This window comes from Drosophila bipectinata, chromosome 2R (assembly GCF_030179905.1).
Source record: "Drosophila bipectinata strain 14024-0381.07 chromosome 2R, DbipHiC1v2, whole genome shotgun sequence".
NCBI classification, from domain to species: Eukaryota; Metazoa; Arthropoda; class Insecta; order Diptera; family Drosophilidae; genus Drosophila; species Drosophila bipectinata.
The window spans coordinates 15,892,250-16,438,403 of NC_091737.1; the positions used below are offsets into that span (position 1 = coordinate 15,892,250).

Sequence of the window (546,154 nt, forward strand, 5' to 3'; positions counted from 1 at the left end):
GGTGGTAATATTTTGGGGCTTCCACTGACCTCTGACAGGCTAATAAACCTGGAATTTTACCATTTTATGAGGAATATTTAAAGGGATACTCGGGCTAGGAAAATTATATACTTTAAGGTCGTATTTGGTTTATAAGATATCTATCAACATAAATCAGATGCTTATGAGAGTTTTTTGATGAATTATTGATGATCGTTTTTTAGTAAAATCTATAAAAAATCTTTAATGCTCTTTATATAAAGATAAACCTTTTTTAAGTCATTAATAAATCTAAGTAGGAATGAATACCTTTTTTCAAGTCAATTAACTAAATTCCAACTAAACAAATACCTGCTTAGAATGCACTTTAATAATATATATTTATGATTATTATTTTTATCCCATTTTGGCATTTAAAATTCAGGACCAGATCTAGAGAAGACTACTCCAGACGATGTCGTCAGCGTCGCCAAGGATAACTCCTGCCTCCTGGCGGCAAAAACGCCCACTCATAAATACACATAACGGTACATATGTAGAAATATGTATGTTGTGGCATGTATTGTGGTACGTGCATTAAGAGACTGAGAAAGTGGAGTAGGGTCTGTGGCCCAAAAGTGCCCTCATGCTTATTGAGTGCCAATTTTTATGCCCCTAATATATAAATGTGTGTGTGCATGTGTAGATTAGTACTATGCCAGGCAATTTACGATTAGCAAGGACTCTTCGTCACGCCGATTTCAGTCAGCGTCCCGTTACCCTGCCAACCCAGAGGCTTTGCCACAAACACTCATACACACACTCACACACCGAGAAGGAATGCCGTTAAGCTGCCGTGCTTTGCACCTTGAGGATTTTGTGTTTACATTTGCGTTTCTAAGCGTCTGAAATCGTTTTATTTATTTACCACGCCAATGTTTCTACATTTTCCACACCTCCACTAGTCCCCCTCTAGTTGCCCCTCTTTTCCTTTCAGATCCTTACACCCCCCTACCACCCATATGTTTTATAAGGCATTGCCATTATTATTGTTATTGTTATTGCCATGTTTGTGTTGTTGTTCTTTTTCTTTGTCTTTGCCATTGTGTTTGTTTTTGTTTGCGTATTACTGTGTTGGTGTACTTCTTCTCATTACGACTTGGCCTTTGTTTTTGTGGCTTTGAAGTGTCAAAACACTTGGCCAGTGCCTTACATAAATTAATATTAATAGCCGTTTAGCAAAGAAATGTTTAATTAAAAGCCTATTTAGGCGGCTATTAATTTGAACAAATAAAGTGGGTGCGGCTACTCGAAGCAATTTATTATACTTCAAGGAAAACAAAAGCTTTAAAAATATTCACCATGAAATCTCCATTTTGACAAATTTAAAGCTTGAATCAGTGATCCTGATAGAAATCTTATGACAAATGTCATTAATCAACTTTTTAAATCCTGACAAATGACCCTAGCAACTATAGTAAAGTAAGTTGTCAATTAATCTTGACACAGACCTCAGCACAGACCAAAGGTCCCTTAAAATTATCCTTTCGAATAATTGAAGCATAAGTTAATTTAGTTCCCAATCTGCTAATTAGACCACAATCTGGATGCTGAAAAATATAAAGAAAATAAACTCAATACCGCATAACTAAAGTAAAATTGTATCTCAACCATTTTAAAAATAAACCACAAATAAGAAAAAAAGAAGGAAATGCGAAACCCCAAGCCAATAAAACCAAGAAAATAATACAAAATAAAATATGAATAAAAAAATGGCCAAGTCAAGATAGCTGGAAAGGAGCGGGAGTAGGACGAGCACAAGGACGAAGGCCAGGACGAAGAGCGACAAACACTTTGGACAGTTAATAAAGCCGGGATAAGCACTCGACTTGGCTTGATGACAACTTGACGTGGTCGCTGAAATGCTGGATGAGATGCTGGAAGAGAGTCTACTACCCAAAGCCGGTTTATTAAAAATGAGCAACCGAAAGATGCGAAAATAAATAGAAAACGTCTGAACAGAGGCCATGTCTGAAGGAAAAAAAAGTGCCGGTTACCAAGCCGCAAGATAGTCGCCTGTCGCCAGGACATGCAAAAAGGAGTCGCAATCGCAAACGCAAGTCCTTGCGGCACGTAACTGACAGATCAACGCACGCCAACGCGTTCAAACATTTCATGAGTTAATTTAATTTCTGTATCTGTCGAATCTTTTGGGAGACCCACGCACAACATCACAAAGCGTAGACTTTCAGTAAATATTCGTCCGATTTAAGCTGATTGAGCTGATGGCACATTTCATTGGCACTCAAGGCCGTAAAATCATCCCGAAAATGTCCGGAAATTGATTCCGGAAACGAGATGAAAGACAAATCGTAGAATAAATGGGGTGAAAAATGTCATTATGAAAGACAAACGTTTATAATGGGAGGGGATTATAATTTATTTTTATACATTGAAAGGAAATCGATGAAATAACTCTTTCCCAAGATATGTTCGTACCTTGACTAAGAGATTTAGGTGAAAACTCCATTCACAAAAACAATTTCGAATCAATCTTACTTCAATTCAAACCGTACTCCATTTTAATACAGCTGTCAAAGAACTCTCCTGTGTCGCAGAAAAGGATCAAAATCGGCGCAGCAATTTGTTTGAACTGAACGAGATTAAACGGTGACTCCAATTTCACCTTTTCTGCCTGTGGCCAAACCAATTAATCTCGGAAAATGTCCCACGCAGAGTCCCGGAACCGCAGGGGAGTTTTAAAATCCGATTTCCCTTTTTTTCAGGTCACGACCGGACGCCGGAAGAAAGTTTTTCTTTGGCATTTCTTCTTAAAGTCGCCCACAAGCTCTGTAATTTAATTCCCCATAAATTTACCATGAGCTGTAGTCACTCTGATTTCAAGTCCTTTGGCTTTTGTGGCTTCGAGGGACTTTTCTAGCTTTTTTTCTGTCGGACACATGGAAACAAAGTTTTTAACGCACAATTTACATTTATTTTCAACTATATTCTGGCACATAAAAATGTATTTACAAAGTTATCGTGATTAGCTATAAAATGGAGTCCATTTCTGTGCACAAAACACAGAGCACGTAAAATTGTTTTATTTTTCGTTTCTTATCCTTTTTAATATTTATACGTAAAATGTATTTAGCTTAAAGCAGTGTCACGGCTGCAATACTTTAGTTTGGAACAGACACAGTTTACATTTATGCTTAACCTTTAGGACATTACTTGACACACACAGAAAACACATCGAAATACATATTTCCTTTTTATGCTTTTTCTTTGGGTATTTACATTCTAGACAAGTTACTTAAACTTTTAGGCAAAGTTTTTTCAAAGGACATATCCTAGCTTCTGTTTGTTGGATGGGCTTTTGTCTGACTTTTAAATGTATGTTTTCAATAAAGGTAGCTGCGAATGAAAGTAGAGTTTTTAAAGAAAGTTTACAAATTAAATTAGGAAAGACGTATTTATACTTTGGCTATTTTGTATATTATCTACTTTCAGCTACCATTTCTAACAAATCAAAGAAACCAGATAACTGTGCTATATATTTTGCGCTGCCTGTATATAGACATCCTGTAAGCTCCGTTTAAAACCTTTTGCTTCTGTGACTTCAATTCAATAGGGATTCCTGGAATTTTGGTGGGTGCGCTCGGGACTGCTGACCAAATTCCTTCAAAGAGGAGAACTCGTAGCTCGGCGGCGCCTCATTGTGACCGGTGGCCTGGACCATGACGGGCAGCGCCAGTTCTGTGGTGGAAATGGGGGCTCCGTTCAGATTGCTGCCATTTGGCAGAGTAGTTATCGTCGTCTCCTGCAGGCGACAGCTGTCCGGGGTGACGGAAAAAAATATGGAATATCGAGAACAATTCGGAAAGAAGAATGCCATCCGGAATGAGACTCACCTGCGGATGGTGCTCTGGTAGCAGGAATGGCGGGACTGGTAGCGCTTGGAAGCGGTGCTGGTCAGCGAGGTGTCCCGGTGCATACAGAAGGTGTCGTGCTGGCTGCGCTTCTTCCGGCGGCCACTGGCTCCGCGGCAAAACAGGTATCTGCCAACAAAAAAAGGAAACAAACAAAAATCGCAATTGTCGGAAAAAGCAAGCACAGAGTTCCATACAAAATATTTCATAAAACTCGCGTGTAGGTGTCGAAAAGTGGGGTGTTTATTGGTATGCACAGAGAAAACTTTATAGTAAAAGGGTTATTTGTTAAATTTAGGTTTAATTATAAATTAGGTAACAAAATATTCTATGACACACACAATACGCATACGACCCGTATTACGTCTTCAAACAAAAACTTTATAAGAATATTATTATTGTCCTTTTTATAACAAAACCCTTTGATTAATATTTTTCTCCTGTGCTTGTGTGTCTGTGTTGCATTTTGTGAGCTCAAGCGAGAGCACCAAACAATTCCAGATTGCAATTCGAGAACAGATATATGTATCCTCATATCATAGAGGAAGTTGTGCAGTTGATTTTTCTGTGAGGTTCAATTGAAGTTGAGTAACGATTGGAAGGAGTCGCACAAACAAGAAGGGAAACAAAAAAAATATATTGTATATGATATGTTTGCTTATGTTCCATAAAAGAAAGTGAGAGGCTTTGTAAACTTTATTATACCCTTGCAGAGGGTATTATAATTTTGTCCAAAAGTGTGCAACGCAGTGAAGGAGACATCTCCGACCCTATAAAGTATATATATTCTTGATCAGGATCACCTCCTGAGTTGATATGAGCATGTCCGTCTGTCCGTCTGTCCGTCTGTCCGTCTGTCTGTCTGTCTGTCCGTTTCTACGCGAACTAGTCTCTCAGTTTTGAAGCTATCGTCTTGAAACTTTGCACACACCCTTCTTTCCTTTGCACGCAGTATATAAGTCGGAACGGCCGGGATCGGCCGACTATATCCTATAGCTGCCATATAACTGATTGATCGGAAATGGTATAACTTTGGTGTTTTTAGAGTTAGAGAGTTCAAATTTGACACGAGAGCTATTTTTGGCAAACAATTACGACATGCCAAATTTCATAAGGATCGGCCGACTATATCTTATAGATGCCATATAACTGAACGATCGGAAATGACCCAACTTTCGTGTTTTTGAAGATAGAAAGCTGAAACTTGGTACAGATTATATTTTTGGCCTGTTGATCCAACTTACCAAATTTCATTAGGATCGGCCGACTATATCCTATAGCTGCCATATAACTGAACTATCGGAAATGGTACTTGGTAGAAATACCAACTTTCGTATTTTTGAAGATAGAAGCTTGGGACTTTTTTTAGATTTTTTATTTTAGTTAATTAGTTTTAATATGATGTAATCATAAGGATCGGCCAACTATATCCGATGTTTGCGATATATATCCGGTTTTAACTGCAAGGGTATATAAACTTCGGCTCCGCCCGAAGTTAGCTTTGCTTTCTTGTATTAAATTTTTGATAGGAAGAAATTGCATCTGAATGTTTGGCTCAATATTTCGTCGTTTTTGTTTAAATTTGTTATAAAATATTATGATTTCTTGTAGTTTTTTTTAAGAGAGAGTTACAAATTGGCAGTTGGCTTACACGGGGGCTACAGATTTTTGTTAGTGACTCTTTAGCGACAGTCGACTGAGTGACGATTACCGAGTATCGTTTAGTCATTCTGTAGCTGTGGAGGTGGATTGATGTGAACGAACAAATACCTATTGAAATGCTTGCGAAAGGCGCCGCTCACAAAGTAGAGGGCAACAGGATTGGCGCAGCTGTTGGCGAAGGACATGCAGTAGGCAACGATGCGCAGCACATGCCAAAAGGCATTGTAATCTTCCTGGGCGGTGGGCCTGCCGGAGAGAGATGGAAAAAAGGTGGACATGAGCAAAATACGTACAAACATCGGGGGAGTCAGAGTAAAGCACCCATAATGGAGATATCAGCAGGGAAATCGATTGTCCTGCATTCTCAGCGAACAAGTGTCGAACAAATGGCAACAACATTACTCATACGCACTGTTTGCCTTTGTGAGCATCCCTTTGGCTGCTGGCAGGTCCCTTTTTATCCGCTTGACAAATTGACTTTCCATTTATTCATTCATGGCTAGCTAGAGGAAATTCATGGGCAAGGACCACGAGTGAGTACTCACCAGAAGTAAAACCATAGGAAAAATACGTGATAGGGTAGAAAGCAAATGCCAAAGATTACAACAAAGGCCAGAACTGTAACGGCCACCTTTCGACGGGCTCGAACCTGAAAAAAACCACATATGTTAAGGATGATAAAGTTGAAGGCCTGAAAATGAAAATATATTATGACAGAGTACTCTACATGTCCTACTTTTTTATGACTTGAAAATTCATTAAATTAAATAAATTATTTGCCCTGAATAGAGTCCATCAGAACTGAACGTTCTACCCGAAAACACATGCTTTGTAAGCCACCAAAAAGTTGCCCAATTTATTCCACCTTTCAACCCATTCAGTTGGAGTTTTAGTGCGTCGGTCAAGTTAATATTGAATATTTTATGCCACCCCATGCGAACTGAATGAGAAAGTTTTTTTCGCACAGCCACGCTGCGAAAATAGTTGTGGAAAAGTTTATAATTCACTTTTATGGGAGGTTTTTTTTTTCCTTTACTTTTCCGGGGGTTGAGAGGTTGAGTCCAATGATTGATATCAATTTGCCGCACTTATGAATTCTTTTGGGGAACTTAAACCGAGTTAGGTTGAGGACTCACCTGGCGTACAGCTCCCTGGATTTCGCCCGGAACACTGGCCGAATACATCAAGTGGAGGGCGATGAGGATGTAGAACACTGCGATAATCACCAGGGGAATGGCATAATAAACCAGGAAGTGGAGAAGTACCATGGTTTTGGCATAGTTTTCACCCCAACCTTCTGGATAAGGATAGCAGTAAATAATAGACTTTTCGTTGATGATAAGTTGCTGTAGGGATAGTTTACAAATTATATATTGTACTAATAATTTCAAATTCAAGTAAACTTACCTTAATGTAACTGCCCAAAAGAGCTGGCATACCGCAGAGTATGGCCAACAACCAAATGGAAACGGCTATGGCCAAAGTCATTCTAGTAGCTCGACGTCCTCCCCCTAAAATTTGTATTTTGTATCACATGTTCAAACTATTTAAAGTTAATATTCTTACCATGTGCATGAAACTTTCTTAGGGGATCCACAATGGCAAAGTATCGATCTCCCGACAGAGCTGTCAGCGTAAACACCGATACACCAATGGATACATCCTTCATAAATTCCGACAAACTGCATAGGAAGCCGCCCCAGGGCCAGGACTCCACCGTGTAGATGGTAGATGCCAGGGGCACTGTGGTTACAATAACCAGAAGATCCGCCAGTGCCAGTGATAAAATATAGCTGAAAGATGCCATTTTTTTATAGGGAATTTAAAGTCACCCTTCTCAAGAAATACATAGATTTATGTCTCATTTTTTAAGATAAGCAGGCTGACTCTCAAAAAGGACCTCTCTAAAGCTCGTCTCTTCGAGCAGCACGTGTCCTGGAAGTGTGATAAAAATGCGCCGCTTGGCTGATTTATGTTTTGGAAAGTTTTTAAGCAAATTTTGCAACAACTGCTGACTTAAGGGCAATACAATGACCATTAAAATTGATTTATCTCCCAAAAGCCTTATTAAGTGGCAAGTATATTGTCTCTAGCCGCAAAAAGACAAAAGCAAGGAGTCTTCCATGTTTTTTTTTTAAAGATTTTTGCATTCTGTGCCGTTGGCAGAAAGTGGGCTAATAAATAGCGCACAGTGGCAATTCGGTCCGTGATCTCATATAGTAATTTCGCCTTTATCCCCACGACCCGCGCTTACCATAAATAAGCTGCATGTGGCACTTTGTTAGCCACGTCCTGGCTGTCGGAAATGCAACACCAAATTACGTTTTTTGTGGCCCCCCGGCAAAGCCGATAAGGGTCTTATGGTCCCGTGGTCTCCGGCTTACTGGTCTAGCACCACTTGGCTTTTAAAACGCCCTGACTCTCTGACTTTCTCCCCATTCGCCAAATGCAATTTCAGCGTAATTTGATCAGTTGACATTCACGTTAGCCTTTTGCTAAAAGCCAACACACGAGCTCAGCTTAATGCAGAATCGCGTTCCTGGAAAATTCATGCTTTACATACTGCATCCTTATGGCTTTGGCATCCGCTAGAAAATTTAAGTGGCTTCATGTTTGTTATCCTAGTGCCGTGACAATTCCTTTTTAAGTGGCAATGGTTCATTCCGGTCCTGCCGACACGGGGCACTGTTTTAATTGACCACAAACCGCCGGGGAGGACAACTGCCATCTGGCCAAGGCCATCGTTTTAATGATAGACCCGTGTCACCAGAATAAACAACTTTATAAAGTCAAGATGTTGCCACTAGAAACCTGACTGTTCAGGGTATTTACTTTAATTGGTTCGGAAAAGTTAAAGACTGAAGATAATTGTTGGGCTTTAATAAAATTAATTCCTTAAAAAAATAAAGTTTTCTATTTCCAATCGGATCTTTATTTCCAACATAATTAAATTGCTTGTCAAGGTTAAAGGTCAACCATAACCAAGTTAATGTGTGTTTTGTTTTATCCTATGAATAATACATTGTATATCCTGTTAAATTACTTCCATTTTTTATATGCCATAGGCTCCAGTCTCTTTATTTCCGGGGAAATCCATCGCCTTTAACGAATTACTTTGGTTTCCCCCCAAAAAGTAGGCAACCTATTGCTTGTGGAAGTCACATAAGGTTACTGTCTGTCGGAAAATTATATTTATCTCGCCTGCAAGCCTGGCACAATAAAGTGATTTATGGCATAATGTACAAAAACACACAATATATGCAGTCTTCCTACAAAAATCTCCCCCAACATGACTAATTAGTTATGCCATTTTCCCGCTCCTCGCCTACAAAACATCAACAGCTGCCAATCGATTTAAGAGTGTGGGTGTGCCTGTGTGTGTTTTTGTCCTTATGCCAGTACAATGTATAAATGGCAGAGTTTTGAGTAAATTTCGAGACGAAGGCGGTAACAGCATTACCATTATCATTGTTGCCTGCCTGACTGCCTCGTTCGGCTCGGCATGCCGCTTAATTAACTGATGGGCTGGAGGGCAATTTGGAGGAGGCTAGAAGGGGCTGGAGGGGCTGTAGGCAAGTAGGACAATTCTCAGGCAACGCTGTTGGCCAACTCGTGACATTTGCCTTTTGCATGCATAATTTGGCGCACACGCTGCCAGAGGCAAGAGGCATATAATTAAATTCAATTTAAGTTTGTCGTAAATCAAAGGCACTTGCTGTGAAGCTAGGAGTTATAGATCTAGGTGATGTCCTGTAAATATTACGGGGGTATTCAGGTATATTTTTAAGATCTTGTTTAAGTTCAATCAGCGACCGTTAAAGCTATTTAGAATAGAATCTTCTTACTAGAATATTTAATGTAATATTCTATAGAATAACATTGTCCTCTAAAAGGAATATACCCTTGTCGTGTTGTTAAAAAGACATAACCCTTCATTTATGTAATGATTCCGTGACTCTAAGTTGTACCCCTTTATTAAACAAAACCCACCATCATGCCTAATTATCCAAGCGGTATGTTAACTTTTCCGGTTAGATGGAACACTCACGTGTTTGGAACATTCCGCATCTGGCGCACACTCAGGAAGACCACAATCAGGGTGCCATTGCCCAGGACACCGACCACGAAGATCAGAGCGAACAGGATGGGAACAATGTAGGTTTCCGGACGGCGACCGTATGGCACGTAGGGTGTCTCTGTCACAGCCAGTTCGCTGGAATTTTCGGCTCCCAAGTCCAGGAGAGGCCACTGGGTGGACGTGGCAGCCAGATCCCAGAGAGCCTGCGTAATGTTGTACGGGTAGGGAAGCTGTGGTGAATCCTCAGAAGTGTCCCGTCCCATGTCGAAGTCGGTTTCCATGCTGACCAACTTGGCTATCATCGAGGGATTCGTGCGGGTTCTGGGAGGGGGTTCTGATGCTTCTGCTGCTGACTTTACTCGATTTGGTCTCCTTTAATGTTATTTCTTGCCCAACTAAATGGAAACTGTTTAAGCCAACATGATTCATTTATTTCCTTCACGGCTCGTTGGCTGCTGCATTTTTGCATTCAATTTTATCTGGCTAGAAAATAAAGAAAAAACAATATACATTGTAATTGGTAAACCTGATTCAATTTGTTTTGGGTTTGGCTTTAATGGTTTTTGGGGGAAATTCAATTTTTATACAGATTTGTACTCTTGCAGAGGGTATTATAACTGTGATCAAAGGGGTTCAGACACTTCCGACACTATAAAATACTTACATATTTAATCAGGATCAACTAAGGATCCGATAAGTCGGAGTCGATATAAGAATGTCCGTCAGTCAGTTTCTATGCAAACTAGTCTTTTAGTATTAAAGCTATCGAGTTCAAACTATGTACACATCCTTCTTTATGCGATATTACACATCCTTTATTCCTTTCTTACGTATCCTTAACTATATATCATATCCTTTGTATATAAATTATAAATCTGAAAATGAAAACACTCTATTTCCATTGCCCACTTCTAAGAGCGCATGGAAGTCAAATGGTAATAAAGAGCCAAGTTTTACCGTTATTTTGCATATGATTACATTTTAAAAAAATCTTTAATTTAGAAACTATTTATAAAATAAAAAAAAAAAAATTAATTAAAAAATATCGCCCTCCTCCTCGATTCTCATAGGTTGCACTTAAGCGGGCCCGAAAAATCAAAAAAAATATTTTTTATTTTTGTTTACTTTTGTTGTTGTTTGAATTTTTTATGTTGTTGTATGTTGTGGTTATTGTAGTTTTTTGTTTTTGGTGTTGTATTTTTGTTGTAATTTTCATTTTTAACATTTTATTGCTTAATTAAATTTTTTTTTTTTATTTATTTATTTTAATTTTTGTTGCATGTTTTCAATTATATTCGACTACATCTTATTGCTGCCATTAATGCCCTATGTAACGGATTAATCATAAATTAATCATTGGTAGTTTTGAAGATGGAAAAGGACTTTTTTCAAAATTTGTACGGCCAACTATATGAGATATTTGGAGTATATATCCCATCCTATATTATCCTACAACATAAACTGTCATTTAACTGCAAGTGTATATCATATTCGGTTTTGTCCGAAGTAAACTTTCCTTTCTTGTTTAGTTTCAAATTCCTACTGTCCAATATCAAAAATATTATGCATATTTTCAAAGCTATTAAATAGCACACCATATGTGTTTACTTTCAAAAGTAAACCGAAATTTTACGCCAAAATTAATTTATTGGACGCAAGGTAACAAAGGTAAAAACCACAGAAATAAAATGCAATATTTTTCATTGTATTTATTGGGAAAATGGCCATATTGTAAATTTTCATTGTAAACTTCAGTATATTCATACTAAATTTATACAAAACCATTGCTTTGTTAAATTCAGTTTCCTTCCGATCCTTCATCCCAATAGCATTGTAAGCATTGTAAGGATTTTTAAAGATGGTGTTTATATAGCTGAACTTATAGATTTTCCAATCCATCCAATCTTAAAGTTGTATATCTTTTAAAAAAAAATTTAGATCTAGATTTTTTAAATTTTTCCATTGTAAAATTCGGACTTTCAAACGAAGTCCATATTTTAGCCAATATCTATCCGATCCTTGAGCGGAATACCTTAACCGATACGATCTGCATTAAAACTTTGATCCTAAATCCTAGATATCCATGTCTGCCCGAATCCAAGCCCATACCTTTTCCGATTTTCATCCGATTCTTGTAATTCATTAGACTATTTACAAGCGACATGAGCGGAAGCATCACAATCAAAAGCTTTGAATAAAATTGTAAATCAATCATTTTCAAATTATTTTTCCGCGGTACGTTCCCGCGGCCACATTGTCCACCCCATGCATTTTCCAAATTTTGAAGGGGACCCCCCAGAAAATTTGACAAAACATCTGAAAAATATTTTGTTGCCAGGTTTTGATGCAGCTCGATAGAGAATCGATATACTTTTCGTTTAAGGTACTCCGCTTAAGAATCTGATGGATATTGGCCAAGATATGGCCATCACAGTGGGCCGTATTGTCCACGGAAAGGGAAAGGTCCACCCAATCGTTTTTGTCAGTTTTTTGGAAATTGAAGCCAAATCCTTTGTGGTTACATTTATGGAAAATCAAACAAATGCTTCCAATTAAATTTTGGAGAGACCTTTGGGGAATTTAAATATCAGTATAAGCTCCTGCCACCCAAAATCAAAAATTTTCTATAGATACAATATGCTAGCAGTTTTGTGCTTATTTTGCATTTGAAAATGAATGCCACTCTAGAATTCATTTGTTTGAACACAGAACGTTTCATAAAGACTTTATTAAAGACTTTAATCAGGAAAAACTAAAGATAATGGTAGAGTGCTTTAATTGTTACAAATTTGGTTAATTGCATTTTAAAAGGAAATCCGATTGTAAGTTGGCTGTGTAATTGCATCAAGAATGCACATTTGATTTCGCTTCTGAAAATAGCCTTGTTCCATTCACTTTGGGATTTGTTTAATTTCGCCCTTTCGTTTGCTAATTTGGAATTCCGTTTCTTCAGATATAACAGGTTCTGACTTTCCATTAAAGTGTTAAGAGAAATCCCCTTAAAAGGAAGGAAAATCAGGAAAGCCCAATGAAGGGCTTTATGTTACAGATTTATGACATTAGCGTGGAATTTCTTATCAACTTGATGATGCCGGCTCGGTCTTCTTGGCAGTCACTTGCTCGTCGACACTCCGAGGAATGCATATCCTGTCATTACATTTCCAGCCATTAACCGCACTCGCACATATAAATATACGTACGGGTGTATACAGTGACTCATAAAACGTAACTGACGCCCGAGAAAACTTCAATGACTCGGTCAGGCGACAAGGAAAAGTCGCCGTAATTGAAAACTGTGTGTTTGGTGCGTCCTTTCGCTTTCGCCACCGCCAACCACCGTCCTTTATGTAATAAAATATGAATGGTCTGTCATCCAGCATCACCTTTCCAGCTCGGTGGAATGTAAACATCCGGCCAAATCATTTCCCATCTACCGACAGCCCACAGCCGGATTTCCAACGCTTTTCCGCTGCTGCATAAAATGCGGATGCCATCGAAAATATTATGAAGGAACTGTAAAAACAGATGCCTTAAAAATCAAATCCGTATGAATGCATAAACACAATTTGCATAAACCAGAGTCAAAAGTGTTATTCAAATGCCGCAAAGTTGCCAGCCTCTCTGGCAAGTGCAAAAATGTTCACTTTTTAAGGAGAAAGTTTCTCCGCTCGGCAAGAGGATTTTATGGAGTTTCTTATTAAATTTAATTTACCACCAACTACCATTTAAGTGATTAAGCTTGATTACGATTTAACAAATTGAAAAAACAAGCTTCAACGAAGATGAGGTTCCTGAAACTTTGTCTTGGCCAACTCAGGTAAGCAAGAAGACCAAGTTTTTTATTCTGCTCGTAAATAGCTATAGTTTAATACGATTTCCCTTATTTTTCTCATTGTTGAGTAAATTGTGGAAGTAATGTCGTTGCCTGTTATGGTTTTCCTTGTTAAAAAAATAATGAAAATTGATTTTTAATTAATTTATGACATTAATTGTCTACCGACTAATTGGAAAGAACATAAAACGACCAAAGGTCGGAAATTATTGTGACAAACAAATATTTAATTGGCATTTAATATGTATTTTAATTTTTTTTGTGTAGAAAATTATTATATTATGAATTTATAACCCTCTTAATTAGATGTGTTTTAATGTTAAAACTCTTTAGTTATTCATGAATCCATATAAATACCTCCCTCAGATTCTTGAGCTATGTAGTTTAATAGAGTTCTTTTTCTTATAAGAACTGGAATGGCTTCCTTTGGAGGATGTTTCAGTTGCTCCTTGCGATTTTTAAGAACGCAATTGGAAATGTAAATTAAGTTCGAGAACAAAGGCCAACTAATTAAGTAACTTCGAGCGAAAGCTGCTAAATTGTTGAAATATTTCCAACGGAAACCGGCCACCCAGCCTTGACGATCCTGTTAAAATGTCAGCAGTGTCCGCATTGTTTGCTCCTCGACATAATTAATTTGTTAACAAAAAGTTAACACAAAAGTGAATGTGAGACGATGGATCTGGGGATGCGGTCAGGTTTATTTGCACAACACTTAGCTAATTGGATTTCGACATTGACTAGGCCAAGTGATAAATTATTCCGTTTAAAGAACATTTTATTCGGGGTAACGCCGTCATAAACATTCATAATTCGAACCAGAATTGATATATTTTGGGCTTACTGACATCAGACCGACAAATAAACCTGTTAGCCTATATCAATAAATGGCTTAAACTGAGTAAAAAAAGGGGGGAAAATGTATCAACTGAAGAGAAAAGTGTTGTGATTTATGACAACGAATGGCCGGCAAAGGTCCTCTTATCTGGTGACCATCTGGATGTCAAATGTTTGAGGGGTTACCAGGGAGTATACTTTTCCTTTTGATACCCTGTAATTGTTACCTATAAAAAATATATGAATTTCTAGACAGTAAATGGAGGAACCTATTAGACATAGTTTATTAAGTATTCTATTTTTTTTTTTCAATAAAAGGTATAACTAATTCTAGGCTACTTTCACAATCGTTAGAATCCCCAATCCAATCTGGAAGTGTTATTTTTATGGAATACATGGCATCCAAGAGTGCTTTTGATAAATCAATGCAATTTATCAGTAGTTCAGCTGTGGACACAACGCCACTTAAAACCCGTCGCACTCCCGTAGAATCGGCGGGGACTATGGGGTTCCCTGGCCAAAAAATTGTTATCGCTTAGCAAACACACACACGTTTTCACGTTTTAGCAGGGGAATGGAATATTATCTTTCAGTCTTTTGGGGCTCAGTGCGTCTCATAATAAATGCAGTTAAGTCGTCGGCAAATGTTCTAGATTGTTTTTTTTTTTTCGTGGAAACGCAAGACGCAGGCACACACGAATATTTTGAATAAATAACACCGGTTTTTGGGAGACAGTGAAAATTTTTATTTTCTTTTTTTTATTTTGGCCATGAATTATGCGTTACACACAAAAACAGAGGAGACAAAATAGGAGATAGGCTTTGCCAGAAGATTTGCGATTGGCCATTTGTTTTGCGGCTTGTAATTGAATAGCATGTTGCCAGCTTTTAGGCGCTTGCTCGTCCTTTTTATATTTTTATGTAAATTTAATGAAAGAAATATATTCTTTTCAATGATTTATTTTAAGAGCAAAAGTCTAAGACGTGTCTATATTTAGATTCTTGTACAACATTTTAAAACGGTTGCCTCTTAAAGCTTAAGCTTCGATATGCCAGACAGGATTATGGCTAAATGTGTGTGTCCTCCGCATGCCACCATGTTCGAACATAAAGCAACCACTAAGGAGTGGTTATAAAAAATCAAATTTAAGCTTCTCATAAGCCATTAAAATACAATGTCATAGTTATATTTAATTTTTTCATTCCGTCCGCCAGTTCACTCCACCGACTCTCATCGTATATATGTATTTTTTTTTGCCATTTTTATGAAAATCCCTCCGACAGTTTGCACTTAATGTTCGGAGTGGGGTAGTAGGTTTAAAATAAAGCCATAAACGATAAGGGGATCAGCTCGAAAGGAAATGGCGGAACAATTTCGATTGTCATTATCTAGATAAATTATTTATGTAATCGCCCTGCACCATTATTTTTATGAAATTCCTTTCGCCTGCGGCTTGCCTTCCAAAAATATGCGAGAAACAATTTTTCCGCCTGCCACGGAAATCGATTGTCAAAAGCAAATTGCTAACGAAAGGACTCGAGAGTGTTAACATTTTTGCTTCAACAGAAAAAATGTAATAACAGGGGCCTCCTCTTGGCTAAAGGGAGTGTTTGAATCAATGCGGCAAAAAAACTTTAAATTACTGTGTACTAAAACCTTTCATATCCTTTAATAAGCAGTTGGAAAACGTACGTTTCCTAAAGGCTCCGCTCACTTGGTTGGTTGGTCGCAATTAGAGTGCATTAGCATGTCTAAATGAAACTTTAGTTGGGAACAAAGCAATTGGCATTGTCTGACAACTTTTTGCCATATGGAGCACTTAGAGAAAAATAGATATGTTCGTTTTTTGAAAAGTTATGTGATTTTTTATAAATATTAGTCCTGCTTTGCTTATCCCTGAAAACCTCTTTTGAAATAAAAGTTTAAGTTATAATTTTCTCTATACGTGTTTAGTTGAAGTGTACTTGTACCCATCTGTGCAATTTTATTTGCATATGTAGATTATGTAGGTCTTGTACCATTCCCCTTCTAATGTCTGTATACCAAATACAAAAGCACGCTACTGCTTCCAGTCACTACTGCTCAGGACTTTAATTTAATTTTTTAATTTGGACAATATTTGTTTTAATATTTTTGATAAATGGGTTTTGTACAGACGCTTTTTATTGCTATTTTCTTTATATTTTGATTGCAGCCAGGCATTTAATAACTTTTCATTTGCTTCTCTTTAAAATGCCCGTTTCAATGACTAATTGGCCGCTAAAAGGCGTCCATTTTCTGTCCCATTTGGCTCTTTCGTTTATTTATTTTATTTTTTTGGGGGCACCGTGGTGCGTGTCTGGTGTGGGAATAAAAAACGTCCCCTCCACGTTAAAATGAAGTGTCCGGCACTTGATTTATATACTTGAGTAATGGTTGTCGCACACATAAAGTCGGCTTGAACAAAAGCTTTTGTTGCTGTGGGTGACAATTTGCAGTACACACCCATTAAACCAAAAGAAATTCTCAGAAAGTGCGGAAAATAATACTCTTTGGCATCTGATAGGGACTCTGTTTATGTTTTTTTCAAACACTCCCCAGTGGCATTGAACAGATAGGGTTTCATAAAGTTTAAAAACCAGCAATTGAACTTTAATGTTATTTAATTTCTGATAACTGATATACCCCAAAAAGGGAGATTATATCCTTGTTAAAAAACTTGGCCTACTTTCGGGCGCCAGCAAATGATTTGCACTCAATTTTTCACACGCTGGCAATTTGGTTTTTTTCTCTGACGCTTCTGCCGGCCATTAATTCAAATTTTATTTTTAGCTGGACTTTTTTTTTATTGCCAGCATGTTTTCTTGGCTAAGACGAACCAGCATTTAAATGCCATCAATTTGCATAATTCAACATTTTTCTCAAAGCTTTTAATTTTCCTTCTTTTTTTTTTTTTTTTTTTGGTTTTCGTAGTTTGTTGACATTTCTTTGATGGGCGTAGAGCAGCTTCATTATTCAGCAACAGCTGGCAGACGCCAGGGGGGAGCTGGGGCAGGATGTGCCAGTGGAGGGGCGCCAAACCTCTCGACATATAAATTTGTTAAACGACTAACTGACTGACTGACTGGATGACTGGCTGACGGACATGCCACACTTATGCCTCAATCCATCCTGCCCCTCCGACATCAGCACATACAGTGGGTCGCAGCTTATTTCAACCAGCACCCTAAAAAAAACTCAAAGCTAAATATCTCGTGAACTAAAAAAGGTATCAAAATAATTCAAATGCAGATTTTTAGTTTTACTTTTCAACAACAAATATATGTTTCTATTTATTTTCTAAGATTTTTTATACATTTAATAATAATATTTAAAGAAAAATACAACTAAAAATAGCGTCGCAGCTTATTTCAACCAGCTAGTCAAAAATGTTTTAAACCTAACTTAAATTAAAAAAATCAACAAAATTAATATTTAGTATGCCCCCCCTTATTATCTATAACCATTTTAAGCCGTTTTGGCATGGAATCTACCAATTTTTTGGTTACATCTGGGGTTATTTTTTCCCACTCCTCCTCCAAAGCGTTCTTCAGATCTTTTTTGTTTTTTATCTGGCGTTTCCTTATATTTTGGTCCAATATTGCCCATAGATTTTCAATCACGTTCATATCCGGTGACTGGGCGGGAGGTTGCATAACGTGGGGGCAATTCCATATTAGCCAAGTCTGCACAATGCCCGACTTATGTTTCGGGTCATTGTCTTGGTAGAACCGGAATTGCTCTTGGATTCCCAGTTTCTCCGCACTTTGGACCAAATTTTTCTTCAAGACGTCGAGGTACTGGGTCTTGTCCATTGTTGACTCTATAAAATGCAGCTTCCCGACTCCCGCTGACGACATACAGGCCCAAACCATGACGCTGCCACCGCCATGTTTAACAGTCGCCTTTAGGTTTTTATTATGGAGCTCTGTGTTTGGCTTACGCCAGACATAAGATGCTCCATCAGAGCCAAAAATATTAAATTTGGACTCATCTGCGAATATTACAGACTGCCAAAAAGTTTCGTCCTTGTTCATATGGTCCATGGCGAATTTTAATCTTGCCTTCTGGTTTTTTGCACTAATGAAAGGCTTCTTTCGTGCAATTCGACCATTAAACCCCTGGCTGTGCAGAACTCGTCGGATGGTGTCTGGGTGGCAAGACTTGCCCAGCTCTGTCTCCACTTGGGCAGCCACTTTTGGAGCCGAAAGTTTAGGGTTTTCCCGGATTTTTCGGACAATATAACGCTCGTCCGTCTCATTAAAAATTTTGTTTGGGGCTTTTCGGCCCTTGTCATGCGTTCTGTTCTCGCGAACAAAACGGTAAATAATACTCTGTACTGTAGAGTCACTAAGAGCAACCATTTCCGCAATTTTCCGGCGAGAAAGTCCGTTTTTGAAGTGACGGAGCACATCTTCTCTCTTCTCTAAAGAGGTTCGGGGTCCCATTTTGATTTAATTGATATATTGCGGAAAAAAAGGCACAAAGTTGATGAAATCCAACACAACTAGTTAGTAAATAACAAATGTAAGCCGATGTAACAAAAAAAAAAAGTTTCTTGGAAAATAACGGATCATGGCAGTGCTGAAAATTGACTGGTTGAAATAAGCTGCGGCGGTATTTTCAGCGGTATTTTTCTTTAAATATTATTAATAAATGTAAAAAAAATCTTAAAAATTAAATAGAAACATATATTTGTTGTTGAAAAGTAAAACTAAAAATCTGCATTTGAATTATTTTAATACCTCATATAGTTTACCAGATATACTGATTCAAATTTTTTTCAAGGGGCTGGTCGAAATAAGCTGCGACCCACTGTATATCATTTTCATTTTGTAATTTGTCTCTCACTCCTCTTGGCTCCCAGTTGCCAGTTTTGGCCTGGCTTTCGGCAGTTTGCCCCGTCACGGGCCATTTTGTGCACAATGGCCCCCAGTTAATTGGTTGGGTGTTGCTGTGGGTGTCCTTGCTACCATCGGATCCCGGCCCGTTATGGTGTTGCCGGTATCGGTGTCGGTGTCAGGAGGAGGCGCCTCATATTAAATTACATGACAGCTTACATGAGGTGCTAACGGTGCACAGGACCTCCAGGTCCTTCTCCTCCTACTTGGGCTCATTAAATGTGTAAAAATAAATGAGGAATGCGGGGCGTTTATTTGTTCATGAAAAATGCTCAGAACTCTGTAATGCTTATGCAATTTTAATAATTTTCCTGCGATTCATTTTCCGTCTGTTGATTTTAATGATAGCCATTCTATGGAGATTTTAACCCCAGATTTAGATACATTAATTTATAAAACAGGTTTAACTTTCTTGAAGAAGATTTCACATTTTAATTTAAAATTTAATCCAATATTTAAGGATGTTCTGGATCTTAAAATACATCCCCAAAATCACTTCCAATTGAATGGTAGATGTTTCAAGGAATTCATAAACGATAAATTAAATCCTAAAAGCTAAGAGCTTAATCCAACTTACGCTTTTCGTATCAAAAACAGAAAAGTCGCTCGGCATTTAATTAATTCGAAGCGCGGATAGTTATCAGAAATTTTCCACCCCAAGAGCTACTTCTAGCTTCCGGCGAAATTATTAAAAATGTCTATTTCACTTTGCGAGCATTTAATTAATGGGATGGTTTCTTTAATGCCATTACTCTTACTCATACTTTGAGATACTATGCTTGGGGAGACAAACCTTAGGGAGAATACAATTCAGAGTCAACCTTTGCGAAGTGCAAGAGTTGCGGTTTCGTGTTTTTGCAAAACCTAATAATGCTAATTGCATATTGGTGGACGCACTTCCAACTCGGCTAAATGGTAGTTTATGTTATGGCCATGGTCGGAAAGCCAATCTACCAAATGCAGAAAAGTGTATAAAGTCGCAGAAATAGGATTTAATCAAGAAATTTCATTCAGAAAAATCAATAGATCATAATCATTCCAAAACTAGTGGACTCTATTCTCTAGTGTCTATCTCTATTCATCGAACTTGGTCGATTAAATCATTTGCCATTTGCAGATACAAGGCATTTTTGCAAATAAGTGATTTGAATCAACAACCAGGCTGCCAATGTCCACAATGTCCTGTCACCAGGACGAACAAAACCTGAAAGAAAGAAAGTAAAGGGAAAGAATGGAAGGCCGGAAGTGAGGGGTAAAGTCACTTGAAAAGTTCCGTATCATTACTCGGGTGTTTTGTGGTGATTGGCTTTGGTATGATCCCTGCCACGCCCCCAGAAAGGGAGGGGTGGCGAGATGACAGTTTTGTTCGAACCACCTCACACCCAAAGTATTCTGGGCACTTGAAGTGTCAGGCAAACAAAATCATTTGACGACGTGTCTTGTTTGGCCAAACGCAACTCTTGCTCGGGCCAACTTTTTCAAGTAAAACAAAGGAACTGGAACGGAACTATCTTACATTTCAATTTAAGTTTCCGTTTTTGTTAAAGTTCGACTTTCAAAGCTGTGCTCCTTCCCTTGATTAACTAAAAACAATTTGGCCCTGTAGTTTGGATCCCATTTCACCTAATTAGGTGCAATTGTTCAGCGCTCCGACTGTGATGCTCCCAAGGATACTGTAGCTTCTATCCTGCACACCCGGCGTATGCGCAATATAAAAATTTATGACTCATAGAAATTAAATGACTGTCATTCGTATGTATTAGCCGCGTCCGGGTGAAATTAGTTCGTCTTAACAGATCCAATGTGGTCGCGGCGGTTGAGGGAAAAAACGGAATAAGAGGGCGCGGTTAAGGACTCCCCCAATATATCTGAATACAAAAGGCGAAAAACGAATGCGGAAGCCAAGATGCATATCAAATCGTTGCTGGGCATAAATCATAGGTAACCCAAATACATAAATATGTTGTAATAAACATGTTTATGGGGAGGAAGTTTTAATGGAATTGAAGACCCTTATCTAAGCGTTAGGCATTGTTCCTTTCCCCTTAAACAAGGACTACATATTTTTTTACGGCTAAGTAATGTAGAAACTTTGCTTTTAATTGAACTTTTTGCCAGATAAGCTGCCAATAAATAGAAAAAGCTAAAATGTATTTACCCACTCGCTGGTTTTCGCTGTTTATTTTCTTACATTTTATTTGTAAATTTTGCCAACGAAATTTTGGCAAGGTGATTTTGTAGACACCTTAAATCCAACAACTGAATAAAATAGCTTTCGTGAAATCGGTACATATGTTTCTATACAATTTTCTTGGCACGTCGGCCTTTTGTTTATATACGCTCGTCGACATAGTTTTTGTTTAATGCTGTCGCTTCGGTTAATTGTAAACAAACTTATTCAATGGACTAGATGGATGGACGGATCGTGTCCAGACGCACGCCCTGCATTTATATTTAGATTGCGAACGGTGCCCCATATATTTTCCATACACATAGCTCTGAGTAACTATTCTAATCTTGCAGCTTTTGTTAATGGCATATTTAAGCCAGGCGAATGGATACTCCTGCTGCCAAAGGCAAATAAATGGCACGCGCAGCCATTGCACTTGCCCTCCAAAACACCCTTTGCCCTTTGCATATTTTTCTTCTGTCCCAGAATTTTTGTGCATTTTAAAGGGCCTTTTCTTGTTCCTGATCTGGGTCTTGTACTTCTGTGTTTTTGTTGGTTTACTTTTTCTGGTTTTTCATTAACTTGGAAGGTTCTGCTTCTGGTGGGATTGTTGGCTTGTGGCTAAGTGTGCAGCATGAAAAAGGTGGTACCCAAAGTCTGGAATAAACCATGAGCTTAAGATTTTGGTGTTGGGGCTCAAACATTTATGGCTGAGTAACAAAAACTGTAACAAATTGAAACAGAGTAAGTGCATCGTTTATGCAGTTTGATAACATCAGATATTGTAGTTACTACTGTTCGGATGATGACATAGTTAACCCGATTTATTCATAGAAATGACGTAGTATAATCCACTTTGGAATTCGATACAATTACAACAGGATATCAATCAACATGCAAAGGCAAAAATTGCATTAAAATGGTAATTTCTATGACCAGTTTTCAGGCGCTGCTTTCGAGAATAGCCAACCCATATTCAGGATTTATGGAGCCAGACCCAGAAGCAACAATAGTCGATATGCAAACGGAAAGCGGAAGCAAAATAAACTGCACAACAGCGAAACGGAAACAGAAACAGAACCCCAGACACGGCCCTGTTTTTTTTCGATTTTGAATTGAAATGAAAGTGCATATAAGTGCTTTTCCCCACGCACGATTTACGAGCCAAAAACTGCAGTTTAGGCCCAGTCAAGGACCGGAAAACAGCATTTTTTATGCGTTTCGCGTTCGACTTCCCCAGGGACTTTTTCCAGATTCAAATTTCGATAGGCGGACACTGAATTATGGAACCGACATCAATTCTCCTGGATAATTTTGTTAGCCAGGATACAATATGCAAACTTTGGAAAGTCGAGCAGGTTTTCACAAAAGATTGGCTGATAAATTTGTAATTTACCATTTCCGACACCGCCGATAAACAAATTTACATCAATCTGCAATTATTATTTATTATGCTTACATTTGCGTTAAAGTGTTTTCCGTGTTTCCGTGTTTTTATGCGATTCCAGGCCCCACACGCGGCCACTTCATTTCGGCCCCCAAATTAATGTTTTGGGATGGGAAGTGATGCCACTTAAACAGGATACACCACCGGTTAACGAGAAGAGCACATGCCACGATACTCACTGCCCCAAAACAAGACAACACAAGACACTTGCTTGGCTAATTTTGTTTATATCGCGGAAAATACACACAGAACACTGGCGGGAAGAACTTGAATGAATTTATTGAATTCTTTTTAGCAAGCGAAAACACTCGAAACGCTATTGCCGGATATTGGCATCAACGCCGGCACATCACAGAGCACATCCAGAAATTCCGTTTTTGAACTTGAACTGTCCGACGGAACGGAGGAGAACGCATGCGACTGGTTTGCGCGCGCGAAAACGTTTGGTTTTGCCTCGTTGGCTGACTGCATGTTGGCCGGGCCAGAAGCACTCACACACATACAATTGATCCGAAGATTGGACGGGGCGCCAAAGTGGGTGGCTAAAATGCCGGTTGTAAGACCAGCAGCACGCATGCTCAGTCAGTACGATTTTAAATATAGCGCTTTTCAAACAAGCTATCGAATAATCGAGTATTGACAATACATATATACAATACATTATTAATTCACTCAAGTCGTCACATATTCTCAAGTATGACTTTAATTTTAAATTATACAATAAATATTTAAACGTCGCGCCCTTTTATGAAACTTATCGAATATTATTGAATTTGTAACCGATACAAAAAAACTGTGTTGGTTAGAGTGTTGGAAATTCTCTAAATAATTGTATAAATCAATCGATACATATATCGATATTCATACCAATGTGGCTCCCATCTCTAAGCCTCTCTTTTTGATTCGACATCGTTAAAAAAAGTAAGTAAAAAAGACAGTTATTGTGAAATATTGTGCCCTGGCAATAGGTAAACAGTTTAAAGTATCCACCCAGGGTATGTTTGACTAAGGTTTGGTTAAAAAATTCAATGACTGAGTGTAAAAAACAATGCAAAAACATTTTGCAAAACGCCATGTTGGCCGCTCAAACATAACCTCAACCGCCGGAGAAATTATGTGGCCTGAAATATTTAATTAGAATTTGTTATTCCAGGTGCAGACAAACAGCCGTGTAGATAGTCCACGAACATGTCGCGTTTCTTTGCCAACGGGTCCGACTCGGAGTCCGAGTCCAGTGAGGAGGAGGTCCAAGCGACCAACTTCAACAAAGCCAGCGCCTTCGTGAGTACCACCGCCCATGTGTGAGGCTCCCTTGAGACATTCGACTTATTATTTGTTTTTATCCACAGCAATTCAGTGACGATGAAGAGGAGGTCAAGCGTGTGGTGCGCTCCACCAAGGAGAAGCGCTACGAGAACCTCACCAACATTATCAAGACCATCCGCAACCACAAGAAGATCAAGGATATCCCCAATACGCTCTCCAGCTTCGAAGATTTAACGAAAGCCTACACAAAGGCTCTTCCTGTAATTTCCAAGGAGGAGAACGGCATCACCCCCCGGTTTTATATCCGGTGCCTTGCCGAGCTGGAGGACTTCATCAATGAAGTGTGGGAGGACCGCGAAGGCAGGAAAAACCTATCGAAGAACAACTCCAAGTCGCTGGGAACACTGCGCCAAAAGGTGCGTAAGTACATCAAGGACTTCGAAGACGACCTTTCTCGCTTCCGCGAGGCACCCGACCAGGAGAGCGAAGCTGAGGATGAGGAGGCGGTCCACGACAGCGACGGCGGTGATGCTGGCGACGATAGCGACGCCCCCGTTAAGCGAGAACCAGCTGAAGCCGCTCCAAAAGTGGCCAAGACTGTCCCTGCCAAGGCTGCACCTGCCGATGACGATGATTCTGATGACTCCATCGACTGGGATTCTGATTCGGAGACTGAAACTGAGTCATCCGACGACGAGAACCAATACCAGAATATGCGTGAACGCTTCTTGAAGCGCACCACTGAGAAGGAGGACAAGGACGATGATAAGCGCAAGGATAAGCGTAAGGAGCAGAAGATCAAGATCCGCAAGCGCCCAGAGGACGATGAAGATGGTGAGTGGGAGACCGTGGTCAAGGGACATGTCGTGGAGAAGCCGAAAATGTTTGAGAAAGACGCCGAAATCGACATTCCCCTTGTGCTTGCCAAGCTGGTGGAGATTATGTCTGCCCGTGGCAAGAAGCGTACCGATCGTCGCCTTCAGATCGATCTGTTGTTTGAGCTGCGCGATATTTCCGATCAGCATAATCTGGGAACCGCCGTCTCCGTGAAGATCCACTTCAACATCATCTCAGCCATTTTCGATTACAACCAGAAAATTTCTGAGCCCATGAAGCTGGAGCACTGGGCCCTGCTTCTGGAAGTAATGCAGAGCATGTTGAAGCTCCTGCTAGATAATCGCGACATCCACCTGAGCGAGAGCGTTGCCGAGGAGCACGAGGAACTGGCCACATCGCCTTTTTACGTACGCGGATGCCCTTTGGCTGCCGTGGAGCGTTTGGATGATGAGTTCACGAAGTTGTTGAAGGAGTGTGACCCACATTCGAATGACTACGTGTCCCGTTTGAAAGACGAAGTAAACGTGGTCAAGACCATTGAGCTGGTTCTGCAGTACTATGAGAACGATGGCAATAACAACGAACGTTGTCGCATCTACCTGCGCAAGATCGAGCATTTGTACTACAAGTTCGATCCGGAGGTCCTTAAGAAGAAGCGCGGAGAGATTCCCCAGAACACTCAAACCTCTGTTGACGTGATGGATCGCTTGTGCAAGTTCATCTACGCCAAGGACGACACTGACCGCATCCGTACGAGAGCCATCCTGGCGCACATCTACCACCACGCCATGCACGACAACTGGTTCCAAGCGCGAGATCTTGTATTAATGTCCCACCTGCAGGACAACATTGATGCCGCAGATCCCGCCACCCGCATTCTGTACAATCGCATGATGGCCAACCTGGGTCTGTGCGCTTTCCGCCAAGAGAACATCAAGGATGCGCATCATTGTCTGGTGGATTTGATGGTTACCGGCAAACCGAAGGAGCTTCTCGCTCAAGGACTGCTGCCGCAGCGCCAGCACGAACGCTCCGCCGAGCAGGAGAAAATCGAAAAGCAGCGCCAGATGCCATTCCACATGCACATCAACCTGGAGTTGCTCGAGTGCGTGTACCTGGTGTCCGCCATGCTTTTGGAGATTCCTTACATCGCTGCCCATGAATTTGACGCTCGCCGCCGTATGATCAGCAAGACCTTCTACCAGCAGCTGCGGTCTTCCGAACGTCAGTCCCTGGTTGGTCCGCCTGAGTCGATGCGCGAGCATGTGGTGGCTGCTGCCAAGGCTATGAGGTGCGGAAACTGGCAGGCCTGCGCCAACTTTATCGTCAACAAGAAGATGAACACCAAGGTGTGGGACCTGTTCTACGAGTCGGACCGTGTGCGTGAAATGCTGACCAAATTCATTAAGGAGGAGTCGCTGCGCACCTATTTGTTCACCTACTCCAACGTCTACACCTCCATTAGCATACCCTCGCTGGCCCAGATGTACGAGCTGCCCGTGCAGAAGGTGCACTCGATCATCAGCAAGATGATCATTAACGAGGAGTTGATGGCCAGCCTGGACGACCCATCCGAGACTGTCGTCATGCACCGCTCGGAGCCCTCGCGCCTACAAGCCTTGGCCATGCAGTTCGTGGACAAGGTCACCAACCTGGTGGATGTCAACGAGAAGGTGTTCGACATGAAGCAGGGCAACTTCTTCCAGCGCGGCAACATGGGCAACCGAGGCGATCGCGGATATAACCGGAACCAGGACGGTAACTGGGGAGGTCAGATCCGTAATATTAAGCGTATCAGTGGCCAGCGCAACCAACGAGGCCGTAAGCATCAACAGCAGCAGCAACAACAAGTGCAGACCATCGACGAGGAGTAGACGCCAGACCATCATCCTGCTGCCGCCCTGATCCTCTCCAGCGAGAGTTAGCTTGAACATCAACAAAACAACAAATAATCAGAACAAACTTGTAGCACTTCGACTATTAAAAATGGGAAGGCCATGGACAACTACTGGGGTTACGTGTAGTCAGACCTCCGATTCGGTTCCTGGCTGGATCGGAGGTCTGGTTCCATCATCCACTTACGTTGCCTGTTTCTTAAGCCAAGTCAAAATTGAATTTGTTTATTCGCTCATTAATTGAAAATATTGAAAACTGCATTTTTGTATCTGTCCTAAAAAATTAAAAAAAAACTTAAAAGAACGGAAATTTTGACTTTTACTTAATCGGTGAAAAGTGTAATTTATTATTTAATAAAATTCGAAGAGATAGAAAATTTTGAACTAAAATTCAGTTATTTTAGTAAGACCTTTTAAGCCAGGGGAAAAAATATATTTTCCCGTATTTCTTCCTCCCATCTCTAGAAAAACCTAGTGTGACCTTACAAATAAAGTTTTTATCAGAACTTGCTCACATTTTTCGGCAGCTTATTATTTAACAAAAATTATAACTCAAAATCTCAGAATGAATAGCATTGGAGAGGACTGCAACGAGCTAAAGAAACAGTACGATGCCTGCTTTAATAGCTGGTTCTCGGAGCGATTCCTCAAGGGTCAGACAGACGACTCGTCGTGTGCGCCTATTTTCCGGGTATATCAGGAGTGCGTGAAGGTAAAAACAGAGTTTCATCATCGTATTTGGGGCCGGAGTAATCAATCCAACCTTTGACCAACAGCGCGCGATGAAGGAACAGAAGATCGAGTTACGGGAAATCGAAACGGAATTCACCACATCTTCGGAGTACGAAAACTCCAGCAGTTCCGGAGGAAAGCAGAGCAAGAGTTGACCAGCAATGACAAATTCCGGCTACGGCTCCAATCCGACAATAGGCCAGAATGCGGAACACCAGACTCTCACCAGTCACCAAAGGCGAGGATCTGGTTAAGAACCGTATAAAGGTCATAAAGTTCAGCAATGCAAGTACCAGAAGCTGCTTTTGCTAAGTTATATGATTCCTATACATAACCAGAAATATACAACTTAAATTATATAGTATATGTTCATCTTAAGTTCAAGTAGAGATTTTAAAAAACTGTTATATTCTTGATTGCAATAAAATGTGTAAATATATATACTAAAAGACTTCTTATCAACCAACCCAAGGTGCTTTTTAAAAAACGAACCGTAAGATCGTATAAAATCTTTGTCTTTTGTTATCTCTTTAAGTGAATCCCTACCTTGAACAAAGATTCCGGACTTCCCAATTGGGGAAAAACTTTTAGTAATCAATACAATGAACCCTCTCCTATAAATTGCATCCCAAGCAGATGCTTCCGCACACTCAAAAGTTAAACCTTCAAGAAGTAAGATGCAGCTTCTCCCTCTGCTTGTGATGCTAGCTTTGGTCATCTGCGCCGCTTGCAAGAACCACGAGGAATGGCCAGGACACCGACCAGGGGACTACGAGCCAAGGCCTTACTCAAGACCATTTTAATCATAAAGGAATCATTCTGAAAACCTGTAAAAAATTAATAAATTGCTGGGTTTTTGTGTAACTGTCTATATTTTTAAAAATCAAACTTGGAGCCAATGCCGAACTGGGTATAAAATTGCCATTTGATGCTCCTCCTATTCCGAAACACGAATAAATGTTTGCTGGCTTAAAAACTAAGATTACGACCACAGAGAAGCCAAAAACACGATTAATCAAAATTGTTTTTAGTGGAGAAGCTGTGGCGTACACAGTAGAAACTTAAAAACCTATTCAACTTTTTGCATTAAGATTAGGTTGGGAGCGATGAACGCTTCCTGATGGGGCGTTTACTTGGCCCCGGTGGTGAACTTTGAGAGCTTTTCCAAAAGAGCAATGTAGGAAGTGTGCTCATGGGCGGTGGCCAAATCTGACAACTTCTCCGCAAAGTCCTGGCTGATGCCCTTCTCCTCCAGTAGATTGATCAGCAAGTCGTACAAGTAACCGTCAAGCACGTCGCCAGCAACAGCATAGACCTTATCATTCCACTCGCCTTCGTAAATAGCCATTTCGTCAATGGAGAACACATCGTCTAGAAAAAATAGGCGAAGTTCAGAATTTGAAGATTAAACATTCGAGTTTTGTACATACTGTATTCTCCCTCCTGTGCTTCTCCTTGGAGGTAGGAGCAGGTGAAGCTAAGTGTGGAGCTACCCTTGATGATGTCCACCTCGAATTGGGGCTTGCTGCGCATCTCGCCCAGGTCTGGTTTGTCGGCGTTCGGATTAATTTCTGGCTCCTCCTCGCTATCCACAGAGTGATTGACATTAAAGCTGATTACCACCTTTTCCTTGTCCGTCTGTTTGCTGAGTTCGACATCGGCTCCGTTCAGCTTGACGCTGAATCCATCAAGGGTGCTGGGCACAGTCTTGCCCTTCTGAACCTTGCGCTCGGCCACGATCTCCTCCGTGAGGAACTCGACTAGCTCTCGCTCACCTGAAAATAAACATAGGATTCGGATTTCAATGTTTTGGATTCAATTTCTATCCCGCTTTTTTGAGGTTATGTAAGATGCGGCATGTTCCGCTGGATAAAACATGAATTTTTTGAGTGAAAAACTCACATTTTGTGTGGATATTGCAGCCACACGTGCAGTTAATGCTGGGCTTGTGCACGTTCAACACGGTTACATGATCATTGCATCCGGCCGCCGGCTTTTTCGTCATGTGCCACAGGCTCCGGGTGAAGTCGCGCTTGCCCAGGGCTCCCGTCGCGGAGCTGGCCAAGTTAGCGAATCGCAAGGTTGCTGTCCTCAGGCTGTTCATGTTGTTATATAATTGTGGTAGTACTTCTTGAGCGTTTAATTAAACGGAAAAAATGTGCAACGCCGAATGTGCGAGACTTTAGGGAAAGTGTGACCTATCTAGTGTATTCAAAATAATACCAAGAGTTGGGTATGTTGCACCTAGGGTTGTCGCCTATTGGGTTGGGTGCCCGCTAAATTTAAAATCTCAAGACTCCAGTTGAATAAATCTATTCAACAAGTTTACTTTACCTATGCTTTTAAATTCTAAATAAAATATACAATAAAATATTTATGAAAAAATGACGACTTTATTAGATTTTTAAATTGCTTATTGGATGTATACAACAATATAGACAGTATCAGACATACATGAGTATAAAAACTATTCTCCATATTGGGGCTTTCTCTATTTTTAATCTTCCAGTCAAAGGAAGACCCTCTCCTACCAAATATTATGCATGCAATAAGACTTTCATGTCACATATATCATTGTTTTTCAACCAAAAGGCCTATCATTTTCTTCATTTTAAAAATTTCAATAAAATCTATCACAATATGAGAATTTTTTTCTTTATATTATTTTTATCTTTTTTTTTTTTTTTGTTTTGTAAATTTTTAAAATATTTTATCTGTAGCTTTTTCAAGCCTTTCGGTTATAAAGACTTAACTCTAAGTTTAGACATTAGTCTTAGACATGCATACAAAAATATATATTAATTACGATGAAAAATGCATTTCTCATGTTTTAAAAATAAAATTGCCATTGTACATTGTATTAAGCAAATTCTTCAGTGGGACGGACAACAGCTTAAGAGTAAACATAAAAATTATAAAATGCTGATTTACTTTCTGTGCCAAGCTCATTATTTTGCATGTCAAGCATATAAGTGTACATTTAAGGCCTAAACTGTTTTATACTATTCATAAGGCTTGCTGTTGTTTATCGTGTTTTATTTTTGTGTTGTTGTGCGTGTTTTTATCAAGACGATGTTGGGGCTGTCGCGTCAGTTCATATAAACAGCCTCATAGAAGTTTTGTTCGCTGCTTAGCCTAATTCGTACTATTAATTACATTACTATATTCAATTCCTTATTGAGCTTATGTTAGATACAATTTTACGCTTTTGTTAGCCACAAGGCATAGAGCTTCCAAGCCTATGTCGTTCGCATTCTGTTAGTTCTCCACAATCAAACTCATATATAGAAAAATTAATTCAGTCTAACAAAATACTTGCAGAATATTCGATTGAATTTCGAGAAATAATTCGAGCTGTGGGTCTGGGATCGTGCGACCAAGCTGTTCGGGTTCGTATCGGTATGTATGATATGCGTGTAAATTTGTACACCTCTAATATTTGCACTTATAGAATATACATTCAGAATACACATACGGGGCGACACATTTCGGCTGCCTAACCATTGGAGCTGCATTCCAGTTTTCGACTCAGTTCTAGGTCGGGATCGGGCTTATATGGAATGCTTCAACTTGCTCCGACTGTGGCAGCCAATGTTTTGTCAGTAAATTTAACTAAATTTTTACCAAAGTAATCTAAACTTATACAAATTATACACCAAATTAAATTGTACGATACATTCTATGATTAAAAAAAAATTACAACTGCGGTGCCATTTCAAGCGCGTTTCAAACGCGTGCACAACTGTTGAATGTTTTCTTCGCGGGATGGGTGGGGGGTTACTACAACTAACAGCAACATAAACAACGAAAATATGTTTTAGATTATAGAAATTCGACTAATTTTGCATTTGGCCGCCATTGCACCAGCACTAGATGTACGTGCGTTTCACTTTCGTCAGCGTTGACGTCTTGCACGGCAGCTCCTTTTCCAAATGTTCCGTTGAGTTCTTGCACTCGTGACTCCGATCCTTTTCAAGATCGAGGTTTGGAGTTTTCTGAGTGGTCGTGTATGGATTGGAACCCATTAACAGGTTTATGTCTTTGCCAGTGTTTTGATGTTTGAATTGTCTGTTAATTAAATTAATTAGATAATGATACAATTGTCTTACAAATCTTGGACTTACATTGGTTTGCCGAAGTGGTTACGATGACTTTCATCCATTTGGGAATCCATCATATGGGACTTTGCCTTGACACATATGACGCCCACAAAGCTGCCCACCAGGAAGGTGGTTAAAATGCCAAATGTGATGAGCAAGTAGCTGTTACCGGAAGCATGTCTGATTTCATCCACGCTAGCTGTTGATTTTTGAGGATCTATTAAAAGAAAAGCAATGATTATAATTGGGAACTTTCCAGTTTAAATAAAGAAAACACAAACCGTTAAGATTGGGCATAATATCATCAGGATCCATAGAGGTGAGAGTTATCTTGTTGAGGCCAAAGTCATCCCCTCCAGATGGCAGCTGCTCCAAGCTCGGCTGATTACCTGCCGCGGCTCCCACATTGGAGTACAAAAGTTTCTGCTCCTCCGTCGGTGGTGGAGCCATTGTCACGAAACTCACTGTCTCTGCACTTGGAATGTGTGGGCACAGAGAAGCCGCCGCTTTCTTGGTGGTGTTTAGGCTCTGCAGGTACGTCTTGGTGCCGAACTTGTGTTGGCTGCTAGCCAGGTTCTTGCATTCGTGGGTCTGCAAATCCCAGGCGCATATGGGATCCTGGAGGCTAAGGCAGCCCAAGCAGTCCACGATGAGGGTGCAGTGGTGCAGAGGGACGCTAACCAAGCTGCCGTCACTGACAACCACCAGAGAGTTCTTCTTGGAGGAGATTACCAGGTCGCGAACAGGAGTGCCCAGAGGAAGGACTTGCATCTCCGATATGACCACAGTTTTTAGACGATCCACGGTCGAGTTCGGGTGGGTGGTCAGCATATTTATGAACTTGGTTACCTTGCCGTCATCGGTGCCGCTGTAGATAACATCGTAGTATGTGCCACTCAGGGATCTGATTTGGGGATCCACTGCTATGGCTGTCAGGCGGTGGTGCAGGTTCACCTTGGTCAGCAGAGGACGGCCGTGCACTGCCGGCACAGCACTCTCCATAAGGGGATGCGTCTTGATGAAGTTCACAGCAATGCTGCTCACCGTTCGCGAGTCCTCCACGCATTGTCCAGGCCTCGGCTTTGGCACTTGCTCTCGCTCCACCGGCAGCCAATGCGATTGCGAATCCTTCTGGGACTTGAAGTCCCCTTCAAAGGCAGCCAGTATATCGTCAACATCGAAGGCACATACTGCCGATCCAGGAATAGCGTTCACAGATGTGGTGAAAACTGCATACACCAGAGACTTGGACCCACTTTCTACAACCGGACTGATGGCCTCTGTAAATTAAGAGAGAAATCAATTAATGTTCGAAGATCTATTTTATTTTAAAAGTTCACTTACGGATTTCATCGAAGTAGAAGGGAAAGTCTCCCGGCACGGAGCAGTTGAGGCGAGCTTTCAGGAAGGTGGTCCAGCTCTTGCCGTGATTGTAGGGACCTCCCTTGTCGTTCTTGCACACTCTGGCCACCCGGGAGTAGACCGCCTTGCCGAAGTTCATAAACTCCATGGAGAGCTCCCTAAAGAAGAATAGAACAAAGCCATTCTTCTCGATAGCCCCCACAAAGTCGGGCTGGTTGAGTTGCTTGAGATCATACTGCTCCGTGCGGAGATTCTCACGATAGATGAGAGGGTCTCCACCGGAAAAGTCCGCCACTGTGGCGCTGTACAACTGGCCGTCGGCAAAGGCGTAGGTGCTGTTGTGGGCGGGGCTGTAGGGGCACAGGCCCTGGGCCTCGACATCCCGGCTCACTTCATAGCGCAAGGCGTGGGCGTGGCCAGCTGGTGCCGCCTCTTCGGACGACATCTCCACCGGCGTGTAATGACGGCATCGCGGCTTGTACGAATTGGTGCCGCAGAGCAGAACCTCGCCATTGGGGCGTCGGGCAAAGACCCGCAGGTAGTTGTGGCAGTCCCGCTCCAGCTTTCCCTTCAGGGCGCACAGCTCCCGGTCGGCATCAGTGCTGTGCCACTCCAGCCGGCCGATCTCCCGCAGACCATGTAGGCTCACATTGTAGATGACGTCCCTGCGAATACGGATAGGAGAGGAGGGGAGTGTGAGAACAATTGAATTAGCAAAGCGGGAATTAATTTGTGGATGGCGTGTGCCTGCCCAGAATGCCGATTGGAAGCCAGCTAAGTGCCAGCCGGTGACCAAAAATAAACCAACGAAAATGGCAGTAAGGCTGGCAGCTTGCATATATAATGCTGGCCAAAACCATAGCACTGACCCGTACGATTAATGCCAAACAGAAGCGTTAATGAAAAACTTTTTTGTTTGTAAACAGGTTGTACACACAATAAACACCAGCTTGCCCATTAGCGCGTTTCAAACATTGGGTTGTATTGTTTCCCCCCAGCACCGAGTGTTTAATATCTTGACCGCAGCTGTTCCCCAGCCCAGCCCCAGCCCCACCGCCAATCGTATTTCAAGGCTGTTTTTGTGCAAATAATTAGAACTTGTATACTGTACGCTCGTACACTCGTCGTACAATTGTATAATTCTGTGTTTTAAGTGGCTAATTATTGTGGCTGCTAATTTGTTGGCATCTATGTATGTACATGGCCCCACCAAGTCTGGTAGCCAAGGAGAATTATGATAGATCGCAAGCTGGTTTCGGCTGATAGCCGAATATTAGCGAAATGGGCGTTTTTACATCAAGCAGGTGATGACTACCATAAAGTTGATGAATTGAATGAATGACTCATTTCCTTGAGGAATTGCTAACAATATATATATTCCTCATTCCATAAAAATCGGTCAGACGCTGGGGCAACGTGATAAAATGCAGCAGCAGGCTATATCAGCCTTATGCACATTATAATTATATGGGCAAAGCTAAACAAGCTTCAGGGCTATATCTCATCGGAAGTCTGACGGTCCAGAACCGATTTGTTGAGTCTCTGGGATTTCTAGGAAACTCTATGAGAAATGCCACATTTGCACTTGCCACTAATGAAATACAAAAATCGAATCAAAATGGCCAGCAAGCCAGTAGCGTAATTCCAATGGCGCGTTAATTATTCCGCGAATCGAACGTCAGGTTATTGTGTTTTTTTTATAAATTTCGAAGCGTGATCGGGCCAAGTTTATTGCGCACACAGGTAGGAGAAGCTAAATCAAAGGTGGGCATCTTATAAGGGTAAATAAAATAAAATCACTCACTTGGCACCAACGAGAACACTTTCATCGTTGTGATCCAAAATCTTAAAATAGTCCGTCGAGTTGCCAATAAAATGGGCCAACACCTTATCTTGTTCTGAAAAGAAAAGAACAATGTTGTTTTTTTTTTGGTTAAATTAGTGGTCTGCGAAGGGAGGAACTCAAGTTGCCAAATTCAACAAAATTTCGAGCAAAGTTTTTCTGTTTTTTTTCAGAGGAAACTGGAAGAGGTTGGTGGTGCTGGCATTGCGAAAATTCAGCACGATAAGCAGCTCTAGCAGCTTGGAAAAACTGAGCTTCCAAAGCCAAGCTGCTTGTCATTGATAAAGCACAAGACAGAAGAAATAGTGACACAAATAAACAAATAGTAGTACGTACTTGTTTGCAAATCGGGTCTCACATCGGGCATCCAAGCAGCCACGATCGTCAAGCCGATGGAGCAGGTGATGATCAGCAGTATGTTGATATACGCCATTGTCGACTCTGAAGGTCTCTAATCAAGCCCAAAACTGAAGCTTAGATGGCTGAACTTAATTTGCTGGAGAAACTATTACTCCTCCTCCTTGCTCTTGGTTCTGATGATTCAGCAGTGGCGCGGATCTTGGAGATCTGGGTGGCGACTGGTGCCAATGGGGCTGGCAAACCAAACTGGCCTGGCCTGGCTAGCCTCTCCGACTGGTTTTAATCACTGACGCCTCGCATTCTGGTGTCTGAAGTCTGCCATTGTCGCCGATAGCTATGCCTGGGCTGATTACTAGTGTTATTGTCGCTGCTGCAGCTTCGACACAATAATTTACACCCAACCAGCGAGCTGTGGCTGTCGGTTTGTTGGTTTTCTTTATTTTTAATGCAATTAGCTGGCGGGCGGCGAAAGGAAAGCTCGATACCTGCAATTGTAAAAGTATGTTGGTTAGATTATTAGACTTCTTGGCCGGCACACGACACTATTATCAGCAGCGGATGAACCGGAACCGATTCAAGATGAATTCTTTGCTGAGCAATCATTCCCAGTTTTGACTAATCGAAACACAAGAGAGCTATGTAAGTTCGAAAAAATATTTAAAAACAAAAAACGTCCACGACACGTAGTGCAGACAGTTATCGGGTATTATTTGAAACGTGTACGAAAAATTTGTTTATGACGGCCATCAGTGTGTTTATCGTCGGATTTCCCCCTTTGTTGGCTGTGTGGGTCTGCATTTATTACCGAATCAGATAATTAATTCCACTTTTATGATATAACAATAACAACTGGATCGTCCGGGGGCTACTTGTTAATTCTGCACACTTTCTTTTCGGCAGTTTCTTTCCGGCTTAGTTGAATGTCGTTTGAATTTGGGCAGCGGACCGCGAACCGAACGTGGGCTAGACTCGACCAGCACTGAACACTCAAATGAGCACGAAAATCCGAATAGCAAACAAAGTGAGCCAAACCGCCCACGCAGCACTGCCTCTCTCGCCCGCTCTCTTCTCCTACCTGCCTGCCTGGCCCGGCTCCCTTACTGGGCTACAGTCCATCCTGGCTGAGCCGGCTAATGATTCTCTCAACTAGGGATTATTACTCATTAGCGATTATTCGAGCTATTATTCACATTATTCTTGAATGTTAGTCATTTTGTGGTAGAATTTTTTTTGATTAAACATATTCTAAAGAAAATATTTTATTTTTGAACTTGGTATGGATAATATAACATAATCCGAGTTATTATTCATGAATATACATAATTAGTTATTATTCATGAATATTTTTATATGCTCTGATTTTTAATCAAAAGTAGGTCTATAACATTTAATTTGGTAAATCTATGAGGTTTTTTATCAATACTACTATAATAATTATTACTCATTAGCGATAGTTCGATTATTCATTAATAATGTTTGCTACCACAATTTTTATACCCTTGCAGAGGGTATTATAATTTTGTCCAAAAGTGTGCAACGCAGTGAAGGAGACATCTCCGACCCTATAAAGTATATATATTCTTGATCAGGATCACCTCCTGAGTTGATATGAGCATGTCCGTCTGTCCGTCTGTCCGTCTGTCTGTCCGTCTGTCTGTTTCTACGCAAACTAGTCTCTCAGTTTTAAAGCTATCGTCTTGAAACTTTGCACACACCCTTCTTTCCTTTGCACGCAGTATATAAGTCGGAACGGCCCGGATCGGCCGACTATATCCTATAGCTGCCATATAACTGATTGATCGGAAATGGTATAACTTTGGTATTTTTAGAGTTAGAGAGTTTAAATTTTAGGTGAGAGCTATTTTTGGCAAAATAATACGACATGCCAAATTTCATAAGGATCGGCCGACTATATCCTATAGCTGTCATATAACTGAACGATCGGAAATGACCCAACTTTCGTGTTTTTGAAGATAGAAAGCTGGAATTTAGTACAGACTCTATTTTTGGTCAGTTGATCCAACCTACCAAATTTCATTAGGATCGGCCGACTATATCCTATAGCTGCCATATAACTGAACGATCGGAAATGGTATTTAATAGAAATATCAACTTTCGTATTTTTGAAGATAGAAGCTTGGGACTTTTTTTAGATTTTGTATTGTAATAAATTGGAGTATATATTCCTATTCCCATAAGGATCGGCCAACTATATCCGATGTTTGCGATATATATCCGGTTTTAACTGCAAGGGTATATAAACTTCGGCTCCGCCCGAAGTTAGCTTTCCTTTCTTGTTTGATTAAACATATTCTAAGTAAAATATTTTATTTTTAAACTTTTTCAAGATAATATAATAAAATCTGAGCTATTATTCATGATAGAGCTATAATTCATATTTAGCAATTATTCGTGAATTTTTTTTAAAAGTTTTGATAGTGCTTTTTTCTCAAATATATGTGCATTTTAAACATCCATAACATTTGTTAAAATATATTTCCCTGCTAATTATCATCAATATTATAAGGATTGCTATGCATTAGCGATAATTTAAACTTTGTCTATTATTCATAAACATTATTGTGGTTCTATTGGCACTTTTTAATAAAAAATAGTAAAATTTTTCGTTTCTAAAAAATATAACATTAAACTATAAGTATTACTACCCGCTAGCTATAATACAAGCTACTAGAATATGATTCATGGTCCATTCACTATTCTTAGGGTTCTAACAAAACTTTTTATTCACAAAAATTTAAGCTTCTAGCATTTTAAGCTTCTATAAAATGTAATACTATTATAGTATTGTAGTATTATAGTAGTACTCTAATAATGGTACTTTCCAAGCTACTGTTCATTAATATTATACGGATTACTACTCACGAGCGATAACACAAGTTTTCTTATATAACTTTCAATGATAAATATTTTAATTTAAGACTTTTATAAAATTTAGTTCTACTGTAGTACTATAGTATTAGGACTTTCCCAACTATTGTTCATCAATACTTTAAAGATTCTTTACCCATTGGCGATCATCGATCATTTATTATTCATTACTATTCTTAGGATCCTGTTTAAAAATTAATTAAAAGAGGTACCATTTTAAACTTTTATAAAATGTATTACAATATTCATTCGCTCTAACATGATTCATCATAGCAGAAACCTCACTGTACATGGTATACCCCATCGAATATCCCTCGTCCTGGCCAACATGACATGTTTTTCGAGCATGACTCATAGCCAACCTGGTTTTCCTGGCTTTGTTGGGAATCACGTGCGGTATTTTCCGCCAATTTCCCTTCTAATCAGCGTACACCACCGTACACCGCTCCAGTGCTCAGTGCTCAGTGTTCAGGACGTGCTGTTGTCGCCTCCCTCCGGCTCTGGGCTCTACCGTTCCCTTCATATTTCCCCGCGGCGAGCACCGGACATACGCGCATAGGTGTGTTTTCCTCATTCACACACAACCAGACCAGACACACACACGTAATTTCCATGCGGGTTTTCAGGTTTTTTTTTTAATTGTATTTTCCTCGAGACGAAGACACGAATGTTATAGTTTCTCACGCACCCAAAAAGTCGGTGGGTTACACATGGACAACTTTTACCTACCAACCGGCGGATGGATCGTATGGGATCTTCGATAAATTACTTTATTGGCCAATTGAAGGTCGCTGTCGGTGTGGCAGTGGCAACTACTTGTTGTTTCGCTCAATGAATTCATCGTCTCCCTAGCAGTGGTGGTGGTGGGTATCGTCTTTCGCTTTTATTTTTATTTTATTTTATTTTTTTTGTGTTTTCCTAAGCGAAGGTTTTTTCACGGCTCAGCCAAGCCGACAAGCCAGCAAGTCACAGGTCAAGTGACCTGTGGCCCATCTCTTGGTCGAGTTAATGCCTTCGAATTATGGGGGTTGGATGGCTAGCCTCAAGAACACCGTATGAGAAATGCCATAAAAGTGCATGATGATAAATATTATAAATTACATTTGAATACCCTCTTGAGGGGCACCATTTATCACTCGGTTTGCGGCTTAGTCTGTGGAGAAATCATGGTACTGACCGCTAAATTGGACTCTAGTTTAGTTGGACTCTAGATAGAGTATTTCAAAAGCATAATCAGTTCTAAAGTAGCCTTGACTCCAAAAGGGTTTTGGAGTAGAATTTCATTAAAAACATTTCCAAACTATTCCCTCCAGAGACTGGTTTCACAAGGGTATTCACATTTCGATAAGCCCCAAATGAAAAGCTTTGTAAGTTTTCGTAAGTTTTCATTTTTTTTTTGTGGCGGTTTCATATTTCACACAAGCCACACTCTGGGGCTCTCGGGTTCAATGCCAGGAAGTCCGTTCCGCTTCTGGCAGCCCATCAAAATACAGATACAATTATGCCAGCCCGCCTGACCGTCTGGCATCGGGCTGATGAGCTCGATTTCTAGATCGAGTTTCAGTTGGCCGCTATTTCGGGTATTGCCACACCACCAGCCAGCCCACCTCGCCGGCTGATAAGCAGAATCAGCTAGAAGAATCTCCAGATAACAGCTTCCATCGCGATAAGGGCGAAAAGTATGTCACGTTTGACACTTGTTGCCTGTCCCTGCCGTCACCTTTCTATCTCTGATTTTTTACGCCCCGGCCTGCCCTGCCCTGCGTGTGGGAAGCACCACGAACGTGTTAAATCCAGATTTGTAGGCTTTTGTTGTTTTTTACCCAGTAGGGGGAGAGAATAAAGACCTAAAACTGGCAGTGTCTCTTACACAGACGTGATCAATATACAAGAAATTGATTTCGGCGTGTAGTTATTAGATAGACACGGCTTACAGTGAACCGCCCACAGCAGAAGCCATGTAGGGTACAGTGGAAGTTGGCTCGAATGCTACTGGTTTTGGTACAAGGGTATTTGAATATGATTTTGAATCAGTTTCAAAGATATACTTAGTGTAGCCCCACTGTATAACCCGTTTGGCTCCGTGGGCGTTTTCATTAAGTCGCCACGAGTGGCAACAGGTGGATTCGAGTGGCGTGGAGTGGCTTGGATGTTGATGTTGCCTTTTGGAGACCGACTGGCTGCTTGGACCCTGGCCCCATGCAATGAAAATGTGCATATTCTTTACAATCAATTCTTTGGCTGGCTTTCGCTTATCGGAGAATTGGGTTCACTGCTCTTTATTTTCTGGAGCCAGAGCTTCGTTTTTCTGAATATTATTTTCTGATTTTCCGCTTATCCGACGACCAGATAGCTGGACTATGTTTTTATAGAGGGCACTATCACCGGACTTCCGATTTTCATTAAAGCGATGCGGAGTGATTCATGTAGAACAAGTTAACATACTGCTTTGGATGATTCAGCTGAATCGTTTGACTCAAATTCGAAGCGTTTAATGAGCGTGGCGAATAAGGCGCGACAAGTTTTTCATTCACAAAAGTAAACATCGCACTACCGATGGACAATGGTCAATAGACCATGGGCGATGGTCGTGGGAGTACCATGGGAGTATACTAGTATCCATATTTGTTGCTTCATTTACTTTTCTGATATTCGGGCGTGTGTGTTAATCAAACAACCAAACAACTTGGACCAGAGCTTGCACTATGGGGTTAAGTGGGACGCGTTCCACTTACACGGCGGCCTGCACTTCCACTTGACTCGAAAAAACGCACTTTAGAAACGCACTTTCAGAATGGAGCAGAGAGGGGGGGAATCAGAATTTAAATGTTGCTTTACCGTTAGTTGGGACCACCTTTTACAGCTAGCCCCGGATCACTGGCAAATTGATTAGGCTGCTAATTTATTGGATTCTTTTTTCATCTTGGTTTTGCTGTTGGTTTTGGTTTTGGACATGAAACCCGTTTTACGGTTCTAGACAAGCCGTATTGGTACGTTGAAAAACAAGTCCGATTCACCTGTAGCTACGCGTCACTTCTAAGCTGGCTAACTCTTTTTCTTCTGCCTCTTTTTTTCTCATTTGATCGACTCGCTTGCTTGGCCACCGAGTTGGCTTTACCACTTGGAGCTGTTGCTGCTGCTGCTGCTGCTGTTTACAGCATGAAGCATACACACACACACACACATACACGACACGACGATTTATTTTCTTGTATTTCTTGTTTCTTATGTTGGCTTGGTTTGTTTATATATGTGTACATACGCTCAAGTATATACACAGGGAGGAAACACACGTCTGTACACAATGAAAACCTGTTTGTTGCTTTTTATGTTGCTCTGCGTCGCGCTGGGTGTGTTGTTGTTGGCCGTAGGCTAACGAGACGCTGTGCGGGGGATGGCTTGTATGGGCCTTGTAGATCAGTGTTTTATGCACAATTCACAGGACCTATTGTTTTACACTTGTTGCTTTCTTAATTAGCAATCTTTTAATTACCTCTTTGACTCACCAAAACTTATTAAAACATTCAAATAAACGATCAAATGAAGCAAAAAACACGGAGCACGAAAAAAATGTATACTTCCATCTATCGCAACGCCATTTTTAAATCTTCGCCTATCGGGACTGCCACTCGTCGATAACAGTTGGCGGTATTTTTTAGCACCATTCGGGTGTGGCAGCACTGTTCGGTGTATCGCCTTCATGGGTGCAAGAAAAACTCAAAATAAAATGTAATATGAATAGAGGAAAACGAAAATAAAGTGCAATAAACCTCTAAAAGGATAACAAACAGTGCAGTTCACCATGGCCACGAAGTAAGTGCAGTTTTTCTAACTAATCAAGAAATCCGGGAATTTTTCGTGGGGGTGTGTGTCTGGGTGGGCGGTATGCTGTGTATGTGAGGGTATTTTTGTGTTTGTTTTGAGCTGCAGCCTCCGCCTCCCAAGCCACCCACCACCGCCGCCCACTCAAGCTCGCATTCACATACACAGGCAGCCCAATAAGCGGATGATATTGATAAAATGTCAAAAGTTCAATAGATGTACTATCCTGGAAGTCGTACCATGACCTTTAAGATTATCGTCCTTATGAATATACAGATTATAAATTCTTAAATTTAAAATTAATAAATATAAAATAATCTTCATCTAAATTTAAGAATATTAATATTTAAGATAAACATAAATACATGAACTGATTATTATTATTATTAAAATAAAACCCCTGTGTACCCCTTATTAAGTTCAAAAGGTCAAAGGCCTTCTCTGAACTGAATGTATATGTATAATGTATAATCAAGCCCTAGCAATGCCGTTATCTCACGTTTCGCATGTTAGTAGGGAACCCCCTTGGAAATTTGTTTCTTCAGGTGTTTCGATTCTATTACTAATACAAAATGACAAGCAGATTTCAATTAATTTAAGCCAAGTTAATTGTCACTTTGAGGGCCATCAACTGGTTTCTGACTGATTTGGCGATTTTATTGTGATTCCTAATAGCATGGGAATTATTTGCAATCATATGGTATGTAAAATAATTGCCGGATTGGTAGGCGGATTGAAGTGTTTCTCGCGAAGTGTTTTTTTTTTTGTCCGATTTTATCGTTTCATGGCAGTTGCCAATATAGAAACTTGTTTTGATCATAATTAAGCCAACCTTCATTTGGGGCTTGAAGATGAGCTAGCTGACGCAGACTTGGATAGTTTCTATTCATCCATCGTCGTGTCACCATGTCTTGGCAGTTCTGCTCGGTGAGTAGTTAATGATTTTGTTACGAGATCCTGTTTAAAATCCAATATAATATATTAGATTATTGCGTTACTTCTCGTTGGGTTCGGGAACTCCGCACCCCAAAATATTGTTCCTCAAATTCGCACAAATGGCTTCCAATTGGAACCTCTCAACAAGGACTATTTCCTCAGGTAGATTACCTTACTTTCGGAGAAATTTCCATTACAATGTCGTATTTTAATAGAATCGAGCAACCGGATGGAACTATCCGGCAGGAGTCTGTCCAGCAAAATGAAGCCGGTAACCTGCACGTTACCGGTGTAATAAATCAACCCTACGAGGACCATGGAGCCCACTTGGTGCTGACCTATGAGGCGGGTCCAAATGGATACGTAGCCAAATACAGCTATGGAAAGGGTCCTCCAACACCACCCCCCAGTCCGCCACTTTTCCTTAGCCCCAACGCCCTGAAAACAGCAACTGGATAAAAGTTGGTCTCTAATATTGTTCAAACTCCTGTGATTCCCATCTTTGATAGCATTTGTATAATTCCTACATGCTGATGTCAATAAAAATTATTTATAAAGGCTTACTTTTAAACCACAAAAGTATGCAATGAATTTTTTACGCTTTGAATTCCTCAGAAAGTAGCTCAGTAGCTTGAATGTGGATTATGAAAGAATCTCTAGTCTTAATTCTGAACCAAAAAATATGTATCCAAGGTTAAGATCGCTCTTAATTCATCTATCTGCTAAAACAAATATGAAACGTGTTTGTCAATATATATGCTAATTTTTAATGTATCAAGTTTTGGCGCATCCATTTATTCGATCGTTTTGTTTGGCTTTAACTTTAGTCGCCAAGTAACCTTTATGTGGTCAGCATCATGTCCGGCACAATAATAAGTACTGTGAGTTCTTGTAGTTCCTTATCCTTAAGGATATATCTAAAACCCTATGTAGTTGCTTTTGATTTTATTCATCAACTGGACCACCTCTGCTCCTGCTGATCCTGGTTATATTCTGGTACCACGGATCGACCACGATGGTTTCCTGCTCGAACCCCAAAATAACCAATACTACTTGAGGTAGAATATCCTTAATCCAGATGCATAGATTTTATTGTACTGATGACTTTATAGAATCGATAATTATGCGGGAGCTGTGCGAGAGGAGACTGTTGAGCAGATATATCCTGGCCTGTTCTTGATTCATGGCAGTACCCAAGAGCAGTTTCCAGGAGGCAAGACCCTTAAGGTGAGCTACGAAGCTGGACCCAATGGCTACCAGGCTAGGTACACCTTTGACGAAATCAAGTCGGTTATCCAACAACTTCCTCCCGCTGTATTAAAAACTGCCGCTGGCTGAAAATAATCAATTGTGAATATAGATTTTAGTTGAGGAATAAAAAATGCCATTAAACAAGACTTTAAAACTGTGTTGGATGAATTGAAAACCTCGTAAACCGGTAATCGATGCCGGGTTTGGCATTGAATCGGTCTTGGATTTCATGAATATATTATAGTGTGTTATTAGTTGAGTACTTGAACACCCGCTCAACCGTGGCGATAGGAGAACCGAGACGCTTTCACCTCACCTCAGCTCACCTGTTGGCCCACCTTTAGCGTGAGCTGAATTCTGATCACGAGAAGTGCCGCCGCTCTCCACTCGCTTGGCGCTCTCGTATCAAAATTATCAGGCAGCTGGGCCACATCAGACAGTTGGCATTGTGCTACGGTATTGGCTTGTTCAGACTTATCAGACTCGGCGGTCGTCTAACGTGATAAGCCCCCCGATGTTGCAGCTCTAAACCAAATCTAGGGACAACAATGTTTCGGGGTTTCCGAAAACGCCACAAGAAGCGATGGCAGCAGCAGCAGAAGGAGATCCCGGAGCTCCTGACCGAAAGGTGACTTTAATGATCCAGATCCGTAATTTATTTGTGGGGCTTCTTCTGGAATATATTTATAGGTTTATGGATTTAATCTTCATAGACATTTTATTAATAAGATAACTTACCTTTTTCTGTTGTTACAGGGAGACTATGATTGTGTTTGTCTACGACACAGAGTGTCTCCAGGACGAGGCTGATGATCCTATAGCCGCAGTCCTCTACTTTCATCCCAGCTGGGTTTCCGACACTCAGAAGGTGGCTCTATGTGGGCAACTGATGGGCACCTCATTCTTCCTCAAGGACTGCTTCTTCAAGCCTCGCATCCTGGCCCTGCAAAATGGCAAGTTTGTGCTCAAGGAGTTTGGACGCTTTATTCTGGTAATGTATTCCCAGGATTTATATTTTCGATCAGCAATTAATACCAATATTTATTTCAGGCCGTGGGAACTGATCGAAATATAGGAGATCAACTACTGGAGCATCGTGCCGACCTATTGAGTTCCCTGCTGAAGTTTTTCCATCGCGACCTGCAGACCCTTTATGACCAGTACGCCCTGCCCCCCACCCTCAACAGTCGGAATCTCAGCGAAAAGTTGTACCACATCTTTGAGACATATCTGCCGATGCTTCACCGCAACGGAAATACATTCCAGAACGTGCCCAGGTTACGCATGCCGAAGGTAAGCATCTCCAATCCTAAGAAAAAACTGAAATAATGTATCCTTTCTGATAGACTGCGAGTCACATTTTCCTGGAGGCTATACAAACGCTGCAGAGCTGCCAGCAGACAAAGGGGATCCTGGGCGGAGCTATTCTTTACCATAACAAGTTAGTAAAGGCCAATAGGCCAAAGTCCAATAGATATTTCCATATAACTCACTCCAATCTTACAGAGTGGTGGCTTCTCAGCTTAGCGATGTGGTAACCAAGCACCTGGTTCTGGCTGATCCACGCCACGTTCGGACCGCAGCCGAACAAGTTGCTAGCCATGATGAGTTCCACATTCCCAATGGTGTGCAAATGCTGTTGGTGTACCTGGAGCAGCAGCAGTACCGCCAATTGGCCAGTGAAGCCCATCGGGCCCAGAACTTGCAGTTGAGCACGGCGCAGCTGTCCCAGAGTGGAATGCCCTTTCAGTATGCCAAGAGGAAGATGAAACGCGACAAATCGCTTATTTTCACCCACATCCCAGAAGAGGAAAACGCTACCGATCCCCAACAGCAGCAGGAGGAAAAGTCGGTGCCCGCGGAGCTGCCCCCAGCCCGGCCTAAGGCTATGCGACCCACGCACTTGCCTCTGCGGCTGAAAAGCATGCAAAGCAAGGATCTCCCAGAATCTGGGATCGCCTCCATAAACTTCGACGAGACCGACTCCTATCCGGAGTTCATTGGACGCACCAGCGTGTGCAACACTCCGATGACCGAAAACAAAGTGCTACCGGTGGCCAATGTCATGTCAATTTGCGCAAATCCCGAGGATGAGGGAAAAGAGGAGGATGTCCATAACTCTAATGGCAAAAGCCAATCGCGCCGCAATTCCCTCAAGATGGACGTGGAGAAATTCTTTCAGAACTTCATTAGCAATCCCAGCAAGCAGATGACACGCCGCAAATCGTCGGCGGACTTACAGGACGCTCTGCGGGCCATCTCCAAGAAACTGAATCACTTCACCCATACCTTTAAACCGGATGTCAACAGCAATGGAAGTGATAATGACGATGCTTCTTCCTGCTCGCCGGATTTCATTGAGAATGACGAGAAGATCCCCTCACGGACTATTAGCGATCCCACCTACCCGGTGTTCAACACCAACGGTCAGCAGATCTCGCGCAACCTCTTCCAGCAGTTCCTCGACCAGTATCGCCGACTGTGGGGTCTGGCCAGCGAGCAATCTCACCAGGACGCCGAGCTAGCTGCTCTGGTGGCCGAGTTCAAGGAGTTCAATGCCGAGATCCAGAAGCTCGACGAGCACATGCGACAGCAGGCGGCTGAGGCAGCATCCGCGGATAAAAACCTCAACATTTCCTCCACCAAAACCCAATTGGACAAGCGCTCCATGACATTGCCCCTGAAATCGGCAGGAGAGTCTTCGTTTGGAGAACGAACCGGACGCAGTGGAGCTGGCGGAGTGCCGCTTACACCTCTGATGGCCAAGCTATCGGTCCTAGCTCTCAGTGAAACAACGCCCATTGAGATACAGACTCCGCTGACGAGTACGAAGGTGTTTCCCCGTCGCAGCTCCCTCAAGTGCGAGGATGCGGTAGATGCCTTGGCAGCCTTGCCCAATGCTCCAGTAAATCCTCCCCCTGGCGTTCAGGCCGATGGACTACATCGTACAGAGCTCTACGTATGTGGGCAGCAGAACATGACCTTGCTGCTGCTCATGGAGGAGGGTACTTGTCAACAGCAACAGGTGGTTCAAAAGATGGTGAGTTTCAGGAAGTCTTCTTTTCTTAATATAGTCCTCTAATCTGTGATCTCTTAAAGTTTGATGTATGCGTTGCCAAGTTCCCTCACATGGAATCTCAGTTAAGTCAGACCCTGAACGTTAATGTGGAGGGTGACAACCGTGATGGCAGCAACTATAGCTTCATGTGTGTGGACTCCAAGTGGGATGTGCTCCAACGGAATGGACACTGGAACCCCCTCGAGCTTAATATCTTGGAGAGCATGCATTCAATACATGCCAGTGGTCACCATCTCACCGATCTTATTCTGCGGTAAGGTCTACTTCATCGGAATCTTAGTCGCAACTTATAAAGATTCATTATTTTAGATCTCACGACTCCGTTTACTATGGTTACAAGTGCGGCCGGACCGAGTTCTTCTACAAGGAGCCCACTCACCAAATCAACGGCATTCCACCACCCTCGGATCCCATCGGGAACATACAAATGCGCGCCAAGGCGCGACTGGAACGTGATCATTCCTACATGCTGTTCTAGGATGTACAGTGGATAGTATATTATATATAGAAACGTATTGAATACTCGCATGCTTAGCCAAAAACAGAAATGTTAACGGGGCCCCGGATAGATAGCCGGGGCTTCCAAAAAATAGCCAACATTATGCCATCCGCTGTTGTTTACTTTGCGAACTCTGCGCTGATCCCTCACCGAGTCCTGAATTGTGGCATGGAAGCGTTTCCATATCATACTGCAACCGAATCAAGGGAACTCAATTTTAAAGATACATTTTATTTTAACTTTTTATACAAGCATTTACAGGGCAAACAATTTTAAACTATTTCCAGCCACAATTCGAGGGGCTCGGTGCTGGGAATATAACGAATTTTCTATATTTTATCTGCAGCCAGAGCATTAGATTAGCCTTGTTTTATCATTCCCTTAATTGATGTAGAGTACAAAAAGTTTTAAGCTTTGTTTACAATGTCCAGCACTGTTGTTTAATTTGTAAGCTTGTCAACTATACAATTATTTAAATTATTTTGCAATTGCTTTTATAGAAGAAGTACCAAAGAAATCGAAGGGTGTTTTTGATTGTAAATATGACAAAAAAAATAACTATCGTAGATTCATTTAGATGACTAATTTAATTACCTTAAACTGCACACGGATTCTGTTCTGTCCAGATGCAAACGTAAACTTATCTTAGCCGTTTCTCATTATGAAATATTAAGCGCTTTGTGCCAATAATTAAATGCAGGTAAAATGCTAAAAACCGTCGAATGGAAAGGAACTTGTAGGGACGCATATAAGCCAGGTTCTTTGCTCACACGTGCAATGCTATAGAAACAACCAACTATTTTGAGAGTTTTGCGTTGACTTAGCTTAAATATACATAAATACCTAAACATAACAATATTTATATATATACATATTCATGTACGACACAAAAGATCGTTATTGACTTGTAGATTTTCGAAAATAAACCGACTAATGTGTGGTCTGTGTTTGAGAAATACTTTCGAGTAAGATCTAAGGCACTAAGGGACTAGGACTAAGGCATCTTCATCACAATCCAAGGAACGCGACCGTAATACTTGTAATGATAGTAGTCGTAGGCTAGCTTGCCGAGGATGAGGAGGATTAGGCTGGCCAGTACTCCGTTCAGCCAGTCGATGGGGTGGATGTGCGATCCATTCTCCATACTGACGCTGCACATCTCCTGCCGGCTGAGGGACAAGACCTTGGCCAGGAGCTGGTCATCGTCCTGCATGTAGGTGCAGGACACATTCCACGCATCCCTCACGATCTCCTTGTACTTGGTCAGCAGCTCACGCAACCGGCTGCCGAACTTGCAGGTGCAGTGCCAAGGATTCCGGCTGAGGAGCAGAAGATTGGCGTTCTGGTTTTCATTGAGGGCGTTGTCCAGGGCATAGACGTGGAGCTTCCTCAAGTTGTTGCCCCTCAGGTTGAGCAGCCGGAAGTTTTGAAGCCAGTCAGTGTCCTCGAGGTTGTCTATGTTGGCCACGCGGTTGTTTTCCAACTGTATGTCCACTACATGGCGATAGTGGGGATTGTCCCGCAAAGGATTAATGTCACTGATCTAAGGAAGGAAAGAGTCTTAAGTGAAAGATCCAGAGTGGCAGGGAGTGTCTTACCAAGTTATCATTTATGGCCAAAGTGGTGGTGTTGTCTGGCAAAAAGGCGGGCAGGTGGTGGAACTCCAAGTGGGAGCAGTTTACTGTGTATAGAGGAACATGGGTCTTTGGCAAGATGTGGTGCATCAGGCAGGTGCAGTTCTTCAGATCCTCGTGCGACTGGCATTGCTTCTTCAGCTCCTAAAAATAGCTCCCTTTAGTGAAATCTTAAAAAGAGTCCTTATTCTACTAACCAGCTTGTAGTGCATGACCAATAGCATCTGGCGCTCCTTGTACTTGCGGTCCATGCATATGAGTTCGTCCCGATCCACCACCAGACGCCCCTTCTCCGGCTGCAGTAACAGCCACTTGAAGTTCCTGGTGCAGTTCCAGGGATTGCCGGCCAAGTAGAGCTGCTCGAAGCTGTGGGGCAAGATCAATGGCCCGTCCAGCTGAATGAGCTGGTTCCATCGCAGATCCAACACTCTAAGAGGATGGACTCTCTTGAAAGTTCGTGACGAGATGTAAGAAAGATTGGTCCACGATATGTTTATGGTCTGGAGGTGAGTCATTTCGGGGAAATCAAACTTGAACTCCGTAAAGCCACTGTACTCGATGGTCAGAGATCGAAGGCGGGGTAGTTTCTGTAGTTCCTTCAAGGGATTGAAGACGTCCTGGGGCCAACCGCAGAGGAGCATTTCCACAGCCTGCTGCTGTCGGTAAAGTTTGGCGGAGTTACTGGAAGAGATAACCATTTTATTTAAGCAGAAAGACCCATAAAATTATTATTATTATACTCACGATAAGGCTGCCAGGTTATTCATCCCGCCGTAGCACTTGAGAAGTCCGTTTGGTGTCACACGGGAGCAGTTGCCACCCGCTGCCTCCGGAGCCGAGGTCCAGTCTTGGCAGCCAGGCGTGAAAACGGGCAACGAAATGATTGTGGTAGTTGTGGCCATTGTGGTGGCACTGGTCTCATAGTCCTCACAGGAGACATGACCCAGACTAAGTAATAAACATTTGGGAAATATATATTATTTTATTACCGGTTGTGTGTTTATTTTTGGCCCAAAGCAACCCTCAAATTAAACGTTAATTTCGACGCAATGCGCCTATCGTTTAGGGCCCGGGTGATAAGCAGACGCCAGGTACGTCTTAATTGCTTGTGGTAATAACAGAGATACGGCTACAGAACCAGAAACAGATACTGACTATTTAATTTTCTCTGTTCTGTTCCCTCTCGGATTCAGGAAATTTGGTTCTCGCAGATTACCTTTTATGGCACTTGATGGACGTAATGTGGTTACCTCGGATCACCTACCCCATATATGTATGATCTATTTTCCCTCTACTTGCATCTAAAAATAAAAAGTGAGTTTCAAGCACCTCAAACTGCTTCTAGCCGACCGGGTTTGTTAAACACATATATTTGTAGACTAATCGGAATGGTAGCTCCACTTTATTTTGTATATCTGCGTAGTACAGGCCATCTTGTTTGCTCTCTACTATCGGGCTGGGAGTCTGCATCACATGATGCCCACTTAGCACATTCGAGGTGCTATATCTCAGGTTGACAATAAGATTTTCGTCTGGGGTCTGGAATATTTAACCAGAACAGCCATTTAGGAAAGGTTTTTGGTTAAAAATTGCAAAACCTCAGAATGGTGGTAGGTCAGTTACGTTTTCGTGGAAATTTTCACCACTTTTATTTGCAAACAGAGACCAAAGGAATAAGTTTAATAGTTTATTTCCGAATAAACAAAACGGCAGTTCCAAAAATATCCACGTACTATCCACGTAAACAGGGGGAAATATATACATCATCTTTTAATATTAACTCGGCGCGTTTTCTAAGGGTACTAAGTGGGTCTAACAGACAATTAACATCTTTGTATAGTATTCGGGTGGGTCCAAGGTGTCGAACACAATCTACAAAGCAAATTAATAACACGAAAAATATTTATTTTAAAATCCCCCAAATAATGGAGTTTGGTAGCAGCTTTGTTTGTTTTGAAGTGGTTAGGTATTGCGAACGCCAAATATTAAAATATGGTTCTTTTAGAGAACCATTTCATCTGCGCAATCGAATAAAACCAAAAAGCGTAGCTGACAAAATCGACACGTTTTTTCAGAGCCGTAATGTCAATTATCATTAATTAACATTTGCAAATTATTTATATAAACGATTTCAGAGGCTCATACCTCTGGATTTCACTGGTTTTTTGTTTTATTTATTCGACATAGATTTACTTCGGGTACACCATGGCGTATACTTAACAGAGTCGTGTGCGATATGAAAAGCACTTCAATTCGATGTACTGTCGAATTTTTATTGAAAAGTTTGTCTGGGGAAATCTATCAATTGACCTTTTGGCCCTCAAAGCAATTGATAAAAGCTATTTTATAAAAACAAACAATTCGTTTGAACAGAAGTCGTAAATGAAATGTTTTGTTCTTGGTTTATTGCTAAAAGAAAAACATTTTAATGGTTTTTCAAATGATCACAATTTAGTGCTTCCCGAAAAGACAGTACTCGAAACAAGTTTATCAATGACTCTATAAAAATAAATCTACTTAGGAATCCGTCACGACAGCGGCTGTCAATTGGTTTTTGATTCCCATTAAGATTGCCGGACAAATGAAGAAAATAAATAAGATCAAAAAAAGATGACAACTGGGAATAATAGCCAGGGAAATAAATTACATTACATAAAACATTTGGGATCTAAGAATGTTTCTCTGCCATATATAATATTGATAACGAGGCCTTTTTATAGCCGTGTGATAAGAATTTTTAAATTAGAAGCCAAATGGCTCATATACGTTGAGTAGCTCCCTGCTTGGGGTGAGTGATAAAGGTGGCATAAGATTTGGTGTTTTTCAGTTAAGGAAGTTGTCACCTTCTTACCATTTTATTGCCCTAATTGGGTGTGTGTTGAATATTAAAATAAACAAAATAATAGTTTGAAGTAAGAACTTAAAGCTAAGCACTCTTGACACTATTTTGGTCTTTTTGTATTAACCATAAAACGCAATCTGTTCGTTGATAACCAATTTTGCATGGGCCTTATAACCATGGACTATAACCCACATATGGCCCGTCGCGGCCTAGAATAGGATTTATTATATTTAATAATAAATCAGCTAGACAAAGTTAAAGCCGACCCACCAGCGTTGTAAACATCTCTGATAAGAGCTCCCCATGACGCGTATTACATTAAATTGCTCATACGCTCCGTTGGATGCATTTAATTCTTGTTACATATTTTTTGTTTCATTACCTTAGTAACAGGCAAAGAACGGAGATATATTTCACTGGCCACTTTTCATAGAATCGGCTTGCCATGTTAAATGGCTTCTAGTTCTTGTATATTTATTTAAAGTCTGTTTATCCAATTTCCGTAGTTCTCAGTCAGAATATTCCATTGTCGCGATCTGGTTGGCAGGTGAGGGAATTCGGATCGAGTTGTTTTGGCCTGGCCATTTGCCTACGCCAAATACATAATCAAAAAATTTTGTTGCTTTTCGCGCGCGTCACGGATCCGCGTATCTCGGCATAGCTCTGTGCTACTTTTCTCGCGTTTGAAGTTCAAATGCGGCGCGAACGCGAATCGCTGGCGATTTTGTCGTTTCTTCTTCTGCCTCTGCTCTGCTGGTATTATTTTTTGACGCCGGAGATCTCCAGCCCCGAATCAGCTGACGGCGAGAGCGATATAGAATTATCTTCCATATATATATTGAGAGAGGACAAGAGTGTTTGGGGGCTCGTTTTCGCGGCACACCAGCTGTTTCGAGCCACATGAGTTAAAGGGTTGTGGGGTGGTGATTTACGATCAGTGTCAGGGTCGATTTGCGCGGCTATTGGCCTCCAAACTTCAAGTTCGCCTAGCGCCATCACTGAATCATCAGAACAGAGAGTACACTACCTGGTTCATTGGCATACAAATTACCTATAATTTTGTCAGCTTAAATGGACTATTTTATGGATTTGTATAATAGAAAACACAATTTCTAGGTACATTTATAATAAAGTTTAATTTTTGTTGTATTTGTACACCAAAATATACGTACCAATTAGTTGAAAACTAAACTAAGGAATATAGGTAACACAAACCGTTCACTAGAGCGTGTGCAGATATACATATACATATATAATTTTTGACTAAAATTTGCGTGGTCTAGTACGTTATTTAACAATTATTTGGTTTCGAGTTTCCAGCTAGGTGCTTGTACATTGTTCTAAACGCTGCAGGCAGTAACTAGAGCTCTGAGCTTCTTTGGACCGGTGAAAATGCATCGACATTGATATACTATATACACATATATGCGTATGTTGATAAGATAATCCCTAAGCAACTTTGTAAGCTTGCCGCGAGGCTTTGAAGGTACAATTTGCCTGCATACTTTCCCTGTTTTGACTATAAAGTGAGCTTAGTCCACATCATCGTCGGCATTGTTTCCACTGACAGCATCGCCAGCTGCCTCATTGGCCCCGCCGCTGGTGTTGTTGATTTTCTCGTTGGTCTCGGCTTGCTTTTGACGCTCGTAGTCGCGCACATCCTCGAGGGTCATGCCATGCCACTCGTCCAGCCAGGCGAAGGCCTGTCGGTGCCCCAGCAGCAGGATCTCCCGAATCCCGCGCTGTATAAAGTCCTCCACCTTGGTCTGCAGACCCCAGACCTCGAAAGTGGCATGGACTACTTTGTAGGAGCACATGATGGGTTTGTCCAGATCACGCCATCCCTCAATCAGAGGTCCTCGATCTGAAAGGGTTATAAGCCTTAAATAGAGACTCTTTTTAAACAAAGTTATTCCTGTTTACTTGTCTTTTGGGATTTGTAAAACTTCGGATCCTCCTCTTTCTTGTAGTGCTTCGGACTCAGGTCATCAAAAGCTATATCCAAGTGATCCACAGTCCGTACTTTCAGCTCCTCCTCGGTGAGATCCAGGCACTAACAATGAGATACATTATTAATCAATAATTTTAGTCCACATGTAAAGCATTGTTTTACATTTTCTGTACTTCCGTTGTTGTCCTCGTATTTCGTTTTGATGAGCACATGGAGCTTAGGTATGAAGGAGCACTGTAAATTGCAGGATAATTGGTTAGCAAAGGACAACGAAAATAGAATCCATACAATTACCGTGTATTCTAGTCAAAGTTCCAGCCAATTACAGTCCCATTATGGCACATGAAATTATGAAGGTCGAAACAAAAATAAATCAATAATATACCACGCACCAAATATAATTCAAGCATATCTAATATGTTATTTTGGACTAAACAGCCCTACACTAACCCTGAAAAAGATGAATAAATCAAAATGCCCATTTCGATCAAGTAAATTATGGCTGTGCATATGCTTCCAAGCAAAATAAACACCAGGTTCAGGGAAATTCTAGTTAGCTAGCTTTGTTTTGATAATAGAACGGTGTTGAAGTGTGTGATTTAAGGCTGATTCCTTCGATTTAGATAGTGGTGTTTGTATAATATCCACAAACACTGGGACTTCTAATGGCTTCTACCCAAAATGTCAACGACCTAAAGCCTAAACAAGTAAACACAAACTCCTATCGAATGCATAGCCCCATATCGAGTGCATTGTGCTCCGTGTAATCTGATTTTATCAGTCGGATGGTGGAAGTGGTTTTGGGAATGTGGACAGTTGTGGCCAAAAATGGCCATACGCTGATTGGAGCATTGCCTGGAGCTTTTGCGATAAAGATGACGTATTGCTTCCCCAACAGGTGATTGTTTAATGGGGCCTTTATCGGCAGACGTACCCCCACCATTAGCCGGCTATGCTGGTGATTCCAAGGAACACGTTGCCATATGGCAACGCGAAGGAAGGTGTGCCTACAAATCGAAATTCCAGAGCCATCAGTCCAGAATAATTAACCAGAGTTTAAAAATAGACACCTCACAGGATGCGCAGGCCCATTATGGGGTTGACAGAGGGAAGATGGATGTGTAAGTGGGTGGTTGGGTGGCTAACTCACCTGTTAGCGTGTAGGGATAGTAGTTCCAGGACTTCTCTATCACGTAGAAGACGCGAGGGCAGATGGCCTGTATCCAGTACGGCAACCGGCTGGCGTAAATCAAAATCTTTAATGAGCTGTGGGAAGAAACTACGCAGCACCTTTGGGATATTCGCACCTGGACAAATGGATGTGTTTCTCTGTGTACTGGCCTTTTCCGTGGACGGGATCCTCGCATGGCTTGTTCTCCACCACCTCGACGCCTTCGCCCTCCTCCGACTGCTCCAGACTGTGGCGCGCTATCATATAAAGCTGTCCGATTTTGTACTGGAAAATGATGAAAGAAAACATACAACAGGGTTTCAGCTGCAAAGGGATATGGATGGGGGCACTCACCTCCTCCACAGTGAGAGGCATGCAAACGCGGTACTCCTTGGTCAGCACCATTTTGTCTGTCGTCCGTGGAAGCGGCTGGCACAGAAAATCAAAATCAAATAAACGACGTTACGCAAAGCTAAACACACGAGACGCAACGAGCAGTGCTGCCAACTTAGCTGATTTCAAGCCATATTTTTCAAATTTCAAAGGTCAATATTGTGGGAGCCCCGCTTTTATACTTGTTTGATGGGTCAGTAAACTATTTTTCAATTGCCGCACAGCCAGGTTATGCTTTGTAGCCGATCTTTGCAATACGAACCGTTTCGTTAGCACACAACCGATTTAGTACAGTGTTGTCCGAAAACTTTACCTCTGTCCCAAAAACGTTATTAGAGATGGCGCACTGCCCGCAAAGCAGTTTTGGTATTTAAGGCTGTATCACACCTATTATTTTAATACTATACCACTATACCAGGGCTGTGGTATTTTTTGTGTGGCATTTTTGCTATTTTCTGCTACGGTCATACATGCACGTGTATTCTTTCACTTCTTTTTTCCATCGATCATGAACAGTCGACTTTGTAAAGTTTCCGGCCAGTATTTATTAAAAAAGGTAAGTTATATATTAAAAAAAACAGTTGGCTTGCTCCTCGTGATGTTTATTTCATACCGCCCCAGTCTGAAGAGACGTGTTGATTGGTTTAAATTCTGATAGCAAACGCCACATGTTTCTGTGCCGCCAAAGAGTTAAAATTCCATTATTTTAAACTATTCCATTACCTTTCAGATAGCTGAGCGGTAGCAGCATTACTATGATATCCAAGGATTGGAAGAAATGAAATTCCTGGGGGCGTGGCAGAACCCAACCGGCATGTTACACGTGTTTAAAGTAAGGTTAGTTTCGACCGCCAAAAATATCTTAATTTAGGTCTCCTATGATGCTCTTATATACCGCCCCAGTCGGAAGAACATTGTCGATTGGTTTTTTATTCTGATTCTCCTTCAAAAAATATATGTTTATAAGAATTCATAATAATAATGGTGCTAATCAGTGATCTTTATGTTTTAGGGCTTCTCGGGACATGTTACAAGTGACTCCCAATTGCTGTTCAAAAATGGTGAGTTTTAGAGTAAAATATTCAAAGACATGTATCTACAATTCTATGATGAACAACCCTTTAAAAACAGTTATCCCTGTCATAAGATAATTGATGATAAAATGAGCTGACATCATGCAATTAAAAAATATGTGTTTCATAATTTTCTAGCCACTAATTTGGAATATCTTATTACAGATATTATTCTCGGTCAGCAAGGAAATAGCGTCACAACCAAGCCACATTGGAAAATGGTGCGTCACAAATATATTATATATTTTAGTCTAATACTTGTCTTAATGATGAACAACCTTTAAAAAACAGTTATCCCTGTCATAAAAGAACAATTGATGATACAATATGCTGACATTTATTACACAATCTGTTTATTTTTAAAGCCTTTTTAGACTAACTAGGTAATGCTTTATATTTGCAGATGTTCCGTGAGGCTTTTGCTCTTGTTTCCATAATGTTCGGTGAACAGAATGCCTAAAATAGGTAGGTCTTCTAAAAATCTATTTCTATAATCTATACATCTTCCATGATGTTTTAACATACCGCCCCAGTCGGAGAAATTATGTCGATTGGTTATAACTTCTGATACACTCACACTATATACTTACTTTCTTAAATTATTGTTATGAATATTAATAGAATCTGTTTAATTTTCAGGTATTAAGGCACCAGTTTCGAAAGATATTAGTCCACCAGTCCTTTTTTAAGGTGTGTATTAAAATATATATAAAATAATGTTGTATAGATTCTGATGAAAGAAAACAGTAGACAAGCATATAACTGAATATATGTGTGTTGATACAATTAAAGTCTGATCTTATACAGATCTATAACTATCTGTAGGGATGTAAACTATATAATTCTAATAAGTACACTCTTTTTATTTTAGACCATATTAAAATGAACTTGATTAGACTGTCTAATGGACTCTTGAAAGGATAAAATTATCAAGGTAACTATCATATCTCAACTTAGCTTTAAAAAATAATGTAAATGATGAACTTTTATAAAACAGTTATCCCTGTCATAAGAAAAATTGATGATTAAGTTTCCTGAAGAAATTATATTAAAAAAAAAAAACAATTATTTTAGAATCATTATTTAACAAACTGTTTCTTCTATTTTTAGAAACGTTTTAAAGAAGCATCCAAAACCTTCCATCAAGAACTGGAAAACGTAAAGGTAGGTTTTCTCAAAAATTTATTCTTAATTTTCAATCATTTACTCAATGATGTTTAAGCATACCGCCCCAGTCGGAGAAATAATGTCGATTGGTTATATTATCTGATAGTCCCCCTAACCCAAACAATTTTTAATCTCTGGGAGTAACTTTTCTAATACTTATATTTTCTATTTTTAGGTTAGAGGGTCAGTCTTTTCGGATAACCAGCCAAAAATAGGTATGCATTTTTAATTAACTTTAATCTTATAATCCAATAAGCATGATGAAGACCCAAGACAAGCATATATCTGTACTCCGTTGAGGATTATTCACACGACTGACCAAACACTATCATTCTTCTTGGCTTGAATCACCTTTCTATATCTCCACTGATACTATTATTATCTTTAATTGCAGACTTTTGAAGAGCCGCAGAGGACCAACCCCACTCATCTTCATCTATTTGTATCAAAGAAACCCAATAAAAAATAATCTTTTTGTAATTAATATAACGTGATATATTTATTTTGCTTTCAATTATGTATAGACATTCATTCGCTTCAGTTTGCTGGAGATACTTGTTATGCTCTGCCTTCCGCATATATAAGAATATTTCAATTTGTAAATGTTGAGTCCTATATATATTCATATACTATGCTTTGAATTTCCGTATATGTAAACATGTAAATATATATGTGTACGTTGTTTAAATACACGTTACATATGTATTCGCTTGGCTTGGGCTTTACTCTCTATATTCTTGTAAATATATAATATATGTGTAGGTGTATGTATATTCAAATATCGTATGCAAGGATTAGGGGCGGGGGGTATATACGTTCAAAAATCCCAATTGCTTGTTGCACAACATAATCGAATCGTTCCTCCAATCCTCGCAGACCAGGACTGGATCAACTCTGTGATAGCCACTGTCAAATGCCATATATAAAAGTTTCATGGAGTAGAGTGTGGGGTGTGCGGCGCTTAACACGCTGAAACATTTGATGGAAAGCACAACTAGAATGGCTCTGGGTAGTATTACTTATAGATCGCTAGTGTCGAGCTTAGATATCGCTATAAAATTTTCATTTTCTACCAGACAACATTTATAAAGAGGTTACTTGTTTAATTATTTGATTCGCCTTTCGGATACTCGTAAACTATAGCTAATCGAGTTAGACGTACTCCCCTGTCTTGGATAGGGACAAATCAGGCCAAACATGGTAATTTTTTAACATCAATGACGATTTACAAATCAAATTAGATTCGAATTAGATTGGATTAGAATAACATATCAATTCCATGCGGGAGTCCGAAAGATTTCAATAAGGATTCTGAACGAAATGTGTGCTCTTTTCAATCACTTGCCATCGCCGCGTATTTTGTTTCTCGCTTTTATTACAATTACTCAATAGATGTTTTCAAAAAACAATAAGGAATCAACAATATTCATAAAATGTATCATTATAGAATATATGGTAAGTATAAATGTAAAAACTACGTATAATCTGTATAAGTCTAGGTCTGTATTTTTCTTTTTGGTTGGGTATGAAATAAATAAGTCTGCTGCTGGTTGGTGAATAAGTGGTAAATGGAAGGAGGAGAGGGGGGGCTAGTGCCCGATGTGCTTCTTGATGAGCGCCTGCAGGAGGCGCACCTTGGCCTTCTTCTCCTTGTACTGGGCATAGGTCTCGGTCTCCAGCGACCGGCGGTCCTGCTTCAGCATCTTGCGCCCGTTCTGCTCCTCGAACATCGACTCGTACTCGCGGATGGTGGCCTTCAGCACCGACTTCTCCTCGCGCACTCGCTCCAGCTGCTCCCACAGCTGGTCCAGACTCAGGGCCGAGATGTTCTCGCTGGCCGCCGCCTCCATGGGCGTGGCCGGCACCGGGCCTGTGAGGGTGGTAGTCGTGGTGGTCGACTCGTCGGAGGAGGCGTTCTGGGTGATCGTGTTCGGCGCCATCGAGTCACTGGGTGAGTTGGTGGTCTCGGTGCTGTTGTTCGATGAATACTGCAGCGGCGTTGAGGTGGCCTCGAACACCATGGCCTCGTGCTCCAGGATCGTGGGCAGCTCTGGCACCCCGGTTCCAGCTCCAAACATGACGGTGCGGGAAACTAGGCGCTTCAGCTGCCGGTAGCGGTCGTAGAGAGGTCGAGCGGCATCGCGTTCCTCCTTGGTGATGGGGTGTCCGTACAGGCTCTCGAAGTAGAGCAGTCCATGCTGCACGGCGCTCTTCTCCTGCACCAGCTGGTCACCGGTTAGCTCCTCCAGCTGCTCGGAGCGATTGCCGTTGACACGTTTCTCGTTCAGATTCTGAAATAGGATAGAAATCGGAGTGAGTAATGGTTTCTTTAAAAAACACCAGCCAGAGCTTCATAGAATTCGATAAAAAAGGCATTCAATGCCACAGAAGCCCACAAAAATTAACTGATAAGACCTCACACATACATTGTGTAAACAAGACAATTAATCAGCGCCACGGCACTAGGCATTATTCGCATTTGATTTGTTTATGGCCAGAAGTCATCGCGACCACGGCGGGCACTCGCAAAAAAGGGTGTCCGCCAGTACAGAAATAGAAATAAATGCGGAATATATACCCGTGTTTTGTAAACAAATAATACCGATGCAGAACTACAGTATAGGAATAATATATGTCTTGGCACTTGGACGGCTGCTCACTTGGGCCATTTCCCCTTTCCATTAGCCACTTCCCGCCATTCATCCTCAAGAGAGAGGAGAAATCATTTCGCGCACACTTTGTTTTCTTGGCAAGAATTCAATTTCGGATTCGGATTTCTTTCGAGCCAAGTGCTTATGACAAATATATCATTAATTTGTCAATACTATATAGAAGGAGGATACATAGAAGGAGGAGGCTTGTCTACAAGCCATAAATATGCATGTTTGGTATATTGTAGATTCTCATTAAATGCGGCGGAAACCTCCTAATTGGGAATGTGGTAATTGAATTGGAGGCAAAGTGTTTACGTAACTGAATCCATAGAAGTGTCTAGAAAAGACCTGCCTATCTGATATTCGATGGGTAATGAAATTGGTTCCTAACCATCAAGAATAATCCATAGAACTGTCTGGGAAATGCTCATCTATCTAAAGAACCCCATTAGAAATAATAATATTTAAAACCTGAGACCAAAGTCTATTTATTTCTTAAAAGGTTCTGAAATCTATATATATAGGCCTATGGACCCCTTATATAAACATCTTTAAGAGCTCTCTGCCAGTCCATAACCACGTCATTTCTCCCCAAAAATTTTTTTCACTTTTCAGCCGCGCACATTCTGTCGAGAAAATAATATTATGTTTGCCGAGCTCCTCTGACAATGGGGCAAGATCAAAGTTATTGCCAAATTGCTAAACATGTCGCTGCTTTCGGCTGTCGAGGCAATCTGCCTGCACATATCTACGTACATATCTGCTATATATATCTACGATCTGGCTCTGACGTCTGCCCCACTTGCTAATTGTCATAAATTGTGTTGTCTGCCCGTCTCGTGATTTCTGCAGACTGATAGGAGGTCTCTATTACCTGTTCGATTTCAGCGAGGGTTGCCTTCATGCGCTCCAGCTTCTTGGCCACCTCCTGGCCGGCGACGCCTCCGCCGCTGCCGCTGCCCAGCTTCAGGCCGAGGGCGGCGATGGGATCAGTCTTGAGCTCGTGCCGCTCCTTGCGCAGCTTGCTCAGCTCGGCCAGGGCGTTCTTCATGTACTTGTCGTTGAGGCGCTCCGCCTGCGAGGGCCGGTAGCCCAGACGCTGCTCCAGCGACTCCTCCAGCTGCACCAGCTTCTTCTTCAGCACGGTCACCCGGCGATTGATGGCCTTGAGGCGCTCGTCGGGCGATTGGAAGGCCACCATGGCGGGCAGCACCTGTTGCATCACGTCACGGGTGCGCATGTTCTCCAGGGAACTGAAGGCCCGCACGGCATCCATCGGCTCCAGACAGCAGTCCATGTCCACGATGTCCGAGTGGAGCTGAACAGTGGGCGCCTGCTTTGGCAGCTGCTGGGGATATGGCATGGCTTTGGCCAGCTTGGCGGCTGCGTCCAGGTTGCCGCCGATATGTGGCCGGGAGTGGGCGTAACGCCGGCTGAGGATGGGGGCTGGCTCGTCGCCACGCTCCCAGGGAAGCGACTCCTGGGCGGAAGTCAGGTCCAGGCTCTGCTGCTGGCGCTGGGGTTTGGCTTTGATGGGCGCTGGGACGTTGGAAGTGGGCGTGCTGTCATCGCTGCCCGCCGAAGAGCTCGTGGTGGGTGTGGGAGAGATGCTGGCACTCCGCTTGGACTGCAGCTCCTTCTGCTGTTGCTGCAGCTGCTGCTGCTGCTGGTGGAAGTCTATCAAGTTGTTGTCGTTGTGATCGGAAGCAGATTGCTGCTGCAGCTGTGGCTGCTGGTTCTGCTGCTTCCGGCTGCTGATGAAACCGCGTCGCTCGTACTTCAAGGCCGACAGATCGTACTTGTAGGCGCTCTGCTCGTCGCGGCGCGAGGGCAAGTACTTGGAGCCACTGGCTCCGCTGCCCTTCTTGGCCACGCCGGACTTGCGGACCGGCGGCTGGCGGGATTTGCAGAACCGCTCGCTGCTGCGGCGCCGTTCGTGCTCGCACTCCGAGTCGTCGCTGGCCTCCTTGGGGGGCTGGCGGGTCGGGCTCGGCTCCAGGCGGGGGCGCTCCTTGGCCGCCTCGCCCGATGACGGCAAGTTGGCCAGGGCGGCATTGTTCTCCCCCAGCTCCGAGGCCTGCTCCTGCTCCCGCTCGAACTCCTGGCGGTAGTTGGCGTAGCTGGCCGTGCGCTTGAAGTCTTCCGAAGACACCCTACGGATGACCTCACACTGGGCCTCCAGCAGACTGGCCGCTGTCTGTGGCGACATGGTCATCAGCCCCACAGCAGCCGGCTCTGTCAGCAGCTCCTCGCTGTTGCTGCGCTGGAGCTTGCGATCCTGGCCGAAGGCCGAGCTGCTGTCCAGACGCTCCTTGCGCTTCCTCGAGGACTTTTGCCATTCCAGGGCCGGGTGTATGATCTCGGGTAGGTAGGTGGATTGGAAGCCGTTGTTCAGGTGGTTCTTGTCCGCTGCCGAGGGCTTCTCCGGGCTGCGGCCGACCTCATTGCGAGGGGCGGGATTCGAGGATGATGAGGATGAGGAGGACGATGAGGAGGCTGCGCTGCCGCACGAGGCCGTTGACGATGATGAACCGGTGAGACGACTCAGGTCGTCTTCGTTCAGCCCAGTTGTGGTATGGCGCATGCCGCACTGCAAGTAGAAAAGGGGGGGTTCATTAATTATAGATTTAAGAATTTTATATCGTGACAAGCTTAAAGTCACACGAGAAATGACATTTCTCTGGCGAGTCGGCCAATTAAGTGGGTTAACGTGTCGTATGAGTAATACCCATTTCTGCCCTGTCATGACCCATCATCAAAGGCTAGTAATCGCATATATTAAAAAAAAATGCTCAGCCGGGCATCTGATAAATAATTTATGGCATTTCAAGTCAGGTTTTTAATCATTTCTTAGTGTTACATAACCCATTAAGAAATTATTAGGATTTAAACTATTGAAAAAATGATTAGGAAATAAGGCTCCCTAATTATAGGTATTATTAAGGATATTTTTGTTATATAAGCTCCCCAAAAAATCCCCTAAGGATCTTAGAAATATTTAAAATATTTACCAGAAAGTATGTAATCAGCCTCGGAGTCATACTGTTTGGCTAATCTCAGTCTAATCAGTCTAACTAGATTTATTATCACAATCAAGTTCAGTTCACTTATCAATCACAAGCAATAGATTTGAATATTACTTTTTTTTTTTAACAGCACGGATGTTATAATAAAAGTGTCTCAAGTGTGTTTTAAATCTTGCTTAATTAATTTCAATAAAAATTAATTGAAATTTTCTTTCACATTCAGAAGCTTTGTCTTTTTTAATTAATTTTATTTTTCTTATTCAACCGTATCTTGGTTTTTCAGTTTATAGATTTCTACATTTTCCGATCTTGTTTCGGTTGTAAAAAGAATTTACGATTTTCCGCTTTTCCAACGGAAACGACTTTCGAGTATATTCTTGGGAGACTTTTGGGTTTTCTCTTGCTTTTGGCCCGGACACAGCCGAGCTAAAATGTTGGTAGAGGAGCGAAGAAACGCGGGCGTTGCTTTCTTTGGGCGCACCGAATCACTATTAAACCCATTCTGCTCCGACCTCGCGAATTATATGCGAAAATCCCGGAGAGAGTGCGAGCGAGAGAGCGCGCCTGCGCACTTATCGCAGTTCCCATCGATCGGTAGCAGGAGGCACGAAGACACGAAGGCGAGAAGGAGAGCAAAGGTGCGAAAGCTTCGGTAAACAACAGTTAAATGCAAACAAAGTTTAGGAGACATTTGTTATGTTCTGGATTTCAGATGCACTGAAAGAAATTAATAGGGCTTAAAGACTTTAAAAATTATACTTTTTAAGTAAATCTTATTTAAGATTTATTTTAAGACTTTTGTAATGGTCTTAATATTTTTTTATTTTAAGTAAGAAATTAAATTTCTCTTTATCGTTATCGGAAGAAAGTACTATATGATCGGTAGCAAATTGGTAGACAAAGTGTGATATTTGCTCAACAAACACAGTCTCAAAGGTGCCAGTGGGTTAAAAATAGCTCTCTGGGCCGCAAATTAGCAGCAGCTCTAGAGTTTATGGCCACAATAATGAGACGAATTAATTTATGCACTTGTTTACACCCCTCCTGCAACACGCGTTCCGCCACTAAATCTCCGCCCGATTGATCTAATTGTAAAATCATTTCGGGCATTCGAGGCCAAAGACAGGAGAAGCTGTACAGGTAATGCCACTTCCCGCTGGCGGAAAAATAAATCCAACAAAAATATGCACAGGCAGAGGCACAAAAATAAGCTGAAAAACAAATTTCAAGTGCAATGTCACGACGTGAGTGTAAAAATAAAAAAATTTACAACAGAAACAACAAGCAGAGTGGGTGGGGTGTAAGAGAGATGCGACTACAGCTGGAATTCTCAGTGCCGCCCCCAGACCCCTGAGTCACTATTCTCTAGGTTAGCCAAATAACGGAGCATCGATCTCAAACGAGACGGACTAATTAAGATCCACGCGCCCTACAGTGACGTCAATGGCGAACGTGATCGAGAACAGCAACAAAATACAAGATGGGGCCGAGAATTAACACGAGGCATGGCCCACAAGGCTGAACAAAATAAAAAACAGGATTCCGAAACAAAACCCACACTGCGTATGATTGATATATTTTGGAGCTGCTTGTCAGGCCACTTGCAAGATTAAATACATTTTAAAAGAAATTAAAACTAATACCAGACACTCTCCAAAGGACTTGGTCGCTCTTTCTCTGAATGGAAAGGCGCGTGCAAAGAATTTTCAATTAGGTCTTAAATTTTATCAAATTAATTAGACTACTTAAGGCCCTCGAAGCAAAGGCCCCCGACTGTTTGCTTTGGACTCTTCTGGGCAGACACATAGCGACAGGTGAAAGCCCCCGCCTGGCAGCCTATAATGGATAATGAATTGGACTTCAATCGGGAGTGGGTGTCGCGGGTTTGTTGATTTAGGGATTGATGAGGCTAGAGCTATACTGAGCTATATATTTACAAGAAATACAAGAAGAAAAGTATGAAAACCGACCAATTTCATCATAAAAATTGAATATTTTGTTTGTGTTTACGGAATAATAGTATACGGTGATTGTTTACAAAGAGGCAGCCGCACAAGTGCATGACTCAGATGGTGCCGACAAAAGGTCGATTGGCATTACCAGCCACGGACTACCCAAACACCTTTTCCAGACACACTCCCCCCATAATCGGACCTCAAATGGTGGCTGACACGAGTCAACTTTTATTCGAATTTCGATTTCAGTTTCAGTTTTTAGATAAAGATTGCTTTTAGAATAAAGAGGTGATGGTACGGCAGTCGCCGAGGAATTCCCGATAAGGATGGGTCGTCATGAACTATTTATATTTATGGACGGCAGCCGATTAAAGGTAAAGTGCTTTCGGAAACAAATAACAGCTGAGAAAGCAGACTGGTGGTCAGGTTCTTCTATGAAGCTTCGACAGGACTACCAAGAAAGTCCCAGTCATGAGCCACGCGCTCGAGGCAAACTGTTGTTTACCCTCAAAATACCACGAAAACAAAGTCGTTGCTTGGGGGATTTATGCAGCTTTGTACAATAAAAAGAATAACAACAATAACAAGTGTAGTAACCTCGGGTGTAGCGTCAGAGACTCCTCGCACCGTGATGCTAAAATTGGACCACGAGGCGTATGCGCGATGCGGGCGTTTTAACAGCCCCGTGTGAATATATATCCAGCCGAACAAATATTGAAAAGGCATTTTCACCGGCTGATAAGGCCCGGAGAGGCGTTGGATTTACCTGGTTACCAGGCCTTATTGCCATCTATGGCACGATTATAAACATAAACAGCCGGAGACCGCCTAGCGCCGGCTGAAACCGGTAAAGATCCGGTGATTGCAGGTCTTCCACAAGATAATGCTCTCCTAGACTTCCCATTGAGAGGTTTTGGCTCTGGGGTCTCGGGTTTTTGGATGAAGTGGGTAAACAATTTTCGCGTAATTGTATCAACAACATGTAGGAGCGTAGAGGAGAGTCTCTCGGGCCCTCACGATAAAGGCCATTAGGGGTATTAGTGTTGACATTTCATCTATTCCGAGAGGCTCGGGAATTTGGCAACCGAATCGTAAACAAGTTGAGGCTCACCGTCTAAGGTGTCGTGAGATTAATGGCATTAAACAAGCCATTTTACAGCTGGTATTAGCTTACCGAATAAACAATATTTTCAAAAGGTGTAGGAGCTCTATAATAATTGTATTTATTTATTTATTAAAAGTCATCTTATGTAGTCCCTTCGTAACTGGCTTTCTGTTAGGGAAGAGCATGAACAGCTGGTAGTTCTTAATTATTCCCAGCTGGTGTTTGCTTAATTTTAATTTTAAAACCACTTTTAATGCAATTATGATGAATCACTGACCGATAAGACGTTTTAATCCTCTAGCCCGGGGAAAAACCCATCAGAAAGAATGGAATTCGAATTCCTGCTATCCATTGCATTCGACGCCGGCACGTACGGGCTTTCAATGGATATGCGAGTTCATAATTGAACGACAATTAATCACACTGATAAGATAACAGAGAGAGAGAGCGATTCACAGAAACTGATAGCGAATTAAATTTATGTACTGTCGCCGGAATTTCAAGTAGCCTTCTCAAGTGGCCAAGTAATATATGATACTCTTCATCTTTACCTCTTGAAAGCTCATTCGTACGCCCTTTCCTATTTTTGGAACTAAATTTTGGAAAAGTTTCCACTGCGAATCGCATCAATCACTGACTACCCCAGCTATCGACTAAACAAGCGACTATCTTGGCTAATGGCTGCGATTTCCCCCCAATCATGATTGAAATCGGTTAATGTCAGTCACGTGCTAGCCGGATACCGTCTACCGGCTGCCGGATTCCTTTGCTGCAATTTCAAAGATTGCGCAACAATGGCAAGAACAATCGGGAGTTCGAGTGGGAGTGATTGGGGGACTGCCTGGGGAGGGGTAACATGATACTCCCCAACGACTAACGAGTTATGGGGAAATGTCAGTGGAATATTACCAGGTCCGAACAAAAAAAACGAAATGCAAATGCGAAGCGGCTCACATTTTAATGAAGCGTCTCTGAAACAACAAACACACAAAATACCCAGGTAGAGGAATGGAGAAGGTAAACAAGAACCAGAGACAGGAGCTCTGAGACCGTGGAGTGTTTGGATAAAGAAATATTAGAGCAAGGTAAACCTAAAAGGTATTCTATGGAAGAATACCTAGAAGGTAACCAAGGTTCTAGAAGGAGAAGGTAAACAAGAACCAGAGCCAGGAGCTCTGAGACCGGAGAGTGCTTGGATAAAGAAATATTAGAGCAAGGTAAACCCAAAAGGTGTTCTATTGAAGCTTAAATGCCAGGAAGTACAATACAAGTCTATAGAAGGTACAAAGTACAGAAATCCTTTATTTCCAAGCTTGTGCCATTTGTGACGTAACTTCTTGATTACTATCACTTGATCAGCTCCTTGTTTTTGTTATTTTTACGATTCTTTTCAATTAATTTACATATTCCATTTTATAGTGCTCTCTTTTTTTTTGTCCAGTTCTGTTGGAATCAATCAATTTCAATTGATTGAGGCATCTCCAGTTCAGTTAAGGGAGAATCAGAAATTTCTTTTTCCAGTTTTGTGAACTTTGCCAACCCGTATATAAATAAAATATTATACTATACGAATTGAAAAGAATGCACAATATTTGATATAATTTACGAGGCATTTTGAGTCCCAACAGGTTTTGTTTTAATTTATTCCGTCTGGTTTCATTTCTTAATTAAATCATTAAATTTTTAAGAAGGTAGTTTTTATCTTGTGTCGCATTACGGAGTGGTGCCAGATACTTTGGTCTCTGCTGGTGGCACATGATCAGGCCACTGTTCTGAGATAGTCACGAGATCCGCAGACCAGGCGGCACACGACCCTGGCAGATGCATCTAATGGATTCGATGACTTATACAACCGCCACACACAGTGACTGTCGTTTTTAAATGAATGATCTCAGAGATCACATGCCACACCAAGCGGCATATAGTCTCTGCTGCTGTCCCAGCGAAAGATCATTTCCGAAACCCCCTCTATTTATACACCCATGATGAGGCTCCCACCATACCGTGTGTTTAGTGGACCAGGCCAAATGCCAAATACAAACCTAAACAATGCCAAAAATAGAAGCCACAATTGATCGCTTACACATTGAACTTTTCGAACGTGATCCATAAATAGACGGAAACCGCGCAGTTTGCCAAAAAAAATGCTAATCAGTTGGGCTGACGCGTTAATTTAATTTAGCCGACTTGTCACAGTGGCGGCAAAAATATTGTCAATATCAGGATCTTAATTAGTTTGCTTTCCATTATAGTCCCAGGTCTGGAGTCTAGACTAGATGTACATACATCCAAAATGTATTTGAATTGTAATTTTTTGGGTCAATATACTCGACCCAACCACCACGTCAACTATCGTGACTTTTCGAATTATATTTCTGATTGGGGGTGGGAGGGAAAGTCGGAAAGGGAAAAGCTTTCCCCGAAAGCAGGCAACAGTTTTGTTGGCCCAACGCTGCCTTGACAAAATGCCACCCATGAGAATAGATTAAACAAATATACGTAAACGCAATATTTCCAAATGGGAAAAGTTTCCGCTGACGTCGAAAATCAATACAAATATTTTAATAAATAAAAACGTCATATTTAGCAAGCTAGCTGCTAATTTTTATTGAAATTTTCCAAGATGTAATATCTGGAATGTGCTTAGCTTAAGATACAAGTCCGTGACTCAGGCTACAAGATAAGGGTACAGATGTAAGACACAATAAACAAAGCTACCATTAGAACCATAATGAATCGACTGAATCAGAATGTAATGGAACGAGATAAGATTGTGTTTGTCATTCTGAAATGAACATATATCGATTTCTATATATATATCTCTGGATATCAATATGTTTATCAGTCATGCAACTGTGCCTGGGTAGTTTTCGTGGAAACTGCCAGACCTCTCCACTTTGGCGGCAGGCGTCTGAAAATATGCAATAGATCCGATTACGTTCAGCGACTTGACTTCATCGCCCTGGCCAAATGTGCTAATTTCTTTATAAGTCACGCCCGTGCCGAATGTAAACATCGGATTATATACCCGGAGCGCAATTAGTTCGGTATCGTTTTATGTAAATATTCGCTTACCAATAAGCGGTAATTGTGTTCGACAGGGCGACAGGTGTGAAAATGAGAAAATGGGCGAAATGAGACGTCTCATCGGCCGAGTACCAGGAGTAGCACTTGATCGGCCTATTATATTGGAAAACAATAGAAACCATCTAGTTTCCGCTTCAAGTTTATTTACAAACAAGCCTGTTCTTTGAATCTGAAGGGTATTTTTAGATAGCCCAAGGTGTTTTCTTATAAGTGGGTATTTTTCCATATAATGAGGGTACACCTTTAGGGCCTATTTACTTATTATATAGGAGGGTAGATCTACTTACAATGCAAGCCTTAACGGACTTCCACAGGTTTCTCCCAAAGTCTTCAATCTTGCTGGTTTTTCCCCGTACGTTCGCCAGTTGCACGACGTTATCCTTTTGCCTCGAGCGGGGATGAAAAGGAGTAGACTTTAAACAAAGGACCAAAGACTCGTACGTTGAAGAGATAACTGATGTTTGGTTGTCGTTGTTGTTGTTGTTGTTGCTCCCGAACCGGTTAAATCGTAATAAACCGTTTCAATAATAACGTACCCGATACGCGTACAACTTTCACATTGCCGATCGAAATGGAAGGATATCCTTAATTAATAATATTTCAACTATTTCCGTTAGCTAATTTTGTTAACTTTGGTATGGTAGCTTGAAGAACTGTTGTTGTTGTTTTTGATGTTGATGTTTCGGTTTCAGTTGTTGTTCTTGTATTTATTGTTGTGGTCCAGAATTACCGCATTAAAACCGGAAATCTCACCCTCTCGCGCTGCCAGGCGCCCTGGAGAGCTGATCCTTGAGCTTATTATTCTTTCTTGATTTTTTTCTTGACCTTGTAACGACGATTGCGCTGATCTACGACGAACTCATATCGCGATCTCTGCACATTTTCGCTATCTAAACTAGAGCAGCTCAGACCCAGTAACAGCACTCCTAACGAATACGTTGTGAATGGATTATAGTGCCGGATCGGATGCGAATTTATCAGCTCCTTCGAGAGCGTTCGCTTGTTTACGTTCACGCCGGAAGCGGGTGGATGGTAAGTGGGTGGCACTATTGCAACGATTGCTGTTGCAAGTGGCAAGCAGGCAACGATATTGCAACGATCGGTTGATATAATGAAATCTCTGCGAGCACCTGTCGCGCTTTTATAGGCTTTTCCGCTCGGGCTGACTACGGCTGCTTGAGGAAATGAGTGGACACGAGACGATACCTGAGCATGTGTCTGGTTCTTGTTCTTCGTTTTCCTCCGTCGACTGTGAGTTTTCCCGACGCCGTTGTTGTTGTTGCCGTTGCCTGTCTCGGCACTGGGGCAATTATGTAAAGCGTGGCTTTCTTCAAAACTCAATAGACAACAACAGCTTTGAATATTATTAAGCACTGCAGCTTTTTGCTCACAAATACACTACTGGTCGCTGTGGTAGTAGTTTTGTGCGAGGTCATCGACGCACTTCCAAGCCGACAAAAAAATCAATATTTTTCACTCGACGCACTACTTTTAGGCAATGTCTTGCATTCGCTTGGAAATGGCCCCAGGCGGATTGCTGATTTTATACGCCAAACAGTGAAAATTCACTTGAGAAAATACAATTATATTTGCAGTTGAAAATTACAACTACAACTGCAGTAGGCCGGGCCGCAAAAATAAAACTTTCCGCTCGTTCGGACGCACGTTGTTTCTCGAGAGACTCAAATTTTTCGAATGTGGGGCCGCAGCTCTGCGATGTCTCTTTTTCGTGTATCCAAATGCTCTTTGGATCTGCGCAGGCTCTTTGTTGATTTTTTTCTTTTGTTGGAGGGGGGAAGGAGGTCAATCGAGTGATATTATCGCGGTTTCCTTTGGTTAATTACCTCGCTGGATGTTCTTTAATTCGAATATATTTGTATATTTTTGAATGTGATGACAGTTTTGGTTACTTTCGGGGTTGTGAAATGGGCGTGTAAATGAGGGCGGAGTGCGCTGGCGCGCTCTCTTTCACTCAAATGTGGGGGCTCTTCAGATGATGACGATGACGTGCTCCAATACTCCACACTCTCTCTTTCTCTCTCTCTCTCTGTCGGCCTCTCTCACTCTCTATCTATGAGTTGGTTGAGTTGGCTGCTCTTTTGATTCATTTTTGTTGGCTCAATTATGACGAATCTCAATGAGTTCACTCAGGGAGATTGCATATATTTTCAAATTATGTTTATCCATAGCTAAAATGATAGATAAAAAAAATATATATATATATTTTTTATATTTGTAAAATTAAGAATTTTTAATAAAGATTTTAGGATGAAAAATATTCAAGCTATAGAGTTATCCTTTTTAGAGACCTCCTTTTGCAAGACGTGATGAAATAGTGGTGGATCTTAGGAAAGAACACCTTTTCCCTCAATTATTTCTCCTTTTTTAAATGCAATTGAAAATATGGAAAAAATCAAACAAGTGCAACCACAGATTGTGCAATTAAGCCCAATTGAATGCAATTTGCATTTTGGGAAAGGAGACTGACCGGAAAGGGGGTACCCCCACTCAATTTACGAGTGTCAAGTTCTTATTCCCCCAATGAACTACTGCGAACTTTCGAGAAATTCCGCAAAACAACAAACATCAGCCTGGCAGCCAGGGGGTGAAATAAAATACACAGTTTGTGCAATTGGCCAGTTTTCAGATTTGCATTTAAATTGATGCGCCTGGCTGGGAAAGTAATAAACAAAATTTGATTATGCAAATGGAAAACAAACAAATGGTAATATAGTCACCCTCCTCAAGAAAATTCAGCCAAAATGAAACCTGACCTTGGCGAAAAACTCATTTAACCCCCACCATAATCCCCCTGATTAATATTTATTAGTCGCATAAAATATATATGATTCTTAATACACCCATTTAATGACTAATTGATTGACAATGTCTGGCACTTCACCCGAGATGTATATTTTGCGTGTCGGCTATCTTAAAATAAAATAAAATAAACATGCGAAATATTCTCCAATTTTGTGTATTTTTATACACATTTGTGGATATATGCTATATGGACACATTAAAGTGTCTTTGACGTCTTAGCGGGAGCAAACAACAACAAAAAGAATAATACTTTTTTTATGTCCTCTGCTTTATGTCGGTAAAAATAAAGAAAATAAATAAAATCCAAACAGGCAGCGAGAAAAATGTAAACAATGAAAAGAAAACATGGGCTGCTTCGTAGACGTAATTGGGAGCAAAACAAGAATTGGCGAAAAATAAAGCCAGACCCTGAGAAAGGATGCCAAAAAGCATCTCATTTTTCTTCTTTTTTTTTTTAAACTTCTACAAAGTCCTTGAAGTAATCGACCCAGGTGGTTGCACAAAAAGGTAAAAAGTTATTCAATTCATGACCCTGAGTAGCTAAGCATATTAGCCATAAAAATTACGTATACGCCGCATTAGCCACAAAAAGCGATTGAACTTTGAAGGTTATTAGTTTAGGCTTTGATATTTATTTAATAATTTTCATACATTTTATTGTTATTTCTCTCTGTGCAGCTTTAAAGTGCTTTACCCCTTTAACTAGTTGCAACACTTGTGCCCGCCATTTACCTAATTTTCGGCTGTTGTTTTAGCTCTCTCCTTGTTGTTGTTGTTGTTTTTGTTGCTGCCTTTTAACCGCACTCATACACTAACACACATACACGTTTGGGAAATCAAATCACGCAACGAGAGCAACTGAAATGCGACGACCACACCGTACGAGGACCCAACATCGAATGAGCGGAATGGAGCAGTGGCGCACGTGCTCCCAGCTACGTATGCCGAAAAGGAAAGATATATGTATGTACATATGTATGTAACTAAAGAGGGAGGGAGAAATGTGGGTGATTTCTACTGAATGAAAGCGAGTGCAGGGCCCGACGGGATTTGAGTGCGTTCGTTTAGATTCGTTCCGCTTCGTTCTGAGCTTCATCTGGTGCTCTGAACTCTCGCAGTGAACTGAAAAGTTGGCAAGGACGTGGCTGCATTGCAAGTCAAACAATGGCATAAACAACGGTCTATATGCCACAAGCCTCATCTACTTTGCCACGCCCCGGTTCGCGGCCACCTACAATAATTACATATCACACATACGCACCGTTAACACCAGCCAGCACCTACTGCCATTTGCGCAGCCACAGCAATGGATGGCATTGTGGCTTTACGTAGCTTTGGTCGCATTTCACGGCTTAATGCCTCCAAACGCAGAGTAATGTATGCATGTCCTTGAAAGCACACTTAGGTCCTCCCTGCTACCCATCAGCCACCCACAACATCTTCTTCCTGTACTGCTCTTTTGTGACGCTGTGCAGAGAGGACGTCGTATTTCAGTGAAATGACCCTCAACTTTGAAATTTAGAGTATAGAGCTTCTTGATGGATGGTTTAAAATTTAAGTTAAGTCTTTAGTTAATTCAACTTTTATTATATAATTTCCTATCTCGTTAGTTTTCTCCCTGTGCAGGTTGTAACCCCAATGGCTTGTAATGAAATCTGCAGTTGATGCTTGGTCACGAACGAAGAAAGGATTTGCGAAAAGTCCTGCTCAGATCTTATTGCTTCTTTTGTCTTCTCCCAGCCAACAAACTTTCACTTATTCATACTTTCAGTAATCTCGAAATAAGATGAACATTCAGTATAATAATTCCTCTTTTCAAATCTCTACACATTTTGGAATTTTGCCAATTGCTGAACATTTTTAGCCAAATCGAAATATATGCACACAGTGCATGAAACATTTTTGTGGCAGCGAGTATTGCCTATTCCTCTATCATCTGCCACGGCTGCATTTTCTGGGCTTCTGCCCATTGTTTTTCCCTCCCTCGTAAAATTTCCATTTTTCATTTTCCATTTGGCAATTGCATTACACAATGTTTGAAATGAAAATGATGTGATGAAATTTCGAATTCCCGGCTCGATTGGAATGCAAATGTAGCCGAAATGGTAAATAATTTGCTAATAATTTAAACAAGGAAGAAAGTATTTTATGGGTTCTTGAGAATCTCAAGGTTAGAGTCAAATTTCACCATTCCCGATGCATAATTCGGGGGTGACATTTGTCAAGGACTATCGTATTTAATTAATGCCAGGCCAATGTTTCCTTGCTATTTATAAGATTAAATGAACATAAATATAATGCGCGTGTCACCCAAAAATATCTGACCCACAAAGCCAGTGTGCTCCCTTTCCGGCTCCCGCCTACCCAGTTCTTTTAATTCGGGAGTCCTGTCTAGTCCCATTTTTTTGTTCGTCCATCAGAGGTCCGAGCAACAATTACCCAGCAGCAGACACAACAGCCACCCGTGATGAGCGGCATCTCATCCATCCACCTCCTGCCCGGCCCTGCCCGGCCCTGCCCGCCCAGCCGCCCCTTTTTTGTGAATGGCATCCGAGGATTGGGGGGAGTGCGCAGAATCCACTCTATCGATTAACTGGGAAAGCAGACAGCTCTCTCCACTAAAACTTGGGATAGGGCATGGGGATGTGTGGCTGTCGATGGTTGGACGGGGGTGGATGTGCATGATGAGGATGAGGATGTGGATGTGGATGAGGATGCGATGCGGATGTGAAATCAACTGCGTAGTAGGCAAAAGTCAAGTTGAAGGGGTGTCTTAGGGGGTGTGGCACCTGCTGCTGTTTTGTTCTACGTTGGATAATTCTGGGGAAACCTAATGCGCAATTTCGTCATGGCGACTTTGGGGGCTTTCGGTGGGGCATGTGCCGAAGTGTAGGTCAGTTTGCACACTTTCGCTGGCTGCCTCTCTTCGTAGTTGGTTCTCTTCGACCCTTATAATCGAAAATTGCATGCAAAAATGTTATCCTTGGCACCAAAATAGTGCAATGCCCCCCACTTTTATGAAAGCTGTCAGGGAATGGGAGTGACGCGAGTAAAGGGAGTACGGATCAAGGACGATGGGGCAGGAAAAATGCGTCAAGTTTAAGCTTCAAATGTCGCTATATATAGTAGACCTTGAAAACTCACTTGTCAAATTTGTTAAACTGAAATACAAGCTCGACACACTTAGTACTTTTATAATATAACGTAATTATTAAACCAAATCAGTCGTATATTTTCCATTTTTGAAATCCTCGTCCAACAACAAGATGATACTTGTGCGTGGCTATTTCGAGATCGCTGAATTGCTGGCCGCCTTCTTTGGCTCTGTGATCTTTTACCTTTCTGGCTTCTACATAGTACCGCTGAAGGACGCCCCTGATCTGTCGACGATTTTGTTCATCCTGTCGGTTGTGCTTCTATTGAACCATGCGAGGGTCAACTTATTTGCGCCTTTAGACGAACTGTGGCGTTTATTTCTGGAATTGGGATGTTTTTATCTGTGCACCCAGTTTATAGTGCTATGCGTGTGGGAGCCATTCCATTTTCTACTGCATGTGCTACGGGATTCCCTAATGAACACTCGACCAGTTTTGAATCTCCTGGTCGATTATCCCAAAGTGTTCGTGTTCCTTCGTCAGGACTGTTGGTACTTTTTGAAGCTGCTTACCGCCATAGCGATCACACTCATGACGGTAAACTTTACTCATGCCTGGGATTATGTGTATGGGCGGCGTCGGTATCAGTACGTGGAACGCGCACTTCGTGATCGAAAATACGTCGATTTTTATAAACGCACTCGTCGGTACATCAATACTAGGATAAAGCCAAGGTGGATACGCGAAGAGCTAAAGAAATCTTTGATAGATTACTAAGAGCTCAAAGTGAATTAATGGTTGGACGAGGTGCAAGGCTATCTTGCACAATGGTCACAGGTGCAGTGCACCCAAATTGAAGGCCCCATTCAAGAACGGCACACGCTTTCTACCGTATTTGCATGCTTGAAAGAACAGAGCTATTTAGACTAAATATCAATAATTATTTAAATTTCGCGCCCTCAACCTTTAACCAATCGATTAAAAAAATCGAAATCACTTGTATCTCATCCCTAGCAAAAGAGAACACCAAACCAAGATCGAGCATAAATAAATAAGTCGAATAAATAGACAAAAAACTTGTGTTTTAAGGTATTTTAGTTAAAAAAGGAACCAAATATGGCTTTCCTTTGCCCTGTGCGTATGCGGCGCGACAAGAAGAAAGGTAAATGAAGATGAAATAATCGGTTCATCAAAATCAAAAGACTTCAATAACAAACTTGTTTCTCGCTGATACACTTATAAAAAACAAGGACTTTTATAAAATAAAAACTAATAATTCTTTTTCTGTAAAATGTAGCCACAAATGCCAGCATAGAACGAGATCTTCCCGCTGTGGGTGGCTTGGGAATGGGACGCATAACTGGCTCATCTAGCATTGAAACCTTAGTAAGAGTAGGAATCGAAAAGGAACACGGTTTAAGGTGCGTATTTCTTTATACTTCAAGAGTTTTATATTTAAATTGTCCTTTTTTCAGTCCCGATTCTAAGATGGTAGTACTGCATGACTTTACACCCTGTGTGGATGATGAACTGGAAGTTAAAAGAGGTCAGCTGGTTAATATTCTGTACAGAGAGAACGACTGGGTCTATGTGATTGGGCAGGACTCTCGCCAGGAAGGTTTCATTCCATTCTCCTATTGTGCTCCATGCAATACTCAGTTGGCGGATCTGGCCGTAAAGAAGAAACTTCCTCGAGATCAATGTCCCGACCAGCCGCAAGATGAAAATCTACCACTCCTGGGCGCAGACAATAAACTGGATGTGCTGTGTGATGAAACCTTGAATGCAGGGTCGGCGAAAAGCATGGAGAATATTCTTCTTGTAGAGCCAGAGTGTACCCCATTCATTAAAGAACCTTCTGGCCGTTGCATTGTTCTATACACCTTCATTGCACGCGACGAGAACGACCTGTCCGTGGAACGTGGCGAATTCGTCACGGTTCTTAATCGCGAGGATCCCGACTGGTTTTGGATAATGCGAAGTGACGGCCAGGAGGGATTTGTCCCGGCCAGCTTCATTTACCCTGCCGACAGTGTGCGTGTCCTGCAGCAACAAAAAGCCACTCTGACAGCTGTCGAGAATATCCTGCAGCAGGGTCAACAAGGTCAGCAGAACCAGCAGCAACAACAGCAACTGGGATTAGGAACAGATGACCTACGCTATCACGGAACGGAGCTTGTGATGCTTTATGATTACAAAGCCCAAGCTCCAGATGATCTGTACCTTTCTGTGCGCCGTGGGGATTGGATATACGCCGATCTCAACAATCAAACCGTAGATGGATGGCTTTGGGCGTATGCTCCCAAGACCAGGAAGTATGGATTTATTCCAAAGGCATATGCTCGACCGCCAGCCATGACAAGCCTTTAAGATGTCAACTTTACTTTAATTTTTTTTAACAAAATCGTATTTGATTTACTTTCATTATCTTAGCATAACGAGGGAGACTGACCAGCCTCTAAGATTGCCTTCCATTGCCTTCAAATTGTTTAGTAAAATAGTGCCACTTTCATTGTGTAATAAATTGTGCCTTAGGTTTATTTTGTATGTGAGCTTGCATAACATATCGTATACACGGGCTAATTTCTGTACTTAATCTAATTAAATATTCCTTAATTATATATTGCCCATAAACGAATATCAAAAATAACTACCATTATACTCCACTTAGTACCAGCATGGGGGCAGCATTTGCTAGCATCTAGGCCTATTTATGAATACTAAAGCACTGAAGGAGCATCAGAGCTTCCCGATATGCACTTGGGTTTGGATTATTGAGTTGGGTTGAGTTGATATGATTGCTTCATATAAGGGGTGCTGGTGCCCAGAGTTATGCTCAGCATAATATTGTGCACTCAGACTCATCCAACTAGACTTGGATCTAGTTTTCTTCTTCGATTATATTAAGGTCTACTTGTCATCCAGACTGCCTTCATTGGCTGAGGAGCAGTGCGAACAGTTAAGGTTTATGTTTCTGAAACAGATTTTTGTTTTAATTAAAGAAAGACCGATTTTCATGCATAAACTTACTTTAAGGTCTCTCTGAGCTGATCTTTTTCGTTAATCTCGTCACGCAATTTCTGCTGCAAACTGAGTATGAGATCGTTTTTATTCTGTATCTGCAGCTTTAAGTGGGTGATAGTTTCCTCCTGGGCCTCAAAAATTGCCTAAAAACATGTGAATTGTAAAATGTGGGTGCAAAAAAGAAGATTTCACCCTACCCGACACTCCTCCATAGACTCTGAGTACGAGGGCGGCTCGTCCAGACAGAAGAACTCCCGCACCAACTTGCATTTTCGCAGCTCCTCCTTGGCCATTACGGAATTTACGAAGATCTGAAGGCCTTGCACGCGATTGTCCAGGAAGACGGCGTTAAAGTTGTCCCCAAACAGTTTCTTCCGCGGTAGAATAAGGTTAACATTTGGAAAAGCCTGCTTGAGTTTTCCATTGAGGCGGACAAAGTCCGTGTACCGGCGCATTACCAGCCAGCAGTCGTTCGTCTCTGGGTTTTCGACGCGCAATTTGTAGACCGTGAACCGTGCTCGTTCTTCCATTACCTCATAGCCGATAATGGGCACCCTGAGCACGGAATTGGGATCAACAGGTGGAGCCGCAGATCCCGAAGATAACGTCATCTGGCTGGCGAACATAGATCGCGAACTTGTCTGGCTGTAGCCAAGACTGCATTCGCTCATTCTGCGGGGTGCTCTACCCTGCACCAGCTCTCCCGATTGGTTTCCATATGAGGATTGTGTCAAGTCCCGATGTGAACGTGCTCCTCCCAGCATTTCTGTTGCAGGAATTCCCGACGGTTCGTAACTGTGTGAGCTAATTCTTTGCAAACACACCTCTGATTTGGCGTTGGCTACGGTTAGAGGGGCTCCCGAGGTAACTACTCCAACATCCCCTTCCGATTTACTGCGCAACAGGCTGCCGTTATTGTTGTTGTTGCTGTACCACCCCAGTTGTCGAAGGTCAGGACACGAGTTGCAGGACCTTCCCAACAACTTTCGCTGTTGGAGCAAGGACTGTTTGCCTAAGCCCCTATTAGAGTTGGCAGTTTTGTTAAGATTTTTTTTCGGTGACGTTGTTGCTTTCTTGAAGAGAGTTGTTGTTGCTGGCGCTGGTGTTCTTAAGTTGTTATTATTGTTAATGTAGCTATTGTTTGTCTCTCTTTTCCGGAGCGCCCGCAGTGACATTGCTTTGTTTGTTTTTATTATTATATTGCATCCAGTCGCTGTAGCTTTGTTTGCTACATGACTTTTTAAATTTATTGCAAAACTTGATCCCTTTTTGTTGTTTTTCTTTCTTTTTCTTTTTTAGCGCGACCGTATTTATGGAGAAGAGAAATTCTGACCTAATTGGATAGTGTTGGTAAGCGGGCAGAGTCTATCGATAACACTTGGCGGAAAACAGCTGTTTGCGATGGCGCATGTGGTAAGATGCATTTTTTTAGTTTAAAATAAACAATAATATTTGTATTATTTTTTCAGCACAGGGAAACCAATGACCTTATAAATAGGCTAGTGTGTTTAAATCCAATTGAAAATGCGGATGAAATCACAGGAATTCTTAAGAGTTTGAGGCTTTTGCTCACCCAAGGCGCAGAAAGCCAAGAAACATTGGCCAGAAATGAAGACTTCGCCAAATTTCTGGATGCTGTGGCTTTCAACCCACAAATGCGCACGGAGCAGCGGATTATTCACAATTTGTCCCTTCAAGTCTTAGCCAACAGTGTAGTTAATAATGAAGTTACCCAAAGTATCACTTGGACACAGCATGGCACAAAAATATCGGAACAAGTTTATGCTCCTCCACTGGGAAGCTCCAATAATGTGCTCCTGATGATCATGTACAATATATACCTTAATGGTAGGGGATTAATAAGCGACCTTGTAGCGCTCCAGACGTGTCTCCGGCTATGGCATGAAATAAACGAGGCACAATGCACATACAATTTTGAGTATCTGCATTTTTTCCTTGAACACTTTATCGTTAAGAATGGCCGTGGTTGCGTGGCATGTTACCAAAAGCTGGAAACAGAAGATCGTGTGTCCTTTTTGGATTATGTAGCTCACTATCTCAGGGAAAACAGTCCAAACGGTGAAGTGACGCTTTTCTTACTGCAGCACTTTGCCAAGGAATTCCGTCTTAAGTCGGATTGTCTCCTGCGGGAGACTCTCAAGCTAAAACATGAGTTGCATCCCCGCGAGGTTCATACTTTGTTGCGAATCATCGCGAGTGCCAGTGGTTCCGAAAAGTATGCCAATGTTTATAGCGCAGATCACTCCCTGTTTATCAACGTGAGTAGTCTGTTGAGATGCGTGGTGGCCGCGGGAAAGGAGCCCGACGGAGGAGGCCTGGACAAACCCATGACCAAGCTAGAGGAAGTAGCCCTTACATCAGGAATCGATGCTGGCTATGAAAAGAAGGTTTCATATGAACTTAAAACTCTACTTGTTCGGTGCACTGCTAACCTGCTTTACGACAACAAGGAAAACAAGGGTTACTGCTTGGATACCCAGCTATTGCCAACCCTTCTGGAATGTACCGTAATGGATGCCCGAAATCCTTGTAAGAACTCTTGAACTTTCTTATATTTTTTCAAAATTAAAATTTTTTTTCTGTAGTAATGCGAGAGTGGAGCATCCTGGCTATACGAAATGCCTGCATCAACTGCCCGGAGGTTCAACAAGTAATTGCTGGACTCACAATGCAGGGTTCAGCTCCTAATGACATCCTCACTGAGCTGAATCTCGATATGGGTGCACTGCGCATTTCGGACAGGCAGCAATAAATTATGTATACACGGATGCAGCTATACAAGGCACGGAACAACCACTGGCTGGCCAACAAGTGGTTAGCTGTCTTTCGCACCACGTCATCCGCTGGCTGCCGCCGTCCATTCGTTGCCCCTTTTTGCGGGCTGAACGATCTGTTAATGGTATGCCAACAGATCCAAAGGCATTCATAAAGGCGTTGTCAACATTTAATGGCATTGCGAGGGAAACGCAAACGGGGGGGGAATTTCGTTCAGCTAGCGTGGCTAGTGAGGATATAAAAATAGCTGCCCATGTACCATGCTCTGTGTATCATTAAAAAAAGAGATGCCTAAATTCATCGAAATTCTAAATTTGTGCACACACTGCCGTAGAGTTGAGTTCATGTTTATGGCGCAATTAAGCAACGATGACGTCTGCCCGCCCGGTTCCTTCGGCAACTTGCTGCAGGTGGCAGCATTGGGCCAGCCCTCTTTTTGGCCCACACCACCACACCACCCTCTCAGATTTGTATAAGTAGAACGATTTTTATGTTTATGCTGGCTAACAATGGACCGTCGTTGCTCACGCAGGCAATCTTTGACTTGGCCCGCTCCCCAGAGCAAGGCAAACCAAAGCAGAGCAGAGGGAAAACAAAGCTGAATGGCATACGAACGACAACCACTAGTGGCCAGTAGCCAGTCAGTCTGTGCTCTGCTTTGGCCAGGAGCAGACGAGCAAGGGAGTCAACGGAACCGTGTACCGTTCGTCGCCTATCCGGACCCAAAATCGCGCTCTTTTATTCCGATTTTTTCGACAGAATTCATTTGGTTCGCGCGCAGTATATTTATTTATTTCGGTTGTTATCGCTGGTCCGTCTCGGTTTTTAGTTGAGAAATTAGCAAAATTTTATTTTAGACCAACCCGCCAGCTCATAAACTCACAAACTAAACAAATTGGTCATAAACAATCAGCTTGGGGCCTGGGATCATTGTTGCAACGCTGCAGATTTAATGGTAAACATTGCATCCGATCTTGGAGCTGAACACACCGCTCTTATATAACCATAAATCAGGATACCTGACAGATGTTAACACTATTTGACATTTTATGGGCCAGTGTGAGATAGTCGGAATCGTCCATAGCTGAGTCCGACGAATTGGCTGGCATTGGCATTATTTATGTGGGGCATTAATTAAATACACATTTCTCAAAATTCGCTTCTTTTTCGCCGGGGTGGAAATTGAATTATACGGCGCATACCAAAAATACAACGGCCAACGGCGGCAAGTAAAACAAAAGCTGAAACACAAAACAAATAAATAAATACGAAGGGAGGCAGGCAGGCAGTCGAGCGGTTATTTGGGTGAGCGTTTTTTTTTCAAAATATAAAATTTCCCCTGTCAAAAGTGTCAATATGCACACCCAAACCTCAACAAGATGTGAATAAATGATGATTCCAACCGATTTGTCAGTCAGAACTCTGACAATGTATCTTTAGTCTCGTCGATGGTCTAAAAATAATGGTCTAACAAAAGAAAATGGTTTCTTGTAATCTCTGTGAAAAAAAACTCTGCAAAAAAAAGTGGCTAAAAAAAAACCAAATAAATAGAAATTCGAAAATCGTGTACGTAGGAAAGTGGCACATCCACTAGAAATTGTTCTTCTCTTGATCGCAATGACGCACTTCATGACGCAACTGTTGCAACTCCCCAACTGCAACTGCAACATCACTTCCAAGAATAGATCGCGGAAGTGGAGAATCTGAAGTGAAGAAGTAAAATCTGGCGCCACATTCATGCAGGAAAATTCTCTTTGGGTTTTCCCCAAAAAAATATTAAAAATGACACTTTTGTTAGCCTAATTATTGTTTTCAAAAGAAAGAAGGAATCACCAAAATAAACGGCATACACATGGCCGACAGTCAGCTCTAACTATATATATTCACAACTATATGGGACTGTTGCACGCATACCCCTTCTATCCCCAACCGGAATCCCTCAATCTTCACCTGCCACTCCACCCAACCATGCGCCCACCCACTCAAATTGGCGCACCTAATTCTCACATATATTCCGCGAAGAGGCAGAACAATTTTAAGAAGGAATTTCGCATTTTGTCATTTATATTTCGCGGGTGTGCTCGCTTTTGAATGTGTCCACTAATTTGCTTAATTTCTGTCAGAAAATCCGTTTTCGAATGGGAATTTCTGGTTGCCTAGACAACATGTAAATAAATATATATAGAGAAAATAAAATAAATTTCTCCAAAGCAGCATAATTGATGGGCACGCTCGTGGGTTGATCCGAATGAACACTTCAAGTTAATGAAATAGTATTCTTTGTCAAGAAAATACATATCTATTTTTTAGTTAAAATTTTAATAAAATATTCAGCTTAAAAACCCAGTTAAAAAATAGCATTTCCATTTCAAGGAATTATAAATTTATCATTGCATATAAATTTTAAACATATATTTCTAGATAATTTTTATTATAAGACTATAAATATTAAGGAATACTTTAAAGTTACACATTTTAGTCCAAAACTGCTGTATAGGTGAAAAAAATTATAGTTAACACATGTTAGAAGTTAAGCATTTCCGTCCAAATGCTTTTATTTTTAAACTATTGTTGTTTTGCCTGCAGCTGTATGTTTTGTATAAAAATAAAATATTGTTTAAATAAGAAAGATCTGGCAGGGGATAGGACAGTCTGCCGGATGGCATGACCATCAATAACGTGTAGGCCCAAAGAAACACCTGACAAACAATTACGAGACCCGTCAATGCCCCACATGTGTGCGATATATCCGCATGACTTCATTTGCCTGGGGAGATATTAAAAGAGTCGGTTAAGTTGCCACAACAAATTACTTCACTAACTCGCACCATTTCCCTCCCATTCCCCAGGAATGCGTGCTGTTCCATGTGTGTGAGGATTGCTCGTTGTCAACGTCCAGAGAGCCATAGAGGGGATTGGAAAGCGGCACAAGAATGAAGCGTGACCTGTCCACATCGACCATCGGCCGCGATGAGGCCAGGCGTCCTCTTATGGAGGCCTACATGTTCCAGCGCCGGGTCCTCCTGGGATGCAGCTTGCTGACGGTGGTATCGCTGCTGATCTGGATAGTGGCGATATCGACCGATCATTGGATAATCATTTCCGGTGGACAAGGTGAGTTGAAACTTTAAAGGATAACCCTTTCCCTTTTTGTATTAAATCATTTATTATCATTTCTCTAAAAGGCATCTTTATTCCGGAGTCAAGAAGATTCTTTATGTCCTCGCACTCGGGATTATGGCGCCACTGCCGGAACACCATTGTTCCCAATGCTCTAAGCAATGCCCAGGTGGTGAGGAACTTCAGTTCCATGTCCTACACGGCGCAGACGAACATCAACGAGGCCAAACGGAATCTCTCGCACATGGACTTCATCAAGGAGTTTGCCAAGGAAAAATTGGACACAGGAGATAATTTCACAGAAGCAGCTAGACGACACATGTTTGCTCATTGGGCACGAGGCGAGGACGAGGACTTCCAGACCCTGCGAAACGCGTTCCGATCCATTGTGATGTCCACCGAAGAGAACCAAAGGCAGATCAATGCCACGGCGAACAAACCTATACCCATTGATCCTTTAGATGTGCAGGGAATTATTAGGAGGAATACATTCGGATCGGCTCTGCAGCGGGTGAAGTACAACAACACCTGGTCCTATTATGTGATACCAGAGGTGGCTCAGTTGGCCATCTTCAGTAACTGGACGAATTATCCTCTGGTGGTGCGGTTGTTGGGTACCTATATCCGGGACATTGGTATTCCCGCTTATGTTCTGAATGACGAGCGGGTGCTTCTAATCTTAGTGCCTCCGCTGCCGCCAAAACGCGGAGGTCAAAGTGCCTATTACAGCTACATCCCGAACCGTAAGATTTAATATAATATAGTCACTAAAAATAAGAATCAAATTTAACCCAATTCTTTCTATAGAACGATGCAAGTATATTGACATGTTCCCCAACTCTAACGCCCTTCGAAATGAGCCTGGATTCGACGACGAGCTATTGGGTAAGTATTCCAAATTGGTACATTTTGGTAACAGCTCCTAATTGGCAGTGGCTTGGTACTTCCTTTCAGACTATATCCGGACGCAGGCGTCCTTTGCCTGCATTACGTTGTTCGTGATGAGCTTGGGGGCAGTGTTCTCCTTCTACACGTTCATGAATCCGCGCTATATGTTCAAGCGACTGGCGGGAGGAATTCACCTGGTTGCAGCATCCACAGCCCTGGTGGTACTCCAGGTACTCTTCTCTTCAATTGACTATACGAAGGATCATCTATTTTACGCGTATCCCGATGGAGCAGAGTTAACGTATGAAACTAATGTGAGATTTATTCTATGATTAATGGGACCTCTTCAATTTCAGCTACGGGTATGGAGTCTTCTTGGCCTGGTTCACTTTTGCGGATAATATTCTATGCGGTGTTATGTTCCTCTGGTACTCGGGCAAGAAAAAAGGCGCCAAGGCGCCCAACGATGAGGTGGCCATGGCGGATGAGCCCACCATCATGGGCAGATAACCTGCCCCAGACCACAATGGGCTTTGATTGACCAAATGCCCATCCAGCGACCAAAGACCAAAGCAATTCTGTTGCTTTTCAGCATACTTTTGTTATTTGTTGTTTTAATAATGGCTGTATTTAAAATGTTCGCTTTATAACTATAAGAATCTCAAGGCAATAAAGCATATATTTTCAGTCAATACTCATCGTCACTAGCTCCATTCAATAATTTTAAGAAATAACCTTCGATCCCAAAGAAAAATGATTCGAAGTATTGTTGATCGATTCTATACCAACTCACAACAAAACTTGGAAGGAATACCTTAAAAGATTTGTAGTTCGATTCTTTATCAATCTAAATCAAAACCTTGAACCAAAAATTTCGACCCAGATTTTTCAAATTTTTCGGATGGAACCCCTGCAAAATCCAGGATTTCCATTTTAGCCCCAAACCAAGTCCATATCTTGGCCAATTTCCATCCGATCCTCGGAAGGAATACCTTAAACGATTTGTAGTTCGATTCTCCTTTAATCTAAATCAAAACCTTGAACCAAAAATTTCGATCCCGATTTTTCAAATTTTTCTGATGGACCCCCTTCAAAAAACCAGGATATCCATTTTAGCCCCAAACGAGGTCCATATCTTGGCCCATTTTCATCCGATCCTTGAGAGGAGTACCTTAAACGATTTCTAGTTGGATTCTGCTTCAATCTGCATCAAAACCTCAAAACGAAAATTTCGATCCCGATTTTTCAAATTTTTCTGATGGACCCCCTTCAAAAAACCAGAATATCCATTTTAGCCCCAAACGAGGTCCATATCTTGGCCAATTTTCATCCGATCCTTGAGAGGAGTACCTTAAACGGTTTGTAGTTGGATTCTGCTTCAATCTGCATCAAAACCTCAAAACGAAATCATATCTCATATCAATCATATCAATCATATCTTGGCCAATTTTCATCCGATCCTTGAGAGGAGTACCTTAAACGATTTGTAGTTGGATTCTGCTTCAATCTGCATCAAAACCTCAAAACGAAAATTTCGATCCCGATTTTTCAAATTTTTCTGATGAAGCCCCTTGGAAAATCCAGGATTTCCATTTTAGCCCCAAACGAGGTCCATATCTTGGCCAATTTTCATCCGATCCTTGAGAGGAGTACCTTAAACGATTTCTAGTTGGATTCTGCTTCAATCTGCATCAAAAACTCAAAACGAAAATTTCGATCCCGATTTTTCAAATTTTTCTGATGGACCCCCTTCAAAAAACCAGAATATCCATTTTAGCCCCAAACGAGGTCCATATCTTGGCCAATTTTCATCCGATCCTTGAGAGGAGTACCTTAAACGATTTCTAGTTGGATTCTGCTTCAATCTGCATCAAAACCTCAAAACGAAAATTTCGATCCCGATTTTTAAAATTTTTCTGATGGACCCCCTTCAAAAAACCAGAATATCCATTTTAGCCCCAAACGAGGTCCATATGGAAAATCCAGGATTTCCATTTTAGCCCCAAACGAGGTCCATATTTTGGCCAATTTTCATCCGATCCTTGAGAGGAGTACCTTTAACTAATTGTAGTTGGATTCTGCTTCAATCTGCATCAAAACCTCAAAACGAAAATTTCGATCCCGATTTTTCAAATTTTTCTGATGAAGCCCCTTGGAAAATCCAGGATTTCCATTTTAGCCCCAAACGAGGTCCATATCTTGGCCAATTTTCATCCGATCCTTGAGAGGAGTACCTTTAACTATTTGTAGTTGGATTCTGCTTCAATCTGCATCAAAACCTCAAAACGAAAATTTCGATCCCGATTTTTCAAATTTTTCTGATGAAGCCCCTTGGAAAATCCAGGATTTCCATTTTAGCCCCAAACGAGGTCCATATCTTGGCCAATTTTCATCCGATCCTTGAGAGGAGTACCTTAAACGATTTCTAGTTGGATTCTGCTTCAATCTGCATCAAAAACTCAAAACGAAAATTTCGATCCCGATTTTTCAAATTTTTCTGATGGACCCCCTTCAAAAAACCAGAATATCCATTTTAGCCCCAAACAAGGTCCATATCTTGGCCAATTTTCATCCGATCCTTGAGAGGAGTACCTTAAACGATTTCTAGTTCGATTCTCCTTCAATCTAAATCAAAACCTTGAACCAAAAATTTCGACCCAGATTTTTCAAATTTTTCTGATGGAACCCCTTGCGAAATCTACGATTTCTATTTTAGCCCCAATCCAGGTCCATATCTTGGCCAATTTCCATCCGATCCTTGGAAGGAATACCTTAAACGATTTGTAGTTGGATTTTTATTTAATCTGCATCAAAACCTCAAAACGAAAATTTCGATCCCGATTTTTCAAATTATTCTGATGAAGCCCCTTGAAAAATCCAGGATTTCCATTTTAGCCCCAAACCAAGTCTATATCTTGGCCAATTTCCATCCGATCCTCGGAAGGAATACCTTAAACGATTTGTAGTTCGATTCTCCTTCAATCTGCATCAAAACCTTACATCAAAAATTTCGATCCAGATTTTTCAAATTTTTCTGATGGAACCCCTTGGAAAATCCAGGATTTCCATTTTAGCCCCAAACCAAGTCCATATCTTGGCCAGTTTTCATCCGATCCTTGGAAGGAATACCTTAAACGATTTGTAGTTCGATTCTTCTTCAATCTAAATCAAAACCTTGAACCAAAAATTTTGACCCAGATTTTTCAAATTTTTCTGATCAAAAAATATTTTCCTTGCAAAATCTAGGATATCCAATTTAGCCCCAAAATCTAAAATCTGAAAGCTAAAATCGTTGTCAATATTATTTCTACATATTGATTTCGTTGAAAACTTATTGTTGTTTTCGCTTTCCTTATTTTTAAACCGTATATCCGTTGAACAATTATCCATCCATTGACCCCCATGAAAAATATTCGGCCGACTACTATGTCATTTAGTGTGACCTTATTCTATACTCATTGTTTACCTGCTGATTTGATATAAAACGTAAAAATAAAGAAAAGTGTTTAATGGTAACATAAACAAAATCATTTTAGTTTCGCAAACATATTGTAAACCCCAAAACTTTTCAAGGATCCCCTCGAACCAGATGTATTCACCACAAAAACTAAGGAACTCACACCGGCGGAGAAGCAGAAGCTGGAGGAACAAGACAAACGTGGTCTCGTCTCCGAGTTCAAAGCCAACAAACTAGAAATTGACGCTCAAAGAAACTGGGATATATTTTACAAACGAAATGAAACCAGGTTTTTTAAGGACCGACACTGGACAACGCGGGAGTTCCAGGAGTTGCTGGACCAACCGGAGACTGAAGGCGGGAAACGAAATCTGTTTGAAGTTGGATGCGGGGTGGGAAACCTCGTGTTCCCCCTTTTGGAGGAGCAAAAGAATTACAAGAATAGTGGCGATAGGTTCTACTTCTATGCCTGTGACTTCTCTCCCAGAGCTGTTGATTTTGTGCGCTCAAATCCGCTTTACGATCCTGAACAGATTACAGCCTTTCAGTGCGACATAACCACACAACAGGTGCATGAGAATATTGCGCCCGGAAGCCTTGATGTGTGCACTTTAATATTTGTGCTGTCGGCCATTCATCCGCATAAGTTCCAGGACGTAGTAGTGAACCTTTGGAAGCTACTCAAGCCGGGAGGCCTGGTGCTTTTTAGAGACTACGGGCTGTACGATATGGCCCAACTACGTTTCAAACCAGGCAACAAGATATCAGATAACCTTTACGTGCGACAGGATGGCACTCGTAGTTACTTCTATTCCGAGCAGGAAGTAGCCCAGCTATTCGTGGAGAACGGCTTTGAGGTAATCACTAATGCCTACGTCCATCGGAGGACCCTCAATCTGAAGGAAGGTATCGATGTGCCTAGAATCTTTCTGCAAGGCAAGTTTCGAAAGAAATCGACGTGACCACCAAGGACAATGACCATCAGTTACGTATTTAGTTGTATTTATTTTAAATCAATAACATGGTTCAAGTCAACGTTCAATAAATATTTGTATGTATATATTAGTTTACACATGTATACATATATGCTAATAAGTGACAGAACTAAATTCCATTTACATTGCCTGGACCCAACTCTGTTTGAATGTACAGTAGATATCGAATGTGTGAGCAATCATGCTGCTTACTTAAAACAAGTGAAATGCATCGCGATTCATGTACGTTCATTATTTTCACCGAAAATGGGACATACAATAGCCCCAATCGAATTATTTGCATGCAAACGATGTCTACCGAGCGGTTCCGAGTGTATACGTATTGTATATATAATTTGTAATTGTTGTGACGTCCTAGCAACACTTAGCCTAACCAACAATTGGGATTGGAATACAATAATACAGGCGAACAACTAAGAGAACCCATCAAGTTTAACAAATTCAAACGATCCTTAATTGCTAAATTCAAATCTTTCTCCTCGCCCCGATTATGTTCGGTTAATACACAGCGGTAGGTGGCGAATATATGTGTATATAGTAGGGTGGGTGAACTTTTGGGTTGATAGGGAATCTTTGCTGATGCAAGTAATCTTTGGTAATCATACTTAGTAATCTTAATCACTAATATCAATGTATAGTTACATAGTTATGTTACGGAAAATATTTGAAAAAGCTCCTGTAGTCTATTTATCCTAAATATTCTTTAAATTCATATCGCAAAATCAATGGAGGTTTTAGGTTTGCTATTGATATGAATAAGTGGAAAAGTTATTTGGCATATATGTATTTAAAAAAATTTTAAATGTGCGAATTAATAGATGATTTTTGAGAAAGATGTCTTGGAAAATACGATAGATTACGTTGCTTGGCATAGATTTTCTTTCTGGAAACCCACCCACCCATCTTGTAATTGTTGTAAACGTATATATACTTGATACTTGGATTTGGCTAATCACCCGACGAACAAGGCGATTGATTGCACTACTCCACCAAACTATGTTCGGCCAGCTTGCCACCGTTGCTGCTGCTGTGACCAAGCGGCGCCAATTCAATGCTAGAGTCAAAGCTCTTGGTGAGCAGATCACTGCTGGTCACAGAGTTGGTGGTGCTGCTCAGCGGAGGCAGGTTACCGGTAGTATTTCCCCCCAGAACACCATCGTTCAGGTCGCTGTCTACGCTAAAGCTATTGCTGTTACTTCCGCCATTCTCGTTAATCAGCGAGAAGGTCTGCATCGGCAAAACATCGCCGGTGGGTGGTTGCTCCTGGATGCTGGAGTTAGCAAGATTTGCGTTGGGCTCTGCCTGGAGCTGGAGCAATGAGTTGCGCTGCGTATGCTTATCGAATTTACGCTGTGGCGGCTTAGGCGGCTCCTTATCCTTTTCCTTCTCTTTTTCCTTGTCCTTGGACTTTTTGAATCCGGCAATTAGCGCCTTGTGCGCTTGTGCCTTAATGCCTTCCATGCTAGGCCGCATAATAGAAGTTCGCGTACCAGAGCTCTCCTTTTCCTTGGTAGATGGTGACTCCTTTGAACCCGGTTCTGCTTCCTCCGATACACTAGCTAACTGTTGTGGCGCCTGCTGCATGGTGAGGTCCTGCACCTGAATGGGAATGTCATCGGGCAGCTTTTTCGTGCGGAAGGAGGCGTTCGTGATCATCGACTTGGAAACTGATGTGGTCACGGTATTAGTGGCTGGAGTCAGAGCCACACTCAATCCCATAGGCCCGTCATTGGGTTGACCGGAAGGATTGGCGTGGAGCGAGTTGCGCACCGCACTGGTTACCAAAATCAATTCGGTGTACATCTCATAGGTAGCGCGGTTGTGTATATCGTCTAGCGTCTGAATGGCTATCGTTCCATAACCATTGAACATTGCAAAGTAGATGGCGTGCACCAGTTCGATTAGAAAAGAGGCAGACAGTGGAATGCGTGGCGAGGAAGGCTTGGGAAAGGGAGCACCTGTGGCTGGATCGGCCCTGCAAGTAAGCGTTACCTCAGTAAACTATAACACAAGGTTTCATAGGGTTTACCATACCCATAACTCATCCTATGGCCATGCCCAGACTTGGTAGTGAATCCCTGGTTCACCAACTGTGATGTTACCCGGCAGAGGTGAAGCAGCGAGGACTTCTGTGTCTGGCTTACTTGCTGGTTGTAACAAAACAACAATGCCGTAAGGATGCGCATTCGATTCTGAGCATGGATCGTCTCGATGCGTTGGTGAGGACCCCACTTGACCTCCCGATTGCAGTTCTCCTCCCAGCGGCGTAAATCAGTCATGGGCAGGTTCTTCAGCTCGTGGTAGACCGACACCTGAGCAAGGATCGGCATGCGGAAAGCCACTATCCGCTGGCCGCCGTCGTCGGTAGACACCTCGCCATTGTAAATGCAGATGAGCAGCGTTTCAACACCGCGGGCGGCTTTCTTGTCACCACCAGCCACTGCGTGGAGGTAAGTGTATACCAGCACTGGGATGAACTGCAGGGGAAATTTGTGTAGCGCCAGCTCTGGAGAACGATAGAAGGCCAGTAACTGCTGGCAAATGTCATGAAGCAGCGCTTCATTACCCCGCTGCCTTTCATTGAAAATGGTAAAGATGGCCTCGGCGATTTCAGGGTCCGTTTCATGCTCCACGGCAAACGCCTCCGCCTCTGCTGGCTGCCCCCTCGTTCGCTGGTAATCCGCCAGCCAATCCCTCACCAGTTCGGCCATCTGAAAAGGTTAACAGTCCGAAAAGCGCTACATGTGAAAACTTCCATCACAGCTTACCTTGACCAGGGTCCAAACTGGGATTCTAGCAGCGCAGGAGGTCCAATCAGTCACCTGGGTTCGGATTTTCCAACGGATTATGTGGTGTCAATGGTTAATTAGTTTATCACCCGTCTGGTGTCCGCTAATGTTCAATGTGCCCAGATGTGTACGGTATTAAGTCACCAAATCTTTGCGGAAGCTGGTCTCCTTAAATTTTATTGTCAGCCTTGCCACCCAATCTTGTTTTCAAAAATTTAACTTTTTTAAAAACAGTGTTAATTTTTAACATAATTCTAATTTAATGCAAAGAAAGGAAAGGAAAAATATATTATATATTATATATTTTTAGAAACTTCTTATGATCATTTCATCATCCGTTTTACAATATCTACTGGAAAGGGAAACACGTAAGACCTGGTATTGTCGTTGCAGATGGTGTTTAGGGTCTGAAGATAGCGAAGTTGCAGGGCAATGGGATTGGTCTCCATTATGTCGGCAGCCTCCTTCAGAGCACGCACTGCATCGCGTTCTCCTTGGGCGGCAGCCACTTTGGCCTTTGCCTCTCGCATAGCTTCCTGTTCGACTGCCAGGGCACGCTTTAACTGATCCGGTATGCCTATCTCCTTACTGATAGAAATACGAGATTTATTTAAGCGATACTGAGATGAGATTACTTACATTTCCACCCTCTCCACACGCACTCCCCACGGCTCGGTGGAGTTGTAAAGAATGGCCTCAATTTGGTAGGAAAGGTACTCTTTGGAAGCAAGAAGATCCATCAGTTTGAGAGTGCCGGCCACGTTCCGGAGCGTGGTCATCGCTAGCTTTTCCGTGGCTTCCGTAGGATCGAAAACCTGAAGCAAAGCGTCAATAGGACTTTTGATACTGTAGTAAACAACTCCATCGATATTGATCGTGACCATGTCTTTGGTAAGAATTTCCTGCGTATCCAGATCAAATGAAGTGGTGCGAAGGTCTACAATTCGCAGGGTATCAATGCAGGGTAGGTAAAAAACAACACCAGGTCCACATGGTGGCTTTGGACGTAGACGACCAAGACGTAGGATCACTCCTCGTTGGAACTCAGACAGGATTCTGAGGCAAACGAAAAGCGAAATCGGAAATGTAACGATTGCCAGAATAAGGGACATAACGTATAGTGTCTTTTCCGCGCGGTTTGGGGGAATATCTTCGCCTAAATAAAAAGTGAAGTAGGCTGTTGAAAAAAAAGAAATAAAAAAAAAGTATCTTAATGTGGACTTACTGGTTTTTACATTTCGTTGTGGCTGCAGAGATTCATCTTGAAAGGCCGCGGTGGAACCCGAACCCTCCACTACCGCTCCAGTTTGGGCTTGCGTGGAAGAAGTGTTCATAACAACGAATTTGGTAGACAGTTCAAGCTAACAGTGTATTCTACTACAATTTAAGGCAGTATACAACCACTAACCATACAGCATATAGACAACCCATTTCATACAACGAAAATGGACGCGAAAATTTCTTGCTACAGGCCCCAGCAGGCCCCAGAGCGGATTTCTTACGCTCTCTTACGCTCATCGTTCGTTCATCTTACGCTCATTCTCGCATTAAATGTTTTCTGTTTCTCAGTCTCTAAACGGAGCGCGATGAAGAAGGTTGGCCTGCGCTTCGGTTGATCTTTGTATGTATGCGTGTCACACATTCACATACATGGGTGTATGTGTGCGTGCGATTTCGTTTCGAAGCCAGCGCACAAAATTTTGATTTTTCTTACTTTTAAGGCTTGCTACCCTAACAAAATTCGGGTATTCGTTATTTGATGAAATGACGAAAGAAATTATATTATTTTGTATATTATATTTTTTTATTATTTCAGCATACATTTTTAATTTATTTAGGAATAAGATTAAGTGTTAGTAGTAAAATGTTTTCTGTATATATATTTTTACGAATCATTAAAAATCAATATACTGAGAAAGTGTCAGAGTATATTTCGGTCGGAGTCACTTAAAGCGCCGATTGCTTTTAAGTTTTTGTTGTTCTGCAAGAGGCTTGTGCATGCCTACTCTAACGATGGAATGATTTTTAGGGGAGGGTGAAGACGGGTGAAGAATTAAATTACTTTTTAAAGTTATTATATATAAGGAAATATATATAAGGAAATTATTAAATTAACGACAATAATTTAATTAAATCTCACAATAACCCAAAATATAATAACAAGTGCCTGAAAAATTGTAAACAAAAAAGGTAAACAAGTCCATCAGCTGTTTTCGTGTCTTCACCCTCCCCTAAAAATCATTCCATCGTTAGAGTAGGCATGCACAAGCCTCTTGCAGAACAACAAAAACTTAAAAGCAATCGGCGCTTTAAGTGACTCCGACCGAAATATACTCTGACACTTTCTCAGTATATTGATTTTTAATGATTCGTAAAAATATATATACAGAAAACATTTTACTACTAACACTTAATCTTATTCCTAAATAAATTAAAAATGTATGCTGAAATAATAAAAAAAAATAAAATAAAAAATAATATAATTTCTTTCGTCATTTCATCAAATAACGAATACCCGAATTTTGTTAGGGTAGCAAGCCTTAAAAGTAAGAAAAATCAAAATTTTGTGCGCTGGCTTCGAAACGAAATCGCACGCACACATACACCCATGTATGTGAATGTGTGACACGCATACATACAAAGATCAACCGAAGCGCAGGCCAACCTTCTTCATCGCGCTCCGTTTAGAGACTGAGAAACAGAAAACATTTATTGCGAGAATGAGCGTAAGATGAACGAACGATGAGCGTAAGAGAGCGTAAGAAATCCGCTCTGGGGCCTGCTGGGGCCTGTCGCAAGAAATTTTCGCGTCCATTTTCGTTGTATGAAATGGGTTGTCTATATGCTGTATGGTTAGTGATACAACTTTTCAACCAGTTTGTGAGGATAAATACTTAAAATTATTTAATAAAAAAGATTTATTTGGCTTTGCTAGCTGGGCAGACGCTGCATATCTTGAGCTGGCTCGACGCGATTTCGCGGACGCCAAAACTCTAGTAGGCGCATAAGGAAGTGGGCGACTACAAAGAAGACAAGGAACCAGGAACCATGCTGCCACACTGCAACAACCAGCTCGCTGGTAGTGAAAGATCGTTCTTGGAGAACCCGATTGTAAACCTTTACCGTACGTAACGCCACATCCTCCCAGTTGTATAGAGTTTCGACCAACTCGTTGCATCGGTAGGGGCATAAAATTGGTTTTAGGTGATTGGTCTGACCTTCCAGTGAATCGTCGATAGATTGGGATACATCTGCTTCTTTTTTTCGTCGATGTCTCCGCTTTCCACGACAGTTGTCTCCTGATTCCAAATGGCCATTGGCTGGGTTAGGGTTAAGCGTCTTAAAGCCATTCTTTCGGTGTCTTTCTATTGCTACTAGTATCCCGCTGTAAATGGCATCAATGTCAGGTTCCGCCAGAAAAATTAAACTTTGAGGCAACACCTCTGGAATGCCGCCGACGCTTGTCGACACGACCTGAAGACCGCAAGAAGCAGCCTCCACAATTGCCATGCAGTAGGCCTCAGTCAACGAAGTATTTACAAATATATGGCCACGAACTAGAATATCGCGAACTTTGGCATGTTCCACGGCACCAACCATCTCTACCCTGTCTTGCATGTTTGTCTTTTCGCGAATCTCCTCCAATAAATCGCGTTTTGGTCCATCGCCGACTATTATAAAATGCACATTGGGAGTGTTTTTGAAGCGGGGAATTACTCCGGCCAGAAGATCAATTCCTTTACGGTATACAAGTCGTGACGCCACAACGATGTTAACTAAAATAATATTTGTTTTAACGTATATTAATTAATAAAATAAAATTCGTACTTCTATCATTGCTTGGGCGCTGACTAGGGTCTGGTGTGAACAGAGCAGTGTCCACCGCATTTGGTATCACTGATACGCGATGTTTAGCCACCTTGGCTCTAAGTACAGTGTTTTCCTTGCCAATATGAGAGACACAAATGGCGTGGTTGACCATGCTTAAATTGACCTCAAGCAGATTGTTTGTCAGGGCCGCCGACAAATCTGCGAAGCCAAATAAACTGTGATCGGTGAAAACAGTCTGCAAAAAATGGGAGTTATTTCATCGATCCATAATGACTATTATTTCCCACCTTAAGACCTAACAATGATCCCACCATCAACGCCTCGTGGGCCAAGGCGCTGAAGGCCGAATGCCCGTGGACCACGTCAACCCGTTCTCGGAGAAGGACCGCTCGTAGAATTGGCACATTGCATACAGCGGTTGGCAGGATACACTGGTTGTAACACACTTTAATGGGAAGATAGTAGACCTTTAAGCCGCCAGTCACGTAACGTATTCCATTGCAGTCTCCATAAGAGTGCGTCAGCACCACAACCTTAAATAATAAGAGAATAATTAGTCGAAGAACAATTTCAACAAAGTTTTATGGAGCACCTTATGGCCCAATCTGAGCAGCATTTGCGAGAGATTGTAAACATGTTCCTCGACGCCTCCGATGCTCGGATAAAAGAAGTCCGACGCCATGCATATGCGCATCTTTCTATGTTCCTTTTATTAATCCTAGGGGACTTTGACATTCCACACAAAAGAGGTAAACATGCAAAAATATAACAATAATAACCGAAATGCAGTACGTCTGGCAGTGTTGTAAATCGTTTCATTAACTTGTACCCAACTTGTATCCACCTTTTTTGGTAAATATTTCCTCTAATGGAAACTTAAGACATAAGTATGTATTTTAAACTAGTTTAGAACCAATTAAAGAATTTATAATTATATTTGTTGAAATGATAAACAAAGATTAACGTCCCCTTCTGAAGGTGCTAAGTGTCTGCATTTTCAGCGGATTGGAGCTTGGTCACATTGGGATTGTTTGGAGTGCGGGAGTGGGGGACAAGTTTTTGTTTTTTGTGCAATTTCTACATGGCTGCAAGATGCAGAACTCCAAGGCCAAAATGGATGAATTCAAGAGCAAATTCATGGATTTGCTGCACAAACAGGTAATATTTCGCCGCATCGTTAGGGAACTTAACGATCTAACCACCAACCTTGTCTCGTTCCTCCCACCAAACAATAACTGGAAACACTCACGCACACACATAGACGAATCGACAAATGAAAATTCCTGCAATGGGCTTTTCGGATTACTTCATCCAGACGGTGACGGCGGATACATCGCCCAGCCAGGAGCCGGATACCACGGATGGGGAAACCGCGGCCGCAGGGGACACACAAAGTAACGCACAAAAATCGGACCAGGAGATCCTGGAGGGTATTGACCAATGCTATTACAGCCCCGACAGCAATCCGCAATTATACGAGCTCAAGGTAAACTTGCTTTACGTCTAGCGACCCGTGACATTAACCGCCTCATTTCATAATGCCCAACAGAAAGTGCTCAACGACGGCATAGACAACGAGCTGATCGAAGTCACCATTGCACAACTGCGCACTCAGCAAAAGGTTTTAACTAAGCAGGTGCTGCAAAACATCCTGGAGCAACGGAATGCGTGCAGCACAGAGTTTGCGTCAATCAATGAAACCCAGAAGAGGCTGGAGGAGTCGCTGTGGACGTGCCAGAAAGCTAGATCCTACTTGAATTTTGCACGAACCAACCTCACTACCACCAGTCTGGAGATCTTGGCCAGCTATCGCAAGCGGGAGGTGCTCAAGGAGGTGTTGGACACTCTGGTGGCTATTAAGACGCTGGTAAATTAATGTTTTTTTTCTTACACATTTATTTTATGTATTATTTTATTTTTAAGCGCACTACCGATGTGGAGGTCCAGAAACTCTTGGCGGATCACAATTATAGCGCAGCTATTGGTCTACTACTGCAGTGTAAAAGCTCCGCTGAGGCTTATATGCAGTTTAACTGTGTACAATCGCTATCGAAAAAACTTCAGGAGACTATGCTGCTGATGGAGTTCCAATTGGATACTGTTCTCAACGAAATGGTCCTGAGTTTCGACGCACGCAAATATGCGAAGCTTCAAGAGGCCTATAAGCTAGCCAACAAATCCCTTATGGCCATGGATCAACTGCACATAAACTATATCTCGGCAATTCACTCTTCGGTGAATTCCGTGCTTCGTGGATACAGTGATCCCTGCCAGGATGATCAGGCGAAGCCGTTGTACGAACAACTATGCGAGCAGCTAGCCGTGGAAAAGCTTTTGCCTTGCCTCATCAGCCTGTGCAAAACTTTTTGGACCATTTTGGCCTCCTATTATCAGGTTGTTATGTGGCACAATAACTATAAGCTTTATGGGCACGATGTAGAGGATTCCCCAGACGTTTATATTCAGCAGAAACTAAAAAAGGGCCAATCGCGTGTTTGGAATGACATTCTGACCAAAGTGTGCCTATTCCTGCAGTCGGCCAAGCTAAAGGCGCTCAAGTACGACCAGTTTATACAGCTGCTGTCCGTGGTGCAGCGACTTAAGAAGGTGGGCCTGGAGTTCTGCGGCGAGCAATCGGATAAACTGATTGAAACGATGCAACATCAAAGCGAGGAGTTTTTCCGGACCTATCACATTTCCTGTGTGGAGGAAATCTGCCTATTCCTAGACAACGAGTCCTGGACGCCAGTCGATTCGTTTTCGCACATCCTTCAACTGCCTGTGTGTATTTTTAATAAGCTGTTAAAGCAGTTTACTTTAATACCTTATTTTTATGGCAGGAATTTCGAACTGTTCGCCACACTCTGAGGCGACACAAATCACCAACAACAGCCTTGCTGCCCTCTTCTAACAACTCTCCCATTAGCAATAACAACTGCGACGAGTTAGTCTCCGTTCATTCCCAGGATGGTGGCAGTTCTATTTACGGTTCCTATGGCTATTTCCTCAGATTCTCCGAGAAGAGTTCGCCCTTTGACGGAGGACTGGATGCTGCAATGTTGGAGGAGGACATCTTATCCGGCATTGTTGACGAGGCTTCTTGCTATTTCAGCGAGGAAAGCGACGACGAGCAGAAAAGTCTGCAGAGCAAAGAATTCGACGATGCCAGCAAGTACGATGATTATTTCTTTTGCCCTAATGATTCTTTAATCAATTTTTATGTATTTTCAGTCAATTGTTGGTAAACAACACAGCCCTGAATGTTCTACGTTGTATCGGTCGCTACCTTCAAATGTGCAAACTGTTGCATTGTATTTCTCCCAAGATTGTGTCCTGCATGCTGGAGCTGATTGACTTCTATGTTTATGCGGTGCATGAGATCTTTGGCAAAGACGCAGTAAGTATCCCCAACTAATTTTGTAATAAAATTACTAAAAATTAACCTTTTGTAGCTAGTGGCGACGGATAATTTGTATACACGAAGTCTGGAAATGCGATTACAAACTGTGGAGACGAACGTCCTGCCCCAAATCAAATTGTGGCCTCTAAACTTTTCATCGCTGGTAAATTATCTTTTTACTAATCTTTTTTAACTATGTTTTTATCCAAAAAATTTTTAATTTAGGCCAACAATGAATTGGTTAATCCAGATACACTCTACGGCCTGTCACAACGAATCGTGGCCGTTGAAGCTGGACGCAGCATGCTGCAGCAGTTCCAAATATTGCAACACTATCTCAACCACCTGTTGCCTGTCTCTGAACGTCCCATACTTTCCAGTTATCTCGAGTACAGTGATTACATGTTGGATCTGGCAAAACCCGTTTACACCTGCGTTACCTCTCGTGTAATCGATTTGTCGGCAATTCTGTCACAAATGGCCAAGGTGAAATGGGATGTGAATCATGTGATACATCAGCACAGCAGCTACAGCGATGTGTTGAATAGGGTAGGTGTATTTTCCTTTCATCCAGTTCAGGGCTAACCAATGTTTAACAATATTTTCAGAACATTCAGAGCTTTGCCATGTGTTTGGAGGAGATCGCGAAAGAGGTACCTGTACCCAGCAAGCATGTGTGGAATTCAATGGCCCATGTTGCCACGCACCTGTTGGTTGAGGGGTAAGTTATCAATTTCTAGATAAAAAAATGTGTTATAGTTTGATTTCCGTAGATTCTCCAACGTGAAGAAATGCTCCGCGGGAGGGCGAGCTCTTATGCAACTGGATTTTGCTAACTTTATGTCTTTCCTGGAACTGATATCAAACCAGAAGTACCCGCAGCATCGGTCTTATGTAGACGTGTTTATTAAAACATACTACTTTGCGCCCGAACAGTTCGAGCAATGGATCGAGCAGCAACGACAAAGCGACGAATATTCCGCAAAGCAGTTGACCAGCCTGATTCAGTGCATTTTTATCAATGATAAACGCACAAGGCACAGGCTGCTCCAACTGCTCGATGGTGGATCGGTCAATGGGCTAATCATGTCCACGACGCCGACATCCACTCCACAGAAAAACAACACTGGACCAGTTTCCAGTTCAAATCTAAGCAGCGTTATCTGAGTACTTTGATTCTATTTATTTTGTTGTTCCTTCCGAATAATCTTGTTAGTAGATGAATCTTGTGACATTCTGTGTATTTAACATTCCGTTTAGTGCAAATTAACAATTGTTTAGGCTAAAACTCTTCCTAAGTTATACAGGCGATCTCCATGATGTACTTCTTTTTGAACCTCAAACTATGAATCTCCCTTCCCCTCTTAAGCGCAATCAGCTCTCTTTTTCGCTCTCTCAGATGTAACGCAATTGGCAACCGTAATAATTGATAATTATAATTGGCAATATGTTCATCATTCACCGTGACTTAAGTACCTAGAGAAAGCAGACATACACATACTATATATACAAACAAAACACATATAATTAAGACACATGAATATCTATTTATTTTATTACCTATTTGTAATATTTATTTGCAGCAGGAAACGGACAAATAATTGTAAAAAAACTGAAATGTAATGGTCGTCGCTTAGATGTGACGAACAAACACACATTAACTATTTAGCAACTTAGCAATTGTAACAAACTAACAAAGATTACATATTTTGAGATATGCATACCACAAAAAGAAACTTCTTTTGGACTTTTGCCATATCATCGGGGGCGTGTAAAACCCACGCATGTTTTTTTATGAATGAGTGACTTGTGGAAATTCGAAATCTATATAAATAAATGGTGGTATCAGTATAGAGTCCTTGAGTTTGAAACAGCATGTGGATTACATTAAATGTACTAATTATTTGGACTCCCTTCGTGCTTGGATGTCCTCTTGCTAATTTCATAGAAAGAGGTGTTATGGAATCTGAAATTTCTGTGTTAATAATCCGTAATACCTATTGTCCGGATAGCCTACTAACCGAAATTTTTAAATCTTTAACAATCCCGGTGATTATCCAAGCGGTTACTGATGATAGCCCTCGGAATACAAACATTTCCCGACCACTTCATCTCCTTTGTTTCCAAGGACATGAAGAGAAAAAAGATTTGGACAATCTTCAAAATCTATTTAAATCTTTAGAGCACTTTTGCGATGATAAAATAATACTTTATAGTGCAAACACCTTCTCAAATCAGAGCAGAATGGAACTCCTACTAAAAAAATGCTACGATTTAAGAATTTTAAAAGTTGTTGGACTCATAGCTGGAGAAGAGACTACGTACTTTTACCAATATCAGCCCTACCCTCGATTTAGAATGGAGCGTATTCTTCTTGGAGCTTCACCAATATTTCCTTCAACTTTTCCAAACATGCAAGGACATCCATTGATTGTGATGCCCGACCAATGGCTCCCTAGGTCTATTCTCTATAAAGATAGACGCAGTGGCAAACAGATACTAGCCGGTTCCGTGGGGCGTTTTATGTACGTATTAGCCTGGAAGCTAAATGCCACTCTGAAGCTAGCTCCTGCAGTTACCCCAGGACGATTTCTGCGTTCAAGTACTCTACGAGAACTAGGCGATAAGTTGGGTATTGACGTTTCAGCCAGCATTTCAATGCAGGAAAATGGAGACCAGCTACACCGCAGTAGTTATCCTCTTGAGATGACTCATATTTGCCTAATGATTCCTATGGCCCAACCGATACCCCTGCGGGACATATACCGGTATATAAACAGCCCTTATAATATTCTCCTGGCTGTGAGTATTGCTTACGCCTACGGATTGGTGTTATGTCTCCTCCAGAGGCTGAACGGCGAAGCCGTCCACTTGGAGGACTTTCTCCTGAATGACAGAGCCCTACTAGGAATTCTGGGTCAATCCTTCAGGTTACCTTGTCCAGCAAGTAATAGGTGGATCTATTTGATGTTGGGCATCGTGGGCTTAAATGTGAGCAGCATTTTCGAGGCGGCTCTGGAAACCATGATGGCTCACCCGCCAAGGCAGTTCCAGGCCCGAAGCTTTGCCGATCTCCAGAGGACCAGACTACCATTGGTTACAACCGAGGAGGATCTTCACACTGTTATCGATATGCATCTTAACCTTCTGGTGCTGAATGTAAGCGAGTACCATGAGGTGAGGAGCAGCGGAAATTCCAGCAGCGCTTACTTTGCCTCGCGTCTTCATTGGACTCTGTTTAGTGAACAGCAAAAGCGCTTCAGCCGGGAGCTGTTTATATACTCAATGGAGGCTTGTATGTGGTCTCTAGCTCTCATGTCTTTCCAGTGGCCAGGTGCTTCCTGGTTTATAGAGCCCGTAAGCAAACTGATTCTAGAGGTGAGGGCGAACGGATTGTACCAGTACTGGGTGGGAATGCACCACTATGACATGACAGAAGCAGGGTTGGCTGGAATAGATGATCCTGTTGCCCAATATACACAACAAAAAGCCATCTTGCGTCTGGACGATCTTCAGTGGGTATGGTTGGCTTATGGAGTACTTGTCACTGCTTCTACTATAATTTTCCTTCTTGAAATCATCTGGAAAGGATTAAAAATTAAATTATCATTTAACTTATAAATGACACGTTTATTAAAAAATTTTGCATTCGGTACAAACAGATAAAATATTTCATAACACTAAAGATAGGCAAAAAACTCCACAAAAACTTAACACTTAATTAAAGAAAGAACTAAGATTTTAAAACTATTAATCATCATCGACTATTTCGATGGGGGATTTCGACTCTTCGGCCTCATCTACACTTTCACAGTCCGATGGAGAAGGATTCTTTAGATCCTCTATCTCATCCTTGAGGTCTTCTATATCTTCTTCGTATCGGCGCTTTTGCGATGCAAGCTACAAACATTTAAAAACAGAAACGGATTAAAAAATTTATCAAAAATATTTTCGAGTTCTAAGAACCTTAAATTCCCATTCCCTGTTTGCAATTAGTAGCTTCTTTTCACATTCCTCTACTAGTTGTTTCTTTGTGTCCTTGATAATCTCCTGGTATGTATCGGTGAGTTCCTTGCGCAGCTTCTCCTCCAGCAATTGCATTTGCAGAACATGATCGAATTTCAGGCGCTCGATCTCCAATGTCAAGCTTTTAAGAAAAAGGGTTTATAAATACAACAAATATTTATGATTTGGACAGAGAATTTCCATACCTGACATTTTCTTCTTCAAGCTGCTTTTTGTATTCATCGCCAGGCTCCATTTTTGAAAACTCCATGAAGCCGCAAAAACTGGTTCTATGCTGTTTAATTACCGGCTCCTTAAATATAATATTCTTAGCAATGGAGGCAAAATTCAAGACGTTCAGGTTTTCCTCGTAATATTTGTCTACCGGAGTGACCGTAACAATCATAGCCAGCTTCTCTTTGCCCAGCAATGCCGCCTGCAGCAGCATGGTGAGCTTGGAATCGCGGTATGGTATAACGTCGTTATTTTTCTTTTTGTGGGACGTACTGGCCGCATCCAGACACCTGCCGAGGACCATTAGTGAAGTGTTTATGTTTTTGGCCTCTTTTAGGCGCAAACCCGTGGTCCCAGTGTTTATTACCCGCTCGGAGCCCGCTAAATCGCAGAATCTGTAGGAGCTTTGGGTGGTCATGCCAGAACGATCGTATTTGAGTATATCAACCGTGAAAACACAGTGCGATCGACTGGAATTTGCGTTTACTGATGTCGAGGCATATGTGGAGCGTTGCTGGCCAAGTCGAAGAAGCTGCAGAGCTTCCTCGCTAGTTTTCACAAACACGCTGGTCAGCCCCTTCACGAATACTAGCCCCTTATTACACACAATCTTCAGGTTTTTACGCGGCACCTCGCCAAGCTTTTCCTGCCGGGGCGGTATGGCCAACAAGTCATGCACCAACTCATTGTAGATCTCTACAAAGGACACCCACACCATCACCGAAGTGTCGGGAGAGGCCTTCACCTCAAAATTATGGTCACCATCGATCACTTGCTTTAGTCGCTTGTGGTGGGCAGTAATGTCGGGGCACAGTTGCAACAGCTTTTTTCGGACCTGTATTTCATTCAAAGTGGCATCATCCTGCAGGAAAGTAATGCAACCATTGACTAGTTTCAGTTTCGGAGCGTGATACAAATTCTCTTTGTAGATTGTGAAAATGTTCTCCAGTGCTCGGGGAATGATTCCAGCACGGACATCGTCGCCTGGGAAAGAGTTAAAATATTATGGATTGATCCGGTAAATAGTGAGAGAGTACCTTACCGAGTAGTGTAAACGTTTTGCCCGATCCTGAAGTGCCGTATGTCATAATAGTGACGCATTCCTCTTCTAAGATTTTGGGACCCACACATATATCATATATATCTCGCTGGCCCACACAGCTGTCGAAGATGGAACTGAAGCTAAAGTGTTTTTCCATTCGGTTAACATTGTTGCTGGTCGAGTCTATTTTGCAACTCGTGATGAGCACACTGCCGTCATCCGAGATTGTGTAGGCTTTGGAGGGATCCGTAACGGGTCGCAGGCGGAGGAATACTTGGGGTCCTGTTTCAGTGCTAGTGCTGTCGCCTGTGCTTGTTGCTGTCGAGGCGGCATTGGGAGTATAGTCGGACTCGGTATCTGAGTACTCCGAGAAGCTGTCATCCTCCGATTCCTGGATGTCATCAAAGAGGCGTAGCTTTTTGTTGGGTCGCGGCCGGAAGCGTCGATCGATTGAAGGGTCGCGGGCCATCAGAAAAGATCGCATTTCCCGCTTGTGTACCTCGACTTTATGTTTACTGTCCATCTTGTTAATATTGAGATTTTTAGTATATATATGTCCTCCTTCGCGCTAATTTTTGGACGCTTCCGAGAGCGCTGCCAACTTTGGAGAAATAATGAATGACAACTGTTGCAGAGCTGCCTTCTAATTTATCGAAGTATCCTTACTTATCGATAAACTTTTAAATTCAAAAAAGAAGGTAACGGAAAAGTGTGTTTTGAAAATTTATCTAAAAGCAAATAAAAAAAAATAGCCACACCATCCATGAGAAAATTAAGCTTGGCCGATAAAATTACCGACTTTGGAGCGATATGCAAATATCCAGTGACAAGAAGTTCACTGACTTTATTATCTTTTTTTCTTATGTTAGTTTTGGGAATGTGAATGAAGATTAGCACCGTCAGCAAATAATTAGGTGACAAATTGCGGCACACCATCGGCCGTTTGTGTAATGTTCTGTTAGCAAGTCTGGGCAACATAGCTCGCAGGCTGTGCAAATAGACCGTTCTGTCGCCAAATATTTACTCAAATTGCAAATTAATTTCTCTTGTGTGCTTTTCATTCTCAGTCTGATTTTTATGCCCCTGTCTGAGCAAACAAACAATTACTTGCTTGTTGAACTACGAAGAAAGAAATATAATTGCCATCTGTAGTATATTTTCTGCAAATATTGTTGTAATAAAAAAGTTTCTAATGAATTGTAAAGCCGGTAATCTCAGCAATTTTGTAGATTTTCTACACATTTTAGCTTTGTACTCATTCATTTTTTTTTTATTTAACTTGGCAAGATAATTTACTCTAAATAAAAATGGCTTCAACAGATGGTTATAATTTTGTGTTCCAATTCGAAGTAGTATTGAAAGACTTTTTCTTTCTTTAGGACTGCACAACACTGGTAGTTGTAGAAGTTGTAGCACAAAAAATTGTAGAATTGTAAAAACAAAAAATAAGAAAATAATAAAGTTTACTGAATTTTTAGCTATTATTAGTTATAGATTAAGGTAAAGGATATGCACAATTAGGCCTTCTTCGAATCTTATGGTTTTTTTACAGGTATTTTTGAAATGTCTTCTAATAGTCCAGATTACTCATTGGAAATAATGAAAGAGCCTCCTGCTGAACTTATTGATCCAGAAAAATCAGAATCGCCATGTTGCCCCGATTCAACCGATGATAATCCCTTCAAAATCCCTACCCCACCATCCATAACCTCACTTCCCTCTAAAACGCAGCCAATGTCCCCGGAATACGCCCTGAAGCACTCTCTACCCGGACACACGGCTGGTGTTACTTCTGTAAAATTTAGTCCGGAAGGCAAGTACGTTGCTAGCGCTTCGGCGGACTGGTCTCTCAAGCAATGGGACCTGGAAACCGCTTCTTTGATCCAATCGATGACTGGGCACGATCATGGAATTAATGATGTGACCTGGGAGCCAGCTGGAGATATGCTGGCCAGCTGCAGCGACGATAAAACTGTTAGGTTGTGGGATGTGCGCAGTGGACGTTGCCAGTCGACTTTGAAGGGACATGATGGATTTACATTTGCGTGTCGCTTCCATCCTCAGGGAAAATTGCTGGCCTCTACTAGTTTTGATGAAACCGTGCGATTGTGGGACATACGCACAGGCAGGACACTGAAGACAGTACAAGCCCACTTGGATCCGATCAGCTCGGTGGACTTTAACCGTGACGGAAGCCTCTTTGTGACCAGTAGCTTCGATGGCCTTGTGCGCATTTGGGATTCTACCACCTGCCAGGTATTGAAGACGCTCATCGACGACGACAACACGCCGGTGGGACATGTGAGATTTGCCCCGAATGGAAAGTACGTTCTGAGTTCCACTATGAACAACACACTGAAGCTGTGGAATTTTCAGAAACCAAAATGCCTCCGTTCTTATCGTGGCCACAAGAACGAGACCTTATGCTTGACTTCCAATTTCTCCGTCACATCAGGCACATGGATAGTCTCGGGAAGCGAAGATATGTCGTTATGTATCTGGAACTTACAAAACAAGGAGCTCGTCCAGAAGGTGGACACCAAGGGTGACAAAGTGCTCTGCACCGATTGTCATCCAACGGCCAATTTAATTGTTAGCGGATCGTTGCAGAATAATCACGAAGTTAAGATCTGGGAAAGCACCGGGCAGTAGCAAAGTTCTATAAATATTGACTGTCTCTATTTATTTAAGTTTTTTTTTTACAAAACCAACTTTTTAATGAGAGGAAAAAGTCTGGTACCGAATGCTCTTACCAATTTTAAAACACATTTATACTTTTTACTATTATACAAGATTTATACGTTTAATACTTCAGTTTATACATTTTATTATTCATTATTATTATTCATATTGTTTTAAAATATAATTTTATTTGAACATTTTGTGATTAACGGATAAAATCAATTATTTTATTTCATTTATAAAATTTGAATAATAAACTTATTTCTATGTAGTCTTATTTCGTTAAAAAATTTCGTCACCTACTACGGCAGCTGCCTTTAGTGCCTTTGTCCTGAAGAAGAAAACGTATGAAATATCTTTGTAATCGTTGATTGACGATGGCTAACATGGCTAACAAGATAAGCCGGTACCTGCTCTTGTAAATCTTATATGGCTATATGGCAAACATGCTTATACATTCGTATATAGCCACTCCAAGCCGAGAGCTGGACGACGCTATCGCAGTTAGTCGGCGGAGACCGGAGCGGCAGTAGCGTCTGGAGCGACACACTGATCGGACGCTTTCATTATAGTCGCTCCCATTATTATACCGCCTATAATTCTCAGGTTCTCAGCATTTTGATTCTGATCAAGCTCGGAACTTGAAAAGCATCCACGATGCGAGCCGACGAGGGTGAGTAACAAAAGATGGGGGTTTTTCCGGCTGTTACCCGTTCAGGGTTACTTGATTGCACATAAATCTTGCCGCTATTGGAAAGAGTGCAATTATCGGATCGAGTGGATGCCCATATAAAATACGTGCCAATTCATAAAAGAGTATCTGATTGGCTCTTATCATTGTGGGGTAGTCCGAGCACTTGTAAACGATAGGCTGACCAGGCCAATGCCAATAAACACGACAGATCGACAGATGTCCCCAAAATGTTGCTGCTGCCAGGGAAGATTAGACCGCACAGGAGGGGTTATCTCAATGGACGAATAAGTTATTTCACAGTTTATGTTTCGAACCTTCAGACAATCTCTACCGGGAGCAGTTGCCGAATTTGGGAACGCTTATCAGGGATGGGGGCCGAAAGCTGTGCCGCCCCGCGACCGTGACCAACAAGTTCCCCATCCTTAAATGGCTACCCCGCTACCGGGTGGAGTACATCATGCAGGACTTCATAGCCGGATTCACCGTTGGACTGACCACCATACCGCAAGCCATAGCCTACGGAATCGTGGCTGGATTGGAGCCACAATATGGGCTCTACTCAGCCTTTATGGGCTGCTTTACCTACATAGTTTTTGGTTCCTGCAAAGATGTCACAATTGGTGAGTACGAAAAGTGGTCTCTTAAGGAGTATGTCTAAAATAATACTTTCTTCCTTAGCCACCACTGCTATCATGGCTCTAATGGTCAACCAGTATGCCACTATTAATCCAGACTATGCGGTTCTCTTGTGCTTCCTGGCTGGTTGCATAGTTTTGGTTTTGGGCCTCCTAAACATGGGAGTACTGGTGCGGTTTATATCTATTCCTGTGATCACCGGGTTCACCATGGCGGCGGCCACCACCATTGGCAGTGCTCAGATTAACAACATTGTGGGTCTTTCCAGTGAGTATGCAGTTTTTGTTCAAATTCTCATTACTCATTCCATATTCTACCTGCTGCCGACAGGTCCTTCAAATGATTTGCTACCCGCTTGGAAGAACTTCTTCACCCACTTGACTTCAATTAGGCTGTGGGATGCCCTGCTGGGTGTGTTCTCCCTTGTGTTTCTGCTGCTGATGACGGTAAGAATTGGCAGAAAATAAAAATTTGACAATTTAATAATATTTCAATTGAAAACAATCAACATTCCATTTCATTAATATGTTGGACTGTTACCTAAACTTGTTGTGAATGAATGATTCTTATCAAGTAGAAATTTCTAGCATTAGGTTGCATGTGAATATTTCAAAATACTTTGTAATCTATATTCATTATCATTTTAATTTAAATAATCATTTAATTACAGCGCGTCAAGGACATCAGGTGGGGAAACCGCATTTTCTGGAAGTACCTGGCCCTTTCCCGTAATGCGCTTGCTGTGATATTCGGCACCTTCCTGGCATACATTCTTAGTCGTGATGGAAATCAGCCTTTTAGGGTAACTGGAAATATTACGGCCGGAGTACCGCCATTCCGTCTGCCCCCCTTTAGCACTACGGTGGACGGCGAGTATGTGTCCTTTGGTGAAATGATCAGCACAGTAGGAGCCTCATTGGGGTCCATTCCCTTGATCTCAATCTTGGAAATCGTTGCAATTTCCAAGGCCTTTTGTAAGTTTACATTTTTAAATTGTTGATTGGCTTACTAATTTATTATTATTTCGTTTTTAGCAAAAGGAAAAATAGTCGATGCCTCGCAGGAGATGGTAGCTCTTGGCATGTGTAATATTATGGGCAGCTTTGTGCTCTCCATGCCGGTAACTGGATCCTTTACCCGTACCGCTGTAAATAATGCCAGTGGTGTTAAGACCCCACTCGGTGGAGCTGTCACTGGAGCTCTGGTTCTCATGGCTCTAGCTTTCCTCACTCAGACCTTCTACTATATACCGAAATGCACGTTGGCTGCCATTATCATAGCTGCCATGATATCCTTGGTGGAACTGCACAAGGTCAGAGATATGTGGAAGTCGAAAAGTAAGTGACGAAGATTTAAAAAATGTTACTCTGGTTTAATGGGTTTATTTGTGTTATTTCAGAGAAGGATCTTCTTCCTTTTACTGTCACTTATTTTACTTGTGTGTTCTGGAGTTTGGAGTACGGAATTCTTTGTGGTATAGCAGCTAATCTGGTTTATATACTCTATAGCAGTGCCCGCCCACATGTGGACATAACACTGGAAAAGGTAAATAAAAAGGGATTACTATTTTTAAAAATCGTAAACTTTACCTTTTTTATGGCTTTAGATAAATGGTCATGAGGTGTGTCTGGTGGATGTAAAACAAAAACTGGACTATGCATCCGCGGAATATCTAAAAGAGAAGGTAGTTCGCTTCCTAAATCATCAAAATGGCGAAACCCAGCTGGTGATCATTAAAGGCGAGGAGATAAACTCCATTGATTACACAGTAGCCATGGTAAGTAACATTTTTGAGCAACACAATGTCCAGATTTTACTAATTACTTCTCCCATAGAACATTGTCTCCATGAAAGGCGATTTGGAGGCTCTTAACTGCGCCATGAGCTGCTGGAACTGGAACATTGGCTCCGCCGGAGTAGTATGCCGATTGAACAACGATCTGCGACCTATCTTCAAGTTCGATGTGACGCTGGAGGAGCTGGTGGCCGCCCACTTCGATAGTCCTTCCAACACTGCCTCCACAGTAACCATTGGAGCTTAGGCCAATTACTTTTTTACTAATATTTAAGCTGAAAGTATTACCTCAAGAACGTATTTGACTAAAGTTGCATCTGCAAAATGAAAAACCACTCCAGAGGCGACTGTTTGTCTGGCCGGGCAGGGCCGAGAGCTCTAGAATTACGTCTGGCCTTCGAGGAATCTCAAGAGGAATTATGTCATAATAGTTGGACACAAAAATTAATTGAGTCGTTAACCGCAACCGCATCGCAGTCTGGCCAGACTGTCTGGCGACCTTTCTCCGAACCTCTGTCAGCGGGGAAAGTAATTTACGATCCTTTATGGCAAGCACTTCACTTCGAAAAGTGGAAAAAAGTACAGCGAAGAAAGGAGATTCCCTTCGGAAAGAAAACGAGTTCTTGGAAGCGAAAGGATCATGTCTTTATTTATTGGGTTTGGACTCCGAAGCATAGTTACCGAGAACCCGTTGGCCCGTCGGATCGAATGGGCTGCGCAAGTGGCAGTCGGCACGGTATCTCCGACCCAATATGTCCACCTCGTATTCCCCGCTCTTAATATAATCAGTATCGATGATCTGCCCATCTGGCCGGGCAATGTAGGCCTGACCGAGGGATTTCCCTAGAGTGTAGGCATACTCAGCTCGTCGCAAGATGCCAACTGGCTGGCCATTGCGATAGACGCCTTCCAGACCCCAAATGGGGACTTGATCCTGGAGTGTTAAGTAGACCAGGCGCTTCTTAACTCCTTCAGCTCTTTGCCTGTCGATGGCTGCCTTTCCGCGATAGTCGCCGTTTTTACGGCACGTGAATCCCAAGCCCGCCTCTAGCGGAGTATCATCAGGTCGAAGATCGAAGCTCCACAGATGATAGCCTTTCTCACTGCTCAGGGAGTACAGCGATCGATAGCCGGCATTGCGCAAGTCCTGACCAGCTCCTGCCTTCATCAAGTTTTGATAGACGGCCGCACAATCCTTCTTGGGCACGTGGAGTTCGTAGCCCAGTTCGCCCACGAAGCTCACCCGCAGCAGGCGGAGGTCCACACCACCAAATTTAGCCAAACATGTACTGTTTGGAGGTAGTTTATCATCGGCGAGACTACAGTCTAGCAGGGGTTCCAATATCTTGCGGCTGTTGGGTCCCTGAATGGAAATAACTCCTAATTGGGCTGTCAGATCCTTAAGTTTGGCATCGAAGCCTTTTCTACGGATCTCAGCTTGCAGGGCACTATATGTATAAAAGGCTGAGGCTCCACCTGCCACAATGTAAAATCCCTGATCCCTGATCTTGGGATCGTGGACTTTGCCGGAGCCAGGCAACAGACGAGAAATGGTCACATCCGCCTCCACACCGCCGGCATCGTTGAGAGCGCAAGTATAAACAGTTCTAGAAGATAATGAAGTAACAGATATTTTGGTTTAATTATAAATTCCTCTAGATTATTAATCGATAGTTCCTAAAATAAAAATTTATAAGCTTTCGGCAGTTAATTTCGGTTTCTTATAGTTATTGTCTGGCACTTGAATCGAACAGGTTGTCAAAAGTTAAAAGCCGATCTTTATCAAAGGTTGTCATATGTCTACCTCTGATAACGTTATCTTGCACTTGAATGACTTTTTTAGTTTATCGCAATAATTGCCGAACACGTATAGTAATAGTTTTTTAAGTAAATCTCTCTTTTCAAATAATAGATAAAGAGATATACCACAATTAGAACTCACTTGCTTGGATCACGATTTGTATTAGCCGAGAAGAGCCAATCCGCTGCCTCCTGAGCTTGGGGACCATCCAGTAGAATCTTTGCGAAATAGCTCATGTTGAAGACCACAGCATTATTACGGCAGGCCAGTGCCTCTGATCCAATCTGTTTTGAATAAATAACAAAATATTGATAACCTTCATTGCAGTGCCGAAAATCCAGACCTTACCAGATCGTGATGCTCCGAAAAACGGCTATAGTGAAGATCTCCTTCCAAAACTTTCTCATACTCGCTATCCTCGTTCCTCTTGTGCCCATAACTGCCATACCAGTCGTAGGGTTGCACCACAGCTTTTGTGGCACCGGAGGGCAGGAAGAAACCAGGGCGCTCCCAACCTTGTTTCTCCTCCATCATAGCTCCAGCCTTGATCATTTCATCGTGCAGCGGATCCTTTTCGAAATCCCGGCCAGCCAGGGGCTGATCGTATTTGAAAACCATGCTGTAGTTTTTCACATAGCTCTCGTGTGACTTCTCCCTGATCCACTGGGTGGCCTTGCCCTGCTCCGGAGTAAATCTTCGAAGGTCGAAGCCGAACATGGGTAGATCTGGCTGCCCTTGTATGACCCAGAGAGCCGTCTGCTCGCCACATCCTCCGCCAAACATCATGCCAGCCGAGTTGAAGCCGCAGTTGTGGTAGAGTCCATCCACGTTGGGATCGGGACCCATCAGAGGCTTGTGATCGGGAGTGAAAGATTCCGGGCCACAGACAGTGCTTTTAACTCCGTATTTGGCATAACTGGGGCAAAGTTTCTGGGCTCCTTCGACATGAGTTTCGAATACAGACCAATCCAGTTCGTAAAGACCGAAATGGAAATCCTTGGGAACCGGCTCCAGTAAAATTGGGTTCGGTTCGTAGCCTCCCATGCAGATGGCATCGCCCTGGATGCGGAAATACGTGGAGTAATCGTGATCTCGGATGTTCGGTAAGCCCCTAACTCCAGGAATCGATTCGGAAACGATATAGGCGTGTTTCATTGGCACCAGGGGAAGGTGAGTGCCGTGCTTGGCCACCAGATCGCGACCCCACACTCCAGTGGCATTGACCACCTTCTCCGTTTTGATATCACCAAAGGATGTGGCCACTCCAGTTACCTTTTTTCCTCTGGCAGTCTGCTCTACTATAAGATCCTCCACTCCACAGTGTTCGATCACTTGGGCGCCCAAATTGGTGGCTGCCTTTTTGAGGGCCGCGCACAACATGGCAGGATCCATGACACCATCACCTGGAGAGTAAAGTGCCCCCACAAAAGCCGAGGGATCCAAGAGAGGGAATAGCTTTTGTGTCTCTTCAGGACTCAACACTTGGTTTTCAATCCCTAGAGCAGAGCCCACTGTGGCCAGTCGACGGTACTCATCCAAACGCGTTTCATTGTGGGCTATAAAGATGCCTCCGTTTTGAATCCAGCCCGGATCTAGGCCAGTTTCCTCCTCCAATTGTTGGAGCATTCGACGGGAGTTCGCCAGCAGCTGGATATCAACGTCATTGGGTCGCAGGCGCCACAGCAAGCCGGCGGTGTGCCAGGTGGTCCCGGCAGTCAGTTGGGCACGTTCCAGGAGCACGGCTTTGACACCGCGGCGCGCCAGGTGATACAGGGTATGGCATCCGGCTGAGCCCCCACCAACAACTACCACATCTGCCGATGCTGGCAGGGCTCCACTCGGCTCCTTTCTAGTTCTCCCGCCTCCAGCTCCTTTGCTTGCTTGTTTGCGGATGCCCCGGCGGGCTGTCTGCTGCAGGATGCAATGGCGCCACATTCTGAGAAGCTGCCGAACGCGATCGATTCAAAAACTGAACTGACTTCTCAGAGGGCTGATTCGTCTTGCTAATCTTCATGGTGGGTTCGAATGATGAACCCAAGGGTCGCCTCCCTGATAAGCCAGGCTTTTGTGACGTCCCGATGCCACTTGTGGCCCTAATCAAGGCAAAGCTACCGAAGCCGAGGCATTTTCGTACAGATTTTTCTTATCGCGGAGGTGTGCCAATTGGTAGAATCAGTTCATAGCCTCAAAGGTCAAAAAACAATTTATTTAGAATGATTTGAACTTTTAGAGAGATTATTCTTAATTTAACTATTGTAAACAATTGAGGGGTTTTTTAAAAGATGTTGCTTTTGACTAACAATATGAACCTTAGAGAGGACCATATTATTGCCAAAAACTAACAGAATTAAAGCGAAATGCATGAAACGATGTAAAGATCTGTTTACTATCAAATTCCTTTAAAATCTAGGAGAAATTTATTTTTTCGATATTTTTATCAAATTTTCTAGGGGTTCATCTTCAAGAATTTGAAAACCCCCCGCAAGACCGCATTTTTGTCTTTTTATGATAATGATTTTACTTTTTATCATTTTTATGATAACATTGCCAATATTGTTTCCGATTCCTAAGCAAATACCTCGAACTCCTTAATTTAAATACAAAAAAAAATCATCACACAGAATATTTAAAAACAAATTGTTTAATTTTCCCTCAAATTGCTCCTCTGTTGCTCCTTCCTTACTCCAATGACTTCCACTCTGACCCTACTGCGACCCCAAAACAGGATATGAAAGTGCACTCCAGGATTATGATCACTTCGTTCCACTATTAAACGATAAACGATGAGCCCTAAATGCACTGTAAGACCAAAACCAGGTGGTGCCATATGGAGCCCCAGAGTTGGCACGCTTAGCACATCCTTAAGATAAGACTCCGGAATAGACAGCGCCGGATAAACAAAGCGATTCATTTTGAATTTTCCGCTGCCACCGAAAAAGAACTGGGCCAATGTGGTGGCGGCCAGGGGCCAAGAGCCCGTGAAAGAGACCGAAGATCGCACCATGTGTCGGCATCCTCCGCCAATTGCGGCTGTTTACGGAGCAGGGAACGCCCACCAGAGGTGCCAGAAATAGCCAGAGGCTGGAGAGCAGAGATCCGAGGAGCAAAATGCTCAAAAGGCGGCCTCTCCGGTGAACCCTTCACAGATGTGCTCTACAAGAGCTACGGATCGGTTGTAATTTCCTTTTAAATCGTTCTCGGTTCAGTACGATTCGTTTTTTGAGTTTTGAAAACGGAGTGTTTTTGAAGTGATTAAAATACAACATTTGCAAATTTTGAAAATCTTACTTGGTGATACAAAGATTGTGTAATAATGCCACGCAGGAAGAGATCGCAAAGCCCATTGGATTTTTATGATGATGAATTGGATGAGGATTCTCAAGGTATGGTGAAAATTATTATATTATATTTATAGTTTAAATATTATAAAGTCTAAAAATAATAGGAAATTTAAATGATTTTTAAAGGGTTTTGTTGAATACTGTTACTTTAAGTTTAATGAATAAAATAAATATATTATAGAGTTCAAACAAATGTGATTTTGAAGAAAACTTAATGTTTCAAATTCAAAAAACCCTAGAGAGCTTTCCTAAAATTTCTGTACAAATTTGTTACAAGTTTTTGGTATCTTGTATTTTAAAATCTATAATTTTTATAACCCTTAGGCTCCCAACCGCCGGTACAGCGAAATGCAGCCAATGCCCGGGAACGAATGCGGATGCGAGTATTATCCAGCGCCTATGGACGCCTAAAAACCAAGTTGCCCAACATTCCGCCGGACACAAAGCTCTCCAAGTTGGATACGTTGCGTTTGGCCACTTTATATATAAAACAGCTAATCACGGCCGTGGAAACTGGCAGCAATGGCAGCCACTCCCACAATCACAGCCAAAACCAAAGTCACAACCACAGTCATTCGAGCACCGCCAGTTCTGAAGGATTGGACACGAGTCACATGGCAGACGCCTCCGGAGGAGCCAATTTCCATTTTCACAACAACGGCCATGGCAGCATGGTAAGTGTCATTACATTTATGATCCCTGTCGCCCTGTGGTAAGTGATGTCAGTGCCACCACTTAAAGCTGCTGCACTGCATCCACGAATTTTGAATAGAATCGCATTAATGAGCCAGGCATTAGTAATATTTACCTGCAGCTGGGCGGCCTCAACAAATGACAGGTGTCATAAGAGATATATTTTGATATGGCTATATGCTTTATTATATTAAGTCCATTTATGGAGATATATCAGATGAACTTAAGTATTAATTGACTTATTTAATAGGCTTTATTGGACTGGTTAAATATGAATGTTGGCTTCACATTAAAGTTAAATGATATGCAATATTTTCAAATATTAAATGACCAAAATTTAAGACTGCATATTGTATATAAAAATGCGCATATTTATGTCGCAACATCTGCTTGGGTGTATACGATGCGGCGTCATGTCTTTCCACCTTCAAAAGATGGAGGTGCAGCCCATCTCCATTCCCATATGCAAAGAAATCGGCCAGCCCAGACACAGCCATTCAGTCGGGCCCCCCACTAGTATATTCCAATCACATTTTGTGATTTCAGACTGCCTCGCTTTCCTGTAATCCGATACTTTTGTGAATTTCAAAAATATTAAATATGAGTGACAGGTCCATGGAGCGGCCACGTAGATCTGACGAGGATCGGGATGTGGGGGCATTAGTTAGTCTTTTGCTAGTTTCTAGTGGTTATTTTTATTTTTAAAGATGCTCGACTTTGATGCGACAAAGTGAATGACATCCAAGGGAAAGTGTCGTTGCGTCGGTAATTTTCCCACTCGGATAATTGTAATTAGAATTTGTCTAACCGTGTTTATTTTGCGCGGAGTTTACACAATCCCATCACTCATGGTACATGGCGCACAACTTATCTAAATAGCAACAATTGTTTATCCGACGAATGCGTGAAATTTTCAGCAAAAAAATGTTCCGTCTTGTAGCCATATGGCGGCATATCGGAGAGTCCCGGGTCCCTATTCTAATTCATTCCAACCGATCTCGCACGCGCCCGAGATGATCCGGTGGGAACAACCCATTTGTGTGATGTTTGTTTGCTATCCCTTACATCCCTATATCGCCTACCGATTCCCTATCTATCCCAGACAAATGAGTGTCTCTTGTCCGCAAGTGTTTGGCTGTTTATGTTTTTATAGATCCGTTAATGAGGCTGTTATTGTAGATCTATGAAAACATCTTCTCCTAAGAAGCGGGGGTACTAAAAACAATCAAAGTTGCGTAAACAAACAAAGGCGCTCTAGCTGGCGGATGGGTTGTCGTCATATTGTTCCATTTATAGCCAATGTGGTTTCTCAGCTTGTATGATTTATGGAAATATCCATTCATCCTTGTTTTTGAATTTTTCTTGCAGAGCTGGCCCTTTGAGTTCCATCAGAGTAATCGCAGCCTGGCATTTCCTCCGTCCGCCACATCCTCTCGCATGGAGTGGCAGACTTTACATGCCCAACCGTATCAAAAATCCACACGAAGTGAATCCCATGTTCCGGCGGATCTCAGTTACCATCAGATGTCGGACTCCTCGCATGGTCACTGGTATGCTGGTATGGAAATGCATCAAATGGATCAGCCTAATAGTTGCTCCTACGATACCACTGTGGGCCAGCATCAGCGTGGCATTGCAATAGCAACTAGCCAGTCGCATGGAATATAGTTCAGCTTTTACCTGAATAACTAAGCCAAAATTCATTTCCCGCCTAATAAGTGTATTAAAACGTGATTTATTCTTACGTGTGTGTGCAAGATTAAACCCATTATTATAAGACCAAAGATTGGTGTTACCTCAAGATCTATTAGCAAATATATGAATGTTTTTAATTAACGGTAACTTTGATTTTTATTTAAATATCCCGCCTCTATCTTGGTGTGCAGCCCTGGACACATACGGCCTTGATAAGTGACAACCCTAGCCATCAGCTGGTTTCGTCCCACACCCAAAATAAACAAAAAATACTAGTCTTGGACTAGATGCCCTTTGTTCACCTTATTTATCATTGAAATTAACGAGTTATGATTCAATATATAAGAAGGTAAATCTACTGAATTCTTTGTAAGTTTCATTATTACTGAAATGTAAAAGAATGGCCAAATTCATTTATTTCTTTCAAGAGTTTTAGCCTTTCTCATTATCTTAAGGAACTCGCAGTGTTAGGGTATTGCTATTGTGATGTAGTAATAAAATATATCCCCCAACAACAATCGCTGAAGAATGATAATTGCGCTGGCGATTATTTCAACACAAAAGCATATTACAAGTGTATACATTCACTGGACGGGAGGTTAAAGTTCGGATTTGAGGACTGGCCACCGTGATTAGATTCCGATTTGGTTCGGATCCGATCAGAGAAGCTAATCTGGATTGCCTTTGGTTCGGGAGCAGAGCAAAACAAGCACCCAATTACCCGATGCCACTGCGAGCACTTTGCTTTCCCTCGTCCAAGCAACCAGTCAGTACGCAATATTCCACCAAGACGGACGCCTAGCTGCGGATCGCCAGAACCAGTTTGACGTGTGTTGATTACCACAGCAGCAGCAAAATGCCAGCCAAGGAAGTGAATCCCGACCTGCTGAAGGAGCGCAATACGGCTACCTTCAATCCCCATGAATTCTCCGTATTCTGGGCCGGTGGCGAGGATAGATACAAGGAGAAGAAGGCCCTAGGTGAGCTTGTGAAGCATATATCTATATGTACTTAGTATCTTCGGATTGCACAGAGTGCCAAGCTCTTTTGTCTGTCTTTCTCCAGAGGCATGACCATTAACCGGTCGGTTGAAAAGTTAAAGCTTCGTATAAGCTTGGCGCAATCGAGTTTCACAATCGTCAGCGCCGGAAAATTGTGCCAAAAGCATGACTTGGCAATTAAAGAAGCCTCGATCAGGTCTTAAACTACAGCTTTAGTTTTTCTAATCAGTGTATACTAGATAAATATGCGTTTAAGTTTAAACACATGTATCAACCCCTTTGTTTTGCTAAGCCTCTTCTTTACCCGATCATTCATTAGTTCGATGCACGGAGTTCATTAATTATGTATGTCTTACCTATCCATAAACAAAGCAAAATTTAATCTTCTCCCGGCCAATTCATTATCAATCTTTGAACTTTGTCGCGAATCTAGATTGATCCAAGGTGGCCTGTACTTTGGATGTTTGGTGCTACTCTATTTTCAAATCCACTTGAAAATGGCTTAGCTGATAGGTTTATCTTATAGATTCGAATGGTCGAACAGGGCATTATAAATGGACACTACCCGGTAACACTCTTGAATTAAAAAAAAAATACTAACTACTCACGATCACGTAGTCAAACAATGTTTATCTTTATGATGTTGGCTAATCAAGTAAATCCTTTTTATGAATTCCCTTCCTCAAAACAGAAAAAATGTTTTTGGAGGACCCGGCTTTGGAGGACGATTTACCCATTTCATATCTATCGCACAAAGAACTCTACGAACATAGTCTCCGAAAGGCCTGCATCATTGGAGAGAAGATTCGCAAGCTGCGTGCTGATGGCGAAGACGGAGTGGATACCTACAAGTATAGTAACCATAAAACATATCCAAATAAGAAATAATAACCAATCCTTTTTTGCAGTGCATTGCTGGGTGGATCTTTGGGAGCTGCTATTCTGAAAGAAGGAAATCCTTTGACCCTGCACTACGTCATGTTCGTGCCCACCATCATGGGCCAGGGCACCATGGAACAGCAAGTGGAGTGGCTGAGCAAGGCCTGGGACTGCGAGATAATTGGCACATATGCCCAAACTGAGTTGGGACATGGAACATTCTTGCGTGGCCTGGAAACCCGGGCCGACTACGATCCTAAGACCCAGGAGTTTGTGATAAACACTCCAACGCTTAGTGCCTACAAGTGGTGGCCTGGAGGATGTGAGTTTCTATTTAACATAGTCATTTGACTTATTTTTAAACCTATCTCTTCTACTATAGTGGGTCACACGGCCAACCATGCTGTGGTTTTTGCTCAGCTCTACACCAAGGGCGAGTTCCGTGGCCTGGCGCCCTTCATTGTCCAGCTTAGGGATTCCGACACTCATAAGCCCATGCCGGGAATCGACATCGGAGATATTGGCACCAAACTGGGTATGAAGGCTGTCAACAATGGCTACCTAGGTCTGAAAAATGTGCGGGTACCCCTTAACAATATGCTGATGAAGAACCAGCAGGTCTTGCCCGATGGAACCTACGTGGCACCCAAAAACAGTGTGCTGACTTATGGAACAATGGTACGACCACCTTTCTTTATTTACTTTCTGAAACTAAAATATTCGTGAACACTTTTCAGATGTTTGTGCGTTGTGCTCTGATCCGAGATACTGCCCAGAGTTTGGCCAAGGCCTCCACCATTGCTACCCGCTACTCTGCAGTGCGCCGTCAGAGCCCCATTGATCCCAATCAGCCTGAACCGCAGATCATGGAGCACACCACTCAACAGCTGAAGCTGTTCCCCCAGATTGCCAAAGCTATTGTGTTTAAAACCACCGGCGATGGCATCTGGAACATGTACAACGTAATCTCCGGTGAGATTGAGCTGGGAAATCTTGACCGCCTGCCAGAGATGCATGCCCTGTCTTGCTGCCTGAAGGCAGTTTGTAGCGCGGACGCGGCTGCTGGTGTTGAAACATGTCGGTTATCTTGCGGAGGACATGGCTACATGGACTGCTCGAATTTCCCTACGATATACGGCATGACCACGGCTGTGTGCACGTACGAGGGCGAAAACACTGTTATGCTGCTTCAGACTGCTCGCTATCTGGTGAAGGTTTATGGCCAAGCCCTCAATGGCGAGAAACTTGTGCCCACCGTGGCTTACATCAACGAAGCACTCAGTCTACAAAAGTTTGTGAACTTTGATGGCTCCTTGGAGTCCATTGTGAAGGCATTCCAATTTGTGGCAGCCAAGTAAGACGAGTTTAAAGTACATTGTTATAGTTGAACTGGCTAATTGCCTTTTTTTTCTCACAGCAAAACCCGAATCGCTTATGAGCAAATTGAACTGCGTCGTAAACAGGGTCACGGAACTGAGGTGGCGGCCAACTTGTGCGGCACATTCTTGACGGCAGCCGCAGATGTATGTCTAGGTCTTGATTTCCTTATTAAAATACAACTAATTTCCATTTGTGTTTAACCTTTAGCTCCACGCTCGTGCCTTCTTGGCTCAATCTGCCTATACGGAGCTTTCATCCGTTTCTCGAGAAGTTTCGCCTGCTCTGGCTGATGTTCTCAAAGTGGTATTGGAGCTATATCTGGTGGATGCCTGTCTTAACCGTATTGGAGACTTCTTGCGCGTAGGTTTTGCTAGTTCTTGTGTCCTACGTCATCAATTAATATTCTTGAAATTATAGTTTATTGATCTCACTGATCAAGATGTCACTAAACTAGAAGTCCGTCTGGAAAGCTGCCTGAAACGTTTGCGTCCAAACGCTGTGGCCTTGGTGGACAGCTTTGATCTGCATGATCGCGTCTTGGACTCCGCCCTGGGTGCCTACGACGGCAATGTTTACGAGCACATCTTCGAGTCAACTAAGAAGAACCCGCTGAACAAGGAGCCGGTTAATGGATCATTCCACAAGTACTTGAAACCATTCATGAAGGCACACCTCTGAACAGCCACTTATTCAACCGGAGATTACCTCCAACATTATTGTTACTATTGTAAATATACCTGTATGTTTGTATTGTTCGCGTATGGAGCAACTATTTGCTTAGCAATGGTCTAAAAGACAATATTGATTTGAAAGTCATGAAGTTATGGCTTGTGCTATTGAAACTAGGCTGTAAAATATACAACAAATAAATAAAAAAAAAACCTTTAGTGTACTTTTGTGTTTTTTGTTTTGACTTAACTAAATCGCTTTATTAAACTTTGCATGCCTGATGAAGTTGCAAGACAGAGAGTAACTCAGTTTTAAATTTTTTGAACGGACTTACGAGGCGCTCGCCTTCGAGTTGCGTTGTGCATAGAGACGCCTCAGCAATCGGTTGCCGGCGAGGAATGTGAATACTGCGATTGGGATCAGCAGGCGCAGCGTCTGGAACATGTTAAGTTGCAGCCAAAAAACAAAGAAGAGCACCAGGATGCCACCAAAGCCTAAGTGGAAACCGATTGTGCTGGGTGCCAGGGTCAGGTTGGACACGTTAATGCCCAGTTTTCCCCAGAAGACGAAGAGTAGCACCAATGGGGTGATGCATAGTCCAGTGAAGATGTCGGACACAATGCGAGGTGGACGCTTGTCGGGAACGCGGAACTGGTGTACAATCTCAGGCAGAGGACCCGATGTAGTCTTTGGCTTGACTTCTGCAATACAGTACGTTAGATAAGCTCATAAAATTTCTTAAAATAAGCATATTACCCTTCTCCTCGTTGAACTTCAGTTGCACTTCTCCAACCAGCCACTCGAAGGAGTTAGACAGGGAAGCATCACCAACGGTTAAGTAAATACTGTAGACACCGCTCTGGTAGTTGAAGTTCTTGCCGTTGTGGCCAACATCCATGTCAAACTTGTAGGCTTTGCTGCTGTCCTGTTCGGCAACATAGATGATCTCCTTGTCGGTTTTCTTGTTGAACAAACGCACGAATGCCTGATGGACGGTCAATGGCTTGCCGTTGGACTCCTCAACCAAAACGGCCTTCAGCAACAGCTTCTGGGTGCTGTCCGCCGAAAGGACTTCAGAGAGCTTTCCGGGATAAGTTACACTCTGTTTGCGGGTGGCGGCACTGGCATCTGATTCGGCAATTCCCACATCCAATGACTGAACCTTTACGCGCCCTAGAACCTTGAATTTCAGGGTCTGGGTGTATCCACCATCGGCGGTTAGCTCAGCCTGGTAGATTCCGCGTGCTGGTTTCAGGCTGGTCAAGTCTGCTACGTAGGTGGTTTTGTCGGAGGATTTTGAAGTCACAGAGACTTTCTCAGTCAGCACCACATTGTCCTTCTTGCGCACAATCTTGGCACTAATGGATTTGGGAGCGGGAGACAATGGTTTTCCAAGAAGATCGACAACAGCTACATTCAGTGTGGGCGACGTGGCCTCCAACTGACCGTTTCCGATAAGTTGCACGCAAATCGGGGAAATCTTTTCATTTCCGCTTAAAGTTTTTAAGGCCTCGATTAACACGTGAGCTCCCTTGGCAGTCTGCACGGAACGGCGGGTTAGGAAATAGTTGGCGAACTTCACCGCCTGCTCGGCGGTCACCGGCGATGGTTTGTTGAAGGTCTTAGCCACTCCAAAGGCTCCATTGATGATCAACGAAGTAATGCTCAATCCACCCTCAAACTGTAAAAGTTTGCCGTCCACTTCGTCCGCTTGTACAATAGCATCCTCAACACGATTGGCAATGAAAGAAGCGCTGCTACCCAACTGAGTGGCAACATTGAAGGCGTAGCCCAGGCCGCTAAGGGTGTCGTCTTTCTTCAGCAGTTCCTGGAGCCGTTTAACGACCTTGGTCTGAGTGGCCTCATTGATTTCAACGCCAAGAACTTTATGGGTGACCACACGGTAGAAGATCTCTTGGCTGCTGCCCAGTTCAGAGTTCAGGGAAGCATACACCTTGGAGAGCAGGGCCTCTTCGAGTTTGGCAGAGCAACCCAAGTTTTTGCTAGCGCCAATGTAATAGTAGTCCTTCTCGAAGCTCTACAAGAAGATGGAAAGATGGATCGTCTAGTTATTGCACAGGTTTTAGAGGGGTGTATTAATTAACTCACGTTCAGCTTGGATTCTGCATGCAGAGTGGCTAACTTCTTGCACAGAGGTTCTTTCTGGGAGGCGTCAGTCAGCTGGATGTTAAGGCTGGAGAAGAAGATGGCCTGCAGGTCGCTGGACCCGTATCCGTCGACGAAGACTTTCTGTAGGCGGGTGAGATCCTTGGGTCCCAAGTGGCTGTCTACTGTGCGTGCACTCCATGTCGCTCCAAAAGCGGCTAGCAAGCAGAGCAACGTCAGACCTAAAAGATTGGAATCAAATGTTAAAAATTTCCAGTCGCCGGCAATCGCTTAACCACGAAAATCAGAAAGAGATGGCGACAGAGGAACCGGCGTTTCTTCTGGCGACGCCCTTAATTGTAAATTTTTGTGTGAATACACAGTTCAAGCAACGCACCAAGCTTTAACATTTTCCTATTATGTGTATGCGCTTTCACACGCTGCTTAAATTCTATAGGAAAATAAATATAAATCGCTCAAAAGCCAGCACCGCCGTTTCAGTTTTCGACACGTCATATATATTGTAATCGATATCCATATATCGAAGTGTTTTAGTGTTGGAAAATGCGTGAAAATGAATAATTATCCGTAGCAATGTTGAAAAGTTCAGTAAATAAAGACCGTTAAAATTCTGGCCACCTAATCCAAATTTGAAAATATATGTATCAACAATTTGCTTTTTTTAATCCTTTTCTTAATAAAAAACAAGAGGTTTTTCGAATGATACGATTTAAAATATTATTTTCAATATAATTTTAAACATTTCCACGATAATGTAATCAGATTTAAAACTCCTCTATGGTGCAAACTTTTCGGAGCACTCATGAATTGGCTTAGTTATAGAATATTTCCTCTTGAATGTCATGGTGGGATCGCCAACGTGATTCCAGACGGTGACAGCTGTCGTGCAGTACAGCGGATACTTGTTTATAAGGACCTCTTCCAATTCCTCATCTTTGGGAGGTATATCCTTGCAGAACTGGTCATAGTACTCTGTAGTTTCATTAGCTCGTTCCGGCTGTGCTGAAGCCTGACGGTTGTATTCGTTGAAAAATTCTTGCCAAAGGAACTGCTCCATACGATTAGCCCGAGTCGCTGGATCGGGAAGAATGTGTTAACTCTACTGTTCGCGGACTTCAACAATAAGGACAAACTTACGGAGTACTTTTTTGATTTTGGGCGGACCAAAGCTTGTCTGAGTTTCTGTCGCCTCTGTACTGCAAGGCCCGACCGGTAGAACCAAATTATTGCCACGATCAACCATTGTTGTATGAGTTTTTTAATTGAAATATTTTTGAGCTAATACTAGGTTAAATAATTTATTCGTTATCCAGCAACTAACTGGCCTACTCCTTCGATCTAACAAAACTAATATACTATCGCTAGGCAACAGATTGTTCATCGGTGTTAGCACCAGGTGTTGCCGGGCCATCATCCTCCACTATGAGAGAGACTTCTTTGGGGCGAAGTATCCAATAGTAGACGATGAGTGTGACAACAAATAGGACACCACTGTATAGGATCCACTCGGCGATGAAACCAAACCACCATGACTCCCACTCTTCGTTTCCATACCATATTGAAGTCATGGTTATGTTCTCCACTAGTGTGAGCACCAGGTAGCCTCCATACCACAGACGAATGCTCTTAAAACACACCCGAAACTCCATCAGAACGAAGATATAAATGTAGGCGAGAAGCAGGAGAAACATGGTCTTGGTCCAGCTTCCTCGGCAACGGGTTTCCAGTGCCAGGCAACTGAGCATCAGGATATAGTGAACTCCCACCAAGATGAAGAATGCCTTTGGATAAAAGACACAGAACGTGGATAAGGCCAGCATCCTCATGGTAATAAAGGCAATCCACCCAAAGAAGGAAACTGTGCGACCCGCGAAATCATCCTGCTGAATTCCATTTACTATTTTTGTGGGCTTCGGGAAATAAAAGTCTACGACGTCCTTGGGGGTCAACGGAGATGTCTTTGGTGTAGATTCCTTTGGAACCAGGGGGCTGTGCTCTTCGGCGTCATCTTCGCTGACCCTGCCCATGAGTAATTTCGGTGGATGTGGAACGTGCTCCTTGATATACAACTGGGCGTTAACAAGTAGCATATCCTTAAAGGTCTCTAGTTGTGACAGTGGTCTCGTAACTCTACGACTCCTTCTGGGATCATTATCGGACATGGTGCGCCGCAAATCGGGAGCTGGAGGATCATCTTCGGATGGCTTCAGCACTGGCAACTGTGGTGGAGCTGTTTTTGGCGGAGGGGGAGGCGCTGGTGTCTCCGGGATAGTGTCTAGTACATCGATAGTATCCAAGTCACCAAGGTCCTCATAGCGTATCTTCAGCTTCGGTCTTGTACCTTTTATTTTTTCCTCATCTGTGGCATTGTCTTTAGGTCCTGAATGGAGTACAGCTCGCGTTTCCACATCCTCCAGGGCATCGTTGTCCACTTCATCTTCACCATGAACATGCAGCTCATGGGTGTTTGGGTCGGAAACCTGAAGCGATCGGCGGGATCGAAAATTTTCCATAATCTTGTCTGATTCCGGAAAACTAGTAATGGTTCGCTCTGATTCACGCTTTTTCCTGGCAACCTCGCAGCACAGCCGCTCATTCTGCTCCAACTGACAGCGATGGGTGTCCACCTCCTGGGACGTGGCCCAGGGATAGTGACGTCCCACCCGACGCTGGCTCTCAATGCGATGGTAGCTGGTCGTTATGGCCGCCAAATCAATGGCGGAGAATACCAGGGACATGGCCTGAACTGCGGCTAAAATGGCGATAGGATTTTAGGGTGCCATTAATACAGATTCTACTTACAGGTTTCATAGTTCCTAAAGAGGTCCTGGATGAGCATATGGTAGAGTTGGAGGATAATCTGTGGTGCTGCCTGGGCATAGGCCTGGATGAGCAGATACAGCTCTATATTTGATGTCTTTGTGGCCTTAGCCAAACACTTCATACGCTCCACGTCGTCGTCGTTGTGGAATAGCCCTTCCACCGACCAAAAGAACCGCCAACAGAACCTTATCGTAAATTATAATTAATCATGGCAGTGACCCACATCTCGAATCGGAAACGGAACTCACCTGTAAACCACAAAAAACGGGAAAAGCAAAAGCCTAAGTAGCCCAAGGCCAAGGGCAGAACATCTATTTCTACCCGTGGTCTCGTTCTGCCGTTGATCCCTGGATGAAACCACCAAGATAAAGGTAAGCAGAGGTGGCAGTAACACCAATACCAATGTTCCAGCTCCGAATCCCGGCTGCTTCTGGCTGAAATGCTGATAGCTCAAGGCCAAGTCCGAGGCCGTTTGGATAATGTAAACTAGCAGGGCCAAGGATGTGGGCACTATGTAGGACACCCAGATGCGGGTGGGACTTCGAATTGTATAGCCCAGGATGTGGGGCGGTGGAGTGGCAGCGTGAACCACCTGCTCCTCCATGATGACAGCACTTCCTGTGGGGCGTCCCCTTTTCGAGCGTGTGGTGTAAACTATTTCATACAACCGTGGTTGACGAAATCCGCAGTAATACTGACCCACTATGAGTAACCGCTCTCTTCCAAATCGCTATCAACGATCGAGATAAGATAAAAAGCCTGCCAAACATTTTTAGTGAGAACTTTGCTATTTGTTTACATTTTCATATCTCAGGAGAGAAAGAAAATGAAACTAAGACATTTCATCTATTAGATACTCTTACCAAGGATTATATTCATTGAATATTAATCGAACAATCAATATCTATTGTTGAATTCTTTTTATTAGTTTGTAAGATTTAAAACAGAAAACTATTTTGCATTGGTTTGGAGGCTTCTTGACCTAGGAGTCGTACCAGGTCTTCTTCATCCAGTTGGAAGGCTTGCACGGCTCGTCGAGAACCACGAAGGAGCCGGGTTGGGTTTGGTTTCCGGCATGTTGTTTGACAGCGCGGCGACATCCTACTGCGTACTTGGGATTTCCCTCTATGATGGAGGAGTTCTCGCGGCAACTGGCTGCATTTTGGAGCACCGATGCTCTCCGGCCGTATCTGGCCGGCTTCTTGGCCGCCAGATTGCCACCCACATCCTCGAAACTTGTGGCGGCCGGCTGTACTGGCTCCTTGATCTGCCTTTGCCGTGAGGTGCGTCGCTTGTGCATTTGCGGCTGTCGGATTTCCAGCGAGGAATCCGAGCTCTTTCGAAGATTACCGGGACCTCCCTCCGAATCCCGAGGACGCTCCCTCAGTTGGTAGTTATACTGAGCCCTGCGATATTCCGGCGTGGCTGTGACCTCTGAGGGGGGAACTGTGGTCACGACGGCGGGACCAAGATCTAAATCCTGATCGTGATCCTGCTGGTGGCTATGATGGACGGTGGTGGCATTGGAGGTGGGCAGCCGGAAGCAGGAGGTCGGCTTCTGGACAACCGGACGAGAGCGTGGAAAGTCCTGGTAGTTGTTGCGGTATTCCGGATTAAATTCGATCTTGCCGCGCAGCCGGAGAAACGGTTCCCGGGGCTTACCGCGCTCCGGCATCTCGGTAATTTGCGGGTCTCGGAAGCTCTCGTGGTACTCGGGAATCTCTTTGGTAAACTCGCCGCGCGGGCGTAGGTGGTCGTCCGTCTTTAGGGACTTCTCTTTGGCCAGATGCTTGGGTGGGTCAACGAATTTGTCACGATACTCCGGCACCTCGGGACTGGGCGCACAGGTTCCCTCGGAGCCGGAGACGCGCAGGTTGTCGTCTTTCTTGATTGGAGCACTCTTCGAATAGTTCGCATACATCCGGAAGCTGTCGCGATATTCCGGCACAGCCACGAACTCCCCCTGGATCTTAATGCTGCTCATCTGGGGAATGGAGTGAGCCTTCTCGGGGAACTGCTGGACAAACTGGCGACGATACTCGGACGGCTCCGGCTGCTGGCTCTGCTGTTCCCCGTCGACGGCTTGGGCTCGCATCTGCAGATGGCATCTCTGCTGCTCCTGGGCGGCCACATCGCGGCGGAACTTGTCCGCTGCCAGCTTATTACTTGGTTGATTTCGTGCCGCCACTTCCGATTCGTCAAGGAATACCTCCCTCGGCAGTATCTTGGCGCTGGGATCCACGAACGGAGCAGTTATAAACGAGGAGTTCTTCATGCCATCGGCGTTTCCCTCTCCGTTGGTATCACGACCGAGTTGCAGGTTCTCAGGATTTCGGACCGGAAAGGTGCGGGAGCTGTAGATTGGAAATCAATTTAGTCGATTGGTTACCAAATAATTGATTGGAATGAAAAGGTAATTGGTTTCTGATGGGTTTCCCGATTGGATTTATTTCCTTCCACTCTGGGATTTTAATAGAATTACGAAATCAATGTACTTAATACTATACAAGTTCTTACAATTGCAGATCCTCGGGGGTGTACCAGTGATACTTGTCCTGGTGCTCCGACAGCAGCTGCATGAATCCCTCCAGTCGTAGCGAGGTGGAGCGCCGGAGCAGAGATCTGCGTCCCGATTGGATGCGGTGGTCACGGAAGTGCTTTCGATACTCTGTCTTCAGGGAGCCGAAACTGGCCACTGGCTCATCGCTGTTGTAAAGGCACACGTTGCTCCGTGTGTGAAGCTGGACGGGCTGGCGGCGACGGAAGTACTTCAGGTCATCGACGGCTATGTACTCGTGCGGATGCTTGATGGTGAATCGGCTGAGTCCTCCCGACTTTTGGTTAGCTGTGAGATCCGGCTCGGAGAAGGAACGATTCCAACCAAAATCGGCATCAAAGCTAAGTTCCAGAAGGGTTTTAAAAAAGACTATTAAAACATCCGATTCGTATTATCTTTGGCTGCCAACTGAGCACTAAAGTAACGACCAGTGCTGGTCGTCGCCACCACAACCAAATAACAGGTAGGCTCCTTCGATAATGGGGGCAAAAATTCCACTCCCCTTTCCACAATTGCATTGTCGATGCCTCGGATCTCTGGCAAGGAGCAAAGGCATTTCCCCACCACCGGCACTGCCACCTCGATTCCCTGCCAATGGCGTGCCATGGCGGCGATGTTGCTAGGCATACATCCAAACATTCGTAAAAAAACTAATGAATACGGAAGGAGGATAAAATTGCTGCAAATTAGAAAATTGTCTATTGGATTCGACGGGAGCAGCCGGTGTTTGAGAACAGGTCCGCAACGAGGGCATACAAAATTTTTAAAACTTTTTAACAGTTTTCTAGAAATGTAAATCTAAATTTAACCATAACTACAAATATCAATCTATATGTATTTTTAAGGATATCCCGAGTAATCCCTTAAACAGCCCTCATCATCTTCCCACACTGGAATCGATTCCAATCAATAGCTAAAAAAAAGCATTCCCCAACTTTTGTTAGTCCTGACAACGCCCTACGTGTGTCTTGGTCCTTGGTAATCCATATACGGAAATGAGTTTTTTGTTGAGGCATTGCCAAGGACTCGCGACCCAGCGGCGAATGCAAGCCATTATAAATGCACAAGGATTGCCCGTCAAAGGTGAACCTGCCCACATGCAAATTGCATTTGTTTCTTGTTTTTTTTGTTTTTGTTTTTGGTTTAGGGCGCTTCTAAATGTGACCACAAACACCTGTTGCCGCCACTCACCTGCTATTTGTTTGTTCGACACACATCGGAATTTAAAGTTTTCGCCAAAGGCAAATGGGCAAAAGTTAGTTACGTGCGAGAAAATATGTGTGCCAGACTAATGGTTATAATTGATGGCTGCCAAAATGTTTTATATTCCGCAATCAACAGAAAACCCAGCTAATGGGGGGAGTGTGCGTGTTTGGCTGACTGAATCCGAAACGGAAACAGACAGGAGCATAGAAGGGTTCGTGGCGGCGAGACGGCTCCAAGTCTGACCTAATTCGGGCCGCCAACTTAAGGAGTCGCCAGCTGGTGGAAGTTGTACAAGTCCAACTAGCTAGCCAGAGCTACTAATCTTGACAATGCCAAATGACCTTTGGTTATTTTTAAAGCGGGTTAGCGTAACGCAGGTCATTTAAATATGCTAATCAGTTGCCGGCTAGAACGATACCTGGACACACATAATTACCCTTGCAGATTTATGACGATTTAATTGCTGTTACACAGCCGAGTCACGCCACGGGGCGTATACGTAATGCAATAAACAAGAATGCACCATTATGTTAACATCAAAAAGGGAATAAAAAACAAGACAAGGTCATCGCTAGCCGGGAATTCGCTTAGCATTTAACAACTTTAAATAGCTTTACTTTTCTACCTCTATAACACTTCCCTTCAACTGAAAAAACTTCAAAAAATGGAATCGGGAATTCAAGACATGGAAAGTATGATAGAGCCACAGTTTCGAACGTAAATTTCTAGCCCTTTAAGCCAAGTAAGTGGGTCAGATTGCTTTACACATTTCCTAGGGAATTTTAAAGGCTCAGAATCAGGTCAGTTCGTAGTAACGTTAGCAGCTATTTCTGGCTAAATGTTGGTCAAGAAAAAGGAAAGTTTCAGCCTTACCCATCGCTACTCTTCCAGTCGTATGCTATCGCCATTGTTGGTTTCCTTTCGGGGGCTGCACTTTAATTAAACATTAAATGAGTCTGCACTTTGAGGGCGAACACTTGGGGCACTCATGGTCTGCCAACACACACACACAAACACATGCCATACACACCCTTGGCCAGGGGCTGGCCACTAACCCAGTCCCTGTTCCGGCGCCATTCAAGCGCAGCTCGCCGCACCACAACTTGACCGCTCAGATCGTAAATCCCAACTGAAAGGCACCAGTGCCGCGACCAAGAAGTTAGCCAGTTTTTCGCACGCCAACTTTCCGACTCCCCGACACTCCGTCCCCAATGGTACAACTCCATGGTTCTTCTGCCTTTCCGACTTTTCCCACGGCGTCTGACTGAAGGTGTCACTGCCGCAGGAAGGGGGACTATAACAAAAGCTACGAAAATGAAAGGATTCCATTTTGGCCTCAGCTTTACGCTAAGTGCTGTTACATGCAATCGCTTATTTTATGACTTATACATCCTATATCCTTTCATATATCCCATATTTTCTTCAAAAGAAAAGAAATCAAAAGTTGGCAGCTGCAGTTGATTTGAATATGAAACGTTGTTTTGATTTTGATTTCGATTTCGGCCACCCGCTGCAGCTGTCAGAGTTGAGTTCTTTAACCCAGTTGGAGTAGTTTTGACGCCTCGCTAATGAAACCATGCTTACGAGGCAGCAACGAGCCCATTTGCCTGATTTACTCGCCTCTTAACGATTTCATTTCGCGCCGCGGTCTCCATCATGATAATAATTTCCTTTGCGCCTGGCACGCAACTCCAGCCGGGGTACATGGCTTTCAATTGTCATGAGCAGCGGTGGCTTCCGGACTGCGAAAGCGAACGTGGATGTGGACGCGGATGCGGATGCGGGTCAAGGGCAAATCAATTCGCTGCCCAAGTCGGAAATGCTGGCTGACAGAGTGTTGGTGGATGGGACTGGTTGGAATTGGATGGAAATTGGATTGAAATTGGCGTCTACTTTATTGCGTCTAAAGTTATTTTGGTAACTAACATATGTGCACGACTTTGTGTTGGGTGGGGACTAGACCTTAGACAGGCCCTCCCACCGATCGGGAACCATCAGGAAGTAGCGATCCATTGCATCTATGAAGCGCTGTTTGTAACGTTCTGGGTTGACCACTGTGGGATCTTTCCCTTTGCCGCCCAAAAATCCAGATTGCTTGACTATGGACTCCATACGCTTATCCAGAGTGAAGGTTCGAATGTAATCTGTAATTGATTGGACTTTTAAGACTATTTTTATTTTGCAAATCTTTTAAATACTCACCAATAATACCCAAAACCAAGAGACTGTTCTTCTTTTCCAACCCCACTAGCAAAGAGTAGTCCATGACGCCATTCCTCTCCAGGAACGAAGAATCACGCTGGATAGCATCTCGCAAGACTGTCTTGCTGTGCGACAAAACATACAAAGGCTTTGACCAAGACACTGCAATGGAAAGGTTTTAAAGGATTGCACTCCATAATGTCATTAAGAAAACCTACTCTGCACTAGATTCTCGTCGAGCAGGACAATCTCTCCTTGCTGGTTGGTGGGATCTACTAAGCGATTTCGCTCGGAACCCTTTAGGTCAAACTTGCTATCGATATCACAGCCGTAGAAAAGATTCTCCATGACCATGACCGACCGCTCCACGAAGGAACTAAACAAGGATTTGGGTTATTGATAATTTATAAAAATATGTATAGAACCTACTCCTTTGTCTTCACAGACACTTTAAAGACTCCAAAGATCTTGGCCAGCAGTGTGGGCAGTTGCTGCTGCTGGCACTTGTCTATGTACTCAAAGTATTTTGAAGCAAACGGCTCAAAGATGGTCATATCCTTGGAGTTCATTTCTTTCAGAACATAGCGATCATCTAATTTAAATAAAATGGTATTAAGTTTTGCTATTTATGAAGGGGATAATAAACTTACCCAGGGTTTTGCTGAACCGGGATCCCGACTTGCCACCCCTCGCCTCCCACTGAATACTGCTGCAAAGGCTTCGCGCCAAGGCAATGCGAGCCTCTTCCTCCAAATCAGTTGGTTCCTCGCCAGGACGAGGCCCAGCCACATCGCTGGGTTTGCGCACTAGCTCCATTTCGGAGCCGGTACGACTTTGAGAGATTCTCAACTCCTCGCGCATCTTGCTCTTCTCCAGGCGACGGTACAGGGACCTGTCCATCTTCGGAGGTGTCAAGCTCTTGGCCCGCAGAGCGTCGAATTCGCGGGCAAAGTATATTTTGCACTGGAACTGGCAGCCGTTGTCGTGGAATGCCAGTGTGATGTACGGACTGGGAGCTTTCTTAGTGCGCTCCTTACCCTTCTCTTCTGACTCGGCTGCGGCGGGAGCCTGAGCTGGCCCCGAGCCTCCAGGAACGGTGCTTGTGTTGCTCGAAGTCCGTGACAAGTTGGGAGTATCCTCTGCATCGCTCTGGTTATCAACCAGTGGAATCTTCCGCTTCAACTGAGGACTGGAGTGTGCGTGGGAGGAGCTGGATGTTGCCCCATTCGAGTTGGACTCGGCCTCGTCTATGGCTTTTTGGTACTCCGCTGAAGTCAAGCTATAGGCTATCACTGAACTGAGATCGTTCTCCCGCACGTGGATGGGAAAGCTGCCCAGTGGAAGCGTCAGATGATCCTGGGCGGAAAAAGGCGACTGCAGCGGATTAACTTGGTTGGTAGAGGGAAGTAGTTGGGTAAGGATCTTCCGAATGGATTTTTTGTCGGAGTACACGTTCACAGTGGAAGCCAGCAGCTGGTCAATGGAGAACTTCTTGTCCACAACCGTTTGGCTGCTGGACACCGATTCCGTATCCTCGCCGGGGCACTCCAGGGGATCATTTTCTCGTTGCGGATTCGAGCTTGAAGTTTTGGAGTTATCCCCGCTAATGGGGGGAGTCTGGTCTGGACGCAGCTCCTCCGTGCAGATGGTGCCAGAGTCAATGTGGTGGGCTTGTTTCGCGGACAGCTTCTCGATCTCCTGCAGCCGGGGACCCCATAATTCGATGCTCTCTGCCAGAGCTCTCCTGGCCATTGCCAGGGAATCTTTAATATCATAAGCGCTGGCCTTCGGATCCGTCAGCACACTGTGCACAATCTCAATCTTCTGCTTGAAGATGAACTGGTCATGAGTGAGTGTCGTTTTCAGGTTCTGGACCAGCGGCGAGTTCTCCTCCTCGGTGGCCAGGTCGGCAATGCGTTCGTGAATCCTGGTATACACCTCATGTCCGCTCACTGAAAAGTTCTTAATTTCCTCCTGGACTTGGTGGCTGGGAAGATGTTTAGGAACATCCAATTGCAAGCTCAGAGAGGGCAGATCTGTTTCCCACACCTCGACTGGTGTGTACTGGAACTTGGCACCCACTCCCCGAAAACTGAAGTGATGCACATAGTCCCGATGCAGCGAATGCTCGCAGGGACTGCCACTCTGTCCAGCTTCGGGCAGCGGTGGCCGTCGTTTGTAAGCGTGGCCATGGAAACGCATCTCCAAGTATTTGGCCAACGAAAGGCATCTTGCGGACTCTGACAGCGGAATAGTTGGGGTCGTGGCATTGCAGATGCTGCACCAGGAGGTGAAGTATATGCGCTGCGGATCAGAACAAGTAGAGTCCTCGGTGAGATAAACATGTACGCAGCCCATTGAATGGACATAGCGACGCACATGCCCCAGCATGGGTAGATTACAAGAGGGGCACATCGAGTTGAAGAGGCAGCAGTAACGCTGCAAAAATTGCTCCAGCATGATGTCGTACTGACCATAGAACTTCATATCCAGCAGCATGGGTAGTTTGCAAAAGGAGGACACACCCTTGGGATTGTAGTGGAAGCTGCAGAAGAGCACCGGAAGCCTTTGATGGTTTTGCGGATCCAATGCATCCTTGTACAGTTGCTCCTCGCTCACTTTCTGGGGTCTTTGAATCACATCTCCATTTTTCTTCTTTGGTCGCAGCACTAAAAGTTAGAGGATTTCAGTAAAATAATATTTTAAAATATAACTTTGGACTTACTGGGAGCCTTGCCTTTGGGAAATCGTCCTCCAAACGATCGGAACTCAGCCAGCTTTGTTTGAATGTCGCGATTGTTCGCTGGAGCTGTTATCTTCATCTTCACAAAGTCGTGGGCTGGCAGAAGCTTCGTCTGGGTCGACTCCTTGTTGGTGGGCTCCGATTTTCCAGCCTCACTCTCGCCCAGGCTTTCTGGACGCTCCAGATTGGACAACCCCGATCGAGACCACTGTTTGGAGAAGTAAAGCTCGGCAGGAAAAAGATTCCTTAGCTTGCACTTGCGCCCTTGCTCCGTTTCCAAGTAAGGAAGAGGAAACGTCAGGAAGGGACTAACCGACAGTATTGTGGAACTAAGTGCCGTACGGAAGCGGTTGTCATATCGAGGCTCCACGGCTAGGGCTTCCACCACTGGTGGTGCACAGGGTGATGTTGCCAACGCCTCTGCCTGAGTTGCCCTTAGAGGATCTGTGAAATCAGCAACATTTTCACTAACAATGGTGGTGATCTTATCCTCCGATTTACGCTCCATTACTGAAGGTCTCTTGGCACGGAGCTCTGCCTCGGTTTCCTCCTTGGGACTCGCCTCTTTAGAGTCGAAAATCGAAGGCTTGGGACTCAACGGCTGAGCAAACTCGTTCAACAGGAAGGACATCTCCAGTCGCCAGTTGTACCGGGCGAAGAGAAGCGCCGAAGCCACACGCTTGACCCGGGTCAGCTCAGCATTGCTACCGCCTCTTAGAAGGCAGGTGTAGCCACGAGGATTCGTGAGCTTTTCAAAGAACATCAAGGTTTTGCCGTTGTAGTTGCGTATGTAGAAATTATTGCATAATCCTAGCTTGGGCATGGTTATATTCGATTCAATGGAGCTGACGATGTCGCACTGCAAGGTGCGCGCCAGTCGCTCCATCACAGACAACTTTACATCCAGGACTAAGGTAACACCATACGATCTAAGCAGGTCCTGTGCTATTCCAGCTACGTTCTTGTGCACCAGCACCACATTGGGATTAAAGCTCATGATGCGGGCGCACACATTTCTTAAGTACTCCTTCTCCTGCAGAAGGACCGTTTCGATGGTCACAAACTTGCCTTCAATGCGCTCGTAAACTATGGGGCACTGCAGCAACAGAATGCGAGGATAAGCCACTCGGGTAGCCATATCCTTATGAGCAACGTTCTTGGAGAAAGCCACTCCGTGGACAATGGTGGAGTCCTTGCGCCTGCCACCAGGAACCTTCTTGAAGTTAACATAGTTCCGAATGTCCATCATATCGTTGGTGCAGTGTTCCGGCTTGAAGTGATTGGCAGCTGTGGAGCACAGCATCTGAAGCACTTTATCCCACTCCTGGTCCAAGTGATGAGCTCGCAAAAGTTGAGCCAGTAGCTGGTCCTCATGCTCGCAATAGGATTCCAAAAGCTTGGAAGTTGCTGTGGTAAAGCACAGGTCGTTCTCCAGATCTTTATCCTGTTCTTCAGCAGACTGATCCATGGATTTGGGCGGCTGTGGTTCCGCATGCAGAGAAGTCTCAAACTGCGGGCTCATGGATTGGGACGTCTCCAAACTGTTCTTGGAGAACTTGTAGTGCAAGGTCGATTCAAAATCCACCTGCTCCGGATCGGGAACAATGGGCTCCAGGAATCCAGCTGCCAGCATGGCACTTAATATAGCCACAGCTTGTATTTCGTTGGCTGATTTGTTATTGCTGATGAGAAATTCGATGAGACTCTGGCCACAATTCTGGGCAGGCAGAACTCGCTGCATCTCCTCGTGGAGCGTAATCAAAGAATTGGACTGCTGCAGGATGTTCTTGCGATCGTCGATGGACAGAGTGGTATAGTTGGGATGTGAACTGAAGCGCTCTTCCTGGTATCCCACCGAGGTTTTCCGCGAAAGTGGTGCCCTCTGTTGCTGCGGATTGTTCGCATGTGGTGTTGCCTTGTCCTGAACCTCTAGTTTGTTGGTCAAGTGCTGCTGCAGCACCTGAAGATCCTGGCCCATTTCCGAACTGGAGGACTTGAGAAAGGTGAGCACTATTTTGGAGCAGTAGTTGCACACCTTCAGGTCGCCATCGCAGCGTATGATCATGCCGGGCACAACCTGGTTGCAGCATTTCGAGCAAAAGATCTGCCCACACAGGCGACAGTGGTGCTTGCGCCGAAATGTGGAAAACTTCTGCGAGCAGTCGTAGCATTCTTTGGCCTTGGAGTCGGGCATCCAGAAGCGCTGCAGCTCAGTGTCCCTGTAATTCCTTAGGTCCTGAAATTAATCATAAGACAGTTTTCAATATCGGTATGATGCTTATGTTTAAACTTTAAAGATCATCTTTACAGTAATGGGAATATTAATAAATATTTTTCATATTATACAGCTATCCTTAATGATGTGTATTTTTTAATTTTTTACAATTATATTTATCAATTGATATATAAAATTTTATACAAAATATATATTTTATAGTGTGCATCGTTTTTTGATGACACATTTTTTCCTAATTCGCAGTTTATACATTTTTTAAGATAATGAAATAATTGCTCACTATTATGTATAATTTCTTTTATTTGTCTGTGATATTACAACAAATGAATATATATTTTAAATTTTTGAGTTTTTATCCGAACAAGCTTATATAATAAGTTTTGCAACACAACTGCAACTTTCACTTACGTTATTGTTTTTTGTGGCTACAATGTTGCTGATATGCTTGAGCACATTGGAAACGGTGCGGCCCTGATTCGCTTCGCTAGCTAGTTGCGGCAGCGTCTCCACCCTCTCACTAGCCTCGGAATCCTCGGCAGCGGTGCTAGATGTACCAGTGGTGCTCCTTGACTCGCTGTTTGCCCGCAGGCTGAGCGTTGTAGGCGGTTGCGGTCGCCCCGAATTAACGCTGGCGGTTTCCTGCTCTGCTATCTCTGCTCCGGACGCTCTCTTTTCGCTAAAAAACTGCGACTTTCCCACCTGAATCGAGGTGGTAGTTCCACTGGATATATCATTGACTGTGTTGTAACTCTGGTTGTAAACATTCTGGATTTTATTAACTACGCGCCCAAAAAGCGATTCTGGCTTATCCTCAAAGTTCCGTGCGAATTCTGTAAGCTTGGTTGGTGAATGCAAATGCTGGTGATTATTGTTTCCGTTGTTGTTATTGTTGCTAGTCATAGTGCCGTGGTGTTGTGAGTAAAACTTGGGGTATTAAAAGGGTTGGCGAGCTAACGGAGCTGGCCGTGGGACTCAGGGTCCTTGGTTAGATAGAGGTAATGTTGAGCTGATCGATAAGGGCCGCATCCGGTGCAAGCGAACCCAGTGCCAAATCAGTCCACTTTTGTTCCTGTATCCAAAACAAATCATAAGTTACCAAAAATTGGCACACAAAACCTCGCATGGCTCACCTGCTCGCTAAGTGTTAAGTGTGAATCACCGCCGTCGGCCTCTGGATCGGGTAGCTTTTCCTGGGGCACTAGAATCTGATCGAAGGGCAGAACTTCCATGCGCCAAGCATTGTCTACAATGTCCAGGAGCAGATCATCGATGGGAGCCTATAAAAATATAAATGCGTGCGCAACCGCAGCCGAATAAGCGAATACTCATACGAAAACGCCCCCGCAAAGCGCAAAATTACGTCACTACACCCGCCGTGCCCAAATACAGGAGACATACTATTGCTCGGGTATTTAGATTTATCACAATGGGCGCTTTGATAACTGCGACTAATTACAGTGAAGCGATAATTTTTCCACGGTTCCTCACTGCTCTGTACTAGCGCCACACGCAAGTAGGTATAACTTGGGAGCTACCAATTCCCCACTTACCTGGCTATCCATCACTTTTGGAGTAGTACAATCTGCGGTTCTCCAGCTCTTAGAGATTGCCCAATTGTTTATTTAGCCTTTTTTAAAGTACTTTTGTCAACAATTGGATGTGAGTTGTTTATTTCGCAAAACAGCTGGGTAGTGATGGAATTTTGGCCATGCCAACTTGCCGATACCATCGGTTCGAAATGATTGAAGCTCACTGCCAATCGATTGGAACTAGTCGATTGGTGTCAGTAGAATATATATTTTAATTCAACAAACAAACAAATAGCTGGAAAGTCAACATAAGATCTAAACAAATCTGTTTTTTTTATGCCCTTTTTGTGTTTATTTTGAATTTAGCTTTGTAGCTGTACCTAAGTTCCCATTGTGCTACTCCGCTACTCCCGTTGAGCTCTTGATATTTCATATGAAAAAGCGCCAAAAATAAACTTTTTTTCGTTTTTAGAAAATTTTATTTATTGCTTTATCCAAGGAAAACCACGTTGGCAAAACTAAAATAAATATAAAAGAATAGAAATGTATAGGGTGTATTCAAATGCTTGCATTAATTTAAATTTTAGTAGTAAATTGGAAATTAAAGAGCTTACTAAACCAATCTTAACTATGAATATTTTGAAATACCTTCGGAGATGGGACTCCGAATTCTACCAAACTTTCTTTTTATATCCGATCTAACTTCTTCTTAAATAGGTGAAATCCTTCAGAACTCGGTTTTTCTGAAAGATTCAAAATAAGAAATTTTATTTAAATAAATGAGAGCTATGCTTTTGGATATTTAATCATCAAAGAAAGTCTTTAAGAGAGTTAGGCAAATTTTTGAATACATTGAGTTCATACTTTATATATTCTTTTTTTATTTAGTTTTAAGCCGTTTCTAGAAGGATAGAGCCTTAAAAAATCTCCAAAATTATATTAAAAACTTTTAGTTTTTGGAGTTAGGGCTTCGATCTTGTTGACTGTTCCATTGAACAACTGACTAGATGCAGCATAGCGCTCTCAAATTCGTTTTCCAACGTCAGCTATGCCGACATCTTGCCAATTTACCAACGGATTCTGTGCTATATGATCGCTCCAAACTGCTTCCGAACCGCGTTCGCACAAAATTCACGGAAATATTCTCACAGGCCAGAAAGCAACCGACTTCTATTGCTCGATTGTCAATGGCTTTTATCAATGAAACGCTTGTTGTTTTGAAAAGCACTTAACAAGTTTTGTGTGCTTTTGTTGTTGGGCTGATGGTTTGCTGGTTGGCTAGCTGGTTAGTTGACTAGATTGCTGGATTGCTGGACGATGGAAAATGTAATCCGTCAGCGGTGGAGACTAATTGGCAACTGATTCCGAAGCCGCGCAACGCGCTCAGCACCACACCTCGGCAATTGAAGAAGTTTCAATTAGTTGGCATTTGACACTCACACATGGCTATGACTGTCTAAAAAACGGGGATTGCGGCCCGTTGCCAACTCACGCACACCACCACAAAGTGGGGGTGCGTGCACTGGTATTTGTACCTGTTCAGGTACACTTGCACCAAAAAAATTCCACTTTACTTTAAAATATTTTAAATACAAGCTATTTTTAAAATAAATTCTTGGGTGTGAAAAAAAGTCTAAAAGTAGGTTAGCATTAAATCAAATGAAACTTGTTTAAAGTCTGAAATCATTCCTTTTTTTATTTAACCAATTGTCTATCCCATTTTGTCGCCGTGTACACATGCGCCGACAGGTAGCCGACGGTAAGACGAGGTGAGACGCATCGCTTTAGCGTTTTTAGCGCAATGGCATCTGCCCAGAATATTAATGAACTCCCTTTTGAGAAAAATATGAAATGAAATAAAATTTTTTTGTTGCCAGCAAAAGCCGTGTCCACGTCCGTGTCGTCTTGGTCGTTTCGGAATTTGTCGGCCCAAAAGCTGAAGGCACCAAAAATGCATTGGCCATGGCTGCCAGCCAGCTCCAAACATGGCTCCGTGCGCATGCGCAGCGATAGCTACTTCCGCTCGAAAGCAACAAGCTCTTCATCCGAAGAATGTTTGAAAGTAAGAAATAGCCACCTGTATAGATCCCTGCGGGAAGATTACCCTGAAGAGACTTTAGAACGATTGTTCGCTCTCGGGAACAATTTTCTGTGAACCATCTATAGGCATTACATTACAGATATTTATGCGCGATTATACAAAACAGTCACGTGCCGGTCTTCTGTATATATGTTTGTGTATTTATAGGTATTCTCACTTGTCTGGACTTACACTCTATATACATATGCCCCTTTTTGTATATAGAAAGGCAGCAAAACTTTACTCACGAGTGATCTGGACTTTTGGCAGAACTGAAACCCAATTCCCTCTTTCCGATCATCGGATCTTCACCAGTCGGCCGCCTTGGAAAGGCATAATTTGAATATTGTTATTATTATTCATATGCACACGACTCACGTTCGTATAGCAATAAAGCATGCACGTATAAAGTAATCCCATTGACGACGATGGGGACAACCAAATCAAATTCCCAATCCCCAGAGACTTGCAGATACATGCAAAAGTAAGTTCCTACTGAAAGCTAAATATAAATTTCAGAGGATACCGCCAAAGACCCCACAGTCATGATCCTCCACACAATTTCTCCCATTTCCTTCTTTGTTTAAAATTAAAATAAAATTGAATATTAGTATGCACACTCGATGCGCTAACGGATGATGACCAATAGTTTCGTAACATCCAAACCTTGGCTATCAGGCCATAATTGTCGCTGCGATTGCGCTTTCTAAAAAAAACTATCCGTAGAACCGAAGAAATTAATTTTAATAAGCCATTTGGTATTTCAGGCACACGCCAGGCACCAACTGGATTTCTACGGGAAATGCTTTGACGATGATCAGATTCGATATCTGTAAGGAAGTTACAGAGTAGAACGGGAAACATAAAACTTAGCTGAGATATTCCAATAACATGAGTTTGAAAATAACCAGAACTGTGAAGATCACAAAACAAGAGTTTAAATACATTTTTTAAGATTTTTGATGAAAAGTTTTTACTTTTTTTTGTATTATTGATTATATTATTGATTAGAAAACTAGGAGGTTTTCAACGAGGTATTCTTAATATCGTATATTATAGCCATTGCAAAGATATACAAAATATATCTTTACATCGAAGCCCTTTAGAATCTAAATTTATTTAAATTTCTGGCAATAGCCGAACAGAAAAGAAAAAAAACGCAACCTTATAAGTGTATTTTTGTTTATTTTTGAAAATTTTTAAATAATTTTAGTTAAATAAAACATTATTTAGAAATAATATTTTCTTTTTAATAATAATTTTTTTAGAATAATATTTTCTTTTTAATATTAATATTTATTATAAAACATCGCAAAATTATAAAGTTGATTTTTATAAAAATCATGATCAAATTAAAGCAGTTTTTTAGAAATATTTATTTAAATGTGGTTTTAAAAATGCAACTGAATGTTAAAGTATTTTACAGTATTTTTGAGTAAGTGTGGCCAGTCAAAACTCAACTAAGAAGCTCTAAAACGATGTACGTCAAATTAGCGTCGCTCAGTTAGCGTCGAAGTGGAACGGTGGAATTGGAACACAGCAACGAATATTTTGTTTTTCAATTATTTCCGTATTTAGCCACTAAATTTAATCAAATAAACACTAGAATTGTTAAGAATTGAATAAACTATTGTTTTTTCTTACTTTGAGCGGGTTCTTCACTCTTTAAGTAGCTTAAAAATGGGGTTGAAAAATTGCCCCTACACTGTATTGAGCATTATCTCAGAAATAAGAGGATGCGCCAATAAGCGCGATATACCAGCTTATAGCCCGTTCTTTTGAGAATATGCCCTGAAAATTTCATTAAAATCGTTCCCTACGTTTTGGAGCAAATCGACTAAAAGTGGACCAACCCGGCTAACAGCCCATACAAAAATGACCCCGAAAAATTGTTTTTAAAATTGTGAAGCTCCAAGAGGATGCGCCAATATGCACGGTAGTGGAGTCGATGTAGGACCTTTTCAAGTATATATGGACCAAAAATCATACAAATCGTTCCCACAGATTTTGAGAAAATCGAATTACAGTTTCCCATATAATTTGAACTAATAAGAGGAGCGCCAACCAGTGAACCGGAACCAGTCCGCAAAAAGTTCATTGAACTAGTTTAAAAATACTATATGGCTCTGTTAGACTTATTAAGTCCTTCACAGAGGATGCGCCATTATGCACGGTATACCGTTGAAAAGCTTATTTTATACAGAACATTATAAGACAACTTTTATTTAAATCGCTCCCACAGATTTAAAGAAATCAAGTCCCGAAAATTTCAGACCCTGATTCACCAACACTGGCCATTAACAGCATCACATATTTCTGCGCTGCCTAACACGGCGCTAGCCGTTATGGAATTTGAATGCCCCCCTACCTTTTTTTAAAGAGGATGCGCCATTATGCACGGTATACCACGAGAAAGCTAATTTTTAGCCCATTCGAATGGTACCAGTGCCATTAAAATCCTTCCCACAGATTTTTAGAAATCAAGTCCCGAAATTTTCGGGACCTGGTTTGCCAATACTGGCCATTATCATTTTTCCGTGTTTGCACGCTGCACAACACGGCAGCCGCCATTATCTATGTTTGCCTTTTTTTAAAGAGGATGCGCCATTATGCACGGTATACCACGAGAAAGCTAATTTTTAGCCCGTTCGAATGGTACCAGTGCCATTAAAATCCTTCCCACAGATTTTTAGAAATCAAGTCCCGAAATTTTCGGGACCTGGTTTGCCAATACTGGCCATTATCATTTTTCCGTGTTTGCACGCTGCACAACACGGCAGCCGCCATTATCTATGTTTGCCTTTTTTTAAAGAGGATGCGCCATTATGCACGGTATACCACGAGAAAGCTAATTTTTAGCCCGTTCGAATGGTACCAGTGCCATTAAAATCCTTCCCACAGATTTTTAGAAATCAAGTCCCGAAATTTTCGGGACCTGGTTTGCCAATACTGGCCATTATCATTTTTCCGTGTTTGCACGCTGCACAACACGGCAGCCGCCATTATCTATGTTTGCCTTTTTTTAAAGAGGATGCGCCATTATGCACGGTATACCACGAGAAAGCTAATTTTTAGCCCGTTCGAATGGTACCAGTGCCATTAAAATCCTTCCCACAGATTTTTAGAAATCAAGTCCCGAAATTTTCGGGACCTGGTTTGCCAATACTGGCCATTATCATTTTTCCGTGTTTGCACGCTGCACAACACGGCAGCCGCCATTATCTATGTTTGCCTTTTTTTAAAGAGGATGCGCCATTATGCACGGTATACCACGAGAAAGCTAATTTTTAGCCCGTTCGAATGGTACCAGTGCCATTAAAATCCTTCCCACAGATTTTTAGAAATCAAGTCCCGAAATTTTCGGGACCTGGTTTGCCAATACTGGCCATTATCATTTTCCCAGGTTTTGACGCTGCCCAACACTTATGGCGCCATTAAAAAAAGAGCTCATGTACGTACATACATAAATACATATATAGAAACTACTATATGTATGTATGCTGCCATGTGTTTTCTATATATGTATGTATGCTGCCATGTGTTTTCTATATATGAATGTATGCTGCCATGTGTTTTCTATATATGTATGTATGTATGTACGTACATGAGCTCTTTTTTTAATGGCGCCATAAGTGTTGGGCAGCGTCAAAACCTGGGAAAATGATAATGGCCAGTATTGGCAAACCAGGTCCCGAAAATTTCGGGACTTGATTTCTAAAAATCTGTGGGAAGGATTTTAATGGCACTGGTACCATTCGAACGGGCTAAAAATTAGCTTTCTCGTGGTATACCGTGCATAATGGCGCATCCTCTTTAAAAAAAGGCAAACATAGATAATGGCGGCTGCCGTGTTGTGCAGCGTGCAAACACGGAAAAATGATAATGGCCAGTATTGGCAAACCAGGTCCCGAAAATTTCGGGACTTGATTTCTAAAAATCTGTGGGAAGGATTTTAATGGCACTGGTACCATTCGAACGGGCTAAAAATTAGCTTTCTCGTGGTATACCGTGCATAATGGCGCATCCTCTTTAAAAAAAGGCAAACATAGATAATGGCGGCTGCCGTGTTGTGCAGCGTGCAAACACGGAAAAATGATAATGGCCAGTATTGGCAAACCAGGTCCCGAAAATTTCGGGACTTGATTTCTAAAAATCTGTGGGAAGGATTTTAATGGCACTGGTACCATTCGAACGGGCTAAAAATTAGCTTTCTCGTGGTATACCGTGCATAATGGCGCATCCTCTTTAAAAAAAGGCAAACATAGATAATGGCGGCTGCCGTGTTGTGCAGCGTGCAAACACGGAAAAATGATAATGGCCAGTATTGGCAAACCAGGTCCCGAAAATTTCGGGACTTGATTTCTAAAAATCTGTGGGAAGGATTTTAATGGCACTGGTACCATTCGAACGGGCTAAAAATTAGCTTTCTCGTGGTATACCGTGCATAATGGCGCATCCTCTTTAAAAAAAGGCAAACATAGATAATGGCGGCTGCCGTGTTGTGCAGCGTGCAAACACGGAAAAATGATAATGGCCAGTATTGGCAAACCAGGTCCCGAAAATTTCGGGACTTGATTTCTAAAAATCTGTGGGAAGGATTTTAATGGCACTGGTACCATTCGAACGGGCTAAAAATTAGCTTTCTCGTGGTATACCGTGCATAATGGCGCATCCTCTTTAAAAAAAGGCAAACATAGATAATGGCGGCTGCCGTGTTGTGCAGCGTGCAAACACGGAAAAATGATAATGGCCAGTATTGGCAAACCAGGTCCCGAAAATTTCGGGACTTGATTTCTAAAAATCTGTGGGAAGGATTTTAATGGCACTGGTACCATTCGAACGGGCTAAAAATTAGCTTTCTCGTGGTATACCGTGCATAATGGCGCATCCTCTTTAAAAAAAGGCAAACATAGATAATGGCGGCTGCCGTGTTGTGCAGCGTGCAAACACGGAAAAATGATAATGGCCAGTATTGGCAAACCAGGTCCCGAAAATTTCGGGACTTGATTTCTAAAAATCTGTGGGAAGGATTTTAATGGCACTGGTACCATTCGAACGGGCTAAAAATTAGCTTTCTCGTGGTATACCGTGCATAATGGCGCATCCTCTTTAAAAAAAGGCAAACATAGATAATGGCGGCTGCCGTGTTGTGCAGCGTGCAAACACGGAAAAATGATAATGGCCAGTATTGGCAAACCAGGTCCCGAAAATTTCGGGACTTGATTTCTAAAAATCTGTGGGAAGGATTTTAATGGCACTGGTACCATTCGAACGGGCTAAAAATTAGCTTTCTCGTGGTATACCGTGCATAATGGCGCATCCTCTTTAAAAAAAGGCAAACATAGATAATGGCGGCTGCCGTGTTGTGCAGCGTGCAAACACGGAAAAATGATAATGGCCAGTATTGGCAAACCAGGTCCCGAAAATTTCGGGACTTGATTTCTAAAAATCTGTGGGAAGGATTTTAATGGCACTGGTACCATTCGAACGGGCTAAAAATTAGCTTTCTCGTGGTATACCGTGCATAATGGCGCATCCTCTTTAAAAAAAGGCAAACATAGATAATGGCGGCTGCCGTGTTGTGCAGCGTGCAAACACGGAAAAATGATAATGGCCAGTATTGGCAAACCAGGTCCCGAAAATTTCGGGACTTGATTTCTAAAAATCTGTGGGAAGGATTTTAATGGCACTGGTACCATTCGAATGGGCTAAAAATTAGCTTTCTCGTGGTATACCGTGCATAATGGCGCATCCTCTTTAAAAAAAGGTAGGGGGGCATTCAAATTCCATAACGGCTAGCGCCGTGTTAGGCAGCGCAGAAATATGTGATGCTGTTAATGGCCAGTGTTGGTGAATCAGGGTCTGAAATTTTCGGGACTTGATTTCTTTAAATCTGTGGGAGCGATTTAAATAAAAGTTGTCTTATAATGTTCTGTATAAAATAAGCTTTTCAACGGTATACCGTGCATAATGGCGCATCCTCTGTGAAGGACTTAATAAGTCTAACAGAGCCATATAGTATTTTTAAACTAGTTCAATGAACTTTTTGCGGACTGGTTCCGGTTCACTGGTTGGCGCTCCTCTTATTAGTTCAAATTATATGGGAAACTGTAATTCGATTTTCTCAAAATCTGTGGGAACGATTTGTATGATTTTTGGTCCATATATACTTGAAAAGGTCCTACATCGACTCCACTACCGTGCATATTGGCGCATCCTCTTGGAGCTTCACAATTTTAAAAACAATTTTTCGGGGTCATTTTTGTATGGGCTGTTAGCCGGGTTGGTCCACTTTTAGTCGATTTGCTCCAAAACGTAGGGAACGATTTTAATGAAATTTTCAGGGCATATTCTCAAAAGAACGGGCTATAAGCTGGTATATCGCGCTTATTGGCGCATCCTCTTATTTCTGAGATAATGCTCAATACAGTGTAGGGGCAATTTTTCAACCCCATTTTTAAGCTACTTAAAGAGTGAAGAACCCGCTCAAAGTAAGAAAAAACAATAGTTTATTCAATTCTTAACAATTCTAGTGTTTATTTGATTAAATTTAGTGGCTAAATACGGAAATAATTGAAAAACAAAATATTCGTTGCTGTGTTCCAATTCCACCGTTCCACTTCGACGCTAACTGAGCGACGCTAATTTGACGTACATTCTAAAACGCTTCAATGCCGGCAGGTTACAAGTCGGAAGCCACACTAGGCATTCATAAATAAATATCCTGTATGAGAATTTACGGTTTTAGGTTTTAAAAATATATTACTGCGATTAAAATGTCGCTCAACGATGGATTTCATCCGGGTAAAGGAAAGCACCGCGCGATGGTAAGCTTTATTTACTTATAAGACGCATTAACTTAACTAACACTGCACTTTCCAGCCGGATTACCAAAAGATCAAGCAATCCGATCTGGAACAGCTCTTCGAAAAAAAGTTTCGCTATCAAAAACCCCGAGGAGAAGACAATTGGACCTTGCCATCATTGGACCAACCACTCTTTTCGGAATTTTACCAGTTCGATGCTCTCCAGGGCCTCGGGACACAGCTTAATGCTGTAAAGAGCCGGCTCAATGATTACAGCACCCAGGAGTGGAGTGCTCATACTAACCGCCGCGATCCCTCTGGAGAGGTATCCTGGCGCCTGAAGAACGAAACGAAGGCGGAGTTCGTTACTGTGGCTTGGTGCAAGTTCTTTGAGTGCCTTCATCGCTATCCGCTAATCAAGAATCCTGTGGTGAACACCCTTCACCTATGCGAGGCTCCTGGAGCATTCATAGCCTCCTTGAACCACTACCTGCACAGTACCTACAAAGAGGATGAGGTTTGCCTTTTATTCTTGTATATCACACCAAACTAACCATTACCTTTTGGCAGATCCGATGGCGCTGGCGCTCTACGACTTTAAATCCCTACTACGAGGGTAATGCTCTTAATGAGATGATAACCGATGATCGGTTTATATTCCATACTCTGGACAATTGGCTCTTCCACAAAGATTTGACAGGCAATTTGCTTAATGTGTCGAATATCGAAAGTATGGCTGCAAGGTGTGCCGAGGATTTCCAAGACAAAGTGGATCTCATCACTGCTGATGGCTCCATAGACTGTGCGGCACAGCCGGACTTACAGGAGGAAATAGTGGTGCGACTCTTCTTTGCTGAGGTTTTCAGTGCCTTGAAGATTCTGTCAGCTGGCGGCAATTTTGTGGTTAAGATGTTCACTCTGTTTGAGGCCTGCAGTGTGTCGCTGTTGTACATGCTGAATTGCATCTTCCACCAGGTCCACATTTTCAAGCCCGCAACATCCAAACGAGGAAACTCTGAGGTTTATGTGATATGTCTGGAATATCAAAAAGACACTCCTGGTTTAGGCCGCATTCTAGAAGCAATTCAAGCCAAATTAGAGCAGCCGAATGATACAATGGTGATGCCATTATTTGCCAGATCTCATATTCCCCAGGACTTCCTCATGCAGCACGAGATTGCTTGCCGGTTGTATGCGAAGATGCAATCGGACGCCATCGAGGGAAGCATCTACGCCTTTGAATCTAATGATCGCCATTATATGCGTCACTTGCACCACCTTCGAAGCCTTGTCTCAGATACATACTATCAGCGCTATAAGGTTCAAGTTTTGGAGGACAGACTTTGCCTTGTGAACAAGGAAGCCACGAACAAAGCTCTTGGCTTCTTCGTGCCAGTATACGGTGGATCTTACACCGAAAGGGAGGACCTGAAACACGGTGATCTTCTCAAGCAGATCTACTGCTTGCGACGGGAGTTCAACCAATTGGAAAAGTGCCTCCATGGCACTAAAACCTCCAATTATGTTAAGGATGGATCAAAGGCTTTGAAGTTCCGGGTAGCTAGAGGAGCTCTGGTGAAAAGCCTGCAGAGCAGCATGTTTGCTTCAGAGCCAATTCTCCTACTGCGTCTCCGCATTCTTGACATATTTGGTATGGATCCAATTTGGCAGACGGCTCCCAAGTGTCATTTAGACAACAAGGTACTCAACTATCTGCCACCCTCCGAAAACGAGACTTTTCACTCGGCTCAGCGCAAATTCTTTATTGATCTCCTGGAGTTTATCGATGAAAACAGACCTCAAAGTGTTGTTTTCCACAAGTTCCTGTTCCTCACTCATTATTCTGCTTCTGTTCTCCTATTTTTAATGGAAATGGTTTACGAGGAATCTAATTTCGAAAGCAAATCGTCACAGACTTTAGCTCTGAGTAAAATAGGAGCCACCGGTAGCGGAGAAATTAGGGCTGTAATTAATATACTAAAGGAGAATCAGGAGTTGGAGATTCACAGTCTCTTCGAAATCAAGGAACTCCAGAAGAACCATTTCAGCAATCTTCTCATCCAGCACAACAATAATGTACTCATGAATTGTTTCCATGGCATGTTGGGCGAGGAAGCCTTCCCCAGACCGGTTGCCATAGCTCCCAACGTAACCAACGCGATCAAGGAACAGCCAGCAGTTTGTTAACATAACGAACATGTATTTCTCACTTGCATAAAATTACAGTGCTACTTTTACAAAACTATGTTCTCTGCCACGGATATCCGTTTACATGTTTTGAGGGTAGTTTATTAAGGGAAAAATGATAATTTAATAACTAAACTGAAAATCACAAGACTAATGGGGATCTAGGATGTATCAGGATGTAGGATGCGGGTCACTCGTCTCAAGCTTGCTAATCCGCCGGGCGTTTTTCGCTGTGCTTCTTGGTGTAGTCCTCAGCATTTTTCACAAACTTCTTGCGATCCTTGAGAAACTCCTCAGCGAGCTCGGCACGAAGCGGGTGCTCTGGCTCCGGGTCATTAATTAGATCTACCAGTGCCTGCACCACCTGATCTGTGCGCGTGGCCGGCTTCCAGTTTTCGGTGCTGATGATCGGCAGGCACACTTGACCCTTTTCATCGATGTTCGGATGATAGATACGTGTCTTGAAGTTAATTTTGGGTGGCTTAAAAGGATACTCCGCCGGAAAGTTAATCTCGATGCGGAAGGCACCCTTGTTGTACGGCGGATTGTCGGGGACAATTAGTCCCGTCCAGCGCAGCAGGTTGTCGTCATCGGCCTTGATGTCCCGGAAGGCCTTCAGTGTGTTCTCCTGCAAGTCACTCAGTTCCTTTCGTAGGCGTCGCGGCGCAGTCATCCTGACCTCTGTACGTGTGTGTGTTGGAAAATGAGTGTTCTGGGAACGATTTATGGATTTGTGTGCGTGCCAACTTTTGTTTGCCCTTGTATGAGTGGCAAATCAATGGTTCGATGGTAAGCGCTTCCGATGATGAGTAATTGGACCTTGCGGAGCAGTCGGTACTGCTTTGCTGGTCTCCCAGTTCTTTGGTTCTCTTCTGTACCGTCGGTGGCTTGTGTGGCCCTCGAAATTAGCAATTTTTAGAACTGCGTTAGAGTTGTGATATTATATCAAAATATTAATATATCGATATATATTGTATAAAAATCACGATATTGATTTTGCCAAAATATCGAAAGAATGGTTCGTGTCTTAGCTTACAGATTTATAAATTTTAGTTTTATGTAAAATACAAGACTTTTCAAGACAAGACTAATTTTTATTAATATTATATATTTATTGACCATTTTTATTGGATATCGTCGCCTTTAGTGCGCAAACTTAATTAAACATGATATACCACAAAACTGTCATTTAAATTACTGTTACCCAGTATTTCCCAACTGTTAAACGTATCGTTATCAAACCATTAGGCGCGCGTTTAAATTAAAAACGATAACGAACATTTTTAAAAGCTTGCGATAAAATCAGGAACCTCATTAAGTCAACATAGATTTATGCAATAGATTTATTTTCTTATAAGTGATATAAATTTAAAACAATTATGCCATTTCCATCCGTTTTACTGATCGATATCCGAGCGCACATGGTAATCGATTTGATGTCATCACTATCCCCTAACTGCAACACGTGCGCCGCGGTAGTTTTGTTTTCCCCCAAAAATGACTAAAAAACTCACACTTAAGCGAAAAGGTAAAGATCCGGAGCCCAAAAATGAAGTAGCCGCCAGTTCCGAGGCCTCCGACAACGAGGAAGAAGAGGTAAGTTTCGCTTTTTGCATTTAAAAGCCCACCTTTGTCACCTGCATATGTTTGTTGTTTGTTAGGACCTGTTACAAGCGGTGAAAGATCCTGGAGAGGATTCTACCGATGACGAGGGCATTGATCAGGAGTACCAGTCTGATAGCAGCGAGGATCTGGAGTTTGAAAGCGATGAGGAGGGCAATTACCTTGGCAGAAAGAAAGGATCAGGCAGTTCAGAAGGGGAAGATGATGAAGGTGATGAAGAAGACGAAGAGGAGGATGAGGAAGATGATGATAGTGAAGATGACGAGTCTGCTGAGGATGGAGACGGAGAGAAACCCACCACTTCCAAACAAAAAAAGTCTGACGATGAGCCAAGCAGCAGCAAAGTTTCAAAGAAACCCCAACCTCCAAAGGAACTGGTCAAGAGGGATCCCTCTCACCCGGAGTACCGCGACTCTGACACCTCCGACGAAGAAGATATACGCAATACTGTTGGAAACATACCCATGCACTGGTATGACGAATACAAACATATTGGCTACGATTGGGATGCCAAGAAGATTGTGAAACCCCCACAGGGCGATCAGATCGATGAGTTCTTGCGCAAGATCGAGGATCCGAACTTCTGGCGTACCGTCAAGGACCCTCAAACCGGACAAGAAGTACTCATCACCGATGAGGACATTGCCTTGATCAAGCGCATTGTTTCCGGACGCATTCCAAACGAGGATCACAATGAGTATGAACCCTGGGTGGAGTGGTTTACTTCGGAGGTGGAGAAGATGCCCATTAAGAACGTGCCGGACCACAAGCGATCCTTCCTGCCGTCTGTTTCCGAGAAGAAGCGAGTTGGTCGCATGGTACATGCTCTCAAAATGGGCTGGATGAAGACCACCGAGGAGGTGGAACGAGAGAAACAGGCTAAGCGCGGTCCCAAGTTCTATATGCTCTGGGAGACGGACACTAGTCGGGAGCATATGCGCCGCATACACGACCCTGTCTCGGCCCCCAAACGTGACTTGCCAGGACACGCAGAATCCTACAACCCGCCACCAGAGTACCTCTTCGACGAAAAAGAAACCAAGGAGTGGCTGAAGCTGAAGGATGAACCGCACAAGCGGAAGTTGCACTTTATGCCCCAGAAGTTTAGCTCCCTACGTGCGGTGCCCGCTTATTCGAGATACCTCCGCGAACGTTTCCTCCGCTGTCTCGATCTTTACCTTTGTCCTCGTGCCAAGCGTGTGAAACTGAATATTGATGCAGAGTACCTCATTCCGAAGCTTCCATCGCCACGTGACCTGCAACCCTTCCCCACAATCGAGAGTCTGGTTTATCGCGGCCACACAGACTTGGTGCGTTCGGTTAGCGTGGAGCCCAAAGGCGAATACATCGTATCTGGCTCAGATGACAAGACTGTCAAGAGTAAGTACCAAAATACATACAACATGATGTTTATCTTATAAAAATTATCCTTCCACAGTTTGGGAAATTGCTACTGGTCGCTGCATCCGCACAATTGAAACCGAAGACGTGGTACGCTGCGTTGCTTGGTGTCCCAATGCCAAACTCTCTATTATTGCCGTGGCTACTGGCAATCGTCTTTTATTGATCAATCCCAAAGTGGGTGACAAGGTGCTGGTGAAGAAAACCGATGACCTACTGGCCGAGGAGCCGAGCTCGGATGTAATTGAGAGCGAGCGCATCAAGGCGGCCGTACAGTGGTCTACTGCAGAGGCCGCCGAGCAGGAGAAGGGCGTCCGAGTTGTGATAAATCACTTTAAACCCATTCGCCAGGTCACCTGGCACGGACGCGGGGACTATCTGGCCACGGTCATGCCAGAGGGTGCCAATCGTTCCGCTCTGATTCACCAGCTGTCCAAGCGCCGTTCACAAATACCATTCTCCAAGAGCAAGGGTCTCATACAGTGCGTGCTGTTCCATCCGGTGAAGCCCTGCTTCTTCGTGGCGGTATGTTTTGCCTCTATATCTGTGTATGACTGTACAAACTAAGCATATCCTATTTTGTATCTTACAGACGCAGCACAACATTCGTATCTATGATTTGGTCAAACAGGAACTGGTCAAGAAACTGCTCACAAACTCCAAGTGGATATCTGGCATGTCCATTCATCCGAAGGGAGACAATCTTCTGGTCTCCACATACGACAAAAAGATGCTTTGGTTTGACTTGGACTTGTCCACCAAACCGTATCAGACCATGCGCCTTCATCGCAATGCTGTGCGAAGTGTGGCCTTCCATCTCCGGTATCCTCTATTTGCTTCTGGCAGCGACGACCAGGCTGTGATTGTTTCACATGGCATGGTATACAAGTAAGTATTAAAAATTAATTTATAAATCTAAAAAATATTATAATTTGTGCTTCGTACTTTAGTGACCTGCTGCAGAACCCCCTTATTGTGCCTCTCAAGAAGCTGCAGACGCATGAGAAACGCGAGGACTTTGGCGTCCTCGACGTCAACTGGCATCCTATCCAGCCTTGGGTCTTCTCCACGGGAGCTGATTGCACCATCCGACTCTACACGTAACTTTGTAGTTTGCTTGATTGACAGTTTTCGAAAGTTAAATGGAGTTTCTATAGTTATTAAATATAATTTTTTAAAGGAATGAGAAGACTTTTTTGGATTTTTTCAAGATTATTTGGGGTAATTGTTTTAAAATAAGAAAAAGAATTTTTTATCTTAAATTTTCATATTTATTTTTCCAAACTAGAATTTTAAATTTTATTGACATCCTGAATTCCCAATTGAATCCTGTTCTAAGTTCAAAGTCAAAATGCAACCCTGTCGAAAGTTCGGAAGCTCCATTCTGAAAGCTTTGGGGCCAATCCAGATGAGCAGTGGAGCCGTGGGGCTTTTTTTCTCTTCCACTCGCGCACATGTCCCGCGGCGGCCATCTCTTTGCTCTCTTTTTGTGTGTACCAGGAATTTCAACTGTATAGCTATGCGGCTGAGCTTTCACTCCGTGTCTTACTCTCCGTGACCGTGTGCCTTGTCCACCTTTGATGCCCCAGCTCGCCCCTCGCCTACGGCTGGCTCCACCATTAAATGGGGTTCTGGGGAGGAGCGCGCGCATTGGAAAATCAAGAGCTGGCAAACGGCACTGCTCGGAAATCAGTCGCCTGCTCCGCCAGTCGCTCCGTGGATTTCGGATTTCGAGGATTTCTTGGGTTTTCTGGCCCAGCGTTCGCAGAGCAGCAGCAAAAATCGCAGAGCGCAGAAAACGATTTGGGGAATAAGTGCTGCATCGAAAATGGCTTGGCAGGAAAAATAAAATCGACAAAATAATTAAATACGGCCCGAAGGCATGATGTGATGTGAAAAGTGTGAAAATGCCAGGCCACGCGAAAAAGTAATCAAGCAATCAAGTGACCAGAAAATTGCAGTTCCGCGCACAATTCGAATACCAAAATCGTATCAAGGTATTGGAAAGTCAAAAAAAAAAAAATTAAATACAAAAAAATAAAATCAAAACGCAAGCAAAACAATTTCGGGTCGAAAAAATATACACAAATATATAAACGAGAGCAGAGCACTCATACACTCCCCAAAAGATTCAGATTCTAGTGGCAGTGGCAGGCAAAAATTCGTATGTACTCGTCGTTGCTCCTAAATACATACATACATATAAGCCTCACTGCCCCCCACCAACCGTCACCACCCCCAAATTGACTCCTCGCCACCACCCCTCCCCTTCGACCACCCTACCCCCCAAAAAAAAAGCAGTGTGTGTTTGTGTGATGGTGTGTTTTTGGTGAAAATATGAACGGAAACGCTGTTGGAAAAATACAATTAGCAGCTAAATAGATTCAATGGCCATCGGAGGGAGCACCAGCAGCTGATTTGTGATAATTCCGTTAAAAGTTCCAAGTGCAATTAGCCACCTACATGTTGCAGCTGTTGCAACCAACAGTCATAGCAGATAGCAACATAACCGAACCAACAACAACATTAGTCCGAAGGAGCAAAATCACGCATACGCCCCATCAGCCCGACCCAACAATGCGCTCCACTTAGTCAAGTGCGTGTCAATGTAGTTGCTAACATACACACACGTACTATACATACAAACAGACGCACAGGCATACCTCTGTAATGACTAGCACAAGAAATAAATAAAATACAGAAAGAACAACAACAACAACAATAATAGCAACAAGAACAACAACAAGTTCAGCGGGGGCAGCTCCAGCTGCTCATAAATTTCGTAACGCTTGGGAAATGTGCCCCTTGGTGCACGGGCACTGGCACTGGCTCTGGCTCTGGGCACTGCCACTGGCACTGAATCGGTCGTGAATTGCTTGTGATTTTCGCCCGTAAATCCAGCGGAATAGGAATATGTAAATGCCGTAGGCGCCACCACCCGCGCACCACCACTCGCAGCACTAGTACTCGCAGCACCACCACCCATTCAACCATCAAGCCCGTCGACCCACGCAACATTCAAGGCAATCGACCCGACCAGGACACCCAACCAGTATCAGGATAAAGGCCACAATCTGAATCACAAGCACTCATTAAGGGAATTTCTTGGATTTTTGGCGGTCCTCTTATTAATTGCTCTAAAAAACGAAAACATGTAAAAATTCCCCAAGGAAAATCTGGAAAAAAGAAAATTAAATAAATAAAAAAAAAAAAACAAACGAAAAACTAAAATCAAGAGCACCACCACAGAGAGGACAAGAGACAGAGAGATCCAAGCCAAGGAGAGAGTTGGAACTTTCGATAAAAAATTATTAGCAAAAACATAAATACGTAACGGCCTCGTTTTCCCCTTCCCCAAAAACAAAAAACAAGAAAAAAGAAGAGAAATAAACTTGAAGAGCATAGAGGGCGAGTGGGAGAGAGAGAAAGCAAGTGGGTGAGTGGGTAGGTCAGTGGCAGTGGGCGGTACGCCAGCTGGGGCAGCACCACCCTCGTCCATCCCTCCAGCCATCCTCACCGCCAGCGTCAACCTCAACTTGCAAAGGGCAGGTAAGGTAAGTGAGTGCACCTGAAAAAAAAACAAGCAACAAAAACAATAAATCAAGAACTGTTTCGGATTTAGTCATGCCACTCGAATTTCCTTCAAGGCTGTATAACTGTATGCCCATTAAATAAAACTTTAGTGATAAAGTGGACTTTATTATCTATTTGATTTATAAATATTCAAATACTGCTTATTGGGGGGCTTTAATCGGAATGCAAGTCATGAAAAATGACGAAAATAAACAAAACTTCAAAAAGTGAAAGAAGATAAAATAAACAAAATGTAATAAAGACTAATATTTATTTTACTTATAAATATTAAAGAGTAGAAGATATTTATTTCTCTGTAAAACTGTGATTATCCTTCCTCAGTCTCTATAACCACTTAACGGTTTTAATACAGTCTCGGTTTATTCTTTTTTTGGCAGCCAGCGGCATGTCCTGCACCGTTTCGGAGCTGCCCAGTGGCTGTCGATTACGCGGCATGACTGCATCCTCCCAACAGAATGCGGCCAACAATAGTGGCAATAATGGCAACGGGAACGGCAACGGTAACGGCAATGGCAATGGCAACGGCAACAGCGGCAGCGGAGTGGGCGGCGGTATAGGAGGTGGCGGCAGCATAAGCGGTGTATCCCCCACGGTCGGTGGTTCCACATCCAATGTGCTCCAGGAGTCCAATGCGGCCACGTTGCAACGGCCGCAGTCGCAGAAGCCGTGCTGCTTCTGCTGGTGTTGCTGCTGTTCCTGCTCCTGGTGAGTATCCTTTGAATGGGGCCTTCATTACTCACATCCTGTATAACGAAATCAATTTCTTTCTCGTTACCGTGTGCTGCCTTGGCTCTACTTGACGACCGCAAAACTACTACCACTACCAATGCAACAAAAAAATATAACAAAAACCGTGAAAACAGGGCCAAATGGTGAGTTTCCAACCAACTACCTATGGTTGTGGTACACTGAGGGAAATAAATGAGCAGATGAGGATTGTATCTAGTAAAAAGGATACAATCATTGCAGATCATATCCTTTTCTCAAAAACTAGTATTTCTCTTTAGAAGTATTTTTATTTAGTATTTTTCCTTAAGAAATATTCCTTTAAGAGACTACCTCTTTTTTCGCTCAGTGCTGTCATGGATGTGGCCACGGCTATGGTTATTGCTCTGCCATTGCTTCACTTTGGTATTGGCTATGGCCACTGACATGGACATGGACATTGAAATTGAAATGGACACGGACACGGACACGGGCACGGACATGGAGGAGGCCTTTAATGACAGCTGGCAATGCTGCTGCTCTCATATGGACCGAAAGAAAAGCTTTCTCTCTGGCCATCCTCCAGCTTCGTCTCTCTTTTGGCCAATAGGGCCTGAAGTATTCCGTTCTCTTTGCATTTTTTTTGTTCGTGTAGGGAGGAACTCTCTGCCCCTCTCGTTCTCTCTCCCACGTTCATTCACAATTCCGGGAGCAACGACGAGTCGGGCAGCGAAAAGCTCTCTGGAGGGCACTTTTCAAATCAAATATAAATAAGTATGTGGCGGCGCTCCGCTGACTCCTCCAAGTGTTGCATGTTTTCGTGAATGAAATCGAAAGTCTTTTTCGGCCCTAGCGCCATATCCACCCTCGGGGCACCTTTTTGGGTGCCTAGGCTGAGGCAACAAAGCCCAAGACCCAACTCCCGAAAACCCCCTACATTCCCTACCACCACCAACCAACCACCCACCTACCATAACCACCAAAAGCCACATATAATTTGATTCATATACTCGCACATATACACATAGATATATCCATGTATTTGGGGTATGTGGGTTTGTGTGACTTTGATTAGGTATTGGGGCAGCAGCGAGTTGCTTTGATAACTGTCAGCCAGATAAGGAAGCTTTGTCAAGTTCGAGTGCTCCGTTCGGCAGCTCTGTCTCTGGGGCTCGAAACCCAAAACCGATATGACATTAGCCTATCTACAGTGGTCACTCGAGCCAATTAAGTATTATACCAGCTATCGCTCAAACTATAAATTGTATGTGTTACGTAATATCGAAAATAGTTATGTTATCCTACCCAGATCCTTTGAAAAATATCTTCCCAAACTAAGTTCAAACTGTTACTTGTATTCTTTATACACGGTGACCACTGTATTTATACTTTTACGATACTTTGCGCCAGTTAAAAATGAGTCAGGATGAGCGGCCATTCAGCAATGAATAAAATCGTAGTCTACTTTAAAGGGTGATTGATGAGATTTAATATGAAAATAATCCAAGAATTTAACACACTTTCTTTCGTTTCTCATTATCTTTACAGCCTGGCCATTAAAAATGCCGATGAAAATGCGCCCACGAAGCGAGATCTCGTTAATTCCGAATTCCTAGATGGCGAACAGTGAGTACTCCATATCCATGCAACGAAAATTCATATATAAACACGATTTTATTATATTTCAGGCCCACACTGGAGGAAATCCGCAGCTGGGGCAAAAGCTTCGACAAGCTGATGAAGAACTCAGGTGAGAATTGAGTGAACTCTTGCCCTTTAATACTCGACTATATGAATGTCAAACATTTTCGACATCCAGCTGGCCGAAAGGTGTTCCAGAACTTCCTGCGCAGCGAGTTCAGCGAGGAGAACATACTCTTCTGGCTGGCCTGCGAGGACCTCAAGAAGGAGGGCAGTGCGGAAGTGGTGGAGGAGAAGGCGCGCCTGATCTACGAGGACTACATCTCGATCCTGTCGCCCAGGGAAGTGTCGCTGGATTCGCGAGTCCGAGAAATCGTGAACCGGAACATGATCGAACCGACGACGCATACCTTTGACGAAGCTCAAATTCAAATCTACACACTGATGCACAGAGACTCATATCCGAGGTAAGGACAATGGATGATCTTTATTAAGTATTAATAACCAAAGGATTATTGTGTTCTTGCCCCCCAGATTCCTAAACTCACAAAAGTTCAGGACACTCGCTCAACTGCAAGACAACTCGAATGCCGGCTCCAAAGCGGATAGTCCCACTTAGAGAGGATTTGGCTTGGATCCCGGATGGATCCCGGATTCAGTTGTGCTGTGTTGATTTCCGTTATTGCTCTCCATTGACATTTATGCTGGATTTCCGGCCCCGCTGCTGTTGCTGCTGCAATCGACTAAGCAATATGTATCCATTAGTAGAATCATTTCACCGTTTTGCCAGCAGACCAGCATCTCCGAGATACTTTTAGTTTTTTTTTTTTTTTAGTTTTTGGAGAAAGGGGAGGAAATTCAGACGAATGGCATTATACGTGAAACGGATTCCTTCTCTGCTTACGTTCTAGTCGTTAACAAAACCAATGAGTTAAGCACTAAACAAATTGTTGAAACTAAGGAGCTGGTTCGACCACAAAAAACATTTTTCATAAAAAGCGGTTCCCCAACAAAACAGTCACCATTTATAAAAAAAAACGAGCGACAAAAAATAGCATCTATTGTAATACTAGTGATCTAAGAGACGTATTAATCAAATTGCAACAAAGATTACGGATCCCGCTAACCGTTAAGTACATTTAACAGCAAACCACAACTTTTTCCAAAAAAAGAAACAAAAACAAAAACCAAAAAATCTTTTTAAACGTATTACATAAATTTATAAAATTATATACACACCAGCATATATATATATATATATATATTATATATACAGATATATAGAGACATTTAACTTGACTAGTTTTGAAAATCGTTTTAGGTCATATGAGTAATGACATCGAAGCATTTTGTAAATACCACAGCCAATGACAACACTTTCTACTTTCTTATAAAGCCCCATTTAAAAATGATGTCCATTCGTAAGGAAGTCAACCAAACAAAGCCCCATCTTGAGCTGTATTTTGATCCAGACAAACCAATATATAGATATATGGTATTATATGTAAATACCCAGTAAAAGTCTAACCGATTCGAAGGGAAACCCAACTCTTACCGATACTAGAACGAACGCATAATTAAACGTATACTATATATTTCGATGTCGAGCTGATTTCCAAGTCGAAAGAAGAACGTTTCGCAATATCACTGCCAACAAAAACAAAAAATCAGAACTCTGCAAGAGATATATAATATATCTTCTTATATTTATGTACATCTTCGAATATATTGCAATTATGTTTCAAGAAATGCGTTTACACACCTACACAGCGGAAGTTCCAAGAGTTTCCCTCACTCAAACATCCCTTACCCTATTTCTGCATTAACAAATCTTTAAATAATATATATTAAAAACAGTATTATAAAAACAAACAAAAAATATGAAAAAAAAAAATGCGAAACACAAAAGTATGGTTAAATTAAAATTTTAGCAAAAAAAAGTTGTCGAATTGAAAACTAAAAACTAAAACCAAAAAAAAAAACATGAAACAAAAAAATGCGTTTATGACAAAAAAAAAAACACATAAAAAATAATGAAATTTTAGCAGGGAACGGAGGATTTCCGGTTCAGTTCCATTTCCGAACCCTGCCAGAGACCTAGGCAAAAAGTTAACATTGTATTTTCGAGTATTAGGTTGGATTTTCGTTTAAGGTTTAGGTTGTCTGTGTTTTGAGGCACAATATTTTAAAGTACAAGAATCATGAGTGTACCTTTGTTGCGGGGAGAAGGGAATGTTTTTCGTAGCTAGTTGGTGTGCCTAGTTTTAATGCATCTATCGACACACAGGACACACAGGATTTCCTCACCAAATCTCACACAATACCAAAAACACAAAACTCTTCTAGCTTTTAAGCATGTTCCAGTTGATCTGAATTTTTAATTTAATTGGTCCAGTACATTTTACATCCTTATATCCGCCTCAAGCTTCCGTTTTTCGTCCTTAAAACTTTTTCGCGTCACTCAGGCTGCTACTTGGAATTGAGAATTCGACAACCGCTTTTGCATTATAGAATGGGGGGGAGCAAAGATCGAGTTTCCCCCCCTTAAAAAAAAGAAAAAACTAATGTCAGTTTCCATGGTTTGTTAAATTAATTTTAGGCAATCAGGTTAAACACAATGTCCAGGCTAAAGGGACGCGCGGAGGGAAGGAATGTTTGTTTGTAAATGTTTCTCTTCGGTTTCTTACTTTGCAGAACGGACAGATATAAGACTTTTTGAACAAAAAAACAGAATTAATAAGTAAATTTAATACAATTGTTGTTTGTTTTAGTTTTATACACCCATACACCCAACAAACACCCCAACACCCACCCACACAAGCACACACAATACCAGCGCACACACCGATACATGCATATATATATACTATATAGAGGTATATGTACAAAATCGTAATCAAGCATTAGTGAAAAGTTTCGACCAGTTAAAAACCATAAATTAAATTTATTACAAAACAAATCAACTAATAAATAAATGAAGAAAAAAAGAAAGAAAAAAAAACACGGCAAAATCAATAAATACAAAATGGATTATACTAAGCCTAAAATTTAGTTTTAAAACATTTAATATATTGCAACAATAAACCAAAAGGAAAATAAAACTCAAATTCAAAATCGAAGTGACTTTTATTAAACATATCGAGAATATTTCATTAGGAATGTAATACATAAAGGATTATCGAACATAAAGAAAACATTTCATTAGGAATTTAATAACATAAAGAACTTCTTCGAAATTATTAGGATCCAGTCCAATACTATTTTACTTAATTATTTATTAGTTTAGCAATATTATCGGAACTTTTTTTTTAAAGATTATAAAAAGATAATAATAACATAAAACATTCATTCGAAAAAAATTAGGATCCAGTCCAATACTATTTTACTTAATCTTACTTAGTTTGGCAATATTATCGGAAATTTTTTTAGTAACTTCCAACAGTTCATAAAGATGATATTAACATAAAGGATTTAATCGAAAGTATTGGGATTCAGTCCACTATTATCTTAGTTTATCTTACTAATAAATTTGGCAATGTTATCGGAAAGTTTTTTAGTAACTTCCAAATGTTCCATATCAATAGCTTCCATCTTTTCGAAATGTTGAGCCTGTTGAGATCTCATACTCTCCAATGTTTTCGTAATCTCTATCATAGGTTCATAATTGCCCGAGATATCGTTTTTATTTGGCCATTCAGCCAAAGGTGTCTTATTATTGTGAGATTTCATAGTAAAATTATTTAAAGACTGTTGCTCGTTCTCGTCATTGTTTTCATCCCGACTTGGTGTCGATGGTTCTACGGATTTTAAAAGTTCTTCCATTATTTTTGGTGATGAGGATACCAAGTTTTTACCATCGTTGCTCTGATGGTCTATCATTCTATTAACTTTGATCGAATTTTTATAGAAGCCGCACATTTTGGCAACAGCATCTTCATATTTGTTCAGATTGCCGGGGTTTTCTTTTTTAAGCTTTTTCTGAATACCCAGTTTCCAGGTACACCAAACCTGAATAATTATATGGATATTATGTAATATAATGACTTTTATTACAAAATTATGATAAGAACTTACTCTCTTCCACTGGTCCATACTTTTTGTTGGAGGTCCCGCCTCGTTTAATAGTGTCAGTAGCTCAGCCCACTTGTAGTTGTTGGATTCTTTGTTACCCTTCTTGTAACCTTTGGCCATAGTGAGGTTCTTTTTCATAAAATCAACGAGTATACTGTCCTGTGTTTTCGTTTTGCACGTCCGGCTAAATAAAACAGGATATTTGACTCAATTATTAAAATAAGGAAACTAAGAAGAAGCCCATAACTTATAATGAAAATCACCCTGGTCTGGAAGTTTTTTTCAAAAAAATTGTTTGATTGAAAAAAATTCAGGAATTCCATTTTCGCCCACAACCAAGTCCATATCTTGTTCAATTTTTATCCGATCCTTGGAAGGAATACCTTGAACGATTTGTAGTTCGATTCTCCTTCAATCTGCATCAAAACCTTACATCAAAAATTTCGATCCAGATTTTTCAAATTTTTCTGATGGAACCCCTTGCAAAATCCAGGATTTCCATTTTAGCCCCAAACCAAGTCCATATCTTGGCCAATTTCTATCCGATCCTTGGAAGGAATACCTTGAACGATTTGTAGTTCGATTCTCCTTCAATCTGCATCAAAATCTTACATCAAAAATTTCGATCCAGATTTTTCAAATTTTTCTGATGGAACCCCTTGCAAAATCCAGGATTTCCATTTTAGCCCCAAACCAAGTCCATATCTTGGCCAATTTCCATCCGATCCTTGGAAGGAATACCTTGAACGATTTGTAGTTCGATTCTCCTTCAATCTGCATCAAAACCTTACATCAAAAATTTCGATCCAGATTTTTCAAATTTTTCTGATGGAACCCCTTGCAAAATCCAGGATTTCCATTTTAGCCCCAAACCAAGTCCATATCTTGGCCAATTTCCATCCGATCCTTGGAAGGAATACCTTGAACGATTTGTAGTTCGATTCTCCTTCAATCTGCATCAAAACCTTACATCAAAAATTTCGATCCAGATTTTTCAAATTTTTCTGATGGAACCCCTTGCAAAATCCAGGATTTCCATTTTAGCCCCAAACCAAGTCCATATTTTGGCCAATTTCCATCCGATCCTTGGAAGGAATACCTTGAACGATTTGTAGTTCGATTCTCCTTCAATCTGCATCAAAACCTTACATCAAAAATTTCGATCCAGATTTTTCAAATTTTTCTGATGGAACCCCTTGCAAAATCCAGGGTTTCCATTTTAGCCCCAAACCAAGTCCATATCTTGGCCAATTTCCATCCGATCCTTGGAAGGAATACCTTGAACGATTTGTAGTTCGATTCTCCTTCAATCTGCATCAAAACCTTACATCAAAAATTTCGATCCAGATTTTTCAAATTTTTCTGATGGAACCCCTTGCAAAATCCAGGGTTTCCATTTTAGCCCCAAACCAAGTCCATATCTTGGCCAATTTCCATCCGATCCTTGGAAGGAATACCTTGAACGATTTGTAGTTCGATTCTCCTTCAATCTGCATCAAAGCCTTACATCAAAAATTTCGATCCAGATTTTTCAAATTTTTCTGATGGAACCCCTTGCAAAATCCAGGGTTTCCATTTTAGCCCCAAACCAAGTCCATATCTTGGCCAATTTCCATCCGATCCTTGGAAGGAATACCTTGAACGATTTGTAGTTTGATTCTCCTTCAATCTGCATCAAAACCTTACATCAAAAATTTCGATCCAGATTTTTCAAATTTTTCTGATGGAACCCCCTGCAAAATCCAGGATTTCCATTTTAGCCCCAAACCAAGTCCATATCTTAACCAATTTCCATCCGATCCTTGGAAGGAATACCTTGAACGATTTGTAGTTCGATTCTCCTTCAATCTGCATCAAAACCTTACATCAAAAATTTCGATCCAGATTTTTCAAATGTTTCTGATGGAACCCCTTGCAAAATCCAGGGTTTCCATTTTAGCCCCAAACCAAGTCCATATCTTGGCCAATTTCCATCCGATCCTTGGAAGGAATACCTTGAACGATTTGTAGTTTGATTCTCCTTCAATCTGCATCAAAACCTTACATCAAAAATTTCGATCCAGATTTTTCAAATTTTTCTGATGGAACCCCCTGCAAAATCCAGGATTTCCATTTTAGCCCCAAACCAAATCCATATTTTGGCCAATTTCCATCCGATCCTTGGAAGGAATACCTTGAACGATTTGTAGTTCGATTCTCCTTCAATCTGCATCAAAACCTTACATCAAAAATTTCGATCCAGATTTTTCAAATTTTTCTGATGGAACCCCTTGCAAAATCCAGGATTTCCATTTTAGCCCCAAACCAAGTCCATATCTTAACCAATTTCCATCCGATCCTTGGAAGGAATACCTTGAACGATTTGTAGTTCGATTCTCCTTCAATCTGCATCAAAACCTTACATCAAAAATTTCGATCCAGATTTTTCAAATGTTTCTGATGGAACCCCTTGCAAAATCCAGGATTTCCATTTTAGCCCCAAACCAAGTCCATATTTTGGCCAATTTCCATCCGATCCTTGGAAGGAATACCTTGAACGATTTGTAGTTCGATTCTCCTTCAATCTGCATTAAAACCTTACATCAAAAATTTCGATCCAGATTTTTCAAATTTTTCTGATGGAACCCCTTGCAAAATCCAGGATTTCCATTTTAGCCCCAAACCAAGTCTATATTTTGGCCAATTTCCATCCGATCCTTGGAAGGAATACCTTGAACGATTTGTAGTTCGATTCTCCTTCAATCTGCATCAAAACCTTACATCAAAAATTTCGATCCAGATTTTTCAAATTTTTCTGATGGAACCCCTTGCAAAATCCAGGGTTTCCATTTTAGCCCCAAACCAAGTCCATATCTTGGCCAATTTCCATCCGATCCTTGGAAGGAATACCTTGAACGATTTGTAGTTCGATTCTCCTTCAATCTGCATCAAAACCTTACATCAAAAATTTCGATCCAGATTTTTCAAATTTTTCTGATGGAACCCCTTGCAAAATCCAGGATTTCCATTTTAGCCCCAAACCAAGTCCATATCTTGGCCAATTTCTATCCGATCCTTGGAAGGAATACCTTGAACGATTTGTAGATCGATTCTCCTTCAATCTGCATCAAAACCTTACATCAAAAATTTCGATCCACATTTTTCAAATTTTTCAAATTTTTCTGATGGAACCCCTTGCAAAATCCAGGATTTCCATTTTAGCCCCAAACCAAGTCCATATCTTGGCCAATTTCCATCCGATCCTTGGAAGGAATACCTTGAACGATTTGTAGTTCGATCCTCCTTCAATCTGCATCAAAACCTTAAATCAAAAATTTCGATCCAGATTTTTCAAATTTTTCTGATGGAACCCCTTTCAAGGATTTCCATTTTAGCCCCAAACCAAGTCCATATCTTGGCCAATTTTCATCCGATCCTTGGAAGGAATACCTTGAACGATTTGTAGTTCGATTCTCCTTCAATCTGCATCAAAACCTTACATCAAAAATTTCGATCCAGATTTTTCAAATTTTTCTGATGGAACCCCTTGCAAAATCCAGGATTTCCATTTTAGCCCCAAACCAAGTCCATATCTTGGCCAATTTCCATCCGATCCTTGGAAGGAATACCTTGAACGATTTGTAGTTCGATTCTCCTTCAATCTGCATCAAAACCTTACATCAAAAATTTCGATCCAGATTTTTCAAATTTTTCTGATGGAACCCCTTGCAAAATCCAGGATTTCCATTTTAGCCCCAAACCAAGTCCATATCTTGGCCAATTTTCATCCGATCCTTGGAAGGAATACCTTAAACGATTTGTAGTTCGATTTTCCTTCAATCTGCATCAAAACCTTACATCAAAAATTTCGATCCAGATTTTTCAAATTTTTCTGATGGAACCCCTTGCAAAATCCAGGATTTCCATTTTAGCCCCGCTCGAAGTCCATATCTTGGCCAATTTCGATATAATCCTCAATCCTCAATACTCCCCATCAATAAGCACTATCTACCAACAAGGTATTTATTTTAATTTGTAAAGGCTCTTCATTGTCTTTGCCAAAATCCAGATTCTTAAGTAGATTGACTTGTGAATTTATTCTCTTCTAAACGACCAATTGTTTGTTACATTCTGTGATACGTAAGTTTTGTTTTGTGGTAATTTTTTTTTTTTTTTTAAGTATACTCACATGTTTACCTGAGAAGTAGTATTATCGCCCATATTTAAAGTCTAAAATTAGATAAAAAAATAATATGTTTAACTTTAATCTTAAAACCATTTTCTAGGTTGATTAAAACACACATTTATTAAAATAAAAACAAATTTAATAAATATTTAGAGTGGTATTGTTGTAAGGAAATAAAAAAATTTACTTGACAGTAAAAAAAAGTAAAATGTACAAAAGCTTTTCTACATGATGTAGGCTAGGTATCGGCGGTGCTCCAATCCACCGTTCTAAACCACAGATCCACGCGTGCGCAGGCGCCGAAAGACAAACAGAGCCGTGGAGAGAGCGTGGGGTAATGGGGGGGCGCGAAAAGGGGGAGCAAGCCACCCTTTGCCGCGACGGAGAGCATACAAACTCAGTCCGTCCGTCGATCCACACGACACATAGCTGATTGCCGTCGCCCGTTGAGGTTGTACTACAGCAGCAGCAGCAGCCGTAGCAGAGGCAGAGGCAGAGCTGAGGTTAACCGAATGCCACGCCAGGTGAGAGGGCGAGATGGGGGGCGAGCAGCAGAATGACGACGGAGTCTGTGTGGCAGCGACACGGCGAATTCAATCGTGGTACATGCACAACTATCTTACGAATGCCACACGGGAAAAAATATTTTATTTTTAAAAGACACAAAATCCAGTGATTTAATATCTAATTTAATATCCTTAAAATTTATATTTTAAATTTTAAAATAATAAATATGGGTCTCAGTAATTTTATTAAGTTTTTATAATTTTTTGCCGTGCAGTTTCTCGGCATGCGGCGTTCTCCATATCTTTACCTTGCTCCCCCATCAGTCTCTCACCTTTTCTCGCTCTCTCCCCTGTTAGCTGTGTGTGTGTGTGTGTGTTTCTCTACCTGATGCCCGATTGCACTACCACTTTCACAAGGCTTACAAGCCAAATGGCAACTACAGCAAAAACAACAACAACAAAAAAGAGCAACAACAAGGCAGAAAAATTTCGCGATTTCGAATTCGCGAAATGGGCAGCGAACTCGAATTTTCGAGAATGAATGCAATGCCACAGAAATGAACATCGTCCGAAACCGAAACCGATCCGAAACGGCGTCAGATACAAAGTAAGATCAGGAGCGGTTTAAATCGAGCGAGGGTAGCGCCATCCCGCTCCATCCCGCCTGCTCGCACATGTGCAAGTGCATGCTGAAAAGAAGGTTCGTTGCCTAAGTCTTTCGTACCTGCCTCTGTTTTTATTTTTTTGTTCACGGGCTCTGCAGGTGCACCAACACACATACACCTATAGAAAAGGGTACGGGGCTCAAGTGGACACTACCTGTTGATACCTGTGTCTGTTTGGGAGTGTGTGTTTGGGAGTGTAGAGACAACATCATCGATTCGAATGAATTTGAGTGCCAGCGTCGCTGCTCCGCTCGCTCAATATCAGTTACGAAAGAGATGAAACCATAAAAAGCAATAATAATCGAGCTAGCGGCCTGCACACACTCACAACGTTTCGGTGCTCTCTCACCTGCGAGCAGCACACGGATAGCACCTTGCCACCAATACAGGTAACCGTCTGGGCATAACGGCGTCGGCGTCAAAGCCAACTGAGACGGTGGCAGCGCAACAGCAACAGCAGCAGCAGCAGCACCAGCCGCAGCAGCAGCACCACATTCAACAGTTGAACAATCTCCAATTGACTCTTTGGGCATTATAGCCGAGAGCCGAGCTCCAGCGACAGCGACGACAAGTTTTCCGCGCACACGGAAAGTCAGAAAGTCAAAATACATATCTTACCTTACCATACCCCCTCCCTAATCTCTGTTTGAAAGTGCATTTGTTTATATCGAATTAATGAATCGGTTAACGGATTTTTAGAAAATCGCGCGTGTCCAATGGCGAAAATAAAAAACAAACATCAGCTAAAAAGTCGCGCTTAAACTTTTTCGAAATTAAATAAAACACACACACACACACTCAGACACAGCACACTCACGAATTTCAGCCACGAAGAGGAAGAGAAGGCTGAAAAAAGCGAAAAACGTGTATCTGTGTGTGCGGGTATCTCAGAGAGCGTGTGTGTCCGTGTTCGTATCGGTGTCAGTGTGTGCGTGCTTGTGATATTGGTGTGTGCGTGTAAGCTGGAATGAGACGCCATCAAAGCTGAGCTAAAGCGAAGGCAACCGCAACAGCGAATAATAAAATTCAAAATAAAAATAGTGATTAATAACAGCAGCCAGAACAAGCAGCAACAACAAAACTAGTGCGGGAAAGCGCGTGAATACAAAAGATACAAAAGTGAGAAATCTAACCAAACCAACACACATATACATACATATATAAAAAAAAAAAAAAAAATACGCAAATGCCATTCGAACCGCCCCCGCACCGCCCCGCCCTGCTTTCGCCCCCCAATTTCGCGCCCATTTGTGAACAACAGCAACAACAAAAGTAATATTTTGTTCAAACAACAGCAACAACAACAATAAACAGCAAAATGTTTTGGACCATACAACGTGATTTTTAAGCCAAAATGCACAAAACGCCAACAACAACAACAACAAAGGCAACACCACTAACAACGAAAACAAAAAATTCAAAATCAAAATCAAAAGCAACAACAGCAAGAGCTCCACATACCACAGCGAGTGGCATATTAGAAGCAGCCGAAAGCAGCCAGCCAAGAGCATTGTGTAAGCCATAGGCACTGAGAGCCAGGCTTAAAGCCCCCAGACGCACACCACCACCACCACCACCAACAACAAGATCACAAAGAGTGGCGAAAGGTGCACCCACCAGCAGCCGCCAAGCCAAGAAACCAACAGTAACTGCAGCCACATTTCAGTGGGTACTCCAAGAGCTCCAAACTCCATACTCCACAACACATCATACTCCATACTCCAGACTCCAGACTACCGTCTACAGACTCCGGACTTCAGTTCCAGTTCGACGTTTCAGTTCGAGTGCCATAGATCCTCACCCAAGTGCCAAAATCCGTATCCTGATCCCGAGCTCAAGGCACCCGTCACATTATGGACAGCGGCCCAAAAGTGAGTACCCGTAACCATATAGCCATATAGCCATATAGCCGTACCGAGAAGTAATTATAAACGCATCAGTTGTAGCCCTGGTTTGGTTCGGTTAGGGATTACACTTGGCGAAAACGTGACCTTTTTTGTTAATTAAGGCGGTTACTTATGGATATGGGCTTAGGCGATGGAAGACCCACAGGTAGAATACTAGAGAGCCAGGGAAAAGCATGACTTTAGAAGTGTTATAGGATTTTGGCTAATACTTGAGGGATTTCAGAATGTTGGGCTTAAAGGGGATAGAAAACAGAATTTTTAAAACCAAACTAATATCAAATATTATGAAATATCGTAAAAGTTATTTTATGAATTTATTATTCATTAATTAACAAAAGTTTCTTACGGCGTAGCTTTAATTTCGTTAATGAACTAATGGCCTAAAAGGTAACAAAATAAATAGATATTTAATGGTTTTATTGCCGTGTATATGAGACACCCTGTATTTATTGTGCAGACGTATGAAGTTTTAGTCGCGGTCGCAGCCTCAGTTTCTTAGTTTCAGACTCTCCAGTCTCAGTCTCAATATCTGTTATTGTTGTTGCTTTTGGCTGTAGATGATGGATATTTTGTTGTTGTTGTTGCTGGTGGTGGTAGTATCTTTCGCGCACACATTCCTCTTTGTTTGGTTTTATTTTCGAAGTCGCCGCTGCGCAGCAGCAGAAGTAGCAGTAGTAGCAGCAGCGGCAGGTAAAACGTAAAGGTATTGGTGTTGCCAACAATGCGCAAGAGACGTTAAGAAGCAGAGAGTCAGAGAGGGTGGACAGGGAGAGCTAGTGCTGCACAGAGTGGGAGCGAAAAGGGATCAAAAGGTGTTTTTTTTGTGCCTCTCAAGACATCAGACGCCTCTGCCGTCTCTGCCGCAGTCACCGCCACAGTCGCTGTCGCAGTCGCTAATGCTGCCGCTGCCGCAGTCGGCGTCGCTGCCTTCTTGTTCGAAAATCGATGATGTTGCCCAGTGTTTCTGATTACGTTTCCCCTGGACTTCAAATATTGTTACCTTTTGGCCGTGGTTCTCGGCTTCTTTTTTTTTTATTATGATTTTTATTTTTATTTTTCTTTTGATTCTTTTTTTTTTTTTGTTATTTTGTTGTTGTTGTATCTCTCCTGCCTCTGAAAATGATGGTGATCAATTGGGGGCTGCGATTATGGTACAGTAAAATGAACATCTACGCAGCGTTCGTATACCGCGTATACCGATACAAAGATACACGGCATGGTATCCGTGAGATACACACAACGACAGGGCCACATGTAACCCACACACTAAAAACAACAAAACCAAAAACAACATGAATAAAAGTAAGCTGAAAAAAGGGGGAACTTCGTGAGAGAGTTATTTTATTTTCGTGTTCGTGTTAACGTTTATTGTTTTTCTTTTCTTTTGCCTTTCTTCGTTTCTTTGGGCCTTCTTGACTCCAGAGTCTTTGGCTCTCAGTTGCAGCAGCAGCACCAGCACCATCAGCAGCAGTACCTCCAGTTCCCTCACCCTCCCACAGCTATCTTGGCCACCTTTATTCGCCTTAACAATTCCATTCCCATTCCCATCTACACGAAAAACAAATAGGGTTTAGGTTTTCTGATTAAAATAATACATAGTATTATTTATTAATAATTATAATTTTCTAAGAACTTTTGAAAGCCATATTATTAGCCATATTAATATTTCATTTAAGAATTCCTTAATTCTTTAGACCTCTTTAATTTTGCTTAGTGTACCATCTACCGATTCCCAGTCTCAGTCTTTGGTTATTGATGCCCAACAACTCTGACCGTTGATGTCTTAGGGTTCATACCGACTCTCTTGTCTTTCCTCCACCATTCTCCCCAGGAAAGGTATAGAGAGACGTAAAAACCAAATTTCAAATTATGTCAAATCTTAATGGGATTTGAAATGGAATTGCTTTTGGTATTCACTCGGTATCTAAGATCGTTTTGGAGGTGGGGGGCGTTGGGCGAGGGGATATAATACCGACACACATCCATAGATCATGTCGTAGGCGTTGTCGGTGTGCAAAGGTTAGATCTGGGGTTTATGTTTACATTCGATACTATCTGAGAGAATAGGTGTAATTGGCTTAGAAAGGGTTACAATATGGCAGTGGTAGTGTGTGTGTTGGGAAAAGACTCGGAAATATAAATTCGAATTATTTTCTTAATAAATTTTTATTTAAATTCTAAACAAAAGCGATTTCTCAAGGAATTCCACTTGAGAAAAAAAGTTATCAAGGTGCTTTATCTCATAAATATGCAAATCGCTTTCACTGCCAAAGATTTCCTCGTTCTGATCTAGACTTTGCTTCAAGCTTTAAATCATTCACTGAACTTGAGTTCCGATTTAGTGTTTAGCCAATCGATAGAGTAATTGCTATCTAATTTCCTACTATATTTCACGCCTTCTATTCAAGACCTGTTTCTAACATTAAATAACTGTAAATCTTATAGAGTTATATTACCTCGATGTGGGGGAGTAATTGGCTTAAATAGTTGAGTGTTTATGTCATAAGTCTACAATAGTTTTTATTGGATTTATTTTTATAGAAGTTTATGCTTTAATATCAATTTATAGATTTCTTTTTAATTATCGTTATTTATTTCTTAAATCAAGATACATAGATAGTTGCAAAAGAAAGCTTCTTGAATTCTTTGAGATTAATTGGGATTATCTTCTCCACATCGCCTGCCTTTTGAGGGCATATCCGCCGATCTTCTGACATCAGACCAAGTTCGTTTCTTTGCCAATCTTTCTTTGGCACCCACCGACATGTATGAGTTATTGGCCTTAGCCAGAATCCATCTATCAGCGACTTGGTTGCCGGCCACCTCCATTCAAGCGGCAAGTTGGAAAGTTGGTGCGGGCTTGCTGAGTGCTGGGTGCTGGGGGTCTGGGGTCTGGCCCCGAGGGTCCATGGATCGTCGTCATATCTGGCCATGGCTGACCCAGTTTAATGCCATTCCGGGGTGTTGATGTTGGTTTAATTGTTTCCTAATTGCCTTTCGACTTTCTACGCAATCCGATCTTGATTGGCTTTTAGAATTCGATTCGAGTGCGTTGTACTGATGCCAAAAAAAAAAAATAAAAATGTAAAAAAAAAAAAAAACTAGTCTAAAAAGCACACACCACCGCATGACACTGACCTCACCTACTAACGGAACCCGCAGACCGGGCACGAGGAGCCGAGAGTCGTGAACTCGCCGGCTTGGGCTGACAAAACGAGTTTATCCACATCCACATCCACATCCCAGTACCAGCAACCAGCAACATCACTAGCAACAGCAGCAACACCAGTGAACTCTGCAGCAAGAGCTGCGATTTTTTGGCTTTATCATCAAACAACAATACCGGGGAGACTGGACCTGTACTGGACCTGAAGCTGAACCTGGATCTGAACCTGAACCTGGGCAAGCTTTGGAGGAACCAGAAAGTCAGCCTTCTGGATTAGGTCAAGGATTGAGCTTGTTGTTGTTGTTGTTGTTTTTGGGCTACCGGTGCGAATACGAGTACCTGTTCTCAACTTGTTGTTGCTGTCGATGCTGATGCTAAAGCTGATGTTGTTTTGTTTGGTTCGGTTCAGTTTCAGTTTCGGTTTCGGTTTCAAAATCCCTCATAAACATGTTTTTGCTGTCGGTGTCGGTGTCGCTGTTGCTGTTGCTGCCACTGGCACTGCCGCAGATAAAACTAAGTCGGAGATTCTGGACTATTAACAGCTGATGGACTGACTGGTTTGTGAGCAGTATGGTAGTACTGTGTGTTTAATTTCACACAAAGCACCGTTGTAAACAAAACACACAGCACACAAATATGGCAGTGCTGTCGGCGTCGACGCTAGCCGTCGACAGCGAAGCCAACAGCGACGCTTCTTCCACCTGTTGTTGCCGCCGCCAATGCCGCCTCTTATTTGTTGTTGTTGTTGCTATAGTTGTTGTTTTGGTGTTTTGTTGATGTGATGAACCGCGTTGAGTTATGCAGTTACACGTTTGACATTTGCGAAGGAGTCAAACTAGTTCGACGGGCACGTGTGCAGGCCAACTCACCTCACCTCAGCACGGTTTATTTTTGTTTTTTTTCTTTTTCTTTTTTATTTTGTTTTGTATTTTTTTTTGTTTGCCCCTTTCCGCCTTTTGTTTGTTTGTTTGTTGGCTGGCTGGCTGCTCTGTTTGTTGGCCTGCCTCTCAGCTTGCAAATCGCTCAGCCACATCGGCTCATCCGCCCGCCGACGTTTGAACCCGTTCCTCAAAGACTACCGTTTAGGTTTTTGGCTTAAAGGGGGGTGGTTGGTTGTCTCCCTCTGAGTGTGTGTGTGTTTGGCGGGGTGGGGGACAGCAGGGCGCCAAGCAGACTGTCGCCAGACATTGCCACTTTTCATTAGTTGCTTCCAAAGCATGGGTATATTGGCCAAAAGGTTGAAGATTTTAAGACGATTTAATTCCTAGAGAAATTCTTTTCACAACTTAGTGACTATTCCGACACCTTTTGTTAGCCAAACTAGGTTAGATCTTGATCTTTTCTTTCCCATGATGAACTAATTATGACCATTGTTTGTATAATTGCAGCTGAGCTGAGAACGAAACGAAGGAAGTTCCTTAGTGCCATAGAATGCAGTAATTGAAACAACGACAACAATAACCACAAAGAACAACCAACCGGAACAGAAACTACAAAAAAACATCATCAGAATCAGAAACAGAAAAGAACAACAAAGTGCCTTCCATCAATCCATCGTTGATAAGTGATATTTATTATGTTTATACTTGCCAGAAAAAGCAATAACAACAGCAACTGCAACAGGAACAACTACCGATCGGGATTCAAATGATCAGTCCACGACCAAGTCCTAGACCCGATCGAAAACCTCCGACAAGTGCAATCCCGAATCCAGTTCAAATTAGTCCAGTACAGTACGTATAATGTCCACATCCGCCGCCACAACGAGCGTCATAACGTCCAACGAGCTCTCGCTGTCCGCCCACGGCCACGCTCACGGTCACGGCCACGCCCACCAGCTGCATCAGCATCCACACAGCCGTCTAGGAGTCGGCGTAGGAGTTGGCATCCTTAGCGACGCCTCACTGTCACCCATCCAGCAGGGAAGCGGAGGAGGCGGAGGCGGTGGGAATAACAACAATACCTCACCACTGGCGCCCAACGGAGTACCACTCCTAACCACGATGCACCGCTCCCCGGACTCACCACAGCCGGAGCTGGCCACCATGACGAATGTGAATGTCCTGGACCTGCACACCGACAACTCTAAGCTCTACGACAAGGAGGCTGTCTTCATCTACGAAACGCCCAAGGTGGTAATGCCATCGGACGGGGGCGGTGGGGCGGGAGGCGGTGGTGCTGGAGGTCCGCCGGACGAAGGCCATGCCATTGATGCCAGGATTGCGGCCCAACTGGGCCAAAACTCTAACCAGCAGCAACACCAAGCTGAGCACCAGCCGCTGGCCAAGATCGAGTTCGACGAGAACCAGATCATCCGGGTGGTGGGGCCCAACGGCGAGCAGCAGCAGATCATCTCGCGGGAGATCATCAACGGCGAGCACCACATCCTGTCCCGCAACGAGGCTGGCGAGCACATCCTGACCCGCATCGTGAGCGATCCCTCCAAGCTGATGCCCAACGACAATGCGGTGGCCACCGCCATGTACAACCAGGCCCAGAAGATGAACAACGATCACGGCCAGTCCGTCTACCAAACGTCCCCCTTGCCCCTGGACGCCTCTGTGCTGCACTACAGCGGTGGCAACGACTCCAATGTGATCAAGACCGAGGCGGACATCTACGAGGATCACAAGAAGGCTGCTGCGGCAGCCGCTGCCGCCGGCGGAGGATCTATCATCTACACCACCACCGATCCGAATGGCGTCAATGTCAATGTCAAGCAGTTGCCCCATCTGGCGGTGCCGCAGAAACTCGACCCCGACCTGTACCAGGCGGACAAGCACATCGACCTGATCTACAACGACGGCAGCAAAACGGTCATATACTCCACCACCGACCAGAAGGGCCTGGAGATCTACTCCGGCGGCGACATTGGCAGCCTCGTCTCCGACGGTCAAGTGGTGGTTCAGGCCGGACTTCCCTATGCCACCGCCACGGGTACCGGAGGACAGCCGGTGTACATTGTCGCCGACGGTGCCCTGCCTGCGGGGGTCGAAGAGCATTTGCAGAGGTGAGTAATCGTTAACAGTAATTGGCCACAAGGGGCGTAGATTATAATGAAGGGTTAGCTGTTCGAAGGGGTTAGCCACTGGGCCAAGTGGCTTGAGCAGAGAGCTGTGCTCCTTAATTAATGGCCTAATTGGGGGTAGGAGGGCTGCCCTAATAGGGTCACTAACAAAACTTTAAAACTATATTAATTGGAATCTAGGGGTTATAGCTTTTATAGTCTTAAGTATTTAATATTCTGAATAAGGGGTTTCAAGGATCTAAGGTCTGAGGTTTAATCTGTTGGCCCCTTTGCTTTAAAACTTGAAACCTCCAAAGATGGCTGACAAAGTAGCCACAACCAACTGAAATCTTGAAAGATACAAATAAGTCACCGCTACTAATGGCTTTAGTTTTGGTTGAAAAAAAAAAAGAAAATCTATTATCTAAAGATGTCGGAAAGTACCGGATAACATCCTTTAGCCCACTCGGCTATTCATTGAGTTCTGTTCTATCGGCAACATAAATCTCGACTAATTGCCTTCGTCATGGCCGCCAGTTGCAGCTCCGGCTGCCGCATCAGAGTTGGTTACCACATCAACATCTTAATTGGGGACACGGGGCTGCAGTTTTAGTTTCAATTCGTTTCCAGGCCCGGCTCCCGGCTCCCGGCCAGTCTTTGGTGTCTTGGGTCCTTTAAAATCAATGTTTGTCATTTGCATTTCTCATGCATTTGAATTAACCGCTCTTGCCGCGCGCATTTTACTGTTAATTATTGCGATAGGCCAACCGGCAAACAGCAGTGGCAGCGGCAGCCGCATGCAGCATGCAGCATACAGCATACAGCAGCAACATGCAGCAGCAACGTGCAACAGCAGCAGCAACGCCAGCGCATTCTGGTATTCCCCATTCCATTACCCAAACATTGAGTTCAGGCCGAAGTCCTCAGCCTCAGCCTCATCCCCAATCCCCAATCCCCATACTCGATTCCCCCCAGTGGAATGACAGCTTCCGTTGTAACTGTTTCTTATATACGTTATTGCTGCCCCTGCAACAGCAACAGCAACTTTGGCATTCTGGCGTGCATCGAATGTGCAAGTAGGCGAGCTAATAACACCCAGATCCAGCACCAGCACCAGCACCAGCACCAACTCCAGTCCCGGCATCGAAACCCATGGCCATACTATACGGATGTCTGTCCCCACACAGCCTCCTCAATTCCTGCCTGCCTGGCAATTCATTTTAGAGCAGTCGCCAGTGGTATGCGATGGTAATAAAAATTTGAATATAAATTAATCTAATAGAGAACCGTTAGCGAGGTGAGATGCAAGCGCAGCCTCCTTGAGCAAGGTGCCGCCTCGGACCGGCAACTAAGTCATCGTCATCTGCATGGAATGGTCGTTGTTGCAACACTACACTGTGGGAAAAAAGAGGTTCAGATGGATGCAGGGATGTGGGAAGATCCCAAAAGAGATGGAAAATACTTCTCCCAGTGTCGATGGCCACTCGGACATCTGCAACGCCATCGCATCTGCATCTGCAGCACCACCAACGGTCGCCTCCCCAGCCTCCTTCTTGGCCATTTCCAACTCCTTCAGTTCTTCTGGCCGGGCCTGCCTCGTTCGTATTCTTATTCTTCTAATGCCAACGTCTCATCCTGTTATAGCGGAGGCAGCCACACAGCCATACAGCCTTTGCAGCCACAGCGTGCTGTTGCTGCAACATCGCTGTGGTACGTTGGGTCCAGCGTGCATGTTGCATGCGCGGCAAGGTCCATAAATAACGACAAAATTGCGTTTCCGCATATGGACCGAGCAAACGTCGTCTTCGATTCGGACTTTGGTTTAGGCCTGGCTTTTGGTTTTGGCTTTGGACTCGGCATTGGCATGCCGTTGTTGTTAAAGATGCTTCTGCTGCTGGACCTTGCGTGATGTCTCTTGGTCTTGGCCTCGCACTCTCGGTCTCTGTCTTGGCCTCGCTTGATGTACAGTTTGTTTCTTTTAACATTTTTTTTTTTATTTGTATTTTTTCTGGGCCCCCTGATAAGCAGGACATGTCCATGTCTACGTCTGCAGCCCAAAAGTGTTCGCCTTGCCACGTTTTCATTAAAGTCAAATTAAAGCGGATCCGGGCCGAGAGATGGAGCTCTGCCATTGGACCCATGGTGTATAAATAAGGCCCGATGACCTTTGTTTCGAGCCATCCTTTCCATTGTGTCTGTCTGTCTGACTGTCACCGCATAACATATCCCTTTACGGCGTCTTAATTTACACTGTCCAGCAGGGTCTGACTTTGCAACATCGAAGCTTAAAAAAGCTTCTCTGCAAAAGCTTCGTTTTATTGTTTAATTTTAAAAACTAAACATTTTATTCACTATGTGTATACATTTAGTGAAAATATAAAACATATATATAGTTACACTTGGCTAAAAATCGGGAGCTTAAAGCTCCACTAAATAAAATGCCAAGGCAAAAGCTCCAACCATCCAGCAATTGCATTTGCAAATTGCAGCCTCGGCCAAAGTGGCTTATAAAGTTTTTACGATCTCCCCCCACCCTCCCCGAAATCAGACAGATTATTCGGCTGGGCTGAGTGCAAAGCAATGTAGGATTTTTATAATTTTACAATTCTTGCCATTTGGTAGTAAAATTGTTTTATTGTTTATGCATTTTTCCGTTATTTAACCACACGATAGTTATGCAACCGCACCCCGAGCATCATCGGGAATAATTTTCCTTAATTGACGATTCAAAATGTTTTATTGTATAACGAATTTCGGAAAAATTAAAAGAAAAGCAATTGTCTGATTTGTCGATGCTATAAAATATGTTAATACGGGGGAATATTTTCATAAACATTTTATTTTAATATTTATGGCCAGTTAAAAGATGTTAAGCTTTAAAACATATTTCATTATTTTAATGATTGTTATTAAAATCAAACCCAGTCGGTGTCCAATTCACAAATGAGACGTCACATGATAGAAAGACCACAGCACAAATTTGCATTTCCTTTCTTATACAAATTACCCTTTGACATTTAATAAAGTTATTAATAGAATCACCTACGTAAATTTAAATACAAATTCGTATTCGTATTCGAGCCAAGCTTCGAGTGCAATAATATTTGATGGCCGTGAAATAAATTAATAATAATTAATGACAATATCTTTTCTTTCAAAATTCAAACTTTGACATTTCGCCTGGCTGGATATCGACTAAAGTTCCCCCAATATGTACATATATCTGATCTGGGATGAGATTTTTGTTGGCTAGTGCAGGGACTGTTTTCCTTATTGCGATGCGGAAACCCCACAAAATGAGTGCGAAATGAATGCATTTTGTGAAATTTCCATACACAAGGATAACCTTCGCCATAGCCTTCTGATCGAAGTGTTCGCGGTTAATGCTCATGTCACACGCACTCACACTCTGTCATTTCTTACACACACACACACCTCCATATAATATACCCACACATCTTATATAGCGGCTCTTACTTTCACTTTACCCGATCATATTAAATTTCTGAGCTGTAAAACATATTTTTGCTCGTTTTTTTCTTTTGGTTTTTTCCCCATTTTGTTTTTTAGTTCGTCGTTACTCCTTTATTTTATTTTAATTTAAGCATTTATTTTAGTGAGAGGTGGGGTGGGTATACAGGGTACAGTGGGGCTCAACGAAATAGCGACACTTTGAGTGTCTCTTATCGGGCTGATAGAAAGAACGCCGCCATAGCTGTCTCTCGGCTCACGAATCTCGGCATCCAAGTCCGAGTCCCCGGACACAGCCCCAATAGCTCCCCTTTTCTGCGTCACTCCATCTTATCCCCTTGATTGACAATATTTCAATATTTTTACTGTTGTCGCCGTTTCACAGCCTCCGGGGCTGTGCAGGGGGCTGGGTGGGACAGATACAAATCCCAAGTCACTGTCACGCATGCGCTTGCAAATGGAGCACTTCAATACTCTAACTTGGGTGTGGGGTATATTAGTTAAATGATGGTTTTTATGAGTTAATATTTTGAAAGTTTAAAATATTAATTCTTAGGTAATATTTTAGGAGTTGATATGGAAGAATTTAAGAACAGGACATTTGTTGATTCTAAAGTCTGCATTTTTCCATTTCTTTCAGAGTTTTTAAGATAATTAGAGTCAGATTTTTGAGTTCTAGCAATGATCCCACTTTGTTTTTAAAATAAATCTAAGTTATTTAATTTTTTTAATGCCTAAAAAATTTGTAAGTGAATTTAAAACCCCAATGCAACCCCCAATAAAAATATCTCTAAAAATAAGAGCATTTCCTAGTCGTCTAGGTAATCAATGCAATTTTCTAGTCGTTGTTATTGCTTTTTGTTTCTTGCTTCTCATTTTATTATTATTAATATTAAAAGGTGCAACAGCGTTTGGACATTTTGATACAAAAACAAACCTGTTCACCTGCGCAGTCTACCTGCAGCGGTAGAGCGGGATGGAGATGTCGTGTGACAAAGACAGAGCCAAGCATCCAAGCATTGGGGTGTGAGTGAGAGGGAGAAGGAGATGGGGACGACGGACGTTGAGGAGACAAGAAAGAAACATGTTAACACAATTCAGAGTCTCATACGCTTTCGACTGTCCCCCCAGTGTTGTTCTTGTTGTTTTAATTTTTTCTTGTTGTTTTTGTTGTTGTTATTATTGTTGTATTTGTTGTTCTTTTTGTTGTTGTTGTTATTTTAGTCTCTCGCTCCACTCAAAAACTCTGAATTGGCGCTACAAGTTTATCGAACGCTCAAAGTGGTTTTCAGTTGATATCGAAAAGCCACAAGGTCGACAACAGCATCAAGTTTATATGTACATATGTATGTCTATACATAAGCATACTTACATATAGCATTATTTGTTTATATGTACAATTTGTTGTTATTGTTTTTGTTTCTTTGGAAATCATTCAAAGAACGGCAAGAACTTTTGACTCGCGATCGCGCGTAATCGGCTTATAGTCCGCCAAGTATCTGCGTATCTTTGTATCTCAAAGTGTGTATAGTGTCGGTGATTTGCATTGAAATGTATGTGAAGTGTTATCAGAAGCTGGGCTGATCGGTCCTGGAATACGCCCGCCCCGCCTTCCCCCTCGCAGAAATCAAAGATGCAGGAGGCGACCAGCACCACCAACTATGCTCTCTCGTACACTGATTGGATGTCCGAGCCACGGTAGAAAAATCAAAAAGAGGAAAAGATACTGATAAAGGACGACATCCATGTCCTGTCATAAGGATGTCGAGTGTGTGTGTGCTTCACCTATGGATTGTGTAACTTTTATAAGCTTGGCGCGAGAGACGAAAGCTTAGGTCTCTCCTTCTCGGCTAATACGCTCGGCTAATATGTATATCTTTCCCTCTCGCTCGGCGGGGGTATCTGTATCTCCCGTTTCCAATATGGCAGGCAGGCAGGCAGCCCCCATGTATCTGTGTATCTTTGCATCTGTGTATGGCCTGGGCTTTCGGTTGTATCTGCTGATAATATTGTAGTAATTAATGCGATACGAATGAGAAATTTATTGCCCACGCCCGGGCCATCGCCAGCACTGCTGGCCATCGTCCATAGCCCTCTCATCCATCCAGCCCCCTCCTCAGTCGCTATCTTCCTCTCTCTCCCTCCCCATTTGCATAAAATATGATCATGTAAATGACACAGACCAAAAAAAACTAAAAAAGAAAGAAATTAAATAAAGGAAAAGAAAAAAAGAAAGAAACCCAACAAAGCGACCAACTAAAATAATGCCTTTGGAGTTGATAATTTTCTCTGCATGGAGCAGAGGTTTACATTTTCCAATCAGAATCTTGAGAGGTTTCTCACACTCGTTTTTAAAACAAAACAAAAAAAAAACATAAAACAGAAAACAAAACTTAAAGACCACGACGATGGCAGATGGAAAAGGATGCGCCGAAGGGACAAATTAATGGCCCTCGGTCTTCGAGTTTCTACATCTGTTATTGTCTCGAGACGGCCAACAAAGGACAATCTCGATCAATCTGCAGCTTCCAACCCATCCGTAAGTCCATAAGTCCGTCCATCCATCAAGGGGTTGAAAACTTTAGGCCCGAATGGGCGAGCTACCTACTGCCCTCCATGTCCTACGTCCTTGTCCGCTTTTATGCAAATTACATCGCAGGACCCTCGGACCCTATAGCGGCTAGATCCCGCTAGAACTTTTCGAAAAAAAGGGGTGGATTTTATGCGCCGGACACGAACACGGACACGGACAGCGGTCTGAATGGGCCGGAGGTGCGATGTCCAACGTTGGGAAACAATGACAAAAAGGCGCACTCACTCGTCCGTGACAAATGCCCAGGAAGATACCGCGGCCTATGTCCGTTCCTGTGAGTCCTGTGTGAATCCCGAACGGATTCGAATCCTTTTTAGCGTCTGTTGGCTGAAAGCATTATGCAAATCAGTTGCTTTGTTCCCCGTAGGGATCGTCCTTTATCTCTTGGACGGTGTCCGAGCAAGCTGTGTTGTGTTTTCTCATATTTAATTTTTTTTTTTCCATTCTGTACTCCTTGTGAGACGTGCATCTTCTTCGGGAACCTCGTCTAATATCAATAATAATTTCGTTAACCGTTACGGCCGCGACTCCTTTTCGGCCGGGGGGATTAGGATGTAAGGCAGCTGCCGCCGCGAATCTTATGCATGAACCGGTTGGTGGCAGGACGGTGGCGCGGACTTCGGAGTCACCTTGCCTTGGGCCAGCACTTCCCAGGCTCTCTAAGGTCTCGGACCTAGATTGCGTTCGAGACCACAGAGGCCCAGCCTACTTTTTCGATTTCATTTTCCTCGAATCCTCGCCTGGAATTCGCAACTCCTGGCAGCCAGTATTCAGGTGGCACAACATGCGCCGCAGGGTTGCCATTTAGGGTTGTGCTCTGTTTGCCTTTGTAGTGTTTTGTTTTTGCACAAACTGCTTGCTGGCTTGCTACTTGTTGCACAATTGGGTTGCACGACGGGAGTCGGAGTGCCCGAGTGCCGGTAGGGAGGTGCCAAGTGGCCGAGGTGTTGGCCTAATCATGGGCTCGCAATCCATGCACTTATCCCAACAAAAAAGATTCAATTTAAAGGCTTAAATGGTAGATATACTTGAGGATAGAAGATACTCTGTAAGGCCAGGGGTTTCAAAAAAAAAATGTTGCCTACTTGTGGGGGCTGCAAATATTTTTCGGCAAACTATGCTTTTAAAATCCATTTTTTTAGGATTTAAAAAATTTATTATTATTGTTAATAGGTATACCTCTTAATTCTACAAGTACCGGGTATTTAAAAAAAAAAAAAAAGCTTCATGGGAAATAAATAATTAGTGAATGACTGCTGCGGACCACTTGCAGAGTTCAGAGGCGGCGGCGGCGGCTGCTGCGTCGGGAGGGGGTTGCGCGGCCAAGGGGCGGGGCAGAGTGTTAACAAAAACTTGACGCTTTTTTTTCGGGGTACACTCTTTGTTGTTTTTGTTTTCATTTGATGGCGCTAATAGCGCTAAACGAATCAATTCCGATGCCGAAAGCAGTAAAAAGTTGCCGCAAAACTTATAAATCCGTAACTGAGACGCACACACACACACATCAGCATTTAACGATAGTATCGGAGGCACCTGGCCCGAAATTGATTATGTAAATAGAAAATAAATAGAAATGAAAATGCTAATGATGCTGGCGGTCTTCGATGGATTGCCAAAAAAAAAAACAAAAAAAAAAAAAACAGAAAATAAATAAATAAATGCACGCACATGGGCGTTGTCAGAGTCCGTCTCTTTTCCTCTCGATTGGCTGAGTGCCACGCCCAGTCTGAATTTTGAAATTGAAAACCCCCTCGTAAAATAGGCGAGGCTTCAGCTTGGACTCACTGCATGCGGGGAGTATCGAAACGGATCCTCATCATCACCATCACCACCACCATCAGCATGAGCAGCAGCAGCCACACCATCTCCTCCAGACCTACTACAACCAGACTGAGCAGGTGAAGGAGCCGGGCTTGGGCTCTCTGGACACCCTAAGCCATCACCAGGAGAATCAGGCTCATCATCTCACTGCTGCTGGCTTGATGCAAGCTGTGGCAGCGGAAATCCAGCTCAGCGAGCAGCAAGAGACACTGCCCCCACCTCCCACCAGTCATTCCGCTCCCTCGGAAAATAGTCCTTATCCCATTTATTCTAGTTTCTATCGGAATGATGCCGAAAAGGAGAATCATGTCTCCGCAGAATCAGAGCTGACATGGAGGTAAGGATCTAGTGCATCCCTGACTTAATCAAAGGACCTATCTAAGTGTAGAACTATGTTTTCTACCGAATTTTGTACAATTTTAGAAAATATTTTTTAACTGCAGCTTTTTTTTTTTTGGCATTTCGTGGAAATCTGCGAAAAACACGGCACGTCGTCGCCTCGGGTTATGAAATTCCCTCGGAGACGGATACGGAGATCGGAGTTCTTTGTTTCGGTTTCGTTTTATAGAGCCGTGATGAAATTTTGTTGGTAGTAACCGTAACCGTAGTTCGGTCGGGGGCCTGGAAAAGGTCGCGCGTCTTGGCACTTGGCTTAGAAACACAATTAAAAACTGACAGAAAGAAAAAAAAAATGTATACACAAGCGAATGGAGATTTTGGGCAGCACTTTGGGGTACGAGTACGAGTATCTAATAAATGTGTGTGTTTTTGTCGCTTATTCTTCGCTTCCCCATATCCGCTACGTGATTTACACGGCCTGACCCTAAAAGCGGAATAAACGGCGGTCACATATCGCATTACGAAAAATGTTATAACGCAGTCACCAGGGGCGGCGAGGGGCAATCCGAGTGTCATTTTTAATAGCGAAAATGTTCTCCAGAACATAAAAAAAAATGTATATTTTCGTATGTGTATTTTTTCTTTTTTTTTTTTTAAGTACAGTACCCATGTCGATGTCCGTTTTTTATACTCTTTTTTTTTTTGTTGTGTGTCCGAGAAGCCAAAGAAGTCAGAAACAACTTCGGGTGAAACCGGGACACCGGGCACGAGGGAGATACTCTGCGCCAAGTGCCACAAAATGGGGCAAGCGATCGCAATCTCCGCGGCTAGCGTTGTCAACTTGAGCAATGCCAAAAAAAAAGGAGGCAAAAAACACAACAAAATGAACCGAAACTGAAGAGATAAAAAAAAGAACCAAATGAAAATAAGTAGACAGCGCTCAAATGGCTTGCAACAGCTGCTAACGGAAGAAATGACAGCGGACACTGCCACACACACACACACACATGCGCACACTATCAGCCATTTTGTATCGGTGTGAAGCCAAGGTGTGGCGCAATTTTTGTAAAGCTTGGAATTTGCATACGTTTGTACATATATGCAATCAATAACCACGAACAAATTAAGACAAATTGTCGAAGTGCTGGCTAAAAAATTGGACATATCTGATGATTAAAAAAATCTTGAATATTTCGAAATATATAGGCTAATAGCCAATCTTAGAAACTAAACAAAAAAGTGGCTCAAAATCAGGAGTCAAGAAAGGCATAATCAAAACAAAGCAAAACAATCAATCAATGGAAAACCAGTCTCAGTCTCAGTCCCAGTCCCAGAACCAGAATCGATATTTGCATAAGAAAGTGGTTGGGGAAATCAGATCAGTTCCCTTTATCAGTTGATAAATTAATTTCAATCATCATATAAATTTTTAAATAAAAAAACAATTAAGGGAAAGAACTTTAAGCTTATATAAAGAATATTATCTTTTATAATAATCTATAAACTAAGGCATAACTAGAAAGTTTCAAGGAATGAAATATCTCTTAAAAGTGTGATACCATATTGTATCTGTTCTTTTGAAATAAGTATCTATAAATTTATGAATATGAACATTTCCTTCCCTTATTTTATTTTATTTATAATTAAACCAAAATGTTGGTTGTCCTTTTTTGCAGCACAAGGGCGGGGTTTCCCTCAATGAGCTTTAATTGTTTGTCTGAAAACTTGGTGGAAATAATTCCACAAATGAATCCGGTTTTCCTGCGAGACCAGCTGCCAGGACTCTGGCATTGATGACCTTGGTGCCTGGACTCTCCCGTCCTTTTCTCAGAGCCCAGCTTTCCGTCTCTTTCTCTTTTCTCGCATTAAATAAATGCCAAAAGTTATCAATTTTCGATTATCACACTTGGGGACAGGCATCATTGTGGCTAATTTATGACTCTTCCTAGAGTTGTCTGCGATAAACCGATAAGAGATCGAAGGGGCAAGTCTGGGGGGATCGTTACTCCGTCCGTCCTGCTTTCCCCGGGACTCGCTGTCTCTGTCTCGGGCTCAGACCCCTTCGGTTTGGTTCGGTGGATTCCATTCAAGGCGGTTTGTTTTTTATTTGTTGCCAACTCGAGCTGGATGCTGGCCAAAAGTGGTCTCTGGTCTGGTTTTTTTTTTTTGTTTGTTTGTTTGTGTTTGTTTTTGTTGCTTTTTGCACTTGCTGCAGGCTGGATTCTGGTTTGTAGTTGCTCCCATTTGAGCGATCCAGCCAGCACAGGTGTCTTTGGTGAATGAAATTAGCCTTGCCTTGGAGTTGCGCGGCTTGATTGCTGATTGCCCAGGTGATTTGATTGATAAGCGATTTGATTTGATTGGGGGGCTGCTAGGCGGGGGTGCTGGGAATTACCTAGTCTAAGCAATTGGCGGGAATTATCGAGCATTAACTAATGCGCTATGCTGCGCTTGTTTCCCCCCTTTCTTTCCCTTCTTTTCCCCTCTCCCCCTGATTTGTTGCAGCAATTCGAACAATAGTGGAAAACTGAATGGCCAGACCACACCTATAGATGTCTCGGGCCTATCGCAAAATGAAATCCAAGGCTTTCTGCTCGGCTCCCACCCCTCGTCGTCGGCGACGGTCACCACCACGGGCGTTGTCTCCACCACGACGATCTCCCATCACCAGCAACAGCAACAGCAGCAGCAGCAGCAACACCAGCAGCAACAGCATCCCGGTGATATTGTCAGCGCCGCAGGCGTGGGGAGTGCAGGCTCAATTGTCTCCAGTGCGGTGCAACAACAGCAGCAACTAATTAGCATCAAACGAGAGCCCGAAGACTTGCGAAAGGATCCGAAAAATGGCAACATTACCGGTGCAACGGCGGCGAACGGAGCGGGTTCGGTCATAACGCAAAAGGTAAGCTTAAAAAAAATATTAAAAAAAAAAAAAAAAAACATCCACAGCAGGAATATATATTTTAACTAAACATGAAAGGAAATTTTACAAAAAGCTGAGTGTGCTCTCAGCTGGAAGCTCTTTTAGGGAAATAATTAATGGACACGCACGCAAATTTCAATTTAGGACCAAAGATATGCACAGGAAGAAATATATAGGTCCTTGAGTTATATAACTTTTTGGTTACATAAAGGTTATAAAAGGTTTTTGGGTTTAATTTTATTTAATTTGGTTATTTTTGAGAGAAAAATAGCTGTGTATTTTATATGGTAGGGATATTTTAACAAAAGTATTTGTTTTTTAATGAAATATATTACCAAATATCGTTTTTCTTAAAATGTTTAGACATTAAATCCTCCTATGCCTAGGTATTCATGTTCAGATATGTGTTAAAAGGATATTTATTTCCCTTACCTCAATTATATAAGAGCCTTAACCCTTAAACCCCTTTATTTTAGTAACATTTATAGGTTTAAAATCCCTTATCCCTTACATTTTTCTCTGTGCACATGCATGCAAAATGCAATATTCATTTGTAGTGGCAGATAAGCCTCGACTAGATCAACATCCCATGGATCTCATTCCCATCCTACTTCAACCCCAACTCCATCCATCCCAGCCTCCATCTCCATCTCCATCTCCAGATCCAACCCATTCACAATTATCAACGACGGAGTGGACAACCCCAATCAGCGGCGCATCCTGTGTGCTACATCAATTAACAATTGCTGTGGTTGCTGCCACTGAGTGGTTGCTATTGCTGTTGTTATGGTCTATGCGTGTGTGTGTTTTTTGTAGAGTAGTTGCTACAGTTGTTGTTGCCGTCTAACAGACCTGCAATTGGTCTGTCAATTGCTTGTGTGAGTGAGCAATGAGTATTAGTGGTTGCAGCCAATACGAATCACGAATCAGCGAATGAGTCGTTGTTGCTGTCGTATCGTCGTCGTCGTCGTTGTTGTTCGGTTCTATTGAAAGCAATGAGACAAAAAAAAAAAAAACAACAAAAACAAAAAGCAACAACAACGGAGACAGCAGTAGCAGCAACAACAATACCAATAAGCACACCTGAGAAATGCCTGCATACTGAAACTGTTATACGCTCACCTGGTCTGTTATACGATCGTATGTGTGCGTACGTGATTTGTATACGGTGCTCTCGCTCGCACGGCCATTGATTGCCGCTAGCTCTGTCTCTGTTGGCCCGGTTCGAGTTGCATGTTGCATGTTCGAAGGCGCTTTATCAGCAGCAGCACTAGCAGCCACAGCATAAAAAAGGAACAACTATAATTAAATGTCTTGCAATTTGCAACAACAAGGGATATACATATGTATGTATGTACAATATGCCGTGTATATGGCCAAACTGTGGGAAATTACAGTAGCAGCCACTCAGGGCGACAATCGGCAGCGATAAGTGCGCACTTCCGGTGGTTCGATAGCTTCCTTTTGCCGTCTTGCCGCGGATTGGGATCGATGAATGGTGCAATGGTGCAATGGTGCAAGCAATGCAAGTGCACCAGCACAGCACTAGCAGATATTTTTTAATTTTAATGCGGCTTTAGTAACTTCCCTTCCAGCCGACTACCCCACCAACCCGCCCCTCTTTTATGTCAGAATATTGCGACAGCTACAGATTCCAACCATTTTGAACTGATATGAGCGCGCTCTCTGTCTCATATTGCTGCGTGTGTCTGTGTGTGAGATTTGAGATCCAACTGGCCGACGCAACTTCCAGGTAGAGTGTGTATGTGTGCCCGACTACCACTGTGTTAGTGTGTGAGCCTGTGATCGTGTGCGTGGCGAGCTGTCATACTCGTACCTGGCCCCTCGGCGCAGCTCAGCGCTCAGCTCAGATCACGGCCTTTAGTCAGTCGTATCACGCTGTCGGAGTAGGATCGTATCGTTTTCGATTCGTCTGATTTCTGAACAGCAGCAATAGTCCCTACTATTGCTTCTCCTTCGCGCAGTCGCAGTAGCAATCGCAATATCGGTACCATAATCACATAATCATAACCGCGAGATCGGTAACCGTATCTGTTTAGTAACTCTGATTGTAATTGAATACCCATCGGGCAGTACGTTCTCAAGCCAGCCAGTGTCAGTGTGAGTTTAAGTGACCGAATTCGATCTGTTCGGCATTTGCATATTGTGATATTTGATATACACATGTATGAGAATATATATGGCATAGTGCCGCTTGATTGGAATGTGGGCAGTGCAATTCTGTTGCAGCCGTATCTCGTATCCCGCCACAGTAATCCACCTGCAATCTCAAAACTAAAACAAAAAAAAATAATAACCAGAGCAAGCCAGCAGTCAGCAGAAAAAAAAAAAATACAAAAATCAAATCAATGAATCAAAAAACAACAAAAGCACAAATTGAGCGAACGCACACGCGCAGAGCAACAATCAAAAGCACAGCAGCAACAGCAACAGTAACTGCAGCAACAACAAGCCAAATAACAGCAACATCGAACCTAAGTGTGTGGGCGCAACGCGTTGCCTTTCAACACCCACGCAACGAACAAGTTCGCTGCCTAAGTCTTTTGTTTGGCGCGCATTTGCTGAGACCAAGAACAGCAGAAAAAGCACCAACAAAAGTCAGCAGTTGTCTACAGATAAAGAAACCATAAAAGCTATTATTTTTAACACAAATTTTAGCAAATTATTATTGAATTTTTTAAGATTTTATTTAAAATTTAAAAAAAATTTACCGACAAAAAAGGTTAGGATAACAATAGGAATTTGTTTATTATTTTAGTTAATATTGAAATATTGTGTGATTACAACTATCAGTTTAGGAACGTTTCTTATTATTTTATTCAGCTATCAGGCAATTAAATACGAAGTTTTAAAAGCCTTTGTTTTAATTTACTGTCTTAATTATCATAGATAGAGGTAGTCTCTTGACAAAAATATTAATATAATATTTGCCTAAGATCCAAAATAACTCTTAAATTTTTCTGCTGTGCAACTGAACTTTTATCGCATTTATTTCGACTACAGTGGGTGTCCCACATGTATGCCTCTGTGTGTGTGGATCAGAAAATTCATTGAGCAGAATCCAGCGCGGCTTAATTGCTGTTTTCAGCCGTCTCTGTTTTTATTGGGCATTAATCTGCTCACAAGCGAAAATAAATATTAAATTGCCGTATTCGCATTCGCATTTGAATTCGCAATCGCGCACAGACAGTGCACAATTTGCATGCACTCTAATTTATTGTAAATTTTTTGCATTGACAGTTAATTATTCTTAATATTTGTCTTATTAATTTACATACTGTGATACACACACACACACTTGATCGCATAGTTTAAAGTCTAAGGTTTCGCCACATTTAATTTATGGCAGAGAATTGGAAAACATATCAATTTTTTACTCTTGGCAATTTATTTATTGCTTAGCGCAATCCATGCACCGGAAAGTGTAATCATTAGACCGCCAAACAGGGACACACCAACACACAAGTACAATCGCATTCGAATTAAGATCTTGGATTAGCCAAACAACTCTCTCTCCGGTGCTCTATATACTTTTTTTAGCCGCCCCGTATCTGTATCTCCCGATCCACTCCAATTTGTTTCATTTGGTTCATCGGTTGCCTTTCTAATTGCTCGCTATCGCTTCGTTTAGCTTATCAGTTGTTTACTGTACAAGCGGATTTCCCATTTTAAATTGATTCGCCAATATATAAATAAAATCTCCCCCCTATATGATTGCTCAACACTTTCGGAGAATTTCCTCTAATTTGTCAAATGAATCAGTAATACAAGCGGCATGAGTCAATGTCTTTAAATATTGATAAAATATTAAGTATAACAGCATCTTCTAATCTTAAGTATCAGAGAACATGATGGTTGTTGTTAAGTGATAGAACCGGAAAGAATTATTCATAATAATTCAATCAATAATGGAAAGCATATATGATATAACAATATAATTGCCCAGTGATCTAACCGGGAGCTCGATTAATTGCAATTTTTACAAAGAAAAACAAAATTAGTTTTCAATTTCATTTAGTATCAGAATTGATTGCTGGGATTATAGTTTCCATTTCAACGGAAGCTTTAAAGATGAACTCAATGTATTGGATCTCAACCTTGAAGGTTTATTGGCCCAAGTGATGTTTTCATTAAAAGATATAAACTAAAGACAGGCATATAGTAAACTTCCAACATAATTCGGTACTTTGGGATGGCTATTAGTCATGGGTTTTCCATACCGAGAACTATATACAATTACAACATCAAGGAACCATTAAAAAATATTTTATGAATGCAAAACAATTTTTTTGTCTCTGGTTCATTCGAAGATGTTTTTTTGTTTTTCTCGGCTTTTCGTTCACTTTATTTCCGAGAATTAACGATATTCATAAAACGCTGACTGAAGAAGAAAAAAAAAAGTTTCACTTTTTATCATTCCAAAAGGCATTAAAATAGTTAATTGGCTTTATTTAAATATTTTGTTATTTTTTTCCTTTGTCCGAACGTTGTTGTTGCTGTTATATGCTTAAGTTATTTTTTTATTTCTTCCTCATACATAAATATGTGCCAGAATCGTTTGTCGCTTGGTCTCTAGAGTCTGGTCACTGTTTAGCATAATTCTAAAAGCCCAAACTCCATTCGGCTCATAACCGATAGCTCAGTTATACCATAATATACCTAAATACAGAGGGGGTCGCAACAACAAAAGATTCCGAATCGATTCAGCCCCAGACACACGCACCACAAAAGCCAAAAGTTAAAAATCCAAAAAACACAAACCGAAAAGCAACGAAAAGATACAAAATATCTTTGTCTCCGTGTCTCTGCTCTGGTAGATCGATCGTCGATCGGATTCGTCAAGGCCTTTTCTGACGTTGCACGTTAAAAGTTTAAAATGCAAATTGATTTTGATGAACAAATTTAATTAGCTCGCAGCTAGAATCTTTTACTGATGCTAAATTATACAAGAGTCTCCAAACCACAAAAAAACCAAAAAACAGAAACCAAAAAAAATCACAGACGCAAACGCCTGTATAATTTGAATCTGAAAGACACACACCGCTAAGAAAATTAAGCAAACTCATGGAAAACGAACCGAAAAAATCAAAGTAAATACCATAAATTATTACAAAGGTTCTTTGGGCCGAGCAAGTGTGTGCGAGTGTGTGTCTGTGAATGTGGCCAAAAAGTGTAACAAAAGTACCCCCAAAATGTTGGCCTAAAGTCAACCGGTTTGATCAAAAGGCCAACGATATAGTGACGTCTTTAGCCGGGCCTTAGTCGATCTTAGAGGTTTCACTTTCTTTAGACCAAAGACAATCAGCAGCTTGCTGCTAATTTTGATCTCAGTCCCTCGAAATCGGTATGGAGATTTATATATAATATATATATATTTAGCATCTGCATATATAGCCGAAGATATGAATTGACCACACTTTGCTCTGTATTACCTCATTTGGCTCCGTGCGTTTGTCTCCAAAAACGTTTGACATTTTCGGGCGGCCAATAAAAAAAAACAATGATAATTAACATATGCATATAGCTAAATATATAAATATATGGGCATATGTATAAGTCTGTATATATGAGCTGTATATAAATGTTGATTTTTTTTCGCGCTTTTTTCGTTGTTGATTTTTTTTTTCCGATTTTTTGTATATTTTTTTAATTGGTTTCTTTCCACTCGACGACAACAACGGAGTCCGAGACGGAGACTGTTTCAGTTTCGGTTCCAACAAAAATTTTTTTATAGCCTTTTATTATAAACTGTACTTGTTGACGTTATTTTCAATAAGCTGCTGGCTGCTGGCTGCTGTCTGTTGGCTACTCTGAGCTGTTATTGTATGAATCACGGCTGAAAGAAAAATCAAGTCGAATCAAATCGACAAAATCATGGCTCACAGAACATACGCACTATTTTTTGTCACCTCGTTCGCTGGTCTGACCTTCTCTGGGCCATAATCAGCCATCAATCATTGGTGGTTTTGTGACCACCATTAGGCAACATGACAGAACGCTTGGGTATCGGTGGTGGATTCCTGATCGATCTGTCGGTGGATTAGCCACCGTCGCCGCCCCATTCCACATCAAGCTTAGGCTTTAGAGTCCGAAAGTAAACAAATGAATACCAAAAACCACAACGCCAACCACAACCTTTCCCTCAGATATTGCACGTGGATGCACCAGCACCACCGCCGTCCGCAAGTGAAGCTGATAGGCCCAGCACACCGCACATCACCAGCAGTAGCAGCAGCACCACCTCCGCCACCAGCACCACACCCACTGAAACGGAACCGGAAGCAGCCACCGCACTAGAGATGTACGCAACCACGGGCGGCACACAAATCTACCTACAGGTGAGACCCATCGACCGCGAGACCGATGTTGTTGAACGCTGTGTGACCCACCAACCCAACCACCTGCAGACCTCACATCCCAGCACGGCGAGCGGAGCAGGCGGCGGTGCCGGGCCGGCAGGCGCAGCCGGGGGCGGCGGCGTCTCCCTTCAGGCGCAGAGCCCCAGCCCCGGACCGTATATCTCCGCCAATGATTACGGAATGTATACGGCCAGTCGCCTGCCACCCGGTCCCCCGCCCACCAGCACCACCACGTTCATAGCGGAGCCCTCGTACTACCGGGAATACTTTGCCTCGGATGGACCCGGAGGCTATGTGCCGGCCAGCACGCGATCCATCTACGGGGACGTGGATGTTTCCGTCTCGCAGCCCGGCGGAGTGGTTACCTACGAGGGCCGCTTCGCCGGCAGCGTTCCCCCGCCCGCCACCACCACTGTGCTGACCAGCAGCAGCAGCCTCTCCAGCATGCACCACCACCAGCAGCAGCAGCAACAGCAACACCACCAGCAGCAACAGCACCACCCGCAGGACGGCAAAGGCGGTGGTGGCGCCACGCCCCTCTACGCCAAAGCGATTACGGCAGCCGGTCTGACAGTGGATCTACCAAGTCCGGACTCGGGCATTGGAACAGATGCCATAACTCCGCGGGACCAGACCAACATCCAACAGGTATAGCCCCTCCTACCAGCCACTCCCACTCCTTCCCCGCCCCCTGTTACCACCAGAAGCCCACAAGAAACCACAAAAGTTGAGAGTAATTGTAGCCAAGTAGTAGTGTTTTTAATTTTTTTTGCGTGTCGTGTCCATTAACTTAACTAGAAACCAAGTAATATAGAGGTAGTTGAGTCAATAATCTGTAATATATTTTAATATTTATTTAAATATTTATTGTTTTTTGTTAATTTTTAATAAACAGTCCTTCGATTATACGGAACTGTGCCAGCCGGGCACGCTGATCGATGCCAATGGCAGCATACCCGTCAGCGTGAACAGCATCCAGCAGAGGACGGTGGTGCACGGGAGCCAGAACAGCCCCACCACCTCCCTGGTGGACACGAGCACGAATGGATCCACACGCTCCCGGCCCTGGCACGACTTTGGCCGCCAGAACGATGCTGACAAAATACAAATACCAAAAATGTAAGTTCTTCAAAAATTATTCAAATTAGTTTAGACAATGTACTTGCTTAAATAGTATAGCGTTTAACCCCTAACTATTTTATACAATTCCATACTATAGTTTCACAAATGTGGGCTTCCGCTATCACCTGGAAAGCCCCATCAGCTCATCGCAGAGGCGCGAGGATGATCGCATCACCTACATCAACAAGGGCCAGTTCTACGGAATAACTCTGGAGTATGTTCACGATGCGGATAAGCCCATCAAGAACACCACCGTCAAGGTAGGACGCCACACAATAAATATGTATTTATAATCATAGGATTGAAGGAGGGGAGCTTTGTCAATCAAGTTCGTGCTCCTTGTTTTCCATTCTTCGGTATGTTTTGTTTATACCATCAACACCACACAGGATCGAAGAAAACACAGAGTCCCAGCCGGTAAAAATCTATTTCTCGAGGCGAGGATGGAGAAAGGGTTGATTTTCTTATTCGGCGATTTGTCAGGGAATCTGTGTCAGCTTTCTTGTCCGGACTTCGGTCCTACCCCGAGGTGCGATCCGCCACCCCTTTGCTCAATTACACACACAGCCCATATCCTGGGCGCAATGATAAATGATACTGAGAATGGAAAACGAGTGTGTGATCCCTTGATGAGAATTTGAATATTTCGTTCAATGCAAATTGCTGGCTGTCTAGGGCCGGGGCCTTTCAACAGCCGTCCGGAATGTTTGTTCAGGACGATGGCAAGAAGTAGTGCTCCTTGTAGGAGCACACCAGGACAATACCCATCAACATCATCAATCAGATAAGCTTAAATGACGTCTGCTCCTCGAGACGGAAGACGAAAGACGGAGCACCGAACTCGGAACTCGGAGATGCAAATGCAAATTGTAAACTGAACCGTTGAGAGATGAAGAATGACATCAAAGTTACAGTTGAAAGTGGTGAATGGGTTGAGGAAATGGCTGGAGGAAACGGGATATCCACATAAAAAAAAAAGGGGAAAGGAAGTAGGGAAGTCCTGGAGACTAAGTAAACAACAATTGAAGTTTTGAAGGAATCCGAATCGGAATCCAAATCCGAGTCCTGCCAATTTGCATACGAACTGTACAACAAAATAGAAGAATACTTGCCACAAAACTTGAAGAAACGAAATCAAATGAATCGTAAAGATCTTCAGATATGCCCACCGAGTATCTCGGTCGAGCTTAACCTTCCCTCCACATCTCAAGTTCGCTGGGTCTCCGGCTCTCAGATTACCATAAAAGTGCCATATTTTGCAAGGCTCGACAAAAAAGTGTCAAAATTAATTTACGAGTTTATTTGTTTAGAGACCCGCGCCCTTTTCCCAAAAAACGGAAAAAAATTATTTAAAGCGAAGACGAAAAAGAAAAACTTCATAGGCATTTGCATTTGCATATCCCAATCATGAGATGTCCATTTTCTAACGGGGGATAGAAAAGAAAAAATTAAGAAAATCGGTAGAAAAAAGTGAGTATAATTTACGAGCTGATTAGCCCATGAATATGTAAAGACTTCCACACAGAGTCCCGAAGAAAACACACAAAAATATTTATGCTGTAATCAGTTAACCCCCGGCGACTTCGCAAAGACACTGCCAACGATGATGATCCTTTGGAAAGGGTTGCTTCGTAACAGTTTCCTTCACTAATTTTTTGGGAACTATCTTCGGGTGTATCTGTGCGCTTCCTTTTTACCTTTCCTATCCCGGCATAATTATTCAAAATGTGGAAAAAATAACACAGAGAGACACATAAATGATTGAGCAAAAATGCAAATGCTGGGAAAACAAAAGGAGCCTCGACGAAGATGATACAAAATGTGTTGGACGTTTTTCTGCTAAATCGAATTCGTCCTTTTGTGCCGGCAGGGCCTAATCCTTTTGACTTTTACGGGCGTAGGGTGCGATCCTGTGAGTTGTGAGTTGAGTGTCACAACGTATATATGTCAGAGCAATGAAACCCGGCGTAGCAAGCCTGCAACTCTACGGGATAGTATAAACGGATTACGGAATGTTTGCCGGAGAATCATGCCATTTCCTTGAAGATAAAGATCAACTTTCTGCTTCAAGGATAATGCATTTACATTTTCTAATTAAAGTCTGTACATTTTCTTTAATTTGGATTAAGTAAACCCCCCAGATAGTGCTCCCTTTTTAAATGGAAGCACATCCGTTGGTTAATTTTTAGTGCTTCCTTTGGATTATTAACATAATTGAGAAAATGTTTATTTTTAGTGGCCTCTTAACTCAGTCTTGCACTTAATTTTATAACCATATTTGTTTTTCTGTTCCTTCTCCCTTCCAACTACCCACAGAGTGTGATCATGCTAATGTTCCGCGAGGAGAAGAGCCCCGAGGACGAGATCAAGGCCTGGCAATTCTGGCACAGTCGTCAGCATTCCGTGAAGCAAAGAATCTTGGATGCAGGTGCGTAAAACCAAAGTTTTTAAGTCCCCACCTCCTGCCCATCTTAGTCCCCCCCTACTTCATATAGTAGAGTGGCCCGCGACGTTCTATGGCGAAGAAGTGTCCAGCAGCGTCGCCTGCCGGACTGTCCATTTGTATTGTCTAGTATTTCTAGCAGTAAATTGTTGCTTTTTATTGAAAGGCCCGCAACGTTCCAGGAGAGTTATGACATTGATAAACGCGCATCGCGCATCGAGCATCGCGCGGCAGCAACTCTGAGCTCTCCAGCTCTGCCGCTCCGTTTGTTTGATTGCAGATAATCTCGGTTGCAAGTTGCAGGTTGCAAGTTGCTAGTTGCTTTCTAGTAACTACTGGCAGATGCTTCTGCTTCTGCTGCTGCTGCTGCAGTGCCTCTGGCCCATCAAACATAACTCATAAGGCACTTGTCACTGGACGGCAACGCAGAAATTTCCTTAATTGTTAATACAAACATATTTTCCAATGTCCAACCATCGAGAATCCCCACCACAATCCCCACCACCTCTTGGCATTTTTTTTTATTTCACTCTTCTGATTATCTGGCTATGGTCTGCTATTGCTCTTCTTCTCCAGATACAAAGAACTCGGTTGGCCTGGTTGGCTGCATCGAGGAAGTGTCGCACAATGCCATCGCCGTCTACTGGAATCCGCTGGAGAGCTCCGCCAAGGTAAGTTCTTCCCATTCTAGATCTAGATTCTAAGGCAATCCAAGTTATGGAATTTTTTAAGTTACCCTGTATTCTGAGGAGGTTCTTTTAGAAAGTTTTTAAAGAAGTTTATTAAATGCTTTTTCAACTAGGTTTTTAAGGAAATTAAGATACATTTCTATCTTAAGATCTATCTAAAAAAAATTATATATTTTTTGCCTGAATAATACGCTTATAAGCTCTTAGGAGCTTAGGAGCTCCTACCCCTTAGGAGCTCTGTAAAAGGCCTTTCTTAAATGACTCTGTCCTAATAAAATACCTATATTTTTAGGTCCTCTATTTTAAGTCTATCTTCTGTTATTACAATACTCTTCTTAAGAGCTTTAAAATAGGTCGTATCTATATCTTAATATAATACGACTTATGGTATTAGCCCTCTAGTATTAGCTCATGTGCTATTAATCTTTCAGAATATATTACCATTCTTTAGGACCTCTATTATAGGTCTATCTTCATTTAATCATTCTCAATATAATACCATATTTGCGACCTCTATGTTAGGTCTATCTTGTCTAAATCTTTTATAATAATGTTACTATTTTTTAGGCTTATTAATCCTCTATAGGGTATATCTATTTCTATACTTCAAGATCCTCTATAGAATACTTTTGTGTGTTTTTCCCTCTCTACCATTTTGTTTACTTCGAGCGCCGCCTCAATTAAAAAAGAAAAAAAAGAAAAAAATAAAAAAAAAGAATTTAGCGCGACACTTTTATGAACCAGAAAGAGATACAAGATATACCCGCAAAGTCCTCTTCTGCTTGCACGTGTGTGTATCAGTGTGTGTGTGTGTGTGAAGAATTAATTTCTGATTTATTTTCAATTGCGAGTAAAACGCAAATTATTCAACAAGCGTCGCCATTGCCTCAGAGTCAGCTATGTCCATCCCTTTTCGTTGCCCAGTTAAGCTTATTCTTCTGTCTCTATTCCACACATTTGTTGTTGTTGTTTTTTTTGCAAAAGAATAATTTATGCATTTATTTATTTATGACACTTAGTTTTAATCACTTACTCGCAAATGCTTGGAACTAAGTCTGTGTCTGAGTTTGAGTCTCAAAGCCCCGGTCTCTGTCTCAGAGTGCGGTGTTGTTGTTGGTTTTTGGTATTACTTTGGCTGTAACCACAGACCGGGCTCCCACCGCGTTTTAATTTAGCAATTATCAAGCATTTTAATCGGTGGAAAATATTTGCAATTCTATTGCAGCAAGCGCCAGTCGTAAGACCAGTAAGCGCTAGGCAGCCCTCGTATTACGTATACGCAGTGTTGGTCAGCTTCATCCTATGCTCCTCCTCTTTGTTTACAAAATACGATCCAGACTCTTAAATATATGTATCAATTAATTATTTATCTTTTATTAATGTTAAGTTTTCTTTTGGTTAAAATGAGAAAAACAAATGCCAAAATAGCGAATTGATTTTCATTCAAGTTCAGTGACTTCTGGTCGGTCTGCCAATTTGGTCAGCAATTATTAACTGGCTGGACGTAAGTGCATGTCGCCTATCCACCCCCCTCCACCCACTCGCATTTGATGGAGCTTTTTATTTACAAATTGTTTACGCGCTGAGATGTTAATCCCAGCGACATCGTCTGCGTCAAGAGAGAGAGTCTGGCCAAGTCGAATCGCCTCGCATAATGTCGATTTCGTTTTATGCCGTTAGCTGCATCTGTATCTCCATCTTTTGCCTCAATCTGTATCTGTATGGTATATATTAGTGTTGGTGTGTGTGTTGGCAATGCCTTTCCCAGAGGCAAAACTTTCGTACGCACCGACACGCAGGTGCTTCGGCTTCCTCCACACGCCTCTCGGCCACCCGACCGCCCGACCGCCCGCCTTCTGCTTATATGGTACGCGCCCGCTAATTATTCACATTAAATACTGCTCGTCCACATCTTGGTCGCTTGCTGGCTTGCTAGCTTGGATGTTGGATGTTGAATGTTGGTTGTTGGTTGTTGCTTACTGGATGTGGCAGACTGCAACTGCGACTGCTGCACTTTTACCATTAAGATTGTTTCCTTTGGTATTTTTGCGTTGATGGATTTTCTTTTTATTTTTTTTCTTATTTTTTTTTTTTTACGCGCTCACATTGTCCGACTGTCTGACTGTCCGTCTGTCTCTCCCTCTGTCTGGCGGACTCAACTTGGACTCTCGGCCTGGCATGCTTAAAATGCCTTAAAACACACACACACACAAAGACAAACAGAGATACAGATACAGATACAGATGCAGATACTTATACAGATGCTGGCCAACACACCTTGCACTGAATCGAAGTCAAACTAAAAATGAATTGGATGCGATACAAAGTCGCGGCTTGAGTTGGCTCGTTACTTGGCTTTGGTTTTTCGTTACGAGCCCCCTCACTCTTGGCATCTGTTGGCTTTCAGGCTCTGGCCATCATTGGCATCACGGTCCTCTGTGTATTGCCTTGTTATTGCGACCGAGCCCCCACCTCCTTACCAACCACCTTTATATCGGCTGGTGCTCCTTATTTTATTTTCTTCTGGTGCGTATAATGCGTGTTGGTATGAGTGTGTGTCTGTCTGGCTGTCTGCCTGTCCGGTGGAATGTTTTAAACTGTCGTGGGCATAAAGAGGACATCGACTTAATAGAGAGAAAACAATTGCCTTCTAATAGCGGCAAGCGGCAGACGCATTTCAGTCTTTTTTTTTGTCATCCGATATAATTTCTTTTTATGTTCATAATTGTTTTACATTTGTATATTTTATGGCATTTTTCACATTTGCTTTTTTTTCTTTGCTCTCTTTTCTTTATTTTATATATATCTTTTACTTTTTTTTTATAAAAAAAAAAACAGATCAACATTGCGGTACAGTGCCTGAGCACGGATTTCAGCAGTCAAAAAGGAGTCAAGGTAAGTTCAGAGATAGCCTTTCAGAGAAATCGGTTAGCCAAGCTCTTTCTACAAATGCAATTCAGTTCAGAGTGCCTCGCCTTTGATGGGCTAAGTAATAACCAATTTAATGCCAACTTGTTAATGGCAAATCAATACGGCCAATGCAACGATCGAATCGATCCCTCTTCCCAAGAGCACTCGTCTTGACAATGTTGGCTGTGGCCGGGCCGGAGCAGGGGATTGGGATTTCGTTCTCCCTCTCCCACAGCACCTGCTCCACTAAGTTGGCCAAAGCGGATTGCACATCCTCCTGGCTGGCTGGACTGGACTGGACTGGCCTGGAGTTGTAATGCGTACATTAAGTCTGATATTTCATTGACAGAAACACAGGCAAGAACTCGATGCTTTTCATTAAAAAAGAAAAAAGAGATCAGGGGAACTCTGCACGGAGAGAAATGTCAATAAAACAGATCAAGCTTTCAAGAATTTATGCATTCAATTGATACAATTATTTTTTAATAACTTCTTCAACTTAATCTCCATTGAATTGCATCAGAGACTTTGAATTTTCAAAACGGAAACGTTCGCAAGGATGATTGTTTGCTTTTTGTCCGTGTGGGGCAGGTAGTGTGGGCAAATAACCAAATCAAATTATGCACTTGCCACGACATGTTGCACTCACACTGCCGCACACACACTGGACATCGGACAACGGATGTTGGCAGTTTAACATCACTCCGGCCACGCCCCAACGGCTCCGGCCACGCCCTCTCGATGCCAAATGACAACGGCTAATTGCAGCTGTTGCAAGTCGGCTGGTTGGTAGCAAGCCCTCCTTTTTGTGCCCCTCGGAGGCACAAGGCTGGCAATTTGAATGATGCGAGTAGGTATTGTGTGATATTAATACGAATTCTGTTTTTATGGTTGCAGGGCCTGCCGTTGCACGTACAAATCGACACATTCGAGGACCCCAGGGATACGGCGGTCTTCCATCGCGGCTACTGTCAGATAAAGGTCTTCTGCGATAAGGTAAGTGATTTTATTTTCTATAGCTCTTCTTCCTTCTCGAGAGCTGCAGGAGTTCGAGAAGCTGGTAGCTCAAAGTTCCCCCTTTTGCTCACATAATTACGCATACAGAAGCACGGCGGTGGCAGCAATCTTTCCCTCTGCCACGTGCAACAGGTTGATGAGCTAACTAAAAGCTGCCTACGTGCCGGTTTTTTTCCATCTTCAAACACCAGTGGTCAAAATAATAGGACAAAGGGGTTTATAAAAAAGGTTAAACAAAAGGTTTATCATATTATTGGGGATTTGTTTCTTGAAAACGTTTTATTTTCTTTTTTTTAAATGTTTATAAGCTTCTCAAACTTATCAATTTTATTGGTGATAGGTTTTTGTCCGCTTTTATATATTGTTTTCTTGTATGGGATTCGCCTGGCACTTGTTGCTGCTGCCGCTGCTGTGGCTGCTTCTCCTTCGGATGTGGCAACTGCAACTTTTATCGAATTGGGGGCACCGGCAATGCCTGTCCGTCAGTCACTGAAGCCTTTAGTGGAAAGCGTAACGCGTACAAAAGTAAATGGCCAACAAGCATACATACATATATACATATATATATACTTGTACAAAGATATATCCTTTCCATGCCCTTGTTTTGTACCTTTACCTTTATGCGAACCCTTCACTTTTTCGCTTGATGGGGTTTATTAATAAATCATTTCGTGGATTTCCAATTTAATTTTCTCATATCATTACACTTCGTCCCTCGGCCTCGACGCTTTGGACATTGGTCAGGGACTCTCTGAACTGCGATTCGGAGTTGGCTTTTATTGTACACAAAGTACAGGGCCCAGATCCGATCCCTTCCATGGCCATATCGCTATCGAGCCCAGGCTTATATTTCACATTTCGGGGCCGGCCCTTTTGCTGGCCAAGTCAGACCGACCCGGCCAGGCCAGCGTGTGTTTATCGGTAAATGTATCAATTAAATTTCGCGTACCACGTTATTTTGGCATCGCCCCAGTCTCCCTTTTATTTTCTCTGCGATTTTGTATGTTTTGGGATTTCAGAAATTTTGATTTCACTGCAATTGCAGTTTCAGTTGCAGTTCCGTCCGTTTGGCACCTCTGGGGCCCTCGCTGGCCAATTATGAATCTTTAAGTTTAAGATTGCCCAAAAAAAGAGATACGAAATGGTTCATGGCATCATGAGAATTTGTCTTTGGGAGTGAACACTGTTATTTGGGGGTTTTCAGTTTGGGGACTTTGGAATTCAATCGAGCTTTCCCTTGAGAAGAGAAAATCTTGATTCTTAAGCTTGATTTCTCGATGGATCTAACTCCACCATCGGGGAAAAATCATTATAGAATTTAACTAACGTTAATGCTAATGGCAATGGTAATGGTAATGTCCCTCCCGCCTCCTCAAAAAGTGGCAGCCCACTTGGATGTGAGACCTCTGTCTTCGTCATACTTTGAAGTCGATTAACAGCAACCAAAAAGCTGGAGGGGAGTGGTGGGGAGTTGCCAGTTTGGGAAGTGGGGGGGCAGAGGCGGAGACTGGACAGAGGCGAGCATTGACCGCATTGGGCGATTCGAGACGCCGTCGCCTTAGCTTGTTTCCACGCTGCACGTCTCGCGTTGCACGTTGCCCGTTTGCCCGTTGCCAGATTGCCAGTTTGCCAGTTTGGCGATATTTTTGCCAAGATAAAATAAAAGTAATAAAATACAGTTATTTACATGCCACACACACACTCACTCGCCGGCGCATAACCGATGTACATCGAATGCATCGCTCTAGGCTAAAATACTCTGTGATAAGCGAAGAAGCCAAGAACTTGGGATTGGAACTTGGACTGGGACTGGGATTGGGAGGGACTGAGTGCTGGCTATCACGCATCCATACTACACATCCTTGCATAATATAAGATGCTGCAAAAAAATTAAAAATAAAATAAAACGTTGCAGGAGCAACATCATACCAAGTAGATTGCTGCAACATATCACTTCCTGTGCAGTGCTGTTGCCGCCACCCTCCTGGCACCCGCTTCTGGCCACTTCAGTCACCTTCAGCAGCTTCCATCGCTCAATTGCTGATTTTTAATTACAAATGCAAAGTGCAACAGCAGCAGCAGCAACAGGCAGCAGGCAACAGACAAGAGGCAAGAGGCAACAGAGATGCATGCTGCATCTGCCTGAGCACGCAAACTAGCAATCACCGGCGGACAAAGTAGCCACCAGACTATATATTATATATGTATCTGTGTGTGGCAAGGTGTCTATGCCAGTGTGAGTGTGTGTGTGTGTGCAATCAGGCAGCAGGCAGGCAGGTGGGCAGTTGGCCCAGACAAAGTCTTCTTGCATGGTTTGGGGCGCCGCCAGATTATTTATTATGTATGCATATTTATGTTGCATCTCTAAGTATTTTATAATAATTTTTTTTTCCTTTTTCTTTTTTTTTTCCAACATTTTTTTGGCTCTGACCCTAACGGTGTAGACCATTTTGCCAAATGCCCGAATGCGGTTTGAGATTTGAAGTCAAGAGTTTCCAACTGAGAGCCTCCACTGCGGTGGCGGCTTTGTCTCTGTGCGACATCGCAGCTCCCCAGGCGAGAAACTTGTTTTTCTCTCTATTTTTGTCTGTCTTTTTTTTTTCATTTTTTGCAACTGCAACTGCAACTGCCTCGGCAACAGCAGCGGGGCAGCTTATGGCACTTGCAGCCATACACGAATTTAATTAATAAGTAAAGAAATATCAAAAAAGGTGGCATCCATGCATTTGATTGATTGCTAATTACACGCTGGCTCCATGCACCTGTGCGGCAGATCGCAGTGGGAATAAGTCAGGGACTGTAACCGAGTCTCTGGGACTTTCGCAACCCACCTGGAAGCATCTTCAAACTACTAAAAACTTTATAAAAATTTTGTTTAAACATTTTTTTAGGGTGCTGAGCGAAAAACACGAGACGAGGAGCGACGGGCTGCCAAGCGAAAGATGACTGCCACTGGGCGTAAGAAACTGGACGAGCTTTATCATCCTGTGACGGATCGGTCCGAGTTCTACGGCATGCAGGACTTCGCCAAGCCGCCGGTGCTGTTCTCGCCAGCCGAGGACATGGAGAAGGTAGGTCTGCCATCCCAAGCGGGGGGCACTGGCATGACATTCAACCCACTGAGCCTGAGCAACGGCAACTCCAACTCCAACTCGCACTCGTCCTTGCAGAGCTTCTACGGGCATGAGACTGACTCGCCGGACCTGAAGGGGGCCTCGCCTTTCCTGCTCCACGGCCAGAAGGTGGCCACGCCGACGCTTAAGTTTCACAATCACTTTCCGCCCGACATGCAGACGTGAGTAAAAATCGTCCATCGATTCAATCAATCCTATAATCCAATTTCATTCCTGAGATTGGGAATATCCTTTTTAAAAACAAAAACTAATTCTATTATTTTATCTCTTTTCTGGTTTTAAAAACGTATCCTCAACAGCGATAAAAAGGATCACATACTGGACCAGAACATGCTATCCAGCACTCCCCTGACCGACTTTGGTCCGCCGATGAAGCGTGGCAGGATGACGCCGCCCACCTCCGAGCGCGTGATGCTGTATGTGCGGCAGGAGAACGAGGAGGTCTACACGCCCCTGCACGTGGTGCCGCCCACCACCATCGGCTTGTTGAATGCGGTAAGCAAGGACCTCCCCCAGAGAAGAAATTATCCTCCCCCCCCCCCCCAAGTCCCAAAATCTAAATCAAATCAAAACTCGTTCTAATGGTTAACCACCTTTTCTGTAATTTTGTTCATTTTGGTCTAATTGGATCTCAACCGAAAAGAAATCAAAGTGAAGCGCCAAAATGTTCAATTAAAAAAAAAAATGTTAATCGACTAAGACTAAAGCATAAATCAACTAAAAATCAGCCACATCTATATAATTCTATAATTATTAAAATCGTTACTCACCCTAAAAACCAACCGAAGCAATTCGATAATTTATAACTTGTAGTTGGAACTAATTACGAACCATTTCATAATTAAAATGGAACATATGTCTCATCTCAAAAGTATATATATTCGTGTATATATATATTTTTTATACGCCTGCTAAAACAAAATCAGACTAAGGATCTGTTTTTCTGTACACATCCCTACCAACCACACTAAAGCACAAATAGCCAATAATTACCAAAGACACTGAAAACTATGAGTTTGAATATTGGCTGACCACAAGAAAATGAACAAAATTACACAAAGAAAAACCACAACGAGTTATAAGAGAAATATTTTAGCAGCGGAAACAGAATCAGAAACAACAAACAGACAAAACATCATATTTCTCTCGTTTCTCAATTGCAGATTGAAAACAAATACAAAATCTCAACAACGAGCATAAATAACATATATCGCACAAACAAGAAGGGGTAAGTAAGCAACTTCTAACAGATCTACACCAGTGCTACACTCACACACACACTCACACACACTGAGGCATTGAGTTACACCCACTCACAGACACCTGAGCACCAGGATGCATCCATTCTATCCCTCACATCATTATTTTGTGTCCTAACAACTCTATTCTTGCATGGGTGTTGTCTCTAATATCTAAAAAATAAAAACTTATTCCTAATCTCTTAAGATTCCAAAGATAAACTAACATATTATTTAAAATTTTGTATTACAGGATTACTGCGAAAATTGATGACGATATGATATCGTTTTACTGCAATGAGGACATCTTCCTGCTGGAGGTGCAACAGATCGAGGACGACCTGTACGATGTAACGCTCACGGAGCTGCCCAACCAGTAGCACTACATTGTGGCAGTAGCTCAAAAAAATACACAAAAAAGGACACAATTTTGCTAAAAGAAGTTGTTTCAAATAAGCCATTTTCAATAGAGCCTAAGTCTAATTTCGTAGTTGTTAACCGACGTGGGAGTTTCTACAGAGATTAAAAAAAAAAAAAAAACAGAACAATATGGAATGGAGATAAAAAGCTAATGAAATATCTATATATATATATTTGTAAAATGATATATGATTTAAAATTCGATTTAGTTATTTAGCAACAATGAGATTACTTAAAATTTTTTGATCAAATTTTACATTCTCGCTATGGTCCACATAAAATTGTAATATTGTCTAAGCCCCTAATCTTAAATGTACTGTGTATTTATGTGGCTCTCTATATATGTTTTGTGTTTAGAGGGCGCAACAGTGTCTGTCCAGTAGGAATTAAGTCAACTTTCTGATCCCCTGCTTATGCTTAGACCTTAGGTCCAGGGCAATTAAGAGTTACGCGCAACACCTTCTATTAGCTGTATCTATCGGAATCATTAGCTCTATACGGTCTAGATATAATGTAATCACTTGTATGTTCGGCTTAAGCGTTTACTTGTTGAATATAAATTGTAAAATTATTTTTGAAAAAAAAAACGACACAAATTGTTTCTGTTTCCAAACTTCGTAACTCGTTACCCCGCTACCCTTTTCCCAGTCCCCACTCTGTTATGTATAATTAGGATCTCTGTACACAAAAATGAAAACTGGTAGAACAAAATTTGATAAATGAGAAAAATTGGTTTGCAAAATGAACTAAACAAAAAAAAACACTCTTGAAATAATTATCCTTAAATCTAGAAGTACATTTAGCGATAAGAACACTGCAATAAAACATGTTGATAAAAATCGTAATTAAGTCCAAGCTAAGGCAAAAAACATAATCGAAACTAAACCACAAAAACAAAAAAAAAATGAAAACCACTTTAAGAACATTTGTGTGCATTTGTTGTAAAACAAACAAAAAATATCTAAAGAACAATAATCAACCAAAAACGTTGATTCAAAACTAAAAACAATTATAATGAGGACTCCAATCGTAGCACCACAAAATATCGCAACATCCATATAAAGATACAGATACACATATATATAGAAGTATAGGGATAACGCAGCATCGTTCGAATGCTTTTACAATCTTTGTTTGCCATAATTAACAGTTTAATTTAATTAACGAAATGTTTTGTGTACAATGTTATTTGAATTCAGGCAGAGACTTCGTCGAGAGATTTGCTTGAAACAACGAATACTCCGCATCAATTGCTACAATCTTGAACAGTACGAGTTCAATGCTCAATATTATTATTAATTGTTTATTAATTGTAAAACCCCCCTTAACTCTGCTGATATTGCTCCATCAATTCTCTTCTTACCCAATTAATAATGCTCTATGTCTATTTTTTTCACTGTTTCGTACCTTTTTTTTATTTTTGACATTTCCGGTGTTGTACATCACAATTTGTTTTTAATTTTAGCCCTTAGATCTAATTGTACTACTCAATATTACACAATATTATGATATGGTATGAGAAGAGAGCACATATCATATGATATCATAAATAAAATGATGATGATGATGAATCGAAAATCTTGCCGGCATGTTATAAAATCTTTATGTTTAGTTATCGTACTTGTAACCTATAAGTTCTATGCTCTTTCTATATATTGTATACAAAAAAACATATACATATATATTTTAAAAGCCAATAATTTATTTTTTGTTACTGTTGGAAACAATTCCGCGAAAAATAGAAAAGGAAAAACAACAAAAAAAAAAAGAACATCGTGAATATCGCTACTGAGAACAAGTTACACTCCAATATGAATTGTGCGAAAAGTGCATGTCCCACTTGAGAAATTAATGAAGAGACAAATAATATAAAACAAATTGTACAATATAATTATAATGAATACACAACATTTAAATAAAGAACAAAAAGTAATCAAGTTGATTTTATTTAGGCTTGAGTTGGCAACAGGGCGTATACTTGATGTAGTATGACAACATTGCGTATACTTGATATGTGAGAAATGAACTGAGTCAATTTTTATGTTTTTATTTACATTTAAGATAAAACGGGAAATCATTGAGATATTTAAATTATTTCCGTTTGTCGGTTAAGGTGTTTTCCATTTTTTAAAACAGGTTTTTCCATGTAGAGTCCATATGACCCCAATAAGTAGGCAACAATAGGATGTATTTTTTGAGAGTAAGATTCCTCCGCCATGTTTCAAGAAACGGATATGGATATTTTGTCATGGATGCTTATGATTTTATATTTATTTTTTCAGGTATTAAAGATTCGTAGTTTTTATTAGATTCTTAGATTAATTCTTAGATACAATTTTGAAAAATAAAATTAATATATAATTTTTTATTAAAATATAATTACTATATAATAATGATGAAACATATTTTAGAGTTTATCTTAAAAATGTTAAACTCCAGAATCAAACACATCAAGTATGCCTATTTTACATGACCAGGTAATAACCATGTAGGCTACGCACACCTGATGTAGATAAGTGTAGAGGTTGTCGAAAAGCTATCGTTTCTACTTGACATGTATGTAGATGAGACCTCCAAGCTGGAGGCCTTTTGAAACCCACGAAATCTAACGGAAAAATAAACGCCATTGCAGTCGCTGCTGGCACAGCAACAAAAACAACACGAAACTAAAAGTGCAACTGTGCTGCTGATGACGACGACGTCGATGGTAGCCGCTGCTGCTGCTGCTGGCGCCTCTGCTGGTGTTGCGCAGCAGCATCGGTATTTATTTATCTTTACGTTGGCGGTGCGATTTTTCATTCATTCACGCCACTCGCAGACAAGCGAACGAACGTGTTTTCGCAGCCGTCGCGTCTTCTCATCTCAGGGGTCTTGGAGTCTTGGATGTTGGATCTACTTTTTGTTGTTGTGTCGCGTTTTGATTGTTTTTTACATACAATTTCTAAGCATCGTAACTGTTTGCCCGTCTGGGTGTCTTGGCACTTCATTTGCACAACAAACTATGTGCAAATATTTGAGGCACAGTTGAATACACTAAAATAATCAGTGAGCCAGTGAGTGAGGCAGATGACTGAACACCCGAAGGCGAGATAACAAAATTAGCCCGTGGATGATCCGGAGATAACAAAGAAAACATGCATAAACAGCTCCCAAAGAGTGACAGACCACCATTCATAGCAATTCAGTTTAAAATTCGACCCGATTCGCGCCGGTTGTGGGTTGCGGCTGTAAATAACCTGTAAGGCCGTTTAGAAAGTACAGTCGAAATTCTATAACCCACTTTATCACATTTGAAACGAGTTTGATTCAAAATTAAACCCAATCGATTCGAAATAAATTCCAAGAAAGTGAAATTATCATTGATCTCAAATAATCTATCAAAGATTTTGGGCAATTTATAAAAAAGAGTCAATATTTGTTTGTAAATAAATGTTCCTGCTATGGAATGTCGACTGTAACCGTGGTGATATAGATGATTGCATAGAAAGTGCATTAGCAGGAAGCCGGAAAAGTCGTTCGCAAAAACACGTGCTCGGAACAAACTAGAACACAGGCCAACAAACAATACAAAAAAAAATTACACCCTACCAGATACCAGGAGAGATATAACTGAAAAATACAGGTGAGCAACTCCACAAATTCTATATGTATGGTATTCCCTTTCCCGTAGCTCCCATTTCCATTATCATTTCGAACTTCCCTTCTCCTGGCCATCATTTGCAATTCCAAGTTGCACTCAAACTACTTGACAATGCTGAAATTTCAATTGCAATTTACACTTTCGCTTGTATACATTATCGAGGAATAACTTTTATTCGTAGCCAATTACTATCAATTGAAAAGGGCGCTCAAGCCATTGCCAGAAATGAACCTACTCGATCGTAGCCCAATCGGGTATCAGGGTCACTACACCAAGAGAAAATACTTCAATCAACAACTATTGCCAATTCTTTCTTTTCAAGAATCATTTTAGAATTATTCTCTGTGCACTATGTCGATTTATAGGGTGACCTGAACCTAGGCACGCAATCATTGTGTCATTGTAATTACTGTTATTTCTATAGGGTTCGGTTACCTTTCGTGTTCCATATCACTTACATAACCCACGAATCTAGTCTTACTGGGAAAAATTAAGCAATTTATTTTACTTAACAATTAAATCGAGTTAATAGACAATCTAGAAATCTGCAACGAATGGCGAAACTTTACCCTTTCCATTATATATGAAATAATTAGTCGCTGTAGAACATGCTAATCGCGAACAAAGGCGGCATTGGTATTTCCCCAACCCCAGCCCATCGAAAATCGTTTCCTAGGTACAATCGAGGTACAAACTTCAAACCGATACCTCCCACTTCTAAATCATATTCGAGCATTTATTAGAATCTCTGTTACTCAATTGATGACTGCTGACACCATCGCTGGCATCACTGGAGATTTAATTGCACAACGTGATTATGGCATGTTGCCCCGCTCACCTCTGATTGAATTTAACAAATTTATACATAGTAGGTTCTACGAAATAGCTTGTTGTAGATTTATCGCTCCTCCAGTTCAGCTCGGTTCAGGTCTGGCCTTGACAGCCCAAGTCAATTTTTTGAAGAATTGTGTAAATTTGCCCTGGGCATACAGAGTGTGCATGTCGAGTGTACTACATCTCAGGCAGCTGATATACTTAGACCTTTGTCTGGCCTGGGAGTAAGAGGGATCTGTTGACAGAACCTTTAGTCTGGGAGGCTTGAGGTGGCTGCCACTGTTACCCAGATCAAATTACCCAGGGCCCAGAGTAAGTCAGTGGCCAGAACGTGTCAAGTATGAGTTACAATAGCCTGACTGAAGTTAGGGGAGCAGGTACACAACAAAAAAAACATTAATTGTTTGCATAGCTAAAAAAAAACATACAAAAATGTGTTAAATAAACAAAAATAGTTTGGGGATTTTTCTATGAATTATTCGGCACTTGCTCAACAATTAGTGGTACTCTTTTTTTGACTTTATAAATCATCGGTCTGTTTAAAAAATGACCTCACTGCGCATTAATTTTAGTTGACATTTCAATAAATAGATTTTTTGTGAATTGGACTTTTATGTCTCAGTGTATGGAAGAAATTCACACCTTAGAGTGAGACATCCGATCGCTTTCAATCGGTTAAAGCTCTCGAAAGGCTCCGGTGTTGACATTCAAAAGCTACTTGGCTGGGAAAGCTTCTCCAGACCCAGTTAACTGGTTTAAACAATTACCCCTGTTTGGATGCATTTCTTCCGCGTGCATCTGCATCCGAGAGTGTGGCATCGTCTTCAATAAACAACCCGAAGATCAAAAGTCTCCACTTGTGTATGGCCGATATGGTCATTATTCCTGTGCGGTAATCAACTGATCCAGTTTTATAATCAGCCCGAAATCTCGACCAGATAAAGAGATGTTTATGGTGGCCAAATTACTTAACGATCGACGGTTTAAGCCGTAAAAAGTATTAAATTAAGCAAATAAGGGCAATGCACAGAGTACAATAAACGATACCAGCTCTCAGTCTCAGAGCCCCAGAACGTGCCAATAATATTAAAGACATCAGTTTGTGTATTTTTATCAAAGATATGAAGGCTTTGAGGGTTTTCCCCCGGCGATCGTGCGGAAAAATAAGGAAAGCATGGAAGGGGGTGGTGCCCAGTGCCTGGGTTAACCACAAGGCACAGTGCTTTTAATCAAAAGTTTTAATAGATTGGCGGTTGTGCTTGAGGAAATTGACTTACTGCCCGCAAAGTAATTCCAGCTCAGGCACTGCTCTCTTCTACACAACAACAAAAATCCGCAAATGGGCTAATATTTCTGGTTGTCTATAAGATTTATTTCCAAATAGTACAAATCATGTTATAAATAATCTTTAAAAAACAACTGACAAGATAATTAAAATTATAATTTAATAGTTTTTTTTTCTCTGTGTACTCTCTATCTCTCTCTGTCACTTTTTCTCCAGCGAAAAAGCTCCAATCGTGCTTGGGCCCCACGTCTTGGGGCGTTTCGTGCGGGGCTTGTGATTTCAGTTTCAGTTTTGAAGATCACTCGTTGCGAAGCGGACGCCACTAAGGCGGAAAGAGAAAGCCGAAAGCCAATAGCCATTAAAATACAAATCTAAACAGCAAGAACTCGAATTCACATTATAATTAAATTGTGTACTTAATTCATAAATAATAATAATTAAGTAAATAGAGCTGACTCAGCCTGAAGCGAGCGTCGAAGGGTGGGAGTGTTTTGGGCGCTAAAATAAAAAAAAAAGTTACATTTTCTGATACAATATCAATGCCAATGTGTCTGAGGCAGTACTCGATCGTTCCAAATCCGGGGTCAGAAACGCTTCCAACTGATTAACACTCCTCCTCCCCATCACCGCTGAGTCGTCGTCGGAGTCGTCGTAGTCGTTGTTGTCGTCTAATGAGAGCCAAGCGAAATAAATAAACAAAAAACAGACAAAAACACACAAATACGGCAAATTAACAAATACGCGCGGAATATAGAAAAACACGTTTCCACAAAAAGCGCTTAGCGGTACAAAAACAACAACAATTTAACCAAATAACACAAATTGTTGTCGCTTTGTTATTGAACACGCGCACACGCATTTAGCGAAAACGAAACGAATAACAGGCCCTGATTCTGGCCATAACCAAATATGTCCAAAAGTGGAGCTTGAGAGGAGAGCTTGAAGCTTGTAACCCGAGTAGCCGTGACCACAAAACAGCCCACAACAACACCAAGAAAAATACTGAATTAAACAAGTTCACACACAAACACACACACCATGGAGCGATCGTATAGTTGCAGCAATTTCGTGGGTAGGACGGGGGGCAAGGTCGATGGCAATAGCCATATTGCCACAGCTGAGCAGCTGGCTGGCAGCAGCGACAACCTACCCACCGCCCATCATCACTTTCCGCCCAACAAGCCGCTGCGCCGGCGCAGGAAACTCCAGCGCCAGCAATCCGCCGTCGATGCCGATGACATGGAATATGCCGCCGATCTGGAAGAGAATGCCGATCCGGACACGGAGCACACAGCCCATGCTACAAGCTTGCCATTAGCCCTGCAACGTCACATATCCTCCAGCACCATTAAGCGTTGCCTGCGCCACGAGGAGTCCTTCGAGTCCTGCAGCACTGCGCCGGAGCTGAGTCCCCAAGCCCAGCGCCAGCAGAGATTCAGCAGCCTACTCCTCAGAGACAGCTCCGTGTCGGTGCAGTCCGACTCCAGTCGGTACTCCAGCGTGGACAGTCTGCTGGAAGCCCGCAAGCCAGACCCGGAAGCCATACTCATAAACCTCGGCTTCGGGCCCGTGGGCTCGGAGGATATGTTGTCCAGGATACCGCGGAGATTTCTGAAGCCCTCGCAGGTGCCCGGAATCGATACCGATGCCTTTGTACAAAGACTGACTCTGGCCCGATCGCTGGCCGATTCGAGCGTTCTGGGCTATCGGGGCCTGACTGGAAATCCCGACATGCCGCCCTCGTCCATTGTGGCCAGCATCATGAAGCGGTTCGAGGTGAACCACCAGCGCAAGAACTCCATGGGCTCCATCAAGCCCACCATCCAATGAGCAGCTCAATCCTCACAGTTAGCTAGCCAAAAAGAAGACATTTTGCTTTGCCAAGTGCACCTATTGCCAAGTGGGGTTTCTCCTTGACCTATGACCCCCAGTGATCGTCTTGTCTTGTCCATTTAGTTTGTTTAAGTGCCACGTACTTAGCTGTGTAAAATGTATTATTGTACCTTTTTTATAAAAAACTATGATATTTTGTGAACTATTTAAGTAAGAATTAAAGATAATGTTTTATGTTGAATTTTTTGACTTTTCATCCAAGCTTTGGTGGCTATTTTAAAACCTTTATTGATAACATTACAGATTACTTGTCTAAAAATATACATTTTCAAGTCGACAAACAACATTTACAAGTCAAAAGATAAAAATGGAACTTTATTTAGAACTTTTTGAGAGGTTCAAGTGTTTGAATAGGCTTCCAAGAAATCTTTGTTTCTTCCAGCTTGAATCCGAAATTAGAAATCTACGTCATTGGCAGTGGGTTGAGGTGATTGTTTATGTACATATGTTGTAGTTGAACAAATTCATTTGCGATATAAGTACACCAACCCACAGACACACATATTCATGGAGTTTTCATTGTTTATTTTTTTTACGTTTCTATAGTTTCTTATCTAAAGTCGATTTTCTGAGCGACGTTTTATTAATAGCCAATGACTTGGCATCTTTGGTTCGGGGTTTGGGGCAACCGACAACCGACCATCCAACCACCAACCACAATAATAAACGTCTCGAATGAAGCTGGAAATCAAAATACCCAGAAGGGATTACAAAGTGTGCGGCACTCGGATCGTTTATTGATTTCAATTGATCGCAATTGTTTACAATCACGACTGCAGCACGGTGGCAGGGCATGAACAAGTACATATGTATATATTTTTTGCGTTTGCCATTACCTAATGCCCCGCACATTGGTTATTGGCCTGACCCGGTCGACCCTACCACTCGGTTGCCAAACAAATATTCAGTAGAGCCCCGCTGATAACCGATAATAGCATTTGCGCACATTTGTAACACCTTGAAGGCCAAGCATGTGGAGGCCATGAGGCCTAGAGGGAAATGCGACAACAGCAGAGGAAAGGGAAGTGACTGTCGGGTTTATTTAAAATATAAAAATACAAAAAATAAAATATACTTTACTTTGATTAATCTTAAAACTAATTAAGATCTTAGCATCTTAGCATTACTTTCCAAAAATCCCCTTTCCTTTTTTTTTATTAACTGTGTAAACTGATGTTTAATTTTGGAACATTACTATTCTGTTGCCAACAACTGTGCATACAGGCGGTATGTAAATACGTAAAGAGCTTTTGCTTGTTCTTTTTGGGTATATCCAATAGATAACGGTTCTAGGCCCCAAGACATTGGCACATGACTCGCTTTATCTATCGATGGGGCGGTGAAATGAATTGCCCAACAGAGCAGCGAAATGAAAGGAAAGAAAGCAGCAGAAGAAAGCAAAAGAAAACACTTGCATATGCAAGTGGGTGATGGATATTAGGGAATCAGGAGGGAAGGGGAATTTGCACCAATTTACAAGTTCAAGGCAGACAAAAAAATAAAATAAAACAAATCAGCAACAGATGCATGATGTACATACATATATACATGACTAATATGTAAACATGTGCTGCAAGTTCAGAATAAAATAATCTGCGCCCACGCCGGAAGAATGTGAAAGAAAATTTGCAAATCGAAACTATCCGAAAAAAAGCATGCGATTAACAAGAAATGACAACTGTGCGGCAAGGAAATTAAAATGTGTGTCAGGGCGGCCAAGAATGCATTTCAATTGTGTTGAAAACAATTTGGTTAATTTATGTTTTCAGCTTTTGTGGGCGTTTGATAAATTGTCGTATTGGGCATTGGACTGCGGCGAGTTCTGGCAGTCGGTTTTTGTTAGTAAATAGCTAGCCACTGACCTGGTAGTCCCCGGGTGAAACATAAACACAAAATCGTCCGAACAAACTTAAAAGTTCCCAAGAGCTTCGCGCCTATTGTAAACATAAACATTCGACAGCTGATTTGGCAGGGTTGTCGCCTTAGCAAGCAATCGATAATTCGATTGGCAGTGGCGTCATATCGAGTACCGCTCGAGTATCGAGTTTGTGCCCAGCTCTAGTAAAGTAAAAAAAAAGAAATTCTGAATTGTTTTTGTTTCGCTTGCAACTGCTCAGATCGTACTTAATTTACACCTCTTTATTTGCCGCGTTGTGCTATACCTCATTCACTAACCTCAATCAAACGACTAATCTGATTATATTTCTGTGATTCTAATTTGCTCCAAAATGGATCTCTCTGGCGAAGCACTACTTAAGACTTCTGGCAAGATCTCTGGCTTGGCACAATGTCTGTGTGGACTACTGCCAACTCTGGTGGCCTAGAGACACCAGGCAAGTCACCCGCTACCTCTGCGATTCCCCTGCGCAGCTCAGTGCCACGAAATCTGGCCGTAGCAACCACGCAGCATCAGTTCCAGCACGTTGTCGCCGCTGCCGTAGCCGCCGCCACCTCCGTGGCCACTGGACAGCAACTCCAGCAGTTCCCCAATTCCCATCCTCTGCTCCAGCAGCACCACCACAACAACAACAGTCCCACTGGCAGCAACAGCAACAGCAGTGGCTTCAAACGCTCCAGCATCAGTAATTCCTTGCTGCAGTTCCCGCCGCCTCCACCGCCGCCATCCTCCAACCAGCCGAAGGTAAGTCCAATAATAAATCAATCTTCGAACAATCTCTTTCTTCCCCAAAATCCCCCCAAATCCCGCTTACTCTTCATCTCATTCTCACGAACGATGCTATGGAAGCCCCTCTCGCAAAAATCAGCTCCTACGCGCGGGCAGTGGGCGCATTCAGCACCTGGAGTGACTAGTCACTAGTGACTTGTAAGCTGTGATTTATAATCGGCAGATCTTTGGGGGAGACCACTTGTAACTACTTGTTATTTTTATAGAATTGTTTTAGAATACTTGAAATTGTTTCCTTTCATCAACAAAAAGTCACAATTAAGTAGGCTGTCGCATATGATTTATATAGTATAGTGTTTATTTAGCTGCATCTATATTTAGATAAATTTAGAAATCACACATGCGGTCCACTTATTTATAATTAAATCTGATTTTTGTTGAAATGTATAATTATTAAAATGCAATGTAAAGAGTATGAATTATACAAATTCAATTAAATTATTTAAATATCTAAGAATATGTAGTGATAATCACTGTATAGTGAGACCTAAAAGCCTGATCACCTGCTGAATGCGCCCCATCGATCGAGACTCGAAATCTTACAGGCAAATAACGAGGCCTCCGCCTCAAGTCGAACGAGATCGAGCTCCACACACTCCCCCAGACGCAGTCACACATCTCGTGAACCTGCTGAATTATTGAACAGTGCTTTTGGCGAAACGACACTGACAATGAAATTTTTAAAATGGAAATAAAAATCGAAAACCGGCACCGCTGTCTAATTGCCTCCAAGAGTTGTGCGATCGCTTATCTTGTGTTTGCTCTATTTGCATTATTTACAAACGATAAAAGCTGTCTTTGAAAAAATAACTGCCACCCACCCACCAGTATAAAATAAAAATGGGCCTGCTCCTTGGGCGGCGGTATCACTGTAATCCAGGTGTGTGTTTGCTCGAGTATTTGGAGCGAAAATTAAACACCTTCCTCCTTTTATATTTATTTTCACTTCTGTTTTATCGGACTGACTTATTTTTGAATACATTTTTTAAGTGGTTTCGAGAGGAAGTTAAGCAGTTGGAATTTCCGAATGAGCTCGTTTCATTTGACAGCTTAAATTATTATTGATGTTATCAAGAAACGAATTCCCTAGAGGTTCTGGAAAGTTTTCGTTCTGGACAGCATAATTCTGCGGAATAATTAATATTGACACCTCCGAAACGTAGTCCCTCTTGCTTTAAATGCCTGAATAAATTGAAAATGTCCCATTTCATTATTTTGGTAGTCGTAATACTTCTTCCAGTCTTAGCTACGGGCAGCAATCAGACCCACCACAATGTCTCCACAAACACTCATGCGAGAAGAGGCTTCTATGCCAAAGGAGCCATGGTGGAGTACTTGGTTTCGATACGAACGCGGCACAAGATCTATGCCTGGGGCGACAACCACTTCTGCTCGGGAGCTCTCTTGACTTCCCGGTGGGTACTGACCGCCGCCGGATGCGTGACCACCAGGTCCGGAACGATACGTCGTCGCACCTCCCGGAAAAATCTTAAGGTGGTCGTCTATACACCGTTTCGGCTAAAAAAGCCATACGAACATAATATAATACCCGTTGAGAAGGTGGTACTGTCCGACGTTCGAAACATCTGCTGCCAGGACCTGGTCCTGATAAAACTAGAATATGCCGCTCGTGGCAATCAAAACCATGTCATGAAGCTGCCCTCTAGGGAGTTGAGCGAGGATTGGTTGTGCTTCTCCTTGGGATGGGGACGGATGTACCACGTGAGACCTGTGATTTCTGTCAGTCATCTGTCAGCCGAATTCCATAGTTTACTTACAGAATGGACCCATTACCAATTTATTGATCCGGCGGGTTCTGAGAAAGGTCGACAGCAGTCAGTGCGCCCGTGCCTGCGGCGGACCGCATCTCTTTTGCATGACCAGCTACTCGGGGCGTAACAACATTGGCCAGACCGACATGGGTACTCCGGTCTTCTGCGGCACCACGGTCTATGGCGTGGCGGGCCAGTATCACAGTACCCGCCAGCGGACAAACTTTGTGTACGCCAGTACCTATGCCCATCGCGATTTTATTCTCAAAGTCTTGGCCACTGGGAGTACTCTGTCCCGATCCCTTCTCTCCATTGTCTTAGCTGGTCTCTTGTGTGTTTTAAATTAAAGTCTTCACGTTTTGTGTCACTACTCCCAAGTTCAGGGTCGTTTTGTTCAGACTGTGGGTGTGTGTGTGTGGATGTGGGTGTGTAATCACTCAATTTGTCTTCCCCATTAATCAGTCGCTGATCACTGATCGAATCGATTGCCAAAAGTAGCAGCAGACGCCTATGAATACCCTGCGCCGCCCAGCCCCACACCCGATACCCCCCGATACCTTTTGTTTTCTTTCCTGTAAACTTTTGATTCTTCACCTGAATGTTAGTTTGTCGCTATTCCCCTTTCTGTTTATCTTCCACTCTCTATTTTCCGCTCTCTCTGAACGCTTTCATTCAAATGGCATGTAGCTACAGTCCAACTTCGATAAGAATGATGGCTTATAATAAAGAAATAGAAATATGGTATAGGGGATAAAATACGAGGAAAATTTAAAAAAATAGGATAAATGAGGAAAAGTTAGGATAGGTAAAAATATGATAATAATTAATCTTTAGAAAACCTTTCTAAACCTCAAATTTTAGATTGTTTTTGTAACAAATCAAGTCATTTTTAATAATATTAAGATATTTTCTCTTTGATATATGGCTTAAAAGAGTCTCAGAAAAATATATTAAATAGGTTTTTCAAAATTATAAATATTTCTTTCTGATAGTCTTCATCTGAGCTTAACTTTCAAGTACTTTTAAAAAGATTTTTTAGTTAAGTTTCCAGTAGGTTTAGTTATGTTTCCTATATAATTATATACATACAGATAATTTTGCAAAAAATAGTATCTATAGAAAACTATAGATAAATATAGTATAGAACCTATAGTATAGACTATATACATATTGCAGATAACTTTTTTTATGAACTTAACTGTCAGAAATATATAATTATTTCAGAGATATGTATATGTATAGGAAAAGGAGAAAATATAAGAAAAAAGCTAAAAAATAGGAAGATATAAAATCGATAGTATAAATTTCATATTACTAAATGAAATAAATTATTAATAACTATGTTCTTTTTAAAACCAGACTTTAAAAAGTCTCCTTAAAAAGGCTCTCCAATAATTAAGCCTTGTAAAAATATATTTCTGATCTTAATCTTAGAACTATTTTTTGTTTAATTTTGTACCTTCTTTCTTTTATCTATTAGTTAGTTTCTTTAGAATTAATTTACTTTCCTCTACTACTTGTATATAGTTTGCTTCTTTTAGTTTGAACTTTAAACTTTCAGTTCAGTAGACCCTCTGATTGGCTGATTGGTTTCCTGCTAGCCAGGTTGGACTGTAGTAGTTCGATTGCCATTATTGTAGTTGTTGTTGTTTTTTGTGTCATCGCAGGCCGCCCCATTCGAATTGATTGTCGAATTTGAATACGTCGTCGTTGCCGCTGCCTCCGCTGCCGTCGCCGTTGCCTCCGCCGCCTCTGCTGCTGGTGCTGCTCCGCTGTCGTCGCCCATCGCCGATCGCCCCACTGCTTCAGCCGCTCACCGCCTCAGCTCTCCACCGCCGTCGTGTTCTGCTGGCAGAGCCGTATCAGCTCAGAGTTAGTTGTTAACTTGCCATCGTCGACGGAACAAGAAGGCGGCACAGAACGCAAGAAACTCGCGAAAAATGAATCAAATGTGCACCTGAATTAAATATTTGGGCTGTGTGTGTGTCGACGAAGGAATTACTTACTTTTCGATTTCTTTGCGTGGCGCGGAAGTGTTTTCTTCCCCCCGTCCGTCATTTCTTGATCGCCACTCGGTGTATGATTTTTGTGTGCCAGCATCCGTGTTTTTTTGGGGATTTTGATTTTTCTGCAGTCGGCATCCACTATTCGATCGCAGAGGTGCCAAGCTGCGTGGTCTTGGCCTTGTCCGTAAACCGAACCGAACCAATAAGCAAATAATCCACAACAGGGTTTTATTGACACATGTATTTTACATGTTATAAAGCCCATAAAATGTTTATAAATAAAAAGTAAATACAAATATTTCGCGTCAAGAAAAAAAAACCGCGAGAGAGAACCCATCCCCGAGAGAAAGGCGAAAAATTTTCCGTGTCTAGATGGGTGCGTGTGCTCGAATTTTCGAATTGTATGGGTAATTGTTGATCAATTGTCATGTGCCGCCTGCAAGAGCACTCACACACCTACAATTGCAAAAAAACCAAAAACAATAACACTCGGCCTCATCAATGGGAAGCATTGCAAAATCAACCAAGTGAAACGGAACCTAATAAAATTCGGAATCAAAATCTGAAAACTACTAGAGATTACAGTGGCCAGAGAGGCAGTCCAAAATTCTTAGCTTGAGATTACAAATAATTCCATACAGAACAAGAAATGAATAGGGAATGAGTCACGAATGAGATTCGAATAATTCAACCGTTAAAGGAGTAATAAAATTAAATTTCAATTGAGACCTATTGGAGACTCTGGCCAGTGGCATAATTGAGAGATCGGGGCGTTGGCGATAACCAAGATGAAAGACCTCTGACCTCTGATGGAATCTTTATTTATTGTCACACATGCCCAGACACATTCGAAATCAGCAGTTCAGTTTGGAGATCCTACTACAGAGAGCTTGACGGAATATTTTCGCATTAAGGCTTCAGAACTGATCATAAAACTATAGCTTTAGAGGGCAAGCAATGAACAATATTAACTGATTTTGTGGAATAGGTATTGAAATAATTTAATCTGTAGACCAACGCCTACTGGATTCATCTAGATTCTGGAAGAGACACAATCTATGTTTGTGCCTTTGACGAGACACGACCAGAAAGAGTGATAGGAAGCGGCCTATGCCACCGTTCGAAGAGGAGCAGGATCCGTCAGAGGAGCACATACCTCTGAAGCCGCCGCGACGCAAGAGAACAATGAAGACTGCCGAGCAGGACACAGCAACACAGCCTCCCTCGGAGGAGACCGAAGAGGAGCAACTGCTGCCCACCAGAGAGCTAGGTGGTGGCAGCCTGCGCTATGCCAGGGCCAACTTGAGCCACAGCAATCTGCTGCTGAGCCACCAGCAGAGCTCCTTCGACACGCCCACCGAACGGACGGCCAGCAGCGAGACCCTGGACATGCCGCCGATATCGAGGCAGCGCTACCAGGTGCATCCCCAGCCGAATCGCATCCAAGGCATCCAAGGTAGGCCGCAACCTTCTGCCCTGGCCAGTGCTCTGCACGCCACCGCCAAATTGGCAGCCAGCGTGGATGCCTACACGGCGGCGGCGACAGCCACAGCGGTCGGCGACTATACCCTCTGCGATTCGTGCCGTCCGCTGCGCTACAATCCGAACTGCAGCCACCACTTCCACCACCAGCCACAGCAGCAGCAACAGCTACAGCACCATCACTTACACAATATGGGAAATCTCAGAGCGAGCAGTTTCATGGGCTCGTCGCGGTACCTCTACCACAGCCAGTTCAATTCGAATTCGCCGCAGTCGAGACGCTTCACCGCGCAGCGAGACATCTCGCCAGCATCGGGCTCGGCATCGGCATCGATATCGGCGGTAGTAGCTCCAACAGCACAACTAGCTTCCATAGCATCGCCTCCATTAGCAGCTCCACCACCACCACAGCCATTTCAGTTGCGCACCTACCAACAAACTCAATCCTCCCGCTTTCAGCCGCGTGGTCATCACCGCACCGCCAGCAGCAGCATGTCGCAGTCTGGGGAGGATCTCCACTCGCCCACCTACCTGTCCTGGCGCAAGTTGCAGCTCAGTAGGGCCAAGCTGAAGGCCTCCAGCAAGACGTCGGCTTTGTTATCAGGATTTGCCATGGTGAGTGATTATATCTGTAACTAAATCTTAGTATTTGTATTAAATCCGACCTTAAATCCTGGCCTTTCAAGGGAACTAATAGGAATCCTTAGCCTGTCTCATAAGCAAGGTCAAGAATTCGTTGAAAAATAAAAGTTCACACAAGAATTTAATGATTAGCATAAACAGGAGACTAAAAGCATTAACAAAGCGAACTCTGAATACACTTCCTGAGAATATTTTGCAACTTTTAGTAGAAATTAGAGAACAGGTTCCTCTCGACATGCACGTGATATGCAATGCAATATGCAATTTGTTCCGGTTGAATGCTCATCTCTGTTTTTTTTATTTTTTATTTCGTAGTGTCGCACTCAAGTAATCTCAATCCGCAGAATGTAAATCATGACAGATGTAGGAATGCATATATCACTAATTAGTTGCCTGTACTTTCATCTAGGCCTGCCCAACATAATTCTATTTGATGCGAACTGTGGCAAATTGAGGGCCAACGAAATTTGTTCAATTTATTAGCTGTTCTTGGCTGTTTGCTAAATAAGTGTGTGTTATTTATTACCCTATAAAATAGGGTATATTAGGCTAATACTAGAGTAGAGACTTTGTGGGAAAGCTATTAGAAAACTGAGTAGAAAGTTAGTCAACTAAAACCTTGGATGATGATGAGATTAATGATGTTTGTATGATTTTCCATTAATTTTTGAGACATTATATCCTCGATTATTAAATAGCAAGTCATCTAAAAGAAAATCAATTTTAAAAAATATATATTTATATTTTGAACTCCTTGAAACATTCTATTCAATTTATTAGGAAATTGCATACCTTTATAATATATTTTTATTAAAGAATATATTGTTATTAAAGAATAGTATATTCATGTTGAGGTTTTCAGGATATTCAGGTTTTCTATCATCTCTACATCTTATCATAAATTCTCTCAAATTCTGATATATTAAGGTATTTTTTCACCATTTCTAATAGTTATAAAACAACTTTATAAAGTGCTAACCACATTAGATGCAGAATCTTTTAGAAACTCTGTCTTCCACGACTATAGTATATCAGATAATCATTAAAATATTAAGCAGAGAGGTATCAATTAGTCCATTTGTTGGATTACAAACTTTTTATACATTCCACATGTACACCTAAAAACGAGATGAAAAAAAAAAGAAACATAAAGAGCGGTAGATCAGGAGATCAGGGGCAGATTGGATGAATTAGCCCGGTCGGTACTCGGCGTGGCTGCCAAAATTTCTCACGAAAATGGCTAATAATAATAATCGGAACAATGTGCCGGGAAATATTGTTTCTAGACTTTGAATTACCAATTACCATTAATGCCGGATATGATATCTTCTTTTAATCGTTGTACAGGTGGCAATGGTGGAGGTGCAACTGGACGGCAACACCAAGGTGCCGCCGGGCATGCTGGTGGCATTCGCTATTTGCACCACAATGCTGGTGGCGGTGCACATGCTGGCACTGATGATCAGCACCTGCATCCTGCCCAACATCGAGACTGTGTGCAATCTCCATAGCATCTCCCTGGTCCACGAGTCGCCGCACGAGCGACTGCACTGGTACATCGAGACGGCCTGGGCCTTCTCGACGCTGCTGGGACTGATACTCTTCCTGCTGGAGATAGCCATCCTGTGCTGGGTGAAGTTCTACGACTTGAGCCCGCCGGCGGCATGGTCCGCCTGTGTGGTTCTCATCCCGGTGATGATTGTTTTCCTGGCATTCGCCATTCACTTCTATCGCTCGCTGGTGACCCACAAGTACGAAGTCACGGTGTCGGGCATTCGCGAACTGGAAATCCTCAAGGAGCAGATGGAGCAGGACGCCCTGGAGCACCAGCACAGCACGCGGAACAACGGGCTGCACTACGGCGCCTCCGGGGACATTGTCTAGCCGGGAGTCCTTGGACGGGACGTCCCACGTTTTGAAAAGACATTGCGGCTCAGGGCAAGCCTCAGACTATTTAAGTTTGAAATAATATACGAGTATAGAAAATTTGTAGTAAATGCAAATTGTGATAAGCATAAGGCAGTAGATTTTAAAAAAAATGTACGCGAACTGTATTCTGTATTCTATAACGACTACGTGTGAATGGAGTAGAGTGGAGTGAAGTCCTGGTTTTTAATTTTTACTGCAATTACTAGGCACTGATACGATAGGAAATAGTGAAAATTAAAGACCCATAACGAAGCAATACGTTGGACCTCATCGCGTCCAATGAATATTCCTCAAAAATTAGCTCATAACTCGTATGTTTTATATATTTTGATTGTACTTTAATTCGTACGCCTTTTGTAATCCTCTCTGGCCGTCTTCCCCGCTATTCTTTAAGTCCTTTTTAGAGAATGTAGGCGCTCGTGATAGCGCTCTAATTTATACATAAATATATAATTAAACGATTTTTTATAAATTATACGAAATTTATATTTTAATGGGACGAGTATTATATTATTCAAGGATATTTTATATAAGAAACATTTTCAACAAAACAAAATCAGCTAATAAATTTAAATACTTTGAAAAAATGTTTAAGAATATTATTTAGTTTTTCGATATAAACGGACTATGGAAATCACTTGAGATGTTATTATAAAATTATTTTCCTCAGAGAAAAAAAATTTTTTGAGACATTTTCGAGGGGTGCCTTTCAAAAATGCATGAAAGGGACAATAGGATACACGGGAAAGCCTATATCTTTGTGGATTCTTATCCGATCGATAAACGTAACACCTTAAACGATTGGTAGGTCGATTCTCCACTAATCTTCATCACCGAAACCCGAAGAGTAAACTATTTTGTAGATTTTTTTTTATCATTTTATGGAGGATCCCCTTCAATAAATGTGGAAAATTAAGGACCAGGCCTCAACGAAGGCCATATCGTTGCCAATAAAAATCAGGTTTTGAGAAGAATGTCTATAACGTTTTTTAGATAGATTCTCCATCAATCTGCATATCCTAAGTCTACCCTAAGTCTATTCGTTTTATCCTGTTTCCATGTAATTTATACACCTGATTAGGCTATTTTTGCCACATATACTTAACCGGAACAACCGATTTCCTATTGAGGCAACGTCTTTGGCCTGCTTTGGCTTGCGTGCCGTGGCTGGCGGAACTCAAATGGTGGCAAGACATGCTGCTTTGGGGTTGATTAGAAAAATGACACCACACGCACACCACCGCCCCATCCCTTAACCAGGCAAGAAGCTACCTTCCGAGCCCGCCAAGACACCACATGGCACCGCCACAGATGACAAACTGACAATGGGCTCAGTCATCGAAGACATGTCGTGCCCGGCAAGCGGATACGCCACCGGAGTTCGTTGCCAGCGGTATCCAGGAGGCAATGGGCGTGGCCGCTACCAGGGCAAATGGCTGGGCGCCCAGCCCCAAGGTTACGGAGTGAGGAGGAGTGGACGCGGCTTGGTCTACGAAGGTCAGTGGCATCTGGGCAAGAGGCATGGCTACGGAACTCTGCGACGAGAGGAGCCATCCGGAGGAGCGCTGCGCATCTATGTTGGCCACTGGCGGGAGGACAAGCGAAGCGGGGAGGGGAAACAGTTCTATCCGGACGGATCCGTGTACTTCGGCCAGTGGCTGGAGGACAAGCGAAGCGGTCACGGCATTCTCTGGCAGGCTGACGGAGGCATCTACATCGGGGAGTGGCAGCTGGATAGGTTTCATGGACGTGGAGTTCTCTTTGCGGGTAAGTGGACTACAAAGATTATGACTTTAAATTTTGAGAGTAATACCCCTTTGATAGCCAACGGCAACCGATATGTGGGTCAGTTCGAGGAGGGTTGCAAGTCCGGAGCCGGGGTCTACTACCATGGCAGAGATGGTCAGAGAGTTCAGCGGGGATTCTGGAGTGGCGACATATGTAGGTCATCGCTAATGCCCCTTCTACCGGGCTGAGACCAAGTCAGTTCAACACATAAATGGATTATATTTGAGTGAGAAATAAACGCATTTAAATAAAAGTTAAAAACCAATTAAAAAATAAACTAAAACTAATCAGTTTCTGTGGCGTCTCCGTGTGCTAACACACTCAGCTTCTACGGGTTGCTCGACCACCTTTCGTCTGGGCCTCCTCGACGAAAGAACCTCTGCCTTTGGTGTTTTCTCCGGTTGCCGAATCCTCGCCCTGGTGCTCCTCACAGCCGTGACCTTTGACTGGGTCTGCCCCTTACCATCGAAGCTGTCATCGAGTTGAATGACTTCGCCGACTTTCGTCTTGGCTTTGGTCTTGGTTTTTTCCCTCACCTTGGCCTGAGATTGCGATGGCTTAAGGGGCCGTGTGGTGGGCGAGTCGTCGTCATCACTTATCTCGATGGCCTGGCAGGCATTCAAGTCTACGTGATCCGAGGGCGGTGTGTTCTCATTGCCGCTGCCAGAGCTACTTGTACTGCCGGCACAGGGAGGTCGCAGCTCCAGCTCTGTAAATATCCTAAACTTTGGCGCCTTCTTGGCGGATGGCTTCACTTTCACAGCTGAATTGGTTGCTCCTCCTGCCAGCACTGGCCGTACTTTCAGTTCGGGTGAAAGATTGAAGACCAAAGCTCTTCGCGACTTTTGACACTGTGGCTTCAAGGGCTTCAGCTCCACTTGCGCCGCTTTCAGCTGGGCCAAGAAGTTGTAGCTGTAGTTGATATCCATCGCGGACTGTCGCACCTCCAGGCCCTTTTGGCAAACAGACAAGGACTCCTGGTGCTTCTTTTTATAGCGCATGTAGTTGACCTTATAGACTTGGTGCACCTGCAACATCGAACCCAGGAAAGTCTTTAGTTCTTTGTTCTTAGCCAAAAAGCTATCGGCCTCGGCATAAAACTCCTCCAACTGATCGTCATTCCTCTGCAAAAAGCAGAGTCGCGCATGGAGGCAGCCCAGAACAAAGTAGAGGCACTGCAGCTGGGAGCTCTGGCGGAGAACCGACGGTGCCTCCTTGAAGTTTAGGTAGCGCTCCAAATTCATGTGAAAACTGGGACTGTTGGGCCGCAGGTTGAGGCCTTTGGGCGAGCTCATGTCCACCTGCTGTTGCTTCCTAATTGGCTCCACCAGCTGCATGAGCATCATGTTGCTTTCAAGTGACACCACCGATGCCTCTACCTTGGCACTTTCCGTCGGTGCTTGCTTCCGAGCCAATGGCTTTATGTTCAAACAGTGCTCGACCAGTCGCAGCTTGGACTCTGCCTTTTCGAGGTACTCCATCTGCAAATTCGTCCACAGCCAAGATATGAATACTTCGATGGAGCGCAGGGCAAAGCCCGACTGGAGGAACATCTGCAGTGCAAAGTTGGAGAAGGCTAGACGCTCGCTGAGCCGGTTGGCTGCACACTCGGTGCTTTCTTTGACAAGCGCGGAGAGTACCAGTTGCAGGGAGCCCGCATCCACACTGGACAACGTGAAAAAGTTCCGAACATTATCAAGGAGAGTGTCCAACTGTCGCAATGGTGTCGGTATCCTTGGGTTCCTGGGCTTCCGCTGATGATAGGAGAGCCTGAAGCGCACCGTCTGTAAGGTGATTAAAACAATGTCGCTTTTTCCAGTCCTTTCCGGGAACTCCTCCCGCAACTGTTCCACTTGAAGCAGGAGCAACTGCGCCGTGCTCTGGCAGTCTTTCCTGTCATAGTAACTAGCCAAATGGCAGAGGCAGAGCATCACTGTGGTGTGCTGGCGCTTGAAAAACCTTCCACTCTGCAGCTGTGGCCACAGATCGTCAAGCATATCCTCCGCACGTGCAACTTCCTCAGCGAGGTCCAGTTTTAGCGTGGGGCTCACTTTATTTTGTGCCAGGAAGTAGGTCAGTGCTCTTAGGTAGGATAACCTATCCTCCAGCAAGGACCCTATCCTCAGAAGGAGAAGCCACGCATCTTCCGCTTGTTGTTGGTAACCCATGCTCGATAGCGCCATGGCTGCCGCTACGGCATCATCCACCAAAGCTTCCCAGTCTATGGATGTGTCCTCTTCGCCCAACGGTTCCTGGTCGGCTCGCGAAAAGAATCCTTCAAACGCTGCAATGGAGTCTGAAGCTAACTTAACTAAGCGCTGCTCCCGCTCGATATTTATGGTCGACAGGTTCTGGCGTAGAAGTACTTCTTCCATCGTGTTCTCTTGTATGTCCTTGGACGAAATCTTGGTCTTTTGAGCCTCCAGTGCTTCTATGAGTAATCCCACATTAGCATGACCCATAGATAGCTGATCCATTCGTGTAAGGGCACTTTTATGCTTCAGTCTGGCAGTCACTTCTTGCAATTCCTTTAGAATGGAGCCATTGTTGCGCATTTGCCTGGCCAGGAGGACCAGTTGGTAATCATTTGTTCTGCAGCGGAGGAGCGATCGCAGGTGAGATGAAGAAGGATTCCTCAAGTTGTGCAGGACAGCAAACAAGTCAGTGTCGTAAAGCTGTCGTTTCTGGGCTGTGGTGAGGGGATTGGGCAGTGGACAACTTTCGTGCCACTCGTAGACGCATTTCTGAATCTCTTTTCCTTCCTTCGCTTGGCTGTGATAATGCAAACTAATTTGCGAACGCAGCCGAACCGGGTTCTTAAGGGAGGCTATATAACAGGCCTGCAAGCGAGACGCCATCTGTGGGTCCTTACAATGGCCACTGGCCTTAAAAAGCCTTCTCAACAAACTACTCAGCTCCTGATCGGCAATTAGGGGACGTAGCTGTTGTAGCGGCTCTAGGAGGGGTAGCAGCAGGGCCATTTGCTCAGCGCAGGACACCTTATCAGCAACGTGAGTCAGCTGGCGAACTAGCTTAATCACTTCCACACTAGTAGGGCCTAGACATTTCAAGCTCTTGGCTACATCCATGGTGTAGGTGATTATGCCCAACAAGGGCTTGTGAGGCGTCTAAAACAAAAACAAATTAGAGAATAAAACTTACAGTATTTTTAGGAAACTCACTCTGTCGGTTTTCTGCTCGGCCGTTGGCTGCCAGTTGATGTAGGCATCCAAGGCGCACATTCCAAAGCTCATGATACAGTGCCTCCTTTGGCTTTTGCAAGCTTCGTTGGAACAATTGCTGCCCAGTGGACTCCTTGTCACATTAACCGAAATAGCCGCACTACTGTGCAGCATCTGAAAGTGGGCTGCATATGCCTCAGTACCGCCTTCAGTCTCCATTTGCTGCCAAAATCGCTGGAAAGGCGACGCCGATTTGCTGACACTCTGATGGATAAGCGTTTGCAAACGCTGTAAGGTAATGACAAAATCTGTCAGCCATTGTTCCTTGGAGCAAGCGGCTCCTTTTTGTTCAAAAAAGGTCTGGAACTTGCGGCAGATATCAACGTAGGTGCGCTTGAAATCCTGAGAAGCTTCACGGGCGTAGATGACCTTCAAAAAGTAATATATTAGCTGAAGAGCATAGGTGGCATTGGCATTCTCTCGAAAGACTTCCTTGCACATGCGAAGCGCTTGCAGGGCCATGTGCATATTGAGCTGAGGATTTAACATATCAATTTGAAAAAGAGCCAATACGAAGCTCAGGTACTCCGCAAACTGACTGTTTAAATCGGTGAAGGAACTGCTGGCCAGAAGTTTTATTAGTGGCTCAAACATCTTGGTTAGACTCTCGCTTGGCAGATAACTTAGGGATTTGAAAAAAGTCCTACTTCTTTTCCCAAACATAGCCTCATTCAGTTGCACCAGAAGCGGACCATTTTTAGTCAAGTTCTTTCGTCGCATGGCGCTGAATAGATCCCCCAGAGCCTCTAGAGCAAAACACAGATGGTGAGTGGCTTCCAGGGGCAGCGTTTGTTTCTGAAGTTGCATGTGTATGACATTAAAGTGGGTCAAGTGTATGTCCAGATATATTTTATAGTCAGAATCATTTTGTAAGCGGCACGATTGCGACCGTATGAGATTATACAGCTTCTGACAAGCGGCTATGGATTTCTAAATGGGAAGAACATTATTAAACTGTCGCCAAGTTGAAGGAATCACTCACCTCTTGGCACAAACCATGATGAATGTACCGCAGGCTCGTCAGATGGCCCTCCCACAATTGGGGCTTCTCTTGAAAAGGCTCCACGTGTGGCAGCATAATAGCCATAATATCACAAAAAATATCTGCATTTTGAAGATTCTTAACAGCGTAGCAAATATGGCGCAGAACACTCAAATCGTATCTCAAGGCATAGGATGCATCTGCATTTCCACGGACTCCGCTGGCGATCTCCTTGAATTTGGCTCCGATCGTTTTACAAGCTGATTCCACGTCGACGCGGCTTCCTTTCAGCTGGACTGCAATATCTCCAGACATTTTTCCGTAATCAGAACTCGCATTTAAATAATTTAACTAAGACGCTTCACTTTGTATGTTGCTTTGCGCCAGATTTTGAGAGTAGGGTTGTCACCATAAATATCAGGGCTGCCTTTGAGCAAAAACTCACCCCTGAAATATATCGATAAATGTCTATCGGCGCGAAATTTAATCTGAAAGATTCGAATTTCACCCCCGTTCATTGTTTATAAATTTTAAAAGGAAAACACGTACTCATTTTTAATAATAATTGGTTGCATAATTGTTTATTAAATGAAAAATCTTGTCTAAAAATGTTGTTTCGCTTTAATCGCCATAAACAATCAAAACATGTTACTACTGCCTTTAAAATGTTGAAACATTGGGGGATCTTGCTTAGAAGTATTTAAAGGAAAACAATTTCGGTTGATTGGTGGTTTTGATGTGTGTAAATATGCAAATAAAGAGAGGCTCAAAGGTTAATAGAGGAGCGGGAAGGTGGGTAACAATGAAGATGTGGTTCCACTTTTATTCACCTTTCGCAGAAAGTGAACTGAAGCTGGAGATTGCTTAACTTATCCGTATTCAAAAAAGGAATGACTTAAGAGTTAGTTAAAAGTTCTTAGTAGTAATTGTGTATAGATCGTTTTAACGCGAAACGTTGACAAAGCCGCAATTGTACAATTGTAAAATGAAACAGGCTGCCCGGAAAGCATTGGTTTTGTTTGATTTTCTCCGTTCGTATGTGTTGTCAGCGAGATATATCAGATGGTTGTACAATTTGTAAAATACATTCTCCAATAACTTTGGGGCTAAGCAATTTTACAATGTTTCCATTTTATTGAAGCGGTTTTGTGACGAAGTGGTTAAAACTGGAACTGGAACTAAGGTTTGGATGAGGCTACAGTTATGCGATGCGGTTTTTTATTGGTTTGTTTATCTCCGATCCTCTTCGTGGTTTTCTTAAACATATCTTTTCCTTTTCTTGGTTTGTTTGATTATTATGTTCATTTTCTCCGTCTATGTATTCTGTCTGTGTTCTGGGGTTTAGGTTTTAAATGTCGATTTTGTTTTGCTTTTTGTTTTCTTTCTTACATTTTAGAGAAACAAATTTTAGGTTTCCTAATGGTTAATCATTTTTTTCTATCAAAATATGATGTGTGTGTGTGGCTGTGTTTTTGTGGGCGTGTGTGGGGTGTATATATTTAAATTTATAACGTACAAGACGATACAGCGACAGTTCAAAAAGCTTAGCCATCATGCTTTCTTTTCTTGCCCCTGGCTTGCGACTCTTCTGCAAGAAAAATAAACAAATTATTAAGCATTAAAGTATATACTTCAAAATATATATTTTCATACCTTCGCCCTTTTCGCCGTCCTTGTCATTGGCATTTACTGAGGCAGTCGATTCATTAGCCTCACCATCGGCCTCATCAATATCTGAATCTTCCTCATCTTCCTCGCCTCCTTCGCCTTCCTCCCAATCGGAGTTGTCTTCTTCCAGATCGTCATTGTAAACCTCGGACAGGGAAACCTCCCCGTTTTCCTCCTCGTCGCTCTCATCGCTGTCGCCATCCTCTTCGTCATCATCCCCGGAAACTGGAAGGTAGGAAATAAGGGAAAATTAGCCAAAGATTGCAATACGAACTTCCCTAAGTCGAAAAATCGGTAAAGGGGGTTTAAGAAGAAAGATACATTTATAGTTTGGAAGTTCTCATCTACAAGGGATAGGTACAGAAGTCTGCTACAATTTTAAAACCAAATCCAATGGGTATTTCAACATAATTTCAAATCTAAACAATTCACCTCCTAAAGCGCTTCGGTTTAGAGAAGTTCGACGTGAAAGCCAATTAAGAACAAATTCTTACAACATGCGGCATTGGCAAGATTTAAAATAGCCAAAAACCAATAGAGAAGTATAGCGAACTTGATGCTTTGGTTTGTTGGAGGCAATTGGGTTGTCTTTATCACAGACTGTTCTTCGCCTGACGGTGCAGGAGCAACAGCTTCGGCTTCCCTCAGCTGCAACTCTTTCAGATACTCGTCTAATTCATCTACTTCATCCTCCTTCGGGGGAGGTGGCTTGTCCTGTCCCCCCTTTTTCGCCTTTACACGCTGCTCCAGAGCCTCTAGCTCGTCTAAATCGATTTCTAAACCATTTAAACAGAAGGCACCGCGCTTATCTGAAAGGCGACAGAAGCTATGGTTGAATGTTGGTTTTTGGTTTGTTTGTGATAACAGAAAACGTGAAACCTCAAATATGTGATAAAGCCTTTAACCAGACGGACATGGAAGTTAATGGTGAAAAACTGAGATTGTATGTAATCCTGTTTAATGCTGTAGTTTAGTTATTTGTTAGCGACTTTGAATACATACCTTCCTCTTCGGAATCGTTGCCATTAACCTCATCATCATCATCGCCATCTGATTGCGCCTCTTCGTCGTTGCAATCAAAACTGTTTTAGAAAATTATTATAAATTTTTGTTTCCAAAAAGAAGGTTTATCAATACTAACCCATCAAGAAAGCTTAACGATGGAAGCATCTTGAAGATCTTCTCTCGGTAGTTCTCCACCTGGGTAGCATCATTATTAAACAGATCCAGCACCGCTAGATTCTTAAACTCTTCGAGAGGCTTCAGGGTTTCCAGATCCTTGATCTTGTTCCCGGACAAGTTGAGATATTGCAGCTTTGGACTGGTCGTCAAATAGTTGAGGCCGCTTGAAATCCGGTTGTCGGATAGCTCCAGCTTCTTCAAGTTGGGCAGCTTGGGGAAACCTTTTAGGGTGGTGAGGCCCACATTAATCAAGCTAAGTGATTCCAAGGCGGTATATTCGTCTGTAAGGCCCACGATGCTTGTACTCCGGCAATTATCCAGATTCAACTCTGTGATCTGTAAGTAAAAGTAAACATTTTTAATTTAAATATTCTATTTTTTTTTTAAATATAACGATAAGTATCGATATCTTTCATTAAAACTAAGAGTGACCATCCCGTTTTGGTATTTTCAGGCAATTGATAGACATTGGTGAAAACGGCCACCTGGCAACACTGTCTGTGTGAACGTGTGAAGAGAAAAAGCAGAAGAAAAAATGGAGAACAATACATACGCAAAAATCGATCAAACGTTGCGAATTTTTTTCTGTTTAGATGCCATCACATGCAAAATAACAAGATTGGCGTATCAACAAACATCTTGGTAATGAATCGCCGCTTCAATTTTGCCAAAATACGCATCAGTAGGAGGCTGCGAAAAGTGGCGACGCGCGTTTATGTAACCTCAGTATGGATTTCTGTGTGCGGCGTGTGCGTGTGTATGTGTATGCCCCACCACAAAGCAGAATGCGCGAATTGGGCAGCGCAGAAGAACAAGACTCGATGTGGGCGAAGTGGGCTGAGGGTGAGAATGGGGGGGGAAGAAATCGAGCAAAGCGAACCGGCAAAGCAGCAGCCATAACACAACACAACACACATTTGACCGTGACGTACTATAGTTGTTGCGCCAGTCTGTGGGGGGTGGGGGCGGTGGGTGTAAGGCCAAGATGCTTGGCTTTCGTCTGATAAGCCTCGACCGAGGACCGAATACGGGTTATACACATACACACACACACATTGCCTTTTTTAAAGGCTGAGCAAGTTCACTTCAGATTGCCCAATTATCAATATGTCACGTTGCTCCAACGAGACAACAGGATGGGGCCTGCCGAGCCATCTGTCTGCCTGTCCCTGTCTGGCGGTGAACAGTTATGCGGCTACAGGGGAACATCTCTATGTTGTAACAAGTTTAATAATATATTTTCTCTCAAATAGATCAAACTATTGGCAGCCTTTTCACCCAAAGTGAAGGTCAAATAGTGTAAAGCTCAACTCTGAATGTGAACCTTGCACCTCGAAAATATTTTCAATTAGCTTTTCACAATAGTTACTGTATCTTGCCAAATGAGAAGGAATGCATACAGCTTTGGCTTTGGCTTAGGCACCTTGTATGTGTGTATGCTTTGCTGTTTTTTTTTTTTCTTTCTGTCCTGCTCACGACGTTATTGTTGTTGCGGGTGCATCGTGGGGTGGGGTTGGGGAGCAGAGTGGGTGGTGCCTGGGTGGCTGCCCCCCAAGTGGCCGCTGATTGAGTAGGCTGGCCAGAGCGCATGTTTATTAATCAGCGGCCTGGCTTTGTCTTTCGCTTGCATTTCTTAGCGCTTGGCGGTGCAGCGCGACAGAGAGGACGGAAGCCAGGGAGCGGGATGGCTAGCGAGATAGCTATTAAGTCGAAGGGGGCAGGCGGTAGGTGGTAAACAATGTGGGATAGGATGGGATGGGTGGTGTAGGAGCATAAAAGTATTATGACTGCGCAGTCAATATACATATGTATGTGTCGATTATTTTGTGCATAAGTTTCTTGGCCCTCGGCGTGCATGTGTGTGTCTTTGGTGCGTGGTCTTTTTGGCTGCAAGAGTGTATGTGTGTGAGTACGTATGTTTGTGCGGATGATGCGCGCGCTATAATGTTGTTATAGATACATTTTGGTATCAAATAACCTGAAATTACAACATGCAGCAGCAAACAACAAACAACCACACGCACACACAAACACATGTTGCCGCCGCGTTTGTCACAATTGAAGGCCGCTGAGAAAAAACAAAAACAAAAAAAAGGTAGAAAAGAATAGGCAAGCAGCATTGCCAGCTGTCGGCAGTGAAAACTTCAGGTGCGAGAGAGATTCTCGCAAAGATCGGCCGCGATTTGCATGCCAGCCACACACAATTGCACTCCATTTACACGCTGTATTTGTTTATCGTTAGGGAAATGGTTGTAATTTTGAGCAAAAGCCACGGCAAGGCGCAAAAATGCGCGCACATGGCAACACTGTCCGCCGCACACGTACTTCGAGCCAAGCGACATACACACACATGTGTGTAGAATTTGCTTATGGCGATCAATTTTTTCGTGTTCTGTTCTTTTCGCTCGCTCGTTTTCGATTTGTTGATGCCGCTGCTGCCGCTTCTCTGCTTCCAGCTTTTTTTCTTTTTATTTATATGGCGACACAAATTGAAACTAGATTTACATGATGGCGACTGTTGTTTGCGATGCACTCACACAATGGGATTTAATGGAAAAAAAAATTTGTACAGAACATTTTCGTAATCCCGCGTTTTTTTTCCCTGTTTTACGTTATCACACTTACCTGATTGGCTTTGCGTGCGCGCCGCTCCAATTCTATTCTCTTCTCCATTGCAGTTGCACTTGTTTGTTTGGGTTGTGTTGTTACGTTTTCTTTTCTTTTCTTCTTTTTTTGTTGGCCAAAGCAGCAGCTTTTTCTCGGTAAAGGATTCGGACTGCAGGCGTCGCTGTTGTTTCTGTTTTTTCGCCTCTTTTTGTGGGCGGGCGGAGGAGCTGGCTCCCTACGAAAAACAGCGCACGCACCAAAGGCAAAAAGACTCGCTCCTCGACGTCGTCGTCAACACACACTCACACGAACACGCGCTCACTCACACAGACGCAGCGCTGCCTTGCAAATTTTTCTTTTTTGTGCTTCTACGGAATTTTCGATGCCGCCACCGCGTTAGACTTTTCGGTTTTTTGTTATTGGTCCTAATGGGGAGGAAGCGAAAAGATAATTAGTGGCCAGTTATTTGGTTTTCAAAAACTACAGCTGCATGTCTTCAGATGCATTGTAACGCACTTCCCTCGACTCCAGAACACGACGCGCCTTTTCAAACGGCGTTTTCACCGGAATACGCTTGTCTATCTGGCTCTAATCACTGTTTTCTGGTCAATGGAGATGCGTTTGTGCCGAAAACCCACTTACCAGACGTTGCTGAATATTTAATTACCCAGGAATCAATTTTTAATTGTATGCTCGACCAATAAAAACAACCATTTGCAAAAAATTCCGGATGAAACGGCGGCACAGGAGCAAGAAGAAAATCAGCGTCAGGTGGGCTGGCGCTATGCGAGTGCGTGTGGTATTTCTCGGCAAACATTTTACGGTTTTCTGGTATTTATCAGTTGATTTTTTAGTATTAATTTTGACAGCTTGGAATTCGCGCTTTACAACACTACTTCTTTTCAGCTCTTATTAATTTAAAAACATTATAACTATTAGTTTCTGATAAAAGAAAAATATTTCAAATTTAAAAAAACGGTCTCACTTCCAATTCCACATAAGTTATTTCAAAAACTTCCACCATAATATTAAATATAAAATCGCGGTTTAACAAAAGTTACAGAGGCGACATCTGGTTTTGGCGTTTAATTTGTAAACCCATTAATATTAAAAAAAATATAAATAAAAAATATGCACTTCTTACATAAAAAACTTAAAAAATGTATAATTTTAATCTCATTTAAATAAAAAAATGCCTTATGTTTCAGTTTATAATTTCGTAAGGTATAAAAATATATCGACATGAAACAGCCCTATTGGGATTTGGCGCCAAAAAGTAAGAATGTTATGAATTTCAAATTTCAATTATTTTAAAATTAAAATTTTCCAGCAATGTCTAAATTTAATTTAAAGGGAAGAGATATAATGAGCAGAATTCTGTTGTCCATACCCCATCCTGATATAATAAAGCGCCCTAATCAGATACGCGTGCTCCTAGCTGGTAACATGAAGCTGTGCAACGAGGTCGCCCAAGTCGACTATGGGATATATAGGATTACCGTTGCGAAGGACAGGGCAGAAAGGCTCTGACTTAATTGGCCATGCAAATGTCCAGGTTGCAGGATCCGGTAAACATTGCACCTCACCGTCGGGTCCATTATTAGACGTCTAGAAGTCAACAAACGCCGCAAAAGGAAGTGGCCTGTTAGCTTTTTCCAGAAAACACTCACACACCCACACACCGACACAGAGTTGAGATTTTCCAGGATAATTTTACCAAGGACGCGAACTTCGGAAAAAGTGCTCGTGAACTTGGCACAGCTTTAAATTAAGTAAACGACTCAATTTGATTTCCGCGCCTCGTTTATCCCTGGCCCGCCCACTGATAATTTTAATGTGGGCTTAATGCATGCTTCTCACCAACACTATGTAAGCATGTCAGGAAGGGAATACAGGTAATTGTTTTTACGGTATCTTTACCGTATCAAAGGACGAAAATTACTTTGGTTGAGCCTACACAGAGAGAAAGTTAAATTAGAGATACATATATTAAAGAAAAATTTAATAAAGATGTAAGGTAGATTATTTAAATAAAAAGGAACTATTAAAACTAACAACTCTTTAATTTTTTATAGTAATATTTATTTATTTTGCAATATTTTCCCCCCTGTGTAATCCCAATCGTATCAATTAGTCAGGTGTTTGTCCTCTAGCCTCTGTAAGTTTTCCAGACAAGTGTCCTTGCTCCATTTGAGGATATGGCAGCCACTGGCCATTGGTAGATCGGGTGCAGAGGTCCTTGAACAGCGCTATCACCATCATCATTGGTTGCACCAATCTATGCCCCTGGCGAGCAGCCTGGCCGGGGGGGTCTAATCTATTAAAAGCGCGTTAATTCTGTGAGTGTGGCAGCTATTTGTGGTAGGGAGCTTTTAGCCATGTCAGTGTGGTCCGTTAACATTGGTAACTGTTGCTTTGGGAAACATTGACTTTAATGGCTTTGTGGCTCAAAAGAAGTTAAATTAAATAAAAAAAAAAAAGAGTTTATTACCTTAATATATTTTATAATTTTATATATAATGTTTGTTTAGAATTTTAATATTGAATGTATAGTTTAAATATTATATAAACTTTTTACTAATAATTAAGTTTAATAAGAATATATTTCTTTAAAATTTTTATATAAAAAATATATATTTAGTTAATAAAGCCTTCAGAATGGGTGTTAATTAACTAACTAACAAAGATGCCATTCGCGAACCACTCTCTTTTGAGTTCTCTTCCTGGCCAATATACTCATACCACCACACAGACATACACACACCTACACACAATCACCAATCAACAGTTTGCCGTGGTGCGAGGAAAAGCTTTCGGAAAAGCTCGGAAAACGGATGCTGCGAGCTGGCAGAGGCAGCAGCCACAAGTTGCCTTTGCCACATTTGCAACAGTTGCTGTTGAGTGACTTCGATAGGCGGACGTGGCAAAAGGTATAGCGGATGGATCCGTAACTAAATCCAATCCTGGGACTGTTATCAGTGGAGACTGCTAGGTGTGTTAGTGTGCGGGAAAATGGGGAGGAAAATTGAAAACGATTGAAACGGGAAACTAGTTCAAGTGCAAGCGCCAAAGTTGCTAGCAACAATGTTGCAACCGTAGAGTGGAAAATTGAAAAAATTTTAAATAAACGAATACGAAAATATGAAGACATAAATTATAAAAATAATAAATATACATACACATAAACAGAAAACCAAATTAATTTTTTTGGCACATGCTTGCTTGATCAAGCTAATGTTAATGATTTCTTATTTTTCGCGACACATGTGCGTTCGTTTTTGAAATAAAAAGGAAAGTGTCTTAAAGCTAGTACCATAAATCCAAACAAAAAAATAATAAAAACTGAAAGGAAAAGTGAAAAATCTCGGCTAATTCAATCGCGTGCGTCTACAGATTGAAAAATACGATTATAATCTGGCCATCTCAGGCCTCAGTCCTGGACCCTCTCTCCTGCATCCCGACAGGCCCCAATTTCGTGTAAATCCCAACGAAATTACCATATGTAACCCAAACACACACCCAAACGCAACAACACCCATCTGTGTATTTGTGAATGTGAACTCGGGGAACATATTCTCGATTCAAGTTCCTTTCGACACGCGTCTGAAGGAAAATTTCGTTACGGTTCTTCATCATCACAGGCACATTTCTCAACGAGAATGGTTTTTGCATTCCCTTGCCCTTGTTTTTCATTGCTTTTCTTTATATTGTTTACACATCTTTTTTTTTTTTTTTTTTGATTTTTACTTTCTTTGGTCTGTCACCGCAAATAAATTTTTTGTCGAATTGATTTGATAACAACAGGCGGCATAGAGCAAGCAGCAACAGGCGACAGGCGTCGGCAAACCGAGAGTTGTACCTCCCAACCAACAACAAAAAAAAATAAATAAAAAAATAAATAAACCCAAAAACAACAACAACAGGCACTCATCCTTCATCGTCGGTTAAAAAAAGGTAAGTACATATGATTTTCGGTTGAATCGTTGTGGGAGAAATTCGCTTGATTTGCATTTCAAAGGTTGCGCTGCGGTGCTCCTGATTATCATGTCTGGCGGCTCGGCACACACTGCGTATGATTGATTGCGTGCCACCCGGAGAGCGTGCGTGTCCTGTAATTATGTTATCGTTTGTGCAGCGCAGATTTTCTAGGAAAAGGGAATCCGGTTCACCGGAAATGTAAAAATTTGATTTCCTTTGCATGCCATCAAGTGTAAATTACTATTCGTCTTAAAACGGATTTAGTACCAAAGTCCTTGTGTTAACTTTCCTGCAGAAACTCACAACTTCCGGCGAGATTGAGGCCAAAGTTTACGTTTTAATCTGAAAAGTTTAATTAGGAGATGTCTGAACTTGTTCATTTCCATCTGCCGACTCCCGTTTCTATCTTTTTTTTTATTTGCCAATTAGACAATTTTCCAATTAAGTTTATGGGAAATATTATTTCTCCTTAAATCGAATTTCGGTTTGCAGGCGACGATGCAATTAAACACGATGGCATGAATTTAATTTGCCAGAAGTTTTGCTTAATTGGTTTTAATAACTTAAGCCACTTAGAGCCAATTATGAAGATGCCACAGAACAGCAGCAACAGCAAAAAAAAAAGGCGGACATTTTCCCATACTTTTTCCTGTATTTTTGCTTTATTTTCATTTAAATTTCCGCGACAACCTCTGTCAGGGTCGTTTGGCATTTAACGGCACTCGGTTGCCTGCGGCAGGTGCCGCAACCAGCTTCAACGCATTTTAGCACCTTCACACCTGTTCCATATTTGCAGCTGCCCCACCTGGCTGATGTGTTTGCATTCCCGCGTTGCATACTTCACAGCGTCCGGCGGGCCAACGGGGCGTATGAGTATTTTTTAATTTATTTACGAAAATAATTAATTAGAAGAGTCTATTTTAATAAAATTAGCGAGAAAGACTGTAATTGTATATCTTTCATTTATTATTTGGTCATTTTATTTTATTTATTATAGGTAGAGATTAATTTCTCTCACATTTTTTATTGAAGAATGCCAGACTTCCTCCCCCAGCATGGTTTTTCGAAAATTAGCATGAAAATTAATAAACTAGAAGAAACTACTTGGAAGCCTCGTAATTCCTCTCAAAATTTGTGCATAAAAGTTTTTACTGTCTAAAGCCCTCGACCGAGTTTTGTTGCTTTTTCGCTTTGATTTTTCTTTTTTTTCTCTAGTGTTTTTTTTTATTTTTTACGCTTTTTGATGTTTTTTTTTGTTGCACTTGGGCTGAAGAGGGGCTCTGGAAGGGAGGTCTGTAAAGGAAGAACCCGCGTAGGTTGAAAATTCTGGAGGGCGGCTGCGGGAGGAAGAATTTTAGTTGCGTTGGCATTGACATTTATGCGCACGGGATGGGAATTGGGTTGCGTATAAAAAAAAGCTAAAGAAGTAAAGGCGGAAATTTTATGGCACATTATTATTTTTACTCTGCAGTTGTTCGCAATGGAATAAATTTTGCGGAAAAGGATGCATGCGAAACAGTTTCCATCCGGCAAAGGTTAATTTTAATAAAGTTTATGCGTCATGAGTGAGGCTTTAAGGATGAAGCGTAAAAATCAAGCAAATGAACTGCTTACGAATGGCCTGACACTCGGAAATCGGTGGTTACACGTTTTACGAATAAAATGAACAGATTTTTATTAGGAAGGACATCCTGGAAAGGATTTCCTCAATATAATATTTATTCAAACAGACTTTTTAAATAGTTCCTACAAGAAAGAAATTATTAGAAGGCTCTACTTAGCTTGTGTTCATCATTTCCCAGGACCTGCCTCACAAATGATGATCACAGCCAGAAATAGAAAGCAATCTTAAGATTTAAGTTTCAACAAATGCGTCTCATGCGCCAGGATATTTTCGCACAGGAGCAGGGTCTGGAAACAACTCGTCAGGACCTCCCGGGTGCAGACCTTCTTCTGACGCTGAGCCTCTGACTGATTCTGGCGGTGATAGTTCAACAGCATCTGGGTATAATGGGTCCTCAATTCCAATTGCTGGCGTTGAGCTATCATCTTCTGCATATAAGGACGCAGTTCCGATGTTTTCTTCTTTAGAATTTGGCAAAGCGAACAAGTGGTCTTCTGAGGAATCTCTACTGGTTCATGTTTCTTTTTCTTTGTTCTCTTCATCTTGAACTTACGAAGTGGTATCTGAGGAGGTGCTTGGGCTACTATGCCCCTCTTAGGCGGTACTACCAAATTCATCCTACTCCGTTCCGTGGTAACAGATGAATAGTCCAGCTCATTTGGCTTGAAAATTTTGTTTATGGATTCATCCAACAAAATGTTCAAGGAATATTTTTTCATAAACTCTTTTGTAACTTCGTCTATATTAATGGGTTTCGAGTAACCTGATCGACGGAAGTTTGCATTTGTAATTGACGAGATGGAGTTTCTTGATTGGGATGGTGATTCGGTGCGAAAGGTAAAATCCATAGAGTAGCTAAACCTCTCAAAATCCACTTCCGACGGATCGAATGACAAGGATTTATTATCGTTTTGGTCTGTTTTCTCAATCACATTTTCAATTTTTTCCCGCGACGGTTCTTTATCGATTGTTGATTGAGGCGTTATTAGTTCTTCGAAGGAAAGACTTGAATCTTTTCGAACATACGGAATAGTGTAGGTAGGATGATCTTCAGGAGATATTGGCCAACCATGCTTGGGTGTGGTCGGAATACTGATTTTCTGAACCGTTTTTTGGTTTTTGTCCTCAACCCACTTGTATACGGTCATGTTGGGAAAGGAGCTGCTGAGGAACGAGTCCGCAATACGCATATAGGACGCATCTTCACTCTGCCGTGGGTTATATTCCATGGATATGGAAGCTTCCTTTGGCCTTACCTCAGGGAGGGACATGTGTCTCCTCCAGGAAATCCAGGATTCCTCTGGTAGCATCCACTGCTCACCTCTTTCGTGCTTCAATTTGTGAATATCCTGCTTCTGTTCTGGCTCTTTCTTTTTATGTTCTTTCCGTTTATGTTTAGATAGTTTACGTTTTTGCAAATTAGACCAACTGGCGGCTTGGCCTGTTTTTAGATTATCCTCGGACCTGGCCCTTCGAAATGGCATTCTCACATCTGAGTAGATGGAAAAACGCCCCCGGGGAGCATGTTCTATAGGCCTATCGGATATCTTTTGCCCAGCCGTTGAAGATGCCCGGCTTTGAAGATCTTTTTCCATTCGCGGCTTCCATAGTTTAGATTCCATTTTTGCCACTTTCGAGGCGGCACTTGATTTGGCGCTTAATTGCTTGGACCTCTTTGGTAAAATATGCACTGGTTCAAAATATGGAAAACGAGAACTATGTGATGTAGGCTTTTTGATGTTGGAAGTGTCCGATACTGATTCGAGCTTGTTCTTCATATTCTTTTTCTTTTTGGCTTTACTTGAAGTATGGTCCTGCTTTGATTCGTCTCTTCGCCTTCGAAATTTGATCCTTTCTGAAGTACCCCCTTTAGAGGGGTCACTATAAAGTGAGGGTTCTTCTGATGTATTCTCGGTAATTTGTGCCAGACTATGATATGATATTATTGCAGAATTTATTTTATTTTTTGCATCCTCTGGTAAAGAATCCTTTTTTTCTTTTAAAGTTTTGTCTTTTAAAGGAACAACATCATCATCTTGCTCCTCGGTTGAATATTCCGACTTGAAGAACTTATCCCTTGCCTTCATTATGTCTGTCAACTCGGTTACCTTGTTGGGATCAGTTTGGTTCAAAGCTTTTGGTTCAAAGTAGCTGGAACTTTTTACTAATTGTTCATTTTTCATTTTTCGGTTGTCTTCTTCTAAGAGTTCCTTCTGCATTTGCAGGACCTCATCACTGAAATTGGGTGATGCCCATTCATCCGGATTAATGGGTTTATCAATACTAAACTCTTTTTGTTTTGGACCTAGATCATTCTTTCCGGAAATAGTGGGGTCCTTGGGCAGTTTTTGAGGATTGGGTGACAGCCTTACCTTTTTTTGCCTCACTTTTTTCTTACTTTTTTTCGCTTTGTTCTCTATGGAATCCCTTTGGATAGGAGGTGCCACCATTATAGGTCGTTGGACCAGTTTATAAAGCTGCGACAACCGTCTTCTGAGTTCCTCCATTTCATAAGGATTTGATGAATCTATAATCTTCTTCTTTAAATCTTGGATCTCCTGATTCCAAGCAAACCACTTCTCCGGAGTAGGCCCAACATTTTTTTTCGTTTTTTGAATTTTAAAAGGTGATTTTTTTGTCAAATCTTTCCAACCGGGTTCTCTAAAGCACGTCATAAGCTCTTGGAAAATGTACTCTTCCATTTGCAAATCAGAAGGCAAATGATACAATGGATCGGAGGACACTTGAAAGCCGTTCCGGTGGCCCTTTGAAGCTAGTAGTCTAGCGTTTTGCTGGACGTTCCTGCGAATGTTCGACAGTCGCTCCCGGCAATCGCCAGCATAGTAGCTCCATGAGGCCCGGAACAGAGAGTCCCTGCTGTAGCCCCATTCCAGCGTCTTGAGGAACGGGGCCAGTTCCTGTATCTTATTCTGCAGACATTTGCGGTTCAGCAACGGCGAGGTTTTATTGAAAAAATTCATCTTTTGGCTATATACATGAAATTTTATAGAGGTATCGAAAATATTTTTAAACAATTAACAAAATAATTTGGAGTACTTAACTGACAAGTCGTTTTGCTTGCTAGGTCCTCCATATTTTTGGTGGGGCTTCTCAAACGGACTTTCGGCTTGGTAATAGGGAAATATACAAGTATTTGTAGAATATTACACTTTATTATATGTACATTTATTTTCTGTGGATTAGCCAACAAATAAAAAACCATAAAGTTAATTATTTTTTATAAAAAGTTTATTTATTAAATGTCTACTCTAATAGTCAAAAATTAAAGCCTACTTGATTGCAGCTACTTGTCTAGTAACCTCTTGTTTAGGATCCTCTACTTTCGGCTCGGAAGTCACTCTCATTTTCTGCTCGGCACCTTCTCAACTGTTCATCGACAATATGGTCACAAAGAGCCAGAACTGCCAGGCACTGATGCAGTTCCAGTTGCATTTTCTGTAAAAGTTTTTTAGAATTTTTTTGTGGCTTCGGAAGGGGCAGTTCGATGTCCTCCGAAGAAGCTTTTAACTCCACACTTTTTACCGAAGGCGACGACTTTTCTGGAGTTGGATTGAAAGATGGTAAAAACTTTGAACGATTCATCCGAAGATAGTACTGCTGAAGCTCATCGCGGGCTTGACGTTTCCTCATTTCGATTAGAAAGGGCTTCTCGGGCTCTTCGTCCTCCCGCAATTGGTGACAGAGCACACAGTTCTTCCAAAGACGTTCTGTTTGACAGGCCACTGCCCTTCTAAATCTCCTGCGTTTTCCTTTGCGGGATTTTCCGAATCTACTTGGCATCTTGCAGACGTAGGTATGATATTTATAAAAAACTTTCGAAGAGATATCCGTTTGGCAAGAAACGGCCTTGCTGAACTTTCTTCTCAGCAGTTTTCTTGCCAACCGGCGATCCCTTGGCTTTGAAACCTTTCTAATCTTCGACCTAGGTTCTACTTTCTTTGGCTCCAATGTGGGCCAACTTTTGGGCCCAGATTCTTCAAAATCTGTGAATTCGGGGGAATAAAAGTGCGTGAATTCCTTTCTGTGATTCTTCACGTCGATGGGATCAAAATTATAGCTATAAATGGAAACAAGGGCTTCCAATTCCGGCTTTGAATTATCGGATACGTTTGAACTAAACTGTGATTTACTCTGTGACTTTGGTAGAGATTTACTCTGAACGATCGGTTGCCAATCGTCCCACTTGTCTTCCCATTGCTGGCTTTCGACTTTCCGCACCCCTTCAGGACTCTCGTTGGGACTAAAATACGGTTCTAAATCAGGGCTTACTGTTATTGGAGATTTCAAAACATTAATATAGGGCGAAGGGGTCTTTGGAATATCAGAAGCCGCTTTACGCATTCCGAGTCCGAAGGCCATCAATCGTTTAGCAAGAAGTTTGAATCTCGGCGGATTGGCAAAATAGAGATCCGATGAGTCCATTGACAAAGTTTCAGGTCCTGGTATTTTCAATTTACTTTTGTTCTTTTTGATTTGTCCACTCTTTGAGTTTCTCAACACGGAACTTTTAGACGCATTTGAAAACATAGAGCTCTTGCGAATGGAATTTTTCGACGCGTTTGAAAACACGGAGCTCTTTTGGTTTGAAGACACGGAGCTCTTGTGAATGGGATTTTTAGACTCGTTTGAAAATACGGAGCTCTTTGAAGATATCATTGTAGTACGTCCACTTTTTTGCCGTGGATTCTCGTGATTTCGATCGAGATCACATTTCCTGAGAAAATTAACTTTAAGGGCCGGTCTGTGATCGGTCTTGCATACCCGGTCGTACAGCTTCGCCAGCTCGGGTTGATCTCTGGTCAAGTTTAGGTAGTTTCTGCATTGCCTCTTGGCACCCGCACTCCCCGCATATTGGGTACTTGGCGGAGTGGGCGGGTAAAAAGGGGCATGGCTACTTATCTGGCTTAAATCATTTATTTTTGGGACAAAACGCGGGAAACGACATGTGGCAGCTGCCGCAAGGCCACGCTTTAAATTCCACATCGAATGACACTCGATACAAACGAAATATACTATCGAAAAACTTTCTTCAATTACTCAAAAATTTTGAATATTGATTTGTATATATGTATGGCATTGATTTCCAGAGCTCCTAAGAAGCTACTTCCACTATCATATCGTGTACTAGACTTTAAACCACATAATAATTATTAAATCACAGGCTTAGACTTTATGAGCTGCGTTTTATCTAGATTAAAATAATTTCCTTTTTTATTTTAATTACGGTAGTATAAGTTTCTAAAGCCGATGCCGTCATTTCTGCCAGCCTCCCATTTTATTTCATTCCATTTCCCAAGAGCACTTCCCAAGAGCGCTTCCCATGTGCACTGCCCACGCTCGCAACGAGAATAAGTATAATTGTTGTCTGTCCCTGCCTCGAATCGCATTTCTATGCACATTGTATCTGCCACAAAAGCATCAGAAACGCCTCAAGGGAAGCCACAATTCTAAACGCAGTTTTCTGGCCATCTGGGGAAAATATCAAGGTGTGGTGACATGAACATTTTTCCAACCACAATTATGGCTTACCAAAAAATGAAGGGTAGAATATTAATTTGTTGAGAGTACATACATATAGATCAAAGAAATGTTCTTAATCCTTACATGTTCTAAGGTTATCGCTCGCTTGAATAAACTCTCAATATCTTGTAATTATCCCATTGTTTAAAGAACAATAGCCATTAATTCATAAAGACCAGCACACGTGTGGCAGTACATTTATTTTATGATTGATGAAAGGAATACCAAAATACCTGGCCAAGTTCAAGTTCCGTTCATTAACTTGGGATGCATCTTTTGGCTTGGTAACAGTACAAGAAACGGGCTAAATTTTAATTACTATATTTTTATGGCCTTTTAAATTTAAGATATTTTTTTAGTACTCCATCTAGTGCTATAGCTCTTGCATCTGGCCATCTGACATCATAGTTAATAGCTTTTAGAGGCACTTTATCGCTTAAGTTGATGTTTGTGTGTAGTTTTTAGCAAAACAAAAGTAGAGGTACATAGAGGCAGACTGATTGTTTATTTACTCACTGTACATGTAGGTATGTACATAAGCCTGTTTGTGCATAAAACATAAATCCCCCCGATTCGCATTGGAAGCTAAAATAACACAGCTGCCAGTAGTTGCTCTTCCCCTGCCACCTGAGAGTGGGCCAGATAATAGTGATTTTTTCGTTCGAGTCAATGGCAGAGCGACGGGGCCATAAACAAAAGCGGCTAAAATTATAAAATTAACACCGTTGCTGCTGCTGATGTTACTCTGGACTGTCGAGTTGGCCGAGTGTAAACATTTGATGACGGTTTATTAGCAATTAATTTAAATATTACCATTGGCAGCCGAAAGGTAAATGTGGGTGTGCTCAGCGCGTGGCAAATAAACATGCTGGCAATAATATCGCAAATAAACAGAACGACCTAACATAATAATTGAAAAGGATATTAATAACAATTACTGCTGGCATTAAACTCAATTTAATTTTCAACATTTTAATGTCAAAAATCGTGTTGCGATGCCACCGTTGAAGTGGCCAAGCAATTAAGTCAAAATGATTTCTATTTTCTGGGGGATTTCAATTATCGATTAATATCCCGCGGTTCTGGTAATTCCCATTGAAAAAGCCAGCGATTATTTCTCTGGGAGTATTTCATCGGCTTAATGCATTCAAGTCCTGCCTTTGCTAGTCTCCTGGCTTCGACTGACTCGCTGCCAATTCCGATTCCATTTCAAAGTGAAGTTGGCTCAAAGCATAATTGCAAACAATTAGCATACTCTGGAACCTGGAACCCTCCTCGGCATCAGCATCGGAATCGATGGCTATATATTGATGATTATGATGTTTGCAGCATTGATAATAGTAGCTAGAAGTACTCACTTGACAGTGAGCTCTGTCATTGGCATTGTGTTTGGTAGTGGGGATGCTATTAAACGCGAAAAGGAACCATATTGCAAAGTCAATATCAGATTACAGATATGTGGGACACGGAATTGACATATGGTATTTAATATACCAACATTCGAGTTGGAAAAATATAATAATTTTGATATAAAGCTAATTTATCTGTTTTTTTGTTGTTTATTTTCTTTTTAAAGCTGATTATTATTGATATAATTGAGAGTTTCATAAGCGTCAATTCCATTTGAAAAATATAGCAAAGAAAAATGTAGACATTTTTAATGAAAAATATGTTGTGTTTCTAATAAAACACAATTTTGTGGCAATACTCTGATAATACAGTCACTGGATCATCTAGTCTTTTGCAGCCAAGCTTCATTATTTCATTTATTATCTACAGTGGCGGATTTAAGGAAAAAGGCCCAGTGGGCAAAATTTTTTCAGGGTACATTGAAGGGTATTTTGAAGGGTACAGCCCAGAAAATTTGACAAAAAATCTTTAAAATATTTTGTTCCCAGATTTTGATGCAGATTCATGGAGAATCGATCCACAAATCGTTTAAGGTATTCCGTTCAAGAATCGGATGAATATTTCCTAAGATATGGCCTTCGCAGTGGGTCATATGGGGCTCCTCATGCATTCTGCACATTTTGAAGGGGACAGCCCAGAAAATTTGACAAAAAATCTTTAAAATATTTGGTTCCCAGATTTTGATGCAGATTCATGGAGAATCGATCCACAAATCGTTTAAGGTATTCCGTTCAAGAATCGGATGAATATTTCCTAAGATATGGCCTTCGCAGTGGGTCATATGAGGCTCCCCATGCATTTTGCACATTTTGAAGGGGACAGCCCAGAAAATTTGACAAAAAATCTTAAAAATATTTTGTTTCCAGATTTTGATGCAGATTTATAAAGAATCGATCCACAAATCGTTTAAGGTATTCCGTTCAAGAATCGGATGAATATTTCCTAAGATATGGCCTTCGCAGTGGGTCATATGGGGCTCCCCATGCATTTTGCACATTTTGAAGGGGACAGCCCAGAAAATTTGACAAAAAATCTTAAAAATATTTTGTTCCCAGATTTTGATGCAGATTTATGGAGAATCGATCCACAAATCGTTTAAGGTATTCCGCTCAAGCATCGGATGAATATTTCCTAAGATATGGCCTTCGCAGTGGGTCATATGGGGCTCCTCATGGATTTTGCACATTTTGAAGGGGACAGCCCAGAAAATTTGACAAAATATCTTAAAAATATTTTGTTCCCAGATTTTGATGCAGATTTATGGAGAATCGATCCACAAATCGTTTAAGGTATTCCGCTCAAGAATCGGATGAATATTTCCTAAGATATGGCCTTCGCAGTTGGTCATATGGGGCTCCCCATGCATTTTGCACATTTTGAAGGGGACAGCCCAGAAAATTTGACAAAATATCTTAAAAATATTTTGTTCCCAGATTTTGATGCAGATTTATAAAGAATCGATCCACAAATCGTTTAAGGTATTCCGTTCAAGAATCGGATGAATATTTCCTAAGATATGGCCTTCGCAGTGGGTCATATGGGGCTCCCCATGCATTTTGCACATTTTGAAGGGGACAGCCCAGAAAATTTGACAAAATATCTTAAAAATATTTAGTTCCCACCTGTTAAATCCGCCACTGATTATCTACCAAGCCAATTATTATTGATGTGGTCGATAGCATTATTGTCATGAAGAGGCTTGGCTTTTAAAGAAAGATCTGTCGAAACCAATTTTGAATTATAATACCGAATAAACTAAGCCATTTTAAAGAAAAAACTTGTTTCATTGCTAAAAAAACTCAATCATTTAATAAAACTCAATCTTTCAATAAAACATTTAATCCAGCACTAAACCATCTAGTCTTTGGCAGCCCAGCTGGATTTTTTCATTTATTTTTATCAGGAAGCATAATTAGACCTATTTCTAGTACCAATGTTTATACATCCAGGCGACAAAAATAGACAAAAGAAATCTGTACACATGTGCTGGAATCAAAAAAGATATTCTATTTATAAAATAAACTAGAATTAATATTTAAAGCAAAGGTATAAGCAACGTAATTAATGATTGATTTGACATAAGCCATGAAACATGGTGTTTATACGAAGACCACCTCCCATTTTCCATTCAATTAACATTAAAGACGTGAGAGAATGCGCCCAGAATGATCTACTTTTAGACACGGCAAATTGGGATTATACTGTGCAGATTTACTTTCGATATAGGCGGAGCATGATGTGTATATAGAAAGTGCATTGGGGCAAGGTCGGTTTACAGAATAGAATCCGCCATGTGCCCGGTATTTAGTCGGCTGCTTTGCATTCACGTCCGATTGACTTTTTAATGGGCATCGAGTCGGGTTGATTGAATGGAAATTTCACAGAAATTAAGCAACCAATTGCGCAGATTGAATGCAGTAAACAATTATTATTGACTTGTGAGATTATGCATTCGCATGTGAATTAAATTCCTTTTGCCTTCCGGTACATTTGCCATCCTAATCACCCCATCCCATCCCAATCCTCATACCATACATACAAACTTTTTCATAACCCATTATTTACGTGTGAACCGGAAGGAGGAGTATGCTAATATGCCAAGTACCCGAACCCGCAATCCTTGGCAAATATTTCCCAAAGCCTCAGACCTAAAACCCTAAAAAACCAGAGGGTTCCACTGCCGAAAGTCAGAAACATTAATGGCAACAATAACAGAAACAGCATATGGGAAAAACGACCCAAAGCTAAAGCCAAAGTTATGCCTAAGTGGCAGCTTTTCTCCCATCTACCATCTCGCACAAAAAACACAAAAAATTGTACAAATTTCATGGCCTGCAGCTAGCAAAATAAATTAAAGTATTCTCCCTTCGCACACGGCGGGAAGGCGGATGGCCAACTTTTTGCCCGGCTTCGTTTTGTGTGTTTTTTGTCTATTTTTTAATTTTCTACAATTTACCCACATAAATAAATTCAAGGGAAGTGAGTGGGAATGTCCTGTGGTCAGGTCTAATGATTGAAAAAAAGAAGGAAGAAGTAATACAACGAAGGAGGCCGTCCAACAGAGAGGCTAACTTGTACTCTTACCTTTTATATTGCTTCGAAGCTTTGGGATATTTGCTTAAATTGTCTCAAAGTAGAAATGGCTTGTCCGACTTGGCCCGGCAGGCAGGGTACCACAAATTGACCGTTCTCCTCTAATTTAATTTGAATTCCAAAAGAAAGTTTACACCCGTTGCAGTATACACAGAAATAAACCCATAAAATATGCAACTTTGAAAAGAAATAAAAAAGCCCAGTTCGGCGGGGCGCAGGCGGGACACAAAAGGAGATTAAATTGCGTAGCCGCCCCGTCAACACTGGCTACAACTTTTGTATGGGCTCATTGAACTTGTTTTAAAGCAGATAATATAAAATGCTGCCTTTTGTATTTATCTTTTCACATTATTAAAGAACATGGACAAAGTTTCAACTTTAAGCCCAAGCATGTTTGCATTTACATATTTTATTTTGTGATAAACGAGCATAAAGTTGATGCTTGTTTTACTTATGTTTTGAAGCTTACTTTTTAATGACTTGCATATGTTCTGGTTTTTTTGCAAATCAATCCAATTAGTGAGAGCTCAGCGACTGAAGTGGGAAACAAAATTTCATCACGTATACGACATGTGGTGCGGAGTGGCAACTATTATCGGAAGCGCTGCCATAAAAATCTATTAAAAATCAATTTGTTTGCCGCAGCTGTTGTCTTAGTGGCCGAAAGTCTGCCAAGAACTTTATCCGCGTCCAGTGGCTGCCTAATTAAAGTGCTCGACCCGGTAAATGTCGAAAATTAATAAGCGCAACACGTGCAGCGGTTTTTCGATTGCGACTCCAACGTCTGTTGCCTGGATATTTTCCCAGATATATATTTTCCAGCCCAGGACGCAAGACACAGGCGGGGAAGTCTTCTGGACATGGGAAATCGGAAAGTTTGTTGGGAAAACCGCTTTGAAGTCTAATAGGATTAGCTCGCCCACTTGTGGGCGTGTCTGTCTATGACAAATAAACGCCAGCCAAGTCGGTATTCTGTATGTCCGTAGGCGGAAATATATATCTGTTAGGCTGCTTGGCTGGCCCTTGCTTTGGCAAAACGAATATTCAATAATGTAAAACAAATATTTAGCCAGAAAATATTCCAAGACGAGGATTTCTTATAACAGTAAATATTTATCATAGCCATGGCTGCATGCCTTTGAGTGAAGAAATCTTAAAGGTTAAAACAAATATTAACCTAGAGACTTTAATCACCATAGTAATACGTGTCTGAATTATAATTTTAGCAGAATATGGTTTATTAATATAAAGCATAAACAAGACCACGATAACACTATATTATGAGATGCACTTAGTTTAGTTGAAAATAATAGAGTTTCATTTTCCAAGAGCTAGTCCTTTTGATCTATCCCAGTCCTTCAATCGTTTTAAGTAATTTGAAAAAATTTCAAATTACTTCACAACTGTTATGTCCGTATACTGAATCTTCACATCGGTCCTGGCCATGTTTCCGAAGGCATCCACCATTTCAGTCAAATACGTATTCGGCAGCCGGCGGTCGAAGGGGAAGCCCATGGCGCGTCTGTCAGGATACAGCTTGTCCTTCAGGCCGCAGAACGAGTACGCCGTGCTGCAGGCATCATTGGGTCTAGCAAAAAATAAATATAAATAGGAAAATCAACCAATCATCCTGTGGGAATCGCTGGAAAGCAACTAACGTGTTGGGCTGCTTCACCGAGTCCTGCGAGTAGTCGGAAATCATGACGAACAAGTCAAAGGCCATGCCCTGGGTAGTGCCCTTGGGAAGCAGGAGATGCTGTGGCCATCCGCAGCCACAGAACCGGAATCGGGCCAGTTCATCGGCTGCCTGGGGTTGGTAATTCGCACCCACTGGCCGGAACGAGCGCTCAAAGGGAATGGCCACCGAGGACTCCGACGACTGGCGGCGTATGGTATTCACACCGGGCACCACTGGGGATTAATTAAAAAGTAATAACCATATATCATAAAAGGAAAGCTGACTAAGTCCATAGAATCTTTTGAATCCAATAAGAAATACGCGGAAAGGATATAAAAGTGTAAAGACTCTTTTCTTTTCCTTTTCTCCATAATCTAGCTATAAACAATATCAGAATTTGCTTTCTATTTTTAAATTTTGATGGAAATTTAAGCAGTATTTTCTGCATAAAAAAATGAGTGAAGTGTTTATGAAATTATGATTTAGAATCTTGGGGGAAAGGTATATCTAAAGAAAGAAAATAGATATATTTTTATACTCACAATCCACCGTGAACTTGTCCATTTCGATGGCCATTTGTCGCTGTTCCTCCAATCTCAGGGGCATGTTCCGCTCATCCACCTTCGGGCAAAGGAAAATGCGGCAAGTTCCAGTTCTCTTAGCGCCATTATTGGTGACATTGAAAGTGTAGGTGAAGGGGGCATTCTGTAGATGATTAAACGAGGCCAAGACATTGGTGGCCGAGCTAAAGTCCAAGCCAGCAGTCAGATCCACAGTGGAGTTCTGCCAATAGGTGGCCAATCGGTTAGGAGATGTGCCTTTCTTGTCGATCTTGGCCTCAATGTAATCAACGGAAATACCCTCAAAGCCCAGCTGATCGGCATTGTAGGGGTTCAGAAGGCTCTTGAACTTGGTGAAAATCGAGTTAATGAATCCGTGCCATCTGTAGAAGATCGGATCCCTCATGGCTGTGGTGACATCGCCCATCACGCCGAACTCCTCCAGATGCCGACCATCGGGGTCATGGGCAAAGGATATGATATTATGTCCCTGGTTGTGCAGATTTCCATACAACTGCATGTTCACGGAGAGAACTGGAGAGGCTTCGATCATGTTGCCCAGAATATCGATGCCCCGGACCTCGTCCAATGGAATCCTCTGGCCAGAGGGCTTTAAAAAAACATATAATTTATGGATTTGTTTGATTCTCCCCAAAGCTCCATACTTACATCCTCGACATAGCCCTGATCGATGACATCCATGATCCTGTTCCGCCAGCGCAGAACTTCATCAATGGTGATCTTGGTATCCTCACGATCCACATCCTTGAGCAGTTGGCCCGAGGCTCGACCAGGATAGGTACGGTTATTTAAGCTGGACAGGATCTTGGGGAAGTAGCCCTCAAACAGCTCGTTATGGAGGTTGGTCAGTGGCTGTATGCGCTTCAGGTTGTTGGAGAAACGTTCCGCGTTATATCGGGCCAGGATCTGCTGGTGCATATAGTAGAAGAGCTCGCCGCGACGATCCTTGTTGACAACTTCATAGGGTCCTGTGGTGGGGTAGACCAAGTGCCAGTGCCAGTGATGGCTGTTCACTCCGATATCCTCCCGGAAGTAAGCCATGCGGTGTTCGTCCTCGACATCCGAGGCCGTGTAGTCACGGGGAATGGGCACGGGAACTCGGTCCCCGCTCTCTCCAAAAACTGTTCCCTCCTGGCGGCCATCCTACAGAGAAAAAAAGTCCTATTATCTAACTGAACTATGCAGATATAAGTATAAACCTGCCTTGAGAGTGGAGGGCTCTACAAAGTTGCTGGGGAAAACCTGGGAAATGTTGGTGATGGGAACTTCGGTGGTGTCCTTGCGATGAGCAATGGCCACGGCGTATGCGTATTGGAATAGCATAGGATTAAGACGGTCCCTTTAGGAAGAGGATGCTCTATATTATTTTTCTTGAAAGTCACAATTTTAAACTCACTTGCAAAAAACGGAGAGGGAGACAAACTGCCTGAGATTCGGGGCGTTCATGAAAAGGGTGATCAGCTCGCTGGCAATATTCCGATGGCGATCGTTGAACAAGGAGAATTGCTTCTTGGGGCCCAGAGGCTTGGCAAAGTCCAGGTTGGGAATCGAAGCCAATTCCTGAACCGGAATCCTTACATCCACATTTTTGGAGAATCGATTGCCCACCTGGTCGGCCTCAGCCTTATAGCGATCCGTGTAGAAGCTTTCCGGGATTTCCAACACAGTTTTTCCATTGTCCCTAGTGGTGAATACCGGCTCCAGGGGACGCTGGAACAATAGCTCCAGGACCTTTAAATCCGTATTGGTCATGGTATCCTTTAGTTTATTTAAAATGAACTTGGGACTTGACAAAACCAAGGCTACTCGAGCACTGTGCTTGATATCATCAAGAGTCGTAATTTTTATACTTTCGGGAACAAATTTAATTAACCGCAAAATGCATTGCATAATTTATTTTTTGATAAAACAAAATAGGAAGTGGTGGTGGTTATCAACGCCTGAGAAATATTTATGGAAGTGCAACAAGAGACTTGCTTAAACCGCGAAACTATAAGTGATAACGATTTTAAAAACATTTAATTTAAGAATTACAAGTATGATTTAATACTTTCATTAAAAGCCCTTCCAATTAATCATTAGTTGCCTTGATGGCTGATCAAATTTAATTTTCGAGTCTGGCCCCGAAATTATCTGGAAAACCTTTTTGCGAAATACAACTGTAAACAGCCCGAAGGCCACAGGAAAAGCTCCTTATGCCCATAGAAATAACACCAAAACTTTAGGTTACTCAACAGGCTGCCATCCGGCCACGCCTCCTTTTATCACCCAACCGCCCTCCATCTGAGAATGTCGGGTCATAAATTGTATTTGGAACAGGCTCCCTCACTACCCCTCTCCCAGTGTCCTTCTCGGGAGGCCATAAATTTGATTTTAGGGGGCTGGAGCGTAACTAAGAACTAACAGCCAAGAGGGCTTTGATGATTAAAATATCTATACTGTAAATCAATTTTTGTCGCTCCGCCGTCTGGTCAGAGAAGGTTTGTTGGCCAACAAAAACCAAACAACCAAAACTTTTGGCCATTGTCAATAATAAATGTTGCTGCCGACGACTTTGGCGTTGAAATGTGTGCGCATTAATCTGTGAAATTGACAGCAAAAACAGCACAAGGTTTGCATAAATGGGGTGTTGCGGAGAGCTGGAGAGTGTGGGGAAATTGAAAAGATGAATTTTCACAATTTCTGCACTTTGGCAGGAAAACAACAACAACAAAAAGACATGAAAATGACTTTTTATACCAAAGTTTGTTTACTCCACCCAGTCATTTATGCTACCAAAGTGCTCCTCTAACACTCCAACAATGAGACGGCACATTTCTCTATTTTCCAAGGTAAGGTAGAGTATCTGGTAGTCGACGTCATCCCCCCATCATCCACTTGACTTTTCTCGCTTGCTCCACGCAAATATTTATCCCAGCAATGTCATTTTTCATTGAATATTCCACTCCAGCCCGGCCAAGGCAAATGTGCTGCAGATTCTTGGCCAAAAGACAAACTTGCTTTAATTAATTATAAAGTGTGTGTGCTTGGTGTTGTGCAGGATGAAATTTGTTCAACTTGGCAGTGTGAATCGAATTAAAGCTCTGAAAGGAAAAAAACATTCCGCTGCCATACATACAAAGTTTTCACTCAGCGCCGAAAAAAAGAGCCGAAAACTTTTCCAAACAAGTCTTAAAAACCACACAACTTTGTAAAAGGCGTAAAGTACTCATCCTGTATGGCATTAAGCATTAGGGCCGAGAACCTGGCCATAAAAAGGATTGCGGAGCTGTGTTAATTACCCGCCGCTGCCTGGGCTTAAATTTTAGATTTCGGCTTAAGTACTCTGCGGCAAGGAAGGCATAAACCCACGCCATCGCCCACGCCGGCCCATCCATTCCCAAACTATTCATTAGTTTGGGGTCCGACCGCAGGAATTTGTGGCGGGGCTTTATCAAAATTTCGAGGTGGCTTCGTTTTCAATTGTTTGCCGACTTGGGCACGAAACTGATTAAAATTTCATGGCTCTAATCTGTTTGCAACTTATCAGCCCGTTAATGTGGGTTCGTTTCTTTTCGAAGGCAGTAAGCGACTTTGGGAGAGTTTCTTTCAACCTTTTATGTGAATTTCAAAACTAGAATGTATTTTTCTTTGATAAGGGGTAGGGGTGTTTAAATTTCTTAAATCAAAGCTTTGTGTAAGACACTCCAAGTTTTTAAATGCTGTGCTTAGTCACACGTGTTACTTGAAGATTTATTTGCTTTTTCTCAACAAGACTTGTTTAATTAATTAAGAGCCATTTACACAATTTTTTTATTCCTTTGTTGCCTTACCATTTTCATTGTTTTCTGGTAGAGTTGTCCTAAATAGAGAGATTTATTTACCTTTTTGTACTGAACTTCAGTAAACCTTGATTGAAAATTGCTCTCAACAAATAGATAGTTTCGGAGTCTGTTATTTGCTTTAGTTTTCATCAAATCATCCGTATTTAAATTGACACTTAATACACCTAATGGACTACCTATGAAGTTTCGTAAATTAACTCTCGGGATTTTGTCCAAGGAGTGATGACAGCAGCAGTCCTGCCAATTAACAGTCGGCCTTAATTGGCTTGGGACCACAAGATGGAAGGGTTCTTTATTGGCAACAGCTTCGCTTTGGCCATCAAATCAAGTGACAGGCGCCTTTGCCAAACTCCATTGTAATGAGTGACACGCCCACACGCATGCAAATCCCCAACATCTAATTAACGTTCTTCCTTGTAGAGGCCCAGTTGGAATAAGGATATTTGGGGAAAGAGTTCCACCAGCTAAGAGGATTTATGTTTTATATAATTTTAACTAAAAAGCTTTTGATAATCCTTTTTGAAAAGTGTATCTAAATTCTCATCCCAACTCATGCTGTGGAAACTGCAACACATGGCCAACAGGAAGTCCTTTCCTTTGCCGGTAGCAGCAACGGTAACAAATCATCAACTGCCGACATTGTCACATTTCTCACTTCATTTTGCTTTTTGTGCCTCAGACCGTATTGTGGGAGGTGGGTTATTAGTTGCTGGCCGCCATCTCTCGTCATCTGTCAAATGCCAAATTGTGGCAGCTGGTTCAGCTTGTGTCTCGCCATGTGCCAGTCATCATACACACAGTCGCAGAGCGAACAGACCCAACCAGTTGTTGCCACAATGTTGCCTTTCCCTCCGACTGTCTGTCGCTGTCTGGGCGCAGGTAATTGAACAACATTTGTGGAATGAAATGGAAAGAATTGCCGTGAATGTACACACAGGTAGCAACATCATCTGGTTCAACTGTCATGGCGAAAAAGGGAAAGCCATCGCGACAAAGAAAGGCTCTTAGACAGAGACAGATAGGGTGGAAGGAAGCGAAAGAGACAGAGTTGAGAACAGGTGGCAGGTGATTTTCTGCAATATTAACTCCACGGCCATATGCTCACCTCGCCTGATTTGTCATACGCACATTAATTTATTGTACCCTTGAATGGGTTTTCCTTTATTTTCTGACAAAAGCTTTGGCAACTTGAAGGTATCAAACATAATTTTTGAAAAACTTGAAAGAAAATGGAATGTTTTTAGAAGTAAAATGTCAATAAACAATATTTAGTAAAGAATTTGCAAGTCTCTTTCCGATATCCTTCGTAGTAACTGTGCAGGACATATCCTTTTTGGTTTATTAAAAAGAAAATTTCCATGGAGACTCGTTTTTCCGCGAATTTCAAGCTCAACCTTTGGACTTTTTTTCCGGAATACGTTGAACACGTGCCCCCATGTACCCAGTTATCCATTTGAGTGCATGCTGTTTGCTCTGATAACTAAACTCGATATTAACTGGCGTTTCCATATCTACGGCTGGTAACAGATTCAAATCCAAGCGAAAGCCTCGTATGTAGTAGGAATAATTCGCCTTGAAGGGACACTGTTTGGGATAGTTGCTGAAACGGTCCATGATGTCCCGGCCGAGTCGCATGAGCGGCACCTGGTTGCGATTGGCCAGCAACTGGCAGCCATCGGTTGTCAGATCGATGAGGACAAAGTCGGTCAGAGGCCTCTGACGTGGCAGAACAATTCTCATTAGAAAATCGTGCTCTTTGACTTGCTGTTTCAGCGCAAACTCCAAGTGCCAGGTGCGGCGTTTAGCATTTTTATTCAAACCGCAGTTGAGTTCCTTGATAATCTTAGAGTGCTTATCCTGGGTGCTGCATGTGAAATTCTCCGTCAGCAGATCATAGTTATTCTAGAATAATTAAATGAGAAGATAGAGTAATCGGATGACTTGTCTGGACATCACTCATACGCACCTTTGCCTCCGTTTGAAAATTCCAATTAGGCAGGATAGACAAAAGGACTAATGTGCACACTCCGTAAGCCTGTGGCTTCATCTCGATCCCCAAAGTCTCTACTAATAATGCAATTAAACTGGTATTAATGAATAAGTGCATTGCTTCTACCAAATATTCAAAATAATTATCTGCCGATGTGTGACTAATGTCGGAATAACAATTATAATTATTATGATAGATGCATTCATTGAGGCGAAAAGGCTCATTTGATTGTTTAATTTTAAACAATGAACCATGCAGCCATGAAGAGCAAATTAATGTGTGGTTTTGTAACTGCCAAGCATATGCTCGCAAAATTTAAATTTTAAATTATAATCAAGATTTCAGTCACCTAAAATATAGCCACATAATCGGATCATTAATGGTGGGCCGCAATCACCCATAATCACTTTCTCAATTAACGCTTAACGTTCACCAAAAAAAAAAACAGAAATGGTAATTATAAATGAGAGTAATCAGTCAAATGGATTACAAAAAGTTTCCATGGAAAATATTAATTTTATTCCGGATTTGTGAGTGGTTGTGGAAACAAAATGGCCCGCAATTTGTGGTTTTTAATTTATTTGACGATTTGTTGTGTTTCTTTGGTGAAAGGAAAGGTAATTTATCAGGAAACAAAAAAATGATATTTTTAAATGAAAATTTCTCTATTTTAGGGTAATTTTGATATGATTTTTACGAATTGTACTTGCTTCAGTGAGGACCCTGAGCAGGTCCTCTCCCATCTGAAATGCGGCTTAAGCAAAAGTGTAAAGCGTCCATCTTTTAACATTGAGTTGCAGTTCAGCCAGCCGGTCGCCAAATTCTTTGTGAATATGAGAATTGTACTGCCTCGACGCTTCGGCGATGACTTCACACTCTTTAATCTTTCCGGAATCGATGGCTGCAGTCTGCTTTCTAACAAAAATCAGATTGCATTCATCCAACTGGGACGCAAGCATATGGATAAGTTTAGTAATGTTCCGAAGCGCTGTCCTTGGCCAAAGGATACTCCCTACTATGTGCGAGGCTTCCGATCCGATATGTCTACAATGCCGGCTTTTAATTTCGAGTCCGACATGAATTTGTGGTTTGATTTTGTGGTAAATCAGCATAAAGTGATTCGAGGCTTTATTCAGAGCCGGGTGCAGCGCAGAAAGAGCCATAAAAACAATGGAGCCGAGGAGTGAAAATCCAATATGTATCTTAAAATAATAGTTTCTTGTTTTGTTTTAAAAGTTCTCTGATTAAATGTATGTTGTTCTGGTTGTAGTTTATGTTTAATCCGGGTATTAACTTGTTTTTCTTTCTGAATGTATTCCTCTCTGCAAATCATGTGTGCAGGTGGCAAATGGTCCGAATAAAATTGAAGCAATTGAGTTTTCCTGCTGCGTTCCAGTGCCCTTCTCTTTTCAATGGTCAGCCAATTCTCCGTGTGCTTGTGTGTGTGTGGGCCAAAAAAAGCATATTTTCGTGCATTCCCCCGCAGTCTCCCCTGGCGGAAGCCTCACTTTTTTATGGAGCACGTGCCACACTCCCGGGCGTCGGCAGCTCCCACTCTTCCGTGGCACCACATGCGGCTCACGGAATTAAAAATTCCAAACTCGTTCCGTCCTCTTACAAGGCGATTTCGCCTTAACGTGGTTATTAGGTACTACCATAGCAGCTTCCCTCGCGTTTCCGAATAAGCCAAATTTGCTTAAATGAACACTGGACCTTGGCGTGTGAGAATTTTCAAAGCTGGGACTGGGGCAGGCCCTCTCAGTTCCCCAGGGGTGGTTGCTGGTTGAATGTATTTATTTTTCACTGCTAATCTTCTTTAAAGATAATTTTCTTCAGGGCAATCGGATTGGGTATTCCAGGAAGTGGCCTTTCTAAAACCTTTATTCGTGGAATGCCCAAGACAAGGCGTTTTTAGTTAGCATTTTATTTAATTTAAAAGGGTCTTAGGGAATACAAATCTGCCATAAATGTATACTAAATAGGAATCCATTCAATAACTTGTTTGAAAATAGTTGTATGATTATTTTCATTTCCGACAGACAGTACTATCTGATATCTGCTTTACATTTTCCTGCAAACTGCTGATAAATATATAACCATTTTCCTGTTTGTGATCTCGCAACATTGTTTACTTATTTTTGTTGGAAATGCATTCAAGGTTGCTTTGCGCTTGTTAGCTGATGGGAAATACTATGCACATTTATGAAATTGCAAATTCGCTTTCAGGTTTCAGCCACCATCCACCAGCACAAGCATTGATTGTTCCAGCCAGGAATATTTATTTTCCTAAAAATTCTTTCCCAATTTCTGTTTTTTTTTTGCCCGCAAGAGGAAAACTCAAAGAAAGTGGATTGGCAAAGGGAAAAAATGAAACGGAGGCCACATAACCAAGTATCATCAGCCTAATCATGTGGAACAAGGCGGAAACGGAAATTGCACACACATACTTTCAAACACACTAACTCACCACACATACACTCTGACAGTTGCAGATGCCTCCGCTCCGCATGTTTGCGTGAGGATGTACATCCATACTTGTACATATGGTTAACCATATTCCAGAAATCAGTTTCATCCTGCAACCTGCCGTCCGTTACCAGGAAATGTCGGAAATGAAAATTTTGTGGTCGAACCGAGATGGAAGTGTGTGTTTATATCAGCGTGAGTCATTGGTTGGACTGACTCCACAGGACCCCACAATCTAATGGCATATTAATCAAAATTGCATGCGATATCGGGTTCAATCCTCTCGCCGGGCTATGTGCTGGAGGCTTCTAATTCTGGTCAACCTTATCGGGGTATAGGACACGTTATCTAATGCACAAAATAAACTAACTAAGCAGGGTGATTCAAGTTGGGTAAAAATTATTTTTTTAAAATATTTAAACTTCAATAAGATGTAGGATATATGATATGTCAGTTAACTGAAATATTATCCGTTCTCCGGAATACCCCTAATATTTTGTATGAGCGATTATTGTCTTTGGCTTAACGGCTCTACCCCCACACAACCAACACTCCTTCGCAATGTCAACAAGCCGCCTCTGACGTCGACGGCTCTTATCAAAAATTCGACTTTTTGCCATTTGCCTCGACTTTGCTCGACGAAAAGCCCCAACAGCTGTCACTGTTGCGGTTGCGGTTATTTGTTGCTGTTTTCTGACCGCTTGTGTTGCTTCTGGAAATTAACGCGACCAGCACCTGCGGGCCACAAAAAACGAGAAAAATTATCAACTGCCAAAAAACAGTTGATTTTGATGTACAAACTTCGGCGCACACTTTTTGTCCGGGAGGCGTGGGCGGAGGCGCGTCTGAGTTAAATGGATCCAAAATGTTTTCTATTTAGCTTCAGGTTTCATTGTTTCAGTAGCTGAATGGAAAAAGTGTTGGTGTACAAATATTTTCATCGAAATGCGGAGCACAGACTGGAAAAATAATAACAATGAGAACCCATCGAAGAACAAACAATCAAATGGGTAAAAATAAATAACAAAAAAATACGAAACCAATTAATAAACAAGAAAATAGTTGGCAAAAAATGTGAAAAACAGGAATGGCAATTGAATATTTTAAAAAATGTTAGACAGAAAACTTGGTGGAATATTACCATAAAAATATTATTCAATAAATGTTTTCGTTTTGTGAAATATTTGAAGCTCAAAAAATAATATAAAGCCGTCTCTCTGGTTTATGGCATTTTTGGGATTGAACTTTTTTGAAATCGACAATAAAAGTAATGTGTTTTTGAACTCTTTTTACTTGCAGCATTGCCACGCCCCAAGCAGCGCTTTTTAAGGCGCACCGGCCCCACCATTCCCATGCCAGCCCGCAAGGGGCTGCTAGCGCCCCAGAACACATTCCTGGACACAATCGCCACCCGCTTCGATGGCACTCGTAAGTGAAATGCTAATGCCCATGCTAATGCTAAGCGATTCCTCGGTTTTTATACGATTTTTTGTAATGTAATATTTATGACACTTTTTATTGAGAGGGGCCTGCATAAGCCAAATGCCGGAATCAAATGCCGGGTAACTCATAAAAAAGTAAGCATAAGAGATTTCCGAAAAGGAGCACTTGAAGAAAATTTAACAAACATGCAGGATAAGGATATCCGGAAGTCTGTGTATTTTTCACTGTGTATCTGTCCAATATTTTGGGTCTCTAGGGATACAGTGGGGACTTTTCGCTGTTAAGTGCTCATGCTTTGGGGAAAAGCTCCAGAACGGTCACGAATCGTTGTCCTTTAAATATGAAATACATGTTTGCGCGTGCATGGGGAGTCCTTCCTTATCCATATTGAAAATCTGCCCATAAAGGCATGCAAAATGCTTTTTTTTATTTCGTGCTGGGAAATTAAAACTATGTGCTTCTGTGCGTACACGCCCCCTTCTTTTTTTACTCATCTTCCGCCCATTCTTTTTTGTTGTACCACCCGGCGATGCGATACACAAAAGAAGACTCGTGGAAACCTTAAAAAAATATATATACATATTGCGTATACTGTATGTATTCCTTTGAGGGAAAAAAATGTTTTACAGTAAATTAAACTGTGCCTTGTTGGGCTTGTGCCGAGAAAGTGTACATACGTTTTCTTTATTTTCAGTACTCAAGCGTAATGATCGGAAAGTGCAGGCATTAAAATTCAGATATTTCCTTTTTCATATCCAGACTGAAGGCTGATTATTTCGAGCTCGATCGATCCAGCTTCAGACTTAATCTGCTGCACTATCGAGAAAGTAAAATCCTGGCAGCCGTTGACAGGACAGGATGGGACGCACGCACACGTGCTGACGTTGCTCAGTTCCTGTCTCGGGACAACATGTCAGTCGGCCATCATATAAATTAATTGTTTTATTTCGCATCCCGCGCACACACACATGTTCCCCGCAGCTCCCCAGCGATAATTGTCTTTACGAGTTGTCACAACCTCCGAACATGAAACGAAATGCTCAGCCGGCATAGGGATTAAAAAGGTTTTACGAGGCATAAATAATAAAATAAGCATATTAAATGAGCCGGAGTCAGTCAGTAAAGTGACTGGATGTGGATGTGTCCCTGTCGCCGGCAGCAGTCAAATAACTCAAACAAAGAGCAGCCTGCAAGTGATTTAGCCTCCGGCCTCCCAATGATTGTTCCGTAAATATGTACAAAGATGTATTTATTACAAATATTCGCACACAAAATGAGGGTCAGTTCTAAGGATGCCTCATGTTATTAAATTTGAAAATAAATTCAATTTAAGGCACATCAGCAAACAGCAAACTATTAAATATTGATACTCGCATTAAAGTTGTTATTCAAAGCAAAAAACTATAAGCTTTCAATGATATTTTTCTGATAATATTATTTTACATGAAGCTGCTTTAACATCAATTAAATTAAATTTTTTCCGCATGTGTATTTAAGGCTTATGGCAAACCATAACACTTTATTGATTGCCGCTTATTAAACAAATTTACTTTTAATATGTCGGACATATTGTGGTGGCATTAAATAAAGTACTTTATTAATTTATAGATTTCTGGGCATGAAATGACAAAAAACCAACAATTGGCTGACAAATTTCAAAAGATTCCTAGAAAACAATGTATCCTTGATTGCTTATAAATGTGATTATTGCGAATTATTTCCCATTTCTACAATACTTGAGTGAGATGTTGATGTGGTTAGGACTATGAAGCTTACATTGTTGTCTGGCATGTGAGTTTTCATTTCAAGCTCCCATTGAACTGGCTGCCTTACAATTCAATTTGTTGCATCCACATCCTTTTTCTTCCATTTGCTTTTATGAAGTAATCTGTCCATTGTGCTGGCAATTACCGTCCTTTGCATTCTATTCACAGCTCGTCTCCAATGCCAGTATACAGGATATGTGAGATAGGGTCTATTTCTGAAACTGCAATGAAAAGGTTTTACGCTTATTGAGTTGTGTTCTTAGAAAATGTTATAAATAAATGGAGGGCTCCATGGGATACCCATGTCCCTTAGGTGGATTTCCGTTTCCGGTGGCGCAGTCACATGCGAGCATGTGAAACTGGCCAACTGGCACCGAAAGAAAGCAAGAATTTCATTTTCTGCAGCGAATAACGCCCAGCTCTTGCCAGAATTTAATTAAATCCCTTGGAAATTTTTTGTTTGCACACAAAATGCAATATTTTTCCAAAGACTAGACTTAGAGTTGAGTGTAAATGAAAAGCTTAAATAAAGAAAAATATTAGTTTAGGGGACTCAATAAGGCAATCTAAAAATTAAAGAGTTATTTGCAAACTTATTTGACATGGATATGGCAATATTGGCAGTTGAACCATTTGGCTGAAAAAATTTAAGAAAATTTGAAGTTGAAATAGGAAAAAGGGGCCAAAGGGAAAAGCCCAGCAGGACTTGTCTTATTACTGCTGTTTTGTTGGGACAATATTTCATTTCAAATGAAAAGCTGGTGAACATCATCCTTCACCCATCCGTATTTCCATTTCCCCGGACAACTACCTTTTCTCCCTCCCCCACTTGGCTGTTGTTCAACTTTCTCCGCTCACTTTCTTTGCCACTTTCTTTCCGCCCTCTCGTTCCAGACTCGAACTTTGTGCTCGGCAATGCGCAGGCAAATGGCAATCCAATTGTTTATTGCTCGGATGGGTTCGTGGATTTGACAGGATATTCACGCGCGCAAATTATGCAAAAGGGTAAGAAGGAAGACGGACAGACTCAACTTATTTAACACTTGAATACTCATTTGAATGTATTGTACAATTTTATTCAATTGTTCTCCGGCAAAACCCAAAACACACAAACAAACACGAACGCAATCGCAATCGCAATGGCAACGGATGGATGGAATTCCGGCCGTACAAAAAACAGGCTGCTCATGTCATTTCCTTTACGGACCGGATACGAAGGAGGAGCACAAACAGCAAATTGAGAAAAGTCTCTCCAATAAGATGGAACTGAAGCTGGAGGTTATTTTCTACAAGAAGGAAGGTAAGCCCACGAAATTACAATGTGCGAGAATGCTGCGAAAATTGTTTGGTTTTTCTTCTGTTTTTTTTTTCTTTTTAATTAAAAATATTTTTAATGAAAATTAAGTGGCAAGTGCGAGCATTTGCACTTTGCCAGAAAGGAAATTATTTTTGGTATTGTGGTTGCCGATGCCGGTCGCACGGCCAAAGTTTAAAAGGTTAAAAAGCTGTTGAATCGTTAAAAGCTGAGATACTATCTTGATAATAAGGGTTGAGGTAGTTTAGAAGGGAAGTAAATTGTTTATTTTATAGTTTCACCTTTTTTAACAACAGTTTATAGCTTCTTGCCAATAGATAGCAACAGAAAAAGTAATCGCCTTGTGCTTATAAAGGATTATTATTGCTTTTCTTTGGCTTTTCATTGGGAAACAATAGCCGTGACACGAGTGAAGACTTGGCAATCAATTGTGGATGGACTCACCTGCAGAGTTACTCGATTGCAGCCACAACCTCGGGAGCATAAACCACCGGCTGGCAGCTCAGCTTGCCACTTCCATTGCCATTGACTTATAATTTAAGGCATCGACCACCACAGCAAAGTCACTTGAACAAAGCTTTGTTTCTGCGGTGTTTGGTTGGGGCCTGGCGGGCGGGCGGTCTTTGGTCTTGATTGAGTTAAGCGCGACAGACTTGAACTAGTTTCCTGCGGCTCACGGGGGTTCATGTTCATGTTCAAGTCTCCCAGGATAGCCCCGCACAATTTTTGTGCGCCAGGCTCGTTGACATGCCGGGCGTACAATAAATTGTGCGCTTAACATTTTCGCACGTCCAGGCCGCGGTATTTTGTACCCCTAATGAGGTCACGATTAATCAAGACAAAGCCCGACCCCAGTCCGGAGATAAGCCCAAGATGGATAGACGGATCCATCAACTTTGAGTGTAAGTTTTCTAATTAGCGAAGCGTTTAAAACTTTTAACCACTGAAGGCAACAGATAATAAACTTGCACTCGGAAAAAAAGTGTCATGTGGAACTATTTGAGTCAAACAGTCAAGGAAACACAATTTTTGCTTTTAAAATATTTATTTACCAGTGTAGATTTCACTCTTTCCCACCCAAGGGCTTTCTTTCCTCGTATATGTGTCCGGGCTGTGTTTTATTAATTATGCATTGGCTGCGGTTGACTTAGGGGGAATTGGATCGGGTTGACCTCGGGCTGCTGTGTATAATTACTGGCTGATAATTAAAATGCAGGGCAGGACAATAATTGCGGTCTAATCGAGTTGCCATGCAATTTATTTATCAATTTTTATGCCACTTTAATTGAGAACTCTTCAAAGTGTTTAACAGCTAATTAAAATGAGGAAAAAATTGGCCTAAATCTCAACTGGGCTGGGAGTAGTAGGTCACCATAGAATCCTTTTTGTATTATCGATTTTCTCTGCCATTGATGAGGTTTCAATTATGCAGCCGCAAATGAAAATCAGCGCCCCGCTGAACACTCAAAGGCCAAATATTGTGTCAAGCGACCGCGGGCCACGTGGCGTATACGCAACGCAACTGAAAATTAGTTTTCCTCAGCTCCCAACCCCAAAACAGCCCACCTCTAACCTCTAACTAACGAGAAATGCCTATTTTAGGTGCTCCGTTCTGGTGCCTCTTCGATATTGTACCCATTAAGAACGAGAAGCGGGATGTGGTGCTCTTTTTGGCCTCCCACAAGGACATCACGCACACCAAGATGCTCGAGATGAATGTGAACGAGGAATGTGATAGCGGTAAGTATAATCCACACCCACTATTCGCCCCCGCCAAAAGTAAGCAACTGGAATAAATAACGCACTTGTTAAAATAACCAACCGCCGAAAACCCAAGCGTCCTCACAAAGCCACAGCTAACCCACTGACACATAAACCACTCGGCCCATTAATAATTTATTAACCAAGCACACTACCACTGACACTGATGCATTCCCTCTGATCGGTTGGTTCTCAGATGAATAAATATTCTAAAGCGCCAGAAGCCTGGTCTCTGTGGGTTTCTAAAATTTTATAAGATAAGTGTGAGCCCAATGTCTGCGGCTTTTTGGTCTATTACCCTTCAACTGAGACTTGAAGGTGTACTCAGTTGGAAGCAGGTCCTCAACTGTACGATACCCGATAATACCACTAAGTATATCAAATATAATAGTCGCTTCTTGTAAAAACCATTAAATATTACCAGGAAATCTTGTGTCCTTGAAACTCCTGTTGTGACACATTTTCTATTTAGTTTTGCGAAACTTTTGCGTCTTTAACGTGGTCGAAAGCAGTGCGAGTTTTTGGTTAGTTTTTCCAACTGGCCGTAAGAACGGTTTTCTGCTCGGTTGATGTGGTCTCTCCTTTGACTCCTTTGCTTTCGGTTGCCGGAATTTTTTCGCCAGCTCGTGTCCCTGACAACTGAATGTATGCTTGCCATATTTCAACCTTAATTTAAACCTCGTCTCTCAAGCGCAGTTTTCCTTCGTTCTGATTTGTGGCTATATTTCGGCAGAGTTCGGCCGGATGCGACGTATATTTTTTTGTTAATGGCCTTAAATGAATTCATAATGGTAATGATGGCAAATGCATCGTATTAAATATTTACAATGCCTTTCAACTCATCAGCTTTCAGTTAAACTTTTAAGAGCTTGTCCACGAGCCAGGAATTAATCTTTTATATTGGACCTGATGGTCCCAGGAGTTCAATCAACGCAGCTACCTTAATTAACCCCGTTTGTCTCGAATTTCTTTGTTTCGGTTTCTTTGTCAGGAGCAGTTCCACTCCTGTTGGTCTAAATAAAATATTCCTTCTTCTTTAGTCAGTGGATTAATCAGGGAATAAAGTTCGACAAGGCGGAGCACACGTGTGCTCCTCCCCAAGGAGGATAAGTCGCCTGAAATATTGATGCACCACTCGAACAATTCTGACAGGATCACAACTTATCCCGACTGGCATCCAAGTTGGTGTGCCCTTTGCGGGCTATTCTGCTAATGCAGAGGTAAAAAACGATTCTCCCGCGAACCCTGACCTTTTCATTTGCAGCTTTATTACCATCGTTATTCATCTGTCATTGCTGCGAACTTGGTTGATTTTGGTTTGCAGATTTACGGCCCATGCAAACGTGCTGAAGCCACTTGAAGTTTGTCCAAAGAACCAGAATCGTAAGAGGATTTGCTGCAGTGTCCTCCCAGGCTGTCTGGTCGATTGCAAAATTTCCTACCGCCTGTCCTGGTACCTGACACCGAAGGACCTACATTATTTAGTGCTGATGGCACGGTTTCAGCTCTGATGGGGCGTAAAATTTGTGAAAGGGAAATAGTTGAAATATTTTGTCTTAGTGGGGAAAGTGTAATGGTTGATTGTTGTTTGGTTGAGCTTCCCGCAAGTTCATCATACCCTTCTCACTAAATAAACTGCAGGTCATCGCAATTCACACGCTGACATATGTTTGCTGCATGTTGCAAACAGCCTTATGTTGCACTTTGAACACATGTCTGTCCTGCCCCACCTGCTGCCCATGGCACGCACATGTCACTATCATCATCATCGTCTAGTAATCGTGTTAGGTGAACACACATTCGCATGTCCGGTCGGCATTCGGTAATGAATTTCATTAAAGTGCCCATTGAGTGGCAGGCAAGTCGAGTCTATATATCAAATTAATCTATACATTTCAAGCAACTGTCAGGGCATGGCCGTGCAGGAAGGGATGCCAAAGCTGCGGCTGAGCTTGATTCAATTTTTCGTTAATTTATGCAAATGAAATTAAGTCCGAGGCAACCAACCTTGCCAAACACAATTTCCAGCTGGCATCAAGCTGCCTGGAAAATTTTGAGTGTCGATCCACATCAATGGGAAATTAATGCCGTGACAAAGGCCTCGAGGAGAGTGCCACAATTAGACGTGGAGATAAGGCGGGGGCTTAGGTTATGAGGAAAGGTAATTAGGCGAGGAATGCCCCGAAATTTGTAATAAAGCGAAGTTTGATGAGACGGATTTGAAATGAAATTATCGTCATCTTTGACAGTTATCGCATTGTGACAGTTATGTGATGATGGCCATCGTTTCACACATCATTAGGCCTGTCAGTGAATTCTTCAGCGATGTCCCCTCCATTTTCCGATGAGCATATTTTGTTAAAGTATTTGGCCCTTTTATCTGCCCATTTCCATTGCCCAGCAGTTTGGTATAAAAAACAGCTAAGAATGTTACTTTTCCCGGGAGTCGATTTTTTAATACTCTTAATTCTATATTTTAAGAATTATATACATATGTTAGCCAATTTGAAAAATATCCTTAAGCTATAATGATTTGTGGATATTTTCCCTATTATTCTGGCAGGTTCTCGAAAGTTTCCCAGATATTTATAACTAAATGGTATCAAGTGATAATTCTAATATAATTATAATAATTAATTCTTGAGCAAAATACCTAAAATCCCTATCATTCTGATCCAAAACCTGTAATTAAAATGTTTTATTATTGTTTCATTATTAATATTTCATATATATTTCTAATAAAACAACCTGGAATATTATACCTTTTGAAAGGGTATAAAAAAAAAGCATATTTGTATGCAACAAGCGTAAACTGAGATATTTTTTTAAATTTTCCCTGACCTTTTTTCATTTGTGCTTTTGTTTGTTGTTGGTTTCCTTGGACACGGCTACGGATCCGTGTGTCTGTGAGGTGGCGGCTGGGGCTTAATTGGCATTTTGATATGACCGTCCAGTCTGAACTTTTTGTGGTTTTTTGGTTCAGGGCTGACAACTATCAATGTTAAAAATGTTTTAGATCCAATTAGAAATGGATACAAGGATAAAACTTTAATTAAAATATTTGAAATAAAAAGTGTATAGATAAAGCCCTAAACAAATGTAAAAAGCTAGTCTGTCAGCCCTGGTTGGGTCTCAAAATTGAAATCATATTTTGATAAAGAAAAAAATTGTCATGCTAAAGAAAATAAAGGAAAATGAAATAAAAACAGGAAGAGAAAAATGATAAGAGTGAGAAAAATGGTCACACGACTCCTTTTGGCTTATTTGCATAATTTTGTGAGCCTGTGAGCCTTTTTCCTTATAATTAGTCTACGCTGCGATGGGAAACGTATCAAGTTCATTATACCCTTGCAGAGGGTATTATAATTTTGGTCAAAAGTGTGCAACGCAGTGAAGGAGACATCTCCGACCCTATAAAGTATATATATTCTTGATCAGGATCACCTCCTGAGTTGATATGAGCATGTCCGTCTGTCCGTCTGTCCGTCTGTCCGTCTGTCCGTCTGTCTGTCCGTCTGTCTGTTTCTACGCGAACTAGTCTCTCAGTTTTAAAGCTATCGTCTTGAAACTTTGCACACACCCTTCTTTCCTTTGCACGCAGTATATAAGTCGGAACGGCCCGGATCGGCCGACTATATCCTATAGCTGCCATATAACTGATTGATCGGAAATGGTATAACTTTGGTGTTTTTAGAGTTAGAGAGTTCAAATTTGACATGTGAGCTATTTTTGGCAAAACATTACGTCATGCCAAATTTCATAAGGATCGGCCGACTATATCCTATAGCTGCCATATAACTGAATGATCGGAAATGACCCAACTTTCGTGTTTTTGAAGATAGAAAGCTGGAACTTAGTACAGATTTAATTCTTGGTCAGTTGATCCAACCTACCAAATTTCATTAGGATCGGCCGACTATATCCCATAGCTGCCATATAACTGAACGATCGGAAATGGTATTTGGTAGAAATATCAACTTTCGTATTTTTGAAGATAGAAGTTTGGGACTTTTTTTAGATTTTGTATTGTAATAAATTGGATTATATATTCCTATTCCCATAAGGATCGGCCAACTATATCCGATGTTTGCGATATATATCCGGTTTTAACTGCAAGGGTATATAAACTTCGGCTCCGCCCGAAGTTAGCTTTCCTTTCTTGTTTTTGGGTTCATTTTTTACAATCTAGCTAATTGTTATTTATAGCACGACGCTCCTTTCGAGGCATCAGCCACAAATAGAATTAAGTTCGGTTTAATGGGCTTTCTGTGGTGGCATTTAAGCGTTTCAGTGTTTACCTGCCCGACATAGTCCATTCTATTGGCCATTCCTTATCGGGCTTTGTTTGCTTATGGCTATGAAATATGATGTTTACTCGGCTGATTTGTATTGGTTGACCCGGGTGGCCAAATATTTGCCGGCCATCGATGTCGGCTGGTGTTATTAATTGTTCTGGCAAGACATCGATAGCACACAGCTCTCAGTGTAGGCCATATCAACAGGCAACAAGTTGGCCCAAAAGTTGAGCCGAAATCTCGCCCTCATCCGACCAAAGTTTGCCAAATAAAAGTCAGCAAAAAAGAACACCTCAAATTTAAAAGCCAACGCCAGTCGTCCTGCTTCCCCAAAAACTAAGCTCTTCAAATAAAACTCAGCAAAAATAATAAAAGCATTTAAGGACGGAAAGCTTTATATCTAACTTTTCAGGATGTTGCCCAGGGCAGAGATTGGGCAGGGGATCAAATCAGAGTGAGTGACACTGACACAGAAACAGAAACACAGAACACTCGACACATGCACGAATACCTGCTACATTGTGACGCTTTAAAATAAATGTTAAACGCAAAAATCTGTGCCCATGTCCCACTTTAAATAAGAAAACTTTTGAAATAAATAAATAAACCTTGAATTTAATCATGAAATTTAATTCACAATGTCTTATGTGTACAATTCTATGTGTTCTTTCTCTTTGTGCTCTTTCTACTCTAACACACCGATCCGGTAAATCATTGTAATTACGAACCCAAAAAAATCCACCCACGAACCACTCGTATCAAAAAAATGTTCCATCCTCCCATATCCTTAATTTCCTGCGTCCTACGAAACGTGCTGATTGCCGTGATTTTGTTTGCGCTTTTTTTTGTTGCGACTCTGTAAGTTTTTGCCCTTACAGCTGCACTGCTGGGCGCGCGGTTCCGGGCCGGCTCGAATGCCGGAATGCTGGGCCTGGGCGGACTGCCCGGATTGGGCGGTCCTGCCGCTACCGACGGCGACGCGGAGGCGGGCGAGGGCAACAATCTGGACGTACCTGCCGGCTGCAACATGGGTCGCCGGCGCAGTCGTGCGGTCCTCTACCAGCTCTCCGGGCACTACAAGCCGGAGAAGGGCGGCGTCAAGACCAAATTGAAGCTGGGAAATGTGAGTATGAGATCCTGGGGAAGTTGGCAGCCACAGTAACCACAACAATTGTGTGTTGCCACGTCAAATTAAATTACAACTTTGTCTTGCTTACTCTTAAAGTGTTTTGAGGTTTTTTTGTAACAAAATTAAAGTGAAACAGCAAGACTTTATTCTTTTTTTAAATAAAGTAAGGTAGGGTTTAAATTTTATCTTTTGCTTAAATATTTTTTTGTGAGTATTTCGGTTCTTCAATTAAAATACTGTTGGTTACTAAACTCTCTAAATGTTCAATTGATTTAATTCACTTTTCATGTTTCTACCGGATTTGATTTAATCTCCATTCTACCCATTTCCGGTGCTCTATTCCGCAGAACTTTATGCATTCGACGGAGGCGCCATTTCCCGAGTACAAAACCCAGTCGATAAAAAAGTCACGCCTGATTCTGCCCCACTACGGCGTGTTCAAGGGCATCTGGGACTGGGTGATTCTGGTGGCCACCTTCTACGTGGCACTGATGGTGCCCTACAATGCAGCCTTTGCGAAGGCCGATCGCCAGACGATGGTCTCCGATGTGATTGTGGAGGCGCTCTTCATAGTGGGTGAGTATTGTATATATGGTGGTAGTGGGTTAGGCCCCCACACCTGTCCCACCAATCGGACAGCAATTGGTGTCCCCTTTTATGGGCCACCTGTTGAGCACAATCATCGTCGGCAAAGGTGGGCGGTAGAGACCGAGGGTGGAATTGAATTTGTCTCGTTGCGGGCATTGTAAACATTGTTTCATCGTTTACCCTTATTGTCATTTTATTGCAGATATTCTGCTGAACTTCCGCACCACTTTTGTGTCCCGCAAGGGCGAGGTTGTCTCCAATTCGAAGCAGATTGCCATCAATTACTTTCGTGGCTGGTTTGCCCTGGACCTGCTGGCCGCCCTGCCATTTGATCACCTGTACGCCTCCGATTTGTACGACGGCGAGGTAAGTAATCGCTATTCCCCCGGTATCCAAATATCTAGCCATCCATTCGATACAATCGACGACGATTGCATAAATTTTCCTCAGCATCCTTTGAATTATTAATGCCAGATTTGCATTCCGTTCTCTGGTTTCCTGCCACATCCCTGCTAGGGAAAGAACTCGGATGAAAGCTAGGATGATGTATTACCTTTACCTTTCCATAGTCTCCATTAATGCCTCACTATTCCAGTTGGACGATGTAAAATTCCCAGCAAATTGTTTCCTAAATTTGTGAAATCCTTTGCGGTTGGCCTACTATTTGGCCCTCAAAGTTATCTGCCTGCCCCGGGGACACTTACATCAATCATTTATGCCCCGAAATTTCAAGTGGTAAATGGCCTTTAAGGATTTGCATAAAACTGTTTCTGGTCGCATGCATAATGCATGTTTAATGTTTACAATTTTGCACTCCGACCGCTTATCCTGATTATAAATAAACAGGAGTGAGTGGGTGGCATTTATACCATTTGGATTTAATCATGCTAGTCCCATGATTTTCCTTTTGCTGTTTAAACTATAAATACAGAGAAAGGTATGTATAATTTACTATTTAACCGGTTGCCGCTGGCAAAAAAAGCCAACTCGGCACTTGACCATTTTAGAGGGCAGTTGACGCTCATTAAGCTGATTACATTGGCCAAGAGCAGCTCTGGCTGAGTGTTCCGGCTGGTCCGCATTTTAATTACAAGCCAAGTAGGCAGGCGCCGGCAAGGCTGTGACCCAAATGTGCACCATAAGCAGCAAAAATAAAATATTTTTAAATCTCAAAAAATAATACAAAAAGTATGTATGTCATCTAGCTGGAAAAAAAACTTGCAGCAGTTTAAGGCTTTGAGTGCAATTATGATGACATTCGCCACTGTCCGTCCGCCTGGGCTGGGCGAAGTTGCCAAACCCTCGAGCGGTTGTCGGAGGACAATGGCGCAGTTCTTGAGTCTGGCTTACGTTATTTTGCTTTCACTTGGCTTGGCTCCTGCCGGATCTCCTTGATTCCTTCCTCCTAAGTTGGCTCAAGACCATCTCCTCCTGTGAAGTGGTCAGTCCTGTGATTGCTCCAAGTGGGGAATGCTGTTGTCGCCTTCAAAAGCAGTCCAAGGATAACCAGCGGGTGGTGGACAGGACACCCCATCAATTGCCATTACAGAGAGACTTTATTAAATTAGAATTTCTTGTTTGAAAATACCGAGTAATTTAGAGGAAGAGTTTCCATTGTGGGAAGTGTAGTTTATTATCTATCGTCTTAAATTATAATTTGTCTTATATATCATTCGAATACTTTATTGATTTTTTTCCTGTCCTGTGATGATTCTGCGGTTTCCTTGCTGGCTGCCTTCGACTTCCGTTGAATACACTGATCAAATAAAAGAAGCTTTCAGCCCTGACCTTCCCCCCGCACTGACTTTACTTACTTTCACTTCCGCTCGAAGAAATGTAGCAACCGGCGAAACAAGGATAAAGTTTTGGGCCAAATCAGAGGCGTGTGCTAAGCTGCTGACACAAAAAGTTTCGATAAAACTTTAATGTTCTCTAATTGTAAAAATTTGTGACACTCCCAGACTCTGCATGGTCCACCATAAAGTTGGCCAAAAGTCATTTATGAATGTATTTTTTGGGGAGCTCTTAACTTTTACATTTTTATATACTTTGGTATTTATTTTGTTCTTTGCTCCGTTTTGCATACAATTTGAGCTAATGCACTTGAAACTTTTGCATATTTAGTTTATTTCAAAGTTTTAATTATCTTTGAGACCCCAAAAAGGCAGTCGTCGCCAGTCACTGGGAAAAAAGGCGAAAGAATCGCCGCATGGATGGATGTGGCATGGGAAGAGCTCCGGCTGCGTGACAGTTGAGTTTTTGCCGAGTCGAGCCGTGCTGATGATGTTGCTCACAAAGTGAAAAGTAAACAAAGGAGGCATGAGGCAGCGCGAAACTTTAGCCAAGAAAGAGCCAGTGCTTAGCGGGGGGCGAGTGCTGTGCGGCAGAAAAACTGCCAGGGTGGCAGACTAAGAAAGAAAGTGAAAGCGCAGCACAAATTGCAACATGAATTACAATCGGCCTTCATGTTGTTCTTTCGCTTGGATTTCCCTCCAAAATCAAGTACAGTGCGTATGAGTAATATTTTTGGTTACGGTGCGTATGAGTAATATTTTAAAGGACCAAACCTTTATATAAGAATCATTGCTTTGTTGTAAAATGGTGGACAGTTTAATTATGATTTACTATGGAAAACGACTTTTCAAGCCCACTGTGTGTGCAAAAGTGCGTGAAAGCTGCAAATGAAAGCCGCAGTAGTTTGCCTTCAATATTCTCCGACTAAATGCCCAAACTAAACTGTTTGTAAGTCGTTCCCACCTCAATTTCCACATCCCTTGTTATCCTTTCACCAAAGTTTCTCCTTCACACTGCTCAGTTTATAGAATTCCCAGAAATCCCAAGGAGAATAGAGAAGCTGCAGAACGCATATAATGGCCACCATTACTTTAAGGCCATTTTAAAGATGGCGCTTCGTCAGCACGGCAATCACGAAAAAGAAATAAAAATTACCATCTTAGGTTAAACGACGGCATTAGCCTTCAATTTACTCAAGTTCTTGGGCCGGGTCAGGCCCTCCGATAAGCTTGTTTATGTTTGCATTAGACTTTTGCCCCCCGCCCCTACTTGAACTCCGCCACTTCATCTTTTATTTTTTGATGACATCCTTTCTTGTGATTTTGTCCCTTTTTTTAGGAGAACCGCCATCCGGGCTTCGGGAAGTTGTCAATTTTGTGATCTTTTTAGTGGACCCTTTCCCAGGTCAAATGCAAATAACGGAAAAAAATGTTGGTTCCCTTAAATGGCAACAAAAAGTAAAAATTTCAATGCCCTGGAAAGTAGGCAACAAAAAAAGTTGAAAGGAAATGGTATGGGGAAATCGGAAACCAAAACAGGACCAAACTATTGGACGGTGTGTAACGCCAAAGGGACAGGGGCAGGACAGTTTTTTGCATTCTGTCATTGTTGGTTTACATTTTAACAACCTTGAAGTGGGCGTCCACCCACGAAACACATTCATCGCTTGGCTTCATTTTTTCGTCACTCTCAGATTTTATGCTGATCCATTTTTTTTGCGAATGTTTTTCCACAGGAGTCACACATCCATCTTGTAAAATTGACGCGTCTGTTGCGGCTCGCTCGACTGTTGCAAAAAATTGATCGATATTCGCAGCACACGGCCATGATACTGACATTGCTGATGTTCTCCTTCACGCTGGCCGCTCATTGGTTGGCCTGCATCTGGTATGTGATAGCGGTCAAGGAGTACGAGTGGTTCCCCGAGAGCAACATTGGTGAGTATGTACTAAAGGTGCTGGGCCTGGGCCAGGCGTATACAGGTGTGGACAAGTTGGTAGTACAAGAATAGGTGCCATAAGATAGATAAGTCACGCAAGTAATTAGTGTTTCAATATATAAGTTCACCTTAATAATCTTCGAGCCTGCATCGCTTAACCTTCCACTAATTTTGGCTAAAATCCTTCAACAAAATTGGAAGACTACTGTTTCACCCACAACTGTTACCGTGTGTGCCTGTAAGCTCCTCGCATATGTGTATGTTTCGGTAATTTGGTTAGTTGGCTAGTCAGCAGTGAAAGAAGGGCAGGAATCTGTTGCCTTCCCCATCGTCGAACGCTAACTAAATTTTCCCATCTCCCTCGGGTCGTACAGGTGCAGGTGTCTACCCGATCCACCAAACCAACAACAACCCATCCCCGCCACAAGCACCACACCATCATGCTCTACCCGTGTGGTTAATGTAGACTGTTAGTCGAGAGTTTAAAGTTTTGGTTACGGATTAGCACACATGGCACATCAAATCGAATTAGATCATCAGTGGCATATATTGTGTGAGCCGAAAGGAAGGAAAAAAGTTTCCATTATGATATTTTCTGGCACTTAATCAGTGGGTGGAATATCCTCTCATGGGACGCCAACGGAAAATTGCCAGTTACCAAGCATGACAGACACGAAAAGTTCCGTTTGACGTTTCCGGCCCGGGCCAGAAACGGTTTCTGCCGGATTTGGCACGAACTTTGAACTGACAGACTGACAAACTGGAGCAACTCAACCGACTGCCTCGGGTCAGAAAGTTAGACACGGCCTGGCCCGGCCCGGCCCGGTCATTGTCAATTTGATAAGCCCAATTTGTTTGGCCCGCAAATTGTAATTAAACGCCGTACTAAACAAGTTTTCTTCTTCGTTTCTCTGTTTTCTTTTCTTGTATTAAATGCCTCAAGTATTCTTCACAGGTTGGCTGCAGCTTCTGGCGGAGAGAAAGAATGCCTCCGTGGCCATTTTGACCACGGCGGAAACGTACTCCACGGCCCTGTACTTCACCTTCACCAGCTTGACTTCGGTGGGATTCGGCAATGTTTCGGCGAATACAACGGCCGAAAAAGTCTTCACCATCATCATGATGCTTATTGGCGGTGGGTACTCCTAAAATATTAATGTAAACTGCTGGCTCCTCAACCACAAGCAACAAATTTCCATTACCGAAATTGTCAAACATTTCGGGGCTCCAGAAAGGTCCAAAGGTTGTCACAAATATTGGGGATAATTTGTGGGTACACTTGGAAACTTTTCATCTTAACATTAATTGTAATTAAAATGAAGTTTAAGTTTGGTAATCAAACTCTCAAGACCGCAATCTAAAAATCCATATCGAAAAAAGGTATTATGGAGAAAAACCATTACGTTTTTGGGGGAATGACTGTTATTAGCCTCTTGGATAGTCATTGCCAGATTTAATGATGTATCCCCTTCTATCCGTTTCATTTCATAGCCCTGATGCATGCCGTGGTCTTCGGTAACGTGACTGCCATCATCCAAAGGATGTACTCCCGACGTTCGCTCTACGAGAGCAAATGGCGCGACCTAAAGGACTTTGTGGCCCTGCACAATGTGAGTACAATGAGTAATGCCACGGCACAGGGGGTATATCCGGATTGGCAGCGACCGCACGAGCTTAGGAAAATAGATGAAGCCCTTGGCAAAAAAAAAGGCACCCCGCAGGAGTGCCACTCGATGGATTTTATTAGAATGCACTGCACATTTTCCATATGCCACGGAACGCTGGGCAGAAAATGGAAATGTAGGAATCCTGTAGGGTGACCCAAGGCCATGAATTGCTGATTCGAGCATATCGGAACTGAAAGCTTGTTTCCAACCTGAAACCTGTTGATGTAGCAATGTGGCAAGTGCAATGTGGGGGCAAACTTGAACGTCGCTCCATTAGGCAGCACACGCGTCGTATACGCAATGCGCTGCACAATTAAGCGCATTTGTGCGGCTCTCAACCGCGAAATGCATGCAAATGAAGTGAAAAGTAGCGCGCATTGCAGCTCATTAAACGTTAAGACGCGAAAGAGGACGCTTTCTCGAAATTGCTAGAAAATGCAATTATAATTTATTATCTCTTCATTACAGATGCCAAAGGAACTGAAGCAGCGCATCGAGGACTACTTCCAGACATCCTGGTCGCTCAGTCACGGCATTGACATATATGAGGTAAGCCTGAAGTATCCTTTTTCCTCAGGACACATCAATGCCATTACGCTTGTGCGAGTGCGTGTCATAAATCATGTAAGACCATCATCACTGGAGAAAAACAAAAGGCATTATTTATTAACAAAACTGATCAAAGTCGAGAGGCGAAACATGTCTTGTGGTTTGGTTTAACTTATATAAAATTCAATTAGGTATCAGAAATCTCTGATATTTATTTCTTACAGTGCATGTTTTTGGCCAAAAGAATATACCAAATATATATATTCCCAAAGTTGCCAATGCAGCAGTCTATCACTGACTTCGACTTGACTGACTTCGCTCAAACTTCTGTTCCAGAACTGCCACCGGCCTGTGCTTTCCGATCAATGTCTGAGCCTTTAATTAAGCAAATGTCCCTGGGGTTAACACAGAGGAGTCGTTATGGACATGTGACTTATTGATTGGCTGCGGGTAAAATGCCAAATGTCTGGCCCTCCTTTGATTGGTCATCCATGCCGTCCAGGTATTTTGGCCTTGTTGCCATTCCAGCCACCAGGATAAAAGTTATAATGAATATATTGAAATTGTATGGCAGAGAGAAGGAAAGGTCTGGCGGGGTTTCCTGTGGCTCTCCATTGTTTTTGTGCTCATGTGTGGCCCTCGGGCAGAATCTACATTTTAATTAAAAATTTTTACAATTACATTAACTCGAGTAGAAAGGAAGAGACAAGCCCTTGGTATTCCTTATCTTCTGGGTAGAAACTGTCACAACCATTATATCCTTATGTTGTTTTACTGTCTTTTTGCAAGTGCTTCCTGCAGATCGTAACTGGAGCTCCTTTTGTTTTGGCTCATGTTGCTTCTGTTTATTTTTAACACCCGACCGCTTTTGAAACTACAGAAAATGCCAGCTTATGGGAAAACTTTATCGTTGTTGGCTGTTGTTGCAGGTTCATGGAAATTGCTGATTTGCTGGTCGAGAGAAATCAATCATCGACCCAGCTTTTGCAGTTTCGAACTCTACCACTTTCGGGGGGAGAAAGTTTGTTTTCTCTCAAACTTTTCCCAGCACAATAAAATGGCCAACTGCATGCTGGGAAAGTGCAGCGCATTCACCAGCTAATTGCTATTAACGGAGAGCAATGTCAAACAACTTTTCCCCTCGCTCTACGGTGTTAATTAAAACCTCTTTAAATAAAACTACTTTTATCTGTGGCATTTGCTTCGGTGCTACCTGGTTTGGCTTTCCCCATGATGATGTGGCTTTTGGCTTTCTGATGCCTTGAACTTAATATTTGAATCCTTAAGATACCAATTTTTACTTCACCCTTTTTTTAGGAATATTTGAACACGTAGGCTAATTAACGAACTCCCTATTCTTCAAATCTTACACACTTGAACTTCCTCATTATCCTTTTGACTTGTAATTAATTCGCGTTTTAGCCATCACCGCCTCCGTCTTTGAAGTCGCTGTCAGTATACAAGACCCACTGTCAGTCTGGAAAATGTGGAATTAAATACCTCGTCTAAGCTGGCATTTAGAATTTAAGCCGCAATTAAAACAAATTTTCGCTTCTCGTTTAAGTAAGCCCATGCTGTAAAAAAAAAACCATGCTAAGGGTTTCCCCATGAAATGATGCGATTTCTAAACTTCTGATTTTAGCCTGATTCTGATAGCCATTCGATGTGACAATTTCTATCGGGTAATAGAGTACCATTTTGTGATGCTTTTTATTAATTTCTTTCCCTTATTTTACCGTCATTCCTTATACAAAACATTGCTTAAATATCGTTTTTAAATTTTTGGAATTTTTTCTAAGGGTTACCCTTGTAAAATATCTCTAAAGTCTCTTGTTTTCACTCTAGTTCAAAGAGGAATAGAGCATCTATACATATATATCAACTAATATTTCTCAAAAATCGTTTTTAAATTTTTAATTGCGGTCCGCACATGAATTTCGACATTGCCCGAGTGGAATTTAATTCAATTGTTGGGGGACATGAAATATAGTCACTTTCCAAAGCGCACACGACCTGTCGATTCCGCACAAATTATGGTGTTCATGAGGGAGGAAGGCAGAGTGTGGTATGGGGCCCAGGCACTAAATTAAATTGTTAATTTATTGCGCATGGAAATTAACTGGCAAAATTTCGGTGCCGAGTAGTCATTCTCCAAACTAAAAGCGAAACGATGTTGGCCCGCCACGCGCAAAATTCAGTTGAACAAGTTGGCCAAAAACCATCCACTTTTTGCGTTGGCTTTTGGCCAGTGTGTGTGCGCAATTAATGTAAAATATTTTACACTTCTTTGCACCCAACAGAAAAAAAAAGTGACAGAAAGTAAAACATAAATAACAATTCTTTGGAAATTGCCCTTTAGGGAGTAAAGGAAAAGCTGACAATAAAACCAACAAAGCCCAAAACAAAATCCTGGCAAAACTTCCAACATATTTTCCATGTTTAGTTCCGCTTGGTTAGCTAAAGTTGCCACACCTCCCTCCAGCACTAAGCCCAAATAAATATTTGTATATATATTTACATATATATACAGTCTCATAGAGTGGTCTAAAATGAAATTGAAAATAGCTGACATCTATGTTGGCCGAAATATTTGCACTTTATGTCGGCATTCGTTGTGAATTTTTAATTAAGGCTTGGCCAGCTTGATTTTGCGAAATTGATTTAGTTGCTTTTGGCCTAAATTAATGTGCAAACTTGAACATGTTTCAACTATTTACACAATTAAGTGGAATTTGATTTATTTCTACTATAATTTAATCGAGCGCGTATAAAGCCATATTCCACATCATTTGTGGCTCTGTTTTTGGCAAACAAATTACGCGGATTTCGTGTCTATGAATAAAATTCCAGAATAATCAGCTTTGGTAACCAGGGAAATACATGTGGGCAAATACAGAGACAAAAGTCAGAAGAACACCCAGGGAAAAGAAAAAAGGTGAACCTGGAAAATTGTAAACAAGTAAAATGCAAATTCCCCTCAATTTTTACGTTAATCCCGGAACACCGACAATTCCCATCCAATACACTTGAAATGAGTCAAAAAAAGGAGTCACCATGTAAGGGAAAAGTACAAATTCCCTTGAAAAAGGTCAGGAAGGCTTAGATAAGGTCTTAATTTTAATAAAAATATATAATCCAGTAGATAAAAATGGAAAAAGATTGAGATTTAGTTTATTTTTGTATACCATTTTTGGTATAAAAACTTGAATGGTATTCAAAACAGGATTTCCCTTATTGTTGTAGAGTATCCCCTTGTTGGTCGTCTATCTTCTGTCTTTCCTGCCATCTTGTATTACATATTGCAGATGAATAACAAGCAACACCAGATAAGCTCAAACATTTCCCTGGTGCCGGAGTAAAATAATGCCGAGTATTTCCCACACAATTTTCATACGATTCAATTTTCACGTGTGTCTGTGAGTGCGTGTGCCTGAGTGCGTGGATGGTGCTTATATTTTTCTCCTCCTCTTTCATCTTTCACTAACCTTCTCCATTGACTTTTCTTCCATTTTCAGACGCTACGCGAATTTCCCGAGGAGCTTCGTGGCGACGTTTCCATGCATCTACATCGTGAAATATTACAGCTGCCGATATTTGAGGCGGCCTCACAGGTGAGTTGGGGAATACACTGAGAGAAAGTAGGTTTAAAATAAGGGATGCATATTTCTGTTAATAAATTCAAGATATAAATTAGTGAGAGATGCTTTTTTAAGCTCTTTTGGGAGGGTCCGGTCCGGAGTAGGGATAAAAAATATGTTTTGTTTTCATACGTATGTATTCATGCCTACCTATTCATTGTAATTTCAGGGTTTTAAAACCTTTTTTTTTAATTTTTGTTAAAATAGTTTTTTTAATTTATAAAATATATACTACTATATTTTCTCTGCTTAACCCCGTGAATGCTCTTTTCTCGGGGTTGAAGTATATGGCCGTTTTGAAAGCGATTCAGCTTCAGACAAATGGAACGAAATGGCTGCGATGGCAAAATAATCAGCAGCCATGGGACAGGGAATTGCCAGGATACGGGGACGGAGGCAACAGGTTATAGGGTGGAGGGGGGAGGGATAAAAGAGGGTAGAAACAGGTGAAACCGGGCTAAGAAGGCCATGCGAGCAGTCAAAAGTTAACTGCGGGCTTAACTGAAACGCTTTTGGGCTTGGTTCGTTCCGTTCTTTGTCACTCCCAGGCACAAAGACACACTCATACAGCCACAAACAAATAGGTACACACATACATGCGCAAATAGAGCATCTTATGGTCAGAGACATGGGTGCAGCATACTTCTTATGGCAAGAGGGTTAAAAAATAAAATACATATTTTATTGAAGTATTCAAATGTTAAAATGTAAGAAAAATAAAATAGAAGAATTTAAATTTTTTGAAATTTAAGAAACCAATCAGGACATACGCCCATGCCAACAGGTAAAGTTTCCAGGCCATCACATAGAGGCTTGTACTTCGGCTTTGCCTTGTGGGCCAAGTTCCTTTCGTTTGACTGAAGCGAAGCATGAAAAAGGTTTTTGGCCAAAAGCATGCTTCTACGCAAAAATCCCCGAGTGCAGCAACAAAGTTGCTGGTTGGGTGTGCGTGTGTGGTCGAGTAGTTTTCGATGCCCAATGTCAATACCCTTGTCAACCGCCAAAAGCTTTAATGGGTGCCCACTGTTTGGTGTGAGTGTCCTTGTTCTGGCCGTTTGAAATCATTTGGGTAAAAGCGGGCTCGGCTTAAGCGCTGAGATTCTGAAGTAATTGATTTCTCATCTACGGATCAACAGCTACCGAGTTCAGAAAAGCAAACGAGTTCTCTGACCCATCGCAGTACTAAACGAAACAGTTGCCCATGAGTTTAGATTGAATTTTATCTGATGGATGGCTTAGATTTGCAAAGAATTTAAAAGGCATTTTTAGAAACCAAATTGATTGAATTGATTGAAAAAATCAAAAGGCTTATTCATGTCTCGAAAACGGAAAGGAGAAAGTATCAAAGATGAAAGCATTTTTGTCTCGATTCTTTAAAAGCGTAAAACAAAAGAATTTCAATAAATTTTCTAGCCTTTTAAAAAACAATAATGCCAATGCGATAGCAGTTAAATTTGCTAAAAGGATTAGGGCCAAGTGAAAAGGTTGGTAAACCCGTGACACGGCCACAAAATGAAATGCAACTCAAGCTAAGTTGGTAAGCAAACAAAACGAAGTTAGAATTGAACGACTGAATGACCGAACAAAATGGCCAGAACAAAAATAAAGGAGAAAAAAAAGAAAAAAACTGATGCCGAATGACAAAGGCGGACTGCAAACATTAATAAAGCTTATTCAGAAAGGCAAAGTAACGCAAACAAAAACCACTCAACAGTTATAAGCGCGCTTTAAGCCACTTTTCGTGGCCGAGTGCGTGGGGGCTCGAATAAAGGAGGCTAGCAGCGAAGGGGGTTGGCAACCGCAGGACACATTCCAGGGCAAGGACACACAGCTGTTGCCCGTTGTGTTTCATTTGGCAAATAATAAAATGCGGCGACCCTAACCGCCCCATTCTAATGCTAAATGCTGTCGACCGACTAGAACAATTCCTGACTAAACCAGAATCGCATTTATTTGAATCCCGAATTGTGTTTATTTTGTTGCAGGGCTGCCTAAAACTTTTGTCGCTGCACATAAAGACGAATTTCTGTGCACCCGGCGAGTATCTGATCCACAAAGGCGATGCTCTCAACTATATCTACTATCTGTGCAATGGTTCCATGGAGGTGATCAAGGACGATATGGTGGTGGCCATTTTGGGTAAGTATTGCTAAAAATATTGAAACAAAATGGAAAGCTTCTGTAGGCTGCCTTTTTCCTCAAGCCTAGATGGCTTTTTAAATTCTTGTTGATTTTCCATTATCGATTGTTTAAATGTCAAAATTTGCACTTTCTGTTTATGTTTTGGCCAAGAACGTTTATTGAACTCTTGTCAGTTCATTCGCTTTTTACAGTTCGCCTGACTGAATTCCATTTACACTTCAGCCATGGCTGACAGTACGGCTGTAATCTGCTTGTTTATTCATTCATGGCAGGCAGCGTCATCATCAACTTAAGCATCGACATCAAGTTTGTCTAGGAGTAGCAGCACAAAGTACTATAGTAGCAGCAGCAGTAGACCCTATTAGTCAGCCCACTTTCACACAGCTCCTCCAGCACTGTCGTCCAGACAAATTCCGAGCTCTATTTTTATGCTCATTGATTCAGCTTAGTTCCCACGCCGCTGACCTTTTCCCCGGTTTCTTCTTTCTTTTTATTGTTTCCCCCTTTTTGTATATCCCACAGGTAAGGGAGACCTCGTGGGCTCCGACATCAATGTGCACCTGGTGGCCACTAGCAACGGCCAAATGACCGCCACCACCAACAGCGCTGGCCAGGATGTTGTCGTTCGCAGCAGCAGCGACATCAAGGTACGTACGCAGGGACACGGCTCCATTCAAAGGTCCTGACTGGGATGGGGGAGGTGGATGATGATGTGCAGTAATTAAATAGAATTTATTTTTATACCAGCCACTGGCTGGGTGCTCAAGGGTGAACGTGAATGGAATGCATTCAGATCATAGTGGTGCGACTCGATTGTGAAATGCGGACTTCCATTGAGATGTATTTAAATATTTGAGAACATGAAAATGTCATTTGCAGCACAAAGGTGACTGACAGGCAGGAAATTTAATTATATTTACGGAAGGTAGAATTTTAGTTCTCCTAGTTAAAGGGAAATATTTTCTTTTATTTATTTTAGTTATTATAGTTATTACTGAATTGTCAGTTACTTGGTAAAGAGTAGTTGCTATTTATAGGTAATAATCCTCTTGGGGATTTGTTTTTGACTTATTTTTCTTCTTTATATTACTTTTAAGCTTTTCTTTGTAAGACATGCGTTAAATCCTTTAGAAAGAAATACAAAATAATCTTTTTGTTTACTAAAGAAACCTTTTAAATACGATTTTACCTGAAATTTAACCAATAGCAGTGCCAGCACTATTTCCTCAGCTCTCCTTGGTTGAAAGCCCCCATTTAAATTGCTCAATTGCCTCTTAATCCAGCAAATGGAGATGAAATGTGAGACCGTGGAAGGTCCTTGTGCTGTTTGTTAGTTCCCTGCACTTTAATTATGTATGTTTTTTTTTTGTTAAAGTCCGAGGCTCTTTTAAGCTTTGGGTAACTGCAATTTCATCCTACGGGTGTCGTTAACTTTTTTGGGTTTTCGAGATGAGTGAACAGCAGTTGAAAACTCGCCTGGAATTCCTTTCTTTTCTTTTTTCTCGGGGAGCACAAAGTCAATGGAGCTTGAATGTCTGAGGGGTTTTGTATCTCCCGTCTACGATTACTCATTTACTCTTACTAATTATGGCAATAATCTCGCGGTGGCTCAGGTTTCGAAAGCTTCACGCCTAATTAATTGCCGTAAACTCCTGGAAAACGGGTGGTAATAATTAAGCTAAGAATTTCAAATTTGATTGTCGCTTAATTAGTTGAGGAATGTGCCTAATTTATGCATAGTTTGCTCCCTTGGCTAAAATAAAGATAGGCAGCACGCAATGCTTGTGTTTGTGATCCGCCATTGTCTTGCTGTTTTGGCCCATGTTTATGTTTGTCTTTACCTTTCTTGCTTTTATCTCGTGTTTATTTGCATGTCTGTCTTGGCGGAATAAAGTGCAGACATTGCGAACAGCTGCCTCCGCGCTACGCCTCCTTGGAGGCGCCACTTTGCGATGGCAACTCGAGGCAAACAACACGGCGAACGGGTCGTATGAGTGATACTTAAGCGTACCTCACACTTCCGCTGAAAGCTGTTGAGTCCATGTGTATGTGTGTGTTGTTTGCAGTGGTGTAGGTGTGGGTGTGAGTGTAAGAGGGAGAGTGTATAAACGCAAAGATGGCGCACTCGAGCCGGCGGCCGGCGTCTTAATGAAAAGATAGTCGACCGAAGGGTGCTCTAAAAAATACATTTAAAATTTAAGAAGGGATTCATGGTACTGGAAATATATAATATAAACATCAACAGCATTCGATTTACTCTTTACCCATTTAGGCAATTGGTTTTAAAACTTTTGTTTCAGTATCAAAAAGGATTTATTTAATTTCCTGCAAAGCTTTCAGGTTTTTTCTGTAGTTTTACACAATTGTTGGAAAATGAAAACATTTTAATGGATAAAGTCTATTAGTGTTTTTTGCTTTTTGCAATGCTCTTAAAGTTTAAAGTTTAAAGGGTTTTTGATTTCATGGACCTGAATATTCTACAAGAACTTCCCTTCTTTTATTTCTGTTCAAATACGAATATTCCTGGAAATACTCATATTTCATCTCAAACCCAATAACTCTAAGCTACCCTCACTGGCTTACACGCTGTTAAAGGCATTTCTATCTTGTTTGTGGAAGTAAACAGAAAATGCCACGCCCCCTCCTCCCCACAACCGGAGTGCATAATCGTTTAAGGCCAAAACGGCTCTTGACGCACCCAACGGGCCATGTTTTTTCTTTTTCATCTCACTTACATACATATATTTTCATAAATTTATTTTTATTTTCCAGGCGCTCACCTACTGCGATCTGAAGTGCATCCACATGGGCGGTCTGGTGGAGGTGCTGCGTCTTTATCCGGAGTACCAGCAACAGTTCGCCAACGACATCCAGCACGATCTGACCTTCAACCTGAGGGAGGGCTATGAGAACCAGGACTCCGACATCGGTCCCTCGTTTCCTTTGCCCAGCATCAGTGAGGATGATGAGAACCGCGAGGATGCAGACGACAATGCCAAAAACGATAAGGATAATGGTGGGGGACCAGCCCCTGGAGCCTCGCCTTTGCACAACTTGAGCAATTCCCCGCTGCATGCCACTCGGTCTCCTCTTCTGGGCATGGGGAGCCCGAGGAATCAGCGGTTGCACCAGAGAGGACGATCCCTAATAACCCTGCGGGAGACGAATAAGCGACACAGGACACCGCTTAATGCAGCCTGCAGCCTGGATCGCGGTTCCTTTGAGGAGCCAGAGCCCCTGGAGGAGGAACCGGGAGGCGGCAAGCGGCCATCCTTGGAGCGGCTGGACTCCCAGGTGTCCACTCTCCATCAGGACGTGGCTCAACTGAGCGCCGAGGTGCGCAACGCTATCAGCGCCCTGCAGGAGATGACCTTCACCTCGAATGCCATGACCTCACACAGTTCTTTGAAGTTTCCGCCAGCCAGGTCTATTCCAAATATCTGTGGTCTGGCACCCACAAGAGCTGGGGACTCCGTGGATCACGGCTTGATGGGCGGACCTTTGGGCGGCATTATTGGTGCCGCTGAAATGGCAGCAATTCAGAGATCATCTTCGCATCCGCCGGAAGTATGGGGCAGGGATGTCCAGCTGCCCCCGACGAATCCAGTCGCCTCCAAGCCTGCTTCTCCGGTGGAACCCAGTAAGACAATGTCCAGTAGAAGCTGCCAAACGGATTTCTATCGAATAGACTTTCCCACATTTGAACGCTTCGTGTTGGCCAATCCTCGCTTGGTCTTGGGCCTCCTCGGCATCGAACCCACGATCAAAAACGAGATGGAGCTGCTGCAGCAAAAGCAGACTTTGCAGATATCGCCTCTGAATACAATAGACGAATGTGCTTCGCCAGCGGATCCCAATTTGGCCAGTTCCAAGGAGAGATTGATTGGATCCGCTCCGACAACGTCACCTGGAAGGATTTATCCACCTCTGGACGACGAGAACTCCAACGACTTCCGCTGGACAATGAAGCATTCCGCCAGTCATCACAGTTGCTGCAAAAGCACTGATGCCCTTCTGAGTCCTGAGGAACCTCAGCCTCCACCGATTACGCAGGAGGGGAAACCTCCAGGAATGGCTGCCACTTCTGGCCAGGAGACACGATCCAAGAGGAGCTGTCGCCGCAGCGCCAGTGGCAGCAACTCCAGCCTGTCCAGCACCAGCTCCAGCTCGAATAGCTGCCTCGTCAGCCAGAGCACTGGCAACCTGACCACCACCAACGCCTCGGTGCACTGCAGTCTCAGCAGTCAGAGCGTGGCCAGTGCGGCCACCACGAGGAGGGCTTCCTGGAAGCTGCAGCACTCGAGAAGCGGCGAGTACCGCCGCCTTTCGGAGGCCACCGCTGAGTACTCCCCCCCTGCCAAGACCCCTGTTCCAGTTTCCGGCTTGAGCTACAGCGGTGCGGACGAGGAGGAGAGCGTGGAGCTGCTGGGCCCGCGACGGAATTCCAGGCCCATCCTTTTGGGAGTGACCCAGAATCAGGGTCAAGGGCAGGCAATGAATTACCGATTTTCGGCGGGGGACGCCGATAAACTGGAAAAGGGTCTGCGGGGCCTTCCATCCACACGCTCACTGCGAGATCCCAGCGGCAAGTAGGATGGGATGCCTGGATGGGGTGCCCTCTACATGCAACCCGCCAACACGCGTGATTTATGTCCTAATTAATACTGAAACACAAAGACGCTTGTATATTTAATATCTCTAAGATACACTCACACACACACGAGTTTGGTTGTTCATTTGCTCCCCCCTGGAATTGTACCTATTAGGCACACATACATATTATGAAGCATATCAGAGAAACAAAAGGAATATCTCTAACAGCCACGAATTATTTATTTTTGTAAACCGCATCGGGAATCGTTAAGCAGTTTGCTCCAAAAAGAATAATGAGGCAGTTAAGGTTGAAGAGGCGGAAGTACAAAGCTGAGAGACCTCCTAAACAATTATATATATTTTTCAACAAAATATAAAAACATATATCAGAAAATAGAGAAAACACAAATGGTGAAATCTTTGAAGTCATTTGGGAAGTTTTTTGGGAATTAGATGTGTGATTCCTTCGAATAAATATTGAAAAGTAAATGTCTTCAAAGTATTAGTATTTTGTTCATCCAAGCCTTAGTTAAACATTTATATTATTCGTATATAGAGTATAAAAATTGGTAGACATCTAAGTTGGAAATCCATTCTAGTCATTGATAATCGACAATCTTGTGCTAACCATATAATCCAACGGGCAGGGAAACACTTCAAAAGTGAACTCTCTGGCTTTTGGTGAAAAAGTGATTTTGTGATTCCAAGCACGGAGAGGCAACTGACAGCTCAAAATTCAGTCGGTGGAGGGCTTTTTCTGGGTTAGTTAGTAGTTGGCTAAAACCAAGAGTAAATACAAATCTAAAAACTATAATCAACTGTAAACGGTGTACATTTCAAACATACCTTAATTATCCAGATTGTATATAGATATCAATCGTATGTGTACATTTGCTCCCAAAAACTATAAAGACTTGAGCTTCATTCTATCTTTGATGTAAGCATTCTATGATAATAAGTGTATAAGTTTTATATGTGTTTAGATGGAAACATATTTTAGCCAAGCCATGGCAGTTGGCCTATTTAATAAGCAGAATTATTCGGTTGAGATCAAGGCAAGGTATTGTAGTAAGAAAAGAGAACCTATTAAACGTTTTTAAATGTTTTAAACCTAATGTTATTGAGACTATATATACTTGTATGTATTATGTATTATATATGTAGTTATACATCTAAAGTATAAAAAGAATATTCGATATTTCAATAAACAATAAACTTGATGTGACAAATTCCAAAAAAAAAAAACTTCCATGAGTCTGATTTTTGTACGGCTTGTCTTTGACTTTTCGGCTTCGTCCCATGACTGGATATTTTTTGTGTATCATCTCTTTGCGGCGTGACTGGCACAGCTTTAATGTGCTTAATTCAATTGGTCGTTTGATATAGCCTCACCACCATAATCCGGTAACCTGATTGCCAAGTTTATTGTGTGTCAAGTTCGCATGTCAATCGGGGTATTAGGTTGCCCCATTTTGGGTCTTTGCTATGCATAACTCCTCCTGTGCTTCTCTGTTGTTTAGATAAGCGCCTTAAATTTGGATCCATATTTAACCTGATGTGGGTTTAATAAGAGCTTAATATTTGGTAAGATGATTTATATTAAATGGGTATATTGTAAAGGAGTAATTTTTCTAAAAAGGAATATTTTTTAAATATTTAATATTTTTTCAGTGTCTGCTTATTTTGTACAGGAGTATATTTTACATGCTTAGGTTCTTCCACAATTTATTAATACAGAAAAAAAATGTAGCCATGTAGACTTAAAGCTAACTAACTGTATATTTTACACAGAATCTTACCTAAAATTTCCTTATCAAATATTAGCCCCAAAAATATCCTTTCAAAAGCTTTTCCTATAACAAAACTTTCTCCATTATTTCTTTAACCAACCGCCAAAAGCTTTTGAAAGTCAAGTGGAACCCATTGGCATAGCTTACTATCCTTGTAAGCTTTTTGGGGTCTATCCCCACTAAAATCCTTGGGAAAAGCTTACAAATAATTACTCTCAACCAAAAATTCAGTTCATTAGATTCGCAATAGAATTATCATATGCCAAAAGTTCACAAAAGAAATTATTTTTAGCATTTTGCCGTGGTGGGGCTCTAATTAGCTCATGCCTCATTAATGCAGGCATTATCACAAAAATAATTTATTTCAAAACTTTGGCCTGCATTTTCGCCGATAACGACGAGGTTTTGCTCGAGAGGGTCTAAAACGCCCCAAAAACCCCCAATAGCAAAAAAAACAAAATGAAAAAAAAAATTAATGTTAATAACTTGAAACTATTATCAAACTCATTGCGGTGTGTTTTTCGCTGGAAGAGGAGAAGCAGCAGTTTCATTTTCAGTTTAGTTTCCCGACAAGAAAAACTACTCGAGCAAAGAAATTAAGCTAACTACTCCTATTTTTTCACTGTTATTGCGGTCGCAATGGCACAAATGCCTCAGTGGGCATCTATAAAGGAGCTGGGGTGGCATAAAAGTAGGAAAAACTTTTTCCGCGAAACTTTACAAGGATAGCAAGGATATCAGGAAGATAGAGCGAGAGGCGGACGGCGGAGAGGTAGATCCGTTCAAGCCAGAATTGTCGCTTAATAAGATGTCCTTAAATAGCCCGATTGGAATCGGAATCTCGGTATCATGACCACACTGGCACTGACCAAAATATCCGTTGCTATTCTGCAGGACGTGGGCACCAAGTGTATATTGTTTTAATTAGAATCGCAGACACCGAGGGCCATTAGCCAAAGGGAAAGGGGGCAGGGGGCGGGAACAGGGGGCATCACTATCCTCTTAATTACGCAAATACAAATTGGTCTATGGCATGCACTCTGATTTCGTATTCGCAATTTCGGGATGGCCCGGACTGGGAGGGAGAAGGCAGCCTGTGGGTGGCTGTGCCCGCCAGATGACATTCATGATGTCAGTTGCCCGAAACATGAGCATAACAATTGCTATTGATTGCACAAACAACAACATCCGCCGCCCTATAAGGTCCAGTCATAAGCGTGCTGTAATTTCTGCTCCAATTCTGCAGCAACATTACGAGCTTGCACTCTTGGTTATTTCTGCTTAATTGTGCTGCAGAAACGAAAACTTTTTCAACTCCAGCTCCGTTGGTTAGATATCTTAAATTCAATGAAACTCTGAAGCTGAAAACTGAATGAGTTTTAATCACTCAATGGGAAACTTTTGAGGAACAACTGGAAAGCAACTAGTTGGATGCCAATACACTTGCATTGATTGCGTTACCAATTATACAGTTTGTTCAAAAATTTATTTTACACAATCCCTTCTAGGTTATAAGCTCCAATTTCGCTAAAATAAAATTAAAGTTTTTATTACTTGACATGCACAAGTCTTTAGTTCATTTAAAATGCAAGTTTCACTTAGCACCCAATCGAATCCCCAGTCTGCTTACGTATTTATGACCGAAACTGGGAAATCAATTGGGGCACAGAATCGGGCGCCCTCTGCCCCGACTTAAGCATCAAAATGCTCCAATAATTTCTAATTTATTTTAAGTAAAAGGGCCAAAGCAAACGAACATAAAGCAAATTACCAAACGTAATCGATGAAGCGGCACAACAAGCCACGGGCCACGGCTAAAAAGTGGGCTGGGTGGAAACTTTTCCACCAAATAAAAGAAAATGAATGCCCCTGAATGGGCATCAGTATGGGTATGGGTATGAGCAGTAGTGTGTGCAAGTGTGTGGCTGGTATGGATGGTGTGTAGGAGGATATTACAAGGCAGCCTGCAGAAGTTTCGCACTGAAATTCAATTGAACTGCAAGCAGGCAGGCCAGCAGTCATCAAGTAACTCCTGGATGGATGCACTGAAAAATTTGTTCAAAGGGCTTATAAACTTTTTAAAAATAAAAGCTTCAGAATTATTTTAAAATAAATATTTACTTCTTTTTGTAAAAGAAGTATTGAAGTATTTTTGTATTTTATTGTGCTTCTGAGTATTTTATTTTAAACTAAAAAACATAGAATGGCACAGAAAAATTATTCTTTTCTTACAAATGTTTTTTTCTGTCCTTTTCAAAATTTCAAGTCAAGATGGCAATCAATGAAACCAAGTAATTATAAATATTTTAGTTCGAAATCAAGTGTCTACTCGAACCTTTTTTTCTTGCAATGTGAAAAAAGAGGTAAGACCGTCGGCCAACTGGGATAAATTTGTGGTGCACTTTAAATGCGTTTAAAGAAAAAGGCAGTAAGTCAGCCAATTGGCGTGCACTGTCGGCTGACGATTGGCCATTGGATATTGGCTATAGCCGAGTGCCCGGAGCCCTAATGTGCGGTTCATTAGACAAAGTTGACCCCACTCCATTGGCAGAGCCGGCTCTCGGCTCTCACAGGCGTAATCGCATTAAAAGGATTCTGGGGAGTAATTAGCAAAGCAGCAAAGCGACACCCGGCTCATTCAGGCGTTCGGGCCACGTTGACAAGCGGACAGTCGTTTGATTTTGATTAGCTAATGCAATTCCGCTCCAGTTGCATCTGAACCACAAACTTGCGGCGTTTGTTTGAAATGCGAAAAAATCTCTCAATCGCCGTACAGGTAACAAAGAAGGTAAGTTCTACTCGCATTTTCCTTTTTTTTGCCAACTTTTTCGCAACTTTGAGTAACTTTTCCACACACACACACACTAAGGGCGAATGAGGTAGTGAGTGAGTGAGTGGCAACAATTTTTATAAAAGCGGCAAAAGTTGCCCTTAAAGCCTCTTTGTCATACGAAATGCCACACCCCCTGTAAGCCTGCCCCGCCGGCGTTATTCGTTTTTGGACTCAAGTTTATGGCATGCACAAAGCATTCAGTTAATACGCACTTAATAGTCAGGTCATAAATTTTAAATACTGCTAAATGGCGGCCCCAAGATATGTATTCAAGAATGCTTATATTAATGCCCAGATATGTAAAGCAAAGCATGCATACAATATCTATAGGCCAACACATACATTTATCATCCGCAGCCTGATCAACGCCTTTTACAACCAAGAAGAAATATTGGTTATGTATTAGAATGAGAAATTTAGACTTTTCCCTATGATGAATACACTAAAAAAGATACTTATGACCTTGTATTCTTCATAGGGAGAGAGTGTCTTTCCGGTTTATTGCTCATACGCACTGTTGCCTTAGTTTTGAATTTTTTGATTAAAACCCGAAACTTGTTTTGGTCTTTGGCTTGAAAATGAAATCCCACTGCATGGTAGTCATGTTTTTAAAGTTCTAGACTTATTTTCCTTGTCTGCCAGCAATAAGTACTCGAAATTACAGTTTTCAATTACCAAACGTTTAGTTCTCACTACTACGAGAGCGACCTTGTATGATAGCACTTAAAGTTCACCATCCTTGGGGGCAAGGATTTTATTGCTTGTCTCAAAGTTTTCGCTCGCCCTGTTTTACGACTTTGTCTAGCAACATTTTTGCACGAGTGTATTTATGGGCCAAGTGTCACCCGCAATGCAGGCCATAGTAACACCATCGCCCACACGCACACCCATGGATTCCTTGGGAGTTCTCCAACTTCGACGAGCGCATAAAAATGATGAGTTATTTGTTTTTTAGTGCATAATTTATGAGTTAAATGAGTTTTTCATATGCGAACGCGCGGCTGACAGTCTTCGTTATGGAACAGGGCGTTGTTCTACAGATTTGTTAGAAACACACACACACACACAATTGAGTTTCCTTCGTCCTAGCACTGCAAACAAATTCTTCTAAAATGAATATATAATTCTAATATATACTAGCTACTATAACAGTCTTGGTTATCATATAGCTTACCTTTTTATATATTTTTTAGAGCTTAGTTTTTTCTTATATTTATTTAATTTTTTTCTCTGCTAACATACGCACATCCGGAGCGAATGTCGTGCATGTTGGCTGTCTTTTTATTTATGACTTTTACGCGTGAAACTTCATTCGAAAGCGTTTAAGTGGAAGCACACACAAAAAAGATTTCCTTACCCAGGACACAGGACTTGGTAAACTTTTGTTGTTGCTCCATATATACAACCAAACACACACTCTCCACTCCACACATATGCGGCACTTAAACATGCTCTTTGTGGCTTGACTTGATGGCACGTTTATCATGCAAATTGCGCCTAATTGTCCGGAATGGGTTCCTTCTTAAACTTCAACATACTTTACCCAACCGATCCTAAGCCTGCCGCCAAAAGGCTTTGGCCAAAAGCAATAAAACCAGCTCCAGGCAAACCAAAGTATTACCAATTTTCTACAAAACAATTTTCAACGCAGCTTAGCAGATATTCTGATTTAATTGTTTTTGTGTTCGCCGCCCAAAAAAAAAACCCCTAAAAAATTACCCCTTTTTTTTGGCGGCCTTCTCCCACATTTTGTTAGATTTTTTTTTATTTTTCCCTTGTCTGCTTTATTTACCGAATTGAGCTTTTGTGCATCCTTTTCCAACTGCCGCCCTCTTGGCGGGCATTAAATTTTAACGGTAAATGCGCGAAAAGCGTCGCAACTTTAAATGAATTGTTTGGGCCCAGGTCCAGGGCCAGGACCCACAGACCCGAGACCCGGATCTGGATTCTGGCCTGGTCCAGGTTTAGATCCCGGTCGCGGTCCTGCTCCGTAGGTCCATGTAAATTAGAAGCGGCTTTTGTGTTCGCTGGGCTTTTTGTTTCTGCTTATTTTTTGTTTGTTTGACTTCATTCCCAGTTTTTTTTTTACACTTTCAAAGAGTATTTATGATTCTTTGTAAAGGATATATGCTTTTTCTTTAAAGGACTTGAATACTATTAAAGTATAGAATATATAATTCCTTTAGGATTTATATTTGTTAAAAATGTATGAAAAATTGTCTAAATTTGTCCTTTAGAAAGGGTATTTAAATTCGGTTTTTATGAATTGATTCTTTTTTTCTGTTTTTTTTTTTTTGCTCTTTACACCACTTTGAGCTCCTGTTGTTTGTTTTGTTGTCGATTGTTTTGGCCCCTGGCATTCATTTGGCAACGCTTGGCTGATGTATCTCCCCGGAATCGCCGCTTGCCCCCAACTCCCGCATCCTTTAGCCCCTGCCCGCCGCGTATCTGTGCTGCTCACTGGGGGAGCGGGTCCTGTCCCGAAATGTTTCCGGCTGGTGTCAGGCCATCAATCTGACCTCCGGCACCGCAATGTCCCGCAATGGAGAAAGATACACAGATACAGATACTCGTACAGATGTACAGATAAAGATACGGGGCAGGAGCTGTAGCACTAGCCGCCGCTGGCCTTTAATTTAAAAACTCTTTTACGCCGTCTCGCCTCAAATACGTTGCCGCCCAATAATGTGAATTTTATGTAATTGAAGTGGCAGCTGTTTGGGGCCAAAGACTGCGAAAAAAAGCAGAGAGCGAGTGGCGTTTGCAAAAAACACGTTGAGAAATGTAATGGCATAACTCTTTGCCAGCTTAGGTTGGCTCTACGATTGCTCTTTGCTCTTTCTATTCGAATACCCCGAGGCATTTTAGCCAAAGTGACAAACTGTGCTGCGGTCCTAAAGGAGGGGGGCTGGGAAAACCAAAGGAAAGTATATCGGAAAAGCGGGAAGAAAACTTTCATGCGGTGGCCACTAAATGCTATTTAATGATGTGGGGGACCTACCAGATCCAGAGGTGGGGCTCCCATTGAATTCATTTTATTTGCAATTATTCTGGTCTGGTTAAGATAATAATTTATTGGCTGATAGGTTTCTGTGCATAATTGGCCATATATTTAAGAATTTTATTTCTTTCACATTTTTATAAAATATTATTTATAGTTTCTGGTGCTTAAAACCTATTTTTATTTTGTCAGAACTCATGGTTTCTTTTTACTACATACTTTTTTAGCTACAGTTTGAGCCCATTTGATCCTATATTTTGACAAGAGTCCCACTATTTAATAATGGATTTCTAACCAATTCATTCAATTCATTCACCAACCCCACTCAAATCACACATTTCATGCTCTTTGACGTGGAAAAGGGTTCGATTGCCCGGCTTTTATTTGATGAACCGCCCAGTGGATTTGTGCGATGATTGCTCTGGCCACGTGTCAATTAAAATAAATTTCAACAGCTTAAATTAATCGATTATCGATGGCTGGGAGAGGGAGTCCTCTAATGTGATTAAATGCCAAGTTTTAAATAAACAAAATTGCCGGCAAGTGCCTACATTGCAATCATAAATTGAATTCATAGCGTATGAGTGGCGGCGGCAATTGCGGCCGAGTGTCCGGAAAATAAACAGTTTTTAAATCGAGTGCGGAATGGCATAAATTATGAAGGCCGGCACTAGGTTGGCTGTCAGATGTGGGAATTAAAAATCGCGGCATAGCAGTTGTCGCATTAGAATTCAAAGTGGAGACCCGCCGCCACATCAAAAAGGTTATGGGGCACAGGGAATTAAAAATCCGGAGGCCCGAAGCAGCATTTACATGTTGTCTGGCAATAAAAAGGCGTTACTAAGTCTGAGGTTAATTTTCGTAATGCGATGTAATTTTTAATGTCCCAACAGCAAAGGGTTTATTTTTTTTTTTTGCGCCAATAAGGAGCAAAGGCACGCCGCGGACGTAAAAATTCATTGCCATGTAAATGTACATTGTGCAAACATTTTAAATCGACCCGAGTCGCGGACTGATCCGGATCAGGCACCCCGTTTCTCCATCGGTCCGTTGCTCCGATTCTCCGGGTTCCTGGGTCCCTGGCTAGCTGGGTCCCTTGGACGATTCATCAGCATGAAATAAAAATGAGTTCGACCTTCGAAATTGAAAGGCAATGCGCCGCGCACTCGCTCGCCACCAATGACCTTTGCCTGCATACAAAATTAAATTTATTTATTTTTCATTTGTTGTTTTTTCGTCTTGCTTTTGGTGGTTGTGCCAGGATTGGCGCAATTATACGCTCGTCCTTCAGCAATTAACGAAATGCCGGCGAAAAGGCAGCACCAGCACCATCAGCGAAGCATCAGCATCAAACAGATACGCCGAAAGGGCCTGGGACAAAAGCCAATATGCAAAACAACTCTCAGTTGCCTGCAGTGGTAGGAACACAAAAAAATAAAATAAAATTAAAATAAAAAGCAGTTGCGCCCACTTTCCACTTATTTATCAAATCGGCCTGGGGTTTCCGGCCCAGTTCCACCCTTTTTCGTTGGCCATTTATCTCAAAGACAAGCGAGTGGCAAAGATAAAACTGGGTCTCTTTCGACCTTAATTAAAGACGCATATTGCCCGTTTCAAATTTATTTTGTATTTTTTTTCCACCACAGAATCCTTGGGTTTTTGTGCAGCAGCAGCAGTTATTTTGAAGTTCGGTTCAACAACAAGGAATAAATATAAATAAATATTTGCCGAAGAGGGTCCTCATTAAAGACGTCTGCCCGGCAAGCTGTCTAATTGCCAACTAATGAATTCTTTCATTTAGCTCTGCTGGGGCTTTGAAGAGCACGGCTAGCGTGGCGTGGCACGGCAAAAATTTTTGCCGACTCCCCGATGGCTGGGAATGGAAAATTATACATATATAAATTTCAATGACTCCTGCAGCGGATCCAGCCTGATGTGCTGCAGACAACATTTTCCTAGAATTAAATTTCATGCTCGAATAAATTGTAACATTGCTATGGGGCTCTAACTTAATTAAATGTACTGTACAACGTCAAGTTGTCAGTGTTTCAATTGTTAGCTCAACAGAGTGCATTGAAATTGTAAAACAAACATAAAGGTGAACGTTTTTTGCAATATTTTAAACAAAACCGAATAAAATCTACAATTTTCATTTGTAAAGTGATCCTTTTACATTTTTTTTTGCACTTTTTTAGTGATTTAAATGTTTTATTATTCTGTTGGTGAAAGGACAACACTTTCACTTTTATGAACTGAACCGAAAACCAAAAGCCGAAAGCGCGACGCCCACAAATTAGAAACACAAACCAAACCGGCATAATAAACAACAAAAATCGGACAATGGGGAGCTGGGGGTCGTCGCAGTGCGTCTGGCAGCTTGGGGTTAAGCAGGCGTGCCCTAGTTGACCCAGGAACTTGAGTCACAAAAACCGAAAGAACTTGGCAAAGACGGGCTGAAACAATTACAAAACTGATTAGAAAATCTGGGGCTACCAAAGGCAAACACACGCGCCATTGTTTTGCCTACGCCCTCATCTGGATTTCCAACTAGCAGTATCTTATAGTAGTATCTCTCCTGGTCTCTGGGTCTGCGGACGGTCTGGAGTGGTCGGTGTTTCGGTGCTGTTGTTGGGAGATGGAATCTCGTATCGTGGCATGACCAACAAAAACAACCGACCGCACAATTTGCAGAAACAACAATGGGACAGACAACCGCACACAAAACCAACAAGAGTCGAAAAAAAAAGAAAGGAAAACGGCAATTGGAGGGAAAACTATACAAAACATGAGACAAAAGAGATGGCTATGTGGGACGAGGGGGCGTGGCATCCGCAACCTTGGTATTGAAAATCGAAACCGAAACAAGCTCCCTAATGCTAAGGGCCGGGCCAGACGAGAAGTCTTTACGGTTGACTCTAATCGAGTTAGTCAGCGACACCTTAAATATTCTACGAGTCCCTGACCGAAAAAAGGTAAAACCCAAATGGCAGGAAACCCGCAAGGAAAAGCTGCGGAGATCTATGCGGTTATAAAAACACTCGGAAAAAGGGTTAATAGAGAAAAGAAATAATTTTAAAGAAAACTTAAGAGTATAGCTAGAGGAAAAGCCAGGTAAGTAGACCACAAATAGCAACCGAAATATTTATATTTTAAATTTAAAACAAATTTTTCAACTGTTTTCGTTCTCGTTTATTTTTGGCATTTTTAGGCCTATGAAGATGTAACATATCCCACTTGGTGTAAGTATCTCCCTCTGCAGTGCCTTGGCCATTTTAAATTGCAGCTTTTGGCCCTCTTTGTGGACAGCTGGCAAATGAGTTTAGGTAGCTGACCAAGCATCGCCTGCTATTTTGGCTTTTCTCTCTTTTCGGAATACTGCACTCGGACTTGGACCCAAAATAAATTTCACCCAATCGTCCTTTCTACCCCCTACCCCTCGTTTGGGTTTCGGTTCCCTCGATTGCCCAGATCCCCCCGCCCTTTTCGCCTTTTTCGGAGCGATGCCAATAACGATAACAATAATTGCCGTCCAGGGACAAATATGTTCACCATTTTCCAATAGCGTCAACCGATGTTTGTTTCTAATAAAAAATGAACGCAGCTTGCGCACAGCTGTAACTGTAAAAGCTTTTCAACTGTCCAGTTCGATGCTGCCAGCCACATATGTCACTGTCCTTGTGTACGCCTGTGTATGTGTATGAGATGTGTGTGCGTGTGTCTATCTGTGTTTGTATGGGTGTAACCAACGCCAATGTTTTGCTTGATTCCACATTTGTTTGTTCATTGGATTTGTGTTTTTATTTTTCACGTTTTTTTTTTTCGATTTCTAGTTTTTGGGACCTTTTCCTCTTTTCATCTCTCAGTTCCTTTCCGACTTTTTTAGATTTTTTTTTTAAAGCTCTCAAATTGATTTGAGTTAAACGTTCTTGAAGCACTAACTTGGTCTCCATTGTTGTTTCTGCTGTTATTTGTTATTGTTTCTGACGTTTGTTTATTTATTTGTTTTGGCATTTGATGGAGCATGGCGCAAAACGTTGGCCCTTTTGGCATGACTGATTTTAATGCTATACACACAAATATATACCATATCTTCAATATCCATATGTGTCACGCCGACTGTGGGCGAGCCCTGTGTCCGAGCCCTGAGTGATTGCTTGGGATTTGTCCGGTCCATGGATATGGAAAGAGCTTACAAATTTGAGTCACTTTTCACCAGGAGGCGGACTATTAAGCTGTCCGGTGTAGTGTGCGGAATGCCAAATTAACAAATGACTTGCCAGAGCAACCAGTATATCCTATTGAATCTGAATATCCCTTTATTGCAAAATCGCACACAGTGGGACTCTAAAAACGTAATGATTGCCATCAAAGCGGGAGCTCGAATGGCAAAAGGAAAAATTCAAAGGACTCCTGGCCACCACAAAGGATCTAATGTAGGCAGTTTCTGGCCCAAGCCGAGAACCAAAAGCATAAATAGCTGTATGCTGCAGTTTCTTGCCAGCCCTTCCTGCAGCCCTACTTTTCAGTTCTGGGCCTTGGCCAACGCACGAGCGGACATAAATTTACAGCCTGGCAGGATCCTTTTTATTCGGCTGTCTGTGTGTGTGTGGGTGCGCCTATCGACTATGGTAAAGTTTTCTAATTAAGTTACTCATACGCACCGGGTGCTCGAGTGCATATGACTGACGTGAAAGTAATTTTCATAAAAGGCAAGTGGGTGGATAGCTGGAGTCGTTTTCCTGCTGGTTGTGAAAATGAAAACCCCTAAAAATTTTAAAGCGCCAAAGCCAAATTGCCAACTCAGCTTAAGGTTGGCCTTTGGGAAAGTACTGGTAAACTATTGTAATGTGAACTCAACTTAGACAATTAAGGACTTGCCCAAAAGTTTGTTAAATTTATAACTAAAATGGAATTTAAATAATAATATTAAATTAACTTAATTCACTTTCAAGATGGTTATGATTTTCCTTGAATTCGTTAAGCAAGTTGTACTGTAGGCGTATTTGCTGAGCTGCGTTCCCAGGACATCAGGCGGTTGCCTATTAAATGGACTACGTTGCTTTGACGTGCCTTGTGGCCTTATGGCCTTATGGCCTCCTGGCAAGGCTCTGAAAATAAGCTGCAACATTGTAAGATTGCAGAAGCGCGCGGCCTGCAACATGCTTAACATAATTATAAAGTTGCTTGCATCTTCTGCCGCTGCTAGCTGTTAGCTGTTCGCTCTGTTCCTTGCTCGCCCCCACGACTTTGTCGTCCTTGTTAATTCAGACACTTTGCACGTAAAATGTATGAAACACTTTTTTTTTACCGCCCACCCGAAGGCAACGTCTTCGCCTCAGCTTTAGCCTTCTTAGCCGCTCGTCCTGCCTGCGCTATGCGGCCTGAGTCCTGCGATTTACAGTTCCCACCGCAGCGGCTGAGGTCGGCGCTGCTTGTTTTACTTTTAATTGGAAATCTCAAAAGATTAGTTACGCTTCGGTGCCAAGAAGCTGCTGCAAGCCAGCCCCTCGTAATTGGTGCATCGCAATTCAAGTGCTCGCCATGCACGAATGCCTGTCTTGAGGCCAAGTATATGTGTGCTGTGTGTGCGGCTTTGAAATTGTATGCAAGCAGGTCAAATAATGGCAACAAACAAGCATTTTTCATACACCAAAACTTTGCCCATGCAAAAGTTACGTATACGCAACGTTGCCTCGACGACTCTTGTGCTTCCGTTTCGGCAGCTGCTCCTGCCGCCTGTGGAAGCCACTGCCACTGTCGCAGACACTGGCGCTGCCGCTGTTGCTACTCCTGCCAATCGAAGAGATTTGCCGTTATCATTAAGTTTGGCAGGGCTTAAGGGAAATTGATGAAGTTGGCAAGTGCAAGTGACAACAACACTTCTTTGTCTGCCCCGCCAGGATTCTTAAAGATGATTTAGATGCGTAGCCTCCTTCAATCTTTACGGATCTGTGTGCCATGCAATCTGTTGTCCAATCTAAGCCAGAGAAAGTGGCGAAATCTCAACTAATTGCTTTTCCAGCCAGCGGCTTTGATAGGGCCAAAAGCTCACTGAAGGGGCCGTCAAGGATCACGCCATAAAAAGAAAAAAACCTGAAGAAAATGGCAGAAAACATGAAAGGACCCGAAAACCACCCAGAGGGAAAAAAATACAATATGAAAATAGTCAAATTGCGGTGGCCTGGGAAAATTGAACGAGGTGAACGAAAGGCCAAACTGCAGTTGGCCAAACTTGTCAACGGCACACAAAACTTTGGCGACAAAGTGCAATCAATGGTGAATTATCACCCATTTCAATGAGCCGCGTTGGTCTGTTCAGATAAAGTCCAAGAAAATATAAAAAAAATCGAATTCCCCAAAGGAGAAAACTTGAAATAGTGCCAAGAAAAAAAACGAAGTTTTCAAAAGGACAAAAAAACCATCGACCGAAATCGGTAAAGAAAAACGAATCTATTTTTAAGACTTCTCAGCCGCCTGTCAATAATACAAAGAATCAACAAAAGAAAATTATTTCATTTTTCATTTCTATATTGCATTCTTGAGCGAATAAGCTGATAATTGACTTGTAAAATGGATAGAAATTGACTTTTTGATTTGACTTTTTACTATAATTCTTGCACTCAGTGTTTTGTGAAAAAATATTTTTAGAAATATAAAGTGAAAGCTTAAGACTTTTTACATTAAAATTTTAAAACAGCTTCGAATAAATTTCCACATTTCTCAGATTTGTCGTTTCTTTTATTTTGAAATTCATCAGCGATGGAATTTATGGAGCAAGTTTACCTATTAAGCAAACAGCCTTTACGGCTACAAAGGGGAATCTTCATATTTGACTTACACGCTCATGACCTCTTACTCGAATAAAGCGTTAAATCTTTTTCTTTCTTCAGACAGGGAATTCCCGATGTGTCTGGGGAAAAAATTCTATGTGGAACTTTTCCCCGCCAATGATTTACGATTTCTGTTTTCGTTTTTTTTGGCACGATTTTTGGGGTCTCTGGCTCTTAAAGCCCGGCTGGTTAAGCCCGGTTATCCTTGTCCTAGGGGATGGGCAAAAATTCTTTGGGCTCTTACTCCCTACGAAATCCTAGCCTTCTGAATTACACTTCTGATTTATAGCGGGCAGACTTCTAAGCCTTTTATATTATTGCAGTTCCTGCGGGCCATCCGGTATCAGGATCTATCCCGTATTAAACCGCTCCACTCCGATGAGCATTTTGTCACCTGCAAAGGCCACCTTCCGAGGGGAAATTCCTGCAATTCTCCCTCACCTGAGGTCAGGTGACAGTTTCACTTTACCTTTTGTGCGAACGGTACTTCAGCACTAATGCGCGACCGCATAACGGTAATTTATGCAGACATATTGTATTTCAAGGACATGCTCATTACACGCCACGCGCCCCATTGTTGTTACTGTATTGGTGGGCGGGCGGCCGGTTGTTTGTTGTTGACCAGGGTAACTGAAGTTGGTTAGTGGAACATTAGCATTTCTAGGAGGGCCAGGTTAAGGTCCAGGTCCTTTGACTTGTTCTTGTTTGAGATTATGATACTCTAAGAAGAGGTATTGGTATATTATTGGTTCATTATACAGTATCGTATTGGTATATTATTAATAGTTATATTAAAAATCCATCGTTTACCTTAAATTAAGAACAACGTCTATTTTTTAATTTTATCCAAAATGTAGTTAGTAAGTGTGCTCCTAGCTTCGTTAACCAAAATCCTGTTTTCTTTAGAACGTTTTTTTAGCTTTTGCTTTATGTCTCACCTTTATGTCCTGTGGTTGCCTCTAAAAGCCCATTGTTCCATTGTTTCAGCTGCCGTAGTTTGCTGTAGTTGTGGCTGCTGTTTGCTTTGTTTAGCGGCGGCCGTTTGGCCGGAGGGTGGTGTTATGGGGGCACAGTATCTCGACCTGGACAAAGTGCTTTTAGTAGTTCGGCCTTGTCCACCGCAAGATCGCCATGAGAAGAGAAGAGCAGGGACAACAGAAGAGAAGAGAACTGGGAGCTTCATTGCGTTGGCTTGTCATGTCTTTGGTTGGGCATTAAGTTAATGCTGCGGCCTGGAATGGGACACAGACATCCTTGACAACCCTGACATTTCCACTCCGGCCGCAAAACCCGACTTGTCTTTACATTTGGACTTGGACTACGGGTCCAGCCTGTGGTATTCTAAGGGTGGATGTGGGTGTGCGACTATGCAGGTGGGTGTGAGCCGTGTCTGACGTTCATTAAGTCATTAGGCATTGTTCCGGTTCTCGAGCTGCGAAAGCCTGCGGTGTCTGTGCCAAACAGGTGAGAAATTGCTTAATTGTGATTTCAACGCATATCAACAAGAGGTCTTGACCTCAGACTGTCGCCCTGGGTTGCCCCTGGGCTATCCAACTACTATGCTACCGGGCTTCCCGGCTACTGGGTTCATGGTCAATTCAATTAACCCCCCCGCCGTCTTTCAAATTGACCGCAGTTGTTGTTTTGGTAATTAGAAAATGTTTTTGTCACTCGAATACCAAGATTAATAAACCCGAAAATCATATGACAATTTAAGAAATCTTTAAGATATAAGTTTCATACCCGAGCTAGCAGCGACCCTTTTTTTCTTACGTTTGAAGGGGACTTCCTTGTCGCATGTAGGCCCCTAATGAGCTAAACATGAAGCCCCCTCTATGGATTGCTTCAGGGGAAAGTTGGGGACTTTCCTCAGACCTGTTTTCTTTTCTTGAGGCTGGGGCATTGCACTTTAATTACGAAATGACAACACGTAACACACCTGTCCAGCTTCATGACTCTCTGCCTCGGGGTTGATGTTCCAACAATTGTTTCGTGTTGTTTTTTCTGTCACTGGCGTTGTTTATTTGACTTATGTTGACACACTTGTGAATTATGTAAGTGTTGCTGTTTGATAAAAAAAATATCAAAATCTGTAGATGCAAAAAAGGTATTTGCCGCATTTATTTATACAATGCTTTATGCCTTGTCAGCGTTGCATTTAACCATTTTATTTATGTTGGCACCCGGTCACCGAACGGATTAAAACTTTTATTTATCTTTGTTGTGTTTTTCAAATGTAAATTGGGTTTCGGGTTGTGCAATCAATGCTATTTAATATGTGTATATACACAGTTCATAGATTTATGTTAGTATATTTAAACATATTTATGAGCCATAAGTCAGGTATGAATGTGCACTTTGATTTGCATAGGTAAGCAAAGTACTTAATGGATGCATTAAGCAAATATTGTTTATCGGCTTTCGGTAATAAAAATTAAAATTTTATGAAACGAAATTGATAAGCCAACTAATCGGATCTTAAATGCAACCACCTGCAAGTCTCAATCGAAGTAAGAGATACATTGGCGTAAGAGGTTTCTCGACCTGGCTGAAAGTCAAGCCAACGTGGTCCAATATCAATTAGTCTTCGATTCTCATTTGCTGCAGACGCGGCCACAAACAAATTTATGGCCAGACAGGCAACGGGATGAAATTTCCCCGTGAGCCGAGATTGTGTTTAGCCAACGATGCGTCACCTAGCCGGCAGACAAACAACATATGGTTGTTATAGTATAGCTTTGGGGCTCCTCTGTCACAGTCTCTGTCAATGCCTCTGTCGCTGTCTCTGCCAACGCTGACTGCGACAACAAAATGGCGCAGTTGTTGGAAAATTACAATTCGGTTTCGGGTTTTGTCTTATGTCACGCAGATACTCACATTCGTACGATTTTATTATCATTTTGTTACGTGTGCTTTTATTGCCTGCTGGCAAACAAACGCAGGAATTCCCCCCCTATTGGTGTGTGTGCGGCTTACAGTGCGTATACGTGATATGTGATTATCTTGGCGTCAAGCGTTTGCCTCATGTTGTTTATTGAGAAGCCCAGAAGAGTGGAATACCTTTCGACAACAACAAACTGTGTTGTTTCGTTAAATTACATCGCCGACTAACACAAATACCAATCACATGGCTTGTGTTGGTTCGGTCGGTGCGGTCGGCAAGCAAATCAAAAGCGATATTGAATTCTTTAGCAGCAGGCAATAGCATCAGGCAGCAAGAGAAGCAGCAGCAGCAGACTTGTTGACCGTCTTGTTGACTTTTAAAGGGCCCTTAAAGCTCTGGTATTCCGCTCTCTGGTCGACCATTTTTCTACCGCTCCACGCGCCATGCCGCTCCGTGCCGCGCCGCCTCGTACGTGGTATCCGTTTGCTGATTATTTAAAAATTTATGAAGCCAACCAAGCGCAGCTGAAAACTTTTGCACAAAACTAAACAAACTGCAGCAACAAAGACGAGCAAGGGGGAGTCGAGTCGAGTAAGTAACAAACACGGCAACATGGACGACGACTATGACGACGACGACGGCGAGGACGACCAGGACGACGACGACAGAAATACCAACAAAAGGCACCAGCGGAGCGACAATGCTGCCGACAGTGGCAACAACCACATCAACAACAGCAACAACTATTTCAACAACACTAACTCCCACAAAAGCAATAATGAAGAAAGGAAGCTGCGACGTGAATGTGAGTGAGCCAGCGGGTAAACAGGAAAAAACCTTGCAATATTTCTTTATTTCATTCTTATATTTGTATAATTTAACCATTATAGGATTTAAATAAAAATGTATATTAATTAAATAATAATATTAGCTTAAACTTCTGCTCAAAGCTTATCCTAATTATCTAACATAGTTAATTGAAAGCCAAAAATCCGCGAAGCTAAAATTGACAAAGTTGTTTATTAAAATATATAAAATTTGACAACTTCTACCGACTATTTTTTTCGCTGGCTAGCCATTGTTTGTTGCGTATTATACTGGCGAGTCCCGCAAAACACCGAACCACCGCAAGCAGCCATGCACGACACCGCGCACCACCCCAACCACCGCGAACCACCCAAAATGGTCGTGGCACGCTGCTGCTGATAATGTGCAGCGTGGAAAACTTTCCAACATAGTTTGCTACTTAACTCGAGCGTAATAATAAAAGTGCTAAATCTTTGCTTATATTCACTTCGAAAAAGAAACGCGGTCTGGCGAAGGCTCAGAGAGGGGGTCATGGGTCAGCGGCAACGGTAACGGCAACGGCTTTTACGCAAATATTAAGAGCCACAAAAGAATACCATTAAACGTGAACTCTACACTCCGGCGAAAGGTGCGAGCCGAAAGCAAAGCGTCAGCAATTATACAAAACGCTACTGGGTGCAAAACAACGGCCAGGACAACAACATCATCGCAACACGGAAGCAACGAAAACAAAAACAGAAAATGTTCAAAAGTTATGTGTGAAAAGTTCTACGTTTTATGGTGTTTAGCACAAAGTTGGGGAAAGCATAGAGCCGAGCAGAGAGTAGAAAAAAGTCCGACTACTAAGCATAAATATTTTTATGATGTGCCCTTTAAATGGGCCAAAAGCTAGAAGGTATTACTTAGCCCTGGGTTAAGTTCAAAAACTAATCTGATGCTGCACGAATGCAGTTTACGAAATCCTGGCTTAGGGCCTTGACTTTTAGTAGGGTTTTAAAACTAAAATGTGCCCCAAAGTGACTCTTCTATAGTCTAGATTAGAAGTATAAACAAAATGTACATATTTAATCGATTTTGAATTTAAATTTAAAGCATCTAATTATCTAGGAGGTTGGAATTTTATAGCCCACAGCTAGATGCAGTTTGTAAAATGCACTTTGGATAATTAAACATGGAAAGCAATCAAATTAATTAACCTGAATCAATACGATTACTGGTCTGTTATTGAAATTTCTAATTCAAATCAAATTCATTAATGTGTTTGGTCTTATCCAAACATCCACCCACCCACATCCAGGCACATCCTCTTGGCAATTGTCACCATTTCCATCAAACTCAAATATCTCCGAAAATTAATGTGCAAACGTGAAATGGATACCGCAATTGAATTGTTCGAAATATTCATACTCTCGTGGCCCAAACTTGGCTAATATTTGTATAGAATATTAGCTGAAAGGTTTGGCTTTGGCAGGCACTCTTCATTTTTCGCCATAAATACACTTTTGTCTGATAGATCTAATGTCCGGCTAGACTTCCCGATATCCCGACCCTGCACTCGCTTTTCCGGTAACTTTTCGGCTGCCACGTATTTCGCTTTTTATGGCTTTCATTTTTCAATAAATTTGATTACGCTGCGCTTTGTGATTATTGGTGCGTGAAAAAATAAATTTAATTTTTTTTCGCCGACCATCGCCTAAGCTGGATGATGGCAAAGGGGCGGGTCGACGACGGGGACTGCGGGGCGGCTGTCATAAAATATATTGGCTGATGCCGTTGGCTCAGTACTGAGCTGTAAGCTCGTAAACTTCGCGCCAAAATAAATAATAAATAATAAACTTGCGCCTCGTCCGGCAACAACAGCAGGATTTGTTACACTTTTTCGGTTTTTTTAGCTTTTGCCCATCAGATTCAGCAACAGACCATAGGACCACCTTTTTGGTCCATATCCGTGTCCAAATGGCCGGTTCTGATAAGCAGGGGGTATCCGGAGAGTGCAAAGGTTTTTTTGTGGATCCCAGGGTATCCCGAAGGGTCTCATATACTTTGTGTAAACAGGGGAGTTAATTAATGCATTTTTCGCTGATATGTATGCTATGAAAACGTTAAAACTAGGTGGGCTTAGAAAGAACCACTTTTTTGGTTTTTAATATAGTTTTTGGTATAAATAAAGAATTGTCATTCTAGTTGTTGAAAAAAGCAACAAGTTCCAGGGTGTTGCTTGTGCTGCAACCCAAACACGAAAATTTGTTGAAAAGATTTTATTTATGATTTTTGTTTCGGCTTTCCTTGCAACTCATCCCTAGCCGGTACACACTTTTTATGACTTTCCCTGATCGCTGATGGTTAAATCCGGGATGGTCTGGCCAGCGAAAATGCAATTTTATGGCGATTAATTTCGAAATCCCAGCACCAGTTCAGGCAAATCGCATTCTTATCGGCCCAGCAGCCATGAATGTCGGCCAGTCCGTGGCTTATTACCAACATTCGATACCAAAATCAAATTAAAAACACTCAGACCCCCCGGACTCTATCCATTTGAAGACGCGACAAGGCGGCCTAGCGGGTGTCAATTAACCGGGTCTCCAGCTGCCAATTTCATTTGGTGGCCGGATTTACTGAACCGAAATAAATGCTTATGCAAGTGGCCGACGCGATCATCAGGAAGCCATGTAAATACATTAATCGAGTTATGATGGAATGAAAATGCCAGAGTCTTAATTAAATTCCGGATTATTTATGCAATATGAAGTACGTATGTATTAATGCTGTAAATATTTAAATGCGTGTAATAATGGCGCATTAGCTATGTAAATTGATGGTGGTTCCATTGTTTTTTTTTGTACTTTGATTTTAATGAAAAAAAATATATGCTTAACAAAGTTAATCAATTAATCGGTAGAGCAAAAAGATTGAAATTAATTTTCCATTAAAAAGAGGACTTTTGAAATTAAATGGGAAACAAAATTGTAAACTTTATTACCTTTTTGTGATGCATTGTTACCTAGAATCTGTGTTAGATTCTTTTTATTTTGGTCGATCGAACCCTGGTCGAAAGTGTAGAAAATAAAGCTTTTGTTCAGTTTATATTGCCCGCAAACCGCTGGCAATCGTGCCACGCCCTTTCGTAGTTGCCGCTGATTGCAGTTCTCACTTTTGCAGCTGCAGTTGCAGTTACAGTGGATGTGGCATTTTTTACGATGCAAATCGAACAATTTGCACTTTTATCTCCCGAACGCGACTTGCACGCTTAAAGCCAGCGAATAGCGTGATTTATGTTCAGACGCTGTGGGTGGTGGTGCTTGGTGCTTTGTGGGCGGTCAGCGGTTCAGTGGTGCAGCCACTCTGGGGTGGACGTGGCGGATGGCGGATGCATTTCCATAAAACAAATGTCAGTTAACACTTCATTTGTCTCTGTCGCGCCCAACAAAATTCAATTTGAATACAGACAAGCAGCATACTGTTTTCTTTTCGTATTCCCTGATGTTTTTCTTCTTGCCTCATAGGTCTCTAAGACTGACTTAAAATGGCATAATTAATGCGGATTCCAGCTGCTTCGCCTCCACTTGGCTCCTCTAACAAACTAAGCACAAGTTTATTGGCAATGTCAATGTGCTGGAAGCAAGTTTGTTCACTTGCAAGTAATTGAAAGTCATTCTTTATGCAATAATAAATGACTTTCTCGCACACTTGGCCAAGAGTAACAGCCATACACGGTGAAAAAATTAGTACTGGGTATATCAATAACTATTCTTATTAAAATCATTGTCATTTTTTATATTTTATTAGATAACATTATGATTTTCATTGCAAACACTGAAATTTTAATAATATTGCTCATACGCAGTGTTGCCTAAAAATTTTCCCACAGTGACGCTTGGCCTGCTTTCGGCCAAGTTATCTCTTCTTGAGCGGGCAACAACTTCAATTTCAGTTTGAGCGTCACTTTGATGCATGCGTCAGCTCCTCGCCGTAGATGCAGCTTCTCCGCCGCTCCCCCCCAAAAGTCCCCAAGAACCCCTCACCCTGCGGTGGCCCAGTGAGATAAACAACTGATTGCTGGTCGTTTGAGGGCCATTAGCCTGCCGGGTCCGGAGTCCGGACTTGAGAGAGTCCGAAGCATACGTATATGGAGTAAGTCCCTGACACATTGCCAGTTCATCACAGGACCCGCTCTGACGGATTCAGTCTCGGTTCTGGCCCGGTTCGAATGCCTGCCTGTGTGTGCGTCCGTGTGTGGGCGGAGGGCTAACAAATGTTGGCAAATCGGTGTGCAAACGGAGCCAATCAAAGATATTTACGTGCGATCTTTCCCAGTCTCCGGCAGCCCCGCTGATAGCCCAGCACTTTCTGGATTCTGGGCAGATGAAAAGTCAGAATATCCAGTCAAGCTGAAATTTTTAATTTCCATTCAATAACACTGTGGCTTGGGGCGAGAGGTGGCCGCTCAGATTTTAATGCGGAATAAATCTAATTAGTGAAATCAAAACCTAATCATGCGTTAACAATTTATGCGCTTCATCCGCGCTGGGTGGCAACAGTTGCTCCGCTCCACACCCCATCGGCTAGAAGGCCCTTCTACAATCCCTACTCTTCCCACTCTGCCATTTTCGCATCACCTCTGTAACATTTTCGCCATTATGAAAAGCGCAACGTTGGCAGAAAGTGTTCTGTGCTTTCAGTATTCCGTATCCTTTTTTTTTTTTTTTTGTTTTTCTGGCATTTTGCAATGTTCTTCACCGCTTTTTCATGTTAAGGGCATTCGCTTTGCATTCAATTTTGGCTCCGCAACATTCACATAAAGTAATTGAGTGCACAACATTGAATGCAACGCAAAGGATGCCAAAAACAAAAGATCCAAAATGAATCAAACAAACGAAAAATACTTACAAAAAAAAAAAGAGAAGAGGGTGCGACGAGGTTGGTATGGGACTATGTGATGCTCTAAAAAGGATTCTGAATAGATCATCTATCTATAGATATCTCATTTATGGCCCTTTGAATGTAAGTTAATTATTAATAAAGCAAAGCAATTGCAAATACTAGTTATGTCTGCATATTTGTGGCTTTAATTAGATCGTTTTCTGACAAGTTAATGCAAGATTCATTTTTTAAAATATTTATTACATTTTTTAATATAAACTTTCTTGTTCAATATGCTTTTCTATGTAAAGGGCATTAATACCCTTATTTCGTGTGCATCCCTTTTGTCAGGTCCATTACGTGGTAGTCCAAATTGGAAAGGCGGGACAACTCCCATTCGACTTTCCCTTTCCCTGGCTCTCTTATATACATCAAATTTTCAATTTTCCATCAACCGTCACCCACACAAACCAGTACAATGAAATGAGGGAAAGCGTTTAAAATTTAAGTGCTGCAATTATACAGCTGAATTTGTAGTGTAGGACATGTATTTATACGTATTTAACTGCTTTATATTCCGTTTGTCGAGCCTCTGCAAACTAAAACTTTTATGGCCCATCCATAAACAGTTCTAGGCCTGGCCTGTTGGCGAGGGACTATTAAAATTTTATGCTTCACTTTTATAATGATTTACACGATGATGTGCAAATGGGGCGCCAGGCGCAAGAAACTGATTTCAATTTGAGATTCTGTCACACTTAATTGGATTTCGGCGGCTTAATTACCTTTTTAGCCGAAATTACAATTTGTGTGCGAACAATTAAAGTCGTAAAAAATTTGTCTATATGCACAAGAACACAAAGTTTTTACTTCTTATAGTGAAAGAAAAAGTTAAATATTAGAAAAAAGGTTATTTCCAAATGATTTTATAAACCGTTTATTTGGATGAAGGATTAGAGTTATCCCTTTAATATTTAAGCTGTTTTTTTCCTGTGCATGTCAAGTTTGAATGCAAAATAAACCCCAGTGCGGCATAATGAAGCACCATTGGTGGGGCAGCAGGGGAATTTCTGTCCTGTTCGGGACTAACAAATATTTACACAAAATTTATAGCACGCGCTTTCCACGGACACGCCAGCCCACTCCGGCCAAAAGCGAACCCGCCTCGGATAAGGGTAAGCCATGGCTGAAAAGTTGACAAACAATGCGTGGCCAGGGCCGGTCGGAAGAAAAAAATCAGTTTAAAATTAAAATTCGCTACCCCAAAACCCCCAAGCCAAACCTTCCGGAAAAACAAAAAAAAATAACCCCGGCCGAAGCCAAAACAAGCCAACTGACGAAACAAAAGCTGACAGAAGCCGGAATGGGAATGAGAACCGAGAATGACGCCGCCCGGCAAAAGTCACGTTTCATAAGCAAAATTATGAAAATGCCAAAAGTGGCGCATAATTTGAACTTTGAACGCCCTGACCCAGGAACCAGATTGAGTCTCTTTGCTTTCGCTTGATTGCTTCGGCAAATGAGGCGTTTTTAATTAATTCATCAGACATTAAGACGGCCGCCCCGCCTGGCCCTCTGCTCCAAGGGCTAGGACTAAATGAGTCGCATATTGTGCTGTGCGGCATTTAAATTAATTGAATTTTGGACACAACAATTAGCACAAGAATCAACATGCAGCCAGAGAGGAGTCTACCAAAAATGTGAGTCCATTAAAGATTTCCATTTTAGATTTATGTGCCTTCGCCGTTCACTCGCTTGACGGCCATGTCTGCGATGTCGGCTGTTGATTTTGGTAATTTGTAAATATCTCGGAGATTTCGCATAATTTTGCGGCCTCCAATTGACGGGGCCTGTCAGGGCTCTCTTGGCTTAATTAGAAACTCGTCTTGTTGCAACAAAGGGATGGATGGATGGATGGATGGATGGGTGGATAGGTGGGGGTATTTTCCACTGTCTTCAGTTGAGGATTTGGCATCCTCGCTCGTCAGCAATCTGTCGCTCTGTCAACGGCTTAAATCATTCGACGAAAACCATCAAACTCCACTCCCATGGACGTGGGACTTATGTTCCTTGCTGGCTCCACACTCATTAAAATTCAACAAAATTTTTGCCAAATTAACTCAAACATAAGCGAGCAATAAAATTTCCATATTTTTGCAGGGACTCCACCCCGAAGGGCTTACTGGCGACAATCTGCGGCCGGGGCTAAAAAAGTGGTAAGCCAACCTTTAAATACAAAATTTGACCAGCCAAAAACTAGCAGAATGAAAACTCAAATATTGGAGCAGAAGCAGCAGTCGAAACTTTGTTCTAAAGTGTTAATTACATGCACAAGCTTAAAGGGAAAACTTTAATGTTGCCCCAAGGGAGTTGCTTTTCACTCATTTTGTGGCCGGAATATATGCATTTTGAAGGGTAACTAAGTAAAAAGTACCTTTCCTAATTACCAAGTGAAAGTACCCAATGTTAAATGTCTAATGGACAACGGCTATTCCTGTTTTATTGGCAACACAATGTTTAAAAACATTTTCCTGTAAACTAATGCCATTATCTTGGGCTTTTCGTTGTATTTCCAATAGACTACTTGAATCAGAGGACGCTGCTTGAATCGAATTAAATTGAAAAATGCGTAATCCCCTGCAGTTTGTCGTCCGTTTCGATTTAATTAAGCGCCTTTTCTTGGCGGGGATTTGCCATCTCCCCCTTACAACGCACACCACCCACTACAGAGAATTGCAATTTATATCTAATTCAGTTCAAAGATTTATTTACAGTATCCTGGACTATGGGTCTTTAATTAGCACTCCACTTGTTGGCAGATGGAATGGTTCGTTGCCAAGGGAATAAAAACGCGCCAAATGACACTGAAAGTGGCCGTGTTGCATTGAAGAGGGTTGGACTTCCACCGAAGGGAACTGGGTAACTGGAGTATCATACTAACTGGACAGGAACTAGAGAATAAGAGAAGTCCCCTCCAGCATGGCTTGTTGTGACTTCTACTCTTCCCTTACTTCCATTTTATTTTTTTTTGGCTGCGAGTTTGAGTTCGTTTCCTGGGCATCCTTGTAGTTAAGCAGAATTTTAATTGATAAATTGCCACTTGGACCATTACTTGTCGCTGTTGTGGCTCGAGGCAATGCCTCGTTGTTGCCACCTCCACCTCCGCCCATCTCATTTTCCTCCCTTTTCACTTTGAATAATTTGCAAAGTTGCGACCCAAGCGGAGGAAACTCCTCTGCTTCAGCTTCTGCTTCTGTGGTTGCCATTTTCCCCACCCACTGCTGGACGTGCTGTTAGTAGCGTTTACATCATCAAATGAAATACAATAAAATACTTGGACTCATTTAAAAAGCAATTAAATATTAAAAACACTTGTACAATTGCCGCGACACTGGCCAAAAGGCTGGGTTGGGAGGAGGGCTGGGATGGTTGGCTGAGAGCTTTGGTGACTTTTGGAATTTTGATTGTTTCTTTGCGTTTCATTTACAAGTTTCCCAACAGGGGCTACGGGTGCGGTTTTATTTGAGTGATTATGCAATTAATTAAAATCTCTCTTTGCTTGCGGTTAAGGCCAAAAGCTGAGCCTAGGGAATTCGCCCTCCCAAGTCTCGCCCAAAAAGGAAAACAAAGTAATTTTTATTGAAATGCTAAAAAGCCGCTAAATCGGAATTCTGAAAGTGCTTGCCTCGGGGACTGGGACGAGCAATTTCAATACCGGAAATAGAGAGTTTATTAGAATTTCGAGGGCTTGCACAAGTTTGGCCAAGGGGCGAAAGGAGTTTGGGAAATATTTTTGGCAGGAAAAAGCACACATAAGCGTTCAGTTTTTCCATTAATTTGATTAGAGTTTCTCAAGGTAAAACGAAAAACGCGAATATTTGGCAAAAGTTAAGAGGCACGAGTCGAATTTCTATACACTTTTATCAGTACTATACACTTTATACACTAAAAACAAAAAAATAAAATAATTATAAATTTACATATTTCACAGTTTTTTCTAAAAAAAATTTTAATAATTTAAGAAATGTGTTTGGATAATTGATAGTCTATTTTATGAAGCCCCGAGAGAGGGTAAAATAACTAACTGACTACACACGCGAAAAATAAAAGTGGAAAAATAAGCAAAGACGAAAACAAGCTCCGCAAAAATCCAAGAAATGGCCAAAACGCGGAAAGAGGAAGAGCGTTGGCCATAACCATCACTATTCGCCAAGCAGATCCACGTCCTCATTCACATCCGCATCCATATCCTTACGCTTAGTCTCATCCTTATCCACGTGGACACACCTCGTGTCGTGCTGTGGTCTTATGAAGTGCCGTTATTAACTATGACTCGGTGCGGGGCAACTTATGCCTCATAAGAATTTAACGCTCAAATGCTCAAATTGTCAATAAGAAACTTGGCACGCCCATTTCGACAGATGGTGGAAAGTGGGTGGTGGCGATGGTGGTGGCTTGGAAAGGTGGAAAGTGGGCGTGGGCTATCTGTCTGGCTAAGAAGGTTTTGGCGGCGTTTTACACACAAACACACACTCACGCACAGGGGCCCACACATTAAACGGCAATGTCCACGCGTTTTCATTAAGCCAACTTTTCGGCCGGGCCAAAACGCAAGAGTAACGGTGGCCAGGAGGCCTGGCAATCATTTTTTATGGAGCAGCGCGGCCAGCGCATCAAAAACCCATTTGGCCGCCATTAACTTGATTGAGTCGAGCTGTGCGAGCGTTGCTTCTTGGCTTTTTTCCTGTTTTGGCACGGTTTAGTCTTTTTTTAGATTTTTTTTTTCGGGTAGAAGAGAAGGAGGCGTTGCAAATGAAAATTGATCATGGCTCAGTGTCCTTTCCATGTTTACAACTAATATTTCTGCGGATTTCTGAGGTGATGCGATCGACGTAGTCCACGGCCATTAGTTGTCATTAGTGGGCATTTTCTTAATTAAACTTTGCGATGAATTCAGCCCAACACCACTCTCACCCATCCCTTCAATCCGTCATTAAAGGGTGTCACCACCCCCAAGGCTTGCCATTTCTTTCGCTATCTCAGCCGTCATTTGTCATCTACCCCACGGCATCTGCAATCCAGAAGTTGTTTACTAATTAAAGTACCAGCCCGACCTCAGAAGTAGCAATGCCAATGCCGTCTTCTACTTATCTTTCTATGGGGTTGACCTAGATAGAAGTGGTTAGGGTTTTATCTTTTTGATTTAATGAGAGTTCAGATAAAATTAAATAAGTAAATGTCTTTAAAAATGATTCAAAGCACACATATTTTAATGATTTAAAAATAGAGCTTAAGATTAACTAATAAATAAATAGAAAGAGGTAATAAACCAAAAGAAAGCGCCAAAAACGAGTGTATTTTTAGCATTTACGATTGCTTTTGCACATTAACCCTTCAGATTACCCCGAAACAGTGCTCGGCTGAATCAAAATGTCACGGCACAGATCCCGACTGGCAGCACATTACAGCTTAGCTGGCTTACACGGGCACATGGCAGATACACAAAATAAATAAATGTGATTTGTCATTTTGCAAAAACATGAAATGGCAGCAGGAACTGGTACTGAAGCTGGAACTGTCGCTGCAGCTGGAACAGTACGAGCAAAACTGTTCGAGGAGAGCATTAAATTGCAGTCAAATGGCACGCTGTGTGCATTCCAAATGCCATGGACCCTGGCTGGGATATGGGATATGGAAGGGGATGTATTAAATTATTCGAGCGTGCAGTAGCCAGACGGAGATACTTTCGTATGCAACACTGGATAGACTAAGTCCAAGTCCAAGTCCCATATACACACACAAAGCCAAACACATAATACATATATTTGACTTTTGCTCAGCTAGCCAAATGAATGCCAGATCAAATAAATGTTGGCCCACACAAGGGTTAGTGATTCTGGAAGGTTAAGCCGTAGAATGCCTCCTCCTCAGTCGCTCATTTGAAGCAAATCAGCGTCAGCATCAGTATCCGTATCAGCATCGGAATCAGAATCTCAGCCCGAGTCTGAGGAAGGCTGGCAAGCGAAGCTCCATGTAAAATTCATTCGACTGAGCAGGACACCAACGAGCTGCAAATGAAATGGCAGAGCGTGGCGTGTTGAAGTCACCTGTCTGCCTGTCTGTCTCAGATGACAATCCCAGAGGGCCAGATTCGGATGCATTGAACATGGTCTTGATGGTAAGAAATTTAAAGAAGTTAGTGTCAAAGAATTAAAGATTGATTTATGAAAATAGAAAATTTCAGGTAGACACAGTCTCTACAAATGAATCCTCATTGGTGGAAGCTTTTCCGAAACATCTTAATTGCGGCTCGATTATAATAAAGCTACACACTAGATCCTCGCTGATGCTCATCACTCCACCGGCGTTATTCATTACCCCGCAGTAGTTGGGGGCGGAAAATAAGGTCACCAGGCGACGGTCGGCGAAGAACTCGTAGCCATCCTCCACAACCTCGTGGGCACGGACCATTACGTCTAGACGATTGGCGTCGAGGAAGTTCTGGACAATCTGCTTGCTGAAAGTAAAGCTCACACCGCGCTCATTGTGACCCCAGCCGTCATCCTTGCGGTTAAGATCCGCCCAAAGCAGATCACAGAGGAGGCCCTGGTTCGGGATATTTGTGGGTCTCCGAATGGCGAGGATCTGATCCAAGCTGCGTAGCCTGGGACTGAGTCCCCCGTGACAGCAAAATATTCGATCGCCCACAACTGCTGCAACAGGCAGACAATCAAAGCAGTCCGTGAAGGTCTGCCACAAGTGGATCGTGTGCTTCCTTTTCACCTCGTCGAAAAATCCATAGATCCGGTTTATACTAGCACACTCGTGATTTCCCCGCAGGAGGAAAAAGTTCTCGGGATATTTTATCTTGTAAGCCAATAACAGGCAGATCGTCTCCAGGGACTGCTTTCCTCGATCCACGTAGTCCCCTAAAAACAGATAGTTTGATTCCGGCGGGAAGCCAGATGCGTTGAAAATTCTCAACAGATCCTTGAATTGGCCATGGATGTCCCCGCATATCTTCAGAGGGGCATTTAGTTCCAGGAGCATCGGCTGGCTCATGATTACCTCGCGAGCTTTGTAGACGAGAGCCGCTATTAGTGACTCTTCGAGGTTACAATCAGATCCGACAAGATTTGTGAGCTCGTGTATAACAGTATCCACGTCATGGCTAGTAAAATCCCTCTTGATTCTCGACATGATATTTCAATAAATACACTGTATAGATTTTTTAATAGCACCTTAAAATTTATATGAAACGTCGACGAATATATAGTGCAAGTTATAAAATAAACTTGAATTTTTCGAGCATAAGAATGTGAAAAATTGTGTATGAAATTTACTTTTCAAATAAACTCAAAGCCTACCTCTTAATTAATATAATAAAAAAAAATAAAATCTTATCGATTTTACCAGGTGCTCGTAAAGGGTAAAAGGGTAACATAGAGGGGGAATAATCTGCGACTCCATAAGGTATACAACTTTTTTATCAGCGCCAACAACCGATTCGATATAGCCATGTGCGTCCATCCGTATGAACGCGTGGATCTCAGGGACTATAAGAGAAAGGTCTATAGGATTTGGTATAGAGACTCCAACAATATCCAAGCAGTTCCACTTTGTGTCAAAATTTTTCCACACCCACTCCCAATTTGTATCCGATCGGATAGGAAAAAGTCCCCACTTTTGATCCTTGCGATGGCCATAGCTCTGCCAAATTTTATCTGATCGGGAAATATCGTACCATTTTGCAATCAACGAACCCAGAAGCAACTTTCCTTATACAAAACATAGCTTTAATATCTTTTTTTAATTTTTTTAATTTTTTCCTAGGGGTACCCCTACGAAAATGTGGGTTTTCCCAAAGTCCCCACTTTTGCTCGTTCTGATGGCCATAGCTCTGCCAAATTGTATCTGATCGGGAAATATTGTTCCATTTTGTAATCAGCGAACCCAGAAGAAACTTTCCTTATACAAAACAAAGCTTTAATATCGTTTTTTAATTTTTCGAATTTTTTTCCTTCCGATGGCCATAGTTCTGCCAATTTAAATCGGTTCAAGAAATAAACGACAGCCATAGGTCTGCCCTAGTTAAGCCTCCTATTTCCCTCAATGCCACACAAGCTCACATCGGTTCCAACTTGAGACTTGACTTGGCTTAAAGCAGAAGCGTTAAAGTGCAAAAGATTTATGGAATTTATTTATGTGCCAGTTAAAATGACTACATTGGGGGGCTGTTGGGGGTGGCGGACCGATGGCTCGAGCCCACAATCGTTATTATCATCGTCATCATCATCGTCATTGTCGTCCGACGGCATCTCCATCAGATGCGCCATCACAATTTTCGTTGCGGCGGTGTGGACGTAAGCGGATTTGCGACAAAACTCATTCGCCATGGACGTGGTGGCAAGGCGGACCATTCGGGCTTGGCTTGCCGTGGTCGACTGGTCAAAACCCCCGACGTCTTCTCCGCTTGTTAGCAGTTGACAGCAGAGAGCGACGGGGCTAAATCCTGTTAAAATTTAGTGCAAAATAAGATAGAATGCCGGGATGCTTAGCCGAGAAAAAGAAACGAAAGTAAATTACTCGTTCTTCGTTCCCATTGAATACGTACTACGTAGATATTCTTTTACTTTTTTTTCAACCACTTTCAATTCTCGCCGCGGAAATTTTTCATTCCAAAAAACAAAACCAAAAAATATGAGAAAAATATAAAAAATAAATAAAATAAAGTTCTGACTGGCCATATACATAAGTTTTGTCTTTTCATACGTACAAACCGACCTTCATAAATATCTTTGTATTCCGCTGGCCCATAAATTGTCGCCGAAAGCTCCGAAAACAATAAAAATAAATGAACTTGAGTGAGTCTTTGCTCTGGAACCGAAAATGAAACCCAAACCGACTGAAACTGAAAATGAAAATGAAAGGGAAACTCAGACCCAGAAAAAAACCCCAAATTGGAACTGAAACTCGAAACGAGGCAATTTGATGTTGATTATTACTCGCCCTTCTAGTGAGAATTACTTTTCCCGGCTATGGTTTATATGTTTCTGGCCATTTTGGCTATTAGTATTTATTGTCCTGGCCTGACCCAGGCCAAATCGCATTCTAAATGATAAAGAATTCGTGGCACATATATCTTCATAAGCTGGAACTCTAGCATAGGCATGCTAAGAAAAATTTAAACATATTTGCCGAAAAATTTAAATTCAATTACCTTTGGCAAATGTTTATTGTCCTGGAAAATGAAATACCTATATCATTTATGAGACCCAATCTCAGAAGATTTCATTTCAAAATTAAAATCTTTGCATAGACAAGCTCTTTTACATGAATTGACTGATGCTTCCTGAAAGTTTCCATTAGATACTTTGTATCTGATTTCTGTGCAGCATACAAAACTGAAAACTGAAATAAAGTTCCTATAAATGCGATTATTTATGCAGGACAGTCGAGGGATGCAGGATCCTGAAGCAAATATGAACCGGACAACAATTGAGGGAGTTTCCATGGCAGCCATGGACACCGGACCGAAGAGTAAAAGGTTTGCTCCTAAGTCTCGACACGTGTTGAAGTTCTTGCTTTTCTTTTCAAGCGAATGCAATGTGCGTGGAGCATATACACATAGAAAAAAATCATTAAGCCCTTTAAATGTTTTAACATGATGCAGTATCCTAGACGCTGAAAAACTTTGAATCTTTCTGTAGTTAAAGCATGAGTAGTAGTACGGCCAATTATTTTGTCAGTGTATGCTACCATGTCTCCGCTTGCCACTCAATTCCCTGGTTTTTTTAGACACTGAACTTTCTTTGGAACACAGACAGCTAAAAAGCAATAACAAATGGCGACAGTTAGTGAGTGGAATGCAGTTGTATTTCATTCACTCCCTCTCCGTTTCTTGACACACTCTCTTTTGGTTTAACATTTCACTTTTCACTGCTGACCTTTACCCTTCCCTCATCCGGTTCATTTTGCACTTTTTATTCAAGGAGTGTGATTCAGATTCCGCACTTAAATAAACGTGTTGGTGACATTTCATAGGACAGGGAATTTATATATATTTTTGCAAATGTTTGCCAACTTAATAGTTTTTTCAACGCTGGCTGAGGAGTTATAGAAACGTCAATTTATTCAATATTTATGAATGCATCAAATTCGAATTTATAGTACTTTTGTTGAATATTTATTCAATTGAATAAACTTTTATGTTATTTAACTTTTAAATGCGACACACACATAGAATTATTAAATGTTTGCTTCCATTTATCACATGTATGCTAATCAATTAGCCATATTAGGCCAATTAAACAGAGCCGAAATGAAAGAAAAATACATTCTCAGGCGAATGCACTTAAAGAGTACTTTAAAATATGAATTAAGTGAGTTATTCGAGTGTCGGGCATCAATGAATGCAATCTTTAAGTAAACTCTGAGAGCTCTGTCAAAATCTCTGGCAGTCCGGGGCTTGACAACTTAATGTTGAGCTAGAAAACAATTTGCATGGCCTGAGAAATGCCAGCTGAGGCCACAAATAAATATTGAAACCGAAAAAGGATTTCGTGGTGTGGTGATGGTGATGGTGAGGGTGCTGGGGCCGGAGCTTAAATGGAAGGACTTAAAATGGTACACTGCTGGTGCCGTACACTTTGAAGTCGGTCTCATAATCTGATGCTAGTTATAAACTCTCGGGCTAGAAGGCCGGACTAAACCAAAGTCATTTATATTTGTGCCCGGAGAGTCTTGGATTTCAGAGCCTAGCCTGGCAAATATAATCATTCATGGTTTTCAGAGCATGAATCACATGCAAATGGGCTGGGCCGGTGGTCCGGTTTGCCTGTGCAAATAGATTCATAAATCAGTATGAAAATATTATTTGATTTCCGTTCTCACAAAAGAAGGCATCCCGCCCTTTTTCCTTTTCCTGGTCCCGGCCCTCTTATCGGTGTCCAAATCCGAAGTCTGAGACGTTGTCGGAAGCTACTAATTGGAGCATAAAGTACCAGCAACAAATGCCGGGGAATTCGTATTCTTTTGTAAGGCAGGAGCTTCCAGGACTGGGGAATACCCTCGCTCGCATAATTTGAATAAAATTAGCATGTCTATAGCCATGATGCCTGAGTGGGTAAGAGTTCTTCCAATAGAAATATTATGCACAAAGAAATAATAACAGGGATTTGTTTCTGAAATATGCTTACTTGCCATGCTTGGAGGCAGAACCTTAAATTTAACACTTTCGTGTTAAAGAGGGTATTCATTTGTCCACCTTGTCTATGAGAGATGTCCTGTTTCTTTTTCTGCTTTCTTGGGCGGAAACAAAATGTTGACATTGCGTCATGTGGCCTTTGAATTATGAGTGGTATCTCTGGCTTAGGCCATTGACAGTACAACAATGAGCACATCCGTTTTTCTATACTTTACTCTTATTTTTCCAGTTAAGACCTCTTCTGCCCTTGGGTTCTCTATTACTTTTGTTGCAATCTCTGGTGCGGCATCTGCCACAGTATACAGCAGCACCAGCATCGACATCGGCGTGTGCATTTGTGCATTTCTTGGGCCAAAGTCGTGACATGCGAAATGAGTTTCTTTCTACTCATTGTGGCAGAGCAGTTGTATGTGGCAAGCAGCATCCCCAACCGCTGCTTAATATTTCCGCTTGCACACTTGCTTATTTATTATGCTTCCGCCATCCTGTGGCGCAAAAGAGCCAAAGGAAGCGCCATTACCTCACACTTGAAAAAATAACTTCACTAGCATCAGAAATGTCTCCTTCAGGCCCCTTGTAACCCGACCTAAGTATTTCTCTCCGTGGCTCAGCTGGGGCTGCCACATGCGGCCATGGCTCCTTGGCTGCCCTAATGCCAACTCACTTGACTTGGCCCGTTTGGGCCAGTGGCTTGCGTCTGGAACAGGCAACCGAGATCTGGGAGTTGTCTGCTCCTTGCCTGCGTCATGTTAAGTGCCTACATAGGATAATCTGCACATCTCGAGTCGACTTTATAGCGTGTATTGTGTGTGCCCGGGCCTCTTCCTGTTACTGTGCCTTTTCCATTTCCCCAACCGCTTTTCCCCGTGCAGTCAAGCTGTGCAGTTGACTTGCAAGTCGAGCCCCCTGCGAGGCTTATTCCTGGACTTTATGAGGGGCTTTCCCGGCTGGCCTCCTCTGACGCCTTAAGTAATTAGCATGTTGAACGGGGGGGTGAGTGCAACTGGAATGGCGGTTACTCCTGACTACAACAGACAACTGAGCCCTTGCCCGGCAGGACATGGCAGGGCCAATCATCCGCGAGAGTTTGCTGCAAAGGACACAGGAGGAAAATCAGCTTTGTGCTAGACTGAAATATCTTAGGATGACTAAAATTCAAATTAAATAGGTATACCAATTTAAACTTAAGATATAAAATATCTCTTTAATTAGAAAAGAATAACTATCGTTTTATCTAATTTTTTCCAGTGGGAATAAAGAGCACATAACGCCTTTGCTTATTAAATTCCAACTCTGTGTGGCATAAAATGAATCCAATCAACAGAGAGACTCATGTTGCAGCGATGATGCAACAGTTGCTTGGCTGCAGCCCGCTGTTGCCACAGTTTGGCCCACGGCTGGGGCACTTGGCTGAGTCTTGGGTAATCGAAATCGCAAACAAAATGTGGGCTGGGGCGGAGTTTTCAATTCGGGCGTCTGGGTGCCACAGGTAGTCTTCACGTTCGGCCACGTGCCACGTGGCTAATTATGTACGTGACTCACATGGCACACGATTCCCCGAACGATGGTAAACACCTTTGTTCCTTTACTCGCCCCCACCTGTCCGTGTTTCGCGGCCCAACATGCCTTTGACATCATTAAGCTCTTTGGCAGATTTGTCTAAATTTCCAATAGATTTCCCCGCTCAGCTTTCAGCTGAAAGTGGGTCCCACGCTCGATGCCATTTCGATTCACGATTGCAGAAGCACATGAAATTTTACATCTTTTTATTTTGCTTGCCCCCGGCCTCCAGCTCGCATCCTGCCACTGCCACCGACTCCTTGCAACCCCTTTCTTCCCGTATCACGTTTGATGTCATTGCTGATTCTGCGGTCGCAGCGAGTTCGCCATGGAAGGTGCTTACCACATCAGCGGCATTGACGTCGCAGGTGTTGGGACGGCGAGTTAACAAGAAAATTGTTGTTTCTGTCGCCATGTCATGTAGTTACAGTGCCAGACAAAATAATATATTAGATTTAGAAAAAATAGTAACACAGACTTTTTTGACTATCAATATAGTATCCTATCTGAAGACTTATACTTCCTGGAATGTATTTTTTATTCCTGTTCCTAGTTAACTGACTTCAGCTGTTAGTTTGTGGGTGTCGTTACAATTTTCCATCAAACCTGGAGGAGAACTTTCATGTTATTGAAAAGAGCACAGAAACGAAGAGAAAACAACCTTAATGCTAAAAAATATCAAATGACTTTGACTCGTCGTCCTGTTTGCAGGATGTGCTTGAATCTTTGTATGTACGTTTGCCTGCCTGTGTGGGTATCGGTTTGCTAAGCATTTTTAAATGGATCCACCTGTGAGTTGGAGACACAGACTCTGGTATGTGAGTGCCACATAAGTTGCCTTTCATTGTTGCCTTTGTTTGTCGTCAAATGCGTTGATTAAATTTTCTCTAAACCTTCACAGGATTCGTGGGAGTGTGTCCCTTAGCCTGCGTGTGTGCCTGTTTGTGTGATATCTTATTACATGACAAGGTATATATTTTGAAAAGATTAAATGCTCGAGTGAGCTGCGCTTTGACAAGGCTATATAGTTTGATTTGGTACAAGACACATTGCGGCAACAATTTCATAGAATTACAGAATTTGTCCAAAGTAGAAGCACCCATTTAGAGGCAGACATTTCAAGCAGTGGCGGATTTAACAGGTGGGCAAAGGCGCACTGGGCCCCCCCGACGAAAGGCTTTCAGGGCCCCTCGTGCTGAAAGTTACACCTTCGATTTCTTTTCCATAAATCTGCATCAAAATATTTTTAAGATTTTTTGTCAAATTTTCTGGGCTGTCCCCTTCAAAATGTGCAGAATGCATGGAGAGCCCCATATGACGCCCTGCGTAGGCCATATCTTAGAAAATATTCATCCGATTCTTGAACGGAATACCTTAAACGATTTATGGATGGATTCTTCATAAATCTGCATCAAAATCTGGGAACAAAATATTTTTAAGATTTTTTGTCAAATTTTCTGGGCTGTCCCCTTCAAAATGTACAAAATGCATGGGGAGCCCCATATGACCCACTGCGAAGGCCATATCTTAGGAAATATTCATCCGATTCTTGAACGGAATACCTTAAACGATTTGTGGATCGATTCTCCATAAATCTGCATCAAAATCTGGGAACAAAATATTTTTAAGATTTTTTGTCAAATTTTCTGGGCTGTCCCCTTCAAAATGTGCAAAATGCATGGGGAGCCCCATATGACCCACTGCGAAGGCCATATCTTAGGAAATATTCATCCGATTCTTGAACGGAATACCTTAAACGATTTGTGGATCGATTCTCCATAAATCTGCATCAAAATCTGGGAACAAAATATTTTTAAGATTTTTTGTCAAATTTTCTGGGCTGTACCCTTCAAAATACCCTTCAATGTACCCTGAAAAAATTTTGCCCACTGGGCCTTTTTGCTTAAATCCGCCACTGATTTTAAGGCTATTCTTGTCTCCATAAATAGCGTGTAAAGGCTGGTGAATTGACAATTTCTTCTAAAAAAAGGATATTCCTAATAATTCAGAAGCATTTAAGCTTTAAATTGTGCCACAGATCGATCCGAGTCTCATCAAGCCCACATGCTGTCAAGGATTTGCATCGAGTTCGTTATTTAAACATTTCTTATTCAAGACTCCTTCAGCTTTAAAAGCAATTTACATTCGATCTGACTTTCATCCTTTGCTCTTGTCGTTTAGGGTCCTTTGGCAACTGCATTACCACTACATTACACTCATATACACCCACAGAGACCCACACACTGACTTCCACTCCCACTCATACATACTCAAGTTCGCGGGGGCGTCGTCTCAATTGCATAGGAAATTTGCATAAGTTGCCAGCTGTCGTCTGGCAGCGCTTCCGCTTTTCAGTTATCCCCGATTTTCCCCTTTTCCGCTTTTCCAAGCGGCCACGCTGCATGCCCTTGCGCTGAAAGGCGTTCTGCGTTCTGCAATTTAATGAGCGATGCGCCAGCAGATGCAAATAAATCTTAAGCGGCAGTTAAACCCATTTTTCTCCCGGTTTCGGCTTTAGCCAAATATTTGTTGCCCCCTTTTCCCCCAGAGCCCCTTAGGGGGCCAGACCCTTAACCTCAAAGGAACCAAATGCAATTGCACCCACAAATGCAAAAAAAAATGTAAGGAAAAATAGAAGATTCGAGCAACAACGAGCCACTAAACAGAATGCAATTTGCTTGTTTGACCCAAATTGTTGTGAGATTTGCCTTTCACCAGGCCACTCCTCTTTTCCGCTTTCTCTTTGGCTTTCACCCAGTCCCCAAGCCCTACTGTTGGCCAAGTTTATCTTTTTGCAATTGTGCAGGCAACGGAGGGGCAGGAGCAGGTCTGCGCCAGGCTCATCCTGTCGGAGGGATAACAATGGAGCGTTACTTTCACTTTTTCCATTGTTTGGCGTTAGTTGCAATGCCTGCACTTACTGCTACACTGAAAGGAAATGGGCTGAAAGGATGGTACAGTAACTCTGAGGGTGTGCCTAAGACTTTGCCTCTAATAATGCTTTTATCTTATAAAATATTTTACAACTCTAAGCTGAATATTCTTGCAGTGCCAACACCTTCTTTGCTTGCTATAGCTCCTTGCGGTGCATCCTGTAAATGACTCAACAGGCGAACTCAGGACGATAAGCACGCAGACACCTGGCACACCTGAAAGAGCTGGAAGAGCGACAGACCTCGACGAAGGCACGTTCTGCATTTCGTTTGCATTTTCGGTTGCGATTATTGGCACTTTAAATGTTAACTCCGCCCGACTGAACCGCCACACCAATTGAAATAAAAGCAAGGCCAAAGCCAACGCGAACGCGCCAGGCAAGCAGAATTTGTTATCCTTATTTTGATTCGAAATTCGAATTGGTATTCCGAGCTCTTATTCCCTTCGAATTGAGGCGGGTGTCTGTGGCCCGTCGTTTTGTTGCAGGTATGGAGTAATTTTTGTAGCTTTTTTCCTTCAAAAGTTTGACACGCGGCCTGGGGCCAACTTCTAAGAAAGTGCTTGGCCAGCTTGTATATAGTATTTATATATGGAACTACATGAAAAAGCAGAGTCTAACCAAAACAAAAAAGTCAAGAGAAGGAGTATACTGCTGCGTTAATTTCCTTTAGGAATTCCAAGGCCAGATGCCTTGTTACAAGTTGTGAATTCCAACGATGCCGGCTGTTGCTTCCCACATGGCTTTCTAATGTCTTAAGAGCGAGTTTTGGCTAATAAGCCCCACTTATGTGATAAATTATTTACCTTTATTGAAAGCGCCCAAGCAGCAGGGCTACTCACCTGTCCCTTCTCCACTTTTCCCTCCAGCCACCTCTGAACTGCTCCTGGTTTTCCCCGCTGCATGTGCTTATAATTTATTTAAATAAGCCCCTATGACGTTTTTAATTCACTGACAATGATGTCAGCCAGCCAAGGAGCCGTGAGGTGGGGACGTGGCCCAAGCCATCGGCAGGGGTAGCTGGGAAGGTAGGGTGTTGGGGCCCGGCTCACAACCTCTGGCCTGGCATAATTTGAATATTTCTGGCATAAAAACAAGCGCGCAAAACAAAATCAACAAACAACTTGAGCAACAACGACGTCGTCGCCAAAAAACAACGAACGATTTCAAGGCCCACCGATGAAATGGCATTGTTGGGTTGGTATACCCTGTAATTTGAAGGGGAATCGGAGAAAATGTAATATTATGTTTATTTTTCGAAAGGAAATTATGTACACAATCTGTTTGATTACAGTTTTTAAATCAGCAGAGTACTTCATAAAGTGAAAATAAGTGTGTGCTTTGAGTAAAGCGAAAAAATACATGAATATTTCAGGATTTCGTTTCGGGTAGGTCTTTGATAAACTTTGTGGACCTCGAAATATCCCTGCAAAAGTTAGGCTACCCATTAGAGATCCTGGCCGTGGGGACAAGGCCAACAAATGAGCGTAAGCAAAAATCTTGTCACAGAACAAAAAAATTGTTCATAATTTTTCTCATGGAATTTGCAGCGTAATTTCTCTCAATTTCAGCATGGCGGTGGGTGGAATTTTTTTCAGCCCCAGACCACTAAGGTGCAACCCCAAGCATCTAGCCCCAAACCCCGACCTCCTCACGCCTCCCGACCGCCTCCTCACTGCTTGGCCCATGCCCCCTTAAAATACCATTTGTTGTAGCCGCTAAATGTCAACGGGAGCAACATGGCAGCTACAACATCATCTCGCATTTAATATGCGTGCGGCTGCCTGTTGTGGCAAATAATACGCCTGATGATGATGGTGATGGCGTTGAAGGAGAACTATAAATGCTGCCAGGTGTGAGGCAAGGGGGAGGCAGCTCCGGTTTCCTGCTGGCATTGCCCGGGAATGTATTCACTGTAAAAATTAGCATATTTAATGTGAGCAGCACGTTAGGTTATTAGAGACACATTCTCACCGTGCTGCAGAGCGTTGCGAAGCACAGAGGGGGTAGGTGGCTGGAGGGGTAGGCACTAGCGACATGGCCATGTTGCAGCATGTAAAACAATCACGCCCACACAAACGTTAAGTAAGCAGCTTCAACAACAACAAAACGGCAGCAGCAACAGCAGCAGGACATTCAGGAGGACAGACGGTGGTCCTGAATTTTGCATAATGTTTTCACGCAGCCAAAATTCCCGTCTTTAAGGATGGGAATGGAAGTACAGTGAGGGAAAATGTAATACTTCTTAACTGCATAGTATTTCTTTTAAATTTGTAGCATAGTTTATAAAGACAATCATTCGGCCTTAAAGTTTGGGAATCTGTTTTAAAAATACTTTTCTATAAGTCATAAATTTTTCTCAGTGCCCTTGTGGTTGGGAGGCTGAGCAATGAGCCCGTAAGCTACTTAGTTTTTATTACACTCAGCCGCATTGTTTTTTATGCTCCAGTGCAGGCGGCAGTCCAAGCTGAAATCCCCAGTGAACTTCAGGCTCATTTCCTTCTACACAAAAGCTACAGAAACGCTCTGTATTTCTGTTCCCCCTTTTCCAACTTTGGGTTTTTCACGCCACTCGAAAGTGCAAATTGCATGAAATGCTTTTTATTTGTTCCTTTGGCTTTGGAGGATGCCAGCCGGCTTGATGCAGCAGCCTCAGCTTCCACTTTGGGTCTCAAGTTGAGCGACATCGGCGGTGATTGCTTTAAGCTGCGGTCGTGGTTGGTTGGCTGCCCGAAATATTAAATATGAATATCTGCCAGCAGCATGCGCGACATGTAATAATAATCGCATTCGGCCCCTGCATGCCACCCACAAAAACAAAAAAAAATTAAAGGTGCCAGAATGCAAAAACCCACAAACACACCCAGCACAATGCACAATGCAGTGGCACCGGGATGCTGATATGACCAGGCAGTTACACGTGTCGGTGTGGGCCAAAATCAGGGTCTGGGTTTTTGGTTTGGACTGGTACCTGACACATGGCAGTGCAATTTTAACTGCTGCGATAACGGCAACGACGGCCAACAAACGGCTGTGGCAGCAACCATCAGCCAACAATTGGTAAGCGACGCAAGCGATGGCGATGGCGATTTTTGCATTTATGCACTCAGAAAAAATGCCCTCCGTCTTAATAAGGCCCTAATCTACGACAAAGCTTCGCTACCAAAACTGTTTGTACATTTTCTTGCAGTGTCCTTCTTTTTCGCTCACACAAGCCCTGTACTGTCCACGTGTTTGCGAGTGTCCTGGAGATGTTATCAATCATGGTTTTTGGTGTGGATAGTTGCGGATAGCGGCGCGGTCAGTTGCCCGGTCACGAATATGGGTCGTTGCCTGGACAGTGTCCTGCCCCTACTCCGGCTTATCCCTAGATCCCCTCATTAACGCTTTAACGCACAATTAAAGAAATTTGCGAATATTTTGTGTGCGTAAAATGTCCAGGGTGAACGAACGTTTGGTAAAGCACGTGTCGGGGCCAGAAATAAAAGTTCTCATTCGAGACAAAAAAAGTTCAAAGAAAGAAAAACTGGAAAGCTTTAGGATGAGAGGTTCAACTTGGATATAACCTGCCAGCGGATATAATCCCGGCGGAGATAAGTTCTTTTGTTGGGTGTAGGTTTTTATTTTTATTCGATTTGGCAAACAAAAATAATAATAACAAATGGTTCACCATGGTTCACAGAACATTATTCATTGTATGTTTATTTCTTATTATTTCTCAACAAAAGTGTGTAATTGATTTTTGGAAAGGTATAAAATGGTAACCAAATTTGGGAGGTAGACGTTCTTAAAGCCCTTGCCGTTAAGAAAGTCTATAGAATACTTTGCTAATAGTATTAGCTGAGTAATACACATTTTCCATTAAATAAGGTTTAAAGTTTTCAAAATTCTTAGCCTTCTGTAGTTTTTTAATGCCATCACTTATAATTTTTCAGTAATTTTATGCCTCTTCGATCTTAGCTCTTTAAGATCCATTAACTAAGAGTCTAGCTTGCATAGAAAAAGATTTAGAGACTTGAAAAGGATTCCCCCTTCTTAAAAATAAAATGTAAAACAAAGGTAAAAATAATTAAAAATGTAGATTGAGCCATTTTTACGAGGTTTTCTTTATAAAACTCAAATTCTCTCTATCAGTAAAAAAAATTCATGGGCCAACACTTACAGTTTATGTTCCCAATTTTTTACGACCACTTTCATCCTAATAACATATTTTTCCGGGCCCAAAAAATACGAGAAAAAGGATTTGGTAGACTAGGCGAAGTTGAGATACACTTTCCTTGGGAATAGGAGCACTGTATAGGACGTGGGTACACAAAGAATTTCGATTTGTTTGTTTTCTGCCAAGTGGAACAACAGAAGCAAAATGTCTTTTTTTAGGGCAGCGAAAACTTTACTTTTTATTGTGCTTTTTTTATGCGTTTCTTTCTATTTGCTGGCAATTTCTCTTGTAACAATATTATGTTTGTCTGGTGCCGCCGCGCTGCAGCTGTTTTCGTTGTTAAGGTGCCAAAAAGCGTTTAGCAGTTTAACCGCTGACACACCCCCAACCCCATTGGGTTGCCCCGGCCGACATCTGTTGTGAGTGTAGCATCTCAATCTTGGCCTGGAAGCGAGTCTCGGTTTATGTTTTGCTTCGCAGGATCAGCAGCGACTTGAGGTCCATATCCCTCATATCCTGTGGGCTACGGCGTGTATGTGTGTGTGCCCGTGTGGGCGGGTGCAGCGTGTCTGGAAATACTTGAGCTGCTATTTGGGGCACACACCCTCCAGCTTCATCCCGGGTTCTTTGTTGTGGCGTCGTTGGAAGCAATTTTACTTTTTGTTTGCTGGCACGCAATGCTTGTTAGTGCGTTCGTAAGTACGCTACAGAAATTGTCAGAATATCTCCCCAGCTTGCTGTTTGTCAACCTTATGGAAGACGGGCAAAAACACCAGAATTTGAGAGAATCCAGACTCAAGGATATTCTATTTAAGTTTCGGTTCGGGGCTGAGCTCGGAATTGTTTTTAATGCTTCCACTCGCTGCAATTGGCAAAGCGCATGGAATAAACTGCAGATAAGTCCTGGATAAAAAGTAAATGGTAGGACGGAAGTTGACCAGGTTCTGCAAATCTCCCAACTGGGACGAAAAGCAGATGCCTCTGCAATCGCTGGCAAAAGCCACAAGCAAATATGTATAAGCATCTTTGAGATTCGATTTGCGCTGCATGTGCATAACGCCAAGTGCAGATTTGATTATTTGCCATGTGGCGTAAACCTAACAACCGATGCCTCACAATCTCGGCTCAGCCCCAAAAGTCAGACCCAGTGTGTTTGCCCATCGGTTGTGGAATTTTGTGTATATGGACGGACCACCATGCATAAACCGAACAAAATCGAGCTCGAATCTTGGGTTCCCGGGCAAATACCACCACAAACAGAAGGCAAACACAGCCAGCTAGTCAACAGCAATCGGGAAATGTCAATATCGGAGATTGTATTATGATTTTCCAAGGCATAGAATTATTATAAAATTGATTTCTTCATCTGCCGTCGCAATGGAGACCTCTCCTCTTCCTCGGCCCTTACATAAGTCATCTCATCAGTCTGGGCGGTCCGATGGCTTTAATAATTTATTTCCCAAATGTCTGGCAACAGTTGCCTAATGAGACTGGACATTCCCCCAACTGTGTGTTGTTTCTGAGTCTGTTTGCGTCCTGCCAAACAAATAAAACACCTTCGAGTTGGCTTATAGCATTAGTGGTGCCAATAACTTCTGGCCGTCCAAAAATAAATGTTTAATGGCTTCAATAGAGGACTGAATAGAGGTAGTATTAGAGACATGTTTGTCCCAAAAGTAGCCACAATGCCAGCACTGGATCGAACCACACGCATAGTGAATATGAATATGCGAGAACATTCATTGCCCGACTGTGGAATGTGATTTGGCTTGTAATGGCAATTTAACTAACACACAAATCATAATGTGCAACGCAGCCAGCAGGCGTGGCAACTGCCTCGCCTCGTATCTGCGTATCTGTGTATCTAGGCACATGGGCATCCCGATGACATGCTGCAAACAACAGCAAAAACAAGGCAGTGCGATAACTGTGGCCCGTGCATGACAAATGACCCAAAATGGAAAATCTGTTGATGTCCGAAAACCGCATCTCACATCACAAACCCCGAGTGCGAGCTGGGAGTTATGCAAAATCGATGCATCCGATGCACCGAGCAGATACTTGGGGATCTTGGCACCAAAGTGTTGGCCAATTAGCAACTGCAACTGCCCGACAGTGGAACACAAGGGTCTGCCGGCAGGGCCAGTGTCATGTCTCTTTCTCTGACTCAATTGCTGTCTCTTACTCTGCATGTTAGATTTAATCCAATTGAGTTGCCAGTGAGCCTTATTCAATTATTTACAAGCCGGCCAAGGAGAGGCCTGGTCCGATCTAGCCAATGGCTTGCTGTTTTTTTATATTTGATGAGCTTTAAATTGAGTCGAGTTAGTGACACTTGCTTGGACTTTGGACTTTTAGTCCCAAGAGCCAAATTAATTTATGCGCATTTTCAAAAAAGTATTTATCTAGAAACTATTTCAGGAGATATTTCACAGTCGACCAAATCACACATATAGCTAACAGCTTGATTGCAATTCAATTATTTAGAGCCCGAATTTGGCCTAAACTTTTTTGATACATTTTGCAAACAATTTGATGCATTCATTTTCCGCACAATTTCCATTCATTTGGGGGAACACGGCGGCTGCTGCCATTGATTGATAGGCAGCTAGTTCAATCTGCATTGTGCACACACTTGATTTCATATTTAATTTAAGCAATTGGCAAACAAAAAACATTCAATTGACCAAATTTAATTAAAATATTGGAGCCTTGCTGACTGGCACTGTAAAAACCCTTTTTTTTTTGGGGGGTGTTCTCTTTGTCTGCTAAATTATGTGGAATTTGTAAATAGTTTCTCGAGTAGCGCTTATGGCCTTTATATGCAAATGTCTTGGACGGACGATGGAGGAGCAAGCGAGAGCAAGCGAGAAATCGGAGTCATAAAAATGTATGTTGTCTTCCTTTTTGGCAGGACAAATATGGCGACAGAAAAGAAGAGCGTGCCAGCGAACGTTGTGGGGAAAATTCAATGGTCCTTGCTGGTTGGAAAACACATTGCGAGGGCCGCATATTTCACGTTACTTATCTTTATCATTGCCAACTAATTTCACAGCCACCGTGGAAGTGGAAGGGGCATCAGGCATGGAGCAAGGGGCAAGGCAATAGACATGTAAACACACAGACCCACAAACAAATTTTGTGAGCCTGAATACGAAATATTTGTTTATTTCTAGTTCATATCTTTCATGTGCGCTACACTTGTTTCCCTTTCATTTCGCTTTCCTCCTGCCACATGCCACATGAGCCGTACTCCCAAGCCTGTTACTGTTCGCTTTTCCTCCCTCCCTTCTTTGCTTTGTGGCATGTTTGCGCCATTTTGCGTTTTTGTTTATGTTTGGCTGGGTCATTGCGGGCATTCCTTATAGCATATGATACATACGTATGTGCCGAGTGTGCGTGTGTGTGAGAGAGCAGGACCCTCGCTTTAAGTGTTTTTATTGTCTTTTGCTTAGGGTTAAGTTTTGTCATTGCCACGCTTTGTTTATGGCCACCTCTTGCCCTTTGTCCCTGCCGGCGCTCGATTCCGGAATCCCTGCTTTTTTTGCGGACATGCCATCGAGCTAATCCTTTTGTTTTATGGCCTTTAATTTATTTTTAAAGCCTTCTGCCGGCACAACTTGTTTATAGGCCGCAAACAAAACGGCCGGGGAACCCAAGTATAAAAATATATTTGTTTGGCATACTTTTCTTGAAAGTACTGAAAGAAAATACTTTTCTTAAGAAGAATACAATTTTTATAATCTTGTATGACTTCTAATAAACGTATTTTCTGGTTATAAATAATCAATATTCTTAAAAAAATTTAATTAAATAAATATATTTTATAAAATATATTTTCTGTGCACTCCTCCCCCATTTGTTTGCTCTGTGAATATTGCAGCGCTTTTCCGGAAAAACATGCAACAGGCCATGTCCTGCCGCTATAATTGGCTCCAGCCCACAAAACAAAAAGAGAGCAGATCCGAAGCGACAGAGTTTGAGACCAGAACATGCTCAAGTAATTGGCTACAAAACTGCAACATAACAATAACAATTCAATATGCCGGCAACAGATGCCAGATGACTCAACCCACCGAATATTAACCGAAAAGCATCCACCACCCCCTAGTGTCAGTCTGCTCTGGCCTGGCCTGCACTTGTAAGCTTGGCCTAATTGGCTCTCATTACATGAAAGAGTTCTGCGTGGGGAATTCTAAGCGCAAATAAGACTCATTTGGGTGTGTGGTAATGAGTTTGAATATGGCCACGCCCCGAACATCTGCTGATGGCCATCGAGGGACTCTAGACATGTCCAGAAATCGCTAGGATCTTATGCAGAGAAAAAAATATCTGTACAATTATTCTGACCTCAGAACAAATGCGAAAGTATACACATTTTTCTCCATTTTTTAAAGGTAAATCCCTCATGTTTTTTTCTCTGTCATTTCTATTTTTACCCGTAGCTGGTTTTATGGTTTCCCAATTGTCTCTCGCTTGTGAGAATTGTATTTGCTTACCTATATTCAATGGAATTCGATTAATCTGATTCAGCTTAGTATTCCGATTGTGATTGTGTGCTAGCTTGTAAGAAGTTTTCCAAATAATTGTTCGCCATTACGCCCACACAAAGGCCAGGTGACCTTGAGCTAATGGCTGGGGATGTTAACTTAAAGTGCTTTTTGGTAATTGGACCTTCAGTAAGCTGCAGCTTTAAGAGGCTTTTCAAATTGGTTGCCAAGTGAAGCTTCAGACAATGTTAATATGCCGTTCCATGGCTCATTTAGGTAAAGTGGAATGTTATGAAATATTAACGAATGCTTTTCAATGCAATGTTTTTCTTTAATCTTGGCGTGCTTGTTATTCTTTGCTTTATCGTTTAATCTCCAGGAATAAAATCTAAATTCTTGCGTCCTAACACAAAGTGATAAGCTCCTAATTGTGGTCTGCTGGATGAAGTTTAATTGAATTGTGCATCAGTTACCATCAGTTAGTAAAAGGCCAAGCCACAGACAGGAGGAGATCAGGAGTCGGGATGATTGGAAGCTCGGAGTTCGAAGTTGAAGAGTGCTCGATGCACTCAAAACTAATGCCCTAATGAATGGTGATGCCCTGAAAGGCACTCTGCCTGCCACTTTCAACTGGCACACACACGCACACAATGGCTATCGATTTCGCTTGGATGGCCAGAAAAGCAGATAATGTTTGTTAGGGTGTGTGTGCGATAATAAAACCATTGGCAGAGCGTTTCAACAGGCCGTTTTCACGATGTACGTGTCTGTCATTTTGAATTACAAGACGCGTCTAAATGTAAAACGGGGCGTATGAGTAACGCCTGGGAAATTGCTGTGCTTTGCATTTGTATGGAACGCCATATACTCCCAAACTGCCAACTTGTAGCATAATTGTGCGTCGTTAAGTTTATTATGAAGTGCCATCACACACACCACCATACAAAGGACACTGACAAGCGCACACCAAGAGACACTCGCTTGAATGCCAGAGCACTTTAAGTCAAGCAATTGGAAACTAAATTGGAATTTTTATGACAGGCATCAGGCGGAGCTGGAGAAAGAGAATGAGCTTGGCCATCGCAGGGCTATGGCGTTCAGTTTTAGCAACAACGCAGACTCTACATGCACAATAGCCTCCGATGGGCCACGGGGCGTATACGTATTGTGTGTGCGCATTTGACCGACAACGGCCCACACAGACACACACCCATACATGGGCAGATCTTGCACATAAATACAGTTATAATGCGTTTTGCATTTGTTAAATTTCCCTCAGGCCCCGTTTTTGGGTATCGGGGGTTGGGGCGGTTATGGCCTTTCGACATATTAAGCGTTGACATGACTGAAATTCACGCCTCACTTGACTTACGGGGCTTCTGGGGTCCTTTCGGCCATTGCTGTTCATTGGTCTGTTGTTGGTCGAGAATGGGTTAATAATAAATGCCAAAATGCATTTTATGTATATTTAATGTGGAGCTGAATAAGTAAGAGAAAAAGACTTGGGTAATTGGATATAATTTTTGAGATTCAATTTAATTTGAATCGATTAAAGCTAAGAAACTAAGTGAATAGCCAACAGGGAGTATGACTTTTAAAGAAATCCTCAAGTCTTAAAGTTAAACTAACTTAAAATCTTTTTTTCATAAATATTTGAAATATTTAACTGTGCTTTAAAATACCATAGTAAACATTTTTCAGCCACAAAATGGCTAAACCTATTAAGGCTTATAAGATTTCTTTGAATAATTCCCGCAATGAATGAATGGTCTTTGAGTGGCTCTCCTATTTTCCTCTACAGCGCAGAACTCCCAGTGGAAAGATTCTTGCTGACTTGACTTTTCTATTGCTGCCGCCTGCAGCAATTGCCACACCACCTTCCCAGTCCCCACTCATATGAGTGCCTTTTGATATAACACATAATAAAAATATATTTGAGGGCGTGTTTATGGGCGTATGCAGAAGCTGTTGCTGTTGCTGTTCTGTTGCGTTTGGTGTTCGCCTCCTGGCCATTGGCAAACACTGTTGGCAAAATCTGCTTTGGGTTTTTAAATGTCTATGTTTGGTCTTCTGTGGGAGTTTGCGTTTGTGGCTCTGGAGTTGGGCTCGTTTGGATGCGGTTGGCCCAGTCATTGCATTGCACACTTCCATTATTTAAGCCAAGTTTCGCAGTAGAAAACTCTATCCATCGGAGTTTTGTTAGTTCATTAAACTTGCTTTCGCAATTCAAGAGAAATGAAATTAGCAACAAATCAAACTTCCATTGAGCAAGTTTCTGCGGTCAAATGATGGCCAATTTAAAACTTAATTACCAAGGCAGCTCGAGTATCCTTCACTCACTCATATCGTACAGTTTGTCGGTGTGCCTGGTGGCTGGTAGTGTTGAGCACTGAATTGCACTGGAGCACTGGAGAAATCCGAACCGAAGGACAGGCATCAAGTGTCGCCTCGAGAAACGCCATCAACATCATCTTTATCCTTCGTCCTCGTGCTCGCTCTTCATTCTCGACACACAATTTGGTTTTATTAACTCAAGAGAGCCAAGCCGAGCCGAGCCAAGTCAAGGAGCAACGAATGAAATGAACCGCGCACTGCTCCAGCTCCAGCTTCAGCTTCAGAACTGACTCCCCAGTTGGCACTCAGAAATTTCAAAAAAATGAAAAGAGAAAAACGTTTCCCAACAACCACTTAAACTTGCCGCATTAAACAAGAGACTCGAAGTGCTTGGTTTTTATATTTTGCATAATTTTATTATGTTTTATTTGTTCTGTTTTCGCTTGATGGTTTTCATTTTAGTAATTTTCGTTACATTTAACTACACAGACTTAAGGGCTAGAAATCATTGCTGCAGCTGCACAATTCGATATTTACACTTAATCATTGAAAGCCGTCCTCAATACCTCCTCAATCGTCACTGTTTAGTTAATCGCCAATGCCGCTAAGACAGTTAAAAGTTATGTCCACTAATTAAAAATTGCTAAATATCTCTTAAGTTAGACAATTAGTTTATTTTGATTACTCTGTTCGGTTCTCGCTTTTCGATTTTTGGTTTTTTTTGCCATCTTTTCTCTTTTGATTAACAACTTTTTGCCAAATTTTTGTTTCTTAGCCATAAGTACTTATCAACTTGTCTCTTCCCTTAACTCTCTGCAATTTTTTTGCACTTCTTGCAAATAACTTTTAGCCACACTTAACGATAATAGTTTATTTATGTAATTTAGTTTAACAAATAATTTATTTACAGCTTAATTCTCAAAGTTTATTCAAAGAGCCTTTTCTCGAGTAAAACGAAATGTCTTCAGCTAAATCCATTTTAATCAGTTAAGTGGTTGTCTGTACAATGCGGCATAAATCAAATCCCGATGATTGAGTGCTTGGGGCTGAAACTATGTTCCTTAATCGTAGAGACTTGTAAAAATATGAATTCTAGATATCGAAATGCACAAACTATATATATATGTATATGTATATAAGTTTTTTTTCGGTCAGTTCTTAAGGTTGAGCTGAGTAACCCCCACTAGTTGTTAAGTGAGTCAGTTTTTCGGAAAACCATCTGCTGGATAAAAGCTCCTGGTGCCTCCTGGTTCTCTAATAGTCTGCAAAGTTTACCTTTATACATTATGTGCGGCATGTGGCATCTAAGCTGCTGCTGCTGCGGCTGTGGCTGCTACTGCTGCTGCATCTTGTGGCTAAGTATGACACTTACACATTAACAAAACACACTCACACAGAGACACATACACATATAAAAGGAGTGTTGTATACACGCACACCTGGCGGCGCCTCACCTGCTGATTGATGGCTCAGCTTGCGGGGCCTGCTCTTAGGTAGCTCTTAGATTTGATTCTTTTCTTTTGATAGTTTTTGGCTTAGGCTTTAGGTATTAGGTTTTTGGTATTTGGTTTTTTTCTCTTTGGATTTTAGGTGTATGGTTTAGTACGTATGTTGGATGCTGGGCCTCGAGAGATGCCATCATAGTATTTTAGAAGTAGAGAAATAACTAATTCAAGATTATGGCTAAGGTTCCGTCTGTTTGGCTTCCCTCTCTTCCATGACATAGTTACAAATGCGTCCTCCAGCCGTCGTCCTTCCTCTTTTCCGTCCGGGCTTACAGCAGCTGACCCATCTACACGATCTTCATATATACACTCGTGTGGAATATCCGATAGCCGCTGGCAATGATTATCATAATCATATGCAGCTGCGACTGCATTGTCTTCGTGGAGCCGCCCACATGTCCGTGATACATGGCTGCCGGATTGTCGCCTGAGTATGGAACAAGAAAGTGCGGAAAAAAGCAAGTATGGGTGAGAATATGAAAATGAAATTTGCACAAAAATTTAATTAAAAAAACACACAGAGCCAACAGCTTAAAAAGGAGACACTCACACACAAACAGAGAATCCTGGCGAAATGTGAGCTTAACCAACAAAATGCTAATGAGCGTCGTCGCTTCATCGCGCCAGAAACTTATAAATTATGACAAGCACTAACTACGTGGGCACTCTTTGTTTGTGTTAGTCTCTCCTGTGTCCTCCCATCTCCCCCTCTCTTTCTTGGCCTTAATTTCTGTCTCTTTCACTCGCTGTGTTTATGAGCTGGCTTTTAATAGCAGTTTGCCTGCCAAATGGCTGGCTGCCGTACGCCGTGCGCGGGCATTTTTAATCCACATGCTTGCGGCCGTGTAATTTTCATAAATTACTTTTATTGTTTTCTCTCTTAGCAAACGCATATAGCATTACACACTCGCACACACAGTGGCTTGCCAGATATATGAACTCGAAAAAAGGCTAACGGATGCCCAGATACAGATACTACAGCTGCAGAGATACAGATGTACAAATATTACGGATACTCAAATGCACAGTCTTTTGTTTATTCAAAGTTTTAATTTCGTTTGGCGGACATAATTGAAATTTCTCTGGCACAGGACTCTGGCAATTAAAATTCGATGGTGCGCTTTACCGCAAGCTCATATTTTAAGTTTAAATTCCATTAACTATTAAAAACTGAACTCTAGCACTTTGCCATGCATTTCCTATAATTTATTAGCTGAATGGCATTGTGTTTATAAATCCTCAATTTATTCTTCGTTCAAACTCACCTTTGAAGATGTGGACTAGGACGCTGGCAGGCTGCGTGTTGCTAGCCACGCATGTGAAGTTACCGGAGTGCTCCCGCCGTGTCCGCTGAATGGTAAGCTCCGATGATTGAAAGTCTGCAGCGAACAGAAAACGTCAAGGGGTTAAGGCGGTTGAAGTGACCGAATTGGGGGGGTAACCAGCACTCACCTGGCTCTGTGGAGACGTTAATGCCCCGATCGATGTCGTAGTTAATCATGCGGTTGTCGTGATACCAGAATATATACTCCGATGCCTCCGTATTCTGCACCACTCGGCATTGCAGGCGAAGCGTGGACCCGGGCGTTAAGTATCGAATTGGGGGTCCCGAGATTTCGGCACGCGCTTCTAACATAGAAAGCATAGAGTTATATTTGTCGAAAAAACTATCTTTGATCCAAACTTAGGATTCCTTTCCAATGTCCCTTGTCAGTTCAAAGGTTTTGAACCCCTGGGGTCAAAAGCCAGTCAAAGTCAAATCCCTTATTATCATCTGACTAAATCGGTTAGCATCTATCCCTGACAGTTATCAATTTCCCTCAGAAGCCCGCCGAAAGTGCCCCACAAATTTATGAAATACATCTGGCAGCCGGCCCAGATCCATTTTGCTGAGAGGAAAATGTGTAGCACAGTTTCTGGCTGGGCTGTCACATCAGTTACCATGTATGTGGGCCAAAGTGAGTGGCTTTGTTTTTGTGGAAGCCGGCAAGACGGCAAGTCGGCGGAAGAAGCAGAAAAGGCCATTAGGCGCAGCACATTCAAAGTAAATTGTTTGTTAAATTCAGAATAATGTGCGTCAGTTAGCCAAGGACAGCGCGATGAGTTGAGTTGAGTTTAGTTCAGTTCAGTTGAGAACTTGCTGAGTCGTTGCCATTTGGCCCGAAAACTGAGTTTGCAAGTTGAGAACCCCTTTCGGTCGTTCAGCCTCTAGATAGTCACCATCAGTCCCATGAACCCCATCAACTACCATGTCCCCCCACACCTGCTTGGCTCCTGGCATATGGACATTTCTAATTTCAGCTTGAGCGCACAGAGAGTACGTAACAAAAATTGTGGAAACAACTAACTGGGTCCGAAAAACTCATTCTGTAGACTTTTCACTGGCATTTGTTTATTCCGTTTTGGGTCTGAGCTTGGGCTCGGGCTCAAGCTTGGGAAATAGAAAACAGAAAAACCCATCTAGGCGTGAAATTATAGAAAATCGCCAATGTCCAGACCGACAGTGCAAAAACAAATTCGAAAATAGACCTAACAACAAATCGAAACCGTAACCTGGGCAATACCTGGTCAACGTTTCCGGCCTCTACTTACCGACGACACTCAGGTGCAGGAAAATCGAGGTGGGCGGATGGGTGGACACCTGGCACTCGTAGACGCCGGCATCACGTAGCTGCACGAATTTGATTTGCAGTGTCCAATCCTGTAGGCGTGAACAAATAGGCCCGGCCAGAAGGAACGAACCAGAAACCAGAAAGAAATGGTTAGTATTAAAGAGCGTTGCCTAGAAGTCAATTTGCTGCGCTGCAGTTGCGAAAATATTTTGCAAATATTCCGCACAGAATTTTTGTCACGTATCGGCCATTTCGAGGCCGACCAGAGGAAAAAGTCTACAATGCAGCAAATATTCACCGGAGGGTGAATAGATGGAGGATAAGACTTGACACTGTGAGAAATATTTTCCAAAACTACATTTTTATGGGCATTTTATTTATCAGTTTGATACAAATTTTTCTTAAAGTGCAAATATCTTGAAATTTGTATGCAAGCCTCTGGTTTCCGATGCAATCAGCTCAACAAATTTCACCGCTCGCCATCAGAAATGCAAATTACTTTTCGCAGGATACGGGACTCACCTCGGAATGTTTCAAGTGCGTCGCACTGAACCGCTCATCGCTGCTGTAGGTTGTTAAGCCGACCGTAAGCAGATGATAATCCTTTTTGCGTATCCACGATACCTAAAAATAGATGAATGGGTGAGAAAAGAGGGTTAGATACTGCGGCGCCATTAGCCAAATACAATAGGGATTCGTTTGCTTCAAGGACTTCAGTTTTTTTCTCCCCAAAACGCCTTTTTTTCTTGTTGTACTAGAATATTTAACATATGCTCAGTCCGAAGAAGATGGGTCCGAAGCCTCTGTCGTTTTCAAATGTTTGCCAATCCATCAAGATGGGACTAGGACGATGACAACGACTTGATGATGATGCAATTTTCCAAAAAGGCACCAAGGATACAAAACGGTCGAGAAAAAAATCAAAAAGCAATTACGTGTAAGAATTACTACAACAGCAACAATAAACATAATAGCAGATTGATTGATCCTAGGTTCAAAGTTCAAATTGGCTACCTAACTGTAAATAGACAAACAAACAAACAAATGGGCGGGGCAGCTGGCACTCCGCCCCCTGAACAAATGGAGGGCGTGTGCGCCCATGGCCCATGCCCCAAGCCCCACGGACACTCCCCTTTTCGATTTTCCTTTCCTTTATATTTGAGAGTGGGCCTGAATGTGACTTTAGCTAATCTTAAATGACCATTAATCATTTCGTCATCTAGTTTTTGCGCACATTTTTTTCGCCGATGATGAAGGCACGCACACCTACACACGGAGAAAAAATAATAAATTACATGTTTGATGAAGAAAGTTAGAGTCCTTTACAGGAAGCTACTCCTTTGGAGCACTCCAGGAAAGTTGGCAACTTTAAGTATATGATGTTTCTCTCTGCACTGGCTAGAAAATACATCTATTAGCTGTCCATATGGGGTTATTGCCTGACGAAGATGATGATGCTGCCGGTGCTGGAAAGGATCAGACTCCGGCCCAAGCACCTAAGCGCGTGTATCAATCAATTTTCAATTGATAAGGATTTTATTTATTGGCCAACAAAAAAAGGAGAAGTAACGAAGTAAAAAGAGCGAGCATTTACTTTCAACTTTCTTGCCAAGCTTTCTTTCTTGCCTTCGTTTCTGGCCAAATATTGACACACGCGCGCTCCTGAAACTCAAACTGAAACTGCCGCAAACACAGATACCCTGGCTAACTCACACACTGGCTCAGACACACCCAAGAGAGCAGGCAAGCAACTTGAAATTAAGTTGAATGGCGGAGAAATTGTTAAATCAGCTGCGTTTGCCAATAAAAACGAATTACATTCTCCGTGCTTAAATGTTTAATGCGGCGTATACGCAATGTGGCGCAGCGGCGGGCGGGTATATGGCGAGGCGAAGTTGCGAGAGCGAGGGTTGAGGGATTTCCCCATGGCCCAAAACATTTCTCCTAAATATCATAATCCGACACAAGTCGCAGTGAACTCACAGTTTAGGTAATACATAATATCCTTGCAGTTTTGCTCGAATGCCCGCACAAAAAACAATATTTCAACGTTTGGGGGAAATTTGCAATTGAATGGCGAGCGAGCAGGAGGCAGTCGTTTATTATCAAGATCCTGCCCGGCATATGCTAGCGAAATCTTTCTTTGCTATATATCTATTCAATACAATCTGTAACAGTAAAATCCAAGTGTGAGGCATAAATTGCGCATAAATTCCCTTTTGGCCCGCAGCTCCTAGACGACGCCAACCGGCTCCGTCGACGCCCAGGACAAATGTGAAACGCTGGCATTTCTATGCCCCTTGAACACACATCTATATATACCCACAAATATATACAGATATGTATACATATATATATTTTTTTAGGATTTTTATGATATTTATGATGGCAAGAGGGACTGCGACTCCGAGTTCTGCGACGTGTCTGCAAATAAACCATGCAGCTAGCTAGCTGGATAGCTCGCTCCTAGCTACCCAGAAGAAAAACACAAGATTCCCATGGAAAGTGTGTAGAGTGGAAAAGGGTGCCAAGTGAAGCCATCAGGGGGAGTAAAATGTGGCGGCAATTAATCAAAAGCCTGCGAATTCCTTTTCCTTTTGGCAGGACTTTTTATGTGACTGCATGCGAGTCCTTTAGTTGGAAACTGTGCGACTGGGCGAGTGTGTGTGTGCGTATCGCATAAATCTCAGCCGCCTGTCGTGCGTAAACGTGGCAGCATATATGCGTGTTTGTGTGCCAGTTGGCATCTCCTGTGAATCCTGCGGCTGCAGCTGCGGGCACGCAGATAATTGTTTACATTTTACCTTCTTTTTTTTTTTGTCAGCCGTATGCAAAATAAAAACTGAGGCTTAATTTATGGCCAAAAGCTACAACGCGCACACACCACAAATCACTTGTTAGCAAATTTATGGCAAATTTATGCTAACTACTTGTCTACCCGGTTGTATCGCTAACAGTTTTCCAAAAGGTATGGCCTATCTATACAGTCAAAGGTAGTTCAATAGGGAAAACATACCTTTTTTAATATTTCTTCTGAGGGACAAGAACTAAATCGTATTAAATTAAAAAAAAGGTACTTTACATTTGAATTCTTAAACAAAAAGCTCCTAATCCGTTGCCCCTGGTTGTATATTTGTTTAGCCTGCCAATGCTCTAAATGTCGACTTATCGCGGGATCTCGATCTCTGACAGTCGGCCCCATATGCAGAATGTCTGGATTGTGGCACAGAATTTGTTGCACAGGCACCGCGATGGGTTGGTACAGGGGGGCAGAGGGTGCGGTTGGTGGGTGATTGGGTAATTGCATGGCTTGGTGGCTAAATCTATGCACAAGCCGATTGTATCGAAGTTTGTATTTAGTTTACTTTTTACCCATCGCTTCGTTGTTGAAAAACTTTTGATTGGCTTTTGTTCTGCTCGATGTTGCATGTTGCTGTTGTATTAGCCATGTTTTTGTTGCCTGCTATTGACGCACATTTTTGTGTGCTTTATGTGCCGCTGTCCGACCAATTTCCGCTCTGCCACAATCCCAACGGGCAACACAAACCGGGCAAACCCGTCAACCGGCAGGGGGAACAGTGAGAAAGTTGCAAAAAAAAAGGCAGTTGCAACTTTTTCAATGTGAAAAAGTTTTTAACAAGCGATTTTAATAAAATTCTATTTAGAAACTGCTGCAGTAGCTGCACCAACATCAGCCATTTTGGTTGCAACTTGTCCTATCCGAACAAATGAATACAAGAGTGTTTGTGTGGGGCTTCCATTTTTGGGGGTTTATTTTCACATGCGGCTACAGTTCGGCACTCAGATCCCAGAGGAGTATTGGGGATTTCAGTTTTTCAACAAATATTTCATCTTTGATAACTAAAAGCCTATCTCTTCGTATTTGTTTTGAGTTATTTAAAAATCTATCTGACAATATTTAGTTTAGAACTAATTCCCTTGGAGTAGAGTGTCTGAATTTCACCAATTCAACATTCAAGCCCTCGAACTCTCGTTTACGCCTTTTACGCCTATTGGGACCACTCTTTAAATTGCAGTTTGGAAAAAAAATAGAGAGAAAAAATACAGTGGAAACTGGAAATTTGCACCATTTAGTATCGCTGGGTTTGCCCGACTGCCACTTTTATAAATTCATGTGCTAGTAAATATTTGAGTTGACAACTTTATTGTTCGCCCTGCAACTAAATTCAGTTTTTCTGTTTCTGTAAAATCGATGTTTCCTCGTGCTCCCATTCAGCGGCAATCATACATATGTAATTGAGGGCAATCGAAACTCGAATAGAGTTCAATTCAGCGGAAATGCATATTAAGTGCAATTATTGCATAATTAACCAGGCACTTTAAAAACACTAATTGCAACTCTCTATGCTGAAATTAGAGAGAACCTAGAATCAATCAGAGTCATCGTGGCAAGGCAAGTGACATTCCCTTTTAATTAATCAAATGTAGTATTCACCGAGGACCGATTAAATGCCCCAACTCTATGAATATTTTCCCACATTAACAAAACCTTGGGCCCACCGACAAAAAATACCAAACAATCAGCTATTATTCCTGATAAGAGCCGCAGGACAAACAATGAAGAAAAAATAAGTGGAAATGAAAATAACCATAGCCTACTTTTCAGCAGCTGTCAACACAGGCCCTGCGTGAAATGCGATTGTTTTTTCTCCAGCCGAGTCGTATTCCCGCATTTCCATTCAAAGTTAATGGCAGGCATTATATTTGTGGGACCCGGCCATTGATGATTGCATTGCAATTAAAATAATTAAGATTTTTTTCCAGGAGTGTGAGTATAAGGTTATGGCTGTGAACTCTGCTTCTCCACACGGTCTTTTGTGAGGCCGGGACTAATTGTTTTAGGTTGGGGTCATTTCTCTCAACCTGCTTTTGCTTTGTGGGGGGAAAAGTTTATAGAAATGATGAAGCCATTCTGCATACTCGCAAGATGCCAACTCAAACAAAAAATCTGGGTCAAATTTAGCCCTTTTGTTTCGGGACATTTGTTTTAATAAACATTGTGACAGGCAACAGCAGTAGGTGTACACAGTGAAAAACAAAATATTCATAAAGTATGAATAGTATTCCTGGGAATGGAATTTATCTTTTAATGAAACTATATTTAGACACAACAAAAGAAAATACCACCTTTTTTTCTATTAAACCTCATTTATTATTAATTATTTTCTATTGTGTATTAACAACAGGATCTTTAGCCGAAAAGGATACTCCAAGAGGTCGGCCTGCCTCATCAAGCTGTCGACTAGAATGTCTTATTAGCTGGCAAACAACTCCGGACCATTGTCCTTCCTGTCCGCCTGTCCATGTCCTTGTCCCCCTTGAGTAAAGTTGAGTTGGTTTAATTACGGTTAAGGCTGCCAGCAACAAAGTGATAATGATTTGTATTCATTCGAAAAGGTTTATGGCAATTTTCGAGGCACATTAACTTCTCGGACCGGCGCCCCCCAAGTGCCTGAATTTCATTTTGCTCTGCTGGTCTTATAATGAGCTTAGTCCTGGACAGACGTCAGACATTCTTATACACACGCATTCCAGCGATATTTCTAATTAAATTGGTTCCTCAAAATAGACATTTTTATGGTATTTATATTGGCCTTTCTTCATTTGAAATGTAAATTGTTGGCAAGGGAAAACAAAGACAAAGTCTGGCCAGGACTTTAAATATTGATTCCCAATTTAATTAAAAAGGACAAACCAAATTTCAATTTTCTCTAAAGAAACGAATATTCTATACAATTTTTATAACATTCTTGAATCTGATAATAAAATTTATATGGAAAAAATAATTAGTAACAAACATTGAAGCAAACATAAGAATTATTGGAAATTTCCATTTTTAGCCTGCGGTCTGGAAGGAACATTTTCTCCATGGGTTCAATGATTCCTGCCTTTCCTTGAACTTTTTTCTAGTCAGTATTAAACAGCTGCGCAAACAAAAAAATGTAGGCGTAAAATAGATAGAAATACATTTTTGAGCAGGAAGGTCATTGCAACAATAACTGAGCTTGGCAGTAAAATATTTTATAATATTTTATGTTTTTTTAAGCGGCTGCCAGCGAGGACTACAAAGAGAAACAATACTGTGTCATTGGTAAGGAGTGTGTGGTTGTGTGTCAGTACACAAGGACCTACGTTTGTTTGAGGTCCTTTCTTTTTGTTTGCCATGTTGTTGTTCTTCCTCTAGTGAGACTTGAGTGCAAGGGCTTTAAGTCCGCAGAGCACAGAGCAGAATGTGAGCAATAAAAAATGAGAAACACACATAGAGTTCACATAAAAACGGAGAACTGGCACAACAATGTGTATTACTTTGTTCGCACAACAATTCCACAAAGGAGCATAACTCATATAAACAGACTCACACACTGTATCCTGTGTGCCAATTTTGAGGATGAAAATTTTCAACCGAAAATTCATGGCAGATGCCGAGGTGAAACTATGCAAAAATTATGATTATGCAGAAATTATGTGTTTGTTTTGATTAAGCTCGGCAGAGCGGTGCCGAGCATATCCTGTATCCAGCATTATCCTTTGCCAACCCTCATCAATGTGCTGGCTAAATTATTTGTTTGTTTTTTGTCGCTCCGCTGGCAAACTAAATGGTTTCTCTGTTCGGCGTCGGCGTCGGCATCGGTTTCTGGTTTGGTTTCGGTTTCAGTTCTCGGACAAGGGCAATTTTCTATTTTATCTGATTTTAAAGTTTGCAAATTATATGAGCATATCCACCTCCTATGGCACTGGGTGTGTGTCTGTGCTTAAAACCGAGCTCAGTCGCTCTGCTTAAACATTTGCGTAACCTTTTTTATCTAAACGACTAATCCGAACCAGAGGGCAAGGGCCCACAGCGTTAATTTTCATAAAATACCAATTTCTGTATTTTTATCTGGCCAAAGTAGTCCGAGAGGAACTTCTCTATCCACGGCTTACCTTAGAATCCAGCTCATCCGGCACTCTCATACAATTATATTTTCTAATCTGCATCGGTGAACATTTTCCAGAAAATTATAAATAAATTACCTTCTATCTTGGTGGGGGTATGTGGGAATGTGGGAGGTGGATGCTCGAGAAATTGAGCGGGACATTTTCAAGTTTTTAGCATTTAAGCTTTTCGCATTTTCCTTTGTCAGAGCCGTCGTGATGCCTGGGCATGCTGTGAGCACATTTAATTACTGCTACTTTTCTCTATGAAAATATCCTAGAGACAGGAGGCGAGACTAGACATTAAAAACGACAATTTATCTAAAAAGTAATTAAGTGCTCAAGTCACACAGACTCGCACTCGCCGGAGCAACAGGACAAACATGGGAATTGGCATTGGCAAAGGAAGCGGAATTATATATATATATATTTTTATATATACATATACAGGGAGAGACTGCAGGTCAAAAGGGGAAGCGGGACAGAAGGGGATTGAGCCGGAAAGAGCCATGGACAGAAGCAAGTGAACTGCATGTCCCGGGGAGAAATTTATTCGAGCTTATGTGGGTTACAGTGATTGCTCCCAAAAGAGGAAAATGTCTCAACAAGAAATTTTATTAAATTAAAACAAACTTAATTTGATTTAATTTAATTAATACCTTTTTTCAGTTAAACAATCTTCCTATTAACGGAAGTAAATTGTGTTTAACCAAGTACCCTACTGTATCATAAATTTTATGCCAGACTGTGGCCCGAGTGTGCTGATTTAGTTCAATTTATATGAGCCGTGCCGGGTGCAACTGGCAAAGCCAAAGGGTTAGGATCCTTTGGGGCGACGTCTGACACAGGACAAGGGACAGAACACGTATTTGCTTAGTTTATTTTAAATGCCATTTAAGCTGATGCTCTCGACTAATACCCTAATGACATATTTTAATGTCTGTCCTGCCACATACGAGTGTCGTAATTCTTAATTCGAAGTGCTCTTTCTCGGCTCCTTGCCTTTTTTGTGTTCATGTGTGTGTGTGGGAGCAAGGACTTCTTGCTGTTGGTGTCATTTGATTTATGGGCTTTAAATTTGCCAGAAAATTTCCATTTCTGGGAGCTGCAGATTTGTCTGCAAATTGAACGAATTGTGCGAGGAAAGTGCTCGTAATTAATAGCATTACTTTAATGGAATGTTGTCAACAGCATTTTACAAAGAAGGTATTAAGTGCGCTTAACTTCAAGGTATTCCAGTGCCATTTATTTGATGTTATCCCCGCCAAACACCCACCACCCCGGGCCTCTGGGCTCATAAAAGGCAACCACTGCAAAATGATGGCGCGACAAAAATGAAAATTGCAGCAAAATGCCGAAACAAAGGCGCGCTCGAGGAAGCAATTCATTTATTTAATGTTTCCTGCATTTTATTGTCGTTCAAAGTAAATTTACGACAGAGTCGTCCTGGAAAAGGGAAGCAGATACAAAAAACAAAGCCCGAATCGGAATCACAATCCGAATTCCGCGGAAATGTTTAGTGTGTATTCTTGAGGGCGGACAAAAAAAGAGGGTTTGGCACTCACCTCACCTTCTAAGTTTTTTTGTGCACAGGCATTAATAGACAAAGGAGAGCACACCTGACAAAAGCATTTCGATTGTGAGTTCTGCCGCAGTGCGCAGTCCCAGGGCGGGCTGAGGTATTTTACTTTACTATATGGAAATCATTTTGCATGTCTGGAGGTATATTTCCTGTCCACTGAACTGGCATTCATATTCACATTTTCATGAAGCCAGCACTCGCAACTCCCAGCACTGAGAGTCTCACACATGGAAAGTTCCATTGCAGTTTGGCATTTAAGGAGCTTTAAGACTCAGTTAACATAGTTGTGCTGATTTTCCTCCGAAATCAGGCATCCAATTCAGTTCTGTCTCATTGGGGATGCAATAAGCCCATATAAGCCCATAAAATTGCACCTAATGAATGCATCTGGTGAGATGGGGAGACTGTGTGCAATTACTGAGCAGCCTCGGGACAAGTGCAGCGATGATAATATTTTGCCAACCCCAAGCAGGCTGTGAGTAACACAATTTCCATAATACAAATTGCCGACTTATTAGACCGAGGCCCAAGCACATTGTATGGCCCATATAAGCCATAGCATACCCACTTGAGCACGCAGCCGAGCAAAGCACCAACTTGGCTAACAGAAACCCTAAACTGAACCGAACTCGAACCCAAGCCCAGGCCACACCCACAGACAGCCTACGAGGTCTTAAGTGCTTATTAACTTCCGCACACTTGAAGGCACAATTATGAAATCGTCAATTTAAACCAGACACGCAGCAAACACGCACATGGGTCATTTCAAGCTGGGGAGCTGGGTAACTGGGGAATCGAGGGGATAACCTAATCGGGGTCCGGCATAAACACCTCCGAGTGGAGTCCTAGCCGGGCTTATACAAATACACGAGACGTGACGCACACCACGGCGTATGAGTAATAACTCTAGACAAGCGGAAAATTAATACCACTTGAGGCCATGACATGTCAATGCTCCACAGACACAGCTTCGGCCACTGCCACAAATATACACAAAGGTGTAATTTGTTCTCAGTGTCCATCTCTGTCTTCCTATCCCTCTCTAATTCCCTCTGCTGTCTCTTTCTTTGAGGGTCGTGTATGAGCGTATGAGTGTTTCTAGCTGCCCAAAGACCCACGCGGCCATGTTGCTGAGCCCAAATGTCCGAAATCTGTGTGTTTACTGCCATATTAGTTTGGCTCGGGGCAGAAACTCACACAAAATGCTCTCGATAAGCGGAGAGACTTAATTAAATTCCGTCGACCAATGAAAGGTGGAAACGGAAATGGGTAACAAGTAAACAGAAGCGGAAATGAAAGTAACAGGGTGATTGTATTATGATTTATAGAAAACATTTAATATGAGAGAACTCTGATGGATTCCGGCTACACTCAATTAATATTCAATACTTTTCCATTTCAATCAGGTAAAAGCCAAGTCGCATAACGTCTCTTTATTTGTAAAAAAAAGAAAGCTGGCCCAAAATTCATCATCGGTGTCGCTGCCAAAGTTAAACAATGCGACGGTGATGGATTCTTTTTTGATAAAATATTAAAACAATGTGCTGGGCTGACTCACCACTCCCTCGCCGATGTGGTGCACGGTGCAGGGCACATGGGCGGTGGCACCAATCTGCGTGGTCACCACCGTTGAGTTCTCGGTGCCAAAGTACATGGGTGTGCCGAACACACTCTCCACGCCCCCGTCCAGCCCGTTTGCGGCCTCCAGATGGTTCTCCACGGGCTCGGGTCGGTGTATCGGTATGGGATACGGCCCGGCTGTGTCTTTGGCCTGGATTCGCGAGTGCGATTGCTGCTGGGGATGCTGGAGGTGAATGGATGTCGAGGAGGTGCTGTCCTGCAGGTGTGGGCCTGTTGGCTGGCGCTTGTCATCGATCAAGTTGTTGGAGTCGAAGCTAGTGATGCTGCTCCCACTGCCAGACGAGGTGGCGGATCCAGATCCTGGACTTTGGGCAAAGGGCAGCGGAACGGGCACTGGCTCCAGATTCGCCTTGAGGCCCTCCTCCTCCTTTGTCTGCGACATAATTAAATTTTGATTTATATGCCTCAGTAATGGCTCACTGGCTGACGTCGCCATTGTGGAGGATTCTGATTTTGCGCCCTCCGTGGCTCCGGCTCCGGCCGCTGCTGTTTGGTCTGCGGAAAATAATAGAGAAATGGGAAATGAGACGGTGGTGGTAGTGACATTTTAAAATGTGTTAATATATGCGATGCTCTCTGGCGCCGCAACAGTTTGTCGGATAAACAATAACAGCATGAAGTCAATTAATTTGAATGAGCAGCAAACGCGTGCGTATACGTAATATTTAACAGCGGATTTTCATTAGCCCGGGCCCTGAGTAACTGACAGAACTAATTAAGTTGCTGACCTTGCTAGGTTTCCATAGGAATTTCGTAAGCTACTTAATGGCAGACAGTAAATAGAGCAATTCTAGGGGGTTGAGTAACATTTAATTATATTATTAAGCTGTTTAACCTGCTTTAAAGTTTGGCGTAAAAGTTTGTTGATTTATTTATTATGGACAAAACAAATTTGGTTGTCTCAAAAGCCAGGCTTTTCCAGCTAAGCACTTCTGTTTATGTCGTGCACCCACGCAAAAACACAAACGAGTCTGAAACACCGTGAAATACACCCACAGAATCCACCAACCACATTACATATTACCCGTTTCGGGGTTTCAGGGTTTCGGGGCTGTTATTTGCTTTGCGTAATTTGTGTAAAATTTGTTCGGCCAACAAAATAATATTTCACAATTAAAGGTAATTGGTTTTGGCAAACATGCTTGGGTTTTGTTCAGCAGTGTCAATTATGCGAATTTGCTCGGCTGCAAATTCAATTATGGGAATGCATTTGGGGCGAGGCTTTTGATTTTGATTTCTTGACCGCAAAATTTGCCGAAAATATTGATGTTTGCGTTTCATTCGGGCTCGTCCATGGAGACATGTTTACCATTGTCCAACTGTTCCCACCATAAATATATGGTAATCATTGAAAATTTATCATGTTTGGCCTGACGATGATTGAATTTACGAGCCGAGCATGGAGAGCGTGTCCTCGTCCGTGCTGAGTGCTTTGAATATTGCAAAATTAATTAGTTATGGAATTCGCCTGGGGCCTATTGGAAGCATTAGTAGTGGAGCTTACGGAACGACACTTAATTAGCACGTTGCAAAGACGTCAGATATGCAATTAGTTTGAATGGTGGCAAGGTGTCCGTTCTATGGAATGCCTCACACTCGTGCTCAAAACTTAAAAGGAATATTCCTTGAACTCGCATGCCGCAGAGAATTGAAAATCAATTTACCCAGGTGGTGACACATGCGAACAATCGAGTCAATCACTGCAGGTTCTTCTGATTGACACCTTAGAAATCGTTCGAATGCCCGACCAATTGACATGTCGAGAGTGTGTTGCCACAGCAATTTGCAACTGCAGCCGCATAGAGCAGCATCAGAAGATGGAGCTGTAACAGAATTTCTAGAGGTCAGCCGGCATTCAACGATGGCTTCTGCCAATGCCTTTCACACTTTGTGGTTTTTGTATTGTGGCGAGTCCTCTAGTCTTATGAATACGAAGAAGCTTGCCACGAGCTAGGCACTTGAAGAACTAACCTTGACTTGTTTGGTTAAGATGCTCCAAAGTACCAATGTACAACTTTATCATAGCTTGCCCCATTTTATGTCCTGCAAGTATTACAAAAACAAACTTATTATGCTTTACCAAGTGTTTATTTTATATTTTCTCAGTGCATAGCCTGTGGCAACATCCTTCGCTCTGCACGCACAAAACAAACAAATAACCAAATCGGGACAATGCGATTCCTGGTACTCCTGGCTGCTGATGTTGCTTCTATTCCTGCTGCTCATTGGCACGCAGAACTTGGCCAAAACTGAATCGTGGCATTTTCGTCACGTTCGCACGTGACTGACTGCCTGCGACATGCAGCTTTTCCGCTTTTCCGCCCTCCGCACTCCGCACTCCACCGATACTGCACATACGTAAACGTAATCGTAATGGTCGCTGGCAGACCGCAAAACAGCTTCTGAACTAGTTGCCAGTTTCTGGGTCCTGGTGTCCCTGGCTTTTGGCTTCCCTCACTCTTACCACTTTATGTTCCAGCGTAAATTTGCATTCTTTCGATGGTTTGGTCGACTTTGTAATTGAATTTTTCACGGCAAGTTGTTGGGCCACGACTCCAACTCCAATGCCACTGCCGCTGCCGATTCCGATTCCTGCCATCTCCTTCTGCTCATGCATCCCAGATCCGGTTTCCTGTTCGTATTTTTCTTGTTTCCGGCGGTTGGGTTTTTGGATTTACAATCGCTCCGCATTGTGCAACCGCTGCTCTCTGCGCATTGTCAACAGCAAAACCCAGCAGCAGCACCACGGCCAGGACCAGGACGATGCCGAGGACCACAAACATGTTGCAGCAGAGCCATAGAGATAGAACAACATTTTTGGTGGGATTTGCCAACTTTTCGTTTCGTTTGGCGAAACATTCGCAATTTGTGTGCGTTGGCCAAAGTTTCATCAGCTTCGCATACCTCCTCACTCGCTCTTTCTCTGTTTGCGACGACATTTTAATCAAAAGTTCGCTGCAAGCTGCGTGATTCCCGCATCCCATACCCCACCAGCCATCTAGCACCCACAGTATCCCCATTATCCTCAATCCACCGCCATCCCACGACTCAACTAATATCAATGATTTCTCATGCGCTTGTGCCGACGCCCCACTGTGGCAGTGCTGGAATATTTATGCTGCTTGCGACGACATCGTGGCTTGACATTAATTAAGTTTGCTTGCACACACACGGCGTATGCGTGATGCCAAATGGTCGAGATTCCAAAAATCTTGTTTTTTTTGTCGCTAGAGAGCACCACAATACGTGGAATTCGGGCAAACAAAATACGGGTTATGCATTAATTTAAGTCATCATCTAATGTGTTGTTATACAAACATTAAATGCTAGAATTTGACACAATGCAATTTAATTGCTTCAATGTCGTTACCAGGCCATCCATTAGATTAAAGGCAGCAGAAAGCAAAAAAAAGAGACATTTGCAAATATCATTATGATAATTGTGCGGGCGAACGACATCCTGTCTGTCGGTCTCATTAATTTCATTTGATTTCATATTTAATGTTAGTAACATTGTATGCATAAATTTCTCTAATTAAAACACAAATAAATTCCGCACACATTTCCTCTCGGCCATCCATCCCTTGGCCCAGTAACCTGGTTTAATTTATTCCATTTGGTTGTAACTAAATTTGCGGTCGCAGTTATTTAAGGCAACTTTTTATGGTCATCGAGTGCACAGGGACAATGGGCCATAAAACATCGACGCTTGCAGCCAGCGAATTGAAAAGTTTTAATTAAATGTATGGCCGAATGCTGAAATTTATCAATTAGAATTAGAGCCATTACTCCCAGTACTCCCAGTTCGCCATCCAGCTTCCACAATTTCAGCAAAAGTGAGCGGGAAAATTTTAAAGTAAACTTTAGCGTGGCGGAGCAAAAGAAGTGGGAGCTGGAAGTTTGGTTCATTACCAAAGTTTTCCGTTTGCGGATGGCTCGGCGCTTTCTGTTTTTATGGCAAATATTGTTTGTTGTTACAGTCAGAATGTTTGCATTTGACACTTGGCGGTAATTTGTGTGTAAATGCGTCAACTGGCCCCTGACCTCAAGCCCGAGGCGGCGAGGCCTTCTTGTTCGCCGGATACGGGAGTGCCAGTAGAAACTTTTGTTACTCCCGCTGCCATTTAATTGAAATTCTACAAAATGGCCCACGCATGCCTGGCCTCATCGGATGTCTGGGCTCTTTGAATATTTTGAATGCCTTCAATGCTTCGGTTTTCTTTGTAACTTTGCAACTTTCCGCAAAGTTGTTCGTTACAGGCAAGCGATTCACTTTGCGACTGTCATAATTTTGATGGCCGGAAGTGTAAAATCAGATAAGTGCGCCACACACTTGCCGCAGACTATTCCCCCATTTATTTTCCAATAAAGCCAAGCAGCAGCAGCAGCCGGGGCGTGGCCATCATTAATGTCGCGGATCCAAGAAAGGCACTAACGCAGAGCGCAATACTCTCATAAAAAGGCATTAAGACCAAAAGTAAAGTGCCTATTTAAGTTGAGTCATAAAATTGGCTTTCTATCTCGCCCCAGCAAAGAAGAGGCAATTCCAAGACGGGCCAACAAGAGAGAACAGGGCAGAATGCGAATGCCTAGACCCGGGCATTCTAATTTTATTTATTTTATTTCAATTCGTGTCTAAGTGCCCAACTTGGAGCTTTCTTTGCTGGGCCACAATATGCTCTCATCCTCCTTATAAATTAGACCAAGTTTTCAGTAGTTGGCAGTGGGAGGAGTGGCTATGGGAAAGCTAACGCCGGGCTAATTGCGGATTCTTGTGAGGGGAAGCTCCCTTTGTCAAGGCCTGATGAGTGCCTTAAATTTTCTATTTTTAGTCGCTATTTAAACCGCAGTTCATGGCCCTATAAATAATGGTCCAAATGGGACGCCATTGTTCCCATACACGCATATTCGGATATATGTATATATCCGGGAGGATTCATAAATAATGGCAGCCGAATAAATAAGGTACAAATCTGCTTCGGCGGGACTTGTCTGCCAAAAACCTTGATCCAAAGCCATGTGAAATCGAATGGAAAGGTGGCAAACAGGAAAGAATTCATATAAATGTCCTGGAAAATGGTTTCTTAGCATAATGAAGATTTATACTTTGAAGAGCCACAGCCCCGTCGATATTAAGGGGATTTGGCAAATTGCAAGCACGTGCGAATTAGAATAGGAATGCGGTTAGATCCGGGGGCCAAAAGCCAGAAATCCAGAAAGCCGAGGGCCATGGCTGGGTGAGCACTTAGAATAGTCGAACCTTTTGGCCCTCTAATAAATGTTTAGTATCTGGCAACGGCGGGAATGTGGCAAGTACATAAAATTAAATTGTCAACTTCCGTAATGTGGAGGCATAAACAGCAAGCACTCGCCCACTTCCCGACTAACTGACCGAAGTGGCATCAAAGTGAAAATATTATTAAACGAAAAATAAAGCAAGCAAGAGAACCCAACACCCCAACACGCAGACAAAACAACCAAAACAGGAATTTTATTTGAGGGTGGGGGACCAAGACTTAGAATGAAGGCAACTTTTTGGCAGTCCACTTATTTCGGGCGACCAGACACACTTGACAGTCTCCACAAAAGCGACCGACGGCGCCTGAAACTCAAAGTCGAAATATAAACTTGCCGCCTGCGCCGGATGTGGCAAATTTGGTGGCACTACAAGGGACTACAGAGAAGCAGAAAGTAACAGGACCGTGTGTAATCAAAATCGGAATAGGATACCCTGTATTTTGTAAGAAATGTATAAGGATATGATAGACATATAATTAAATATGCAAAAGGGTGTTATAAATAAACAATTTAAAATATTTTTATAGTCACCTTAAGCTACCATTACTTTTTATTTATAAATAACATTTATCACTGCCAGTAATATCCTGTAAATCGCTAAGCATCTATACCATCTCTCGTCAAGGACATTGGAGGTAACTTCAGCTTTCGCAGCCTGTTTCTTCCACCTTCGGCACTTAACTTGACAGCGACGTCACATTTAATGCCCTTGACGTCGCCTTTTTAAGTTCAATTTATTTGCGCCCAGGCGGCTAAGCGAATGCCATTGATCGATTCCTTCGAAATGTCCGCTATCCTCTGTCCGTTGTCCGCTGTCCAATGCCAAAGAGTGTAAAGCTGCACAAGCGTATATATCCTGAACGTCCTTTTTACTTTTTGGCCCCGACCAGAAACCATCTACCATCTACGTCAACACCGTCGCCGTTGACTTTGCCGAGATTGGGCAAATCTGGGGCTGCCTTTTATGTTGCTCCTTTACATTTTTTCGCCAGTTCGAATGTTTTTTCTGTGAGCTGTCACATTTGTCCCTTATCCGTTTTATGCCGCTGACATTTCTCACTAAGCCCAAATAGAAAACGGGCTTAGGGACCTGAAAGGTTCGTTGGTTGGCTGCCCGACTGGCGGTCTGCCCACAAAACAGACATAAAAGATACATCGAATTTTAAATATTTCCTTGATTTGCTTGTGGCCATATAGGGCCTTCGGTTGAGTTCTCTGATTTCGGTTTGTGGCAATTAAGCATCGATTCTGCCACAAATTGAATCCTGTGGCTCGATTGCCTTCAAACGAATCAAGTGCACAGTTTCCGGTTAGCACACAGTCAGCCTTCCAGTTATTTTAAAATTTTTTGTACATTTTTATTGAACAATGTTTACTGGGATGCTAATTTCACAACTGCCAAGTGCATTCCCAGCGTGCTTGTTAATTTCATAATACATGCTCCATTAAATCGTTACTACTAATGGAAATCTAATCTGGGGCAGAGAACAAGCAAATCCACAGACATTCTAAATCCACAAATAATTTACTGATACATCTGGTTAGCACTCACATTGCAGCTCTTTCTAACCAAAACTAAACCTGTCCGAATTCATGCATGTACTATGTGTGTTAAACTCAAATATCAGCTGCAGCCTGCAGTGGCTGAAAAGTTTCCCACACTGGCATACGCTGCGTATACGTAATGCAAGTTTACTCAGCATAAGCGAAAAGTTTCGACTTTTGCAACTTATCGTGCATCCATTTATTTGCATTGTACTCGTGTGTATGGATGTTGCCAGGTTTACATGTTTACATATTTTCATGTTTCCATGTGCAGTTGTGTGTATTTTTAACTATTATTTAAACAAATTGACTTTAATTCTGCAGCAGGCGTCTTAGACTTTGCATGATTTCCGACTATTAAGACCTGTCGACTGCCAACTAATGAAACTGTTCCGTAACCGTCTGACAGGTGCCTCTAGGATTGAGAGTTGCAACTGAAATTCTGCCAGTTCGTGCCACACAAACTAATTGCAGTTGAGTGCGGTAGTTTCTGGTGCAATCACTGAAGTTTGAGCTCAAGACGAAACTGTCAAGGGTTCAACGAAAAATTGAGAAATGTTCAAGGAAAAACCACGTCAATAAAGGTTCAAGCCAAAAAAGTGCAGTTTATGAGAGAATTCTTTGAATAAAGTTTATACTTTTTTCAACGTGTAACCCTCTTTATAAATCCAATCTATTGGCAATTGTTCACCATGACACACAATCACATGAGGGCAAAACATTCCATTTAATGTACAAAGAATAAAGTTTGCCCGACCAGTGGCCATTGTTGGTTAGTTTCAACTGCCCCAACTTATTTAATTTGTTTTGCTCAGTTGTGGCATGCCGTCTGCATCTGAGCCCTACCTTTTGTTGGCTCTTCGGAAATTGCATTGACTGGCCATGGGCAGTGGGCACTGGGCCCCTGGTCTTAGTGGCCAAGATGATTAAATGCACTTCGGGGAGCTTAATTAACTAATCAGTGGATTAGGCAAAATTTATAGGAGTTTCTGTTTATCGAATAAATCATAAATCTCGAGACTGCCAAATGACTTATAATTGGAAGTGAATGCACATTTATTATTCCTTAGCCGCGCATTAATAACGTAAGCCTGGCTAATCAATCAATCGATTTGTGGATAATTTCTGAAAGGCCACAGGCCCGAGGCGAATAGGAACGGATTGGAGAGGAAATGGTACTCACTATCTATCTATCTGCGGCAAATGGCCGTCTGTCTGTAGGCCAAGGACAACAGCTGCGAATCGCCAAGGGTCCTAACCCACTTGGGCCAAGAAACTTTTCCACTTTCCTGTTTACGGCCACGCCCCCTAGTGGCTTCTATGCAAATGCCCCGGACCCGGACCCTAAGGAGAGATAGCAACAGAAAAAGCCAGAGAGAGACAGAGTGAGCTGCAGCTTGGAAAATTGAGAAAATTAATTTCATTTCGAGATTTACTTCCTTGAAATTCTATTTGCGTGGCGAACTCCTTCCACGCCTCCATTTCGGTGGCACCACCACCGCTGCTCCCCTCCCCCTCGGCGGCCTCCGGCCATGTACGACAACATTTCAACAAGAGAAAACATTTTTTTTTTGTTGTTGCCACTGCTGCCGGTGCTGTTGGTGCTGCCTTTGCTGTTTTCTTGGCCGCGTGGCATAAATTTATGAACGGCACAATATTTCCACATGCTGCTGCCGTTTGCTCTGGCCCGGCTTTTGGTTTGCTTTGCTCTTGCTTTTGGCATTCTGGCAGCAAATCTGCGGCAGCAGCAGGAAATATTCAATCTATGCGGCATGTAGGACCAGAATCTGACTCCGAGGCTCATTGTTAAAGCAAAGTCAACTGAATAAATGCAAAGCAGGGCAAATGAGCACCGACTCTCCTCGGTGCTTCATGCCCTTTCCCGAAAAGGGTATGACGAATTTCGCCATTACCGCCGCACGATATGTAATGAATTTATATAGCCTCATTATAACTTGAGGCGGGAATTTTCAATAGGAACTGATTTTTCAAGGAATCTTAAAGTTAGATTTGACTTAGGTAGACTCATCCACTCCCTTGCTTTTAAGCTTCCTGGAATATACTTAAAATTGCAGGACAAAGTAAGGGTAAAGCTTACTTCGTTTTGCAGAACTAGCTGCTTATTTTTGGGTGTTTTTTGTATCTTTGTTACTTGGTTACAGTATCTAATGACAGAATTTGTTGTCTCCGTCGCTGGCTTGCTGTCATCATCATACTTGCCCCGGCTTCTTCTGCTTTTCGCACAACAATCTCCCGTCCCGGTCCCGGTCTTTCTTCTCCCCCTGGTAGCAGTATCATTAGGCAGTCGCCGGCGGCTCTGTGTTAAGCGTTATCATTTGTCCTTGAGCTGGTTCAGCGGTGGGTGGTTGTGTGTGCTTTTGTCCTGGCTGTGGCTGTGGCTGAAATCGCGTAAATTGTGCCCCAAAGATTAAAGCCAACAATGGCAACCACATCCTAGTCAATAGCCCTCTCTTTGCTCCCCTGGTCTTGGCAACATTCTGTTGTTTCTTAATTTTTGCTTAGCAAGCAGCTGGCAAAATGTTATCTCTGCAGGACTACATGTTCATAATTCGGCCGATTTGGTTATTGTTGCGTCACTCGACGAGTGAAATTTAAGCAGCCCAGTCATAAATTATACTTGTGGCCCCGGATCCGGCACTTTCGCTTCGACTTTCGCCGGAGCACAAATATTTGCATACATTTTTGGTGGCAAGAGACAAGAGAGGTAAGAGGCGGTTCCTTAGAAGTTTCAATACGTTCCAGTCCATAATCACAGATCGGAGGAGTCTTTCTTGCCGCAATGTTGCGTCACTGAGCCCACGCACTCGAAACTGTTCATTGCCAATAATTTCGGCGGCAATTTTCATAAATTAGCCTGTCGCTTTTCCTTTTCCACTTGTCTCCTTGTCTTAGGGAGGAAAAGTAAGGAAAAGCCTCCTTCAGAACTGTCAACTACTTGAACTGTAATCCAAATTGTTACGCAACGGCGCACTAAAAATATACTTATTTATACAGTACAGTGGTGACTGGATAAGTTCAATATCAGGGAGGAATTTTACACACAAAAGTATCTTAGAAGAGGATTTCTAAATAAAGCTAATAACAGCCTATACTTATAAGTTGATTACAGTCTATATTATATCTAACTATTTTGTTTACACTGTAAAATCCACCCCAAAATAAAAGTCCCCCAGTTCCATACGTTCTTGTAACTGAATTTACTGAGCTTTAAACTTTAATTTATGTAGAGCACTTGCTTCAAAGTGTGCTCCTCGGTTAACAGGGGCTAAAGCCGCAACGCCAGTGAAAGTGTAAATTATCACGGTAATTAAGTAGGACTCATACATGGATAACTCCCTCTAGTTGGGTAGCAACCCCCACAACCCACCCGTGGGCGTTCTGGCATTTGGCTTTAGGCCGCTTTGCGCGGACCATAAATTTATAATTTAATGGAAAACCCACAAAGACCAACCGCAGCCTCGTCGCAGCCACCCCGCCAAACCGTGACTTCTTCCAAAATTACGAGCGAAAGTTTAATTTGAATTCGAATATAGCGAAAAAATAATTATCCCCACGAATCTCTTGTGAGCGAGGGTTGCTTTGGGATTTCATGATTAAAATAACATAAATGTTAAGTAACAATTAGTAGTATTAATATGCTAGTTATTATTTTAAATACAAGGTCCTTTTTAGTACCTACTCCAATAAGACATAATATATCTTTATCTAATAATGTTGAATGGAATTTGTCAAATCACCCTCGCTTATCTGGCTGACCCCATCGTAGGGTGGTGGCCTTGACAACTAAAGCAGCCGAATGTCCGGCAATTTGCTCCCCTCATTCCCAGCGAGGGAGGTGGGTTCGGGATCGGGAAATTAATTACCGCATCATGGCGCGAAAATGGCTGTGCTAGGCTAATGCCTCAAAAGTCATGTCCAACTTTTGTGTGCCCCCGCGTCCTGGCAACTAAAAAGTTTCTAATTACGACCATGAAACCAGGCTGATGCCGGTGCCGAAGCCACCTCTGCCCACCCCAGTTCACCTCGTATTTTTTTGTGAGGCATTTTTTTCTCATTCGCCCCGTTGATGTTTAAGTTTTTAATAACATTTGCCACGGTGTTTCGGGTTCCGTGTTGTAGATTCCGTGTATTCCGCGTTTCATGGAGGTGGGATTGGGAAAAAGGCGAGGACTTAGGAGCTTGTTAATACAGGCAGCTGGCAGGATGGAAGCCATGTAAATGGTAATTACACTTAAAGCCATAATCCAGCTTTATGCCTAAGACTCGCGCCTCCGCCGACTGCTAAGCTCCGGCTCGAAAGCTTACGGCGGAGAATTACTGCCCGGAATGGGGACTGTGTGTAACTGGAAACTGGTAACTGGGTTTTTTAAGCATCGCATCATCCTGCCACGGCTCGAGTCGATTAAATTTCGGCGAATTTAAGTTCCGAGAAAGATAAATATTCATATGGGTTAATTATATAAATTGTCCAATGATACACAAGGAGAAAGTTTCCGCCAAAAGGCAGCGGCGGCGGCTGGCTGGAAACTTTTAACAGTTGCGCAACCAACCCGTGGGAAAAGGCAAAGGAGTCGTCGAGGCAAGAAGGATACTGGCGCTGTCAGAGCCAGAGAACTTTCAAGTCTGATTATCCGCATACAAAGAAGTTGGCTGTTCGGTAATCAGCTGAAAGACTAAGCTGCACTGAAACAATTCTCCGGCTGAGAGACCCAAAGGACTTCCCATATGTCCTGGTTTCACCAAGCAGGCGAAGAGAGGCGAACGTCTTCCTCCAGCTGAGTATAATTCCAATGCCATGGCGTACTCTTACGCATTTGGCCGGGATATGGTGGCAAGGAAGTTCCGACGCCATTTTGCTTTGGGTTTTTGGATTTTGGCGTCAATGCGCTCGTTGGCATTTAAAACGCAGACAGTTTGCTCTAGTTGCCTCGGCGCGCAATTACTTAGAAACACACAGACGTCCGGATGGTCGGACGGAGGGACAGACCCAAAAATATCTTTATACATCAGTATCTGTATCTCAATGTATGCTTGCATATTCCCTGGCAAAAGTTACAACTTTTCTTGGCCAAAAAATAAAGAATTAGGAAACAGAACAAGATGAGCAACAAGAGGAAAGTTTTCACTTGAAATTCGAGCAATTGCTTTTGAAAAGTTTCAATTTCTGGCAGTGTGTGTGCGAGTTGTTAGGCAAATTCTCTTTATCCTCCACGCGCCAGACCAAAAACAGCAACTGAAAACTGAACTGAAGAGTGGCAAAAAAAAAAAACAAAACAAAAAAAAACCATGATGAGTTGCGTGGTGCTGAGATGGCTGAGATGGGATGGCCTGTCCTGCTCGGGTCTGGTCTGGTCTGATCTGGTCTGGCATGAGCGAGAAAAAGTTGCTTAATGAAATTGTGTCAGCGGGTTCGGCCTGTCCCGCTTGAAAGGCATCAGGAGTGACATAAAAAACACAAAACGAAATCAAGCGCGCACTTGAGCCAAATTAATTGTTGGAACAACAATTTTCAGTCTCTATAGGTTTATCTGACACAGCAGAAGAATAAACTGTCATTTTAACATTTTAAACAAAAAATTTAAAAAGACGTAGACTAACATTAAATCTAACTAAAATGTGTTGATTGTTACAAATTCTAAAGAATATCTTTATTTTCATAAATGATTCAAAAACTTTATTATTCAATTTGATTAATTTTGAATAGAACACCCTAATTTTTTTATTGTGTACCACTTTCCCATTCCTTTTTTAAACTTTTAAACAGCTTTCAAGTGCGTCTTGGCAAAGTTGTAATTACACAAAACGAAAGGCAGCAACGAGTCAGTCAGTTAGCCAGGCACTTGTCACTTTTTTCCTTTGCATCCTGGCCTGCTAACAAAACCAGCTCGTTAGCAAAAATTTTGAAGAGTCGCGGAAAAGGCCTTTTAGATTATAATCAGGGGCTTTCGATACGCGATGATGGGCAGGTTTTCTTCCTGTTCGCGTCCTGGTCCGGGTTCGGGTCAAACTTTGCGGTTAAAACCGTCAGAAAAGCCCAGGGAGACAACGAAGGTAAATCACAAAGCCATTTGCATTTATTTTTGACCTGCTTTTCACCCAGGCAGCCCTGGTAAGGTGACTTTAGCCTGTCTTTAATAGCCTGCCATGACTCGTTGTATCGGGCTAACGAAAGTTACGGCCTGGCTGACGAAAAAGCAGAAAAAAATAACAAAAAATAAGAAAAAAAGCGAGGTGAAAAGTTGCAAATTGGAAAAGCAGGAAGTCGGAAAAAAGTACGGGCTGAGCAGGCAGGGCTGCTAAGTGCAACTAAAAACTGTCTGAGTGTTGCAGTTAGGCTACCTCACTTCGCTCTTGAATCCACACATGTAGCACAGAGAAAAATTATCTTTTTTTTCAAAAAAAATATTGTAATAATTCACATTCTTGGCTTTTCCGACTTTCAAAAGACAAATATCTTGAGTTTCAGCAAATTTCTGCGACACATTCGGCTCAAAAAAGATTTCATTAAGCCCAAACTTTTAGTCGCAACTCCGAAAAGTTGCGATTTTGGCTCAGTGAAAGGACACACATGTCCATGTCTTCGCAGTTGCCATTGCCAAAAGGCGGCGCCTTCTTTGAATTATGTAGAATTTACGTGCTTTCAGCGCTTAAAGTGCAGGCATGTGTCTGTGCCTGTATATGTGTGTTTGTGGGTATTTCTCGTCCTGCCTCTTTCAAGGTGTGTGTGTGTGGGTGGGTGTGACGTGTGTGAGTATGGGACCATTAGTTTTTGTGCTGATTATTATGGCTGCCGCAGCACAGGGTAAGGATACGGCCGCAGCCACGGGATGGGTCATGCCAGGCCCACGCCCACGTGGCGCTGCATTTGTAACAGGTGAGCTTTATGGCTCTGTTACCGTTGCATTTGCCGTGTATAAGTGTGTGTGCTCCTGCATGTTTCGTATTAAATTATGCTTGCCAACGCGCTTTCAACTTGGTATTTTCCCTCCTCGCCAAGCCCCAATCCCCACTCGTTCTGCCACATGTAGGCCTTGACCCAAGTTACAGGATCCTCACCAGCATGGAATCTGATTGCCCTGAACCTTCTTTCTACCTTGGCAACGTCAAGTTTATTCAAAATTATGATGCTGGGCTATGAGAACATATTGGGCAAATATTTCTTTCAGACCTCTGTGCTCCTTTCAACTGGCTCGTCAATCATCACGTGTCATTAACAAATGCATCCTTTATCCCAACGAATATGAAACGGCTTTCGCTTTGTCATCCGCCATTGTCAAACGATTGCCTCATTCATCCTAGGATGCAGGCTTAAATTACTATGGGAGTTGGGAAAAAATTACTGGAACGGGTGGAAAAAACTATAGCTTTGTCATGTGATTTATTGTAGAGGTAGTGACTTGATGGCATTGTTTGAAATTACTTATTAATGCCTTAAAAACAGAGCTTCTTTTGTAGTTAAATTAAAAAAAAAAGAATGTAAAAAGTAAAAACATTTTCTTTAATTCAATTCGCGAAAAATAAAGCCATTTTAAGGTATCAGAAAAAGACTCATTGGGAAAAACACAAAAGGAGTCAATCGACTATCCATTTTTATTCAACTAATTTGGTTGCATTTTTTCGATCTCTCCGTTGGGAAAACCAATAAGCCCGCTGCAAAAAAAGGTCTGATTTCGGTTCTGTGGCAATTAACCAACGCAGCCAAGGAAAAAAGGGGCAACAGGAGCTGCTTCGACCATAGTTAGCCCAATTAACCCGACCAGCCGCAAGTGGCCCACTTATCCCGAGGCTGGCATCAATGGGTTCAACTTTTTGCCCGACTTTCACAGCAATTTCACAATTCCGAACAGTGGCAGAGGCACACTCCCCGTACACATGAAATTGTCATGCTCTAGTAACTGTCCTAACTGAACTGAAACTCTTTGGGAAGCTGCAGCTGCAACTGCAACTGCTGTCAATGTGTGACTGTTTTTCAGGCATTTGAGCCACGTGGTTTTCTCACAAATGCAGCGTCAGCCTGGAGGAGGAGTGGCGTGGGTGGGTGGTGGTTGAGTTGCGACGTAGCTTAAATTGAAAACCAGAGTGGAAAACTTTTGATTCGATCTGTCTAATGGAAATCGGGCCAGTATATTGGAAAAGTTTTTTGAAATTAAAGTCTTATGTTAAGCAGCCGAAAGCCAAAGGCAATTTTAAACCAAAAACCAAGAGCCAAATAAAGTGAATAATTAAATAATACATTATTTATTGAAATATCGTTTTCATCGTTTGTTTTTCAAGGCTTACATCCCATTCTATATTCGATTTTAGGGTGTCTCCAAATATTCTCCACCAGAATTTGACACGATTTCCCACTTTGCATACAGCCTGCAGTGCGGTGAATTTTTGAAAATACTTTATTCGGTAACATTATGCAAATATTTGGATCCATTGAGCTGCGGATTTGGGTGCAAGAGAAATGCATTACGTGCGGTCCCTGCTGGCCTTCAAAATCCCATCGCCCATCGCCTATCGCCCCAGCCCTAGTCCCAGACATGCACCATGGGCATAAATATTGATTTATATGAGCCTACGAACATGAATCCATACATATAACCATGTAGTCATATAGGCACGTGCATGCGGCTGACTAAATATTAATGCGCTCTAAATAAAAAGCGGCATGCACAGCTGAAATTGCTTTTTTTTCGTCTCATTTTAAGCCCTAAGCTGCATTCTACATTTTTATTTGTGCCTCCTCTGTTTGTTTCTATTTTCATTCTGGTCGCTCCAGGTTCGGATTCAGTTTGCCTCTTTTTTTTATATTTTTTTCGTTTATTTTTTGTTCGTTTTGTGTTTGTGCATTTTTCATTACAGCATTGACAGTGACAACGACAGCTGAAGTGAGCCCCAAAAGGCACGAGTTGGTGTGTGGCATGCAACAATGGATGCGCTAGTTCTGCTTCGCAGTAGTCTATATGATAGTTGTAGTTGTACTTGAAATGCTGGTGTGTGTGCTAGAAGTGTGTGCGCTGCCCCTGAGGCCTGCAAGTGCCACGGTGTGTGTTTGTGTGGCACGAAGACGTGGCACGGTTTTTTTTTTGTTTTTGTGTGACGATTTTACGGACACTCATCCCCCTTTGACATTTCCCCCTCGGGGGCACGCACAAAATGTGGCACAGCAAGTGTTCTAGTTTCCCATATTGGTGTTTTCTTTGGTGTGTTGCACTTAAAGAAAAGGAATCTAAATTACCAATCAATGTTGTTCCAAAAATATATACACACATACATAGAAGTCTACTGTGGGTTAAAAAGGGCTACGAACTTAAAAAAAGAAATCCGTCATCAGGCTAATCTTAGATTTCTTATATGTATTTAATGAGTTTATTAATATACTATATAATATATACTATATTTACCTATTTTTTTACTCTGTACAACCCCCATAGCCCTTTGGGGCACTCGATAGGTTTATTTGAAACTTTACCTTGTATTTGTTTCCCTGATTCGGCAAACCAACACTCCCCCGCTCTGAGTCTTATTGCCGGGCAATTTCTGGCTTTGTTGATTGCTTGACAAATTGCCAACAGAGTCAGCTCTAGCTCGGAGGGAGTGAGTCGACAACAGGGAGACTGAAAGAGACAGGCAGGCGGAATAGACAGACGCCGCCGGCGGAGGTGGCGGCTGCAGACAAGTGTTCTTCTTGCTGTGGGACTGCGCTGCCTTTATTGGCCTGCGAACTGTTGTTGCGGTGTCAGGAATTGACAGGTGATGCACGATTTCCGCGCTCATCGCCTGACCTGTCACTGCACTCGACAGCGCCAATGAAATGTAACAAATTAACGATTTCTCCTTTGTCCAGCTTGCCATATTTAATATTCCGACCGATTTCTACCTCGCCAGGAATGCTTTTCCACAACAATGCATGATCGGTGAACGCCTAATTAAATTATCCATATTCGGCGAGAAACCGCCATGAAAAATTTCATATTCCCTTGAAAATTGCCATGAATAAATATGAATATGCATCATTATATTTGTGCAATCTATGCGCTTCGTTTGTGCCTCTTTTTTTAGAATTATTTTTATTTATTTTTAAAATGTTTTAGTTAAAAGTGTTGGGTGTTTTTGTGTGATATTTACCGCAAATGCCGCATGCCGCAATGTATGCTATAATAAAAATAAGTGCCGTTGGTTTTTGCAGCCAGTCAAGGACACGGCCATGCTTGATGCGATATAATCCACTTGATGCCGGCATGTTGTTGCTGTTGTTGTTGCGGCTGATTGTTGTTGTGGCAGCAACTGTTGATGCCACTGCGCTGCTAGCTATTGTTGCAATTTTTTGTTGCCACTACTATGAGTTTTTTTTTGGTTGGCTGTCAATTGTTTTACATTTGCGAATCAATTTGTCAGAGCTTTAATTTAATTTCATTTGTCACTACACATTCATTTCCATTTTATTGCATCACTTTAATTAAAACGTTTGGCTTCGTTTCTAATTGTTTTTCTTTTTTGGACCACTTGTTTTTGTTTTGGCAATGTTTTTGATGGCTTTTATGTTTGTTTGTTTTTATTTCAAAACTAATTAAATGCATTCTAGGCTGCACTCATTTTCAGTCACCGCGCTTCCAATTAACCTTGCAGTGTTAATCGAGTTTTTATCCTTCTTGTTTATTATTTCAATTATCTCCTTGGGCCAGTCACAATTTTTTTGGAAGCCATATGCCAGTTTGAGTCACACCTAGCACTCATAGTTCCGCTAAAAAACAGTCCACGTTGCGTATACGCTATGTGGAAATCGCGCATACGCTCCGTTGACCCGCACTAAACACGTGAAATTGTAGAATCCGATTCGAACCCGTTACCGCTATGGTCAGACGTTAACTGATTAGGCAGCAGGAGCCTGGGACTGCGATGTCCTGTCTTCGGTTGCAAAGGATTCTGCTTCTCCAGCCGTACCAGCATGCTTGGCCAACGCTCGTCTGTTTACATTACGCTTCCGCACGCGACTGACACGAGGACACCGACACGACATGAAGACAGGCCAGAAGCCATCGTCTGCACAGTCTTCGTGGCTAGCTCGCTCTTGCCAACAAAACAGCTCTCAGCCGGAGAGAGAGAGAGTTTTTATAGCAACTCTGTGCAGGAAGTGTTCGTGTAAAATGTTTGCTTAATTGGTCCTTGGAGAGGATAGCATTCATCCAATCAAAAAGGGAATTATAAAGTCCGGAAGAAGACTTCAGATATAACTAGTATATTTTTTAAAATGAAAAATAGTTTTTTTTTATTATATTCAAAAATACTTACATGGAATTTAAGTTTCAAGTAATAGAATGTAATAAAAAATAGCTAAGTTTCAATATTTATATAAATTTATTAGCTAAAAGCATCAATAAAAATAAAATATCCAAAAACTATATAATTCAATTAATGTCCTTTATTTAAAAAATATACTTCAATATTGGTAATTCTATTTAACAGCTGTTGGGATTTTTTATAGCAAACATTTCTTAAAAAAAATTTTTATTTCTCTTCCTAGCTGCGCGTGGTTTGATTCTCCTGCTCTCTCAACTTTCTCTGCTTTCTTTCTCTCGCTTTCTCCGTGTCTCCCTCGCTTGTGCAGCCATTTGCCGAGCGCCACCATGTGGAACTCGGCTTTCATGTCGTATCGCCTCGTGAACAAACAAAAGAGCCAGCAAACCGCTTCAATTTGGGTTATTGTGCTGAAATTAGTTGGGACCAAGTTTCGGGGTCCTCAACTGGGCGAACTTTCCATTTCAGCAAACTCCCGCGTTTTTTGGCCAACTTTGTCCAAAACGAAACACCAGAACACTTTGCATACTTTGGGGCTAGCCAAAAATCCGAATGGCAACTGGCTAACACGCCTCAGACATTGTCGCAATTTTGTTATCCTAGTCAGCGGGAAGTCTAAGATGTGCAAGGATTTGAGTCTCCAAGGATAATGGAAGCTATTCCAAAATTTCTTCTACAAATGTATACTCTTAAAGAAAACATTGTCTATGTCCTTCAATCTTTAAAGGCCATTCTGTTCCACTTCCTTTCAAATAATAAACATAAATCAGGCAATGAAAACCTTGCCATCAAGCATCTTAACAAACGTATATGTTAATTCCCTCTCCACACTCCGATATCCGGTCTACTGACCCACTCAATCTCACTTTCTACGCTGTATCTGTATAAATTGCCAGCAATTTCTGTTGCCGGGGCATATAAAAAGTTACACTTGGAGAGACCCTTACTTTTATGTACCCGCAGCCGCAGATTGCTGCAGCTTTCATTATCTAAAAACAAGAAAATCACAGACAATCAGTTAACGCTGCTCAAGCAAATAAACTCGTCAGGACTCGCAAAATAAGCGTACATATAAAGGACAAGCAGGAGGCGCATGTAGAAGAATCACGAAACAGCAGAGGAAGAAGCCCAGACAGGCAAGAAGTTTGCCATCTTCGGTGCCTTTTTTGTGTTGGCTGGGTCGCCGCTCTAAGCAAACTGGAGGAAAAAGTTTGCCCAGAGTTGTTGCCCGTTTGTCAGTTCGCCAGTTTTGTCGGTTCCAGTTTGCAGTCAATGGTGCGTCATTATTTTCATTTATTGGCACAATCAGTCAACGTTTTATTTCCGGAATGTAATTAGGTAAACTGCCAGAGACAAAGGCAAACAAACACAAATACACCCAGTGTTGCACACTCCCACACACACACACATACGCATCATGCACACGCCGGAAATACCCTGACAGATGCAGATGGTGAATAAGAAGAAGATGATGAGAAGAAGGAGCAGCGAGTGTCCTTTATGGCACAGTAATGCGAGAAGTTTACGCCCAAGCGGGGCCAGCCAGACATTCAGTCAGCCAGGGAGTTCCAAGGACTCTTGAGTGTGCATTCGTCTAGCCTAAGGATGCTCTTCGTGAGCACTGAAAGAAATTATAAACCTAATACACATTTTTTTTTGTAAAGATATAAACAAAGACCAGATAAAGATTCGTATAGAAGCTTTCCAATGTATATACAGACTATTTCCACTGTGTAGTATAAATAGTACTATTTGAAGTATTCTTCTTTACTTTGCATCTGAATATATATTCACAAATATATATTTATTTATATGCAATTATTTGCCTTTCGCTTAAAGGGTTAAACGTCCAGGAGATGGAAGGATGGACGCATTACTCACATGCCAGAGGATGATGGGAAAGCACATCTTAAGAGCTGGCCAAAATTGAAAACAAATGAACTGGGCCAGGGAGATAGACTGCTTAACAAGGGAAAACAACTCAAACCAAATGGAAGTGGAAGTGGTAGTGGCAGTGTGTAGTAATGGGGATGGTATGGGAAAAACAAGCTGCAAGTCAACAGCAAAAACGGCAGCTAGTGAAAATTTCAAAAATTCTGCCACCTTTCGGATGAAGCGTCAGCTTCTCCAACATCAGGTAGCTGGAAATGGAAAAGTTTTTCGCGCGCGGCACGGCGTGATGAGATGAATTGCTCGCTGTTCCAGCTTACAATGCCCATGCCAGGACTGGGCTATCCACCTCGGAAAACCCCATCCTGGCCCGCGCCCCGGAAGACCCGCGGAAAGACACCCGGAAAACCCAAAGCCGGCAGCTGGTTGGTTGGCTGGCTGAATGGCTGTGAGTGAAGTGAAGCGTTCCAGATAGAATTTGAGCGCAGTAAATTTTTCAATCGACTCGCTAATAAAGGCAATAAATATTCGATTCGCTTTCCTTTGCCACCACCACCGTCCTGCCACCTCTGCTCCGTCCTGCCCGCATTACACCACCCAGCTTTTCGTTTCATTTCAATTCTTTTCGTTTCATCTTGTTTCGATTGAAGTATTTGCTTTTTGCTCTCGGACGGATACTCGCTTTTCTATAGTTTCGTATTATGTTTGATAATCTGCCGAGGACTTGTGCTACTGCTCCACGTTCCACGCTCCATGGTCCATGGTCCATGGTCCTTGCATCTTTTCTTATCGACTCTAGTTATCCTGCAATTGTTGGGGTCCTATTTTCAATTTTCCTGCCGCTTTGTTTTGCTTTGCCGTCCTTGTTAGACATTGCGACAGCGAAAATTTCATTTCGTTTCACTGCATTTCACGTTAAATTCAATTTAACGTGCTGGTATTTTTCACTCCTACCTTATTCACCGACCCTGGTCGGAGGGACAGGGACGAACGGACAAGGAGCATTATTTTGGCAAACATAGCTCACAATTTCCACCGTTTCCAGCGCCGTTTTTCCTCCCATTTTCCGCTTCCCATCTGCAGTGCATTGTTGTTCCCCGTTGTTCGCAGTAAATAAAAGGCAACGCAACAAAGCAGAAATGAAGAAATTCCCCAAAATGGAAATGTGTCACACAACGTCCCCAGCCTTGGACTTTTCTTTTCTGGATCCAAGCGGGTCGCCGGGCTAGGTTGGATTTCTAGGTTTGGGTTTTCCCATTAAGCGCATAAATGAGGCTTAAGCTGGCCCCACAAAATCACAGTGGAAATGCACGACCAGTATGACTAAGGACTCTTGGTCAAGGACCTTAGATCTAAACTGCTGACACTGACGAACATTGGCAATAGTTTTACAGCCTCATTTTCATTTTTCAGCCGTTTTCCATAGGCTCCCGGAATTCAGCCAGCACTTAAGAAAATTGAATATGGAAATTGATTTTTATTGTAATTCTTGCCGATTCACTCGCCGCCTCTGCTGCCTTTCCCTCTTGGTTGGAAACACTGCCAGCCCGGGATTAGATTATCCAACAGTTGGCATCATCGATTTTCCCTGGAATTTTACTCCCCTTCCACCCGACGAACTTTCGCCGAAAGTTTATTGAAATATTTAGCGGGAACTTAAGTAATAAGTTGCCGAATCAGTACGCAAAAGATTAAAGTCCAATAAACCAGTGGCGTGGCGGTGGGAAATCCACCATCCAATCGCATTCCAAGGAAACTCTCGCCTCACCCTCAAAAACCAATGGCAGAGATCGGGTTTCCATTGGAAATTACTGGCAAAAGTTGGCCAGATAGTCGTAATGGGCTTTTGAGCTCGAAAATGAAATTCCCTTGAAGTGCTTCAATATCACCTTCGGGCTGATGCACAATGGTCGCTCTGTAGTCATAAATGTCGTCGCAACTCTACTACTGCTACTGCATTGATTGTGTCCCAGGGCTTTCACTCCCTCATACCGCATACCGCTTTCCACTACCAACTACCCACTAGGCAACCAGAATTCGTGTCGTTAATTATTTTTTCACAATATCCCACTGACGAGCTGCGAACAAGGCCCAAAACGAGCTGCCAAGCGGCCAATTATCCGCCATAATGCTGTGATTTAATTTAAAAACCTGTCAGAGAAGCGGGGAACGGGTAGCCAGAGGCGGGCGAAGGATCTTCAGCATTGTGGCATGTGTCAGTGCAGGACACTCCATCTTTTCGGGATGACAACGAAAAACAAAGAGGGGCTTTGTCCCGGCAATATCTTGTTAATTATGCCCAAGGCTGTGAATTAACTGTGGGGAGCGGAATATATGATGACAATGACACCTTTTGCATGTCCGAAGCACTGCAATTTACGACTTAATCTGCGCTTAACCGGACCAGGAGCAGCGTCTTTTGTTTGGGCGATTGCAATATGGCTAAAATGCAAGAGTCCCTCAACCATTTGGCACTCTCGAATGAACAAAGTCCAAAGCCAGCTTACCGAACAGCTTATATCCGTTTAAGCCATTTCATCAAGGCGATCTGAGACAAAGGCGACTCACTGCAATGGCGCTTAGTTTGTTGGCCAACTGAAATTTATTGTTGGCTTGCAGTGAATTGGCAATCAATTTTTTCTTCCATTATTGGACAAGACCACTAGTTTTTTATGTAATATATTGTTGGTGTATGTCATCCAATTGTGGTTAATTAAAATGTCTGTTTTGCTGTTTGGATAAAATTATAAAGGTAAAACGTCAATGGCAGTAAACACATTTTCATTTTCATGGAAATTTATTATTTTCTGAAAGAGCTTCAGAAAGAAAACAAGAATATTTTGTTTCATAGTTATTTACTTTTTCAAATGAATAAAAAGCCAAACCATAACATTTGATACATTTTTCTAGGCTCTTTTCAAAAGCCAATTAAATAATAATGGCTCGACACAAGTTCGACAAGAGATCATAATAATTGATGTAACTTGAGGGATGTAGTTTTCTACTCCAGTGGGACCCAACATTCCAAAGGAGGCCACACTCCCAAGAGGAAGGTGCAAAATGCTACAACTTACTACTTAATCCTGGCTTAAGTGGCCACCCCTTCTTAACGTCTCTTTCTTTCCTCTTCCCCAAATCCCCCAAATGGACCCTGGCCCAGTTGAAATCCCGTCCAGGCAGTCGAAGCAAAAATCGAAAGCGCCGCTCTTTGTCTTTTGTTTGCTGATTGCATTACGTCCTGGAGGCTTTTGGTAGATCTGCTGGAATATACAGAGGTATACGTATATATGGGTAAGTATGGAGAGCACAAGTTTTAAATTAAAAGTACGACGTCGGCTTATGGAACAGTTTATATCCGCTTAAGCCAAAGGAAACCATACGGACAAGACAAGACCAGCCACCGAATGGGTGGAGAGGTGAAAATTTTCCACTGCCCAGCTCATTCATTGTATGGCCGAAACAATGAAACTGGCCAACGACCAATCAGAGAGGCCTGCCAGCTTTATCATCAATTATGATTCGAAGAATCTAATCACTTCAATTTCTATTCGTTCTTCCCACTTTTAATCGTCTCGCGAGTTTCTGGAGAATTTTAAGTGACGTCAAAGCAATTTCTTGAGAATTTTTTTACAATTTAATAAACACTTTTTTGTTGTTTGATTTGGTTTGCTCATTTTGGGAATTTTAAATGAGGTACATACATACGTAGTACGTAGGTCACATGCACCCACGCAGAGGCGAAGCTTCAGGGAAATGGAAAGTAAACTGTCGGCACATGTGTGTTTATATTGCTAATAACTTGACGTCTGCCTTTGTATTTGTCTTTGCCAAAATGAAATTAAATTCCTCGTGTCAGTCAGAGGAACATTTAACCTTCAGTGAGCGGTGCGGATCCTGGGGAAAAGGAGTCAGACCATGGGACTGTCACAATCAGACTTGAAAGCCTCGGGTCCGGAATGTGTGCGTTTCAGTTTTGTGGCAAGGGTGGGCTCTCTATGCTGGCTACATAAACTAAAATAGAACTTTTGATGTCGGGCGACAACACAGCAACAGTTTGCTGACCACCGGGGCGAGGCAAACGACAAGGGAACAGAGCGGATAGGCGGTTCAGGGAGGTGGCAGAGGAATGTAGGGCCCTAATTAGTTTTTATTAGGATGCACATGTGGCTGCCGCTGGCTGGTCAGGTGCGATCTCCACTATACAATACCATTATGACACAGTGAAAAAGAGGGATAATAAACATCGGTTTTTTGTTAGTTAGACCATTAAATTAATTGAACCTTATTAAACCTGATTTTCAGAAAAACACTGTATTAATTTTAAATTTGGAAGAAAAACGATGCTTTTAGTTTTTTCCTTGGTGTAATAGCAACAGTCTCTTCCGTTTTGTGGCTTGACTGTTGCCGGAAACGGAAGCGGATGTGGATGCGTGTGCGTACCGGGTCTGGACGGCACGGTTAGTGCTGCAACTGTTGCAACTGCAAGTGCAACTGCAACAGATGCAGTGACCCAAACACTCAGCAAGTATGCATGCGTACAAGTGTTGGTGCGTGGATGAGAGTGGATTTAAGTGGAAAACGCATCATGTGGTTAATGCACTTTAATTGCCTTTACCCGTCCCAGCCCGGACTGTTGGCAGTTGTGGCCACTGCACCGCCCATTTACCACCGACCACCGCTAAAAACCACCCACCAACCCATTCACCCACACACCTGGCCCGTGCGCGCCATTTAACTTGATTAAAGTTCACATTTGGATAACTTGGAGGCACTGCTAAGCTGTAACAAAAGCGAAGCGCAGCACTAAAACGTAATATCCTCCAGTAAAATCAACTGGAAAACCAGGGTAAACCAGTAAATCTACGACACACAAAGGAAATGTTACACTCCAGCCTCTGATCCTTCGTCCCCTCGATTTCTTTACTCTTCCGTGCTCCTCCGCGCTCCTACACTCTGTGCAGCTTTTCCGACAATTCCCCGGCGTGCAATGAAAGCGTTAATAAATTTCATGAGTCCTCGCATAAAAACTTCCGCCCACCTACTCTTCTGGCCAGCACTTCGGGCTTTGAAATGCAAATTGTGATTCCTGGCCCCTTGCTCGCTTGCTTTAAAAATGTAAATCACATTTACAATCAGATTAAATCTCAATAAGCATTGGACTAAAATTCAAATGCCATTTTGCCATTAGACCACACAAATATTGTCACAGAAATCAAGGCAGGCCGCCCCTTTACAAAGTTACCCGCAGAGTCCGCCCAGAAGTGGAGTCATTCCGTCCCCGTTCCAGATTTTCCTTTTAGACTTTCCCACACATATGGCGCAGCGGGAATGTTCTCCCCTGCCCAATGCCCCCTTGCCTCTTATTTATTTAAAAACATGGCAGCAACTGCGTAGCTACACGAGAATGTTGCATTGAATTAACATTTAGAGAACACACACAAAATAATACCTTGTTCAGCAGGCAACAAAAACGGAGCTACATGTTACACATTTTTAATGTTCTCTGATGCCACTTTAGGAATAAAAATAAAAAAAATGAATTTTTTAACGGGTGGAAAATGCAAACTAAAAAATAAATGAATGCAAATAATTTACAATGGAATAAAGTGTTGGCAGTGGAAAGTTTTCCCTGGGAAATTAGCATAAAAAAATTATTATACATTTCCCTTTGGGGGAAAAAAACAGCAGAGATAAATCGTCGAACTATTACCGAAGAGGACTCTTCAGACCTGAAGAGAGCCCGATGAATGGGCGGGAAAAATAGCTCACATACATATTCCAATGAAGTTCACACTTAATTGATCTCAGTGTATTAAGTGAATGTTTACGAACTGTTTTAAGTGTTTCGTTTATGCAGCTCTTCAAAAATTAATAAATGTTCCTTTAATTTCTTTTTCCAGTTGGCAACGTGGGCAGTCTGGTTATAAAAAGATTTATTCAATCAGAAATTAAAGTACAAAAATAGCTGATAATGTAGTTGATATAAAAAGTGCTTATCAGGATCTGATATTGTTTGGAATAAATTATATAAATTCCTCATTTTACAAGGGTCAACCTTAAAATATTTTAAAGGACTTTTGGCAGTGGCGGATTTAACAGGTGGGCAAAGGCGCGCTTGCCCACTGCACCCCCACGACGAAAGTCTTTCAGGGCCCCTCGTGCTGAAAGTTACACCTTCGATTTCTTTTCCACAAATCTGCATCAAAATCTGGGAACAAAATATTTTTAAGATATTTTGTCAAATTTTCTGGGCTGTCCCCTTCAAAATGTGCAAAATGCATGGGGAGCCCCATATGACCCACTGCGTAGGCCATATCTTAGGAAATATTCATCCGATTCTTGAACGGAATACCTTAAACGATTTATGGATCGATTCTTCATAAATCTGCATCAAAATCTGGGAACAAAATATTTTTAAGATATTTTGTCAAATTTTCTGGGTTGTTCCCTTCAAAATGTGCAAAATGCATGGGGAGCCCCGTATGACCCACTGCGAAGGCCATATCTTAGGAAATATTCATCCGATTCTTGAACGGAATACCTTTAACGATTTGTGGATCGATTCTCCATAAATCTGCATCAAAATCTGGGAACAAAATATTTTTAAGATTTTTTGTCAAATTTTCTGGGCTGTCCCCTTCAAAATGTGCAAAATGCATGGGGAGCCCCGTATGACCCACTGCGAAGGCCATATCTTAGGAAATATTCATCCGATTCTTGAACGGAATACCTTAAATGATTTGTGGATCGATTCTCCATAAATCTGCATCAAAATCTGGGAAAAAAATATTTTTAAGATTTTTTGTCAAATTTTCTGGGCTGTCCCCTTCAAAATGTGCAAAATGCATGGGGAGCCCCGTATGACCCACTGCGAAGGCCATATCTTAGGAAATATTCATCCGATTCTTGAGCGGAATACTTTAAACGATTTGTGGATCGATTCTCCATAAATCTGCATCCAAATCTTGAAAAAAAATATTTTTAAGATTTTTTGTCAAATTTTCTGGGCTGTCCCCTTCAAAATGTGCAAAATGCATGGGGAGCCCCGTATGACCCACTGCGAAGGCCATATCTTAGGAAATATTCATCCGATTCTTGAGCGGAATACTTTAAACGATTTGTGGATCGATTCTCCATAAATCTGCATCAAAATCTTGAAAAAAAATATTTTTAAGATTTTTTGTCAAATTTTCTGTGCTGTACCCTTCAAAATACCCTTCAATGTACCCTGAAAAAATTTTGACCACTGGGCCTTTTTCCTTAAATCCGCCGCTGACTTTTGGCAAAGATATAGCCTTCGCCAATTTTCATATTGTCACTCTGACGAATTTGCTAATTTTTGAAGGAAATAGAATATTTGACAAGAAATTTAAGAAATAATTTATGTCAAGATTTTGATGCAGTTTTTGACGGAAAATCGATCGAAAACTCTTTTAAGGGATTCCGATTGAGGATCGAATATGTATATAGAAAAGTCTAAAAAAATAAGTTTTTGTTCGATTTTTTATTCAGTTTAATGATAAATCTATCCAAAATTAAAAAAGGAATTTTCCTTAAAAATCGGTTGATTAATGACATAGATACAGTGTCATATTGCGCCACCCATACATTTTTGAAATTCTGAAGAGGTCCCCTAGAAAATGACATCAAATCTAAATAGAAATGTTTTTCAATATGTATGTATTTGTAAAATCGATGGAGTATAGATTAACAAGTATTTTTAAGTGTTCCACCTTAGAATCGGATTCCAATTGGCAGAGGATTTATTACCATTTATTATTTGTCACAGAATTTGTTATGTGACTTTGTTTTAGAAGGTCCTTTTTAACGTAAGCTCATAAAATATTTCTTTAAAACAGCAGGACATTTTTAATAACCCTCCCTAGTGTTTTGCACGAGCTATGCTCTCTTTCCGGTTGCACTCTTAAAATTAAAACTGCCATTGTGCGTGACTGTCTAGACCGCGCATTTATTTGCCCATGGAGCTGCAGTAAACAAAGGAAATGACAACGGCAAAGGATGAAGCTTGAACAATGCGCAACAATATATACAAGCACGCCTACTGTCGTGTCGTGCACTGTACGCAGGCATTCCATTTTTAATGACAGCCAGTCAACAAACGTGGCCCAGCTGGTGGTGAGGGAGGTGGCTTGTGTTTAAAGCATCACTCGAGCTGTCTACCCTCATAACTCGCATAAATCATTGCGCTTTTCGGGCTTGTGTAATGAAAGCGCTTAACAGCTACTCGAGAACTCGAAACTCGGAACTCAGTTCCCAGATCCGGCACAGAAACAGAAACAGAAGCCGCAGCAAAAGCCACTTCAAGCGCATTACATGACTTAACACTCCGCGACTCTCGAACAAGAGTCAGCAGTCGGTAGTCGGTAGTCGGCAGTCGGTATTTGGTTGTCGACACTCCACAATGAGAACCATCAAGCCAAAATGATATGACACCGCCAGCGACAACCCAATCTGATTTAAGGATAGGCCAAGGGACCTGCCTTGGGTAGGGAAAGGGAACAGGACTGTGACTTGTGGCTTACCTTGGAGACTGTCAGGACAAATAAAACGGCTGCCCACATTCAAATTAGCACTTGTCGCCCGTTAAATCTGGCTCCCGGGAAGTTCAAGTGCCACAGATGCGCCTGGCAGTCACTGTGTGCACTCGAAAAAATTGTCAAAAAATTATCACAATAATATTTAAGAAGTTAGTTTAGTTTAGCCTGGATTATCAAATCTAAACACAAACACATATTTACTTTTCAAAGAAAAATATGAACTTACCTTAGACTCTTTTCCCACCATGTAGCACTGCCAAAAGTTGGCTCTGAAACCGCTCTGCCTGCACTTTATGCTTTTGATAAATCATTTGAGTTGCCACGACTTTTCCACCAAGGTGCTTGGAACAATGTCTCAGCTTATAAATCTTGTTTGGTCTATCGCGAGATGTATGTGAGGGGCACACGTGGAGCCAGAGTTTCTCCTTTTGTCTCCTCGAGCTCCAGGGTTGTGTGTACTTTTTGATAAATACGCGGCTGACTCTTTTGGCAGCCGGTCCAGTCCACTCCACAGGAACTTTTTCCTGGAATGATACCACTTGGTGCTTGGCAGCTCTGCAGATTGGCATGAAAAATGAAAAATGCTTCGAGAATCCGTGAATATGCACGAGTCGAGTGCGTGCCAAGCTAATTAAATGGAAATCAATTTCTCAGCCACATCGACGCTGCAAAGCTATACATACATGTGTATATAAATATATATTTTTTTTTTTAATGGTCGATAGCGATGTTAAATCGATACATAAATGCGGGAGGTGATAACCGAATTCATGGAAATTGGTGGGTTTTTTGCCTAAATGACCTTAGCCAAGACCAAAATAGTTATCAGCCGTGGTTCTATCAGTTCTGAGAACTGGATTCAAGTTCTCGGAATAGACGAGAGCTAGACCACTGATTTATGGTCTTGTAATCGGTAGATTAAGATCCATCTTTAAGTAGCTCCTCAAATGGATGGAGTAAATCACCTCGCTGGTTGGCTGGGTTGGATTTATTAGCGCCGTGATTCAGAAAAGCCAAAATAGCGCCTTATATCATATCATTCCATAATGCAGATAAAAAGGTACGCGTCTGTCAGACCCTAAGGGGACGTGTGCCGGGTTATCAGGTAACATGGGCGTTGATTGGAGTTTCATTTTACTTGGCAACCACTTATCTTAGCCTGGAGCTGGAGCTGGAGATGAGTTTTAGCCAAAAACCTAATTATAAGAACATTTAGGATGTCTTCTTGTTTTTTTTTTGGCTCTATCTTATCGTAGTGCATTGCCAATTAGTGCAGGCCCAGAAGAATCTTCCCCTTCAGAAGCTGCTATATATAAAGAGGCTGACACTTTGCAGAATCATTAATTCGACAGTAATTGGAGAACAATCAGTTAGAAATTCGAAGATGCAGCTTTTTACACAAGCCCTCATTCTGGCCGTGGCTCTTGTCAGCGTAAGTTTGCTTAAAAATATGACACATTTTTTATAGTCTGCAATTTTGGCAAAAAACTACGATAAACAATTAATTTATCAAAGACATATGTCGAATGTTGTATAATTAAACTTTTACTCACACCCCGAAGTATACAAAGTTGCAAAAAAAGATAATAAACACAAAGTCACTTTCTCAAGATAAGAAAAAAACCACTTCACTTAATTTAAACAAAAGTATATATTTTGTACAAATGTTCATCGTAAAAAAACTAAAATTACAGGTCAGTGCTGTTCCCAACTTTGGTGGTGATTTGAGCCTTTTCCGTATGGTTATGGGAGAGGCTGAGTCCCGGGTCCTGACTCCCGCTGCCCAGACCTGTGCCAACAACTACCTGAACGCCACCCAGAAGAACGGAGACAAGCTGGCCAATGCCACCAACCTCTGTGAGGAGGCCGCCAATCGCACCACCGTGGCCAACAGGCAGCAAAGCAATGCCACAGTAACCCTGATCCGCACCCAGCTTCTTAATCTGGAGAAGAACCTGGAGCTGTGCCGCAACGAGACCGATTCTGCAAGGTTCCTCAACTGCACCACTGCCACTGTGAGTTCGAGTTTGTACGAATAAGTGACTTTGACACTAATAATCCGACTCATCTTTGTAGTTCGATAAGAACCTTCAGCTCTTGGACACCTCCAACTCCCAGGCTTACCAAACTCAGACCCTGTTTGTGGCCAACACCACCCAGGTGGCTGCTGCCAGGACCAACTGCATCAGTGCTGCCGTTAGCGAGGCCAAGGTGGCTGCCATTCAATCTGCCAATGATTATGACAGCTGTGTGGCTAAAACCCAGGCCCAGCGAGACATTCCTCATGAAGAAATTAGGCCTGTTCAGGAGGAGGTTTTCCAGCAGCCCATCCAGCATATCCAGGAGGAGCCTATCCAGGAAGAGCCGATTCCCCAGCAGCAGACCGTTTTCTAGAAAGAAAATTATAATGAAATAAAAACAGTTCTCTGTAATTACGATTAGTCATTGTGTTTTTCCTTATAGATAGAAGTTTGTTTTTTTTATTTTAAATCAAAAACCCTCCTTGGCCATAAATCATAGAATTTCCCAAGCCCCTTTCTTACTCATTCTGTTTGGGGCTTCCTGCCACTTCACTCCAGTTCCGCGTTCGAGACTTTATCATAGTGACGCGACCACTCATTGTTATCAACAAATAAACTGCTTAAGACTTATCACCTGGCCACCACACAACGGCCTGATTGCGGCCGCAATTATAGATAAATTCAATTAATGAATACAAAATAAAATATATCAAATTCGAAGTGCTTTAAAATGGTCACCTGCCATTGAAATCGAACAGAAACGAACCGAACCCCCAAGATGGAGGTTCTCGGCAAAATTTTATTATTGTGCTCACTGCTAGTCAGTGCCCAGGTAACAGTTCACATAACCTTTTAGAGAAGGATCGCGTTATATAACACCGCTTGTTTTTTAAGGCTTTCAAGGCCCTCGAACCACCCAAGAGCTCAAACAAGCCGCAATGGCAATCCATGCTGTTCGATGCTCTGACTGGAAATCTTCCAGAACCCCAGGCTTATGAGAATGCTGACTTGTCGGACTGCACTTCCCTTTACACGGTCGAAAATATTGAGATTCTGGTGACGGCTGGAATCAAGATCCATCGTTGCTACCAACTGGATGCCAACGATATCAGACGTTATCTTGAAAGCAACGACTTCCTTTACACCAAAGCCATCTTCGAGGCAGAGCTCTTCGGCTGTTTGCTTCTGGACTCGCGACGAAAGACCCGTGAATGTTACGCAGAGACCGTATGTATTTGTTTTGCTATTCACTTTTAAACGGTAATGTATAAAATATACCCTTTTCAGATCCAAAACCTGCTTGGTGCTGTGCGTCCCAGCCAGCGGGACTATCGCCGCAAGTGGGCTTGCATCCTGCGGGAAGTTGAAAAGGCGGTGTTGAAACTCGATGCCGCTGAAAAGAGTCTGGCCAGTTGCCTTGTCCAGATCGCTCCACCCCAGAACAGTACCTTGCCACCGAATGTCAACACCACCACCGATGGCCCTGGATGGGGCACCACTCAGTGGCCCAACACGAACACCACACCCAACTTCACCATCACCACCACCGAGCCAAACTGGGGAAATTCCACCCTGGAACCGACCTTGAACACTACCTTGGGACCGAATTGGAACTCCACTGAAGGACCCTGGTGGGGCAACAACTCTACTGAAGGACCCTGGTGGGGCAACAGCACCTCTGGACCCAACTTAAACTCAACTGAAGGACCCTGGTGGGGCAACAACTCTACCGAAGGACCCTGGTGGGGCAACAACTCTACCGAAGGACCCTGGTGGGGCAACAGCACCTCTGGACCCAACTGGAACAACACGACTGAAGGACCTTGGTGGGGCAACAGCACCTCTGGACCCAACTGGAACTCCACCGAAGGACCATGGTGGGGCAACAACTCTACTGAAGGTCCCTGGTGGGGTAACAGCACCTCTGGACCCAACTGGAATAACTCGACTGAAGGACCTTGGTGGGGTAACAGCACCTCTGGACCCAACTGGAACAACTCCACGGAAGGACCTTGGTGGGGTAACAGCACCTCTGGACCCAACTGGAACAACTCCACGGAAGGACCTTGGTGGGGTAACAGCACCTCTGGACCCAACTGGAACAACTCCACTCAAGGACCTTGGTGGGGCAACAGCACCTCTGGACCCAACTGGAACTCCACCGAAGGACCATGGTGGGGAAACAACTCGACAGAAGGTCCTTGGTGGGGCAACAACTCTACTGAAGGTCCTTGGTGGGGCAACAACTCTACTGAAGGTCCCTGGTGGGGTAACAGCACCTCTGGACCCAACTGGAACAACTCCACGGAAGGACCTTGGTGGGGCAACAGCACCTCTGGACCCAACTGGAACAACTCCACGGAAGGACCTTGGTGGGGTAACAGCACCTCTGGACCAAACTGGAACAACTCCACGGAAGGACCTTGGTGGGGTAACAGCACCTCTGGACCCAACTGGAACAACTCCACTGAAGGACCTTGGTGGGGCAACAGCACCTCTGGACCCAACTGGAACAACTCCACTGAAGGACCTTGGCTTGGAAACTCAACCCAAGGACCTAACTGGAACAGCACTCAGGCCCCGGTCTGGAACACAACCACCGTTGGGGCTCCAACCACCACAGAGGGTAACTGGTTCGATCACCTTATGGGAGAGATCCGAAACATCTTTTAAGACCAGAGAGCATAAACCCGGTCCGGTAACGGAAAGCGGAGCACTGGTGGTATAAGCTTCTGGCTGTCCAATAAATAAAGTAATGTCGCATTGAAAAGCTTTTGTGATTAGCCTCTAGTGGGTGGCAAATCGATGCGGGACGCTCCACTTGGCAAGTTGATAAGCCAAGGGCTTCGACGGGAAGAAAGCGAACCGCAAATTAGACAGAACCACAGCCTCCCATCGAGGGCCACCCGCTTGGGGCACGGACTGATTAAGATTTATTAGCCAGCTGCTGAGACCACGTGTCGTGGACGGCTGGGGAAAATGATGGATTTCAGTGAGACGTCAGCAAAATATTTCCAATACTGGGCCCGAGCGTGGCCTTGAGTTTTGTTCGAGGCCCTTCGCCGAACGGCTTTCCCTTTTATTTTTTTGCTGTTGTGCCAAAAACCCGCATACATAACGAGCAACGAAGCGCCATAATTAGTTAGGATCTATCACAAGGACTTCAATAATGAGCCGGCCTCCAGCTAAACCAATAAAATAATCATGGATTAAATAAGCCTTTAGTGGAACAGAAATCACACAGGGCTTTGAGCTAGGGGCCAAAAGGTTGAATAATTGCAGAGGACCATCGGACCCATCGTCTGACATTTGCATAACCTCCTGTCTGTCGAAGTGTATGCCTGGCAACCAAAGTGGTGCTGTGGTTGCGCCGCACAAAGGGAAGCTGACCTAAACAATGGAAGTATGCGCAAAACTTTTAACCTCGGCGCCAGTAGATAAATCAACCTGGATCATCACCCACAGCATTCGTTGTCAGCACACACCTTCATTGTGTGTCCAGCAAGAGGTAAATCCCCTACAGACACACAGGCACTTGAAGAAAAGAATTATAAAGATTAAATGTTAATCTTTAACAATCATTTTAGACAAAAATATAAATAAGTTTCTTGCCATTTTGGCTTTCGTTCCTTATTTATCAATAAAAGCTATATTACCACATCTGACTTACCACTTTCTTTCTTCAGTGCATCCACACACAATCGAAGCGTTTCTGTGAATCTGCCAGTTACATTCATGCCTGAAGGTGTGTGCCTGTGTGTTCAAACATTTTCCCACTCTGGCCAGGACACTGCAGCTATAAATTGCAGCAGGACGCCCTTCTCGCTGGACGCGTGTGTGTGAGTCAATATTTTTTCATGTTAATTCAACTTGCATGGGTGCGGCACCCAGTGATGGTGATGAGGTGAGCCCCGGACTGCTGGACGCCTGGACTCTTGGACTCCTGGAATGTAAATCAAGGCTAGCAATCCGAATCAGGATACGAAACTGATTCTGGCTCACCGTTTCGCTTTAACTTTTGCCCCCGAATCGTTAAAAGTTTTAATGGAAATGCTCGAAATTAAGTGATCAATTAACATTAAGTACCGAAATGCAGGGTGAAACTTCATAAAAAATGTTAGGGCAAGGTGATTAGATTAAAGACAAAGGATTGACCCTTTGGAAATCAAAAGTTTTCACGGGTTGTCCGATCCCCTAACCCAACCCAACCTAACATAACACTAAACGTAACGATGAGCGTTACGATGTTGTCGGCTAAATTGCCAATTAAGATTTTTAACGATTCCAGCCATGGCGAAGACGAAGACTAAAAGACTAAAAAGCTGGCAAACTTGAAATTAGTAAGTCATTAAAGAGCGACCGGGCCAGCCGGGCAAAAAAGAGCAGCCGGATCCGTTAAAGAGTAGAGCACTCAAAAAGGTGCCTTGGGTCAGGTGACGGGGCGTGGCCAGGGCTGAGTGGGAGACACAGCAGCTGACAGGCTGACGTTTGGGTAACTAATAGGCCTTATTTGCATGTTAATTGCTCTCGACTAAGTCAACACCAACAGCAGCCAGCAGCCAGCGTCCTGGGCACAGCCAGGAAAGCATCAGCGAGGGTAAACGACAGCATAAAAGTATTATAATAACAGTAGCAAAAATTTCCCAGCAACACGAAGAAAACAGCAACAAGAATAATGAGCGAAGCAAAGGAAAAGCTACTAGTATGGCTAAAAAACAAACTCACGTTTTGCATTAATTTTGCCGGAGAAGACCTGGCGACAAGGCGGCATCGGGCGGAAGAAGTGTCGCCGGAAAGTAGGCAACACTCCTCTAATGAACCCATTAAATTTGGCAGCCACATGAAATTATGCTGCCATTTTGAATTGTAACCACCACCGCAACCAGTCACCACATTGTAACCCGACATTGATGTCTCTCTGTACATCCACATGTGTGTACATAATTTCATGGTACGCACATATAAATCGCTTTGAGCACATTCTCTGATTCGGCCATAATTGTTTGTACTTTGTTTTTCGGAGCACACATGCTGGGGAATATTTCACAGTCAGCCCGCAAACTATTTGCCTAATGACAAACATAAAGCAGCGAGCTACATTTTGCAAAAACGCAAACAAATAAATACTTTTTCTTTTGCCGCTTGCCGTTTGCGTTTGCCATTCATTTTAATTTCATTTTTAGAATCTGCATATGCATGTCGCTTTGTTTTGTGGTTACTGGAATTCAAGCCAGCCAGCCAGGGGGTGCAGGATATAACAATTTCACTAACTAACGCCATCAGCAGATAAACTAACAACTGAACAACTTTGGCGTATATGCGGAAATTATGCAAAACTACCAGAAAAAGCTAAAGCCAAAGCCGATTTGTTCGACCATAAACAAATAATAAAAAGTCCTTGAAAGGAGAACCAAATAAATTTCATTTTTAATTTTTATATTTTAAGTAGGTTTTATATTAAATATATAAAGTTTTAATTGTACTTTCTAAAATGGTTGTTAGAGCACGTTTTCTATTTAATCCTGAATAATTTCTGTAATGTTCTCAAATTGAATAATACATTATGATAATGCCACAATCCTTAATCTAATTAAATGATTTCGACAACTGAATGAAAACGCATGCAATTATACAATCGGCACCAACCAAACAAAAATATAAATACGTATACGAAAAAACAACAAATTAATTGAGCTGAGAATGCTAACCATTTTGTTAAATCGATCAAAGTTAATTGAAGTCAGACCACCACCGCCATTTGCATGTCATACATATTTAACAAACAGAAAAACACTCAACATAACCGACTGCAACAGCAGTCAAATTAGCATAAATTGTGAGGACCCGGCCGCACGCAACATGCGACATGCAACACGCCACAGTGCGAGGGCTCTAATCAAAAATTACCCTTCGTGTTTTTATGCAATTTGCGCATAGTTATGAAAATGTACGATTAACAGCGAACAGGGAGACAACAAAAAATAAATCGTAGAGCTCGCAAAACAAGAAGAAAACCAAAAATCAAGCACATAATTTGAGCCACAACTTGTGGCACACGCAACTGCAAAGCAAAACAATTGCCGGATCTTCCGATCGAATAATAAAACGGAAGCCCATCGTGTGTATCGACTCCAACACATCATATAAATAAACCATTAATGCCCAATGAAATGGGAACCCTTTACCTTTTGCCACGTGGCGCATACTCGAGTACCTCAGGAAGTACAAAAATCAGAAAAAAAGAGAAAAAGTAACCCGAAATCACATGCAATAAAAAGTGTAATTTGTACACTAAATATGTGAGCAAGGTGCGAAAGCCATAAAATGCCAGTCAAGCCGGTATGTGCCACGTGCAGTTGGGATATTACGTATACGCAGCGTTACATACTTAGCCGGAAGCTCAAGTCGCTAACTAGGAAATAGTCATAGTCAAGTTTATCTTTATCTCCTGGCTATGCACCGCAGGCCATGCCCATAAATTCACAAGTGCGCCCATTAACGCTCCAGTCTGGCCGCCCGGCCGCCTAGCCAAAGTCCTTAAAGCATAAAAGCCGCGTCCATAAATTTAGCCCGCCTAATACAATGTCGTCCCGACCGGCGAGCATAATGGCCTAAGTAAGCGGTTAACACTTGCGGAATGAGCAGAAGAATCCTGGTGAGAATCCTGCGGCAAAGCCAGTGCCTGGCGAGACAATGGCTTTCCACGGTCCCAGCCGCAACTGCGGAAGACTCCATTAAATTGTCAATTGTATGAAAAAAAGGGAGCCGTGGAATGGAATTGAAATAAACAAGAAAGGAAAGCTAACTTCGGGCTGAGCCGAAGTTTATATACCCTTGCAGTTAAAACCGGATATATATCGCAAACATCGGATATAGTTGGCCGATCCTTATGGGAATAGGAATATATACTCCAATTTATTACAATACAAAATCTAAAAAAAGTCCCAAGCTTCTATCTTCAAAAATACGAAAGTTGATATTTCTACCAAATACCATTTCCGATCGTTCAGTTATATGGCAGCTATAGGATATAGTCGGCCGATCCTAATGAAATTTGGTAGGTTGGATCAACTGACCAAAAATAGAGTCTGTACTAAATTCCAGCTTTCTATCTTCAAAAACACGAAAGTTGGGTCATTTCCGATCGTTCAGTTATATGACAGCTATAGGATATAGTCGGCCGATCCTTATGAAATTTGGCATGTCGTAATATTTTGCCAAAAATAGCTCTCATGTGAAATTTGAACTCTCTAACTCTAAAAATACCAAAGTTATACCATTTCCGATCAATCAGTTATATGGCAGCTATAGGATATAGTCGGCCGATCCGGGCCGTTCCGACTTATATACTGCGTGCAAAGGAAAGAAGGGTGTGTGCAAAGTTTCAAGACGATAGCTTTAAAACTGAGAGACTAGTTTGCGTAGAAACAGACAGACGGACAGACGGACAGACGGACAGACGGACAGACGGACAGACGGACAGACGGACAGACGGACAGACGGACATGCTCATATCAACTCAGGAGGTGATCCTGATCAAGAATATATATACTTTATAGGGTCGGAGATGTCTCCTTCACTGCGTTGCACACTTTTGGACAAAATTATAATACCCTCTGCAAGGGTATAAAAAGAAATCATACATATATAAGAACTGAAAGTAATACGGGGAATATCTGCATATCGGGCTGCTGCGTAATTGAACTCTACAATTGTTGAATTTACTGCAATTTTATGGGCTACTGTGGACGCAAATTGTGCGCTCGCTGATTGAAATAAATTGAAGCTTAATGCCCGCGAATATTGAAAAAAGTTTTCTCGATTTAATGGTCCTCTGATTGAATTACGTATACGCCGTGTGAACGAATGGCCAGAGGGCCAGAGGAAAGTCAGTTAGCCGCGTAGTCCGTGTAGCAGCCACAACCCACAGGCATTTATCATAAAACTTGGTTTTACCATAATTACAGGAATGTAGATGATAGTAGTTATGCTCTCGGCTATATAGTATATTCAATCAATTGGAAAAGTGCACACCTAAACAAGTGAACAATTGAGCAGTAGGGCCATTCAAAACGGTCGAACAATCGAATGGACTGGGGCTACGTATAAACAATTGTGCACATAAATTAGCGTGTTATGTTAGTTTTTCGAGGTAATCGCTTTTTGGCAATGCTTTGTTTTCTCCCCATTTTATTTTGTTGGCTGTTGGTTGCATGCCACACGAGACTGAAAGGGCTGCCATGTGCATGCGGCTGAATGGGTTTGTTCCAAAATGGAGTTGTTACACACGGATCGACCATCGACCATATACAATATCTCTCCCATTTTATGGTTATTTTTCGGGCTGGCTCAGCGGAAGTCATAATGGTCACATAATGCAACAAATGCGCTGCAATAGGGCATTATGCGAGACAGAGTTGAGTTATGTCAGCCATAGTCTGATAGCCCTGTTTATTTGTTCATTGACTCACAAATTATATGAATTTTAAGGTATCTTCGCATTCCATTATCTTAACCATTATCTTACAGGACTAACCACTCAACACTTTGCGCCTTTTTGAAAATGTCCGAAAAGATAAAAATCCATCCATCAGTTGGTCCTTTGGCTCTTATCTTAATCTGCCATTACTTGTGTTGCTTCGCAGCCTTTTCTACAATTTGTGGCCCTTTTCTGTGGCAGCTGGAAAAGCGCATTGCTTGCCACGTTCGCCTTTTGTTTTTACTTGTTTTAATTAAAAATGTGCTCGCCTGCTTTTGTACTTTTGCTTCTGCTTCAGTCGGGTAACAGGCAGGCGGCAGGCATGCAGGCAACTTCCGACTGGGATTAAAATCAATGTCCTGTTCTCTGCGATCTCTGACTTTTGCAGTACCCCGGCCCCAGCCTTGTGCCCCCTCTTCTAACCAGTGGTGTCATTTCCGCTTTTTTCCCGTCAGATCTGGGTTTTTTTGAAGCGTGATTGCGGGAAAAATATGAAAACAGCGGGCAGCGGGAATTCTGGCTTTTTGAGGAAATTTACGCAGCTTTTTTTTTTTTGTTTACTTTTTGATGCATTCTCTGTTGAAAATATTTTTAAAATTAAAAAGAAACAAATCTCTCCAATCCTTGAGTATTTTGGTACTCCTAATATAGATAAAATTTAACGACTGTACAACGAAATAACCATGGTAGAGTGGGAAAATGTCGATGATACTGTTAAGTTCTGGGCTGAAGTTCTTAAATATCGGGATTCTGGCGGAAACTGCCGTTTTCAGGAATTGGCTTCAGTTGCTCTGCAAATGCAGTCCTGCCTTGGTCGAATGCCGACGTCGAGCGGGTGTTCAGCCAAGTACATTTAATAAAAACGAAAATTCGAAATAACATGAGCGTTGAAACGTTAAACGCTATACTGAGTATAAGGTCCATATTTTAATTTGTATCTTAAAATTATAAATTAATTTACTTAAAATTTAAGGTACGGGCTGCGTCGACACAATATGTGCTGTTTTAACTATAATATACCACCCAGCTGCCTATCTACAATTGAAGACAAGAAATTTTATCCAACTGATGATGATGATAATATTGACGACATCTTAAATATAATATAGATCTTAATTTTTGCACATTATTGTTTTTTTTTGGTTTCTTTGTAATCATATCCGTTAGAGAATTACCCATATATTTTATGTTAAGTGGAACTGAAGTCTTATTAGTGAATAACATGCAGTACATTGCCTTATAAAAATCAGTTTTTTTCCTAACTTTTTTTCTCTGGTATTCCGCTTTTTTTAGCTTTTTTTTTTCCTTGATCCAGCTTTTTTTGCTCAGAAAAAAGTGACACCACTGCTTCTAACCACGCCCTCTCTCAATCTGTCAACGCACTCAGGGCCGCCACCGAAGGCTGAAAGGCTGCCTGATGGCTGAAGGCTGAGGTTGAGGCTGCAACACTGAGAAGGAGACAATAAATTTCATATTGCCATAGGACATAAAAGGGCGTGTATAATATGCAAACACAATCAACGCGTCAGGACAGTTGCACGCACCCCCCGCAAGTGGATACAGGGGGCGGTGAAGGGGTGGAGCCTGGGAAAAGGGTCGCCATGAAAGGATACCCCGCATCCATACTCACTCTCACACTCACAAACATACGCATTCGCATAACAATTCAAGTGAAGCACACATACGCAAATAAATGTAAGCTAAACTTTGAAGTGCCAGGCAGGCACATATTGCATATGTAATAGTTGGAGTGTGCGTGTGTCTGTGCTTGGGTGTGTAAGTGTGGGTGTTGGTGTGTGTGCATAAAGCAAAGCAATATAAAAGGAAATAAACCGGCGACAGCGCTGCCAGCTCCACAAACTAAACGAAATAAAAAAGAGAAAAACGAAAAGGAAAATATAAAAAGAAAGCTAAAGGAAGAAAAATATGAAGAGCAAAAAAGTTTTTTATGTGGAGACGTGCAGAAATTTTTAATTTGCGGTTTGCCCACAGTCACACTCACACTAACACATACACATCCAGAGAGAGAGAGGGACAAACTGTGCTGAAGCTGAAACTAAAGCGGAGCTATAACCCCGACTATAGCTTCAACTGCTCTGCGGATGTCAGTCGAGCACGCCGCTTATTATGATTTACATATTTTCTATGCGGCTCTCCAAGCGCCCAAAACCAGAAGTTTGCCCAGAAGCAGCCGTGGCAGCAGCCGTTGAAGTTGGAGATCCAAGAGTTGGAGAGCCGTAGACAGAGCACATTTTGTAATTAAAGTTCACGAGGTCAACATGGCATTCAGAAGCCAGCATCTCCATTCAACATACAGATTCGATGGCGGCGGGGCAGCAGCTGCCTTCAAGTCGCATTGTTGCTCGCTAGCCATTTTTATTGCATACACTCAGGCGCGCCAAGGAGCGGGGGGCAACCGAAGGACCTCCACTGGCAACGAGTTAAGTGCGCTCTAAAATATGTGCCTACACACAGAGAAATATAAATAGATTTTAATAATTTAATGACTTTGAAAAGTGAAATAAGGATAGTATTTACTTTATTCATGTTTTATATCCTTAATATTTAAAGTATTTTAAAACTTCTAAATGATCTGAATTTTATTTTTTTAAGTGTGATTACAAATGCGTTGACGTACATACTTCAGACGCAGTTAAAACAGAATCCTGGAGGAGCCAGGGGCAGGAGGTATAAAGGATTTCAAGCCACAACGCACCCAACAATGCGAAGTCCGCTTCCTGATCTGCTCTCCCGCTTTCGTCCTTTTCTTCAGTGCCACCACTATCCGTTGCTCCCATGGTGTCTGTCATTTGCATATTTAAATTGCAGCCAAGCAGATTGTCATCAGCGCGTTTAAAACGTTGATAAATGTGAGCCATAATTTTATGTTGCACGCACTCGCTCACTCACACGCTTACACTTACACACACACACCCAGATACAAATACTTTTACATACACACACTTGCTTGCAGCGAAGAGCATTTTAAATGCTCAACACGGCGTATGAGTAACTTGCGGCTGCTGCCACGGCAACTGGCACACACAAGCATCTTATGATTAATAAAGTTTTTCGATTTATTACCAACACGTTTTAAGCCAGTTTCTTTGGCCAAAGGGTTTAATCATCATTGTGTGTGAATCCCAATCAACAAGCTCTGCCCTACATTTTTCCACGCTTTGTAAAGTATTTCTCTTTTAAGACCATAATGTCTGGGACAACATAGTTATAGTTCTACCGGTAACTACTTTAGCAACTCATTCATCTCCCCACTAATAGAGTCTCAATGTGTTTGGTGCTTGGTCAGGAGCATATAAACTTTCTCGTATACATTTAGTTATGCTTTATTATCCCTTTTCCTCCCGGGACACCACCGCCAGGACTCGGCAGGACTCACAGAAAGCAAACAGCAAACAGTAAACAGCAACGGGGCAATCGCAAACACGGCCAACTCTCGAATGCAAGTCGGTGAAGTTAGGGGAGCAAACATGGGAGCCAGTGCAGCTTGAGTAGCAGTCGGCAAACATCCACACACACTGGCCCACTCTGAGCACACCGCACTCCGCCCCTCTGGCTGCATCATTCACAATTTGTTTCAATTTAAAATGCCTTGTCGCTGGGAGCTCCGCTCATCCAGCCAACCCCACAGCGCCCACGAGAGGGCGTACGTGTAGTTTTAGCGGGCAGTGTGTGGGTGTGTGCAGTGGGTGCCCTTGGCTGGTTGCGCATTTCAGTTTCAGTTTGGTTTTCAAGCGCGCTCTCAAAAATTATCACAGGGAATGTTTCAGCGCCGCTGTCGAGTGCGAAAAGGTTGGCCCCGCACTTAACCAATGTCAACGGCAGTACCACCCAAGGTCACTGCAAAAAATATAAAATACTAGATTTAGAATAATTGCTTAAGTATTATACATAATCCAAGGAGAAGGCGCTTAAGGTTATGAAATTCTTAGAGTTATAATGTACAATAAGAACATTAATTTTTTTCCAGTGGACAACCCCTCAAAACACACCCGTTAACTGACTGCCACCGGAAGGAAGCAAGAAATAGCTGGAGCAGAAGCTGCCGTCGCGTTGAGACGATTCGTTGTCGCCCGGCATAAGCGTATTTGCTGGAAACGTAACGCTTGTTAAAACAGATAAGAGCGCACAGGATATATCCACTCGGGGCACCCACAAAGATACACAGACGCACTCCCCCAGACCGGTAGAAGCAGTCCCACCGAAACCAGGATACAGAGCTGGAGTCGGTGCCAGAGTAGGTGTGTGATTCACAGAGCTCCTCGAGTGGTAGAACCATGGTCATGATAAATGACATGTTTCATTTGACATTTTAACAAAGTGTTGAATTTTTGCTGCTTACTGTGTCAGAGGAAACGAGACGGGGGATCTTGGCACGTTTTTTCTATGTCCTTGTTTTGCTTGGCGTTATTTTTTACCATCTACCATCTTTTTTTCCCTGTGGCCGACAGTTCCGCGTGAATTGTTTGGAACTGTTAAATAAACCCAACCACCAAGAAGCTATTGCTTCCTGGTCTCCGCCCCACATATCCTCATTTCTCAAAATACGTACATACAAACAGGACATACGTATGTATATGCGTACAAGTACCGCGGGCAACAGAGTAACAGTATAATTTTTCAATCATGTTTGAGTGCTCTGGGTGGAGCCGAGAACTCCTGCAAGGACTGCGCTCCGTAAGTACTTTTCCCCCAAGTTTGCATTGATCTGGCAACTGTCAAGCAATTTGGAAAACAATTCCTTTTACAGCCAGCGAATTGGAGATGACATATGGGATTGCTTTCGTAAAATTTTAATCGGAATCGGTTTGAGGAATTTACAGTGTCAATGTTAGGTGTGAAGAGTATTAGATTACATTTAATTAAATTAATAAATTTGAAGCTATCAAAAGGTATGACATATTCCTAAAACTATAAATATCTATAAAGGATTTTAATAAAATATTCAAAAAAACACCGTTACCTTACAATACCGGCCTGAAATTTTAAGCCTATAGGATGCGTTGGGCTATGGGATATGGGAGTGTTCGGAGGACGATAAAAACTTTTACGAAAAAGAGCCACCAGACACCTTTCCTGCCGGCTGGTGGCCCCATTTAATGCACTTCAAATTGACAAGTAAAACCGCAAACATTTGCTGACCCGCAAAACTGTTGGAAAAGGAACAAAAGGAAAATGCGTGGCAATGTGAAAAACGGTCGCCCTACCAATAAACCAAAACGAAAAAAAAAAAAATAAAATAAAACTTCTCATAAAAGGACCAGAAACAAAAAAAATACGTACATACATCGCTACAGTTTAAAAATGTGCCAATACGCACACCACCTCGCAGCACTCACACATGCATTTGCATATAAATGGCGGGGAATGCAAAAAAAGGCAAGAAAAGTGATACAAAACAAACGAAAAAATTAAGTGTGGCAAGGACGAGGGGGTGGAGAGAGCAGGAGGCCAAACAAAGGGCACGAAAATATTTTTAAAAAAGGCCAAAAAAAAAACAGCAAAAAAGTGCAAACATTTAAGCCGAAACTGAAATGCTGCCAACTCACTAAAAATGGTGAATGATGCGAAAAAAAGGGGCAGCCGCTGGGGCATACGCACTGGGCGTGGCAGTCTGGGTCGGTGTCTGAAACAAAGCCAAGCCATAAAAATAAATATAAATTTAAAAATTTTTCTTTTTCCTGGCCATTTATGTGTGCGTTTGTCCGTTTGTTGGCAACGTATCGCAGTAGTGGAAGTAGCAAAAGTAGCAACAGCGCCAACTGACACTAGCTAACTGTCCACAGCAGGGATATACATACAGGCACCTCCATAGCATATATATTCGTGTATTTTGATGGTTGGCGGAGGCGTGGCCCAATGCTCACCTGGACGCCTCTTTAGCCGCGGCCGGCGGTTGACAATGCTGCTGTGTCTGCCAGCGTTTTTATGAATTATTTCGTAATAAATTTTCGAAAACAGTTTTTTCGTTCATGCAACAGCAGCAGGGGGTGCAACACACACATACTCATACTCACAACAACAAAAATTTAACGCCGCATTGAGTCTGTTAAAAGTTGGTAGGTGTGGCTGTACGGCATACTGTGGCATACTGCGGTTTTTTTTCGCACACAAAAAAAGGAAAAGATATCCTGCCTGGGCTGCACAACACAAATATTTAAATTTAATTAACTTTATTTGCCAAAAGCCGAGCTGCGGCAGGCCGAGCTATTAAATAACATGTGCCAGGGGTGGGAAGGGAGGGGGAAGAGTCCTGGGGGTCCTGTGGGTGTGAGATGTGTTTATCCTGCAACTTAACGTCAATCAAATCGAAGCAGCAAACCATCATAAAAATAGAAAATAAAACAAAATGGCGGAGAGGCAAAGAGAAGAAGAGTCCTTTTGACGCTTTCAGCCACTTCCGGGCGGAAGAGAGATTTAGTTTCGTCTTCGGTTTTATGATATCGGGCTGGCTAATTTAGTGCAGTTGGACTTCCAACCGAATTAGCATTGAAATAAAAATGCGAACTCTGTTAAACAAATAGCCCCAAGCAGTAGCCCGGCCACGGGGATAAGGATAAGTTATCCCTTTTGTCATAAATGTGCGTTTCGCAGACATTTCCAAATTGTAATACATCCGCTCTCACACACTCAACGGGGAAGGACTCAAAAAAAAAAATAATAAAGAAGAGAAGAGTGAGCCGCATATGCCGGGGCATTTGTTTAACTGAAAACTGTAGCCGGAACGGAAACGGAAATATATGCTGTCAGCATTTTATTTGTTTGTGAGTGCGTGATTTTTATGCTTCTCTGGCCAGGGCAAACATGGCTATAGCTATGGCTCTGGGGCCCCTTTGGCTAAAAGGGCTGCAAAATAATAAAAGAAAACGGCCAAGGCAAGAACGGAACGGAAAGCGGAAAGCGACTTAGCAAAATGCGGTACGGAGATGGGTGAAATGTTGAAATGGCGGGGCAGTAGTGGGGCAGTGGCACACAATAGCCATAGCCTAAAGCATCACTTTGTTAGCCGCCATTTGTGGAAATTGTTTATGCGAGTAGTTTTGTTGCTCCCTTCGACCAATGAGAAAATTTTCCACAATTCTCAATGTAAAATATACACCAAAAGAAAAATGGTTATCCTTGCCGATGTCTTCCCCCCTTTGCCGTAGGCAGAATCAATTTTGATTACAATTCTGATAGATTTCTGATAGAAATGGCTAGTATCCCTTTCATTCTTTAAATTTTCAGTCAGCTCCCAAATATTATCTGTAGTGTAGTCCCCTGACAAAGTCCTCAGCCCCTCGAGAGTTCTCAACTAAGGCAATCAGCAATGCAAATGCGCCTGCAATGGATTCCGCAATTAAAGCATCGCCCGGCAGGCGAAACCCCAAGCTAGTGTGAAAGCAAATAAATGCTCATACGCCCCGTGGTCCGACACCAGCCTTAAGCATGGAGCTTCTATTGTTTCGAGCCGTGTTGCATCCACATAAATAACTGAGACTTGAGCTGGGCGTGTGTAGACAGCAGATAATGGTCAAGTTGGAAGTACTCTTACACACACACACACACACATCCAGGCACTCACTCACACATACATGAGGCAGCAGAAATATTGTTTCCGGTTTTTGTTTTCATAAATTACGCCGCATAAATTGCGCATTCAATCGTGTGTGTAAAAAGGCCAAGAATGAAAGGGAATAGGTACGGTCTTTGGCTTTACGATGTTTTTATTTACTTGGGCCAGCGTCGTTTTGTGCCATGTTTGTTTTCATGTTTAACCCGCATCTACAATTCAATTGATTTTCAGTTTCTCTTTCAGTGGCTCTCAGTCTTTCTTGCCTTGCAGTCATTTGTAGAGTGCTCTGGCCGAGGTGTTTGGCCAATAAATTGTTCCAACAGTATGAGTGTGTGTATGCGCTCCTTTTAGCCGGGTTTAGTACCGAGTGTGCCGGTTGCCTCACGGCTATTATTATTGTTGCTAAATATGCGGCAGGTGGCAAAGTTTAATAATGAAACACATAAATTGCCAAAGGTTAGCACCTCGCCAAAAGCCAACGGCAATGGCAACGGCAGCGGCAACGGCAGTGGCACAGGGTGCTTATTCGTCCTTTTTCAGCCAGTTGGTAAATAACTTCAGGTGGTTGACAGTCGTCGTGTGTCTGTTTGGCTTTTTCATTCGATGCTGGCCAAAGTAAATTAGCAGCTAGTTAGTTTATTATGAAGCGCTTGACCCTTTCCCCAAAAACTTTGCCAACTTGTGTTCCCATTGTTGGTCCAATTAAAATACTTTGTCCGAAAGTTGACCCTCTCTCGGATGGTCAACTGCAAAATGTGAACTGTATTCGGTTGAGTGGTTCGGCTCGAGTCCATTTGGAGTACGTGTTGAGGGTTTTGTTTTGGGTCAATGACAAATTCACCACTAATCTGCATTTCTAGACGGTCGCCGGCCACTGACATACGTATAAATATGCATTTATTCATTTCACAAACAAAGAAAGTCCTGGGCAGTAAAAAAAAGAATTATAAACACACAAATTTTTGGCTGCAAATCCAGTCTAGACCAAATAAATCAAGATGCAAGCTGCCTCGGAGGGGCAGATGGAAATGAATACATTACACGACACTAAAGATTTACGCACAATCAATCAAACACTCGCATATGGGCGAGGAGTGCCTGCCCTGTGTGTCCTCCTCGGATGCTCAAATGCTCAGATGCTCAGTCGGTAGTGCTCAAGTGACCTGGCAAAGTTGCTCAAATATTCATGCATCATCTGCTCCATCTTACATTTCATCCATATCCTTATATCCCATCCATGCCGCCCCATAATGCCGCCCTCTCTCTAATCAGCCGTAAGTCAAGCGATTGCCATTCAAGTGCCATTCAGGCGCAATTATGGATCCACTTCAATGTGAATATCCGTAATAACCAGAGTCGCATTACACAGCGTTTTACTGTCTCGCTCTAACCCCACCTCCCCCCGCAATCGCTATCTTTATTCCTCTTTCATTGGCTGAGTGGTTTTTGTAGCATGCAATTTTGATGGCTTCGCACTCGATCTGAATCACCCTATTCCAATCCGTTTATGCATGTCCTGCTGCCATTGTGGTTGCGGGCTTCAAGGATAATACTTCCGCATGCCATATTTGCACATCCGTTTTATAGTGCCAGTGTGTGTGTGTTATGGTGTTCGTGTGCATTATTTGTTAATCAGCTTGTTTGCTTTTATGCTTTCGATGCGACCGACATGCATTCACACTCGCAATGGTTAAGTTTTCTCTGCCCTAATGTTTGCTCTTTGCCGAACAATATGAACCTCCACTTATCTGTTGCATTATAGAGTCCATTAAAATTGCCATAGGTAAGCCACACGAAATGATGACCAATAGCAGCACCTGCTCTATAATCACATGCTAATTCCAGTGGAAATAATGGAAACTCTAAAGAAAAGACCAAACATTTAATTAGAAATTTAATATTAATGCCTTGAATATATTAGTCCATATATATTATGTTATATATACTATATATTAATATCTTGACTTAAAAATAAGCCATTTTAATGCCTTCCATGTCTAATATATTTTATGATATTCAAAGACCTTTGAACGGCAAGCACATTAGCATTTTCCGGCATCTGGTTCTGATTCGGATTCTGATTTTCGCAACTGTCATTCCGCTCGTACATAATTTCTACTTATTCGTATAAATTTGTCAGATATTTATGCCCGTTTATTTATCACACTCTGGCACACACACGCTGTAAAAGTTTCCGAGAAAGAGCCTGGCTATTTAGGAGTACATTTTGTGGTCGAGTTGCTGGAAAGTTCAGGCTTTGTTATTCGACATTTATTGCTTTATCACTTGGAAATTCTGGTTCGCATTAATGTATGGCGGTGCTATCATCCGGCCTTTGCCATATTTCTTGGACGGCTTCTGGGCATGTTGACCGACTAGATGGCTGCGTTAATAGGATAACAAATGACAATTGTTGTTGATCGTGGTAATTTGTTTTGATTTGCCCGTCACAGCGCCGAAAGTTTCCCATAATCGAACTGGCAATGTCCCGCAAATACTCGTTATTATAATGACTATATTCGGATCGGGTAACTAACAAAGGACATTCAATAGTAGAAACATGTGTGTTCCGGCAGCTAAGCCGCAAAATCCATTTGATGTGATACACCAACAATTCACCATTTTATTGACAGTCGAAATGAAACAAACATAATATATGGTACTCTATATAAATGTGTTTCTGCTGGAATATTTGCAGATTTGTGCGGCTAAGTGAAATGCTTTTGTGTTGTTTGGCTAAAATTAACGAGATTGCTCTCAGCTTTTGCTGCAACATTTTCCAGTCCAGGCTCTGACTTGACTCGACTCCATTTTCCCCGGCAGTCACACATCGTCGATGATGATTATGGATGCCACATGCTCCGAGGGAATGGCGTGCTTTGTAATTACATGTCAGGTGCCTGCCAGCCACCAGCCACCAGGCATCGAGACTCGGTTCCGCCAATTTCGCCCGCTTACTCTCGAAATTAATTTCCTTGGCCCACTAAAATCTAAACGATAATGCGAACAATTCGATAAGCTTGGTTGGGCGTAGGTTGGGCGTGGCAAATCCGATTTTAAGCCGGGAATCCCCTTACCCAAGTGCGATCCTATGATTAAACCCACTCCCAGTCTCTCACTTACTCACTCTCCTGGTCGCACTCAATATGTGTATTTAACCCGAGTGAATCGGAATTAAGCACACACGCTAGGATGGTAGTGAGTCAAGCATATTGAAGTCCCAGCCCATACCCCGTTAATGCCCTAAAGCAACAGGAACGACCAGAGCACTGACAAAAAATAGTTGGGATATTTTGTATACATAATAATTTGGGTTGGGAACACTAAACCTTGGCTTTGGCCAGAGTGAAAGAACCAAATTTTTCGAATCTTAATATCAAACCTCATTTTGAATCAAAAATATCATTACTTTGCTTTAATAAAACTGCCCGAAGGAAGCTAATTTTTCACAATGTTCTTCGACAGTCCGCGTTTCCTTGGCAGCTGAAATGGCAAACTGCTGACAGACCGCCGATAGATCTCGGGGCAGGATCTGGTTCTGCGGTCCGGCCCGCACATCCACACAGGCTGGCTCTCCGATTTGGCCAACTGGCAGCGTTTAACTGGCTAAACAGCCAGAGATTCAACGGGGTTGGGGCTTACCTCGTTGTTTCGGAAAATTAAATGCCTGGACAGAACCATCAGCTGCGGAACATGGCTTTGCATATGACAACGAGGCGCTGGCCCCGTGGGTTGAAGGTGGTTTTAAATGTCAGTTGAGCCGGATGCAAGGCACCGTGGCGTATACGTAATATTACGTATACGCGATGTGTGACGTGCCGGCAGAGCTGCCGTGGGCAATTGCACTCAACTGCCGTCGTCTGGCTGCACATGGTGAAAACGTGTTAAATTTATGGTTTGATCTCCTGCTCCGGCATTGCCATTGCCAATACGCCATTGCCAAGCTGCCTTTAACCCTAATATTTATGGCCCAGACGTGAGCACATGTGCCAAATCTCTGGCACTAGCTGAATGATGAGACCATATCAGAAATATGACTCAAACGCCCTTACAGTCAGTCTGAGTCCGGAGTCCGCACATGGGAGCCATCATATTCTCTTTGGAGCTTTCGAGCTGAGCTCATTCACCTTTTCTGAAAGTCATGGGAGTGCAGTGCTGGAAGTGCACTGCAAATGCCAGTGCATCAGCAATTACTGCAGCTCACGTAAAAATCACGTAAGTTTAAATTCACTTTAACATCATTAAGACAAAGTGCGCACATTTCTGCGGTTTTTTCCCCATCTTTAGCCCCCGTACTCTCCTCATTGGGCTGCCCTTTTCCTTCTCGTATTTGCTCTGGAGAAGTCTGAGGTGGAAAGCGGTGAAAACAGTCTAATGAAAATTTAAGTGGTGCTCGCTTGATTTAGCAAATGAGCTGAGTGTGCCACGGCTTTGTGCAGAGTCTGCCGGAGTCTGAGGGCTCGACTCGAGTGAGCACAAGTCGAAAATAACGTAATTTTCGAATTAATTAAATGCCGCTTATGGAACTCCGAATTGCTTGCTCTGCAGTGTGTTTATTGCCGAATCACAATCTGAACTGGGGTGGTCGGGGGCTAAAAGGTTTTCCCATTCTGACGATCCATAAATCTGCCTATAAGCACGCCTAATCTCTGGCCAAAGACTTTGGACCCACTGTGGTGCGCCGTTTGAATGCAAAGGATGTCTGCCGGTGGCCAGTGGTCGATGGGTGGTTGCTGAGTAGGTGGATGGGTGGCCAGCGGAAATTCAGACTGTCCCATCTCAAGGCTGGCCATAACCTTTGACCCATTAAGATAAGCGGGGGCCGTAAACGTGGCCAACAAACAAAGCGGCGAAAATGAATTATTTGGCTGGGCATTTGGCTTTGCACCCCCGCAGAAGGCGATAAGCTGTTTAGGAAGGAAATACACCACGCCAAAAATATACATGCTTTATGATTTCATAGGTTTTGATGAATATACCATATTTACTTTTAGTTTCATGAAAATTTTAAATATTAAAATAAATAAATATCAAATAAATGAATATTATAACCTCTATATACTATAATATATGTATATTGCCAGATATATGAATTATTTATACACTATAAACATTAAAGAACCCGAAGGCTCTTAATGAATAAAACAGGCATTTAAAAGGAATTCATTTTTTTTTTGGCTGTGTGCAACACTCTCATTAGAGTCAGCAGGTTGATCGGGGCTATTCTTCCCGCTATCCCCAACCATTTATCTCGGCAAAATCCGAATGGAAATCGAAACCCAAATCGAAATGCAAATCATTATTTTAGCAGCTGGAGCAGAAGCAGCATGGGGTAGGGTCGGGAATGGCAAGTTGGACAGCAACTGCAGGCAAACGTGCCATGGGCTAGTCCACGTCTCATTGCGGCACATTTCGCATAAGTATCGCACTCTGAGAACTTATTGATGCGCATAAATCAGTGGAATGCAGCCAGAAGAGGGTCGAAAAGTAGTTGCCAAGAGGAGAAGGCAGGACTGGATGGGGTAGACAGTTCGCAGGGACTGTGGCAACTCTCTATGCATGCGAAATCACTGCAGTAGAAAATTAGAAAATTTTCGGCTCTAGCTCCGGCATTCCGTTACATCGGTGTCCCTATCGCACTCGCTATCTCCATCTCTATCTCTATTGCTGGCGCTATCTCACTCACACGTAACTGCAAATCGCGTGGCAAGTGCAACATCTGTGGCATCCAGGCTCTTGCAATGAAATGAAGTCATACAGAAGAGCAGCCACCAAAAACGTGACAACGCCGCCAAAACGACAGCAACAGCTGAAGAAGTTGAGCGACATTAAGGGAAAACCGGGAAAGCCTCCTCCACCCACAATTCCACCCTATCCCCCATATTGCCTCCAAAAAAAGGAGCAGCAAAATAACATCTCTCCCTTTTGCAAATTGCAATTAACGTTGGACGCTCTAATTAGCTCAAACCATCCCGGAACGAGCTCGTTGACTAAGCTTTGATTGCATAATTAGCCAAAGAAATGCCACCCATCCCAGCAGATGGGTGTGCCCGTCCCCCGTCCGACAAAAAATGTACAAAAATGCTTTGGTAAAATATTTTAAAACATCACCTACTTAGCACCCAATTAGTGGAGAGGGGAGCACCCGGCAGAAAAGGTGAGCTGGGCTGGGTTGACTGAGACGCCTTATCAATTACCTGTATCATCAATCAAAGGCTCTTGCAGGTGTAGGGCTTCCAAAATAGCTTGCTTGTTTTTCGCTGCCAAAGATAATTTATAAAACCAAAAAAAAAGTGGCAATCCAAATGACAAATGAAATACTACGGGCAGGTGAGGAGAAAAGCATAAGCATAAATATTATTTAATCTCAAACAAGATGGTATTATATCTGTATTAAAATGAGGTTGGCAACAGAGTTATCATTCATTTATTAAATAGAATATCAGAATTATAAATAGAAATTACCTAGATAAAAGCTTTCACTTGCAAGCCTTTTCATATCATTTTTAAAGCAAACAAGGCTATCTTTTAATAAACTTAATTGATAGATAAGTTCGTCCGTTAACATTTTCGAGCGTAATTAATTTGTTGGCTTAACATTCGAAATCGCATACATTAAATGTGACGAAAGCAGTTAAAAATATTCGCCCACAATCATGCAATAATGAGACGGAGGCATTCGTATGGCAAAACCAATCTGGCCTCGAACGCCTCATGAAATAATCACTACATAAATATATTTACATTTTTTTTATTTTTCCCACAATTGCCGCCAGATCTGAGCGGGTCCTTTGTGATATTTGCATTGCGTTTGCATATTTCCCTCGCACTCCATTTAAAAATAACTTTTAACTTGATTAAAAAATGGCGAAAAGGAAGCCGAGAGGCGCAGGGCAAGGCGGAAACGGAAGTAGCAGCAGCAACAGAAGCTAGTGTAAAGTGAAATCTTGTGCAATTAACTTAAAGCCAACTTGACTTGGCCAAGGGACAGGCAAGGCTAACAGTGGGTGGTGGGCGGCTCAAGGAGGTCAGCATCGCTTCAAAAACTAATTGACATCGCTGACAGCTGGTGCTGAGAGTTCTTTGCCAGCCACCCATCTTCCCAGGCGCCCCTCGTCATTCTCATCCTGCTGTTTTTTCCACTATCGTCCATCTGGTCCTGCTGCTTCTTGCCAAAGGCTCGCAAATATTTTCACAGTTTTCAACTGGATTTTTAGCCACATAGTAAGAGGAATATATAATTCTATAAATGCTAATCAAGGTTTAATCTAAGAGAAAGATTTACAAAAATTAATTAAAAAATTAAAAAAATTTTTACGTTTTTCAATGTATTTGTAAGTAAACCCACTTTTAAACCCACATTTTTTCCTTGTGTATTTATTTTCATTCAACTCGTTCTTCCCTGGCAGTTTTAATTTAATTTTACACCGAATTCTGCACCCTGTCGTGACCAGAGAAGTTGTTCGTTGCAGGCGCCAATTTTCTCGCGTCCTTTTGCGGCCGCACTGCAGGATCATAAGAAGCTCTAGCTGCACATACATAGCTACTGCCGCTGCTACTGCTACTGCCACAAACAGTGGCAACTATTGTCAGGGCCATTTAAAAAGTTTAGTCCGAATCGAGCCAGCACGCTTAATGGCCCTGATTTTAATCAGAAAATGAGTTAAAAGCCAGCTGGCGGCCTTAACGCTTGACGATATCCTCCATCTGACGTTGATTATTGTGGCGCTTTGCCACAATTACTTGCACACGTCGCCGTGGGCTGACGAAGGTGCCACCCTGACTGCCACAAGCCATGGCACACACAGCACCGTGCCACAGCAAAAGTTGGGGCACTGTGCAAAAGTTTTATCTGGAGTCGCGGAAAAGTGACAGGAAACAAAAAATTGCATTAACCGCAGACGAGAAGTAACGAACATTCATCATTATTTTTGGTTTTTTGATGGCGCAATCCGAGGGATTTAAGTGATAAGGAAAAGTTTTGGGGAGATGTGCCGGAAATTGCAGACATTTCCGAAAATAAGCTTTTGTTAAATTTCGAGGAGAGATCAGGATTAAAGCATTTGGGTGTAACTACTAACTATTTATTATTAAGACACTATTTATCACTTATTCCTCAATTTTAAGGCACATGATTTGTTATCTTTGGCCTCGCCTTTCAATTTATTGTTTCCAAACTAAAGAGTTCACTTTTTTTCATTAACAAATGATAGTGATAATCTTTGGCCTTCTGAAAATAAAATTTTGACACAAAACATGTTCCAACAGAATGATCATTTAATGATCTTGTGAATTAATTGGCACCAACGAATATAAAATTGATAATCAGGCTGACTAAGTGATTATTTAAATAGCACTAGACACGAGCGGCTGGAGAATCAAAACATGATGAAATGAGTCACCTCTTAATGGGAGATCAAGTCGAGTTAGACAGACTCTAGACAAAAATTTGATTAATTTGTTTATAAAATAAAATTTGAAAACATGAAATCGTATTGTTTGATTTGGAAAAAGAAGACCTATTTTACTAGGTATAATAGGCTCATAGGCTTTTATGATCGGAGTATCTATTGAAAAATTATGATAAGATAAGAACAAATAAAATACTAATGACCATAAGTTCAATAACATAAAAAAACATATAGATTAAAATAGAAAAATTAACACACTTTATTTAATTAAAAGAGTTGAAGTAAAAGGGTTTAAATATTAAGTTTAGATAGCCTCCAATTGCTGCTGTTGCTGATTGTTCTGGAAGCCCCACGGTTGCCAGGTGAGGGGTTCCATTGGCCTCAGGGAGAATAGGGGTGGAAAGGGAGTAAATTGTCCGCAGGCGGAGCCACTGCACTGTGACTGGGACTGGTAGCCTCCCCCAGTTGAACTTTGGCCCTGGCTCTGGGTACCATCCTCGGAGGTCTGGTACTGACAACCGGGTCCGGTCTGTGTCTGGATCTGAAGGCCATCCTCAGAGTACTGCGTTCCACCGCTGTTATTGCATTCTACGGGTGCCGCCTATTAAAAGGATAACGGATAACGGTTAAATGTGCACCAAGAAAAAACATTTTAAATAATAATAAGATAATATAGAATATATAATACATATGTTATTTATTTAATTTCTTTAAGATGTTAACGATTAGATTAAGTTTTTGGCAGGTGTTCACAATAAAAATAAAAAATTGATTAAAAATAAGGTTTTTTTCGATAATCAAAGAACTTTAATGAAAAGCGCTTTTTATTATATTTAGATTTAAAATAAAAACAAACAAAAATATGGTTAGAATTGTAAATATAACATTTTGAAAAAGGTGAGGAATAACTTTGTAGGTATCTTAGCAGCTTGGTTAAACATAAGCCATAATTTAGTTTTAGCCTTAATTAACTTTTTGTAACACTGCCAAATATATTTTTTTCTATGTAAGACACTACTTCTAGGGGATTTTAATTTTCATTACATTCAGCCCGGACAGCACGCACAGTCCGGCGAGAACGACAGCAAATACGACGACGACAACGCGTTGGCCTTTCATGTTCAGTGTTTAATGGTCCGAGAACAAACTTCGACTGAGCACAATTTAGTATGTGTCCACACGCTTTAAAGCGTTAACAGCCACAAACACGGAGAGATAATTGAATGTATCGCCGATAAGACCACATACGGATTGAATATTTACACTCGCTTTATATTCACTCAACGGTCAACAGCTAGCTGCCCCAGAAAGGGGGCGTAAGACGATGGGTCAGGCCCACCCGAATGTTTAAAAACTTTCCATTGAGTCTCATTACCGATCACATCTGTCTGGGATTCCAAAATATCTTGGCAATGTACCCTCTAACATTGGCGAGTGCTCGTGCTCGTGGATGGGTTATCTTCTCTAGATCTGGTCAGAAATAACCGAAAAATAATAGAAATCCCAGGCTTAGACTGTCTGTTTTTTAAAAGGTCAAGTGGTAACAGACAACATTTTCAATTTAATATTTATGAATAGAATTTAGACAAAACTTTATTTACTTTGTAAACAACAAACTTAAAGTTTCTAAAATAAAAAACAACCCCTTCAATTTACATACATAATTATTTTTTAATGCTCGTTTCCGAGAAAAACATAAAAAAAAGAAACTCTCAGGCTTAGACTGTCTGTTTTTTAAAAGGTCAAATGGCAACAAACAACACTTTCAATTTAATATTTATGAATAGAATTTATACAAAACTTTATATATTTTTAAAACAAAAAACCTGAAGTACCTAAAATAAAAAAACCCCCTTTCATTTACATCTATAAATATTTTTGAATGCTCATTTATTGTTTGGAATTGCTGGAAGCAAGACTTAAGGAGCCGGAGTTCCGGCAGCGGGGGTAGTGACGGACGCTGGTGTTCCGGGACGGCCTGTGGTCACAGCAGCAGTTGTCGGAGCATCACTAGTGCCAACAGCCCCGCTCGTGCTAGCGGCGGGCCTAGAAGTGGAGGGGGCGAGAGTCGGGGCGACAGTCGTGGCAGCGGAGGTGGTGGGTACGCCGTACTTGAGGCAGCTGTCCAGCAGATCGTAGGTAGCGGCAGTGTCGCGGACGTAGTTGCTCTCGGTCGTGTTGGTGCACTGGTACTCGGTGTCCTGAATGGCCTTGATGCCCATGCTCAGACTGCTGGCCGAGCTAGCGGCGTTGGTTGCGATATCATAGATGGTGGATACATCACCCTCAGCCTAGGTATTAATTAGACAATTATTATTTAAAATCATCAAAGGAATATTAAAAATAACCCACCGCACTGGCGTAGCAGTTGAAGAAAGTGGTGGTGTCATTGTCCTTGTCACAAGTGGCAAAAGCACCGCACAGGGTGGACACTTCCTGCTGGTATTCCTTCTGCTGCGTGGTGGCCTCGGCTGTCAGGTTGGCGATCTGGGCGTTCGCGGTGCTGATGCAACCCTGGTACGAGCTGGAGAAGGTGGCGGCCACCTCGTTCAGCATGGGCAGATAGAGACTGAAGCACTGGCTGGTCACATCCGGGGCGACGATGGTGTCAAGGTCGCGGGCATGCACCAGATACTTGTCCAATGCACTCTGCAGTTGCAACTGTACATTGGGCTTGGCCTGAAGAACGAAAACATTACTTTCAACCGAACACATGAGGGCTGAGCACCAAAATATTTTTTACTTGAGCAGCCAGAAAGCTGGCGAGGATCAGGACACTACACAGAAGTTTCATAATGGCGGTATTTTGTCTTTTGGTCGGCGGTCGGATGTGAACTGTCGCTGGCAGAAAGCAGTGCCAAATGCTTTATATACGCGGCCGACGGGGCGGATGATTGATCCGTTTTCGCAAATGAAATTTTGTGAATTTTTTCCGCGGCGGCGGAAGGTGATCAATTAGGAAGGTATTAAGACCTATGCGTAATGCCCAGAGCCCACAAATTGCTTTGCATGTGCATTCCCATCGATGCCATTCACGTGTATTCAGGGCCAAAAGATAAGATGGCCCAGACGCCACCCACCGGAAGCCGCGGTTATGTGCGGTTCTTTGAACTTGTCGAAAAGTCATTCGGCAGCTTAAGGGTTTACCATTTGCAGCGAATCAATCGCTGTAATGATTTTATATAATGAGTAATTAAATGGTATATCTAATGAAAAAATCAACCTACTTTTTATCTGAAAAAAAAAGAATTATAAAGCAATTAATTGCAGACCAAGAAAAATATTCCTATTTTAGGTAAATATTCGCATAACATTTCATTTTTTGCAAGGGTATCCAAAAGTATGCAATGATTTTATACCGATCACAGTTTTGGACTTATTGGATCCACATTTGCAGACGGTCCGAACCGATAAGAACACCATATAAACAAACCATGAATCAACGTCAGATTACTTTTCCAATTTGGGCTTTTTTGCGTGGAAATTTCAGTCGATTTCTGATCAGAGACATGAAAAGTGCTTTAAATACATTGCTAGTTCTGCTCGTTGCCCTAAGGGTAAGCCTTGAATATAAACCGCTGCTTCTAGAACTATATTTTATAATCCAGAGGACTTATTTTAGGTGTATGCTGAACCACCGAGGGCTTTGAGCAGCTTGTGTTCTTATTTGAATGACGGAAAAGAATCGGTTTCAAATCTAGGCACCACCAAGAAATGCTTTGCTCGCTATATGCCGGAATTGGAGAACGAAGGAGCCAGTTGGTCGCAGGGCTACAGTGGCTGCCAAAAGAGTGCCACCAATGAACGACAGTCACTGCTATCGAGGGTCAGTGATGCTCAGGAAAAGATTCGTAAGGCTGCCTTGGGACTAAATTCCTTTATAGAACGGTGCATGGCGATTAGCGAGGCTGTGGATTTTTTCAATTGTTTCGCCAAGATGGTAAGGCCTTAAACATCTACTAACTAAAAGCAAATATAATCAGTTATATGTCCTTTCTTTCAGTCCAAAGAGCACTTGACCACGGTGTACAGCATTTCCTTCAGTTCCTCCGAGGAGGCTGTGATTTTAAATCAAAAACTAAGTTATATTCAAGTTGAACATTATCTTTGCACAAATCGCACTGAATACAATTATATCAAAACCACTGATCAGATATTTCAATCCTTGGACCAATGTCTGCAACAAAATGAAAGTCATTAAATATTTATAATATTAAAGTATAATACATACAAGTTTTTCTTTAACTTATCTTAGGTGTAACTACATATGCACTCAGAAGATAAGATTCTTTTTTTTTTATGGGGGAAATACAGGCTTAAAATTTAGTTTGCACATTGCAGTTAATTGGTGTTTATTTACCCGGTTATTATCTAACTACATGGTAACAGATAAATGGGCTTTACTCTATAAATTCATCGATTTCCAAACGACACTCTGTAAGTTCATTGTGTGCCTTTTTCAAAGCCTCCATATAGTTTTTCTGAGCCTCCAGGCTGCACAGTAGAAAAGTGCGATGCAGTGCATCGTAATCTTCGCGAAGACGAGTATATGCACTTGTCGCATTGTAATTAATTTCAGTTAAAATTTCCAGATTACGACTTCCCTGGAAAAATATACAAAATACAACACTTATTTAAACAATGGAAAAAATTAATTAAAAATAATATTCTTATGTTTGAAGCTTTTAAATATTACTCATTGTGTGCTTTAGAGATAATCTATTCTTTGTGTTTATTTAATGGTTGTTAAGTTACTATATTCATAACAAATTTCTCGAAGTGCATTTTATGGGTTAGTATGACTCAAAAAATAGGCGCAGCTGCCAGGCCCATTAAATAATTATTAATATTTTTTTCAACAGTTTGTTTTTCTCGAAACTATTCAACTACGCAATTATAGTATTTTTTAAATAATTCCGTATTTTTAATGGACAAAATACTCACATTCTCACTTATGCACTGAAAATATTGCAGATCATCATCTAATGTATCGCAAATTCGCAGATTTCCGCACACAGCACTGGATCCCAGTTCGATCTGTAGTCGTTCCAGCTCCACATCCACCTCCAGATTGATGGTTGTCTCATTGGCGTTTAGTTCGCATATTTCGAAGGCATCTGAGTAGGCCAGCGAGGCATTGGCACTTGCCTCAGTGAACTCCTCATGACACTCGTCGATATTTAGATCCGGCGAGAGAGTCAGGTAGTCGATTATCCCACCGGCCTGCGAGTGGCCCGAATAGGTGGAAAGAAACAACAATGCCAAGACCCAGTAGAGGCGACAGCGGGTCTCCGATCTCCCGAACAGACGTAGCGCTTCCATTTGGACGCAGGTCTCGAATGCCATCGCGGAATCAACGACGCCGGTTCGACACGATTACCGGGGTGGCGAGTGGCTAATTGATCATTTCCTAATAACTTGCTTTTACTCCCGATCGGCTTTATTGACCAGCTCCGAAGGCCAATGTTTTATGAGCGCGATTGACAAGTTCAGGTGTTCTAGTTATCAGCCTGCGTGTACACTGATTGCAAACGTCGTTTGGTTTGTTAGTGGCCCCCTGATCCGATCTGCAATCTCCGAGCACCTTGAAAACCCACGGTAGTCCATGTTATGGCGCTTCACTTGGACCGATATGCCACTAATCGTGCAGTGGCGTAGGTTTCGGCTTGATTCGTGTAATTCATAAGAGCTTAACAATCCAATATCTTATCAAAAATATTTATTTATTTTATTTAACATCGATTACGTTTACCCCTTTACTTTAGGCCTACGCCTTTGTTAGAAAATCTATTTTTCAATCAAACCCAAAAGTATTCTTTGCTTTTAAGGCATTGGCTTTTATTGAGCTTTCGAAGTGCCTCTAAAATTTCTAATTGATTTCAATAAATAATGAAAGCTTCGTGTGGACACAATCTTAAACAAAGCGCTTCAACATGTCCCAAATACCCTTGTGAGCCACTGGAAGCGAGCGTCCAAGGTCCTCCTCGGGGGGACGCTCAGGAGCTTCGGTGGGGGCGACGGTGGGAGCAACGGTAGGAGCAGCAGTAGCAGTGGGTGCAGCGGTAGGGGCAGCTGTAGGGGCAGCAGTGGGTTCAGCAGTAGGAGCTGCGGTAGGGGCAGCTGTAGGGGCAGCAGTGGGTTCAGCAGTGGGTGCAGCGGTAGGGGCAGCAGAGGGTGCAGCGGTAGGAGCTGCAGTAGGGGCAGCTGTAGGGGCAGCAGTGGGAGCAGCGGTAGGGGCAGCTGTGGGTGCAGCTGTGGGTGCAGCTGTAGGGGCAGCAGTAGGGGCAGCAGTGGGTGCAACAGTAGGAGCTGCGGTTGGGGCAGCGGTAGGGGCAGAAGTGGGTGCAGCGGTAGGAGCTGCAGTAGGGGCAGCTGTGGGTCCAGCGGTAGGAGCTGCAGTAGGGGCAGCAGTGGGTGCAGCAGTAGGAGCTGCGGTTGGGGCAGCGGTAGGGGCAGCGGTAGGAGCACCTGTTGGAGAATTGGTGGGGGCAGCGGTGGGAGCGTTGGTTGGAGCAGCGGTAGGACCTTCAGTGGGAGCAGCAGTTGGTGCTTCAGTGGGGGCCACACCACCGTTTAAGCAAACAGTCAAGTTGGCATCGCAACTGTCCATCTGGTGAGCATAATCCAATCGAGCTTCGTCCACACAGGCAGTCAAGACGGTCTCCACCTGGGCGTAGGCAGCATTAACACGATTGAAGTCCAGGTTGGAATCACTGTTCAGAGTGAACATGGTCTTGTAGCTGTTGGTAGACTGAAAGAAAAAACAACTTATAAGAAAACAAACATACATATTTAGATTAAACTTATCTGTTCGGAAACAACAAAACCTGGTCATTATAATCTAATATATTTTTTTAAAGGATTAGCTACAATCTTGGGCGCTAAGAAACTTATGAATCTGATTAAGTTCCCTGTGTCGTTAACGAACAAGTAGGTTATAAAGTTTAAGATTGTTATACTTACAGCATCGCGGTAACAATCAAAGAAGTCCAGGCCATCGGAATTAGCTTCGCAGGCCGTCAAATCCGTGCACATTTTGTTGGTGCGTTCCAGAAGGTCGTTGCGCTCCGAGGCGCTTTCCTCGGTGAGGTCGTTCCGGGCTTGTTCGGCGTCGGACAGGCAGCCGGTGTACTGCTTGTTGTAGCCCATGACCACGTTGGTCTGATCGGAGAGGTAGTTGTTGAAGCAATCGTTGGCCAGCTGGGAGTTGTCCCCAACCGAGGGGGCGGCCATCATGCTCCTGACGGCGAACTGCTGGCGAGCCACCATGGCGGCCAAATCAGCCGGATGCTTTGGTACCAAAGCCAAACAGCTGGTGGCCAAGACCAGGCACAGGGCAAAAGCAAACTTCATTTTTATGCACTATTTATTTGAATTCTTTAATTTAGAGGAGAAGGATATTTCGCTACTTCACAAGCCGATCTCGGATTCGTACTGACCACACCTGGTCGATGGATCACATTTTATACCCCAAAATCACATTTTCGGCAAATGGTAGCGTCATTGAAAGTTTAATAATTCACTCTGATTAAAAGCTAATTAAGTTGCTATCTTGTTTAAGGAATCGGCTCTGAGATTCCTTCCGATTTCGCTTTAATAAGTTTTATTTTTCTGACCAAAGCCCCAAAAATAGCCGCTTATCTGGGGCTGGTAATGGACAATTTAGTTTTGTGGGCACTTATCATTCGGCCATATTTAATTGCTTTTGTACCATCGGTTAGTCAAATACCGAGTAATACTGTACTTAACACTTTAAACGAGGACTTCGACTTGATAAGATTTGATAAGTGGGTTATACAATGAATCACTTGTTTAGTTATTCCCCCTTCAAGTGAATTAAATAATCCATTTAGCTTTTTCTCTTTCGGTTTTATAAATTAAAATTTTTATTTTTATTGTGGGGTTAATACATTCATTGTTTTTTCGCAAACAAAAAACCTTGTACATATCGTTTCGTTTAGTTGATAAATAGTGAAGAAATGTACAGAGGTTTTATCTTCAAAGCCTAAACTCGATTCTTGAGCCAGTTTTGCAGATTCTGAATAATCTTCTGGAGGTTCTGACTTTCGCCTGACTGCACGCCGGAGAATTCGCTCAGGTCCTCTTCAGGTGCTTTTTCCTGGTCCCCAGGAGCAGCAGTGGACTCAGCAGGAGCGGCAGTGGATTCCGCAGGGGCAGCCGTGGATTCCGCAGGGGCAGCCGTGGATTCCGCAGGGGCGGCAGTGGACTCGGCAGGAGCGGCAGTAGACTCAGCGGGAGCGGCCGTAGACTCAGCCGGAGCAGCAGTAGACTCGGCAGGAGCGGCAGTAGACTCAGCAGGAGCGGCAGTAGACTCGGCAGGAGCGGCAGTAGACTCGGCAGGAGCGGCAGTAGACTCGGCAGGAGCGGCAGTAGACTCAGCAGGAGCGGCAGTAGACTCGGCAGGAGCGGCAGTAGACTCGGCAGGAGCGGCAGTAGACTCAGCAGGAGCGGCAGTAGACTCGGCAGGAGCGGCAGTAGACTCGGCAGGAGCAGCAGTGGACTCTGGAGGAGCAGTGGTCTGAGGAGCAGCAGTAGTTTCCGAAGGCAGTGGGCCTCCTTCAATGCAAAGGTTCAGTTGATCATAGACAGCTGCCGTGTCCTGGACGTAGGCGCGCTCAGAATTGTTGGTGCAGACGTACTTATTCACTTCGATCAGGCGAATCTGCTCCACCACGTAAGCCTGCAGCTCGGAAGCATCGGCAGAGATGGTGTACATGTTCCTGGCGTTTTCGGAACCCTAAAAAGAAGGATATATTATTATAATATAAGCCATGAGGTCTTAAAGCTTCAACTTACAGCACTGGCGTAGCATGAGAAGAAATCAACAGATGTTTCGATGGTGCTGCAGCTCTCGAGCAACTTGCAAGAGTCGGTGGCAGATGTGTTGATCTGAGTGCGGTTCTCGCTGGTTTTGTCGTCGATGGACGCAATCTCAAGGTTAGCCTCGTCGTAACAGGCAAGGAAATTTTCATTGAACTGGTTGGCAACATCATTGATCTTGGGAATGTAGTAGTTCATGCATTCGATCGAGTGTGATGGGTTGCTAGTCAAGTCGCGGGCTTGCAGATATTGAATAAAGTTTGTCTGCGGATATAGCAAAGTAGGAGTCGGCACGGCGATGGCCTGGGTCAGCCCGATGGCCAAAAGGACGATGCACAGTTTGGTGTTCATTTTTTTGTAACTCTACGGTTCCACTATTATACGGTTATAAGATCAAGCAGGTTCCTGGTCTGCTCCCGACAAGCGATCGAATAGTACTTATTGAATCCATCAGCCAGCTGCACCATTTATAGGCAGCTGGCTCGAGTGGTCCATAAAAAAATATTCCTGCCTATAATTTCCAGTAAAAAGTGGCATGTTATTGCCATGTTATGGCCCAAGTTTTAGGCTATCAATCGGGCTATCAACTCTAGGCGAGCGTCACTATCATTGTTATCGGTTTTATAACCGCCACTCAGCAAGACCCACCCGACAAATCCGTTTTGCGCAAAAACAACTCAAGGGCTTCCCTCCGCCCAACCCCCTTTGAGATTTTTTGATAATTAGATCACCACTTCATCAATGTCAACAATTCCGTGAATTATTATTTTCATATTCCCGCAAATCAAGGCGGTATTACTTTCTTTTGGAAAAAGTATCCATTAAAACGACGCATTTAACAAAGTGTGGATGGCCAATACATAATACAGAATACATATTATGGAATCCAAGAACACAATCTAATCTAGGTAGAGTACCTACTTTTATTTTAAGTTACACGTGTTGTCATCCAGTTAGATTCCTAGGAAATACAGAAGCGTCGTAGAATTTATTAATTAATCGTGATGGACGCCCGCCCCTGGACAATTTTAAAATAAAAGGGGAATAAACCGAATTAGGTTTTCCCAAACCTTATCAGATAGTTTTCAATTGTCAATTTTAGTCACTATTAATCGTGGAATTTATTTTTCATTTATCAGCAGGCGCAGTAGCTATGACTAATTAAAAGCCTTGTCCCACTTCAAAGTTTATCAGTGTCGCTTGTCGGTCAATTACAGGAAACAAATGGACATATGTAGCCATTACATTTGAATTTGAAAAAAAGCACCTTGGCAATGAGTCACTCGAGTTGCTATTTTTGTTGCCCCGAAAACAAATACAAATCGGTTAGATAGTTGGCCAAGTTTGTAGCTATTTTCATTGCATGCCTCTGCATAATTATCAGAGCTCAGTGGAGTGGAGATCTCATCAGGCCCTGTTGCCTTCCTGCTTCTGTGAGCAGCAAAAGCAAGGACAAAGCTGAGAGACACCAACTTCTAATTTGCATATCTTAATTGCGTGTTCTTTGTGTGAGTGTGTGTGGCAAGGCGTTGCTGTTGTCCCCCAGCAAGATGCAATACACCACCCCACCTTTAGCTAGAAGCAGGCATAGTAAATCAGGGCAGGATGCAAGGATAACAGATAGGAATGTAAATTGAGAAGACAATAATCAAATGTATCACCAATTTTTTCCAAATAAAATCAAAAAATGTACCCAACTAAATCTGATTAAAGAAAATGAGCCTTTGGCACATGATATTTTTGAAATACTTTCAAAGTAATTGGTTTGAATTTAGGAAAGTGTAGACTCGTGGCACACCTTCCTTACGTTCAGTTGCACCGCCTTTGAGCACTTTGCTTCTAATTTGTTTTAATTGCAGTGACAACAACGCCCACAGCAACAGCACCGACAATAATAATAAAAACAACATATGCAATTAAATTTGAATGAGAAGGAACCGCTAGGTAACTGCCCCAACTGTTTATTTAACTCTTAACGTTACTTTAAACTTCCACAGTCCTTGCTGTTTTCTTTTTTGTTTGTCCTGCCTGAGGTAAAGTTTTCCCAAGCTGATTTACATGTTTGCTATTCCTCTCTATCACAGCCACCAACCAACCCTCCTCCGAGTCCTTCAGTCCTTTGGCCCGTGTCCTGCGGATCTTTGATAAACTTGGACTGATGGCAAATGCAAAAAGTTTTATTTGCATCGCATCAGGTTGCTGGCTTCCTGCTCAGCTTTCCACCTAGATCGGCCCGTTAATTAAGTAAGTTGCAATGGGTTTTAGTTTCTCGTTTGAGTTTTCAGATTGACTTCATCACTTGATGCCATTTGTTTGGTTTTGAGATAGAGCCAGCCTTCAACTTGGAGTATAGTGAATGACCATAGGCTTGAGCCAAGTTTAGAAGAAATTTCTTGTACATAATTTCGTAGTTTTTAAAGATAATTTTTGTTTTTTTTTTAGCTTTTGGGCTTTTTATTACCCTATCACTTATTGCATTTTTGTTTAAAATCAAATATAAGTCATATTCTAATTAAAAATATGATTGATTATATTGTCCAGCTTGCCCTCCCATCCTTTGTTCGGTTTTCCGTCGTTCGATTGGAAATGAGAAATGGTTGAAGGTCGCTCGGTTGAGTGGTTTGGACGATGGGTAGAAGTGTTTGGGGCTTCGGTTGTGGTTGGGATTTCGGTGGTGTTTGGTCTTATGGTTGTGATTGGGCTAGCAGTGGAGTCTGGCTTGGTCCAAGTGTCATATCCTTTCAGACAATTCTGGAAGTCGATGTAGGCCACACCCGACTTGTTTTCAAAATATTTCGCAGATTTATTGGCGCAAAGCTCGAATGTAAATTGCAGGTCCTTGATACTCTGTGCCAAAATTCCAGCGCTAATTGTGGCATTACTAGAAACCTCATACGAATTCCTAGAATCGGCACTGCCCTGTAGTTAGGATAATACAATAATTATTACCAGTTCATTTTAAATTGAAAAGTTTTTGTGAATAATTACCTGGACAGAGAGGCAGTTGAGAGCATCCAAGCTATTATTCTGTTTTTGACTACAATTGATCAAAACCTGGCAGGAGCGGTACACCGAGGATCCCAAGTCATCCACTAAAGGATCGTACTGCGTAAGAATTCCATTCGTTCCCTCAATACGCGTGTTGTCGCACTGGTTATACTCCTTCTTGTAAACTTCGTTATAATCATCCATAACCGATTTGTATTCATCAAAACAAGTTGAGGCGAGGACAGGGTTACTGCGCTGCATCTCACTGGTGGCACTCATCACATCCAGCATCTTTAAATGGGCTGACAGAAGTTGGGGGTTCGCTGCAGCAGAGCTGAATGCCACAAAGGCCAGCAGGACGGCGATGAGGGGACACTGCATGTTGCTTGTTTGACGGTTCGTTCGTAACTTGGTCAAGATGAGGCACTGGCCAATGCTTTTATGGGCCTAAAAGCTACCGCATGTCAAATGGCAAAAACTCAGTTATTCGCGGGGCTTTTCTCTTATCGAGTCACTGATAAGGCCTATCAAGGTGAAAATCGGAGTACGCACCGGACATGGCACTCGCAGTTCCTTGAAAATGTTCTGTAAACAATCTATCGGGCAAGTAAATGTGAGATCTACGACTTCAATTGAGAAATACTCCTATCGTCCATCAGTTGGAGGTTATTCGTTTATTGTCTATGGTGTCTATTTAATTAAACCCAGGCCGAGATATGAATGTAAAGTAGAAAATCCTAATTTCGTTATCAAACCACTCCCCAGCCCGACTGAATTGCGCAACCTTGATTTCAGCAAAAAGAAAGCACCGTCAATTATTTGGTTAGTCACTGTCAAAATAAAGGCATTTTCAGCGGCTCATAAATAAATAAAACAAAAGAAAACAAGAAGGGGACAACCCTTGATAAACAACGGAAATTGCTGAACTTTTTGGTATTTTTTAATCTCGTAGACTTTCCATTTCCGAGAATCTACTTAATAAGGCCTATTTGAGCGAATTGAGTTATTCGCCAAATAAAAAGCTGAGCAAGCAAGGGTGGGCGAGCCAAGATAATCGTTCAATTATCCGAATATTTTTAGAAGGTATTTCCACGGGGCGAATGATTAATTTTGTTTACCTGCCATTGAAGGACTATATCTTCTCAGCTGTCTTCGCTGCCTCATCTCTTAACGGAGTTGCATACTAAGCAGCTACTCCTTAGCTGCAGTGCAAAACACTTCAAAAAATTTTTACTTCTAGGTTATCAGTTGGGGGAGTTCTGGAAATCGTTAGACCTACAAAACCATTGACTTGCTGCCGGAAAGTATACAATACAAAGGGAAATCCCTTTTTATTTCTCTCTCTGTAGAAGTCCTTGCGCCAAGCTTTATTTCCTGGCAGAGCTGTCAGACCCAAATGAAGTCGAGTAGCGTCTGCCGGTATTCGGTTCTGTTCAGCTGAGCTGCACCGTCCTCCTTTGGACGAGGAGAAGCAGCCGCTGATGGATTGTCAGTCGGTGGAGGAGCTGTTAAATGGCGCACAAATAAGTGTAATTGTTTCGTAAATGGTCCCGTAGTAAAACAATTTTCAATGCCACTCCGCGTCCGTCTGTTGTCAGTCACTTGGCTTGGCAACTCACTTCCTCGCGCTTGCACTCAACTCACCCGAAGACAAATAACCTGAACTAGTGCCATAATTTAATTTACGACTACCACTATTTTTTTGTATTTTTACTGACAAGCCAAGAAGTCGCCTAATCATATATGTAAGTAGGGTAAGTGACTAACCGGCGATCGGTTTATAAATCGGTAAATAAAAGCAAACGATCAGGAAATTTGATAAGATGGTTATCAGGGTCCAATCTAAACAAGCTAGAGTGCCTTTGAAATCTCAGATTGGGGACTTTCTTATAATTGGGTTATAAATTAATTATTGGAAGTACTTAACATAGGACAAATTCGGAAACGGATGTCCGAAATAGACTGATAACTTCGGATATCCTGAATAAAATAACCATGAATAAACCAATGCAGAAAATATATCCGGCAATGATAAGCAACTTTGGTTTTGCCAAATTTTAACAATTAAACTTTGTGAATGAATTTCAATGTCAATGCCTAATAATTTCTAATGGATTTAAAGGCTTGTCTTAAAAATTCACAATGCCTCTATCAACATTTTTAAAGCCTTGCCCTTTCGGCATTTAATTTATAATTAATTGATCGATCACAGTGACGACAACAATTTCACGCCGTCGTTAACCGCATTATTATTATACGTCATCAAATGTATGATAAGAGTCTTTGGAACCAAACCCTCTACCAACTTCACCTTAGTCTGGTCAAAAGTGCTGATAAAAATTTTCGATGGCAATTATCAGTTGATAATTAAAAAACAAAAACACTCGACCAGCCGCATTGAAAGCTAATGAACAATTCCGGGTAATACCTTATTATATATATTTTACAAGCTTTCGTCGCATTACGTATACGCACTGATGTCACTCTCCATTATTATTATTGGGATTATTATTATTATAAGCTAGGGAACACTGCAATAACAGCGCAAGATTTTACGATTGTGCAATAACAAGAAGCGAAAACAATTAAAGGAGCCAGGATGCGGAATAGGAGGAGGCTATATTTATCCAGCAGCCATAAAGTAGAGAGTGGACACGCTATAACTTTATGAGGAACGCGTGAAATTCAATTAAAACGCATGTTCGATATTAGTTACAATAATCGGGACCAGATAGCGGAACCAAAGCGTGTCCAAGTCATAAACGAAACTTATTGAATAAAATTGAAGGGCAGCAGTCCTATATATTGCCCGCATACCACATTGTATCGCACTAGACAATATAGACTGAAAGTCGGCGGTGGCAATGGCAGTGGCAATAAGCCACCAAACCACTGATAAGCGTCCGTGTAAGTGCCGGAATAGAGAATAGTTTTTTGTGATTTATGCTCCGCCGAGGCATGTGTGCAGCGCACCGAAATCCGGTGGGCGTTTGATTGCCCCTGGATGTTCGAACTTTATATATAAGCATGGCTGGGAATGTGAATTTGCGTCACTGTCCATAAAGATTAACCCGTCAAATACCTAACAAACTGCAGCGCGAAAATTAATTAAAGCCAGGCTCCCTGCGAAGCAATATCTGAATTTTATGAAGTTGTTTCCCCGTTTTTGGTGTTGTTTTCATACCCAAGAAACAAAAACCTTGAAAATTTAGTGGGTCAGCGGAAGAAACGAAGTGGACTCTGGGAAACGATACCCAAGAAATGCATTCTAATTAAAATTTTTAACCAACTCTTGGCAAGAGTTTCGACTGCAGGGGGCAGAAAATTACGCATACGCCAAGTAGTACCACTGCTTTTGTAGAAGAAATAATACTTTTTAATTGCTTCGCAGAATTGTTGGCACAAAAAAATAAGAATAAAAATGAAAACAAAACCAATAAACTAACCCTGTTATGCATTTTCGTTGGAAAACAAACAAAACTTTATGGCGAAACACAGAGAAAGATCTGCATAAATAAACAGAAACCACAAAGCACGACCGCAGAAAAATATGTGCAGACAAAAGCTGAAAAAGTTGTGGCAACTATTTGATAAACTTTAAGTTGTCAAAGCCAAAAGGAAGCCGGCGACGGAAAAAAGAAAAAAACATTATGGACTAAGTAAATGTCCGAAAATGAAATGAGTGAAGAGCGGCCGAGTCGCAAAGCCACTAAAAACGAGGCCATTTAAAAAGAAGTCAACAATGGAGGCAAAGAGTTAGGAAGTTAAAAAAAAAATGATGAAAGGAGAAGGCAAAACGGAACAGAAGCATATAAAAAAAAGAAATCTTCAAGGGCCACATACAACAAAAATTCTGCAATATATAGTAAGGCGCACAAAGAACTGGGAAAAAGAAAAAACAAACCAAACAAATGTAAAGTTTATTAGATCGCATGTGGAGCAAGGATATAGGAACAGGATACAATAGAGGACTCCAATGCAGAACCAATAATGGCCCAGACAATGTCACATTGGCATCTGCAGAATGCAATATAAGAGTTTAAAGGGGCCCATCCACAGGCGAACATGTTCGGCGAACATGTTGTGCTCGACGAACTTTTTCCTGTGGATGGTAGTGTTCGTTGTCAAATTTTGTGTTTGTCAAAATGTTCGAATGGAATTGAAATCGTTCTATTTTGACAACGTTTGCAACAACATGCTCGCCAATGGATGGCAATGTTGGCACGAACGTCAGTTTGAAAAAACGTTTTGGTAGAGAAAAATGAATAAAAAGTGCAATATTATTTTGCAATATTATTTATGGCAAATACTTATTGCCATAAGTGCAATTAGAGTGCCGATGATGTTCGAAAAAATTGATCGAAAAATGATGTTCGCACGAATTTTGGCTCTAGTTAGTGGGGAAAATGAAATTCAAGTAGGCGAGCATGTTGACGAACATGCTCGCCTGTGGATGGGCCCCTTAAGCCAAAAGCAAACGCTTTGAAAATGTGTAAGGGATCTGTGAATACAAGTAAAATATATCTCTTAATAAACTACAATTTCCTATGCAAGAAAATATTATTAATACAATGGCACACAAAGATTCCTTGATTGAATTAATTAAAAATGATACATTCTCTTTACCTTTGTTCTGGAAAATATTTGAAAGTTCGTCTCCTTTCAGGCAAACACAACAACAAGAAACCATAATCATTTGGGAAAATATTTCCATATGAAATCCAAGCTCAAAGCTATGAATTTGCGAATAATGACTCGATTCAGTTTCCATTCTGAAATGCGTCAGCGTTCGGTTGTTGGACTTTTACGGTCTGAACGGTTTTTGTTGATGTTGTTGTATCTTGTTCCGATATGTCAGAGAGTTAGTTTCATGTTATGCTCATAAATCAAGCAAAAAATTCAAATGTTATCGGCGCGGCGGGATATTCCGCTGCAGTGTGGGTGAGTCTTCCTGTCCCAGTCCCGCCTCACTCTCTCTCTCTGGCTGTTTGCCTGTGTGAGTGAAGATAAGCAAGCTGCCACTGCTCAGTTAGTTGCCACTTCTGCATATAAGCCCTGAGTTCTATATAATGGTGCTGATGACGATGGCCATGGTGACGTCCAGCTTTATCCTTCTTACTCCAAGGCAACAGTGGCGGGCACAATATTAGCATTAGTTGTGGTATATATAAAATGTTCTAATCGTTCTAATGTTCGCTCAGTCAACTTGTTTTTAGATAAAGTTTGCCAAAAATTGATTAAATATTTTTATTAGAGGTATTATTTTGTCGACCACTGTTTGCGATAGCATACTAATTACTTGAAGCGTTCCGCTGGCTTTTCCGCTCCCAATGACAATCGCTCTCCTATACACAAACAAACAGGTGGCGTATCTAAAAACAGCATCGTCCGGTGGTTTAACCAGTTGGCTGCCTACTTCCCAGCGCCGCCACTTCCATCGGCCAGATTATAAATGGCCAAGCATCTGGCACTTGGTGGCTCATTATTCGCTCCAACGGCTACACCATCAGAAGCCTAAAATCGCGACGCGATCGCTCCGAATGGTCGGTGTAAATTCATTGAAAAATAACTCCTTGTCCGGCAGTCTGTGAAAATATTGATATACCATCCTTCAAAGGACTATGACAAGGAATTGAGACTTTTAATCTCAGATATAAAATACAAGCTGAGTGCACACAAAAATTATTATTTAAAAATAATCAACTAAAGCCTAATTCAAAAGCCATGTTCTCCAAAGCTGTGGTAAGTAACACCTGCTATTTAATTTATCTTCTCATAATTGCCATAACAATGTTGGGATAATTTTAAATCAATTATGGCTGCTGTCGATTCCTATGACTTCCACATTTAAGCTTCGATTTAATTTTGCCCTTTTTGGAAGGTGCATCTCAGATCCGTGCGGTGCATATGCATTGTAAAGGAGAAAGGATAACGCTTACATGAGTCCCGAGTCCCGAATTCCGAGTTCCGAGTTCTGAACTCCATTCTATAGCTGGATGTGGGTGCTTTGGTTTCACTGGCAATATGCAAACAGTAATTGAATTAATGCCATGAGCCAAACGAAATGTTGACCAAAGACTCACACACGGACAGACGAGCATAAAGCACACCAGCTGTGCACACACACTATACACCCACCCACACACTCACACACAAAGGATGAGAGAAGAGAAATGGTTTGAAAATTGGAAATTAACAAAAAGCAAGCGCAAAAAGCGCTGGCACAAATTTAGCTGAAAATCTAACAAAAAATACAAGCATCATAGAAGGAGGTACTACCATGAGGGTTATGGGTGTATGAGGGTATATGGGGGCTTACATTTTCCATGTTCACTGGCAACAGATGCTGTTGTTGTTGTTGTTGTTGTTGCTGATGCTGGGGCTGTTGTGGGGCAGCATGCGAATTAGTGTTGCCACTCGACACTTTGTCCAGGCCGAAAAATCTGAGCTGAAAGGATGTTGGATGGTCGCAGGACAACGAGCAAACTGACAGCCAGCCATCAGCCGAGAAAAGTACCAGAAACAAAAAACCTGCTTGCACTTTTCTTTGCAAGTGCAGTAGTGTGTAGCACCCAACCGTTGAGCCATTCAACCATCGTCCATCCTCTTACCACCCACGGCACACCCACTTGGCAACCATTTCTGAATGCTTAACGTGTCACTTGCCTGGCAGCAGCAGCCTCACAGTGTCGGCATGCAACTCGGCCAGCTGCAAAAATATGCAAATTAGACATCAAAAATGCTTTAATGAAAATTCCGCCTGCGGCAAAGGACAAAAACAGAAAGTGTGAGAAAAAACACGAACCAAAAAAAGTACTCGCACACTTTTAGCCACAACTAATGTACATTTCTTGCTTCAAACGTACTTGGACGTACTTTTGAGAAACTTTCCCCTCGCTGGGGCATAAATTGATTTCAAATTCTTAAATTAGCCGGACGCAGATTAGGCCAGGCCATAAATCGCGTTGGCTTTTGACAGCCAGCTATGACGTATTGCCGCCACAAGCGATAGTCTAATTATCATGACTTTTCCACAAATGTGTAATTATCAATTCTGGTTTTTCAACTAAGATAATGATAAGCAAAGCATTTAAATTTAAGTATACATATTTTTCAACTCCTCCTCCCATAAATATTTCTAGTTTCCCAAGAATTCCAATTTATTCTGTTTGGTGGAAAAAAGGAATCCAAAAACAGGAAAAGCAAGTCCTGTTTCCACTACCATTCGAACCAAAACTGCGCCTGTAATTCACTAACAAATTTCGTGTTGTTTTAATTACTTTCTGATTTATTTAACGGAGCGACTCAGTGGTCTGGGGTACACAGGACCGTGCCACATTGTTGACCGTAATTAGTTGCATTGTCACCTGAGTGCAGTTGAATGAAATGGCAAACAGGGCTAGGACTTAATGAAAAAAAAAAAACAAACAAAAACATCCAGTGGCAGTTTTTGGCCTGACCCGAACATGGGCTCGCATAAAATGTTTTCAAATCGCAGACAGCGGCAAACAGCCAAATTATATTTACATTATTTAAGTGCAGTGACAAGAATTTTAACAGAAATTGTGGACAAAAACACAACAGGGATATTGCTTTCACACGGAATTAAATAGCCAGCTCGTTTGCGGAAAATTTTTGTTTGTCGTTTCAGGTAATTTTTGAGCATTATTGCCTAAAATTAGAGCAGCAATTTCGTTGTTAGTTATTTTAGCCATGGTTGTTTGTGGCCTTCTATTATTATTACTAGTTGGCTTTGCGAAGCCACCTGGCTTTGGAAAAGTCCTTTTCAAAGCTTCCAGCTTAAATAAATGCAAAACATGCAGGACCAAACTAAACATATAACACAAATTGCATGATTAGCATTTTCCGACCAGTTTTTCAGGGAAATTTAATGTTTTACTTGTTTAATAAAACATCCTACATATAAAGCCTTCTTTTTTAGTAATTTTCAATGTTCCAAAATAAAATATGACTGGAAATGGTTGTCGGATTAAGTAGACTTTGTTTTAAAGTACCTCATGACCAACATAGACAATAATTTACTTATTGGTGTTCTGGGTAATTAGCCTTCATGCCAAGATTGGCAAGAGATTGGGCAATTTGCATAAATGTAAGACAGTTTTGTGTTAATATAACCACTGGATTTGTATGCAGTAAATCCTTTCCTCTCCCTTATGTTATTCTGCCAAACCAGAAACTTGCAGCTAACAAACGAGCTGACCTGATGGGATCAACCACGCACAGACCCCAAATTGCATCTCCATAATTTGCTTGCACAATTAATAACTATTGCTGTGCATAATATAATTAAAATTGTTTTGAATTACCCACATGCCGGATAGCCCTGCCCACATTTTGGGGGGCAGGCCCTCAGATGCTAAGTTAATTTACACCGCAAATGCTTTTTGCCGTTGCCATGACAATAATGCTAATTAAATGCAACTAAAGTTGGCAGACCCCTTCCTACCCGCCTCCCATGGCTAAACACCTTTGCAGGACCTGTGCCATAATAATAACGAAATTCTCATTTTCTTTTTTTTTCGTTAAATTTTACCCTTTGCTGGCAAAACAAAAGTCAACCGAAAAAATTTCATATTGCATGCGTGCTCAAAAATTAATTGGAATGCAAATGCAGTTGAGAAAGCTGCACTTAAATTGCACACAGTTTTTGGGGGGCGAAGGACCCATAATTAAGGCGTGGCAGTCGGTGCTGTGCGGTCGTTCGTATCGTGACTACAATTACACAAACTAATGCCATTTAATTAAGTTCACACGTGCCGCAATTAAATCTTCAACGCTAATTGATGAAAGCATGTTTGGGTCGGAAGGACATTCGGTTTATGTGCGAGTGTTTTCTGTTTTACTTTTTTTTTTTGCTTTTTTTAACACCCAACAATCTCACGTAGTCAGCAAACGACAAACAAATAAACGAAAGAGTAGCAAAAGGTGTAGGATGAATCGTGTTGGGAAATCATAAATAGTTTTCATCCCTCCTCCCTGGCCAAAACTCGAATATCCCTTTTGGAATTTGGCTAAAGCCTGGATTGTGCTTACACATCCGCATCTCGAATATTTGGCACGTTCCGCCTTTAAGGGGGCGTGCCAACTTGAGTTACTGCTCCCGCACACCAAATAGTGGGCGGGGCAGATTCGAAAATTATTTAGCAAATTAACAGGCTGACAAGTCAAGTGTACACACATATATATCCATATATCCCCCGGTCCGGGTATGGTATGCATGCATTTGGAAGTGGCTGACGTGGGTCCTGGCTCAGGATATGTGACCAGATTGCCAACAGGCGGAAAACTTATGGATGTTCGGCACGCAACTTCTTACCTTGGCCAGTACAAGTGGACCCCCATTAAAGTAATTCTCCCGTTCTGTTTGTTTTGGGTATTTTGTTTCGGTTGAGTTCTGGTTTTTCTGCTCAGCCACCTGGAAGCTCAGCCAGCTCTTTCGTGTTGTTGCACTCTGCAGTGGCCAAATATTTTGGTTCCGTCTGATTCTGTCTGAGACCGCAACACAAACACATGCAACTTTTATTATTATGTGTATGTGTCGGCTTAATGTCTTGTTATAGCCAGCTTAGACCCGGGATAAAGCCATATTTACAAAAAGAACGCTGCTCTAAAGAGAGTTTGTTTGCTCTTCAAGTTGTTGAACTTTCATAATGAAGTTTCTTGTTAATAAAAATTGAAATTAAGTTGAGGACTCAATGTGTTCATTTGCATGCGCATCGCAATAACAACGTCAAGACAGTAATGAGATTTTTCGGTACCGCAAAAAAAAGATATGGGTATTTTTCTTAAAAGTGCAAATTAATTTTATTAAAGTCATTGATGAATTGTACTTTTTGTTAGGTCCAATTGTTACCTATAAGCAACCTCTAAAAATTGTCAAGTAAATGCTTCTAAGCTTTATATTTTCTATTTTAAAAAGACCAAGTTTTATTTTTTAAAAACCTATCTTAAGGCTATAATCCAACTAAGCCCCTTCAATATTCGACGAATTTTTTTGCGCCCTGTGCATCAAGTTAATTAAAGCTGCCAATCTGCTGCAAAGGAGCCAGTGCCACGCCCATGCCCTGGCAGCTGCCTCAAGTATTGCACTTGGCATAATTTGTGCAGCCGCCAGAAGCTCGTATATCAGACAGCAGGCGGTGGCGGCGGTCTCCCTTTTTCGTTCTGAATTCGACAACTCAGCGAACCGAAAAGTGGGAAAAAAAATTCAGATTCCGGGATGTGCAGTGAGGGGTGGAGTGGTGGGGGCGGTCGAACCGAGCGGGAATTCGCCAACGAGGTCAACGACAGTGCCAAACTGGCCGCACGAGTGCAAACTTCAAGAGTGTCTGTGCTGGTGGGTGTGTGTGTGTGTGATGGCCGACACTTGGCGGACAATAAAACAATTAAACGCAAAGTCAACATGGCGAGCCAAAAAAGTTCTCTCCAACCGGCCAGTCCCACACGACCAGCCACGCCCCAAAACGGCCACAGACGTCCCCAATGAATTGAAATGGGAATCGAAAACGGAATGCAGTTGGGCCAAAATGCCACAGCCATTTGAATGCAACGCCACATGCGGCAATTCCTACTCCTAATCCTACTAAAATAGACAGAAAAAAATGAATTTTCAAACAAAATGAATAGTTCGATTTTATTAAACATTTTTTTTTAACTTTTTTGGAAGTTTTATAAAAATTTTAGTAGCTCAAATATAATGGCGAGTAAACATAATGTTAATATACGTACGATCTACGTCTATATAAGAATACCTTATAAAGTTGTTTCGTTGTTCTTTTACGAAATATATGGTACATTTTTTAATGAATTATGAATTCATAAAATTGGTTTCATATTAATTTCGATATTAATTTTCTCTGTGCATTTACTGCAATTGCCACGGGGCGTATACTTAATCAAAACCATAACATACGCTGATGCTAGAATGCCTGCACTTGGCGAATTTTCCTGGCTCTACTGGTTAGAAAGTTTCCAATTTAATTGGAATTTATGGTGAGGCATTATGCATCCTGCATGGGTGTGCGTGAGATGTCCTTCTCAGCTCAAACTTTAGGCCAAAATTGAAACTCTATTCTCTTGAAATTTTAAGTTTTTGCCAGGAGTACATTACGTCATTTGTGTGGCTTGAGAAGGTATCTTCTTGAGTGACGTTATCCGTTAAAAGTTCTTGCACGGGCCAAAAGAAATTCTGGAAAAAATAAAAGAGAGAAAAATCTTCAGTTTCCCAGCTGAAAATGGCAAGGATAAGGCTTCGACTCCACCTCGTCTCCACAAACCTCTTTAATTATATCTGAATGGAGGGAAATACAAATCTCTGTCTAAGATTTGCATTCAACAAATTGAAATATGCTTCCACTGGCATTGATCGGCATTAAGGCAGGATTTACAATTCCCATTTAGAGTTAGCAAGTATCCAATCAACCACATTATCGATGCTCCATCAGCCCCAGAGTCCTTTAAGGCGATAAAGCCACGCCGAGAACTCGAATCACTCCCCCACAATCCGAATTTAAATCGTTTTGTGGGCGTGCCAGTTGTTGTCTGTTTCTAGGACATAATGAATGGTTGCCCATCAATTGTCGAGAGCTTCGGGCAATTGCAATTTGTGTCGCCCGATAATTGTCCTGTAACAGGACGAGTGCAATTGCAAGTTGACCTCCTTGGGCGCATCCTGCTGCCGTTGTTGCTTTCTGCTACTTCATCCTGAAAATATGGCTGCGGTTCATGCTCAGGCGATCAGCCATATGTGAATAGAATGGGAATTTTGTCGTCGTTCGCTCAACCATAAAATAAAAGATAATCATTATTTTCCTAAGATTGAACATAAATTCTTCGCGTGTTCACTCCACCATTAAACGTGGAGCATAGCTTCCCCGGAAATGCATCAAAATTCGCTGTTCGCCGGCAGCGCGGCCTGCCTTCGTATCAGTATCTGTGTCTGCGAAGCGGAAATGCGCTAGCGCACAGGAAAAGGAATAAAGTACGCAGCGTAGTGGCACAGATACACCCACTCTCACTCAGTCACACACACGCCTTCGCAGCCTTACAGGATGCAGCGGTAGCCCGTGGCCCAGCAGCTGCAGGACATGTGAATGTGGGCAACAGAGTGCTGGGGCGTTAAGAATGCAACGCCTGCAGCTGCTATAGACCGGATGCAGCTCATTTCACTCGGCCAAGCAACAAAATGCAGGCCCGGGACTCATCCTTTCCCTGCCATTGCTCCAGGACCGCCCTATCTCTCCTCCAATACGCGCCTTCAACCATGTTGATGATGATGGAGAGCGGAGGATGAAGATGCATTGCCGGCTTGATTTAATAAATTTTCAAATATTTTCTCGCAAAATATTTTACTGCATCCACGGGTCTGAAAGTCAATTTAATAAACTGTTGAACAAAGTGCAAAGGCAATGGAAAAAATATTACGGAATGCTCTGCCAACAAACGGAGTTACTCTTCCTTGAAAGAAAATAAAAATCAATTTCCAGATCGATTCAAAAAAAGTTTATTTTAATTATCCTTTGTAATAAAAGAAGTCTTCCCATAACCTAGAAAATAAAGTAGTTTTTTCCCCCATTTTTTACCAATTTCCTATAAATAAATAATTTTTAAAGGTAACAAAAATGGTTTTCTTTTAAGGAACATAAAATACCCCATTTGATGGTTAGGGTGCGGAAATGGTTGAGTAAAGTGTGCCAAAGTAATACAAAATGTGTTCGAAAAGAGGGGTGTACGTGTAAGGATGTTTCTGCATGTATGCAAGGATATACGCCATGTGTGAGTGTGTTTGTGTGAGTGTGTGTGTTTTTGCTTGCGTGTTCCACGACGTCTTCCATTAAAACTTAAAAAAGTTTCTTCGCTTAATTAAATGTCGCATAAAATGAAATCTTGAAACATTTTTCAACCACAAAATGTAAAAAAAGCCTTGACTGAGCCAAGCCTCGTCGGTTGATTCTTTTAACGCCCCCTGAATTTTCCACCCAAAAATAAAATAAGAAAAAACCCGCTTCAGTACTTGAGTCCATCAGCATGGAAAGCCGATGTCGAAGTGATTAAATTGAGCAACCATTAAAATAAATATGGCGACAAATGGTTGAAGTGTGAGCCAAGGAAAGGGAAGCAGGACTCCAGGGTTGGGTGGTAGGATGGAGTGTACGATGGTGGGTGTAGTCTGTTGGGTTGTGGGCGTGCCCCTCTCCCAGCTCATTAAGCCAAATGTATGTCAGAGGGGCTGGGTTAATGATGTTTGGCTCTTTCCTTCCCCTGTTTTACCAAATTATGCGAAAATGTGTGAATGATGTGCGCCGTCTGCCGCATTGACTTTCCCTCCACAAAATTTTTAATCACCTCGTCTAGAGAGAGAGTAATGGAGAGATGCACAGACAGAAATTAATAAATATTTTAAAGGACTTAATTCTTCTATGGGTTTCTTAAGAACATATTGATGAAATTAAGTAATATATATATTTTTCCCTGTGTTCCATAAAACATGGCACCTGTGATTTTGGCAGCTAATTGAAATCAATTTGCCAGCCAATCGACTGACCCCGTGCAAATGATTAGGCCTGTTTGAAGGAACAAGCCAGGAGGGCAACTATAAGTGTGACAACAGCTCCTTGAGCTCTTGATGAGCAGCCAGCCAAAGTGGGAAGCTTTTGCCTCCCTCTCTCTCTCTCGCTAGCACGACTAGCCGTCTCTATCTGGCACTCGAAAGCGACAGGCGGCCTTGTCGAGAGCTGGCCAAACTGTCATTGTGAGTAGGTGGCTGCCTCTTTGCCAGCCCAGTCCGGCCCACCTGTTCTATTCTGTCCCGTTCTTCTCTCTGAGCTGGCAATCAAGCTAAAAGCACCTGGCCTGGCCTGGCCAAGTCCTAAGCTTTGCTTATTTGTTTGTGAACTGAAAGGGGGGATGGCCAGGCTCAGCATTGAGGATGGGGCATCATGGGTAGGTTAAAAATGGGCAGAGGAAGGGCGAGGCGGCACTTTGGTCCATTGGTTGGACCCGTAAATCTTTCCGCACACTTTAGCAATTTATACATAACCGCCGGCATTTATTGTCACTTTTAGCTGTGAGTTCGCCACTGAACCACCCAGCATTCACTGTAAGGCCCTGCACCCCAGCCCACTCCACCCCACCGCTGTGAAGAGCCCATCACGTTTTGCTATTTACATTCGCCACGGCAACATGGCCAACAAATTTTGTTTTCCTTTTATTTTCTGTTTTTTTTTCCTTTGCCGTTTGTACCATTTTTTCCCACTCGACTGACGATGCCGCTGCCCCGATAAAGTCATCTTCTTCATTTGCAGCCTGCGGCTGTCCGAGACCGAAACTTTATTTGCCATCCTGAGCCACGGGAACCGCCAAACCACCAAAGCATTACCAGCCAGAGCAAATGTCACGTTGCCGACTTATTAGCGCTTTTTCCTCGCCCTGTCCCTGCCCTGTCCCTATCCTGATAAAACGTCGCTGGCAACGAGATTAAATAATGCTTTCTGGCTAGGTAAAATATATGGCCAAGTTACTTTTCGGAATGCATGGAATACGGAATGTAAATCAGTGAATAGTGATGGGAAGATGCATAAAATAATTGGCTTCAAAGAGCTACATATTTAATATATCTGAGGAAATGGCTATATTAGAAGAATCTTAAGGAAGCCTGTATTTAGTTTCCAGTAATTTTTAATAATTTTAACTAGTTTCTCTTAAGTCTAGATGTCATCTCTAAAGTCTCAAAAAACCGACGTATTATGAAGGACAATTTCGTTTGCATATTTTTCTTGAATATTTATCAAATTGCTCATACGCATAGTGGGACGACTACAACCTGACGGTTGTGATTTATGAATGGGGGGAACTGAAACCAGACCTGGAAAGAGACACAAGAACAGACAGTGGGCTAGGGCGAGCCGCGAGTCTGCTGCTTGATGAATTACTGGCCATAATGATGCATCATTATGTTGAACTAATTGCGGGCATGGCCCACATTCAGCCATTTGGCATTGTCAATTACCATTGCATACGAATCATAGGAGAGTTTCCCTCATAAATTAGACTCGCTGATCGAATGAAAGTTTCATCAATTGTTTATTGAGTCCGAGGGTCTCACACTCGACTTAACCCATATATCAAAATCACGCCATGGATTTTCTGGGGCAGATGTCACATTTAATTGGATTTTCACATTGGCTTGGGCTTTGGTGTTCTTGGTGGCGGTGGTGGTGGTGTTGGTCTTTGTTTGTGTTCACCAGCGGGCTAATAAGCTATTAAATAAGCGCCCGAGGCGAGAGTTTGCCCTTTTGGATGGCGAAGGCATAATTGAGAAGTATTTCTACCGCCCGCCGCCTTACGCCCGCAGATTACACAAAGCACATAAATAACACGAGGACTTCCGTTTGCCATAAAAGTGACGCGCCGTTTGGCCAGAAGGCGAAATGGCGCCCAGAATTGCCAATGACAACATTTCCGTTCAATGGCAATGGCGAGAACAACAAACCGTTTTTGTGTTGGTCTCTGTGTCTGTGTATACGATCCGGGAAAATCGTAAATTTCAATCAGCGAGCCACTCGACTCACTCCCGAAAAATCTCTTTCGAAAAAGTGACAAACATGCAACTGCCCCGCCCTTTTGCCAAATAGGATTTAATTGCCAGTTGGCCAAAAATTTGCAGCAGCTGAAAGCCAACTTGGCCAACTTGGGCAGGAAGCGAATGTGTTGCAATATAACTCGTAAATCATTAAAACTTCGCTCATAAAAATAGGCCAAAACGGGTAAGATGTATAGGAGAAAAATTCCAGGATACCAGCCAGCCGGGGAGAGAATGGCAAATAGTTGTCCTTTTGGCCGTTTAGGTTAATCGAAAAACTTTTACCAAATCATTCCGGGAAATTGCCGTTGAAAATAGCAGACTAACCAAAACCGCAGACCTTTTAAGCTCTAATTTTTTGACTAATTACAAAATAAAGGTTCGCGGTTTCCTAGCTTAAAGATGGAAGCTTCCACAGCCATAGAATATCTTTAAGGATAATCCAGAGAATGATTAGGATGCCATAGAATCCTGCATTGCGCAATTTATATGCACATAATTACGAGGGAAAGCCAATTTTGATTATTCAGACTTAACAAGCTTTCCAGATAGCCACAGTACACAGGTACAACGTTCTATGTTCTACGTTCATCATCATCAAATTGGAGAAACCAAATAATCATAATCATAATAATAATAATAATATGGAAGTTAATTAGCGAACATCAATCATGCGATTATTTAATTTATTTGACTGGGGAACTCGGCAATTTATTCGCTTTCAGACAAAAGAGCTGGTGCCGGGAAATCGCCAATTAATAGGCAACAGTTGATTAAAAAGCATGAAAGTCGCTGCCATATACGATTTATAACCCGTCGGCCAGTTTATGATGATTAAATTTCTCTCATTTAGGGAATAAAACCCCGTCTAGCTTTAATTTACTTTAATTACATTATTCGTTTCGCTTAAATTAAAATTAAACCAAGCGAAATATGTTTATAAAATACGCGGTCTCTATTATAAAACTACCACAGAATTCCATTAGTTATTCGGTGAATAATGACCATCGGTGGTTATATTAAAAAAAAAAAGAAAAATAAAACAATTTATTTGTTTATCGATGAACATTGTGCTCTTTTAAGAATGCAAATCGAGGCCCTAATCAAATCAATTCCGCCTTCCCTAGATTCAAATTGCCGAAACTTGAGTTTCGGTTGAGCGAAAAATCATAACAGAATTCGCCAGAACTGGTGGAAATTCCATTGAAACAATCCGCCAGTATCCGCCTTGGCCAAAATAAGAGACGACCTCGTCTTTCAACTCGTAAAAGTATTTATGTGCTTTGTATCTTTGATTTGTTTTTAATGCGACTCTCGCAGCTGAAGCAATAAAATCTTTTTGACGGACACTGTCAACACGAAAAGGACTAAGGTCTGAGGATGAGGATTTTCAGGACGAGGACCAGGAAATGGGTAATCTGCTGCGCACACACGTTTCAGTGACAACCAAATTTGTGAAGTAGCGGCCAGTGAGCGAATAAAATTATATTGAAAAATTTATACGCATACAGTATAAATATGTAAGTGTTATATACATACTATACTGTGTGTTCTCGGGGCAGACGTTTATGACTAAGTGGCCTGCATGTGTGCAAATGTGCAATATAAACTTTTATGCCATACACAGTTTTTATTTACCGCCACTTGACCTTTTTCAATTTCTGTGCCCTTCTTGTTGTATCTTTATGAACAAGCAGGACGTTAAAAGAGTTGGAGTGTATCCTTTTTTTTGGCTGAGGGCTATCCCTTGCAGAACGTAAAAGGTTTATGTATCACAAGTTGTTTCAAAAATGTATGAAATGGGATTAGAATACTGACTGATTAGTGAAGCATGGGATTGAAATGTCAAATAGGTCATTCTTTCTCAATTTCCGTTCGAAACTGATTACTTCCGAACTGATTTCATAAGCAATTCCTTTTATTAGATCATCTAATTGACCTTGAAATACATTTTCTATATGGGATTCTGTTTACATTTTGCTATTTGATGTCACATATGAATTGAAACTAATTTCCTCAGCATGATTTGGAAATTAATCATGAAAATACTTTTCTCAGAAACTAGATTTCCCAATGTCCCAAGTACACAAGCTCACATGCAAATGAGCATAAATCAAAACGAATTTGCCAAATCACGAACTTAATTTAAATGTCATGACAAAAATAACGTTGACAGTTGGAAAATTTTTGTAGCCAAACGGAGGGGCTGCTAGTTAAGCAGATGAAACGGGCAGGTCCTTAATGTCCTTGCTGCGTTTATTTATGCATTACGAATTACTTGCGACTTTTCTTGCAATATTCGCTTTCGTTTCCGCGGTCATTCGCCACTGCCCATCCGGCAGCAGTTTTCCCCCGATTTTCCACGACGTTTTTCCTTTTGTTTTCCCTTCTTTTTTTGTAGCTGAACTGCACGCGCGATTTTCGCATCCATTGGATAAAAGGGAAATCGAAATTAAACTGTCCGAGGGGCTGTTCAGAGCAAAAATTTACGACCGTGCGCGTGCTAAACGTGGCCCAGACACAGGAGGTTTTCTCCACCCCTGCCTCTTCCATACAACATCCCTTGGAGCTTCGTGTCCTTTCATTTGGCCACAAACATCCGCTCAGTGAAATGACTTTGTGGCTGGTTTTACATAACCCTGACAGACAGTCGGAGAAAAAGAGACGGCAAAAGGAGAAAAGATTATGGGTCAGAACAGTGGGGAGGCGGGGGCAGCGGTGGCCAGGAACAGGGCCAGGATTAAGTCCTTGCGAGGCTTGCATGTGTGCATTTGATTTTTGGCTCCTTCATCGAGGCGGCCAACATGAATGTTAAATGCGCATTTGTTTCCGGCCAACGCAAGCTCATGATTATTTTATCGAGCTGCCTCTCTATGACTTCTAAGACTGCTATTCCCCCTGAAATCGACTCTTACTCCTACATACATTTCGCCAGCTGATTTAGATGCACCACAAAAACCCCTTTTGCATTCGCCATTGCAGTAATCTCAACAGTTTCCATTCATAGTTTTGGCCACTTCACAGAGATATAAAATGGATATTAGACTTGCGGTTTCGGTTTAATTAAAAAATAACGGTGGGGAGCTTATACCTTGTTGTACGTTTCCTCTGGGAGGAAATCCCTAGCTCGACCTTAAAAAGCCATACCAGAATTTGTACAAAAACCATTATTTTTTCCTGTGTGGCTTCCACACATGTGTCTCGACTCGACTTGAGTGGCTTTGCCGGTTCGCTGCACGCACAAATTGCCACTTGAATGACTTGGCTTACCTCTACTGTATCCGAGTATCTGTATCTTGTATTTGGTATCTTGCATCTGTAACTGCATATATGCATCTACCACGCTGTATCTTTGAATATGCAAGAATGGTAAAGTAAAGTATCTAAATTTAGCTGGCTAGCATCTAAATGTCATTGAGCACAATATGAATATACATTTTGCATAAGCCGTATGGATTGCAACTGCTTTCTGGCTACTTAGCCTGGCAATCTTGAATAACAAAATGCTGAGATTGTGAGAAGGGTTGCCAATGGCATTATCCGCTTCGGCTGTTTGAACTTTCATGATTTGGGACACAAAGTAAATACAATAAAATCCTCGAGAGCCCCAACAGCCCACTAGCCCAGCAAGCCAGCAACTTGAAACATGTTGAAATTTTGAGCTTCCGAAATAAGAAGGGCACAATTACTCTTCAACCTCAATCAATGTAAATAGCATATCACAGCGGGGTCAGGTCGGGATTGTTATTTCATACAATAAGTTCTACGAAAACCAGTCCAGGTTTCAAAAGTATATAAATCAGGTGACTATGGCGCCAGCACAATCAAAACTTTTCTCTGGAAACATGGGACAACTCGAATGAGTGTTGAAGAAACTACAGAATACATGAATGCTTTCAAGTCTCGAACAAAAGCATGCCAGGCTTTGACGACAAATCGTTTGATATTCCAGACCCGAAATGAATGAGGCCTCTAATACCCTGTTTCTTTTTTTAAATATAGGACTTCTCAAAAATTTTACTAGTCTATTAATAAATATTTTAATTAACTTCCATTACCATCAAGCAATTCAAACCTTTACAAGGGCACTTTACAGTTCGCTCTCTTCAAAATCAAATTTGAAATCTTTTGAATGGCCCGGTTACCATCACCAAAAAGGATATCTGTATATTTTCGAAGTGCATTCCAGTAGTGGAATGCAATATGCATAGAGATACTGGTACAGTCGGGGCTGTCACATTTATGTGTGCCAACTTTGAACATAAATTGGGCATGTCTCTCTCACAGGACCCCCAAACCTCACCTCACCCATTCACCCACTCATCAGGGTCGAGAGGAATGCAATCGACAAACGAGCCAAAGTTTGCGGCAAAAACTGTACAAATAAACAAAGAATGGCAATTCCAGAGCAGGACATGGTCGTCATTAAGTGCTGCCACATAAATAGAGCAAACAGGATGGGAATCCAACGGAAGTGGGTTTCATATGACGTTTATTACTGGCAACGCCTGCAACGAGGCCATTTTTGGTGATGAAATTCGTTGCCCAAGTGCAGGAAATAGTTACCAAGTAGTAGCAACAATTTCTGTGCAATAATTGCAAAACGTTTTTCTTGACTTCTTCTCCTTTTGACCAAACATCTGCCGTCCCAGTGCAGCAAAGTGAAGGAAGTTTGTGTCCATTTCCTTTGCTGATTGAAATGTTTTCAGGGCATCTAATCTTTGTATCCCTTTTTTTTTTGTGCCATTTTTTGATTGTGTACTGTGTTTTGTAATCTGTGTTGGAGTGATAAATTGATGCATCAAGCCCCCAAGAGCCAAACCGAAAAAGATTTAATAAGAGAACCCAGCAAATATTTGTACACTTGAATGGCTCAGGGCGCCTTAACTTCGTCAATGAGAGAGATTAAACTTTTGCTCGAACGATGTCAAAGCATCAATTTGTCAGGCGACGACAACGGCTCAAAGGATTGCCAGGCCAAAAGCAATTACACTAACACACAAGTATCTGCAGATAAAAAAAAGAGTTTTTTTATTTACAAAAAAATTGCTCTCCAGAGACTTTCTCAAGTGCTTGTTAGTAGTTTTTAAGCAAGATTTTCAAAAGCCATATCTAAATTATTTTAAAACTATTATATATTTTTTTATTGTGTAGATTCGAACATTGTTCAATTATGAAATTTCCCCTGACTCTTCTACGACTTTTGTCATTTTGACATATTTTAATGCGAATTTACAACAGCCTCGGGGAGTGGCATCGGGTAGAAATTCTCTAGCCACTTGAGCCCCAAGTCCTCTTACAGTTGGTCAACTTTAATTTGCAGCCCTTTTTGCTGGCAGGTTGCTAGAGACCATTGGGGATTTCTTGGGCCTCCCCTTAACGTCCTGTCTCGGGGCTCCCTCCCTCCAGAACAGCCCTCATCTTGAGCCAAAATTTAGTGTTGCCTACTTTTCGTCGCGTCTCCCAGGCGACAGGCAGCGCAGTAAATTTAATAAATAAGTGGAGATTTCTGCCGACAGGCTGTTATTGTTGGTGCGGCATACCTCAATCAAAGCTTGTGCCACACAAAATAAAGGATCTACAAAAAAAACAGGATATGTTGGATGCAGGATACTGGATACTGGATGGTGGATGTTGGATACTGGATGCTGTGGCAGCCTCCTTTCAACAGGGTCCTCAATAATTTTTTACACACACGACAGACAGCTAGACTTGGGTCGCTGTCATGTTATATTCCCGTTAGGCGGTCTTCGGCACAAAAGGCCAAATTGCAAATAAGAGTGGAATAAAAACGGAATAAAATAAAATAACATAAAATACAACAAAAGATGGTGAAAGTAGACTAGGTGATATTCTTATAAAATATAAGAAAGAATACTCATTTTTATGCTAGTACTATGTTATATTTATTAATATTTCCAACAGAATTTCAGTTAAAACATTTGGAGTATCTCGCAAATATAGTAAAACATCATATACAATATCCCAAAAGTGTATTTAACCCTAGCTCCCCAATGATTGGGGATAACAAATACACCTCAACATGTCGAACTTACCCCACCAGAAGAGGGAATAATATGTTCAAGTGCCATTTATCTCTCTGGGACCAAAACTTTCCATCGACTTTCACTGCCACACACGCACGCACGTATGTATGCGTGGGTGAACTCTGCATATTTTCTTCCTCGTCCTGCCCTTGACACCCTCACCCTTTCGCCGGGTGTAAGCTAAATTGATTTGACAAATATTTTGCTTGGCGTTTATTACATTTTTTCCGTTGGCATCAGCATCACCAGCAGCATCAGCAGTCGTTTCTCTAAGAAAACCAAAGGCAAAAGGAAAATTCAAGAGCACGAGCAACATCATTTGGAAAAAAAAGGCAGAGTTTGTGCCCTTTTCAGACCGTGTAACCCGTCGCTGGCAGGGATTACGCTCGCTATGGCAACAATTTCAATATGCTCCACTAACACATACTCGTTCGCTGCAGCAAGCCAGCAAGGAATTCCGAACGATGCCACAAACACATGCCTCGAGCAGCATTTAAAATATATACTGTGTGTTAGTGCTAGTATATGAGTGTGCATTGATTGCATTGTTGCACTTGTTGCATTCCTCGCACGCACACTCCCAAATCGATATGCAAATCAAAGCAATGGAAAACATCCAGGAATTTGGCCAGCCACGCCAAGTCAAACTTTCAAATAGTTTTAAGGCTAAAAAGAGCATTCTGTAAGAACTATTTAATGATTTTCAAAGGAATTAACTTTAAATAGTAAAGCTAAATAGAAAAGCTAAAATTGTTTGCATATTAATGAACATTTAATCTCCTAGTTTTAATGAAAGAATATTCAAAATAATCTATTGCCTTTTTGGCTTTTATAGCCACATCTTCCCAAATCACCCATTTAATCCCATCGGGTGTAAAATCGGCTTTGTGAAAATGAAATCGCCTGGTTTAATCGCTGGACAAAGGCAGACAATTGCGGGCGATTGAGTTCCAAAATTATGCGAGTAGTTCTGCCAATATTGGATATTGGCATTGAATACGAATAAGCTGCTGAGTGCCACCACAAATGGGTGTATGGATCCACTTGCGGATTGCATTCGAGTTCATTGTTGGTCCGCTGACGGATAGGACTTCAATGGCTGGGGGTCAGACCGGACCTCGTATTGCACTTGCCACTAAAATCGCCCCCAAATGAAAGTCGTAAAACGCAGAGTCACATTTAAGCCACCGGCCAGGGCAGTGAGCCACTAATTGCAGCATTAAAGCTCCTTTCGGCTACCGACTAAGGTATCAACAGGATCAAAGACTCTGAGTAAGAGCCTGAGTGTATTTAACTTCCCTTCCTGCATATGCTAACCTGGCAAGCCCCCCATCGTCCTTTTTGTCCTTTGGCTGTTACAACATTGCGGCGACTTTAAGCATCAGCTTTTCTAGGGCCCCGGCAAAAAGTGAGCTACGTGCAGATGCCGCACCTGTGATAGAGGTGATTAACAGGATTTGCAGCTAGCAGAGCAACCAATCTGCCACTCGTACTAGTTGTTGCTTTAGCTTTTGAGAATGGTGTGGGCAGACATGACAACCGTAGTTGTCCCACATGGCGTATGCGTAACATTAAGTCAAGAGGGTGCGGATCATGGGTGACATTTAATTGAATCAGTGCGCAAACTTAAATTTTTGGTTCATCGAAACTGCTGACAACATGTCGAAAATTAAAACGAAACTTTGATATTGGCAAACTTTTGCGATTAATTAAAATCGCTTCATGCCGTTGATGAAACCATAATACCAAAAACAAAACCAATATTTGACAATTGCCAATAAGCGCCAGATATGGTCAAAATAACCAAAAACAATAAAAAATAAGTAACGAAAATAGCAATAACAAGCCAGCTGAGGGGGATCACATCAACAGCAACGAAAACAAGGAGCGAGCGCAACAATTAAAACAAATCGAGGGGAGAATTGCAGGCTCTTTTCTCTTTTCTGTTCTTGTTCGTCCTTGTTCGGTGCTTTTTGCTATGGACATAAAAACTCTCACATAGCATGCAAATTGGTGCTCTCGCTTAGTTTTCGTGCTTGTTGCTTGTTGTTTTTTGGCTACCATACAGCTGCAACTGCAACTACAACGGCGACACAACTACTGTTGCAGCTGGAGTGGCAAGGACCAAGTTTTGTTCGAACAATTGCCGCCGTGCCGAGAAATTCAATTGAAAACTGAAAGGTCACAAATTTATGCAATATATATATCATGCCACCCATATGCCACCCCATTATATATGGTATATATATCCACCATATTTTGCGTCTGTCTGTCTGTCTGTCTGTCTCTCTGGCTGTCTGTTCCTGGCCAGGTGAGCAGCTGAACATTGTCTGGCCACATTGCAGTTTGATTGCAAAAATGTAATTGAATGGCAACAGTAGCCGTGTCCGTGTGGCGATTGTCGACACAAAAAACAAAACCCATAACAAAAATATAGGGGAAAAAATAAACGAAAAGCAATAATTTGCATAAGGTTGAAAACTATTCACAAACACTGCCTCATAAATTATAAAATTATATTTTCCATTGTCCGAAAGGTATTATTGTTTGTGTTTCTGTGTTTATTTTTTAACTAAAAATGTTGGCAATATTTTACAAAAGTATCATATTGCTATGAGGTTAAGAAATAAAACAATTTTTGAGCTTAAATTCTATTATTAAATTCCTTAAATATGCCTTAGGTTTTTAATTTTTATTTTGGTTTAAAAAAACCACCTAAGCTGTTACCAAATATACTTTGCTTTTAGCCAGCTTGACCCACGAAATCCGCTTATAGGGGCAACTTTAAATCACAAAGCCTATTCCCACGCCTAAGACAAAGCCACCTGTAAGCCCCGAAAACAGATAACACACAACTGGGACGCCCTTAGTCCAACCTGATTTTCTCAGAGCGGTGGCAAGGAAAATCCGAGGCCTCCCAAAAGCCAAAGGAAAAAAAAGACAAAATAAGGAAGACGCAAAATAATTCAATTCCATAAACACTTGTTCACACAGTTCACGCAGATCACGCCGTCGCCTTCGTAAAGCCGAAGCTAGAGACTTCTACTTCGAAGAAACTTCATCAACACAAATTGTGAATTCCATACAAATAGTTTGACAAACTTGCTGCTGGCCTGGCCTGGTTTGGCCTGGTCCTCCTCCTTAAACTTGGCAACACCCGAAACGAGATTGGGGGAACAGGGCCAGAAAGTGAGAGGGAGATAAATGAAAGAAGTTTTGCGGTAGGCCGGGCCAGAGCATAAAAGAAATCTTATAAATCCAGAGCGGCAACAACACTTGCATATATCCCAGATACTTGCACATATAGCCATCTACTAGGATATACAGTATACAGAGAAAAATTGGTGCTAAATATATATAAATTTGGCTTAAAAAATAGGTAATTCGAGTTTGTTTAAAAGGGGTTTAGGTAATCCTTAGAACACTCTGCCCTGATTAACATTTTAAATTTTTTTTTCAAGTGCATGTAAAAACTAGATTGAGACAAAAGAACTTGTAGAGCGTCAGGGCATAGTGGGAACAGGAAACAGAGCTGCAAAGAAACTGCCGGCTCCATGTTCATATCTTAGTTTTGAGCATTTCCGGCGCCAACTATTCGGTCACGTAGTGTGCGAGCTTCTAATGAATGTAGCTATATGGCAATGGGTATATCTGAAGCGTGTGGATGTGTCTCCCACTATAGGATGCGCGTGCCTCATATTATCGCTAAAGGTCTTCCAACTATTTTCACTTGAGGCACTTTTTTCCGAGCCGACCGCATAATCAGAGCCATCGCACATCCACACCAGACACAAATACAGACATGTCTAAAATCTTGGCCCAAAAACTTTAACCACCACTTTTCGGAAAATCAGCCCCAGAATGGTAAACCTCAGGATTGGAGGAGCTGAGGACTGAATACCGAGGGAAAGAGTAGATGTCCGGACACCCGAAAACTTTTCATCTTATTTGGGTTCGGCTTTGGTCTTGACGTTATTCCATTCTCAACGCGCATTGATTGTCAACATCCAGCAGGGGAATTGAACTTTCCCTTTAGCCGACGGACGCATTGGGAACTGGAAAGCTGTTTAAGTTTTTGGTCTCGTCAATCGAAAATTTGTTAAGTTCTTAGCTGAATTAGTGGTCGATATTGGGGTTGCAACACTTGGCAACAAAGTTCATAGACCAGAGGAAACAATGATGTAATATTTAATAAGAAACAATCGACCATTGATAAGGATAGGTTATTCCTCCAATAACCAACTATTTATAGTTTCAATAAACTGATAGGGCTAAGGGTTCTAATACTTTTTACACTGATAAGTATTAATTAACAGTAAACAATGTAATCTTGTCATATAACAATAATCTTCACCATTTCTTATCATATTGTTATTATTAAGAGGCGTATGATTAAAATAAATCCTCAGTTCTATAGATATTTAAATGTATGGTACTTATTTACATGGCAAACAATGATTCTACGCCCAACTGTTGACACTTTGCAGTTTATTAGCCACACAACAATTGTCCAACATTTCCCTTTCTGAACCCCCTTCATCGCATGTATCCGTATCAGTATCTGTATCTGTATCTCATTGTTTTTGCCACATTTGCAGCTGCTCTTGGCCGCCATCCTGGCATCCCGATGCTTTGACAGCGGCTCTTCCAGACGAACGCTCGCAGTGGCCTGCGAGGATGAGGAGGAGGAGGCTGCTAAGGCCATGGATTCGACGGCGGGGCTGGAAAACAATAGATATAGCTATGACTATAGTACTGCCAGTAATAACAACAACTACAAGTACCGAGTGTACGGGGATGTTGATGGCATTGCAGATAGCAACGAGTCCGACAACAATGGCAACTATAACTACAACAAAGCACCGGCCAAATGGCAGCAACAGCAGCAGTATTACCAGCAACAACAGCAAAAACTCTACGGAAATCCCATCCACGGCATATACGACAGCCAACAGCAACATGAACAACAGCAGCAGCAGCAACAGCAACAGCAACAGCAGCAACATGAACAACAGCAACAGGAACAGGGACTAGGAGAGTTTGATGATGATCCCGAGAATGCTCGCAACGACTTCCGTCTGCAATTGTCCGACTTAAATGCGGCCGTTCAAGGTGTGGACAGGTTTGATGGCCAGGACCGTGACAGCAGCAACAGCAACGATTACGGGGAAGACACCAGCAACTGGCACGACCAATTGCAGCTTACTCGACGAAGCCGCAACAGCAACATTAATCAAAGGTTGGTAGAAAACAATTATTTTATTAACAAATTTTTGATAAATCGTTATGGAGCACTTACCAGTTTTTTAAGTATTCAAGTCTCATTATTTTTATTATTATACAATACCCTGCACTTTATCCTTTTGGTTTCCCATCCCCAAACCCTAAAATGAAAGCTGAAAGGAGAGTCGAAAATTGGTCATTCGTCCGGAGTAAGGACGGCATTCATTGAGCTCATATTCCGGAAAATCTGGATGCATATGATTGCAGCCGACAATGGGAGTGAAGCCTTGGCTCCTGCAAGGACTCATCCTGGACATTCGGCTTAATCTTGGCTCTGGTCTCCTAGTTGCATATCAACTAAATGTCAATGCCATCATCCCTGACGTAAGCGTGAGCGCAAACGTAAGAACTTAAGCTGATTCCTACCCAGTTGACTGGGTTTATCCCCTTTGTCGTACTGAACGAGATCAGGAGCTGCATGGATCATGCTGTGACTTCAGAGCCAGGGATTACGCAATCGGGGCATTGCATGCAGAAAAAAATGAGATGGCTCAAGACCCAAGAGAGATTCAACCAAAAATAATAATAACCAAAAATAAAAATAACCAAAAATATGGCACAGTTGGCCAAATGATAAAAAGTTGGAAGGAAACTCTTCTTCCTTAAAAGTTCCTTAAAAATGTCACAACAAATTTAACAAAATAAGCCACAGCTTAAACGAAATCGATTTACGTTTCTTCTTTTTGAAAAAAAAAACAAGGTAGATGCCAATTATTTTCCTGCCGGTGTCCTTAAGCCACAAAGCCATTTTACATCCTTCATGCCATTTTTTTGTGTGCTAATTTAAACGAGCCAACTCACCTCAACTATTCCGGCTGCATTCATTTCAAAACATTTTCGCAAACTCTGCGACAAAACTATCAAAGCCGTTGTTGCCCTGAAATGCCAACGCCATTGGTTCTGAAAGCCAAAGCTTGAGGGAAGGATGGTAGAACCGGGCCGAGGATATGCAGGAGCGAATAACGGGAAGGGATAAGGGATTGGGTGTGGAGTAAGGGGCCCAGCACTAGAGCTTCGAAAACGAAAGAGGGAAATCCGCTGGCAGCCACCGACAGCCGCGTAACGGAGAGCTTTGTGCCGCACCACAGGCTCAGCACTCAGTGTTGAGGACTCCGGACAGCGCCAACGCCACTAGCAGGAGAAGCGCCCGTCTACCCGGGCCCTGCCTCCGTTTGGGTGGCCCCAATCTCCTCCAGGCAGACAAAGCTTCGCGGCAAAGCGAAAGCTAAAAAATTCATTGGCATTTGCTGCAGTTGAATGCAAAATGATGCGCTTTTGTTGGCCAGCTGGAAAAATGGCAGAAAAGAAACGGCAGCCATGCAAATAACAAACGTCAAAAACCAATTTTTTTTTTAAACCATCGCGGACATTGTGCCACAAAGAAAAATAGATCGTGTATATGGGTTTCAGAAATTCGAAATAGATATTTTGAATTCTGTAAATTGGTCAGAAGCTTATCCATACAATTCATAAAAGTTTCTATCCTACAGTTAGTTTATTGCTTTTTATTAAATTGAATTGTTATGTGTGGTATTCTCTCTGTGCATAACCGCTTTTACAGTCATTTCCGCCTGCCTACGGAAACAGAATCCACGGGAGGCGTTGGCAGCTTCTCTGGCGCGCTCTGTTCTACACTAATTCATGGCCACAACTAACAAATTTTCCATGCATATGCAATTTTTAGGGCAGCTGAAGATGATGAAAGACTGGCACCAGTACCAGGTCAGGCGGAGTTGGCCGGAGATGATGGCGTGGACGTCGAGGGCGAAGAGGACTACGCTGTGACCCGGGAGGGTCAGGATGAGGAAGCCAATGAGTTGAGTGCGCAGCTTCCCTACGGCATTCAAAATGTGCGAAAGCGACGCGTGCGCAGCGTTATGCCCCCACCCCAGCACTTAATTGGCCCCAATCCCGGCTCAGATGGGGTAAAGACACATTCAGAACTAAATAGAAAACATGGTTGAGCTAAAAATAAAATATACTTATAGGTGGTCACTTACCAGTCGCTCTGTCCGACGAATCGCGTCACCGTTAAGCTGGACAGCGGAGAATACCGTCCCAATCACTACGTGGAGGTCACCTGTGCCAACAACTATTCGCCCCTTCCGTCCCGGAATCACAATTACGAGTATGGCTACAGGGGCAATGAACTGCTCCGGGCCCTGCTTTCCGAAAGAGGCGAAAAACGAGAGGTGAGCTTAAACACTTTCTTCAAAAATCTTCTCAACTTAACTATTGATTACCCCAACAGATATGCTCTGCGACAGGCTTCTCCTGCATCCAACTGAATCGCACCATTCACCTGATCCGATTGAACGAGGGCTCCGGTTGCTGGGAATCCGAGACACGGACAGTGCCCTCCGGTTGCGAGTGCATGTGGCCGAAACACAGCTATGGGGACATCGCCTTCTATCATCAGGCGCAGAAGAAGCGGAGTGGCGCCTCCACCCTAAGGACGCATCATCACAGCATCAATGTGGACTATAAACCTGGCGTAGGATACCGCCAACTGACTCTCCGCAACCGAAATCCCAGCTCTCGCACTCGACGCGAAGACCTGGGCTATGATAGCTATGAATTCAAATAGTAGACTCGAATGCAAAGGAGAGTGGACTTGGCCCAATTGGAATTTTGGCTTTTTGTGGTTTAGCAACTAAGTTTGATCCCCATAAATTATTTTTCGGTTTAGATTACAATTAGTATTTAGTGGCGGTGTATAAAATATACAAAAAAAAACTACAATGGAGCAACAAAAATTGCATGTGGTCTCAATCCTTGAACAACTTTCGTCAAGGGGATTATGGAAATAAAATTGCATTTACGTTGGGGCTTTCAAATAATCCCACCTACACACACAAATGTGTATATTCATTTGTATAAACCATTCGCATTCCTTAATCTAGTTGATGTAAATTTCGAATTTCGCTCAACACCTAACGACCTTCGACGCCAATGGCTTTATTTATTGCTTTTTATCCTTATCGTAAATTAAAAATTAAGCGCCACAGGCAAAACAATGGGCATTTAATACATTTATTACAAACGAACGTGTATTGCATAAATCAACGTAAATCCAGGCTAATATATGACCGTGTCCAGCGCTTGGCTATGACAACTTATCCAGGGGCTGGGTAGCTACTTGCGGGAGGAGTTTCTCCGCAGTGCCAGCTATCAGGGAGTGCAAATCATCGGCTGTTTGACTGGCATCCAACTGGTGCCAATAGGTGGACTCGTTCGAGCAAATACGATCGAATACAGCAGAAACGCGGCTTTGAAACTCTACCTTCTCGTAGCTGATCATAGGAAAGGAAAATTTAGTTGAATTAAGGCTATATTCCTTAAATTTTACTTGCACTTACCGCTCCTCGCCGAATTCACTGCGCTTTGCAAGACTTTCAGGTGCTGCTCTAAGGTAGAAAACGGCATCCGGCTTGATGAGGCCCCTTTCCGGCGCATAACACCATTCAAAGTCCATTCCCTTGGCCACGCTGTAGGCCACGCCGGAATAGGAATATCGATCCACAATGAGCGTCGTGCCGGCAAGTAGTTTCTGTCTCAGCTTTCCCATTAGCTCCCAGCGGTTGGAGGTGAACAGGAGGTGGATTACCTCATCCGGCAGGTCCTTGCTGTTTGTCAGATAACCGTTTACAACCTGACCAATGTTTGTAGACCGAGCCGGGAAGTTTAAGGACTCCGTGGGTATTCCTTTCGATTTGAGAAGCTCAGCTGGAAGGCATAGATGTCTTTAAAGAAGGTGGCTTCTGGTTGCTTACGCTTCTTACCTAGTCGCCGGCTTTGTGTGCTCTTCCCACTGCGGTCGCATCCTTCAAAAACAATAAGCGCTCCACGCTTCAGAGGGCTCATTTTGTGTTACAAATTGAAAATTTTGCCTTTTAATGCATTTTTAAGTGTGACCGCATTTTGCCGCCAAAATAATTTCCCATGGAGGTAAAAGGGAAATTTTTAAATTAATCAAATTAATAGCTTCCACAAATTTAATAATATTATAGGAAAGCAATAAAAATATTTTTATAAAGAAATAATTTTTAAAAGCAGCCAAATTTATGTAATTTGAAAAATGATAATTCTGGTTTAAACAGTATTTTATATCCTTTGCTGTTACGGTATTTTTCTTTTGGTATTCTGCTACTAAACTGGCATCGGCCACCCTGCCAACACACATAAATTACATTTTGTTTTAAACAATTGAAAAGCCAAAATAAAAGTAAAATACAACAACGACTTAGCGGCATTTGTAAAACCAGCATCTTTAGGACAAACATTATTGGCCGCCATGTGTTAGCTGCCGGAACGCTGCCCCATAACGCGTTCCAATCGGTCTGGGATTTTCGACCCAAAACAAGAAAAATTCGCACGCCGTCGCAACGAATTCGCAATGCGCTACCGCTGAAAATCGAGGTACCATACAGCTTTTACGCCTTGGCCAAACTAACAAACTAAATGCAAAGAAGTTAAAAACGCTTAAAGAAAAGCCACACATAACTGGCAATGGAGCTGAGCGGCGTAAACGTGGGCAAAAGGACGTTGGCCAGTTGAAAAGACCGCGTGCTTGTGGCGTAGCGTGCAAGGGAGGTTATCGCGCAAGGACCACGAGAGCGAAGCGGCTCCTCGTTCGCTCGCTGAAAACGAAGCGGCTCCCCTCCTCGCCTCTCGCTCGCTAGCTCGCCGAAAACGAAGAAGAAATCCTTCCGTGGGTGGTGGTGTTGGTGTGAAAAAAGTGCGTGCGGTGCGATACGGTACGGTCTGTTTATGGGCCAATTGGAGCCGCATCTTGGGAGTTAGCAGCTCCTCGATTCCGTTCAACTCTCCTCTGTCCATGTGGCAGGACCTTCCGTCTGGCGGGTGCAAAATTAGACGAGGTTTTTTTCCCCTTCTTCCCCTGCCACTCTCTCCCAGCTGTCCCTTTATCATTTAACTGTCACATTCCCACGGATTGCTAGACAACTTATGATCCTGGCTGCTCATTAGTCCTGTGATGGCTAACAACAATCACCCGCATCCGGGCCATCTCAGCCAGGCGGCGCAGAATCCATCATGGAATCCCCTGCAAGTGAGTGTGAAACTGGAAAAATTATTCCACCAAGCAATACATAATGCTCCCTCCTGTGTTTACAGATTCCATCGTATATACCGCGGCAGCCGCAGTTGGCGCACATGTCAAATGAACGGCCCGGCATGGTGCGCTCACCGCTGGCCTGGCACATGTCCGGGGCCAGCTCTGCCCCCGCCCAGCCGCCACATCCTCATCCGCATCCACCCCCGCCACCCGATGCCATTTACAATTTTATGTCGGCCAATCACAAAAACGTAAAGCCGCTAAGGATCGCAAAAACCCAGATATTAGACCAACCCGAAAAGCATGTTCGATTCTCCCGCCTTTAGTAGAGCCTCCTTTAGCCTCGTTTAGTTATTGTTGTTATGCGTTGACCTAAGTTGCTTTGTGTTGTTGCCGCCTGTTGTAATCCTTTGGAGCGACTGTAGCCATCACTAAGAGTTCTAATAAGCGTTTCTGTTTTTCACTTTAGCTGGATCACCATCATCAGATGAATCCATTGCTGGCACCACCATACACTGAAACATTACCCTTCGACTCCATGGACCTGTCGTTGCAATCCGCCCGCAATGCGGCCCAGCCGTTGGCCAAGCAGCAACAGCAGTCGCAGCCACAACAACAGCACCCGCAACACCAGACCCAGCAACAACAGCCGCAATCGCTCATTCATGCCCCTAACTACACATCAATGTGAGATTCAGTTTCCCGTAGTGAGGAATTTTTAATCAACTTATCCCGCCCCAAAAAGCAGTCAAAATCTCACGACCAATGCCGCTCAGCAGCAGCAACAGCAACAAGGACACTTGGCTGCGATGGCTGCTGCACATGCCAGCTTACTGCAGTCCAGCAGCCAGAATCCAGTGGTCTCTGCTCCTGGAATCACAAATGGAGCCGACTGTGAATCGCTTCTGCCGCCTCCGCCACCCGCATCCGTATCCTCCGGCAACAGCAATCATGGCGGGAGCAACAACAGCAGCACCAGCAGTAACAACAACATAACCAGCCCGCACTACATGCCAACTCGCGACGAGAACTTCAAGCTGGCACAACTGAAGCGCAGCTTCGACCACGAACTGCAGGCGGGGAAGAGCATGCCGAAAGACAAAGACTGCGGCTACCCGGGAGCAGGATCCACCAAGCTACCTGCCCACAACGTGCAACAGCAACATGGCAGCAGCAAGAAACGTGAGTTGATGGTAATATTGCAACCAAATCTTGAATCTAATGTGAGTCTTTTAACCCAAACAGCATCGCCATTACGCAACTTTCATCAGCAGCAGCCGCAGCCGCCGTACAACTTGGCTGCCAAATTCAATGGCCCCCAGACACCACCCACTCCTCAGTCACCGCTGGGGTCTGCCCCACATCAGATGCAATCACCCACCATGGACTACAATCAGCTGCATTTGCATCATCCCCTGAACAGCGCGGGTGGAGGTCCGGTCCCAGGCGGGTACCAGCACCTGCAGCCGGATCAATCCCAGTCACAATCACAGTCGCAGTCGCATCCTCAACACTTGCACTATCTCAACCAGCAACCGCCGTCTCTGCCACCCCACTTGACCAATGCCCCGTTTCAAGGGCAACCGCAGGATGTGGTCCATCAGCAGCAACTGGGGGCCACAACACCGCTGCAACAGCAGACACATCATTCCCGCAATGCGCAACTGACGAATCTCGACGTGGCGGTGAAAGGCAAGCCGGATTCAGAAGCTGAAGAGCAGCCTGTTATTACGGATCTCTCCTACCGGAACGCAGATTCGGAGAAGCCGGCTCCGGAGGCCCCTGAATCTCCCTACCTGACGACTTCGAACGAAGAGTCTCTGGAGTCCAATAGCAATAGCAGTAACAGTCGGAAGCGCCGCAAACGGAAATCCAGTATGGTGATGAGGGTAACGCCAAATGAAAATGCCCCCGAAGGAGCCACCAGCAAGCAGCAGCTACAGCAACAGCAGCAGCTTATTCATGGCAACAGCTGTAGTCCCAAAAACGGAGGCACGGAGTTCCAGCCATTTAGTTTACAGAATGAGAAGGCGCCGCAGGAGAACGGAAGCAACGGATCACCGGCACCAGTGGAGAACAGCAACAGCAACAGCTCAACGCCGTACAATGACAACGAGAACCCCAAGACCAAGAAGCAGCGGCAGGCCCTGCTGCAGCGCAACCTCACCGAGCAGCAGCGTCAGACCCATGAGGATGAACCTCCTGGTGCTAAGAAGTCCACACCGCCGAGCATGCCGCCACCCAGTCCGCAAAGTAATAGCAGCAGTAGTAGTTCGAGTAGCTCCAGCGCCAACACCCATAGCAGTCGGGCAAGCAGTGATGTTCGTAGAGATCAGAAGTCGGAGGTGAGTAACAAGGCCACCACCGATACCCCAGCATCGCCCGCCCTCGTGGAGCAGGGAAACATCGATGCAAGGCCGGCGGTCAGTGTTCACGAGTGCGACGAAGAAGAGGAGACGGCGACAAACAAGGCATCCCCTCCAGCTGCACCTGCTGCCCTCCCTGCTGCCCCAACTCCGGTGACGGAATCTCCCAAGAAGATCGAAGCCGAGCCCTGCCCCTTTGGCGAGGTGGAGGATAAGCTGGAGCAGATGTTTGCCGGCATTGAAGAGGAACCAGATCGCACCTGCACGCCGGAGAAATCCACTGTGGAAACGGGGGAAGCTGGAAATCACGATTTGAGCGCACAGCTGGCTCTGGACAGCGCCAAACCCGAAGAGGCGCCAGCGGAAAAAGTGGAAGCTGCGCCTGTTGCAACCCCAACACCTGAAATACGTCCCATGGCGACCAAGGCGGCAATGAAGTCCACGATGCCCAGTCCCGTGCACAGCCCCACGCCAGAAGCCCGCTCCACCTCAACTCCCCTAGCAGCAGTGGACGAAGGTAAAGCCAAAGAACCTGCTGCCCCCAAAACTGCGCCAACTCGCAGGCCACCTCCCCGCCGCCTCTCCATGGGAATGGATGTCTCGCTGCTGCGGTTCATGATTGACGAGCCTCCCGCTAAGAAAGCGACGGGGCGGAAGAAAAAGGCGGCAGAGCCAGAGCCGCTGGAGGACGAGGAGATTGACGACGACAAGCCCAGTACCTCGGCGGCAGCTGCGGCTGCCCTGGCAGCTCGGTTGGCTCCCAAGGGAAAAGCGGGCGCTGCAGCCAAGAAAAAGAATGCAGGAAAGGGCAAAAAGGGAGGAGCGGCAGGCAAGGGCTCCGGAAACGCAAAGAATGCCAAGCATAATGGAAAGAAGGCGGGACGAAAAATGCAAAACAACACAACGGATGAGGACAGCACCTCAGCGCCCACAAATGGAGTGGCCTCCGCCCCAGACTTGAAGGGCAAGTCCCCGTTCATTCTCATCAAGGCAGACGGAAGTGTGACTATCAAAAATACGCACAACGCCGAGGACGTGAATGAGAAGCAAACGAAGGCCAAGAAGGCGCCGCACGAGAGGAAGAACCTACGGGGCATGCACAGTTCAACGCTGAGCAATCGCTACGACGCGGACACCACGGACTCCACCTGGATTTGTGTGTTCTGCAAACGCGGCCCCCACAAGCTGGGTCTGGGCGATCTCTTTGGTCCGTATCTGGTGACCAGCGACTGCGAAGAGTACCGAGCCGCTCTGCAGGCGCCGGGTGTTCAGGACATCGATGGCTTGTTCGTCAGTAAGCGACGGCGTGAGGATATGGTCAAGGTGCAAGATCGAAATCTACCCGTGGTGCCCGCCACCCTGGCCACTATTATGCAGGCCCCCAAAATCAGCATGGTAAGATAACAAATGATCCGGGTTGGATGGTCTTTAATCTCAGATCCTTTCCAGCATAAACGAAAACGAAAACAGACGCATGATAGTCAAGTGTCTTACAGCGACGATCCCAACGAATCGCAGTCGCAATGCTCATCGACGGACCCGCTGGACTGCAATCATGAGACCAAGTTCGTGGAGACGTTTCGCGGCATGGGCAAGACCTCGGAGCACGGCTACGAGGTGTGGCTGCACGAGGACTGCGCCGTTTGGAGCAACGACATCCACCTTATTGGCGCCCACGTCAATGGCCTGGATGCGGCGGTGTGGGACAGCACACGGTATCAGTGTGTGCTCTGCCAGCAGTCGGGGGCCAATATCTGCTGTTTCCAGCGTTGCTGCAAGGCACCCGCCCACGTACCCTGCGCCCGATCAGCCAATTGGAGTTTAAGCGAAGAGGACCGCAAGGTCCACTGTCAGTTACACAGCGGAGAGTCGGGTGTTGCCGAATCCGTGAAATTGGAGCCACTAGTTCCAGTCGTCTCGGTAGTGACACCCGCTCCTGCTCCAGCACCACCGCCCGCTTTCAATGTTCATTCGCTTCCCTGAGTACGAGTGCGCGTCCAGAAATGCCGCCTGGTCGCCGAGCGTTGAGCGTTGAAGGCACACCATCCCGAGTCGTACCAATTCCCAACACAACCCGCAGTTCGCTGCAGATATTACTTAAGCTTTTGTACATAAGTTACCGACTGCCGTTGCCGCCAGGAGGGCATTTCGTAATCCGTGAGGTGTTTTTTGTATAAATTCCGCTGTACATTTTTAGGCTTTGACGCACCGCCCAGGCGATAATCACAGCATCCTTAGTTGTTTATATTTAAGTTAATCCTAAACCCTACTAAATTATTTTTCGGCTAGTACTACGCACTATTCATTAGTACCTTTTAGTTCTAACTACACCTAAGCTTAAAGACTCCTACTCCCATCAAAACCGACGTTATGCCCTGCATCACAAATGCCAATTGTATCGATTTAGTTCAATTTCAATATGTGTGTGTATAAACGACGAATACTCCATGCCATACCGATAACTAGCGAGTAATCCAGACCCGTACCCAGATCGTAGCCAAGGGAGATTCCAATGCGTGTGTATGCGATGCGACGTTGCAGTAGAGTTACTTATAAATAGAAAATGTTTGACACCAAGTAAGCGATAACATTCGATGCCCAATTCAAAATGGAAAACGGAATATTGTACAACAATATAAGTATAACTGATAAACACATATGCGATGAAATAACAATGATAATAGAGTGGTAATGTAAACGTTAAAGCCAGCTAAATTAAACCTTGTATTGTATTCGTATTTGGTAAGATCTGTACGTATTGCTGATAATTTTAAACCCTAAATTCGTATAAACAATAAAAACTTAATCTCACAAGCAACTGATTAAACGATTCGTTCACTTTTCGTTCGTTTTATTTATCAATAAATATGAAAAAAGTATACACTCATACATGGGCTGGCTGTTTCGGTCAAAACACGTGATTGCTATGGTACACTGACTTAGCTTAGACATAAATAGTTTATTAATTTAGCTACAAAGTACTTAATTATCGTCACATCCTTCAATAGCGACGCAGTCTCCTACGGAGCGTCTGCGTCACATCGTTGGGCAGCCGACCCACGCTGCTCTGGGGCACGTCGTAGGATGTCCTCCCGGCGTAGAAGGCGCGCTCCCTGCTTTTGCTCGATCCGGCTCTGTTGGTATCCACCAGCTGCAGTTGGCCGGCCGACACGTCGCTACGCTTCTGGGCTAGCTGCAGTCCAGGGATCAGACCATTACCCAGAGTGGGCAGCTGTACGTTGAGGTGGTCCACATGGCGTCCAGCTATCACCGGTCCCTGGGCAATGTTGCCGGTGGATACCGCCACAGGAGGAGCCAGTGGCGGGAACTGGGGCAACTGTTGCTGCTGTTGCTGGTAGGGCACGAAGATGTTGGGCGTCAAGTAGGGTTGCTGGATGGAGTGGATGGTGGGGCGTTGCTGTTGCTGGAACTGCTGCTGTTGCACCTTTTGGGGCTGTTGATATTGCTGGTAGATGGTCTGATGCTGCTGCTGTGGCTGCTGATATTGCTGCGATATATAGCTCAGTTGAGGTTGCTGCTGAACGGGCTGCTTCTGGACGATACGCTGCTGGTGCTGAATGGCTTGCTGATATTGCTGCTGATGTTGCTGATGGGGCACTCGTTGTTGCTGTTGCAATGTGGCAGCAGGAGCAATATTGCTGGAAGCCGACGAACTTTGTTGTCCAAACTTGTTGTTTAGGAAATCGTTGAGGGAAACATAGGAGTTGCCTTGCTGGCCACTCCTAACAGGTGCCTGGGTGGCCAAGTTGGAGACAATACTGCCCACGGAGTTGGGAGCAATTCGCTGACCCTCAGCGCGGGCAATCACAATTCCAGGAGGCGTGGGCAGCGACAATTGTGGTTGCTGCTGTTGTTGCGGGCGTGGCGGCACAGTCAGGCTTGAAATAGCTTTGGGAAAAAAGGATTCAGAGGATGGCCAAGAAACTGGAAAATGTCTCTCACCTGGCGCTGCTGCCGGCTTGACGTATGGGCTGCTGCTGACTGCCGGAGGTTGCTGCTTCACCACCTGTCGCGTTGCATGTTGCTGCTGGCGGTGTTGCTGCTGTTGGGACTGGGCACTCTTAAAATTCTGCAAAACGGATTCGTCAACAATGGCGCGGGTTAACTTATCGAAGGAAAGGAAAGCAGAGGAGGGCGAAATGTTGGATGTGGTCTGAGATTGGGTGTGGGTCTGGGGCTGGACGGGAGCAACCAAGCCGCCAGTAGTGTGAGTGGCAAATACGTGTGACTGTTGGATGGGTTTGCTGATCTGAGGTGCCTGGTTGTAGCTGAAGCCATTGTTATAGTTCGAGGCCAGGGCGGAGATGTGCTGGTTCAGGGAGGCCAGGGAGGAGGTAGTGCTGGGACTAAAGGTGCTAGTGGTGATGCTTCTAGGCGTGGTGGTGCCGCGGGTTCGCTGCACTGGCGCCTGAGTCTTGAAGTTCGAATAGCGACTCTTGCCGCGACTCGCTGACGCCGTGGGTCTGGACGAAGGTGCTACATTGTAGCTTCTGGGCGTGGTTGGGCTAGTAGTGGTGCTAACTAAGCTGACGGTGCTTCGGGTGGCTGGCGTATAGACGCGATTTCCGCGCTGAACTTGGAATCGTTGCAGATTGTTGTGGACACTCTCCCAGCTGGCTTTTCCTGCCGGAGTAGGTGCCACCTTGGTCTCCCGGTCGATGTCTCTAACGGCCAGTTTCTTGTTGGGGCCTGGCTCGGCTCCACCGCGGACTTGGGAAAGGGAGGATACAGTGGTTGTCGTCGCTGGGGTGGTGATGGCGAAAGGTGCTGTTGTGGTTGCCTTCGAGGTGCTCTTTGTGGCCTGGGATAAGCGGGATAAGCGCAGCCTACTGGCCGCCAAACGTTCCAGGTAACTCTTGGTGGGGGCGGTGCTTCGCTGGGTGGTGGTCGTTGTGCTCGAAGCTCGCACCACCGGAAGAGGACGAATGTTGGCCCTCTTCAGCATGCCTGCAGGACGATTGCGGCGATATCCTTTGATGCGTTCCTGGAAACTGTTGATTTCTGTTACCGTCTCCGTGGAGGCTAGCAAGGTGGGTGACGCAGTAGTGCTAGTGCTAGTGGTCGTGGTTGTGGTGGTTGTGGTGGTGCTGGGAATGCTGCTGGGGATACTGTTCTCCACCAACTGATTGGTCAGGAAAGCTCTCTCCTCGTCGTGCGAGGTGAGCTGGACACCTGCCAGCAACAGCTTAGCCGCCTCGTTATGGACGTCAGTTTTCTCTACGGATTCGGGACTTGGGTTTGGACTAGGCTCTGCCGTAACTATATCCTCGCTAATGGGCAAGCTAGCCGTTAATGCAGCGGCCTGGCCAATAGATTCAATTGCGGGAACTTCCCCAGAAACCGCCAATTCCGGTGGTGCCAGCAATGTAAGTGGTTCGGGCACGGTTGTGGCAGTAAATGGAGCTTCTGTGGTCTCCGGGACGGTTACCTCATCGCCCTCAACCGGTGGCAGAGTTGGAGCAATCAGCAGTGGCTCAATGGTTTCAGTGGTAGTGCTTGTGGTTTTGGACAATTTGTGTTTTTGGTGGTCAATGGATTTGTGATCTTCGGTGGGTATCTCGTTGGGCTGTGTTTTTGGTTTTAAGTGTGATGTGTATTTTGTGGTTTCGGGTTGCAAATGTAAGCAAAAGTTGATAGCAATAGTGGATAGAGATAGAAAGATAGATAGAAATAGAGATTGTTAGGATAGCACTACGATAGAGTTACTAATAATAGTGGGAAAGGATTTATGAAGTCTGGATACTTAAGTTAGAGTCTCTTGGCTTACCGTAAATCTCACCGTACTGGGCGTCAGTTTGGGCTTCTTATAGCCATAGCCATTGGGCGATCCCTTCTCAGCCTGCATCGCAAATCCGCGACTCAGGAACCGGAAGGGCTGCTTGACCTTCGGCGGAGCCATCGACTGATAACCGGAAACCGAGGGATCCACATCCGTGGACACTTCATCCAGTAAGTTGTTTATATTCGAGACCAGATCTATTTGAACTGCTTCATCCTTCGTGTTCCGAATGTGCTTCATATAATCGGGAGCCAAGTTCTCTCCAGACGTGGACAGGGCATCCGTGAACTCCTCCAGACCCGCATTCACCCGCTCAGCAAAGTTCTTCTGCTTTTGGTAGTGATACTCCCGGGGATACTCAGCTATGATGTGGGCATTGGTGTGATCAAACTGAATGCCAGGATCGGATGACAGTTCTCCCAAGCTGTTCACATATATACCCTCGTCATCGGCAGCGGTCTTTGTCGGAATCAACGGCTCACTCTTAAGGGCCTCGCCACGACCAACTTCTAGGGGGGATTCTTGGGACACAACTGGCTGAACAGCTGCTGGTTCACTGAGAGCAGCGCCATCTCCACTCAGGTCCTTCCTGAGACTGCGGTGTGGATTCTGGGACTGAGTTTGGACCTGCTGCAAGGCCTTTGTGATTGTCTTCATGGGATACTCCATCATGTGACGCACTCGCTCCATCATCTCGTGGGTGCTGCCCACGGTTTTCTCCTCGTTCATGTCATAGAATCTCTCAGACTCGTCGCAGTTGACGTTGCGATACCAGTCGCAGACAAAGTGCTTCTGACTGAAAAGGGTTCCATTGGGGCACAGGAAACCGAAACCCTGAGGCGATCGGGCGGTGTGGGCACAGATGCGGAATGCCTGACAACGACTCTCCACATCGGCGTAGTATCCTGAGGAGTAAAAAGTATATAAGGTTAGTAAACTAATTTAATTTCCTGAGATGAACAACCCACCTTCATGACGACCCCGGCACACAAAGCTGGTCTTGGGAGGAGCACTCAAAATAGGATAATCCAGGCCAGGCTCTCCGGGAATCGTGTGCCTTAGGTCGAACTGCTGATCCGTATACTCGTTGGATTTGTCGGCATCCTCGAAGTTTCCGTGGTTGCTGCTTTGGCCACTGGCCACGCCCACAAGGAGGGCGAGAGCCAACCACAGACAGAAGCTGGGTGGCCACATGCTGGAATAAATCAGAAAGATGCGAATTGGATTAATTGTGACATTTTGTAAGCGGCGTTTTGCGACACTTTATTCATTAGGCTGATTGATAAACCATGAATCGGGCCAGAGCCAAGCTCATTGATTAAAATGTGCGTTTTGGCCCATTTGCATACAAATGCGGCTAACAACGGAAACACGTAAGGGGCCACTCATTAGCATATGGATGGAGCATAGCGTATCTTGTAGTATCTCGAGGCGTGTCCGAAACTCTCACGTAACCAAATCGAGCGGATATTCAACTGGCCAACTGATTTATGTGGCCCAAACAAATGCCGTTTACGGTTGGGACACTGACTATTTGGCGGGACTGTGCGAACAGTCAAGCGTAGGAGCTGCGGGGCCATTTACGGCAAAGTGCGTCCATCAAAAGGCAGTTAAAATTCGATTGGGCTTATCGTGTGCATTCCATGCTGTCAATAAAAGGAGGCACTGTCTGACCCTGAAATGCCCGCCAAGATTTCCGCTTGATCTAGATGTGGTGCCACTTCGAATCGCTTAAATATTTATGATCAGATCTCGATTCGATTTGAACTGAAGAGTTCATAATTTCACTCTCTATGCCGAATGCGAATCATTAATCATCTGGCTGGCGTTTAATTGATGGGCAGCGATTATTAATCACAATCGGGCCTTATTAGAATGTGGCTAATTCCGAATTAGCCAAAACAAATCAATACTAAGCACAAACAGAAATCAAGTATTCGCAGCGCTTCCAGTTAAACACTTGAGCCATCAATTCTCGATGGGCCGCTGAGGTCATTTGCCGCTATTATGTTTTATGGAATGATATGTGCTGACAGCAAAGATACAGATACAGATGGAGCGGGCAGCGCAGATAAATTTCATATTTCATGCAAATCAAAACGAAAGACTTAGGCAACGAACTTGCCAAACTCTTCACAATGCGAGCCATCTTCACTTGTCTTCACCCTGAATTATTACCTTTAATTGTTCGCATTGATTGTTGTGTAAGGAAGTCGAATGGTAAGCGAAAAAAATAGCACTCCACCGGCCGCTCAATGAAACTTTTCAGTGGCAATTGTTTGCCAGAGATTTGATTTGGATAGTGCACCTCAAAGGCATTTAAAGCAAATGAAAACGAAAATGAACTGTGCCAGCTAATAGTTATTTCTGGGACCATTGTAATTGTCTAACCATCAAAAATGATAACTCTATCGTTTATATAAGTCCACTGGCTGGTGATGTAACAATTGTAAAATCATAATTATGGCCAAAATAATTGCATCGCAACGGTTGACATTCCCTGGCAGTCAATAACCTTCCTGCAAGTCAACAAACTGTAAGCTGAACAGTTCTATATAATGACTATCTAAGCGACATCTAATTGAATTTTAATGATTCCTCTTTGGCCAGAAGCTCTTGGAAGCTCTTCTGCCATCCATCCATCCATCCATTCACACACTCACAATATGCAAATGCCGCGATTGCAGACGAAGAATGGAAAATAGGAAAATGACTTCTTCAAAGGTGGTACTTATCTTCGGATTGGAATGCCCCGCAGACTCGTTACAAAAAAACCATTTACAATTCGACACTTTCAGGGTCAGTATCAAGAGCAAAGGCACCAACAGAAGACCAAAAATCAAAATCTGAAAACCGAAAGCCGAAAAACAACAGACAACTAGGAAGCATTCGGTAGAAAATGTTTTACTTCTCATTGTTTTCAATGATCCATCAAAACATTAAAATGCCAGACAAATGATGATTAAGATGAGAGGCCCCCCGAAACAAGAAGCCAAGAATAGGGAAGGAAAATTTCAGATAACAGACTTTGCATTGAAAATATAATAAAAGAGAATGGTTAAAGCCCATCAAACTATTTTCAATGAGATGATGGTGGATTATCCAAAAGACTCTACACATATATATCTGTATTTGCTGTAATTCAAATGCCTCGATCATTATTTTTTATGATCTCAGGCTGAGTTTGGTGCAAATTAATTGGCAGCACGTTTTCGAGCCGGGCCGAAGTGAACCATAAATCTTCAACAGATATCACGAGAACGGGTTACCCCCGGTTGGATATATTTAATTATAGCGAATATCTATCTTTGACTCCATTGGCGCCGACAAGCCTTGACTCTTGAGTGTCATCCCGCCGAAAATTGATGACTGGCCCAGGGATGGGTTCAAATTTATAGACATGCTCGTATGTGCGAATATATTTAGAAGGATCTTCTAGACATGTCAGTCTCATTTTTTTTCGCCTCAGCGCTTCTCACGATTGCTCATCAACTTTTTTAGACAGATTTGACTTGAAGAGCCCGCATCTCTGGAATTTTGGTCGGTTATGGTCAGATGACGTAAAGCGAGTGCGTAACACGAGATGAGTGAGCCACTTCTGGCTGTCTCAGCGATTGAGGGAGATCCGTGAATAGCTGATTCTATATCCGTATACAATGCTATTTTATTTCAAGGGGTTCAGAAAAGTGGAATATGTAAACATATCATTAACGTATTATGTTGAAGTTTGTTTTTTATTGGTAGTCTTTAAAATAAAATTCTAAAAATTTGATCCCGAGCTGATTAAATCTTGATAAAATGTGAACTACATCCTACTACCTTCTATATCTTTATCTTTAGTCCCTAATTTAACTATTCTATAAATTGTTCAAAAGAAAATAATAAAACCTTATGTAGAAATATTTGGAATTTATGATTTTCAAATGACTCAATGTTAAAAGTTGAAAACCTATTTAATATTTTGGAGACAACAAAAATATATCCTTTATGAGTTGGGAACAAATTTACATATTTGTAAGAAAATCCTTTTTACACATAATTATTTTTCTAAGCTTTTTTTACAAAAAGGAACATTTTATTATTACTTATATTAAATATCTTTTATTCAAAGAATAAATTAAACACCCTGATGTTTTTTAAAACTCAAAGTAGATTGTCACAAACTACCATAAATTTTATACCCACGATTAAAAAATCATCGGAATCTTTAAAAACGCTTTTTATTTAATTTACTGATTTATCTAAAATCTTTATATGTTTTGAGTCACATTTGTGCTTACTGTATTTTTTAGAACTTTTGCGAATTTGTGGGCGTTGGGTATTTGTCAAGCTCAACTTTTAATGTGTATATATGTGATTATTTATTGTTTGAATTCTCTCAGATGATTATCTCTTTTTGTGTTCGATGCAGTCACATTTTTACCTTATTTATCTCCGAAGAAACGATTTAACTGGACCGAAATTTAATTAGTTTTTCGGTTAGGTCACCACTCTTGTGAACTTTTGAAATATATGATAAGTATTTTTTGGGCACAAAGTAACTTCACAAACACACTAGCTGATAAGCGGCTGAAGCATTATCCTGCCAGTCGTATAGTTGATATCCTTTGAACGATTCGAGGCGGAAAGGAGCCGGCAACGAAGCGGAGCCGTGACAAACTGTACCGTTCGAGGCGCGAACTTGAACTGAACTCGGGCATCCAAAAGGTAATCGAAATATTTTGGCCAAAAAGAGTTTGGCCAGCAGCAGCAGCAGCATCCACAACCCAGACATTCAGACCCCAAACAAAAAACAGAAGAAGAAGATACAAGCCAAAACCAAAACAACAACAAAGCCCCAATCGATTGCGTGTGACGATGATGATGATGATGGCAATGTTGAAGCTAATAATGAGGATGTGGCTGCTGGGAAACCGGTGACAACCTGTTGCTGTTTCTGGTGAAGATGTTGCCGCTACTAGCCTACATAACAGTATCAGTTGGAATCCATAAAAATGAAAATAAAAGAAAGGAGCCCACAAAATGCTGTCAACTTTGTATTTTTTTAAGGGCGTGTTTGCCTGGGAAATTATAAGACAGTAGTATCTGGCAGTGGATGGAATTTAATACCAAAATAGGTGACCTTCAATGACTGTAATAATAAACGAATCTAAAAACCGCATAATTAATCACGATGACCCGAAACAATAACTTTTTTTTTGGCACACTTTTGTAATTGTTTTTTTTTTTTTTGGTAAATTTTTAATTAAAATAAACTTTGAAATTGGATATAGTTAAAGTTCTCCTTTTTTTGGCTTTCACTGTTGTCCCAAAATCGCTTTCGTTTTCATTTGTATGTTGACTTTTTTAGGTTTTCACACGCACAAACAAAAAATGTGGCAAATCGGGTTATAGCCCGGCAAATTCCTTCCATTTGGGCCGCATAATTTATTGACCACGCTTTATGTCGCGGCAGAGGTTAATGGAAGGAAGAATAACCATTTCCGCATATGAATCTAAGACGGCGCTTGAGTATCGTGTGACCCAAATCTGAAATTTTAATTAAACAAAAGCTCGATCAATTAACATTAAGCGCTGCTAAGCAGCTGCACTTGAGGCGCGTTTTTTGGCTGCTCTTACGGGCTCTTTGGCCAAATGATTGATGGATGGCGGTGGCGTTGGCGGTGTCATGTGGCCATCCGGTCATCTGTGTTGGTTGGCTCATCCGAGCAGATAGATCCACGCACATTCACACATGAAACGCCTTGATGCGCGTTCTACAAATTGGATTTTGAGCGCCATCCAACAAGCGGACAAGCTAAAAAATTGTTTGCCACAGTATCTGCCCCTGATCCGCTTAAATATTGTTTAATTTTTAGTTTTATATTATTTGTTATTCGCTGATAAACGTGTCGGACAAGTGGCCAAATATTTGCCATGACTGCAGGCGTGTTTACAAGTCCAATACCGAGGCCCTACACCAAAAAAACAAATGCTTAAAAATTGCTTTAAAAAAATTCAAAAGATATAGGAGGAACATGTACTACAGGCACTTAAAAGTTAAACACCTTTTTCCAATTCTTAAAACTGAAATATATATGGTTATTTTCAGTGCATTTAGTTACTGACCAACAACTGTGGCAACATTGAGAAGTGGGTCATCAACTTTCAGTGCCACTACCGCATATGCACTTGCACCACCCTACGGGGTACATAATCCATATAAAAGCAGCAGCCACCAGTGGTTGCATCACCATTCCAATGCCAGTGAAAATAATGTTCGGACTTGAATTTAATCTTCTTGTTTTAGCAGCTCTGGTCGCTGCATCTCTCCTGGTGCTGCCCTCGGAAGGCACTCCCGTCATGAATGACACCGTGGACAGACCAGAAACCGACTACAAGGCTCTGTTCGTGGCATATCTGGACATGGGCACTGCCCTCTTCGGCACCTGGGCACCGGAGGGCGTGATGGAGGAATGGATCAGGAAGAGGCAAGCTTTCTACGATGCTTAACTACGATCCTGGCCTTTCCCAAAGATTATTGCGTAACTCTCGAATGCTTCAATAAAAACTTAAATAAGAGGAGGTTGATGGGTTGAGGGTATAGGAGCTAAGGGGTCAGAGACAACATTTTAATTATGCACGCTTCAGTTTTTGGCCATATCAGCCATCATTACCAATGTGTCTGTTAGTGGCCATTAGACATTCGCTTGTTAGTTAAGACTAATACACTATCTAAAGCACCATTGAAACTCTTCTTATGCTTGCAGCAGTTTTATAAAATAAATATATCCTTGACAACCGATTTTATTTCTTTTTTTAATATAACTTTAGTGTACCTAGATGCTGAGTTAAATAAGTTACTATCTTAGAGCATCCTCAGTCCCAACTCTTTTACACCTTTAAAAAATCTTAGAGTATTTCCCTGAGTGCTTGATATAATCCCCCTCAACACTTTTTCAATTTTTTATCTTTTCTAAAGCCATTGGCAGTGTGTTATCTCTGAACATGACACTTTATATGTTTTCTTTCATTGGCAAATTAGTTATTTTTTGACAAATCCGCTGAAACAAAGACAAAAAGTAAATAAATAGATAAATAAAGGCAACCGCTGCCTGCCTGCCTGCCATTCCACAATGTCTGACATCGATCAATTTGTCTAATCATATTTATTTATACTCCTCCTACCTCCTACCAAATCCCATTCGTTTTTATGCAAATAAACAAAGCCCCAAAACTCCTACGAAATTGATCATCATTATGCAATGGCTTATAGAATTCAAGCAGCACTTGCCATTGATTGAATCTTTCGGATCTGGCTGGATGATAAACGGCCCACTGATTTGAATGGATCTTGTCAGAATGGTGAGGGGGGGAGGCAATCAAAATAATCACCTGGCAAATTCTTTCATTTCGATTTCAATTATTCGGCATAATAAATGAAGTTGGCAATTTGTCTGCGGCTCGCCTCCAAGTGCTTCCTTTGTGATGCTGCTGGTGCTGGCAAGTGTTTTTCTTTCCATAAATTAAGTAATCCGATTGTTGTCCGATTGCCAGTCCATTCATCGTGCTCCACAATATATATAGACCTTACAGTGGTTTCTTCTCTATATATATTATTGTGATATTTGACCTGGGGCTAATGCGGGTTCAGCAGGTTCGGAGAGTCTTTACTTCCTGCACGTGTCAAAAAAATTATCGAGTCCGCAAATCATCATTTGGCCTGGCTTTAATTGCAGGTTATCTTGGCTGTCAATTCTCTTTTTTATCTTTATTTTTCTAGATATTTTTTTTTTTTACCGGCTAAACTATTATTAAAACTAAATTTGCCAGCTGAGTGGCCAAGAATGTGAAACATAGCCAAAAAATGGCTTACTCACGTGCCAAAGATATAAAATAATTTAGATGCGTTTTTAATAATTAGTTCAGTGATTTCATTGATATAAAAAAAAATACTGGAAATATTTTCTGACAATGAAAAAAAATCTTAAAAATTTGTATATTTGTGACACCTGCTGGCATTAGTTTTCCCCTCTCGGATCTCGAATCCGACACTAATTAAATGCAAATCCGATCGCATTAAACCCGAAAGAGGAAGGCTTCAATCATGCCCAATCCATCCATTCATTCATCGCGATGAACTTTAATTCGATTACGAGCCCGGGAAGGGGGCTGAACATTCATACACAAATTTTCGAATCACGGGAGCACGCAACCAGTGACCGGGCACCGGTAATCATCATTAGTTGGCTTCAATCATTTGTTTTCCGCTTAAACAGTGAGCTTAGCATGCAAATAAGTCTTAGCCATCTCGTCTTGGCCACCACCACCAACATCGAAGCTATTCCCACAGAAGGCGAAGACTGATGGGCGTTCGCTTCTAAATGCCATGTCAAACATCTCATTACTCAAAATGTTTTCCAAATTTATCGAATAAATCAAAATTAGCGCTCCAAACGGCCGAAGAAGCTGGGTTAGGTTTCACTTTCATTTGACCAAAAAATTCCCCGGTTCTCCCCCCAAAAAAAGGAAAAAAAAAACACCGAACATCACTTTTAATTTATATAAAATTTAAGATTTTAAAATGATGTAAGCTAATGCCTGATTAGAGGCAGGCATTTCTAAATCAAATTACTTTCATTGATTCGGTTAATTGCCCGGGCCAAATGTCTGTGAAGCTCCATTTCCGTAGCCCCAAGAAACAAATTCCCCAACCCACAAAAAAAAAATACCTGGGATCCAATAACTAAAACCCAAACCCATACCCCAAAAACTAAATTCAAAATAATCAAACGCCTATTACATCACATCAGCATATGTATGCAGATGTAGCCGGCAAACGGCGTCTGACAAACACATGTTAATTTCCACTCATCTCTCCAAAAACAAAATCCGTATCCGAAAGGTTCGTATCTTGTTTCTATTTCAGCGTCCCCATTTCTTTCCTCGCCGCCACGCTCATAATATTGATTTCTTTTGGCAAGCCAAATTTCATAATCACACGCTACCACTCGGCACTCGGCACCGATCCGATGCGTTGCCGGATTATTATCAGCGCCATAAATTAATCAGAGGCAAGAGGGACTGAAAATTGCGCTGGTCGCGCATCCCCCATCTACCATCTCCCATTGCCCATTGCCCGTTGCCCAGCTTATGTATAGTATCTACCCCGACCCAATCTTCGAAAGAAATGCATATGCAAATGGGGACAGAGGGCAAAAGAAACGCTTTGATTTTGCCGGACCCTACCGGTCTGGGGCGGGATCGGGAGATATTCGTGCTTGCTTTTTTATTTTTAATGGGAAAGAAGCTGGTGCAAGCGAAGCATTAATTTTATTTTATGTTTTTATTATGCATTTGCCGGCCACATATTCATTTTGGTATTTTTTTTTTTCTTTTTGTTTTAAACGCACGATTTCCTCAAAAACTAGCCAAATACCAGTGGAGAAAGTGGAGGAGCTGCAGACGGGCCTATCCCATTACGCACTATTCAAAATGTTGCGTTTTTTAGGACAGTAGGTTTCCCATGGGACAGTTATGTCTTATGGCTCCAAGCCATGTCTATATCTTTGCTAATCTTAAACTATTTTCCAGCGGAATTTATCTTAAGAATGAAAGCCTTAAAACAAGAATTTTGATCTGATTCTTAAATTTTTATGTAAAATCCAGGTATTCCATTTTGCCCTTAAGCCAATTCTATAACTTGGTCAGATTCCAGTGGCGGATTTAAGGAAAAAGGCCCAGTGGGCAAAATTTTTTCAGGGTACATTGAAGGGTATTTTGAAGGGCCCAGAAAATTAGACAAAAAATCTTAAAAATATTTTGTTCCCAGATTTTGATGCAGATTTATGGAGAATCGATCCACAAATCGTTTAAGGTATTCCGTTCAAGAATCGGATGAATATTTTCTAAGATATGGCCTTCGCAGTGGGTCATACGGGGCTCCCCATGCATTTTGCACATTTTGAAGGGGACAGCCCAGAAAATTTGACAAGAAATCTTAAAAATATTTTGTTCCCAGATTTTGATGCAGATTTATGGAGAATCGATCCACAAATCGTTTAAGGTATTCCGTTCAAGAATCGGATGAATATTTCCTAAGATATGGCCTTCGCAGTGGGTCATACGGGGCTCCCCATGCATTTTGCACATTTTGAAGGGGACAGCCCAGAAAATTTGACAAAAAATCTTAAAAATATTTTGTTCCCAGATTTTGATGCAGATTTATGGAGAATCGATCCACAAATCGTTTAAGGTATTCCGTTCAAGGATCGGATGAATATTTCCTAAGATATGGCCTTCGCAGTGGGTCATATGGGGCTCCCATGCATTTTGCTCATTTTGAAGGGGATAGCCCAGAAAATTTGACAAGAAATCTTAAAAATATTTTGTTCCCAGATTTTGATGCAGATTTATGGAGAATCGATCCACAAATCGTTTAAGGTATTCCGTTCAAGAATCGGATGAATATTTCCTAAGATATGGCCTTCGCAGTGGGTCATACGGGGCTCCCCATGCATTTTGCACATTTTGAAGGGGACAGCCCAGAAAATTTGACAAAAAATCTTAAAAATATTTTGTTCCCAGATTTTGATGCAGATTTATGGAGAATCGATCCACAAATCGTTTAAGGTATTCCGTTCAAGGATCGGATGAATATTTCCTAAGATATGGCCTTCGCAGTGGGTCATATGGGGCTCCCATGCATTTTGCACATTTTGAAGGGGACAGCCCAGAAAATTTGACAAAAAATCTTAAAAATATTTTGTTTCCAGATTTTGATGCAAATTTATAAAGAATCGATCCACAAATCGTTTAAGGTATTCCGTTCAAGGATCGGATGAATATTTCCTAAGATATGGCCTTCGCAGTGGGTCATATGGGGCTCCCCATGCATTTTGCACATTTTGAAGGGGACAGCCCAGAAAATTAGACAAAAAATCTTAAAAATATTTTGTTCCCAGATTTTGATGCAGATTTATAAAGAATCGATCCACAAATCGTTTAAGGTATTCCGTTCAAGAATCGGATGAATATTTCCTAAGATATGGCCTTCGCAGTGGGTCATATGGGGCTCCCCATGCATTTTGCTCATTTTGAAGGGGATAGCCCAGAAAATTTGACAAAAAATCTTTAAAATATTTTGTTCCCAGATTTTGATGCAGATTTATGAAGAATCGATCCACAAATCGTTTAAGGTATTCCGTTCAAGAATCGGATGAATATTTCCTAAGATATGGCCTTCGCAGTGGGTCCTATGGGGCTCCCCATGCATTTTGCACATTTTGAAGGGGACAGCCCAGAAAATTTGACAAAAAATCTTAAAAATATTTTGTTCCCAGATTTTGAGGCAAATTTGTGGAAAAGAAATCGAAGGTGTAACTTTCAGCCCGAGGGGCCCTGATAGCCTTTCGTTGGGGCTATCCAAACCAAGTCCATATCTTGGCCAATTTTCATCCGATCCTTGAAAGGAATACTTTAAACGATTTGTAGTTCGATTCTTCATCAATCAAAATCAAAACATAAAATCAGAAATTTCGACCCGGATTTTTCAAATTTTTCTGATGGAACCCCTTGCAAAATCCAGGATATCCATTTTAGCCCCAAACCAAGTCCATATCTTGGCCAATTTCCATCCGATCCTTGGAAGGAATACCTTAAACGATTTGTAGTTCGATTCTCCTTCAATCTAAATCAAAACCTTAAATCAAAAATTTCGACAGATATTCATATTTTTCCCCTGCAAAACCCAGTATTTTAAATATTGCCCCAAAGCCAGTTCATATCTTGGCCAATTTCCATCCTATCCCTGAGCGGAATACCTGAAACGATTTGTAGTTTAATTACCTCTTATTCTGCATGAAAACATTGACACAACATTTTTTTTTTTTAACATATGTATGCCGTAACGTCTGCTAAATTTCTAAAAATCCCACCTAAGCCCCCATTTTGCATAGATATTTGTCATCGATTAGTCAGCCACATCTGTCGGCACATCATAATCTGATTTGGGCATTAAAACCGTTTACAGTTTTCGATTCGGGATTGCGAAATAGTATTTTTTGTTTTTCGCCAAATTAACAATCGTTTATGTATTTATAAGTTTATGGCTGCCTCTCACCCTTTGTCGCCAGCGTTTTGATTGTGAATTTAGAAAATATAATTTTACTAATTTTTATGAGACTTTATGTAACGGAGCTATTCGGTTTTTCTGATGGTATTACATATTATACCACCTGTCACAAATATTTTCAGCGTAGGGCAGGGCAGGGACGGCGATTTGCGGTCGGCACCCGAGGCGGAGACATAAATTAATTTATGATGCCCCATAATAGTATAAATCATAGTTTTAATGGCGCTAGTTCGGTTGTCAATAAGGAGGGGTCTTTGGAGATAATATAATTTCCCCAAACGAGTTTCCCATCCCCATCAAACTATTTGATTCAACTTTATTTCACTGTTTATTTGTATAATTACATTTTACATAGTTTCATTATAGGTTGTTTTTGTTTTATATTATAATGTTTACGATATATAACATGGATGTATGTCGCGTTACAGATAAAGACAAAACTAAATGAGTGACTGTTTTCTGGGGGTTGTTGTTCTGTGGGGCTTAAGACTAATAAATGTGTTCTCTCCTAATGCGCATTCTTTACTTCCTATGCCTTTATTTGGTGTTTTTTTTTTTAAAAAGATCTTCACGCTCTCTGTTCTCTTGTTAGTGTGAATAAATCTCACTTTAAAATTAACAATTTCAATCAATTTTGTGAAGATTTTGCAAAGCATGCGTTGAGCTTCTCATTCTTCGATCTCGGAACCATCCACCATAATGGAGTCTGCAAAATCTTCTAACAAAATGAACAGCTTTTGTGTGAAGCAAACAATGTGCACGATGTTGTCCAGAGTTGTTGTCTAATATTTGTTGGGGGTGTTGCTGATTGTTATTGCCCTTATCTATACATTTAATACTGGGTATGACTTTCAATTTTGTTCAACGGTAACAATTCGCTTGGGGCTTACACTTAGTATATAGGATAGGATCGCAAAGCGCGAATCATGCACATTGTTGCCGACGCGATTGCTTAGACAAAATACATTTTACATAATGCAACTTAACGCTTAATCAACTGGTGCTGTTTAAGGGACGACTTGGCGACAACGGGCGAAAGCATTTAAAAACTATTGTACTGAAATTTCGACTTCCTTATATATATATATATAAATAAATATATATATGTATGTGTATGAGGATATATGGGTGGGTTTTGGAAGAAACATAGCTAAGATAAAACGGTGCACAAAACAAACAAAAAATATATGTAAATTGGGGACAAAACATAGTAGATTAAACAACACGATTCATTATTCATAAGGATGTTCAGCTTTTAGCTGCTTGAGAGTACTAGCCAAAAGCTGAACATTTACAAAAATGGCTTTTTAAACATTCATAATTATAATTATAACGATTATGTAAATTGTATTTTATTATTTAAGTTTCAGCGTGTATATCGCCTGCCATGTCATGTCCTGTCCAGCTGCAAATTCTAGCAAAATTTTTGGCATCTCTGTTTCCGAAATCTTTGCTGGATATCTGGGCCTATTGACAGGTGCATGGTGTATGCGACATTCTCGACAATCGCCGATGCTTAAGCTTAACACTTAATATAATATAAGTATAATAGATTCATTATTCGACGAGTTTCATCAAGCATTCGACCACAAGCGGTTAATGGTAGTGTTGCTTTGAAAAATAAATCAAAAATTTGTTCACGTTCACGTTCTGGTTCTTCTCCGACTTCTGACTCTGACTCTGTTCTACAAATTTTGTCCTGCACTCTGTGGGTGCTAAGAAATTTTGTATTTATTTTTGAAAGCGTTCGCCGCATGCAACTAAGAGGTATCAATAGTCCTTTGTTCATCAATTCAATTCAAGTGGTTATATTGAGCTTGCAACATTTCAGCTTTAATCTTACAACTTTAGGCATATGTATTTGCTGCAAACATATGCTTCTGCATTCAGTATTTTGTTGGGGCATTTTTAAGGCTAGTTATTGTTCGATTCTCGATTTGGATTAACGTTTTCGGGGCTCTGTTCAGTGCTCGATTTCGATTATATTTTCAGTTCGATTCGATAATCAATTCTCAACAACAAATAAATAAAATAATAACACCAGTTTGCACAACTTGCACATAAATAAATAAATAGGTATTAACTAATAATTTGCTATTTCAAAAAGTACTGTTTCCTCTTCAATTGTTTCACTTTTTTCTTTCTTTTTTTTTTTTTTTGAATTTGCACACAGCTTGGTTTTTGGATTTTTGTTTAAGGTTTGCTTTGTGGACGGGTATTTCGTTTGTTTTTTGCTTTGCTTTTCTCTTGCATATGTGCAACAACAAAAATTGCAGTTAATAGGGCTTAAGTTGGCGGGTCCTTCAACCTATTTGTGATTATTTCTTGGCATTGTTGAGGCCCAGTTCACTGAGGATTTTCAAAGCATTGCGGGCCGCATCGTTCTGCGATTCATCGGAGCTCTTACCAACCCCATGACAGATCTGTGGTGGATTCGTGGACAGGGTCACAATGGTCAGGAACTCGTTGTGATTGCCCTTGGGATAGTCCGAGAAGTTGACCTGCAGGATAGCGCATAAATATTAAGTAATTTTCATTGCAAGAGGTGTTTTCTTTTTAAACTAAGCTCACCTCGAATTCCAGCAACTTGCTGAGGTACAATAGTTCCTCCTTCATATGAACTCCGGCACTCTGGGCATTGCTATTATTGCCGACACTGCTGCTGGTGGTGGGTGCACTGGCATTGCTACTGTTGCTGCTCACACCGCTGGTGTTGCTGCCACTTGAGGTGTTCAACACACTCTCACTGGCCGCCTCAGTGGCTTGGGAATCGTTGCTGCCACTAACACTGCTACCACTACTACTACTGCTGCTGCTGCTGCTACTGCTGTTGTTGTTGTTGCTGCTGTTATTCTCTGTGGCCGCAGCTGTATCCTTTTTGGTCTCCTCCTCCTTTGACTCCATATTGGCCTTGGCAGTCAGAACCTGGTCCTTCTTTTTCGCTGCTGTGTTCAAAATTGGGACTAAAGTAGAGACATCTTGGGTTTGGGGATAGAACTCACGTTTCTTGTTTTGTCGCAAAATTAGAATGCCCGGCATGGGTCCCGCAGGCGTGGAGATCATGGGCACTTCGCCGCCTGCAGTTGTTTCTATCGAAGGCGCTGTGACCACCGACACGGTGGCCGTGGAGCTGCCCTCGCCGGTTGGCTGGGTTTCATTACTGGGAGTGGGATCGGCAGCTTCCAGCAGTTCCAAAAGAGCTACAAAAACAATAAAAATTTATCAAAATTTAAATAAAAAATATGAAGGGTCTTGGACATACCCTGTGCCGCATTCCTCTTGGCCAGCTTCTTGCTGTTGCCTGTTCCTCGGGCTGTACTGCCGCTGGCGGAGACCTCCATGACGAATTCGCGTCGTCGCGATGTTTCGTTTCCATTCTTGGCTATCAGCTCGAAGATGGGCTCCTTCTCCTTGCGCATCTGCTGCAGCTGGATTACCTTCGTGATGGGATTCTCAGCATCGTCCAACTCCACTGGCTTCTCCTTAATGGCCACATTCAGGCGCTTACGCCTCTCCGTCTTGACCGCCAGGGTAGCCGCTTCGGGTCCTGTTGCTGCTGCTCCTGCTGCACCTGTTGATGCCCCTCCTGCAGCTGTTCCGGCCGTCTTACCCGATGTTTTCACCTTGATCCTCTTTAGGGGAGTCTGTTTGGTAGGCGTTAGTGGCGGCAGTTTCTGTAGCTCGACAAGCATCTTCTCGGCGGCGCGCTTCTTGGAGAGCTTCTTGCCGTTGCCCTCGCCCTCGGTAACGATGGAGCCCACGATACATGCCGTTATGAAGTTTTTCATGTGCGCGGGACCCTCCTCTCGCAGGACCTTGAAGTGCACGGTCATGCTCCGCTTGATTCCGATCTCGTGCACCTGAGAAATGGGCGACTTCTTATCGCCCTCGTCCATCGAGTCGTCGAGAGCCTCCTCAGAAGCAGAGTTCGCCTGCGTCTTAAGCACCTGCAGCGCCCTGGCAGCCGCATCGTGCTTGGCCTGCTGCAGGGTACGCCCGATGCCCACGAACTTCTGCTTGCCCACAAACAGTGTGATCTTGCTGGGTACTGTGGGCAGGGGAGGGTAAGGTCCGTTCGGGCCATGCAGCATGTGGGCGCCCAGCGGTGGCGGCAGGGCGAAGCGCGAAGGGAATTTCGGGGGAAACGGTCGCTGGCCGGGACCATGGTAGAAGCCATGCGGATGCATTGGTGGCGAGGGTATAGGAACGAATCCGTTGCCATGTCTTTGCCGCAAAGCATACGCCGGCGGCGGTGCCTGAGGCGGCATTCCAGGACCCGGCGTCGGCAGCAGCGGGGTCGCACCATACTCCGGCAGGAGCATAGGGTCCGCCGGCGGGATCTGCGTTGGATCCAGCAGATAGTAGGTGCGCTGGCACAGCTTCATGGCCAGGGCGTTCAGTTCAACTGTGGGCGTGATATGGGTTCGCGTACTGCTGCCCTCATCGCTGCGCCGGATCTTGGGCGGAGGGTGCTTGTACTTGGTCTCCTCGATAGCCTTGCTGGCAGCCAAGTGCTGCGCCTTCTTGATCTTGAACCCGTCCGCCGAGTACTCCTCCTCGCCTAGCTTCAAGGTGACAGTGAAGGTCTTGCAGTGCGCAGGTCCGCGCTCTCCTGTCAGTCTGTACTGGTGAGTGATCTTGTTGTACCTGGCCAGCTCGTTGACCAGGCACATGGGCGTCTTGTCCTTGGCGCCGCGTGTGGAACTGCCACTCTCTTCGTTGTGTATTGTGCCGGCGGCGTCTATGTGTTCGGTGCTGCTGCAGCCGTCCAACGAGGGAGGTGATTCCTCTGTGGTCTCCGCTTCGAGTAAAGTGTCTTCCTCAATCGGGGGATCATTGACCTTGCTGGTGGTGTTGGTGTTGCTGGGGTGACTGATGCTGCTGCTGTTGTTGCTAACCTGAACAGGGGCTTCGACTGCTTCTGGGTGGATTGCAGGGGCCACCGCTGGGGGTGGAGCCACCTTGGTGTTCCTAAACGTATTCTGCAGAATGGCTTTAGGGGCATAGGTGCCCCCGCTGTTGTTGGTGACGTTGTTGCTGGTGCCATTGCTGGGGTAGTGTCCGTACTTCGAGGGCTTGGCCTGGCTCATGTAGTAGTGGGGCGGGGGAGCGGCATAGCTGCCCAGATGGGCAGCCATGTGATGAGGCGGCGGTGGCGGCGGGTGGTGATGGGGCGGAAGCTGGTTGTAGGCCAGGGCAGCCGGGTTGGCAGCCAGGTGATTGTGGCTAAAGCCCTGTGGCGGCTGGCTACCAAGGTGTCCGTTGCTATTGCTCAGATGCTGGTGCTGCTGACGAATCTTTTGCATCTGATTGGTATTGCTGGTGTTGCTGGTTGTGTTGCTGTTGCCGGAAGTGTTGCCGTGATGGTAGGCAGCCCCAGCAGCGGGATTCGTCGGCGTCGGCTGCTGCTGTTGCTGCTGCTGCTGCTGTTGTTGCTGCTGCTGCTGTTGAATGTGGATATGATTCAAGCTGCAATGAGGAATGATTCGTTAATCAATGGCAACAAGTAAGAGCTCCTTTGGCGCATGATGTGCTGGCTTTTGCGGTTAGATCAGCAAACAATGCACGCCAAGAGGATTATAGGAAGGCCATCATTGAGCGACAAAAGTGTACATCGACTGGGGGCACTGGAGAAACAAAAACACTAAGGAGCCATGCATCCTTTCGAATCCTTTCCAACCCTCCACTCCCCTTGGCCTGTTTGTTGTTGTTATGCCTGCGGAATCGCAGACAACAGCGGCAAGCTGGAACAATGGACGAAATCCTAACAAAGCACAAAAGCCGCATTCTCTTACGCATCGTGTCATTTTTCGCCAACTGTCAGTTTCAATTGAGACGCACCTACTGCGACACCCCGACGTCCTCCGTACTCCGACCCCCCACCTCTTCTCTCCAAACAAGGGGTAGGACTCGAAAGCTGGCTCCTCATACATTTCACAAGGCGGAGAAATATTTTCGGCAATTTATAATCGCCAAATCAGGCAGAGCAACAAGCCTTCAAATTAACATTGATATGGGCAATTTGCGATTAGGATCGCAGCTAAAATGATGGCTTCTTAAGCTTAAAATATTCGACACAATTAAGGTTTCATCTTCACAAAAGTGTCCTATCATTGGAAGTCCTTTTAAGGTACATCTATCATACTTTCTACCACTCTTCTTAGGTTCTTCACAGTTTTCATTTAGTTCTCCCTGAACCCGTTTTCAATTTTCACCTCTCACTTGGCACTGATGAAAATATTTCATGATCCTTGGGAAATCGTACGTAAGTGTACGTTATAAACGGCCGAATAAATTGGACATGTGCGAACCGAGTGGCAGGCAAAACGCAACTGATGGCGGAGCGAGTTCACCCAAAACATATGATCGTAGACAAGATCCGATCCGATCCGAACCAAAACCGATCCTTACGAACGTCAAGGATAATTGCAGCAGCGCAGTCGCAGGCAGCAAACCCGTTATCGGAAGCGGAAGTCATGCTGAGCGCGAAAGAACAAAGAGCCACTGAAATTATAATTTATGAGTTGAGAAAATGGGATGATGAGTCTCACACCGATTGTCAGTGACAGGAATTAACATAATTGCCGCAACGCATAAAGACCAGACACGCTGGCGATCCTCTCTCTCGTCCTGAGATCCAACAATTCTGAATTATAGTGCTTGATTTCCTTCGAGATCCAACTTGCCCCCTTAATTTTTTCTATACCTCTCAGTTTTTTATTTAATTTAAACGATTAGTTTTATTCTTTTATATTTTATGCCAATTATATAAGAGGTACTCTCCACATTTAACCAATAAGTTTCCATTTTCTTCCCAAGAATCTTGCATCTTCATAGCTCAGACTCACTATCTTGCTCCGGAACTCCTTCTAGACTCTTACCGTGCATGATGATGATCGCGGTGTGGTCCCTGTGGCGCCAAGTGCTGCTCCATACCAGGGTGTAGCTGCATGTGGCCATGACCGTGGCTGTGGTTGTGGGTGTGGCTGTGATGGTGGGCAGCACGAATGTGTGGCGCTGGTCGGGCGGCGTGTACGTTGTGTTGCATCTTGGATCTAGTTGTGAATTCGTAGAGTGCAGCTGCAACTGGGGAGGAAGAAAAAATACGTTTCTTGTTTAGTTGCACAATGTTTTCGTTGTCCGCACAAAGGCCCTGGAGGTGTCTCATTGTCCGCGGCGATTGTGTGGACAACTTGCAACATGCAATGCATGCAAATGCAACCATTGCAGCCTAAATCAAATTGTGACAGGCAGATAGGTCGCAGCAGGAGGACTGGGGTAGGAGGGGTTCTGCCAACAAAAAGGGGTGCGGGCCGTGGTTGAATCGCCGCCAAGAAGTAGCAGAATAGCAACCACCGAAGAATGTTGCACTTTTCTGGTTTTTTCTTCGGCTCGGCGAAGGCTTGTTTTGGTTTGGCCCTTGAAATCGGATAAAATGCAGCTGCAGTTCAGGTTCCAGGACCCATCGACGTGCAATGAACCCTCCTCGCCCAGCCCAAGGACCCACAACGGCCAGCCCCCCCTTTCTGAACGCCGGACCGCTGGACGCCTCTGGTCGATCGCATGGCATAACAGCTATGTGATCTCTGCAGGCACAGCCCCTCCACTCACCTTCCGATGATGTATTTTCGTACTTTGGCGAGACGTAAACCTAGAAATCACATCAATGAAAACTCGTGTCCCGTTTCTCCCACAAGGACATCTGTGTGGAGCATTCGCTGGCGGGGCATGCGCTGGTCTGGGCGCGACTTAAAACAACACTTTAGAACTACTTTAACACTTAAATTAAATTGATAAACCTATTTTGCACTGTGGCTGCGGATGAAACTCGAAAAACAATGGCCGTTTGAGCGGGCGGGAAGCGGGGGGCACTACATTTCATGGTCACACTGTCTTGAAAAACCAGTGTTGACAAGCCATTGAATTTGTTATCGATAGTTGAAGTTTTTTAGTATTTTTTTATAAACTACCCTAAAAATTAAAAACTTAAATTTATTTCTGAATTTAAATGTTATAATACTTACAATTTTCTTAGATATTAAAAAAAAAAACAAAATAGTTTTATTCTATAATTCTTGTACCATTTTTAATTGGAATTTATGGTAATATTTGGCGCCTTTCAACATGGTCACATTCAAAATAATAACATATTTGTTTGAAATATTTTTATTAAAAAACTTAAGAAATAAAAATAAGCAAAAAACTGAAAGATTATTCAAATGGATATTTATAGATTCACAGATGGACTTTTCCTGGGAAATCCCCTGGGCTAGCAGGAAACGGTGACGCCACTGTTTTTGTTTGATTGTTTTGATATTTTGGTAATGAGTCATCCGCCGGCTGTTTCCGAGGTGTTTTCACTTTTGTTGTGGCCCTCGAATGGCATTTAAGGCATTCCGGTGTAGACAGCGCTGAAAGTAGGACGCACACGCAATTCCGCTATTACCCGCCCACAATTTTAATCTCAACTTAATCAATATGTTCGACTTCAACTTGGAATTCGCTCGCGGTGGCGCCCGCTTCACCTCGGAGCTCTTCCAGCTCCTGGCCGCTGGTGGACTAAAGGATAACGTAGTCTACTCCCCCTTCTCCATCCAGGCCTGCATCGCTTTGGCTTTTGCTGGATCCAAGGGCGAAACCGCCGACGAGATCGCCAAGGTGCTCCACTTTGTGTCCAACTTCCCCCCAGAGGTGGCCCAGACCTTCCAGTTTGTGCTGGAGAAGTACCGCGGCAGCAATCTTCTGCGAGTGGCCAACAAACTCTACGTTCAGGAGGGCAAGCAGCTGAAGGCGGACTACCAGGCGGCCATCAAAGAGCAGTACCACTCCGAGGCAGAGTCCATTAACTTTGCCTTGAACGATGCAGCTGCTAATGCCATCAATGCCTGGGTGAATGCCAAGACTCAGGGCAAGATCACGGAACTGGTCACCGCCGATTCCTTTGACGACAACACCAGGGTGGTTCTGCTCAATGCTCTTCACTTCAAGGGCAGCTGGACGCACAAGTTCAACGAACAAAACACCCAGGAAGACGACTTCTGGGTGGGCGAGGAGGAGCAGGTGAAGGTGAAGTTCATGAACCAGAAGGCCAAGTTCCCCTATGGCTACTTTGAGGATCTGGGCTGCACTGCCCTTGAAATGCCCTACCAGGGCTCGGATCTGTCCATGTTCGTCCTGTTGCCACAGGAGCGCACTGGTCTCTTCGACCTCGCCAAGAAGCTGAAGACCGTCAACCTTGTGGACTTGGCCGACAAGCTGGTCGTCGAGGAAGTAAACGTCAAGTTCCCCAAATTCAAGGTGGAGTACTCCCTGGACTTGGATCAGAAACTGAAGGAGGTGAGCTTCCCAAATAACTAAAAATGGGATTTTATTTTTATGGCCACGTTGCAGCATTGCAAAGGCCTCTGAAAATATTTATTGAGGGTCTTATCTAGAAAATTCCCTTGCTAGATTGATGTATGAATTATTTTTAGTAGCTTATCGGTTTTACGGTGTCTCGATAACCCAAAGTACGACTGTGGCCAGCACCTTTTGACGCAGCCTGCGGTTTCGTGTTAAAGATCATGTATCAGCCGCACGATTCCATAAAATTGTATAATTTTAGTCCCGGTCGGATGTGACAAACCCTGTCCAACTATCTTATCGATCACCAGACCCTGAGTTGGCTATGACCTCATTACCTTACCTTACCTGTTTACCAAACACATTGCTTATGGCATGTTTGCTTCTGCTCTCTTCCAGCTGGGTATCACCAAGATGTTTACTGAGGGAGCCGAGTTCGACAACCTCCTGGATTCCCCCGAAGGCGTCTATGTCTCGAAGGCTCTCCACAAGGCCACCATTGAGGTGAACGAGGAGGGCACCGAGGCGGCGGCTGCCACTGGCATGATCATGATGACCCGCATGATGACTTTCCCGATCCAGTTCCAGGCTGATCGGCCGTTCCTGTACGTCATCTGGAACCGGAAGAACATCCTGTTTGCCGGCGCTTTCGTTAAGGCAGCTTAGAAGCTCGACTCTCTAGATCTAATATTTTGTACCATTTTGTATTGTTTTTGTTGAAAAGTATTTAAAACTTAATAGATGCTCCATGACAAAGTCATTATTTGAAACGATATTTTAGTTGTTTATTTAATATTTTCATTTAAGAAACTGCCTAAAAGTATGCAATAAAAAACGAACACATGAAGTTAAGAAATTGGAATATTTTTGGAATATATACTGTCTAACTTTTTCTTTCTCTTATCAGAGTCTTTTATTTTCATAATCTTATCAGTTGATCTACACAGCTATATATTATATATATACATATCCTCTAGATGTGACTGATGAAGACTTTCTTATCCAATAAATTGGCGTAAGCTGGCGGATCGTCATTTCGCATCCTGTCGAAAGCCTTTCGAACTGAAATCAGGGCACAGCCGAGATAAGCTGAAATATAAATCATTTTAAAAGAAATACCCTTTAAATCAGTCTATAAAGTCTACCTGTAAATGGCACCACCAATGGCAGAAAAGCACAATCTTGGGTCCTGATAAGGGTAACAATGGTCAAATAAACCATTAAGTATAAAAACAGTGCTGTGGTAAACATCCAAGGCACAAGAAACTTGTAATTTTGCTACAAACATAATATGTATTAAATTATGCCTCTAAATATAGGGTATTACTTACCCAAAGAGCCCCGATTATAAGGCAAATACTACCTATTATTTGAAGACTGGAACTGTGGATTCCCAGATCGAATAGACCAGCTATAAAAAATAGTATTTTTCAAAGCACCTTTATAGAAATGTAAGAAATATTCCCACCTCGCCAATAAAATCCATCCTTTAGCACCAAATAGATGATGGCAAAGCCCATGGATAATATTCCAGAGCAGATGAGACCACGCTTGGTGTCCAGTTTCAACATTTCACAAGTTTTATTGTGCGACTGGGAGGACGACTCTCTTACAAATGACGCACTTTCAGTATTATCATTTATATTTTTGGTTTATCTTATCGGCCCACAAATTATGTACCTATTTGATTGATTACTGTTAGGCCTTATTTACAAGATATATATATCTATATGTGATTGACAAAATCCTTCTTGGTATCCAAATTAGTATATGCCGGCGGCTCCTCCTTTCGCATCCTGTCGAAGGCTATTTGCACCGAGTACAGGGCATAGCCAAGGAATACTAGAATAAGAATATGTTTAGTTTCCAGGCACTCTTATGGGGTTAATAATATTACCTGTAAATGGAACTATCATGGTGGGAACAAATACCCAATTTGACCCGTAGACCAGGCTCGCAATAGCCACGTAACCCATCAGATACATGAAGAAAGCAGTGGTTATCATCCAGGGCACAAAGAACTTATGTTTATTCTGTATGGGGTTAGGTCTATATTAGAGGTATTTTTCATTAGAAAGAATTGGTTGGACTACCCACCTTGACAGCCCCGACTATGAGACCCAAACTGGCCAAGATTTGAAGACCTGAAATGTGTATTCCGAATTCGTACATGCCATCTGCAAGAATATAATTTTTAGTTCATGCTCTCAACGAGACCGAGTAATTCCGAGTACGTCGCCAGAAGTAGTCATCCATCAAAGCCAAGTAGGTGATAGCAAAGGCGATGGACGCACATCCCGAGACAATGATGCCCGCTTTGGTGTCCAGCCGCAACATGATGATGAACCGGGCACTTGGAAGAACTTTTAATAACTGAACATCCACTCGGCGCAGATGAGCAAGCTTTCGGCCATATCTTATCAGCGCCGTGTACGCTCCCAAATCGGCCAAAATCGGAAAACCTTTGTTCGTTGTTGTGTATAATTATATTTTTATTGAAGGATTTGCTTTTTATTGCTTCGACTGCTGGCCAGCAAATGCAGGCAGACGCCTGGGGAGCCTCACCTCCCCCACCCTCTTACAATGAGTTTCGATCTCAAGTCGATTACTTTTGTTTTTCTGGATAATGCGAATGGTTGAATTGATTAGCTAACAAATCGAGTGGCGATTGTGCAAAATTTGTTAATTGTAAAAATTTGTAACATGCATTCTTAATGTTTTTTTTTCGTTTTTTAAATTTTTGTTTCGTTTTTTTAACTAGTATCTTGAAGTATAAAAAAAATTGTTTATCTGTAATATCGCTTGGCGCCGCGTGGTATTGCTTCATATGTATTAAATGTATAATTATTCGATTTGAAGTTAACTCGTTTGATAATCCGTAAAATGTAGCATATTTTTAGATAAGTTTTCGAGGCATAATTCTGTGGGAGAATCAGTTAATTAATGTTTTAAGTTTTGCATTTAGACTTTTGGGGGGTAAGGGGTAGAGTTAAGAAAACTTGTCTCAATATTCCATTTGGGTGTGTTTTTTTTTTGTTTTGTTTTTCGTTTTTCAAGTTAGTCAAGTTATATAAAAATACGTTAGATTATAACATTCGATTAGTACAAGTATGTATGTATAAATATATAAAAAGTACACAACGTGTAAATTAGACTAAGTCAATAGAGGAGAGCTCCTTCGGGCAGGTTGCTTAGCTGCCCCTCGTGCTTGTGTTTTTAATTTTCATTTCCCATATCATGTTTTTAGTTTTTCTTCATTTTTGTTTTCGATTTTTTGTTTTGTTTTTGGCAAAATCACAGGAGAATTAGAAATAATTAACGTAAACTAGGACACATCGATTATAGAGTGATAGAGTGGGTATGTGTGCGTGGTGTGCGTGGCGCGTAGGAGCGGGCGCGGAAAACCATGAGTTACCGATTCGAAAGAGCTTTGGATTCAACTTGGTTTTCTTTATTTCTGCCTTCACTTGCATTGAGTTGGTTGATTTTCATTTTAGTTTTAGTTTCGCTTTTTAAGGTTTTCAATTTCATTCATTAATTGTATATTTGTATAATAAATTATGACTATATATGCATGTATATATGTATATAGATGTATATATTAAAAAGAAGTAAGTAGGAGGCGCATTATTCCACTTTTCAACTTAGGATAACATTGGTCTCACGTTAGAGACTGTGACTGCTCCACTGCGAGCGCCCTACTGACTGACTGACTGACTCTGACTCTGACTGAACTGGCTCGCTAACGGCTTATAACAATATTCAACTAGAGAATCGCTGATCGAAAAATAATAATCATAATAATCGTAGTGATAGTAATAAACGAAGGATGCTGGCGCATGTACAAAAGAATAAATAAATTGCGTATAAAAAGGATTCGGCTGTAAACCTATTTTAGACGTCAACAACCATCTTCTTGTGTATGTCCGTGTTGCCGACCACCGAGCAGAACTCGTCGAACGATATCTTGCCGTCTTCGTCCTTGTCCGCGAAACCGATTGTCTTATCAACAATCTGCTGCAGTTGTGTGTCCTTCAGATTGTTGCCCACCATCATCTTTAACACCTGAAGGAGATTATATTCTTTACAGTGCTTTTAAATCTTTAAGGTGGTCGCATATCTTACCTGAAACAGTTCTCCGTTGGAAATATAGCCGTCGTTGTCCATGTCGTAGATGCGGAAGGCAAAGCGCAGCTTCGACAGCTTATCACCCTTGACACTGAACTGTGAGACGCCCTGGATGAACTCCTTGAAGTCCACCTCGCCGTTGCCGTCGGCGTCGAAAATGTCAATCACTCGCTGCACCAGGGGATTCTGTTGCAGCTCCGGCAGCGACATGAACTCGTCCACACTCAGGGCTCCGGAGTTGTCCAGATCCAGTTTGCGGAAGCGTTTACCCAAGCGACGGATCTCATCGGCGTCGACTAATAAGAGGGTTTAGAGAAGTAATAATATTATATTTTAAATATTTAAAGTAAAATATAGAACCTATATGATGTCATGAAGGAACTTGATGAAGGTTTCGAAACCTTGTTTGCTTTTTAAAATTAAGATTTACAATAATATTTGCGCATTCCCTTGATTCATAATAGAAATTTTCGTATGTAGATTATTTTTAGCGACAGGTTGTCTGTCACGGAAACGGAAGGTGTAACAGAAACACATTCTAGAATGCCAATTTCGAAATTAGCCAAATATTTTCGAAAACATTAGAAACCAGTCAGGTAGGTAGGTTAGGAGGTATCGCTGGCCAGGAATTCCGTTGTAAACCAAATACCTGAACGCCACGTTTCGTTAGCTACGTTATTTGCATATAGTATGTATGTATGTATTTGTTTGTACCAATTCCTGTACATACATATATAGAGGGGCCATATAAAAGCAAGTATATACGTATGTATGTATTTCGGTAGGTGCCGTTGTTTGCATATTCATAAACAGCTGCCATTCCGTTCAAATGACATTGACTGAAGATATTCCCATACTTACAATTGGAACACATTTCCATGGGCAGTGATGTTTCATTTCCCTGCAACCGAGACGTACAAATTATTTTAGAATACAGCGCTAAAAATCGCAAATTTATTGCACCACCAGCAGCAGCAGGTGGGGGGAAAAATGGGGGCGGGGGAGGAGAATATGAATCGAAAGGGTGCTGATATGGAAATTCCAAATCTCTCTTTCTTGTAAGCTTATTATTTTTGGTTTTTTTTTATTCTCCGCTGCACCATTTTCCCCCAATCTTTGCTGTTGGCAGCGCACATTTTGGCCATATTTTGGTCGCACTTTTATTACCATTTTGGTTTTGCCTTTTGTGGATCTCCTTGGATGCTATCTATAGTACAAAAAAGTTGGCGTTTTTTACCGCTCTGCGTTCGCTCTCTTATCCGTTTTTCCTTTAATTTCGTTCAAAATCCTTAGGCTGCGAGTGTCCTGCACATGCTAATCGGTATCCTGGACTTTAACTTAGTATTTTGTTATGGAAATTCTTAATTTTCTATTGTGCATTTGCAAAAAAAAGTAGCACGAGTTTTTGTTGCTTTTATCGATTCGCGTGGACCTATCGATAGATAAAACTATTAACTGAAAACATCTTATATGTTTTTATTTTTAATTTAGATTGTAGATGTTATTTTAAATAAAAATATGACTTTATATCTTATTTTAAAAAAGTATAGTAAAGTATATACTAAAGTATAAGATTTTACATCTAAATTCTATATCAACATGCGTTTCTACACGATATATTCCCATTCTGTTTCAAAAATTTCTCTTCAGACGCATGTTATAAAATATTATTGTTGTTTAATTCCCAAAGTAGAATATTCAAACTATCTTAAGATAAATAAATGAACCCATTCAAATACGCATATTGGGCAAATCTTTCAAAACTTTAAAAGCTCACAAGCAATGCTGAGCGCGAAAGTAAAAAAAACGTGATTTAAACCGATAGTTCAGTGACTGCGGAATGTAACAAGATACCAAGGAAGTTTATCGATAATCGGCGCGCTTTTTAAAATTCTCTTTAAGCATCTTTGAAGCTACAAATCTTGTTTGATTAAACCTGTCCACATGGTTATACTTATCTCTTATTACTTGTTGCTTCTTTGTAGCATCCACAACTGTTTCGTATTTATTTGCCTAATAATGGAAATTATTGTACCCCCAAGAAGAGCGTCTTGGCTACGCCCAGCAGTTGGTGGGCTTCCCGCAGCAACATCAAACAAACACAGATAGCGTTTACTGTCTAACCGACATAATCTATGCGTTGAACATTTCCCCAGCCCGTTGATGGGTTTCCATTTCACATCATTTCGCTGACAACGGTCCACAAGAACGGTCATGAAGCCAGGAATCGTCTGCTCGGAGGTTAACGGTCGCCAGGATGCGGCAGGATCTGCAGGGGAGGAGGTGCGTCGTCGCAGGGTGGCGGTGGTCGGTGCCGGTTTGGTAAGTAGACCTCTCCAGAATATGTTACTTGAGAATAGAATACCATTACTCTCCAGAATTTATGATTATTTGAGCGCATAATTAATGCGTGGCACTTATCTGAATGCTGGGAGGCTTATCTTTTGGAAACTTCTAATCCCCGAGTTTAGATAAGCCACTTTTATAGCTTCTTTCTTACTATCTCTTAACTTTCCCTTTCTATAGGTTGGGTCTCTGGCCGCTTTAAATTTTGCCCGAAGGGGTAACCACGTGGACTTGTATGAGTACCGTGAAGACATACGCCAGGCTCTTGTGGTCTCCGGAAGGAGTATTAACCTGGCTCTGTCCCAGCGGGGCCGTAAGGCCCTGGCTGCCGTCGGCCTAGAGCAGAAGGTCCTGGCCACCGCCATTCCGATGCGAGGACGAATGCTGCACGACACCAAGGGGAACACCCGCGTGGTTATCTATGATCCCTGCACCCAGCAGTGCCTGTATTCCGTAGGTCGCAGGAAGCTAAATGAAGTCCTATTGGATGCCTGCGATGAGCTGCCGAACATAACCTGCCACTTCAACCACAAGCTATCCACTGTCAACCTGCGAGAGGGAACGATGGAGTTCAGCGGTCCCCAGGCAGGAGGGGAAGCCATCAATACCAGCGCAGATCTCATCGTAGGCTGCGATGGCGCCTTCAGCAGTGTTCGCCAGCAGCTGGTCCGCTTGCCGGGATTCAACTATTCCCAAATCTATATTGAGACCGGCTACCTGGAGCTGTGTATACCAGCGGCGGGAGGAGACTTCCAGATGCCACCGAACTACCTCCACATTTGGCCACGTGACTCCTTTATGATGATAGCCCTGCCGAACCAGGACAGATCCTTCACGGTCACCCTATCCATGCCCTTTGAGATGTTTTCCAAAATCGAAACCAAAGACCAACTTCTGGAGTTCTTCCAAGAGCACTTTAGCGATGCCCTGCCCCTCATCGGGGAGGAGCAGCTGGTGAAGGACTTCTTCAAGACGAAACCACAGCACCTGGTGTCCATCAAATGCCGTCCATATCACTATGAGGACAAGGCTCTCATACTGGGCGATGCCGCTCACGCCATGGTGCCCTACTATGGCCAAGGAATGAACGCTGGGATGGAGGATGTCACACTACTCACCGAGATCCTGGACAGGCAGCTGCCCCTGGACGAATCACTGGCCCAGTTCACCGAGAAACGCTGGCAGGATGCTTTTGCCATTTGCGATCTGGCAATGTACAACTACGTCGAGGTAGGTTGTCCTTTTTATACCCTTACTGAGAGTATTATAATTTTGGTGTTACTCCAATGAGTTCTGATTTTTTTTCATAAAATTTTCTATCAGGAAAAATGCATGAAAATCTTAAATCTATTCAAAACTCAACGCACTGCACGCTGACATGTTACGTGAACCCCTCTTAAATGCGATAAGCGCACCACTTATGCATATTTATGTTAGGCTGCAGGGGATCGGTTTTAAGCCATGGTGGTTATCTCTTATTTCCATGGGTCAGATCCCCTCAAACCCTATCTTTACCCCTCCCTGTCTCTGAGTTTTAAAGCCATCGAGCTCAAACTTTGCACACATCCTTCTGCCCTTTGCACGAAGTATATATATAAGTCGGAATAGTAGACTATATCCTATAGCTGACATACTTGTATACTTAATTGATAGACAACGCCATAACTTTGGTATTATTTAGGTTAAAAAGTTGACACTTTCTATGGATGCCAACTTTAGTGGTCTAATTCGATCTTTTTAAAGGATAGCCCGACTATATCCTATAGCTATTTGAAAACAACTACAAGATAGGAACTTTTTTCAAAATTCACATTTTACCGAATTTTTCTGATATCGGTCAACTATATCCGACATTTGCGATATGTGTATCCTTACATCCTTCCTTCCATATCCTTTGTTAACTTAATTTTCACATCATTTCTAAAAGAAACATGTTTTTTTATAAATTAAAAATCGGAAAATGTAAACACTCATAATTCCATTGCCTAATTTTAAGGGCGCATGGAAGTCGAATGGTAATGAAGAGTAAAATTTTACCGTTCGTTTTGCTTTGATAACATTCCAGAAAATGGTTTATTTTTTAAAATATTTAATAAAAAAAAAAATAAAAAATTAATTAAAAAATAGCGCCCTCCTCCTCGATTCTCATAGGTTGCACTTAAGCAGGCCCGAAAAACCCGAAAAAAGATTGTTTTTTTTAATTAAATTTTCTTGTTTATTTTTCTAGCTTGCTTTTTTTTATTGTTTTTATTGTAATTTTATTGTAGTAATTTGTTGTTGTTGTAATTGTTTTCTTATAATTTAAAAAAAATATTTTTTTTTTTTTAATTTTTTTTTTTTGTTATTTAAAGATAGATGCTTAGAGATTTTTACAAATCCCTACTGCAAGGGCATATTAACTTCGGCTTTGCCAGAATTAAGCTTTTTGAATATGAACAGAACACTTTTTGAATATGGAGTTGATTTACGACTATTTTCAGATGAGAGACTTGACAAAACGTTGGTCCTTCCGGCTCCGGAAGGTTTTGGACACGGTGCTTTTCCGGATTTTCCCTGCCTGGATTCCGCTCTACAACAGTGTCTCGTTTTCCAGCATGCCCTACAGCCAGTGCATTGCCAACCGGAAGTGGCAGGATCAGTTCCTGAAGCGTGTTTCCGCCGCCAGTCTTTTGGGCATGGTTGTAACTGCAGGAGCCATATATGCTCAGCGTATTTCATAACATAGAAACTTTTAAAACAATAATCAAAAGAGAAATTTAAGCATTTAATCGTTTCTTGTACATTTTGCATATTTTCCACAAAATGCCCATAATTATATGCTTTAAATAATACATTCTTTGTACTCTTGTAACTTGAAAAAAGTAATAAAAAGGAATATTATCATTTTTATCAAAATATTCATTTATAATTTAATTAATTTTTTCGCCTTAAGCCAACATTCATTATCAGGGAAAGAGGAAACCCCTGTTTTCTTTCAGCCCTGCATTGGAAAATGTTGCCAAGCAAAATGTATCAGCAACATGCTGCCGCAACATATGTATCTACAGCCCCACTCGTTCCCTCCAAATTCATTAACTTTAAAATTAATTAATAAACAAATACAATTCATTAGCTCTTTTTTTAACATTACTCATTTTAAAAACTAAAGTTTTTTATTATCTTTTTTTTAAATAATTTTTATGTAAGGTTAATTTTTGTTAAAAACAAAACTTGGGGATTTTACGCAATGGAAAATGTTTGCTTGAGTCATAAACGTTTAAACTTTAAAGTTAAAAACAAAATAACAATCTTAGATAAGTGAAAAATCAATTGCAAGAGGGTTAACTTTCCGAAAACAAAACAATTGATAAACTATTGTTTACTGTGGATTCACGCAGGTCTTATAAAATGTACCCACACACTGCCAGCCAGCCCGATTGTTTTCGTGGTGGCAAAATAATTGAAATTTCTTTTTGGCCGCGTGGCTACTACGCATCGCATTTGGGACTATCAACTGGTGGATATTTTTGGTTTTGTTTTGTCGCTTTGCTTTGGTTTTGAGGCGGCGACAGCCAAAAATACGCCTCGACAATGTGATTTTAGTTATTTCGATATTTATTTCTAGACCAGCCTTGGTCACGTGATCGGCATTCGCTGCATCCGGCTGCTGCAACTGAAATATTTTGAGGACCTTAAGGATCAAGTGGGTATCCCATGGATACACTATCTTTATATCTTACTCATAAATGGTCATAATACCCAGAGCTTTGAAGAGTGAATGGTGTGAAAGCTTGCGATGAATTAGCATATCATTTTGTTGCTACCCCAACCTGATCCAACTATCCCCCCTCCCTTTTTGTTTAGTTGCCACCCACTCTCCGCCTCTCTCACACTTTTTGGGAGAGGACAAGGTCAGCGCTTTCTCAACGCCGGCCGGTATTTTATTACAACAACATTTACATACACCGCTCCCTCCGATCGAAAAAAAGCTTATTACCCTTCGTTGTCTGGGTTTGCTTAGATACTCTTTTCAGCTTGGTGGAATCTGATTAAATCGGGCCTAAAAGTGAAAACTCGAAACCAAACAATGGCTCAAAGCCCGAACATCTCTTGACCTAGTAGCCAAAACCAAAGCTAAAATCGATCGAGGGAGCTTTTTTGCTTAGCGAACGAGAGCGGAAACGAGAATGGACAAGAGGGAGAGAAGGTGAAACCGATTGGGGAAGAGCAGCGCGATTGCTCTGCTCGTTTCGGACTTAATTGTTGTTGCTAATAACGTGTTTCGAACATTTCACTGTCGCTCTCTAGAATAGTCGGCGCCACTGCCTCTCTCCCCCTTTGTACAGTGACAGTTCGATAACGTTAACAGTGCTTATCTCAAAGATTAAAGAATAGTATTTGTTTTTTTTTTTAAAGCATATACAAAAATTACATTCGACCTTGACGTTGCTCGTTGACTCTAATTTTTGTTCGAGAAATTTCTCGATTTTGGAGGAATGACTGTACTCCAACCGCTGCCACCGAGCGGTGTCGTTCGTCTTCGCTTGCCCAGCGACTCGCAGTTGCTCAGCGACTCGACACTCAAGTAGACCAGGGTATAGCTAGTGCCAGCCAAGAGCAACCGTTAGACATACAGTAAAATAGCCATAACCGCAACGACCTATCCACTTCCCACTGTTTATTGTGCTATAAACCAGGTGCAAGTGCAACATTTAACAACTACAATATCGCGCCCTTGCCACCGACTCCCACCTCCCCACCCCCTCTATAAACTAATAAAACGATCGCAACATTCTCGAAGCTTTTTCGGCAAGCTTATTACATATAACCTACCAAAATCAAAAAACGCGTGGTTCGCAAAGAAACGAAAAGAAATACATAAAACGCCACAGCAAAAGCGGAAAAAAGTGAAATTGAAATTCGAATTCAAAGTCAAATATTAAAAATCTTAAGTTGTAGAAGAGTTACGAACAGTGATCGCGGCTTTATCGGTGTGAGTGAACGATCTTATACGTGTGTGAGTGAGATAGAGCAAGTGCAAGTGCAACCGGTAACGGGATATTTGAAAGAAGAAACTGAAAGGACAGGACAAAGACCCTCAAAGCAGTTAGGGCTATAATTGTCAGTAGAATTCGTTGAAACTCAGCCTACACTCGGCTCGGTTTGGCTTCACGTTTCGGGAGTATTATTCCAAAATCAAAACCAAATACCCGAACCAATCGCCGCCATCCTGGCACGCCGTTCGCTGTTAGTGTGAGGCGTAATCGGTTCGCCGGAACGGTTAACTCATCCAACACCCCTGCTGCCCGTCGTCGATAGCATTTGACCAACAACCCACCCACCCATCCACCCATCTACCCTGCTACCGATAGCCGATAGTCCGCCACGTCGATAGCCCGTTACCTCGGTTCGATTCGCACTGAGAGGAACTTGCACCCTGCAACCGGTGCTGCTGATACGGATACGGATACGCAATATTTCTTCAAACTGCCCCGACGGTCAAGTACGTGTGCAGCAAAGAGCGTGAACCTTGGATAATGAGCGCCTAGGCACGAGCTGTCCGAATTACTCAGGTAAATATATGAAGAGACAATCACCGTTATCGATCTCCGCCAATTAGTGGGTCTACGTGACTCCCAAACTGCAGCAGCACAGTTGCCGGGTGGCCGAGTGTGTCGTGCGGAGTACGGTGTGGTGTCGCATGGTATTGGGTTCTGCCTAAATGAAAACCAAACCAGAAATGCGGATAACGATCTAGGCACACACACTTGCCACCCCTCAGCCCGAACCCCCCTGCCACACTCTCACTCGGTTAGTTTTGGCATCTGGCATTTCCGGTTTCGCTATTCTTTTTTTTTTTTGGCGGTGTATAGGTATGTCTGTAGAATGTATATAGATGAAAACACCTTCAGATACATATGTATTCTTCAACCCAAGATTCCTCCCCTTTGGAGGGTACGCATGTATGCAGTCGAGGAAATCATTAGTTAAAGCATCTAATCTTTAATCTTTATACCTTAAAACAGGTAGTTTAATATTTAATCTTTTAAATCTACACTCTGAAAATATTTCAATAAAAACTTTAGCTTTAAATATGAAATGGGAATGCAATGAAAGTGCATCATCTTACCCGACAGGGTTGATTGTTATTTTAATTGTAATTCCAACTGTTTATTGATTCCAAGAACTCGTTTTACTGTCTGATTGACTGGAATCATGGCGGTTCTTCGAAGTTTCCAGTGTAGATCGCATTATTATAAACAATAACGTATAGCACTATCTCTGGATCTTTGGAATAAATACAAAAATATAGCCGGGCATTATTTATTTAACGATCTAGTTTGAGCGCTAAGTGCTTCACTGTGCAACAAATGGAACCGATGACTGGCGAATCATAGTATGTGTGGGGGGCACCCGAAAATCATTTTTTTTAGTATCTATTACGCACTAAAACTAATACAAGAGGTTGTTAGAGAGAGCAATTAGTGCAGTTCTGCGGTTCGTCCATCATATTTGGGTTCAAGATCGGTTAGTGCTGAGCATTTCTGGGAAAACCCATTAACTCAGTGCAGTTGTGTCATTGAGTCATAACCCTTATAAACAATAACTGATTAACTTCTTAACTTGTTTTACGTATTAGGCCGGGTGCAGTAATAAAATGGATATTAATGGGGAGATAAGTGATGGAGATCCCACTAATATTAATGATCTTGTGATCAGTTTGCTCTCCACCTTACAAACACATTAAAATGAGAAAGAAAAATAAAAAAAAATTCCGATACGAAAACTTACATCATCGTGCTGATGTGAGAAAGAGAAAGAAAGAAACGCGCCCGCCAAATAGCGAGACATTTACATACTAACATATGCTATATGTATCTACATCTACAAACATACCTCGAGATACATGTGTTTTTTGTTATTGTTTTCAATTTTTGGACTCAACAAATAAGCAATTCATATACTTTGTAGATCGAGCGTTTTAAATGGGGGGAATTTTATTTTGTAGCTTAAGGAAATCACAAAAGCTAAGGCGATAAAAACTAAACAAACCCAAAAAAGAATGGGGGGATGGTGGATAGTGATGTGTGGGATATTCGTTCATAAATTTGCCGAAAAAATTATAAAAGATCTGTGCTAGCCTTTATATAAAAATAAATCAAATGGGTATATACATACATAGAATATATAAACAATGGCAAACTGAAAACAATTTAGAAACGACATAGAAAATAACCAATAACTAATTTTGTCTGTCTCTCTCTCTCTCTCTTTACATATCTGCCGCTGATCCTATTCTTCCTGGTGCTTTCTCCGCTCTCTCTCTGTTTCTTGCGGTAAATGGCATCCAAAAAGGGGTAGAAAGCAGCAGACAAGCAGCGACAAACAACAACAACAACAACAAAGTCGAAAATAACAAATAACAGCATTTTTTTGCTAAAAGAAGACGACGCAGTTGAAAAAGTGTTAGCAAGTGAAGAAGAACAAGATCAACAGAAAAAGAGAGCAGAAACAACTTTAATGAATTTCGTGATTAAAAACATTTCAAAGGTACAACAAAAGCTCATTTAATATAAAAATAAAAAAGAACGCAACACCAAGAGTGAGTGAAATACAAAAAAAAAAAAAAATAATTTAAAATCGTGGCACAAACTAAAAACACAACAAAAAGCTCCCCCGTCAACGAAAACGAGAGCGAATGTGCGACTGTGAGTGCGAGTGCGAGTGAAATAGCAAAAGCGTGAAAAGAGCGAGCGAGAGACAACAACAAAAACCGAAGTAAAAATCAAAAGCCAAGCCAATTGCGCACGGAACGTAGAACGGAGAAAACTAACGGAACTCGAGCGAGCTAACAGCACGGATAACGGTAAAACGATACAACGATCGAAACGGTTAACGGTTACAATAAGAACAAGCCCCACAGATAGAGAAAGGAAGATGGTAAACAAGGCCAACGGCAAGGCGCTGGGGCAGAAGGCGGACAAGGACAAGGAGAGGCAAAAAGAGCGCGAGGCAATGTTGCCGGCGGCGGGCAACAACAACAGCAACAACAACAATAACAGTAACAACAACAACAGCAGCAACATCACGCAAATGACACAGAGCAATAAAGGGGGCAATAAGGGTAACAACAACAATAATAACAACAACAACAGTGCCAATAATAATAATAACAACAACAACAATGGCAACAAGGCCAAAACAAACAGTAATAAGAAGAATGGAGGTAAAGGACAACAAAATCAGCAGCAGCAGCAGCAACAACAACAGCAGCGCAGCAGCAAGAAAGCCAAGCCCCAAAGGCAACAGATATTCCTGCAATCCTTGCCACGCGACACCAGCAATTACAGGAATCACAACAACAACAACAACAGTAGCAGTAGAAATAGTAGCAACATAATAAATATAAGCTACAGTGGCAACACAGCAACAGACACACCGGCACCCTCGGAGAGCTTAGTGGCCACCAGCAGCAAGGTCAATTCCGGTGAGTTGTTAACCGCCGCCTTGACTGTGCCGTGTGCCAAATGCTCCAAGCCAGCGATGATCTCCAGCTTGACAACCACCGTAGCCGCAGCCTCCACCTCGTCCGCTTCCTCATCGGCCTCCTCGGCCAGCTCTGCCTTATCGACCAGTTCCGGATCGGAGACGGCCAGCAATCACAGCGAGCTCAGCTATCCGGAGCCGGTTGTATATTCCGGCAAACAGTATCGCAAATCCAAATCCTATATGGGCGCATCCCAGTACAATAACAATTCCTATCAGTCGGGCGGCTCGAGCCGGGCGCCGAGCTCCAACGGCGGCAACAATGGCAACCATGTGGCCTATAGACGCTCCCACAGCGATCGCCGCAACTCGTTCGATCGCACCTTTGCCTTTCGGAATCGTGACTTTGTTCCCATTGTGCCGCCGTCGCGTCCCGTCCTCTCGTCCTCAAATATAGCCGGAGTGATGGCCAGTTCCACCAAGTTGACGATCATCGAGCGGTTCGGCAAGGGACGTGTCGCATATCCCATAATGCAGGTGAGTCAAACAGTACTAATAATTAGTAGTATTAGCTTATCAGTTTGTAGATTAATATGATTATTTGAGAAAAACATATTAAAATATTAAGTATACGTATCACATACATACATCTATAGTTCTATCTAAAAGTATGAAATTAAATTTAATATTTTACCACAAATAGGTCTATTCTCCTTCTAGGTATCTCTAAAAAGAACTCCATTATTTTTAATTTTCAATTGTAAGCTACGCTTTAAATAGAATTGCAGAACGAACAAAATGCAATATTTCTGTTTTTTTTCTGAGAAATTGAGAAGCTTTCGTAACTTTCCATTAGTGGTTGGCTGGCTGGTTGACGGTTGCCACATTTTCGAGAAGTTCTAATCAGCCTCTACCACCAGCCAGCAGAGCTACCGAAGGAAGCAGCCATAATTAATGGCACACAAACAAGACCCAGGTGATAAGAATGGGTTGGAAATGGGCGAGAAAGCGGCCCGAGAGGTCTGTGTGTTTACTCATCTATATATTTTTGATAAGCTGATTTCATTTTTGGGAGTCGATGAGTTTTAAAACTTCATCAGATACTACATACTTCCAAGAGGGGGGGAACTACTTTTTTCCAACTTTCTGATATATTGTTTTGCAATTTCTTATCTTTGATGGGTTATGCACTTGAGGAGAATATTACGTATACGCCCTGTTGCTGCTGCTGGTGCAATCGGGAGAGACAAATGCGATGCTAATATACGGAAATACAGTCTTTGCCTTGAGTCTCCGTCACTCTTAATGGCTGCTTATGTCTGTATGGGTATATATTTGTATATTTTGTCCCAATCTCTGCCAGAAGTTTGAATCTTAAGTATTTTATGCAAATTCTTCGCTGACGTCTCTGCATACAGATGGTTGGGCTGCGCGAACTGATCGAACTATGATCGTGGTTACCGATTTTATTGTGGAAAAATATCAACCGAAAGTGGTTTGATTAGCATGTGCGGCGGCACTTAGTTAGTTACCAAAACTAGTTCTAAACGATATTCAGGAAAAAACAAGACAGACTGATGCGAAAAGTGAAACTTGTTTTTGGCTCTTGCTCTGGGTCTGGGTCTGGTGTCACAATATACTTCCCCAAACTGTTGCCTCCCGGGGGTTTGTTGGCCAAAGACAATGCCCACCTTTTTACAAGAAGTTGGCCATAAAATTTCACATTTATAAAGTTTGCTTCTTTGGCTAATTGAACAACTGTTTCTACAAGTTTGCTTAGCCTTAGCATTGCCTTTGGCACTGGCCTTCAAGTCGTAAACAAAAAACTAGACGAAAACATTGTATATTTTTGAAAAACAATCCCAACACACATTTTCAAGTGAATCACTAGAACAGCCCCTTCCTCCCAGTATTATTTCGGGTGTTTACTCTGCTCTGGGCCACAGACACACATCTACTATTCGCCCCACGTGAATTTTTCAAAATTTGTGGCACAGTGGTCTGAGGGGTGTCAGTTTGGTGGCGAAATAGTTTCAGCTTGGAAACAAATCTCTCCACACGTGGCACACACTTTGGCGACGGAAATGAGCCACTTGATAAGATAGTGAGTGGTTCAGCCCGACATGAGGAAAGCTTTATATGCATATCTATACCAGAGCAGGGCCATGGGCAGTAAAAAGTAATGTTTGGCTATCAAAACAAAAAGTTTAAAATTAAAATTTAATTAACTACTTAGTTATCGTGCAGGAACTGCGATGAAATGAAATGAAATCTTTTGAGTTGCGATGCTATCACATAATACCAGTTATCGCAGGAAGTTCGACTCTACAGCCAGATAGCCATCAAACAAAGAAATATTTTAATATTTTAATATTTAGACAAGAAACTGTGTAATTTCAGAACAGAGATCATACCATGTTTACGAAACACACAACATCTGTGGGTTTCAGGGCCGGGGATTTCCAGGCCTGATTTAAATCTCACCCGGCTTATCAGCAGAAATAGAAATGGGCTTCTATATATTGAAATCTAGCAACTCTTCTGCTTACGTCAAGCTCCAGTCGATTCTATATGCGCCCGCGAATGTGTTATATGGACAGGTGGAAATGTTTACAAAGAACCGTCTGAGTTACGAACTTTCTATTGGAGCAAAGGCAGCTGATATAACTCATGCCTCCTCCCCCCGCTCAATTTTTTTTTATGATTATCTAAATAGGTAAATACAATAATATTTAATAGGTGTATTGGATGGATGACTTGTAGCATGCCTTAAAAATATATTAAAGCTTTTTTTTTTTGCCTAATTATAATATATATATATGTGTTTATATTTTTGCATTATTATTTGGCTCAGTAAATATTACGCTACTAAATTGCATATTGTTTTTGAAAATTGCCACAGCTGTGTGTGGCCAACATTGGCTTCAGTTGGCTTCCACCAACTCAACTGCGTAGTAAAGCCGTTTATAAAAAAATATATGATTTCGGTGTGTGGGCCCAAAAGTGCAGTGGTGTGCGATTATTATTTTGATTATGGAAATCAGTGGCAGAACAAATAAAAAATGAAAAGAAATGGCCTGTCGGCCGAGTGTACAGGCGTGAGGCGTGAAGGGGTTCCTATCACGTGTGCTTGAGATTTTCAACGCTTATCGTTTCTGCCAGAAAGCGTGCAAAATATAATAAATTTGATTTAGAAAAGCAACAAAGAAGAGAGCACCTTTCAAGGTGGATAGAAAGTTTCATGACTAATCAAAATTCAAATCTTTGGGTATTTATCACAACCAACCCCCTGAGGCAATAAGTGAAGCTTTTCGTTTGCGCCTAGCTGCCTATTAAGGTATCTGATGGGTGACACTTTTGAGCTGAGCCTGAAAATAGGCAATAGAAACCGGGTTTATTGGTACCAGTCTCTACATGTCGGGTGTAGAAAAATACTAGAATGGTTTGAGGCTTTAAAAAAATATATTTTAAAGTCTCTAAAGTGTTGTTTGTTCTAAGCCAGGTTATTAGAGAGTGTAATAGACCCTGTAATTAGAAGGAGACTTCTTAATAGCTCCTGAATAATTAAAGAGACAAAGCCTCAACGAATGACGTTGACCCCTGAACTGTCATTACTTTATCAGCATATCTCCTAGACTATTTTTAAGCTCTATTTATTTTTATACTTTTATGTCATTCTTTCATAATAGAAAGAAATAATAAAATTAAATAACTTGAAACACAAAACCATCAAAATGGTCAGCCCTGATAAGATGTGAAGAAATGCAGAGGAACTTGAAATGTTTGCGGTCGCAACACAAACAAATGCAATATAATTGCCTTATTTATTGTTTTTGCCGTTGGAGGTGCCTGTTGCTGTCGCGATAAGGAACCACTCACAAGAGTGTGAGAGAGCCGGAATTGTGGAAGAACACACACACACACACACTCTTGTACAAGTTCAATTTGGATGTTGATAACAGCAGGCCAGGCATACCACAGGCTATTTGCCGAGAGATTCCGAGGCATTCCAATCAAAGAAATTGTTTTTATTTTTAAGGCACTTTGTAGATCCGAGATTGCATTGATTCGTCGTGATATATACCGGGAGAGCGGGAGTGACGGCCCACTTGACTCTGGTCTGGCTTGGTCCGGTCCGGTCATAAATCGGAATCGGAATACATTGTGTGGGCCTATATAGGTGCTCGGTCTGATAACCATGGCTCAAAGTAGACATCGCCTGTCACACGGGGCACAATTCTCAATGAAACTGTTGTGGAACAACAGGAACTGCACTTGATTTAACCGATAGTTTATTGAACTCGGTGGTTTTATAATCAAATCAGACGTAATTTCACAACAAATGGTGGTATAAACTACATACTAAAACGATAAAAATACGACAAAATATTTCTGAATAGATTTTTAATATCTAACCATTTATTATTGAATTTTTATTGAACTAACTGGGTTTATAGGCCGAAAATTAATGATAACACCTCCTTAAACTATAAAACGATACAAATACTTACGGTTCTCCTTAAGGTTTATCGAAACTACTGTTAGTCTTCTTTTCAATATCAGTGTTACCTTCATTTAATTTTTTCTTATATTTTCGAAAAGTATTTAAACGACACTTAAGATCTTTCTCTTGATTTAACCATTATTATCGGTTAAATCTCTGGTAATTTAATTATATAATCGTTGGTATAACTACCTAAACTATAAACATACTTGTGCTTGATTGATGGTCCTTAAAATGTATCGAAATTACTGTTATTTATCTGTTGTTATAACCAGTGTTACCATAACACATATATTTTTTATACCCCATAATTGGGCTTAAGGGATTGTTGAAGATCTTTCTCTTTATTTTTTTTTCAACCATTTATTAACCCGACGTTGATGTAGACTGTTAGTTACTTGGGCCAACAGACTCCAAATTGGTAAGAAACCAACAAAAAAATGCACTTGTATGTGTTGGGATTGTGTACGTAAATTACTTGTTAGCCGCTGCCACTTGCATTCCTTTGTTGCAAATGCAACAAAATGCCTTGCAATGCATTCGCGTGCACCTTTCAAATTTTTTTTCAGCTTCGCCTAATCTTCGAGTTTGACTTGCAATCGGCATTTAGTTGTTTGTGTTTGTTGGCTGTTTCGGTTTCGTGTTATTGTTATACACTTGCTGAGGGTATTACGACGAGGACCCCAACAGAAGCTTACGATGGACATAAAACTGACTAACGAAGTCATTATTAATTTAGGAGGTATTACCAAAAATTTACCTTATGTATAAATTATCTTTCAAGTGTATTTATGTATTGTAAAATAGCTTGTTAAAAGTAATAATATTTTAATGTGTTGTTGTTCAGGGGAGGGCACCGAATATTAACAAGGGTGTTTATATACCTTCTGCCAAGTCTCTGTCCTTGATGGGCTGAAAGACGCAGTTTTCTACTGAAAGTATCTTATCTCTGCCATTCCCATATCAATGTCTTTATTTGAAATGCGCTTCAGAGCATTCGATTAGGTCATTTAACGATGCTGCCTTCGTAGGTGTCTGGTCTGGTTGTGCTTGTGTGTTGTGTGTTTATTAGTGGCCTCCTCAATTTGGTATTTAAAAGACATTTAACATTTATGCTTGAGTAGCGCTTTATAGCCGGCTCTCTGACATTTAAATCAGCTTCTGTACCAGAAAGCGGGCCTCACCGACGATCATCATGTATGAAAATTCTTAAAGTTATAGCCGAATTGGAATAACTTTTGAAGTTGTTATCGACTGGCTGATAAATTGTGTAATTGTGTTTCCAAGAAGCAAAGCCTACAAATAGATTCCAAATGTTGCCAAATTGCTTTCTGATATACTTCTTCTGATATCTATTGTATCTGGCAGTATGGGTTTTGCTTTGTTGTGTGTGTCTGTGCGTGACACAAGTTACTTCCGGCAATTATCAACATTTTTGGGGCTGTCTTCGTTTCTTTATTTTTTAATGAAAACACACGCATATATGTACAAAATATTGTGGTAAGGTTAAATCCAATATTTTAACAATAATAAGTGGGTTGTTTACGCTTCAGTGTGACTAGGTAAAAAAAAAACACAACAATAGAGAAACAAATGCTGAAATTCGGAAATTATAATGCGAACCAATTTTCCTATAATTATGACGAGGCAGAAATAAATTGTTTTGCCAAATTCGCCAAAAAATTGGGTCTAAAGGTATAGGATTGGCGGCGCTCTATTCAATAAAACAATAGAAAGGTATTATTATAAAACCTGGTTACTTTTGTCGGGAGGACATTGTTGTAATCTAAAAACCGTGCTATTTTTGGGATTTTGTATATTTTTTGTTTTTGCAATTAAATTGCTGTTCAGTGTCTGTATAATTTGCAATTCATGTAAGATCAGATTTATAATTACTCCGTGTGTTGATCGTCAATTGCACGTAATCGAAGTGAATAAACAATTGAATACTCACTTCTGTTCACAGCGAGATGCGATATGAGTAGTGAGTCACTCACTCACTCACTACCCCAGAAGCAGCCTCACGTGCTAAATCCCCCCTTTGATTACTCCAAATCTATTAACATTGAAATGGTTGTTTTCCCACTTTATATTAATTATTAAATTGGAGTTTTTTCTTTTTGTTGGTGATTTGATGATTTGGAGCGTAAATGAGAATGCGGATGTGTTGAAAACGGATTCTATCTAGAAATCTATTTATGACTCCCAATCCACTTTACTCCAAATCGTTTATTGTTCCGCTATTGTTATAACTTATAAGAAGTGGAAGCAAAATAACCAAAAAAATACGCAGTTTTTTTTTTTTTGCCAACAATTTTTCAGTTACGCTTGAGCATTATGAGCCGCTAATTCTTTTATTGCCAAAGTCGAAGACTTTGCTTGGAAGATTGCCTTTGGCAAGGTCGTTCCACAAAAAAAAAGAAACAGATACAAGATACAAACGTGAAATATTGGTGCAAGAAACCGTTTATGCATTTGGTGGCTCGGCTGATGATTTCTTGGAATTTTTAATGTGACTTCATGCAAAACTTTGTTCAACAGGTGTAGGAATGCTATACCTAACATACATACCTGTGTGTGTCTATATGCGTGTGTTATTATTATTTATTTCTTTTCTAATTTTTGGTGTTTTTGTTTTGGTATTTCTGCCTTACGGCTATTTGCCAACTTGGTTTCGCTGCTAATGCGCAAAAAAAACCAAAACCAAAATCAAAAAAATAAAAATTAAAGAAGAGCCAACACTTAATATCAAGTTTTTTTTTTTTAAATTTTTTTCTTATTTTGTTTTTGAAGGGTTTCAACACTTGAGTGAGGTATGTGCTCGAGCACATCGACAGCCAGCCAGAGCCAGAGACCTTATACCAATTACTTTAGTCGATTGTTGTTGCGACTCAAGACTTGAGTAATTAATGCTCCACTTAATTACATGTATTTTAAATTGGCTTGAGGTTGGAATTTAAAGGTTTTTTTTTTTAAATTATAATATTACTTGAATATCGGAGAAGGGGGGAGATTTTATAAAAAAATATAATATTTTCTGCCTACACTCTACTAATTTCATAATAATTTGAAAGTATTTCTAACAATATTGTAAACTTTGCTTAAAAATTTCCTAAAGTGTTATAAAAAATAGGTTGTATAAAGGTTTTCATAATTAGTAATAACAATTATTATTGTTAGTAAAATAGTATTGTTCAAAAATTGGAAAAGAGTGTAGATTTTTAAAAAAATTCTTTTTCGTCGAGAATTGGAAAAGAGAGTACATTTTGAAAAGGCTTCTTTTAGAAAATTTGAAATAAAAGATATGTCTAATAATATTGTAATATAGGTTTTATAAAATTATGAAAGAGTTCTAAATAAAATAGTAGCTTCTAAAATGTGATTAAACTTTAAAGGTTGGAATTTAAAGGCTTTTCATAATTACAATATTATTCAAGAGTCCGAGAAACTAGGGGAATTATTTAAAGGACTTGAATATTTTGAAAGTGGTTCGCGTATGATATAAAAGTGGTTCCGATTTCATAATATTTTGAAAGCATGTCTATTTATATTGTAATCCCGGGCTTCCACAATTCTTAATGCGTTTTAAAAAATAGATTAGGTTCTAAAGGCTTTTCCATAACTATAATATTATGGATATTTGTTCACAAAATAGTAGAAAGGACTTACTTGACAGAATTTTATATTTTTCAGCAAGAAAGTAATTATGAATATTTCATAATATTGCAATACTTCTTTTAAATAATTCTTTATGCTTTATGAGCAATAGATTGTTTTCTAAACTTATTTTAAAGGTTTTAATTAAAAGGATTTTCATAGTAATAATATTTTCTGATAGAAGTTATGCCTTTTCGCCGCAAACTCTGTCGATTTCATAATAATCTGAAATGTCTAATAATATTTGAATACTGCTCAGCAGTACTACCACCGCTTTTATATAATTCCTAATGCGTTCTAAATAATAGATTGTTTTCTTAACTTATTTGAAATCTATAATCGGTTCAGTTTGATTGCGGCACTTGTCTCTGACAGCACACAGTCATATAAATATATGTATAAATACTTATGATTATAAATCGTATTGTATAAGCTGATTTGGTTTTGCATGCATATTCATTGGTCTGATATTGTTGTTGTTATTATTGGTATTATTGTTGTTGTTGTTGTTTTTGTTGATGTGGTTAAACAGGCAAATTAAAACGCCAATTGCAAGAAATGAAAGGCAGCAACAACAAACAACAATCTGAACTGAACTGAACGCATTTACAGCAGCAGCAAGAAACATTGGGTAGGTTTGGCCTGGTCTCTTGGTCTTTGCCACAAAAACAGTCAACAACAAGCCCAAGCCAGTAAGCCAACCACCAACCCAACCACCATCCAACCACCTTCAATGTCAATTCAATGCAGGTGGCTCTGGGGGGCTATAACTGCGCCCCAGCCACCAACCAGCCAGCCAACTACACTTTACTCTACACTTCAGTTTGGTTTATTTCAGTTGGCTTAACTCGATTCAGTTTCAGTTTCAACTACACCGACACTGAGATACAGATACAGCTTCAGTTTCATTTTCATTTTCAGCCTTTGGCTCTTGGTTTTGGTCAAAACCATTGGCGCTTTGATTTATCTGTAACGCGCTCACCAACACACAAACCACCACCCTGAGATACTGGATGCTGTGTCCGCTTAATTGTTTTGCTTGGATCTGGAAATAAAAAAAAATAAAATAAAATAAAAATGTTATGTAATCGCATTATAGCTCATTGTATAGAAATGAGTGAGGGACGGCTATGGGTATTTTTTAATAATTTTTTAATTGGGCAGCCAAGCATTCAACAGTAAGGTGTTTAAGGATTTTGATACTCTCAGATATCAGATATATAGAGGGAGTGTGGGGGTATATATAAATATATACCAGTAAGAACACGTCCCGGATCTGGCTTGCAGCTCTGGCTGGTTTATCGGTTAATCGAATATCAATTTTTTGCATTCGCTTATTGTGTTTTGATTTATTTGAAAAACAAACCACACCTATTGGCAACCCAAATACTTCTTGGCCTTCTAAGAGCGCCCCTCTCGACCGATCAGGTGAATGAAGGATTTGAGCCAGCCCAAGACCCAAGTTACTACTACAAGTAGCACTGCAAAAAATATTCACTAAACTAGGAATACTATGCGAACTATTATTAGAAGATTTCTTGCAGTGGCTTGTACCTGCAGTAACTTCCACAGAGCTACAGTTCACTGTGCCTCTGTGCGCCAAACTGGAAAGATCGGTTTCAGGTTTCAAGGACTTTTCGGTGGACATTCACTTTTATCCGCACGTAAGCACACGTATATATGATTTTTTTTTTTATTTTTTTTTTGTAAGAACCACTCAAAAAAATGAAGAAAACAAGAAAAACCCAAAAAGAAACAGAAATAAAACTCTTGACGGTGAATTAAGAGTTGAGCTTTGTGTGTCTTGGGGCCTAAACTGCATTTTTGTGTCTCGCGAGTGGCAAGTAACTGGAGTTTCTGCTTCTTGCTGCTGCTGCTTCTTATTCCACCCTCTTCTACGAGTCCAGGCCCAGGCCTCGCCCAAAGCTTTCGATTTGACTTTCAATTATTTTGTTGTCTGCTCTTTCTGAAGCTGGAGCTGTTCAATAAAGCAACGGTACATTGTATTTGCATTGTTTTTTCTCTTGTTTTTGTTTTTATTTTTATTTTTTTCGCAGTTCACCGTTTTGCTTATCTGCATTTAAGAGCAGGATGGGGAGACAGATAAAAAGAGGGAGACAGTACGACACACTTGTCTTGTTTCATTTGCCGTTGCTTTTGCCCTATAAACCGCAACTGGTTGATCGGCTACTTGAGATATTTTTGAATCTTAAAGATACTTTTTTAGAGAATCTTTGATAATTAAAAAGTGGAGTAGAACTATAAATTTAGATTCTGTCTTTTTCTTATCTAACCTTTTTATAATTAAATTTTTGTTCTTTATGAATATAAGATTAGTTAATTTTTTTAAGATTATTTTTCAGCAAGATCTAATAGATATTTTTGTATGTTAAAGATACTTTTTAGAGAATTTATTTTAGAGATATGAGTATATAGATACTTTAATCAAAGAAGGGATCTAGATTCTAGAACCATGAATTTAGATCCATATATTATAACAAAAATGTAACTTTTTATTTTATTTACATTTTTATTAAATTTAAATTCCTTAAATACGCACCTCCTGGTTCAACTTTGATTTTAAAATTAAAAAGTTGTATAGGGTTTTAAAAGAATATATAGATACTACTATATAATATATCTATATTATAATATAGACTTAAAAGAGGACTTTTTTTTACTTTTAGGATAATTAAATTTGTTTCAATGATATTAGTGTTTTTTTAAGGAATATATTCCTTTAATATGAACTTCAAATATTTTCGCATCTTTAAGGTAGTTTATGATAATCTATAGATACCTTTGCAAAAAAACGACTAGAACTCCAAATCAAGATTCTCTACTTTTTATTTTTTTTGGAATAAAGTTTGTTTTTTCATGAATATATGTATATTGAACTGTTTTAAAAGATCTTAAAGATATTTTTATAGAGAATCTATAGATACATACTTATACCGAAAATAGGACTTAAAACTACAAATTCTAATTCTAGTTTTTTTTATTTATTTTAAAAAATTTAATTTCCTTAAAAGGAGTATCTTTTGGTTCGACTTTATGTCTCATGTGAGCCTTTGTTGCATTCATTACACAATAAATTATAATACGGGTTTGCGGTGGAATCCAAAAGGTTTCGTCTGCTTTGGCGCCCCCCTCGTCCGCCCTCGCCACCCGCCTGCTCATCATCATCATGATCATCATCATGCTGATCATTAGTATTATTTTGCTCCAATGCTCTTTTCGATTGGATTGGATAACTCGTTTCGATTCGCCGTCCAAGTGCAAACTTGATTCGCAGACGTCGCATCTGCAATTTTGACATTTCGAATCAACCTTGAAATCGTATGAGTGAATGAGATTTGCACGAAAACCCCTTGCCGCCGTGCCACCACCCTCTCAGACCAGACGGAGTGCATAAATTCATCAGTTTATTGGGCCTGGCAGTGCAGCAGCAGCACCAGCACCAGCATCAGTGGTATGTTTTGAGGGTTCGGCCGATTGTAATTCCTCGATTCAGGCCATATGCGAAGCCGGCTTGCCGCAAAAGGTAGCTTTCACTCAAAATTTCACTCAAGACCTGCGCACTGACGAAGGTCAACGAAGGACTTGCTCTTTCGCTTCCACTCACCGGGATTTTATGAATGAAATGCACAACGAACGCCCACACCCTGCCAAGCCACCTCCGAAAGCCCAACCTACCACCACCCACTGGGCGCTACTATCCCCATCCCGTTCTGGCGTGCCCAACCTACGACAAAATTATTTGGTATCCATGAATGAATGACGCAGTTTGTGGCGTTTCAGCTGGAAGGTTGATGGTTCTAACCATCCACCGGTGCTCTCTTTCGCAGCCGAGCTTTCGATTTCGGTCATTCACGGTGACGTCAGCATGCGTAATTTCCAAAAGCGTGGGCGGACAGCGTGGGCGGCCATCGTAGGCGTGGGCGTCGGGATGGGCATGGTCGTAATGCAGCTAGTAACTTACGCAAAAGAGCGGCAAACAGCGTGGTTTGTCATCATAATTCGCACATGTGTGGTGTTGACGGAAAAGGCAAATAACCAGAGATAGTACAATGCTGGGAGGGTGACTGGGTGGCTGGTGGTAGGCGGATGTGGCGGCAAGATAACACAATGCCAGTCAGATTCCCCATCTGTTTGCACTTCACTCGAGGGAGCTTACCGCCCCAAAGGAGTCGAGAATTCCCCGGCCGTTAAGTCCACAGATTGTTTTCAGATGCCAGTCTTAAAAATAGTCGGAATCGGAAACCCTATTTATAGAACTTGTACGCAAGTTTTGGGGGAAATCCAAAATATTATTCCTTAAATTCTGATAATAATCGAATATTACATCAGAGTTCCTACAAGCAAAAAAAAAAAAAGAATAACGATAATTATTATATGTGTTTGGCGCCCAGTCGGCCATATTCACATTAAATCCCGTACCGCTTGAAAACAGGACTTACGTAATGCACTAGTTAAGCTTAAATTGCACTTAATTGAATGTTATATTGCTGGTCATGCGCACGCCCACGCCCTCGGCATTACTACGGCGCCATATACTGGCAAAGGGACACGCCCCTTTAGGCCCTGCCCGGCCCGCCTGTCGCCGCCTGGTCCTCGTCCTGGCTGCTGCTTCGGTTCATGCTGGCAACAGGCGCCAGCAGCCTTGTCCTAACCGTAGCATGCGCAGGACCTTCAAGGCACTTTTAAAAATGTTCATCATATATTTTATTATTTTCTTTAAAAATTCTAAGAATTAATAGAGTTTGGGAATTATTTTATAAATTAATAAATATTCTAGAATATAAAAATATATCCATACCTCATTTGAGGTCCTTTTATTTCTTCAAGTGAAGGACAACACTGGGCGCCTGTCGGCTGCCAACCTCCTGTTGACTGGGGTGTACCGCGATATCCCTACTTCTTGTAGGTTGGCTCCCGTATGGACGCTGCCAGTTGGGAACTGGGAACCGGCTCATCGATTTTTCATTACTTACTCAATTTAACGTTGACGTCGTTGAGGAGAACCAACCCTACCCTACCCTACCAGAACCCTACAAAGTCAGGTTGCTGCCAGTTTGCGGTTCTGGGTTCTTGAGCATCTCTGGCATTTGTATTTTGTGTGGGCGTTTGTGGAATAAATGGCTTATCCTAGCGAAGCTGAAAACTTGGCCAAAAAGCCTTCAACTGAAGGTGAAAGTTACAGCTAAGGTGGGAGGATTGCGTAACTGAGGTTTTTAAAAGGAGAAGGCTGTGATAAAGAGTATAAGATATTTCCATAACTAATAATCTAGTTTGTCTTAATGATTATATTTTTTAATAGAAATATATAACGATTTGGGTTTAATTAATGCTTATTATTAGAGTACTTTCTTGTAAAGAAGGGCATTAAAGAGTCTCCCATGTCCCAGCTTTCTTCCTTTTGTCTGTCTTTGGTTTCTCCGCTGCGCTGCCCACGCCATCGCCCATCGCCATCGCCAATTCGAGTTCTATTTTTAGCCAAGAAATTGCAAATAAGGCGAGTCACTCAGTCGAGAATAATACCATCGGCACTCTGAAATTGGAATTGAATTTAGGAAGTGGTTGGGTGGAGCATCATCATCCTTATGGGTTGAGCTCTGGTCCATATCCTCTTAGCCCTTGTGTGTGTGTGCCATGGCCCGATAACGCCAAATGTGTTAACGCTTAACACCAATTTACGATTATTTCGCACTTGACACACAAGGGCGCACCACAAAATAATGTATGGTTTTTGGGTTTTTAGGCTTAGAACCAACCTGACCCTGTCCCTGTCCCTGGACCTGGCCGCAAGGTGTGACCTCGACAGGATATGAAGTCTCCAGCCAAGAGAGACAAGAGACCCAGACAGAGGCCCAAGACCCAAAACCAACTTTCAATTGGTAGTTGGGGCTTTGTATTATCAAATTGGTTCATGGCAATTCTGGTGCGTTGTTGCAATTGGAGTTTTAATTTTGGCCAAGAGTTGGGGATGGGGAGGATGGCGGCGAAGCTGGTGCACGAGCACGAGCTCGTTAGCGGAGGCTGTTGCCTGCCGCCATGGAGGCGTAGCTCGGCTCGACTGCCACTGAAGAGTGTTAGGACACAGCAGCTGCCAGTAACCAGTAACCAGTTCCAGCCTCGAGCCATTCTAATGTGTCCGTGTCTGCAAAGTGAGCGTAGCTACAGTGGACACTCCTTAATAGAGAACAGAGTTCAGGGCAACTTTGAAGACAAAAACCGATGGAAAGTCAAACGGATGTCGACTGTTGGGCTGGTTATGTGGAGTGCAGGCATTGCAGTGGCGGTACTGCTGCGACTGCCCTTGGAGTCGTTTCTTGACACACACTGTACCCTGTACACCACTGTACACACTCACTATAATGGCACACACTTTCAGAATCTCCGACATGAACGCAATTAAGGTCGTTTCTGCGTGGGCGTTGGATGGGGAGAGATCGTAAATCTGCAAACGTTCACGCCGCCAGCGGCAGAACGTGTCTGGAATAGTGGAGGTTGGAGGATGCCACTTTCAGTCTCATTCTCAGCTCTTGAGCCGATCCACACTGCGTATACGTAATATTTGACTCCATGGCTTGGCTTGAGCTCCATGCCGAGTGACTTTCACTTTTTGTTTGGCTTTGCCGCTGGCTGTGTGAGTCGGGGCTTGAATTTTGAAATTTTTGCATTCTTGCATAAAAAGCGAATGCAATTATCGGTTAAATAATGAACTGAAATGCACAAAAAAATGGCCAGCACTCGAGATAAGCTAAAAAGTGGCAATGAACGTTCTATGGAGTGGCTAAGAGTGGCTAAGAGCGCCTTCTAGACTTTGGTCCTAATTCAATATTTCAACAATTCACTTTGCATTCTCTTGGCCAGCCATAATCAAACGACATTTTTTCTTCTAAAGCAAGTAACAGCTGCTGGCCAACACCCAATATGGCCAACACACTCACACACACTTGCACTTTCTGGCAGATTTGATTGCATTAGAGCTGCTGCGGTAGTTGGCTGGCTGGTTGGCCGAAGAGAGAGGGTCTGACGGGGCTCGGGTCTGAAAATGCAACAGAAGCGAACAGAGCTGGCTAAACTAAACCAGTCTTGAAAGGTGTCTTTTATATATATCTATCTATATTAACCTGGCACTAACACACAGATACTCACCACTACTCGGGCCAGAGACTAGAGTGCTCAGGTTCATGTATTTCAGATACACAGAGACCGAAACTAAAGCAAAACTAAGATACTTTTTGGCCAGGCCGACAAGAACTTGTTGCCAGTTGCCATTGTTGTTGTCTTTGAGGTTGAACTAACTTTAGTAACTGACTACTGTCTTCCAGATAGGCTCAAGATCTTCCCTTTTTGGTTAGTAGTTATTTAATAATAGTTAATCGGCTTGTCTAAAATGCTTTTTCTTTTAAGCTGTTTACGCTCCATTCTTTTTTTTTGTCAATATTAATTTTTTATTGGAGTTTTTTGTAGGTTTTTTTTGTTGTTTTCCCGCTTGGCGAATATTTCTGTGAATAAAATAGCAATTTGAACGTTTCTTGTTTTGACCATTTTGTGTGTTTGTGAGTCTATAAGAGTGTGTATGAGTGTGTGTAGTAAACACATTTTAAAAAATCGAAAGCAAGGTCTTTTCTGCAGACTACTAGTGTGCTGTTGTTGTTGTTGTCGCTGTTTTGGTTGGCGTACCTTAAGTCCGGACTTTTAGTTTAGAACGTAATTTATAAATTAATTATTGGCCCGGAGTGGTCACATGTTTGGGCCACGAATTCAAGCCACCTATCCAACGTATTAACAATTTGGTTGTTTTTTGTATTTTTTTTTTTTTTTTTGTGGGGCTTTAAACTATTTTTAACAGCACGACCGGGCAAACAAACAAATTGCAAAAAAATGCATATGTTTGAGATAGCAGATAGCCCGTCAGAGGCCCTTCCCCGGTGCTTTGGCACGTGTCTGTCAGAAGCCTACCCACCACCCCTACCCCCCGAGCAGCCCTTCGACGTCATCCACGTCTACTAATTGCAATTAGCGCGGCCTACACCAGTGGCAACACAAATTTGTTATTGGCCATGTTTGTTATTGTCAAGAGGGCCATCACTAGGGCCCAGAAGTTCGATAAGCTTATGGGTTCTGAAATTAAACAAATGTTGTTTTTTTTTTTTACTAAAAGTGCAGCTGTTGCTGGTAGAGATTGTTATCTAGCCTTAGTTTTCTTTATTTTAATATAATTTCTTATAATTTCAATAAAAACTCGAACCACACTGCGTATGCGTAATGAAGTTTGGCAAATATTACGTATACGTAGTGTAGTACCTTTGGGAAAAAGTTCTTTTGAGTAATTATATCCGTATTTATCATATTTGAGCATATTATAACAAAATTTCTTATAATTTAATTGAAAAAAGTGGAAAAAATTCTAAGAACCGCAAACTACACTGCGTACATTACGTATACGTCATGTAGTACCTTTGAGAAAACTTTGCGTCAGTACCAATTGAATTCTTATAAATAATTATATCAGCATCTTGAGAATAGCTTTATTCTAACAATTACTTTCAATTCTCTTCAGTCTTCAGTCTGTCAGCGGTTTTGGCTTTAAATATTTAATAACAGCCCACATGTCGTATACATGATCTCGAGTGATTTAACAAAAAAAATAAAAATAAATAAAATAAACAAGTGATTGAAGAGTGAAGAGCAGAACAAATAGCAAGATCCGAATATAAAAATAAATTGTTTATTTCTATAAATAAATTAAATAGCGAGCGAAATAGTTTACCAAACAAAGACAAAAATGCGGCAACAACAAGCTACAGAAGAAACTACAGAAGAAACAGTAGAAGAAATAGAAGAAAAGCTTTTAAAACAGTTGCTGTGGTAACTGCATTGATTAGTCGTTGATTAAGGCACCTTTTCAGTTAATTTATATATTTAATTATTTTTATTTTATTTTTTTTTTGGGTTTTTTTTTTGGAGCGTATTTAGAGCCCAAAAGTGCCTGAGATGAAGAGCTTTTTGTACAGCTCTCCGTCTGCCCTACCCCGCCTGCCTCCCTCTTCTGTTAGCTTCTGACGTAATTGTGCCGTTACCAAGACCAAAAACAAAGCACTCACTCACGCACACACACACACACACTTTTCAGACTGTTTGTTGTTGTCTTCTGATCGAAGTTTGCTCGCTTTGCCGGTTTCGACAAGCGACGGGCCAGCTAGCCAGCTAGCGAGCTAGCGAGCGAGCGAGCGACAGAAAAAAAAAAATAAAATAGAAGAAAAAAAAAACAAAAACACGGCACACACAGCATAGCAACTAGTGTCGGTTGGCGTAAATATAATTAAACTTTCGAATGGGATCAGTAAGCTAACGAAGAAACGAGCAGCGAGCGGCCTGCAGTTTCATTTTTTTTTTTTTTTCATTTTCACTCAATTGAGCGAGCTTTGGGGCTGCCGCGGCTGCCTCGGCTGGCTGGGAGCTTTTCCCACTCGATTGGAATGGACGCGTAGTCAAGTTTCATGCCAACGCCGAATGCCTTTGAAATCAGTCGTTCAACGAGAGTGACCGCGTACGAAAGCCAGAATCAAGACCTCTATATAGTATACAAATATATAGAAGAAACATATTTGAATAAATTATATTGAAAACTTGATAGAAGATACAAGCCAGAAAAGCCGACAAAGCTAACTATCTTAGCTGAAAGAAGAAAAGGTAACAGAAAAAAAAAAACAAAAGCGAAAGATACTCCTCCTTAACCAGGACACCTAGACGACAATTCGCTCGGGAACATTCTGGCAAACAGCAGGACTGTTGCTTTGCTTTTGGCCATAATCCACCACCAGCCCAGAAGCCACCCACAGCCGCCCACTCTTCGGCACATCAAGTGGAACACTCAACATATGTTTTGCCTGGCTACACCCAAGCCGAGTTACCTTTCGGACCATATGTTGTTGGCCAGATTGTAGGGCAGGAGGAAACATTTCGCTGCCGTGCTGCCGTGTGACTTTTGCGTCGAAAAAGAAAACAAAATCAAGAGAAAATATACATACATATATACTATAAAAGTATATAACAAATTAAAAAAAGAAAAGTAAAATAAGAAGAAAACAATATTTTGAGTGCGCGTGTGAGTCTCCATCTTGTAGTGTGTGCGTACGGTGCTCTCGAGTGTGCAATAAGAGTGCAATTGAAAGAAAAGCAGAAATAATTGCCGAGTTTGCAGAGCAAACCGCGACAGACCCAAAACCAAACTCCTCACCCACCCATTAAGGAGCACCCACTCGGCCATCTGGAGTGCTGCTGCAAGTGCGTTTCGTTATATTTCGTTGCATATCCTGTCGCTTGTCGCATCCAGCATTCTTATGAAACCGGAAAATCGGCATGAATCGTACAATGCAAAGGTAAATGTCAAGACCACGCCTACTCAGTCGGCCTGGCCTACTCTACTCCTGCCCCCATATTTCCTCCCTTCATGTTGCAGCATATGGCGAAAAACTTAAATGCGCAAAAATCTATCTGTATCTCTATCTGTATCTGAATCTGACTCTGTCGATGTATTTGTATCTGTAGCATCGATGGCCTGTGGCTGTCTCTCTTTATGATACAGTATGCTCCTCCTAGAGCTCTCTATCAATGACAAATCTCGTAAAAGTTTTTTTTTTTTTTTGGTTTTTATGTATCTTTAAGTGCGTTTATGGCATTCGACTCTCGACTGATTATTGTTGTAGTTTGGTTTTGGCTCATTAGGTTTGAAGAATTCGCAATGGATTGGATTTCAAATGGGATTATGGGGAAAGAAGCAGCGACAGATGTTGATCATGATCCGTATATACCATAATTCAATAGGGGTTTGATTGGATCATTAGCTTTTATTCTTTTTAAAGAAGTAATAATACAATAACTGGAAAATGGAATAAGTATTAGCATTAATAACAATTAATATTAAATGAATTATAAAAATTAAAGCTCTCTTTCCCTTGATTCTCATGAGTTGCTCTTAATCAACCTGCAAAGTAAAATAATTAAATATTGTCGTTAAAAAGTTATAATTAAAAAACAAATATTATGAAATTAATATTCCTCTTTTCCACAATTCTCATAGATTGCATTTAATAAATGTTAAACAACTTTTTAAAAAATGAATAAGTAATGTCTTTGGTACAAAAGTTTTTATTAAAAAATAAATATTGGTAAATAGCGCCCTTCTCCTCGCTTCTCATAGATGGCACTTCGCATAGATTAAAACTAAAAATTAATAAATAATATGAAGGCTAAAAAAATTTCAAATAAATATTAAATGAATAGCGCCCTGCTCCTCGATTCTCATTGATTGCACTTAAGAAGCCCCATATTATTATAATATTGTTATAATTTAACCTTTAAATATTCTAAATATTAGTTTTAATCAAAGAAAATTATTTAAGGGGTTATATACCTTCTTTTTCGAAGAAAAAGAGGAAAGTTTGAATTTTTTTTTAGGTATGTAGCAATTATTTAATTACACGGATGTTTTAATATTTTAATAGTACACTTTATTAAGAATGTTTTTACAAAATTTGGTGAAAAAATATTGAATAGTTTTTAAGGGGTGGCCGTTTTCCTTAGAGGCCTTTTTTTTTTTAGAGCCTTGCGGTGACAGTTCCCCAGGTCAAACAGGTCAACTTAAATCATAAAAGTAAAAAAATTTCATTAGTTTAGAGTAATCTCTTGTGCTTGAACGATCGATTTTAAAATTTTTTGTTTTTGTTTGGATATGGCAGCGTTTTATGCTAAAAATGAACGTTTTGGTCTCTAGAAATTTCACTAAAAAATTTATTTCGCCGAAAAAAAAGTTTGCGCGTGAAAAGTCGATCGTTCAAGCACAAGAGAATTTCATTACGAACATTTAAAAAAAAATTTGAAGTAAATCGGTTCAGTAGTTTTCCGTCAATCATTGTCACCGCAAAGTCATTTTTCAAGAAACACCATTTCGAGATATTCGCGTTTAAAGTTTCAAGTTCAGTTCAAGGCCGCAATGAGGCGCGCGGTTAGGAGCGCTTTAACTTTTTTTCTACTGCTCCAATCTCTATGAAAATTTGGGAAAATGTTCTCAAGGAATTGTTCTTTAAGATAAAGCAATAAAAAAATTTTCGATTTTTTGAAAATAAAAAAGGTATATAACCCCTTAAGAAGCAGAGCTTTCAGAACCTTGTTTTTTTAACCAGTTATTTTGTAGTATCTAGTACTAGCATCTTTAGTATGTATTTTTATTAGCCATCTGCATAGCTCTGAAGTATTTCATCATTTTCGAAAACTCCTTGAACGAAAAAACTGCGTTGTGCTCTAAATTGTAGTTGTCAGTCGTAAAAATTAAAGTTCGCGTACGAGATATTCAAATGAAATGCAATGCATATTGCTGGCCTGGTGTTTTGTGCTTCTGTCACCGCTTTTTTGGCTTGGAATTTCAAATTGGAATCGGAATTTGGAATTGGTATTCAAATTCGATTTCAAATACATAATGTCTGCAAGGAAAGAGAAGGAGGAGGAGGTGTGAGGTACATACGCGAGTATATTATATCTAAAAGTCCAGCACATATCCGGGTTCACTAGCTACGTCAGTTTCGATTTTTTTTTTTTTTTTTTAGCTGGTAGTGAAACCTCATGGTGGTCTGGGCCACCAATCGTTGTCTGGTCACGTGTAGGGTAGGCCAACAAACGCAAATTACATTTGACGTTGCATGCAACAGCAACAACTAGCTATAGCTATAGCTATAGTCAGTGGTAGAGCTACTACTGAAGCAACCCTCACTAATTACATTATATATAACACTTGGCGCAATGTCTCGGCTTGTCGGCTGGTGTTTGTTGTCTGTATTTTGTTCACGTTGTGTCACCTGAATTGGAATTTAAATTTTTTGTTCGTAAAGACGCACTTGATACTAGCAGCACTATAGCCTCAATAAAGAAATTATGCAAACACCGGGATGGTGATGTAGGGGAAATGGTGAAAGATAAATAAATACGCTCTTATATCTATGGCTCTAGATACTGAACTTGGCCGGTCCCTATTGTTGGGCTTCTGTTTTCTGTGCTCTAGAAGAAAGTGTTTAAACAGTTTGCCTTTTCAAACTATTGGATTGTTTTAACAAGCGACGTTTGTTTGAACAGAACCATTAGCAGCAACTTTGTTTCCATTTAATATGGAAAGAAACAACACCAATATTGCATCTGCCAAGGCACATGTCTGAACTGTGTCCACGCGAACACTAGATAGCTTCGTTTTTTTTGTTTTTTTTTTATAGATTTCTGTTTTGCGGAGGTTAATAACCTGACTTCTAATTAGCCAAGCTTCACTACCTGGGCCGTCTACCTGAGCTAGAGTTCTCGCTCCGTTACGATGCTGGCTCATGACCCCATTCAGAGAGCTTCAGGCGGCGGCTGGCCGAATCTAAATTCGAATCCGAATACATAATACTTTTCTGCTGGCTTCGGGGCCAAAGCCAAAGCCGTGAGATATTAATTACATGGGCCGGGCCTCGCAGAACGTAAGCTGATTATGCCTGGCATGTCCATTTCAAATCAGATCCCGAAAAAGAATAACAGAATTTAATTATGCAACCTGGACTTTTGTGGGGGCGTATGATTTATGTCTCGAGATCTCAGATCCAGAGAGTAGGATCTGAGAGAAGCACAGGTATCTCTAATTGCAGTTTGCGTGGCTCGACTTCGTGACTTGAAAATAACAGCAGAAATCATGGCAACGCTTTTTGGCCTAATGAGGTTCAGCTACAACCTCACCAACTGCGTGCTGAATAATTCTTATGATTGCTCGCCGATTTGGTGTATCTAAACAAAGTATCTATTCCTTATAACCCTAAACTCCAATTTCAGTGTTTATCTTTTCATTCGAAAGTGGAGCTATTTGCCAGCCATTTGACTTTTGTTTCAACATTTTGTTAACCTATTTTTCTATATTTGCATATCAACCTAATTCGTCTATCGGGAGTTGGGGGGGCCTTAACATATTCTCCATTATGCATGAGGAGGGGCCTAATCAGAGAGTTGCATTGGGTAACTCCCCAAGACGGCTGGGGGAAAAAAAACCCTTTAAAATGCAATCAACTTTGATAAAATTGTTGTATTTCTGCTCTACTTGGTGTTGTTGTTGTTGTTAATGTTGGTTAAGCTTGTTGTTAGTATTATTGTTGTTGTTGTTGGTGTTATTGATTGTCAACCTTCAGCGAACAACGCTGTATGCCGCACACGGCGAAGGTCGGCCACTGCTGCGTTCGTTGTCCGTCGCTATTTGTTGTTGTTGTTGTTGCCTATTTTTTTTTTTTTGTTTTTGTAGCTATTGCTGCAGTTTATATTTCTTATTGTTGTTGTTGTTGTTGCTAAAAACTGAACTGAACCGAACTGAACGAGCTTTGAGCTACACATGCATTTACATACATTTGGTTAGATACATTTTCGAGTCTATACACAACAACGCCTATATATCTTTGACTTTGATTATATATAGATACGAGATACAGATACAACAACAGATACAGATACTGTGTGAGTGCATACGTAGGCCAAACGTAGCGTTCTAATTAAAAATTGATACATTCAAGTTAAGGACAGAGACCAGAGACCAGAGACCGACCAGACCCCAAAGAGACCTGAGACCAGACGACCATACCAGCTAATTGAATTAAGTTCTGTGCCACCAAAAGGTACAAAAGGAATATCTGGGGGTTACCTGCTGTTTGCACCTGCTATTTTGGGTCCCTCTGTGTAAATATAGCCCTGGGCTATATACAATTATTGAATATATAAGCTTGAGACGATAATCTATAGTGCCCCAGACACGTTGCCATAGTTTTCTTCCATTTATTTCGACTTTAAACAATGGCCAGCAAGGCAAATACAAGCCACAACTTTCAGCTGTTTAAATAATACTTAAAAGCCTAAATAAAAATATGAGAGAAATGACTATATTTTAGATATATATTATCATACAAAACACATATAGTAGATATTGTGGATCAACTGGGCGTATCTAGAGCACAAATGCTGTCCTAGATTCGGCCAGGAATGCGACAATTTTTAAAGACAACTAAGACAGTGATCTTGTAGTATAATTGACACATTTAAAATGAATATATCAAGTATTTCTCTTGACCAGTCTTCACTGTAGTTTTCGAAACAAAAATCGAATTAATTGAAAGAAAATGTGCGCCTTGGCAGCGTCTCTTTTGGGTTGCCAGGCGCCGCCTTCTACGAGTATTTTTAAACACATTCATCTATTTTTTGAATCTTTTTAGCAAGACCCCCCTCCACCCCTCTGTCTTTCTCTCTGATTTCTTCAGTTCTTTTCACCTCGATTAACCTCTTCTCTTTCCATCTTTTCTTGTCTATTTGCAGGTAAGCATCTATCTCGAGACTGTCATCAGTTTATTGTTTATCGAATGGGTATTGTGTAAGTATCGAATGGGTGTATGGTTTTCCAAAAAGTTCAACAACCCCTCGGCTGTCCGAAAGCAGAAGAAACTCACAAACTTTTCTGTTCGACCACACAGAAATCAAAGAAAAGCGCGTTTTCAAGAAAACTCCAACAAAAATGAGTAAAAAAAAAACGAAAAAAAATGAAAGATTTCACTTTCACGCTTTAAACGGCAAAACGCAGCCACAAACGGACTCAAAGAGTCGCAGATACTTTGTTGCAGTTGCAATGCCACTTGTTGTTGCCCCATTCGTTGTGGCAATGGCCATTGCACATAGAAGTTCCACCAGAGACGCCACTAAAGTGAAGATGAAATTTTGTTTGTTGGCCGAGGCTTTTGGTTGCAATTTCATCAGCCAGCCAGTCCGCCAGCCAGCCAGCCTCCAAGTGGCTTTCACACAAAATTTTATTTAAAATGGAGGAGCTATAGTTACTAATAGTAGGAGTTACTACTAGCTAGCTATAGTACTAGTATCTAACTTTAAATTCTAAAAAGGAATGCTTTCAAGGCATAGTTTCTTAAAGCTTTATGAGGTCTTTGGTTATCTTTTGTTTTTAATATTTATGTCTCTTTTTAGAGACTATTTTTCAAGTTGAACCTCAAGTGTTAACTCTTGAAATTCTCAACTATTTTATGAGCCATTTAAAGCTACATATTTAAACTAAACATAAACTTTATTTAATTTCTCTATCCAACTTACTAGTACCTGTCTTTGTGCAACCAACAAATGTTTAACTTCTTTTTATTTTATTTTTATTTTTTTTTCTGCATATTTTAAAGTTGGCCAAGAGATCTCGATCTTACAATTCATGCGGAATCTCTCGACGGCAGTTAGTTTCAGTTTCAGTTGCCACAGTCTCAGTCTGAGATTAAGACTCAGGTGCTCTCGGTGGTGCTGCACTGCAGTGGTGTTGGTGCACCACTGGCGGTTTGGTGGCGCAACGCTTTGGCATGTGCATGTTCATGTGCATGACTCTCGAGTGCATTGTACAACTTACACACGAACAACAAACACACAGCACAACAATTGCCACAACATTAGCGGCAACAACAGCCACAATTTGTGGCTTGTTTTGGGCTGGGCTGGGCCTTATACTCTCATACACGATGCTGCTGCTGCTGCTACTGCTGTTTGTTAAGTGAAAAGCCTTGTTTTGTTTTTCCAGTAATTTTCACCATTAGCCAAGTTGCCAAGTTGCCGACTTGCCGCTATTGGCATTCAGTTTTTAGGGTTCATCAGTTAGTAGGCAGTAGTTAGTAGTTACTAGTTAGTAACTATTTAGTTATCCAACGCCCTCTTCCTTTCACTTGAGGATCTTACATCTTTTTTTTTTGTTTCTTTTCTTAAATGTCAAAGATGGCAGCATTTTTCTTGAAAATTATTTTGGCATAACGGCAAACAAGAGAATAATAATAATAATAATAATAAAAAATATACAAATGTTTGAAAAACTCCTTTCACTTTTTTGAAAAGTTGAAACCAATCCGTCGTTGCTGGTAGTTGTTTTTAAGCTTTTCGTGCAACGAAGCATTGCCTGCAGCAGCAGCAGAATGTTTGCCACATTGCCACAGATACACGAGAGGCATGGGGCATACGAATACAAATACGAATGCGCGCATACGAATCTGAATCCGAGGCAAGGTGGCATTTCAGAGTTCCACTGACACAGAGACCAACTAAAGCGCAACGCAAAACGAAGCGAGAAACGAGAAACGAGTATTTCACAGATAGCCGAAGTATCTGGCAGATACGAACTTTCGGTTATTGCTGTTGCAGCCACAGCAGCAGCAGTGGCAGCGACTAACCTTTTGAGCGAGAAGTGTATTAGTTCAAGACACATTCCTTGATCCAGCACTCGAGACATAGATGTATCTGTATCTGACACGAAAATGCTTGGCCAAGCGCAACAAACGTATCTCATAGGTAGACGGGAGAACTATAATTGAAATCGGGTTTCTATTTTTACGGCTCCGATGATGATGGGTGCGCACTCGAGTGGAGCTGAAGGCATCAGCTCATGTCTAATAAGCAGATTACGCAGCTCGCACTTCAATGCCCACGTCGGCCAAAGCCAATCCTCGTTAGAAACTCAATGGTACTTCACAAAGTATCTGAAGAATCTGCCAAAAAAACATCATTTTAATTTTTTAATCTTTTGGGCCATGACGTAACTGTCCTACCAAAGTTGAAATCAAATTATAATTCAATTTACAATTTTCCTCTGCCAGCGAAATACTTTTTCCAGCGATTGCATAATAGCTTCGGTGATTGCTTTGGAATGGCAGCCACGTAGCTGCCACGAGTTGTTGTCACGTCGAAGAAAGTGAAATTGGACAAGAAACCTCCCGAAAAGGGCACACACTCTAGCTCTAGCCTCTAACTAGGGACTCAAAGTTCCAAATTCCAATAGATCGGGGCCTGAATGAAATAATTCACAATGGCTTGGGAGGAGAGATAACCGACAGATTGTAGATTGCCGATTGTAGATTGCAGTTGATTATAGTTTTAGTGTAATTGTGCGATTGGTTTGGGGCCATTAACCGATTTGGCCTGCACGTGCTGGCTAAAATGCTGAAACAGCCAGCATCCATTTCGTTCATCATCTGAGCCGTGATTGATGATAAGCTCTGTCAGTCAGATTGAAAGTGCACGCCAGGCTTGAATACTTCGTATATATGTAGTATGTATGTACATTTGTACTATAAAGTACATACGATGTAATAAGCAATAATTTTCTGAATTTCTGTTGGTATAAGCAATTTAATTTTATTTAATTTCAGAGTCTTGTCGTCTTGTTGAAAGCTGTTGCCGAGTCTCTCTCTCTTATTTTTATTATATTTATACTTGAGGGCAATAAACCCTCGGACTCGATGACTTTTGCACGCTGACATACCGTACAGGGATTGGGATTTATTCAATTTATTAAATTGTGTTTATTAAATTGGCATTTCAAAGTGAATATTAGGTTTGTGGCAAAACAAAACATCTTGACCACTTAAGGGACACTTAACGGAGGCAACATAAATCAGAGCCAGGAGAACCAGAAGCCCCCAGCTGGCCGGATGATGAGTTAATTGCCTTGTTTGTGCCCAGTTAGCAGTCGGAATGAATCAACATTGCGATCTCGATCTTGATGCCGATCTGGGCCAGGCAAATCCCAACAGCCATTACTCATCATTGCTGCGGCCCACAATGTTTCAGGTTTCACTTGTGGGCTGTGGGCTGGTCTGGTGCCTTGCACTCTTCTGTGACTGTGACATCTTCAATCATCCCATGTTCGTGCCAAATGAGTGGGGAAGGCAACAAACCAACACCCAAGAATAAAATCACCCAAAAGATACATTCTTGGTACGTGGTGCTTGCTACTTGCACTCTTGAATCTGGCACAGCAGTCGTCGGTCTGTAGATACAACTGTTTTTTAAATTTATTCCATTTCTGTCTATATATATATAGCTACTGATTGTTTAGTCGACAATTTTTACCTTTTTTTTTTAAACCTAGCTTGTTCTAGTTAGTTTGTATCACTTATCACTCTGCCAGCGGAAATATGTATATGTAGCGGAAGTAAACGAGACTACTCTTAAAAGAGTATGTATCTATTTGTGAAGATTCCTAAAAGGGCAGTCATGTGTCTCAGAGATAGTGGGCTTATTCCCACCTGAATGCTTAAGTAGATACTTGTACTAACTTGTTTAGTCTCCGAACGTTTCCCAGGAAGCAACTGATACTGGCTAAGAAGAGTTTTAGTGGCACGAAGTCATTTATCAATTTTAATTACAATGAAATTTCGACTGTAGTGCCTTTCAAAGAAAGGGGCACTGGGGGTCTGGGGATCTGGGGGTCTAGGGGTTTCAAGGTCTACCGCACACATCGAAAGTATCACGGAGTTGCGGTGTAAACGATTTTAATTGATTCCGAGTCGAAATTGCCATTAACTGATAGAGATAGATGGATGGGAGGGAAGGCACGTCGCCGAACCCACAAACACACACCTTATAGATAGACCAGAAACTTTGTTCATTACAATTCTGGCCAACTGAATTTGTTTATTTGTATCCCATAGATACACAGATACCCATCGTCACATTGCTGTAATTATAAGTTGCATGATTCTGAAAAGTCACGCTAGAAAACAATGAGAAGCCACTGCCTTGTTGCTTGCGGGCTGTATTAGTAGACACATAGAGCACATCAAAATGATATTAAAGCCATCGGAATAACAAAAAACTTAAAAAACAAACAACAAGCCAAATAAATGAAGAATAACAACGCAAAAAAGCCATGAAGACGACGCTGAAAAAACAGCGCATTTGCAATTGAAAATGGAATTTGTTTATCTGCTGGCTTTAATCGCTTAATTGAAATCAGTTGATACGCTTACCCGAGTTAGAGCCAAACTCGTCTAAAGTAGCACTACTAGTTGGGATTAGTAAACAAAAATCATTTGAAATAAGACTCTATAGCTGAAATACCAAAATAAATGAAAGAAAACCAATTTAATTCTTGATTTTGTGCAAGTGTTTGTTTCTCTGCTTATTTTTCCACTCAAAAGTCTTTAATATTTAATCTTTATTTAATTTGTAAGACCTGGTATTATAACAAATAAATAAACAAGGCGAATACTTTGCATAATATTTTTTTCTTTGATAAGAATAATATTTGAACAAATGCCATATAAGCCATTTTTTCCCATTTTTTGAGGCTTATTTTTTATTTGATCAGAATCTTTTAGAGCCGGATATGGCTTAAATATGTATAGTATATAGTATATAGTCTACTAATTCCTACTGTTTCCTATCTATTAACTTTTTGTTTAGGACCGGCACTTTCTATTTTTATTTCAATTTAATGAACCTCAATTAAATAGCCTAATCTAAATTTATTTAATCTCTATACTAGTACTGTAACTACCTGTGTGGTTATAATTGAGTTCTGGAGTTTTTTTGCGGTGATCGTTTATTTTATTAGTAATACAAACACGAGTCGCAAATGTGAATTGCATAATCCCCCAGCCCAGAGATGAATAAAAATTTAATTTAAAAGACAAGCCCACAAATGAATTCAATCAACTGTCTATCCAATCAAATCCCAATCAAAAATTAAACCAACTCTCCCTCTCAGTCGTCGTCTCTAATTCTGTGTCACGTTTTCAACCAAAACCTGGCCAAAAGTAGAGCTCTATCGGGCCAAGACAGCCAGACAAGCAAAACCGAAAACTGCTGAAAGGTGAGGCGGCCCCAAAAGAAAGGAAGAAATTCCATTTCCGCTTTGTCATTCACTCTGAAGGGCTTTTCATTTAGCACTTCCGATCAGCATTTTTCAGCAAAAAAAACCTGCAATTAATTGTTGGCTTTAATTAGCCAAGTTGTGTTAACTATTTAAGCCCTAATTGAAGAAATAAAAACCACAAGCCAAGCAGCCAGCCAACTGGCTCCAGTATTCTCGACTAGGGCACTTTCATTTTCAATCTGGTTTCTGGAAGTATGTGAAGCTATGCCAGAAACGCAAGTGAATCTGAATCTGAATCTGATTTTTGATTTCGGTGGCGTATCCCCGCCATCGTCTGGCCCTCAAGTGAGCTCCATCGAATCGAATGCGTATTTGAAATGTCGGTCGGACCGGTTTTGGGGTCTGGGGTCTTTGGATATTGGCTGCCCTGCCCGGTGCTTGGCATAACAATTAGTTGCGATTTGCATTCGTGGTGCGATTGGTATCGATGGTGTGGCAGCAGGTGTGGTGGGGGGAGGGCTAGAATTTGGCTATCACACTTTCGTTTCAGCCGCAATGCCTTGTTTGGAAAGGGCGGCGGAACTCAGGTGGTTTTGGCCACAAAATGCAGAGTGCTTAACGTGAGAGATACTACTGATACATTCGCAATGGACACGGCTTATTGGGTCAGGGTCGCCCTGAATGAGTCTGCGTCTCTTGCCAAACAACCCAGCCGCGTCGGGCCAAGACAAGCCATCATCAGGCATAGCCACAGATACAGATACAGAAACAGCTAACAGGCAACAACAATAGCATTAATAATGGCAACAAGCTTGGCCCGACTTCGACCTTAGCACCACCATAGCTTTGTATTATATTTCTCGACTAGTGCTAGTGGTGCTGCTGCCTGTGTTGCACTTCAAGATGGTTTTGTATCTGAAAGATACATTAACGCTTGCCTCAATGTTATTGCTTTTGTAATTTTTTTTTTTTTTTGGGCGTCCATCACGAACGAATGAGCATTAATCAAGCAATCCAAACAACCTTTCAAAAATGTTGCAAAATGGTTTGCTTAAATTTTTTCGTTAAATTATAACATTGAACCGGCATTCTACGCCCTAACGGTAAAGCTAATGAAGCTAAATTATAATCAAATGTTATGGCATCTCTCGGATGTGATATTCTGGTTGTTGTTGTTGTTGTCGTTTTGAAAGGCCAACGCATCGGGGAGATAAACGAGTATCTGATAGAAGCGTATACCCCACATAGAGAGAGATTATTGTTGCCAGGCTTTTGGGTCGCCGGTTCTAAATAATTATTCACATAATTTGTATTTATTTTTGGCTGCCTGTCTCTCCAATTACCATAATACACAAAATTCAGTGTATTGTTGGCAGTGTAGTATTCGTCGGTCTTATCAGTAGGTTTTTGTTTTCCTCCTATCTGACCGAATGTTTCTTTGGTTTTTGTATTTCTGTCTATTGTTCGAGGTTTCTATTTTGTTTCTAATTTGATTTTTAAATGTTTGCTTTGTGTTTGCAACAAATGGGCATATTGGTAATTATTCCAAGTACTCTACTTTTTTTTCCAGTGCCAATGAAATCGAAATCTCAGCTAAAAAATGGCTAAAAAGCATCTCACGCAGACATGCAACGTGTGCACTTGCGCATCTAGTGTCTGCTTCTTCTTCTCATGTATCTGTATCTTTTCTTTCTTGATCGGTTTATCAGCTGAGCGCACTGCACCCGCATTGCATCAAGAGAGAGCGAGAGAAAGAGAGGCACTCGATCGACCGACTAACCCATCGACGCTTGCTTGCCAGTGTATGTGTGTGTGTGAGGTTGCCCTTCTAAAAAAGCCCAAGCCGAAAAGTCACTCAAACAAAATTCCACTCAAAAGCCAACTGTAGTTTGGAGTGTGGGGCTGGTGGGAGGGGGCGAAAAAAAACCTTGTGACGTCAGCTGGCGCGGGAGAGCTTTTATTCGCTCGCGAATATTCTAAGCGTCGCAGCCACTGTTGCTGCTGCTGCCGCTGCTACGGCGCTGCCTCTGCTGCTGCTGGCGTTTGCCGCAAAGCCACCAGGCGGTTTTCATTTGGTTTCTGAACGCGCAACCTAACGGACGCATCCGGCTCTCCACTCTGCGGTGGGGCGAACAAAAAATTGAAAAAGATATAGCAACCAAAAAAAAATAAAGAAAAGAAAAGGAAAAATATTTCAAATAAATTAAATAGCCAGTGTTCGGTGTGTGGTGTGAAAATCAAAGTGCAGAAATTCGAAAAGAAACGAAACGAAAAATAAAAGATACTTGCAACGAAATACACGCAGCGCAGCCTGAATCGAATCGAATCGCAAAAAAAAACCCCCGAGTTGCCGAGTCGCGTAGTCGTAGTCGCGTTTAGTAGGCGCCAATTGGGCACCCGGCCACCCAGCGCCCCAGCGCCCACCCTCCTTCTTAATTTCGGTGATGGTGATGCGGTGCTAAAATAAAATCCACACGGAATCCATATTTGTTTTTGCCTACTTACTTTGCACTCTCTGTCCGGTAGGTTGAACGAAAAAAAAGTATCTTTAAGATATATATTAAAAAGAGGCTTAAATCATAAAGTATTTGTGAAGCGAAACAAGGTATCTTTAAGGCTTAAATCTAAAAGTTTTCTTAAAAGTTCACTTGAGTTAATTTTGAGGTACCTGCACCTAATATTTTGTCCTAGACTGTGCTTGTATCTGTATCTGTATAGGCCAACTATTTAAGCTTTGATTTTGTGAGTTGGCTTTTGTTTTTATTGTTGTTGTTGTTGTTGGTGTAAGAGACTTTCTGCCATTGTTGGATTGTTGCTGCTTTCCTTAGCCACGAAAGAGCGAAGCAAAGCGAGAGGCGAAGGAAAAAACAACGATTTTCACTTTTATTTGAGACCAGTCCCCCCCCCTCCAGTCTAGGCCAACATACTCTTACCAACTTGCACCTGTTTGCATGCAGCAGCAGAAGCAGCATTGCTGTTTGCCACTGAAACTGAAACAGAGATATGATAATGATAAAGCCTAATGAAGTTTACACACAGAGTATCTGTATTGCCAAAAAATAAATAAAGAAAGTAATTAACAAAGAAATAATCATTAACTAGCAGAGAGGTGTTAATGAAGTTACGACAGATCCAGGGCTTACCAAATTGGCTAGAAAGTTGTCCCCCCAGGAAGGCCTCATGAGAATGCAGTTGAAACAATTAAAATAAATACATTTAAAATTGCTATGACAGCCACAATTTGTGGTCTAGGTCCGGACGTCAATAGAAAAATTTATAAAAAAAATAAAAATAAAAAAAAAACATTTAATTGTCGAGAAGAATCTGGAAGGAGACTATACTCTACTCTCTGTATGAGACCCGAGACCCCTTCTAGAAGTGTGAACCCAGCCACGCGGCAGTTCCCAAGATGCAAACTAACCCCATAGCCGAAGCCGAACTTAAATTTAGTTATATATTACCCAATTCACACGAAAACTAAGCACAAATTAATGCAATAGGGGTCTCCCACTTTGTCAGTGTTGGCTTTATTTTAGCTTCTTAAAAATATCATACCTCTCTAAGTTTGCTTTAAAATAGCCCTATAATAATGGTGAAATTCCATCCAAAAAAAAGTAACAAGTCTGGAATCGTTATCTTCAGGAAGTTGCAAAGTGCGATAAGTACACTTTCTATACTATATATTTTTTTTGCATCAGAGGTCTATGTCTTGTAGCACCTGATCTTCCAGCTATAGCTTTTGGCAGCACTGTTTTTCTCTGATTTTTTGTGTTGGCGTGTGAATAATATTTAATAGAAGAGCCTTCGTCTTGATTTGCATGAAAAGTACTGACGTACCGACGTACTGACTTGTGCAAATCGGGCAGGTCGGCGGCCCGGCTGGCATATTCTCGGGGGTTAACTAACTTGCTGGCTGTGAATCATGCAGAAGAATCCATTTGAATGGTAAAGTGCCTTCCTCAGTTCTCCTAATTCCCTAATCGTTGCTCTTGGCGGCACAATATATATATATATACACTATACTATATACATAGATATATTTTTTTAGTGTGGTGGCGGCCAGAAAATTAATTCTTTCTATTTTTTTGTTTTTGCTTTTATTTCGTGAACGCACAAACAAAATGATAAAAAAAAAAAAATAGAGAGAGAGAACCCAAAACTCACACACACATACTTTCAGCCACTACCGGGGAGATAAAACTTATACAAGAGATAGAGCTAAACGATATAATAGCCCCTCGGCTATAACAGTGGCACAAAAACAGAAGGCGATTGTATTATATATTGGGGAGGAGTGTATAGTAGTATGTGCCATATAGAGAGCCAACAACCAGCCAAGATAACAACGCGGAACTTTCGATCCGATGAGATTCAATTGAATATGATGCCAAAAAATAAAAAAAAAAAACAATAAATGGCGCAGAACTTGGTGGTGTGTAGGCTGCGCCACAGACACCGACAATTTTAACAGCAAATTTAAAGCAAATTAATTAATTAGAAGAAGCCCCAGGGTGGAAAATGACATTGGAAGAAAAAAAACAAAACATCTAGAAGTCTAGACTCGATTCTATAGATCTCCCCGTCAACTACCGTTTTTGGAGAAACTCACATGGCCTTTTGAATTCAATCAGACAGTTGCTTTTTAGCCAGATTTCATTCGTTGACTCAGACATTTCCACCTCCACCCAAAATTCCAAATACTAAGTTCGGTCTGGAGCAGCCACTACATAGTCCATAGTCCTACATAGCCACCAAAGACATAGACGATGGTAGTCTAACCCACAAGAACTAACAGAAGATCAAACAAACATAATAAGTCCTATACCATATATATATAATATACTAGGTATATAGTCACATCATCATAAGTTATAATCCTTTGTACTAACTAGTATCCTTTCTTCTCTCCAATTATAGTGCGGGACACTAGACGGAGCCGAACCGTTATATCATCAACAGCGCAGCAACAGAATGGACGTATACCAGATCGATGATGGCTTCCACTCGGATGGCGGCACTGAGACACCGCCACCATCACCGAGCTCCGGCTCATCGATTGCCTCCACCTCGGACCATGGATCGCTGGAGAGCGTGGATACCGGGGGGACGCAACGATTGGCCGTGCTCTCGTTCGAGCAGGTTAGCAAGCTGCACAACGTGATGGACGAGAAGGTGGCCATCCACGGACGCGGCAACTTCCCCACACTGGAGGTGACGCTCAAGGATCTGGTGAATCTGGTGCGGCGCAAGCTGGAGGCGGAAGTGAATGCCGGCGGCGCCGGGGTGTTAGTTAAGGACATCCGTCTCAATGGCGGGGCAGCTAGTCATGTTTTAGCCAGCGAGGATCAGCCGTACAACGACCTCGACCTGATATTCGCCATCGAGCTCAGTTCCCCGAGGGTGTTCGATCGGGTCAAGGTCGCCGTGCTCAATACGCTCCTGGACCTGATGCCCGAGGGCGTGTGCAAGCGTCGCATCTACACGTGCTCCCTCAAGGAGGCCTATGTCGGCAAAATGGTGAAGGTGAACAACAACAATGACGGCGATCGCTGGTCGCTCATCTCGCTGGGCAACTCGCCCGGCCACAAGAACGTCGAGCTGAAGTTCGTGGACACGATGCGGCGGCAGTTTGAGTTCTCGGTCGATTCGTTCCAGATCGTGCTCGATTCGCTGCTACTCTTCTACGACTGTGCCGCACTACCCATATCGGAGAACTTCTATCCGACGGTGGTCGGCGAATCGGTGTACGGCGACTTCCAGGAGGCACTCTACCACTTGCAAAAGAAACTGATCTCAACGCGTCAGCCGGAGGAGATACGAGGCGGCGGCCTGCTCAAGTACTGCAATCTATTGGTGCGTAACTACAAGGCCGTCGACTCGCAGCTCATCAAGACCTTGGAGCGGTACATGTGCTCGCGGTTCTTCATCGATTTCCCGGACATCAATACGCAGACCATCAAGCTGGAGGCCTATTTGCGTAACCATTTCTGGGGGGTCGATGAGGAGCCGTTGCAGTATCAGTACCTGATGCATTTACGCGAGGTGGTCGAGATGTCGACCGTCTGCCTGATGGGCCACGAACGACGTCAGACCCTCCACTTAATCCAGTCGCTGGCCGCCCAGGTGCTCTTCAACAAGCAGGAGAAGCAACAGCAGCAGCACGCCCAGGAGCAGTACCAGCAACAGCAACAGCATCAACACCAACAACAACAACAGCAGCAGCAGCAACAGCAGCAGCAGCAACAACAACATCATCCACATCACCGTCAGCATCAGCATCAGTTCCTGGACCCCGCGCAGCAAGCGCAACAACAAACACAGGCGCAACAGCAGCAACAGCAGCCGCAGCCGGCCACCACACTGACCTTGGTCTCGCAGGCGCCGCCAACGGCCCAGGCGCAGACCATCTACGTGCAACAGGCCGCTCCCGCTGCCGTTTGCTGCACGAGCAGCGCGGACCAGTCGGCGGCAGCCGGCCCGCAGACCATACAGATACAGGCCGGTCCGCCGGGACTCATCTACGCCAACGGCGTCTACTATGCACCTGTGATCCCCAGCACCATCTGCACGTGCAACTCCACCTGGCTGAGCACGTGATTGGAGCAGCAGCAGCCGCATCAACATCATCATCATCATCATCAGAATCAGCATCAGCAGAATGCATGGGGATCTGTGCTTTCGGCTGAAACTGAACCACCTATAGACACAGCACCACTAATCCCACAACCACCGTCATTATCACCATCACCATCTGAATCAGAACTAGAATCCGAATCAGCACCCGACACCCAAGTCAGAAATCAGACAACTAGACCCGCAACTAGCTCCAGGAAGAAGAAGGACATGGGCAAGACCCAAGGACGAGGCGAGGAGGTGGCACGAGAAGCAGAAGCCCATCAAGCGGAGGCCACCGCGTCAGCAAGAAGAGCAGCTAAAACCACAACCATGACAAGGACTTTGAGGACGGGCGGAGGAGCAACTACCAGAATCGATCAGAAACAGTCATCAAAATTAGGAGAAGATGGAGGAGGAGGAGGAGAAGTTGTAGGCGCAGGAGGAGGAGGAGGTCTGGCCTCGGCTCCGGCCCCGGCCCCGGCAGCCACTCTCGTAGGAGGAGTCACTGGCAGCTTGGTGCTGACACCTCAGCAGATCAGCGGTGTGCCCGTCTACTACAACCTGCCGGAGGAGGATGGTGGCAGGAAGACGGCGGCGGCGGGCACCTACAGCGGCCAGTTCGCGTACTTCTATCCGCACGACGGCTCAGCGCCCAGTGTACTGCTGCTGGGCAAGGACTCCTACCTCAACGTGACCGAGCAACAGCAGGAGCAACACCAACTAGAACAGGATCATCAGAAGCAGCAAGGACAGCCCAAAAAGCCCAAGAAGCAACTTCATCAGCCAAGGAAATAAGGGGAGGATCAGATCGGATCGGATCATTGGTGGATTACCTTGCCCCTGGGTACCTTTCGATTACTGTTTCGATTCATTTATCATTCGGTTAGCTTCCACTTTGCTTTGTTATCAGCCTGATCGGAGCTCTACCTACCCGTTTCCTTTTCTATATATATATACGATTCCACTACGATATATTCATCAATGTGACAGGCGACTGTAAACTTTCCACGACCCAACCACACGCGCTCCTACTTTAATAATCTGTATTGTAACTTAATCATATCGAACCCGAGACGGCTACAGTTGCTTTCCCAGCGACACCCCCAAAAGAATGTAATTTTGAAATATTTGATTAATCCACCCAATGCATGAATCTTAATCTGAATCTTAAAACTGAAATCTAAAATCTGAAATCTTCAAATCAAGTGAGAAGTACAATGCAGCCTGATCAAGGATATTATACTTTACCCCCTGCTCACTGGAGTCATTGCCAGGACTAGCTATATAGCTATATAGAGAGGACAAAATTATGATTTGTAAGACCTTTGAGAGAAAAAGTAATGTAGTGTAATGCCAAAATTTGTTCTGTTTGCTCGGTCCAACAGCGTTTCCATCTTTTCCAACTTTCCTCAATTTTTTTTGTAATAAACTAACCCCCCAAAAAACCCCCCGAAGTACCAAGTGTTGTAATATTTCATCCATAGACATTGTAATCTATTTTTTTTTTTAATAAACAAACAGACACTCACCCAGAGAAACAAAAAAAAATTAGTACTGTATATGTATATGATATAGCCTGTTAATTATGAATTGACCTTTTGGGTCTAGGAATTCCAAGCAACTATCTAATTGCAGGCTGAGGCGACAAAATGATACGATAATATGTAAATATTAGTCAAATGGAACTGTAGTAGAGGTCGGAGGAGGACGAGTTGCTCAATGAAATTCAAATCACAAACAAAAAAATATCTAAAATTATATACTAAATGTCTAAAACAAATCTCTAAAGAGCTGTCATATTTTGTAGAATATTTTCGGTGAATGATTGATTGATTGATTGATTGTTTGAAGAGAAGAATGAATTCCGATGGGTGATAACTTATGAATGATTAACTGATATACAAACTAAACAAAAATATTTATAAAACAAAAAATGAATGCTACAAACAAATCAAGAAACAAAAAAAAAAATGATAAAATATATGAATGCTTTATGTGTAAGTCTTCTATTTTTTGCAATTGCAACAAAAAATAAAAAAAAAATATGTAACAAATATATACGATATATATATTTATAGTATAAAGGCATATATATATATATTTATGTATCTACAAGAAATGAAAGACAAAAGGTCCACAAAAGATTTGATGACGATGATAATGATGATGATGATGATGACAATGACGATGATGTTTCCTCTCCGCGTGCATTCTTTGAAAACTTTAAGAATTGTTTAAACTTTAAACACACACACCCCCTAACCCAACACACACACACTTTTGTATAATGTTAACCTTGAACTTGTGTTTTGAATTTATGTATTAACTTTAGTTTAAACATTGTGACATAATCCACGATGTACAATGTACGATGTACGCTGTATGTATGTGTATATATCCAGATTATCTATATGCATATTCGACAAGGTCCAAAGCCAATGTATTCCAATTTGCGAATTGTTCGCCCAGTCCTCCCCCGCGAGGGATCGGGCCGAATAGTTCGCAATACATTTTACTTAGTGCAAACATTAAAAAAACGAGAAAACCTGAAACTGAAACTGAAACCGCAACTAAACTGAATCAAAATCTAAGCCAAAAAAAAAATCACAAAAAAAAAATCTTTTAAAAAATAATAATGAAAGTGAAAAGTCTATCAGAAGGATGCAAGAATGGTTTATTTTTTATTTGGGTCCCCAAAATAGGCGGTTTGTGTTTTTACAAAACCAATACAATACAATACAATAAAATATATAGATATATACACATATATATATTATTTAGAATGTATGTTTAGTCGGATAAGCCTGTAGAGAGTGGACATTTTTTGAAATATCTCTAGCGTGTAATCTTAAATTTATACAAATCTACAGATACAGATACCAGATACCAGATATAATTGTAAATTCAAGCAAATCAATCAACAATCCATTGAGATTTGTATATAATATATACTTAATAACGTATATCTAATTATTATACCAACATACCCACACATTGAAACACTGACACACACATTGCCCATACACCCAAACAACACACACACACACACAACACAACACAACACACAAGAAAAAATTATAAATATTACTTATTACATTATATATAAATGATAATAATAATAATGTATCTATATCTATACCATATACAACAATTACCATACATATTACTTCTGTGCGCTTCTTGCGATCTAAGGAATTTCAATAAAAACAAACAAAAATACCTAAAAAGTATAAAACCGACGAAAAATACAAAAAAATATAAAAAACAAAAATTATAAATCTGTCGATTGTTTTATTTTGATATTAATTGGTCATTGGGCACCAGAAGATTGTTTGGCTATCGTTGGCCATATAACCAGTTGGCTGGTCATTCCAACAGTTTCCTCCTTTCCAATTTTATGGCTAACATCTGCCGCGGCCATCCGATTATGAGAGAGGTGTCTCGGACTGGGACAAAAGTGCATCTTCGCATAAAAAAAAACCTCAACCTCGACTTCAGCTGGATCTTGGGGCTACAACTTCATCTTCCCATCTAACAGCTACAGCTACAGCTACAGCTGCGATGGCTTTCGCTTGCTGGTTTCACTTTTTGCTTCTTTTACAATTTAATTCGCATTTGTTTTTGGGTAATTGTATAATTTGGATTTTTGTTTTCTGCCAATTGCAGTCGTCTAGCCACCATGTTATATGACCCGGACCGGGTCCATGAAGTCGTTGATAGGTTGGAAATATGACAAATATATGTACAAGATTCGGCCGCAAGTGAATGGCTATCCGTTGCGGCACAGAGACTTTGTAGTTGGCGTCTTGGATATTGGTGATTTATGCATTTTGATTAGCTTGTTAATGGCCCGAAGAGTTTTTCGCGTGCCTGTCCAGTTACTAAGCATGCCAAAAATAGATAACATGTACACGCGTATGCAGATGAGCCATCAATGGCCTAAAGCATACAATTAATTGCCTGAATAGACCAGGCTTAGCTTCTTAGCCAATATCAATGAAAATCGTTAGATTGTATTCAGTTTGAAGAGTTTTTCAAATATTACGTATACGCGCCATTGCTTTTGAACGAGGGCTAAGGGTTTCAGAGCAGTCAGCTTTTGTCTGGGCGCTTCTCAACGTTGCCATCCATTCAGAAAATGGCGGCCGGAAGTAATTCTGTTATGAAAGTATATTATTAGTATTTTTATAATACAAGAATTAAAACTAATCTAAAAATTAATACAAATTGTAAGAAATAATATTATTACAATTTCAAAAATATTTTTATAATAGTAAGATAAAAATAACGGATTTTTGTTGGCTTAAACAGCGTTCACACTGGCCAATTACTGAAAGTTTAAAGCTGGCCCGAAAGCTTTCGTTTGCTTCACTGTCGAACGCGAATTACAGACGAGAGGTGGCCGAGAAAAGCGATTCGGTTTAAGCCAAGAGCCACAGAAACTTGCAACACACAAAACACACGGACATAAACACACACCCACACAGACACATCAGCCAAAAAGACAGTGCACAAAGTGAAGTTGTTACTAAACGAGTTTGTTTAACAAAAAGACCAAAAAATCAGTAGACCCGAATAACAAAAAAGGAAAACAAAACCGAGTGATACCAGCCAGTTGAGAGTGGAGTTCGAGTTTGATTCATTGATTGACACAGCGAGTGCGTAAAGCCCGTAAAGTTTGGATTGCAAATACACACACATTGTTACACGTGCCCCGCAGTACTACACACGCTAGCTTTACACATACATACATACATATACACTTACATATATTTACCGACTCACCCACACAGAGAGAAGCTTACCTGAAGCACCGCCGCGCCTACCACCGTCAACCAACTACCGCGTTTTCTTTTTATCTCACCCCCCCCACCACCCACCGCCCGCTCGCAGGCCCCCCCCCCCTGTTTTTACCCGCTTAACGGTATACGAGTGTCGTATCAGCGTGTGAGTGTCAGTCAGTCTTGTGGTGTTTTCTTTTCGAAAAAACGGTGTATGTGCATTTTTGAAAACGAGGCCAGCTAATTGCCACCTAAATTCCCGATTATACAATAACCAGTATTTTGATTTTATTTTGTGGAAAGCAGAAAGCGTTCTTTGACAACGATAGGGTGAATATAAATACACCACCCACCCACACAGACAAACATACAGAGGCAATTACGGGGACACGCGCACACACTCAAAGATTTTGAATACGATGGTTCCAACAAAAAACAAAAAAAAAAATAGGTAAAAAAAAAAAGTGGAATAACCTTCAAGAGCCGAGCTTGTGCAACTTCCAATTCTCAGCTCCGCAGAGGGGGTGACCGCAAAGGGGTGGTGGTGGCGCACGAGAGAACTACATACAAAGAAACTTACTTATTTATCTAAAAGTTGGGATTATAACAATCCCACAGATACGATAATTAACGAGTAGGAATGTGCAATTGAAAAAGTGATTCCCAGAAAAGAGTGCTAAAGTATTGGACAAACATTCAGAACAAAAAATATAATACTTCGTACTTGCAACTTAACAAGTTGTTAGTGAAATATCCATTGAAATATTTCCCAGTGTAGGCACTAATTATTTATGATTTGAGCTTAATAGCGAGTTGGTAGAAGTTTCTGATGTGGGTGGCGTAAAGTTCATTTAGTGACAGGTTTATCCACTGACAACATTTACCTCGAAGCACTTTCCAAAGCCCCCACAGCCCACAGTCCACAGCCCCTTCTCTGGTTGGGTTTTAGCCATTTTCCGTTGTGCTTTGTACGTGCTGCAACATTGGTTACGAATGCATTAGAAATTTATACGAAAAATACATTAATAAGTGCGGGGCATAGCATTTTGATTGAGCCAGGTTCTTCTTCTGCGGATTTTCCTTGAATTTCCGTGTTCTGAATACCAAATATGACTGCAGTCCATCAATCCGAATTCATCGCTCCACTGCTGCCGGCCAGCTGCGTGGGTTTCCGGCCATGGAATGTTGGCTTTGAATCCCTCCGAGGCCCACAGTTAATTGCCAAAACCACCCTGCAATAGCACGCCCCCTCCCCCTGGAAGCAACTCGAACTGCAGCTCAATTATCAAGCCATATTGAAATTGCTTTGAGACAACAACCGAGCAATCACAATGGGCAGAGTAATTGGCAAAAAAAAGGAAAATTGATGTTTAACTTTCTGAAAGGTTGTTAACTATTCAAAATACCCACCATAACTGCAGTGCCCTAAAAAAAAAAGCTAACTAGAATATATATTTTGAGATAATTTGCCCCACAGTGCCAGAAATATCATTCCACTCCCACTCCGCAACTGACAAATATTAATAAGCGTTTTAATAATTCCCGCCGCTATTCGATATGCGTACATATGTATGAGGAATTTTCTTAATAGAAATGTAATTTCCCCAGCCATTTGGCATAACATTGGGAGTTATTGTTTGGCCAGCTTATTGGGGTCATTGGAGCTAGCTGGCCGAGCACGACAGCGGCAATAACCGAAATGGAACAATTATACGAAAACATGCCAAAGCAAAGTATGTGGCCATTCATTTAATGCTCCAGCAGTTGCCATTATATTATACAAGTGCAAGTGGAGGTTCTCCAAACAGATAGTACTGGATAGTCCTGTGTCAATATTGTGGAACTGCTGCGAATTATAATTAGCATTCGGGGGAGACGACAATTTGACACAATTTAGTTTCGAGATAATGTGGCTCGGAAAATGTCGGAAAATGGCTGCAATTTACTCGTTTGGTTAACAATGGCTTGTGTTTTTTTTTTTATTTCAAATTAGTTTCGGATGAGATGGTGACGTCAGTGACGGGGGCTCCAAGCGGAGAATCGGCAAGCGGGCTAATGATTGGAAGAACGCTACAAAGCCAAACATGGCCAACAGTCGAGGCCGGGCTGGGCCACGGCTATGACGCATCCGAAATAAATATAAACAACAAATATTTGGACGTTGGTGACTTGACGCTGAATTCCAAAGATACACAAATCGCGGACCGCTTCCCGACTGGTACTGCCACTGCCACTGGGTTTGTTTTTGTTCGTGGGCCCTGTTCTCGGGGCCAGAGATCAAAAGGCAAGGGACAATGCCAACAACCTGCACCACTCACATATACCACAAGGCGTATACGTAATATACGTATACTTAATATCACCCATGTATGGAGGAGAAGTACAGAAGCCTGTATGGGGACTAAGTTACTTTACCTCCGATTCCGTATTACGTTTCGTTCCGTGCCAAGCGCAGCCCGGTTGGATTTGCTGCCACTATGTAGTACTTCTGGCCGGGTGCTCCTCCTGTAGTTTAACATGCCCCACGACGGCAACAAAAGCCAAGTTTTTTTTCTTGTTTTTGGGCTTTTTGGGAACATGCCCAGCTCGATGCCGAGGCCTTGGCATGTGGGCGACAATTTCGCATTTATTATGCAACAGTTTGGCGGATTGAGCGTGTAGCGTAAACAAAGTTTGCTGCCAAAAATGAGAACTGGGGAGTCGCGTCAAGAGCCTCCGAAACCAATTCCCATACATGCAATTCAGGTGGGCGGTGGGCGGTGGATTGTAAGTGGAGGCGGTATAAACAAGTAAATACTCTTAGAATAAAGGTATCAACCTGATTATAAGAACAAGATTTCAATTACTCATCCAAGGCTGACTTGGTTTTTTGCAAAATACTTGTATTACTGCATCAATATTTTGCCCAGTATATGGATTCCAGCCCACCTTTATCTCCACGGGAGACGACAGAAATCATGTCATGCAGCACAGTTGAAATAATGTAATTGACTCGGGCACGCCAACTGGCAAGACGAATCAAGGCGAGGCCTTCGGAGGCAGAAGGCAGAGAAGCACATGTGCCAGAGCCCAAGGGCCAGTTGGAAACGGGGGCTAGGGTCTGTTTCTAGCCGTGATTGCTCATAGTGCAATGCAATCCGGGGAATTGCTGGAGAGCCAGTTATCAGCCAGAAGCCGGGCCGCCACTTGGCTGCCACAGTGGCACCGCACGTTGCAGCTTAAAAGCATATCTTCCAGAAGCACTAACAGATTTACACTTGGAGAGAGGTCTCAACCAACAAGATTTAAAAACAAAAATTGATTTTATCTTAAAATCTTATCAACTTGAAACATGTGTTAACACTTTGTTTTAAAATAAAGCAAGAAAGCTAAAACGCATTAATCAAATGACTCTAAAAGGTGTAAGATCTTCCTTTAAATTACTGGTATTTTTTTTGAGTGCATCAAGGCAGTGGCACTTTGTTTATTTATTTCTCGACAAACGTGAGACAAGCGGTTATAGCCAAGTCAGCCTGGCAGTGGGCGGCGTTGGAATCTAATCAAAAGTCCAACTCGGTTGAGACGTCATTTGGTTTTCTGTTAGCCGTAGTGTATTATTCTCTAGAATAAAGCAAAATAATGGCAAAAAGCGTTAAGTAAATAAGCTGTAAAATATTTGTTAAATTGATTGCCGGGCAGACCAGTCGGACTTGTATACAGGGTGTCTGTCGAATCGAGAATCTAGCCCGCAGGGGCCAAGCCAAGCCAATCTTATGTAAGACCGATCACGTAACGCCTCTCCCCGCTCTACCGCTTTCTTCGGTGATCCATTAGGAACATTTAAATGTTTGGCTAATTGTTATTTACTCAATAATATGGCAATTGGAATGACGATTTGAATTGAATGTACTGTGTATGGAATGTTCTGATGGGTAGTTCGTATATACAAAAGTATGTATCTGGTTCTGAGTTTACAACATTTTATAATCTTATCTGACTTGTGATCTCATTTAAAATGTCTATAAAGATTATTAAAATTCTTGGAGCTTTTTTAATCTCACGGTTTATTATAAAATGCCTGGAATTCGTCACTATCCTAGATTATACCAGTGTTTGTTATTGATTTTAATGTAAATATATTAATTTGAAGCTTAAGATCAGTTTATATATTTATGGTAACATTGAAATCTCTAAAAGATAAAGCCCACTCTATAGCTTTTATGCCTCCAATTCGTCTCATTCCTGAAATTCCCTAGTGTTTTATTCATTTTAATGTAAATATTTCGTAATTTGTCACCTTCCTAGATTATACCAGTGTTTATTTTTGTATTTAATGCAAATATTTATATTAAAGCTTGAGATGAGATAGATATATATTCATAGTATGATTTAAACCTCTATGAGATAACGCCCACTCCATAGCTTTCATGCCTGGAATTCGTTACGTTCCTGAAACGTTAATTTTGATTTTAATAAAAATATTTGTATTATAAGTATATATTGAAGTATAATTGAAACCTCTGAAAGATAATGCCCATTCAACCTGATAGACGTCATGCCTGAAGCTCGTCACCTTCCTGATCTTTCTGAGTGTTTATTATTGATTATAATGTAAACATTTTTATTAAAAGCTTAAAAATAGATAGTAAAATATTAATTGTATGATTGAAACCTCTAAAAGATATCGCCCACTCCATAGCCTTCAAATCCGCCATGTTTACTCAACTGCTGGGAGGTATAATAGGTCTATGGAAAGTTTTTCTTATTCTGATAACACAGAATCACTTGACACATATCCATAACAATACGATCCGCTCGGCTCTATAGAACATACACATATATGTAGGTTTAATACCCCGGGCGAAAAGCCAATTCAGGTCACAGCGTCTTGGCATCCGGCTTTGTTTTAGGCTTTAGGTTTTTGTTGTAAAGGTTAAAGGGCGCTGGGTTCAACTGGTGGGCGTGGTGGCAGCCCCTTTCAAGCCGATATGGCAATTAAGAGCGCAGCTGCAGTTTGCACATTTTACCTGGTTTTTTTTTTAGCCCGAAACTATTTGCTATTTTGTTGCTTTTGTTTTTCACCTTTCACTCGGCTTGTGACGCACATGCGGAGCGTGCAGGCTGGAGCGGATGCTGGGCGGGAGACGGCCAGAATGTAAAAGCCCTTTTGTATCTGACAATATTCTCCAGCCTCGGTTCGCACTCACACCCGCCACAATGGAATGGGATCTCAGATTGTTCCCTGCCAGCGTCTTATTTTTTTTGTGTTTACCCGCGAATTAAGATCTTCCGTCTACGTGATGACATCTAACGATGACAATTAGAAAGTAAATATTTATAGTTTTCATTCACTACCCTTTAGCTTTGGATCAGCTTTTTATTTTTGAGAAAAATCAAGGTGTCTGCTGGCTTCATTCGTGATTCATGTGCAGAGTTCTCAGCGGCTAACGATAACTTATATACACCTGTATTCGGACACGAGATTGTTCGAGTTGAAACTGGCTCTGGCCAGTAAAAAAAAGAGTTGATTGTAAACAGAACTCCCGACCTCAATGGAAATGGCTCTTGCCAAAATCAGTACAAAGAACAGGTTGTGTTTGGAGGCTAACTAAATACGGCCGGTGGTGGACAGATCTCTCATTCACTGACATGACTCACTAGCTTTTTTTTAGCGAAGATTTTAACTAATTTGTTTTTAAATTTTCCCATCCCCAGAGCAATGCGTCTCGACACGAACTCAAATGTGGACTTCAAGGCATTCGAATCCAGCTCCAACTCATGTGTAAGTGTTTTGTTTTTTTTTTTTTTTTTAAGAAAATGATTTATATTAATGATTGCTTGTTTTTAGCTCATCAAACTGGACAACCTGGCCACCTGGGGTGGCTCACAGAAAACAGACACACGGCTGCCGATCACGGACTATTCGAGTTTGGGCGGACCCCGGCACAATCGCAGTCCGTTTCCTCTCTCCAAAGATGTCAACAATCGCTTTATAATTTGGTAAGTGTTTATTTTTTTATTTTCTTAAACAATTTATTAATTTTAAAAAATATTTTAGGGATGGTG

At 42.1% G+C, this 546,154-nt stretch overlaps 79 protein-coding genes, 1 long non-coding RNA gene and 1 other non-coding gene across 129 annotated transcripts in view; 41 read left to right on the plus strand and 40 right to left on the minus strand.

The window, feature by feature from the left end:
* Window positions 1-2,930: 2,930 nt before the first annotated feature.
* Window positions 2,931-23,285, minus strand: CCHa1-R (CCHamide-1 receptor). Of its 2 annotated transcripts, XM_017238520.3 has the most exons (9): window positions 22,849-23,064; window positions 9,601-10,113; window positions 7,119-7,345; window positions 6,960-7,063; window positions 6,689-6,898; window positions 6,098-6,201; window positions 5,661-5,798; window positions 3,873-4,019; window positions 2,931-3,794 (listed from the first exon to the last, which is right to left on the minus strand). In XM_017238520.3, exons 2-9 carry the CDS (start codon window positions 9,930-9,932, stop codon window positions 3,581-3,583), a joined length of 1,476 nt encoding a protein of 491 aa, XP_017094009.2. In that variant the 5' UTR covers window positions 9,933-10,113; window positions 22,849-23,064; the 3' UTR covers window positions 2,931-3,580. The 2 variants fall into 2 exon arrangements, 1 of the variants encoding a protein (XP_017094009.2); XR_011442396.1 differs by lacking the exon at window positions 2,931-3,794 and having other exon boundaries at window positions 3,887-4,019; window positions 5,542-5,798; window positions 22,849-23,285.
* Window positions 23,286-23,623: 338 nt separating this feature from the next.
* eIF3c (eukaryotic translation initiation factor 3 subunit c) lies at window positions 23,624-27,144 on the plus strand. 2 transcript variants are annotated; one of them, XM_017238624.3, is made up of 3 exons: window positions 23,624-23,757; window positions 23,990-24,117; window positions 24,186-27,144. In XM_017238624.3, the coding sequence occupies exons 2-3, from the start codon at window positions 24,025-24,027 to the stop codon at window positions 26,811-26,813; spliced, it is 2,721 nt and encodes a 906-aa protein (XP_017094113.1). In that variant the 5' UTR covers window positions 23,624-23,757; window positions 23,990-24,024; the 3' UTR covers window positions 26,814-27,144. The 2 variants fall into 2 exon arrangements, with proteins under 2 accessions (XP_017094113.1, XP_017094116.1); XM_017238627.3 differs by lacking the exon at window positions 23,624-23,757 and adding an exon at window positions 23,813-23,831.
* Window positions 27,145-27,308: 164 nt separating this feature from the next.
* On the plus strand, window positions 27,309-28,032 carry LOC108123466 (TP53-regulated inhibitor of apoptosis 1-like). Its single transcript, XM_017238634.3, has 2 exons — window positions 27,309-27,546; window positions 27,611-28,032. The coding sequence occupies exons 1-2, from the start codon at window positions 27,400-27,402 to the stop codon at window positions 27,719-27,721; spliced, it is 258 nt and encodes an 85-aa protein (XP_017094123.1). The 5' UTR covers window positions 27,309-27,399; the 3' UTR covers window positions 27,722-28,032.
* Window positions 28,033-28,197: 165 nt separating this feature from the next.
* Window positions 28,198-28,430, plus strand: IBIN (Induced by Infection). Its single transcript, XM_043210619.2, has one exon. The coding sequence runs from the start codon at window positions 28,244-28,246 to the stop codon at window positions 28,367-28,369; it is 126 nt and encodes a 41-aa protein (XP_043066554.1). The 5' UTR covers window positions 28,198-28,243; the 3' UTR covers window positions 28,370-28,430.
* P32 (complement C1q binding protein P32) lies at window positions 28,420-29,775 on the minus strand. The gene is made up of 3 exons (XM_017238632.3): window positions 29,469-29,775; window positions 28,997-29,341; window positions 28,420-28,937 (listed from the first exon to the last, which is right to left on the minus strand). The coding sequence occupies exons 1-3, from the start codon at window positions 29,668-29,670 to the stop codon at window positions 28,696-28,698; spliced, it is 789 nt and encodes a 262-aa protein (XP_017094121.1). The 5' UTR covers window positions 29,671-29,775; the 3' UTR covers window positions 28,420-28,695.
* Window positions 29,776-29,939: 164 nt separating this feature from the next.
* Window positions 29,940-41,732, minus strand: Sema1b (Semaphorin 1b). Of its 4 annotated transcripts, none has more exons than XM_017238629.3 (7): window positions 41,627-41,732; window positions 35,208-35,716; window positions 34,833-34,926; window positions 33,011-33,693; window positions 31,948-32,946; window positions 31,691-31,883; window positions 29,940-31,634 (listed from the first exon to the last, which is right to left on the minus strand). In XM_017238629.3, exons 2-7 carry the CDS (start codon window positions 35,302-35,304, stop codon window positions 31,436-31,438), a joined length of 2,265 nt encoding a protein of 754 aa, XP_017094118.2. In that variant the 5' UTR covers window positions 35,305-35,716; window positions 41,627-41,732; the 3' UTR covers window positions 29,940-31,435. The 4 variants fall into 4 exon arrangements, with proteins under 4 accessions (XP_017094118.2, XP_017094119.2, XP_017094120.2 ...); XM_017238630.3 differs by having other exon boundaries at window positions 41,614-41,714; XM_017238631.3 differs by lacking the exon at window positions 41,627-41,732 and adding an exon at window positions 40,959-41,061.
* LOC138926044 (uncharacterized) lies at window positions 40,565-44,275 on the plus strand. The gene is made up of 4 exons (XM_070278371.1): window positions 40,565-40,658; window positions 43,706-43,759; window positions 43,812-43,936; window positions 43,991-44,275. The coding sequence occupies exons 2-4, from the start codon at window positions 43,736-43,738 to the stop codon at window positions 44,214-44,216; spliced, it is 375 nt and encodes a 124-aa protein (XP_070134472.1). The 5' UTR covers window positions 40,565-40,658; window positions 43,706-43,735; the 3' UTR covers window positions 44,217-44,275.
* On the plus strand, window positions 41,776-48,663 carry HPS4 (Hermansky-Pudlak syndrome 4 protein). Of its 2 annotated transcripts, none has more exons than XM_017238769.3 (7): window positions 41,776-41,933; window positions 44,886-45,120; window positions 45,180-45,422; window positions 45,476-45,570; window positions 45,636-47,169; window positions 47,229-47,461; window positions 47,518-48,663. In XM_017238769.3, the coding sequence occupies exons 1-7, from the start codon at window positions 41,923-41,925 to the stop codon at window positions 47,684-47,686; spliced, it is 2,520 nt and encodes an 839-aa protein (XP_017094258.2). In that variant the 5' UTR covers window positions 41,776-41,922; the 3' UTR covers window positions 47,687-48,663. The 2 variants fall into 2 exon arrangements, with proteins under 2 accessions (XP_017094258.2, XP_017094257.2); XM_017238768.3 differs by lacking the exon at window positions 41,776-41,933 and adding an exon at window positions 44,568-44,757.
* On the plus strand, window positions 42,735-43,469 carry LOC108123543 (uncharacterized). The gene is made up of 3 exons (XM_017238774.3): window positions 42,735-42,869; window positions 42,928-43,040; window positions 43,094-43,469. Exons 1-3 carry the CDS (start codon window positions 42,849-42,851, stop codon window positions 43,335-43,337), a joined length of 378 nt encoding a protein of 125 aa, XP_017094263.2. The 5' UTR covers window positions 42,735-42,848; the 3' UTR covers window positions 43,338-43,469.
* Window positions 47,919-52,880, minus strand: swi2 (Protein singed wings 2). The gene is made up of 5 exons (XM_017238770.3): window positions 52,566-52,880; window positions 50,086-50,289; window positions 49,539-50,022; window positions 49,306-49,485; window positions 47,919-49,250 (listed from the first exon to the last, which is right to left on the minus strand). The coding sequence occupies exons 1-5, from the start codon at window positions 52,628-52,630 to the stop codon at window positions 48,702-48,704; spliced, it is 1,482 nt and encodes a 493-aa protein (XP_017094259.2). The 5' UTR covers window positions 52,631-52,880; the 3' UTR covers window positions 47,919-48,701.
* A 420-nt stretch (window positions 52,881-53,300) lies between these two features.
* rdgBbeta (cytoplasmic phosphatidylinositol transfer protein 1) lies at window positions 53,301-55,818 on the minus strand. 2 transcript variants are annotated; one of them, XM_017238515.3, is made up of 7 exons: window positions 55,660-55,818; window positions 55,442-55,590; window positions 55,285-55,373; window positions 54,429-54,436; window positions 54,297-54,368; window positions 54,107-54,236; window positions 53,301-54,047 (listed from the first exon to the last, which is right to left on the minus strand). In XM_017238515.3, exons 1-7 carry the CDS (start codon window positions 55,708-55,710, stop codon window positions 53,716-53,718), a joined length of 831 nt encoding a protein of 276 aa, XP_017094004.2. In that variant the 5' UTR covers window positions 55,711-55,818; the 3' UTR covers window positions 53,301-53,715. The 2 variants fall into 2 exon arrangements, with proteins under 2 accessions (XP_017094004.2, XP_070135360.1); XM_070279259.1 differs by having other exon boundaries at window positions 54,423-54,436.
* A 303-nt stretch (window positions 55,819-56,121) lies between these two features.
* LOC108123535 (uncharacterized) lies at window positions 56,122-58,726 on the plus strand. The gene is made up of 10 exons (XR_006246033.2): window positions 56,122-56,254; window positions 56,429-56,535; window positions 56,711-56,759; window positions 56,937-56,992; window positions 57,175-57,236; window positions 57,411-57,461; window positions 57,643-57,705; window positions 57,882-57,935; window positions 58,114-58,153; window positions 58,333-58,726. It is a non-coding gene; the product is annotated as an uncharacterized lncRNA (long non-coding RNA).
* LOC122321315 (small nucleolar RNA R38) lies at window positions 57,030-57,112 on the plus strand. Its single transcript, XR_006246088.1, has one exon. It is a non-coding gene; the product is annotated as a small nucleolar RNA R38 (small nucleolar RNA).
* A 567-nt stretch (window positions 58,727-59,293) lies between the features above and the next one.
* Window positions 59,294-73,472, minus strand: LOC108123534 (protein FAM13A). 2 transcript variants are annotated; one of them, XM_017238759.3, is made up of 4 exons: window positions 73,321-73,472; window positions 70,053-71,954; window positions 61,467-63,182; window positions 59,294-60,229 (listed from the first exon to the last, which is right to left on the minus strand). In XM_017238759.3, exons 3-4 carry the CDS (start codon window positions 63,174-63,176, stop codon window positions 59,528-59,530), a joined length of 2,412 nt encoding a protein of 803 aa, XP_017094248.2. In that variant the 5' UTR covers window positions 63,177-63,182; window positions 70,053-71,954; window positions 73,321-73,472; the 3' UTR covers window positions 59,294-59,527. The 2 variants fall into 2 exon arrangements, with proteins under 2 accessions (XP_017094248.2, XP_017094247.2); XM_017238758.3 differs by lacking the exons at window positions 70,053-71,954; window positions 73,321-73,472 and adding an exon at window positions 63,604-64,112.
* A 2,263-nt stretch (window positions 73,473-75,735) lies between these two features.
* On the plus strand, window positions 75,736-76,759 carry LOC108123529 (uncharacterized). The gene has a single exon (XM_017238753.3). The coding sequence runs from the start codon at window positions 75,855-75,857 to the stop codon at window positions 76,458-76,460; it is 606 nt and encodes a 201-aa protein (XP_017094242.2). The 5' UTR covers window positions 75,736-75,854; the 3' UTR covers window positions 76,461-76,759.
* Dlish (Dachs ligand with SH3s) lies at window positions 76,710-78,145 on the plus strand. Its single transcript, XM_017238752.3, has 3 exons — window positions 76,710-76,845; window positions 76,981-77,104; window positions 77,159-78,145. The coding sequence occupies exons 1-3, from the start codon at window positions 76,800-76,802 to the stop codon at window positions 78,051-78,053; spliced, it is 1,065 nt and encodes a 354-aa protein (XP_017094241.2). The 5' UTR covers window positions 76,710-76,799; the 3' UTR covers window positions 78,054-78,145.
* Window positions 78,146-78,190: 45 nt separating this feature from the next.
* Window positions 78,191-79,882, minus strand: Snx16 (sorting nexin 16). The gene is made up of 3 exons (XM_017238751.3): window positions 78,905-79,882; window positions 78,714-78,850; window positions 78,191-78,657 (listed from the first exon to the last, which is right to left on the minus strand). The coding sequence occupies exons 1-3, from the start codon at window positions 79,880-79,882 to the stop codon at window positions 78,594-78,596; spliced, it is 1,179 nt and encodes a 392-aa protein (XP_017094240.2). The 3' UTR covers window positions 78,191-78,593.
* A 103-nt stretch (window positions 79,883-79,985) lies between these two features.
* On the plus strand, window positions 79,986-82,040 carry LOC108123526 (ataxin-10). The gene is made up of 3 exons (XM_017238750.3): window positions 79,986-80,120; window positions 80,177-81,257; window positions 81,314-82,040. The coding sequence occupies exons 1-3, from the start codon at window positions 80,109-80,111 to the stop codon at window positions 81,478-81,480; spliced, it is 1,260 nt and encodes a 419-aa protein (XP_017094239.2). The 5' UTR covers window positions 79,986-80,108; the 3' UTR covers window positions 81,481-82,040.
* Window positions 82,041-82,143: 103 nt separating this feature from the next.
* On the plus strand, window positions 82,144-86,205 carry LOC108123525 (uncharacterized). 3 transcript variants are annotated; one of them, XM_017238747.3, is made up of 6 exons: window positions 82,144-82,458; window positions 84,353-84,617; window positions 84,689-85,366; window positions 85,431-85,508; window positions 85,557-85,812; window positions 85,868-86,205. In XM_017238747.3, the coding sequence occupies exons 2-6, from the start codon at window positions 84,437-84,439 to the stop codon at window positions 86,019-86,021; spliced, it is 1,347 nt and encodes a 448-aa protein (XP_017094236.2). In that variant the 5' UTR covers window positions 82,144-82,458; window positions 84,353-84,436; the 3' UTR covers window positions 86,022-86,205. The 3 variants fall into 3 exon arrangements, with proteins under 3 accessions (XP_017094236.2, XP_017094237.2, XP_070134103.1); XM_017238748.3 differs by having other exon boundaries at window positions 85,578-85,812; XM_070278002.1 differs by lacking the exon at window positions 82,144-82,458 and adding an exon at window positions 82,504-82,808.
* Window positions 86,206-88,868: 2,663 nt separating this feature from the next.
* Window positions 88,869-90,063, plus strand: LOC108123593 (tRNA N(3)-cytidine methyltransferase METTL6). The gene is made up of 2 exons (XM_017238835.3): window positions 88,869-89,023; window positions 89,085-90,063. The coding sequence occupies exons 1-2, from the start codon at window positions 89,021-89,023 to the stop codon at window positions 89,928-89,930; spliced, it is 849 nt and encodes a 282-aa protein (XP_017094324.2). The 5' UTR covers window positions 88,869-89,020; the 3' UTR covers window positions 89,931-90,063.
* Hyccin (PI4KA lipid kinase complex subunit hyccin) lies at window positions 89,954-92,891 on the minus strand. The gene is made up of 3 exons (XM_017238834.3): window positions 92,732-92,891; window positions 91,998-92,674; window positions 89,954-91,938 (listed from the first exon to the last, which is right to left on the minus strand). Exons 2-3 carry the CDS (start codon window positions 92,672-92,674, stop codon window positions 90,945-90,947), a joined length of 1,671 nt encoding a protein of 556 aa, XP_017094323.1. The 5' UTR covers window positions 92,732-92,891; the 3' UTR covers window positions 89,954-90,944.
* A 155-nt stretch (window positions 92,892-93,046) lies between these two features.
* On the minus strand, window positions 93,047-94,112 carry LOC108123630 (stomatin-4). The gene is made up of 3 exons (XM_017238879.3): window positions 93,978-94,112; window positions 93,392-93,908; window positions 93,047-93,340 (listed from the first exon to the last, which is right to left on the minus strand). The coding sequence occupies exons 1-3, from the start codon at window positions 94,084-94,086 to the stop codon at window positions 93,076-93,078; spliced, it is 891 nt and encodes a 296-aa protein (XP_017094368.2). The 5' UTR covers window positions 94,087-94,112; the 3' UTR covers window positions 93,047-93,075.
* On the minus strand, window positions 94,019-97,377 carry PIG-A (phosphatidylinositol glycan anchor biosynthesis class A). The gene is made up of 5 exons (XM_070278709.1): window positions 97,176-97,377; window positions 96,871-97,116; window positions 96,581-96,818; window positions 95,612-96,528; window positions 94,019-94,146 (listed from the first exon to the last, which is right to left on the minus strand). Exons 1-4 carry the CDS (start codon window positions 97,275-97,277, stop codon window positions 95,684-95,686), a joined length of 1,431 nt encoding a protein of 476 aa, XP_070134810.1. The 5' UTR covers window positions 97,278-97,377; the 3' UTR covers window positions 94,019-94,146; window positions 95,612-95,683.
* A 205-nt stretch (window positions 97,378-97,582) lies between these two features.
* Vps50 (vacuolar protein sorting 50) lies at window positions 97,583-101,890 on the plus strand. Of its 2 annotated transcripts, XM_070278619.1 has the most exons (11): window positions 97,583-97,741; window positions 97,845-98,069; window positions 98,133-98,450; window positions 98,507-99,364; window positions 99,424-99,527; window positions 99,594-99,755; window positions 99,815-99,980; window positions 100,036-100,146; window positions 100,209-100,532; window positions 100,592-100,704; window positions 100,757-101,890. In XM_070278619.1, the coding sequence occupies exons 1-11, from the start codon at window positions 97,676-97,678 to the stop codon at window positions 101,148-101,150; spliced, it is 2,841 nt and encodes a 946-aa protein (XP_070134720.1). In that variant the 5' UTR covers window positions 97,583-97,675; the 3' UTR covers window positions 101,151-101,890. The 2 variants fall into 2 exon arrangements, with proteins under 2 accessions (XP_070134720.1, XP_017094360.2); XM_017238871.3 differs by having other exon boundaries at window positions 99,424-99,755.
* Window positions 101,817-103,604, plus strand: Ir54a (Ionotropic receptor 54a). The gene has a single exon (XM_017238503.3). The coding sequence runs from the start codon at window positions 101,859-101,861 to the stop codon at window positions 103,602-103,604; it is 1,746 nt and encodes a 581-aa protein (XP_017093992.3). The 5' UTR covers window positions 101,817-101,858.
* On the minus strand, window positions 103,593-105,908 carry sub (subito). The gene is made up of 4 exons (XM_017238505.3): window positions 105,265-105,908; window positions 104,195-105,206; window positions 103,950-104,130; window positions 103,593-103,883 (listed from the first exon to the last, which is right to left on the minus strand). The coding sequence occupies exons 1-4, from the start codon at window positions 105,785-105,787 to the stop codon at window positions 103,734-103,736; spliced, it is 1,866 nt and encodes a 621-aa protein (XP_017093994.2). The 5' UTR covers window positions 105,788-105,908; the 3' UTR covers window positions 103,593-103,733.
* On the plus strand, window positions 105,843-108,147 carry LOC108123379 (WD repeat-containing protein 5). 3 transcript variants are annotated; one of them, XM_070278622.1, is made up of 2 exons: window positions 105,843-105,962; window positions 106,817-108,147. In XM_070278622.1, exon 2 carries the CDS (start codon window positions 106,828-106,830, stop codon window positions 107,914-107,916), a length of 1,089 nt encoding a protein of 362 aa, XP_070134723.1. In that variant the 5' UTR covers window positions 105,843-105,962; window positions 106,817-106,827; the 3' UTR covers window positions 107,917-108,147. The 3 variants fall into 3 exon arrangements, with proteins under 3 accessions (XP_070134723.1, XP_070134722.1, XP_017093991.3); XM_070278621.1 differs by lacking the exon at window positions 105,843-105,962 and adding an exon at window positions 106,454-106,472; XM_017238502.3 differs by lacking the exon at window positions 105,843-105,962 and adding an exon at window positions 106,625-106,764.
* Window positions 108,148-108,449: 302 nt separating this feature from the next.
* On the plus strand, window positions 108,450-111,413 carry LOC108123580 (sodium-independent sulfate anion transporter). Its single transcript, XM_017238818.3, has 9 exons — window positions 108,450-108,619; window positions 108,961-109,260; window positions 109,319-109,543; window positions 109,607-109,722; window positions 109,947-110,250; window positions 110,311-110,613; window positions 110,676-110,821; window positions 110,883-111,053; window positions 111,112-111,413. Exons 1-9 carry the CDS (start codon window positions 108,604-108,606, stop codon window positions 111,316-111,318), a joined length of 1,788 nt encoding a protein of 595 aa, XP_017094307.2. The 5' UTR covers window positions 108,450-108,603; the 3' UTR covers window positions 111,319-111,413.
* A 278-nt stretch (window positions 111,414-111,691) lies between these two features.
* Window positions 111,692-114,867, minus strand: Sardh (Sarcosine dehydrogenase). The gene is made up of 3 exons (XM_017238817.3): window positions 113,221-114,867; window positions 113,014-113,156; window positions 111,692-112,678 (listed from the first exon to the last, which is right to left on the minus strand). The coding sequence occupies exons 1-3, from the start codon at window positions 114,805-114,807 to the stop codon at window positions 111,718-111,720; spliced, it is 2,691 nt and encodes an 896-aa protein (XP_017094306.2). The 5' UTR covers window positions 114,808-114,867; the 3' UTR covers window positions 111,692-111,717.
* A 1,157-nt stretch (window positions 114,868-116,024) lies between these two features.
* Window positions 116,025-118,748, plus strand: HLH54F (basic helix-loop-helix domain-containing transcription factor HLH54F). Its single transcript, XM_017238799.3, has 3 exons — window positions 116,025-116,255; window positions 116,538-116,887; window positions 118,275-118,748. Exons 1-3 carry the CDS (start codon window positions 116,186-116,188, stop codon window positions 118,572-118,574), a joined length of 720 nt encoding a protein of 239 aa, XP_017094288.2. The 5' UTR covers window positions 116,025-116,185; the 3' UTR covers window positions 118,575-118,748.
* A 321-nt stretch (window positions 118,749-119,069) lies between these two features.
* On the plus strand, window positions 119,070-122,753 carry ACOX1 (acyl-CoA oxidase 1). Its single transcript, XM_043210485.2, has 8 exons — window positions 119,070-119,581; window positions 120,294-120,453; window positions 120,511-120,803; window positions 120,864-121,159; window positions 121,219-121,835; window positions 121,899-122,004; window positions 122,069-122,221; window positions 122,279-122,753. Exons 1-8 carry the CDS (start codon window positions 119,458-119,460, stop codon window positions 122,537-122,539), a joined length of 2,010 nt encoding a protein of 669 aa, XP_043066420.1. The 5' UTR covers window positions 119,070-119,457; the 3' UTR covers window positions 122,540-122,753.
* Window position 122,754: 1 nt separating this feature from the next.
* On the minus strand, window positions 122,755-125,190 carry OstDelta (oligosaccharide transferase delta subunit). Its single transcript, XM_017238798.3, has 4 exons — window positions 125,034-125,190; window positions 124,640-124,878; window positions 123,287-124,568; window positions 122,755-123,231 (listed from the first exon to the last, which is right to left on the minus strand). The coding sequence occupies exons 1-4, from the start codon at window positions 125,044-125,046 to the stop codon at window positions 122,861-122,863; spliced, it is 1,905 nt and encodes a 634-aa protein (XP_017094287.2). The 5' UTR covers window positions 125,047-125,190; the 3' UTR covers window positions 122,755-122,860.
* A 179-nt stretch (window positions 125,191-125,369) lies between these two features.
* LOC108123391 (uncharacterized) lies at window positions 125,370-125,990 on the minus strand. The gene is made up of 2 exons (XM_017238514.3): window positions 125,795-125,990; window positions 125,370-125,731 (listed from the first exon to the last, which is right to left on the minus strand). Exons 1-2 carry the CDS (start codon window positions 125,898-125,900, stop codon window positions 125,433-125,435), a joined length of 405 nt encoding a protein of 134 aa, XP_017094003.1. The 5' UTR covers window positions 125,901-125,990; the 3' UTR covers window positions 125,370-125,432.
* On the minus strand, window positions 125,900-128,154 carry LOC108123390 (uncharacterized). The gene is made up of 3 exons (XM_017238513.3): window positions 127,729-128,154; window positions 127,460-127,665; window positions 125,900-127,409 (listed from the first exon to the last, which is right to left on the minus strand). The coding sequence occupies exons 1-3, from the start codon at window positions 128,082-128,084 to the stop codon at window positions 126,019-126,021; spliced, it is 1,953 nt and encodes a 650-aa protein (XP_017094002.2). The 5' UTR covers window positions 128,085-128,154; the 3' UTR covers window positions 125,900-126,018.
* A 296-nt stretch (window positions 128,155-128,450) lies between these two features.
* LOC108123394 (uncharacterized) lies at window positions 128,451-133,008 on the minus strand. Its single transcript, XM_017238518.3, has 3 exons — window positions 132,117-133,008; window positions 129,998-130,378; window positions 128,451-129,834 (listed from the first exon to the last, which is right to left on the minus strand). The coding sequence occupies exons 1-3, from the start codon at window positions 132,149-132,151 to the stop codon at window positions 128,463-128,465; spliced, it is 1,788 nt and encodes a 595-aa protein (XP_017094007.2). The 5' UTR covers window positions 132,152-133,008; the 3' UTR covers window positions 128,451-128,462.
* A 106-nt stretch (window positions 133,009-133,114) lies between these two features.
* fab1 (fab1 kinase) lies at window positions 133,115-139,324 on the minus strand. Its single transcript, XM_017238806.2, has 7 exons — window positions 138,833-139,324; window positions 136,171-138,424; window positions 134,096-136,114; window positions 133,875-134,037; window positions 133,664-133,821; window positions 133,446-133,607; window positions 133,115-133,387 (listed from the first exon to the last, which is right to left on the minus strand). The coding sequence occupies exons 1-7, from the start codon at window positions 139,322-139,324 to the stop codon at window positions 133,200-133,202; spliced, it is 5,436 nt and encodes a 1,811-aa protein (XP_017094295.2). The 3' UTR covers window positions 133,115-133,199.
* A 30-nt stretch (window positions 139,325-139,354) lies between these two features.
* Window positions 139,355-140,133, minus strand: LOC108123570 (anaphase-promoting complex subunit 13). The gene is made up of 3 exons (XM_017238807.3): window positions 139,975-140,133; window positions 139,555-139,701; window positions 139,355-139,493 (listed from the first exon to the last, which is right to left on the minus strand). The coding sequence occupies exons 1-3, from the start codon at window positions 139,984-139,986 to the stop codon at window positions 139,410-139,412; spliced, it is 243 nt and encodes an 80-aa protein (XP_017094296.1). The 5' UTR covers window positions 139,987-140,133; the 3' UTR covers window positions 139,355-139,409.
* Window positions 140,134-148,699: 8,566 nt separating this feature from the next.
* aft (cap methyltransferase 2) lies at window positions 148,700-151,026 on the plus strand. The gene is made up of 3 exons (XM_017238869.3): window positions 148,700-148,860; window positions 148,916-149,356; window positions 149,410-151,026. The coding sequence occupies exons 1-3, from the start codon at window positions 148,810-148,812 to the stop codon at window positions 151,024-151,026; spliced, it is 2,109 nt and encodes a 702-aa protein (XP_017094358.2). The 5' UTR covers window positions 148,700-148,809.
* On the minus strand, window positions 151,019-151,699 carry Ubc10 (ubiquitin conjugating enzyme 10). The gene has a single exon (XM_017238870.3). It carries the CDS (start codon window positions 151,697-151,699, stop codon window positions 151,235-151,237), a length of 465 nt encoding a protein of 154 aa, XP_017094359.1. The 3' UTR covers window positions 151,019-151,234.
* Window positions 151,700-152,458: 759 nt separating this feature from the next.
* On the plus strand, window positions 152,459-155,233 carry LOC108123627 (ribosome biogenesis protein BOP1 homolog). Its single transcript, XM_017238876.3, has 5 exons — window positions 152,459-152,622; window positions 152,688-154,029; window positions 154,088-154,575; window positions 154,643-154,938; window positions 155,001-155,233. Exons 1-5 carry the CDS (start codon window positions 152,524-152,526, stop codon window positions 155,152-155,154), a joined length of 2,379 nt encoding a protein of 792 aa, XP_017094365.2. The 5' UTR covers window positions 152,459-152,523; the 3' UTR covers window positions 155,155-155,233.
* A 340-nt stretch (window positions 155,234-155,573) lies between these two features.
* Dhit (Double hit) lies at window positions 155,574-163,104 on the plus strand. Of its 2 annotated transcripts, XM_017238828.3 has the most exons (7): window positions 155,574-157,604; window positions 158,022-158,349; window positions 158,508-158,516; window positions 159,898-159,975; window positions 160,038-160,099; window positions 160,169-160,457; window positions 160,525-163,104. In XM_017238828.3, exons 2-7 carry the CDS (start codon window positions 158,030-158,032, stop codon window positions 160,607-160,609), a joined length of 843 nt encoding a protein of 280 aa, XP_017094317.2. In that variant the 5' UTR covers window positions 155,574-157,604; window positions 158,022-158,029; the 3' UTR covers window positions 160,610-163,104. The 2 variants fall into 2 exon arrangements, with proteins under 2 accessions (XP_017094317.2, XP_070134353.1); XM_070278252.1 differs by lacking the exons at window positions 155,574-157,604; window positions 158,022-158,349; window positions 158,508-158,516 and adding an exon at window positions 159,761-159,822.
* Window positions 163,105-163,465: 361 nt separating this feature from the next.
* Window positions 163,466-217,674, minus strand: LOC108123442 (uncharacterized). 2 transcript variants are annotated; one of them, XM_017238587.3, is made up of 4 exons: window positions 217,492-217,674; window positions 168,238-168,270; window positions 164,065-164,245; window positions 163,466-163,998 (listed from the first exon to the last, which is right to left on the minus strand). In XM_017238587.3, the coding sequence occupies exons 3-4, from the start codon at window positions 164,197-164,199 to the stop codon at window positions 163,498-163,500; spliced, it is 636 nt and encodes a 211-aa protein (XP_017094076.3). In that variant the 5' UTR covers window positions 164,200-164,245; window positions 168,238-168,270; window positions 217,492-217,674; the 3' UTR covers window positions 163,466-163,497. The 2 variants fall into 2 exon arrangements, with proteins under 2 accessions (XP_017094076.3, XP_070134776.1); XM_070278675.1 differs by having other exon boundaries at window positions 168,230-168,270.
* On the plus strand, window positions 169,905-209,910 carry grh (grainy head). Of its 13 annotated transcripts, none has more exons than XM_017238561.3 (16): window positions 169,905-169,988; window positions 170,693-171,268; window positions 175,859-177,480; window positions 188,207-188,603; window positions 194,792-194,983; window positions 195,053-195,652; window positions 195,900-196,123; window positions 196,224-196,386; window positions 198,443-198,554; window positions 199,146-199,240; window positions 202,097-202,153; window positions 203,066-203,164; window positions 206,077-206,480; window positions 206,619-206,814; window positions 207,483-207,547; window positions 207,811-209,910. In XM_017238561.3, the coding sequence occupies exons 3-16, from the start codon at window positions 176,213-176,215 to the stop codon at window positions 207,935-207,937; spliced, it is 3,999 nt and encodes a 1,332-aa protein (XP_017094050.1). In that variant the 5' UTR covers window positions 169,905-169,988; window positions 170,693-171,268; window positions 175,859-176,212; the 3' UTR covers window positions 207,938-209,910. The 13 variants fall into 13 exon arrangements, with proteins under 13 accessions (XP_017094050.1, XP_017094052.1, XP_017094053.1 ...); XM_017238563.3 differs by lacking the exon at window positions 169,905-169,988 and having other exon boundaries at window positions 170,556-171,268; window positions 206,077-206,256; window positions 206,356-206,480; XM_017238564.3 differs by lacking the exon at window positions 169,905-169,988 and having other exon boundaries at window positions 170,556-171,268; window positions 188,222-188,603; window positions 206,077-206,256; window positions 206,356-206,480.
* Orai (calcium release-activated calcium channel protein orai) lies at window positions 210,618-226,621 on the plus strand. 2 transcript variants are annotated; one of them, XM_017238576.3, is made up of 4 exons: window positions 210,618-211,599; window positions 217,877-218,270; window positions 224,035-224,190; window positions 225,565-226,621. In XM_017238576.3, exons 2-4 carry the CDS (start codon window positions 217,917-217,919, stop codon window positions 226,099-226,101), a joined length of 1,047 nt encoding a protein of 348 aa, XP_017094065.2. In that variant the 5' UTR covers window positions 210,618-211,599; window positions 217,877-217,916; the 3' UTR covers window positions 226,102-226,621. The 2 variants fall into 2 exon arrangements, with proteins under 2 accessions (XP_017094065.2, XP_017094063.2); XM_017238574.3 differs by lacking the exons at window positions 210,618-211,599; window positions 217,877-218,270 and having other exon boundaries at window positions 221,744-224,190.
* On the plus strand, window positions 213,950-215,913 carry olf186-M (Ki-ras-induced actin-interacting protein-IP3R-interacting domain olf186-M). Its single transcript, XM_017238579.3, has one exon. It carries the CDS (start codon window positions 214,775-214,777, stop codon window positions 215,564-215,566), a length of 792 nt encoding a protein of 263 aa, XP_017094068.2. The 5' UTR covers window positions 213,950-214,774; the 3' UTR covers window positions 215,567-215,913.
* On the plus strand, window positions 218,332-220,482 carry LOC108123440 (plasminogen). 2 transcript variants are annotated; one of them, XM_017238578.3, is made up of 3 exons: window positions 218,339-219,195; window positions 219,306-220,037; window positions 220,096-220,482. In XM_017238578.3, exons 2-3 carry the CDS (start codon window positions 219,513-219,515, stop codon window positions 220,432-220,434), a joined length of 864 nt encoding a protein of 287 aa, XP_017094067.2. In that variant the 5' UTR covers window positions 218,339-219,195; window positions 219,306-219,512; the 3' UTR covers window positions 220,435-220,482. The 2 variants fall into 2 exon arrangements, with proteins under 2 accessions (XP_070134775.1, XP_017094067.2); XM_070278674.1 differs by having other exon boundaries at window positions 218,332-220,037; window positions 220,085-220,255.
* A 557-nt stretch (window positions 226,622-227,178) lies between the features above and the next one.
* On the plus strand, window positions 227,179-228,190 carry LOC108123597 (MORN repeat-containing protein 3). The gene is made up of 2 exons (XM_017238840.3): window positions 227,179-227,913; window positions 227,971-228,190. The coding sequence occupies exons 1-2, from the start codon at window positions 227,472-227,474 to the stop codon at window positions 228,120-228,122; spliced, it is 594 nt and encodes a 197-aa protein (XP_017094329.1). The 5' UTR covers window positions 227,179-227,471; the 3' UTR covers window positions 228,123-228,190.
* On the minus strand, window positions 228,134-232,570 carry thr (three rows). Its single transcript, XM_017238839.3, has 3 exons — window positions 232,159-232,570; window positions 231,117-232,106; window positions 228,134-231,062 (listed from the first exon to the last, which is right to left on the minus strand). Exons 1-3 carry the CDS (start codon window positions 232,471-232,473, stop codon window positions 228,222-228,224), a joined length of 4,146 nt encoding a protein of 1,381 aa, XP_017094328.2. The 5' UTR covers window positions 232,474-232,570; the 3' UTR covers window positions 228,134-228,221.
* A 140-nt stretch (window positions 232,571-232,710) lies between these two features.
* Mapmodulin (acidic leucine-rich nuclear phosphoprotein 32 mapmodulin) lies at window positions 232,711-238,415 on the minus strand. 2 transcript variants are annotated; one of them, XM_043210729.2, is made up of 7 exons: window positions 238,258-238,415; window positions 237,634-238,040; window positions 234,968-235,344; window positions 234,829-234,908; window positions 234,321-234,635; window positions 233,812-234,051; window positions 232,711-233,746 (listed from the first exon to the last, which is right to left on the minus strand). In XM_043210729.2, exons 2-7 carry the CDS (start codon window positions 237,679-237,681, stop codon window positions 233,703-233,705), a joined length of 1,104 nt encoding a protein of 367 aa, XP_043066664.1. In that variant the 5' UTR covers window positions 237,682-238,040; window positions 238,258-238,415; the 3' UTR covers window positions 232,711-233,702. The 2 variants fall into 2 exon arrangements, with proteins under 2 accessions (XP_043066664.1, XP_017094311.2); XM_017238822.3 differs by lacking the exon at window positions 234,321-234,635 and having other exon boundaries at window positions 238,258-238,413.
* Window positions 238,416-240,507: 2,092 nt separating this feature from the next.
* Elk (Eag-like K[+] channel) lies at window positions 240,508-293,590 on the plus strand. Of its 5 annotated transcripts, XM_017238719.3 has the most exons (17): window positions 240,508-240,545; window positions 241,420-241,569; window positions 265,100-265,228; window positions 267,904-268,014; window positions 268,190-268,309; window positions 269,927-270,064; window positions 275,244-275,503; window positions 275,857-276,085; window positions 276,300-276,463; window positions 279,627-279,828; window positions 280,774-280,965; window positions 281,322-281,440; window positions 281,966-282,046; window positions 285,562-285,657; window positions 287,670-287,823; window positions 288,349-288,473; window positions 290,599-293,590. In XM_017238719.3, the coding sequence occupies exons 3-17, from the start codon at window positions 265,153-265,155 to the stop codon at window positions 292,417-292,419; spliced, it is 3,888 nt and encodes a 1,295-aa protein (XP_017094208.2). In that variant the 5' UTR covers window positions 240,508-240,545; window positions 241,420-241,569; window positions 265,100-265,152; the 3' UTR covers window positions 292,420-293,590. The 5 variants fall into 5 exon arrangements, with proteins under 5 accessions (XP_017094208.2, XP_017094206.2, XP_017094207.2 ...); XM_017238717.3 differs by lacking the exons at window positions 240,508-240,545; window positions 241,420-241,569 and adding an exon at window positions 264,764-264,810; XM_017238718.3 differs by lacking the exons at window positions 240,508-240,545; window positions 241,420-241,569 and adding an exon at window positions 264,764-264,810 and having other exon boundaries at window positions 280,786-280,965.
* Window positions 243,304-246,334, minus strand: LOC108123378 (uncharacterized). Its single transcript, XM_017238501.3, has one exon. The coding sequence runs from the start codon at window positions 246,196-246,198 to the stop codon at window positions 243,442-243,444; it is 2,757 nt and encodes a 918-aa protein (XP_017093990.2). The 5' UTR covers window positions 246,199-246,334; the 3' UTR covers window positions 243,304-243,441.
* On the minus strand, window positions 246,467-248,332 carry LOC108123377 (uncharacterized). The gene has a single exon (XM_017238499.3). It carries the CDS (start codon window positions 248,219-248,221, stop codon window positions 246,545-246,547), a length of 1,677 nt encoding a protein of 558 aa, XP_017093988.2. The 5' UTR covers window positions 248,222-248,332; the 3' UTR covers window positions 246,467-246,544.
* PPO1 (Prophenoloxidase 1) lies at window positions 254,476-257,326 on the minus strand. The gene is made up of 6 exons (XM_017238722.3): window positions 256,917-257,326; window positions 256,724-256,859; window positions 256,169-256,663; window positions 255,482-256,109; window positions 254,920-255,172; window positions 254,476-254,849 (listed from the first exon to the last, which is right to left on the minus strand). The coding sequence occupies exons 1-6, from the start codon at window positions 257,270-257,272 to the stop codon at window positions 254,654-254,656; spliced, it is 2,064 nt and encodes a 687-aa protein (XP_017094211.2). The 5' UTR covers window positions 257,273-257,326; the 3' UTR covers window positions 254,476-254,653.
* On the minus strand, window positions 260,734-261,451 carry LOC108123376 (uncharacterized). Its single transcript, XM_017238498.2, has 2 exons — window positions 261,311-261,451; window positions 260,734-261,246 (listed from the first exon to the last, which is right to left on the minus strand). Exons 1-2 carry the CDS (start codon window positions 261,449-261,451, stop codon window positions 260,734-260,736), a joined length of 654 nt encoding a protein of 217 aa, XP_017093987.2.
* Window positions 261,887-262,521, plus strand: LOC108123366 (uncharacterized). The gene is made up of 2 exons (XM_017238488.3): window positions 261,887-261,951; window positions 262,009-262,521. The coding sequence occupies exon 2, from the start codon at window positions 262,021-262,023 to the stop codon at window positions 262,519-262,521; it is 501 nt and encodes a 166-aa protein (XP_017093977.1). The 5' UTR covers window positions 261,887-261,951; window positions 262,009-262,020.
* Window positions 293,591-321,626: 28,036 nt separating the features above from the next.
* Window positions 321,627-322,771, minus strand: PpY-55A (Protein phosphatase Y at 55A). Its single transcript, XM_017238530.3, has one exon. It carries the CDS (start codon window positions 322,622-322,624, stop codon window positions 321,665-321,667), a length of 960 nt encoding a protein of 319 aa, XP_017094019.2. The 5' UTR covers window positions 322,625-322,771; the 3' UTR covers window positions 321,627-321,664.
* A 19,724-nt stretch (window positions 322,772-342,495) lies between these two features.
* Window positions 342,496-373,768, minus strand: dpr13 (defective proboscis extension response 13). Its single transcript, XM_017238831.3, has 7 exons — window positions 373,362-373,768; window positions 356,299-356,876; window positions 346,745-346,846; window positions 346,203-346,311; window positions 345,063-345,239; window positions 344,876-344,989; window positions 342,496-344,037 (listed from the first exon to the last, which is right to left on the minus strand). Exons 1-7 carry the CDS (start codon window positions 373,474-373,476, stop codon window positions 343,898-343,900), a joined length of 1,335 nt encoding a protein of 444 aa, XP_017094320.2. The 5' UTR covers window positions 373,477-373,768; the 3' UTR covers window positions 342,496-343,897.
* A 12,571-nt stretch (window positions 373,769-386,339) lies between these two features.
* On the plus strand, window positions 386,340-387,373 carry LOC108123425 (uncharacterized). The gene is made up of 3 exons (XM_017238551.3): window positions 386,340-386,411; window positions 386,674-386,994; window positions 387,056-387,373. Exons 1-3 carry the CDS (start codon window positions 386,364-386,366, stop codon window positions 387,371-387,373), a joined length of 687 nt encoding a protein of 228 aa, XP_017094040.2. The 5' UTR covers window positions 386,340-386,363.
* Window positions 387,374-387,744: 371 nt separating this feature from the next.
* On the plus strand, window positions 387,745-389,770 carry LOC108123403 (secreted protein C). Of its 3 annotated transcripts, none has more exons than XM_070278964.1 (4): window positions 387,745-387,832; window positions 387,895-388,227; window positions 388,288-389,138; window positions 389,280-389,770. In XM_070278964.1, the coding sequence occupies exons 1-4, from the start codon at window positions 387,779-387,781 to the stop codon at window positions 389,671-389,673; spliced, it is 1,632 nt and encodes a 543-aa protein (XP_070135065.1). In that variant the 5' UTR covers window positions 387,745-387,778; the 3' UTR covers window positions 389,674-389,770. The 3 variants fall into 3 exon arrangements, with proteins under 3 accessions (XP_070135065.1, XP_070135064.1, XP_017094016.2); XM_070278963.1 differs by having other exon boundaries at window positions 388,288-388,617; window positions 388,648-389,770; XM_017238527.3 differs by having other exon boundaries at window positions 388,288-389,770.
* Window positions 389,771-407,052: 17,282 nt separating this feature from the next.
* On the plus strand, window positions 407,053-407,692 carry LOC138926159 (uncharacterized). The gene is made up of 2 exons (XM_070279111.1): window positions 407,053-407,267; window positions 407,340-407,692. The coding sequence occupies exons 1-2, from the start codon at window positions 407,064-407,066 to the stop codon at window positions 407,436-407,438; spliced, it is 303 nt and encodes a 100-aa protein (XP_070135212.1). The 5' UTR covers window positions 407,053-407,063; the 3' UTR covers window positions 407,439-407,692.
* Window positions 407,693-411,698: 4,006 nt separating this feature from the next.
* LOC108123421 (uncharacterized) lies at window positions 411,699-412,661 on the minus strand. Its single transcript, XM_017238547.3, has 2 exons — window positions 412,508-412,661; window positions 411,699-412,064 (listed from the first exon to the last, which is right to left on the minus strand). The coding sequence occupies exons 1-2, from the start codon at window positions 412,580-412,582 to the stop codon at window positions 411,768-411,770; spliced, it is 372 nt and encodes a 123-aa protein (XP_017094036.2). The 5' UTR covers window positions 412,583-412,661; the 3' UTR covers window positions 411,699-411,767.
* Window positions 412,662-413,336: 675 nt separating this feature from the next.
* Window positions 413,337-414,316, minus strand: LOC108123375 (gamete and mating-type specific protein A). Its single transcript, XM_043210293.2, has 3 exons — window positions 414,207-414,316; window positions 413,816-414,142; window positions 413,337-413,754 (listed from the first exon to the last, which is right to left on the minus strand). The coding sequence occupies exons 1-3, from the start codon at window positions 414,255-414,257 to the stop codon at window positions 413,383-413,385; spliced, it is 750 nt and encodes a 249-aa protein (XP_043066228.2). The 5' UTR covers window positions 414,258-414,316; the 3' UTR covers window positions 413,337-413,382.
* Window positions 414,317-414,948: 632 nt separating this feature from the next.
* On the plus strand, window positions 414,949-415,698 carry LOC108123583 (uncharacterized). The gene is made up of 3 exons (XM_017238821.3): window positions 414,949-415,020; window positions 415,086-415,403; window positions 415,467-415,698. The coding sequence occupies exons 1-3, from the start codon at window positions 414,973-414,975 to the stop codon at window positions 415,662-415,664; spliced, it is 564 nt and encodes a 187-aa protein (XP_017094310.2). The 5' UTR covers window positions 414,949-414,972; the 3' UTR covers window positions 415,665-415,698.
* Window positions 415,699-415,790: 92 nt separating this feature from the next.
* LOC108123582 (uncharacterized) lies at window positions 415,791-416,888 on the minus strand. The gene is made up of 2 exons (XM_017238820.3): window positions 416,408-416,888; window positions 415,791-416,067 (listed from the first exon to the last, which is right to left on the minus strand). Exons 1-2 carry the CDS (start codon window positions 416,807-416,809, stop codon window positions 415,864-415,866), a joined length of 606 nt encoding a protein of 201 aa, XP_017094309.2. The 5' UTR covers window positions 416,810-416,888; the 3' UTR covers window positions 415,791-415,863.
* Window positions 416,889-417,377: 489 nt separating this feature from the next.
* On the minus strand, window positions 417,378-418,884 carry Muc55B (Mucin 55B). Its single transcript, XM_070278337.1, has 2 exons — window positions 418,427-418,884; window positions 417,378-418,214 (listed from the first exon to the last, which is right to left on the minus strand). Exons 1-2 carry the CDS (start codon window positions 418,814-418,816, stop codon window positions 417,378-417,380), a joined length of 1,227 nt encoding a protein of 408 aa, XP_070134438.1. The 5' UTR covers window positions 418,817-418,884.
* A 433-nt stretch (window positions 418,885-419,317) lies between these two features.
* On the minus strand, window positions 419,318-420,735 carry LOC138926148 (Golgi-associated RAB2B interactor protein 3). The gene is made up of 2 exons (XM_070279036.1): window positions 420,281-420,735; window positions 419,318-420,221 (listed from the first exon to the last, which is right to left on the minus strand). Exons 1-2 carry the CDS (start codon window positions 420,653-420,655, stop codon window positions 419,469-419,471), a joined length of 1,128 nt encoding a protein of 375 aa, XP_070135137.1. The 5' UTR covers window positions 420,656-420,735; the 3' UTR covers window positions 419,318-419,468.
* A 1,999-nt stretch (window positions 420,736-422,734) lies between these two features.
* On the minus strand, window positions 422,735-423,712 carry LOC108123410 (uncharacterized). Its single transcript, XM_017238535.3, has 2 exons — window positions 423,293-423,712; window positions 422,735-423,223 (listed from the first exon to the last, which is right to left on the minus strand). The coding sequence occupies exons 1-2, from the start codon at window positions 423,671-423,673 to the stop codon at window positions 422,813-422,815; spliced, it is 792 nt and encodes a 263-aa protein (XP_017094024.2). The 5' UTR covers window positions 423,674-423,712; the 3' UTR covers window positions 422,735-422,812.
* Window positions 423,713-426,137: 2,425 nt separating this feature from the next.
* LOC108123419 (uncharacterized) lies at window positions 426,138-452,964 on the plus strand. Of its 2 annotated transcripts, XM_017238545.3 has the most exons (6): window positions 426,149-426,199; window positions 428,656-429,034; window positions 449,539-450,179; window positions 451,908-452,148; window positions 452,212-452,415; window positions 452,475-452,964. In XM_017238545.3, the coding sequence occupies exons 2-6, from the start codon at window positions 429,017-429,019 to the stop codon at window positions 452,808-452,810; spliced, it is 1,440 nt and encodes a 479-aa protein (XP_017094034.2). In that variant the 5' UTR covers window positions 426,149-426,199; window positions 428,656-429,016; the 3' UTR covers window positions 452,811-452,964. The 2 variants fall into 2 exon arrangements, with proteins under 2 accessions (XP_070135027.1, XP_017094034.2); XM_070278926.1 differs by lacking the exon at window positions 428,656-429,034 and having other exon boundaries at window positions 426,138-426,199.
* Window positions 452,965-453,226: 262 nt separating this feature from the next.
* On the minus strand, window positions 453,227-454,165 carry LOC108123420 (uncharacterized). Its single transcript, XM_017238546.3, has 3 exons — window positions 454,006-454,165; window positions 453,583-453,949; window positions 453,227-453,516 (listed from the first exon to the last, which is right to left on the minus strand). The coding sequence occupies exons 1-3, from the start codon at window positions 454,085-454,087 to the stop codon at window positions 453,330-453,332; spliced, it is 636 nt and encodes a 211-aa protein (XP_017094035.2). The 5' UTR covers window positions 454,088-454,165; the 3' UTR covers window positions 453,227-453,329.
* Window positions 454,166-454,378: 213 nt separating this feature from the next.
* LOC108123538 (uncharacterized protein CG5098) lies at window positions 454,379-460,485 on the plus strand. 7 transcript variants are annotated; one of them, XM_070278165.1, is made up of 6 exons: window positions 454,379-455,294; window positions 455,360-455,605; window positions 455,770-455,987; window positions 456,046-456,482; window positions 456,546-459,061; window positions 459,116-460,485. In XM_070278165.1, the coding sequence occupies exons 1-6, from the start codon at window positions 455,220-455,222 to the stop codon at window positions 459,647-459,649; spliced, it is 4,026 nt and encodes a 1,341-aa protein (XP_070134266.1). In that variant the 5' UTR covers window positions 454,379-455,219; the 3' UTR covers window positions 459,650-460,485. The 7 variants fall into 7 exon arrangements, with proteins under 7 accessions (XP_070134266.1, XP_070134267.1, XP_017094254.2 ...); XM_070278166.1 differs by having other exon boundaries at window positions 456,049-456,482; XM_017238765.2 differs by having other exon boundaries at window positions 455,360-455,551; window positions 456,049-456,482.
* A 15-nt stretch (window positions 460,486-460,500) lies between these two features.
* On the minus strand, window positions 460,501-468,159 carry LOC108123539 (nuclear factor of activated T-cells 5). The gene is made up of 5 exons (XM_017238767.3): window positions 467,890-468,159; window positions 464,435-464,661; window positions 463,455-464,371; window positions 461,630-463,253; window positions 460,501-461,575 (listed from the first exon to the last, which is right to left on the minus strand). The coding sequence occupies exons 2-5, from the start codon at window positions 464,658-464,660 to the stop codon at window positions 460,668-460,670; spliced, it is 3,675 nt and encodes a 1,224-aa protein (XP_017094256.2). The 5' UTR covers window position 464,661; window positions 467,890-468,159; the 3' UTR covers window positions 460,501-460,667.
* Window positions 468,160-469,718: 1,559 nt separating this feature from the next.
* LOC108123429 (uncharacterized) lies at window positions 469,719-470,236 on the plus strand. The gene has a single exon (XM_017238554.2). The coding sequence runs from the start codon at window positions 469,722-469,724 to the stop codon at window positions 469,956-469,958; it is 237 nt and encodes a 78-aa protein (XP_017094043.2). The 5' UTR covers window positions 469,719-469,721; the 3' UTR covers window positions 469,959-470,236.
* A 5,646-nt stretch (window positions 470,237-475,882) lies between these two features.
* On the minus strand, window positions 475,883-483,446 carry stau (double-stranded RNA-binding protein Staufen). 3 transcript variants are annotated; one of them, XM_017238812.3, is made up of 6 exons: window positions 483,190-483,446; window positions 482,460-482,658; window positions 478,841-481,047; window positions 478,581-478,778; window positions 478,150-478,523; window positions 475,883-478,079 (listed from the first exon to the last, which is right to left on the minus strand). In XM_017238812.3, the coding sequence occupies exons 2-6, from the start codon at window positions 482,624-482,626 to the stop codon at window positions 477,897-477,899; spliced, it is 3,129 nt and encodes a 1,042-aa protein (XP_017094301.2). In that variant the 5' UTR covers window positions 482,627-482,658; window positions 483,190-483,446; the 3' UTR covers window positions 475,883-477,896. The 3 variants fall into 3 exon arrangements, with proteins under 3 accessions (XP_017094301.2, XP_017094302.2, XP_017094300.2); XM_017238813.3 differs by having other exon boundaries at window positions 478,150-478,520; window positions 482,460-482,664; window positions 483,190-483,445; XM_017238811.3 differs by having other exon boundaries at window positions 482,460-482,664; window positions 483,190-483,445.
* Window positions 483,447-483,730: 284 nt separating this feature from the next.
* Spn55B (Serpin 55B) lies at window positions 483,731-485,691 on the plus strand. Its single transcript, XM_017238788.3, has 2 exons — window positions 483,731-484,914; window positions 485,320-485,691. The coding sequence occupies exons 1-2, from the start codon at window positions 484,057-484,059 to the stop codon at window positions 485,584-485,586; spliced, it is 1,125 nt and encodes a 374-aa protein (XP_017094277.2). The 5' UTR covers window positions 483,731-484,056; the 3' UTR covers window positions 485,587-485,691.
* Window positions 485,692-485,795: 104 nt separating this feature from the next.
* Window positions 485,796-486,499, minus strand: LOC108123554 (uncharacterized). Its single transcript, XM_017238791.3, has 4 exons — window positions 486,389-486,499; window positions 486,252-486,331; window positions 486,066-486,198; window positions 485,796-486,009 (listed from the first exon to the last, which is right to left on the minus strand). The coding sequence occupies exons 1-4, from the start codon at window positions 486,489-486,491 to the stop codon at window positions 485,894-485,896; spliced, it is 432 nt and encodes a 143-aa protein (XP_017094280.2). The 5' UTR covers window positions 486,492-486,499; the 3' UTR covers window positions 485,796-485,893.
* Window positions 486,478-487,299, minus strand: LOC108123553 (uncharacterized). The gene is made up of 4 exons (XM_017238790.3): window positions 487,155-487,299; window positions 487,018-487,097; window positions 486,818-486,953; window positions 486,478-486,762 (listed from the first exon to the last, which is right to left on the minus strand). The coding sequence occupies exons 1-4, from the start codon at window positions 487,255-487,257 to the stop codon at window positions 486,647-486,649; spliced, it is 435 nt and encodes a 144-aa protein (XP_017094279.2). The 5' UTR covers window positions 487,258-487,299; the 3' UTR covers window positions 486,478-486,646.
* Window positions 487,300-487,577: 278 nt separating this feature from the next.
* On the minus strand, window positions 487,578-490,474 carry CanB2 (Calcineurin B2). The gene is made up of 4 exons (XM_017238789.3): window positions 490,216-490,474; window positions 489,910-489,949; window positions 489,046-489,344; window positions 487,578-488,985 (listed from the first exon to the last, which is right to left on the minus strand). The coding sequence occupies exons 1-4, from the start codon at window positions 490,216-490,218 to the stop codon at window positions 488,815-488,817; spliced, it is 513 nt and encodes a 170-aa protein (XP_017094278.1). The 5' UTR covers window positions 490,219-490,474; the 3' UTR covers window positions 487,578-488,814.
* Window positions 490,475-491,205: 731 nt separating this feature from the next.
* On the plus strand, window positions 491,206-494,231 carry cn (Kynurenine 3-monooxygenase cn). Its single transcript, XM_017238510.3, has 3 exons — window positions 491,206-491,370; window positions 491,575-492,624; window positions 493,875-494,231. The coding sequence occupies exons 1-3, from the start codon at window positions 491,263-491,265 to the stop codon at window positions 494,112-494,114; spliced, it is 1,398 nt and encodes a 465-aa protein (XP_017093999.2). The 5' UTR covers window positions 491,206-491,262; the 3' UTR covers window positions 494,115-494,231.
* A 1,691-nt stretch (window positions 494,232-495,922) lies between these two features.
* Window positions 495,923-538,606, plus strand: LOC108123443 (terminal nucleotidyltransferase 5C). Of its 3 annotated transcripts, XM_017238589.3 has the most exons (3): window positions 495,923-496,946; window positions 498,730-500,397; window positions 533,631-538,606. In XM_017238589.3, the coding sequence occupies exons 2-3, from the start codon at window positions 499,312-499,314 to the stop codon at window positions 535,308-535,310; spliced, it is 2,766 nt and encodes a 921-aa protein (XP_017094078.2). In that variant the 5' UTR covers window positions 495,923-496,946; window positions 498,730-499,311; the 3' UTR covers window positions 535,311-538,606. The 3 variants fall into 3 exon arrangements, with proteins under 3 accessions (XP_017094078.2, XP_017094080.2, XP_070134792.1); XM_017238591.3 differs by lacking the exons at window positions 495,923-496,946; window positions 498,730-500,397 and adding an exon at window positions 530,791-531,235; XM_070278691.1 differs by lacking the exons at window positions 495,923-496,946; window positions 498,730-500,397 and adding an exon at window positions 533,334-533,559.
* Window positions 535,557-536,123, plus strand: LOC108123445 (uncharacterized). Its single transcript, XM_043210292.1, has one exon. The coding sequence runs from the start codon at window positions 535,557-535,559 to the stop codon at window positions 536,121-536,123; it is 567 nt and encodes a 188-aa protein (XP_043066227.1).
* A 1,082-nt stretch (window positions 538,607-539,688) lies between the features above and the next one.
* Window positions 539,689-546,154, plus strand: part of Gdap2 (ganglioside induced differentiation associated protein 2) — a 15,562-nt gene continuing 9,096 nt past the window's right edge. Inside the window, exons 1-4 of one of the 2 annotated variants that reach the window (XM_070277972.1) lie at window positions 539,689-539,986; window positions 545,806-545,870; window positions 545,937-546,088; window positions 546,147-546,154. The exon at window positions 546,147-546,154 is cut by the window's right edge and continues 135 nt beyond it. In XM_070277972.1, coding sequence (XP_070134073.1) covers window positions 545,808-545,870; window positions 545,937-546,088; window positions 546,147-546,154 — 223 coding nt within the window. In that variant the 5' untranslated portion in view covers window positions 539,689-539,986; window positions 545,806-545,807. The remainder of the gene's footprint in view (window positions 539,987-545,805; window positions 545,871-545,936; window positions 546,089-546,146) is intronic. The other variant, XM_070277973.1, reaches the window with a different exon arrangement.

Excerpts from the sequence above, each read along its gene's own strand:
- CCHa1-R (XM_017238520.3), bottom strand. The coding sequence starts at position 9,932 with ATGATAGCCAAGTTGGTCAGCATGGAAACCGACTTCGACATGGGACGG. Across the intron at positions 7,346-9,600 it reads ATGCGGAATGTTCCAAACAC|CTATATTTTATCACTGGCAC; the intron begins GTGAGTGTTCCA and ends GGCATCTTTCAG. Across the intron at positions 4,020-5,660 it reads TTTCGCAAGCATTTCAATAG|ATACCTGTTTTGCCGCGGAG; the intron begins GTATTTGTTCGT and ends TTTTGTTGGCAG.
- eIF3c (XM_017238624.3), top strand. The coding sequence starts at position 24,025 with ATGTCGCGTTTCTTTGCCAACGGGTCCGACTCGGAGTCCGAGTCCAGT. Across the intron at positions 24,118-24,185 it reads TCAACAAAGCCAGCGCCTTC|CAATTCAGTGACGATGAAGA; the intron begins GTGAGTACCACC and ends TTTTATCCACAG.
- LOC108123466 (XM_017238634.3), top strand. The coding sequence starts at position 27,400 with ATGAATAGCATTGGAGAGGACTGCAACGAGCTAAAGAAACAGTACGAT. Across the intron at positions 27,547-27,610 it reads TATATCAGGAGTGCGTGAAG|CGCGCGATGAAGGAACAGAA; the intron begins GTAAAAACAGAG and ends TTTGACCAACAG.
- IBIN (XM_043210619.2), top strand. The coding sequence starts at position 28,244 with ATGCAGCTTCTCCCTCTGCTTGTGATGCTAGCTTTGGTCATCTGCGCC.
- P32 (XM_017238632.3), bottom strand. The coding sequence starts at position 29,670 with ATGAACAGCCTGAGGACAGCAACCTTGCGATTCGCTAACTTGGCCAGC. Across the intron at positions 29,342-29,468 it reads CTGCAATATCCACACAAAAT|GTGAGCGAGAGCTAGTCGAG; the intron begins GTGAGTTTTTCA and ends GTTTATTTTCAG. Across the intron at positions 28,938-28,996 it reads AGCACAGGAGGGAGAATACA|ACGATGTGTTCTCCATTGAC; the intron begins GTATGTACAAAA and ends TATTTTTTCTAG.
- Sema1b (XM_017238629.3), bottom strand. The coding sequence starts at position 35,304 with ATGGCGTATATCAACATACTGCTGATCATCACCTGCTCCATCGGCTTG. Across the intron at positions 34,927-35,207 it reads GAGACCCGATTTGCAAACAA|AACAAGATAAGGTGTTGGCC; the intron begins GTACGTACTACT and ends TTTTCTTTTCAG. Across the intron at positions 31,635-31,690 it reads AACCACTTCGGCAAACCAAT|ACAATTCAAACATCAAAACA; the intron begins GTAAGTCCAAGA and ends TTTAATTAACAG.
- LOC108123543 (XM_017238774.3), top strand. The coding sequence starts at position 42,849 with ATGTCTTGGCAGTTCTGCTCG. Across the intron at positions 42,870-42,927 it reads TGTCTTGGCAGTTCTGCTCG|ATTATTGCGTTACTTCTCGT; the intron begins GTGAGTAGTTAA and ends ATAATATATTAG. Across the intron at positions 43,041-43,093 it reads AACAAGGACTATTTCCTCAG|AATCGAGCAACCGGATGGAA; the intron begins GTAGATTACCTT and ends GTATTTTAATAG.
- LOC138926044 (XM_070278371.1), top strand. The coding sequence starts at position 43,736 with ATGTCCGGCACAATAATAAGTACT. Across the intron at positions 43,760-43,811 it reads CCGGCACAATAATAAGTACT|TTGCTTTTGATTTTATTCAT; the intron begins GTGAGTTCTTGT and ends AACCCTATGTAG. Across the intron at positions 43,937-43,990 it reads AATAACCAATACTACTTGAG|AATCGATAATTATGCGGGAG; the intron begins GTAGAATATCCT and ends ATGACTTTATAG.
- HPS4 (XM_017238768.3), top strand. The coding sequence starts at position 44,678 with ATGTTTCGGGGTTTCCGAAAACGCCACAAGAAGCGATGGCAGCAGCAG. Across the intron at positions 45,571-45,635 it reads GCTATTCTTTACCATAACAA|AGTGGTGGCTTCTCAGCTTA; the intron begins GTTAGTAAAGGC and ends CCAATCTTACAG. Across the intron at positions 47,170-47,228 it reads AACAGGTGGTTCAAAAGATG|TTTGATGTATGCGTTGCCAA; the intron begins GTGAGTTTCAGG and ends GATCTCTTAAAG.
- swi2 (XM_017238770.3), bottom strand. The coding sequence starts at position 52,630 with ATGGCAAGCCGATTCTATGAAAAGTGGCCAGTGAAATATATCTCCGTT. Across the intron at positions 50,290-52,565 it reads GTTCTTTGCCTGTTACTAAG|TCTGGGTCATGTCTCCTGTG; the intron begins GTAATGAAACAA and ends TTTATTACTTAG. Across the intron at positions 49,486-49,538 it reads TGGTCATGCACTACAAGCTG|GAGCTGAAGAAGCAATGCCA; the intron begins GTTAGTAGAATA and ends AGCTATTTTTAG.
- rdgBbeta (XM_070279259.1), bottom strand. The coding sequence starts at position 55,710 with ATGGTGCTGACCAAGGAGTACCGCGTTTGCATGCCTCTCACTGTGGAG. Across the intron at positions 55,374-55,441 it reads AAACACATCCATTTGTCCAG|CCGGTTGCCGTACTGGATAC; the intron begins GTGCGAATATCC and ends GATTTACGCCAG. Across the intron at positions 54,048-54,106 it reads TTACAAATCCCAAAAGACAA|ATCGAGGACCTCTGATTGAG; the intron begins GTAAACAGGAAT and ends TAACCCTTTCAG.
- LOC108123534 (XM_017238758.3), bottom strand. The coding sequence starts at position 63,633 with ATGACTCCGAGGCTGATTACATACTTTCTG. Across the intron at positions 63,183-63,603 it reads GGCTGATTACATACTTTCTG|TGCGGCATGCGCCATACCAC; the intron begins GTAAATATTTTA and ends TTCTACTTGCAG. Across the intron at positions 60,230-61,466 it reads CCCTCGCTGAAATCGAACAG|AATCTGAACGAGAAACGTGT; the intron begins GTAATAGAGACC and ends ATCCTATTTCAG.
- LOC108123529 (XM_017238753.3), top strand. The coding sequence starts at position 75,855 with ATGATACTTGTGCGTGGCTATTTCGAGATCGCTGAATTGCTGGCCGCC.
- Dlish (XM_017238752.3), top strand. The coding sequence starts at position 76,800 with ATGGCTTTCCTTTGCCCTGTGCGTATGCGGCGCGACAAGAAGAAAG. Across the intron at positions 76,846-76,980 it reads GCGGCGCGACAAGAAGAAAG|CCACAAATGCCAGCATAGAA; the intron begins GTAAATGAAGAT and ends TGTAAAATGTAG. Across the intron at positions 77,105-77,158 it reads GAAAAGGAACACGGTTTAAG|TCCCGATTCTAAGATGGTAG; the intron begins GTGCGTATTTCT and ends TCCTTTTTTCAG.
- Snx16 (XM_017238751.3), bottom strand. The coding sequence starts at position 79,882 with ATGTCACTGCGGGCGCTCCGGAAAAGAGAGACAAACAATAGCTACATT. Across the intron at positions 78,851-78,904 it reads AGTCTATGGAGGAGTGTCGG|GCAATTTTTGAGGCCCAGGA; the intron begins GTAGGGTGAAAT and ends ACATGTTTTTAG. Across the intron at positions 78,658-78,713 it reads CAGCTCAGAGAGACCTTAAA|AAACATAAACCTTAACTGTT; the intron begins GTAAGTTTATGC and ends AATCTGTTTCAG.
- LOC108123526 (XM_017238750.3), top strand. Across the intron at positions 81,258-81,313 it reads AATGGATGCCCGAAATCCTT|TAATGCGAGAGTGGAGCATC; the intron begins GTAAGAACTCTT and ends TTTTTTCTGTAG.
- LOC108123525 (XM_017238747.3), top strand. The coding sequence starts at position 84,437 with ATGAAGCGTGACCTGTCCACATCGACCATCGGCCGCGATGAGGCCAGG. Across the intron at positions 84,618-84,688 it reads AATCATTTCCGGTGGACAAG|GCATCTTTATTCCGGAGTCA; the intron begins GTGAGTTGAAAC and ends TTTCTCTAAAAG. Across the intron at positions 85,367-85,430 it reads TTACAGCTACATCCCGAACC|AACGATGCAAGTATATTGAC; the intron begins GTAAGATTTAAT and ends TTCTTTCTATAG.
- Hyccin (XM_017238834.3), bottom strand. The coding sequence starts at position 92,674 with ATGGCCGAACTGGTGAGGGATTGGCTGGCGGATTACCAGCGAACGAGG. Across the intron at positions 91,939-91,997 it reads GGCCATAGGATGAGTTATGG|GGCCGATCCAGCCACAGGTG; the intron begins GTATGGTAAACC and ends GCTTACTTGCAG.
- LOC108123630 (XM_017238879.3), bottom strand. The coding sequence starts at position 94,086 with ATGAACACTTCTTCCACGCAAGCCCAAACTGGAGCGGTAGTGGAGGGT. Across the intron at positions 93,909-93,977 it reads ACAACGAAATGTAAAAACCA|GCGAAGATATTCCCCCAAAC; the intron begins GTAAGTCCACAT and ends CTTTTTATTTAG. Across the intron at positions 93,341-93,391 it reads CGTGTGGAGAGGGTGGAAAT|TAAGGAGATAGGCATACCGG; the intron begins GTAAGTAATCTC and ends TATTTCTATCAG.
- PIG-A (XM_070278709.1), bottom strand. The coding sequence starts at position 97,277 with ATGCGCATATGCATGGCGTCGGACTTCTTTTATCCGAGCATCGGAGGC. Across the intron at positions 96,819-96,870 it reads GATCATTGTTAGGTCTTAAG|ACTGTTTTCACCGATCACAG; the intron begins GTGGGAAATAAT and ends CATTTTTTGCAG. Across the intron at positions 96,529-96,580 it reads GCGCCCAAGCAATGATAGAA|TTAACATCGTTGTGGCGTCA; the intron begins GTACGAATTTTA and ends ATATTATTTTAG.
- Vps50 (XM_017238871.3), top strand. The coding sequence starts at position 97,676 with ATGCAGAACTCCAAGGCCAAAATGGATGAATTCAAGAGCAAATTCATG. Across the intron at positions 98,070-98,132 it reads CGCAATTATACGAGCTCAAG|AAAGTGCTCAACGACGGCAT; the intron begins GTAAACTTGCTT and ends AATGCCCAACAG. Across the intron at positions 98,451-98,506 it reads TGGTGGCTATTAAGACGCTG|CGCACTACCGATGTGGAGGT; the intron begins GTAAATTAATGT and ends TTTATTTTTAAG.
- Ir54a (XM_017238503.3), top strand. The coding sequence starts at position 101,859 with ATGTGGATTACATTAAATGTACTAATTATTTGGACTCCCTTCGTGCTT.
- sub (XM_017238505.3), bottom strand. The coding sequence starts at position 105,787 with ATGGACAGTAAACATAAAGTCGAGGTACACAAGCGGGAAATGCGATCT. Across the intron at positions 104,131-104,194 it reads CTTGAAGAAGAAAATGTCAG|CTTGACATTGGAGATCGAGC; the intron begins GTATGGAAATTC and ends TTTTCTTAAAAG. Across the intron at positions 103,884-103,949 it reads ACAGGGAATGGGAATTTAAG|CTTGCATCGCAAAAGCGCCG; the intron begins GTTCTTAGAACT and ends AAATGTTTGTAG.
- LOC108123580 (XM_017238818.3), top strand. Across the intron at positions 110,251-110,310 it reads TGCAATTTCCAAGGCCTTTT|CAAAAGGAAAAATAGTCGAT; the intron begins GTAAGTTTACAT and ends TTTCGTTTTTAG. Across the intron at positions 110,822-110,882 it reads TGGACATAACACTGGAAAAG|ATAAATGGTCATGAGGTGTG; the intron begins GTAAATAAAAAG and ends TTATGGCTTTAG.
- Sardh (XM_017238817.3), bottom strand. The coding sequence starts at position 114,807 with ATGTGGCGCCATTGCATCCTGCAGCAGACAGCCCGCCGGGGCATCCGC. Across the intron at positions 113,157-113,220 it reads TTTCGGAGCATCACGATCTG|ATTGGATCAGAGGCACTGGC; the intron begins GTAAGGTCTGGA and ends TATTCAAAACAG. Across the intron at positions 112,679-113,013 it reads ACAAATCGTGATCCAAGCAA|AACTGTTTATACTTGCGCTC; the intron begins GTGAGTTCTAAT and ends ATTATCTTCTAG.
- HLH54F (XM_017238799.3), top strand. The coding sequence starts at position 116,186 with ATGCCACGCAGGAAGAGATCGCAAAGCCCATTGGATTTTTATGATGAT. Across the intron at positions 116,256-116,537 it reads ATTGGATGAGGATTCTCAAG|GCTCCCAACCGCCGGTACAG; the intron begins GTATGGTGAAAA and ends TATAACCCTTAG. Across the intron at positions 116,888-118,274 it reads ACAACGGCCATGGCAGCATG|AGCTGGCCCTTTGAGTTCCA; the intron begins GTAAGTGTCATT and ends TTTTTCTTGCAG.
- ACOX1 (XM_043210485.2), top strand. The coding sequence starts at position 119,458 with ATGCCAGCCAAGGAAGTGAATCCCGACCTGCTGAAGGAGCGCAATACG. Across the intron at positions 120,454-120,510 it reads GACGGAGTGGATACCTACAA|TGCATTGCTGGGTGGATCTT; the intron begins GTATAGTAACCA and ends CCTTTTTTGCAG. Across the intron at positions 122,005-122,068 it reads TCTTGACGGCAGCCGCAGAT|CTCCACGCTCGTGCCTTCTT; the intron begins GTATGTCTAGGT and ends TTTAACCTTTAG.
- OstDelta (XM_017238798.3), bottom strand. Across the intron at positions 124,569-124,639 it reads ATGCAGAATCCAAGCTGAAC|AGCTTCGAGAAGGACTACTA; the intron begins GTGAGTTAATTA and ends ATCTTCTTGTAG. Across the intron at positions 123,232-123,286 it reads GAAGTTCAACGAGGAGAAGG|AAGTCAAGCCAAAGACTACA; the intron begins GTAATATGCTTA and ends ACTGTATTGCAG.
- LOC108123391 (XM_017238514.3), bottom strand. The coding sequence starts at position 125,900 with ATGGTTGATCGTGGCAATAATTTGGTTCTACCGGTCGGGCCTTGCAGT. Across the intron at positions 125,732-125,794 it reads CAAAATCAAAAAAGTACTCC|CGACTCGGGCTAATCGTATG; the intron begins GTAAGTTTGTCC and ends TTCCCGATCCAG.
- LOC108123390 (XM_017238513.3), bottom strand. The coding sequence starts at position 128,084 with ATGGAGGAGCAGGTGGTTCACGCTGCCACTCCACCGCCCCACATCCTG. Across the intron at positions 127,666-127,728 it reads CCGTTTTTTGTGGTTTACAG|GTTCTGTTGGCGGTTCTTTT; the intron begins GTGAGTTCCGTT and ends ATTTACGATAAG. Across the intron at positions 127,410-127,459 it reads CTTTAGGAACTATGAAACCT|CCGCAGTTCAGGCCATGTCC; the intron begins GTAAGTAGAATC and ends TCGCCATTTTAG.
- LOC108123394 (XM_017238518.3), bottom strand. The coding sequence starts at position 132,151 with ATGGCGATAGCATACGACTGGAAGAGTAGCGATGG. Across the intron at positions 130,379-132,116 it reads GACTGGAAGAGTAGCGATGG|CTTTGATGCCGATTTTGGTT; the intron begins GTAAGGCTGAAA and ends TCTGGAACTTAG. Across the intron at positions 129,835-129,997 it reads ACCCCCGAGGATCTGCAATT|CTCCCGCACCTTTCCGGTCC; the intron begins GTAAGAACTTGT and ends TCCAATCTACAG.
- fab1 (XM_017238806.2), bottom strand. The coding sequence starts at position 139,324 with ATGACTAGCAACAATAACAACAACGGAAACAATAATCACCAGCATTTG. Across the intron at positions 138,425-138,832 it reads TAGCCACAAAAAACAATAAC|GACCTAAGGAATTACAGGGA; the intron begins GTAAGTGAAAGT and ends GATTAATTTCAG. Across the intron at positions 133,388-133,445 it reads CTTGGTTTTGGGTATTATTG|ATTACATTCGAACCTTCACT; the intron begins GTGAGTATTTAA and ends AATCAATTACAG.
- LOC108123570 (XM_017238807.3), bottom strand. Across the intron at positions 139,494-139,554 it reads ACTTAACACTTAGCGAGCAG|GAACAAAAGTGGACTGATTT; the intron begins GTGAGCCATGCG and ends TTTTGGATACAG.
- aft (XM_017238869.3), top strand. The coding sequence starts at position 148,810 with ATGTCGCTCAACGATGGATTTCATCCGGGTAAAGGAAAGCACCGCGCG. Across the intron at positions 148,861-148,915 it reads AAGGAAAGCACCGCGCGATG|CCGGATTACCAAAAGATCAA; the intron begins GTAAGCTTTATT and ends TGCACTTTCCAG. Across the intron at positions 149,357-149,409 it reads GTACCTACAAAGAGGATGAG|ATCCGATGGCGCTGGCGCTC; the intron begins GTTTGCCTTTTA and ends ACCTTTTGGCAG.
- Ubc10 (XM_017238870.3), bottom strand. The coding sequence starts at position 151,699 with ATGACTGCGCCGCGACGCCTACGAAAGGAACTGAGTGACTTGCAGGAG.
- LOC108123627 (XM_017238876.3), top strand. The coding sequence starts at position 152,524 with ATGACTAAAAAACTCACACTTAAGCGAAAAGGTAAAGATCCGGAGCCC. Across the intron at positions 154,030-154,087 it reads AGATGACAAGACTGTCAAGA|TTTGGGAAATTGCTACTGGT; the intron begins GTAAGTACCAAA and ends ATCCTTCCACAG. Across the intron at positions 154,576-154,642 it reads AGCCCTGCTTCTTCGTGGCG|ACGCAGCACAACATTCGTAT; the intron begins GTATGTTTTGCC and ends TGTATCTTACAG.
- Dhit (XM_017238828.3), top strand. The coding sequence starts at position 158,030 with ATGTCCTGCACCGTTTCGGAGCTGCCCAGTGGCTGTCGATTACGCGGC. Across the intron at positions 159,976-160,037 it reads GAATTCCTAGATGGCGAACA|GCCCACACTGGAGGAAATCC; the intron begins GTGAGTACTCCA and ends ATTATATTTCAG. Across the intron at positions 160,100-160,168 it reads CAAGCTGATGAAGAACTCAG|CTGGCCGAAAGGTGTTCCAG; the intron begins GTGAGAATTGAG and ends TTCGACATCCAG.
- LOC108123442 (XM_070278675.1), bottom strand. The coding sequence starts at position 168,261 with ATGGGCGATAATACTACTTCTCAGGTAAACAT. Across the intron at positions 164,246-168,229 it reads ACTACTTCTCAGGTAAACAT|CCGGACGTGCAAAACGAAAA; the intron begins GTGAGTATACTT and ends TGTTTTATTTAG. Across the intron at positions 163,999-164,064 it reads GTATGGACCAGTGGAAGAGA|GTTTGGTGTACCTGGAAACT; the intron begins GTAAGTTCTTAT and ends ATAATTATTCAG.
- grh (XM_017238561.3), top strand. The coding sequence starts at position 176,213 with ATGTCCACATCCGCCGCCACAACGAGCGTCATAACGTCCAACGAGCTC. Across the intron at positions 198,555-199,145 it reads GCAAAGAATCTTGGATGCAG|ATACAAAGAACTCGGTTGGC; the intron begins GTGCGTAAAACC and ends CTTCTTCTCCAG. Across the intron at positions 199,241-202,096 it reads CGCTGGAGAGCTCCGCCAAG|ATCAACATTGCGGTACAGTG; the intron begins GTAAGTTCTTCC and ends AAAAAAAAACAG.
- olf186-M (XM_017238579.3), top strand. The coding sequence starts at position 214,775 with ATGGAGCGATCGTATAGTTGCAGCAATTTCGTGGGTAGGACGGGGGGC.
- LOC108123440 (XM_017238578.3), top strand. The coding sequence starts at position 219,513 with ATGTCCCATTTCATTATTTTGGTAGTCGTAATACTTCTTCCAGTCTTA. Across the intron at positions 220,038-220,095 it reads GATGGGGACGGATGTACCAC|AATGGACCCATTACCAATTT; the intron begins GTGAGACCTGTG and ends GTTTACTTACAG.
- Orai (XM_017238574.3), top strand. The coding sequence starts at position 223,204 with ATGCCACCGTTCGAAGAGGAGCAGGATCCGTCAGAGGAGCACATACCT. Across the intron at positions 224,191-225,564 it reads TGTTATCAGGATTTGCCATG|GTGGCAATGGTGGAGGTGCA; the intron begins GTGAGTGATTAT and ends ATCGTTGTACAG.
- LOC108123597 (XM_017238840.3), top strand. The coding sequence starts at position 227,472 with ATGGGCTCAGTCATCGAAGACATGTCGTGCCCGGCAAGCGGATACGCC. Across the intron at positions 227,914-227,970 it reads ACGTGGAGTTCTCTTTGCGG|CCAACGGCAACCGATATGTG; the intron begins GTAAGTGGACTA and ends CCCCTTTGATAG.
- thr (XM_017238839.3), bottom strand. The coding sequence starts at position 232,473 with ATGTCTGGAGATATTGCAGTCCAGCTGAAAGGAAGCCGCGTCGACGTG. Across the intron at positions 232,107-232,158 it reads ATCATGGTTTGTGCCAAGAG|AAATCCATAGCCGCTTGTCA; the intron begins GTGAGTGATTCC and ends CTTCCCATTTAG. Across the intron at positions 231,063-231,116 it reads CCGAGCAGAAAACCGACAGA|ACGCCTCACAAGCCCTTGTT; the intron begins GTGAGTTTCCTA and ends TTTTTGTTTTAG.
- Mapmodulin (XM_043210729.2), bottom strand. The coding sequence starts at position 237,681 with ATGGAGAAGAGAATAGAATTGGAGCGGCGCGCACGCAAAGCCAATCAG. Across the intron at positions 235,345-237,633 it reads GCGCACGCAAAGCCAATCAG|ATCACAGAGTTGAATCTGGA; the intron begins GTAAGTGTGATA and ends TTTTACTTACAG. Across the intron at positions 234,636-234,828 it reads CAACGATTCCGAAGAGGAAG|ATAAGCGCGGTGCCTTCTGT; the intron begins GTATGTATTCAA and ends GTCGCCTTTCAG.
- LOC108123378 (XM_017238501.3), bottom strand. The coding sequence starts at position 246,198 with ATGAATTTTTTCAATAAAACCTCGCCGTTGCTGAACCGCAAATGTCTG.
- LOC108123377 (XM_017238499.3), bottom strand. The coding sequence starts at position 248,221 with ATGTGGAATTTAAAGCGTGGCCTTGCGGCAGCTGCCACATGTCGTTTC.
- PPO1 (XM_017238722.3), bottom strand. The coding sequence starts at position 257,272 with ATGACCAATACGGATTTAAAGGTCCTGGAGCTATTGTTCCAGCGTCCC. Across the intron at positions 256,110-256,168 it reads ATCAGGGCTATGTCGAGGAT|CCCTCTGGCCAGAGGATTCC; the intron begins GTAAGTATGGAG and ends GTTTTTTTAAAG. Across the intron at positions 254,850-254,919 it reads TCGGTGAAGCAGCCCAACAC|ACCCAATGATGCCTGCAGCA; the intron begins GTTAGTTGCTTT and ends ATTTTTTGCTAG.
- LOC108123376 (XM_017238498.2), bottom strand. The coding sequence starts at position 261,451 with ATGCACTTATTCATTAATACCAGTTTAATTGCATTATTAGTAGAGACT. Across the intron at positions 261,247-261,310 it reads ATTTTCAAACGGAGGCAAAG|AATAACTATGATCTGCTGAC; the intron begins GTGCGTATGAGT and ends TAATTATTCTAG.
- LOC108123366 (XM_017238488.3), top strand. The coding sequence starts at position 262,021 with ATGATTTTTACGAATTGTACTTGCTTCAGTGAGGACCCTGAGCAGGTC.
- Elk (XM_017238717.3), top strand. The coding sequence starts at position 264,777 with ATGAGAACCCATCGAAGAACAAACAATCAAATGG. Across the intron at positions 276,086-276,299 it reads GGAGGCGCTCTTCATAGTGG|ATATTCTGCTGAACTTCCGC; the intron begins GTGAGTATTGTA and ends ATTTTATTGCAG. Across the intron at positions 287,824-288,348 it reads TATGGTGGTGGCCATTTTGG|GTAAGGGAGACCTCGTGGGC; the intron begins GTAAGTATTGCT and ends TATATCCCACAG.
- PpY-55A (XM_017238530.3), bottom strand. The coding sequence starts at position 322,624 with ATGTCGAGAATCAAGAGGGATTTTACTAGCCATGACGTGGATACTGTT.
- dpr13 (XM_017238831.3), bottom strand. The coding sequence starts at position 373,476 with ATGCCGGCATCAAGTGGATTATATCGCATCAAGCATGGCCGTGTCCTT. Across the intron at positions 345,240-346,202 it reads CCTGCACCTGAGTGTCGTCG|AAGCGCGTGCCGAAATCTCG; the intron begins GTAAGTAGAGGC and ends TTTCTATGTTAG. Across the intron at positions 344,990-345,062 it reads TAACGTCTCCACAGAGCCAG|ACTTTCAATCATCGGAGCTT; the intron begins GTGAGTGCTGGT and ends TGTTCGCTGCAG.
- LOC108123425 (XM_017238551.3), top strand. The coding sequence starts at position 386,364 with ATGCAGCTTTTTACACAAGCCCTCATTCTGGCCGTGGCTCTTGTCAGC. Across the intron at positions 386,412-386,673 it reads TGGCCGTGGCTCTTGTCAGC|GTCAGTGCTGTTCCCAACTT; the intron begins GTAAGTTTGCTT and ends CTAAAATTACAG. Across the intron at positions 386,995-387,055 it reads TCAACTGCACCACTGCCACT|TTCGATAAGAACCTTCAGCT; the intron begins GTGAGTTCGAGT and ends TCATCTTTGTAG.
- LOC108123403 (XM_017238527.3), top strand. The coding sequence starts at position 387,779 with ATGGAGGTTCTCGGCAAAATTTTATTATTGTGCTCACTGCTAGTCAGT. Across the intron at positions 387,833-387,894 it reads CACTGCTAGTCAGTGCCCAG|GCTTTCAAGGCCCTCGAACC; the intron begins GTAACAGTTCAC and ends TTGTTTTTTAAG. Across the intron at positions 388,228-388,287 it reads GTGAATGTTACGCAGAGACC|ATCCAAAACCTGCTTGGTGC; the intron begins GTATGTATTTGT and ends TACCCTTTTCAG.
- LOC138926159 (XM_070279111.1), top strand. The coding sequence starts at position 407,064 with ATGATGAGACCATATCAGAAATATGACTCAAACGCCCTTACAGTCAGT. Across the intron at positions 407,268-407,339 it reads GCAGCTCACGTAAAAATCAC|CCCCCGTACTCTCCTCATTG; the intron begins GTAAGTTTAAAT and ends CCCCATCTTTAG.
- LOC108123421 (XM_017238547.3), bottom strand. The coding sequence starts at position 412,582 with ATGAAAGGCCAACGCGTTGTCGTCGTCGTATTTGCTGTCGTTCTCGCC. Across the intron at positions 412,065-412,507 it reads GCGTGCTGTCCGGGCTGAAT|GCGGCACCCGTAGAATGCAA; the intron begins GTAATGAAAATT and ends TCCTTTTAATAG.
- LOC108123375 (XM_043210293.2), bottom strand. The coding sequence starts at position 414,257 with ATGAAACTTCTGTGTAGTGTCCTGATCCTCGCCAGCTTTCTGGCTGCT. Across the intron at positions 414,143-414,206 it reads CCAGCTTTCTGGCTGCTCAA|GCCAAGCCCAATGTACAGTT; the intron begins GTAAAAAATATT and ends TTCGTTCTTCAG. Across the intron at positions 413,755-413,815 it reads TCAACTGCTACGCCAGTGCG|GCTGAGGGTGATGTATCCAC; the intron begins GTGGGTTATTTT and ends ATTAATACCTAG.
- LOC108123583 (XM_017238821.3), top strand. The coding sequence starts at position 414,973 with ATGAAAAGTGCTTTAAATACATTGCTAGTTCTGCTCGTTGCCCTAAGG. Across the intron at positions 415,021-415,085 it reads TTCTGCTCGTTGCCCTAAGG|GTGTATGCTGAACCACCGAG; the intron begins GTAAGCCTTGAA and ends GACTTATTTTAG. Across the intron at positions 415,404-415,466 it reads TCAATTGTTTCGCCAAGATG|TCCAAAGAGCACTTGACCAC; the intron begins GTAAGGCCTTAA and ends CCTTTCTTTCAG.
- LOC108123582 (XM_017238820.3), bottom strand. The coding sequence starts at position 416,809 with ATGGCATTCGAGACCTGCGTCCAAATGGAAGCGCTACGTCTGTTCGGG. Across the intron at positions 416,068-416,407 it reads TTCAGTGCATAAGTGAGAAT|GGAAGTCGTAATCTGGAAAT; the intron begins GTGAGTATTTTG and ends ATATTTTTCCAG.
- Muc55B (XM_070278337.1), bottom strand. The coding sequence starts at position 418,816 with ATGAAGTTTGCTTTTGCCCTGTGCCTGGTCTTGGCCACCAGCTGTTTG. Across the intron at positions 418,215-418,426 it reads TTGATTGTTACCGCGATGCT|TCTACCAACAGCTACAAGAC; the intron begins GTAAGTATAACA and ends TTTTTCTTTCAG.
- LOC138926148 (XM_070279036.1), bottom strand. The coding sequence starts at position 420,655 with ATGAACACCAAACTGTGCATCGTCCTTTTGGCCATCGGGCTGACCCAG. Across the intron at positions 420,222-420,280 it reads TCTCATGCTACGCCAGTGCT|GGTTCCGAAAACGCCAGGAA; the intron begins GTAAGTTGAAGC and ends CCTTCTTTTTAG.
- LOC108123410 (XM_017238535.3), bottom strand. The coding sequence starts at position 423,673 with ATGCAGTGTCCCCTCATCGCCGTCCTGCTGGCCTTTGTGGCATTCAGC. Across the intron at positions 423,224-423,292 it reads TCAACTGCCTCTCTGTCCAG|GGCAGTGCCGATTCTAGGAA; the intron begins GTAATTATTCAC and ends TCCTAACTACAG.
- LOC108123419 (XM_017238545.3), top strand. Across the intron at positions 452,149-452,211 it reads CCAATCCCGGCTCAGATGGG|GTGGTCACTTACCAGTCGCT; the intron begins GTAAAGACACAT and ends ATATACTTATAG. Across the intron at positions 452,416-452,474 it reads AAAGAGGCGAAAAACGAGAG|ATATGCTCTGCGACAGGCTT; the intron begins GTGAGCTTAAAC and ends TTACCCCAACAG.
- LOC108123420 (XM_017238546.3), bottom strand. The coding sequence starts at position 454,087 with ATGAGCCCTCTGAAGCGTGGAGCGCTTATTGTTTTTGAAGGATGCGAC. Across the intron at positions 453,950-454,005 it reads CACACAAAGCCGGCGACTAG|CTGAGCTTCTCAAATCGAAA; the intron begins GTAAGAAGCGTA and ends TATGCCTTCCAG. Across the intron at positions 453,517-453,582 it reads AGTGAATTCGGCGAGGAGCG|CTACGAGAAGGTAGAGTTTC; the intron begins GTAAGTGCAAGT and ends TCCTATGATCAG.
- LOC108123538 (XM_043210393.1), top strand. The coding sequence starts at position 455,220 with ATGGCTAACAACAATCACCCGCATCCGGGCCATCTCAGCCAGGCGGCG. Across the intron at positions 455,988-456,048 it reads GCCCCTAACTACACATCAAT|TCAAAATCTCACGACCAATG; the intron begins GTGAGATTCAGT and ends CCCAAAAAGCAG. Across the intron at positions 459,062-459,115 it reads AGGCCCCCAAAATCAGCATG|CATAAACGAAAACGAAAACA; the intron begins GTAAGATAACAA and ends GATCCTTTCCAG.
- LOC108123539 (XM_017238767.3), bottom strand. The coding sequence starts at position 464,660 with ATGTGGCCACCCAGCTTCTGTCTGTGGTTGGCTCTCGCCCTCCTTGTG. Across the intron at positions 463,254-463,454 it reads CCAGTACGGTGAGATTTACG|CCCAACGAGATACCCACCGA; the intron begins GTAAGCCAAGAG and ends CCAAAAACACAG. Across the intron at positions 461,576-461,629 it reads CAAGCCGGCAGCAGCGCCAG|CTATTTCAAGCCTGACTGTG; the intron begins GTGAGAGACATT and ends TTTTTCCCAAAG.
- LOC108123429 (XM_017238554.2), top strand. The coding sequence starts at position 469,722 with ATGTTCGGACTTGAATTTAATCTTCTTGTTTTAGCAGCTCTGGTCGCT.
- stau (XM_017238812.3), bottom strand. The coding sequence starts at position 482,626 with ATGCAACACAACGTACACGCCGCCCGACCAGCGCCACACATTCGTGCT. Across the intron at positions 478,779-478,840 it reads CAAGAGGAATGCGGCACAGG|CTCTTTTGGAACTGCTGGAA; the intron begins GTATGTCCAAGA and ends TTGTTTTTGTAG. Across the intron at positions 478,080-478,149 it reads GCAAGTTGCTGGAATTCGAG|GTCAACTTCTCGGACTATCC; the intron begins GTGAGCTTAGTT and ends GCTATCCTGCAG.
- Spn55B (XM_017238788.3), top strand. The coding sequence starts at position 484,057 with ATGTTCGACTTCAACTTGGAATTCGCTCGCGGTGGCGCCCGCTTCACC. Across the intron at positions 484,915-485,319 it reads TGGATCAGAAACTGAAGGAG|CTGGGTATCACCAAGATGTT; the intron begins GTGAGCTTCCCA and ends GCTCTCTTCCAG.
- LOC108123554 (XM_017238791.3), bottom strand. The coding sequence starts at position 486,491 with ATGTTGAAACTGGACACCAAGCGTGGTCTCATCTGCTCTGGAATATTA. Across the intron at positions 486,199-486,251 it reads TTATAATCGGGGCTCTTTGG|CAAAATTACAAGTTTCTTGT; the intron begins GTAAGTAATACC and ends TTATGTTTGTAG. Across the intron at positions 486,010-486,065 it reads ATTGGTGGTGCCATTTACAG|CTTATCTCGGCTGTGCCCTG; the intron begins GTAGACTTTATA and ends TTTATATTTCAG.
- LOC108123553 (XM_017238790.3), bottom strand. The coding sequence starts at position 487,257 with ATGTTGCGGCTGGACACCAAAGCGGGCATCATTGTCTCGGGATGTGCG. Across the intron at positions 487,098-487,154 it reads GGATGACTACTTCTGGCGAC|ATGGCATGTACGAATTCGGA; the intron begins GTACTCGGAATT and ends ATATTCTTGCAG. Across the intron at positions 486,763-486,817 it reads CATGATAGTTCCATTTACAG|TATTCCTTGGCTATGCCCTG; the intron begins GTAATATTATTA and ends TTCTTATTCTAG.
- CanB2 (XM_017238789.3), bottom strand. Across the intron at positions 489,345-489,909 it reads CATGGAAATGTGTTCCAATT|TCGACGCCGATGAGATCCGT; the intron begins GTAAGTATGGGA and ends CCCTCTTATTAG. Across the intron at positions 488,986-489,045 it reads CCAACGGAGAACTGTTTCAG|GTGTTAAAGATGATGGTGGG; the intron begins GTAAGATATGCG and ends AATCTCCTTCAG.
- cn (XM_017238510.3), top strand. The coding sequence starts at position 491,263 with ATGAAGCCAGGAATCGTCTGCTCGGAGGTTAACGGTCGCCAGGATGCG. Across the intron at positions 491,371-491,574 it reads CGGTGGTCGGTGCCGGTTTG|GTTGGGTCTCTGGCCGCTTT; the intron begins GTAAGTAGACCT and ends CCCTTTCTATAG. Across the intron at positions 492,625-493,874 it reads CAATGTACAACTACGTCGAG|ATGAGAGACTTGACAAAACG; the intron begins GTAGGTTGTCCT and ends GACTATTTTCAG.
- LOC108123443 (XM_017238589.3), top strand. The coding sequence starts at position 499,312 with ATGGTAAACAAGGCCAACGGCAAGGCGCTGGGGCAGAAGGCGGACAAG. Across the intron at positions 500,398-533,630 it reads TCGCATATCCCATAATGCAG|TGCGGGACACTAGACGGAGC; the intron begins GTGAGTCAAACA and ends CTCCAATTATAG.
- LOC108123445 (XM_043210292.1), top strand. The coding sequence starts at position 535,557 with ATGGGCAAGACCCAAGGACGAGGCGAGGAGGTGGCACGAGAAGCAGAA.